Source organism: Carcharodon carcharias, chromosome 10, assembly GCF_017639515.1.
Source record: "Carcharodon carcharias isolate sCarCar2 chromosome 10, sCarCar2.pri, whole genome shotgun sequence".
NCBI classification, from domain to species: domain Eukaryota; kingdom Metazoa; phylum Chordata; class Chondrichthyes; order Lamniformes; family Lamnidae; genus Carcharodon; species Carcharodon carcharias.
The window spans coordinates 11,350,419-11,927,134 of record NC_054476.1 but is presented as its reverse complement, the minus strand read 5'-3'; the positions used below and the strand labels follow the sequence as shown (position 1 = coordinate 11,927,134).

The 576,716-nt window shown below is 43.2% G+C and overlaps 2 protein-coding genes across 10 annotated transcripts; both read right to left on the bottom strand.

Moving 5' to 3' along the window:
• Window positions 1–241,029: 241,029 nt before the first annotated feature.
• bbox1 (butyrobetaine (gamma), 2-oxoglutarate dioxygenase (gamma-butyrobetaine hydroxylase) 1) lies at window positions 241,030–515,498 on the bottom strand. 9 transcript variants are annotated; one of them, XM_041196843.1, is made up of 8 exons: window positions 515,479–515,498; window positions 487,993–488,492; window positions 479,969–480,083; window positions 346,188–346,386; window positions 303,667–303,772; window positions 279,254–279,450; window positions 247,153–247,319; window positions 241,030–242,401 (listed from the first exon to the last, which is right to left on the bottom strand). In XM_041196843.1, exons 2-8 carry the CDS (start codon window positions 488,368–488,370, stop codon window positions 242,235–242,237), a joined length of 1,329 nt encoding a protein of 442 aa, XP_041052777.1. In that variant the 5' UTR covers window positions 488,371–488,492; window positions 515,479–515,498; the 3' UTR covers window positions 241,030–242,234. The 9 variants fall into 9 exon arrangements, with proteins under 9 accessions (XP_041052777.1, XP_041052774.1, XP_041052772.1 ...); XM_041196840.1 differs by lacking the exon at window positions 515,479–515,498 and adding an exon at window positions 508,044–508,109; XM_041196838.1 differs by lacking the exon at window positions 515,479–515,498 and adding an exon at window positions 507,056–507,240.
• A 36,464-nt stretch (window positions 515,499–551,962) lies between these two features.
• fibinb (fin bud initiation factor b) lies at window positions 551,963–553,182 on the bottom strand. The gene has a single exon (XM_041196848.1). It carries the CDS (start codon window positions 552,917–552,919, stop codon window positions 552,302–552,304), a length of 618 nt encoding a protein of 205 aa, XP_041052782.1. The 5' UTR covers window positions 552,920–553,182; the 3' UTR covers window positions 551,963–552,301.
• Between the last annotated feature and the right edge of the window lie 23,534 nt (window positions 553,183–576,716).

Below are 576,716 nucleotides of genomic sequence, written 5' to 3'. Positions count from 1 at the left end.
GTTGTGGGTGTGTTTGAATGTGTGTTAGTGTGTAAGAATAGATCAGTGTGGGATGAGCTTGAATGTGTGTTAGTGTGAAAGGATAGATCAGTGTGGGTTGTGTTTGAATGTGTGTTAGTGTGTAAAAATTGATCAGTGTGGTGTGTGTTTGAATGTGTGTTAGTGTGTAAGGATAGATCAGTGTGGAGTGTGTTTTAATGTGTGTTAGTGTGTAAGGATAGATCAGTGTGGAGTGTGTTTGAATGTGTGTTAGCGTGTAAGGATAGATCAGTGTGGAGTGTGTTTTAATGTGTGTTAGCGTGTAAGGATATATCAGTGTGCGGTGTGTTTTAATATGTGTTAGTGTGTAAAGATAGATCAATGTGGGGTGTGTTTGAATGTGTGTTAGTGTGTTAGGATAGATCAGTGTGGTGTGTGTTTGAATTTGTGTTAATGTGTAAGTTTATAACTGTGTGGGGTGTGTTTCAATGTGTGTTATTGTGTAGGTATTGATCAGTTGTGGGTGTGTTTGAATGTGTGTTAGTGTGTAAGAATAGATCAGTGTGGGATGAGCTTGAATGTGTGCTAGTGTGTATGGATAGCTCAGTGTGGAGTGTTTTTGAATGTGTGTTAATGTGTAAGGATCGAACAGTGTGGGGTGTGTTTGAATGTGTGTTAATGTGTAAGGATAGATCAGTGTGGAGTGTGTTTGAATGTGTGTTAGTGTGTAAGGATAGATCAGTGTGGAGTGTGTTTGAATGTGTGTTAGTCTCTAAGGATAGATAAGTGTGGAGAGTGTTTGAATGTGTGTTAGTGTGTAAGGATAGATCAGTGTGCGGTGTGTTTTAATGTGTGTTAGTGTGTAAGCATAGATCAGTGTGGGGTGTGTTTGAATGTGTGTTAGTGTGTAAGGATAGATCAGTGTGGGGTGTGTTTGAATGTGTGTTAGTGTGTAAGGATAGATCAGTGTGGGGTGTGTTTGAAGGTGTTATTGTGTAAGGATAGAAAAGCGTGGATTCTGTTTGAATGTGTGTTAGTGTGTAAGGATCGATCATTGTGGGTTGTGTTTAAATGTGTGTTAGTGTGTAAGGATAGATTAGGGCGGGGTGTGTTTGAATTTGTGTTAGTGTGCAAGGACAGGTCATGTGGGGTGTGTTTGAATGTGTGTTAGTGTGTAAGGATAGATCATGTGGGGTGTGTTTGAATGTGTGTTATCGTGAAGGATAGATCAGTGTGGGGTGTGTTTGAATGTGTGTTAGTTTGTAAGGATAGATCAGTGTGGGGTGTGTTTTAATGTGTGTTAGTGTGTAAGGATAGATCAGTGTGGGGTGTGTTTGAATGTGTGTTAGTGTGTAAGGATAGATCAGTGTGGGGTGTGTTTGAATTTGTGTTAATGTGCAAGTTTATAACTGTGTGGGGTGTGTTTGAATGTGTGTTATTGTGTAGGTATAGATCTGTGTGGGTTGTGTTTGAATGTGTGCTCGTTTGTATGGATAGATCGGTGTGGAGTGTGTTTGAATGTGTGTTAGTGTGTAAGGATAAATCAGTGTGGGTTGTACCTGAATGTGTTTTAGTTTGTAAGGATAGATCAGTTGTGGGTGTGTTTGAATGTGTGTCAGTGTGTAAGGTTAGATCAGTGTGGGTTGTGTTTCAATATGTGTTATTGTGAATGGATAGATCAGTGTGGAGTATGCTTGAATTTGTGTTATTGTGTAAGGATAGATCAGCGTGGAGTGTGTTTGAATGTGTTTTAGTGTGTAAGGATAGATCAGTGTGGAGTGTGCTTGAATGTGAGTTAGTGTCTAAAGATAGAACAGAGTGGAGTGTGTTTGAATGTGTGTTAGTGTGTAAGGATAGATCAGTGCGGTGTGTGTATGAATGCGTGTTAGTGTGTAAGGATCGATCAGTGTGGGTTGCGCTTGATTGTGTGGTAGTGTATAAGGATAGATCAGTTGTGGGTGCGTTTGAATGTGTGTTAGTGTGTCAGGATAGATCAGTGCTTTATGTGTTTGTATGTGTGTTCGTGTGTAAGGATAGATCAGTGTGGGTTGTGTTTGAATGTGTGTTAGTGTGTAAAGATTGATCAGTGTGGGGTGTGTATGAATGTGTGTTAGTGTGTAAGGATAGATCAGTGTGGGTTGCGCTTGAATGTGTGTTAGTGTGTAAGGATAGATCAGTGTGGGGTGCCTTTGAATGTGTGTTAGTGTGTAAGGATAGATGAGTGCTTTGTGTGTTTGTATGTGTGTTCGTGTGTAAGGGTAGATCAGTTGTGGGTGTGTTTGAATGTGTGTTAGTGTGTAAGAATAGATCAGTGTGGGATGAGCTTGAATGTGTGTTAGTGTGAAAGGATAGATCAGTGTGGGTTGTGTTTGAATGTGTGTTAGTGTGTAAAAATTGATCAGTGTGGTGTGTGTTTGAATGTGTGTTAGTGTGTAAGGATAGATCAGTGTGGAGTGTGTTTTAATGTGTGTTAGTGTGTAAGGATAGATCAGTGTGGAGTGTGTTTGAATGTGTGTTAGCGTGTAAGGATAGATCAGTGTGGAGTGTGTTTTAATGTGTGTTAGCGTGTAAGGATATATCAGTGTGCGGTGTGTTTTAATATGTGTTAGTGTGTAAAGATAGATCAATGTGGGGTGTGTTTGAATGTGTGTTAGTGTGTTAGGATAGATCAGTGTGGTGTGTGTTTGAATTTGTGTTAATGTGTAAGTTTATAACTGTGTGGGGTGTGTTTCAATGTGTGTTATTGTGTAGGTATTGATCAGTTGTGGGTGTGTTTGAATGTGTGTTAGTGTGTAAGAATAGATCAGTGTGGGATGAGCTTGAATGTGTGCTAGTGTGTATGGATAGCTCAGTGTGGAGTGTTTTTGAATGTGTGTTAATGTGTAAGGATCGAACAGTGTGGGGTGTGTTTGAATGTGTGTTAATGTGTAAGGATAGATCAGTGTGGAGTGTGTTTGAATGTGTGTTAGTGTGTAAGGATAGATCAGTGTGGAGTGTGTTTGAATGTGTGTTAGTCTCTAAGGATAGATAAGTGTGGAGAGTGTTTGAATGTGTGTTAGTGTGTAAGGATAGATCAGTGTGCGGTGTGTTTTAATGTGTGTTAGTGTGTAAGCATAGATCAGTGTGGGGTGTGTTTGAATGTGTGTTAGTGTGTAAGGATAGATCAGTGTGGGGTGTGTTTGAATGTGTGTTAGTGTGTAAGGATAGATCAGTGTGGGGTGTGTTTGAAGGTGTTATTGTGTAAGGATAGAAAAGCGTGGATTCTGTTTGAATGTGTGTTAGTGTGTAAGGATCGATCATTGTGGGTTGTGTTTAAATGTGTGTTAGTGTGTAAGGATAGATTAGGGCGGGGTGTGTTTGAATTTGTGTTAGTGTGCAAGGACAGATCATGTGGGGTGTGTCTGAATGTGTGTTAGTGTGTAAGGATAGATCATTTGGGGTGTGTTTGAATGTGTGTTATCGTGAAGGATAGATCAGTGTGGGGTGTGTTTGAATGTGTGTTAGTGTGTAAGGATAGATCAGTGTGGGGTGTGTTTGAATGTGTGTTCGTTTGTCAGGATAGATCAGTGTGGGCTCTGCTTGAATGTGCTTTACTGTGTAAGGTTAGATCAGTGTGGGGTGTGTATTAATGTGTGTTAGTGTGTAAGGATAGATCACCGTGGAGTGTGTTTGAATGTGTGTTAGTGTGTAAGGATAGATCATTGTGGGGTGTGGTTGAATTTGTGTTAGTGTGTAAGGATATATCATTGTGGGGTGTTTTCAATGTGTGTTAATGTGCAAGGATAGATCAGTGTGGGATGTGTTTGAAGGTATGTTAGTGTCTAATCATAGATCAGCGTGGAGTGTGTTTGACTGTGTGTTAGTGTCTAAGGATAAATCATTGTGAGGAGTGTTGGAATGTGTGTTAGTATGTAAGGATAGTTCAGTGTGCGGTGTGTTTAAATTTTTGTTAGTGTGTAAGGATTGATCAGCGTGGAGTGTGTTTGAATGTGTGTTAGTGTGTAAGGATAGATCATTGTGTGGTGTGTTTGAATTTGTGTTAGTGTGTAAGTTTATAACGGTGTGGGGTTTGTTTCAATGTTTGTTATTGTGTAGGTATAGATCAGTGTGGGTTGTGTTTGAATGTGTGCTAGTGTGTAAGGATAGAACAGTGTGGGGTGTGTTTGAATGTGTGTTAGTGTGTAAGGATAGATCAGTGTGGGTTGTGTTTGAATGTGTGTTAGTGTGTAAGGATAGATCAGTGTGGAGTGTGTTTGAATGTGTGTTAGTGTGTAAGGATAGAACAGTGTGGGGTGTGTTTGAATGTGTGTTAGTGTGTAAGGATAGAACAGTGTGGGGTGTGTTTGAATGTGTGTTAGCGTGTGAGGATAGATCAGTGTGGAGTGTGTTTGAATGTGTGTTAGTGTGTAAGGATAGAACAGTGTGGGGTGTGTTTGAATGTGTGTTAGTGTTCAAGGATAGATCAGTGTGGAGTGAGTTTGAAAGTGTGTTAGTTTGAAAGGATAGATCAGTGTTGGGTGTGTTTGAATGTGTGTTAGTGTGTAAGAATAGATCAGTGTGGGTTGTGTTTGAATGTGCGTTAGTGTGTAAGGATAGATCAGTGTGGAGTGTGTTTGAATGTTTGTTAGTGTTTAAGGATAGATCAGTGTGGAGTGTGTTTGAATGTTTGTTAGTGTGTAAAGATTGATCAGTGTGGTGTGTGTTTGAATGTGTGTTAGTGTGTAAGGATAGATCAGTGTGGAGTGTGTTTGAATGTGTGTTAGTGTGTAAGGATAGATCAGTGTGGAGTGTGTTTGAATGTGTGTTAGCGTGTAAGGATAGATTAGTGTGGAGTGTGTTTTAATGTGTGTTAGTGTGTAAAGATAGATCAGTGTGGGGTGTGTTTGAATGTGTGTTAGTGTGTTAGGATAGATCAGTGTGGGGTGTGTTTGAATTTGTGTTAATGTGTAAGTTTATAACTGTGTGGGGTGTTTTTCAATGTGTGTTATTGTGTAGGTATTGATCAGTGTGGATTGTGTTTGAATGTGTGCTAGTGTGTATGGATAGCTCAGTGTGGAGTGTTTTTGAATGTTTGTTAGTGTGTAAGGATAGATCAGTGTGGAGTGTGTTTGAATGTGTGTTAGTGTGTAAGGATAGATCAGTGTGGAGCGTGTTTGAATGTGTGTTAGTGTGTAAGGATAGATCAGTGTGGAGTGTGTTTGAATGTGTGTTAATGTGTAAGGATAGATCAGTGTGGAGTGTGTTTGAATGTGTGTTAGTCTCTAAGGATAGATAAGTGTGGAGAGTGTTTGAATGTGTGTTAGTGTGTAAGGATAGATCAGTGTGCGGTGTGTTTTAATGTGTGTTAGTGTGTAAGGATAGATCAGTGTGCGGTGTGTTTGAATGTGTGTTAGTGTGTAAGGATAGATCAGTGTGGGGTGTGTTTGAACGTGTGTTAGTGTGTAAGGATAGATCAGTGTGGGGTGTGTTTGAAGGTGTTATTGTGTAAGGATAGAAAAGCGTGGATTCTGTTTGAATGTGTGTTAGTGTGTAAGGATCGATCATTGTGGGTTGTGTTTCAATGTGTGTTAGTGTGTAAGGATAGATCAGTGTGGGGTGTGTTTGAATGTGTTATTGTGTAAGGATCGATCGGCGTGGAGTCTGTTTGAATGTGTGTTAGTGTGTAAGGATCGATCAATGAGGGTTGTGTTTAAATGTGTGTTAGTGTGTAAGGATAGATTAGGGCGGGGTGTGTTTCTATTTGTGTTAGTGTGTAAGGATAGATCATGTGGGGTTTGCTTGAATGTGTGTTATCGTGAATGATAGATGAGTGTGGGGTGTGTTTTCATGTGTGTTAGTGTGTAAGGATAGATCAGTGTGGGGTGTGTTTGAATGTGTGTTAGTTTGTAAGGATAGATCGTTGTGGGGTCTGCTTGAACGTGCTTTAGTGTGTGAGGTTAGATCAGTGTGGAGTGTGTTTTAATGTGTATTAGTGTGTAAGGATAGATCACCGTGGAGTGTGTTTGAATGTGTGTTAGTGTGTAAGGATAGATCATGTGGGGTGTGTTTGAATGTGTGTTAGAGTGTAAGGATAGATCATGTGGGGTTTGTTTGAATGTGTGTTAGTGTGTAAGGATAGATCAGTGTGGGGTTGTTTGAATGATTGTAAGTGTGTAAGCATAGATCAGTGTGGAGTGTGTTTTAATGTGTGTTAGTGTGTTAGGATAGATCACCGTGGAGTATGTTTGAATGTGTGTTAGTGTGTAAGGATAGATCATGTGGGGTGTGTTTGAATGTGTGTTAGTGTGTTAGGATAGATCAGTGTGGGGTTTGTTTGAATGATTGTAAGTGTGTAAGCATAGATCAGTGTGGGGTGTGTTTGAATGATTGTAAGTGTGTAAGGATAGATCAGCGTGGTGTGTGTATGAATGTGTGTTAGTGTGTAAGGATAGATCAGCATGGAGTGTGTTTGAATGTGTCTAAGTGTGTAAGGACAGATCAGTGTGGTGTGTGTATGAATGTGCGTTAGTGTGCAAGGATAGATCAGTGTGGGTTGCGCTTGAATGTGTGTTAGTGTATAAGGATAGATCAGTTGTGGGTGTGTTTGAATGTGTGTTAGTGTGTAAGGATAGATCAGTGTGGGGTGTCTTTGAAGGTGTGTTAGTGTGTAAGGATAGATCAGTGCTTGGTGTGTTTGTATGTGTGTTCATGTGTAAGGATTGATCAGTTGTGGGTGTGTTTGAATGTGTGTTAGTGGGTAAGAATAGATCAGTGTGGGATGTGCTTGAATGTGTGCTAGTGTGTAAGGATAGATCAGTTGTGGGTGTGTTTGAATTTTTTGTTAGTGTGTAAAGATAGATCAGTGTGGGTTGTGTTTGAATGTGTGTTAGTGTGCAAGGATAGATCAGTGTGGGGTGAGTTTGAATGTGTGTTAGTTTGTTAGGATAGATCAGTGTTGGGTGTGTTTGAATGTATGTTAGTATTTAAGGATAGATCAGTGTGGGGTGTGTTTGTATGTGTGTTATTGTGTAAGGGTCGATCAGTGTGGGTTGTGTTTGAATGTGTGTTAGTGTGTAAGGATAGATCAGTGTGGGGTGTGTTTGATGGTGTTATTGTGTAAGGATAGATCAGCGTGGAGTCTGTTTGAATGTCTGTTAGTGTGTAAGGATCGATCATTGTGGGTTGTGTTTAAATGTGTGTTAGTGTGTAAGGATAGATTAGGGCGGGGTGTGTTTGAATTTGTTTTAGTGTGCAAGGACAGATCATGTGGGGTGTGTTTGAATGTGTGTCTAGTGTGTAAGGATAGATCATGTGGGGTGTGCTTGAATGTGTGTTATCGTGAAGGATAGATCAGTGTGGGGTGTGTTTGAATGTGTGTTAGTGTGTAAGGATAGATCAGTGTTGGGTGTGTTTGAATGTGTGTTAGTGTGTAAGAATAGATCAGTGTGGGTTGTGTTTGAATGTGCGTTAGTGTGTAAGGATAGATCAGTGTGGAGTGTGTTTGAATGTTTGTTAGTGTGTAAGGATAGATCAGTGTGGAGTGTGTTTGAATGTTTGTTAGTGTGTAAAGATTGATCAGTGTGGTGTGTGTTTGAATGTGTGTTAGTGTGTAAGGATAGATCAGTGTGGAGTGTGTTTGAATGTGTGTTAGTGTGTAAGGATAGATCAGTGTGTAGTGTGTTTGAATGTGTGTTAGCGTGTAAGGATAGATCAGTGTGGATTGTGTTTGAATGTGTGCTAGTGTGTATGGATAGCTCAGTGTGGAGTGTTTTTGAATGTGTGTTAGTGTGTAAGGATAGATCAGTGTGGAGTGTGTTTGAATGTGTGTTAGTGTGTAAGGATAGATCAGTGTGGAGCGTGTTTGAATGTGTGTTAGTGTGTAAGGATAGATCAGTGTGGAGTGTGTTTGAATGTGTGTTAGTGTATAAGGATAGATCAGTGTGGAGTGTGTTTGAATGTGTGTTAGTCTCTAAGGATAGACAAGTGTGGAGAGTATTTGAATGTGTGTTAGTGTGTAAGGATAGATCAGTGTGCGGTGTGTTTTAATGTGTGTTAGTGTGTAAGGATAGATCAGTGTGGGGTGTGTTTGAATGTGTGTTAGTGTGTAAGGATAGATCAGTGTGGGGTGTGTTTGAACGTGTGTTAGTGTGTAAGGATAGATCAGTGTGGGCTGTGTTTGAAGGTGTTATTGTGTAAGGATAGAAAAGCGTGGATTCTGTTTGAATGTGTGTTAGTGTGTAAGGATCGATCATTGTGGGTTGTGTTTAAATGTGTGTTAGTGTGTAAGGATATATCAGTGTGGGATGTGTTTGAATGTGTTATTGTGTAAGGATCGATCGGCGTGGAGTCTGTTTGAATGTGTGTTAGTGTGTAAGGATCGATCAATGAGGGTTGTGTTTAAATGTGTGTTAGTGTGTAAGGATAGATTAGGGCGGGGTGTGTTTCTATTTGTGTTAGTGTGTAAGGATAGATCATGTGGGGTTTGCTTGAATGTGTGTTATCGTGAATGATAGATGAGTGTGGGGTGTGTTTTAATGTGTGTTAGTGTGTAAGGATAGATCAGTGTGGGGTGTGTTTGAATGTGTGTTAGTTTGTAAGGATAGATCGTTGTGGGGTCTGCTTGAACGTGCTTTAGTGTGTGAGGTTAGATCAGTGTGGAGTGTGTTTTAATGTGTGTTAGTGTGTAAGGATAGATCACCGTGGAGTGTGTTTGAATGTGTGTTAGTGTGTAAGGATAGATCATGTGGGGTGTGTTTGAATGTGTGTTAGAGTGTAAGGATAGGTCATGTGGGGTTTGTTTGAATGTGTGTTAGTGTGTAAGGATAGATCAGTGTGGGGTGTGTTTGAAGGTGTTATTGTGTAAGGATAGAAAAGCGTGGATTCTGTTTGAATGTGTGTTAGTGTGTAAGGATCGATCATTGTGGGTTGTGTTTAAATGTGTGTTAGTGTGTAAGGATAGATTAGGGCGGGGTGTGTTTGAATTTGTGTTAGTGTGCAAGGACAGATCATGTGGGGTATGTCTGAATGTGTGTTAGTGTGTAAGGATAGATCATGTGGGGTGTGTTTGAATGTGTGTTATCGTGAAGGATAGATCAGTGTGGGGTGTGGTTGAATGTGTGTTAGTGTGTAAGGATAGATCAGTGTGGGGTGTGTTTGAATGTGTGTTAGTGTGTAAGGATAGATCATGTGGGGTGTGTTTGAATGTGTGTTATCGTGAAGGATAGATCAGTGTGGGGTGTGTTTTAATGTGCGTTAGTGTGTAAGGATATATCAGTGTGGGGTGTGTTTGAATGTGTGTTAGTGTGTAAGGATAGATCAGTGTGGGGTGTGTTTGAACGTGTGTTAGTGTGTAAGCATAGATCAGTGTGGGCTGTGTTTGAAGGTGTTATTGTGTAAGGATAGAAAAGCGTGGATTCTGTTTGAATGTGTGTTAGTGTGTAAGGATCGATCATTGTGGGTTGTGTTTAAATGTGTGTTAGTGTGTAAGGATATATCAGTGTGGGATGTGTTTGAATGTGTTATTGTGTAAGGATCGATCGGCGTGGAGTCTGTTTGAATGTGTGTTAGTGTGTAAGGATCGATCAATGAGGGTTGTGTTTAAATGTGTGTTAGTGTGTAAGGATAGATTAGGGCGGGGTGTGTTTCTATTTGTGTTAGTGTGTAAGGATAGATCATGTGGGGTTTGCTTGAATGTGTGTTATCGTGAATGATAGATGAGTGTGGGGTGTGTTTTAATGTGTGTTAGTGTGTAAGGATAGATCAGTGTGGGGTGTGTTTGAATGTGTGTTAGTTTGTAAGGATAGATCGTTGTGGGGTCTGCTTGAACGTGCTTTAGTGTGTGAGGTTAGATCAGTGTGGAGTGTGTTTTAATGTGTGTTAGTGTGTAAGGATAGATCACCGTGGAGTGTGTTTGAATGTGTGTTAGTGTGTAAGGATAGATCATGTGGGGTGTGTTTGAATGTGTGTTAGAGTGTAAGGATAGGTCATGTGGGGTTTGTTTGAATGTGTGTTAGTGTGTAAGGATAGATCAGTGTGGGGTGTGTTTGAAGGTGTTATTGTGTAAGGATAGAAAAGCGTGGATTCTGTTTGAATGTGTGTTAGTGTGTAAGGATCGATCATTGTGGGTTGTGTTTAAATGTGTGTTAGTGTGTAAGGATAGATTAGGGCGGGGTGTGTTTGAATTTGTGTTAGTGTGCAAGGACAGATCATGTGGGGTATGTCTGAATGTGTGTTAGTGTGTAAGGATAGATCATGTGGGGTGTGTTTGAATGTGTGTTATCGTGAAGGATAGATCAGTGTGGGGTGTGGTTGAATGTGTGTTAGTGTGTAAGGATAGATCAGTGTGGGGTGTGTTTGAATGTGTGTTAGTGTGTAAGGATAGATCATGTGGGGTGTGTTTGAATGTGTGTTATCGTGAAGGATAGATCAGTGTGGGGTGTGTTTTAATGTGCGTTAGTGTGTAAGGATATATCAGTGTGGGGTGTGTTTGAATGTGTTATTGTGTAAGGATCGATCGGCGTGGAGCCTGTTTGAATGTGTGTTAGTGTGTAAGGATCGATCAATGTGGGTTGTGTTTAAATGTGTGTTAGTGTGTAAGGATAGATTAGGGCGGGGTGTGTTTCTATTTGTGTTAGTGTGTAAGGATAGATCATGTGGGGTTTGCTTGAATGTGTGTTATCGTGAATGATAGATGAGTGTGGGGTGTGCTTTAATGTGTGTTAGTGTGTAAGGATAGATCAGTGTGGGGTGTGTTTGAATGTGTGTTAGTTTGTAAGGATAGATCGTTGTGGGGTCTGCTTGAACGTGCTTTAGTGTGTGAGGTTAGATCAGTGTGGAGTGTGTTTTAATGTGTGTTAGTGTGTAAGGATAGATCACCGTGGAGTGTGTTTGAATGTGTGTTAGTTTGTAAGGATAGATCATGTGGGGTGTGTTTGAATGTGTGTTAGAGTGTAAGGATAGATCATGTGGGGTTTGTTTGAATGTGTGTTAGTGTGTAAGGATAGATCAGTGTGGGGTTGTTTGAATGATTGTAAGTGTGTAAGCATAGATCAGTGTGGGGTGTGTTTGAATGATTGTAAGTGTGTAAGGATAGATCAGCGTGGTGTGTGTATGAATGTGTGTTAGTGTGTAAGGATAGATCAGCGTGGAGTGTGTTTGAATGTGTGTAAGTGTGTAAGGACAGATCAGTGTGGTGTGTGTATGAATGTGTGTTAGTGTGTAAGGATAGATCAGTGTGGGTTGCGCTTGAATGTGTGTTAGTGTATAAGGATAGATCAGTTGTGGGTGTGTTTGAATGTGTGTTAGTGTGTAAGGATAGATCAGTGTGGGGTGTCTTTGAATGTGTGTTAGTGTGTAAGGATAGATCAGTGCTTCGTGTGTTTGTATGTGTGTTCATGTGTAAGGATTGATCAGTTGTGGGTGTGTTTGAATGTGTGTTAGTGGGTAAGAATAGATCAGTGTGGGATGTGCTTGAATGTGTGCTAGTGTGTAAGGATAGATCAGTTGTGGGTGTGTTTGAATTTTTTGTTAGTGTGTAAAGATAGATCAGTGTGGGTTGTGTTTGAATGTGTGTTAGTGTGCAAGGATAGATCAGTGTGGGGTGAGTTTGAATGTGTGTTAGTATGTTAGGATAGATCAGTGTTGGGTGTGTTTGAATGTATGTTAGTGTTTAAGGATAGATCAGTGTGGGGTGTGTTTGTATGTGTGTTATTGTCTAAGGATAGATCAGTGTGGATTGTGTTTGAATGTGTGTTAGTGTGTAAGGATAGATCAGTGTGGGGTGTGTTTGATGGTGTTATTGTGTAAGGATAGATCAGCGTGGAGTCTGTCTGAATGTCTGTTAGTGTGTAAGGATCGATCATTGTGGGTTGTGTTTAAATGTGTGTTAGTGTGTAAGGATAGATTAGGGCGGGGTGTGTTTGAATTTGTGTTAGTGTGCAAGGACAGATCATGTGGGGTATGTCTGAATGTGTGTTAGTGTGTAAGGATAGATCATGTGGGGTGTGTTTGAATGTGTGTTATCGTGAAGGATGGATCAGTGTGGGGTGTGGTTGAATGTGTGTTAGTGTGTAAGGATAGATCAGTGTGGGGTGTGTTTGAATGTGTGTTAGTGTGTAAGGATAGATCATGTGGGGTGTGTTTGAATGTGTGTTATCGTGAAGGATAGATCAGTGTGGGGTGTGTTTTAATGTGCGTTAGTGTGTAAGGATATATCAGTGTGGGGTGTGTTTGAATGTGTTATTGTGTAAGGATCGATCGGCGTGGAGCCTGTTTGAATGTGTGTTAGTGTGTAAGGATCGATCAATGTGGGTTGTGTTTAAATGTGTGTTAGTGTGTAAGGATAGATTAGGGCGGGGTGTGTTTCTATTTGTGTTAGTGTGTAAGGATAGATCATGTGGGGTTTGCTTGAATGTGTGTTATCGTGAATGATAGATGAGTGTGGGGTGTGCTTTAATGTGTGTTAGTGTGTAAGGATAGATCAGTGTGGGGTGTGTTTGAATGTGTGTTAGTTTGTAAGGATAGATCGTTGTGGGGTCTGCTTGAACGTGCTTTAGTGTGTGAGGTTAGATCAGTGTGGAGTGTGTTTTAATGTGTGTTAGTGTGTAAGGATAGATCACCGTGGAGTGTGTTTGAATGTGTGTTAGTTTGTAAGGATAGATCATGTGGGGTGTGTTTGAATGTGTGTTAGAGTGTAAGGATAGATCATGTGGGGTTTGTTTGAATGTGTGTTAGTGTGTAAGGATAGATCAGTGTGGGGTTGTTTGAATGATTGTAAGTGTGTAAGCATAGATCAGTGTGGGGTGTGTTTGAATGATTGTAAGTGTGTAAGGATAGATCAGCGTGGTGTGTGTATGAATGTGTGTTAGTGTGTAAGGATAGATCAGCGTGGAGTGTGTTTGAATGTGTGTAAGTGTGTAAGGACAGATCAGTGTGGTGTGTGTATGAATGTGTGTTAGTGTGTAAGGATAGATCAGTGTGGGTTGCGCTTGAATGTGTGTTAGTGTATAAGGATAGATCAGTTGTGGTTGTGTTTGAATGTGTGTTAGTGTGTAAGGATAGATCAGTGTGGGGTGTCTTTGAATGTGTGTTAGTGTGTAAGGATAGATCAGTGCTTCGTGTGTTTGTATGTGTGTTCATGTGTAAGGATTGATCAGTTGTGGGTGTGTTTGAATGTGTGTTAGTGGGTAAGAATAGATCAGTGTGGGATGTGCTTGAATGTGTGCTAGTGTGTAAGGATAGATCAGTTGTGGGTGTGTTTGAATTTTTTGTTAGTGTGTAAAGATAGATCAGTGTGGGTTGTGTTTGAATGTGTGTTAGTGTGCAAGGATAGATCAGTGTGGGGTGAGTTTGAATGTGTGTTAGTATGTTAGGATAGATCAGTGTTGGGTGTGTTTGAATGTATGTTAGTGTTTAAGGATAGATCAGTGTGGGGTGTGTTTGTATGTGTGTTATTGTCTAAGGATAGATCAGTGTGGATTGTGTTTGAATGTGTGTTAGTGTGTAAGGATAGATCAGTGTGGGGTGTGTTTGATGGTGTTATTGTGTAAGGATAGATCAGCGTGGAGTCTGTCTGAATGTCTGTTAGTGTGTAAGGATCGATCATTGTGGGTTGTGTTTAAATGTGTGTTAGTGTGTAAGGATAGATTAGGGCGGGGTGTGTTTGAATTTGTTTTAGTGTGCAAGGACAGATCATGTGGGGTGTGTTTGAATGTGTGTCTAGTGTGTAAGGATAGATCATGTGGGGTGTGTTTGAATATGTGTTATCGTGAAGGATAGATCAGTGTGGGGTGTGTTTGAATGTGTGTTAGTGTGTAAGGATAGATCAGTGTGGGGTGTGTTTGAATGTGTGTTAGTGTGTAAGGATAGATCAGTGTGAGGTGTGTTTGAATGTTTGTTAGTGTGTAAGGATAGATCATGTGGGGTGTGTTTGAATGTGTGTTATCGTGAAGGATAGATCAGTGTGGGGTGTGTTTTAATGTGTGTTAGTGTGTAAGGATAGATCAGTGTGGGGTGTGTTTGAATGTGTTATTGTGTAAGGATCGATCAGCGTGGAGTCTGTTTGAATGTGTGTTAGTGTGTAAGGATCGATCAATGAGGGTTGTGTTTAAATGTGTGTTAGTGTGTAAGGATAGATTAGGGCGGGGTGTGTTTCTATTTGTGTTAGTGTGTAAGGATAGATCATGTGGGGTTTGCTTGAATGTGTGTTATCGTGAATGATAGATGAGTGTGGGGTGTGTTTTAATGTGTGTTAGTGTGTAAGGATAGATCAGTGTGGGGTGCGTTTGAATGTGTGTTAGTTTGTAAGGATAGATCATTGTGGGGTCTGCTTGAACCTGCTTTAGTGTGTGAGGTTAGATCAGTGTGGAGTGTGTTTTAATGTGCTTTTGTGTGTTAGGATAGATCACCGTGGAGTATGTTTGAATGTGTGTTAGTGTGTAAGGATAGATCATGTGGGGTGTGTTTGAATGTGTGTTAGTGTGTTAGGATAGATCAGTGTGGGGTTTGTTTGAATGATTGTAAGTGTGTAAGCATAGATCAGTGTGGGGTGTGTTTGAATGATTGTAAGTGTGTAAGGATAGATCAGCGTGGTGTGTGTATGAATGTGTGTTAGTGTGTAAGGATAGATCAGCGTGGAGTGTGTTTGAATGTGTGTAAGTGTGTAAGGACAGATCAGTGTGGTGTGTGTATGAATGTGTGTTAGTGTGTAAGGATAGATCAGTGTGGGTTGCGCTTGAATGTGTGTTAGTGTATAAGGATAGATCAGTTGTGGGTGTGTTTGAATGTGTGTTAGTGTGTAAGGATAGATCAGTGTGGGGTGTCTTTGAATGTGTGTTAGTGTGTAAGGATAGATCAGTGCTTGGTGTGTTTGTATGTGTGTTCATGTGTAAGGATTGATCAGTTGTGGGTGTGTTTGAATGTGTGTTAGTGGGTAAGAATAGATCAGTGTGGGATGTGCTTGAATGTGTGCTTGTGTGTAAGGATAGATCAGTTGTGGGTGTGTTTGAATTTTTTGTTAGTGTGTAAAGATAGATCAGTGTGGGTTGTGTTTGAATGTGTGTTAGTGTGCAAGGATAGATCAGTGTGGGGTGAGTTTGAATGTGTGTTAGTTTGTTAGGATAGATCAGTGTTGGGTGTGTTTGAATGTATGTTAGTGTTTAAGGATAGATCAGTGTGGGGTGTGTTTGTAAGTGTGTTATTGTGTAAGGGTCGATCAGTGTGGGTTGTGTTTGAATGTGTGTTAGTGTGTAAGGATAGATCAGTGTGGGGTGTGTTTGATGGTGTTATTGTGTAAGGATAGATCAGCGTGGAGTCTGTTTGAATGTCTGTTAGTGTGTAAGGATCGATCATTGTGGGTTGTGTTTAAATGTGTGTTAGTGTGTAAGGATAGATTAGGGCGGGGTGTGTTTGAATTTGTTTTAGTGTGCAAGGACAGATCATGTGGGGTGTGTTTGAATGTGTGTCTAGTGTGTAAGGATAGATCATGTGGGGTGTGCTTGAATGTGTGTTATCGTGAAGGATAGATCAGTGTGGGGTGTGGTTGAATGTGTGTTAGTGTGTAAGGATAGATCAGTGTGGGGTGTGTTTGAATGTGTGTTAATTTGTAGGGATAGATCAGTGTGAGGTGTGTTTGAATGTTTGTTAGTGTGTAAGGATAGATCATGTGGGGTGTGTTTGAATGTGTGTTATCGTGAAGGATAGATCAGTGTGGGGTGTGTTTTAATGTGTGTTAGTGTGTAAGGATAGATCAGTGTGGGGTGTGTTTGAATGTGTTATTGTGTAAGGATCGATCAGCGTGGAGTCTGTTTGAATGTGTGTTAGTGTGTAAGGATCGATCAATGAGGGTTGTGTTTAAATGTGTGTTAGTGTGTAAGGATAGATTAGGGCGGGGTGTGTTTCTATTTGTGTTAGTGTGTAAGGATAGATCATGTGGGGTTTGCTTGAATGTGTGTTATCGTGAATGATAGATGAGTGTGGGGTGTGTTTTAATGTGTGTTAGTGTGTAAGGATAGATCAGTGTGGGGTGCGTTTGAATGTGTGTTAGTTTGTAAGGATAGATCATTGTGGGGTCTGCTTGAACGTGCTTTAGTGTGTGAGGTTAGATCAGTGTGGAGTGTGTTTTAATGTGCTTTAGTGTTTTAGGATAGATCACCGTGGAGTATGTTTGAATGTGTGTTAGTGTGTAAGGATAGATCATGTGGGGTGTGTTTGAATGTGTGTTAGTGTGTTAGGATAGATCAGTGTGGGGTTTGTTTGAATGATTGTAAGTGTGTAAGCATAGATCAGTGTGGGGTGTGTTTGAATGATTGTAAGTGTGTAAGGATAGATCAGCGTGGTGTGTGTATGAATGTGTGTTAGTGTGTAAGGATAGATCAGTGTGGAGTGTGTTTGAATGTGTGTAAGTGTGTAAGGACAGATCAGTGTGGTGTGTGTATGAATGTGTGTTAGTGTGTAAGGATAGATCAGTGTGGGTTGCGCTTGAATGTGTGTTAGTGTATAAGGATAGATCAGTTGTGGGTGTGTTTGAATGTGTGTTAGTGTGTAAGGATAGATCAGTGTGGGGTGTCTTTGAATGTGTGTTAGTGTGTAAGGATAGATCAGTGCTTGGTGTGTTTGTATGTGTGTTCATGTGTAAGGATTGATCAGTTGTGGGTGTGTTTGAATGTGTGTTAGTGGGTAAGAATAGATCAGTGTGGGATGTGCTTGAATGTGTGCTTGTGTGTAAGGATAGATCAGTTGTGGGTGTGTTTGAATTTTTTGTTAGTGTGTAAAGATAGATCAGTGTGGGTTGTGTTTGAATGTGTGTTAGTGTGCAAGGATAGATCAGTGTGGGGTGAGTTTGAATGTGTGTTAGTTTGTTAGGATAGATCAGTGTTGGGTGTGTTTGAATGTATGTTAGTGTTTAAGGATAGATCAGTGTGGGGTGTGTTTGTAAGTGTGTTATTGTGTAAGGGTCGATCAGTGTGGGTTGTGTTTGAATGTGTGTTAGTGTGTAAGGATAGATCAGTGTGGGGTGTGTTTGATGGTGTTATTGTGTAAGGATAGATCAGCGTGGAGTCTGTCTGAATGTCTGTTAGTGTGTAAGGATCGATCATTGTGGGTTGTGTTTAAATGTGTGTTAGTGTGTAAGGATAGATTAGGGCGGGGTGTGTTTGAATTTGTTTTAGTGTGCAAGGACAGATCATGTGGGGTGTGTTTGAATGTGTGTCTAGTGTGTAAGGATAGATCATGTGGGGTGTGCTTGAATGTGTGTTATCGTGAAGGATAGATCAGTGTGGGGTGTGTTTGAATGTGTGTTAGTGTGTAAGGATAGATCAGTGTGGGGTGTGTTTGAATGTGTGTTAATTTGTAGGGATAGATCAGTGTGGGGTCTGCTTGAACGTGCTTTACTATGTAAGGATAGATCAGTGTGGGGTGTGTTCTAATGTGTGTTAGTGTGTAAGGATAGATCACAGTGGAGTGTGTTTGAATGTGTGTTAGTTTTTAAGGATAGATCATTGTGGGGTGTGGTTGAATGTTTGTTAGTGTGTAAGGATAGATCATTGTGGGGTGTGTTTGAATGTGTGTTAGTGTGTAAGGATATAACAGTGTGGGCTGTGTTTGAATGTGTGTTATTGTGTATGGATAGATCAGTGTGGGTTGTGTTTGAAGGTGTTATTGTGTAAGGATAGATCAGCGTGGAGTCTGTTTGAATGTGTGTTAGTGTGTAAGGATCGATCATTGTGGGTTGTGTTTAAATGTGTGTTAGTGTGTAACGATAGATTAGGGCGGGGTGTGTTTGAATTTGTTTTAGTGTGCAAGGACAGGTCATGTGGGGTGTGTTTGAATGTGTGTTAGTGTGTAAGGATAGATCATGTGGGTTGTGTTTGAATGTGAGTTATCGTGAAGGATAGATCAGTGTTGGGTGTGTTTAAATGTGTGTTAGTTTGTAAGGATAGATCAGTGTGGGGTGTGTTTGAATGTGTGTTAGTTAGTAAGGATAGATCAGTGTGGGGTCTGCTTGAACGTGCTTTACTGTGTAAGTTTAGATCAGTGTCGGGTGTGTTTTAATGTGTGTTAGCGTGTAAGGATAGATCATTGTGGGGTGTGGTTCAATTTGTGTTAGTGTGTAAGGATATAACATTGTGGGGTGTTTTTCAATGTGTGTTAGTGTGTAAGGATAGATCAGTGTGGGATGTTTTTGAAGGTATGTTAATGTCTAATCATAGATCAGCGTGGAGTGTGTTTGACTGTGTGTTAGTGTCTAAGGATAGATCATTGTGAGGAGTGTTTCAATGTGTGTTAGTATGTAAGGATAGTTCAGTGTGCGGTGTGTTTGAATTTTTGTTAGTGTGTAAGGATTGATCAGCGTGGAGTGTGTTTGAATGTTTGTTAGTGTGTAAGGATAGATCATTGTGTGGTGTGTTTGAATTTGTGTTAGTGTGTATGTTTATAACTGTGTGGGGTGTGTTACAATGTTTGTTATTGTGTAGGTATAGATCAGTGTGGGTTGTGTTTGAATCTGTGCTAGTGTGTATGGATAGATCGGTGTGGAGTGTGTTTGAAAGTGTGTTAGTGTGTAAGGTTAGATCAGTGTGTGTTGTGTTTGAATGTGTGTCAGTGTGTAAGTTTAGATAAGTGTGGGTTGTGTTTGAATGTGTGTTATTGTGAATGGATAGATCAGTGTGGAGTATGTTTGAATTTGTGTTATTGTGTAAGGATAGATCAGCATGGAATGTGTTTGAATGTGTGTTAGTGTGTAAGGATAGATCAGTGTGGGGTTTGGTTGAATGAGTGTTAGTGTGTAAGGATAGATCAGTGTGGAGTGTGTTTGAATGTGAGTTAGTGTGTAAAGATAGAACAGAGTGGAGTGTGTTTGAATGTGTGTTAGTGTGTAAGGATAGATCAGTGCGGTGTGTGTATGAATGTGTGTAAGTGTGTAAGAATAGATCAGTGTGGGTTGCGCTTGAATGTGTGGTAGTGTATAAGGATAGATCAGTTGTGGCTGTGTTTGAATGTGTGTTAGTGTGTAAGGATAGATCAGTGTGGGTTGTGTTTGAATGTGCGTTAGTGTGCAAGGATAGATCAGTGTGGGGTGTCTTTGAATGTGTGTTAGTGTGTAAGGATAGATCAGTGTGGGGTGTCTTTGAATGTGTCTTAGTGTGTAAGGATAGATCAGTGCTTGGCGTGTTTGTATGTGTGTTCGTGTGTAAGGATAGATCAGTTGTGGGTGTGTTTGAATGTGTGTTAGTGTGTAAGAATAGATCAGTGTGGGATGTGCTTGAATGTGTGTTAGTGTGTTAGGATAGATCAGTGTGGGTTGTGTTTGAATGTGTGTTAGTGTGCAAGAATAGATCAGTGTGGGGTGAGTTTGAAAGTGTGTTAGTTTGAAAGGATAGATCCGTGTTGGGTGTGTTTGAATGTATGTTAGTGTGTAAGGATAGATCAGTGTGGGGTGTGTTTGTATGTTTGTTATTGTGTAAGGATAGATCAGTGTGGGGTGTGTTTGAATGTGTGTTAGTGTGTAAGGATAGATCAGTGTGCGGTGTGTTTGAAGGTGTTATTGTGTAAGGATAGATCAGCGTGGGGTCTGTTTGAATGTGTGTTAGTGTGTAAGGATCGATCATTGAGGGTCGTGTTTAAATGTGTGTTAGTGTGTAAGGATAGATCAGTGTGGGGTGTGGCGCAATTTGTGTTAGTGTGTAAGGATAGATCATGTGGGGTGTGGTTAAATGTGTGTTACTGTGTAAGGATAGATCAGTGTGGGGTTTGTTTGAATGTGTGTTAGTGTAAAAGAATAGCTCAGTGTGGGTTGTGTTTGAATATGTGCTAGTGTGTAAGGATTGATCAGTGTGGGGTGTGTTTGAATTTGTGTTAGTTTGTAAGGATAGATCAGTGTGGGGTCTGCTTGAACGTGCTTTACTGTGTAAGTTTAGATCAGTGTCGGGTGCGTTTGAATTTGTGTTATTGTGTAAGGATAGATCAGCGTGGAGTGTGTTTGAATGTGTGTTAGCGTGTCAGGATAGATCACTGTGGGGTGTGTTTGAATGTGTGTTAGTGTGTAAGGATAGATGAGTGTGGGGTTTGTTTGAATGTGTGTTAGTGTGTAAAGATAGAACAGAGTTGAGTGTGTTTGAACGTGTGTTAGTGTGTAAGGATAGATCAGTGTGGTGTGTGTTTGAATGTGTGTTAGTGTGTAAGGATAGATCAGTGTGGGTTGTGTTTCAATGTGTGTTAGTGTGCAAGGATAGATCAGTGTGGGTTGTGTTTGAATGTGTATTAGTGTGTAAGGATAGATCTGTGTTTGGTGTGTTTGTATGTGTGTTTTTGTGTAAGATTAGATCAGTATGGCGTGTGTTTGAATTTGTGTTAGTGTGCACGTTTATAACAGTGTGGGGTGTGTTTCAATGTGTGTTATTGTGTAGGTATAGTTCAGTGTGGGTTGTGTTTGAATGTGTGCCAGTGTGTAAGGGTAGATCAGTGTGGAGTGTGTTTGAATGTGTGTTAGTGTGTAAGGTTCGAACAGTGTGGGGTGTGTTTGAATGTGTGTTAGTGTGTAAGGATTGATCAGTGTGGGGTGTGTTTGAATGTGTGTTATTGTGAAGGATAGATCAGTGTGGTGTGCGTTTGAATGTGTGTTAGTGTTTAAGGATAGTTCAGTGTGGAATGTGTTTGAATGTGTGTTAGTGTGTAAGGATCGATCAATCTGGGGTGTGTTTGAATGTGTGTTAGTTTTTAAGGATAGATCAGTGTGGGGTGTGTTTTATTGTGTGTAAGTGTGTAAGGATAGATCACTGTGGAGTGTGTTTGAATGTGTTTTAGTGTGTAAGGATAGATCATTGTGGGGTGTGGTTGAATTTGTGTTAGTGTGTAAGGATATAACAGTGTGGGGTGTGTTTCAATGTGCGTTAGTGTGTAAGGATAGATCAGTGTGCGGTGTGTTTGAATGTATGTTAGTGTCTAATCATAGATCAGCGTGGATTGTGTTTTACTGTGTGTTAGTTTCTGAGGATAGATCAGTGTGGGGTGTGTTTGAATGTGTGTTAGTATGTATGGATAGTTCAGTGTGCGGTGTGTTTGAATGTTTGTTAGTGTGTTAGGATAGATGGGTGTGGGATGTGGTTGAATTTTTGTTAGTGTGTAAGGAGAGATGGGTGTGGGATGTGATTGAATGTGTGTTAGTGTGTAAGGATAGAGCAGCGTGGAGTGAGTTTGAATGTTTGTTAATGTGTAAGGATAGATCATTGTGGGCTGTGTTTGAATTTGTGTTAGTGTGTAAGTACTTAACAGTTTGGGGTGTGTTTCAATGTGTGCTATTGTGTAGGTATAGATTACTGTGGGTTGTGTTTGTATGTGTGTTTTTGTGCAAGATTAGATCAGTATGGCATGTGTTTGAATTTGTGTTAGTGTGAACGTTTATAACAGTGTGGGGAGTGTTTCAATGTGTGTTATTGTGTAGGTATAGTTCAGTGTGGTTTGTGTTTGAATGTGTGCCAGTGTGTAAGGATAGATCAGTGTGGAGTGTGTTTGAATTTGTTTTAGTGTGTAAGGATAGAACAGTGTGGGGTGTGTTTGAATGTGTGTTAGTGTGTAAGGATAGATCAGTGTGGGTTGTACTTGAATGTGTGTTAGTGTGTAAGGATAGATCAGTTTTGGGTGTGTTTGAATGTGTTTTAGTGTGTAAGGTTAGATCAGTGTGGTGTGTGTTTGAATGTGTGTTAGTGTGAAAGGATGGATCAGTGTGGAGTATGTTTGAATTTGTGTTATTGTGTAAGGATAGATCAGCATGGAGTGTGTTTGAATGTGTGTTAGCGTGTAAGGATAGATCAGTGTGGAGTGTGTTGAATGTGTGTTAGTGTGTAAGGATAGATCAGTGTTTGGTTTGGTCGAATGTGTGTTAGTGTGTGAGGATAGATCAGTGTGGAGTGTGTTTGAATGTGAGTTAGTGTGTAAGGATAGATCAGTGTGGGATGTGCTTGAATGTGTGTTCGTTAGTAAGTTTAGATCAGTTGTGGGTGTGTTTGAATGTGTGTTAGTGGGTAAGTATAGATCAGTGTAGGTTGTGTTTGAATGTGTGTTAGTGTACAAGGATAGATCAGTGTGGGATGTGTTAGCATGTGTGTTAGTGTGTAAGGATAGATCAGTGTGGGGTGTGTTTGAATGTGTGTTAGTGTGTAAGGATAGAACTGTGTGGGTTGTGCTTGAATGTGTGTTAGTGTATAAGGCTAGATCAGTTGTGGCTGTGTTTGAATGTGTTTTACTGTGTAAGGATAGATCAGTGCTTGGTGTGTTTGTATGTGTGTTAGTGTGTAAGGATAGATCAGTTGTGTGTGTGTTTGAATGTGTGTTAGTTTTTAAGGATACTTCTATGTGGGGTGTGTTTGAAAGTGTGTTATTGAGTATGGATAGATCAGTGTGGTGTGTGTTTGAATGTGTTTTAGTGTATAAGCATAGATCAGTGTGGGGTTTGTTTGAATGTGTGTTAGTGTGCAGTCAAAGATCAGTGTGGGGTGTGTTTGAATGTTTGTTAGTGTGTAAGGATAGATCAATGTGGGGTGTGTTTGTATGTGTTTTAGTGTGTAAGGATAGATCAGTGCGGGATGTGTTTGAATGTTTGTTATTGTGAAAGGATAGATCAATGTGGGGTGTGTTTGTATGTGTTTTAGTGTGTAAGGATAGATCAGTGCGGGATGTGTTTGAATGTTTGTTAGTGTGAAAGGATAGATCAATGTGGGGTGTGTTTGAATGTCTGTTACTGTGTAAGGATAGATCAGTGTGGGTTGTTTTTGACTGAGTGTTAGTGTGTAAGGATAGATAAGTGTGGGGTGTGTTTGAATGTGTGTTAGTGTGTAAAGATAGATCAGTGTGGGGTGTGTTTGAAGGTGTGTTAGTGTGTAAGGATAGATCAGTGTGCGGTGTGTTTGAATGTGTGTTAGTGTGTAAAGATAGATCAGCGTGGAGTGTGTTTGAAGGTGTGTTAGTGTGTAAGGATAGATCAGTGTGCGGTGTGTTTGAATGTGTGTTAGTGTGTAAAGATAGATCAGTGTGGGGTGTGTTTGAAGGTGTGTTAGTGTGTAAGGATAGATCAGTGTGGAGTGTGTTTGAATGTGTGTTAGTATGTCAGATAGATGAACGTGGAGTGTGTTTGAATGTGTGTAAGTGTGTAAGGATAGATCAGTATGCGTTGTCTTTGAATGTGTGTAAGTGTGTAAGGATAGATCAGTGTGGGGTGTGTTTGAATGTGTGTTACTGTGTAAAGATAGATAAGTGTGGGGTGTGTTTGAAGGTGTGTTAGTGTGTAAGGATAGATCAGTGTGCGGTGTGTTTGAATGTGTGATATTGTGTAAGGATAGATCATTGTGGGGTGCGTGTGAATGTGTGTTAGTGTTTAATGATCGATCAGTGTTGGATGCGTTTGAATGTGTGTTATTTTGTTAGGATAGATCAGTGTGGGGTTTGTTTGAATGTGTGTTAGTGTGTAAGGATATATCAGTGTGGGGTGTGTTTGAATGTGTCTTAGTGTGTAAGCATAGATCAATGTGTGGTGTTTTCTGAGTGTGTGTTAGTGTGTAAGGATAGATCAGTGTGGGTTGTGTTTGAATGTGTGTTAATGTATAAGGATAGATCAGTGTGGTGTGTGTTTGAATGTGTGTTTGTGTGCAAGGATAGATCTGTGTGGGGGGTATTTGAATATGTGTTAGTGTTTAAGGATAGATCTGTGTGGGGTGTGCTTGAATGTGCGTTAGTGTGTAAGGATAGATCAGTGTGCGGTGTGTTTGAAGGTGTTATTGTGTAAGGATAGATCAGCGTGGGGTCTGTTTGAATGTGTGTTAGTGTGTAAGGATCGATCATTGAGGGTTGTGTTTAAATGTGTGTTAGTGTGTAAGGATAGATCAGTGTGGGGTGTGGCGCAATTTGTGTTAGTGTGTAAGGATAGATCATGTGGGGTGTGGTTAAATGTGTGTTACTGTGTAAGGATAGATCAGTGTGGGGTTTGTTTGAATGTGTGTTAGTGTAAAAGAATAGCTCAGTGTGGGTTGTGTTTGAATATGTGCTAGTGTGTAAGGATTGATCAGTGTGGGGTGTGTTTGAATTTGTGTTAGTTTGTAAGGATAGATCAGTGTGGGGTCTGCTTGAACGTGCTTTACTGTGTAAGTTTAGATCAGTGTCGGGTGCGTTTGAATTTGTGTTATTGTGTAAGGATAGATCAGCGTGGAGTGTGTTTGAATGTGTGTTAGCGTGTCAGGATAGATCAGTGTGGGGTGTGTTTGAATGTGTGTTAGTGTGTAAGGATAGATGAGTGTGGGGTTTGTTTGAATGTGTGTTAGTGTGTAAAGATAGAACAGAGTTGAGTGTGTTTGAACGTGTGTTAGTGTGTAAGGATAGATCAGTGTGGTGTGTGTTTGAATGTGTGTTAGTGTGTAAGGATAGATCAGTGTGGGTTGTGTTTCAATGTGTGTTAGTGTGCAAGGATAGATCAGTGTGGGTTGTGTTTGAATGTGTATTAGTGTGTAAGGATAGATCTGTGTTTGGTGTGTTTGTATGTGTGTTTTTGTGTAAGATTAGATCAGTATGGCGTGTGTTTGAATTTGTGTTAGTGTGCACGTTTATAACAGTGTGGGGTGTGTTTCAATGTGTGTTATTGTGTAGGTATAGTTCAGTGTGGGTTGTGTTTGAATGTGTGCCAGTGTGTAAGGGTAGATCAGTGTGGAGTGTGTTTGAATGTGTGTTAGTGTGTAAGGTTCGAACAGTGTGGGGTGTGTTTGAATGTGTGTTAGTGTGTAAGGATTGATCAGTGTGGGGTGTGTTTGAATGTGTGTTATTGTGAAGGATAGATCAGTGTGGTGTGCGTTTGAATGTGTGTTAGTGTTTAAGGATAGTTCAGTGTGGAATGTGTTTGAATGTGTGTTAGTGTGTAAGGATCGATCAATCTGGGGTGTGTTTGAATGTGTGTTAGTTTTTAAGGATAGATCTGTGTGGGGTGTGTTTTATTGTGTGTAAGTGTGTAAGGATAGATCACTGTGGAGTGTGTTTGAATGTGTTTTAGTGTGTAAGGATAGATCATTGTGGGGTGTGGTTGAATTTGTGTTAGTGTGTAAGGATATAACAGTGTGGGGTGTGTTTCAATGTGCGTTAGTGTGTAAGGATAGATCAGTGTGCGGTGTGTTTGAATGTATGTTAGTGTCTAATCATAGATCAGCGTGGATTGTGTTTTACTGTGTGTTAGTTTCTGAGGATAGATCAGTGTGGGGTGTGTTTGAATGTGTGTTAGTATGTATGGATAGTTCAGTGTGCGGTGTGTTTGAATGTTTGTTAGTGTGTTAGGATAGATGGGTGTGGGATGTGATTGAATTTTTGTTAGTGTGTAAGGAGAGATGGGTGTGGGATGTGATTGAATGTGTGTTAGTGTGTAAGGATAGAGCAGCGTGGAGTGAGTTTGAATGTTTGTTAATGTGTAAGGATAGATCATTGTGGGCTGTGTTTGAATTTGTGTTAGTGTGTAAGTACTTAACAGTTTGGGGTGTGTTTCAATGTGTGCTATTGTGTAGGTATAGATTACTGTGGGTTGTGTTTGTATGTGTGTTTTTGTGCAAGATTAGATCAGTATGGCATGTGTTTGAATTTGTGTTAGTGTGAACGTTTATAACAGTGTGGGGAGTGTTTCAATGTGTGTTATTGTGTAGGTATAGTTCAGTGTGGTTTGTGTTTGAATGTGTGCCAGTGTGTAAGGATAGATCAGTGTGGAGTGTGTTTGAATGTGTATTAGTGTGTAAGGATAGAACAGTGTGGGGTGTGTTTGAATGTGTGTTAGTGTGTAAGGATAGATCAGTGTGGGTTGTACTTGAATGTGTGTTAGTGTGTAAGGATAGATCAGTTTTGGGTGTGTTTGAATGTGTTTTAGTGTGTAAGGTTAGATCAGTGTGGTGTGTGTTTGAATGTGTGTTAGTGTGAAAGGATCGATCAGTGTGGATTTTGTTTGAATTTGTGTTATTGTGTAAGGATAGATCAGCATGGAGTGTGTTTGAATGTGTGTTAGCGTGTAAGGATAGATCAGTGTGGAGTGTGTTGAATGTGTGTTAGTGTGTAAGGATAGATCAGTGTTTGGTTTGGTCGAATGTGTGTTAGTGTGTGAGGATAGATCAGTGTGGAGTGTGTTTGAATGTGAGTTAGTGTGTAAGGATAGATCAGTGTGGGATGTGCTTGAATGTGTGTTCGTTAGTAAGTTTAGATCAGTTGTGGGTGTGTTTGAATGTGTGTTAGTGGGTAAGTATAGATCAGTGTAGGTTGTGTTTGAATGTGTGTTAGTGTACAAGGATAGATCAGTGTGGGATGTGTTTGCATGTGTGTTAGTGTGTAAGGATAGATCAGTGTGGGGTGTGTTTGAATGTGTGTTAGTGTGTAAGGATAGAACTGTGTGGGTTGTGCTTGAATGTGTGTTAGTGTATAAGGCTAGATCAGTTGTGGCTGTGTTTGAATGTGTTTTACTGTGTAAGGATAGATCAGTGCTTGGTGTGTTTGTATGTGTGTTAGTGTGTAAGGATAGATCAGTTGTGTGTGTGTTTGAATGTGTGTTAGTTTTTAAGGATACTTCTATGTGGGGTGTGTTTGAAAGTGTGTTATTGAGTATGGATAGATCAGTGTGGTGTGTGTTTGAATGTGTTTTAGTGTATAAGCATAGATCAGTGTGGGGTTTGTTTGAATGTGTGTTAGTGTGCAGTCAAAGATCAGTGTGGGGTGTGTTTGAATGTTTGTTAGTGTGTAAGGATAGATCAATGTGGGGTGTGTTTGTATGTGTTTTAGTGTGTAAGGATAGATCAGTGCGGGATGTGTTTGAATGTTTGTTATTGTGAAAGGATAGATCAATGTGGGGTGTGTTTGTATGTGTTTTAGTGTGTAAGGATAGATCAGTGCGGGATGTGTTTGAATGTTTGTTAGTGTGAAAGGATAGATCAATGTGGGGTGTGTTTGAATGTCTGTTACTGTGTAAGGATAGATCAGTGTGGGTTGTTTTTGACTGAGTGTTAGTGTGTAAGGATAGATAAGTGTGGGGTGTGTTTGAATGTGTGTTAGTGTGTAAAGATAGATCAGTGTGGGGTGTGTTTGAAGGTGTGTTAGTGTGTAAGGATAGATCAGTGTGCGGTGTGTTTGAATGTGTGTTAGTGTGTAAAGATAGATCAGCGTGGAGTGTGTTTGAAGGTGTGTTAGTGTGTAAGGATAGATCAGTGTGCGGTGTGTTTGAATGTGTGTTAGTGTGTAAAGATAGATCAGTGTGGGGTGTGTTTGAAGGTGTGTTAGTGTGTAAGGATAGATCAGTGTGGAGTGTGTTTGAATGTGTGTTAGTATGTCAGATAGATGAACGTGGAGTGTGTTTGAATGTGTGTAAGTGTGTAAGGATAGATCAGTATGCGTTGTCTTTGAATGTGTGTAAGTGTGTAAGGATAGATCAGTGTGGGGTGTGTTTGAATGTGTGTTACTGTGTAAAGATAGATAAGTGTGGGGTGTGTTTGAAGGTGTGTTAGTGTGTAAGGATAGATCAGTGTGCGGTGTGTTTGAATGTGTGATATTGTGTAAGGATAGATCATTGTGGGGTGCGTGTGAATGTGTGTTAGTGTTTAATGATCGATCAGTGTTGGATGCGTTTGAATGTGTGTTATTTTGTTAGGATAGATCAGTGTGGGGTTTGTTTGAATGTGTGTTAGTGTGTAAGGATATATCAGTGTGGGGTGTGTTTGAATGTGTCTTAGTGTGTAAGCATAGATCAATGTGTGGTGTTTTCTGAGTGTGTGTTAGTGTGTAAGGATAGATCAGTGTGGGTTGTGTTTGAATGTGTGTTAATGTATAAGGATAGATCAGTGTGGTGTGTGTTTGAATGTGTGTTTGTGTGCAAGGATAGATCTGTGTGGGGGGTATTTGAATATGTGTTAGTGTTTAAGGATAGATCTGTGTGGGGTGTGCTTGAATGTGCGTTAATGTGTAAGGATAGATCAGTGTGGTGTGTGTTTGATTGTGTGTTAGTGTGTGAGCATAGATCAGCGTGGTGTACGTTTGAATGTGTGTTAGTGTGTAAGGATAGATCAGTGTGCGGTGTGTTTGAATGTGTGTTATTGTGTGAGGATCGATCAGTGTGTGGTGTGTTTGAATGTGTGTTAGTGTGTAAGGATAGAGTAGTGTGGGGTGTTATTGAGTGTGTGTTAGTATTTAAGGATGGATCAGTGTGGGGTCTGTTTGAACGTATGTTATTGTGTGAGGATCGATCAGTGTGTGGTGTGTTTGAATGTGTGTTAGTGTGTAAGGATAGAGTAGTGTGGGATGTTATTGAGTGTGTGTTAGTGTTTAAGGATGGATCAGTGTGCTGTGTGTTTGAATGTGTGTTAGTGTGTAAGGATAGATCAGTGTGGGTTGTGTTTGAATGTGCTTTAGTGTGTAAGGATAGATCAGTGTGGAGTGTGTTTGACTTTGTGTTATTGTGTAAGGATAGATCAACTTGGAGTGTGTTTGAATGTGTGTAAGTGTGTAAGGAAACATCAGTGTGGAGTGTGTTTGAGTGTGTGTTAGTGTGTAAGGATAGATCAGTGTGGATTTTGTTTGAATGTGTGTTAGTGTGTAAAGATAGAACAGTGTGGAGTGTGTATGAATGTGTGTTAGTGTGTAAGGATAGATCAGTGTGGAGTGTGGTTGAATGTGTGTAAGTGTGTAAGGATAGATCAGTGTGGAGTGTGGTTGAATGTGTGTTAGTGTGTAAAGATAGAACAGTGTGGAGTGTGTATAAATGTTAGTGTGTAAGGATAGATCAGTGTGGAGTGTGTTTGAATGTGTGTTAGTGTGTAAGGATAGATCAATGTGGAGTGTGGTTGAATGTGTGTAAGTGTGTAAGGATAGATCAATGTGGAGTGTGGTTGAATGTGTGTAAGTGTGTAAGGATAGATCAGTGTGGGGTATGTTTGAATGTGTTAGTGTGTAAGGATAGATCAGCGTGGGGTGTGTTTGAATGTGTGTAAGTGTGTAAGGAGAGATCAGTGTGGAGTGTGTTTGCATGTGTTTTAGTGTGTAAGGCTAGATCAGTGTGGAGTGTGTTTGAATGTGTGTAATTGTGTAATGATAGATCAGTGTGGGGTGTGTTTGCATGTGTTTTAGTGTGTAAGGATAGATCAGTGTGGAATGTGTTTGAATGTTTGTGTGTTAGAATAGTCAGTGTGCGCTGTCTTTGAATGTGTGTTAGTGTGTAAGGATAAATCGTTATGGGGAGTTTTTAAATGTGTGTTAGTGTGTAAGGATAGATCAGCGTGGGGTGTGTTTGAATATGCGTTAGTGTTTAAGGATAGATCATTGTGGGGTGATTTTGAATGTGTGTTAGTGTGTAAGGATAAATCATTATGGGGAGTTTTTAAATGTGTGTTAGTTTGTAAGGATAGATCAGTGTGGGGTGCGTTTGAATGTGTGTTAGTGTGTAAGGATAGATCAGTGTGGGGTGAGTTTGAATGTGTGATATTGTGTAAGGATAGATCAGTGTGGGGTGTGTTTGAATGTGTGTTAGTGTTTAAGGATAGATCAGTGTGGGGTGAGTGTGAATGTGTGTTAGTGTTTAAGGATAGATCAGTTTTGGATGCGTTTGAATGTGTGTTATTTTGTAAGGATAGATCAGTGTGTGGTGTGTTTGAATGTGTGTTAGTGTGTAAGGATAGATCAGTGTGGGGTGTGTTTGAATGTGTGTTAGTGTGTAAAGATAGATCAGTGTGGGGTGTGTTTGAAGGTGTGTTAGTGTGTAAGGATAGATCAGTGTGCGGTGTGTTTGAATGTGTGTTAGTGTGTAAAGATAGATCAGCGTGGAGTGTGTTTGAAGGTGTGTTAGTGTGTAAGGATAGATCAGTGTGCGGTGTGTTTGAATGTGTGTTAGTGTGTAAAGATAGATCAGTGTGGGGTGTGTTTGAATGTGTGTTAGTGTGTAAGGATAGATCAGTGTGGAGTGTGTTTGAATGTGTGTTAGTATGTCAGATAGATGAACGTGGAGTGTGTTTGAATGTGTGTAAGTGTGTAAGGATAGATCAGTATGCGTTGTCTTTGAATGTGTGTAAGTGTGTAAGGATAGATCAGTGTGGGGTGTGTTTGAATGTGTGTTACTGTGTAAAGATAGATAAGTGTGGGGTGTGTTTGAAGGTGTGTTAGTGTGTAAGGATAGATCAGTGTGCGGTGTGTTTGAATGTGTGTTATTTTGTTAGGATAGATCAGTGTGGGGTTTGTTTGAATGTGTGTTAGTGTGTAAGGATATATCAGTGTGGGGTGTGTTTGAATGTGTCTTAGTGTGTAAGCATAGATCAATGTGTGGTGTTTTCTGAGTGTGTGTTAGTGTGTAAGGATAGATCAGTGTGGGTTGTGTTTGAATGTGTGTTAATGTATAAGGATAGATCAGTGTGGTGTGTGTTTGAATGTGTGTTTGTGTGCAAGGATAGATCTGTGTGGGGGGTATTTGAATATGTGTTAGTGTTTAAGGATAGATCTGTGTGGGGTGTGCTTGAATGTGCGTTAATGTGTAAGGATAGATCAGTGTGGTGTGTGTTTGATTGTGTGTTAGTGTGTAAGCATAGATCAGCGTGGTGTACGTTTGAATGTGTGTTAGTGTGTAAGGATAGATCAGTGTGCGGTGTGTTTGAATGTGTGTTATTGTGTGAGGATCGATCAGTGTGTGGTGTGTTTGAATGTGTGTTAGTGTGTAAGGATAGAGTAGTGTGGGGTGTTATTGAGTGTGTGTTAGTATTTAAGGATGGATCAGTGTGGGGTGTGTTTGAACGTATGTTATTGTGTGAGGATCGATCAGTGTGTGTTGTGTTTGAATGTGTGTTAGTGTGTAAGGATAGAGTAGTGTGGGGTGTTATTGAGTGTGTGTTAGTGTTTAAGGATGGATCAGTGTGCTGTGTGTTTGAATGTGTGTTAGTGTGTAAGGATAGATCAGTGTGGGTTGTGTTTGAATGTGCTTTAGTGTGTAAGGATAGATCAGTGTGGAGTGTGTTTGACTTTGTGTTATTGTGTAAGGATAGATCAACTTGGAGTGTGTTTGAATGTGTGCAAGTGTGTAAGGAAACTTCAGTGTGGAGTGTGTTTGAGTGTGTGTTAGTGTGTAAGGATAGATCAGTGTGGATTTTGTTTGAATGTGTGTTAGTGTGTAAAGATAGAACAGTGTGGAGTGTGTATAAATGTTAGTGTGTAAGGATAGATCAGTGTGGAGTGTGTTTGAATGTGTGTTAGTGTGTAAGGATAGATCAATGTGGAGTGTGGTTGAATGTGTGTAAGTGTGTAAGGATAGATCAGTGTGGAGTATGTTTGAATGTGTGTTAGTGTGTAAGGATAGATCAGCGTGGGGTGTGTTTGAATGTGTGTAAGTGTGTAAGGAGAGATCAGTGTGGAGTGTGTTTGCATGTGTTTTAGTGTGTAAGGCTAGATCAGTGTGGAGTGTGTTTGAATGTGTGTAATTGTGTAATGATAGATCAGTGTGGGGTGTGTTTGCATGTGTTTTAGTGTGTAAGGATAGATCAGTGTGGAATGTGTTTGAATGTGTGTGTGTTAGAATAGTCAGTGTGCGCTGTCTTTGAATGTGTGTTAGTGTGTAAGGATAAATCGTTATGGGGAGTTTTTAAATGTGTGTTAGTGTGTAAGGATAGATCAGCGTGGGGTGTGTTTGAATATGCGTTAGTGTTTAAGGATAGATCATTGTGGGGTGATTTTGAATGTGTGTTAGTGTGTAAGGATAAATCATTATGGGGAGTTTTTAAATGTGTGTTAGTTTGTAAGGATAGATCAGTGTGGGGTGCGTTTGAATGTGTGTTAGTGTGTAAGGATAGATCAGTGTGGGGTGAGTTTGAATGTGTGATATTGTGTAAGGATAGATCAGTGTGGGGTGTGTTTGAATGTGTGTTAGTGTTTAAGGATAGATCAGTGTGGGGTGAGTGTGAATGTGTGTTAGTGTTTAAGGATAGATCAGTTTTGGATGCGTTTGAATGTGTGTTATTTTGTAAGGATAGATCAGTGTGTGGTGTGTTTGAATGTGTGTTAGTGTGTAAGGATAGATCAGTGTGGGGTGTGTTTGAATGTGTGTTATTGTGTAAGGATATATCAGTGTGGGGTGTGTTTGAATGTGTGTAAGTGTGTAAGGAGAGATCAGTGTGGAGTGTGTTTGCATGTGTTTTAGTGTGTAAGGCTAGATCAGTGTGGAGTGTGTTTGAATGTGTGTAATTGTGTAATGATAGATCAGTGTGGGGTGTGTTTGCATGTGTTTTAGTGTGTAAGGATAGATAAGTGTGGTGTGTCTTTGAATGTGTGTGTGTTAGAATAGATCAGTGTGCGCTGTCTTTGAATGTGTGTTAGTGTGTAAGGATAAATCATTATGGGGAGTTTTTAAATGTGTGTTAGTGTGTAAGGATAGATCAGCGTGGGGTGTGTTTGAATATGCGTTAGTGTGTAAGGATAGATCATTGTGGGGTGATTTTGAATGTGTGTTAGTGTGTAAGGATAAATCATTATGGGGAGTTTTTAAATGTGTGTTAGTTTGTAAGGATAGATCAGTGTGGGGTGCGTTTGAATGTGTGTTAGTGTTTAAGGATAGATCAGTGTGGGGTGCGTGTGAATGTGTGTTAGTGTTTAAGGATAGATCAGTTTTGGATGTGTTTGAATGTGTGTTATTTTGTAAGGATAGATCAGTGTGTGGTGTGTTTGAATGTGTGTTAGTGTGTAAGGATAGATCAGTGTGGGGTGTGTTTGAATGTGTGTTATTGTGTAAGGATATATCAGTGTGGGGTGTGTTTCAATGTGTGTTATTGTATAAGCATAGATCAGTGTGGTGTTTGTTTGAATGTGTGTTATTGTGCAGATAAAGATCAGTGTGGGGTGTGTTTGAGTGTGTGTTAGTCTGTAAGGATAGATCAGTGCGGGGTGTGTTTGAATGTTTGTTAGTGTGAACGGATAGATCAATATGGGGTGTGTTTTTATGTGTGTTAGTGTGTAAGGATTGATAAGTGTGGCGTGTGTTTCAATATGTGTTAGTGTGTAAGGATAGATCAGTGTGGGATGTGTTTGAATGTTTGTTAGTGTGAAAGGATAGATCAGTGGGATGTGTTTTTGAATGTGTGTTAGTGTTAAGGATTGATCAGTGTGGGGTGTGTTTGAATGTGTGTTAGTGTGTAAGGATAGATCAGCGTGGAGTGTGTATGAATGTGTTTAAGTGTGTAATGATAGATCAGTGTGCGGTGTGTTTGATTGTGTGTTAGTGTGTAAGGATGGATCAGTGTGGGGTGTGTTTGAATGTGTGTTAGTGTGTAAGGAGAGAGCAGTGTGGGGTGTGTTTTAATGCGTGTTAGTGTGTCAGGATAGATCAGTGTGGGGTGTGTTTGTATGTGTGTTACTGTGTAAGGATAGATCAGTGTGGAGTATGTTTGAATGTGTGTGAGACTGTAAGGATAGATCAGTGTGGAGTGTCTTTGAATGTGTGTTAGTGTGTAAGGTTAGATCAGTTTGGGGTGTGTTTGAATGTGTGTTAGTGTGTAACGATAGATCAGCGTGGAGTGTGTTTGAATGTGTGTTAGTGTGTAAGGAGAGATCATTGTGGGGTGTGTTTGAATGTGTGTTAGTGTGTAAGGATAGATCATTGTGGGGTGTGTTTGAATATGAGTTAGTGTGTAAGGATAGATCAGCGTGGAGTGTTTATGAATGTGTTTAAGTGTGTAAGGATAGATCAGTGTGGAGTGTGTTTGATTGTGTGTTAGTGTGTAAGGATGGATCAGTGTGGGGTGTGTTTGAATGTGTGTTAGTGTGTAAGGAGAGATCAGTGTGGGGTGTGTTTTAATGCGTGTTAGTGTGTCAGGATAGATCAGTGTTGGGTGTGTTTGTATGTGTGTTACTGTGTAAGGATAGATTAGTGTGGGGTATGTTTGATAGATGATAGATCAGTTTTGGATGCGTTTGAATGTGTGTTATTTTGTAAGGATAGATCAGTGTGGGGTGTGCTTGAATGTGTGTTATTGTGTAGGGATAGATCAGTGTGGTGTGTGTTTGATTTTGTGTTAGTGTGTAAGCATAGGCCAGCGTGGTGTACGTTTGAATGTGTTAGTGTGTAAGGATAGATCAGTGTGGGGTGTTATTGAGTGTGTGTTAGTGTTTAAGGATGGATCAGTGTGCTGTGTGATTGAATGTGTGTTAGTGTTTAAGGATGGATCAGTGTGGGGTGTGTTTGAGTGTGTGGTAGTGTGTAAGGATAGATCAGTGTGCTGTGTGTTTGAATGTGTGTTAGTGTGTAAGGATACTTCTGTGTGGGGTGAATTTGAATGTGTGTCAGTGTGTAAGGATCGATCAGTGTGCAGTGTGTTTGAATGTGTGTTAGTGTTTAAGGATCCTTCTGTGTGGGGTGTGTTTGAAAGTGTGTTATTGTGTATTGATAGATTAGTGTGGTTTGTGTTTGAATGTGTTTTAGTGTATAAGCATAGATCAGTGTGGTGTTTGTTTGAATGTGTGTTAGTGTGCAGACAAAGATCAGTGTGGGGTGTGTTTGAATGTGTGTAAGTGTGTAAGGATAGATTAGTGTGGAGTATGTTTGAATGTGTGTTAGTGTGTAAGGATTGATCAGTGTGGGGTGTGTTTGAATGTGTGTAAGTGTGTCAGGATAGATCATTGTGGAGTGTGTTTGAAATGTGTGTTAGTGTGTAAAGATGGAACAGTGTGGAGTGTATCTGAATGTGTGTTAGTGTCTATGGATAGATGAACGTGGAGTGTGTTTGAATGTGTGTAATTGTGTAAGGATAGATCAGTGTGCGCTGTCTTTGAATGTGAGTTAGTGTGTAAGGATAGATCATTATGGGGAGTTTTTAAATGTGTGTTAGTGTGTAGGGATAAATCAGTGTGGGGTGCGTTTGAATGTGTGTTTGTGTGTCAGGATAGATCAGCGTGGGGTGTGTTTGAATGTGTGTGTGTGTAAGGATAGATCAGTGTGGAGTGTGTTTGAATATACGTTAGTGTGTAAGGATAGATCATTGTGGGGTGTTTTTGAATGTGTGTTAGTGTGTAAGGATAGATTAGTGTGGGGTGTGTTTGAATGTGTGATATTGTGTAAGGATTGATCAGTGTGGGGTGCGTTTGAATGTGTGTTAGTGTTTAAGGATAGATCAGTTTTGGATGCATTTGAATGTGTGTTATTGTGTAAGGATAGATCAGTGTGGGGTGCGTGTGAATGTGTGTTAGTGTTTAAGGATAGATCAGTTTTGGATGCGTTTGAATGTGTGTTATTTTGTAAGGATAGATCAGTGTGGGTTGTGTTTGAGTGTGTGTTAGTGTGTAAGGATAGATCAGTGTGGGTTGTGTTTGAATGTGCTTTAGTGTGTAAGGATAGATCAGTGTGGAGTGTGTTTGACTTTGTGTTATTGTGTAAGGATAGATCAACTTGGAGTGTGTTTGAATGTGTGCAAGTGTGTAAGGAAACATCAGTGTGGAGTGTGTTTGAGTGTGTGTTAGTGTGTAAGGATAGATCAGTGTGGACTTTGTTTGAATGTGTGTTAGTGTGTAAAGATAGAACAGTGTGGAGTGTGTATGAATGTGTGTTAGTGTGTAAGGAGAGATCAGTGTGGAGTGTGGTTGAATGTGTGTAAGTGTGTAAGGATAGATCAGTGTGGAGTGTGGTTGAATGTGTGTTAGTGTGTATAGATAGAACAGTGTGGAGTGTGTATGAATGTTAGTGTGTAAGGATAGATCAGTGTGGAGTGTGTTTGAATGTGTGTTAGTGTGTAAGGATAGATCAATGTGGAGTGTGGTTGAATGTGTGTAAGTGTGTAAGGATAGATCAGTGTGGAGTATGTTTGAATGTATGTTAGTGTGTAAGGATAGATCAGCGTGGGGTGTGTTTGAATGTGTGTAAGTGTGTAAGGAGAGATCAGTGTGGAGTGTGTTTGCATGTGTTTTAGTGTGTAAGGCTAGATCAGTGTGGAGTGTGTTTGAATGTGTGTAATTGTGTAATGATAGATCAGTGTGGGGTGTGTTTGCATGTGTTTTAGTGTGTAAGGATAGATCAGTGTGGAGTGTGTTTGAATGTGTGTGTGTTAGAATAGATCAGTGTGCGCTGTCTTTGAATGTGTGTTAGTGTGTAAGGATAAATCATTATGGGGAGTTTTTAAATGTGTGTTAGTGTGTAAGGATAGATCAGCGTGGGGTGTGTTTGAATATGCGTTAGTGTGTAAGGATAGATCATTGTGGGGTGATTTTGAATGTGTGTTAGTGTGTAAGGATAAATCATTATGGGGAGTTTTTAAATGTGTGTTAGTTTGTAAGGATAGATCAGTGTGGGGTGCGTTTGAATGTGTGTTAGTGTGTAAGGATAGATCAGTGTGGGGTGAGTTTGAATGTGTGATATTGTGTAAGGATAGATCAGTGTGGGGTGTGTTTGAATGTGTGTTAGTGTGTAAGGTTAGATCAGTTTGGGGTGTGTTTGAATGTGTGTTAGTGTGTAACGATAGATCAGCGTGGAGTGTGTTTGAATGTGTGTTAGTGTGTAAGGAGAGATCATTGTGGGGTGTGTTTGAATGTGTGTTAGTGTGTAAGGATAGATTAGTGTGGGGTGTGTTTGAATGTGTGTTAGTGTGTAAGGATAGATTAGTGTGGGGTGTGTTTGAATGTGTGTTAGTGTGTAAGGATAGATCATTGTGGGGTGTGTTTGAATATGAGTTAGTGTGTAAGGATAGATCAGCGTGGAGTGTGTATGAATGTGTTTAAGTGTGTAAGGATAGATCAGTGTGGAGTGTGTTTGATTGTGTGTTAGTGTGTAAGGATGGATCAGTGTGGGGTGTGTTTGAATGTGTGTTAGTGTGTAAGGAGAGATCAGTGTGGGGTGTGTTTTAATGCGTGTTAGTGTGTCAGGATAGATCAGTGTTGGGTGTGTTTGTATGTGTGTTACTGTGTAAGGATAGATTAGTGTGGGGTATGTTTGATAGATGATAGATCAGTTTTGGATGCGTTTGAATGTGTGTTATTTTGTAAGGATAGATCAGTGTGGGGTGTGCTTGAATGTGTGTTATTGTGTAGGGATAGATCAGTGTGGTGTGTGTTTGATTGTGTGTTAGTGTGTAAGCATAGGCCAGCGTGGTGTACGTTTGAATGTGTTAGTGTGTAAGGATAGATCAGTGTGGGGTGTTATTGAGTGTGTGTTAGTGTTTAAGGATGGATCAGTGTGCTGTGTGTTTGAATGTGTGTTAGTGCCTAAGGATGGATCAGTGTGGGGTGTGTTTGAGTGTGTGGTAGTGTGTAAGGATAGATCAGTGTGCTGTGTGTTTGAATGTGTGTTAGTGTGTAAGAATACTTCTGTGTGGGGTGAATTTGAATGTGTGTCAGTGTGTAAGGATCGATCAGTGTGCAGTGTGTTTGAATGTGTGTTAGTGTTTAAGGATCCTTCTGTGTGGGGTGTGTTTGAAAGTGTGTTATTGTGTATTGATAGATTAGTGTGGTTTGTGTTTGAATGTGTTTTAGTGTATAAGCATAGATCAGTGTGGTATTTGTTTGAATGTGTGTTAGTGTGCAGACAAAGATCAGTGTAGGGTGTGTTTGAATGTGTGTAAGTGTGTAAGGATAGATCAGTGTGGAGTATGTTTGAATGTGTGTTAGTGTGTAAGGATTGATCAGTGTGGGGTGTGTTTGAATGTGTAAGTGTGTCAGGATAGATCAGTGTGGAGTGTGTTTGAAATGTGTGTTAGTGTGTAAAGATGGAACAGTGTGGAGTGTATTTGAATGTGTGTTAGTGTCTACGGATAGATGAACGTGGAGTGTGTTTGAATGTGTGTAATTGTGTAAGGATAGATCAGTGTGCGCTGTCTTTGAATGTGAGTTAGTGTGTAAGGATAGATCAATATGGGGAGTTTTTAAATGTGTGTTAGTGTGTAGGGATAAATCAGTGTGGGGTGCGTTTGAATGTGTGTGTGTGTGTAAGGATAGATCAGCGTGGGGTGTGTTTGAATGTGTGTGTGTGTGTAAGGATAGATCAGTGTGGAGTGTGTTTGAATATGCGTTAGTGTGTAAGGATAGATCATTGTGGGGTGTTTTTGAATGTGTGTTAGTGTGTAAGGATAGATTAGTGTGGGGTGTGTTTGAATGTGTGATATTGTGTAAGGATTGATCAGTGTGGGGTGCGTTTGAATGTGTGTTAGTGTTTAAGGATAGATCAGTTTTGGATGCGTTCGAATGTGTGTTATTGTGTAAGGATAGATCAGTGTGGGGTGCGTGTGAATGTGTGTTAGTGTTTAAGGATAGATCAGTTTTGGATGCGTTTGAATGTGTGTTATTTTGTAAGGATAGATCAGTGTGGGGTGTGTTTGAATGTGTGTTATTGTGTAAGGATATATCAGTGTGGTGTGTGTTTGAATGTGTGTTAGTGTGTAAGGATAGATCAATGTGGGGTGTTTTCTGAGTGTGTGTTAGTGTGTAATGATAGATCAGTGTGGTGTGTGTTTGAATGTGTGTTTGTGTGTAAGGATAGATCAGTGTGTGGGGTATTTGAATATGTGTTAGTGTGTAAGGATAGATCAATGTGGGGTGTTTTCTGAGTGTGTGTTAGTGTGTAAGGATAGATCAGTGTGGGGTGTGTTTGAATGTGTGTTAGTGTGTAAGGATAGATCAATGTGGGGTGTTTTCTGAGTGTGTGTTAGTGTGTAAGGATAGATCAGTGTGGGGTGTGCTTGAATGTGCGTTAATGTGTAGGGATAGATCAGTGTGGTGTGTGTTTGATTGTGTGTTAGTGTGTAAGCATAGGCCAGCGTGGTGTACGTTTGAATGTGTGTTAGTGTGTAAGGATAGATCAGTGTGCGGTGTGTTTGATTGTGTGTTAGTGTGTAAGGATAGATCAGTGTGGGGTGTGTTTGAATGTGTGTTATTGTCTGAGGATCGATCAGTGTGTGGTGTGTTTGAATGTGTGTTAGTGTGTAAGGATAGATCAGTGTGGGGTGTTATTGAGTTTGTGTTAGTATTTAAGGATGGATCAGTGTGCTGTGTGTTTGAATGTGTGTTAGTGTTTAAGGATCCTTCTGTGTGGGGTGTGATTGAAAGTGTGTTATTGTGTATTGATAGATTAGTGTGGTTTGTGTTTGAATGTGTTTTAGGGTATAAGCATAGATCAGTGTGGGGTTTGTTTGAATGTGTGTTAGTGTGCAGACAAAGATCAGTGTGGGGTGTGTTTGAGTGTGTGTTAGTTTGTAAGGATAGATCAGTGCGGGGTGTGTTTGAATGTTTGTTAGTGTGAAAGGATAGATCAATGTGGGGTGTGTTTGTATGTATGTTAGTGTGTAAGGATTGATCAGTGTGGCGTGTGTTTCAATATGTGTTAGTGTGTAAGGATAGATCAGTGTGGGATGTGTTTGAATGTGTGTTAGTGTGTAAGGATAGATCAGCGTGGAGTCTGTTTGAATATGTGTTATTGTGTAAGGATAGGTCAGTGTGGGGTGTGTTTGAATGTGTGTTAGTGTGAAGGATAGATTAGCGTGGGGTTTGTTTGAATGTGTGTTATCGTGTAAGGATAGATCAGTATGGTGTGTGATTGAATGTGTGTTAGTGTGTAAGAACAGATCAGTGTGGGAAGAGTTTGAATGTGTGTTATTGTGTAAGGATAGATCAGCGTGGGGAGTTTTTGAATGTGTGTTAGTGTGTAGGGATAAATCAGTGTGGGGTGCGCTTGAATGTCTGTTAGTGTGTAAGGATAGATCAGCGTGTGTTGTGTTTGAATGTGTGTTAGTGTGTAAGGATCGATCAGCGTGGGGTGTGTTTGAATGTGTGTTAGTGTGTAAGGATAGATTAGTGCGTGGTGCGTTTGAATGTGTGTTAGTGTTTAAGGATAGATCAGTTTTGGATGCGTTTGAATGTGTGTTATTGTGTATGGATAGATCAGTGTGGGGTGCGTGTGAACGTATGTTAGTGTTTAATGATAGATCAGTTTTGGATGCGTTTGAATGTGTGTTATTTTGTAAGGATAGATCAGTTGTGGGTGTGTTTGAATGTGTGTTAGTGTGTAAGGATATATCAGTGTGGGGTGTGTTTGAATGTGTGTTAGTGTGTAAGGATAGATCAATGTGGGGTGTTTTTTGAGTGTGTGTTAGTGTGTAAGGATAGATCAGTGTGGGTTGTGTTTGAATGTGTGTTAATGTATAAGGATAGATCAGTGTGGTGTGTGTTTGAATGTGTGTTAGTGTGTAAGCATAGATCAGCGTGGTGTACGTTTGAATGTGTGTTAGTGTGTAAGGATAGATCAGTGTGCGGTGTGTTTGAATGTGTGTTATTGTGTGAGGATCGATCAGTGTGTGGTGTGTTGGAATGTGTGTTAGTGTGTAAGGATAGATCAGTGTGGGGTGTTATTGAGTATGTGTTTGTGTTTAAGGATGGATCAGTGTGCTGTGTGTTTGAATGTGTGTTAGTGTGTAAGGTTACTTCTGTGTGGGGTGAGTTTGAATGTGTGTTAGTGTGTAAGGATAGATCAGTGTGCGGTGTTATTGAGTATGTGTTTGTGTTTAAGGATGGATCAGTGTGCTGTGTGTTTGAATGTGTGTTAGTGTATAAGCATAGATCAGTGTGGGGTGTGTTTGAATATGTGTAAGTGTATAAGGATAGATCAGTGTGGAGTATGTTTGAGTTTGTGTTAGTTTGTAAGGATAGATCAGTGCGGGGTGTGTTTGAATGTTTGTTAGTGTCAAAGGATAGATCAATGTGGGGTGTGTTTGTATGTGTGTTAGTGTGTAAGGATTGATCAGTGTGGCGTGTGTTTTGATATGTGTTAGTGTGTAAGGATAGATCAGTGTGGGATGTGTTTGAATGTGTGTTAGTGTGTAAGGATAGATCAGTGGGATGTGTTTTTGAATGTGTGTTAGTGTTAAGGATTGATCAGTGTGGGGTGTGTTTGAATGTGTGTTAGTGTGTAAGGATAGATCAGCGTGGAGTGTGTATGAATGTGTTTAAGTGTGTAATGATAGATCAGTGTGGAGTGTATTTGATTGTGTGTAAGTGTGTAAGGATGGATCAGTGTGGGGTGTGTTTGAATGTGTGTTAGGATGTAAGGAGAGATCAGTGTGGTGTGTGTTTTAATGCGTGTTAGTGTGTCAGGATAGATCAGTGTGGGGTGTGTTTGTATGTGTGTTACTGTGTAAGGATAGATCAGTGTGGAGTGTGTTTGAATGTGTGTTAGTGTGTAAGGATAGATCAGTGTGGAGTGTCTTTGAATGTGTGTTAGTGTGTAAGGATAGATCAGTGTGGAGTCTGTTTGAATGTGTGTTATTGTGTAAGGATAGATCATTGTTTGGTGTGTTTGAATGTGTGTTAGTGTGAAGGATAGATTAGCGTGGGGTTTGTTTGAATGTGTGTTAGTGTGTTAGGATAGATCAGTGTGGGGTTTGTTTGAATGTGTGTTATCGTGTAAGGATAGATCAGTGTGGTGTGTGATTGAATGTGTGTCAGTGTGTAAGAGCAGATCAGTGTGGGATGAGTTTGAATGTGTGTTATTGTGTAAGGATAGATCAGCGTGGGGAGTTTTTGAATGTGTGTTAGTGTGTAGGGATAAATCAGTGTAGGGTGCGCTTGAATGTGTGTTACTGTGTAAGGATAGATCAGCGTGGGTTGTGTTTGAATGTGTGATTGTGTGTAAGGATAGATCATTGTGGGGTGTGTTTGATTGTGAGTTAGTGTGTAAGGATAGATCAGTGTGGGGTGTGTTTGAATGTGTGTTAGTGTGTAAGGATAGATCAGTGTGGGGTGTGTTTGAATGTGTATTAGTGTGTAAGGATAGATCATTGTGGGGTGTGTGTGAATGTGTGATAGTGTGTAAGGATAGATCAGTGTGGGGTGTGTTTGAATGTGTGTTAGTGTGTAAGGATAGATCAGTGTGGGGTGTGTTTGAATGTGTGATTGTGTGTAAGGATAGATCATTGTGGGGTGTGTTTGAATGTGTGTTAGTGTGTAAGGATAGATTAGTGTGGGGTGTGTTTGAATGTGTGTTAGTGTGTAAGGATAGTTCAGTGTGGGGTGTGTTTGAATGTGTGTGTGTGTAAGGACAGATCAGCGTGGAGTGTGTTTGAATATGTGTTAGTGTTTAAGGATAGATCAGTGTGGGGTGTTTTTGTATGTGTGTTAGAGTGTAAGGATAGATTAGTGTGGGGTGTGTTTGAATGTGTGTTAGTGTGTAAGGATAGATTAGTGTGTAGTGCGTTTGAATGTTTGTTAGTGTTTAAGGATAGATCAGTTTTGGATGCGTTTGAATGTGTGTCATTGTGTAAGGATAGATCAGTGTGGGGTGCGTGTGAAAGTATGTTAGTGTTTAAGGATAGATCAGTTTTGGATGCGTTTGAATGTGTGTTATTTTGTAAGGATAGATCAGTTGTGGGTGTGTTTGAATGTGTGTTAGTGTGTAAGGATATATCAGTGTGGGGTGTGTTTGAATGTGTGTTAGTGTGTAAGGATAGATCAATGTGGGGTGTTTTTTGAGTGTGTGTTAGTGTGTAAGGATAGATCAGTGTGGGTTGTGTTTGAATGTGTGTTAATGTATAAGGATAGATCAGTGTGGTGTGTGTTTGAATGTGTGTTAGTGTGTAAGCATAGATCAGCGTGGTGTACGTTTGAATGTGTGTTAGTGTGTAAGGATAGATCAGTGTGTGGTGTGTTTGAATGTGTGTTATTGTGTGAGGATAGATCAGTGTGTGGTGTGTTTGAATGGGTGTTAGTGTATAAGGATAGATCAGTGTGGGGTGTTATTGAGTATGTGTTAGTGTTTAAGGATGGATCAGTGTGCTGTGTGTTGGAATGTGTGTTAGTGTGTAAGGTTACTTCTGTGTGGGGTGAGTTTGAATGTCTGTTAGTGTGTAAGGATAGATCATTGTGCAGTGTGTTTGAATGTGTGTTAGTGTGTAAGGATAGATCAGTGTGCAGTGTGTTTGAATGTGTGTTAGTGTGTAAGGATAGATCAGTGTGCAGTGTGTTTGAATGTGTGTTAGTGTGTAAGAATAGATCAGTGTGCAGTGCGTTTGAATGTGTGTTAGTGTGTAAGGATAGATCAGTGTGCAGTGTGTTTGAATGTGTGTTAGTGTGTAAGGATAGATCAGTGTGCAGTGTGTTTGAATGTGTGTTAGTGTGTATGGATAGATCAGTGTGGTGTGTGTTTGAATGTGTTTTAGTGTATAAGCATAGATCAGTGGGGGGTTTGTTTGAATGTGTGTTAGTGTGCAGTCAAAGATCAGTGTGGGATGTGTTTGAGTGTGTGTTAGTGTGAAAGGATTGATCAATGTGGGGTGTGTTTGTATGTGTGTTAGTGTGTAAGGATAGATCAATGTGGGGTGTGTTTGATTGTCTGTTATTGTGTAAGGATATATCAGAGTGGGGTGTGTTTGAATGTCTGTTACTCCGTAAGGATAGATCAGTGTGGGGTGTTTTTGATTGAGTGTTAGTGTGTAAGGATAGATCAGTGTGGGGTGTGTTTGAATGTGTTTTAGTGTGTAAGGATAGAACAGTGTGGGATGTGTTTGAATGTGTGTTAGTGTGTAAGGATTGATCAGTGTGGGTTGAGTTTCAATATGTGTTAGTGTGTAAGGATAGATCAGTGTGGGATGTGTTTGAATTTGTGTTAGTGTGTAAGGATAGATCAGTGGGGTGTGTTTTTGAATGTGTGTTAGTGTGTAATGATAGATCAGTGTGGAGTATGTTTGAATGTGTGTCAGTGTGTAAGGATGGATCAGTGTGGGGTGTGTTTGAATGTGTGTTGGTGTGTAAGGAGAGATCTGTGTGGGATGTGTTTTAATGCGTGTTAATGTGTCAGGATAGATCAGTGTGGGGTGTGTTTGTATGTGTGTTATTGTGTAAGGATAGATTAGTGTGGGGTGTGTTTGAATGTGTGTTAGTGTGTAAGGATAGATCATTGTGGGGTGTGTTTGAATGTGTGTTAGTGTTTAAGGATAGATCAGTGTGGGGTGTTTTTGTATGTGTGTTAGAGTGTAAGGATAGATTAGTGTGGGGTGTGTTTGAATGTGTGTTAGTGTGTAAGGATAGATTAGTGTGTAGTGCGTTTGAATGTTTGTTAGTGTTTAAGGATAGATCAGTTTTGGATGCGTTTGAATGTGTGTCATTGTGTAAGGATAGATCAGTGTGGGGTGCGTGTGAAAGTATGTTAGTGTTTAAGGATAGATCAGTTTTGGATGCGTTTGAATGTGTGTTATTTTGTAAGGATAGATCAGTTGTGGGTGTGTTTGAATGTGTGTTAGTGTGTAAGGATATATCAGTGTGGGGTGTGTTTGAATGTGTGTTAGTGTGTAAGGATAGATCAATGTGGGGTGTTTTTTGAGTGTGTGTTAGTGTGTAAGGATAGATCAGTGTGGGTTGTGTTTGAATGTGTGTTAATGTATAAGGATAGATCAGTGTGGTGTGTGTTTGAATGTGTGTTAGTGTGTAAGCATAGATCAGCGTGGTGTACGTTTGAATGTGTGTTAGTGTGTAAGGATAGATCAGTGTGTGGTGTGTTTGAATGTGTGTTATTGTGTGAGGATAGATCAGTGTGTGGTGTGTTTGAATGGGTGTTAGTGTATAAGGATAGATCAGTGTGGGGTGTTATTGAGTATGTGTTAGTGTTTAAGGAGGGATCAGTGTGCTGTGTGTTGGAATGTGTGTTAGTGTGTAAGGTTACTTCTGTGTGGGGTGAGTTTGAATGTCTGTTAGTGTGTAAGGATAGATCATTGTGCAGTGTGTTTGAATGTGTGTTAGTGTGTAAGGATAGATCAGTGTGCAGTGTGTTTGAATGTGTGTTAGTGTGTAAGGATAGATCAGTGTGCAGTGTGTTTGAATGTGTGTTAGTGTGTAAGAATAGATCAGTGTGCAGTGCGTTTGAATGTGTGTTAGTGTGTAAGGATAGATCAGTGTGCAGTGTGTTTGAATGTGTGTTAGTGTGTAAGGATAGATCAGTGTGCAGTGTGTTTGAATGTGTGTTAGTGTGTATGGATAGATCAGTGTGGTGTGTGTTTGAATGTGTTTTAGTGTATAAGCATAGATCAGTGGGGGGTTTGTTTGAATGTGTGTTAGTGTGCAGTCAAAGATCAGTGTGGGATGTGTTTGAGTGTGTGTTAGTGTGAAAGGATTGATCAATGTGGGGTGTGTTTGTATGTGTGTTAGTGTGTAAGGATAGATCAATGTGGGGTGTGTTTGATTGTCTGTTATTGTGTAAGGATATATCAGAGTGGGGTGTGTTTGAATGTCTGTTACTCCGTAAGGATAGATCAGTGTGGGGTGTTTTTGATTGAGTGTTAGTGTGTAAGGATAGATCAGTGTGGGGTGTGTTTGAATGTGTTTTAGTGTGTAAGGATAGAACAGTGTGGGATGTGTTTGAATGTGTGTTAGTGTGTAAGGATTGATCAGTGTGGGTTGAGTTTCAATATGTGTTAGTGTGTAAGGATAGATCAGTGTGGGATGTGTTTGAATTTGTGTTAGTGTGTAAGGATAGATCAGTGGGGTGTGTTTTTGAATGTGTGTTAGTGTGTAATGATAGATCAGTGTGGAGTATGTTTGAATGTGTGTCAGTGTGTAAGGATGGATCAGTGTGGGGTGTGTTTGAATGTGTGTTGGTGTGTAAGGAGAGATCTGTGTGGGATGTGTTTTAATGCGTGTTAATGTGTCAGGATAGATCAGTGTGGGGTGTGTTTGTATGTGTGTTATTGTGTAAGGATAGATTAGTGTGGGGTGTGTTTGAATGTGTGTTAGTGTGTAAGGATAGATCATTGTGGGGTGTGTTTGAATGTGTGTTAGTGTGTAAGGATAGATCAGTGTGGTGTGTGTTTGAATGTGTGTTTGTGTGTAAGGAAAGATCAATGTGGGGTGTGTTTGAATGTCTGTTACTGTGTAAGGATAGATCAGTGTGGGGTGTTTTTGATTGAGTGTTACTGTTTAAGGATAGATCAGTGTGGGGTGTGTTTGAATGTGTGTTAGTGTGTAAGGATAGATCAGCTTGGAGTGTGTATGAATGTGTTTAAGTGTGTAATAATAGATCAGTGTGGTGTGTGTTTCAATGTGTGTTAGTGTGTAGGGATAGATCAGTGTGTGTTGTGTTTGAATGTGTGTTAATGTGTAAGGATAGATCAGCGTGGAGTCTGTTTGAATGTGTGTTAGTGTGTAAGGATAGATCATTGTGGGGTGTGTTTGAATGTGTGTTAGTGTGTAAGGATAGATCATTGTGGGGTGTGTTTGAATGTGTGTTAGTGTGTAAGGATTGATTTGTGTGGGGTGTGTTTGAATGTGTGTTATTGTGTAAGGATAGATCAGTGTGGTGTGTGATTGAATGTGTGTTAGTGTGTAAGGACAGATCCGTGTGGGATGAGTTTGAATGTGTTTTAGTGTGTAAGGATAGATCAGCTTGGGGTCTTTTTGGATGTGTGTTAGTGTGTAGGGATAAATCAGCGTGGGTTGTGTTTGAATGTGTGATTTTGTGTAAGGATAGATCAGCATGGAGTGCGTTTGCATGTGTGTTAGTGTGTAAGGATAGATCATTGTGGGGTGTGTTTGATTGTGTGTTAGTGTGTAAGGATAGATCAGTGTGGGGTGTGTTTGAATGTGTGTTAGTGTGTAAGGATAGATCAGTGCGCGGTGTGTTTGAATGTGTGATATTGTGTAAGGGTAGATCAGTGTGGGGTGTGTTTGAATGTGTGTTAGTGTGTGAGGATAGATCAATGTGGGGTGTTTTTTAGTTTGTGTTAGTGTGTAAGCATAGTTCAGTTTGGGTTGTGTTTGAATGTGTGTTAATGTATAAGGATAAATCAGTGTGGTGTGTGTTTGAATGTGTGTTAATGTGTAAGTATAGATCAGTGTGGGGTGTGTTTGAATGTGTCTTATTCTGTAAGGATATTTCAGTGTGGCGTGTGTTTGAATGTGTGTTAGTGTGTAAGGATAAATTAATGTGGGGTGTATTTGAGTGTGAGTTAGTGTGTAAGGATAGATCAGTGTGGGTTGTGTTTGAATGTGCGTTAATGTGTAAGGATAGATCAGTGTGGTGTGTGTTTGATTGTGTGTTAGTGTGTAAGGATTGATCAATGTGGTGTGTGTTTCAATGTGTCTTAGTGTGTAAGGATAGATCAGTGTGTGGTGTGTTTGAATGTGTGTTAGTGTGTGAGGATCGATCAGTGTGTGGTGTGTTTGAATGTGTGTTAGTGTGTGAGGATCGATCAGTGTGTGGTGTGTTTGAATGTGTGTTAGTGTGTGAGGATCGATCAGTGTGTGCTGTTTTTGAATGTGTGTTAGTGTGTGAGGATCAATCAGTGTGTGGTGTGTTTGAATGTGTGTTAGTGTGTAATTAAAAATCAGTGTGTTGTGTGTTTGAGTGTGAGTTAGTGTTTAAGGATGGATCATTGCGCTGTGTGTTTGAATGTGTGTTAGTGTGTAAGGATAGATCAATGTGGTTTGTGTTTGAATGTCTGTTAGTGTGTAAGGATAGATCAGTGTGGAGTGTGTATGAATGTGTTTAAGTGTGTAAGGATAGATCAGTGTGGAGTCTGTTTGAATGTGTGTTAGTGTGTAAGGATAGATTAGTGTGGGGTGTGTTTGAATGTGTGTTATCGTGTAAGGATAGATCAGTGTGGTGTGTGATTGAATGTGTGTTATTGTGTAAGGACAGATCAGTGTGGGATGAGTTTGAATATGTGTTAGTGTGTAAGGATAGATCAGCTTGGGGTCTTTTTGGATGTGTGTTAGTGTGTAGGGATAAATCAGTGTGGGATGAGTTTGAATGTGTGTTAGTGTGTAAGGATAGATCAGCGTGGGTTGTGTTTGAATGTGTGATTTTGTGTAAGGATAGATCAGTGTGAAGTGCGTCTGCATGTGTGTTAGTGTGTAAGGATAGATCATTGTGGGGTGTGTTTGATTGTGTGTTAGTGTGTAAAGATAGATTAGTGTGGGGTGTGTTTGAATGTTGATAGTGTGTAAGGATAGATCAGTGTGGGGTGTGTTTGAATGTGTGTTAGTGTGTAAGGATAGATCAATGTGGGGTGTTTTCTGAGTGTGTGTTAGTGTGTAAGGATAGTTCAGTTTGGGTTGTGTTTGAATGTGTGTTAATGTATAAGGATAAATCAGTGTGGTGTGTGTTTGAATGTGTGTTACTGTGTAAGGATAGATCAGTGTGGGGTGTGTTTGAATGTGTGTTAGTGTGTAAGGATAGATCAGTGTGGGGTGTGTTTGAATGTGTGTTAGCGTGTAGGGATAGATCAGTGTCGGGTGTCTTTTTTATATGTGTTAGTGTGTAAGGATAGATCAGTGTGGGATGTGTTTGAATGTGTGTTAGTGTGTAAGGATAGATCAGTGTGGGGTTTGTTTGAATGTGTCTTATTCTGTAAGCATATTTCAGTGTGGCGTGTGTTTGAATGTGTGTTAGTGTGTAAGGATATATTAATGTGGGGTCTATTTGAGTGTGAGTTAGTGTGTAAGGATAGATCAGTGTGGGTTGTGTTTGAATGTGCGTTAATGTGTAAGGATAGATCAGTGTGGTGTGTGTTTGATTGTGTGTTAGTGTGTAAGGATTGATCAATGTGGTGTGTTTTTCAATGTGTGTTAGTGTGTAAGGACAGATCAGTGTGTGGTGTGTTTGAATGTGTGTTAGTGTGTGAGGATCGATCAGTGTGTGGTGTGTTTGAATGTGTGTTAGTGTGTAATTAAAAATCAGTGTGTTGTGTGTTTGAGTGTGTGTTAGTGTTTAAGGATGGATCATTGTGCTGTGTGTTTGAATGTGTGTTAGTGTGTAAGGATAGATCAATGTAGGGTGTGTTTGAATGTCTGTGAGTGTGTAAGGATACATCAGTGTGGGGTGTGTTTGAATGTTTGTTAGTGTGAAAGCATAGATTAATGTGGGGTGTGTTTGTATGTGTGTTAGTGTGTAAGGATAGATCAATGTAGGGTGTGTTTGAATGTCTGTGAGTGTGTAAGGATACATCAGTGTGGGGTGTGTTTGAATGTTTGTTAGTGTGAATGGATAGATCAGTGTATGGTATGTTTGTATGTGTGTTATTGTGTAAGGATAGATTAGTGTGGGGTGTGTTTGAATGTGTGTTAGTATATAAGGATAGATCAGTGTGGAGTGTGTATGAATGTGTTTAAGTGTGTAAGGAAAGATCAGTGTGGAGTGTGTTTGAGTGTGTATTAGTGTGTAAGTTTAGATCAGTGTGGAGTTTGTTTGAATGTGTGTTAGTGCGTAAGGATAGATCAGTGCGGAGTATGTTTGAATGTGTGTTAGTGTGTAAGGATAGATCAGTGTGGCGTTTATTTGAATGTGTGTTAGTGCGTAAAGATAGAACAGTGTGGAGTGTGTTTGAATGTGTGTTAGTGTGTACGGATAGATCAGTGTGCGCTGTCTTTGAACGTGTGTTAGTGTGTAAGGATAGATCATTGTGGGGGTTTTTGAATGTGTGTTAGTGTGTAAGGATAGATCAGCATGGAGTGTGTTTGAATATGTGTGAGTGTGTAAGGATAGATCATTGTGGGGTGTTTTTGAATGTGTGTTAGTGTGTAAGGATAGATTAGTGTGGGGTGTGTTTGAATGTGTGATATTGTGTAAGGATATATCAGTGTGGGGTGTGTTTGAATGTGTGTTAGTGTGTAGGGAAAGATTAATGTGGGGTGTGTTTGTATGTGTGTTAGTGTGTAAGGATAGATCGGTGTGGTGTGTGTTTGAATGTGTGTTAGTGTGTAAGGATAGATCAATGTGGGGTGTGTTTGATTGTCTGATAGTGTGTAAGGATAGATCTGTGTGGGGTGTTTTTGATTGAGTGTTAGTGTGTAAGGATAGATAAGTGTGGGGTGTGTTTGAATGTGTGTTAGCGTGTAAGGATTGATCATTGTGGGGTGTGTTTCAATATGTGTTAGTGTGTAAGAAGAGATCAGTGTGGAATGTGTTTGAATGTGTGTTAGTGTGAAGGATTGATCAGTGTGGGGTGTGTTTGAATGTGTGTTAGTGTGTAAGGATAGATCATTGTGGAGTGTGTTTGAATGTGTGTTAGTGTGTAAGGATGGATCAGTGTGGGGTGTGTTTGAATGTGTGTTAGTATGTAAGGATAGATCATTGTGGAGTGTGTTTGAATGTGTGTTAGTGTGTAAGGATTGATCATTGTGGGGTGTGTTTGAATGTGTGTTAGTGTGTAAGGATAGATCAGTGTGGGGTGTGTTTGAATGTGTGTTAGTATGTAAGGATAGATCATTGTGGAGTGTGTTTGAATGTGTGTTAGTGTGTAAGGATTGATCATGGTGGGGTGTGTTTGAATGTGTGTTAGTGTGTAAGGATAGATCATTGTGGGGTGTTTTCTGAGTGTGTGTTAGTGTGTAAGGATAGATCAGTTTGGGTTGTGTTTGAATGTGTGTTAGAGTATAAGGATAGATCAGAGTGGGGTGTGTTTGAATGTCTGTTACTGTGTAAGGATAGATCAGTGTGGGGTGTTTTTGATTGAATGTTAGTGTGTAAGGATAGATAAGTGTGGGGTGTGTTTGAATGTGTGTTAGCGTGTAAGGATTGATCAGTGTGGAATGTGTTTGAAAGTATGTTAGTGTGTAAGGATAGATCAGTAGGGTATGTTTTTGAATGTGTGTTAGTGTGAAGCATTGATCAGTGTGGGGTGTGTTTGAATGTGTGTTAGTGTGTAAGGATGGATCAGAGTGGGGTGTGTTTGAATGTGTGTTAATGTGTAAGGGGAGATCAGTGTGGGTTGTGTTTTAATCCATGTTAGTGTGTCAGGATAGATCACTGTGGCATGTGTTTGTATGTGTGTTATTGTGTAAGGATAGATTAGTGTGGGGTGTGTTTGTATGTGTGTTAGTAAGGATAGATCAATGTGGTTTGTGTTTGAATGTCTGTTAGTGTGTAAGGATAGATCAGTGTAGGGTGTGTTTGAATGTTTGTTAGTGTGAAAGGATAGATCAATGTGGGGTGTGTTTGTATGTGTGTCATTGTGTAAGGATAGATTAGTGTGGGGTGTGTTTGAATGTGTGTTAGTGTATAAGGATAGATCAGTGTGGAGTGTGTATGAATGTGTTTAAGTGTGTAAGGATAGATCAGTGTGGAGTGTGTTTGAATGTGTGTTAGTGTGTAAGGATAGATCAGTGTGGGGTGTGTTTGAATGTGTGTTAGTGTATAAGGAGAGATCAGTGTGGGCTGTGTTTTAAGGCATGTTAGTGTGTCAGGATAGATCAGTGTGGGGAGTGTTTGTTTGTCTGTTATTGCGTAATGATAGATTAGTGTGGGATGTGTTTGAATGTGTGTTAGTGTGTAAGGATACATCAGGGTGGAGTGTGTTTGAATGTGTGTTAGTGTTTAAGGATAGATAATTGTGGGGTGTGTTTGAATGTGTGTTAGTGTGTAAGGATAGATTAGTGTGGGGTGTGTTTGAATGTGTGTTAGTGTGTTAGGACAGATCAGTGTGGTGTGTATTTGAATGTGTGTTATCGTGTTTGGATAGATCAGTGTGGTGTGTGATTGAATGTGTGTTAGTTTGTAAGGACAGATCAGTGTGGGATGAGTTTGAATGTGTGTTAGTGTTTAAGGATAGATCAGTGTGGGGTTTGTTTGAATGTGTGCTAGTGTGTAACAATAGATCATCGTGGAGTGTGTTTGAATTTGTGTTATTGTGTTAGGATAGATCATTTTGGGGTGCGTTTGAATGAGTCTTAGTGTGTAAGCATCGATCAGTTGTGGGTGTGTTTGAATGTGTGTTAGTGTTTAAGGATAGATCAGTGTGGAGTGTGTTTGAATTTGTGTTATTGTGTAAGGATAGATCAACGTGGAGTGTGTTTGAATATGTGTAAGTGTGTAAGGAAAGATCAGTGTGGAGTGTGTTTGAGTGTGTGTTAGTGTGTAAGTTTAGATCAGTGTGGAGTTTGTTTGAATGTGTGTTAGTGTGTAATGATTGAACAGTGTGGAATGTGCTTGAATGTGTGTTAGTGTGTAAGGATAGATCAATGTGGTGTGTTTGAATGTGTGTAAGTGTGTATGGATAGATCAGTGTGGAGTATGTTTGAATGTGTGTTAGTGTGTAAGGATAGATCAGTTTGGAGTGTGTTTGCAAGTGTTTTAGTGTGTAAGGATAGATCAGTGTGGCGTGTATTTGAATGTGTGTTAGTGTGTAAGGATAGATCAATGTGGTGTGTTTGAATGTGTGTTAGTGTGTACGGATAGATCAGTGTGCGCTGTCTTTGAATGTGTGTTAGTGTGTAAGGATAGATTATTGTGGGGGTTTTTGAACGTGTGTTAGTGTGTAGGGGTAAATCAGTGTGGGGTGCGTTTGAATGTGTCTTAGTGTGTAAGGATAGATCAGCGTGGGGTGTGTTTGAATGTGTGTGTGTGTAAGGATAGATCAGCGTGGAGTGTGTTTGAATATGTGTGAGTGTGTAAGGATAGATCATTGTGGGGTGTTTTTGAATGTGTGTTAGTGTGTAAGGATAGATTAGTGTGGGGTGTGTTTGAATGTGTGATATTGTGTAAGGATAGATCAGTGTGGGGTGCGTGTGAATGTGTGTTAGTGTTTAAGGATAGATCAGTGTTGGATGCGTTTGAATGTGTGTTAGTGTGTAAAGATATATCAGTGTGGGGTGTGTTTGAATGTGTGTTAGTGTGTAAGGATAGATCAATGTGGGGTGTTTTCTGAGTGTTTGTTAGTGTGTAAGCATAGATCAGTTTGCGTTGTCTTTGAATGTGGTTAATGTATAAGGATAGATCAGTGTGGTGTGTGTTTGAATGTGTGTTTGTGTGTAGGGAAAGATTAATGTGGGGGGTGTTTGTATGTGTGTTAGTGTGTAAGGATAGATCAATGTGGGGTGTGTTTGATTGTCTGATAGTGTGTAAGGATAGATCAGAGTGGGGTGTGTTTGAATGTGTGTTAGTGTGTAAGGATAGATCATTGTGGAGTGTGTTTGAATGTGTGTTAGTGTGTAAGGATAGATAAGTGTGGGGTGAGTTTGAATGTTTGTTAGTGTGTAAGGATTGATCATTGTGGGGTGTGTTTGAATGTGTGTTAGTGTGTAAGGATAGATCAGTGTGCGTTGTGTTTGAATATGTGTTAGTGTGTAAGGATACATCAATGTGGGGTGTTTTCTGAGTGTGTGTTAGTGTGTAAGGATAGATCAGTTTGGGTTGTGTTTAACGTGTGTTAATGTATAAGGATAGATCAGTGTGGGGTGTGTTTGAATGTGTGTTTGTGTGTAAGGAAAGATTAATGTGGGGTGTGTTTGTATGTGTGTTAGTGTGTAAGGATAAATCAATGTGGGGTGTGTTTGATTGTCTGATAGTGTGTAAGGATAGATCAGAGTGGGGTGTGTTTGAATGTCTGTTACTGTGTAAGGATAGATCAGTGTGGGGTGTTTTTGACTGAGTGTTAGTGTGTAAGGATAGATAAGTGTGGGGTGTGTTTGACTGTGTGTTAGTGGGTAAGGATAGATCAGCGTGGGGTGCGTTTGAATGTGTGTTAATGTGTAAGGATAGATTAGTGTGGGGTGTGTTTGACTGTGTGTTAATGTGTAAGGATAGATCATTGTGGGGTGTGTTTGATTGTGTGTTAGTGTGTAAGGATAGATTTGTGTGGGGTGTGTTTGAGTGTGTGTTAGTGTGTAAGGATAGATCAGTGTGGGGTGTGTTTGAATGTGTGGTAGTGTGTAAGGATAGATCCGTGTGCGGTGTCTTTGCGTGTGTGATAGTGTGTAAGGATAGATCAGTGTGGGGTGTGTTTGAATGTGTGGTAGTGTGTAAGGATAGATCCGTGTGCGGTGTCTTTGAGTGTGTTATAGTGTGTAAGGATAGATCAGTGTGGGGTGGGTTTGAATGTGTGTTAGTGTGTAAGGATAGATCAATGTGGGGTGTTTTTTAGTGTGTGTTAGTGTGTAAGGATAGATCAGTGTGGGGTGTGTTTGAATGTCTGTTACTGTGTAAGTATAGATCAGTGTGGGGTATGTTTGAATGTCTGTTAGTGTGTAAGGATAGATCAGTGTGGGGTGTGTTTGAATGTGTGTTAGTGTGTAAGGATAGATCAGTGCGCGGTGTGTTTGAATGTGTGATAGTGTGTAAGGGTAGATCAGTGTGGGGTGTGTTTGAATGTGTGTTAGTGTGTAAGGATAGATCAATGTGGGGTGTTTTTTTGTTTGTGTTAGTGTGTAAGCATAGTTCAGTTTGGGTTGTGTTTGAATGTGTGTTAATGTATAAGGATAAATCAGTGTGGTGTGTGTTTGAATGTGTGTTAATGTGTAAGTATAGATCAGTGTGGGGTGTGTTTGAATGTGTCTTATTCTGTAAGGATATTTCAGTGTGGCGTGTGTTTGAATGTGTGTTAGTGTGTAAGGATAAATTAATGTGGGGTGTATTTGAGTGTGAGTTAGTGTGTAAGGATAGATCAGTGTGGGTTGTGTTTGAATGTGCGTTAATGTGTAAGGATAGATCAGTGTGGTGTGTGTTTGATTGTGTGTTAGTGTGTAAGGATTGATCAATGTGGTGTGTGTTTCAATGTGTCTTAGTGTGTAAGGATAGATCAGTGTGTGGTGTGTTTGAATGTGTGTTAGTGTGTGAGGATCGATCAGTGTGTGGTGTGTTTGAATGTGTGTTAGTGTGTGAGGATCGATCAGTGTGTGGTGTGTTTGAATGTGTGTTAGTGTGTGAGGATCGATCAGTGTGTGGTGTTTTTGAATGTGTGTTAGTGTGTGAGGATCGATCAGTGTGTGGTGTGTTTGAATGTGTGTTAGTGTGTAATTAAAAATCAGTGTGTTGTGTGTTTGAGTGTGTGTTAGTGTTTAAGGATGGATCATTGCGCTGTGTGTTTGAATGTGTGTTAGTGTGTAAGGATAGATCAATGTGGTTTGTGTTTGAATGTCTGTTAGTGTGTAAGGATAGATCAGTGTGGAGTGTGTATGAATGTGTTTAAGTTTGTAAGGATAGATCAGTGTGGAGTCTGTTTGAATGTGTGTTAGTGTGTAAGGATAGATTAGTGTGGGGTGTGTTTGAATGTGTGTTATCGTGTAAGGATAGATCAGTGTGGTGTGTGATTGAATGTGTGTTATTGTGTAAGGACAGATCAGTGTGGGATGAGTTTGAATATGTGTTAGTGTGTAAGGATAGATCAGCTTGGGGTCTTTTTGGATGTGTGTTAGTGTGTAGGGATAAATCAGTGTGGGATGAGTTTGAATGTGTGTTAGTGTGTAAGGATAGATCAGCGTGGGATGTGTTTGAATGTGTGATTTTGTGTAAGGATAGATCAGTGTGAAGTGCGTCTGCATGTGTGTTAGTGTGTAAGGATAGATCATTGTGGGGTGTGTTTGATTATGTGTTAGTGTGTAAAGATAGATTAGTGTGGGGTGTGTTTGAATGTTGATAGTGTGTAAGGATAGATCAGTGTGGGGTGTGTTTGAATGTGTGTTAGTGTGTAAGGATAGATCAATGTGGGGTGTTTTCTGAGTGTGTGTTAGTGTGTAAGGATAGTTCAGTTTGGGTTGTGTTTGAATGTGTGTTAATGTATAAGGATAAATCAGTGTGGTGTGTGTTTGAATGTGTGTTACTGTGTAAGGATAGATCAGTGTGGGGTGTGTTTGAATGTGTGTTAGTGTGTAAGGATAGATCAGTGTGGGGTGTGTTTGAATGTGTGTTAGCGTGTAGGGATAGATCAGTGTCGGGTGTCTTTCTATATGTGTTAGTGTGTAAGGATAGATCAGTGTGGGATGTGTTTGAATGTGTGTTAGTGTGTAAGGATAGATCAGTGTGGGGTTTGTTTGAATGTGTCTTATTCTGTAAGCATATTTCAGTGTGGCGTGTGTTTGAATGTGTGTTAGTGTGTAAGGATATATTAATGTGGGGTCTATTTGAGTGTGAGTTAGTGTGTAAGGATAGATCAGTGTGGGTTGTGTTTGAATGTGCGTTAATGTGTAAGGATAGATCAGTGTGGTGTGTGTTTGATTGTGTGTTAGTGTGTAAGGATTGATCAATGTGGTGTGTTTTTCAATGTGTGTTAGTGTGTAAGGACAGATCAGTGTGTGGTGTGTTTGAATGTGTGTTAGTGTGTGAGGATCGATCAGTGTGTGGTGTGTTTGAATGTGTGTTAGTGTGTAATTAAAAATCAGTGTGTTGTGTGTTTGAGTGTGTGTTAGTGTTTAAGGATGGATCATTGTGCTGTGTGTTTGAATGTGTGTTAGTGTGTAAGGATAGATCAATGTAGGGTGTGTTTGAATGTCTGTGAGTGTGTAAGGATACATCAGTGTGGGGTGTGTTTGAATGTTTGTTAGTGTGAAAGCATAGATCAATGTGGGGTGTGTTTGTATGTGTGTTAGTGTGTAAGGATAGATCAATGTAGGGTGTGTTTGAATGTCTGTGAGTGTGTAAGGATACATCAGTGTGGGGTGTGTTTGAATGTTTGTTAGTGTGAATGGATAGATCAGTGTATGGTATGTTTGTATGTGTGATATTGTGTAAGGATAGATCAGTGTGGGGTGCGTGTGAATGTGTGTTAGTGTTTAAGGATAGATCAGTGTTGGATGCGTTTGAATGTGTGTTAGTGTGTAAAGATATATCAGTGTGGGGTGTGTTTGAATGTGTGTTAGTGTGTAAGGATAGATCAATGTGGGGTGTTTTCTGAGTGTTTGTTAGTGTGTAAGCATAGATCAGTTTGCGTTGTCTTTGAATGTGGTTAATGTATAAGGATAGATCAGTGTGGTGTGTGTTTGAATGTGTGTTTGTGTGTAGGGAAAGATTAATGTGGGGGGTGTTTGTATGTGTGTTAGTGTGTAAGGATAGATCAATGTGGGGTGTGTTTGATTGTCTGATAGTGTGTAAGGATAGATCAGAGTGGGGTGTGTTTGAATGTGTGTTAGTGTGTAAGGATAGATCATTGTGGAGTGTGTTTGAATGTGTGTTAGTGTGTAAGGATAGATAAGTGTGGGGTGAGTTTGAATGTTTGTTAGTGTGTAAGGATTGATCATTGTGGGGTGTGTTTGAATGTGTGTTAGTGTGTAAGGATAGATCAGTGTGCGTTGTGTTTGAATATGTGTTAGTGTGTAAGGATACATCAATGTGGGGTGTTTTCTGAGTGTGTGTTAGTGTGTAAGGATAGATCAGTTTGGGTTGTGTTTAACGTGTGTTAATGTATAAGGATAGATCAGTGTGGGGTGTGTTTGAATGTGTGTTTGTGTGTAAGGAAAGATTAATGTGGGGTGTGTTTGTATGTGTGTTAGTGTGTAAGGATAAATCAATGTGGGGTGTGTTTGATTGTCTGATAGTGTGTAAGGATAGATCAGAGTGGGGTGTGTTTGAATGTCTGTTACTGTGTAAGGATAGATCAGTGTGGGGTGTTTTTGACTGAGTGTTAGTGTGTAAGGATAGATAAGTGTGGGGTGTGTTTGACTGTGTGTTAGTGTGTAAGGATAGATCAGCGTGGGGTGCGTTTGAATGTGTGTTAATGTGTAAGGATAGATTAGTGTGGGGTGTGTTTGACTGTGTGTTAATGTGTAAGGATAGATCATTGTGGGGTGTGTTTGATTGTGTGTTAGTGTGTAAGGATAGATTTGTGTGGGTTGTGTTTGAGTGTGTGTTAGTGTGTAAGGATAGATCAGTGTGGGGTGTGTTTGAATGTGTGGTAGTGTGTAAGGATAGATCCGTGTGCGGTGTCTTTGCGTGTGTGATAGTGTGTAAGGATAGATCAGTGTGGGGTGTGTTTGAATGTGTGGTAGTGTGTAAGGATAGATCCATGTGCGGTGTCTTTGAGTGTGTTATAGTGTGTAAGGACAGATCAGTGTGGGGTGGGTTTGAATGTGTGTTAGTGTGTAAGGATAGATCAATGTGGGGTGTTTTTTAGTGTGTGTTAGTGTGTAAGGATAGATCAGTGTGGGGTGTGTTTGAATGTCTGTTACTGTGTAAGTATAGATCAGTGTGGGGTATGTTTGAATGTCTGTTAGTGTGTAAGGATAGATCAGTGTGGGGTGTGTTTGAATGTGTGTTAGTGTGTAAGGATAGATCAGTGCGCGGTGTGTTTGAATGTGTGATAGTGTGTAAGGGTAGATCAGTGTGGGGTGTGTTTGAATGTGTGTTAGTGTGTAAGGATAGATCAATGTGGGGTGTTTTTTTGTTTGTGTTAGTGTGTAAGCATAGTTCAGTTTGGGTTGTGTTTGAATGTGTGTTAATGTATAAGGATAAATCAGTGTGGTGTGTGTTTGAATGTGTGTTAATGTGTAAGTATAGATCAGTGTGGGGTGTGTTTGAATGTGTCTTATTCTGTAAGGATATTTCAGTGTGGCATGTGTTTGAATGTGTGTTAGTGTGTAAGGATAAATTAATGTGGGGTGTATTTGAGTGTGAGTTAGTGTGTAAGGATAGATCAGTGTGGGTTGTGTTTGAATGTGCGTTAATGTGTAAGGATAGATCAGTGTGGTGTGTGTTTGATTGTGTGTTAGTCTGTAAGGATTGATCAATGTGGTGTGTGTTTCAATGTGTCTTAGTGTGTAAGGATAGATCAGTGTGTGGTGTGTTTGAATGTGTGTTAGTGTGTGAGGATCGATCAGTGTGTGGTGTGTTTGAATGTGTGTTAGTGTGTGAGGATCGATCAGTGTGTGGTGTGTTTGGATGTGTGTTAGTGTGTGAGGATCGATCAGTGTGTGGTGTTTTTGAATGTGTGTTAGTGTGTGAGGATCGATCAGTGTGTGGTGTGTTTGAATGTGTGTTAGTGTGTAATTAAAAATCAGTGTGTTGTGTGTTTGAGTGTGTGTTAGTGTTTAAGGATGGATCATTGCGCTGTGTGTTTGAATGTGTGTTAGTGTGTAAGGATAGATCAATGTGGTTTGTGTTTGAATGTCTGTTAGTGTGTAAGGATAGATCAGTGTGGAGTGTGTATGAATGTGTTTAAGTGTGTAAGGATAGATCAGTGTGGAGTCTGTTTGAATGTGTGTTAGTGTGTAAGGATAGATTAGTGTGGGGTGTGTTTGAATGTGTGTTATCGTGTAAGGATAGATCAGTGTGATGTGTGATTGAATGTGTGTTATTGTGTAAGGACAGATCAGTGTGGGATGAGTTTGAATATGTGTTAGTGTGTAAGGATAGATCAGCTTGGGGTCTTTTTGGATGTGTGTTAGTGTGTAGGGATAAATCAGTGTGGGATGAGTTTGAATGTGTGTTAGTGTGTAAGGATAGATCAGCGTGGGATGTGTTTGAATGTGTGATTTTGTGTAAGGATAGATCAGTGTGAAGTGCGTCTGCATGTGTGTTAGTGTGTAAGGATAGATCATTGTGGGGTGTGTTTGATTGTGTGTTAGTGTGTAAAGATAGATTAGTGTGGGGTGTGTTTGAATGTTGATAGTGTGTAAGGATAGATCAGTGTGGGGTGTGTTTGAATGTGTGTTAGTGTGTAAGGATAGATCAATGTGGGGTGTTTTCTGAGTGTGTGTTAGTGTGTAAGGATAGTTCAGTTTGGGTTGTGTTTGAATGTGTGTTAATGTATAAGGATAAATCAGTGTGGTGTGTGTTTGAATGTGTGTTACTGTGTAAGGATAGATCAGTGTGGGGTGTGTTTGAATGTGTGTTAGTGTGTAAGGATAGATCAGTGTGGGGTGTTTTTGAATGTGTGTTAGCGTGTAGGGATAGATCAGTGTCGGGTGTCTTTCTATATGTGTTAGTGTGTAAGGATAGATCAGTGTGGGATGTGTTTGAATGTGTGTTAGTGTGTAAGGATAGATCATTGTGGGGGTTTTTGAATGTGTGTTAGTGTGTAAGGATAGATCAGCATGGAGTGTGTTTGAATATGTGTGAGTGTGTAAGGATAGATCATTGTGGGGTGTTTTTGAATGTGTGTTAGTGTGTAAGGATAGATTCGTGTGGGGTGTGTTTGAATGTGTGATATTGTGTAAGGATATATCAGTGTGGGGTGTGTTTGAATGTGTGTTAGTGTGTAGGGAAAGATTAATGTGGGGTGTGTTTGTATGTGTGTTAGTGTGTAAGGATAGATCGGTGTGGTGTGTGTTTGAATGTGTGTTAGTGTGTAAGGATAGATCAATGTGGGGTGTGTTTGATTGTCTGATAGTGTGTAAGGATAGATCTGTGTGGGGTGTTTTTGATTGAGTGTTAGTGTGTAAGGATAGATAAGTGTGGGGTGTGTTTGAATGTGTGTTAGCGTGTAAGGATTGATCATTGTGGGGTGTGTTTCAATATGTGTTAGTGTGTAAGAAGAGATCAGTGTGGAATGTGTTTGAATGTGTGTTAGTGTGAAGGATTGATCAGTGTGGGGTGTGTTTGAATGTGTGTTAGTGTGTAAGGATAGATCATTGTGGAGTGTGTTTGAATGTGTGTTAGTGTGTAAGGATGGATCAGTGTGGGGTGTGTTTGAATGTGTGTTAGTATGTAAGGATAGATCATTGTGGAGTGTGTTTGAATGTGTGTTAGTGTGTAAGGTTTGATCATTGTGGGGTGTGTTTGAATGTGTGTTAGTGTGTAAGGATAGATCAGTGTGGGGTGTGTTTGAATGTGTGTTAGTATGTAAGGATAGATCATTGTGGAGTGTGTTTGAATGTGTGTTAGTGTGTAAGGATTGATCATGGTGGGGTGTGTTTGAATGTGTGTTAGTGTGTAAGGATAGATCATTGTGGGGTGTTTTCTGAGTGTGTGTTAGTGTGTAAGGATAGATCAGTTTGGGTTGTGTTTGAATGTGTGTTAGAGTGTAAGGATAGATCAGAGTGGGGTGTGTTTGAATGTCTGTTACTGTGTAAGGATAGATCAGTGTGGGGTGTTTTTGATTGAATGTTAGTGTGTAAGGATAGATAAGTGTGGGGTGTGTTTGAATGTGTGTTAGCGTGTAAGGATTGATCAGTGTGGAATGTGTTTGAAAGTATGTTAGTGTGTAAGGATAGATCAGTAGGGTATGTTTTTGAATGTGTGTTAGTGTGAAGCATTGATCAGTGTGGGGTGTGTTTGAATGTGTGTTAGTGTGTAAGGATGGATCAGAGTGGGGTGTGTTTGAATGTGTGTTAATGTGTAAGGGGAGATCAGTGTGGGTTGTGTTTTAATCCATGTTAGTGTGTCAGGATAGATCACTGTGGCATGTGTTTGTATGTGTGTTATTGTGTAAGGATAGATTAGTGTGGGGTGTGTTTGTATGTGTGTTAGTGTGTAAGGATAGATCAATGTGGTTTGTGTTTGAATGTCTGTTAGTGTGTAAGGATAGATCAGTGTAGGGTGTGTTTGAATGTTTGTTAGTGTGAAAGGATAGATCAATGTGGGGTGTGTTTGTATGTGTGTCATTGTGTAAGGATAGATTAGTGTGGGGTGTGTTTGAATGTGTGTTAGTGTATAAGGATAGATCAGTGTGGAGTGTGTATGAATGTGTTTAAGTGTGTAAGGATAGATCAGTGTGGAGTGTGTTTGAATGTGTGTTAGTGTGTAAGGATAGATCAGTGTGGGGTGTGTTTGAATGTGTGTTAGTGTATAAGGAGAGATCAGTGTGGGCTGTGTTTTAAGGCATGTTAGTGTGTCAGGATAGATCAGTGTGGGGTGTGTTTGTTTGTCTGTTATTGCGTAATGATGGATTAGTGTGGGATGTGTTTGAATGTGTGTTAGTGTGTAAGGATACATCAGGGTGGAGTGTGTTTGAATGTGTGTTAGTGTTTAAGGATAGATAATTGTGGGGTGTGTTTGAATGTGTGTTAGTGTGTAAGGATAGATTAGTGTGGGGTGTGTTTGAATGTGTGTTAGTGTGTTAGGACAGATCAGTGTGGTGTGTATTTGAATGTGTGTTATCGTGTTTGGATAGATCAGTGTGGTGTGTGATTGAATGTGTGTTAGTTTGTAAGGACAGATCAGTGTGGGATGAGTTTGAATGTGTGTTAGTGTTTAAGGATAGATCAGTGTGGGGTTTGTTTGAATGTGTGCTAGTGTGTAACAATAGATCATCGTGGAGTGTGTTTGAATTTGTGTTATTGTGTTAGGATAGATCATTTTGGGGTGCGTTTGAATGAGTCTTAGTGTGTAAGCATCGATCAGTTGTGGGTGTGTTTGAATGTGTGTTAGTGTGTAAGGATAGATCAGTGTGGAGTGTGTTTGAATTTGTGTTATTGTGTAAGGATAGATCAACGTGGAGTGTGTTTGAATATGTGTAAGTGTGTAAGGAAAGATCAGTGTGGAGTGTGTTTGAGTGTGTGTTAGTGTGTAAGTTTAGATCAGTGTGGAGTTTGTTTGAATGTGTGTTAGTGTGTAATGATTGAACAGTGTGGAATGTGCTTGAATGTGTGTTAGTGTGTAAGGATAGATCAATGTGGTGTGTTTGAATGTGTGTAAGTGTGTATGGATAGATCAGTGTGGAGTATGTTTGAATGTGTGTTAGTGTGTAAGGATAGATCAGTTTGGAGTGTGTTTGCAAGTGTTTTAGTGTGTAAGGATAGATCAGTGTGGCGTGTATTTGAATGTGTGTTAGTGTGTAAGGATAGATCAATGTGGTGTGTTTGAATGTGTGTTAGTGTGTACGGATAGATCAGTGTGCGCTGTCTTTGAATGTGTGTTAGTGTGTAAGGATAGATTATTGTGGGGGTTTTTGAACGTGTGTTAGTGTGTAGGGGTAAATCAGTGTGGGGTGCGTTTGAATGTGTCTTAGTGTGTAAGGATAGATCAGCGTGGGGTGTGTTTGAATGTGTGTGTGTATAAGGATAGATCAGCGTGGAGTGTGTTTGAATATGTGTGAGTGTGTAAGGATAGATCATTGTGGGGTGTTTTTGAATGTGTGTTAGTGTGTAAGGATAGATTAGTGTGGGGTGTGTTTGAATGTGTGATATTGTGTCAGGATAGATCAGTGTGGGGTGCGTGTGAATGTGTGTTAGTGTTTAAGGATAGATCAGTGTTGGATGCGTTTGAATGTGTGTTAGTGTGTAAAGATATATCAGTGTGGGGTGTGTTTGAATGTGTGTTAGTGTGTAAGGATAGATCAATGTGGGGTGTTTTCTGAGTGTTTGTTAGTGTGTAAGCATAGATCAGTTTGCGTTGTCTTTGAATGTGGTTAATGTATAAGGATAGATCAGTGTGGTGTGTGTTTGAATGTGTGTTTGTGTGTAGGGAAAGATTAATGTGGGGGGTGTTTGTATGTGTGTTAGTGTGTAAGGATAGATCAATGTGGGGTGTGTTTGATTGTGTGATAGTGTGTAAGGATAGATCAGAGTGGGGTGTGTTTGAATGTGTGTTAGTGTGTAAGGATAGATCATTGTGGAGTGTGTTTGAATGTGTGTTAGTGTGTAAGGATAGATAAGTGTGGGGTGAGTTTGAATGTTTGTTAGTGTGTAAGGATTGATCATTGTGGGGTGTGTTTGAATGTGTGTTAGTGTGTAAGGATAGATCAGTGTGCGTTGTGTTTGAATATGTGTTAGTGTGTAAGGATACATCAATGTGGGGTGTTTTCTGAGTGTGTGTTAGTGTGTAAGGATAGATCAGTTTGGGTTGTGTTTAACGTGTGTTAATGTATAAGGATAGATCAGTGTGGGGTGTGTTTGAATGTGTGTTTGTGTGTAAGGAAAGATTAATGTGGGGTGTGTTTGTATGTGTGTTAGTGTGTAAGGATAAATCAATGTGGGGTGTGTTTGATTGTCTGATAGTGTGTAAGGATAGATCAGAGTGGGGTGTGTTTGAATGTCTGTTACTGTGTAAGGATAGATCAGTGTGGGGTGTTTTTGACTGAGTGTTAGTGTGTAAGGATAGATAAGTGTGGGGTGTGTTTGACTGTGTGTTAGTGGGTAAGGATAGATCAGCGTGGGGTGCGTTTGAATGTGTGTTAATGTGTAAGGATAGATTAGTGTGGGGTGTGTTTGACTGTGTGTTAATGTGTAAGGATAGATCATTGTGGGGTGTGTTTGATTGTGTGTTAGTGTGTAAGGATAGATTTGTGTGGGTTGTGTTTGAGTGTGTGTTAGTGTGTAAGGATAGATCAGTGTGGGGTGTGTTTGAATGTGTGGTAGTGTGTAAGGATAGATCCGTGTGCGGTGTCTTTGCGTGTGTGATAGTGTGTAAGGATAGATCAGTGTGGGGTGTGTTTGAATGTGTGGTAGTGTGTAAGGATAGATCCGTGTGCGGTGTCTTTGAGTGTGTTATAGTGTGTAAGGATAGATCAGTGTGGGGTGGGTTTGAATGTGTGTTAGTGTGTAAGGATAGATCAATGTGGGTTGTTTTTTAGTGTGTGTTAGTGTGTAAGGATAGATCAGTGTGGGGTGTGTTTGAATGTCTGTTACTGTGTAAGTATAGATCAGTGTGGGGTATGTTTGAATGTCTGTTACTGTGTAAGGATAGAACAGTGTGGGGTGTGTTTGAATGTGTGTTAGTGTGTAAGGATAGATCAGTGTGGGGTATGTTTGAATGTCTGTTACTGTGTAAGGATAGATCAGTTTGGGGTGTGTTTGAATGTGTGTTAGTGTGTAAGGATAGATCAGTGTGGGGTGTGTTTGAATGTATGTTAGCGTGTAAGGATCGATCAGTGTGGGGTGTCTTTCAATATGTGTTAGTGTGTGAGGTTATATCAGTGTAGGATGTGTTTGAATGTGTGTTATTGTGTTTGGATAGATCAGTGGGTTGTGTTTTTGAATGTGTGTTAGTGTTAAGGATAGATCAGTGTGGTGTGTGTTTGATTGTGTGTTAGTGTGTATGGATTGATCAATGTGGTGTGTGTTTCAATGTGTGTTAGTGTGTAAGGATAGATCAGTGTGGGGTGTGTTTGAGTGTGTGTTAGTGTCTAAGGATAGATCAGTGTGGGGTTTGTTTGAGTGTGTGGTAGTGTGTAAGGATAGATCAGTGTGCGGTGTGTTTGAGTGTGTGATAGTGTGTAAGGATAGATCAGTGTGGGGTGTGTATGAATGTGTGTTAGTGTGTCAGGATAGATCAGTGTGGGGTGTGTTTGTTTGTGTGTTATTGCGTAAGGATAGATTAGTGTGGGGTGTGTTTGAATATGTGTTAGTGTGTAAGGATAGTTCAGTTTGGGTTGTGTTTGAATGTGTGTTAATGTTTAAGGATAAATCAGTGTGGTGTGTGTTTGAATGTGTGTTATTGTGTAATGATAGATTAGTGTGGGTTGTGTTTGAATGTGTGTTAGCGTGTGAGGATAGATCAGCGTGGAGTGTGCTTGAATGTGTGTTAGTGTGTAAAGATAGATCAGTGTGGGGTGTGTTTGAATGTTTGTTAGTGTGAAAGGATTGATCAATGTGGGCTGTGTTTGTATGTGTGTTAGTGTGTAAGGATAGATCAATGTGAGGTGTGTTTGAATGTCTGTTAGTGTGTAAGGGTAGATCAGTGTTGGGTGTGTTTGAATGTCTGTTACTGTGTAAGGATAGATCAGTGTGGTGTGTGTTTGAATGTGTGTTATTGTGTAAGGATAGATCAGTGTGGGGTGTGTTTGAATGTGTGTTAGCGTGTAGGGATTGATCAGTGTCGGGTGTCTTTCTATATTTGTTAGTGTGTAAGGATAGATCAGTGTGGGATGTGTTTGAATGTGTGTTATTGTGTAAGGATAGATCAGTGGGGTGTGTTTTTGAATGTGTGTTAGTGTTAAGGATTGATCAGTGTGGGGTGTGTTTGAATGTGTCTTATTCTGTAAGGATATTTCAGTGTGGCCTGTGTTTGAATGTGTGTTACTGTGTAAGGATAAGTTAATGTCTGGTGTATTTGAGTGTGAGTTAGTGTGTAAGGATAGATCAGTGTGGGTTGTGTTTGAATGTGCGTTACTGTGTAAGGATAGATCAGTGCGGTGTGTGTTTGATTGTGTGTTAGTGTGTAAGGATTGATCAATGTGGTGTGTGTTTCAATGTGTGTTAGTGTGTGAGGATCGATTAGTGTGTGGTGTGTTTGAATGTGTGTTAGTGTGTGAGGATCGATCAGTGTGTGGTGTGTTTGAATGTGTGTTAGTGTGTAATTAAAAATCAGTGTGTTGTGTGTTTGAGTGTGTGTTAGTGTTTAAGGATACTTCTGTGTGGGGTGTGTTTGAATGTTTGTTCGTGTGAAAGTATAGATCAATGTGGGGTGTGTTTGTATGTGTGTTAGTGTGTAAGGATAGATCAATGTGGGGTTTGTTTGATTGTCTGTTATTGTGTAAGGATATATCAGAGTGGGGTGTGTTTGAATGTCTGTTACTCTGTAAGGATAGATCAGTGTGGGGTGTGTTTGAATGTGTGTTAGCGTGTAAGGATTGATCAGTGTGGGTTGTGTTTCAATATGTGTTAGTGTGTAAGGATAGATCAGTGTGGGGTGTGTTTTTGAATGTGTGTTAGTGTGTAAGGATAGATCAGTGTGGGGTGTGTTTTTGAATGTGTGTTAGTGTGTAAGGATAGATCAGCGTGTAGTGTGTATGAATGTGTTTTAGTGTGTAATGATAGATCAGTGTGGAGTATGTTTGAATGTGTGTTAGTGTGTAAGGAGAGATCTGTGTGGGGTGTGTTTTAATGCGTGTTAGTGTGTCAGGATAGATCAGTGTGGTGTGTGTTTGTGTGTGTGTGTTATTGTGTATGGATAGATTAGTGTGGGGTGTGTTTGAATGTGTGTTAGACTGTAAGGATAGATCAGTGTGTAGTGTGTTTGAATGTGTGTTAGTGTGTAAGGATAGATTAGTGTGGGGTGTGTTTGAATGTGTGTTATCATGTTTGGATAGATCAGTGTGGGGTGTGATTGAATGTGTGTTAGTGTGTAAGGACAGATCAGTGTGGGATGAGTTTGAATGTGTGTTAGTGTGTAAGGATAGATCAGCTTGGTGTCTTTTTGAATGTGTGTTAGTGTGTAGGGATAAATCAGTGTGGGGTGCGTTTGAATGTGTGTTAGTGTGTAAGGATAGATCAGCGTGGGTTGTGTTTGAATGTGTGATTTTGTGTAAGGATAGATCAGCGTGGAGTGCGTTTGCATGTGTGTTAGTGTGTAAGGATAGATCATTGTGGGGTGTCTTTGATTGTGTGTTAGTGTGTAAGGATAGATTAGTGTGGGGTGTGTTTGAAAGTGTGTTAGTGTGTAAGGATAGATCAGTGTGGAGTGTGTATGAATGTGTTTAAGTGTGTAAGGATAGATCAGTGTGGAGTGTGTTTGAATGTGTGTTAGTGTGTAAGGAGAGATCAGTGTGGGGTGTGTTTTAAGGCATGTTAGTGTGTCAGGATAGATCAGTGTGGGGTGTGTTTGTTTGTGTGTTATTGCGTAAGGATAGATTAGTGTGGGGTGTGTTTGAATGTGTGTTAGTGTGTAAGGATACATCAGGGTGGAGTGTGTTTGAATGTGTGTTAGTGTTTAAGGATAGATCAGCGTGGAGTGTGTTTGAATGTGTGTTATTGTGTAAGGATAGATAATTGTGGGGTGTGTTTGAATGTGTGTTAGTGTGTAAGGATAGATAATTGTGGGGTGTGTTTGAATGTGTGTTAGTGTGTTAGGACAGATCAGTGTGGTGTGTATTTAAATGTGTGTTATCGTGTTTGGATAGATCAGTGTGGTGTGTGATTGAACGTGTGTTAGTGTGTAAGGACAGATCAGTGTGGGATGAGTTTGAATGTGTGTTAGTGCGTAAGGATAAATCAGTGTGGGGTTTGTTTGAATGTGTGCTAGTGCGTAACAATAGATCAGCGTGGAGTGTGTTTGAATTTGTGTAATTGTGTTAGGGAAGATCATTTTGGGGTGCGTTTGATTGTGTCTTAGAGTGTAAGCATCGATCAGTTGTGGGTGTGTTTGAATGTGTGTTAGTGTGTAAGGATAGATCAGTGTGGGTTGTGTTTGAATGTGTTTTAGGGTGTAAGGATAGATCAGTGTGGAGTGTGTTTGAATTTGTGTTATTGTGTAAGGATAGATCAACGTGGAGTGTGTTTGAATATGTGTAAGTGTGTAAGGAAAGATCAGTGTGGAGTGTGTTTGAGTGTGTGTTAATGTGTAAGTTTAGATCAGTGTGGAGTTTGTTTGAATGTGTGTTAGTGTGTAATGATAGAACAGTGTGGAATGTGTTTGAATGTGTGTTAGTGTGTAAGGATAGATCAGTGTGGGATGTGTTTGAATGTGTGTTAGTGCGTAAGGATAGATCAGTGGGGTGTTTTTTTGAATTTGTGTTATTGTTAAGGATAGATCAGTGTGGGTGTATGTTTGAATGTGTGATATTGTGTAAGGATAGATCAGTGTTGGGTGCGTTTGAATGTGTGTTAATGTCTAAGGATTGATCAGTGTGAGGTCCGTTTGAATGTTTGTTATTGTGTAAGGATATTTCAGTGTGGCGTGTGTTTGAATGTGTGTTAGTGTGTAAGGATAAATTAATGTGGGCTGTATTTGAATGTGAGTTAGTGTGTAAGGATAGATCAGTGTGGGTTGTGTTTGGATCTGCGTTAATGTGTAAGGATAAATCAGTTTGGTGTGTGTTTGATTGTGTGTTAGTGTTTAAGGATGGATCAGTGTGGTGTGTGTTTGAATGTGTGTTAGTGTGTAAGGATACTTTAGTGTACGGTGTGTTTGCAATTGTGTTATTGTGTATGTATAGGTCAGTGTGGGGTGTGTTTGATTGTTTGTTAGTGTGTAAGGACACATCAGTGTGGGGTGAGTTTGAATGTGTGTTAGTGTGTAACGATAGATCAGTGTGGGGTTTGTTTGAATGCGTGCTAGTGTGTAACGATAGATCAGCGTGGAGTGTGTTTGAATGTGTGTTAGTGTGTAAGGATTGATCAGTTTGGGGTGTCTTTCAATATGCGTTAGTGTGTAAGGTTAGATCAGTGTGGCTTGTGTTTGAATGTGTTTCAGTGTGTAAGGATAGATCAGTGTGGAGTGGGTTTGATTTTGTTTTATTTTTCTAAGGATAGATCAACATGGAGTGTGTTTGAATGTGTGTAATAGTGTAATGATAGATCAGCGTGGAGTGTGTTTGAATGTGTTTTTGTGTGTAAGGATCGATCAGTGTGGGGTGTGTTTGCTTGTGTGTTAGTGTGTAAGGATTGATCAATGCGGTGTGTGTTTCAAGGTGCATTAGTGTGTAAGGATAGATCAGCAGGTCTACGTTTGAATGTGTGTTAGTGTGTGAGGATAGATCAGTGTGGTTTGTGTTTGAATGTGTGTTATTGTGTGAGGATCGATCAGTGTGTGGTGTGTTTGAATGTGTGTTAGTGTGTAAGCAAAAATCAGTGTGGGGTGTGTTTGAGTGTGTGTTAGTGTTTAAGGATGGATCAGTGTGGGGTGTGTTTGAATGTCTGTTAGTGTGTAAGGATAGATCAGTGTGGGTTGTTTTTGAATGTCAGTTACTCTGTAAGTACTGATCAGTGTGGGGTGTTTTTGAATGTGTGTTAGCGTGTAAGGATTGATCAGTGTGGGGTTTGTTTCAATATGTGTTAGTGTGTAAGGATAGATCAGTGTGGGATGTGTTTGAATGTATGTTAGTGTGTAAGGATAGATCAGTGGGGAGTGTTTTTGAATGTGTGTTAGTGTGTAAGGATAGATCAGCGTGAATTGTGATTGAATGGGTGTTAGTATGTAAGGATAGATCATTGTGGGGGTGTGTTTGAATGTGTGTTAGTGTAGAAGAATATATTAGTGTGGGGTGTGTTTGAATGTGTGTCAGTGTGTAAGAATAGATCAGTGTGGTGTGAGTGTGAATGTGTGTTAGTGTGTAAGGATAGATCAGTGTTGGGTTTGTTTGAATGTGTGTTAGTGTGTAACGATAGATCAGTGTGGGTTGTGTTTGAATGTGGTTTAGTGTGTAAGGAAAGATCAGTGTGGAGTGTGTTTGAATGTGTTTTAATGTGTAAGGATAGATCAGTGTGGAGTGTGTTTGAATTTGTGTTATTCTGTAAGGATAGATCAACGTGGAGTGTGCTTGAATGTGTGTAAGTGTGTAAGGAAAGATCAGTGTGGAGTGTGTTTGAATATGTGTTAGTGTGTAAGGATAGATCAGTGTGGAGTTTGTTTGAATGTGTGTTAGTGTGTAAAGATAGAACAGTGTGTAGTGTGTTTGAATGTGTCTTAGAGTGTAATGATAGATCAACGTGGAGTGTGTTTGAGTGTGTGTAAGTGTGTAAGGATAGATGAGTGTGGAGAGTGTTTGAATGTGTGTTAGTGTGTAAGGATAGATGAGTGTGGCGTGTTTTTGTATGTGTGTAAGTGTGTAAGGATCGATCAGTGTGGAGTGTGTTTCCATGTGTTTTAGTGTGTAAGGATAGATCAGTCTGGTGAGTGTTTGAATGTGTGTTAGTTTATAAGATAGATCAGTGTGGGGTGTTTTTGAATGTTTGTTAGTTTGAAAGGATAGATCAATGTGGGGTGTGTTTGTATCTGTGTTAGTGTGTAAAGATAGTTCAGTGTGGGGTGTTTTTGAATATGTTTTAGTGTGTTAGGATAGATCAGTGTGGGGTGTGTTTGAATGTGTGTTAGCATGTAAGGATTGATCAGTGTAGGGTGTTTTTCAATATGTGTTAGTGTGTAAGGATAGATCAGTGTGGGATGTGTTTGAATGTGTGTTACTGCATAAGGATAGATCAGTGGGGTGTGTTTTTGAATGTGTATTAGTGTGTAAGGATAAATCAGTTTGGGGTGCGTTTGTATGTGTGTTAGTGTGTAAGGATATTTCAGTGTGGCGTGTGTTTGAATGTGTGTTAGTGTGTAAGGATAGATTAATGTGGGGTGTATTTGAGTGAGTGTTAGTGTGTAAGGATAGATCAGTGTGGGTTGTGTTTGAATGTGCGTTAATATGTAAGGATACATCAGTGTGGTGTGTGTTTGATTGTGTGTTAGTGTGTAAGGATTGATCAATGTGGTGTGTGTTTCAATGTGTATTAGTTTGTAAGGATAGATCAGCGTGTGTACGTTTGAATGTGTGTTAGTGTTTAAGTATAGATCAGTGTGGGGTGTCTTTGAATGTATGTTATTGTTTGAGGATCAATCAGTCTGTGGTGTGTTTGAATGTGTGTTAGTGTGTAAGGATAGATCAGTGTGGGGTGTGTTTGAGTGTGTGTTAGTATTTAAGGATGGATCAGTGTGCTCTGTGTTTGTCTGTGTGTCAGTGTGTAAGGATAGATCAATTTGGGGTGTGTTTGAATGTCTGTTACTGTGTAAGTATAGATCAGTGATGGGTATTTTTGAATGTGTGTTAGTGTTTAAGGATAGATCAGTGTGGGGTGTGTTTGAATGTGTGTTAGCATGTGAGGATTGATCAGTGTGGGGTGTGTTTCAATATGTGTTAGTGAGAAAGGATAGATCAGTGTGGCATGTGTTTGAATGTGTGTTAGTGTTTTAGGATAGATCAGTGGGGTATGTTTTTGAATGTGTGTTAGTGATAAGGTTAGATCAGTTTGGGGTGTGTTTGAATGTATGTTAGTGTGTAACGATAGATCAGCGTGGAGTGTGTTTGAATGTGTGTTAGTGTGTAAGGATAGATCATTGTGGGGTGTGTTTGAATGTGTGTTAGTTTGTAAGGATAGATTAGTGTGGTGTGTGTTTGAATGTGTGTTAGTGTGTAAGGACAGATCAGTGTGGGATGAGTTTGAATGTGTGTTAGTGTGTAAGGATAGATCACTGTGGGGTTTGTTTGAATGTGTGCTAGTGTGTAACGATAGATCAGCGTGGAGTGTGCTTGAATGTGTGTTAATGTGTAAGGATAGATCATTGTGGAGTGTGTTTGAATGTGTGTTAGTGTGTAAGGATAGATCAGTTGTGGTTGTGTTTGAATGTGTGTTAGTGTGTAAGGATAGATCAGTGTGGCTTGTGTTTGAATGTGTGTTAGTGTGTAAGGATAAATCATTATGGGGAGTTTTTAAATGTGTGTTAGTTTGTAAGGATACTTCATTGTGGGGTGTGTTTGCAAGTGTGTTATTGTGTATGGATAGATCAGTGTGGGATGTGTTTGAATGTTTGTTAGTGTGAAAGGATAGATCAATGTGGGGTGTGTTTGTATGTGTGTTAGTGTGTAAGGATAGATCAATGTGGGGTGTGTTTGAATGTCTGTTAGTGTGTAAGGATAGATCAGTGTGGGATGTGTTTGAATGTGTGATAGTGTGTAAGGATAGATCAGTGGGGTGTTTTTCTGAATGTGTGTTAGTGTTAAGGATAGATCAGTGTGAGGTGTGTTTGAATATGTGTTATTGTGTAAGGATAGATCAGTGTTGGGTGCGTTTGAATGACTGTTAATGTCTAAGGATTGATCGGGGAGAGGTCCGTTTGAATGTTTGTTATTGTGTAAGGATATTTCAGTGTGGCGTGTGTTTGAATGTGTGTTAGTGTGTAAGGATAAATTAATGTGGGGTGTATTTGAATGTGAGTTAGTGTGTAAGGATAGATCAGTGTGGGTTGTATTTGAATGTGCGTTAATGTGTAAGGATTGATCAGTGTGGGGTGTGTTTGAATGTGTGTTAGCGTGTAAGGATTGATCAGTGTGGGGTGTGTTTCAATATGTGTTAGTGAGTAAGGATAGATCAGTGTGGGATGTGTTTGAATGTGTGTTAGTGTGTAAGGATAGATCAGCGTGGAGTGTGTTTGAATGTGTGTTAGTGTGTAAGGATTGATCAGTGTGGGGTGTGTTTGTATGTGTGTTATTGTGTAATGATAGATTAGTGTGGGTTGTGTTTGAATGTGTGTTAGCGTGTGAGGATAGATCAGCGTGGAGTGTGCTTGAATGTGTGTTAGTGTGTAAAGATAGATCAGTGTGGGGTGTGTTTGAATGTTTGTTAGTGTGAAAGGATTGATCAATGTGGGCTGTGTTTGTATGTGTGTTAGTGTGTAAGGATAGATCAATGTGAGGTGTGTTTGAATGTCTGTTAGTGTGTAAGGGTAGATCAGTGTTGGGTGTGTTTGAATGTGTGTTACTGTGTAAGGATAGATCAGTGTGGGGTGTTTTTGAATGTGTGTTAGTGTGTAAGGATAGATCAGTGTGAGGTGTGTTTGAATGTGTGTTAGCGTGTAAGGATTGATCAGTGTGGGGTGTGTTTCAATATGTGTTAGTGTGTAAGGATAGATCAGTGTGGCTTGTGTTTGAATGTGTGTTAGTGTGTAAGGATAGATCAGTGTGGAGTGTTTTTGATTTTGTGTTATTGTGTAACGTTAGATCAACGTGGAGTGTTTTTGAATGTGTGTAAGAGTGTAAGGATAGATCGGTGTGGCGTGTGTTTGAATGGGTTTTTGTGTGCAAGGGTAGATCAGTGTGGAGATCATTTGAATGTGTGTTAGTGTGTAAAGATCAAACAGTGTGGGGTGTTTTTGAATGTGTGTTAGTGTTTATGGATAGATGAACGTGGAGTGTTTTTGAATGTGTGTAAGTGTGTAAGGATAGATCATTGTGGGGAGTTTTTGAATGCGTGTTAGTTTGTAGGGATAGATCAGTGTGCGGTGCATTTGAATGTGTGTTAGTGTGAAAGGATAGATCAGCGTGGAGTGCGTTTGAATGTGTGTTAGTTTGTAAGGATAGATCATTGTGGGGTGTGTTTGATTGTTTGTTAGTGTGTAAGGATAGATCAGTGTGGGTTGTGTTTGAATGTGTGTTAATATATAAGGATAAAACAGTGTGGTGTGTGTTTGAATGTGTATTAGTGTGTAAGTATCTATAAGATCAGTGTGGGGTATGTTTGAATGTCTGTTAGTGTGTAAGGATAGATCAGTGTTGGGTGTGTTTGAATATGTGTTAGTTTGTAAGGATAGATCAGTGTGGGATGTGTTTGAATGTGTGATAGTGTGTAAGGATAGATCAGTGGGGTGTTTTTCTGAATGTGTGTTAGTGTTAAGGATAGATCAGTGTGAGGTGTGTTTGAATATGTGTTATTGTGTAAGGATAGATCAGTGTTGGGTGCGTTTGAATGACTGTTAATGTCTCAGGATTGATCGGGGAGAGGTCCGTTTGAATGTTTGTTATTGTGTAAGGATATTTCAGTGTGGCGTGTGTTTGAATGTGTGTTAGTGTGTAAGGATAAATTAATGTGGGGTGTATTTGAATGTGAGTTAGTGTGTAAGGATAGATCAGTGTGGGTTGTATTTGAATGTGCGTTAATGTGTAAGGATAGATCACTGTGGTGTGTGTTTGATTGTGTGTTAGTGTGTAAGGATTGATCAATGTGGTGTGTGTTTCAATGTGTGTTAGTGTGTAAGGATAGATCAGTGTGGTGTGTGTTTGAATGTGTATTCTTGTGTGAGGATCGATCAGTGTGTGGTGTGTTTGAATGTGTGTTTGTGTGTAAGGAAAAATCAGTGTGTGTTGTGTTTGAGTGTGTGTTAGTGTTTAAGGATGGATCAGTGTGCTGTGTGTTTGAATGTGTGTTAGTGTGCAAGTATACTTCAGTGTGGGGTGTGTTTGCAAGTGTGTTATTGTGTATGGATAGATCAGTGTGGGATGTGTTTGAATGTTTGTTAGTGTGAAAGGATAGATCAATGTGGGGTGTGTTTGTATGTGTGTTAGTGTGTAAGGATAGATCAATGTGGGGTGTGTTTGAATGTCTGTTAGTGTGTAAGGATAGATCAGTGTGGGGTGTGTTTGAATGTCATTTACTCTGTAAGGATAGATCAGTGTGGGGTGTTTTTGAATGTGTGTTGGTGTGTAAGGGTAGATCAGTGTGGGGTGTGCTGGAATGTGTGTTAGCGTGTAAGAATTGATCAGTGTGGGGTGTGTTTCAATATGTGTTAGTGTGTAAGGATAGATCAGTGTGGGGTGTGTTTTTGAATGTGTGTAAGTGTGTAAGGATAGATCAGTGGGGTGTGTTTTTGAATGTGTGTAAGTGTGTAAGCATAGAACAGTGTGGGGTGTGTTTGAATGCGTGTTAGTGTGTCAGGATAGATCAGTGTGGGGTGTGTTTGTATGTGTGTTATTCTGTAAGGATAGATTAGTGTGGGTAGTGTTTGAATGTGTGTTAGTGTGTAAGGATCGAACAGTGTCGGGTGTGTTTGAATGTGTGTTAGTGTGTCAGGATAGATCAGTGTGCGGTGTGTTTGTATGTGTGTTATTGTGTAAGGATAGATTAGTGTGGGTTGTGTTTAAATGTGTTTTAGAGTGTAAGGATAGATCAGCGTGGATTGTGTTTGAATGTGTGTTAGTGTGTAAGGATAGATCATTATGGGGGTGTGTTTGAATGTGTGTTAGTGTGGATGAATAGATCAGTGTGGGGTGTGTTTGAATGTGTGTTAGTGTGTAAGGATAGATCAGTGTGGGTTGTGTTTGAATGTTTTTTAGTGTGTAAGGAAAGATCAGTGTGGAGTGTGTTTGAATTTGTGTAAGTGTGCAAGGATAGATCAGTGTGGAGTGTGTTTGCATGTTTTTTAGTGTGTAAGGATAGATCAGTGTGGAGTCCGTTTGAATGTGTGTTAGTGTGTAAAGATCGAACAGTGTGGGGTGTGTTTGAATGTGTTTTAGTGTTTACGGATAAATGAAAGTGGAGTGTGTTTGTATGTGTGTAAGAGTGTAAGGATTGATCAGTGTGGGGTGTGTTTCAATATGTGTTAGTGTGTAAGGATAGATCCGTGTGGGATGTGTTTGAATGTGTGTTAGTGTGTAAGGATAGATCAGTGGGGTGTGTTTTTGAATGTGTGTTAGTGTGTAAGGATAGATCAGTGTGGAGCGAGTTTGAATGTGTGTTATTGTGTAAGGATAGATCAGTGTGGAGCGAGTTTGAATGTGTGTTATTGTGTAAGGATAGATTAGTGTGGGGTGTGTTTGAATGTGTGTTAGTGTGTAACGATAGATCAGCGTGGATGGTGTTTGAATGTGTGTTTGTGTGTAAGGATAGATCATTGTGGGGTGTGTTTGAATGTGTGTTAGCGTGTAAGGATAGATCAGTTGTGGGTGTGTTTCAATGTGTGTTAGTGTGTAAGGATTTATCAGTGTGGGTTGTGTTTGAATGTGTTTTAGTGTGTAAGGATAGATCAGTGTGGAGTGTGTTTGAATGTGTGTTAGTGTCTAAAGATAGAACAGTGTGGAGTGTGTTTGAATGTGTGTTAGTGTGTAAGGATGGATCAGCGTGGGGTGTGTTTGAATGTGTGTTTGTCTGTAAGGATAGATCAGCGTGGAGTGCGTTTGAATGTGTGTTAGTGTGTAAGCATAGATCAGTGTGGGGTGTCTTTGAATGTGTGTGAGTGTGTAAGGATAGATTAGGGTGGGGTGTGTTTGTATATTTATTAATGTGTAAGGATAGATGGGTGGGTGTGTGTTTGAATGTGTGGTAGTGTGTAAGGGTAGATCAGTGTGCGGTGTGTTTGAATGTGTGATAGTCTGTAAGGATAGATCAGTGTGGGGTGCCTTTGAATGTGTGTTAGTGTTTAAGGATAGATCAGTGTGGGATGTGTTTGAATGTGTGTTATTTAGTAAGGATAGATCAGTGTGGGTTGTGTTTGAATGTGTGTTAGTGTGTAAGGATAGATCAGTGTGGGGTGTGTCTGAATGTGTGTTAGTGTTTAAGTATACATCAGTGTGGGGTGTGTTTGAATCTCTGTTACTGTGTAAGGATAGATCAGTGTGGGATCTGTTTGAATGTGTGTTGGTGTGTAAGGATAGATCAGTGGGGTGTGTTTTTGAATGTGTGTTAGTGTTAAGGATAGATCAGTATGGGTTTTGTTTGAATGTGTGTTAATGACTAAGGATTGATCAGTGTGAGGTCCGTTGGAATGTGTGTTAGTGTGTAAGGATATTTCAGTGTGGGGTGTGTTTGAATGTTTGTTAGTGTGAAAGGATAGATCAATGTGGGGTGTGTTTGAATGTGTGTTAGTGTGTAAGGATAGATCAATGTGGGGTGTGTTTGAATGTTTGTTAGTGTGAAAGGATAGATCAATGTGGGGTGTGTTTGTATGTGTGTTAGTGTGTAAGGATAGATCAATGTGGGGTGTGTTTGAATGTCTGTTAGTGTGTAAGGGTAGATCAGTGTGGGGTGTGTTTGAATGTCTGTTACTGTGTAAGGATAGATCAGTGTGGGGTGTTTTTGAACGTGTGTTAGTGTGTAAGGATAGATCAGTGTGAGGTGTGTTTGAATGTGTGTTAGCGTGTAAGGATTGATCAGTGTGGCGTGTGTTTCAATATGTGTTAGTGTGTAAGGATAGATCAGTGTGGGATGTGTTTGAATGTGTGTTAGTGTGTAAGGATAGATCAGCGTGGAGTGTGTATGAATGTGTGTAAGTGTGTAAGGATAGGTCAGTGTGGAGTGTGTTTGATGTCTGTTAGTGTGCAAGGGTAGATCAGTGTTGGGTGTGTTTGAATGTCTGTTACTGTGTAAGGATAGATCAGTGTGGGGTGTTTTTGAATGTGTGTTAGTGTGTAAGGATAGATCAGTGTGAGGTGTGTTTGAATGTGTGTTACTGTGTAAGGATAGATCTGTGTGGGTTGTGTTTGAATGTGTGTTAGCGTGTGAGGATAGATCAGCGTGGAGTGTGCTTGAATGTGTGTTAGTGTGTAAGGATAGATCAGCGTGGAGTGTGTTTGAATGTGTGTTAGTGTGTAAGGATAGATCATTGTGGGGTGTGTTTGAATGTCTGTTACTGTGTAAGGATAGATCAGTGTGGGGTGTTTTTAAATGTGTGTTAGTGTGTAAGGAGAGATCAGTGTGGAGTGTGTTTGAATGTGTGATAGTGTGTAAGGATAGATCAGTTTGGGGTGTGTTTGAATGTGTGTTAGCGTGTAAGGATTGATCAGTGTGGGGTGTGTGTCAATATGTGTTAGTGTGTAAGGATAGATCAGTGGGGTGTGTTTTTGAATGTGTGTTAGTGTGTAAGGATAGATCAGTGTGGGTTGTGTTTGAATGTGTGTTACTGTGTAAGGATAGATCAGCGTGGAGTTTGTATGAATGTTTGTTAGTGTGTAAGGATAGATCAGTGTGGTGTGTGTTTGATTGTGTGTTAGTGTGTAAGGGTAGTTCAGTGTGGGGTGTGTTTGAATGTTTGTTAGTGTGAAAGGATAGATCAATGTGGGCTGTGTTTCAATGATTGTTAGTGTGTCAGGATAGATCAGCGTGTGTACGTTTGAATGTGTGTTAGTGTGTAAGGATAGATCCGTGTGGGATGTGTTTGTATGTGTGTTATTGTGTGAGGATCGATCAGTGTGGGGTGTGTTTGAATGTGTGTTAGTGTGTAAGGATAGATCACTGTGGGGTGTGTTTGAGTGTGTGTTAGTGTTTAAGGATGGATCAGTGTGGTGTGTATTTGAATGTGTGTCAGTGTGTAAGGATAGATCAATGTGGGGTGTGTTTGAATTTCTGTTAGTGTGTAAGGGTAGATCAGTGTGGGGTGTGTTTGAATGTTTGTTAGTGTGAAAGGATAGATCAATGTGGGGTGTGTTTGTATGTGTGTTAGCGTGCAAGGATGGATCAGTGTGGGGTGTGTTTGAATGTGTGTTAGCGTGTAAGGATTGATCAGTGTGGGGTGTGTTTCAATATGTGTTAGTGAGTAAGGATAGATCAGTGTGGGATGTGTTTGAATGTGTGTTAGTGTGTAAGGATAGATCAGCGTGGAGTGTGTTTGAATGTGTGTTAGTGTGTAAGGATTGATCAGTGTGGGGTGTGTTTGTATGTGTGTTATTGTGTAATGATAGATTAGTGTGGGTTGTGTTTGAATGTGTGTTAGCGTGTGAGGATAGATCAGCGTGGAGTGTGCTTGAATGTGTGTTAGTGTGTAAAGATAGATCAGTGTGGGGTGTGTTTGAATGTTTGTTAGTGTGAAAGGATTGATCAATGTGGGCTGTGTTTGTATGTGTGTTAGTGTGTAAGGATAGATCAATGTGAGGTGTGTTTGAATGTCTGTTAGTGTGTAAGGGTAGATCAGTGTTGGGTGTGTTTGAATGTCTGTTACTGTGTAAGGATAGATCAGTGTGGTGTGTGTTTGAATGTGTGTTATTGTGTAAGGATAGATCAGTGTGGGGTGTGTTTGAATGTGTGTTACTGTGTAAGGATAAGTTAATGTCTGGTGTATTTGAGTGTGAGTTAGTGTGTAAGGATAGATCAGTGTGGGTTGTGTTTGAATGTGCGTTACTGTGTAAGGATAGATCAGTACGGTGTGTGTTTGATTGTGTGTTAGTGTGTAAGGATTGATCAATGTGGTGTGTGTTTCAATGTGTGTTAGTGTGTGAGGATCGATTAGTGTGTGGTGTGTTTGAATGTGTGTTAGTGTGTGAGGATCGATCAGTGTGTGGTGTGTTTGAATGTGTGTTAGTGTGTAATTAAAAATCAGTGTGTTGTGTGTTTGAGTGTGTGTTAGTGTTTAAGGATACTTCTGTGTGGGGTGTGTTTGAATGTTTGTTCGTGTGAAAGTATAGATCAATGTGGGGTGTGTTTGTATGTGTGTTAGTGTGTAAGGATAGATCAATGTGGGGTTTGTTTGATTGTCTGTTATTGTGTAAGGATATATCAGAGTGGGGTGTGTTTGAATGTCTGTTACTCTGTAAGGATAGATCAGTGTGGGGTGTGTTTGAATGTGTGTTAGCGTGTAAGGATTGATCAGTGTGGGTTGTGTTTCAATATGTGTTAGTGTGTAAGGATAGATCAGTGTGGGGTGTGTTTTTGAATGTGTGTTAGTGTGTAAGGATAGATCAGTGTGGGGTGTGTTTTTGAATGTGTGTTAGTGTGTAAGGATAGATCAGCGTGTAGTGTGTATGAATGTGTTTTAGTGTGTAATGATAGATCAGTGTGGAGTATGTTTGAATGTGTGTTAGTGTGTAAGGATTGATCAGTGTGGGGTGTGTTTGTATGTGTGTTATTGTGTAATGATAGATTAGTGTGGGTTGTGTTTGAATGTGTGTTAGCGTGTGAGGATAGATCAGCGTGGAGTGTGCTTGAATGTGTGTTAGTGTGTAAAGATAGATCAGTGTGGGGTGTGTTTGAATGTTTGTTAGTGTGAAAGGATTGATCAATGTGGGGTGTGTTTGTATGTGTGTTAGTGTGTAAGGATAGATCAGTGTGGGGTGTGTTTGAATATCTGTTACTGTTTAAGGATAGAGCAGTGTGGGGTGTGTTTGAATGTGTGTTAGTGTGTAAGGATAGATCAGTGTGGAGTGTGTTTGAATGTGTGTTAGTGTGTAAGGATAGATCAGTGTGGAGTGTGTTTGAATGTGTGTTAGTGTCTGAAGATAGAACAGTGTGGAGTGTGTTTGAATGTGTGTTAGTGTGTATGGATGGATCAGCGTGGGGTGTGTTTGAATGTGTGTTTGTCTGTAAAGATAGATCAGCGTGGAGTGCGTTTGAATGTGTGTTAGTGTGTAAGGATAGATCATTGTGGGTTGTGTTTGAATGTGTGTGAGTGTGTAAGGATAGATTAGTGTGGGGTGTGTTTGAATATTTATTAGTGTGTAAGGATAGATGGGTGGGTGTGTGTTTGAATGTGTGGTAGTGTGTAAGGGTCGATCAGTGTGCGGTGTGTTTGAATGTGTGATAGTGTGTAAGGATAGATCAGTGTGGGATACGTTTGAATGTGTGTTATTTAGTAAGGATAGATCAGTGTGGGGTGTGTTTGAATGTGTGTTAGTGTGTAAGGATAGATCAATGTGGGTGTTTTTGAATTTGTGTTAGTGTGTAAGGGTAGATCAGTGTGGGGTGTTTTTGAATGTGTGTTAGTGTTTAAGGATAGATCAGTGTGGGATACGTTTGAATGTGTGTTATTTAGTAAGGATAGATCAGTGTGGGGTGTGTTTGAATGTGTGTTAGTGTGTAAGGATAGATTAATATGGGGTGTTTTTGAGTGTGTGTTAGTGTGTAAGGATAGATCAATGTGGGTGTTTTTGAATGTGTGTTAGTGTGTAAGGGTAGATCAGTGTGGGGTGTTTTTGAATGTGTGTTAGTGTGTAAGGATAGATCAGTGTGGGGTGTGTTTGAATGTGTGTTAGCGTGTAAGGATTGATCAGTGTGGGGTGTGTTTCAATATGTGTTAGTGTGTAAGGATAGATCAGTGTGGGATGTGTTTGAATGTGTGTTAGTGTGTAAGGATAGATCAGCGTGGAGTGTGTATGAATGTGTGTAAGTGTGTAAGGATAGGTTAGTGTGGAGTGTGTTTGAATGTCTGTTAGTGTGCAAGGGTAGATCAGTGTTGGGTGTGTTTGAATGTCTGTTACTGTGTAAGGATAGATCAGTGTGGGGTGTTTTTGAATGTGTGTTAGCGTGTAAGGATTGATCAGTGTGGGGTGTGTTTGAGTGTGTGTTATTGTGTAATGATAGATCAGTGTGGGTTGTGTTTGAATGTGTGTTAGCGTATGAGGATAGATCAGTGTTGAGTGTGTTTGAATGTGTGTTATTGTGTAAGGATAGATCATTGTGGGGTGTGTTTGAATGTTTGTTAGTTTGAAAGGATAGATCAATGTGGGGTGTGTTTGTATGTGTGTTAGTGTGTAAGGATAGATCAATGTGGGGTGTGTTTGAATGTCTGTTAGTGTGTAAGGGTAGATCAGTGTAGGGTGTGTTTGAATGTCTGTTACTGTGTAAGGATAGATCATTGTGGGGTGTTTTTAAATGTGTGTTAGTGTGTAAGGATAGATCAGTGTGAGGTTTGTTAGAGTGTGTGTTAGCGTGTAAGGATTGATCAGTGTGGGGTGTGTGTCAATATGTGTTAGTGTGTAAGGATATATCAGTGTGGGATGTGTTTGAATGTGTGTTAGTGTGTAAGGATAGATCAGTGGGGTGTGTTTTTGAATGTGTGTTAGTATTAAAGATAGATCAGTGTGGGGTGTGTTTGAATGTGTGTTAGTGTGTCAGGATAGATCAGCGTGTGTGCGTTTGAATGTGTGTTAGTGTGTAAGGATAGATCAGTGTGGAGTGTGTTTGAGTGTGTGTTAGTGTTTAAGGATGGATCAGTGTGGTGTGTATTTGAATGTGTGTTAGTGGGTATGGATAGATCATTGTGGGATGTGATTGTATGTGTGTTATTGTGTGAGGATCGATCAGTGTGTGGTGTGTTTGAATGTGTGTTAGTGCATAAGGATAGATTAGTGTGGGGTGTGTTTGAATATTTATTAGTGTGTAAGGATAGATGGGTGGGTGTGTGTTTGAATGTGTGGTAGTGTGTAAGGGTCGATCAGTGTGCGGTGTGTTTGAATGTGTGATAGTGTGTAAGGATAGATCAGTGTGGGGTGCCTTTGAATGTGTGTTAGTGTTTAAGGATAGATCAGTGTGGGATACGTTTGAATGTGTGTTATTTAGTAAGGATAGATCAGTGTGGGGTGTGTTTGAATGTGTGTTAGTGTGTAAGGATAGATCAATGTGGGTGTTTTTGAATTTGTGTTAGTGTGTAAGGGTAGATCAGTGTGGGGTGTTTTTGAATGTGTGTTAGTGTTTAAGGATAGATCAGTGTGGGATACGTTTGAATGTGTGTTATTTAGTAAGGATAGATCAGTGTGGGGTGTGTTTGAATGTGTGTTAGTGTGTAAGGATAGATTAATATGGGGTGTTTTTGAGTGTGTGTTAGTGTGTAAGGATAGATCAATGTGGGTGTTTTTGAATGTGTGTTAGTGTGTAAGGGTAGATCAGTGTGGGGTGTTTTTGAATGTGTGTTAGTGTGTAAGGATAGATCAGTGTGGGGTGTGTTTGAATGTGTGTTAGCGTGTAAGGATTGATCAGTGTGGGGTGTGTTTCAATATGTGTTAGTGTGTAAGGATAGATCAGTGTGGGATGTGTTTGAATGTGTGTTAGTGTGTAAGGATAGATCAGCGTGGAGTGTGTATGAATGTGTGTAAGTGTGTAAGGATAGGTTAGTGTGGAGTGTGTTTGAATGTCTGTTAGTGTGCAAGGGTAGATCAGTGTTGGGTGTGTTTGAATGTCTGTTACTGTGTAAGGATAGATCAGTGTGGGGTGTTTTTGAATGTGTGTTAGCGTGTAAGGATTGATCAGTGTGGGGTGTGTTTGAGTGTGTGTTATTGTGTAATGATAGATCAGTGTGGGTTGTGTTTGAATGTGTGTTAGCGTATGAGGATAGATCAGTGTTGAGTGTGTTTGAATGTGTGTTATTGTGTAAGGATAGATCATTGTGGGGTGTGTTTGAATGTTTGTTAGTTTGAAAGGATAGATCAATGTGGGGTGTGTTTGTATGTGTGTTAGTGTGTAAGGATAGATCAATGTGGGGTGTGTTTGAATGTCTGTTAGTGTGTAAGGGTAGATCAGTGTAGGGTGTGTTTGAATGTCTGTTACTGTGTAAGGATAGATCATTGTGGGGTGTTTTTAAATGTGTGTTAGTGTGTAAGGATAGATCAGTGTGAGGTTTGTTAGAGTGTGTGTTAGCGTGTAAGGATTGATCAGTGTGGGGTGTGTGTCAATATGTGTTAGTGTGTAAGGATATATCAGTGTGGGATGTGTTTGAATGTGTGTTAGTGTGTAAGGATAGATCAGTGGGGTGTGTTTTTGAATGTGTGTTAGTATTAAAGATAGATCAGTGTGGGGTGTGTTTGAATGTGTGTTAGTGTGTCAGGATAGATCAGCGTGTGTGCGTTTGAATGTGTGTTAGTGTGTAAGGATAGATCAGTGTGGAGTGTGTTTGAGTGTGTGTTAGTGTTTAAGGATGGATCAGTGTGGTGTGTATTTGAATGTGTGTTAGTGGGTATGGATAGATCATTGTGGGATGTGATTGTATGTGTGTTATTGTGTGAGGATCGATCAGTGTGTGGTGTGTTTGAATGTGTGTTAGTGCATAAGGATAGATCAGTGTGGGGTGTGTTTGAATGTTTGTTAGTGTGAAAGGATTGATCAATGTGGGGTGTGTTTGTATGTGTGTTAGTGTGTCAGGATAGATCAATGTGGGGTGTGTTTGTATGTGTGTTAGTGTGTAAGGATAGATCAGTGTGGCTTGTGTTTGAATGTGTGTTAGTGTATAAGGATAGATCAGTGTGGGGTGTGTTTGAATGTTTGTTAGTGCGAAAGGATAGATCAAAGTGGGGTGTGTTTGATTGTCTGTTAGTGTGTAAGGATAGATCAGTGTGAGATGTGTTTGAATGTGTGTTAGCGTGTAAGGATTGATCAGTGTGGGGTGTGTTTCAATATCTGTTAGTGTGTAAGGATAGATCAGTGTGGGATGTGTTTGAATGTGTGTTAGTGTATAAGGATAGATCAGCGTGGAGTGTGTACGAATGTGTGTAAGTGTGTAAGGATAGGTCAGTGTGGAGTGTGTTTGAATGTGTGTTAGTGTGTAAGGATAGAACAGTGTGGGGTGTGTTTGAATGATTGTTAGTGTGTCAGGATAGATCAGGGTGGTGTGTGTTTGTATGTGTGTTATTGTGTAATGATAGATTAGTGTGGGTTGTGTTTGAATGTGTGTTAGCGTGTGAGGATAGATCAGCGTGGAGTGTGCTTGAATGTGTGTTAGTGTGTAAGGATGGATCAGCGTAGAGTGTGTTTGAATGTGTGTTAGTGTGTAAGGATAGATCATTGTGGGGTGTGTTTGAATGTTTGTTAGTGTGAAAGGATAAATCAATGTGGGGTGTGTTTGTATGTGTGTTAGTGTGTAAGGATAGATCAATGTGGGGTGTGTTTGAATGTCTGTTAGTGTGTAAGGGTAGATCAGTGTTGGGTGTGTTTGAATGTCTGTTACTGTGTAAGGATAGATCAGTGTGGTGTGTTTTTGAATGTGTGTTAGTGTGTAAGGATAGATCAGTGTGAGGTGTGTTTGAATGTGTGTTAGCGCGTAAGGATTGATCAGTGTGGGGTGTGTTTCAATATGTGTTAGTGTGTAAGGATAGATCAGTGTGGGATGTGTTTGAATGTGTGTTAGTGTGTAAGGATAGATCAGTGGGGTGTGTTTTTGAATGTGTGTTAGTGTTAAAGATAGATCAGTGTGGGGTGTGTTTGAATGTGTTTTAGTGTGTAAGGATAGGTCAGCGTGGAGTGTGTATGAATGTGTGTAAGTGTGTAAGGATAGGTGAGTGTGGAGTGTGTTGTTGAATGTGTGTTAGTGTGTAAGGATAGAACAGTGTGGGGTGTGTTTGAATGCTTGTTATTGTGTCAGGATAGATCAGGGTGGGGTGTGTTTGTATGTGTGTTATTGTGTAAGGATAGATCATTGTGGAGTGTGTTTGATTGTGTGTTAGTGTGTAAGGATAGATTAGTGTGGGGTGTGTCTGAATGTGTGTTAGTGTGTTAGGATAGACAGTGTGCGGTTTGTTTGAATGTGTGTTATCGTGTAAGTATAGATCAGTGTGGTGTGTGGTTGAATGTGTGTTAGTGTTTAAGGATAGATCAGTGTGGGGTGAGTTTGAATGTGTGTTGGTGTGTAAGAATAGATCAGTGTGGGGTTTGTTAGAATGTGTGTTAGTGTGTAAGGATAGATCAGTGTGGTGTGTGTTTGAATGTGTGTTAGTGTGTAAGTATAGATCAGTGTGGTGTGTGTTTGAATGTGTGTTAGTGTGTAAGGATAGATCAGTGTGGGGTTTGCTTGAATGTGTGTTAGTGTGTAAGGATATGTCAGTTGTGGGTCTGTTTGAATGTGTGTTAGTGTGTAAGGAAAGATCAGTGTGAGTTGTGTTTGAATGTGTTTTAGTGTGTGAGGATAGATCATTGTGGTGTGTGTTTGAATTTGTGTTATTGTGTATGGATAGATGCACGTGGAGTCTGTTTGAATGTGTGTAAGTGTGTAAGGAAAGATCAGTGTGGAGTGTGTTTGAATGTGTGTTAGTGTGTAGGGATAGATAAGTGTGGAGTTTGTTTGAATGTGTGTTAGTGTGTAAAGATAGAACAGTGTGGAGTGTGTTTGAATGTTTGTTAGAGTGTAAGGATAGATGAACGTGGAGTGTGTTTGAAATTTGTAAGTGTGTAAGGAAAGTTCAGTGTGGAGTGTGTTTGAATGTCTTTTAGTGTATAAGCATAGATCACTGTGGGGTGTGTTTGAATGTGTGTTTGTGTGTAAGGATAGACCAGTGTGGGGAGTGTTGAAATGTGTGTTATTGTTTAAGGATAGATCAGTGTGGGGTGTGTTTGAGTGTGTGTTAGTGTGTAAGGATAGACCAGTTTGAGGTGTGTTTGAATGTGTGCTATTGTGTAAGGATAGTTCAGTGTGGGGTGTGTTTGAGTGTGTGTTAGTGTGTAAGGATAGATCAGTGTGGTTTGTGTTTGAATGTGTTTTAGTGTGTAAGGATAGATCAGTGTGGTGTGTGTTTGAACGTGTGTTAATGTGTAAGAATAGATCATTGTCGGGTGTTCTGAGTTTGTGTTAGTGTGTACGGTTAGATCAGTTGGGGTGTGTTTGACTCTGTGTTTATGTGTAAGAATAGATTAGTGTGGGGTGTGTTTGAATGTGTGTTAGTGTTTAATGATAGATCAATGTGGGGTGTGTTTGAATGTGTGTTAGTGTGTAAGGATAGATCAGTGTGGTGTGTGTTTCACTGTGTGTTAGTGTGTAAGGATAGATCAGCCTGTGTACGTTTGAATGTGTGTTAGTGTGTAAGGATAGATCAGTGTGGGGTGTGTTTGAATGTGTGTTATTGTGTGAGGATCGATCAGTGTGTGGTGTGTTTGAATGTGTGTTAGTGTGTAAGGATAGATCAGTGTGGGGTGTGTTTGAGTTTGTGTTAGTGTTTACGGATGGGTCAGTGTGCTGTGTGTTTGAATGTGTGTTAGTGTGTAAGGATAGATCAGTGTGGGGTGTGTTTGAATGTGTGTTAGTGTATAAGGATAGATCAGTGTCAGGTTTCTTTGACTGTTTGTTAGTGTGAAAGGATAGATCCATGTGGGGATGTGTTTGTATGTGTGTAAGTGTGTAATGATAGATCAATATGGGGTGTGCTTGAACGTCTGTTAGTGTGTAAGGATATATCAGTGTGCGGTATGTTTGAATGTCTGTTACTGTGTAAGGATAGATCAGTGTGGGGTGTTTTTGAATGTGTGTTAGTTTGTAAGGATAGATCAGTGTGGGGTGTGTTTGAATGTGTGTTAGCGTGTAAGGATTGATCAGTGTGGCGTGTGTTTCAATATGTGCTAGTGTGTATGGAAAAATCAGTGTGGGATGTGTTTGAATGTGTGTTAGTGTGTAAGGATAGATCTGTGGGGTGTGTTTTTGAATGTGTGTTAATGTTAAGGATAGATCAGTGTGGGGTGTGTTTGAATGTGTGTTAGTGTGTAAGGATAGATCAGCGTGGAGTGTGTTTGAATGTGTGTTAATGTGTAAGGATAGATCAGTGTGGGGTGTGTTTGAATGTGTGTTAGTGTGTAAGGATAGAACAGTGTGGGGTGTGTTTGAATGCGTGTTAGTGTGTCAGGATAGATCAGTGTGGAGTGTGTTTGTATATGTGTTATTGTGTAAGGATAGATTAGTGTGGGTTGTGTTTGAATGTGTACTAGATTGTAAGGATAGATCAGCGTGGAGTGTCTTTGAATGTGTGTTAGTGTGTAAGGAAAGATCAGCGTGGAGTGTGTTTGAATGTGTGTTAGTGTTTAAGGATAGATCAGTGTGGTGTGTGATTGAATGTGTTTTAGTGTATAAGCATAGATCAGTGTGGGGTGTGTTTGAATGTGTGTTTGTGTGCAGTGATAGTTCAGTGTGGGGTGTGTTTGACTGTGTGTTATTGTGTAAGGATAGATCAGTGAGGGTGTGTTTGATTGTGTGTTAATGTGTAAGGATAGATCAGTGAGGGTGTGTTTGAATGTGTGTTAGTGTGTACGGATAGATCAGTGTGGGGTGTGTTTGAGTGTGTGTTATTGTGTAAGGATAGATCAGTGAGGGTATGTTTGAATGAGTGTTAATGTGTAAGAATCGATCAGTGTGGGGTTTGTTTGAATGAGTGTTAGTGTGTAAGGATAGATGAGTGTGGGGTGTATTTTAATGTGTGTTAGTGTGTAAGGAGATCAGTGTGGGGTGTGTTTGAATGTGTGTTAGCGTGTAAGGATTGATCAGTGTGGGGTGTGTTTGAATGTGTGTTAGTGTGTAAGGATAGATCAGTGTCGGGTGTGTTTGAGTGTGTGTTAGTATGTAAGGATAGATCAGTGTGGGTTGTGTTTGAATGTGTGCTAGTGTGTAAGGATAGTTCAATGTGGGGTTTGTTTGAGTGTGTGCTAGTGTGTAAGGATAGATCACTGTGGGGTGTGTTTGAATGTGTGTTAGTGTGTAAGGATAGATCAGTGTGGTGTGTGTTTGAATTTGTGTTAATGTGTAAGGATAGATCAGTGTCGGGTGTGTTTGAGTGTGTGTTAGTGTGTAAGGTTTGATCAGTTGGGGTGTGTTTGAATGTTTGTTAGTGTGTAAGAATAGAGTAGTGTGGGTTGTGTTTGAATGTGCGTTAGTTTTTAATGATAGATCAGTGTGGGGTGTGTTTGAATGTGTATTAATGTGTAAGGATACATCAGTGAGGTATGTGTTTGAATGTGTGTTAGTGTGTAAGGACAGATCAGTATGGTGTGTGTTTGAATGTGTGTTAGTGTGTAAGGACAGATCAGTATGGAGTGTGTTTGAATGTGTGTTAGAGTGGAAGGATAAATCAGTGTGGCGTGTGTTTGAATTTGTGTTAGCGTGTAAGCAAAGATCAGTGTGGTGTGTGTTTGAATGCTTGTTATTGTGTCAGGATAGATCAGGGTGGGGTGTGTTTGTATGTGTGTTATTGTGTAAGGATAGATCATTGTGGAGTGTGTTTGATTGTGTGTTAGTGTGTAAGGATAGATTAGTGTGGGGTGTGTCTGAATGTGTGTTAGTGTGTTAGGATAGACAGTGTGCGGTTTGTTTGAATGTGTGTTATCGTGTAAGTATAGATCAGTGTGGTGTGTGGTTGAATGTGTGTTAGTGTTTAAGGATAGATCAGTGTGGGGTGAGTTTGAATGTGTGTTGGTGTGTAAGAATAGATCAGTGTGGGGTTTGTTAGAATGTGTGTTAGTGTGTAAGGATAGATCAGTGTGGTGTGTGTTTGAATGTGTGTTAGTGTGTAAGTATAGATCAGTGTGGTGTGTGTTTGAATGTGTGTTAGTGTGTAAGGATAGATCAGTGTGGGGTTTGCTTGAATGTGTGTTAGTGTGTAAGGATATGTCAGTTGTGGGTCTGTTTGAATGTGTGTTAGTGTGTAAGGAAAGATCAGTGTGAGTTGTGTTTGAATGTGTTTTAGTGTGTGAGGATAGATCATTGTGGTGTGTGTTTGAATTTGTGTTATTGTGTATGGATAGATGCACGTGGAGTCTGTTTGAATGTGTGTAAGTGTGTAAGGAAAGATCAGTGTGGAGTGTGTTTGAATGTGTGTTAGTGTGTAGGGATAGATAAGTGTGGAGTTTGTTTGAATGTGTGTTAGTGTGTAAAGATAGAACAGTGTGGAGTGTGTTTGAATGTTTGTTAGAGTGTAAGGATAGATGAACGTGGAGTGTGTTTGAAATTTGTAAGTGTGTAAGGAAAGTTCAGTGTGGAGTGTGTTTGAATGTCTTTTAGTGTATAAGCATAGATCACTGTGGGGTGTGTTTGAATGTGTGTTTGTGTGTAAGGATAGACCAGTGTGGGGAGTGTTGAAATGTGTGTTATTGTTTAAGGATAGATCAGTGTGGGGTGTGTTTGAGTGTGTGTTAGTGTGTAAGGATAGACCAGTTTGAGGTGTGTTTGAATGTGTGCTATTGTGTAAGGATAGTTCAGTGTGGGGTGTGTTTGAGTGTGTGTTAGTGTGTAAGGATAGATCAGTGTGGTTTGTGTTTGAATGTGTTTTAGTGTGTAAGGATAGATCAGTGTGGTGTGTGTTTGAACGTGTGTTAATGTGTAAGAATAGATCATTGTCGGGTGTTCTGAGTTTGTGTTAGTGTGTACGGTTAGATCAGTTGGGGTGTGTTTGACTCTGTGTTTATGTGTAAGAATAGATTAGTGTGGGGTGTGTTTGAATGTGTGTTAGTGTTTAATGATAGATCAATGTGGGGTGTGTTTGAATGTGTGTTAGTGTGTAAGGATAGATCAGTGTGGTGTGTGTTTCACTGTGTGTTAGTGTGTAAGGATAGATCAGCCTGTGTACGTTTGAATGTGTGTTAGTGTGTAAGGATAGATCAGTGTGGGGTGTGTTTGAATGTGTGTTATTGTGTGAGGATCGATCAGTGTGTGGTGTGTTTGAATGTGTGTTAGTGTGTAAGGATAGATCAGTGTGGGGTGTGTTTGAGTTTGTGTTAGTGTTTACGGATGGGTCAGTGTGCTGTGTGTTTGAATGTGTGTTAGTGTGTAAGGATAGATCAGTGTGGGGTGTGTTTGAATGTGTGTTAGTGTATAAGGATAGATCAGTGTCAGGTTTCTTTGACTGTTTGTTAGTGTGAAAGGATAGATCCATGTGGGGATGTGTTTGTATGTGTGTAAGTGTGTAATGATAGATCAATATGGGGTGTGCTTGAACGTCTGTTAGTGTGTAAGGATAGATCAGTGTGCGGTATGTTTGAATGTCTGTTACTGTGTAAGGATAGATCAGTGTGGGGTGTTTTTGAATGTGTGTTAGTTTGTAAGGATAGATCAGTGTGGGGTGTGTTTGAATGTGTGTTAGCGTGTAAGGATTGATCAGTGTGGCGTGTGTTTCAATATGTGCTAGTGTGTATGGAAAAATCAGTGTGGGATGTGTTTGAATGTGTGTTAGTGTGTAAGGATAGATCTGTGGGGTGTGTTTTTGAATGTGTGTTAATGTTAAGGATAGATCAGTGTGGGGTGTGTTTGAATGTGTGTTAGTGTGTAAGGATAGATCAGCGTGGAGTGTGTTTGAATGTGTGTTAATGTGTAAGGATAGATCAGTGTGGGGTGTGTTTGAATGTGTGTTAGTGTGTAAGGATAGAACAGTGTGGGGTGTGTTTGAATGCGTGTTAGTGTGTCAGGATAGATCAGTGTGGAGTGTGTTTGTATATGTGTTATTGTGTAAGGATAGATTAGTGTGGGTTGTGTTTGAATGTGTACTAGATTGTAAGGATAGATCAGCGTGGAGTGTCTTTGAATGTGTGTTAGTGTGTAAGGAAAGATCAGCGTGGAGTGTGTTTGAATGTGTGTTAGTGTTTAAGGATAGATCAGTGTGGTGTGTGATTGAATGTGTTTTAGTGTATAAGCATAGATCAGTGTGGGGTGTGTTTGAATGTGTGTTTGTGTGCAGTGATAGTTCAGTGTGGGGTGTGTTTGACTGTGTGTTATTGTGTAAGGATAGATCAGTGAGGGTGTGTTTGATTGTGTGTTAATGTGTAAGGATAGATCAGTGAGGGTGTGTTTGAATGTGTGTTAGTGTGTACGGATAGATCAGTGTGGGGTGTGTTTGAGTGTGTGTTATTGTGTAAGGATAGATCAGTGAGGGTATGTTTGAATGAGTGTTAATGTGTAAGAATCGATCAGTGTGGGGTTTGTTTGAATGAGTGTTAGTGTGTAAGGATAGATGAGTGTGGGGTGTATTTGAATGTGTGTTAGTGTGTAAGGAGATCAGTGTGGGGTGTGTTTGAATGTGTGTTAGCGTGTAAGGATTGATCAGTGTGGGGTGTGTTTGAATGTGTGTTAGTGTGTAAGGATAGATCAGTGTCGGGTGTGTTTGAGTGTGTGTTAGTATGTAAGGATAGATCAGTGTGGGTTGTGTTTGAATGTGTGCTAGTGTGTAAGGATAGTTCAATGTGGGGTTTGTTTGAGTGTGTGCTAGTGTGTAAGGATAGATCACTGTGGGGTGTGTTTGAATGTGTGTTAGTGTGTAAGGATAGATCAGTGTGGTGTGTGTTTGAATTTGTGTTAATGTGTAAGGATAGATCAGTGTCGGGTGTGTTTGAGTGTGTGTTAGTGTGTAAGGTTTGATCAGTTGGGGTGTGTTTGAATGTTTGTTAGTGTATAAGAATAGAGTAGTGTGGGTTGTGTTTGAATGTGCGTTAGTTTTTAATGATAGATCAGTGTGGGGTGTGTTTGAATGTGTATTAATGTGTAAGGATACATCAGTGAGGTATGTGTTTGAATGTGTGTTAGTGTGTAAGGACAGATCAGTATGGTGTGTGTTTGAATGTGTGTTAGTGTGTAAGGACAGATCAGTATGGAGTGTGTTTGAATGTGTGTTAGAGTGGAAGGATAAATCAGTGTGGCGTGTGTTTGAATTTGTGTTAGCGTGTAAGCAAAGATCAGTGTGGTGTGTGTTTGAATGTCTGTTACTGTGTAAGGATAGATCAGTGTGGGGTGTTTTTGAATGTGTGTTAGCGTGTAAGGATTGATCAGTGTGGGGTGTGTTTGAGTGTGTGTTATTGTGTAATGATAGATCAGTGTGGGTTGTGTTTGAATGTGTGTTAGCGTATGAGGATAGATCAGTGTTGAGTGTGTTTGAATGTGTGTTATTGTGTAAGGATAGATCATTGTGGGGTGTGTTTGAATGTTTGTTAGTTTGAAAGGATAGATCAATGTGGGGTGTGTTTGTATGTGTGTTAGTGTGTAAGGATAGATCAATGTGGGGTGTGTTTGAATGTCTGTTAGTGTGTAAGGGTAGATCAGTGTAGGGTGTGTTTGAATGTCTGTTACTGTGTAAGGATAGATCATTGTGGGGTGTTTTTAAATGTGTGTTAGTGTGTAAGGATAGATCAGTGTGAGGTTTGTTAGAGTGTGTGTTAGCGTGTAAGGATTGATCAGTGTGGGGTGTGTGTCAATATGTGTTAGTGTGTAAGGATATATCAGTGTGGGATGTGTTTGAATGTGTGTTAGTGTGTAAGGATAGATCAGTGGGGTGTGTTTTTGAATGTGTGTTAGTATTAAAGATAGATCAGTGTGGGGTGTGTTTGAATGTGTGTTAGTGTGTCAGGATAGATCAGCGTGTGTGCGTTTGAATGTGTGTTAGTGTGTAAGGATAGATCAGTGTGGAGTGTGTTTGAGTGTGTGTTAGTGTTTAAGGATGGATTAGTGTGGTGTGTATTTGAATGTGTGTTAGTGGGTATGGATAGATCATTGTGGGATGTGATTGTATGTGTGTTATTGTGTGAGGATCGATCAGTGTGTGGTGTGTTTGAATGTGTGTTAGTGCATAAGGATAGATCAGTGTGGGGTGTGTTTGAATGTTTGTTAGTGTGAAAGGATTGATCAATGTGGGGTGTGTTTGTATGTGTGTTAGTGTGTCAGGATAGATCAATGTGGGGTGTGTTTGTATGTGTGTTAGTGTGTAAGGATAGATCAGTGTGGCTTGTGTTTGAATGTGTGTTAGTGTATAAGGATAGATCAGTGTGGGGTGTGTTTGAATGTTTGTTAGTGCGAAAGGATAGATCAAAGTGGGGTGTGTTTGATTGTCTGTTAGTGTGTAAGGATAGATCAGTGTGAGATGTGTTTGAATGTGTGTTAGCGTGTAAGGATTGATCAGTGTGGGGTGTGTTTCAATATCTGTTAGTGTGTAAGGATAGATCAGTGTGGGATGTGTTTGAATGTGTGTTAGTGTATAAGGATAGATCAGCGTGGAGTGTGTACGAATGTGTGTAAGTGTGTAAGGATAGGTCAGTGTGGAGTGTGTTTGAATGTGTGTTAGTGTGTAAGGATAGAACAGTGTGGGGTGTGTTTGAATGATTGTTAGTGTGTCAGGATAGATCAGGGTGGTGTGTGTTTGTATGTGTGTTATTGTGTAATGATAGATTAGTGTGGGTTGTGTTTGAATGTGTGTTAGCGTGTGAGGATAGATCAGCGTGGAGTGTGCTTGAATGTGTGTTAGTGTGTAAGGATGGATCAGCGTAGAGTGTGTTTGAATGTGTGTTAGTGTGTAAGGATAGATCATTGTGGGGTGTGTTTGAATGTTTGTTAGTGTGAAAGGATAAATCAATGTGGGGTGTGTTTGTATGTGTGTTAGTGTGTAAGGATAGATCAATGTGGGGTGTGTTTGAATGTCTGTTAGTGTGTAAGGGTAGATCAGTGTTGGGTGTGTTTGAATGTCTGTTACTGTGTAAGGATAGATCAGTGTGGTGTGTTTTTGAATGTGTGTTAGTGTGTAAGGATAGATCAGTGTGAGGTGTGTTTGAATGTGTGTTAGCGCGTAAGGATTGATCAGTGTGGGGTGTGTTTCAATATGTGTTAGTGTGTAAGGATAGATCAGTGTGGGATGTGTTTGAATGTGTGTTAGTGTGTAAGGATAGATCAGTGGGGTGTGTTTTTGAATGTGTGTTAGTGTTAAAGATAGATCAGTGTGGGGTGTGTTTGAATGTGTTTTAGTGTGTAAGGATAGGTCAGCGTGGAGTGTGTATGAATGTGTGTAAGTGTGTAAGGATAGGTGAGTGTGGAGTGTGTTGTTGAATGTGTGTTAGTGTGTAAGGATAGAACAGTGTGGGGTGTGTTTGAATGCTTGTTATTGTGTCAGGATAGATCAGGGTGGGGTGTGTTTGTATGTGTGTTATTGTGTAAGGATAGATCATTGTGGAGTGTGTTTGATTGTGTGTTAGTGTGTAAGGATAGATTAGTGTGGGGTGTGTCTGAATGTGTGTTAGTGTGTTAGGATAGACAGTGTGCGGTTTGTTTGAATGTGTGTTATCGTGTAAGTATAGATCAGTGTGGTGTGTGGTTGAATGTGTGTTAGTGTTTAAGGATAGATCAGTGTGGGGTGAGTTTGAATGTGTGTTGGTGTGTAAGAATAGATCAGTGTGGGGTTTGTTAGAATGTGTGTTAGTGTGTAAGGATAGATCAGTGTGGTGTGTGTTTGAATGTGTGTTAGTGTGTAAGTATAGATCAGTGTGGTGTGTGTTTGAATGTGTGTTAGTGTGTAAGGATAGATCAGTGTGGGGTTTGCTTGAATGTGTGTTAGTGTGTAAGGATATGTCAGTTGTGGGTCTGTTTGAATGTGTGTTAGTGTGTAAGGAAAGATCAGTGTGAGTTGTGTTTGAATGTGTTTTAGTGTGTGAGGATAGATCATTGTGGTGTGTGTTTGAATTTGTGTTATTGTGTATGGATAGATGCACGTGGAGTCTGTTTGAATGTGTGTAAGTGTGTAAGGAAAGATCAGTGTGGAGTGTGTTTGAATGTGTGTTAGTGTGTAGGGATAGATAAGTGTGGAGTTTGTTTGAATGTGTGTTAGTGTGTAAAGATAGAACAGTGTGGAGTGTGTTTGAATGTTTGTTAGAGTGTAAGGATAGATGAACGTGGAGTGTGTTTGAAATTTGTAAGTGTGTAAGGAAAGTTCAGTGTGGAGTGTGTTTGAATGTCTTTTAGTGTATAAGCATAGATCACTGTGGGGTGTGTTTGAATGTGTGTTTGTGTGTAAGGATAGACCAGTGTGGGGAGTGTTGAAATGTGTGTTATTGTTTAAGGATAGATCAGTGTGGGGTGTGTTTGAGTGTGTGTTAGTGTGTAAGGATAGACCAGTTTGAGGTGTGTTTGAATGTGTGCTATTGTGTAAGGATAGTTCAGTGTGGGGTGTGTTTGAGTGTGTGTTAGTGTGTAAGGATAGATCAGTGTGGTTTGTGTTTGAATGTGTTTTAGTGTGTAAGGATAGATCAGTGTGGTGTGTGTTTGAACGTGTGTTAATGTGTAAGAATAGATCATTGTCGGGTGTTCTGAGTTTGTGTTAGTGTGTACGGTTAGATCAGTTGGGGTGTGTTTGACTCTGTGTTTATGTGTAAGAATAGATTAGTGTGGGGTGTGTTTGAATGTGTGTTAGTGTTTAATGATAGATCAATGTGGGGTGTGTTTGAATGTGTGTTAGTGTGTAAGGATAGATCAGTGTGGTGTGTGTTTCACTGTGTGTTAGTGTGTAAGGATAGATCAGCCTGTGTACGTTTGAATGTGTGTTAGTGTGTAAGGATAGATCAGTGTGGGGTGTGTTTGAATGTGTGTTATTGTGTGAGGATCGATCAGTGTGTGGTGTGTTTGAATGTGTGTTAGTGTGTAAGGATAGATCAGTGTGGGGTGTGTTTGAGTTTGTGTTAGTGTTTACGGATGGGTCAGTGTGCTGTGTGTTTGAATGTGTGTTAGTGTGTAAGGATAGATCAGTGTGGGGTGTGTTTGAATGTGTGTTAGTGTATAAGGATAGATCAGTGTCAGGTTTCTTTGACTGTTTGTTAGTGTGAAAGGATAGATCCATGTGGGGATGTGTTTGTATGTGTGTAAGTGTGTAATGATAGATCAATATGGGGTGTGCTTGAACGTCTGTTAGTGTGTAAGGATAGATCAGTGTGCGGTATGTTTGAATGTCTGTTACTGTGTAAGGATAGATCAGTGTGGGGTGTTTTTGAATGTGTGTTAGTTTGTAAGGATAGATCAGTGTGGGGTGTGTTTGAATGTGTGTTAGCGTGTAAGGATTGATCAGTGTGGCGTGTGTTTCAATATGTGCTAGTGTGTATGGAAAAATCAGTGTGGGATGTGTTTGAATGTGTGTTAGTGTGTAAGGATAGATCTGTGGGGTGTGTTTTTGAATGTGTGTTAATGTTAAGGATAGATCAGTGTGGGGTGTGTTTGAATGTGTGTTAGTGTGTAAGGATAGATCAGCGCGGAGTGTGTTTGAATGTGTGTTAATGTGTAAGGATAGATCAGTGTGGGGTGTGTTTGAATGTGTGTTAGTGTGTAAGGATAGAACAGTGTGGGGTGTGTTTGAATGCGTGTTAGTGTGTCAGGATAGATCAGTGTGGAGTGTGTTTGTATATGTGTTATTGTGTAAGGATAGATTAGTGTGGGTTGTGTTTGAATGTGTACTAGATTGTAAGGATAGATCAGCGTGGAGTGTCTTTGAATGTGTGTTAGTGTGTAAGGAAAGATCAGCGTGGAGTGTGTTTGAATGTGTGTTAGTGTTTAAGGATAGATCAGTGTGGTGTGTGATTGAATGTGTTTTAGTGTATAAGCATAGATCAGTGTGGGGTGTGTTTGAATGTGTGTTTGTGTGCAGTGATAGTTCAGTGTGGGGTGTGTTTGACTGTGTGTTATTGTGTAAGGATAGATCAGTGAGGGTGTGTTTGATTGTGTGTTAATGTGTAAGGATAGATCAGTGAGGGTGTGTTTGAATGTGTGTTAGTGTGTACGGATAGATCAGTGTGGGGTGTGTTTGAGTGTGTGTTATTGTGTAAGGATAGATCAGTGAGGGTATGTTTGAATGAGTGTTAATGTGTAAGAATCGATCAGTGTGGGGTTTGTTTGAATGAGTGTTAGTGTGTAAGGATAGATGAGTGTGGGGTGTATTTGAATGTGTGTTAGTGTGTAAGGAGATCAGTGTGGGGTGTGTTTGAATGTGTGTTAGCGTGTAAGGATTGATCAGTGTGGGGTGTGTTTGAATGTGTGTTAGTGTGTAAGGATAGATCAGTGTCGGGTGTGTTTGAGTGTGTGTTAGTATGTAAGGATAGATCAGTGTGGGTTGTGTTTGAATGTGTGCTAGTGTGTAAGGATAGTTCAATGTGGGGTTTGTTTGAGTGTGTGCTAGTGTGTAAGGATAGATCACTGTGGGGTGTGTTTGAATGTGTGTTAGTGTGTAAGGATAGATCAGTGTGGTGTGTGTTTGAATTTGTGTTAATGTGTAAGGATAGATCAGTGTCGGGTGTGTTTGAGTGTGTGTTAGTGTGTAAGGTTTGATCAGTTGGGGTGTGTTTGAATGTTTGTTAGTGTGTAAGAATAGAGTAGTGTGGGTTGTGTTTGAATGTGCGTTAGTTTTTAATGATAGATCAGTGTGGGGTGTGTTTGAATGTGTATTAATGTGTAAGGATACATCAGTGAGGTATGTGTTTGAATGTGTGTTAGTGTGTAAGGACAGATCAGTATGGTGTGTGTTTGAATGTGTGTTAGTGTGTAAGGACAGATCAGTATGGAGTGTGTTTGAATGTGTGTTAGAGTGGAAGGATAAATCAGTGTGGCGTGTGTTTGAATTTGTGTTAGCGTGTAAGCAAAGATCAGTGTGGTGTGTGTTTGAATGTGTGTTAGTGTGTAAGGATTGATCAGTGTGGGGTGTGATTGAATGTGTGTTTGTGTGTCAGGATAGATCAATGTGGTAGGTATTTCAATGTCTGTTAGTCTGCAAGGATAGATCAGTGTGGCCGGTGTTTGAATGTCTGATACTGTGTAAGGATAGATCATTGTGGTGTGTGTTTGAATGTGTGTTAGTGTCTAAGGATAGATCAGTGTGGGGTGTGTTTGATTGTGTGTTGGTGTGTAGGGGAGGTATGTTTGAGTGTGTGTTAGTTTGTAAGGATAGATCTGTGTGGGGTGTGTTTCAGTGTGTGTTAGTGTGTAAGGATAGATTAGTGTGGGGTGTGTTTGAGTGTGTGTTAGTGTGTAAGGATAGATCAGTACGGTGTGTGTTTGAATGTGTGTTAGTGTGTAAGGATAGATCAGTGTTGGGTGTCTTTGTATGTGTGTTAATGTGTAAGGATAGATCAGTGTGGGGTTTGTTTGACTGTGTGTTAGTGTGTAAGGATAGATCAGTGTGGTGTGGGTTTGAATGTCTGTTAGTGTGTAAGGATAGATCGGTTTGGGGTGTGTTTGAAATTTTGTTAGTGTGTAAGCATAGATCAGTGTGGGATGTGTTTGAGTGTGTGTTAGTGTGTAAGGATAGATCAGTGTGGGGTGTGTTTGAATGTGTGTTAGTGTGTTAGGATAGATCAGTGTGGGGTGTGTTTGATTTTGTGTGAGTGTGTAAGGATAAATCACTGTGGGGTGTGTTTGTTTGTGTGTTAGTGTGTAAGGATAGATCAGTGTGGGTTGTGTTTGAGTGTGTTGTAGTGTGTAAGGATAGATCAGTGTGATGTGTGTTTCAGTGTGAGTTAGTGTGTAAGAATAGATCAGTGTGTGGTGTGTTTGAGTGTGTATTGGTGTTTAGGGATAGATCAGTGTGGGGTGTTTTTGTGTGTGTGTTAGTGTGTAAGGATAGATCAGTGTGATATGTTTTTTAGTGTGTGTTAGTGTGTAAGTATAGATCAGTGTGGGGTGTGTTTGAATGTGTGTAAGTGTGTAAGAATAGATCAGTGTGGTGTGTGTTTGAACGTGTGTTAGTGTGTAAGGATAGATCAGTGCGGAGTGTGTTTGAATGTGTGCTAGTGTGTAAGGATAGATCAGTTTGGGGTGTGTTTGAAATTTTGTTAGTGTGTAAGCATAGATCAGTGTGGGGTGTGTTTGATTTTGTGTGAATGTGTAAGGATAAATCAGCGTGGGCTGTGTTTGAGTGTGTGTTAGTGTGTAAGGATAGATCAGTGTGTGTTGTGTTTGAGTGTGTTGTAGTGTGTAAGGATAGATCAGTGTGATGTGTGTTTCAGTGTGAGTTAGTGTGTAAGAATAGATCAGTGAGGGGTGTGTTTGAGTATGTATTGGTGTTTAGGGATAGATCAGTGTGGTGTGTGTTTGTGTGTCTGTTAGTTTGTAAGGATAGATCAGTGTGATATGTTTTGAGTGTGTGTTAGTGTGTAAGGATAGATCAGTGTGGTGTGTGTTTGAATGTGTGTAAGTGTGTAAGGATAGATCAGTGTGGTGTGTGTTTGAATGTGTGTAAGTGTGTAAGGATAGATCAGTGTGCTGTGTGTTTGAATGTGTGTTAGTTTGTAAGGATAGATCAGTGCGGAGTGTGTTTGAATGTATGCTAGTGTGTAAGGATAGATCAGTGTGGTGTGTGTTTTAATTTGTGTTAGTGTGTAAGGATTGATCAGTGTGGATTGTGTTTTAGTGTGTGTTAGTGTGTAAGGATAGATCAGTGTGGTGTGTGTTTGATTTGTGTTTATGTGTTAGGATTGATCAGTGTGGAGTGTGTTTGAATGTGTGTTAGTGTGTAAGGATAGATCAGTGTGGGGTGTGTTTGAATGTGTGTTAGTGTTTAATGATAGATCACTGTGGGGTGTGTTTGAATGTGTGTTAATGTGTAAGGATAGATCAGTGAGGTATGTGTTTGAATGTGTGTTAGTGTGTAAGGATACATCAGTGTGGGGTGTGTTATAATGTGTGTTAGTGTTTAATGATAGATCAGTGTGGGGTGTGTTTGAATGTGTGTTAATGTGTAAGGATAGATCAGTGAGTTATGTGTTTGAATGTGTGTTAGTGTGTAAGGACAGATCATTGTGGTGTGTGTTTGAATGTGTGTTAGTGTGTAACGATAGATCAGTGTGGGTTGTGTTTGATTGTGTGTGACTGTGTAAGGATTGATCAATGTGGTGTGTGTTTCACTGTGTGTTAGTGTGTAAGGATAGATCAGTGTGGGGTGTGTTTGAATGTGTGTTATTGTGTAAGGATAGATCAGTGTGGGGTGTGTTTGAATGTGTGTTATTGTGTAAGGATAGATCAGTGTGGAGTGTGTTTGAATGTGTGTTAGTGTATAAGGATAGATTAGTGTGGGGTGTGTTTGAATGTGTGATAGTGTGTAAGGATAGATCAGTGTGGGGTGTGTTTGAGTTTGTGTTAGTGTTTACGGATGGGTCAGTGTGCTGTGTGTTTGAATGTGTGTTAGTGTGTAAGGATACCTCAGTGTGGGGTGTGTTTGAAAGTCTGTTGTTGTGTAAGGATAGATCAGCGTGGTGTGTATTTGAATGTGTGTTAGTGTATAAGGATAGATCAGTGTCGGGTTTCTTTGACTGTTTGTTAGTGTGAAAGGATAGATCAATGTGGGGTGTGTTTGTATGTGTGTAAGTGTGTAAAGATAGATCAATGTGGGTTGTGTTTGAACGTCTGTTAGTGTGTAAGGCTAGATCAGTGTGGGGTGTGTTTGAATGTGTGTGAGCGTGTAAGGATTGATCAGTGTGGGGTGTGTTTGAATGTGTGTTAGTGTGTAAGGAAAAATCAGTGTGGGATGAGTTTGAATGTGTGTTAGTGTGTAAGGATAGATCTGTGGGGTGTGTTTTTGAATGTGTGTTAATGTTAAGTATAGATCAGTGTGTGGTGTGTTTGAATGTGTGTTAATGTTAAGTATAGATCAGTGTGGGGTGTGTTTCAATGTGTGTTAGTGTGTAAGGATAGATCAGCGTGGAGTGTCTTTGAATGTGTGTTAGTGTTTAAGGATAGATCAGTGTGGTGTGTGATTGAACGTGTTTTAGTTTATAAGCATAGATCAGTGTGGGGTATGTTTGAATGTGTGTTTGTGTGCAGTGATAGTTCAGTGTGGGGTGTGTTTGACTGTGTGTTATTGTGTAAGCATAGATCAGTGAGGGTGTGTTTGAATGAGTGTTAATGTGTAAGAATCGATCAGTGTGGGGTTTGTTTGAATGTGTGTTAGTGTGTAAGGATAGATCAGTGTGGGGTGTGTTTGAATGTGTGTTAGTGTGTAAGGATAGATCAGTGTCGGGTGTGTTTGAATGTGTGTTAGTGTGTAAGGATAGATCAGTGTGGGTTGTGTTTGAATGTGTGCTAGTGTGTAAGGATAGATCAGTGTGGGGTGTTTTTGAATGTGTGTTAGTGTGTAAGGATAGATCATTGTGGGGTGTGTTTGAATGTCTGTTACTGTGTAAGGATAGATCAGTGTGGGGTGTTTTTGAATGTGTGTTAGTGTGTAAGGATAGATCAGTGTGGGGTGTGTTTGAATGTGTGTTAGCGTGTAAGGATTGATCAGTGTGGGGTGTGTTTCAATATGTGCTAGTGTGTAAGGAAAAATCAGTGTGGGATGTATTTGAATGTGTGTTGTGTGCCAGGATAGATCTGTGGGGTGTGTTTTTGAATGTGTGTTAATGTTAATGATAGATCAGTGTGGGGTGTGTTTGAATGTGTGTTAGTGTGTAAGGATAGATCAGTGTGGGGTGTGTTTGAATGTGTGTTAGCGTGTAAGGATTGATCAGTGTGGGGTGTGTTTGAATGTGTGTTAGTGTGTAAGGATAGATCAGCGTGGAGTGTGTATTAATGTGTGTAAGTGTGTAAGGATAGATCAGTGTGGAGTGTGTTTGAATGTGTGTTAGTGTGTAAGGATAGATCAGTGTGGGGTGTGTTTGAATGTGTGTTAGCGTGTAAGGATTGATCAGTGTGGGGTGTGTTTCAATATGTGCTAGTGTGTAAGGAAAAATCAGTGTGAGATGTATGTGAATGTGTGTTAGTGTGTCAGGATAGATCTGTGGGGTGTGTTTTTGAATGTGTGTTAATGTTAATGATAGATCAGTGTGGGGTGTGTTTGAATGTGTGTTAGCGTGTAAGGATTGCTCAGTGTGGGGTGTGTTTCAATATGTGCTAGTGTGTAAGGAAAAATCAGTGTGGGATGTATTTGAATGTGTGTTAGTGTGTCAGGATAGATCTGTGGGGTGTGTTTTTGAATGTGTGTTAATGTTAATGATAGATCAGTGTGGGTTGTGTTTGAATGTGTGTTAGTGTGTAAGGATAGATCAGTGTGGGGTGTGTTTGAATGTGTGTTAGCGTGTAAGGATTGATCAGTGTGGGGTGTGTTTGAATGTGTGTTAGTGTGTAAGGATAGATCAGCGTGGAGTGTGTATGAATGTGTGTAAGTGTGTAAGGATAGATCAGTGTGGAGTGTGTTTGAATGTGTGTTAGCGTGTAAGGATTGATCAGTGTGGGTGTGTTTCAATATGTGCTAGTGTGTAAGGAAAAATCAGTGTGGGATGTATTTGAATGTGTGTTAGTTTGTCAGGATAGATCTGTGGGGTGTGTTTTTGAATGTGTGTTAATGTTAATGATAGATCAGTGTGGGGTGTGTTTGAATGTGTGTTAGTGTGTAAGGATAGATCAGCGTGGAGTGTGTATAAATGTGTGTAAGTGTGTAAGGATAGATCAGTGTGGAGTGTGTTTGAATGTGTGTTAGTGTGTAAGGATAGATCAGTGTGGGGTGTGTTTGAATGTGTGTTACTGTGTAAGGATAGAACAGTGTGGGGTGTGTTTGAATGCGTGTTAGTGTGTCAGGATAGATCAGTGTGGAGTGTGTTTGTTTTTGTGTTATTGTGTAAGGATAGATCAGCGTGGAGTGTCTTTGAATGTGTGTTAGTGTGTAAGGAAAGATCAGCGTGGAATGTGTTTGAATGTGTGTTAGTGTTTAAGGATAGATCAGTGTGGTGCGTGATTGAATGTGTTTTAGTGTATAAGCATAGATCAGTGTGGGGTGTGTTTGAATGTGTGTTTGTGTGCAGTGATAGTTCAGTGTGGGGTGTGTTTGACTGTGTGTTATTGTGTAAGGATAGATCAGTGAGGGTGTGTTTGATTGTGTGTTAATGTGTAAGGATAGATCAGTGAGGGTGTGTTTGAATGTGTGTTAGTGTGTACGGATAGATCAGTGTGGGGTGTGTTTGAGTGTGTGTTATTGTGTAAGGATAGATCAGTGAGGGTGTGTTTGAATGAGTGTTAATGTGTAAGAATCGATCAGTGTGGGGTTTGTTTGAATGTGTGTTAGTGTGTAAGGATAGATGAGTGTGGGGTGTATTTGAATGTGTGTTAGTGTGTAAGGATAGATCAGTGTGGGGTGTGTTTGAATGTGTGTTAGCGTGTAAGGATTGATCAGTGTGGGGTGTGTTTGAATGTGTGTTAGTGTGTAAGGATAGATCAGCGTGGAGTGTGTATGAATGTGTGTAAGTGTGTAAGGATAGATCAGTGTGGAGTGTGTTTGAATGTGTGTTGGTGTATAAGGATAGATCAGTGTGGGGTGTGTTTGAATGTGTGTTAGCGTGTAAGGATTGATCAGTGTGGGGTGTGTTTCAATATGTGCTAGTGTGTAAGGAAAAATCAGTGTGGGATGTATGTGAATGTGTGTTAGTGTGTCAGGATAGATCTGTGGGGTGTGTTTTTGAATGTGTGTTAATGTTAATGATAGATCAGTGTGGGGTGTGTTTGAATGTGTGTTAGCGTGTAAGGATAGATCAGTGTGGGGTGTGTTTCAATATGTGCTAGTGTGTAAGGAAAAATCAGGGTGGGATGTATTTGAATGTGTGTTAGTGTGTCAGGATAGATCTGTGGGGTGTGTTTTTGAATGTGTGTTAATGTTAATGATAGATCAGTGTGGGTTGTGTTTGAATGTGTGTTAGTGTGTAAGGATAGATCAGTGTGGGGTGTGTTTGAATGTGTGTTAGCGTGTAAGGATTGATCAGTGTGGGGTGTGTTTGAATGTGTGTTAGTGTGTAAGGATAGATCAGCGTGGAGTGTGTATGAATGTGTGTAAGTGTGTAAGGATAGATCATTGTGGGGTGTGTTTGAATGTTTGTTAGTGTGAAAGGATAAATCAATGTGGGGTGTGTTTGTATGTGTGTTAGTGTGTAAGGATAGATCAATGTGGGGTGTGTTTGAATGTCTGTTAGTGTGTAAGGGTAGATCAGTGTTGGGTGTGTTTGAATGTCTGTTACTGTGTAAGGATAGATCAGTGTGGTGTGTTTTTGAATGTGTGTTAGTGTGTAAGGATAGATCAGTGTGAGGTGTGTTTGAATGTGTGTTAGCGCGTAAGGATTGATCAGTGTGGGGTGTGTTTCAATATGTGTTAGTGTGTAAGGATAGATCAGTGTGGGATGTGTTTGAATGTGTGTTAGTGTGTAAGGATAGATCAGTGGGGTGTGTTTTTGAATGTGTGTTAGTGTTAAAGATAGATCAGTGTGGGGTGTGTTTGAATGTGTTTTAGTGTGTAAGGATAGGTCAGCGTGGAGTGTGTATGAATGTGTGTAAGTGTGTAAGGATAGGTGAGTGTGGAGTGTGTTGTTGAATGTGTGTTAGTGTGTAAGGATAGAACAGTGTGGGGTGTGTTTGAATGCTTGTTATTGTGTAAGGATAGATCAGGGTGGGGTGTGTTTGTATGTGTGTTATTGTGTAAGGATAGATTAGTGTGGGTTGTGTTTGAATGTGTGTTAGTGTGTAAGGATAGATCATTGTGGAGTGTGTTTGATTGTGTGTTAGTGTGTAAGGATAGATTAGTGTGGGGTGTGTCTGAATGTGTGTTAGTGTGTTAGGATAGACAGTGTGCGGTTTGTTTGAATGTGTGTTATCGTGTAAGTATAGATCAGTGTGGTGTGTGTTTGAATGTGTGTTAGTGTTTAAGGATAGATCAGTGTGGGGTGAGTTTGAATGTGTGTTAGTGTGTAAGAATAGATCAGTGTGGGGTTTGTTAGAATGTGTGTTAGTGTGTAAGGATAGATCAGTGTGGTGTGTGTTTGAATGTGTGTTAGTGTGTAAATATAGATCAGTGTGGTGTGTGTTTGAATGTGTGTTAGTGTGTAAGGATAGATCAGTGTGGGGTGAGTTTGAATGTGTGTAAGGATAGATCAGTGTGGGCTTTGTTTGAATGTGTGTTAGTGTGTAAGGATAGATCAGTGTGGGGTTTGCTTGAATGTGTGTTAGTGTGTAAGGATATGTCAGTTGTGGGTCTGTTTGAATGTGTGTTAGTGTGTAAGGAAAGATCAGTGTGAGTTGTGTTTGAATGTGTTTTAGTGTTTAAGGATAGATCATTGTGGTGTGTGTTTGAATTTGTGTTATTGTGTATGGATAGATGCACGTGGAGTCTGTTTGAATGTGTGTAAGTGTGTAAGGAAAGATCAGTGTGGAGTGTGTTTGAATGTGTGTTAGTGTGTAAGGATAGATAAGTGTGGAGTTTGTTTGAATGTGTGTTAGTGTGTAAAGATAGAACAGTGTGGAGTGTGTTTGAATGTTTGTTAGAGTGTAAGGATAGATGAACGTGGAGTGTGTTTGAAATTTGTAAGTGTGTAAGGAAAGATCAGTGTGGAGTGTGTTTGAATGTCTTTTAGTGTATAAGCATAGATCACTGTGGGGTGTGTTTGAATGTGTGTTTGTGTGTAAGGATAGATCAGTGTGGGGAGTGTTGAAATGTGTGTTATTGTTTAAGGATAGATCAGTGTGGGGTGTGTTTGAGTGTGTGTTAGTGTGTAAGGATAGACCAGTTTGAGGTGTGTTTGAATGTGTGCTATTGTGTAAGGATAGTTCAGTGTGGGGTGTGTTTGAGTGTGTGTTAGTGTGTAAGGATAGATCAGTGTGGTTTGTGTTTGAATGTGTGTTAGTGTGTAAGGATAGATCAGTGTGGTGTGTGTTTGAATGTGTGTTAATGTGTAAGAATAGATCATTGTCGGGTGTTTTGAGTTTGTGTTAGTGTGTACGGTTAGATCAGTTGGGGTGTGTTTGACTCTGTGTTTATGTGTAAGAATAGATTAGTGTGGGGTGTGTTTGAATGTGTGTTAGTGTTTAATGATAGATCAGTGTGGGGTGTGTTTGAATGTGTGTTAGTGTGTAAGGATAGATCAGTGTGGTGTGTGTTTCACTGTGTGTTAGTGTGTAAGGATAGATCAGCCTGTGTACGTTTGAATGTGTGTTAGTGTGTAAGGATAGATCAGTGTGGGGTGTGTTTGAATGTGTGTTAGTGTATAAGGATAGATCAGTGTCGGGTTTCTTTGACTGTTTGTTAGTGTGAAAGGATAGATCCATGTGGGGATGTGTTTGTATGTGTGTAAGTGTGTAATGATAGATCAATATGGGGTGTGCTTGAACGTCTGTTAGTGTGTAAGGATAGATCAGTGTGCGGTATGTTTGAATGTCTGTTACTGTGTAAGGATAGATCAGTGTGGGGTGTTTTTGAATGTGTGTTAGTTTGTAAGGATAGATCAGTGTGGGGTGTGTTTGAATGTGTGTTAGCGTGTAAGGATTGATCAGTGTGGCGTGTGTTTCAATATGTGCTAGTGTGTATGGAAAAATCAGTGTGGGATGTGTTTGAATGTGTGTTAGTGTGTAAGGATAGATCTGTGGGGTGTGTTTTTGAATGTGTGTTAATGTTAAGGATAGATCAGTGTGGGGTGTGTTTGAATGTGTGTTAGTGTGTAAGGATAGATCAGCGTGGAGTGTGTTTGAATGTGTGTTAATGTGTAAGGATAGATCAGTGTGGTGTGTGTTTGAATGTGTGTTAGTGTATAAGGATAGATCAGTGTCGGGTTTCTTTGACTGGTTGTTAGTGTGAAAGGATAGATCCATGTGGGGATGTGTTTGTATGTGTGTAAGTGTGTAATGATAGATCAATATGGGGTGTGCTTGAACGTCTGTTAGTGTGTAAGGATAGATCAGTGTGCGGTATGTTTGAATGTCTGTTACTGTGTAAGGATAGATCAGTGTGGGGTGTGTTTGAATGTGTGTTAGCGTGTAAGGATTGATCAGTGTGGCGTGTGTTTCAATATGTGCTAGTGTGTATGGAAAAATCAGTGTGGGATGTGTTTGAATGTGTGTTAGTGTGTAAGGATAGATCTGTGGGGTGTGTTTTTGAATGTGTGTTAATGTTAAGGATAGATCAGTGTGGGGTGTGTTTGAATGTGTGTTAGTGTGTAAGGATAGATCAGCGTGGAGTGTGTTTGAATGTGTGTTAATGTGTAAGGATAGATCAGTGTGGGGTGTGTTTGAATGTGTGTTAGTGTGTAAGGATAGAACAGTGTGGGGTGTGTTTGAATGCGTGTTAGTGTGTCAGGATAGATCAGTGTGGAGTGTGTTTGTATATGTGTTATTGTGTAAGGATAGATTAGTGTGGGTTGTGTTTGAATGTGTACTAGATTGTAAGGATAGATCAGCGTGGAGTGTCTTTGAATGTGTGTTAGTGTGTAAGGAAAGATCAGCGTGGAGTGTGTTTGAATGTGTGTTAGTGTTTAAGGATAGATCAGTGTGGTGTGTGATTGAATGTGTTTTAGTGTATAAGCATAGATCAGTGTGGGGTGTGTTTGAATGTGTGTTTGTGTGCAGTGATAGTTCAGTGTGGGGTGTGTTTGACTGTGTGTTATTGTGTAAGGATAGATCAGTGAGGGTGTGTTTGAGTGTGTGTTATTGTGTAAGGATAGATCAGTGAGGGTATGTTTGAATGAGTGTTAATGTGTAAGAATCGATCAGTGTGGGGTTTGTTTGAATGAGTGTTAGTGTGTAAGGATAGATGAGTGTGGGGTGTATTTGAATGTGTGTTAGTGTGTAAGGAGATCAGTGTGGGGTGTGTTTGAATGTGTGTTAGCGTGTAAGGATTGATCAGTGTGGGGTGTGTTTGAATGTGTGTTAGTGTGTAAGGATAGATCAGCGTGGAGTGTGTATGAATGTGTGTAAGTGTGTAAGGATAGATCAGTGTGGAGTGTGTTTGAATGTGTGTTAGTGTGTAAGGATAGATCAGTGTGGGGTGTGTTTGAATGTGTGTTAGCGTGTAAGGATTGATCAGTGTGGGGTGTGTTTCAATATGTGCTAGTGTGTAAGGAAAAATCAGTGTGGGATGTATGTGAATGTGTGTTAGTGTGTCAGGATAGATCTGTGGGGTGTGTTTTTGAATGTGTGTTAATGTTAATGATAGATCAGTGTGGGGTGTGTTTGAATGTGTGTTAGCCTGTAAGGATTGATCAGTGTGGGGTGTGTTTCAATATGTGCTAGTGTGTAAGGAAAAATCAGTGTGGGATGTATTTGAATGTGTGTTAGTGTGTCAGGATAGATCTGTGGGGTGTGTTTTTGAATGTGTGTTAATGTTAATGATAGATCAGTGTGGGTTGTGTTTGAATGTGTGTTAGTGTGTAAGGATAGATCAGTGTGGGGTGTGTTTGAATGTGTGTTAGCGTGTAAGGATTGATCAGTGTGGGGTGTGTTTGAATGTGTGTTAGTGTGTAAGGATAGATCAGCGTGGAGTGTGTATGAATGTGTGTAAGTGTGTAAGGATAGATCAGTGCGGAGTGTGTTTGAATGTGTGTTAGTGTGTAAGGATAGATCAGTGTGGGTTGTGTTTGAATGTGTGTTAGCGTGTAAGGATTGATCAGTGTGGGGTGTGTTTCAATATGTGCTAGTGTGTAAGGAAAAATCAGTGTGGGATGTATTTGAATGTGTGTTAGTGTGTCAGGATAGATCTGTGGGGTGTGTTTTTGAATGTGTGTTAATGTTAATGATAGATCAGTGTGGGGTGTGTTTGAATGTGTGTTAGTGCGTAAGGATAGATCAGCGTGGAGTGTGTATAAATGTGTGTAAGTGTGTAAGGATAGATCAGTGTGGGTTGTGTTTGAATGTGTGTTAGTGTATAAGGATAGATCAGTGTCGGGTTTCTTTGACTGTTTGTTAGTGTGAAAGGATAGATCCATGTGGGGATGTGTTTGTATGTGTGTAAGTGTGTAATGATAGATCAATATGGGGTGTGCTTGAACGTCTGTTAGTGTGTAAGGATAGATCAGTGTGCGGTATGTTTGAATGTCTGTTACTGTGTAAGGATAGATCAGTGTGGGGTGTTTTTGAATGTGTGTTAGTTTGTAAGGATAGATCAGTGTGGGGTGTGTTTGAATGTGTGTTAGCGTGTAAGGATTGATCAGTGTGGCGTGTGTTTCAATATGTGCTAGTGTGTATGGAAAAATCAGTGTGGGATGTGTTTGAATGTGTGTTAGTGTGTAAGGATAGATCTGTGGGGTGTGTTTTTGAATGTGTGTTAATGTTAAGGATAGATCAGTGTGGGGTGTGTTTGAATGTGTGTTAGTGTGTAAGGATAGATCAGCGTGGAGTGTGTTTGAATGTGTGTTAATGTGTAAGGATAGATCAGTGTGGTGTGTGTTTGAATGTGTGTTAGTGTGTAAGGATAGAACAGTGTGGGGTGTGTTTGAATGCGTGTTAGTGTGTCAGGATAGATCAGTGTGGAGTGTGTTTGTATATGTGTTATTGTGTAAGGATAGATTAGTGTGGGTTGTGTTTGAATGTGTACTAGAGTGTAAGGATAGCTCAGCGTGGAGTGTCTTTGAATGTGTGTTAGTGTGTAAGGAAAGATCAGCGTGGAGTGTGTTTGAATGTGTGTTAGTGTTTAAGGATAGATCAGTGTGGTGTGTGATTGAATGTGTTTTAGTGTATAAGCATAGATCAGTGTGGGGTGTGTTTGAATGTGTGTTTGTGTGCAGTGATAGTTCAGTGTGGGGTGTGTTTGACTGTGTGTTATTGTGTAAGGATAGATCAGTGAGGGTGTGTTTGATTGTGTGTTAATGTGTAAGGATAGATCAGTGAGGGTGTGTTTGAATGTGTGTTAGTGTGTACGGATAGATCAGTGTGGGGTGTGTTTGAGTGTGTGTTATTGTGTAAGGATAGATCAGTGAGGGTATGTTTGAATGAGTGTTAATGTGTAAGAATCGATCAGTGTGGGGTTTGTTTGAATGAGTGTTAGTGTGTAAGGATAGATGAGTGTGGGGTGTATTTGAATGTGTGTTAGTGTGTAAGGAGATCAGTGTGGGGTGTGTTTGAATGTGTGTTAGCGTGTAAGGATTGATCAGTGTGGGGTGTGTTTGAATGTGTGTTAGTGTGTAAGGATAGATCAGCGTGGAGTGTGTATGAATGTGTGTAAGTGTGTAAGGATAGATCAGTGTGGAGTGTGTTTGAATGTGTGTTAGTGTGTAAGGATAGATCAGTGTGGGGTGTGTTTGAATGTGTGTTAGCGTGTAAGGATTGATCAGTGTGGGGTGTGTTTCAATATGTGCTAGTGTGTAAGGAAAAATCAGTGTGGGATGTATGTGAATGTGTGTTAGTGTGTCAGGATAGATCTGTGGGGTGTGTTTTTGAATGTGTGTTAATGTTAATGATAGATCAGTGTGGGGTGTGTTTGAATGTGTGTTAGCCTGTAAGGATTGATCAGTGTGGGGTGTGTTTCAATATGTGCTAGTGTGTAAGGAAAAATCAGTGTGGGATGTATTTGAATGTGTGTTAGTGTGTCAGGATAGATCTGTGGGGTGTGTTTTTGAATGTGTGTTAATGTTAATGATAGATCAGTGTGGGTTGTGTTTGAATGTGTGTTAGTGTGTAAGGATAGATCAGCGTGGAGTGTGTATAAATGTGTGTAAGTGTGTAAGGATAGATCAGTGTGGAGTGTGTTTGAATGTGTGTTAGTGTGTAAGGATAGATCAGTGTGGGGTGTGTTTGAATGTGTGTTAGTGTGTAAGGATAGAACATTGTGGGGTGTGTTTGAATGCGTGTTAGTGTGTCAGGATAGATCAGTGTGGAGTGTGTTTGTATATGTGTTATTGTGTAAGGATAGATCAGCGTGGAGTGTCTTTGAATGTGTGTTAGTGTGTAAGGAAAGATCAGCGTGGAGTGTGTTTGAATGTGTGTTAGTGTTTAAGGATAGATCAGTGTGGTGTGTGATTGAATGTGTTTTAGTGTATAAGCATAGATCAGTGTGGGGTGTGTTTGAATGTGTGTTTGTGTGCAGTGATAGTTCAGTGTGGGGTGTGTTTGACTGTGTGTTATTGTGTAAGGATAGATCAGTGAGGGTGTGTTTGATTGTGTGTTAATGTGTAAGGATAGATCAGTGAGGGTGTGTTTGAATGTGTGTTAGTGTGTACGGATAGAACAGTGTGGGGTGTGTTTGAGTGTGTGTTATTGTGTAAGGATAGATCAGTGAGGGTGTGTTTGAATGAGTGTTAATGTGTAAGAATCGATCAGTGTGGGGTTTGTTTGAATGTGTGTTAGTGTGTAAGGATAGATGAGTATGGGGTGTGTTTGAGTGTGTGTTAGTGTGTAAGGATAGATCAGTGTGGGTTGTGTTTGAATGTGTGCAAGTGTGTAAGGATAGTTCAATGTGGGGTGTGTTTGAGTGTGTGCTAGATGTAAGGATAGATCATTGTGGGGGGTGTTTGAATGTGTGTTAGTGTGTAAGGATAGATCAGTGTGGTGTGTGTTTGAATGTGTGTTAATGTGTAAGGATAGATCAGTGTCGGGTGTGTTTGAGTGTGTGTTAGTGTGAAAGGTTAGATCAGTTGGGGTGTGTTTGAATGTTTGTTAGTGTGTAAGAATAGAGTTGTGTGGGGTGTGTTTGAATGTGTGTTAGTTTTTAATGATAGATCAGTGTGGGGTGTATTTGAATGTGTATTAATGTGTAAGGATACATCAGTGAGGTTTGTGTTTGAATGTGTGTTAGTGTGTAAGGACAGATCAGTGTGGGGTGTGTTTGAATGTGTGTTAGTGTGTAAGGATTGATCAGTGTGGGGTGTGATTGAATGTGTGATTGTGTGTAAGGATAGATCAATGTGGTGTGTATTTCAATGTCTGTTAGTCTGTAAGGATAGATCAGTGTGGCAGGTGTTTGAATTTCTGTTACTGTGTAAGGATAGATCATTCTGGTGAGTGCTTGAATGTGTGTTAGTGTGTAAGGATAGATCAGTGTGGGGTTGTTTGAGTGTGTGTTGGTGTGTAAGGAGGTGTGTTTGAGTGTGTGTTAGTGTGTAAGGATAGATCTGTGTGGGGTGTGTTTCAGAGTGTGTTACTGTGTAAGGATAGATCAGTGTGGGGTGTGATTGAGTGTGTGTTAATGTGTAAGGATAGATCAGGTCGGTGTGTGTTTGAATGTGTGTTAGTGTGTAAGGATAGATCAGTGTTGGGTGTCTTTGTATGTGTGTTAATGTGTAAGGATAGATCAGTGTGGGGTTTGTTTGAGTGTGTGTTGGTGTGTAAGGATAGATCAGTGTGGTGTGGGTTTGAATGTCTGTTAGTGTGTAAGGATAGATCAGTTTGGGGTGTGTTTGAAATTTTGTTAGTGTGTAAGCATAGATCAGTGTGGGTTGTGTTTGAGTGTGTGTTAGTGTGTAAGGATAGATCAGTGTGGCGTGTTTTTGAATGTCTGTTAGTGTGTAAGGATAGATCAGTGTGGTGTGTGCTGAATGTGTGTTAGTGTGTAAGTACAGATCAGTGTGGGTGTGTTTGAATGTGTGTTAGTGTGTAAGGGTAGATCAGTGTGGGGTGTGTTTGATTGTGTGTGAGTGTGTAAGGATAAATCAGTGTGGTGTGTGTTTAAATTTGTGTTAGTGTGTAAGGATTGATCAGTGTGGATTGTGTTTGAGTGTGTGTTAGTGTGTAAGGATAGATCAGTGTGGTGTGTGTTCGAATTTGTGTTTGCGTGTAAGGATTGATCAGTGTGGAGTGTGTTTGAATGTGTGTTAGTGTGTAAGGATAGATCAGTGTGGGGTGTGTTATAATGTGTGTCAGTGTTTAATGATAAATCAGTGTGGGGTGTGTTTGAATGTTTGTTCGTGTTTAATGCTAGATCAGTGTGGGGTGTGTTTGAATGTGTGTTAATGTGTAAGGATAGATCAGTGAGGTATGTGTTTGAATGTGTGTTAGTGTGTAAGGACAGGTCATTGTGGTGTGTATTTGAATTTGTGTTAGTGTGGAAGCATAGATCAGTGTGGGGTGTGTTTGAATTTGTGTTAGTGTGTAAGGATTGATCAGTGTGGGGTGTGTTTGATTGTGTGTGAGTGTGTAAGGATAAATCAGTGTGGTTTGTGTTTAAATTTGTGTTTGTGTGTAAGGATTGATCAGTGTGGGGTGTGTTTGAATGTTTGTTCGTGTTTAATGCTAGATCAGTGTGGGGTGTGTTTGAATGTGTGTTAATGTGTAAGGATAGATCAGTGAGGTATGTGTTTGAATGTGTGTTAGTGTGTAAGGACAGATCATTGTGGTGTGTATTTGAATTTGTGTTAGTGTGGAAGTATAGATTTGTGTGGGGTGTGTTTGAATTTGTGTTAGTGTGTAAGGATTGATCAGTGTGGGGTGTGTTTCAATGTCTGTTAGTGTGTAAGGATTGATCAGTGCGGTGTGTGTTTGAATGTGTGCTGGTGTGTAAGGATAGATTATTGTGGGTTGCGTTTGAATGTGTGTTTGTGTGTAAGGATAGATCAATGTGGTGTGTGTTTCAATGTCTTTTACTGTGTAAGGACAGATCAGTTTGGTGTGTGCTTGAATGTGTGTTCGAGTGTAAGGATAGATCAGTGTGGGGTGTGTTTGAATGTGTGTTGGTGTGTAAGGAGGTGTGTTTGAGTGTGTGTTCGTGTGTAAGGATAGATCTGTGTGGGGTGTGTTTGAGTGTGTGTTAGTGTTTAAGGATAGATCAGTGTGGGGTGTGTTTGAATCTGTGTTAATGTGTATAGATCAGTGTGGGGTGTGTTTGAATCTGTGTTAATGTGTAAGGATAGATCAGTGTGGGGTGTGTTTGAATTTGCGTTTGTGTGTAAGGATAGATGAGTGTGGTGTGTGTTTGAATGTGTTTTAGTGTGTAAGGAAAGATCATTGTGGGGTGTGTTTGAATGTGTGTTAGTGTGTAAGGATAGATCAATGTGGTGTTTGTTTCAATGTGTCTTTCTGTGTAAGGATAGATCATTGTGGGGTGTGTTTGAGTAAGTGTTACTGTGTAAGGATAATTCAGTGTGGGGTGTGTTTGTGGTTGTGTTAGTGAGTAAGAATATTTCAGTGCGGCAGGTGTTTGAATGACTGTTAGTGTGTAAGGATTGATCAGTGTGGATTGTGTTTGTGTGTGTGTTAGTGTGTAAGGATAGATCAGTGTGGTGTGTGTTTGAATGTGTGTTAGTGTGTAAGGATACATCAGTGTGGGGTGTGTTATAATGTGTGTTAGTGTTTAATGATAAATCAGTGTGGGGTGTGTTTGAATATGTATTAGTTTGTAAGGATAGATCAGTGTGGGGTGTGTTTGAATGTGTATTAGTTTGTAAGGATAGATCAGTGTGGGGTGTGTTTGAAAGTGTGTTATTGTGTGAGGATAGATCAGTGTGTGGTGTGTTTGATTGTGTGTTACTGTGTAAGGATAGATTAGTGTGGGGTGTGTTTGAATGTGTGTTATTGTATCTGGATAGATCAGTGTGGTGTGAGTTTGAATGTGTTTTAGTGTATAAGCATAGATCAGTGTGGGGAGTGTTTGAATGTGTGTTAGTGTGTAAGGATAGATCAGTGTCGGGTGTTTTTGAATGTGTGTTAGTGTGTAAGTGCAGATCAGTGTGGGGTGTGTTTGAATGTGTGTTACAGTGTAAGGACAGATCAGCGTGGGTTCTGTTTGAACGTGTGTTAGTGTGTAAGGATTGATCAGTTTGGGGTGTGTGGGAATGTATGTTTGTGTGTAAGGAGAGAACAGTGTGGGGTGTGTTTGAATGTGTGTTAGTGTGTAAGGATAGATCAGTGTGGGGTGTGTTTGAGTTTGTGTTAGTGTGTAAGGATAGATCAGTGTGGGGTTTGTTTGAGTGTGTGGTAGCGTGTAAGGATAGATCAGTGTGGTGTCTTTTTCAGTGTGTGTTAGTGTGTAAGAATAGATCAGTGTGGGGTGTGTTTGTGTGTGTGTTGGTGTGTAGGGATAAATCAGTGTAGGGTGTGTTTGTGTGTGTGTTAGTGTGTATGGAGAGATCAGTGTTGTGTGTTTTTGAGTGTTTGTTAGTGTGTAAGGAAAGATCAGTGTGGGGTGTGTTTGAATGTGTTTTATTGTGTAAGGATAGTTCATTGTGGGGTATGTTTGAGTGTGTGTTAGTGTGTAAGGATAGATCAGTTTGGGGTGTGTTTGCATGTGTGTTAGTGTGTAAGGTTAGATCAGTGTGGGGTGTGTTTGAATGTGTGTAAGTGTGTAAGGTTAGATCAGTGTGGTGTGTGTTTGAATGTGTGTTAATGTGTAAGGATAGATCAGTTTTGGTGTCTGTTTGAAAGTGTGTTAGTGTGTAAGGATAGATCAGTTGGGTTGTGTTTGAATGTGTGTTAGTGTTTAAGGATAGATCAGTGTGGGGTGTGTTTCAATGTGTGTAAGTGTGTAAGGTTAGATCAGTGTGGTGTGTGTTTGAATGTGTGTTAATGTGTAAGGATAGATCAGTTTTGGTGTCTGTTTGAAAGTGTGTTAGTGTGTAAGGATAGATCAGTTGGGTTGTGTTTGAATGTGTGTTAGTGTGTAAGGATAGATCAGTGTGGGGTGTGTTTGAATTTGCGTTTGTGTGTAAGGATAGATGAGTGTGGTGTGTGTTTGAATGTGTTTTAGTGTGTAAGGAAAGATCATTGTGGGGTGTGTTTGAATGTGTGTTAGTGTGTAAGGATAGATCAATGTGGTGTTTGTTTCAATGTGTCTTTCTGTGTAAGGATAGATCATTGTGGGGTGTGTTTGAGTATGTGTTACTGTGTAAGGATAATTCAGTGTGGGGTGTGTTTGTGGTTGTGTTAGTGTCTAAGAATATTTCAGTGCGGCAGGTGTTTGAATGACTGTTAGTGTGTAAGGATAGATCAGTGTGGTGTGTGCTTGAATGTGTGTTAGTGTGTAAGGATAGATCAGTGTGGGGTGTGTTTGAGTGTGTGTTAGTGTGTAAGGATAGAACATTGTGGGGTGTTTTTGAGTGTGTGTTAGTGTGTAAGGATAGATCAGTGTGAGGTGTGTTTGAATATGTGTTAGTGTGTAAGGATAGATCAGTGTGGGGTGTGTTTGAATGTGTGTTAGTGTGTAAGGATAGATCAGCGTGGAGTGTGTTTGAATGTGTGTTAGTGTGTAAGGTTAGTTCAGTGTTGGTTTTGTTTGATTGTGTGTTAGTGTGTAAGGATTGATGAGTGTGGGTTGTGTTTTAGTGTGTGTTAGTGTGTAAGGATAGGTCAGTGTGGGGTGTGTTTGAACGTGTGTTAGTGTGTAAGGATTGATCAGTTTTGGGAGTGTGGGAATGTGTGTTAGTGTGTAAGGAGAGAACAGTGTTGGGTGTGTTTGAATGTGTGTTATTGTGTAAGGATAGATCAGTGTGGGGTGTGTTTGAATGTGTGTTAGTGTGTAAGGATAGATCTGTGTGGGGTGTGTTTGAGTGTGAGTTTGTGTGTAAGGATAGATCAGTGTGGGGTGTGTTTGAGTGTGTGGTAGTGTGTAGGGATAGATCAGTGTGGTGTGTGTTTCATTGTGTGTTAGTGTGTAAGAATAGATCAGTGTGGGGTGTGTTTGAGTGTGTGTTGGTGTGTAGGGATAAATCAGTGTGGGGTGTGTTTGTGTGTGTGTTAGTCTGTAAGTATATATCAGTGTGGTGTGTTTTTGATTGTGTGTTAGTGTGTAAGGAAAGATCAGTGTGGGGTGTGTTTGAATGTGTGTTATTGTGTAAGAATAGATCCGGGTTGGGTGTGTTTGAATGTCTGTTAGTTTGTAAGAATAGATCAGTGTGCGGTTTGTTTGAATGTGTTAATGTGTAAGGATAGGTCAGTGTGGTGTGTGTTTTAATGTGTTTTTTGTTTAAGGATAGATCATTGTGGGGTGTGTTTGAATGTGTGTTAGGGTGCAAGGATAGATCAGTGTGATGTGTGTTTGAATTTGTGGTAATGTGTAAGGATAGTTCAGTGTGGAGGTTGTTTGAACGTGTGTTAATGTGTAAGGATAGATCAGTGTGTGGTGTGTTTGAATGTGTATTAGTGTGTAAGGATAGGTCAGTGTGGGGTGTATTTGAAAGTGTGTTATTGTGTGAGGATAGATCAGTGTGTGGTGTGTTTGAATGTGTGTTACTGTGTACGGATAGATTATTGTGGGGTGTGTTTGAAAGTGTGTTATTGTATCTGGATAGATCAGTGTGGTGTGTGTTTGAATGTGTTTTAGTGTATAAGCATAGATCAGTGTGCGGTGTGTTTGAATTTGTGTTACAGTGTAAGGAAAGATCAGCGTGGGCTGTGTTTGAATGTGTGTTAGTGTGTAAGGATAGATCAGTGTGGGGTATGTTTGAACGTGTGTTAGTGTGTAAGGATTGATCGGTTTGGGGTGTGTGGGAATGTGTGTTAGAGTGTAAGGAGAGAACAGTGTGGGGTGTGTTTGAATGTGTGTTAGTGTGTAAGGATAGATCAGTGTGGGGTGTGTTTGAGTGTGTGTCAGTGTGTATGGAGAGATCAGTGTGGTGTGTTTTTGAGTGTTTGTTAGTGTGAAAGGAAAGATCAGTGTGGGGTGTGTTGAAATGTGTGTTATTGTGTAAGAATAGATCAGTGTTGGGTGTGTTCGAAGGTGTGTTAGTGTGTAAGAATAGATCAGTGTGGGGTGTGTTTGAATGTGTTAATGTGTAAGGATAGATCAGTGTGGTGTGTGTTTGAATATGTGTTAGTGTGTAAGGATAGATCAGTGTGTGGTGTGTTTTAATGTGTGTTAGTGTGTAAGGATTGATCAGATTGGGGTGTGTTTGAATGTGTGCTAGTGTCTAAGGATCCATCAGTGTGGGGTGTGTTTGAATGTGTGTTAGTGTGTAAGGATAGATCAGTGTGCGGTGTGTTTGAATGTGTGTTAGTGTGTAAGGTTAGATTAGTGTGGGGTGTGTTTGAATGTGTGTTAGTGTGTAAGGATAGATCAGTGTGGTGTGTGTTTGAATGTCTGTTAATGTGTAAGGATAGATCAGTTTTGGTGTCTGTTTGAAAGTGTGTTAGTGTGTAAGGATAGATCAGTTGGGTTGTGTTTGAATCTGTGTTATTGTGTAAGGATAGATCAGTGAGGTGTGTGTTTCAATGTCTGTTAGAGTGTAAGGATAGAGCAGTGTGGGGTGTGTTTGAATTTGTTTTAGTGTGTAAGGATAGATCAGTGTGGGGTGTGTTTGTATGTGTGTTAGTGTGTAAGGATAGATCAATGTGGTGTTTGTTTCAATGTGTGTTAGTGTGTAAGGATAGATCATTGTGGGGTGTGTTTGAGTATGTGTTACTGTGTAAGGATAATTCAGTGTGGGGTGTGTTTGCATATGTGTCAGAGTGTAAGGATAGATCAATGTGGGGTGTGTTTGTGGTTGTTTTAGTGTGTAAGGATAGAACAGTGTGGTGTGTGCTTGAATGTGTGTTAATGTGTAAGGATAGATCAGTGTGAGGTGTGTTTGAGTGTGTGTTAGTGTGTAAGTATAGATCAGTGTGGGCTGTGTTTGAGTGTGTGTTAGTGTGTAAGGACAGATCAGTGTGGGGTGTGTTTGAGTGTGTGTTGGTGTGTAAGGATAGATCAGTGTTGTGTGTGTTTGAGTGTGTGTTTGTGTGTAAGGACAGATCAGTGTGGGGTGTGTTTGAGTGTGTGTTGGTGTGTAAGGATAGATCAGTCGGGGGTGTGCTTGAATGTGTGTTGGTTTGTAAGGATAGATCAGTGTGGAGTGTGTTTGATTGTGTCTTAGTGTGTAAGGATAGATCAGAGTGGGGTGTGTTTGAGTGTGTATTAGTGTTTAAGGATAGAACAGTGTGGGGTGTGTTTGAATGTGTGTTAGTGTGTAAGGATAGATCAGTGTGGGGTGTGTTTGAATGTGTGTTAGTGTGTAAGGATAGATCAGTGTGGGGTGTGTTTGAATATGTGTTAGTGTGTAAGGATAGATCAGTGTAGGGTGTGTTTCAATATGTGTTAGTGTGTAAGGATAGATCAGTGTGGGGTGTGTTTGAATGTGTGTTAGTGTGTAAGGATAGATCAGTGTGGGGTGTGTTTGAATGTGTGTTAGTGTGTAAGGATAGATCAGTGTGGGGTGTGTTTGAGTGTGTGTTTGTGTGTAAGGATAGATCAGTGTGGGTTGTGTTTGAGTGTGTGTTAGTGTGTAAGGATAGATCAGTGTGGGGTGTGTTTGAGTGTGTGTTAGTGTGTAAGAATAGATCAGTGTGTGGTGTGTTTGAGTGTGTGTTGGTGTGTAAGGATAGATCAGTATGGGGTGTGTTTGAGTGTGTGTTAGTGTGTAAGGATAGATCAGTGTGGGGTGTGTTTGAGTGTGTGTTAGTGTGTAAGAATAGATCAATGTGTAGTGTGTTTGAGTGTGTGTTGGTGTGTAAGGATAGATCAGTATGGAGTGTGTTTGAGTGTGTGTTAGTGTGTAAGGATAGATCATTGTGGGGTGTGTTTGATTGTGTGTTAGTGTGTAAGGATAGATTAGGGCGGTGTGTTAGTGTGTAAGGATAGATCAGTGTGGGGTGTTTTGGAATGTGTGTTAGTGTGTAAGGAAAAATCAGTGTGGTGTGTGTTTGAACATGTGTTAGTGTGTGGATAGATCAGCTTGGATTGTGTATGAATGTGTGTTAGTGTGTAAGGATAGATCAGCGTGGGGTTTGTTTGAATGTGTTTAAATGTGTACGGATAGTTCACTGTGGTGTGTGTTTGTATATGTGTTAGTGTCTATGGATAGATCAGTGTGGGGTGTGTTTGAATGCATGTTAGTGTGTAAGGATAGATGAGTGTGGGTTATGTTTGAATGTGTGTTAGTGTGTAAGGATAGATCAGTGTGGGGTGTGTTTTAGTGTGTGTTAGTGTGTAAGGATTGATCAGTTTGCGGTGTCTTTGAATGTGTGCTAGTGTCTAAGGATCGATCAGTGTGGGGTGTGTTTGATTGTGCGTTAATGCGTAAGGATAGATTAGTGTGTAGTGTGTTTGAATGTGTGGTAGTGTGTAAGCATAGTTCAGTGTGGGGTGTGTTTGAGTGTGTGTTAGTATGTTAGGATAGATCAGTGTGGGGTGTGTTTGAATGTGTGTTAGTGTGTAAGGACAGATCAGTGTGGGGTGTGTTTGAGTGTGTGTTGGTGTCTAGTGATAGATCAGTGTGGAGTTTGTTTGTGTGTCTGTTAGTGTGTAAGAATAGATCAGTGTGGGGTGTGTTTGAATGTGTGTTAGTGTGTAAGGATAGATCAGTGTGGGGTGTGTTTGTGTGTGTGTTAGTGTGTAAGGATAGATCAGTCTGGGGTGTGTTTGAATGTGTGTTAGTGTGTAAGGATAGATCAGTGTGGGGTGTGTTTGAATGTGTGTTAGTGTGTAAAGATAGATCAGTGTGGGGTGTGTTTGAATGTATGTTAGTGTGTAAGGATAGATCATTATGGGGTCTGTTAGAATATGTGTTAGTGTGTAAGGATAGATCAGTGTGGGGTGTGTTTGAATGTGTGTTAGTGTGTAAGGATAGATCAGTGTGGGGTGTGTTTGAGTGTGTGTTAGTGTGTCATGATTGATCAGTATGGGTTGTGTTTGAGTGTGTGTTAGTGTGTAAGAATAGATCAGTGTGTGGTGTGTTTGAGTGTGTGTTGGTGTGTATGGATAGATCAGTGTGGAGTGTGTTTGAGTGTGTGGTGGTTTGTAAGGATAGATCAGTGTGAGGTGTGTTTGAGTGTGTGTTAGTGTGTAAGGATAGATCAGTGTGGATTGTGTATGAATGTGTGTTAGTGTGTAAGGATGGATCAGTGTGGTGTGTGTTTGAATGTGTGTTAGTGTGTAAGGATAGATCAGTGTGGTGTGTGTTTGAATATGTGTTAGTGTGTAAGGATAGATCAGTGTGGTGTGTGTTTGAATGTGTGTTAGTGTGTAAGGATAGATCAGTGTGGTGTGTGTTTGAATGTGTGTTAGTGTGCAAGGATAGATCAGTGTGGTGTGTGTTTGAATGTGTGTTAGTGTGTAGTGATAGATCAGTGTGGGGTGTGTTTGAATGTGTGTTAGTGTGTAAGGATAGATCAGTGTGGGGTGTGTTTGAATGTGTGTTAGTGTGTAAGGATAGATCAGTGTGGATTGTGTATGAATGTGTGTTAGTGTGTAAGGATAGATCAGTGTGGGGTTTCTTTGAATATGTGTTAGTGTGTAAGGATAGATCAGTGTGGGGTGTGTTTGAATGTGTGTTAGTGTGTAAGGATAGATCAGTGTGGGGTGTGTTTGAATATGTGTTAGTGTGTAAGGATAGATCAGTGTGGGGTGTGTTTGAATGTGTGTTAGTGTGTAAGGATAGATCAGTGTGGGGTGTGTTTCAATATGTGTTAGTGTGTAAGGATAGATCAGTGTGGGGTGTGTTTGAATATGTGTTAGTGTGTAAGGATAGATCAGTGTGGGGTGTGTTTGAATGTGTGTTAGTGTGTAAGGATAGATCAGTGTGGGGTGTGTTTCAATATGTGTTAGTGTGTAAGGATAGATCAGTGTGGGGTGTGTTTGAATGTGTGTTAGTGTGTAAGGATAGATCAGTGTGGGGTGTGTTTGAGTGTGTGTTCATGTGTAAGGATAGATCAGTGTGTGTTGTGTTTGAGTGTGTGTTAGTGTGTAAGGATAGATCAGTGTGGGGTGTGTTTGAGTGTGTGTTAGTGTGTAAGAATAGATCAGTGTGTGGTGTGTTTGAGTGTGTGTTGGTGTGTAAGGATAGATCAGTATGGGGTGTGTTTGAGTGTGTGTTAGTGTGTAAGGATAGATCAGTGTGGGGTGTGTTTGAGTGTGTGTTAGTGTGTAAGAATAGATCAGTGTGTGGTGTATTTGAGTGTGTGTTGGTGTGTAAGGATAGATCAGTATTTGGTGTGTTTGAGTGTGTGTTAGTGTGTAAGGATAGATCATTGTGGGGTGTGTTTGATTGTGTGTTAGTGTGTAAGGATAGATTAGGGCGGGGTGTGTTTGAATCTGTGTTAGTGTGTAAGGATAGATCAATGTGGGGTGTGTTGGAATGTGTGTTAGTGTGTAAGGAAAAATCAGTGTGGTGTGTGTTTGAATATGTGTTAGTGTGTGGATAGATCAGCGTGGATTGTAAATGAATGTGTGTTAGTGTGTAAGGATAGATCAGCGTGGGGTTTGTTTGAATGTGTTTAAATGTGTACGGATAGTTCACTGTGGTGTGTGTTTGTATATGTGTTAGTGTCTATGGATAGATCAGTGTGGGGTGTGTTTGAATGTGTGGTAGTGTGTACGGATAGTTCAGTGTGGGGTGTGTTTGAGTGTGTGTTAGTATGTTAGGATAGATCAGTGTGGGGTGTGTTTGAATGTGTGTTAGTGTGTAAGGACAGATCAGTGTGGGGTGTGTTTGAGTGTGTGTTGGTGTCTAGTGATAGATCAGTGTGGAGTTTGTTTGTGTGTCTGTTAGTGTGTAAGAATAGATCAGTGTGGGGTGTGTTTGAATGTGTGTTAGTGTGTAAGGATAGATCAGTGTGGGGTGTGTTTGTGTTTGTGTTAGTGTGTAAGGATAGATCAGTCTGGGGTGTGTTTGAATGTGTGTTAGTGTGTAAGGATAGATCAGTGTTGTGTGTGTTTGAATGTGTGTTAGTGTGTAAAGATAGATCATTGTGGGGTCTGTTTGAATATGTGTTAGTGTGTAAGGATAGATCAGTGTGGGGTGTGTTTGAGTGTGTGTTAGTGTGTAAGAATAGATCAGTGTGTGGTGTGTTTGAGTGTGTGTTGGTTTGTAAGGATAGATCAGTGTGAGGTGTGTTTGAGTGTGTGTTAGTGTGTAAGGATAGATCAGTGTGGATTGTGTATGAATGTGTGTTAGTGTGTAAGGATAGATCAGTGTGGGGTGTGTTTGAATGTGTGTTAGTGTGTAAGGATAGATCAGTGTGGTGTGTGTTTGAATGTGTGTTAGTGTGTAAGGATAGATCAGTGTGGTGTGTGTTTGAATGTGTGTTAGTGTGTAAGGATAGATCAGTGTGGTGTGTGTTTGAATGTGTGTTAGTGTGTAAGGATAGATCAGTGTGGTGTGTGTTTGAATGTGTGTTAGTGTGTAAGGATAGATCAGTGTGGGGTGTGTTTGAATGTGTGTTAGTGTGTAAGGATAGATCAGTGTGGGGTGTGTTTGAATGCTTGTTAGTGTGTAAGGATAGATCAGTGTGGATTGTGTATGAATGTGTGTTAGTGTGTAAGGATAGATCAGTGTGGGGTGTATTTGAATGTGTGTTAGTGTGTAAGGATAGATCAGTGTGGGGTGTGTTTGAATGTGTGTTAGTGTGTAAGGATAGATCAGTGTGGGGTCTGTTTGAATGTGTGTTAGTGTGTAAGGAAAGATCAGTGTGGGGTCTGTTTGAATGTGTGTTAGTGTGTAAGGATAGATCAGTGTGGAGTGTGTTTGAGTGTGTGTTAGTGTGTAAGGATAGATCAGTGTGGGGTGTGTTTGAATGTGTGTTATTGTGTAAGGATTGATCAGTGTGGGGTGTGTTTGAATGTGTGTTAGTGTGTAAGGATAGATCAGTGTGGGGTGTGTTTGAATGTGTGTTAGTGTGTAAGGATAGATCTGTGTGGGGTGTGTTTGAGTGTGAGTTAGTGTGTAAGGATAGATCAGTGTGGGGTGTGTTTGAGTGTGTGGTAGTGTGTAGGGATAGATCAGTGTGGTGTGTGTTTCATTGTGTGTTAGTGTGTAAGAATAGATCAGTGTGGGGTGTGTTTGAGTGTGTGTTGGTGTGTAGGGATAAATCAGTGTGGGGTGTGTTTGTGTGTGTGTTAGTCTGTAAGTATATATCAGTGTGGTGTGTTTTTGAGTGTGTGTTAGTGTGTAAGGAAAGATCAGTGTGGGGTGTGTTTGAATGTGTGTTATTGTGTAAGAATAGATCCGGGTTGGGTGTGTTTGAATGTCTGTTAGTTTGTAAGAATAGATCAGTGTGCGGTTTGTTTGAATGTGTTAATGTGTAAGGATAGGTCAGTGTGGTGTGTGTTTTAATGTGTTTTTTGTTTAAGGATAAATCATTGTGGGGTGTGTTTGAATGTGTGTTAGGGTGCAAGGATAGATCAGTGTGATGTGTGTTTGAATTTGTGGTAATGTGTAAGGATAGTTCAGTGTGGAGGTTGTTTGAACGTGTGTTAATGTGTAAGGATAGATCAGTGTGTGGTGTGTTTGAATGTGTATTAGTGTGTAAGGATAGGTCAGTGTGGGGTGTATTTGAAAGTGTGTTATTGTGTGAGGATAGATCAGTGTGTGGTGTGTTTGAATGTGTGTTACTGTGTACGGATAGATTATTGTGGGGTGTGTTTGAAAGTGTGTTATTGTATCTGGATAGATCAGTGTGGTGTGTGTTTGAATGTGTTTTAGTGTATAAGCATAGATCAGTGTGCGGTGTGTTTGAATTTGTGTTACAGTGTAAGGAAAGATCAGCGTGGGCTGTGTTTGAATGTGTGTTAGTGTGTAAGGATAGATCAGTATGGGGTGTGTTTGAGTGTGTGTTAGTGTGTAAGGATAGATCAGTGTGGGGTGTGTTTGAGTGTGTGTTAGTGTGTAAGAATAGATCAGTGTGTGGTGTATTTGAGTGTGTGTTGGTGTGTAAGGATAGATCAGTATTTGGTGTGTTTGAGTGTGTGTTAGTGTGTAAGGATAGATCATTGTGGGGTGTGTTTGATTGTGTGTTAGTGTGTAAGGATAGATTAGGGCGGGGTGTGTTTGAATCTGTGTTAGTGTGTAAGGATAGATCAGTGTGGGGTGTGTTTGAGTGTGTGTCAGTGTGTATGGAGAGATCAGTGTGGTGTGTTTTTGAGTGTTTGTTAGTGTGAAAGGAAAGATCAGTGTGGGGTGTGTTGAAATGTGTGTTATTGTGTAAGAATAGATCAGTGTTGGGTGTGTTCGAAGGTGTGTTAGTGTGTAAGAATAGATCAGTGTGGGGTGTGTTTGAATGTGTTAATGTGTAAGGATAGATCAGTGTGGTGTGTGTTTGAATATGTGTTAGTGTGTAAGGATAGATCAGTGTGTGGTGTGTTTTAATGTGTGTTAGTGTGTAAGGATTGATCAGATTGGGGTGTGTTTGAATGTGTGCTAGTGTCTAAGGATCCATCAGTGTGGGGTGTGTTTGAATGTGTGTTAGTGTGTAAGGATAGATCAGTGTGCGGTGTGTTTGAATGTGTGTTAGTGTGTAAGGTTAGATTAGTGTGGGGTGTGTTTGAATGTGTGTTAGTGTGTAAGGATAGATCAGTGTGGTGTGTGTTTGAATGTCTGTTAATGTGTAAGGATAGATCAGTGTGGATTGTGTATGAATGTGTGTTAGTGTGTAAGGATGGATCAGTGTGGTGTGTGTTTGAATGTGTGTTAGTGTGTAAGGATAGATCAGTGTGGTGTGTGTTTGAATATGTGTTAGTGTGTAAGGATAGATCAGTGTGGTGTGTGTTTGAATGTGTGTTAGTGTGTAAGGATAGATCAGTGTGGTGTGTGTTTGAATGTGTGTTAGTGTGCAAGGATAGATCAGTGTGGTGTGTGTTTGAATGTGTGTTAGTGTGTAGTGATAGATCAGTGTGGGGTGTGTTTGAATGTGTGTTAGTGTGTAAGGATAGATCAGTGTGGGGTGTGTTTGAATGTGTGTTAGTGTGTAAGGATAGATCAGTGTGGATTGTGTATGAATGTGTGTTAGTGTGTAAGGATAGATCAGTGTGGGGTTTCTTTGAATATGTGTTAGTGTGTAAGGATAGATCAGTGTGGGGTGTGTTTGAATGTGTGTTAGTGTGTAAGGATAGATCAGTGTGGGGTGTGTTTGAATATGTGTTAGTGTGTAAGGATAGATCAGTGTGGGGTGTGTTTGAATGTGTGTTAGTGTGTAAGGATAGATCAGTGTGGGGTGTGTTTCAATATGTGTTAGTGTGTAAGGATAGATCAGTGTGGGGTGTGTTTGAATATGTGTTAGTGTGTAAGGATAGATCAGTGTGGGGTGTGTTTGAATGTGTGTTAGTGTGTAAGGATAGATCAGTGTGGGGTGTGTTTCAATATGTGTTAGTGTGTAAGGATAGATCAGTGTGGGGTGTGTTTGAATGTGTGTTAGTGTGTAAGGATAGATCAGTGTGGGGTGTGTTTGAGTGTGTGTTCATGTGTAAGGATAGATCAGTGTGTGTTGTGTTTGAGTGTGTGTTAGTGTGTAAGGATAGATCAGTGTGGGGTGTGTTTGAGTGTGTGTTAGTGTGTAAGAATAGATCAGTGTGTGGTGTGTTTGAGTGTGTGTTGGTGTGTAAGGATAGATCAGTATGGGGTGTGTTTGAGTGTGTGTTAGTGTGTAAGAATAGATCAGTGTGTGGTGTATTTGAGTGTGTGTTGGTGTGTAAGGATAGATCAGTATTTGGTGTGTTTGAGTGTGTGTTAGTGTGTAAGGATAGATCATTGTGGGGTGTGTTTGATTGTGTGTTAGTGTGTAAGGATAGATTAGGGCGGGGTGTGTTTGAATCTGTGTTAGTGTGTAAGGATAGATCAGTGTGGGGTGTGTTTGAGTGTGTGTCAGTGTGTATGGAGAGATCAGTGTGGTGTGTTTTTGAGTGTTTGTTAGTGTGAAAGGAAAGATCAGTGTGGGGTGTGTTGAAATGTGTGTTATTGTGTAAGAATAGATCAGTGTTGGGTGTGTTCGAAGGTGTGTTAGTGTGTAAGAATAGATCAGTGTGGGGTGTGTTTGAATGTGTTAATGTGTAAGGATAGATCAGTGTGGTGTGTGTTTGAATATGTGTTAGTGTGTAAGGATAGATCAGTGTGTGGTGTGTTTTAATGTGTGTTAGTGTGTAAGGATTGATCAGATTGGGGTGTGTTTGAATGTGTGCTAGTGTCTAAGGATCCATCAGTGTGGGGTGTGTTTGAATGTGTGTTAGTGTGTAAGGATAGATCAGTGTGCGGTGTGTTTGAATGTGTGTTAGTGTGTAAGGTTAGATTAGTGTGGGGTGTGTTTGAATGTGTGTTAGTGTGTAAGGATAGATCAGTGTGGTGTGTGTTTGAATGTCTGTTAATGTGTAAGGATAGATCAGTTTTGGTGTCTGTTTGAAAGTGTGTTAGTGTGTAAGGATAGATCAGTTGGGTTGTGTTTGAATCTGTGTTATTGTGTAAGGATAGATCAGTGAGGTGTGTGTTTCAATGTCTGTTAGAGTGTAAGGATAGAGCAGTGTGGGGTGTGTTTGAATTTGTTTTAGTGTGTAAGGATAGATCAGTGTGGGGTGTGTTTGTATGTGTGTTAGTGTGTAAGGATAGATCAATGTGGTGTTTGTTTCAATGTGTGTTAGTGTGTAAGGATAGATCATTGTGGGGTGTGTTTGAGTATGTGTTACTGTGTAAGGATAATTCAGTGTGGGGTGTGTTTGCATATGTGTCAGAGTGTAAGGATAGATCAATGTGGGGTGTGTTTGTGGTTGTTTTAGTGTGTAAGGATAGAACAGTGTGGTGTGTGCTTGAATGTGTGTTAATGTGTAAGGATAGATCAGTGTGAGGTGTGTTTGAGTGTGTGTTAGTGTGTAAGTATAGATCAGTGTGGGCTGTGTTTGAGTGTGTGTTAGTGTGTAAGGACAGATCAGTGTGGGGTGTGTTTGAGTGTGTGTTGGTGTGTAAGGATAGATCAGTGTTGTGTGTGTTTGAGTGTGTGTTTGTGTGTAAGGACAGATCAGTGTGGGGTGTGTTTGAGTGTGTGTTGGTGTGTAAGGATAGATCAGTCGGGGGTGTGCTTGAATGTGTGTTGGTTTGTAAGGATAGATCAGTGTGGAGTGTGTTTGATTGTGTCTTAGTGTGTAAGGATAGATCAGAGTGGGGTGTGTTTGAGTGTGTATTAGTGTTTAAGGATAGAACAGTGTGGGGTGTGTTTGAATGTGTGTTAGTGTGTAAGGATAGATCAGTGTGGGGTGTGTTTGAATGTGTGTTAGTGTGTAAGGATAGATCAGTGTGGGGTGTGTTTGAATATGTGTTAGTGTGTAAGGATAGATCAGTGTAGGGTGTGTTTCAATATGTGTTAGTGTGTAAGGATAGATCAGTGTGGGGTGTGTTTGAATGTGTGTTAGTGTGTAAGGATAGATCAGTGTGGGGTGTGTTTGAATGTGTGTTAGTGTGTAAGGATAGATCAGTGTGGGGTGTGTTTGAGTGTGTGTTTGTGTGTAAGGATAGATCAGTGTGGGTTGTGTTTGAGTGTGTGTTAGTGTGTAAGGATAGATCAGTGTGGGGTGTGTTTGAGTGTGTGTTAGTGTGTAAGAATAGATCAGTGTGTGGTGTGTTTGAGTGTGTGTTGGTGTGTAAGGATAGATCAGTATGGGGTGTGTTTGAGTGTGTGTTAGTGTGTAAGGATAGATCAGTGTGGGGTGTGTTTGAGTGTGTGTTAGTGTGTAAGAATAGATCAATGTGTAGTGTGTTTGAGTGTGTGTTGGTGTGTAAGGATAGATCAGTATGGAGTGTGTTTGAGTGTGTGTTAGTGTGTAAGGATAGATCATTGTGGGGTGTGTTTGATTGTGTGTTAGTGTGTAAGGATAGATTAGGGCGGTGTGTTAGTGTGTAAGGATAGATCAGTGTGGGGTGTTTTGGAATGTGTGTTAGTGTGTAAGGAAAAATCAGTGTGGTGTGTGTTTGAACATGTGTTAGTGTGTGGATAGATCAGCGTGGATTGTGTATGAATGTGTGTTAGTGTGTAAGGATAGATCAGCGTGGGGTTTGTTTGAATGTGTTTAAATGTGTACGGATAGTTCACTGTGGTGTGTGTTTGTATATGTGTTAGTGTCTATGGATAGATCAGTGTGGGGTGTGTTTGAATGCATGTTAGTGTGTAAGGATAGATGAGTGTGGGTTATGTTTGAATGTGTGTTAGTGTGTAAGGATAGATCAGTGTGGGGTGTGTTTTAGTGTGTGTTAGTGTGTAAGGATTGATCAGTTTGCGGTGTCTTTGAATGTGTGCTAGTGTCTAAGGATCGATCAGTGTGGGGTGTGTTTGATTGTGCGTTAATGCGTAAGGATAGATTAGTGTGTAGTGTGTTTGAATGTTTGGTAGTGTGTAAGCATAGTTCAGTGTGGGGTGTGTTTGAGTGTGTGTTAGTATGTTAGGATAGATCAGTGTGGGGTGTGTTTGAATGTGTGTTAGTGTGTAAGGACAGATCAGTGTGGGGTGTGTTTGAGTGTGTGTTGGTGTCTAGTGATAGATCAGTGTGGAGTTTGTTTGTGTGTCTGTTAGTGTGTAAGAATAGATCAGTGTGGGGTGTGTTTGAATGTGTGTTAGTGTGTAAGGATAGATCAGTGTGGGGTGTGTTTGTGTGTGTGTTAGTGTGTAAGGATAGATCAGTCTGGGGTGTGTTTGAATGTGTGTTAGTGTGTAAGGATAGATCAGTGTGGGGTGTGTTTGAATGTGTGTTAGTGTGTAAAGATAGATCAGTGTGGGGTGTGTTTGAATGTATGTTAGTGTGTAAGGATAGATCATTATGGGGTCTGTTAGAATATGTGTTAGTGTGTAAGGATAGATCAGTGTGGGGTGTGTTTGAATGTGTGTTAGTGTGTAAGGATAGATCAGTGTGGGGTGTGTTTGAGTGTGTGTTAGTGTGTCATGATTGATCAGTATGGGTTGTGTTTGAGTGTGTGTTAGTGTGTAAGAATAGATCAGTGTGTGGTGTGTTTGAGTGTGTGTTGGTGTGTATGGATAGATCAGTGTGGAGTGTGTTTGAGTGTGTGGTGGTTTGTAAGGATAGATCAGTGTGAGGTGTGTTTGAGTGTGTGTTAGTGTGTAAGGATAGATCAGTGTGGATTGTGTATGAATGTGTGTTAGTGTGTAAGGATGGATCAGTGTGGTGTGTGTTTGAATGTGTGTTAGTGTGTAAGGATAGATCAGTGTGGTTTGTGTTTGAATATGTGTTAGTGTGTAAGGATAGATCAGTGTGGTGTGTGTTTGAATGTGTGTTAGTGTGTAAGGATAGATCAGTGTGGTGTGTGTTTGAATGTGTGTTAGTGTGCAAGGATAGATCAGTGTGGTGTGTGTTTGAATGTGTGTTAGTGTGTAGTGATAGATCAGTGTGGGGTGTGTTTGAATGTGTGTTAGTGTGTAAGGATAGATCAGTGTGGGGTGTGTTTGAATGTGTGTTAGTGTGTAAGGATAGATCAGTGTGGATTGTGTATGAATGTGTGTTAGTGTGTAAGGATAGATCAGTGTGGGGTTTCTTTGAATATGTGTTAGTGTGTAAGGATAGATCAGTGTGGGGTGTGTTTGAATGTGTGTTAGTGTGTAAGGATAGATCAGTGTGGGGTGTGTTTGAATATGTGTTAGTGTGTAAGGATAGATCAGTGTGGGGTGTGTTTGAATGTGTGTTAGTGTGTAAGGATAGATCAGTGTGGGGTGTGTTTCAATATGTGTTAGTGTGTAAGGATAGATCAGTGTGGGGTGTGTTTGAATATGTGTTAGTGTGTAAGGATAGATCAGTGTGGGGTGTGTTTGAATGTGTGTTAGTGTGTAAGGATAGATCAGTGTGGGGTGTGTTTCAATATGTGTTAGTGTGTAAGGATAGATCAGTGTGGGGTGTGTTTGAATGTGTGTTAGTGTGTAAGGATAGATCAGTGTGGGGTGTGTTTGAGTGTGTGTTCATGTGTAAGGATAGATCAGTGTGTGTTGTGTTTGAGTGTGTGTTAGTGTGTAAGGATAGATCAGTGTGGGGTGTGTTTGAGTGTGTGTTAGTGTGTAAGAATAGATCAGTGTGTGGTGTGTTTGAGTGTGTGTTGGTGTGTAAGGATAGATCAGTATGGGGTGTGTTTGAGTGTGTGTTAGTGTGTAAGGATAGATCAGTGTGGGGTGTGTTTGAGTGTGTGTTAGTGTGTAAGAATAGATCAGTGTGTGGTGTATTTGAGTGTGTGTTGGTGTGTAAGGATAGATCAGTATTTGGTGTGTTTGAGTGTGTGTTAGTGTGTAAGGATAGATCATTGTGGGGTGTGTTTGATTGTGTGTTAGTGTGTAAGGATAGATTAGGGCGGGGTGTGTTTGAATCTGTGTTAGTGTGTAAGGATAGATCAATGTGGGGTGTGTTGGAATGTGTGTTAGCGTGTAAGGAAAAATCAGTGTGGTGTGTGTTTGAATATGTGTTAGTGTGTGGATAGATCAGCGTGGATTGTAAATGAATGTGTGTTAGTGTGTAAGGATAGATCAGCGTGGGGTTTGTTTGAATGTGTTTAAATGTGTACGGATAGTTCACTGTGGTGTGTGTTTGTATATGTGTTAGTGTCTATGGATAGATCAGTGTGGGGTGTGTTTGAATGCATGTTAGTGTGTAAGGATAGATCAGTGTGGGTTATGTTTGAATGTGTGTTAGTGTGTAAGGATATATCAGTGTGGGGTGTGCTTTAGTGTGTGCTAGTGTGTAAGGATTGATCAGTTTGTGGTGTCTTTGAATGTGTGCTAGTGTCTAAGGATCGATCAGTGTGGGGTGTGTTTGAATGTGCGTTAATGCGTAAGGATAGATTAGTGTGTAGTGTGTTTGAATGTGTGGTAGTGTGTACGGATAGTTCAGTGTGGGGTGTGTTTGAGTGTGTGTTAGTATGTTAGGATAGATCAGTGTGGGGTGTGTTTGAATGTGTGTTAGTGTGTAAGGACAGATCAGTGTGGGGTGTGTTTGAGTGTGTGTTGGTGTCTAGTGATAGATCAGTGTGGAGTTTGTTTGTGTGTCTGTTAGTGTGTAAGAATAGATCAGTGTGGGGTGTGTTTGAATGTGTGTTAGTGTGTAAGGATAGATCAGTGTGGGGTGTGTTTGTGTTTGTGTTAGTGTGTAAGGATAGATCAGTCTGGGGTGTGTTTGAATGTGTGTTAGTGTGTAAGGATAGATCAGTGTTGTGTGTGTTTGAATGTGTGTTAGTGTGTAAAGATAGATCATTGTGGGGTCTGTTTGAATATGTGTTAGTGTGTAAGGATAGATCAGTGTGGGGTGTGTTTGAGTGTGTGTTAGTGTGTAAGAATAGATCAGTGTGTGGTGTGTTTGAGTGTGTGTTGGTTTGTAAGGATAGATCAGTGTGAGGTGTGTTTGAGTGTGTGTTAGTGTGTAAGGATAGATCAGTGTGGATTGTGTATGAATGTGTGTTAGTGTGTAAGGATAGATCAGTGTGGTGTGTGTTTGAATGTGTGTTAGTGTGTAAGGATAGATCAGTGTGGTGTGTGTTTGAATGTGTGTTAGTGTGTAAGGATAGATCAGTGTGGTGTGTGTTTGAATGTGTGTTAGTGTGTAAGGATAGATCAGTGTGGTGTGTGTTTGAATGTGTGTTAGTGTGTAAGGATAGATCAGTGTGGGGTGTGTTTGAGTGTGTGTTCATGTGTAAGGATAGATCAGTGTGTGTTGTGTTTGAGTGTGTGTTAGTGTGTAAGGATAGATCAGTGTGGGGTGTGTTTGAGTGTGTGTTAGTGTGTAAGAATAGATCAGTGTGTGGTGTGTTTGAGTGTGTGTTGGTGTGTAAGGATAGATCAGTATGGGGTGTGTTTGAGTGTGTGTTAGTGTGTAAGGATAGATCAGTGTGGGGTGTGTTTGAGTGTGTGTTAGTGTGTAAGAATAGATCAGTGTGTGGTGTATTTGAGTGTGTGTTGGTGTGTAAGGATAGATCAGTATTTGGTGTGTTTGAGTGTGTGTTAGTGTGTAAGGATAGATCATTGTGGGGTGTGTTTGATTGTGTGTTAGTGTGTAAGGATAGATTAGGGCGGGGTGTGTTTGAATCTGTGTTAGTGTGTAAGGATAGATCAATGTGGGGTGTGTTGGAATGTGTGTTAGCGTGTAAGGAAAAATCAGTGTGGTGTGTGTTTGAATATGTGTTAGTGTGTGGATAGATCAGCGTGGATTGTAAATGAATGTGTGTTAGTGTGTAAGGATAGATCAGCGTGGGGTTTGTTTGAATGTGTTTAAATGTGTACGGATAGTTCACTGTGGTGTGTGTTTGTATATGTGTTAGTGTCTATGGATAGATCAGTGTGGGGTGTGTTTGAATGCATGTTAGTGTGTAAGGATAGATCAGTGTGGGTTATGTTTGAATGTGTGTTAGTGTGTAAGGATATATCAGTGTGGGGTGTGCTTTAGTGTGTGCTAGTGTGTAAGGATTGATCAGTTTGTGGTGTCTTTGAATGTGTGCTAGTGTCTAAGGATCGATCAGTGTGGGGTGTGTTTGAATGTGCGTTAATGCGTAAGGATAGATTAGTGTGTAGTGTGTTTGAATGTGTGGTAGTGTGTACGGATAGTTCAGTGTGGGGTGTGTTTGAGTGTGTGTTAGTATGTTAGGATAGATCAGTGTGGGGTGTGTTTGAATGTGTGTTAGTGTGTAAGGACAGATCAGTGTGGGGTGTGTTTGAGTGTGTGTTGGTGTCTAGTGATAGATCAGTGTGGAGTTTGTTTGTGTGTCTGTTAGTGTGTAAGAATAGATCAGTGTGGGGTGTGTTTGAATGTGTGTTAGTGTGTAAGGATAGATCAGTGTGGGGTGTGTTTGTGTTTGTGTTAGTGTGTAAGGATAGATCAGTCTGGGGTGTGTTTGAATGTGTGTTAGTGTGTAAGGATAGATCAGTGTTGTGTGTGTTTGAATGTGTGTTAGTGTGTAAAGATAGATCATTGTGGGGTCTGTTTGAATATGTGTTAGTGTGTAAGGATAGATCAGTGTGGGGTGTGTTTGAGTGTGTGTTAGTGTGTAAGAATAGATCAGTGTGTGGTGTGTTTGAGTGTGTGTTGGTTTGTAAGGATAGATCAGTGTGAGGTGTGTTTGAGTGTGTGTTAGTGTGTAAGGATAGATCAGTGTGGATTGTGTATGAATGTGTGTTAGTGTGTAAGGATAGATCAGTGTGGTGTGTGTTTGAATGTGTGTTAGTGTGTAAGGATAGATCAGTGTGGTGTGTGTTTGAATGTGTGTTAGTGTGTAAGGATAGATCAGTGTGGTGTGTGTTTGAATGTGTGTTAGTGTGTAAGGATAGATCAGTGTGGTGTGTGTTTGAATGTGTGTTAGTGTGTAAGGATAGATCAGTGTGGTGTGTGTTTGAATGTGTGTTAGTGTGTAAGGATAGATCAGTGTGGGGTGTGTTTGAATGTGTGTTAGTGTGTAAGGATAGATCAGTGTGGGGTGTGTTTGAATGCTTGTTAGTGTGTAAGGATAGATCAGTGTGGATTGTGTATGAATGTGTGTTAGTGTGTAAGGATAGATCAGTGTGGGGTGTGTTTGAATGTGTGTTAGTGTGTAAGGATAGATCAGTGTGGGGTGTGTTTGAATGTGTGTTAGTGTGTAAGGATAGATCAGTGTGGGGTCTGTTTGAATGTGTGTTAGTGTGTAAGGAAAGATCAGTGTGGGGTCTGTTTGAATGTGTGTTAGTGTGTAAGGATAGATCAGTGTGGAGTGTGTTTGAGTGTGTGTTAGTGTGTAAGGATAGATCAGTGTGGGGTGTGTTTGAATGTGTGTTATTGTGTAAGGATTGATCAGTGTGGGGTGTGTTTGAATGTGTGTTAGTGTGTAAGGATAGATCAGTGTGCATTGTGTATTAATGTGTGTTAGTGTGTAAGGACAGATCAGTGTGGGGTGTATTTGAATGTGTGTTAGTGTGTAAGGATAGATCAGTGTGGGGTGTGTTTGAATGTGTGTTAGTGTGTAAGGATAGATCAGTGTGGGGTCTGTTTGAATGTGTGTTAGTGTGTAAAGAAAGATCAGTGTGGGGTCTGTTTGAATGTGTGTTAGTGTGTAAGGATAGATCAGTGTGGAGTGTGTTTGAATGTGTGTTAGTGTTTAAGGATAGATCAGTGTGGGGTGTGTTTGAGTGTGTGTTAGTGTGTAAGGATAGATCAGTGTGGGGTGTGTTTGAATGTGTGTTAGTGTGTTTGCAGCCTGAGGGGCTTGAAAATGATCATCAAAATTTCTGCTATTTCCTCGCCTGCTCCTGAGAGGAACCTGTGATCCATTTCATCTGGACCTGGTGATCTATCTGCTTTCCTAATCGGCCCTGCGGCAAACCTAAAGAAACAGCGTGAAACTATTATTAAGCCTTTCAACTGAGTGTTTTAAACACAAGTATAAACATATTTCATCTGTAAAGAAAAAATAGCGAGTTAATATTTTGGGTGTATATCCTTCATCAGTGCTGAACACTAACAGAGGAATAAACATTTGGTAAAGTTGGAAACAATAGAAGTAACAGTGTGGAGAATGAAGGGTAGTTCTACTATGGAAATGGAGTTAATATAAAGGATCATTAAAGTCCTATGAGGGAAGGTTGACCGGGTTAGTTCAATACTCACTGTAGCTTAAAAGAATGAGAGGTGATTTTATTGAAACATTATGGGTGGAATTCTCCCATCTCACCCTCTGCGGGTCCCCTGGGGGCTGGGAGCGGAGTATTGAGCAGCAGGCCAAAAATTGGAAACCCGCCAGTGTAAAGTAGTTTGTGACCCTCCCGATAGCGGGTTCATGCTGAGCAGTGGCGGCAATGCCATTTGTGTTCGTTACCACCTCATGAATGCTCATTAAATTAGCTTCTCACCGGAATCACGTGCCATCTTCCAACTTGCCTTCACGCCAAGGGGAACTCATATCTGCCTGAATCTCGTTTAAAAGAGGGTGACGTGCACAGGCCGGACCTCACTTCGTTTGTGACTTTGAGGTGAGTGCAACACAAATAGCCCGGCTGCCATAGCGCTGTGCCAGTCTTGTTGTGATGCCAGTGGAACGCCACGATGCTGGGGCTGGAGGGTTGGTCTGCTCCTGATGGCTGCTTCTGTAGTCACAAGGACACCACTGTGCAGTGGTACTCAGGCAGGGCTCAACTTTCAGACACTGACCAGTATAGCGGCCAGGGTGGGGGGTATAGGGGCGGTCTGCTCCCAGCTGATGCCACTGTTGTCCAGAAGGAGAGCGCTGTGCAATGGTACTCATACAGGCCGAGCATTCAGAAACCAGCATGGGATTGCGGGGGTGTGGAAGGGGGTAATGGGGAAGACAGGTTGTGCAAGCCTTTGTGGGGTACGGGCATGATGGAAGGCAGTGGGGCAGGAGGGCTTTGCAAGGAGGCGGAGGAGGAGAAGGGGGAACAGTGGGAGGCAGAGGGTAGACTGAGGGGTGAAAAGCTGGAGCCCGACAAGGGTAAGTGAAACGCTGACAAACAAGGGGGTGAAAGGGGTACCATATGTAAGAATGAGAGGGGATGCACACAGACTCTTGGATAGGAAATGGGGAGGTGTGGGGGTTGTTAGTGTGTCACAAGAAGGATGGGTTGCGTGCAAGCTCATAAGGGAGTTGGGGGTGTTGGGAAGGGAGACAGTGTAGTCTGCAGTCCTGAAGGCAATGGGGAACTCTGTGAAAGTCAAAGTCCTTGGGTCTGGGGCTTGCAGTTGGGAGTCAGAGAGTAGAGACACTCCTGGGATTCTGTGGACCTCACAGTCAACAGCCTGAGAGTGGAGACAGTGATGGGCTGCAGAGGCCATGCTGCAAGAGTGATCATTGGGAGCAGGGTGTACTCCTGCCCCGGGGAGGAGCAAGGGGTTTGTGCTCAGCAGGAATAATACACGGATTGGTGTGCAGGGCTGGCTCATTCGCTATCCATGGGCTTGTCTGACTCTGTACTGGGCTGCAGATGGTAATAGAAAGCATTTGCATCGTGTATTTGGGGAACACATAATGAAGGGGTTGTGGGAAGGGTGGGATTATGTGCAGCTTTCCTGGGGGATTTCACCTCGGTGGGTGACGATGCATACAGCCTCCAGATGGGGAGGGTCGAGGTCCATATGGGGCATGGGCGCTTCAGTAGTGATAGGCTCAGGGGGGAGGGTAGGAATGTCCTCCACAACAACTATAGGATCCAGTATTATTGGGGGAGGTTGGAGAATAACTGGAGGGAGCTCTACATCGTGAGGTTCCAGATAGATTTCTGGGACACGGACAGTAAGGAGGAGGATAATCGAAGCTGGTTTTGAAATAGTAGTGCAGAACGACCATCTTGCTATATGGAAGTTATGGCGCAGTCATAAATCAAGAGTAGAAGTGAATCTGAACAGGAGGGGTCTAAGGCTGTGTGGGAGGAGTGCACTGTTGGAGTAAGGGGCTACTTCTGGGGGTGCCCTCTAAGTTGTTGGTGCTGCAAGAGTGAACGGGAGTCTGATTACCGAGAAAGGAGGAAGACGTCTTCATGAAGAAAGCCATTGGAAGCCAATGTCTTTATCAGCATTGTCACTGGGATATTCAGAAACCAGTGGCTTAACATTACATTCACAGCATATCAGCATTAATACATCAGAATGAAATTTGGGAATGTTTGCAATATTAAGGAAGCGCAGGTGCAGCATATATAGCATTGCACTGATAGAGGCCAGTCACATCCTCTCCAGAATTGGCATTCCAAATGGGCCAAAGTGCATCCAGTCATTAATCATCAGCAACTTATTGTTCATTAGAATGCCAGATCAGAGATTGGAGCACTGAGCCGGGTTAGGTAGCGCTCGTCATTCAAACCTTCTCAAACCAATCAGGGATTTAGATGTCATGTTTCTAGGATGACATCTTGGTCACCTCAGTGTGGGTGGTAGGGACTCAAAGACAAAGCAGCATCAACAACAATGTAAATAGGGCAGAAACCATGAATGTCTCCACCCTCTGACTGTTGATTGTGAAACCATTATAGACCATTGCAGGTGTTATAGGTAACAGATTGTGAGCTTCAAGATCTTGACCCATTATTTGTTAACGTCTTCAATGTTTCATTTCAGAGAGACGGTAAAGCAAAATTGGATCCTGCGTCCTAATGCAATGAAGCAGGTGAAGGAGAGAGAGGCGACGCAGAGCGCAGCTCCACCAGGAGGCCCCACCTGATGTCTGGGCTCAAGGGGAACCAGAGCAAGAACAGGAAGGTCAGGAGTAGAGACCCAGGAACGGAGACAAATCACCAGACCCAGGGTATACCGAACAAGACTCTCCAATTTACAAATGTGTGAGATACAATACCCGGTACATCTGTGCTTGTCCCGAGCTCTGGTAGATCACATCTGCCACATTCTTTGTGAAGACCTGATACCCCATGGAGTTGGAGGCTATCCCCTACCCGTGGTTTTAAGGGTGACCGCTGCACTCAATCTCTTTACCTGTGGGTCATTCCGGGGATCCACAGCGGACCTGTGTGGCATCTTGCAGTCCACCACACATCGATGCATGAAGGAGGTCACAGATGCCCTTTACAGCAATGTAAATCACTATGTGAGGTTTACTCTGGCTGAAGATAGCCAGGCTGCGAGATTCACTGGCTTGGCGACTATATCAGGCTTCCCAAGAGTATAGGGTGCAATCGACCGTACCCATGTGGCTGTATGGGCTCCATGGCAGCAAAGGCTACCACTCTATTAATGCACAACTGGTGTGTGATCACCGGAAGCACATACCGCACGTTTGTGCCAGGTACCCTGGGAGTTGCCATGACTCCTACATTCTGAGTCACTCCCAGTGCCTGAGATTTTCGAAGAGCCTGAATGTCTGTAGGAGTGGCTGCTTGGGGATAAGGGCTACCCATTGAAACGCTGGCTAATGACACTGGTGCGTCACCTTCAGAGTCATTCTGAGAGGTACAACACTGCTCACAGCTCTACACATCCCATAATAGAGCAGGCCATAGGGATTCCGAAGATGTTTGGACCATTCAGGTGGCTCACTACAGTACACTCCCGATACGGTTTCACTCGTCATCACAATCTGGCACTGCAGAGAGGTGATCCCTTGCCAAAGGATCTTCTGAGGGTGAAGATCAGGAACCTCAAGAGGGTGATGAGGATCAGTCTGAAGGTGACAACACCATAAAGGAACTAAGTCGTGGGAGATGAGCCCGTGACACTTTAATTGCTGCCAGATTCCAGGAGGAGTAAAGTGAAAGCAAAGGGAGATGGCCACATTCCTCCTGGCCCTCAGTGCCATTCCTTTCCATCTCAAGAGAGGTACAACCATTTGCATAGAGTCATAGAGTTATACAGCACAGAAACAGGCCCTTTGGCCCATCGTGTCTGTGCCGGCCATCAAGCACCTATCTATTCTAATCCCATTTTCCAACACTGGGCCCATAGCCCTGTATGCTATAGCATTGTAAGTGTTCATCTAAATACTTTGTAAGCGTTGTGAGGGTTCCTGCCTCCACCACCCCCTCAGGCAGTGTGTTCCAGATTCCATACACCCCCTGGGTTAAAAAATTATTCCTTAAATCCCCTCTAAACCTCCTGCCCCTTATCTTAAATCTATGCCCCCTGGTTATTGACACCTCCACTAAGGGGAAAAGTTTCTTCCTATTTACTCTATCTATGCCTCTCACAATTTTGTACACCTCTATCAGGCCCCCCCTCAGCCTTTTCTACTCTAAGGAAAACAATCCTAGCCTATCCAGTCTCTCTTCATAGCTGAAACACTCCAGCTCAGGCAACATCCTGGTGAATCTCCTCTGCACCCTCTCTAGTACAATCACATCCTTCCTATAGCGTGGTGACCAGAGCTGCACACAGTACTCCAGCTGTGACCTAACTAGCGTTTTATACAGTTCCAACATAACCACCCTGCTTTTATATTCTATGCCTTGGCTAATAAAGGCAAGCATCCCATATGCCTTCTTAACCACCTTATCTACCTGTGCTGCTGCCTTCAGGGACCTATGGACACATACACCAAGGTCCCTCTGATCCTCTGTACTTCTTAAGGTCCTACCATTCATTGTATATTCCCTTGCTGTGTTAGTCCTCCTAAAATGCATCACCTCACACTTCTCAGGATTAAATTCCATTTGCCACTGCTCTGTCCATCTTACCAGCCCATCTACATCATCCTGTAATTTAAGGCTTTCCTCCTCACTATTTACGACGCCACCAATTTTCATGCCATCTGCAAACTTACTGATCATACCTCCTATATTCACATCTAAATCATTAATGTACACTACAAACAGCAGGGGTCCCAGCACTGATCCCTGCGATACACAACTCGTCACAGCTTCCATCGCAAAAACAACCTTTGAACATCACCCTCTGCCTCCTGCCACTAAGCCAATTTTGGATCCAATTTGCCAAATTTCCCTGGATCTCATGGGCTATTACCTTCTTGACCAGTCTCCCATGTGGGACCTTGTCAAAAGCCTTACTGAAGTCCATGTAGACTACATCAGCTGCATCACGCTCATCTACACAACTAGTCACCCCTTCGTAAAATTCAATCAAATTTGTTAGGCATGATCTCCCCCTGATAAAGACATGCTGACTGTCCCTGATTTGCATCGAGAACCAGTCCAGAATTCAGACTTTCACCTTCTAGCCTCATAGTTCGCCAGGCCATGATTTCTAAAATGGTCCCCGGTGCTGTCAGTACGTGAGAGTCCACTCAACAATGAGAGCGATGTGAAAAGTGCCTTGATGCAGTCGTAGCCACATAGTTAAGAAACTACAGCATCCCAGTGTGATGAGGACAAGGCTCCTCTTCCCATCCATGTTTTGTCCTTTGCCACTACCACTTAGGACACACAACTTCCGCTAATCTGCCTCACACATTGAGGTCTTCCATGAGGAGGAAGGGTTAGAAGCGCATAAACCACACACTTCTAATAAAGATTTTAACACAGCTCCCTGACATCGCAAAAGGGTCCGGAGACTATCTTTAGTGACGTTGACATCACATAATTGTGAATCTCACAGAGGGAGACTATCACTGAGTGGGAGGAGGGATAAACCTTGAAATAAGAGGATTCAAATGTACATGCTCACAGAGTCTTCAATTGACAAAGCCGTTCACATAAACATCAAATGTATTTACAAAAGTGCAATATTTTTACGGTGGTTGCACACCTGTTACCCAAAAGTGATTTCAAACTTTCTTAATTTTCCTAAATCTAGCACTACACTTGGATGCAGCCCCAACATACGCAGCAGAGGTGGAGACAGCCTGCTGACTGCTACATCCTGGCATCTGAGGTGACCTTGTTGGATGTCCTCTGGTGGTCTGAGGCCCTGAGGGCCTTGGCCTGATAAGGTTCTCGAGCTCAGGGGCATATGTACCCTCCTTTACTTGAACAGCTGGAGTGGATGGGGGTCACAAGCATAGTGGCCTCTGAGTGGCTTGACACCCTTGGAGTGTCCTGAGAGGAGACCCCTAAGGTGTCCAGCTGACGCTCATCCTCCCTATGGGCGGCCAAGGGCCTGCCCTGACTTCTATAGGAGAAGGTACACCTGGTATGGGTCAAGGTGCCTCATCCCCCTGTCATCTTGATGGTGCCCACCAGGGTCTGTGACCTTGGAGTCCAGGGCCAAGCGCAAATCCGGCAAAACCTGCTGGACCAAGGTGTCCACGGTGTTTTCCAACCTTCCCGTAGTGACCTCGAGATGCTCGCACATCAGGGCCAAGACATCAGAGGGAATGCGGACAGACTCCTCCATTCTTCACTCTGGTCTGCTGAGTGACTGTCTGCTGTCTGTTCCGCCGTCTGTTTTTGCATCTCCAGCATTGAGTTGACAGCCACTCGCAGAAGCTCATCATCTGACTCAGACTGAGCGGGTGGCTGGTCTCCAGCGGCCCGCTGACCGCCGGAGACTTCAGCTGTCCCTGCCTCCGACTGCTGTGGGGACGTGTCAGTGAGGTGTTCTCCATTGGTGAGCCCAGGCCTAACCTAGAGCTATGCCCCACTGAAGTGTGTGTCGCTGCTCTAGTGGAGGGTGCAGGTGACCGGGGTGATGGTTCTTCCTCAGCTTCCTCTTCGGACGTGGCCTGAGTCTGGGGCCTTGGGTGGGCACCCTTGTGGAACCCCGATTCGATGATATAAGATAGAGAATAGACTTTTAGTTGATGAACATGAGGAATATAACACTGCATGTCACTCACTGTGATTGTCGGGATGTGATGAACTGACGGAGCTGTGATCTGTACTGGGTTGTTGAGACAATCCGATCTCCCCTTCCCCACAGGAGTGATCATTGTCCTCCCCAGCGATCTCGGCTGCAGCCTCCTCAAACTCACTGAGGGCGATTATGTCAGCCATGCCTCCCCCCACCCCGGTCTGTGCCCTTTCCTTTCTGTTATGGGCAAGCTTGCCTCGAATGGAGACAAGAGAAAGGCATGTGCTGAGAAGGGATGGAGCAGAGTTTGGGAAAGCTGCATGCCCCCTGTGTGTGGTGAGCCCTCCGCAGAAGGGGCTGAGCACAGCTTGATAGCTAAGATGGTGGCGATGTGAAAGGTTCTGTTAGTCAATCAGTGTTGATATGTGTCTCCTGCTAATAGTTGTGTGAGATCCCTGAAGAGAGTAGCCCTTTGATTACATGATGCCATGATGAGAGTTTGATATTGGAGGAAGCTGAAGGATGACTTACCCTGGCGGAGCGGGTGAGGTCATTTATCTCCTTCCTGCAGTGGATGTCGTTCTGGGCATTGTTGCCAACCGCGCTGATCTCCTTAGCAATGGCCTTTCAGGCCGAAGAGGTGAGGCTGGTTTGTTTCCTGGAACTGTCCCTAGGGTAAAGCACATCCCAATGTAATCGCACTCCACTGATCAAGGCCTTGAAGTCTTGTTGGGTGAAGCGGGGTGCTGCCTTTTTCTTCCGGTTTGCAGACACCTCAAGCGGTGTCCAGGAGACAGGTGGGCTGGAGGGAATGAGATGTGTGTGCTCCAGCGGCATTTAAAAACGGTGCCCGGTCCTTCGAAACTGCCAGGTCACGAAGGGCTGGACGAATCAGCTCCTGGCCTGTCAGGGGACTCGGAGAGATACTCATCCGTGCATAATTAGTGAGCTTCCAAGTGCGGAATTGGGCGTGATGTCCTGTCATTCCAAGCAGCGGGATACCCAAACCTGCCTACAACCGCACTCAATTTCAAAAGCAGCAAATTCCGCCCTAAGATTCTGAGGGGTTTGACAGGGTGGAAAATGAGTGGCTGTCCTGGGGGAACCTAAATCTAGGAGGCACCCTTTAAAGAGAAGAAGCCTCCAATTTAAGACAGAGATTCATTTCCCAGAACATCATTGGTCTTTGGAATTCTCTTCCACAGAGAGCAGTGGAGGCCGGGTCATTGACTGTATTCCAGGCTGAGTTAGACAGACTTTTGATTGACAAGGGAGTCAAGGGTGATGGGGGATAGGCAAGAAAGTGGAGCTAAGGCCTCAGTCAGATCAGCCACGATGTTGTTGAATGGTGGGCAAGGTTCGATGGGCTAAATGTCCTTCTTCTGCCCCTATTTCTTATGATCTTAAGACACCCTGTCAATTTATTAACACAAGGGAGGAACATAGAAATAGTTACAAAGGTGAAAAATCGCATAGCAAGAGCCCACACGAGCCAAAAAAAAAGAGAAAATAAGGGAAATCAGAGAAAAAGAGGGAAAACAAACTACAAAAATAGAGAGACTGGAATGAAAGTCCCTGCAAAATGCAATAGGTCTGTCAGTCACAATGAGAAAAACATAGTTGTTACAAAACATTAACAATTGATGACATATAATTAAAATCACATGGTCCTGTCTAGCATTTGACCAATAAATATTTGACAACACTGCAGATAATGTTAACCAATTTAATCTGTTTTCTATTGTGGTCTTAGAACAGTTAAATGGTCTGAATGTTAATAATGTAAGTTTAGTTTTTCCATGTGTTTTTGGCTCTCTTTACATGGCGTGTGGTTTCAGTTATCCCTAAGGAATCAGATTCCTAAAATTGGCACCAATTTCGGGGGAAGTCAAACAAGTTCATAAGTTCACTTGCACTCTTGTGATAGAATCGCTGTGTTCAAGATTGTGATTAATTAGACCCAGACTGCTTATTTTTCTAGTCTCTTGAGAACCATGTGCAAACGAAATTAACACAGAACTGAACAGAGAATCATTTTGCAGTTTAACGCAGATGAATACAGCTTGCAAGGAACTGCCACCCTAAATTCTATTGTCTCTCTTTTAAAGCTGGTGATTTCGTTTTGCCAAACCACAGTGCCATCAGCACCTGTCTCTTTGGGATGATTGAAAGGACGATCGGAAGAAAGGACACATTTTGTCATAAAACAAAAATCAAGTTTTGAAAGGAAAACATTTATGTTGTGTGTTTTAAACAATGAGTGTAGTCTTTTCAGCATAAGCATTAAAAGGAAAAGTCTGCTAAGCGAATGTTTATATTCTCATAATTACATACAGAACATACTTTTACAAAGATTCAGTTTACATCATGCTCTGTGTCCTGTACGCTGAGTAATCTCCAGCTTTTCATTAATATTCCATCGTCTTATTTGCAGTAAAACAGTGGTGCAGATTCTATTTGTCAACCTTACAATCTGGGGCTTCTCCCAACAATTGTTCTGACTTAAAGGGCGGGATTTAAAGCAAAAGGGATTGGGGGGTCTCACCTGTTGACTGGAGATCTGGAGATCCAGAGAGAGCCCCGAGTCGCCTCCTTTGAGGAAGGCCCACTGAATTATGTGCCTCTCAGGCACTTAAAGCGCCCAGCAATGGGCTTTCCCTGGAATCAAAGACCTTGGGGGGGGGGGGGCGCAAAAAGCCTGTCCCTCTGACAGCTGCCGGCCAATCAGGGGCTGGCAGCTGTGCATTGTAGGCAGTGCCACCAGGAGAGCAGCGGCAGCTCCCGGTAATGCACCTACCGAGGCTTAGCCAAGAGAGCCAGGCCACAGGGCCGGAGAGCGGTTGGGGTCACGGGATATGGGGGGAGGGGTTGGCAGCAAGGGCAGGTGTGGTAGATTTCAGCAGCCTTCAGCAGCTACAATGGAAAAGATTTGGTGATAGAAGAATGACTTGAACAGGTGTTCCCACCTTGAGAAGGTCCTGTATACTTAATAATGCTTTGGTCACATATAAAGACTGGTGTGGGAGAAGTAGGTTCCTGGGGCACTGGCATCAGTACTGGAGAAAGTGGGGGCTCTACTGTTAGGACTGTCTACACCTGAACCGTGCTGGGATCAGCGTTCTAGTGAGCCGCACAGTTAGGGAAGGAGATGGCGGGGGGGCGGGGGGGCGGGGGTGGGGGTGGTTGGTGGGGGGAGGGACGGGGTACAGGATCAAGCTTGGGTAGGCATAACAAATCAAGGGGTAGGAGAGCAAAATGGTAATATTAATAACAATAAGGGTCAGAGAATGGCAGGAAGGGACAAAGAGAAAAAAACCTAAGAATACACCAACTGTCAAGACTAGATATTACAAAGACAACAAAAAGACAAAACTAAAGGATCTGTATCTGAATGCGCACAACATTCATAACAACATAAATTAATTAATAGCGCTCATTGAAGTAAATAAATATGACCTGAAAGCCATTATGGAGAAGTGGCTGCAGGATGACAAGGATTGGGTCCTGAATATTGAGGGGTATTTGACATTCAGGAAGAATAGGAAGCTGGGTAAAGGTGGAGGGGTGGCACTGTTAATCAAGGATGGCATTGGTGCAATAGTTCGAGGTGACCTTGGTTCGGGACATCAGGATGTAGAATCAGTTTGGGCGGAGATGAGGAATAGTAGGGAAAAGAAGTCATTAGTGGGAGTGGTCTAGAGGATCCCTAACATTAACCACAATGTCAGACAAAGTATACAAGAGGAAATATTGGGTGCTTGTGATAAAGGGACGGCAATAATCATGGATGATTTTATTCTACATATAAATTGGAAAAATCAGATTGGCAGTCATAACCGGGATGATGAGTTCATAGAATCCTTTTGAGATAGTTTTTTAGAGCACCATGTTCTGGAACCAACCAGAGAGCAGGTTATGTTAGGCTTGGTATTGTGTGATGTGACAGGATTAATTATTGGCCTCAGAGTGAAATCACCCGAGGCGGCGACGCAGTGACAAAAATATGATCGAATTTTACACCCAGTTTGAAAGGGAGAAGAGTGGGTCTAAGACTCCTATTTTAAGCTTAAATAAGGGCAACTTTGCGGGCATGAAAGCTGAGCTAGCTGAAGTGAACTGGGATGCTAGGCTAGGGGATAGGTCAACTGAGAAGTAGTGGCAGACATTTAAGGGGCTATTTCAGAATACTCAGAATAAGCATATTCCTACTATAATGAAAAATTCTAAGGGGAGGACCCACCATCCATGGTTAACTAAAGATGTTAGGGAAAGCATCAAACTTAAGGAAAAAGCATATAACTGCACAAAGATGAGAGGAAAGTCAGATGATTGGTCAGGATTAGGCCACAACTAGAGTATTGCGTGCAGTTCTGGAATCCGCATTATAGGAAGGATATGATTGCACTAGAGAGAGTGCAGAGGAGATTTACCAGGATGTTGCCAGGGCTGGAGAGTTTTAGTTAAGAGGAGACATTGGATAGACTGGTCTTATTTTCCCTGGAGCAGAGGAGATTGAGAGGGGACATGATTGAGGTGGATAACATTGTGAGGGGCATAGATAGGGTAGACAGAAAGGAGCTTTTCCCCTTGATGGAGGGATCAATAACCAGGGGGGCATAGATTTAAGGTAAGAGGCAGGAGGTTTAGAGGGGATGTGAGGAAGAATCTTTTCACTCAGAGGGTGGTGGGAACCTGGAACTCACTGCCTGAAAGAAACCCTCATAACATTTGAGAAGTATTTGGATGTGCACTTGCAATGCCATGGTGTGCAAGGCCAAAGGCCTAGTGCTGGAAAATGGGATTAGAGTAGTTAGGTACTTGAATGACTGGCACAGACTTGATGGGCTGAAGGGCCTTTTTCTATGCTGTAGACCTCTATGACTCTCTGACTCTCTGACTCTATGAGACTATAAAGAACAGTAGAGAATTACTAAAAGGTTAGTCAGGAGAGGGTTTCCAGAGGGTTCAAGGATAGAATCAATTTGGCCAGAGCTAAGGAACAAAAAGGGTGCAATTACATTGCTCGGTGTAGTCTATAGATTGCCAAATAGTGAGAAGGACCCAGAAAAACAAATCTGCAGGGAAATTACAGAGAGATGCAGGCATTATAGAGTAGTTATAATGGATGACTTTAATTATCCGAATGTAGATGGGGACAGTGATAGTGTAAAAGGTGGAGAGGGGCAAAAGTTACTAGATTGTGTTCAGGAGAATTTTTTACATCAGTATGTGTCCAATCCAACAAGAAAAGACACACTGTTGGAACTGGTTCTTGGAAATGAGGTGGGCCAAGTAGATCAAGTATCAGTGGGGGAACATTTAGGAGACAATGATCATTGTATTGTACATTTTAGGATGATGATAGAAAAAGATGATAGGCAATCCAGAGTAAGAATAATTATCTGGACAAGAGCCAACTTCAATATGACAAGAATGGAGCTGGGCCAGATAGACTGGAATGAAATATTAGCAGGACAAACTGTAGCTGAACAATGGGCTACCTTCCAAAAAGAACTCGGGCACAGTCAAGGTATATTCCATCAAAAGGGGAAGGTAGGGCAAAAAAATCCAGCTCTCGCTGGATGAAAAAGGAGATAGAAATTAAGATAAAGAAGAAAAAGTGTGCTTTGACAGGTGTCAAGTAGAAAATACAATTGAGAACCAAGAGGAATACAGAAGGTTCAGAGGAGAGGTGAAAAAGCATATTGGATAGGCAAAGAAGGATTATGAGAAAAGACTGGCAGCCAACATAAAGGGCAATCCCAAAATCTTCTATAGGCATATAAATAGTAAAAGGATGGTAAAAGGAGGAATACGTCCGATTAGGGACCTAAAAGGGAATTTACACATGGACAAAGGGACCATGGCTGAGGTATTAAATGAATATTTTGCATCCATCTTTACCAAGGAGGTAGATGCACTCAGGCCATGATGACAAATGAGGAAATTCTGTCATTAGAAGGGTTCAAAATTGACAAGGAGGAAGTGTTGAATAGACTGTCGGTACTTATAGTTGAAAAGGCACCGGGATCAGATGAGATGCATCCAAGGATATTGAAGGAAAAGAGAGTAGGAATTGCAAGGGGCACTGGCCATAATCTTTCAGTCTTACTTAGACTCAGGGGTGGTGCCAGAGGACTGGAGAATTGCAAACATTACGCCCTTGTTCAAAAAAGGTTGTAAGGGTAAACCCAGCAATTACAGACCAGTCAGTTTAACTTCAGTGGTGGGCAAGATTCTAGAAGCAATTTTTTGGGATAGAATTAGTAGTCACATGGAAAAATATGGGTTGCTAAGGAAGAGCCAGCATGGATTTCTAAAGGGGAAATCACGTTTAACTAACTTGCTGGAGTTTTTTGAAGAGGTAACAGGAAAGGTTGATGAGGGTAATGTTGCTGATGTGGTGTACATGGACTTTCAAAAGGCATTTGACACAGTGCCACACAACAGACTTGTGAGAAAAGTTATTGCTCATGGAATAAAAGGAACAGTAGCAATGTGGACACAAAATAGGCTGAAAAATAGGAAGCAGAGAGTAATGGTCAATGGATATTTTTTGGTTGAAGGAAGTTTGTAGTGGAGTTCCCCAGGGGTTGGTATTGGATCACTTGCTTTTCCTGATATATATCAATGATCTAAATCTTGGTGTGCAGGGGACAATTTCAAAATTTGCGGATGATATGAAGCTTGGGAGTGTTGTGAACTGTGAAGAGGATGGTGTGGAACTTCAAAAGGACGTAGACAAGTTGGTGGATTGGACTGATACGTGGCAGATGAAGTTCAATGTGGAGAAGTGTGGGGTGACGCACTTTGGTAGGAAAAACATGGAGAGACAATATAAAATAAGGGGTAAAATTCTGAAGTGGGTGCATGATGCTCATTTGCAGAGCTGGTGCAGACACAATGGGCTGAATGGCTTCCTTCGGTGCTGTTAAACATCTGTGATTCTGTGATTAGAGTATAATCGGAAGCTAGCTAGAAATGTAAAAAATGGATAGCAAGAGTTTCTATAGGTATTTAAAAAGGAAAAGAGTAAGTAAAGTAAGTGTTGGTCTTCTAGAGAGGGAGAATGGGGAATTAACAGTAGATAATAAGGAAATGGCAGATGAAATGAACAAATATTTTGCTTCTGTCTTGACTGTAGAAAATACAAAAAAATATTGCAGTAATAGCTGTAAATCAGGGGGTGGAAGGGAGAGAGGAACTTGGTGAAATTACAATCACTAGGGAAGCAAACTGATGGAGCTGCGGGCTGACATGTCTCTGGGTCCTGGTGGACTTCATTTTAGGTTCTTGAAAGAGGTGACTAATGAGGGAGGACTAATGAGCATTGGTGTTAATTTTCCAAAATTTGCTTGATTCTGGGAAGGGTCCAACAGACTGAAAAGTAGCAAATATAACCCCTCTATCCAAGAAGGGAGGGAAGTAGAAAACAGGAAACTATAGGCCAGTTAGCTTGACGTTTGTCATGGGGAAGGTGTTAGAATCGATCATTAAGGAGGTTGTAGCTGGACACTTAGAAAAACTCAAGGTAACTGGGAAGAGTCAACATGATTTTGTGAAAGGATAATCATGTTTAACCAATTTATTGGAGTTCTTTAAAGGAGTAACATGCGGTGTGGATAAGGGGGAGTCTGTAGGCATACTGTACTTGGATTTCCAGAAGGCATTTGATAAGTTGCCACATCAAAGGTTATTGCAGAAAATAAAAGCTCATGGCGTAAGGGGTAACATATTCGCATAGATAGAAGATTGGTTGGCTGGCAGAAAACAGAGAGTATGCATAAATGGGTCTTTTTCTGATTGGCAGGGTGTGAGGACTGGAGTCCCACAGGGGTCTGTGCTGGGGCCTCAACTTTTTATAATTTATGCCAATGACTTAGATGAGGGGAGTGAAGGCATGGTAGCTAAATTCGCAGATGACATAAAGGTAGGTAGGAAAGTATGTTGTGAAGAGGATGTAAAGAGGTTGCAGACAAATATAGATAGGTTGTGTGGTCAAAAATCTGGCAGATGGAGTATAATGTGGGAAAATGTGAAGTTGTTCACTTTGGCAGGAAGAATAAAAAAGCAGAGTATTACTTAAATGGAGAATGGCTGCAGAATTTCGAGGTACAGAGAGATCTAGGTGTTCCAGTGCGTGAGTCACAAAATGTTAGTAAGCAGGTACAGCAAGTAATTAAGAATGCTATCCTTTATTACAAGAGGAATCGACCATAAAAGTAAGGTGTTTTGCTTCAGTTATACAGGGAATTGGTGAAACTACATCTTGAATATTATGTGCAGTTTTGGTCTCCTTATTTATGGAAGGTTGTAAATGCATTGGAGGCTGTTCAGATGAGGTTTACTAGATTGTTACCTGGAATGAACTGGTTGTCTTATGAGGAAAGGTTAGACAGACTGGGCTTGTTTCCACTGTAGTTTAGAAGACTGAGGGTTGACTTGATTGAGGTACACAAGATCCTGCACGATCGCGACATTGTGGATGTGGAAAGGATGTTTCCTCTTGTGGGTGAACCCAGGACTAGGGGGCACTGTTTTAAAATTAGGGGTTGCCCTTTTAGGGCAGAGATGCGGAGAAATTTTTTCTCTCAGAAGGTTGTGCGACTTTGGGACTCTCTTCCACAGAAGGTGGTGGAGGAGAGGGTCATTGAATATTTTTAAGGCAGACGTGGATCGATTCTTGTTAGGCAAGGGAATCCAAGGTTATCGGGGTAGATGGGCATGTGGAATTCAAAACACCAACAGATCAGCCATGATCTCACTGAAAGGTAGAGCAGGCTCGAGGGGCTGAATGGCCTACTTTTGTTCCTATTCCATATGTCTGTATGTAATTTGATTATAACAAATAATTTAGCAATACTTTAGCAATTAAAGAGCTTGGCGTAACCTTATTAAAGTTGATAAGATAAGTCAGCTTCCATCTTGGCTTTAACCGTTAAAAAATTGCACGATCTGAAATACAGAAATGTAACCTCTTCAATGCAAGATCAAACCCATTTATCATCACATATACGTCCCCTGAACAGAGTTATAAGTGAAACTGTTTTCTTGCCTTCAGTGCATTTTGAAGTACAAATACTTGAAACGTATTATTCTGCTATTTTTAATCTTTCTTGGATTCACGTACGATTCAAATCTTTAGCTCTGGAGAAGAGTCATACGGACTCGAAACGTTAGCTCTGTCTTCCTCCCCCCAGATGCTGTTAGGCCCGCTGAGTTTTTCCAGCATTTTCTGTTTTTGATTCAAATCTCAATTTGGTTCGAATACCTCTTTTTCATAACGCCTGATATTCAATATTATTATGGACAAATTAACTATGGAGAAACTCAGCCAGAAGTGGGGATGTGTAGCAACAATGTGCTGTTACCTGGAGTCATGTGATAGAGGCTAGTGCCAATGGTCAGCAGTACACCTGCTATCTCAGCTGTATCACTTGATGGAGGTACATACGCCAACTAATGTCCACAGGAAAAGGGAGAAGATTACAAGGCGAATCACCTTCTTAGGAAATAATGTCTTGGCAAATATTTTCTAGCATGGGAGGCCTAAAGAATGAAGGAGCCAAAGGTACAGAATACAAAAACCAATATTTCTTCTTCATAGGATTTATTTTTTATTGAAGGGTTTTTCACGTATGTTTGTATTGAATTCTAGGACAAAGAAAACACTTCAAAGAGACTCTGAAGCTCTCCTTGAAGCACAGCGGCCTTGACCTTTATGATTGGGAGGAGCTTGCTGCCAATTGTTCAAAATGGCCATTCCTTGCCCATCAAGCTGCATCAAGATTTGAGCTACAACATCTTACTGATGAGGGAGAGCAGCAGCAGAGAAGGAAGGAAAAGGAAGCGAATCCTGGACGCTGGATCCCACTATCTTGTGGGATGTCCTGCCTTGTGTGCCCAAAGATCTGCAGGTTGAGAAATGGCCTGTTCTGTCGCATCAAGAAGCATGGCAGAAACTCACGGCCCTGGGTGGATGTCATCCTTGAATTGAAGGACAGCCAGTGACGGTTGAATTCTATAATAATATCACAACGCTGTCCTTAGAAAGTATCGCTCTTACTTAGTCAGCTTGAATGTTTTACTAAGGCTGGAGTTTTACGCTCCTGTTGGCGGTGGGTGTCATGGTGGGTGAGGGCGGACAATATGGCAAGAAGGCCAACAATCGGTTTTATGCCGTGATGGAACCAGTTTGCGAATGTCCGCTCTGCCCGTCAATGGCGGGTCACGTTTCTCACTGTCCAACATCAGGAACTTAATTTGAATGCATTTGCATCTCATCATTGTGCCCGCATGCCGGAATCATCCCCGCACGTCAAACTTACCTCCTACGTCGGCGTGACTTCAGAACAGTGTGAGTTACGACTGCCTTTAATAGGTGTGTACCTGGCGAGCTGAACTTCGAGGGGAACTCGGAGGTGAGTGCACACAACCTTGCACTGCACTCATGAGGATCGCCCGTAGGACATCAAGGAAGGGGCACCACACATTTGGAGGGGAGGAGGGGGGAAGTAACAGGTAAGTGCCTTCTCCCAGCTGGCTTTCAGTGCAGTGCCGGGGCAAGGGCTTCAGTGTGGGTGGGGTGGGGGTATGGGGTGCAAGGCAGCACAGACTGAAGGAATTACACCAGCACATGCCTGGGAGGGTGGGGGGGAGTGGTGGTGGGGGGGGGGAGTGGTGGTGGGGGAGGGGGAGGGTGAGGGAAGCGGCCCCACACTTGGAAAAGTTTGTCAAAAGTGAGCATTCTCCCATAGCTGAGACCGTTCAGTTGCAGCTCCATTGACCTGCTGGGAGTCGGAGCATCTGAAGCTTTTCCACCCACTCAAGCAACGCAAAAATGTTCCAGAACTTTTCACCCACCGGGCCCGGACTGCAAATTAATGTCCGTTTTAACGGGGCTGCAGAGCATTTGGATGACTGGGCAAGTTGTAGAAGCCCCTTGCGAAAGGTGCAGCCACTGGTGGGGGTGCCCCTTGCAACGTCTTTATTAAGGGTAGGACCAGTAACCCTCTTGGTTTAAACTAACAGCGCAGCCTTGCAGTGCGGGTTGGGAGAATACCTGCACCTGAGCTGAGAGCACAGCCTGCAGTCCGGTGGTTGAAGATGCTGCCAATTGGTCAAATGGAGTGGGGTGGAGGTGGGTGGGGTTTAGGCCAGCCAATGAGCACACTACATACTGGCCATCCAAGCGGTGGCCCCCATTTTACAGCGAGCGTGAAGGGGCCTTCAGATTTAACCAAGAGAGGTCCTTAGTATGCCTATGCTAACTCATGCCTCTCTCTCTCTCTCTCTGATCCTGCAGGAGGAGAACATCAGGATCATGGAGCCTGGTGATTTAGCGGTATACCTCATGGCTTACAGGGAGCAGGGAAGAAGGAGAAGAGTGCAACAGAGGAGCCTGGTTTGCCAATGGGAGGAGCACCACTCTTGATGCAAGTGCATCAGGGCCTCCTGCCCACGCAGCTGAAGATCCACAGCGAGCCGTCGCTTGTAGGTGTCTCGCTGGACTCAGGGTTTATAGACGGTACTTGTTATTCCTGCAGATGACTGAGAACCAGTGTCGCTGATGACTGTGCATGTCTATGGAACTGGTTGGTCATGTCTGCCAACTGCTGTAGGATTTGGTGCCACAGGGACATGAAGGACATCCAGTGCCAGTGGCCATGAAATTGACCACAGCACTCGACTTTTATGCTAGGGTTCCACAGGTGATCTGTGCCAGATTCCAGGAGGATAATGACGACATGCAGTTAGGACACTCCAAAGATCTTCACATAGCCTCTGTGAATGTCTGACTCCCGTCTGTCATATCACTGAGACACAGCCGTAAAACTTTAAATGCACCTGATCCTTTGCCTTCATCAACTGAGCCCTTCAGAAGCACAGCGTCACTGGTCACAGATGCTGAAGAGATGGGGGCCAGCCCCACCTTGAAGGTGCTGAGAGCACCCAGAGAGAATGAGAGAACTCTGTGACACCTACCCAATACATTCTGGCAGCAATAACAAGCACCATCGAGGTGCAGGCATCACTAATGTGTCCAGGGAGTGTGAAACCAGATCATCAGTTTGGTCTGAATGTCATTACACAAGGAAGAGGCCCTGGACTGAGGCACTTGCCTTTTTCTTGTGTAGGGCCAAGGATTCACATCTGAGTGACACGAACACTGTTGATCATAACAAGGAGCCATAGGCAGGGAGACATTCTTGGCAGTTTATTTACAATGCTGAAAATTATGTAGATTTAATTAACATGCAGTGCAGCTACATTTCCTTAAAATTCCTAACCCTGTGAGCTGCAGATAATTGGGTTACAGGAAGTGAGGATTTGGATCGGCTGGACATTCTCAGAGTCACCTGGGTGGATGTGCACTGCTGATCCTCCTTCCTATGGGTGCCTGACAGCCCCTAGCTGACTGCTTGAGGAGAAAGGGAAGCTGGAGTGAGATCGAGCTGCCCCTCACCCCTCTCCCATTGATACTGTTGGAGGCCAACTATGGTGTCAGTGATGGAGGTCAGCCCACGCAGCAGGGAAGGACCGATGTCCTGGACTAAGGTCTCCATGGCTGCCGCTATCCTGCCAGTGTTGACCTCAGTGCTTTGGCATGCCATCACTATCACCTCAGACTTTTTTTTTTATTCGTTCATGGGATGTGGGCATCGCTGGCTAGGCCAGCATTTATTGCCCATCCCTAATTGGCCTCATTCGGAGGGCAATTTTTTTAGGAGCCAACCACATTGCTAACCAGGTGGGTCTAGGGAAGCTAAGACCAGATAAGCGTAACAGATTTCCTTCCCTAAAGGGCATTAGTGAACCAGATGGGATTTTACGACAATCGACAATGGTTTCATGGTCACCATTAGACTTTTAATTTAAATTTCACTATCTGCCGTGGTGGGATTTGAACCCTGGTCCCCAGAGCATTACCCTGGGTCTCTGGAATATGAGTCAAGTGACAATACCGCTATGCCAGCACTTCCCCTACTGAAGGCAAAGGGACTCCTCCATTGTCCCTTGCAATCTGAGGAGTGCACCAGACATCCTTTCCTGATGTTCCCGTGATTGTCTTTGCAGCTCCGACAACTGAGTGAGGACCAAGTCCAGAGGCTCATCATCTGACTCGGACTCAGCAGCTTCCTTGCCTCCAGCAGTGCCCCGAGTGCCAGTGACCTTGGATGTCCCAGCCTCCCCTGCTGTGGAACAGATTGTGTGTGCTGTGCTCACCAGATTGTGACCCCGAGGCTGCTCTACATCTAGGTCCCTCCGAGGTGTGCATCACTGCACTGGGGGTGGGGGGGGGGGTGTGAGCGTTGTGACGAGTCTTCAACGGTGCTGCCCCCAGGGTCCTCATCTGAGGTGCTCTTGGCATTGGGGTCGGGGTCAAGGTTGCCTGAGGGTGTGGCAGATGTGTCTGGGGGAGAAAGTGAAGATTATTAGTGTTTGGCAGCCGCATTACACACGGATCAGTGGACTCAGAGTAACATTGACAGAGCGATGATGTGGTGCAGGATTCTTATGTGGATGTTTGCCGCCGACCTCACTGTCACCGCAAAAATGGTCCATGTCCTCCCCGCCCAGCTCCAACATGCGACTCTCGAATGGATTCTGGCATTTCACCACTTCACCACCCGACCCCCACCGCCCCCCCTCCCCCGACAACAGCGCCCCCCCCCCCCCCGGAGTCTCGGACCGCTCCCATTGATTGTGCGCGATCTTGTCCTGCATAAAGACAGATGGAGAGGGTGTGAGCAAAACGCATGCCAGGCCAGATGAGAAGGATGCCAGGTGTGCATGTGTGCTGAGTGGAGCCATGGACAGGATAAGGAGGCAGTCTCCACAGGAGATAAGGCCAGATGGAGATGTGAAGGTGTGTGTGAGAGAGTGGGTGGTGATGTCCTTTGAGCTGACAGTGAGTGAGATACCAGTGAATGTGTGATGGGCTTGTGAGTGTGTGAGTTTAGAGTGATGAGATGGTTGACTTACCCTGGCAGCACGGATGAGATCATTCATCCTTTTTCTGCACTGGATGGATGACCTCTTGTGTGCACCATTGGCACTGAGCACCTCTGCTACCATCTCCCAAGCTGGAGTGATGAGACCTGTGGGCCTCCTATAGCCAGAGGCGGGGGGTGGGGGGGTGGGTGGTGGTGGTGATGGTGGGTGTAGAGGGGTAGAGGACATCGTGGCGGCCTCCACAGCATCCAAAAGGCATCCCAGGGATGCGTCACTGAATCGGGGGGGCTGCACTCTCCTTGGCTTTTGGGGCCACGTCTTCGCTGGAGCAGCCCCAGACTGCGATCATTGAGAACTGTGTGCGCGGCTGCAGTTTAAACATGGCGCCCGGAGTGAATAAGCGGTGAGGTAACGATGAGGCAGGGAAATCGGAAGCCGGCTGCCAGCGATTCGACGTGTTTCCCGTGACTACATAATTTATGAGGTGGGAGGGGGGTTGATATGGGGCGAAAAGCCGCCACCGCGACTAGCAGGTAAAACGGCTTTTTTCACGCCCGCTACCGCACTTAGTGCAAATTTGGGACAATTCTGCCCTGTACCTAACAAGCAGGCAACAGTCATAGAGAGTCATAGAGGCCTACAGCACAGGAAAAGGCCCTTCAGCCCATCAAATCTGCGCCGGTCAAACAGGTACCTAACTACTCTAATCCCATCTTCCAGCACGAGGTGTTTCATGAGTTAACATAGAAGGAAGAAGACCATTCAAATCCAAAGTTTAAAGGGTATATTTCCGCTGGAAAATGCTAGTAGATCAGGTCCCACAGTACCGATTTTAACCAGGTTTTCAGGGACATTGAGGCCATCTGCCACAGACAAGTGGGGGCCTCATTAATGTTGCAATGTTAGGGCCCAGTGACACAATTCAGACTACGTATGAGAATTTAACGTGAGATTGTGTCTGTGGCACTTAATCCTGAAGCTGACAAGGGCAGCTGAGGGAAGACATGATCCAGGGCCTGAAGAGGATCAGGTCATTTATTTTAAATTTTGTGTTCCAAATTTCGCGTTGTTTAAGATGAGCAGGAATGTTTCACTGGGCCCTGCAATGAATGCTTGGGTCTCCTTTGGCCTGGACATCCCTCCCTTTCCTTTTGGTTTTTGGATCCTAGGCCAGATAGTGAAGTATGAAAGTAACCACAAATCCTTTTCGTGCTAGGTTGGTGGATTGACAGAATGCAGCATTATATGTCTGCCTGCTACCCACTAACACCCAGTGTCCCAGAAGTCTTTCTTAATACTCTTTTGCGTGGACTAATAGACCAAAACCAAACTAATTAACAAATTAACTAACTAAATTGACAGCCCCTTAATGGAGAAAGTCTTTCCTTATAACTGCTCAAGTTACTTAATCAATTAATGCCCTTCAACTGTGTATGCCTAATCTTGATAATATAATTAACATTCCTGTTACAGTGATTGCCTCAGACAGTCCTCTCACCATTTACCTTTGATCCACTGAAGCAGCCTGTGGCTGTGAGATTTCTTGCTCCTGCTCAACTGAGAGTTCCATTTCGGATATTTAAATATGAACCCCGAGCTAAAATGGCCTGGCCTCCTACTGCTGCTGCAATGGACACTTCCCACCCCACCACATGTTTCCCGTGACTACATAATTTATGAGGGGTTGATATGGCGCGCAAAGCCGCCATTACTGCCAGCCAGTAAAAGGGTTTCTTTTCATGCCCACTACTGCACTTAGTGCAAATCTGGGATGATTCCGCCCTATATCTAACAAGCAGGCAACAGTGGCCCCATAAGCTATATAACCACTTGTCTCTGTCTAACGGAGGGTAATGCCTATTGTCACTCATAGACAATGGCTAATTACCCTTAATGGTGAACAGAAATGCTCCAAAATAGTTGCCCACGCACACCACATTCCTTGCCCCAGCTTAAAATTGGGGATTCTGACAAACTCGTCCCTTTACATTGATGCATGTTTCCTTACATGCAGCAATACCTATAGTTAAAACCATCTGTTCCTCACTTTATTGAGGTTGGCAGTCATACTAGTTGCAAAGTTACACGTTCAATAAGGATTAACAGCATCAACGTGCATTGAGTGCAATTTCTGTCAAGAGCTAATACATCTTGATGTATCTCAAAGACCAGAAATATATCTAGCTAAGAGATGTTTTGATGCAGATCCAATTTCATGAAATGTCATAAAAATATGGGAATCGCTCACTGCTTCCCTGATAAGTAATCAACCCACAAGGTCCTTCTACCCACTTAGCTTTTCAAGCACAGAGATTGGTAAATGGGGCTGAATTAAAATAATAGTAAAATATCCATACCAGATGATTTCTGGAGACATTATGTTAATGACAAAACACAACCAGCTGGATTTTATTTGGCCTATTCTTCTATCACAGCAGGTATCTGGAAAAAGCTTTCACAGATGGTTAATTATCTCTTACGTAAGTACTTTTAGACCCTTTTAGCTTTCAGTTCCTAAACAATACTTGTGATTTTATTTCATAAGGCCTATATCATATTCCAAAAATCTTTGGGATACATTCACATACCAGATAATGTGCTACATTATAAGATTTTTTTTTATAAATTGACAGTGATTGGAAAGGAATGTGAAGGAGAATAGTTTTTACCATTGTTACCCAGGCAAAAATTGACTTTTGGCAGAGTGATTGCTAGGTTGTCTTTCATTGGTTATCACGGGTATTATAAGTGCACGTTTGGCAAGCAAAGACCCTGGGTGGAATTTTCACCTCGGAGGGGAGGCGCGTGCCTGACCCCCTCGAGCGTGAAATGATATGCGAGTGTCCCGATGCCAATGCACAGTCGTGCGATAGTTTGGCTGGTGGGCGGACGCGGCAATTGGCAGGGCACCCGCTGACAATTAGAAGGCCTATTTAAAGCCATTAAAGTAGCTCCTTAAGCTATGTAACCACTTGTCTCTATCTAACGGAAGGAGATGCCTATGGTGACTCATGGAACATGGCTTAATTACCCTCAGCGGTGAACAGAACTGCTCCAAAATGGTTGAATAGAGAAATTAAAAGAGGGACCAGGAGAAATAGTAGAAGATCTTCCTTGTAAGGGGAAGGAGTAAGATGACAACCAGGCTAAGGGCAGAATTTTCTGCCTGTCTGGCGGGCGGACCCGACCCAATCTCCAGTGGGCAGGGAGACGATCCCTGCCAGAGAAACGGGCCCTGCCGCCATTTTACATGGGCAGGCCAATTAAGGCCCGGCCAGCGTGACATCCGGCGGGAAGTGCTATGTGCTCCCTATGTGGGCGGGGGAGATTCCCCAAAAGTGAGACTTTTGCACGAAAGAGCGCACATCTCCCTGAGGCTAAGTGCTGCCTCAGGGAGATCGCTGACACTTATAAAAACATTAAGAATAGAAAGAAAAGTTCCCTAACATGTCCCCCTCATGTGACAATTTAAATAATAACTTTATTAAAATGTTTAAAACCCTACATGAAAGCTCATTCTGCCGGTGGATGAGGTTTCATGTTTTTTCTATTGCCCGCTGGGGTTCCTTGCCTGCCCAGGCAGGGCCTTTAATTGTTTTAATGATCCTGTCAATGGCCAATTGAGGCCATTGACAGGCCGGAGGGCCTGCAGCTGACTTTGCTGCGGCCCCGCCTTCCTGAGAATTTAAATGAACTGGGATGATGTCGGGGGTTCCTCCCAATGTCACCCCGTGTCATTTTACGCATCGGCAAGCGGACTCCACCCCCTGCTCACCAACAGCAAAATTCTGCCCTAAGTATAAGATTAAAAAGAAAAGTGTGCATTTATATAGGCCTTTTCATGACCACCAAACACCTCGAAGTGCTTTGCAACCAGTGAAATGTAATCACTGGTGTAATGTAGGAAACACAGCGGTATGTGTTCAGCAAACTCCCACAAACAGCAATGTGCTCATGACCAGGTCATCTGTTTTTGTGATGTTGAGTGAGGGATAAATATTGGCCCGGACCCCAGGAATAACTCCCTTGCTCTTCTTCAAGATAGTGCCATAGAATCTTTGCATCCACCCAAGCAGGTAGATAGGGCCTTGGTTTAATGTCTCTTCCGAGCGACAGCACCCTCGGTGGTGCAGTGCTCCCTCTGCACTGCACTGGAGGGTCAGCTTTGCTTTTTTTGCTTCAGTCCTGAAGTGGGGCTTGAACTAGGAACCTTGGGATTTAGAGATGAGAGTGCTCCCAACTGACCCACAAAAGCAGGGGCAAAAAAAATCAGATTAAAGGTGTCAATCGAGCACTGGCAATGGACCTAATAGGAGTTGCAAGACATGATGCTAACAAACATTCTAATATTATCGCGCCAACGGGGTAATTTGGAAAGTAACAAAGGCCCTCAGGGAGTGTGAAAAGAATGAAGTATTTCCAAATGATGAGTTCTGATAAAAGGACCTTGACCTGAAATGTTGACTGTGTTACTCACCCCATAGATGCTGCCAGACCTGCTGAGTATTTCCAGTGTTTTCTTTCGTTATTACTAACTAGTTTTTGTTTGGTGCTTTTCTTGAATTCAGTTATAATAGTACACGAACAAAAGTGACTGAGCTCAGATTCCTGCATCAAGCTTATTCCAATACAATATTCCCAAGCTTCATCTTTTACAGGCTAGAGATTGAATTACTATTGGATCCAGTGCCCTGGTTTGTTGGGGGGCTAAAGGATCTGGGTTCCACGCTGGTTTTGGGGTGACTGAGTGGGCACCAAGGCAGAGAAGCTCAGTAGGCCATTCTTAGAGGAAACACGTTCTGTTTATTTACAAAAGGAACTCAGCAGCTACACTTGTGTGCTCACAACTCAAAATTCTTGCCTTTACACTTCAGCCTGAAGGGCCTGAATCTTCGCTTGGTGTGCAGGGGCATACTTCCCGATGTCACCACGCATCATTCAGTCCTTCAGTTCGGCAGGCGGACACCGGAATCGGCTGCGTGCCCGCCAAACTGTCAAAGGTCCATTAAGGCCATTTAAATAGCAATTAAAATAATTAACGGAGCTCCCTGTCCAACCATAAGGTTGGCGGCAGGTGAAGAGCCCAGGCAGCCTTCGCATTTCTCATGGGACCTCATCCACAGGTGGGATGACGTTTCGTGAAGTTTTTAAAATTTATTAAAGATTTTTAATAAAATTCATAGACGTGCCCCAGCCCATGTGACACTGTCACATGAGGGGACATGTCCGAATAATATTTATAAATCTTTCGTTCACTTTTTCACAATGGAATTAAACTCCCTGCAGCTCTGTGCCCCAGGGAGATTTCTGCACTCTTTCGCGCACATGCACAAAAGTGCGCAGACACCCCCCCCCCCCCCGACTCAGCCTCCTCCCCCCATCTGCACAGGGAGTGCTCAGCACTTCCGGGTGCACGTCACGCTGGGCAGGCCTTAATTGGCCTCCCCACGTAAAATGGCGGCGCGCAGCCAATCACAGATAGCGATTGGCCGCACACCCGCCTGCGCCCGCTTCCTCTCATGTGATCTTCCATTAGAACGTTTGTCTTAAAGGTATATTACACATCAGATTACTGCAATTATTCAAGTTTATGCAATGTATGATTAGTTCGATTTGCATATGATAGAGCGTTCATTTTCATATTTAGCTGGTTAAATATTCAAAATCCAGGAAGCTCCATGAACCCATTTCCAGGATTTCAATTGAGAGTAACATTGGAGCTTTGTTGGAATTAAGGAATCAGTTCCTTTAAAGAGACAGCTGAGATTGTTAGAGACTCACAGTCATCAGAAATTCAGAAAGAAAGAAAGTTTGCAAATTATTCCCAAAATGATAGCTTAGTTCTTAGTTTAGCACACACCAGGCAGGTGCATCAGTGTCCTGCGCCACAATCAGCAGGTCAAGTCAAAGCCTAATGTGGTGCCCTTCAGGGACAGCAAGTTCACTCGTGTGTTCCAAGGGCTTTTCTCTAACCATGAGAAGTCCTGTATGATTGTCAACATTAATCAGTGTGCGTCCATGTATGATGAAGCGCTGCAGGTCAATTTTGAAGGTTCTTCAGATAATCAATGTGATAGCTGTAGAAAACCTCAAGATAATAGCCAATATAATTGCTATGTATTTACAGTAGAAAGTATATTAGACTCTTCAAGTAACCCAAACAATTAAATAATTAGGGGAGTTAGCAGACATTGCGAAACAATATGACTTGGAAACAGATGAAGTAAACTGCTCTGTTATGAAACAGCAGCCAATTTGCACACAGCAAAAGATCACAAGCTGTAATAAGACAAATGATGGGATAATGTTAGTTGAAGGATCAAAATTGGCCAGGGCACTGAGAGAAAGCCTTGCTCTTCAAATAGTTCCATGGAATTTGTTACATTCACACGTGCATTCAGGTGGAATCTCGCCTTGACACCTCATCCAAAAGACAGCATCTCTGAGACTGTGGCACCCCCTCAGTCACTCACTAAAGTGTCAACTGGATTAGGTGGCTACGCTTTTGGAATTGGCTTTGAAGCCACGCCCTTTGGAATTCGAGGCAGTAAATACCTGATCTATAATAAACAAGGGACGCAATTTTAAAATAAGCAGATTGGTTTTAAAACCAAACACGTTGGCCGGGATTTTCTGGCCCCGTCAGCCGCCAGGATCTTCCCATCTCTCAGAAAAGTCAGCGGACTTTTGGCTGGTTCGCTGCATCCCTTGCAGCGGGTCCTGTCACAGAGTGGCCGGAAAATCCTGCTTAATTTTCATTCCAACAGTGAAAACTAAACTGTGCAATCAAGTGTACGTGTCACAGTTTGAAATTTTGAGTTGCCACTATCCACAGAGCAAATTCCAATGACTCAGCTAAGCTGCAAGGAACTTAGGGGGTCTGTGGTCCAACAACTTATATTTATATGGTGCCGCTAATGTGATATGGCATTACAAGGCACTATTCTGAAGGCAGCATTGTGAGTGTATGCTGCCACAGGGAACATTGCCCATTTGCTGCATACACCAATAAACCACAATTTGTCATTATGCACAGCCAGTGGAGGAGGTTCCCTGCTTTTAGCATGTGCCCAGAACATTGGCCTTCTGGTGTCATTTATAACTCTGAGACTGAAGCCAAGGATTAACATGCAGTCAGACTCCAGAGGCCGACGGGAGCTGTATGGTGTGATGCCAGGAAAGATACGTGCCTCGTTGCACAGAAGGATCAGGGCCATAGCTTAGAAACTGGACTGAGTCGCAAACATTTTTTTGGGCCTTTAGCTCCCTAAGCCTCCAATGTGACAGGCAGGAAAAGCACACTCATTACGCAGCTGAAGTGTGCCATAACCTGAAAGAGGCATTAGGACATTTACATATGCAAATAAAGGGCCTTACACTTATTTGAGGGCTCCATTGTGAGACTGGTTTCCCTGAGGTAGCCAGCACCACTGGTACTCAGGATCTAATCAGGTCTAGGGTCCGCAGCCCACAAGGTACGTTTTTAAGGTAGGTTTATCTGAATGTCGAGCAGGAATGCTCTCCCCGACCCACACTAAATAGGCATGGTCCCCTCTTGGCCCATTGCCTGATTGTCGCTGCTACTTCACCCACCCCAGATCACCACCGCTCCTCTACCTTCCCCCTGACCACTGCTACCCCATGACCTGATGGCCCAGCTTCCAAGTCATTCCTCCTCTGCTGTCCTCGCTTGCGTGAGGACAACTGCAATTCCAGCAGTGGCCTGATACTTGACCGTGCTTTGCCAGTGAGCTGCCTGTTGTTCTCCACTGCTCACTACCTTGATGAAATGAGGACCAAAGCCAATGTTAGGGGCAAATTGAGCCTCAACATTCAGGGGCAGGATTGGTCCCTATGTACCCAATGCTCCCAAATTCCTAGGTCAACATGTCTAAAACCATCGGAATATGCTTTTGGGGTACGTATGCTCAACTCTGGAGTAATTTTTTGTCATCCATGGAAGAAGTTTAAGTTTTTTTAATAGAGGGATTCCGCAGTTGTTTGATTAGGGTCTCCTGTGGTTTTCTTGTCATGTGCTGCAGTCGTGACAAATCCTCCCATGAGGTATATCAATCTGGAAAGCAACTGCTGAAGATTGTATTTCAGGTGCATTCTATTAGGGAGGGAATTCCCTTCCTAAACCTCTCCGCCACTTTACCACTCCGACTTTTTAGACGCTTCTTAAAACCTACATCTTAAACCAAGCTTTTGGTCGCCTATCCTAATATCCTCAGAACTCACTGTTCACGTTTGTTTGATAACAGTCCTGTAAACCATTTTGGAATGTTTTACTAAGATAAAGACACTATATTAACACGAGTTGCTGCTGTTGTATTACAGACAGAGGGATCAGCTAATCCTCTGGTTTATTTTCATGATCTCTATGACTGATATTGTGGGTCTCAGTTGTTTGTCCTCACCAATAGCATGAGAAGTGTAAAACATGCTGTCTGTTTTCACATGCATACTGACCACACCCCGGCCTACCTCAGCACCACCTTTCGCCACTCCTCCACTAAATTATCAGACAGCTTGTCCAGCATCCAGTACTGATGACCAGAAATTTCGGCCAATTAAATATTGGGGAAGATCAAAGACATTTTCTTCAGCCCTCGCTACAAACTCCACCCCACAGCTAGGAACTCCACCCCCTAATATATAAACAGAAAAAGCTGGAAATAATCAGCAGGTCTGGCAGAATCTGTGAAAGAGCAACAAATCCTGACATTCAAACAGTTCTGACGAAGGATCATTGACCTAAAACATCAACTTGCCATATCCTGAGATTCACACTCAGTGCCATGCATTGTCACATGCACACTCTATCTTTAGTAGCACTGACTCATCCTATTTCAAAGTTGTGATGGTCCACAGTTCCGTCTCATCCTTCGCATCATCTGATGCTTTAAGAATAGATTTTTTTTCTTCATTGCTTTCAGTTTCTCTTCTTGCATTTGACCAGGTATCTACCCAAACTTGCTTTCACAGACACATCTTCTTCCTAGACAAACTATTCTTGCTCCATCTCATGCCACGCGGATTCCAACTGAAATTCTATCCTCCGTCTTTCAGATCCATTGACGATTACAGATACCTCCAAGTGTTTCTCAGACCACTGCTCTCGCTTTCACCCCTCACATCATTAAATGCAATTTTAAAAAAAAATTTCTTTCTTTCAAGTGTCAAGGATTGTAAGCTCCATTAACTCATTAATTCCAGTTCCCCTCTGGATGCTTCTGCCCACTTTTGCTTTCCTACAAACCTCCAAGATATCTGCACTCTTCTAATTCTGGCCTCTTAAGTATCCCGGTTATAATTGCTCCACCATTGGTGGCTGTGCCGTCAGTTGTCAGAGCCCTAAGCTCTGGAATTTCCTCCCTAAATCTCTCCATCTTGCTATCTCTCTTTCCTCCTTCAAGGCACTCCCTCGAAACCTATCTCTTAACCAATCTTTTGGCCATCAGCTCTAAGATTGCCCATGTATCCCAGCGTCAAAATTTGCTTTGTAATGCTCCTGCGAAGCACCTAGGGATGTCTTATGATATTAAATGCGACACATAAATGCAAGTTGTTGTTCTTGGATTAATTCTGAATGCAGTCAATTCATGAAGGGCAGAATGTATAATGTCCAAACCTTGGCTGAATTCAGGGGTGTACACTTTCACCAAGGGTCTGTAATCTGTTGGACTGGTTTTTTTCACTTTATTTTCTCCGAAGTTAAGAACCAAGCATGAACTGCCTCAACATTGTTCCAGACAGCACATTTTCTCTTGTTTGAACTTGCAACTTACTGGTTTCAAATATCCATTCCAATTTAATTCGGCTGTCAAATCCAGCGCTTCATCACATTCTTGCAGTTCATTTTGGTTGAGTTGTTGCCCCTTATGCATGGTTTATTCATCAAGATCTAAAACCATTTGCTTCTTCAATCACATCTCACTCACTCATTTTCCAGAACTGCTTTACCCAATTCAAGGTTGCAGAGATTCGTAGCCTGTCCTCACAGGCAGTGGGCACTAGGCAGGGTACACCCAGGACAGGGCACCAGTCCATCACAGGGCATACACTAAGGGGCAAATTTACCATAGCCAATCCACCTAACCAGGACATCTTTGCAGTGAGAGGAAACTGGAGCACCAGCAAAAACCCACACAGACACAGGGGGAACATGCAAACTCCACACAGACAGGCACCCAAGGTCAGGATCGAACCCATGTCCCCGGAGCTGTAATACAGCAATGCTAACCATTGTGTCACCCGTGCCACCCTTCTTCAATCACATCTCCAACTGCTAATTTAATCCTGTTACTGAGACAAACCCATTTCCTGTCATTTGGATATTTACCTCAAGGTTGTTGAGTAAATTAAGATTTTCCATTTAGCATAGTATTAGCACTGGCAGATACAGCTGAATCGCTCTGCAAATATACATCATTGAAGCCTATCAATGCATTCAAGCAAGCTCTGTGTGATTTTTATTTATTATTGGGATTTTCAGGCGGTCCATGGCACGCAGCTAGGATCGTTCATTTTGCCAACGCTATGTTTAAGATATATCGCTGTAGTTTTGTTCAAGGGTGTAGATTCTTCATCCAATTCTTATTAAAATACTTAGACTGACATTAATCTGGCTGCAGTTTATTGATGATGTGATTATAGGTTTGCACTCTAATGTGTGTTGCCTAATTCTGAGATTAAATCTATTTACAACATGTGGTTCAGTGGACGGGGTCCAAAGGGAGATTTATTCTAGGCCGGATAGTAGACAATGCAAAAATTCTGCCTACAACTTTTTCCAAAATGTAATTTTTTTCTTGAGGTATCTTGACTGCTGTGCTACGGGCGAAAGAGCTTTTCTGTTACAACCTCCTTTCGAGAATAGAATCACAGAAGGGCATAAACCAGGAATGTGATGGAATACTCCCCACTTGCCTGGATGAGCGCAGCTCCCACAACACTCAAGAAGCTCGACACCATCCAGGACAAAGCAGCCCCGTTTGATTGGCACCCCATCCACAAACATTCACTCCCTCCATCACCATGAAAACTCCTGATTTATTTTCCCAGCTGGTCAGCGACACTTGCTATCTTCTTTAGTCGTAGCCTCCTACAGGTCCTCAAATTCCTACTATAGAAAAAACTTTCAGCGGAATCCTTGTTAACCCATCAACAAAAAACTCTGCTCATTTCGTCTTTGACTTAACTCATGTTAAGCAGCAAAGTGTAAACACGTCTGTCTGCACCAGCCATTCCCACAATGTTAAGCCTGGTCTTGGTAGACTGGCCTTGTTTAATTTTACAGCGGCAATCGGAATGTGGTGATGCAGGTGGTGAAGTAACCCTACGGCGGGCAGCTTTCAGGTGGGTGTGCAACTCGAATGAAGTTGCTTTCCTCCCACTTCTCTGCTTGTGAATGAATGAAGGCAAATAAAGTCAGAACATGAACGTTATGACAAAAAAGAAAATGACCGAAAGGAATAGCAGCCCTTTGCTACGAGAAACTAAGATGGGGAATCAGTTTTCTCTGGGGCTAAGGATGGAAAAGTTAGTTCTTTGTCAAACCAATCAACTACATTCATTTACTTTAAATTGATAGAGCTTAATTGTGACCACAGGAATGTTTTGTTGAAGTCTAAGGACCTGATTACACTGTATAACCAAGATCAAAATGGTGTCTTCGGGTAGAAATCAAGTACGGTTTCTGCAACAAAGGGTTTCCTTTTACACAAAGTGCCCAATGTTTAGCATAGGATCACTGCAAATTTCTTCTAGCAGAAAGCTATCAGAAAACAAATGTGCCAATCAAAGATCTGAAACGATTGGATCTGATTAATAACTACAAGGAGGAAAAGTATTGGCACTGTGACAAAGATGTTATTTCAAAGTTAAATTCCTGCATTTAATTTTGAAGACCATTTGACATTTCAGCAATCAAGCTGAGCCAAATGGCAACACATAAAATTCTTGGCTGCTGTGAACCGAGGACAGAACCCACAAACTAACTACAGTTACTGCTTTTAATATCAAATCTGATATAGCAGAATGACTAAGCATTACAGAAAGGGTGGCTATGCTGACATTTCATAAGCAGTGCCTCCAGGTCCAAAAACATGTTTGGAGGGTAGTTAAGCAATTTCCAAAAGGCTGTGTCTCAGTTGACTCACTTGGGAGCTAAAGTCAAAGCAGAACTGCATGCCAGTATAAGATGGTTGATCCTCTACAAACGACAACTAACCCCTCGCTCCAAACAATTGATGGAATTAGATGTTTAAAGCTACTACTTTTTAAAGAAGGCTGAATACACCAATCTTTACCAAGCTCTAGAGGCAATTTGAACTGCATACCTTAGTCATTTGCCTCATACTTTAACATTGCTGCCAAGTAAAGTATTTCAGACACCATCAAACAGATCCAGTATCAGGACGCTGATCGCTTGTCTCATCCTTGCCAAGTTCCTTCGAATGTGCCAACTATTCCCACATCTGTTTCCAAGTCCTACAGACACTGCAGAAATAATTCATTAGAAAAGGGTGTACTGCCGGAGGACTAGTGGATGGCTAATGCAATTCCTATATTTAAGCGGTGGGGGTGGGGGGTGGTGGAGGGGGGGGGGTCAAAAAATGTCCAGAAAATTATAGACCAATCAGCTTAAAATCAGTGCAGAGAAAAATAATGGAACCCTTACTGAAGGAGAGAGTGGAAGAACAGCTCGAAATGAGAAATATGACAGCGAATAGACAGCATGGATTTCAAATGGGAAAATCTTGCTTGAACATTATTGATTTGTTTTGTGAATGTGACAATGGGAACAGACAGTGGTAATAGAGTAGATTGGAATTTTGTTGACAATCTTATACTTGATGGCCTGTAGTTAGGCCGTCCCCTACAAGAGGAAACACGGGCCAGAGCTCTTTGCTGAGTGAGTGGGTGCATGGCCGACCCACTCAAGCGGAAAATGAGGTGCAATATTTCGGTCGGCGGGCGCGTGTGGGAGTCAGCAGCGCGCGCGCCGACAATTAAATGGCCTTTAAGGCCATTAACAATGTAGTTGAATTAAATTCTTCACTTACAGTTGGTGGGCAGGCAAAAAGGCCAAGCGGCCTTTGCATTTTCTGCGAAACCTCATTCACGGGCAGGACGAGGTTTCGATCTGTCATTAAAAAAAAAACCACTTCACCCTAATTTCTAACGTGCCCCTGCTCATGTGGCAGAGTCACATGAGGGGACACGTTTGTTAACATTTTAAGAAACCTTTATTTTTAATTTTCAAAACTCCTTGTCTCCCTGAGGCAGCTCTGTGCCTCAGGGGGCATTTTCCGGCGTGCACTTGCACTCTCGCCCTCCTCCTTGCTAGCAGCCACCCCCCTCCCCCCCACACAGGCAGCACTGGACGCTGACGCACGCTAGGTTCACGCTGGGTGGGCCTTAATTGGCCTGCCCAGCGTGAAATCGCGGCCCGGCCCCGATCACGGACGGCGGTCGGCTTCCTGACCACCGCTCCCCCCTGCTCCCACTGATCCCGCCCGACGAGGGCAAAATTTTGCCCCATGGTCTCTGTGTTCACTCCGTCAAAACCTCTCCATAATTTTAAAGGCTGTTATTAGTTCGTTCCTCAGACTTCTTTTTGCAAGAGACAAGAGGCCCAGCCTTTCAATCCCTTTCCTGATACGTAAACAGAGAGGGAATCTATCTCCTTAAATTGTTTCTGTGTGTTCTCGGGCCTCTGGCGCAAGCACAGAGCGTGGCGGGTGTCAGGCTGTACGTGCTTAGTTTCTGGGCTTCTTTTGTCAGCCGCTCAGATAAGGATTGGGAATGCACCCACATGGGGAGACGGCACAAAAACCTGACCACGGGACTTTTTTGGGGGGGTGCTGGTAAATGGCACGATGGTTTTTCTCGGTGCAAAAACTAGTCCACGTGAGCAGACTAGTCCGAGCGGGAGAAGCTGAAGGTTAGCAGCATGAGCCTCGGAGCTGCAGGAGCAGTGGGAGCCGAAAGTTTGGAGGGGGTAGGTGTCAACTCAGTGCAGCTGGGGAGTTGGGTCAAAGAGAAGCCTGTGAGCAGTGGTTGTCTGCTCAGCGCAGCCAGGGAGCGGTGATTAGATCTGGTCTTTGCTAAGGTGCCTGACAGTAGAGTAATAAATAAGTTCAGAGAATGTGGAGTCAGGGGACAAGAGGCAGAATGTGTTGCTAGCTGGCTTCAAGTAAAAAAGCAGAGAGTGGGAATAAAGGGTCATTATTCAGAGTGACAGAAGGTGGGAAACGATATTCCACAAGGATCAGTGCTGGGACCACTGCTGTTCAAAATTTACATCAACAATTTGCACTTCGGCATCAAATGCACAATTTCTAAATTTCTGGATGGCACTAATTTGGGGGTTGGTGGGGAATAGTCGATACTGAGGAGGACTGTAACAAATTGCAGGAGGTCATTAATAAACTTGCAGAACGGGCAAATAATTAGCCAATTAAGTTCAACGCAGATAAATGTGGGGTTGTGCATTTCGGTAGCAAGAATTGGGAGTTAACTTATTATTTGGAAGGTGCAAGTCTAGGTGGGGTAGAGGGACAAATGGTTCTCAGAGTACTAATACATCAATCACTAAAAGTTGTGCCACAGGTTAGCAAGGCCATAAAAAAGCAAGGAAAGCACTAGGTTGTATTTCTAGAGGGGTAGAATTGAAAAGTATGGAAATTATGATAAATCTGTATTGAACCTTGGTTAGACCGCACTTAGAGTACTGTGTGCAGTTCTGGTCACCATATTATAAAAAGGATATAGAGGCACTGGACAGCATGCAGAGATTTACAAGGAGGTTACCAGAAATGCATGGTTATTGTTATGATCTAGTTAAGGACCGGTAACTTTTTTGTTAAAGTAGACAAAATTTGAAATCCCAGGTATTTATTAAGAAAATAAAGCCACAAGACTCCAAAGCTTCAAACAAACAGAAGAGACTTTACTACACAAGAGTCAACAAAGCAAACAAGCAATACTATCTATCCTATACGCTAACATCCAGAATTAAATATGAAAATACAGGCAAACGGATCAATCAAAAACAACAAACTGCACACCAAATGGCAGAGAAAACAAAGCCAAATCTCAGAAATCTTCTCAGCAGGCTTCAGTGGTCACTTTGAGTGACAAAAATCCTTCAAAGTCTGTCTTCCTCACAAGAGATTTCAGCCTCTCGCCTTTGAGGATTTAGCTTCTGTGTTCCCTTCAACATCAACTCCAGCATAGCTTGGAGGCCTTTTTGCCCCTTCTGCTTGTAATGAACTCTCAAGCAACAGGAGTCCAGCTCAAATTACCCCAATAACTGATCATCTCCCAGTTGCTCAATCCCTTCCCCTGAGACTAAGTCCCACTGGGTTTACAGGACAACACCCCAGCATCTAATCACTGCTCATATGCTGTTTCCCCTGACCTTTGTTGTTTCTTGTGAATTGTCCTGATGAGTGCAAGATGAAAAGCTTTGACAAACACTGTTTCCTTTTTCAGCAATACTCAAGTTCTGTATGACCAAATGACTAAAGAATGTTCACTGGTCATGTTCACCCATCATGTTGGGGAGTGGCTAGTCCTCAGTTCTTGGCAGAAGGCCTAGCAATCCTTTCCCTTCTGGTTGTGAAAAATTAGATACATCAGATGGACACAGGGCATAGGAGTCAAGAATGTTGTGAGGCACTCAGGCTACAAAAAGCTGCAAGTTGGTTGGAGTGTAGAAGGGAGTAGTCAGAAATTATCTTGCTAAAAAAACAATGTCCGCTGTTACCATTCCATATGCTCATCTTACTATGAAATGACGAGGTGACAACCTTTTTATTTTTGTTCATTCACAGGATGTGGGTGTCGCTGGCTGGGCCAGCATTTATTGCCCATCCCTAGTTGCCCTTGAGAAGGTGGTGGTGAGCTGCCTTCTTGAACCGCTGCAGCCCCTGTGGTGTAGGTACACCCACAGTGCTGTTAGGGAGGGAGTTCCAGGATTTTGACCCAGTGACAGTGAAGGAACGGCGATATATTTCCAATTCAGGATGGTGAGTGACTTGGAGGGGAACTTCCAGGTGGTTGTGTTCCAATGTGTCTGCTGCCCTTGTCTTCCTATATTGTAGTGGTCGTGAGTTTGGAAGGTGCTGTCTGAGGAGAATAAAGCTCTCATTAGACAGCACTTAAGTGACAACACCCCTTGATCTCTGAACAACAGTCCTTTTAAAGGCCTCTCTGTCTCTTCGTAATGCCATTAGTGCAAGACTCAAGAGGTGCAGGGAGCACATTAAAATGATCTAAGTAAGTTGACCCTACTGTTTCCAGCCAGCACAGCAATGAACTCCATCAATGTGTGCGTGTGGGCATGCAACCAGCTTCTGACCATTTCCTTGAGATTCAAAGAATTTACCCTTTGGTGCCTTAGTTTACCACCCAGACTGTAAGGGTCATACATTAAATAGGTTTGGACAATCTCAACCCAGTTCTCAGTGAATGCGTGGCCCTGGAATCAATAGCCTAGGTTTTGCGATAGGAGTAGCAGTTGGTTATCGCCACTCACCATCAGAATGGAGTAACAGTAGGCTATCGCCACTCACCATCAGACAGCAAATTCCCAACTCTGCACATCTGCAATTCAACTCAGAAATCTGGACGTTGCTGTTCAATTTTCCCTACCCCTCCACAAACTTTGCTAAACCAGTAAATTGTCAAGAGATTCAGCATTAAAACACATGAAGGGAGCCAGGCTGCATTTCTTACCCACTACATACCCACCAAGCACACCAGAAAGATTTAGGGCTGGTACATTCATGTGTAAGTAAATTTTTAACAGCTTGATAATTCTTAATTATGACCAAAGAACCGCTCTGATCCTGAATATTCATCTTATAATCGTGCAGTCTCATTCCTTCAGAATTTACTTATTGTTGGAGATTTCAAAAGAACTAAAAATTCAAGAAAGTTTTAAAAACTTTTTCTTTCTGGCTCTTATTCCTCTCTTTATCATTTCTTTCTTTCCTTCTATTCATTCTGCTTTCTGTACACCATTTAACTATTTATACTTTCTAGTAATTTGAACTCCCCTAAAATGGATGGACGGGAGCCAACTGAGATTGAAAGTTTTAAAAATGTGAAACAAGACCATGATCCACCTCCAACATCCTCACTTCTAGGTTTATTGGAGGTGGGGCAAGAGGTTGGTTGACGAACCCTCTCTCAGGAGGTAGGTTGGCTATGAGTGTCATAATGAGGCTGCATTCCTCAGATTTAACCTATTTTACAAGGTTTAATTAACTACCTCTGGCTGGCCGGATTGACCAGATCTCAGGAAACAAAGCAGATAAAGCTAGGTGGGGACAGATTTGTGAACAATGTTAATTTGCCTTTACAGCTATGTTTGTGGGTCAAGGGGAACAGCAATTCTTCTATCCCATGCCCACAAAGCTCACCCTGTCTGCCCTGGAATCTGACCCCTCCCTTCCTCCTCACCCCACCCCCAAAGCTCTCATTCATATAGCAGCAGGCTCCCTACCAGCTCCTGTGTCTGTAGCCTCCTCCCATAGTGATCCTAGCCTGACAGGGACCCGAGGCCATCAATCAGGGTGACTTCTGGATAGGGACCCTGTCTAAGAAAAGATGACTGCAGGGTAACACGGACTCCTGGTCCTGACCAACCTCCTGATTGATGGGTTCAGGTCCCTGTCAGGCTAGGAACGCTATGGAGGAGGCCACAGTCACAGGAGCTGGTAGGGAGCCTGCTACCTACAGTGAAAACTCCTTCCCACCACATCCACCAACTCCAAGCACTGCTGACGCCACCTGCCCGAAGTCCATGTTCCTCGGTGAGGACTTTTTAGATCTAATTAGTCGAAGAGCCACACTGCTGCTTGCCACAGATTCCCTGTAGAGGTCATTGCACTGAAATTTATTTCTAAGAGCCGTAAATTGCCACCCAAAACCTTGTGAAAAGCCTGTGGGCAGGTCTAAGGTGGTGAATGACAAGTGTTACCTTCTTTGACACTGACCACAAAATCCACCTTGTTCGTAACTGGCATTAAAAGTGGCAACCTTCCTCGACAAGCTCATGAATATAATTGGGGGGCAGAGGGTGCTGGAGAGGGTTGGGGGGGGGGTGCGGGGGGGTGGTGGGGGTGGATGAAAACATTTGCACCAATTCCATTGGAAAAACTGTTAAAGTTTGAGGCAGAGCAAAAGGACTCGGCTTCTTCTTCTTGGGCAGTTCCCCCGGCACGAAGGGTGACTTGCTTCCATTCCGGTTTGATGGGCTCTGAAACAGCCAATAAGGCCAAAGGACTCGGACTCTCGATCTGACTCATGCAGCCGCTGACTTGAAAATTGGAAAAAAGTGATGGGCACCAAAAGAAAAAGTCCAAAATATTTAAGATGCTTGGGCAAGGTGAGGAAAGGCAGAGCATCAACATGTTGTAATGAAGTCCGATACTTACCTTGGCTTTGAATTGGCGATCGCAGTTCAGGAACTACCGTTCCCAACTGTCCTCGTGCCCTCTGCGCACGCGCCAGTCGGGAAATGGCCGCACAGGTGCAGTTGGTGTTTCTTCCACTCTTCAGGCCAGGGAATGAGAGTAAAGAAGTGAAATGGCAGGTCAGGGCGCCACCACTAGAGGAAGGAGTCCAACAGAGCAGGACATGGGGAGGGTGACAGGGAGATGGTCAAACCAAGAAGAAGGTCCCAAACCAGGGAGTGGGACAGAAAGAGGTCCCAGAAGACAGTCCCATGCAAGACTCCCTACCAGCTCCTGTGTCTGTAGCCTCCTCCCATAGTGATCCTAGCCCGACAAAGACCCGAGGCCATCAGTCAGGGTGACTTCTGGATAGAGACACTGTCTAAGAAAAGATGCCCGCAGGGTAACACGGACTCCTGGTCCTGACCAACCTCCTGATTGATGGGTTCGGGTCCCTGTCAGGCTAGGAACGCTATGGAGGAGGCCACAGTCACAGGAGCTGGTAGGGAGGTCAGAAACACATCTTGTTCAGTAAAGTTGAGAGAAAAGAGCAGGGAAATAGACACCAAGTTAAAGAGAGAGAGCCGCAAGGAGCAGATTTAAAGTGAAATGGGCTTGAGAGAAGCCCCGAGGACCCCGAGGAGACAGACAAATGTTGGTGACTCCTTACTGCGGGTCTTTGGAGCAGTGGTGTTCTGCTTGGCACGGCTGAAGATTTGAAAGTGTGCTTGGAAGGTGAAGCTTGAGTGTACTTGGAGATCAGGGTAAAGGGATCTCAGAAGGCAAGATTGAAACCCTGGAGGTGGATCCTTGTTGAAGCTATCTGAGTGGGAGAGATGTTTGGAGAGAATTCCAAGGTGAGCTCTTCAAAAGTGGAGATTGGAAACCCTGTAAGAAAGACAGAGTTTCAGTGAGACTGGTTGGCTCACGGTGTGACAAGGGTCTGGGTGGGTTGTTGAGAAATCTATGGAATCTGCTTTGGTCGCATCTGTCATTTACTTTGGAGTGTGGTGTGTATGACCACAGTTCAACAGTTGGTTCACATGTACTGCATCCTTACCCTGAATATTGGAGTATAAGATAGATTTAGTAAATTGTTTTATCTTTCCGAATTTATATGTGTCTGTAAAGATATAGCTAGGGTGAAGGAATAATGAATATTTGAAACATTTTCATGTGTTTGTATTAAGATATTTTCAACCTTTTTGTCTGGTGTAATATAGTTAGTTTTTCTTGTTTAATAAATATTTCATTCTTTGTGTTAAAAGTTCATCAGCAGACTCCTGTGAATTTGTTCAGTAACTTTCCTCCACAGTTTCTAAAAAAAAAATTAAAGTTAGGATTTATCAAGCCAGGTTTCACTCTGGGATCTGAGTTATCCAGTATTAACATCAGCTGGGATCATAACAATGTGCCCACAATGCTCGATATCCTGATCTCCATTGCCGTGTCACTAAGAGATATTATTCAAAATTGGAAATGGTGCACCATCAGCATGTTTTACACAGTGCCTGATATACATTGCTATGGACATCAGGTGAAGCCTGAAGCAAGTTGTCACCGAGCTTTCACCATTTCCCGTAATTGCTCAGGATGAATTTTGCCCTGGTAAGACCCAGAGCCCAGAAATCCAGTTGTGCTTGAATTCAGTTGGGTCTGCGCATCTGACTGGCAAAGGAGTCCCAGGTCCTCAACGATGTCGGTGGGTGTGGGTGGGCACAGTGGCTGGAGACCTGCGATGGACAGCATTGTCCCGTGGATTTAACGTGGAATCAGAAGGTGCAGGAATTCTCCTCCTGGCTTCACTGCAAGGAAAATAAACCCTACTTTTTGGGTGGCATTCTCGAAAGGCTCCATTGAGGGGAATGTCTGAAGAAAGTGTCAGGGCACATCATGTCATCGTTCACAATCCGATTTTGCAAAGGGGACCTGAAACCAGCATTAGGCCCCTGATTTTCAACTGCCAACAGCTCCTGCTTTGCAGTACGAGGCATGTTTATATAACCAAGGAATCAACAAAGAACAAAGCTGAGAAAGAAAACAGTTGAATGAAAGAGGATCCCGTCATGCTGATGGTTTTATGTTTTATGTTCTGATCATATAGAATGGCTGAAAGTCATGGCTGAATTTTTATGTGGAGGTGACAGCCAGGAATCCGCAAACACAAGTTTGAGTGGCTCAGGCATGAGAGGCGGTGGCTTCCACCCCTGGTGTCTCACCCCCAAAGGGCCGGCAGCCAAGCGGAAGGGGAGGTTGTTCTCCAGTCACAGTGACGCCGCCAGGAGTGATGGCCGCCGCTGGAACTGCAGTCTATCCGCGAGCAGCAATGCCACTGCAGACTGGAGTTCAAGGTAAGTGGGGGTGGCCTCATCGGGACCGCAGAGGCAGGCGCCGGTGTTGGGGGGGGAGGGGGCGGGGGGTGTCAGGGAGGGAGGTGTCCGAATATACCTGCGTCCCACAGCCAGGCTACCACATGTATACCTGACAGCCCGTCCACCAGCAGCAGTGGGGTGAGGCCCTTAAGCGGCCATTGATTGGCCACTTAACCATCACAATTGGACCAAGGGCAGGCGAGCGGACCAACACCCACCCACCGCTAGTAAAATACCAGTGGAGGTGTGTAGACTAGGGGCCGATTCCCCTCACTGCCACCACACTCAATTATATGCATCCCAGGAGAGGGTTGGGGGGGCGGGGGGGGGGGGGGGGGCGGCGATTGGGATGGTCGGGGGGGGAGGTGGGGAGTGGTCCTTGGGTGAAATCCCAGCCAGAATGTGGAACAAAAAAGGTAGAAATTAAATATTTTTCTTTGTAAATATGTGGATTGGGTATCGACGGGGATTATGTTTTCGGCTATCTGCAAGTGCGGTAAGACTTTGATTGTTTATGCCTCGTGTGTGGCCTTAAACAGATATGTAAATATTCTCGGTAGTTAATTATCACAGGGACCAGCAGCAATCTGATTAACTGCAAGATCGACTCGCTGTCCCTCCCAGTTTGACCTAGAGAACTCCAGTGCTTGGAATACACACACACACACACACACACACACACACATGCCAAACAGCTGCACACTGACAACTCTCAGGGGCACTGTCTAATTTGTTGAATTACAGAGGTTGTGCTTGGCAATAAGAAAGGCCTATTACAGCAGCTCATGTTGAAAATTATGAGACTGATACATTCCACATGTTGTTGTTTTTGCTTCAGTTCTCCCTGTCTACACAATTGAACCTATAGCCGTGCCAGAAGTATGAGGTGGAAGACCTAAAGCTACCTGATTAGTTTATTTTGACAAAGAAATGGTGACTTGACTGTTGCCAGTGGGGCTGGGCCATTGCAGCAGGAAGGCCAGACAGTTGTGAGCAAGCAGTTATATTTGGAAATATCACCACCAGCTCACACAGAATTCGAGTATTGACTAAGTGACCTGTTTAAAACCTGAATTCGGATGGTGACAGACAGCAATCACATCCGGCTTTGTGGTTCATGCCCTTTCACAGATTAAACTTGGAGCACCCTTTACCTTGCACCATTTACCTTTCAGGTTTTGTGGTAGCAGGTCATGGCTGCTCCTTGATTGATTTGCTCCATTTTATCAGTAATTAGCAGTCAAAACAATTCCAAAATGTATGGCGGGCTTGGGTTATTTGTTTTGCTGTTGGATTGGAGGGACTAGATCTGACATAGAAAAGGTCTTTTATGTCTGGCTGAGTCAACTGTTTAACAAGTGAAAATCCATCACCATTTTAAAAGTCTCTTAAGTTGCTGAGAAAGCTGTGTTAGTGCTTTCTGTTTGCCCATTGGACTTGCACACACTCTCTCCCTGTGGGATACACCCTGAAGATTGAGAAAATAGGTACAGATTAGCAACAGCCAAGGCACTCAAGCACATAACTAGCCAAAACTGCAGAGTTTATCTCATCTACAAAAATAGGTTTTCAGAATTAACGTCAAGTTTGCCTCTTTTTAAAGTTGCAGATGTCCTGACTCTCGCAATGGTGGGTGGAATGGGAGCAAGCATGAGAGAAATGCTGGGTGAGTGCCAAAGAGAAACAAAGGAGACTGGGTTAGAGGAGCAAATGAAAGGAGCGAAAGAAAGGCTAAGAAGGAGAAATTAAGAGTGTGAGGTAGAGAGGAAGAGAAGCAAAAAGATCAAAGGAGGAGAGAATGATGTAATAGAGAAAAGGGAACAAACAGAAGTGAAGAAGGAGGAGAATGCCAACAATCTAAGTTTTACTGAGTTTCTTGCAGACTTTCTGCATTCATAGCTAGTTCTGTGAGACAGGGGATGAGAAATTTTCTTGATAGAGCTCGGGCCAAAAAAATGCTTGAGGTGGTGAAGCCAATAAAGTTGAATTGCCCATGTGTGGTCGAGATATCCAGAGTCCAGTGGGGAAAATCCCAGCCCCAGCATAATTATTTTTTCCAGCTCCTTTTAATGGGCTAATTAGTTAAACATAAACACAGGCCTCGAGATCTGGGGACCTCTCTCGCTCAAATTGCTGCGCCATTCACACTCTACTCTGATCTTCCATTGTCAAGGATGTCTGGTTCTCACCGGAGCCCTGCCTACTGCCATTCCCCACCAAGGAAGGTGGTCACCAGCTATCCAATAGGCAACTGGTGAAAGAGGGTTGAACTCTTACTCAGCCACAGTCAATGCCTCTCGAACAGCATATCTTAGCACAGAGCACGTGAGATTGGCATCTTCCTCCTAATAATGAGAAGGGACAAACCCTACTGATCTTTGGATGCTGGTTTGATCACAGCTTTACTCTCATTCAACCAAGATGGGCCTAGGTGCATGAACACATATTCACATCCCTGGTCATACCATTCATCACTGCCCTTGTAAAGCTCAGAATTTCCTCAACAGCTATATGATGAACATCTCCCCTTCATCATGACAGAAGCCCTATGCTTGTGGTCCATCAGTCACCTCGATGTTCAAAATATCTTAGTCTAATGTTGTGTACAAGGATCACTTGCAAGCACTGCTAAATCTCGGTACTCCTGTGGGTGCTTTTGTCCACATTCATTCACCTGAAAATGTTCACCTGGAAGATCAGAATAATATCGTTATAAAAGAAACCCAAGCTGGGAAGTTCATGTGTTCAACCTGTTGTTTATTTTTCTCTGATTCATTGTATTGATTTTCCACAACTTTTCATATCATCAACGGACATTTCTGAGTTGCAATTCTGTCTTTTTCCATTGAGAATGAAGGACAGGCACCAGAAACTGTTTCAACAAGATTATTCAGTTTGAGTAATTGAGCCATAGAGAACGAGAAGGATTCAATTTGATCTCTGATCTACTCTCATCAGCACAATGGTAGGGATAGTAATAAATGACTTGAAGAACCCTGAGTTAGGTAAATGGAAAGCATTCACCTTGTCCCTCTGCAAATTGCTATTCAGTGTCCCCTATGAGAAGCACTTGCAATTGATTGTTGGGGGAGAGCAGGATATTGGTTGTGGGTTACGCCCCAGTGGTTGAATAGCCTCATCCTCCACGCATTATGAAAGCTTGCAGATGAAACTCTGAAGGGAAATACGATGGACAATTATCAGGAGGTAAAATCTGCCTTGAGTGCTTTTGTAAAGCCTGTAGCTATAACACAGAAAGAATCACAAAGTGCAACAATTCAGTCTTGACATATTTATTTCCCTAAGCCAAATTTTTTTTTTTTGGATATTATGCTACAAGTTTGCACACTGGCAAGGCTATGGGGAAAAGGCAAGGGAGTGGGACGAGTTGACTTGATCATGTAAAAACCTGGCATTGACAGAATGGGCTGAATGGCCTCCTCCTGTATTCTATGATTCATTCTATGATTCTATGATCACTCTGATTTAAATAACACAATAGTGTCATCCTGCAAGTGGGACTGCGGGGAGGAGATGCTTTGAGATAAAATGTAACTGAGTAGTTAGCCATAGAAAAGAGTAACAATAACTCAAGAGACGAAATAAGCATAACATTTTAAAATTAAGATTTTTTTAATACTTGAAATGTATTATGGAAAAATATACTTGATTTTGCACACTCCTCAAATAATTTGCATCCACATTTCATTGAAATTTAAGAGGTTTAGTAAGATGTTATGAATGACATGTACAATGCATTGGAACCGAGAAAATCGTTGAAATCGTAGAGCTTCAGCCCATTTGAGTTGGCAGGAGCAAAAGTGAAATACTTGCTGATGATGACTGCTTTAAGCAGAAAGAAAACATTGCATTTTGAAATCTCTTTTAGTTTGCTGTAAATATCAATTAAAACAGATGGGCTTCTATCAACCACTTCCTCTGAAGATAGGAGAAATCCGTTGGAGATGTGCCTAGTTTGGGACTCACCAGGGATTGGGGGGAGCTTTCCAGTGACATCTGCTTCCAATCATATTACCTAGACTGTCTTTGTTTAACTTAAGTGCCACGGCAACTGGCAAAATACATTCCAGGAACGATTTATTTATCTTGTCAAACAAGTAACATCATTATGAGCTGGAGATCTTTCTATGGATTACGTCTCCTGATTTCTCACCTGATGAATGGATGTCAGAGAATTTGTCCATTCTGATGTAATGAGGAAGATGGTGCTACTTCTCGAATAGGATCTTTCAAAGCCGTGAGGATTTGACACTTTGCAGTGTGTGGCATCAAGGGTTTTTCATTGTTTACCAGCCACAGAATGATTGCCATGCACAGTACCTATGCAATTGTTGTGAATATTCTTTATTGAGAGTCTGAATCCTGTTTAAACGCTGGTGCGCAATCTGTGACAAGAGTTCCTATTACCTTGTGCTCATATCTTTCAAGGCAGACCTGTTCATTGACGTATTTGGGTTGAGTGCTATGCATCAAGAAATGCCACAGAGGGCGGAATTTTCTGTGCCCGCTGGCGTCAGGCGTCATGACAGGCAAGAGCAGGCAATATGGCAGGAAAGCCAAAAATCGGTTCCACGCTGGTGTCAAACACGTTTGCAATCGTCTGCTCCGCCCACCAATAGTGGGCTGCGTTTCCTGCCGTCAGAACTCGGGAACTTCATTGTAATACATCTGCATCTCATCATAACCCCAGATTGACAGAATCACCCCCCCCACCCGCCCCCACATCATCCAAGTATGTCTGCGTGATTACATGCCAACGTGTTTCACAACAGCATTTATAAGGCATGCACCTGGCGAGCTGCAACTCGAGGGGAACTCGAAGGTGAGTGCACAGTAACATTGTGCAGCGCTCTCGAGGGATGACAAGGTTGAGGCTCTGAGCATTCAGGCATTCATTCGTCTTCCAGGGTCCACAGAGGCTGCAGAGTTGGCTCCTCAGAGACAAGGGCTACCTGCAGAGGCCGTGGCTGATGACACCCGTGTGGTGGCCTCAGACTGCAGCAGAGCGACGCTATAATGAGGCTCAAGCTGCAACTTGCACTTTGGTGGAGCTGACCATCGGGATACTGAAGATGAGGTTCCAGTGCCTGGACCGGGCTGGTGGAGCCCTGCAATACAGTCCACAGAGGGTGTCACACATCATCGTCGCCTGCTGCATCCTTTACAACAGGGAGACAAGCTGGCTGAGGAGGAGATGGAGGAGCTGGAGGTCCTGGGGATAAGAGTGAGGAGGTCCTTGGAGGGAGGATGACAGCGTTGGGAGGCCCTCATAGCTGCTAGATTCATGGAGGATGATGACGATGTGGAGTGAGGAGACAATATAGATCCTCACCTTGCATCTGTGAATGTTTGACTCCAGTCTGGCTGATGGCAGCTCATATACTCTCTGTGATAAGGCTCCTGTCATAAAGATGCCCGAATAGTCATATATTCCAGGAGGATGATGATGACATGCAGCGAGGACACTCCATAGACCTTCACATTGCCTCTGTGAATGTCTGACTACTGTCAGGCTGAGGGCAGCTCGCTTGTGCTCTGTGATCGGGGTCATATCATGGAGGTGCAGCCGTGAAAGTTTAAATGCACCTGATCCTTTGTCCATCTTCAGCATCTGTCCCCTTCAGGAGCACAGCGTCACCGTACACAGATGCTGAAGAGATGGAGGGCCAGCCCCACCTTAAAGGTGCTGAGAGCACACAGAGAGGATGATGGAACTCTGTGACGCCTGCCCACAACACCCTGGCAACAATGACCAGCACCATCGAGGTGCAGGCATCAGTTATGTGTCCAGGGAGTGTGAGGCTGAACCATCACTTTGGTCTGAAGGTTACACACTGCAGGGCGAAGAGGCCCTGGACTGAGATACCTGCCTATATCTTGTGCAGGTAGCAAGGTTTCACGTCATAACAAGGAGCAATAGGTAAGGAGACATTCTTGGGAGTTTATTTGCAATAATGAACATTATGTACAAGTGATTAACACCCGTGCCCAGGCTGCGCAACCACATCTTCCTCACCTTCCTAACCCTGCCTCTACGTCTTGGTGCTCCCCCGACATCCACAGTGGAGGTGGAGGCAGCCTGCCATGGATGCTCTGTCTGGGACGACCTTGATGGGCGCCCTCTCGAGTGCTAAGACCTGGAGGACCCCGGCCTGTTTTCGGGGTCCTGCTGTGTGGCAGTGGCCCCCTCCTTGGCCTGTGGAGCTGGAGCTGCTGAGGTCACAGGGAGAGGGGAGTGGGATGGGTTGCTCACTCCTGGAGTCACCCGGACAGATGGCCCCGGAGCGCACCCCTGCTGATCCTCCTCCCTCTGGGTGCCCGAGGGCCCCTAGCTGACTCCCTGAGGAGAAGTGGAAGCTGGAGTGAGATCTAACTGCCCCGTACCCCTTTCACGTTATCGCTGTTGGAGGCCGACTATGGCATCAGCAATGGAGCTCAGCCCAAACAGTAGTGTAGGACAGATGGCCTAGATAAAGGCCTCCATGGTGACCGCCATCCTACCAGTGTTGACCACGGTACATTATCATCACAGCCTGAAGGCGGATGGACTCCTCCATCGTGCCTTGCAATCTGAGGAGTGCAGCGGACATCCCTTCCTGACATTCCCGAGCTTGCCTTTGCAGCTCCAGGAACTGAGGTCTGACCGAGTCCAGAGACTCATCATCTGACTCGGACCCAGCAGATTTCTGACCTCTGCCAGATCTTTAAGTGCCAGAAACCTGGGCAGGCCCTGCAACCCACCCCCCCCCCACCCGCCCAAGCCTGCTGTGGACCAGGAAGGGTGATATGCTCACCAGATTGTGACCCCGAGGCTATTCTAAAGCTAGGTCCCACTGAGGTGTGTCTCTGCTCTGGTCGGGGGGCATGGCCGAGCGCTGTGGTGGATTTTCAGTTGGGATTCCAGCAGATTCCTCTTCTGAGGTTTCTTCCGGCCTTGAGTCGAGGACCTGGATCGTGCAGTCCCCTTGGCTATTTCCCAGATGTGCCTGTGAAAGCAAGGGGAGATAATTAGAGTATGGCAGTGACCTGTGAAACAGGGACACATCACTCAAGGCCTGGTTGTCTGATGGGTGTTGCACTGCTGGATCCTCACTTGGTTGAGCACCGCCCACCTCACTGTCAGCACAGGAACAGCCCAGGTCATTGCCGGCTAGCTGGATGGTTCTGTTTTCAAAATTGTGAGGACCTTGATGTCAGGCATTCCCCGCACCAACCCCCCACCCCCCGCCACAAGCCTGCTACCTCTCCCTCTTGTTGTGTGCCAGCTTGTCCTGTTTGAATACAGATGGAGAGGGTGTAAGCAGGATGCCTGCCAGGCCAGATGATAAGTGTGCCTGGCTTGTGTGGGTGGTGAGTGGTCCCATGGACAGGATGAGGACAATGATGGTGAGTGTGAGAGAGTGAATGGTGATGTCCCTTGAACCAGCAGTGAGTGAGATCCCTGTGGATGGGTGATGGGTTTGTGAGTGTGAGAGTTGAGAGTGATGAGAAAAGTGAATTACCCCAGTGGAATAGAGGAGATCATTCACCCTCTTGCGACACTGGGTGCTTGTCCTCTTTTTCAGGGCATTGGCACTGATCACCGCTGCCACTGCCTCCCAAGCCTGATTGGTGATTTGCTGCTCCTCCTGTGGCCAGAATGGGGTAGAGGACATCATGAAGAGTCTCCACGGTGTCCAAAAAGGTGTTCCAGGGATGGGTGACTAAATCGGGGTGGGGGGGAGGGGGGGGGAGCAGGACTGCAGGCTTCTTGCCTTTCGGGGCCATGTCTTCTGTGCAGTGGTCCTGAGCTGGAGGCACTGAGATGTGTGTGTGTGTGTGTGTGTGTGTGTGTGTGTGTGTGTGTGTGGGTGTGTGTGTGTGTGTGTGTGTGTGTGTGCTTTAAACATGGTGCCCGGCGTGATGAAGCGGCAAGGTGACGGTGTGGTGGCTGAATTGGAGTCCACCCACCATCGAAATGGTGTGCTTCCTGCACTGCATGATCAACGAGGCAGGACTGGGACCATATGACCTGAAAAGCTGCCCCTTGCAGCCGGTGGGTAAAACATTATTTTTCCCGCCTACTATCGCACTTGTGGCAAATCTGAGATGATTCCACCCAGAATCCCAATCAGTACAGTCAGGTCACATGATATACTGGAATCCAACTTTGCAATGTGCATAATTAGACCTGTTTCAGCAGGCTGCACTCTAAGTACAGTGGAGGGAAGAAAATTGATTCAAATAAATGCTCCTAGTCCGTGCACAGTCATATCTGAATTCACTGGCAGGTATGCTGCTTGTTACGTAAGTTCATATCGTCGAACCTGTTGTCAGTACAGACCTTCAAGCCTTTCTGAGGCCTCACACAATATTCTCACACTACCTCATAATAATCAGTGTGAGAGAGAGAGGGGGGGAGGGGTTGGAAACAACTCAGGAATGAGGTGGTCAGATCCTGACAGCTGCCAATCAAGCTCACAAGACAGCTCCTGTAAAAATGATTTCCTTCCCCTTAGCCCCTTCTCTCCCACGGTCCATGACTATGGTAGTGGGTAAAGGCATCTGTTTCCTTTGCTGGTTAGTTAGATCATTTTTCTGCCATTTTGGTTTTCTTCCTTTAAAATCTAAAGCTTACCCTTCCTTTCCCTCCGTCCCTACAATAATACAAAATTTTGAAACAAATGCTAGCTGAAAATAAGTCTACCTCAGTACAGAATGTGCTGGCTACCAGCCTTTCACTTGTTGAATGTGTTTTTTGATGGCGTGACAGTTAAATTACAGGCACAGGAAGGCACACTAAAAATGATAAACATGCTCCTGAGCATTACCAAGCAAACCCAGGAAACTCAGTGTGTGCATTCAGAATTATTAGACGTTCATGAAAGAAATATAGACAAGCTAATACTTAAGTGAATATATCTGATCGTTCAGCTTGCTAGTTTTTCGTCATTATTACCTGAAAATAGTGTGGGTTTTATAAAGGTCTGCCAGATTGCTGTCTAGGTGGTACAGGCAAAAAAAATCTCTTCTGATATTTCCTGTGGTACCTTGTGCTTGAGCAATGACTGCTCATGGAAAAAGATTGTAACTCCTTTATTCCTTTAATTAAAACACAGACTTTTACTTTTGTGAGAAGCTAATGTTCACTACAATGGCATACTGGGTACAAACAAACTAACCACTGAAGGTTATGTGTGACATTGCAAGCACACTTTTCACTGATTTAATCTGAAGTGTTTCTGCTGGATGGTACATAAGAGTCAGAGGTTTTTTGCTTTTATCTGAATTATCCCCCTGTTTTTCACCTCGTGGGAATTGAAGCAATGTTAAAACATTTTCAGTCCTCCAGTGGCTAAACACTGATGCAGAGTCAACCACTCACACACTCTTTTTAATCTTTTTGTTTTCACACCTAACAGTGTTGATTATTGCTACTAAATTACCTCTCTCACCCAGGCAGCTCTCAGGTACCCTGCTTGAAGCGGCACTCCTTCACAGTGCAACTCAAGGCAGGCTAGTTGACTGTGTAATGCACAACTAATCTGTGCCGTTCCACTTGTACGGTCAGTCCACTGGGAGCCCTGGCTTATTTTCTTTTCCATTTTTAGCCAGGGATTGATGAAACCAGTTCGGCATCTCTTGTCACCAAACCAGCTGAGGTCACGCATGCACTCTTTTATAACATAAGAGTTATACGCCCCTTTGTTCTCTTGTGAGAAAATCTGAGATCAATCTGGTGATTTCACAGAATACATGCGAGAACAAATTACAGGTACTAACTATATTTTCATCTGTAACTTGGCAAATACAGTTGAAATGTATGCCAACACTTAATTTTCCCCACCCTCCTATCACTCTCTTCTTCTTGCAATGGTATTTTAATCTGGATTTACAGCAGGGTGTGTGAGGATTTAATAAGACATCAACTTGCCATAACCGGTCTGTCAGAAATTTTGTGATTGTTTTGGTTGCATAAGCCCTTAATTATACCCTTTTGTACAACGCAATCAAAAAGGAAAATAAAACAACTGCATTATATGTGAGATAACAACATTTGTACTTAATCACTGCTGTTAAAATGGTAGTAATCTACATTGAAAGAGTGATGCTACTAACTGCAGAGAGGGCATCTAAAGCTGAATTGTGATCATTTTATTTTGAGGCACATATAAAGCTCGCTGGTCCTTATTTTTAAGGTAAAGACCTGATTCTCGGTATGTAAGTGCCGACTGTCACGACTCATTAGCAAGTAAGCATTGTAGAGTTTTCTCTTGAATCCATAGACTAACATTCCAGTGATCAGAGGACCTGAACATTAGCCGAAGCAGAGCCTGAAATCACAAGCAGTAGTTTGTCAGCAGTGGTGTGAGATTTTGGCAGCAGGTATAATCTATTATGTTCAATCACTTATATGAGGTCACTCTTTTATTCCCATTACTATGAACCTTAGAAGTTTACAGCACAGAAGGCAGCCATCTGGCTTTTTGTTGGAGCAATCTAAAACTAAGCCCAGTGCCTCGTGGTCTCCCTGTAGGCTTATGTTCTTCTGCTTCAGATGCTTAACCAGCTTTCCCTTAAAGGATACAAATGGCCTCTGCTTCAGTCATTTACTGCAGGAAAACATTCCTTGCTCCTACAACCCTTGTATAAAGACATTTCCCCTAATTTTTCTTCTCAACCTCTTAATCTTCGTTTTAAATTAGTGGCCCTCATCTGTGAATCTCAAAGGAGAGACCTTCCAGCTGAAAATTAAGTAAGTCTTTGTGTTCACTATATTAGAGCAAGATGCAAATTGTGGAGGATTTCTAAAACTGATGTTAGAACCATATCTTCTAGGAAAGTATTTTCTTTTACAATTTGGAAGGGCATTGCATTATTCAGACACTTTTTTTTATTAAAAAAAGGTCTTAAGTTCACCTTGGGATGTGAAGAAGCATGCTTTTTCTAAGAAATCACCTGACCAGCTCATGGCACTTGAGGGGGGAGAGATGTTTGCTTATTGAACAGCGATCATTGTAATTGATGAAAAATCAAGGCGAAGGCCTGGTGATTTACTGGAAATCACCTGATGGAGGAGCTTTATGTTTTGAGCTTGTTGTTTTGAACTCAGTTGGGAATGAACTGAGAAAGTGAAGCTGTCCAGCTCACACCCTCCTTGCCTTGCCTGCAATAGAGGGCTTATCAGTATCCAGCAAGGAATCCTCAACACAGTTGGACTTCTCTGTCTTTGGAAACCCGGGAGGCTGAGACACAAAGGATTGATCCGGATCTATTTTCCTCCATGCCGAAGCTCCATTTGTGAGAACCTCCAGGCATCTACTGGGACCAGCGATCTGTCTTTACATGCGGGAGCTCCAGATCAACAACATGTAAACCGTGCAAACTTTATCCTTTCTTTTATAAAGCCTTTTCTTCAACTAGTCATCTCTGCAGAGACCCTAATTGTTTGTCATTTATTTGTGTGTGTGTGTGTGTGTGTGTGTGTTGGGGAATTTTAAGAGGGATAGATTGTTACACTTCCAGATTACAAAGTATGTGTTAACCAGTTCTAACAACTTTTTTATATAAAAATAAGTTTTGTTTTATAATAAATCAATCATTTTGAGTATTGAAAGAAGACTGGTTTAAGTCTCTTTTATTCTGGGTCTCATGGGGAGGTGATGGTGTAGTGGTATTGTCGTTAGGCTAAAAATCCAGCAACCTGGGGTAATGGTCTGGGGACCTGAGTTCAAACCCCACCACAGCAAATGGTGGAATTTGGATTCAATAAAAAATCTGGAAATAAAAGTCTAATGATGAGCATGAAACCAATGTTGTAAAGACCCATCTGGTTCACTAATGCCCTTTAGGGAAGGAAATCTGCTGTCCTACATGTGACTCCAGACCCACAGCAGTGTGTTTGACTCTTAACTGAACAAGGGCAACTAGGGATGGGTAAAAAATGCTGGCCTAGCCACATCCATGAATGAAAAAAGGAAAAACAGTAGTGAAGGTAAATCATTGGCCATTTAGGTGAGTGAATTAAGCTTTTGAACTGATGGTACAACCTGTGAAGCAGTGGGGCTAGATAAACTGCACGTTCCTCCCCTCCCAGTTGTAACACTGAAAATCAAGGCCTTAACCTATTAGCCACTTGAATATTGCTACAAAGCAGCTTCAGATGCACATTGACATAAAGGACATAAAGTACAATTTGACAGATGGTGATCGAATGTCCGAGGTGTAAGGCAGACTGTTTTACATAGGCTTGGCGTGGTTTTTGCTTCACACCTCATTGGGTAACACAAACCAGAGTATTTTCTTATCTGAAGTTCACAGTGAAATGAAATGAATAACTTATTGTATCCTTTAACTGTATTTGAAAATTAAAGGCAAAACAGTTTTCTATTACTATTAGTTACTATTTTTAACCTTTAATTATTAATGTGATTGGAAATTAAGTGTAACTAATGGATGAGGCCGAGGATAAAATTTGTGAATATTTGAATTTGATGCCCATTGCAATTTACCATTGAAGTTACTGGACTAGACTCATCAGTTATAATAAGGTGATTCTAAAGAGTGTTTTTAACTATTTAAAGTGCTAATCTTCCTCGCAGAGTCATATTCATTCAAAAAGGACTTAATGAAACCAATTAAAATGTATGAAATAACAAGTTTCATAATCCCTTTCTCCAGGTCAATAATCCTATCAAACTGCCAAGCCAAAAAATAACACATTTACAGAACAGTTGGGCTGAATGTGCTGAATCACCTGTGCTGTAAGTTCCATGGTCGCTCTATGCAACTCTGTGTTGTCATTAATGACTTGAGGATATTATCTTGAACGGGGATGTTAAGGAGTTTTTGGTGGTAAACATGTTTGCTGCGGAGCCATAACAATATTTTCCTCATGGTAGATTGTCACTGATGATAAACTAAAGCAACAGATCAGAGTAAGGTTTCAATCATTGTTTGAAGCAGCTTCAGTGCTATTCCTATAAAGGCTGGATTTTCCAGCTGTTTCATGAGCATGTGGGAATGCTGGTAAGGGCACAGCTAGTGAGACTGAATTACCACACACCTTGCTGCTCAGTCAAAGCTTTTTAATTAGTTCTTAGCCTGTATAACTTTTGCAAAGGGTGAATTCTTATCTTTCTTCTTGCTGTTGCTTAGATGTATAACATAAGTGACTAAAATGAAAGAGTTAACTCATAGAAAACATTTCTAAAATCTCAGATGTAGAAAAGCCATTGAGAGACTGGACAATGGTATGGAGCCTTACTTTAACTGTAATAAAAATGGCACTTGCAGCTTGAGACTTTTTAATGTGTAAGTTTACAATTATGAGGCTTATAAGATTTTTTTATGTTTTGGGACTAACTTTAATTTAAGGTAAAAAGAAGAGGCCCATGTGATCCGTCCTGAAGTCTGCCTGACAGCAAGCCTGGGTGGTTTGATTGTTAGAGATTAATGAGGAGCCACATTGTTTGACTGGGAAAAAGGTGCAAGGTGTTTACACTTGGAGACAATGGCAGAAGCCTGTGTTGTATAATGGATAGATTGTGAGTCTCCAAGTTCCCAGAAAAGTGATGAGGATGTCAGGTTGTAAACAGTGCTTTAAGTTGTCCACTTAGGTCCAAGTTAAAAGAGAGTTGGGCTCCCAAGGATAGCTAATCCGCATCTCTACCTAGATCCAAGGCCCATGTGATTCGTGTTGCCACGGAAGTGCTTTGCGAGGGGAACCTGAAAACTCACAGACATGGCTAGTGTGCCAGAGTCTAGGAGAGAGAGACAAAGAGAGAGGGAGAACAGCGAGAGGCTGGAAGTCTCTGTGATTCATCATGCTGGAAGGCAGGTGGAAGCTTGCGCTCAGATTGAAAAGATCAAATTTGTGAGGAGTTGAAACAACACTCAAGAAGCTCGGCATCAGCCAGGACAAATCAGCTTGCTTGATTGGTAGCCCATCCACCTCATTCAACAGTCACTCCCTCCACCACTGACTCATAGGAGCAACAGTTGTACAATCTACAAGATGCACTGCAATAACCCACCAAGACTCCTTCAACAACACCTTCCACACCCATGACCTCTATCACCTAAAAGGACAAAGGCAGCAGATGCATGGGGACACCATCACCTGCAATTTCCCCTCTAAGTCACACACCAACCTGCCTTGGAATTATATTGCCGTTCCTTCACTGTGGCTGGGTCAAAGTTGTGGAGCTTCTTTCCTCATAGCACTGTGGATGTACCTACACCAGATGGGCTGCAGCGGTTCAAGAAGATGGCTCACTACCACCTTCTCAAGGGAATTAGGAATGGGCAATAAATGCTGGCCTAGCCAGGGATGCCCATATCCTGTGAAAGAATAAAAAAAAATTAAATGAGGCTGAAAGATTTGCCTAGCTTGCACTAGATGGAGGACCTCCAGTAATATCCTTACCATGAAGGACTGTTCTGGGGCTAGACATTATCAGGCTGAGATAGGTAAAAAACAGAAGTAAACCCTTGGGAGCTAAGAATCATTTTGGACTGATGTCAGGAGAATTGAATGTCTACTTAAAGGACAGTGTAACATGTACTTGTGAAATGTGTTTTCTTGCTTGTGCTAAAATAAAAACAGGGTATTCTGATCTGTGGTTTAAAGTATAAGTTACCTACAAAGATAATATTTAGTCAACAGTACTTTTAGTCTTTTGGTACAGTAAATGTCTTAAAACATTAAACCTTGTCATGTAATTCTTTCAGCTATTAACTGAAGTTCAATTTTTCAAAAAAGTAAGTTATCTATCTCCAAAGGGATTGTAACACAAGTTACTTTCTCAATCTAGTTAGGTCAATTCCCTAATAATTGCCTCAATTGGTGCTTATGTCAAGCTTTGCCAATTAAAGCTCATACAAATCACGCGTGGACAAAATTGAATAGTAGAAGTGAATATATTAGAATTAGCAGTTAATGTGAGCTAGTATCACAGAACCTAGCATGATTCAGGAAGTTTGTAGTCAGTGTAAGCCTACTTGAGCTCTTTTGAGTTGATAGCTGGGGTTTTGTGCTTCTGTGCTCATTAGTCTGTAGTTTCCTGTCCATTCAAATGAATGTTCTTTTTCACAGTCGTTCATGGGATTTGGGCATCACTGGCTAGGCCAGTATTAATTGCCCATCCCTAGTTGCTCAGATGAGCTGCCTTCTTGAACCGCTGCAGTCCATGTGGTGTAGGTGCACCCATAGTGCTGTTAGGGAGGGAGTTCCAGGATTTTGACCCAGCGACAGTGAAGGAACGGCGATATATTTCCAAGTCAGGATGGTGAGTGGCTTGGAGGGCAACCTGCAGGTGGTGATGTTCCCATGCATCTGCTGCCCTTGTCCTTCTAGGTGGTACGGTTGCAGGTTTGGAAGGTATTGTTGAAGGAGACCTGGTGAGTTGCTGCCGTGCATCTTGTAGATGGTACACACTGCTGCTGCTGTTTATCGGTGGTAGAGGGAATGAATGTTTAAGGTGGTTGATGGGGTGGCAAGCAAGCAGGCTGCTTTGTCCTGGTAAGGGACACGCAAGGAGAAAGGTCACTACGCCAGAGTGAGACAGAGACTGGGTGAATAGCAAATTAGGTTCACATGGGAATTTGGCGCATGGGAGAAAGAGGTGTAGTATACATAGGAATTATTTTAAGTTAATTAAGTGAGTAATTAATTAAACTAGTTAACTAAATAACATAAGTAACAATGGCAGGACAGGTGTTATGTTGCAGTTGTGGAATGTGTAAGCTTTTGGATGCCAAGGCAATCCATGACAAACAACTCTGCAGAAAGTGTGAGCAGCTAGAGGAACCCCGGGTCAGGATTATTGATCTGGAGACACTGCGCAACATCAGGGAGGGGGAGAAATACCTGGACATTTTGTTCCAGAAGATGGCCACACCTCTTAGAATAGGATCACCTGTTTTGGTTAGCAGTGAGGGACAGGAGGATGTGACCGTGATAGAGACAGGTAATGGCACTGAGCAGACAGTCGTGGAGGAGCCTCAGACTTTGCAATTGTCAAACAGGTTTGAGGTGCTCATAACCTGTATGGACAAAAGTGAGGTCTGCAAGGTGGATGAGCAGGCTGGCCATGCACCATGGTACAAGAAGCTGTTCAAGTGAGGGGAGCAAACAGGAATGTAGTGGTAGTAGGGGACAGTATAGTGAGGCGGATTGACACTCTTCTCTGCAGCAAAGAGTGAGAGCCCAGTAGGCTGTGTTGTCTGCCCGGTGCCAGGGTTTGGGACATCTGCTCAGGGCCGGAAAGGAACTTGCAGTGGGAAGGGGAGGTTCCAGTCATTGTGGTCCATATAGGTACAAGTGTCATAGGCTGGACAAGGAAGGAGCTTCTGCATTGCCAGCATGAGAAGCTAGGTACCAAATTAAGAAGCAGAACCTCAAAGGTAATAATCTCTGGGTTATCACCTGAGCTACGTGCAAGATGGCATAGGGCAAATAAGATTAGACAGGTGAATGCGTGGCTCAAAGGCTGTTGTGGAAGAAGTGGGCCCTGGTTCATGAGGCACTGGCACCAGTACTGGGGGAAGTGGGGGCTGTACCATTGGGATGGTCTACACCTGAACTGTGCTGGGACGAATGTTCTTGCGAATCGCATAACCAGGGAAGTAGAGAGGGCTTTAAACTAAAGAAGGGGGGTGAGGGATCAAGCCTGGGTAGATGTGGCAAATCAAGGGGTAGATTGAAGGCTGGAGACTATAATGGTAATATGGGAAATGAGGGTCGTAGAACAGCAGGAAGGGACAGAGAGATAAAACCTAAGAATACACCAATAGTCAAGTCTACATGTTACAAAGATAACAAAAAGACAAAACTAAAGGTTCTGTATCTGAATATGTGTAGCATTAACAACAAAGTAAATGAATTGATAGCACACATTGAAGTAAATAAGTATGATCTGGTAGCCATTACCGAGACATGGCTGCAGGATTGCAAAGATTGGGTCTTGAATATTCAGGGGTATATGACATACAAGAAGAATTGGAAGCGAGGTAAAGGTGGAGGGGTAGCACTGTTAATTAAGGATGGCATTGGTGCAACAGTTAGGGATGATCTTGGTTCAGGAGATCAGGATGTAGAATCAATTTGTGTGGAGGTGAGGAATAGAAGGAGAAACAGTAACCACAATATTTGTTCATTTCATCCGCCATTTCCTTATTATCTACTATTAACTCCCCACTGTCACTCTCTGGAGGACCTACACTCACTTTACTTACTCTTTTCCTTTTTAAATACTTGTAGAAACTCTTGCTATCCGTTTTTACATTTCTTGCTAGCTTCCCCTCATACTTTAATGTTTTTTTCCTGATTAACCTCTCAGTCATGCTATGCTGTTCTTTATTTTCTGAGCAATCATCTGACCTGCCACTCCTCTTTGTGCAGTTATATGCTTTTTCCTTAAGTTTGATGCTTTCCTTAACTTCTTTAGTTAATCACTGATGATGGGTCCCTCATAATTTTGTACACCTCAGTTAGGTCACCTCTTAGTCTCCTCTGCTCTAAGGAAAACAACCCTATCTCTTCTCATAGCTGCAATTTTCAAGCCTTGGCAATATTTTTGTAAATCTCCTCTGCACTCTCTCCAGACCAATTATGTCCTTCCTGTAATATAATGAACAGAACTGTACACAAAATTCCAGCTGTGGCCTAACCAGCATTTTATACAGTTCCTTCATTACATCCCTGCTTTTGTATTCAATACCTCACCCAATAAAAGAAAACATTCCATATGTTTTCTTTACCACCTTGTCCACCTATCATGTGCCTTCCAGGGCCTGTGGACATGCACTCCAAGGCCTCTCCCTCCTCATTCCCTCTCAATACCCTCCTGTTTATTGAATATTCCCTTGCTTTGTTTGCCCTCCCCAAGTGCATTACCTCACGTTTTTCTGGATTGAATTCCATTTGTCACTTCTCTGCCCACTCAACCAAACCATTGATATCATTCTGGAGTTGACAGCTATCCTCTTCACTATCAATTACATGGCCAATTTTTTGTATCATTTTCAAATTTCCCAATAATGCCTCCCACACTTAAATCTAAATCATTAATACATACAACAAACAGCAAGGGCCCCAACCCTGAGTCCTGTGGAACACCGCTGGAAACCGTTTTCCATTCTCAAAAACATCCATCGACCATTACCCTTTGTTTCCTGTCACTGAGCCAATTTTGGATCCAAACTGCCACCTTCCCCTGTATCCTATGTGATCTCACTTTCCTGGCCAGTCTGCCATGTGGCACCTTGTCAAATGCCTTATTGAAATCCATGTAGACAACATCCAGTGCACTACCCTCATCAATCCTCCTTGTTGCTTCCGCAAAAGATCCTCAAAAGTTAGTAAGACGTGATCTTCCCCTAGGAAAATCATGCTGACTATCCCTGATCAGTTTGTGCCTTTCTAAGCGACAGTTTGGGAAAAGTGTGTTCCAGTTTGTGGGGTGCTGGCACCAGTATTGGGGAAAGTGGGATCTGTACCATTGGGACAACCTGCACCTGAACTGTGCAGGGGCTGGTGTCCTCATGAGCCGCATAACTAGGGAAGTAGAGAGGGTTTTAAGCTGAATAGTGGGGGCAAGGGATCAAATTTGGGAAGATGGGGTAAACTAAAAAGTAGTAATGAGGCAAAAGAGACAGGTGTTAATATGGAGTATGATAAACAGACTGTGACAGGAAGGAACGGAATACAATTCTAAGAGAAAATCAGCAGATAAGGCTAGATGCTACAAAAATAACAAAAGGCCAAAACTAAAGGCTTTGCATCTAAATGCACATAGCATTCGAAACAGAACAGATGAACTGATAGTGCAAATAGAAATAAATAAGTAGGATCTGATGGCCATTACAGAAACTTGGCTACAGGATAGCATAGATTGGGACCTGAATATTGAAGGGTACATGACATTTAGGAAGGGCAGGAAGTTAGGAAAAGGTGGAGGGGTGGCTCTGTTAATTAATGATGGTAGTAACACATTAGAGGGGGATGACTTAAGTTCAGGAAACCAGGATGTAGAAGCAGTTTGGGTTGAGATGAGGAATGTTAAAGGCAAGAAGTCACTTGTGGGAGTGTTGTACAGGATCCCTTATTGTAACTACACAGTAGAACAGAGTATAAAAGAAGAGATAATGGGAGCTTGTCAGAAATGTTATTGGGGGTAGGCAGGAATGTGGGGTTGAGGTTACATTCAGATCAGCCATGATCTTATTGAATGGAGGAGCAGGCTCGAGGGGCTGAGTGGCCTCCTCCTGCTCCTAATTTGTATGTTCGTGAGTTGTACATACCTGCCAATATTTTTTCATATCTTCTCTTTGCTTTCCTTTTTTCCATTTACACTTCACCCCTGTACTTTCTATACTCCTCTAGGCTTTCTACAGTATAAAGTATTTTGTGATTTTCATAAGCTTTCTTTTACTGATTTATCTTGGCCTGTATTCTTCTGGATAATCCGGGGGGTCTAGATTTGGCAGTACCACCCTTTTTCTTTGTAGGGATATGTCTACTTTTTGCCTATAGAATCTCACCTTTGAATGCCTCCCACTGATTGGTACAGTTTTTCCTTCTAATGGCTGTATCCAGTCCATTCTCACCGGCTCACCTCTCAGCTTTGTAAAATTGTCTTCCCCAATTTAGAAATTTTACTCTTTGTTCTATCTTTGTTCTTTTTCATAATGATACTAAATCTAACTGTATTATGGTCACTATCTCCAAAATGGTCCCGACTGCTACTTCATCCACTTGCCCAGCTTCATCTCCTAAGTTTAAGTCCAGAATTGTGCTCCCTCTCATTGGGCTTGTTACATGCTGGCTAAAAAAAATTCTCTTGAATGTCGTTCAAGAATTTTGCACCCTCTGTGCCCTTCACATACTTATATCCCAATTGAAGTCCCTAATAATTACTGCCCTAGTGTTTTTGCACTCCAAAACCTGTCTACATGTTTGCTCTTCTAACTCCCTTCCACTATTTGGGGGTCTATAGTACACTCCTAGCAGTGTGACTGACCCTTTGTTATTTCTGAGCTCAACCCATATGGTCTCATTTGATGCTTCATTTAGTATATCATCCTTCCTCACAGCTGCCATGATTCTTTAACCAATAATGCTACACCCCCACCTTTTTTAACTCCCTCCCTATCCTATTTGAAAACTCTATATTCAGCGATGTTGAGCTGCCATTTTTTCCCCTCCTTAAGCTGTTTCCATTATAGTGATGATATCATACTGTCATGTGTCTATCTATGCCCTCAGCTCATCAGCTTTATTTACTATGCTCCTTGTATTTACATATATACCTTTTAACATTTCCAAATTCCTGTGCTGTACACTTTTTAACTTGTGCTGCTTCTGTCTTTCAGAGCCACTCAATAATTCTCCATCTCCCGTGCCCTGCTCTGAGTTTGCCCTCAGGTTCACATCCCCCTGAGGAGTTCTGAATGGTGCTGAACATTGTGTAATCATCAGCGAACATTCCCATTTCTGACCTCATGATGGAGGGAAGGTCATTGATGAAGCAGCTGAAGATGGTTGGGCCTAGTGCACTACCCTGAGGAACTCCTGCAGTGATGTCCCAGAACTGAGATGATTGACTTCCAACAACCACAACCACCTTCCTTTGTGTTAGGTATGACTTTAAGCCTGATTCCCTTTGATTCCAGTTTTGCTAGGGCTCCTTGATGCCACACTCTGTCAAATGCTGCTTTGATGTCAAGGGCAGTCACTCTCAACTCACCTCTTGAGGTCAGCTCTTTTGTCCATGTTTGAACCAAAGCTGTAATGAAATCAGGAGATGAGTGGTCCTGGCGGAACCCAAACTGAACAGGTTATTGCTGAGTAAGTGCCGCTTGATAGCACTGTCGATGTCCCCTTTCATCACTTTGCTGATCATCGAAATAGACTGAATGTTGGGAAAATCCCATACTGGGAAGGGCATATGGCATTAATCCTGGCAGCCAAATTTGTTTTTAAAGATCTACTGCATTGAGTTCTTTTCATTTACCCTTGAGACCAGTGACGATGGCAAAATCCTTGACTTGCAAGTTGCTCCACTCCACACATCAGAATTTCAAGAGAATATTCCCTTCCATAACAACAACTTGCATTAATGTAGAACTTGGATGTCCCAAGCAGATTTAAGGAGCATTCATGAATGCTCCTCCTGGATCTAAAAAAAAATGTTCAAGTTTTTTTGAAAGCATTTTTGGCCTATAATAGTTCTTGAAAGACCATTGGTTACACTGTTCGACACAACACATGTTCCATCCATTGGACACTTCAAAAGTTCATTGTAAGGGCCAATGAGGCTGCTGTCTATTTCTAATAGGGCTTCTCCTCTAACCGAGCAGTGATGATCCAGGCAGCAGTGGGATTGCCATTTTCCTTGTGCAACTGCCTTGTCTCTGTCTGAGAATGAAAGTTGGCCCCATTGGGAAGGTGCCATAAAATTTGGTCAATGAGGTGGTTCAAGGAAATTCTAAAAGAAGTACAGTGGGGTGGAGAGCCGGAGACACTCAGGATGGAATATGGTGGTTAGCACATTTAAGCAGCAGCTGCTAAAAATGGAGTGAAGAGAGGGGGGGTGGACAAGAGTTGGAGTCGTTCTATTATTGTTGGATTGTCTCAGAAGACATTGAGTGTCTAGCTCTAGTAAGAGATCTGGCTGGAAGCAAAGATCTTTCCTTAAAAGCACTTTTATTTACATAATTAACTATATACAAGATTGCAGAACATCAGGGCAGAGGAAATGCTCCTCTCTTAGGTTCAACTCACTCATCTCTCTCTGAGGACCATCGTTATGACATAGCTCCTTAGACACATGCTCAGTAGCAATTATTAGATTGGGGTTAGAATAAACATTTACTTTTCAGTAGTGAATTTGGGACAAAAGATTTATGGCTGTGTTCCCTGCTAATGCCATGCACGCTCTGTGCATGTGCAGTTTGAGCATGTTGCTTCATGACATCATTTGAAGTGACAGAGAAGGCAGCAGCCAGGACCAAAGATGGTGCTGCTGAAATCATCACAGTAGGGCAGTGGCGTCCTTTTGATGTGCAATCGGAGCAGAATTGTGAAACGTATGAATTTGTAATCATCCAAAGGAGGTTCATTTGAGGCATGAGAGGTTTAGCAGCTGGAAACACAGGCACCAGTTTAGAAGCAATGAAGAATGCTAAAGAGACCAGGATTGTAGGAACACGCAAATCACAGAAGGCTGCAGGGGTTGGAGGAGGACACAGAGATAGGGAAGGTTCTGGGGTCTGGGGCAGGTAAGTGAGGTTTGTAGGGGCTGGAGAAAGTGCCAGAGATAGGGAGGTACAGGAGGGCTCCCCACAGAGTGTGTCAGATTTTGCAGTGGCTCTCCATTGTTGACTCGGTTGCACTGTTCTGTTGACTGTTGTGAGCTTGAGAGCCTGCCAGTGGAGAAACAAAGGGAGAGAGAGAAAGAGAGAGAGCAGGCCTCTCTCTCTCTCCACAGCTAAAAAAAAACCCAGCAAATTTTGAAATTCCTGCATGAGCGAACCTTCTGCTGTCAGTGCGCCAGTGAGCAGGGATGTTACTGGCGCGAGTGCAAAGTGGTCCTAGCAGACTGGGCGCAACAGTGACAACACACGTGCGCGGCGCAGAGTGCCTGTGCAGAAGCGCTGTCAGTGGCCATCCTGCATTGGCAGGAGTTACAATGAAGATTTATTTAGAGTTGGAGGAAGTACAGGGAAGAGGTGGCTTTTGAAGGCTTTTAAACCTAGAAATGAGAATTTTAAGTGCGAGGCAATGGGAGACCAGAAACTAATGTTGCTCAACCAGAACAGGGGGACAAGTACGACTTTTTAAAAATCATTCATCCATGGGATGTAGGTGCCTCTATCCTATCCCTAATTGCCTTGCCTTATCCATCTGGAGGCCAACAGATTTCCTTCCCAAAAGGGCAATAATGAACCAGATGGGTTTTTTTTTTACAACAATCAGACTTCTAATTCCAGATTTTTATTGGATTCAAATTTCATCATCTGTCACAATGGGATTCAAACCCAGGTCCCCAGATCATTGCCTTGGGTCTCTGGAATATTAGCCCAGTGACAATGCCACTATGGTACTCCCCAGGATACAGGATAGATTACAGGTGGGGTTTCAGAGAACTAAAGTTTATGGAAGGGACACATGGGAAACAGACCAGATTAGCTTTGGAATAATTGTGTCTGGAGTGATAAAGAGGGCATATTGGTTTGAGATAGGGGCAGATGCTCATAATGTTATGGAGGTGGAAGTAGACATTCTTTGTCGTGGGTCAGAAGACCGGCTCAGGATTAAGTAGGATTATGAGGTTGCCAGCAGTCTGGTTTGGCATGCTATCAGTGGCTGGGAAGGAACATTGAATCGTTGACAAGGACATTGTGTTTCTGGCAGGAATTCAGTCTTCTCACTATCCTGTGAGGAAAGTTGCAGCTCTTTCAAGAGAGGTGGTGGAGACATAGTGGTGGATGTCATCAGTGTATATGTTGAAGCTAACCCCATGCCTGCAGATGAAGGTACCAAGGGGGTAATACGTAGATGAGGAAGAGAGTGGGATAAGGATAGATCCTTAGGGAGTATGTCTGGGCGGAAAGGGATTTTCCATTGCTGTGGGAGGGGTGGATTTGAGTAGAGGGACACAAACAGGGTGTTTGTGAGAGAGATGGCTAAAGCTGGGAGATGACGATTTACTCTGGGGCTTTGGAGGGAGAAAAGGGGTTGATGATGGGGTGACGGTTTGTAAGGATAGCGACCCATAAGGGGTTATTTTAACCCTGTCTGCCCAGCTGAAACCTGATGGATGAACAGCTAAGACTCTCTATGGGACAGACCTGTGCTGTCCTGCTGTCTCCTTGCAGGTGTTGTTTTAAACTGTTCTTCCGAGCAGTTCCAGAAAACTTGCAGGTCCATTCTTAAAAATCATACTCCGACGGTGTATTCGCAGCCCAACTACTATTTTAGGGCCTGAACAGTGAAGTGGAAGCTTCTAGGGACCCCACAAAGAAAGTTCAGACATTCCTGCATAGGCTCCTCCTGATCATGAGACTCTCCAGAAACCCCTCATCTACCTGTGACTTAGCTGAAAGCACTGACCATTCCTCCAGCCTCTCACTGCTTACAGAGATAGTGACATGGTGGTAATGTCATTTAGACTAGAAATCCTCAGACACAGGCTAATGCTCTGGGGACAAAGATTCAACTCCGACTGTGGCAGCTGGTGGAGTTCAAATTCAATTAAAGCTAGCATGTGTAATAGTGACCATGAAACTATTGTCTTTTATTGTTAAAAGTCCATCTGGTTCACTAATGCCCTTTAGGGAAGGAAATCTGCCATCCTTACCTCTACATGTGACTCCAGTTCCACAGTATTTTCGATGACTCTTTACTGCCCCCCTGAAATGGCCCAGCGAGCCACTCAGTTCAAGACCAATTGAGGATGGGCAACGAATGCTGGCCTTGCCAGTGATGTCCACATCCCACAGAAAGAAATTCCAAACACGTCGCGCTCCTGCTGATTTTAGGTACGCTTCTGCAGCAATTGCAGGCAGATCTGGGAGTCTCTTGGGAGACTCACTGCCAAGGTCAGGATGGTTTGCTGCTCCTCCTTGAGCCCCACTGGCTGAGCTCCCAACTTGAGTTAAAATTGGGGCTGTTTTTCGAACTGAGGCCGGTCTGCCTTACTTGCCTTTGCGAAGGGGCTCACACAGTCGAGCAGAGTGTAATTTGTTTAGAGTGTGTCATCTAACTTGTAGCATGGGAAAGCCACTGGGGACCTGTTGAATTATTTACTGGCTTAAAAATTGCATCTAATGATTTGAACCAGGTTATAGGTGCATCTAACACCAAAAGCTTTGTCATCATATATTCATTGAGGAATCAGGCTAAACAAACTTTCCAATGCACTAGACTCTGCTTTTAACCTTCAGTTCATTGAAGTATTCTTACAGAAGATTTATTTGATTTGATCCCAAAAGTATTACAAAATATGGTAATTGAAGATGTTTGCCCTCCACTAATTACTTTGTTCATTTTCCAAAGGGGCCTATTTTCAATCTAGACTTTTGTTTGACTTGAGCTGGACTATCTTATCCCCCCATGCTCTCAGCAGCAGTCAGATATTGGTCTCACCCATCAGCTTCTTACAGTGAAAAGCGCCAGCTGTGCTGGAGTTTGACAAACACGATTGCCCTGCACACTTAGTGTTTCGCTACTTTCACTGGAGCAGAATATCTGAAAAATACTTTTATAATTTGTTGAATTGAGTTATATGTTTGAACCTCTTTTATGTTTGTTCTGAGTTGTTGGATGGATCAAATTTTCACGGGGTGGGGGGGGCTATTTCATTCAATGGCCCTCATTAAAGTTCATTCCAAATTGAAAGTCAAATGAACCAACACAACAACAGCAACTTGCATTTATATAGCACCTTTAATGTCATAACACATCCCATGGCACTTCGCTGGAGTGTTATCAAACAAAATGTGTAGCTAAACCACATAAAGAGATATTGGGATGGGGGTGAGAACCAAAAGTTTGGTCAAGGAGCCATTTAAGGATGCAGAGAGAGGCAGAGAGGTTTAGGAGGGGAACCCACAGCTTAGGGACTAGGAGGATAAGGCACAGTTGCCAATGGTGAAATGATTAAAATCTGGGATGAGCAAGAATACTCCCCACTTACCTGGATGAGTGCAGCTCCCACAACATTCAAGAAGCTCAACACCATCCAGGACAAAGCAGTCTGCTTGATTGGTACCCCATCCACAAACATTCACTCCCTCCATCACCGACACACAGTAGCAGCAGTGTGTACCATCTACAAGGTGCACTGCAGGAATTCACCAAGGCTCCTTAGACAGCACCTTCCAAATCCATGACCGCAACTACCTAGAGGGACAAGTGCAGCAGACACATGTGAACATCACCACCTGGAAGTTCCCCTCCAAGCCACACACCATCCTGACTTGGAAAAAAATCACTGTTCCTTCACTGTCACTGGGTCAAAACCCTGGAACTCTCTCCCTAACAGCAATGTGTGTGTGTGTACCTACACCACATGGACTACAGCGGTTCAAGAAGGCAGCTCACCACCACCTTCTCAAGGGCAACTAGGTATGGGTAATAAATGCTGGCCTAGCCAGCGACACCCACATCCCGTTAATGAATTAAAAAAAGGCCAGAATTGGAGAGATATCAGAAGGTTTTAGGGTGGGAGGAGGCTACAGAGGTAGGGGGAAGTGAGGCCATGGAGGGATTTGAAAACCAGGGTGAGAATTTTAAAAATCAAGATGTTGCCAGACCAGGAGCCAATGTACATCAGTGATCACAGGAGTTATTGGTGAATAGGTGTGAGTTCACATATAAGCAGGAGATTTTTGCAAAGGCTCACACTTATGAAAGAGTGGTGAAGAATGTAGTAATAATACTGGCTACAGGGCAGATGATTCATCATTTACTTCCCATCCAAGAGGTACTGGTTTGAGTCCAAAGGTTCAACTTGGCTATCTTAAATTGCACTCCAGATCTGCATATTTGAAACTTTTCTGCGTGGCAAATTTTCACACGCTCCTGAGGCCCCCGTTCAACCCAAAGGAAAGCACACATGAAAAGAAATAAAAGCATGAGAAATAGGAGGAGGAGGAGGCCACTTATGATTCAATAAGATCATGGCTGACCATGATTGGAACCTCAACTCCACTTTCCTGTCAGCCCAACCCATCACCCTTGACTTCCTTGTCGATCAAAAATTTGCCTAACTCAGCCTTGAATATATTCAAAGTACCAGACTCCACTGCTCACTGGGGAAGAGAATTTCAAAGTCGAAACGCCCTCTGGGAGGTAAAAATTCCTCCTGATTTCCATCTTAAAAGGGAGGTCTCTTATTTTGAAACTGTGCCCCCTAGTTCCAGGTTCCCCATAAAGGGAAGCATCCTGCCAGCAATCTACCCTACCAAGTCCCCTCAGAATCTTATGGTAACCTAAAATAATACAGTAGGAAGGCAAGAAGAAAGGAAAAATACAGACAGCTGCTGCCAGACAAACAGAAATCCACAGGTTGAGAGCCTTTGGTTATGACACATGAAATGGAGCTATTCTGTTTTGAAGAAACGACAGGAGAACACCAAAACAAAAACAAAAACAAAAATACCTGAAAAGACTCAGCAGGTCTGACAGCCTCTGCGGAGAAGAGCACAGTTAACGTTTCGAGTCCGTATGGAGAACACCAATTTTGCACAGGCTGTACCTCCTGCTGGCTGTTTACTGAATAGAATGTGCACCCGCTACCCAGGCTGTGTTCCGAGGAATGGCATAGGCTGAAAGAAAGTCAGAGCCTTTCGGCTTAAACTCCAGGGCCCAAAGAAATTAAAATTTCAAGCCTCTAAACTATCATTCACACACTTTAAGGCACTATTATGCAAACATAGCACAATAATTTTTAACGTGGCTTATACTGATGCCATAATAATGCATGCAAAGAAACAGAAAATACATTACAGGTATCAGTAAGAATAATTTTTATGTTAAATGGCTCCAAAGTAGGAATAAAACATCTGAAAAGTGAGAGAGACCAAACGCAGACTGGGTGACCGCTTTGCGGAACACCTGCGGTCTGTCCGCAAGCATTACCCAAACCTCCCTGTCGCTTGCCATTTTAACACTCCACCCTGCTCTCTTGCCCACATGTCTGTTCTTGGCTTGCTGCATTGTTCCAGTGAAGCTCAACGCAGACTGGAGGAACAGCACCTCATCTTCCGACTAGGCACTTTACAGCCTTCCGGACTGAACATTGAGTTCAACAATTTTAGATCATGAACTGTCTCCTCCATCCCCATCCCCTTTCCAATTCTCCCCATTTTTTCCCCAATAATTTATATAGATTTTTCTTTCCCCACCTATTTCCATTATTTTTAAATGTATTTCCATCCAGTGTTTTATCTCTACCTTTTAGCCTTTTTCGATTCCTTCACTCCACCCCAGCCCCACTAGGGCTATCTGTACCTTGCTTGTCCTGCTTTCTACCCTTAATTAGCGCATTCCTTAGATAATATCACCACCTTCAACACCTCTTTGTCCTTTTGTCTGTGATATCTTTTGGTTATCTCCACCTATCACTGGCCCTTTATCCAGCTCTACTTGTCCCACCCTCCCCACCCCCCTTTAAACCAGCTTATATTTCACCTCTCTTCTATTTTTACTTAGGTCTGTTGAAGAGTCATATGGACTCGAAACGTTAACTGTGTTCCTCTCCGCAGATGCTACCAGACCTGCTGAGTTTTCCAGGTATTTTTGTTTTTGTTTTGGATTTCCAACATCCGCAGTTTTTTGCTTTTATCTGAAAAGTGAGTCTGGGCTGGATTTAGTGGAACCTGCCTGGAGTGAGAATGATGGGTGGGGTGTGCGGTGGTGGGAGGGTGTTGGGAGGATCAGGTGGGAGTACTCGCATCGGACTCTCAACATCAGGAACACTGTCCCCAATTAAGTTGGGGGGAAGGGGGGGGGGGCGAGAAGAGCCTGATTCAGGAGCTAATTAGGCTCATTTATGAGCCACTTAAAGCAATTCATCCCCAAGACGACCTGAATTTAATGATGGCTCAGAGATTTAATGGGAGTCGTAGGGCTTTTCCACGCCTCACAAAGGCTGCCCAACTTCGGAAAGGGGCGTCCCTCGTTGACAGGCACTCAGCACCTGATCGAGGGACCTGGCATCGTGGAGGGGGTCTGCTGAAAACTGGCCCCTTCTTCCCCTGCCCCCAACACCCTGTCCCCCAATCTCCAGCAAGCCCCTATCCTGCCCTCAATCACCTGTGGATCGGGTCCCTCAGTGTTCCTGCACCTCTCCCTGGGTGCATTACCAACAGCAGTCACCGCTGATTGACTGGCAGCTTTTGAGGATGGGGCTTACCACCCCCCACACACCCCGCCCCCCCCCCAACCCCTCCCGCTGGGGGCTGATTGTGTGGCCAGACGCTGGCCAGTGAAAGTGCCAGATGGGCACTTAATCATGCCGGACTGTCCCTTCGGAAGTGATAGTTCTCCAGCCAGTGGTGGGAGGGGACCTGTGCTGCTGGAACAAAATCCAGCCCTTCATTTCCTGCTCTCCATCCTTTCCTGCTCTCCTTACAACTCCAGGCTTATTTTACACTCATTTTGAACCAATTGCAAGAAAACCTGCGTGCACAGCCTTTTAGCTTTGGGGCAGTCCTATTATAGTAAACCGAGATGAAGGGCAGGAATTGACAGACGGGCACAAAGGGGTGAGGAAATTAAGCGAGTAAGGCATTTGCGCCCCAGGTTCCTCAATCTCTTTTGGCAGGCGTTGGCTTTAGGCCCTGATTGCCCATGTCTTTGACCACAAACACACAGGAAATTCCACCCCACTGTGTCTAAGCAGTGCTGAACTAGGTTAACACAGGAAAAGCAGGTATATGTCATGGCACAGCTGAAGGCTGAAAGTATCCTCTCCTGGCGATTATTATATGGGCGCAACATTTAGTCAAACTTTAACCTTCTGTGCCAAATGGACATTAAACGGGGGCGGAGCATAATCCTCCATCCTCCAAATAAAAGTTCATTTAAATGCAGACATTCAGGTTACACTTTATTTCGATTAACTTTCCCATTGTGTGGTATTTTCCCATTAACGAAGGAAGCAGCTGTTTAGAATTCCAACTTGATTAGGTTTTTGTCAACCCTGCCAAAGCATCCAAGTTGTGTGGTAAAATAGAGTCAATTGAGTCTAGGCACCAATCTTGATATTTGTTATCAATTAAATTTAAGTACGCAAATCCTCTTTAAGGGAGATGACTAGTGTAGCTGGCAAAATATAACATCATTAAACAAAATTTAATGTAAATTCTAAACATTGTGCAAAGGCTTAGAGGAAGATCAAATTTATTAACATGATAAAGAACCCTGGAATCCACAACTAATGAAAGCTGTGCTAGCATCTGGTCTTAACAAATTGGCCCACATTTGATGCCAAATTACTTAACAAACCAAATGACAGTTTCTTACCATGAAGATTATTGGCCTTGGGTGTTTGTGTGTAAAAGACCTGACAAAGGTTGTTTATTAAACGCTGGAGCAGAAGAATTTGTATCAGTAAATCTAATTATGTTGACCAATTTTAAGTTCAACGTCATAAAAAGCTCCTGAGAAATAGGCCCATGACAAGTGGATAGTGAGAGGGTTCTCTTCTACGAATAGCTAAAGCTGACTGACTGACACACACTTTTATTTTGGTTTCAGATTCCAGCGAAAACCCAACGCACAGCGGCTGGCTTCAAAGGTAATACCTTAACTTTGTGTGTTACCTATTGTTCAGAGGCGTGGGGCAGAATTTTGCCCTCATTGGGTGGGCCCGCGATCGGGCCAGGACATGGGTTTTGTGCTGGGTGGCCGATTAACGGCCACCCAGCTTGAAACACGCGCTGCGGCACTGCCGGGGTGGTGGTGGTGTGGGGGATGCGGAGGAACGTGAGCGTGGAGGTTTGCACATGCGCGGGGGTACGCACAGTAAAACCTCCCTGAGGCACACAGCCGCCTCGGGGAGCTGAAGGTTTTTTGGGCAATAAAAATAAAGACGTTAGAAATAATGTAAACATGCCCCCTCGCGTGACTCTGTCACATGAGCAGCGACATGTTAAATACGAGTGCTAAAGGTTTAAATGATTTAAATCACTGGTTGAAGACTCATCCCGCCGGTGGATGAGGTTTCACCAAAAACGCAAAGGCCGCTTGGCCTTTTCGCCCGACCCAGCAACCGAATGGTTCGACAGGCAGCGAAAGATTCGAGTTAATTAATTAAAGGGCCTCAACGGGCAGCTTAATTGTCGGTGGGCACCCTGCCAACTACCGCGCGCGCGCACCCGCCGACTGAAATACCGCGTGAGTGCACCATGACATCGGGACGCTCCACCGACATCATCACGTGGCATTTTACGCTCGTTCAGGTCGGGCGCGGGCCAGCCCAACGAGAGAAGGATTCTGCCCACGATGGCAAAACATTCCCTTGGTAGAATTGGGTACTGTTTATCTCTGTCTGTTGGAAGTGTAAATAGGTACGGCTGATCGTCTATCCCAGCACCGCTTTCCCACGCTCGCTCCATTTCCCTGGATGACATTAGTCTCCAGGAATCTATCGATTTCTGTTTTGAACACGCTCAGTGATTGAACTTCCTCAGCCCTCTGGGGTAGAGAATTCCAGAGAGCTTTGGAAGCTCAATCGCTGAGCATGTTCAAGACAGAAACCGATGGATTTCTGGACACTAATGACATCAAGGGATATGGAGATAGTGCAGGAAAGTGGGATTGAAGTAGGTGATCAGCCATGATCTAATTGAATGGCAGATTAGGCTCGATGGGCCGAATAGCCTACTCCTGTTCTTATGTTCTGACCTTTGATAGGGTTGTATTCTCACCTCTGCAATCATAAATCTACAACAACAACCATAGACTATTAGGTGATACCTATTTACACTTTCAACAGGCAGAGATAAACAGTACCCAATTCTACCAAAGACATGTTCTGCATCAGTGAAACATATTTCACTTCTGTATTAAGGAAAATGAACTCTATTCAATTGATTATGTTGTTTTTTTTTGATCCTTGTGTTGTTACATGAATCTTGATGTGGGCTGTTGTGGCCTCATTGATTTAAAGTATGACTTTATGAAAGCAAAGCAATGGATGTGATCCAGGACTGTCATTTTCTGCATCACGTACAAATGCAATGTAGTTTTAAATTAGTTCATTTAATGCAGCAAAACCTATCTATGCTCCTCATCTAAAGGAAACGTCAGAATAAACAATGTGTTCCTATAACTTCTCATTGCCAGAATTTCCTGACTGCTTGTGTTAACCTACTGAAAATGTTAAATAAGCATTTGTGCCAGAGATATGGGGGACATGTTAGTCAATAAAAGCACAGCTAATGTATCAGAATGTGATTTTACAAACTGTAGTTATTACATTTTAAGGACAGCCTTTTAAGTATATTTTAGCAAACTTATTGAAGAAAATTGTTCCCAAATGAATCAATTCTGTCTGAAGTATCTGGATGTTGATCAAAGGGCCCCAAAATAATCAGGTAATTATGCTTCCACCTTTTATTGTCCTGGAATCATTTGCTGATCTATTGTTATCGGTCTCTGCCTCTACCTGCTAATGGTATTTCCACAGAATTGGCTGCCACCTCTACATTTTTAACAGCCCTGTAAGCCCTGTAAGACCAAACTCCTTCAGATCGTAGCTTTAAGTTAATACCTCTGGTGCAAAGAGGCAGTTGTTTCACGGTGCGCTCGCTGGTGAGGTTACATTGGGCTATCAGCGAATACTTTTATATCGAATATTCGTTGTGTGGTCACCAATACATCTGCAGGCTCCAATGGTATTAATTCATTGGATCTGTGGCAAGCAGCCTCCTCCAATAAGTTTAATCTTCCATAATAACTCCTGAGTGACAATTGGCAGTTGATACATCTGTGCTAATAACAATGGATGAGACAGCAGGAGAATTATAACTGATTTTGAAACGATTTTAAATCTGAAGTGGAAGTTGCTGGGCACAAGTATGTTTTCAAAACAAGAATCTACTTTTGGTGGGAGGGGGTGTGTGGAAACTGGAATGAAAATTTGAAGTAAGCAGACTTCATCAGACGCTGTCACACAGACAAGAATTCTGCCCGAGAAACACAGGATGCTTTTTCCCTTAGGGAACTGCATGTGCAGGCAAAGCATCCCATTAGGTTTAAAGGCACCACTCCTCATTTTGTGTACGAAACCACACTTAAAGGCTTTCCATTTAATGACTCAATCTAGTAGGGTGTGAAGTCCTTGAGCCCCTTATCCCTTTACCGTTGCTGATTTAGCCATAGTTGCATGTCGCGATGCATGTAAAGTGAATGCAGGTTATATGCCAGACTTTTGAATTGTGTCCCAGCCTTTATTTCCCCCAGCTCACTACTGAGATGTACAAACTAGTGAATTCCTATTGATTTAGATAGTGACGTATTAAAAATTAGACAGTGAACTGTGGGAATGTGAACTTAACTGAGTTATAATCCAGGATGATGCCAACATGAACCTAGGTATCTAGAGTTTGTTTTGAAGTGTATCTCCTAGACTGAAGTAAAAATTCCAATGAAGTGACACTACAGGCCCAGCATGTCGATCAGATCAGAATTCTGTAAACATCAGGTCATGCAAAGTAAAATCTAGTAATGGGGTGGAAATCTACTGTTAAAAGATTTTATCAAGCTTGATAAAGTATACTGATATTTCAGCTAATATACTCTTTAATACATGTATGTTTATGCTGCAATCAAGTGGTTCGATTGCAATCTCTGGGACCCACTGTGATTTGGTTACTGCTGCTTGGATATGAATAGTCTTCGTCCCCTGTGTGGAATTATTGCAAATAAAAATTCCAGACATAATCAAACTCTTCCAATGCTCTATTGATTCAATAAACTTGTTTTTTTTACAAATTAAACAACACATTCAGAGCCCTGAAGAAGTCATATGGACCCAAAACCTTAACTCTGTCTCTCTCTGTCCACAGATGCTGGCAGCCCTGCTGAGTTTTTTCAGCATTTTCTGTTTTTATTTCAGATTTCCAGCATCTGCAACATTTTGCTTTTACCTTAATAAGTTTTGCTATTTGCAATTACAGCAAAACCTCCACCGAAAGCACAGATGCACGGGATAATCTCAATCTGCCACTGAAACTGGGACCATCGTTAATGTTAGGCAATTGGCCATGCACAGATGCATAAAGTAAGTCACACAGACACTGTTTGCTAGGGTAAGCTGTTTTGTCCCAATTCCCCATGGAGCAGCATGATGATTTACTAACTTTGTCTAGCGGCAGAGTTGTCCAGGATCCGAGGAGTTCTAGGTTACAGCATCTATACGCTCCCTTGTTCCATCCTGTCACCTATTTCAACAGGTAAGGATTCTATTCTCAATGTGCTGCTCCTTTGTGACCGGCAGTGCTGAGGCAAGTTGCTGGGAGGCTCTAGGGAGACTGGACATAGCTTAATGATAACAGTGTGCATTCCCAGATCACCAGCTGAGCACTCTTATAACAGGCCTTCGACCGAACACGATTTGAACTTCTGGAATGATTTGATTACTCTGTGCGTGTGCTGCAATACAGTTAGGCCAAGGTTCCAAGAATCATGGAAAGCGTGCCATCTGCTGCAGAACTGTTTTTGAAAAGTGATGCTACCTTTTGTTTATCCTTCGATGGGACGTGGGTATCACTGGCAAGGCCAGCATTTGATGCCCAAACCTATCTGCCCATGAACTGAATGGCTTGCAGCCATTTCTGAGGGCAGTTTAGGAGTCAAACACATTACTATGGATCTGGAGTCACATGTAAGTCAGACCAGCTGATTTCTTTTCCTAAAGGATGTTAGTGAACCAGATGGGTTTTTACAACAGTTTTGTAGTCATCATTAGACTTTTAATTCCAGATGTTTTATTGAATTCAAATTCCACTATCTGCCCTGGTGGGATTCAAACCCAGGTCCCCAGAGCATTACACTGGGTCCCTGGATTACTAGTCCAGTGACAATACCACTACACCACTGCCTCCCCCATGAGGGTCCAGAGGAGGAGGATGAGGAGGAGGAGGAAGGAACCCAAGAACAGCAGGGAGTTTGGCTTTAAGAGAATTCAGATGACGGCTTGTAAGCCACCTGTAAGAACCATTCACTGCCGATCTCATATGGAAAGGTCTCCTTGAAACAGCAGCCAGATGTAATAGTCATCAGTCCTGTCTAGGTCATACCCTTTCACACTACAACAATGCCTTTGTCTAGGGGCACTTTTCATATATCACCTATGACTTCAGTTCATGTCACCTCATCAATTCTTGAACAAAGCAACTTCGGTACAGCCATAATTTTATTGGGATTTTGTGCTCTGAGTGTGCCTAGTCCTTTTCACCACACTTTACTCTTGGTGCTTATGTGATCCGCAAGCTCTTAAACTCAACCTAGCTTCTTCTAGATGTGCCCTCCTGTCAGTCAATTAGTTAATGTGTTTGGCTGCTATGTTACTCTTAAAATGACTAACTGCTTAAAAACTGCAGTAGATCCATTTGAGGACTTAAGCTGCTGCCTGAACAGCTTAGTCTCAGTATATGTTCTCCAGACAAGGGCCTGGTAAAAGTGTTCATACACTGCCATATGGGGAGACAGTAACAGAATGCAAGTGTATTCCAGCAATGTCACTGGTATTAGGTAGTTGGTTCCGATGGCTAAGATTTAATGAAGCCCTGAGAGAGATTTTGGAAGCCAGGAAATCTAGCGCTCTTCATTTGGTAGCTGAGCCCTTCAGGGCAGCAGTACGAGCAACTAAAGGAGACGCACAGACTCCAGTGAGGGCCTCTCGCTGTATCTTAGGAGCTTCTGCTGTCGATTGACCTGGAGTTGCTGTGTGCTCCAGGGTAAAGCTGCAAATGCCTTTTCTATTTATAAGGTTTACTCATTTGGCTCCTTCACCATTTCAGAACCTTGAAAAATTTATAATATGCCAAAAAGATCTGGTTAACTCCAGTTGATTTTTAAAAATAGCTATCGTAGGGACAATGAAGCCTCAAGGCACTTTTTAATAAAATCACTTTGACACTCCGCTGAGCTTGCACTTGCCAGTATTTCCCAAGGGGAACTCATCTACTAACTAATTGATCCTTCCACCCAGAACCAAGAGTGTTTTGGGACCGTGGGCAGCAAGAACCTTCCAGCACCCCCTAACATACCCACTCCCGCAATATCTCTTCCATCAACCACCCCCACTCCCCCCCACCCCCACCTAGGCCCCCCCCACCCCCCCTCACCACCACCCACTGGCCCCCGCCACCGCCTCCCCCCACCCCCACCCACCCCCCCCAACCCCCCGCCCCCTGCCCCCATCATCCAGTAAAATGCATGAAATGTGGAAACATGCTGCAGGCCTTAATAATAAATCAGTATGTAGCGTATACTATGGAGCTTGTTGAATGGAACTGCCCCTGGTAGGGGCTCCATATTTAACCTGGGGCTCCTGTATACACCCGCTAGTCCCCTGTGTTAACCTGCTCCTTCTTGACCAGTTAAGGAACGCCATTCCCCTCCTTAACCAATTCTCAATTTGGCTGCAAACAAACTTGGATGTGTGGAATTGCAATTGGAAGGGAAGTCCACAATCTTCTGCTTTTAGACAAATGAGTTCCCTTCCACTTTGTGTCGTGCATGTACAAGCGATCTATTGTCCATCGTCTTTCTTGGATGGTAGGATGCCGGAGGGATTGTAACTAGAAATAATTCATCAGTCATTAACCCTGGCCTCTGTCTGGGACAATCAGTAACTGAAATATATTACCGATGATGAATCTGTCATATTCAAGATGGGTCTCCGAAAGGTTCAAGAAGAGAATTGAAGTTGCGCAAAATGAACACAAAATTATATAACTTGCTCAAATAAATGATTAACAAACTTGGACAGATGTGACCATAAACCTTACAAAACTAGTTGAAAAGATTGTACTATGTTCTGTTTTTACAGTTATTTTTGAGTTGAATTTTATATCATGACATTATTTTGCAAACTGAAATTGATTAACTTGTCTAAAGATTTTTTGATGGCTTGCAAGGTTATTTAAGTAAATAATCTATTATACCTTTCTCATAACGTGATTTTGCACACAGTGGCCCAATGGGCTGGATTTTACAGCCCTTGCCAGGTGAGTTTGGCCGGGGGAGGTGGGGGAGTATGTAAAATATGAGGGGTGGCAAGCCCACCACCTTCTCACCCGCCCCTGAGCTGTCCCCCATAATATGAGGGTAGGGGTGAGCAGGCACTAAAATCGGCAGCCTGCCCGCCATATGTAAATAAATATTTAAGGGTCAGTTGAGCTTGCTTTCAAGCCAACTGACCCCAATATTATGCTGCTTGCACCATAACATGGTTGACGTGGGCAGGTGTGTGGAAGTGGGCAGCCCCCATTCTTTCAAAAAGGTTTTTGAAAGAGGGCGGTGCTATCTTGCAGGGGTGGGGTTGGCGGGTGCCCTTTGCACATTGGGGGCACTACCCCTTCCTTCCTCCTTGCCTGCATTGCAAAACCCAAACCCCCCACCACCCCACCCACCCACAGGTGCCTGATCCCTTCCTCCCCTGACTCACCCGAGTCCGGAATCCATTGGGGCCTTCATCCTGGACCTGCTTGCTGTCACGGCAGCTCCCACTACTGAGCTATGGCGCTACAGGGACTGCAAGAGCTTCTGGCCAATCAGATTGGTTGGCAGCTCCCGTGGGTGGGACTTCATCCCAGCGAGGGGTTGAAGTCCCACACTTGGGAATTAAGTTTCCGGTTGTCGGACGCAGGCGATCGGCGGACAGGAAATGGGCCACCGGCCGTGGTTGGCCCCTGACTGTGATTTCACATTGACTGGCCAATTAACAGCCAGCGTGAAACATGCACTGAAACGCTCAGCGCCGCCTGGGTGGGGGCAGGAAAGGGTGGGGGGAGGCGGGGGGGAGGGCGCCGACATAACAGAGGGTGCGGGCGAACGCTTGAGCCAGATCCCTGAAGGCAGACAGCTGCCCCAGGGGGCTGCAGACCTCCGCAAGTTAAAGAGAACGACAAAAGATGCTGCAAAATGTGTCCGTGCAGCGCAATCGAGCACCCGCACTTCCGACTGCTGCACGATGGCACTGGGACGCTCGCCCGACACCGTCTCGCGCTATTTCATAACCGTTCGGGTTGGGTGCGCGCCCACCCACAGGATGTCAAATCCTGGCCCCTTGGTGTTGCCCCCTACAGCGTGTTATTGACCTGGGGCAGACCTTTCTCCTTGGTTAAGTCAGGCAGTACATACCACCCGCACCCACCCCCCCCCACCCCCCCAGCCATCACCCCCGCTCCCCTATAAAACCCAGCCCAATAGGTTAAAATAAAGGACCATAACAAAGAGGGAGGTGGTGGTGGTGTACTGTAGCAGTATTATCACTGGACTAGTAATCCAGAGACCCGTGATCATGCTCTGGGGACCCGGGTTTGAATCCCACCACGTTAGATGGTGGAATTTGAATTCAATAAAAATCTGAAATTAAAAGTTTAATGATGATCATGAAACCATTGTCAACTGTTGTAAAAACCCATCTGGTTCACTAATGTCCTTTAGGGAAGGAAATCTGCTGTCCTTACCTGGTCTGGCCTACATGTGACTCCAGACTCACAATAATGTGGGTTGACCTCTGAACCAAGGGCAATTAGGGATGGGCAGTAAATGCTGGCCTAGTCAGCAACACCCACATCCTGTGAATGAATTAAACAAAAAAGCACTGCATTTAAGGGAATTTTACAATGAGACTGGAGATGTGAAGGAATGTCACATGCAGCAAGCAATTCAATTAGGTGGCGGGTCTTCATTTGGTGCATCTTTGGCTGTGAAGGCCAATCCTCGAGAGGCAGGTTCTGCCACAAGTTCCACACGTGACAGTGTTGTGGGTTGTTCACATCATTGGTCCCTGTTGCTTGTAGCCACTGGTCATGGTGGTGGTGTATGAGGGCCCAAAGGAGGTGTCGCCATTTTCCTCTTTCACCTGCTAGTAGCTTCCAGATGTGACAGTCGACACTCAGGGCCTTCAAATCACATTTGCAAGGATCCTCGAAGCAGAGTAAAAACAAAAATAGCTGGAAAAACTCAGCAGGCCTGACAGATCTGCGGAGAGGAACACAGTTAACGTTTTGAGTCTGTATGACTCGTCATAAGAACTAAGGAAAAATAGAAAAGAGGTGAAATATAAGCTGGTTTAAGTGGGAGGTGGGGGGGGGGGGGTGCGGGGTGGGACAAGTATAGCAGGATAGATGGAGGTTGCCAAAAGATGTCACAGACAAAAGGACAAAGAGGTGTTGAAGATGGTGATATTAGCTAAGGAATGTGCTAATTAAGGGCAGAAAGCAGGATGAGCAAGGTACAGATAGCCAAGTGGGGTGGGATGGGGGGTAGGAATCAAAATAGGTTAAAAGGTAGAGATAAAACAATGGGTGGAAATACATTTAAAAATAATGGAAATAGGTGGGAAAAGAAAAATCTATATAAATTATTGGAAAAAAGGGGGATCGGAAAGGGGGTAGGGATGGAGGAGAGAGTTCATGATCTAAAATTGTTGAACTCAATATCCAGACCGGAAGGCTGTAAAGTGCTTAGTCGGAAGAAGCAGAGCCTTGGACTCTTGATCGTCTTGTTAAGTTTTAGTGTTATGTTACATGGTGAGCCAGAGGGCGCTCTGTACATTGCATAGCATAAAACAACATCAAAAATAAATGTATCAAATTGCATTTTTATTCAGAATATTATGAAGTATTTGATACTTTTGGCCTCAATGAGTTACATTTGTACAGAAACTGCAGATCAAAGATTTTCAACTTTATTATCCTGGGTATAAAACTGACTTTGAATCAGTTACCAGCTGCAGGAACCCCCACCACACCGGCCCCATCCCCGATCCAGCCAGTTTTCACATCCATAAGGCAGCTCATCTGCACTGCCGTTTTATACACGGCATTATAGAAAACCTACCCCTTCGTTTCTTTGGCTACAATGAAAAGTTAAAACGAAACAAAATTTCTACAAGTTCAGGTTACAGCAGAGGGGGGTTTAGGGTAATGAGGTCTGCAGACTAGTAGGGCAACCTTTACTGTACAGGGGAGTGACGAGCTGAATTGTCAGGGGAGCCCAACATTGTTAAGGTGAGGGTTGAGATATTGTGAGAGAATTGGTGTTGGGAATGTAACGAGGGCAGGAGAGAGTTTTGGGAGGTAGGAGCACTGGGATGAGGGGTAGTGGTGGTTTTTGGGAGAGCTACAAAGGAATGGAGAGGGATTCCAGATTGTGGAAGCATTAACATAGAGCTGGCTGCTGGGTGTAATAATACAGCAGAGATTAACCAGAAGAAGTTTAAAATGCTCAGTTTGTTGCCTGAGATACTCAATCAGTTGGAAATTGAGCCCAGTGTTTCTTTCAGCTGTTTAGGTTTTTTTTTAAAGTAGATTTAAAAATGGCAACAGGGAACCAGCAAAATAAGCCACAAGTCAAACACCAGTAATTTGATTACAATGCCAGAAATGAGGACAGATTGATTTTATAGTGTATGATTCATGACTCTCCAGTAACACTGCTTATGATGGTCAAAATATTATACTACTTTATAACGACAGGAATATTATACAGCATAATATAATGGAGCACATTATGCTGCTGAAATATAAAATTCTGCCCCATTTTATAGACATAAATAGACTGGAAAATTTCACTAAAAACACAACCTCTGACACCTTGTGGCAATATTATGTTACTGCAAGGAGTCATTACATTCTGAAAGACTTGGGGAGCCACTCATATTTTCTCTGTACATGTCAGGTTACAAAACTGAGAAGTAAGAGAGATTTGGAAGGAGAAGCTCCAACCTTGTGGTAGAGGTCCAAATGTGTAAACTCTTGCTGTGAATAAAGAGTAATGGTTTTGAGAAACTACAGACTCGAGCAGCATACTTTGGGAGAATAGGCGTTCCCCAAAGCCCCTGTCTAGACCCCAGCCACATAACAAAACATAGTGGCAGTGAGTAAAAGACCCAGCGAACCTTTAAAAAAAAAGATATTGGGCTGGCAGGAAAAGAGATCCTCGAAGGACAAAAAAAAACAAAAAAAATCCAAGACTCGCTAAAGATGTCAGAACATCGCGGGTGCAACAGACGCAAGCTGAGATGCAGATCCAGAGGCCAGACAGGCCTGAAGCAGGAACAACTCCAGGGCACAGAAGCATAGAATCAACATCACCGGTCCCTGAACCAGAGTGAAGAGGGCTAGCAACAGGCCCAGAACAGGGCTAAATTTCATCAAAGAAAGTAAAGTCCTGGCGAAAGCCTGGATTCGCTCATCAAGGATCTCTATAGGCTGGCCAGGGGACTACGATAATGGAATTCTCAAGGGTGAGCTGATTCGTGGCAGAATCATAGTCTGGGTCCCAGATGAAGCATTATCAGATCTCTTATAGACAAGAGAGGATTTAACACTAGTGAAAACAGTGCAGATTGCAAGGTAGACAGAAGTCAGTAACCAGGATTCGACATTTATTCATGGGGCAGGAGAGGACTTCATGGAGAAGATTGAGTGAGACCATTCTGTTTATAGGCCATAAAAGAGAGTGCGTCAAAGCCTAAGCTCACCAAAATGGGGAAAAGCTCCCCAGCTGCCATTTTGAAATGTCTTCAGTGAAAAGAATGTCAAGTGTGTGTGTGTGTGTGTGTGTGTGTGTTGGGGGGGGGGGTGGGGGGCAGTGAGTGCAGACTGCCACAACTGTGGAAAAGTACACCAGTTCAAAACTGTTTGTTGTTCAAATGCTGACGACCTCTAAAAAGAGGGAGAACATTTTAAAACCCTGAGCCACATACAAAAAGTGGAAGAACCACAAGCAAAGGAACTAACCTTCCTGGGAATAGGTAAATGGTACTGAAAACAAGTATTGGGGTAAGTAGGTGAACACCCCACAGAGTTTAAACTAGACACAGGAGCAGGGGTTTCTTTTTTACTAGGTGAAGTCAAATGGCTCAAACAGATTATGTTGCAACCCCCATTTATTAAATTTCAAGGTCCTGGTCAGAAAACTTTCACTTTTAAAGGCTAACTCATGGCAAAGCTGAAATATAAAGACTGAGAAATCCTCGAACCTATCATTAAGAATCAAGAGAGCTTTCCACTAAGTACAAAGGCGTGACTAAAATAAAAATTCATCTATAAAGTGGATGAATTGATGTGAATTGCGGCAGTACGTTTCAAAACAAACTCTCTAATTTTGTTTGCAGGGGCTAAGAAAGCAGAAGTAATTGAGGTAATCGCACAGCATGGGGATCGGAAGAAGGAAAGGTTGATTCAGATAGCAATTCCATTGGGTTAGCTAGAATTCAGTGGATATGAAGCAGCTTGAGAGAGAGAGAGAAAGAAATGAATAAACTTGAGCTTGGAAAAGGAAAAGAAATGAAAAACAAAAGCTTGAATTTGAGAATGAAATATGAAGGCTAGAACTCGAACTTCCGAGTGGGAAGGTGAAAAAAGTAAAGTGTCTCAGGCAGAGAGAAATCACACAGTATGAACTGGCTAAAGAAAAGCTTGAGTTACGCTGTTCTAGTTGATAAAAATGATAACGTAGAGAACTTTCACATGTGAAAGATGAGTTTGCTAATGAAGAAAAGACTGGGAAGTGTTAGTGTTACAGGAAATAGAACATTTGAAGGAGGACTTGAAACATCTAAATGATAAACTTGTAGAAAGAAATTCAATAAGGATGAATCTTCAATTAACACTTGATGAGCTTCATGTAGCAGAAGTCTCTTAAGTTCTCTTAAGTATTGTGAAAAGCACCTGAAACTGGAAAAGGAATTGCTGATGAACCAGAACGGTTGGTTGAATGCAGAATTAAAAATCAAGACTGAAGGACTACTGGAACTTCACTTTGAAAAGAGCAATGAAATTCTTGAACTTTGATGCAATCCGGAGAATAAAAAGGATGAGATGTATAGTATGGAAGAACGGAGAAGCAAGCAGGCTTGGAACTTTAATCACAGGCATAGAGCACGTGAGTTACCACTGCTGGAGCCCAGGGAGAGCGTATGAGTCCAAGACCAACAAAAGGAAGTCACAATCATTGAAAAAGCTTCACAACCAAGATACTAAGATTTGTACAGCATTGAGGCAGACCAGGGTATCATAAGGAGAAACTGCAGTGCCTTAATATCCTTGGAGAAAATGTCAGTAGAAACTTGGGATTACAATTGAGAAGAAATATCTACTACAAACTCTACAGTCACCCAGGAGAAGGACACCCACACTGACAAAAGGGGAGCACGGAATATCCTCAATCTCCAGAAAGAGATCAGGGAGATTAGTCAAGGTACGTCAGCCTAACTCTGAAGTCTGAGCTTTTAAGGGGTGATGGGGAGGGATGGTTGGGGGGGGGGGGGGGTGGCTAATGTGATGTAGGAAGATGTAAATTATGATAAGGTTAAAGACCTGGCTCCAGGGTCATTTGGAGGGAGTGGTGTGGGTTGGAGATGTAGAGTAAAGGGTTAACAACAGAAGCACACATGATACTGATGTAGGAATATCAGATCACATGACTGAGAATTAAGAGAGATCTGGAAGAGGAGAAGCTCCAACCTTGGGTCCAAATGTGATAACTTGCTGTAACTAAACAGTAATGGTTTTAGGAAACTACAGACTCGAGCAGCATACTTTGGGAACATAGACAATCCCCAAAAGCCCTGTCTGGACCCCAACAACGCAACAAAACAGCTGTCTTCATCCGTCTCCTCAAAAATAATCAACCCTTGACACTGCTGTCCCATTTCTCCTCCAGAATCCACGAATGTACTGTCGGCGTGTTCACCTTTCCACATTCGAATCCCTCCAATCATCAGATTTCTGTCCCTGCCACAGGACTGAAATGGCTCTTTCTTTGCAAAGTCACAAATAACATCCTAATGTGACTGTGACAAAGGTAAACTATCCCTCTTTATCTCTCTTAACCTGTCTGCAGACTTTGACACAATTCACCACAGCCTCATCTGATGCCTTTCCACTGTCATCCAGCTAAGTGGGTCTGCTCTCATTTGGTTTCAATCTTGTAGCTGGAGCATCACTTGCAATGGCTTCTCTTCCTGCTCCCACAGCATTGTCTCTGGTGTCCCCCAAGGATCTATCGTTGGGGCCCCTCCTATTTCTCATTGACGTGCTGCCCCTTGTTGACAACATTTGAAGCACAGCCTCAGTTTTCACAATGCTGACAACACCCAGCTTTACCTCACTACCATCTCTATTGACTCCTCTGCTGCCTCTAAATTATCAGACTGCTTATCTGGCATCCAACACTGGATGAGCAGAAACTTCCTCCAATTAAATATTGGCAAGATTGAAGTCATTGTTTGTGGTTCCTCTCCAAACTTCTCCACCCCACTCCTAACCACCGACTCTATCCCTCTCTCCCTGGCAACAGACTGAGACAATCTTGGTGTCATATTTGACCCCAGGGTGAAATTCTGGCCATATATTTGCACCATTGCTAAGACTATTTCCACCTCCGTAACTTGGCCGGACTTCACTCTGACTCATCTGATGTCTTATTTATCTCCAAAAGTGACTATTCCAATGGCCTCCAGGCTTAACTCCTACGTTCTATCCTCTGTGAAATTGAGGTCATCTAAAACTCTGCTGTCCCTATCTTGACACACACCATGGTCAATGGGAAATATATCGGCTGTTCCTTTACTGTCTCTGGGTCAAAATCCTGGAACTCCCTCCCTAACAGCACTGTGGGTGTACCTACACCACATGGAGTGCAGCAGTTCAAGCTGACCACCACTTTCTCGAGGGCAATTAGGGATGGGCAATAAATGCTGGCCTGGCCAACGATGCCCACATTCCGTGAATGAATTAAAGAAAAAGTCCTGCTGGCCTATCACCCTGTGATAGCTGATCCACATTGGCTTACGCACAAGCAATGTGTTGATTTCTGAAATTGTCATCCTTGTTTTTAAATCCTTCCAAGGTTTCACCCCTCTCTCCTCCAGCCCCACAACACTCAGATGTCTGTGGTCCTCTAACTCTGGCTCAATGATCATCCTTGATTATTAATTGCTCTGTTATAGGTGGCTGCACCTTCATTTGCCTAAACCCTAAGCTCTAAAATTCACTCGCTACACCTCTCTGTCTCTCTCTTTCCTCCTTTTTAAGACACTCCTTAACACCTCCCTTTGACCAAATTTTTGGGCACCTGACCTAATTGGGGGGAGGTGATGGTATAGTGGGATTGTCGCTGCATTAGTGACCCAGTGTAATGCTCTGGCTTCAAATCCCATCATGGTGGAGTTTGAATTCAATAAAATTCTAGAATTAAAAGTCTAATGATGATTACATAATGTCAATTGTTGTAAAAACCCATCTGGTTCACTTGTGCCCTTTAGGGAAGGAAGTCTGCTGCCCTTATGTGACTCCGGACCTACAACAACGTGGTTGACTCTTAAATGCTCTTTGAACAAGGGTAATCAGTGATGCCCAATGAATAAAAAAAATATCAATTTTTTATAAATGCTCCTGTGAAGCACCTTAGGACATTTTATTAAGTTAAAGGTACTACATAAATATAAGTTGTTGCTGCATGAAGGACACTACCAGTGCAGTTTGAGCAAAGTAAAATGGCATGCCAAAGTCATCTTGTATTGTGCATCATACTCATAATATTTTGTCCCTTTGTATTATACTGGCAATGTTTTATTAACAAAGAAATATGAGAATATACATAACAGCATTCTGGCTGTTGGAAGGGGAAGTATCAGTGGGATTTGATGGGTTGTATGGACAGGCCAAACTGGAAAAACACATCTAAACCAGTTGTCAGTCTGGTTTAGGAGGGGTCCAAGCTTCCACCCCTGATCAGGATGGACCAAATTGAACTTTTTAGAAGGCAGGTTTTGTCCAACTTTGAAGCCAAACTGAACTCTGTAAACCAATATAATTAAGGCGGTGGACTCAAAGGTATTTGGTTTCCACTTCAGCAGGGGGATGCCAGCACAGATTGAACAGAATCAAGCAGGCTCTCACTGGAGGCTGATTCATTCATCCCTAACCTGCACACAGCTCCCACGCACCAACTTTATCTTGCATCATTTTGCTTGGATAAATAATTTGTTAATGTGTGTCTGTGGGGAGGTAGCCACTTATTTTTAACCTAATTGTAGGATGGCTTATCGAAATAATGTGGATCTGCTCCACCAGAGATTTCTTATAATGTCTTAACCGCACGTTATCTTTTTATGACAAAGCGCAGATGTGTATTTTTCACTCTTTAAAACAGTACAAAGCTAAATATATGTGGGAATGAATGACTTCATGTTGTGATAAGGCAATTGTAAAGAATGTAATCAAGAGTTAGTAAATTGAGGTCATATCTTTAGTGCGAATGTAAGTTTTTTTATATTTAACATTTAAGAATTTCAGGATGAAATATGATTATGACTGTAAAGTCATAAGTGCTACTACTGTTTTCTAAGGTCACTAAATAAACTTACATTTTATTCTGCAACAAGAACATGAAAGGATTTTAGAGGCTTGGTGGAATTGTCGACTTGTAACCTCTCTGACTCTCTTTCCTCTTTTAAGACACTCTTTAAAACCTGCTTCTTTGGCTAAGCTTTTGCCATTTGTCCTAATATCTCCGTCTGTGTTTCAGTGTCATGCTTAGTTACATGATGCTCATGTGAAGTGCCTTGGGATGTTTCATTACATTTAAAGGTGCTATATAAATATGGGTTATTTGTACAATTCTCATTGTTACCGAGTTATGTTTTATACCGTAGACCAAATGTAGTCTCAAAGAATTGCTCAGTTAAATGAAGTAAAACTATATTTATGGGGCAGAACAGATCCAATTAAAGGAGTGACACATTTATATGTCTTACAAACAGGTTGAAGTTAAGGTGCATTGGAAATAAGGGTTTCTAAGGTGAAAAAATGCCTTGGCTGTTGTTTTACTATAATGTGTAATTTTGGACTATAGATGTGAAATGCAATGTGCAGTTCAGCACACTTTGACAGCACAGCCAATTGGGGTCACATTAAGGTCGGCACAAATGGGTCTGCATAGATTCTCATTCTCTGGATGATTTTTAAAAAATGAGTGGTCTGGGTCATCTTTCTCTTAATGTTGAAAAGTAAGTTTATAAAGTGCCTAGGAGGTCAGTAAAAAAAAAATCAATAAAATTCAGTAAAAATCTGGAATTAAAAGTCTAACAATGACCATGAAACCATTGCCGATTGTTGTAAAAACCCATCTGGTTCACTAATGCCCTTTTGGGGAGGAAATCTGCTGTCCTTACCCAGCCTGGCCTACATGTGACTCTAGACCCACAGCAATGTGGTTGACTCTTAAAAGCCCTCTGAAATGGCCTAGCAAGCCACTCAGTTCTCAAGGGCAATTAGGGATAGGCAATAAATGCTAGCTTAGCCAACGACGCCCACATCCCATAAACGAATAAAGAAAAAAGCCAAATTTTGCATTTGTATAGTGCCTTTTAATGAGTCTTCACAGTAGAAGACATTAATAGCATTCCAGAAATACTAAATAATCAAAGGGCAAAAGGGGTGGGTGGTGGGGAGGAAATAAATACAACTATCACTAGAGAAAAATTACTAGGGAAACTAATGGAGCTAACAGTCAACGAGTCCCCTGGACCTGATGGGTTGCATCTTAGGATATTAAAGGAAGTAGCTGCAGAGATAGTGGATGCACTGGTAGTAATCCAGAGGATTGGAAAACTGCAATGTAACATCCTTATTCAAAAAGGGAGGGAGGCAAAAAACATATAACTATAGGCTTTTTAGCTTAACATCCGCCATTGGGAAAATGTTAGAGTCTATTATAAAGGATGTAATAGCAGAGCATTTAGAAATACATAAAATAATCAAGCAGAGTCAGCATGGCTTCATGAAGGGGAAATCATGCCTGACAAATTTATTAGAATTCTTTGAGGAGGTAGCAAACAGGATAGATAAAGGGGAATCAATAGATGTAATATATTTGGATTTCCAAAAGGCGTTCGAGAAGGTACTGCACATAAGGCTATTTGGTAAGAGCCCATGGTGTTGGGGATAGCATATTAGCATGGATAGAGGACTGGCTAACTAATAGAAGACAGAAAGTTGGGATAAGGCGAGCATTTTCAGGATGGCAAACTGTAACAAGTGGAGTGCCACAGGGATCAGTGCTGGGGCCACAATTATTTACAATATATATTAATGACTTGGATGAGGGAAGTGAATGTACTAGCGCCAAGTTTGTGGATGACACAAAAAATAAGTGGGAAGGCAAGTGGTGAGGATGACACAAGGAGTCTACAGAGGGATATAGACAGATTAAGTGAGTGGGCAAAACTTGGCAGATGGAATATAATGTGGGAAAATGTGAGGTTATGCATTTTGGCAGGAAGAATTGAGGAGCTGAACTTTATTTAAATGGAGAAAGACTGCAGAAGACTGCAGCACAGAGGGATTTGGGGGTCCTCGTGCATGAATCCCAAAAAGCCAGCATACAAGTTCAGCAAGTAATATGGGCAGGCAAATGGAATGTTGGCCTTTATTTCAAGGGGATTGAAGTATAAAAATAGGGGAGTCTTGCTAAAACTATACAAGGCACTAGTTAGACCACACCTAGAATACTGTGAACAGTTTTGGTCCCCTTATCTAAGGAAAGATATACTGGCATTGGAGGCAGTCTACTAGGTTAATCCTGGGTGTGGAGGGGTCTTCTTGTGAGGAGAGGTTGAGTAGGTTGGGCCTGTACTCATTGGAGTTTAGAAGAATGAGAGGCGACCTTATTGAAACATGTAAGATTCTTAGGGGGCTTGACAGGGTAGATGCTGAGAGGTTGTTTTCCCTTGTGAGAGAGTCTAGGACCAGAGGGCATAATCTCAGAGAAAGGGGGTGCTCACTTAAGACAGAGATGAGGAGAAATTTCTTCTCTCAATTAATCTGTGGAATTCTTTACCGCAGAGAGCTGTAGAGGCTGGGTCGTTAAGTATATTCAAGGCTGAGATAGATAGATTTTTAATCAGTAAGGGAATCAAGAGTTATGGGGCAAAGGCAGGAAAGTGGAGTTGAGGATTATCAGATCAGCAGTGTTAGGTCCCATGGTGTAAAAAGTCCCAAGGTTTTCAAGGGCATAATCGGACAAAAACTGAGACTGAGCAAGAGGGAAACATTGACCTGTAAATTCCAAGCTCGGACGTGTATCTGGAGGGTACCTGAAAGGAAGTTCCCAGGTAAGAATTGCATGTAATTGCCCGGGAAGTTCAAACTTCCAATTAACAATTGACCTGCACTGGGAACCATCCGATTAATGTGATTTTAAATCAGAAAAAGTTAGAAGAATCAAAACCACTTCTAACTTCTGGGCTCTTGTGCAAATTCACTCCACTGAGTACTGACCCACCCCTCCCACCCCCTAACCACCCACCTCTCCCCCCCACCACCACCCACCCCCCACCCCCACCCCCCCACACCCCCCCCACCCCCCACCCCCACGCCCCGCCACGGGACTCCCTCGGCCTGCCCTGACTGCACTCCCACACCCTGACACATCCTACACCCCCCCGCCATGGCCCAATCTGCCCACTTGCCTGATACACTTATTTTCTCCCTGGCTTTTCAAAATGGCTGGAGCTTTAAACTTACAGCACTAGCTCCTGTAAAGCAGGCAAAAAAGGGGGCATGTCCTCCTTACCTCCAACCCTGTAGCCCACAACACTTCACAGATCCTCCCCCCCGGCCTGAGTCGAAAGGTTGGGCGAGTTAGGAGTGGCTGGATTTCCAGGTACGAGCAGAGTGGCAATCTGATTCAATTGCCTCTCTGTCGGAAGTTACAGCCCATTATGAAAGGTGACTAAAGGCTTGGCCAAAGAGTTGAATTTTAAAGGAGGCAGCGAGTTGTTAGGAATAAAAACAGAAAATGCTGGAAAAACTCAGCCTGTCTGACAGCATTTGACAGCGTGGGCACATTTGGCCAATTAATCAGCACTCTCTTCTCAAACAGTATAAATTGTTGTTCCCTTTTCATTCGGCATTCTTGTGAATTGTGCTGATGAGTGCAAGATGAAAAGCTTTGACAAAAATGTCTCTTTTTTTCAGCAATCGCTGACAATCGCTTGAAGTCTGGGGGAGATCCCAAAGATAGCGGAAAATGTGGCATGTTCGCAAAGGCACTAGTCCCTTAACCCCTCTAAACTGTCCTTCCCTCTCCAGTGCCCTTGATATGTCATTTTAGCATTTCATCAAACTCCCTGTCCCCATACTTACACCTATAGGTATTTTACAGCCTGGTCTACTGTCTTCCCAGGATGATAGAACAAGTCACATCCGTAGTATCCACTCAATTTGACTGGATTCTGCATTGCAGCACATGCAAGAGAATCACACAGAATCAAAGTGGAAACAGTCTGCTAGTAATCATTCCATTCAACTCATTCTTCAGACGGTTTCTCGCCTCATTTACAAAGTTATTCAAGAACATTTACCATTTTGTGCTCATATTTTCCAAACCATATTCCAGCTAGAGTAAGATTACTAGTTCTTAGTTTTGGGGGAAGTTCATTGATCATTAAAAATATAAAGTTTATTGATCATTAAAAATATATCGGCCCTAATAAGCATTTGGAATACTTCAATTTTGATGGCCTTCCAGAATTTATAATGTATGAAAAGTTATTTCTATCAAAGAGGTTGGTCATTCTCAGCCATGTTTCTGTAATAAGACCATAAGACATAGGAGCAGAAATTAGGCCATTCGGCCCATCGAGTCTGCTCCGCCATTCAATCATGGCTGATAAGTTTCTCAACCCCATTCTCCCGCCTTCTCCCCGTAACCTTTGATCCCCTTACCAATCAAGAACCTATCTATCTCCGTCTTAAATACACTCAATGACCTGGCCTCCACAGCCTTCTGTGGCAATGAATTCCATAGATTCACCATTCTCTGGCTAAAGAAGTTTCTCCTCATCTCTGTTCTAAAAGGTCTTCCCTTTACTCTGAGGCTGTGCCCTCGGGTCCTAGTCTCTCCTACTAATGGAAACACCTATCCAAGCCTTTCAGTATTCTGTAATCCACTCCATCATACATGCCCTTAATATTCCCCTCTGTCCAATTTTTAGGGTTCTCTCTGCACTTCAGGTTTTCCTCTTGTTTCATCTCTCTGGTCACGTGCCTGTACTCGTTGTTGTAATATGCCTTTAAGGGATAGCAACAACAGTGGTCAAACAGTGTGGCAGCAAGGTTAAGTACAGGCACAACATGGTGAACAGCCTTAGATAGTGCCACGTGGCATAAGACAACCCGCGGATGTTTTGGTCCGACTGCAACGAGTTCACAGCGCTGGAGAGTGTTGAGAATGCAGCGTGCTGACTGTGCAGAAACATTTTAAGGACACACTGCCAAGGTAGAGCCAGTGAGCGAGTGGGTCAGCTCATTGTGAGGACCAGCACCAAGTTAGCTCAGTCAGAAAAGGCGAGTGATCAGGGCGTGAGCCAAATCGATAGAGAGCAAGGGAAAGTCAACAGGAAAAGAACGCACACAACTGTCATAAAATTGGGCCAGTGAAGGTTGCAATTATAATGGACGGTGCTTTGGAAAAGTGTGCGAAAATGGCTACAGCGATACTCATCCCAGGTACTCTAGGAGAAGCAAGGTCAAAGGGATATTGTCAGAATGTCAACAAAAATTCCCAAATTTGAATTGGGTGCAGCTGACCTACTATCAGGATTCAAAATGTTTAAACATCGTACAGGGCTATGGTTTCTTGATTCAGGTGTGTCTGAACCAGAAGGGCAAGCTATAAAGATTTGTCTAGCAATTGGGAATGAAGGTCTACACATTCTGAACACATCAAGATTAACAAAAGAAGAGCTAAAAGATCCCCAAAAGATATGGACTACATTGGAAAACCAGTTCAGAATTGGGTTAAACTTCCATATTCATCAACTAGAGTTCATATCATTCTGACAACAGCCTATGGAATCCATAGACCACTTCATCAGCAGATGCAGAGAAAAGGTTGTGTACTATGATTTTTTCCAACACAGAGCTAGCAGACAGAATTGTTGAGTTGGCGATCGCATCCACTCACAACCTGGAATATCGTGTACTGTTTTGGTCTCCTTATCTAAGGAAGGATATACTCCCCATAGAGGGAGTACAATGTAGGTTCATCAGACTAATCCCTGGGATGGCAGGATTATTTTATGAGGAGAGATTAAGGGAACTAGGTCCATATTCTCTAGAGTTTCAAAGAATGAGAGGTGATCTCATTGATATTTACAAAATTCTTACAGGGCAAGAAAGGGTAGATATGGATAGGATGTTTCCCATGACTGGTGAGTCTAGAGCCAGAGGACATATTCTTCGAAAAAGGGGCTGGCCATTTAAGACCGAGATGAGGAAGAATTTCTTCACTCAGAGGGTGGTGAGTTTTTGGAATTCTCTACCCCAGAGGGCTGTGGAACCTCAATCATTGAGCATGTTCAAAACAGGAATTGACAGATTTCTGGACACTAATGACACCGAGGGCTATGAGGATAGTGGGGGAAAATGGCATAAGAGATAGATGATCAGCCATGACCTGTTTGAATGGTGGAGCAGGCTCGATAGACCAAATGCCCTACTCCTGCTCCTAGTTCCTATGTTCCAGAAAGATCTGCTGGACCAGTCCAAAACACATAGCATTGAAGAGCCACACAAGAATGAACATAAGTACGAAGCACTGCAATCCTCGCAGTTCGATTAAGCTTACAGGTCTTAAGTATTGGTGACACACTTATTAGAATACCCAAACTTAGCAAGACATGTGGAAGGTGTGGCCTTCTGCTTGCACTAAGGAAATGCCCAGCTTTCCATCAATTCTGCAAAGAGGAAAGGCCATTGGCAGTCGCAGTGCACTAGAACAAAGGTTGATGTAGCTACAAAGAGGCGTGCATTGATCCAAACACAACAGGGGTACCTTCAAACAATAAGAATAACCATTTGGTTTCCTGTAAGAAACATATACATGAAGTGATTGACAAACTAGAAAATGATGATGATGCGCACGACGAGATGGAGAACAGTAAACACATGCTTCACACTGTCAATTTCACAGAAAACCCAGGTGCCATCAAACCATCTGAAATGCTTGTCAAGATCCAAATTATCTGTCATAAGAAAGTTGGCAGCTACTCGTTATTGGCCAAGATTGACACGGGGCAAGTGCAAACATAACTAAGTCTGCAAATTCTACACGACATATATCCACAGACAGAAGACCATGGTGAAACCTACTGCTGTGCAACTGCACAACAGTTCACTAATTCCATGTGCAGGAACCATAGTCCTGGAGTGCAAGTACAATAAATCCTCCTGGATGTCACAGGTGTTCTACATCGTGGAGACTAAAGGCCCAGCGATTGTAGATCTACCAGCATGCCATGACCTTGCACTAATGACAATCCATGGAACCTGCCAGATCTCACATGACAGATAAACCTCAGAAACTACTCCAATCATCTCAGTTCTCGACCTAACATCGAAATATCCAGAATGTTTTGACAAAGTTAGCAGTTTCAAGGGAGCTGCAACATTACACTTGCAGAAGAATGCAAGTCAGTCAGCTGGTCAGGTACCTTTTGCTCAATGCAAATACCAGCAACCCCTTTCATCTTCCTGGGGTGCCCCAGAATGAGGCATCTGCAGGGAGGCAAAGGCATTGGCCAGGCCCCTTGTGAGCCATGAGCAAGAACTCTCCCATGCACTGTGGGCCTTTGCCCTTCACACTCTTATTTGTCCCTAACATTGTGAAAACTACATGCTAGGGTTCCCCTTTAGTTGTCCAGTTGAGATGACCTGCATCTCCGCCCAACCCCCCTGATGATCCAGCTCCACCATGAGTGGAGTTGCAGCAACTCGAGATCTCCACCATGAGGCTCTACATAGTTGCGACCAGCCTAGCCATGGAAGTAGCAACATTCCATCTACGCTCTAACACCTTTTCCCCCTCCCACAGTCGCCCACACCCTCTCCCCCATGACCATTGATCCACCCACCCCCTGACCCCATCTCTCCACCATCACCCTTCAAACCTCCCCATCACCTTTTGGGAATGTCCAGGTTCATATAACCCCAGGTCCCCTTCTTTCCCAACCATCCCACCTCCATAACTATAGACTTGTCCACTCTCATTCTTCTGACTCCCCTCATCCCATGAATCACAGCCATTTTCCACATCCCCACCAACAACTCTTGGCGCCCCTTCACACATCATCACACCTTCATCTTACCGGCTCCCACTGCCGCCTTTAAGCCTCACGATCCTCTCCTACCACAGTTACCCTTAGTTTGCCCCCCAGGAATCCACCATTGACTCTACTGACCCCTCACAACACTACAAACCCCTTCATGCCACTTCAGACCTGCACAAGCCACCCCAATCCCGCCCACAACCCAACATGGCCCTTCCCACCCTTCCGCTTTGTATCAGCTGGTCCACTGAAAGACCTCTGATTCTCTCCTTTCCCCCACCACCCCCCAAGGCCTGAACCTCCGTCCAACCTCTTCATTCCTCTCTCCCCTGTCTTTCTCCCCGCCACCTCCACAGACCCTCGCCACCCAACAGTGCCTCCTGCAGTCTTCCACCTGCAGCTGGAAGAGCTGATCCTTGGGAGAAGTTGCTGGTTGAAGAGCTGATCCCTGGGAGAAGTTGCTGGTTGAAGAGCTGATCCCTGGGAGAAGTTGCTGGTTGAAGAGCTGATCCCTGGGAGAAGTTGCTGGTTGAAGAGCTGATCCCTGGGAGAAGTTGCTGGTTGAAGAGCTGATCCCTGGGAGAAGTTGCTGGTTGAAGAGCTGATCCCTGGGAGAAGTTGCTGGTTGAAGAGCTGGATCCCTGGGAGAAGTTGCTGGTTGAAGAGCTGATCCTTGGGAGAAGTTGCTGGTTGAAGAGCTGATCCCTGGGAGAAGTTGCTGGTTGAAGAGCTGATCCCTGGGAGAAGTTGCTGGTTGAAGAGCTGATCCCTGGGAGAAGTTGCTGGTTGAAGTGCTGATCCCTGGGAGAAGTTGCTGGTTGAAGAGCTGATCTCTGGGAGAAGTTGCTGTGCTAAAAGATCCATATGATTGATGCTCCACCAATCCAGTGTTGCATGTAGTGTTCCAGGGTCCAGTCACTGGAGACCTCCACCTTTTCCTCAGTTGTACAAGCTGCCCAAGGTCGTCTTAAGGTAAGTGCCGACTTTTACACGTGTTCTGGACCGGCTTGATTTCCTGCTGGTGTTGCGGACGATCGGGTGGTGAGATTCCAGTTGGGTGGTGAGATTCCGGTCGGGTGGTAAGATTCCGGTCAGGCCTTCATCTGCATCCCATTAGTGGGATGCAAATCAGTTTCACTTCCCAGTCTCTGGTGGGAATTGCAGCCCGCCATGACGGACGAGAGCGGAAGATCCTGCCATCAGTTTATGCTGGCATGAAACCGATTTTTGGATCTCCGACTGCATTCTCTCTGCCACCCGCTATTAAATCCTCTCAGGGGTCTTAGGAGAATTCCTCCCATTGTCTCATGGCATCAGCAACATAGTTTCTGCCTTCAAGCTTTGCCATCCCTGGAAGAGGAGTTAATTGAATAATGTGTGAAAAAAATTTCCTGCTGAGGCCAGTGAGGGGATGGCGTCTTATTGACTCTCTTCAGCCTCATGATCATGTGAGAAAGCAGTGTTGAAGAGGGTTTAATAAGGATAAGAATTATTGCACTATCAATGCTTTTTATAACTTCCTTGGTAAGCTAGGCCAAAGAACCAAGGCCAGTCCAATCTAGCAGTCAAAGCAGTAGCAAAAGTTATTGACTGCTCTGTTTAGATTTTCATTGTTTCCAATTTATTGAGCTGGAATAATAAGAAGTCATTTACCTGAATCTGGATCTTTTGAGGCTAATCCTTCACAAGCCCCATGACCATCAACAGTCTCTTGATGATGCAGTGCACGTCACGACTCACTGGGGATACTGCACTGCAATATCACGCCTCACTGCTCTCTGAGCCGTGACAAATGTGAAAAGGTTTGATCATCCCACCTAAATGTTTAATTTAGGTTAACAGAATTCGAGCACCAAGTTTGTAAACTTAATAAGTAAATAACTATTTATTGCACAAACTTTCATTAACCAGTGTCAAAAGAAAGAAATATGAACTGCTAACTTCTAACACTATAACTTAAACTTTATCTCCTTCTTAAATCCCTACACACACACATATCATGGATTTAAAGGGTGGGATAAAACAGTTCAATGGCACCAATTCCTGAGTACAGGACTTGGTGGGTTGATTTTGACCGACGTCTTCTAAATTCCTTTCTGTTCTTGTGATGACACGAAGTGGTCTTCCGGCACTTTCAGTATTTAGTTCACTGGTTGAGCATTTACCTTTCAATGTCTCTAACAGTGATTTTCCCCTTTGCCTCTTGACAGGGGTTTTCAGAGAGAGAGAGAGAGCAGGTTATAGAGATATGAGAAGAAATGCCAGCTGGCTATTATTGTGGAATTACTGGAATCTTCCACACACAGGAGAAAAAAATTTTGGATCTTATTCCTTTCAGGCTAGGAGCTATTCATCTGCACTGCTCTCACACAAAACCTGGTCACCTGGTCAAGAGCCAATGAAAATGCTGTTGTCAGGGAGCACACTCTGCTCCAGGACTGCAACCTTGTATATATCTCGCATCCTGCTCCAGTTGACATGTCTTTCAAACTGCAGTCACTGTAATTTTAAAATCCACATTCCAACAGAAAATAAAAAGATATGTTCTTCACAACAGTCCAACAGAAATAAAAAGATATGTTCCTTACAGCGCATGTGTTTCTCCGGCATACTATTCAAGGTGATAATTAGCATGGAATTAGCAATGCAATGTAACTTCCAATGCTGATACGCTGTTTATTCTTGATGTCAAGAGTTTCAAGCTTTAATGAAAAAATAGAGGGTATCACTGAAGCTCCATGCACCTGGTCTGATGTGTCATCGTCCAGACTCTCATCCCACTGGGATGGTTCCTTCAGTGCCACATTATGTTGCTGTTCAAGCTGGCCACGATCATCATTGCCATTCTGGAGTGCATGCTCCACCATGCAGTGCGCCACTTTCCATCTGTACAGAGTTGACTCTGGGATTGGACTTTCTGTATCTGCCTCCAGATCCAGTTTGTACTGGCGTACACCATGGCCAGGCCCCTCCCGCTGAGTGGGATATTATGGTTATATTGAACTGAATGGAGACTTGAATGGCTTGTCCCATCTGCCGGGGTGGGGGGAGTACGGGGGGGACATGCTGTGGCGGGGCTGGAAAATCCATGTCTTTTTCGCTGGAATTGACCAGCCATAGAGCCAATCTCACTGGAATGGGGGAGGGTGTTGGAAGAAGAGCACAAGGTTACTGAGTTTGACGAACTTTTCTGGGTTCAGACAACCAAAATATTTGTTTATTATATAACACGGCAATGGAGTGCCACTTTTCTAACTGCAGGCCACCTAACTATGTTGGGGTACATATTGAGGCAGGCCACAGCTCCTGCACCACACTCTCTGCTCCTATCTGCTGGCCAGCCACTGTTTCCCTCCAGCCTCTGCAAATCAGGCATAGGAGTTAAAATCACATTAGTTAAAATCTCCTTGGAGAAGGCCAGTAGATTTATGAGGCTTCTAAAGCCATGATGACAGGTCTTTAGAAGCTGTATTCCTTCAATCTTTGGTAGGAGCCTGTAAAATGTTCCTGAGCAATTTCCCCTTTTCTTAGTCTTGTCTTGAATAACATGATTGATGCACCTATGCTCCTGTCCACAGTTACAGCTCCTGTATTGATAGAGCTCCTAAAAATATTACCCATACACTCAATCTTGTCCTTTCAGGATTCGATGGTGTATACCATCTGGTCCAAGTGCCTTATAGATATTGTTGTTTTGAGATGTTTATAGGTATTTTTTCATTCCTAAATGTTGGTACGTTATCAATTATGTTAAAAGATTTGTGGCCCAGACTGACTGAATCTGAAATGTGCCTATAGTTACTCCTCATGAAGACCGATGTAAATAATTCATATACCTATGGTGCATAACATTTTTACTTTGTATATCCTTGCATATCTCTGCCCTTCATATAAAAATAATTCTTGGCAATTATATATTTTATATATATAATTATATATTATGGATCTTCTGAAGTTAGCATGTAGGTGCAGCAAGTAATTAAGAAGGCAAATGGAATTTTGGCCTGTATTGCTGGGGAGTTTGGAGTTTAAAAATAGGGAAGTCTTGTTACAACTGTACAGGGTGTTGGTAAGGCCACACTTGGAGTACTGTGTACAGTTTTGTCCCCGTATTTCAGAAAGGATATACTGGCATTGGAGGCTGTTCAAAAGAGATTCACTAGGCTGTTTCTTGGGATGAAGGGGTTGACTTATCAAGAACGGCTAAACAGGTTGGGCCTTTATACATAAGAATTTAGAAGAATGAGGGGTGATCTTATTGAAACGTACAAGATTCTGAGGGGGCTTGACAGGGTAGATGTTGAGAAGATGTCTCCACTAGTGGGGGAATCTCGAACTAGGGGACATACGTTACAGAATAAGGGGACACTCATTTAAAACTGAGATGTGAAGGAATTTCTTCTCTCAGAGGGTTGTAGATGTCTGGAATTCTCTACCCCAGAGAGTTGTGGAGGCTCGATCACTGAAAGTATTTAAAGAGGGGGTAGACAGATTTTTGAAAAATCAGGGGTTTGAGGGCTATGAGGAGCTGGCATGAAAGAGGAGTTGAGGCCTGGGGCAGATCAGCCATGATCTTATTGAATGGTGGGGCAGGCTTGAGGGGCCGATTGGCCTCCTCCTGCTCCTAATTCTTAAAAGCTGACACTTTTGGGCCCGATGCAGCTAGAAGCCATTGTGGAGATCCCTGCTGCCCTATCAATGCCTCAACGGAAGTCGTGGACCACTCGAGTTCCCCAAGACTGGTGGTGAAATCTGCCTGGCACCAGGAAGAGCAGCTGGGTAAGATTGAGAGGTTGAGGGCAGACAAGCCAGCACTCCTTAAGGTAGAGGAAATTTCTTCCATTAATTGTCGCCTCCAGAAGAAGGTGGAGGTCAAGCTCAACTGTTGCCTCCAGGGACAAGTTCTTGCCGCCTTCAGGCAGGGTAATATATTTGTTTATAAGACTGCAATTCTTATGTTACATGACATGTATTTCAGTGCTGACAAATGCAGTATCCCTCTGATTGGAAAAAAGATGATCATTTCTATTGGCGTTATGCAAATGCCCCCCCACCCTTGGATATGAGAGTAATAAAATAATTTTTCTGCTTTCTGTTTCAGAGGAGGGCTACAGCTGCTTCAAGTGGAAACACCTCAGTACAGGATCATTTTTGTTGTGACAACCCCCGCCCAGGCCTAAGTACAGTGAAGCCCCCACAGCATTTGCCAGTCGGGGAGACAAGCACACATGCAGAGTCGCTGTACATCCATTGATGGGAAAGTAATCTCAATGCTCTCAATGCTCCAAATACGTGAAAATCCTTGCCGGTTCACAGAAAAGTACCTTTAAAAGTGATGGATATGACAGGTCATGATTGGAACGTTAAATTTGCCTCTTGTCAATTCATTCAATGACTCTGAGCCATATATCGTCTGCATTCATGCAAAAATCTGTATATTTACAGTAATATAGTTGGGATTTTCAGATCTTACACGCAGGATGCTGATGTTTTCCCCTACAGATGCAATTGGGGGGGGGGTGACTGAGATCACCAAGTGGCAGTGAACCTCCATCACTGGCTAGAGTTACCCAGTCATTATTTGTCAAGTCCCTGGCTACTGTTGTATGGGGGGGTCTGCTGTGCTCAGGGACAGCTCCATCTACGGGAGAACATGTCCCTGCTTCATTAATGCTGGTGGCAAACCTCTCAGGGTAAAACCCCCGCTCTCGCCGAGGAAGCTGAACGCTGTCAAAGTTTATTGGTGACAGCACTATTTTTAAAATTGCATTCACTTTAGATGTTCTGTGTTTTATATCTAGTTTTTTTTTTTAAAAATCCCTTCATCATGGACCTCCCTTACCTATTAGTTGTGATTTTGGGCAGGATTTTCTGGTCCTTCCTGCTGGCAGGATCATCTGGTCCTGCCGAAAGTCAATGGACTTTTGGCCGGGCTGCCGAATCTCCCACCGAGTGTCCCGCCACGACAGGACTGGAAAATCCCTGCCTTTAGCTGCAACTTTAAACGTTTCAATAAGTTGTTGCTTATATTCTCTCTCTTCTCTCCCCATCTGCAGCATGTTTCACCCAACGACTTCACACAAAGGGGCAGAGTGAGGAGGTCATCTCCAAAGAGCTTGCAAAGGCCGTACAATTATATACGTGATATTACATGATAAAGTATGACATGATAACATTTGCACAGTAAAGGAGTGTTCTATCTAGTGCCAATTACAAGCCGTGTAGAAAGTGTCTGTATTTTAGTTGCGTGTTTGGCCCATTTTATTTTCCACAACAAGTGTGCACATCTTTTAGCCAATCGTGTGTTCTGGGTATTTTGTCTGGACTTATGGAGATGTAACCTCAAATTCTGCTTCAAAATCACTTACTGACCAGAATTTTTACCTCGTCGCGCGGGCTAGACTGGGGTGGACGGAAGCGGTCGGGAAGCTGACCGCCGCCCACGATCAGGGCTGGACCGCGATTTCACACTGGCGGGCCAGTGAAGGACCCACCCAGCGTGAAATGTGTGCTGCAACGCTCAGCGCTGCCTGTGTGTTGGGGGAGGAAGGCCAGCATGCAAGATCGCGCAGGGAAAGCTCCCTGAGGCACATAGCTGCCACAGGGAGATGAAGCTATAAAAAAAAAGATGAAGAACGTTGAGGTGCTAAAAAACATATCCCCTCATATGACCCTATCACATGAGCAGGGACATGTTAGAAATTAGTATGAAGGTTTTTAATTTTTTTAATGACGGATCAAAACCTCATCCCACCCGTGGATGAGCTTTTGCAAAAAATGCAAAGGCCACTTGGCCTTTTCATCTGCCCGCCAACCGTAAGGTTGGACAGGCAGTGAAAAATTTAATTCAACTACATTCTTAATGGCCTTGCGATTTGTTTTTCATTTGCAACAAAATATTTTTCAAATATTTTCATATGTTTGACCCAGTCAGAACCCTTTGTCATTTTTTTGTCTTCCTATTATTGTCGTACTTGATTCTTTATTTATTTTTTTTAAATGCCTATACAGCCTTGTCACCACATACAGCATTTTTACATTTAGAAAAAGTACTTTCATTTTATATTGTACTTTAGTTACCACAGATCGCGGCATATAAGTGGATTTTTTGCCCCCAAATATCAAGTGCCGCTTGATAGCACTGATGATGCCCCCTTCCATTACTTTACTACTGATGATGGAGAGTAGACTGATGGGGCGGTAATTGGCCGGGTTGGATTTGTCCTGCTTTTTGTGTACAGGACATACATGGGCAATTTTCCACATTGCCGGATAGATGCCAGTGTTGTAGCTGTACTGGAACAGCTTGGCTAGGGGCATGGCAAGTTCTGGAGCAGAAGTCTTCAGTACTATTGCTGGAATATTGTCAGGGCCATAGCCTCTGCAGTATCTAGTGCCTTCAGTCATTTCTTGATATCACGTGGAATGAAACGAATTGGCTGAAGACTGGCATCTGTGATGCTGGGGACATCCAGTGGAGGCCGAGATGGATCATCCACTCGGCACTTCTGGCTGAAGAATGCTTCAGCCTTACCTTCTGCACTGATGTGCTGGGTTCCTCCATCACTGAGGTTGGGAATATTTGTGGAGCCTCCTCCTCCAGTGAGTTAATTGTCCACCACCATTCACGACTGGATGTGGCAGGATTGCAGGACTTAGATCTGATCTGTTGGTTGTGGGATTGCTTAGCTCTGTCCATCACTTGCTGCTTATGTCGTTTGGCACACAAGTTATATCTTCACCAGGTTGACACCTCATTTTTAGGTATGCCTGGTGCTGCTCCTGGCATGCTGTCCTGCACTCTTCATTGAACCAGAAAAAAAGAACAGACCTGAGGATTGGGAGCAATTTAGAATTCAGCAGAGGAGGACCAAGGGATTGATTAAGAAGAGAAAAATAGAGTACATAAGGGAACATAAAAACTGACTGTAAAAGTTTCTTTAGGTATGTGAAGAGAAAAAGATTGGTGAAGACAAATGTAGGTCCCTTACTGTCAGATACAGGGGAATTTATAAGGGGGAACAAAGAAATGGCTGACCAACTAAATACATACTTTGCTTCTGTCTTTACAAAGGAGGATACAAATAACATACCAGAAATGTTGGGGAACACAGGGTTTAGTGAGAGGGAGGAACTGAAATAAATCAGTATTAGTAGGGAAATGGTGTTGGGGAAATTGATGGGATTGAAGGCCGATAAATCCCCAGGGCCTGATAATCTACATCCCAGAGTACTTAAGAAAGTGGCCCTAGAAATAGTGGATGCATTGGTGGTCAGCTTCCGAGATTCTATAGACTCTGGAACAATTCCTATAGATTGGAGGGTAGCTAATGTAACCCCACTATTTAAAAAGGGAGGCAGAGAGAAAACGGGGAATTATAGACCAGTCAGCCTGACGTCGGTAGTGGGGAAATTTCTAGAGTCCATTATAAAAGATTTAATAGCTGAGCACGTGGAAAACAGTGGCAGAATCAGACAGAGTCAGCATGGATTTATGAAATCATGCTTGACAAATCTACTGGAATTTTTCGAGGATGTAACTAGTAGAGTTGATGAGGGGGAGCCAGTGGATGTGGTTTAATCGGACTTTCAGAAGGCTTTTGACAAAGTCCCACATTAGAGATTGGCGTGTAAAATTAAAGCGCATGGGATTGGGGGGTAGTGTATTGAGATGGATAGAAAACTGGTTGGCAGACAGGAAACAAAGAGTTGGAATAAACGGGTCTCTTTCCGAATGGCAGGTAGTGACTAGTGGGGTACCGCAGGGATTGGTGCTGGGACCCCAGTTATTCACAATATATATTAATGATTTAGATGAGGGAATTAAATGTAATATCACCAAATTTGCAAATGACACAAAGCTGGGTGGGAAGGTGAGCTGTGAGAAGGATGCAGAGATTCTTCAGTGTGATTTGGACAAGCTGAGTGAGTGGGCAAATGCATGGCAGATGCAGTATAATGTGGATAAATGTGAGGTTATCCATTTTGGTAGCAAAAACAGGAAGGCAGATTATTGTCTGAATGGCTATAAATTGAGAGAGGGGAATGTGCAACGAGACCTGAGTGTCCTTGTACACCTGTCGCTGAAGGTAAGCATGCAGGTGCAGCAGGCGGTAAGGAAGGCAAATGGTATGTTGGCCTTCAAAACGAGAGGATTCGAGTACAGGAACAGGGATGTCTTGCTGCAATTGTACAGGGCCTTGGTGGGAACACACCTGGAATACTGTGTGCAGTTTTGGTCTCCTTATCTGGGAAGGATGTACTTGCTATAGAGGGAGTGCAGTGAAGGTTTACCCGACTGATTCCTGGGATGGCGAGACTGACATATGAGGAGAGATTGAATCGATTAGGATTATATTCGCTGGAGTTCAGAAGAATGAGGGGGGATTTCATAGAAATCTACAAAATTCTAACAGGACTAGACAGGATAGATGCAGGAAGGATGTTCCTGATGGTGGGGGAGTCCAGAACCAGGGGTCACAGTCTGAGAATATGGGGTAGACCATTTAGGACTGAGATGAGGAGAAATTTCTTCACCCAAAGAGTGGTGAGCCTGTGGAATTTGTTACCACAGAAAGAAGTTGAGACCATAACATTGTATGTTTTCAAGAAAGAGTTAGATATAGCTCTTGGGGTAAAAGGGATTAAAGGGTATGGGGAGAAAGTGGGAGCAGGCTATTGAGTTGGATGATCAGCCATGATCATAATGAATGACGGAGCAAGCTCAAAGGGCCAAATGGCCTACTCCTGCTCCTAGTTTTTATGTTTCTATGATTCCTCATCTTGATGCTAATGTTAGAGTGAGGATGTGCCGGGCCATGAGGCTACAGATTGTGTTCGAGTACAATCTTGCTGCTGCTGATGACCCAAAGCATCTCATGGATGCCCAGTCTTGGGTTGCTAGATCTGTTCGAAATCTATCCCATTTAGCATGGTGGTAGCGCCACACAACACGATGGAGAGTATCCTCAATGTGAAGGTGGGACTTCATCTCCACAACGACTGTGCGGTGGTCACTCCTCCCAATACTGTCATGGACGGATGCATCTGTGTAGGCAGGTTGGTGAGGATGAAGTCAAGTACGTTTTTCTCTCTTATTGGTTCCCTCACAGCCTGCTGCAGACCCAGTCTAGCAGCTACATCCTTAAGGACTCATCCAGCTCGGTCAGTCGTGGTGCTACCGAGCCACTCTTGGTGATGGACACTGAAGTCCCCCACCCAGAGTACATTCTGCGCCCTTGCCACCCTCAGTGCTTCCTCCAAGTGGTGTTCAACATGGAGGAGCACTGATTTATCAGCTGAGGGAGAGAAATACGTAGTAATCAGCAGAAGGTTTCCTTGCCCATGTTTGACCTGATGACATGAGACTTCAAGGGGTCCAGAGTCTTTGTTGAGGACTCACAGGGCAACTCCCTCCCGACTGTATATCACTATGCTGCCTGTATCGGTGGGACAGGATATACAACAATATCACAGCCATTCTAAACCACAGTGAGGTAAATAAACAATTTATCTGTTGATTTGGAAAGACATCCAATGCATGTTTCCCAAATAGCAGTTCACTTTCCAGATTTCCAAACTGGTTCAGTTAAATGACCAACAATCAAGTGTTAAAACATGCCTCTGAGGAAGATTAAAATAAGAGTGCTTAACCCCAACACTCCCTCTAATATTTTTCCATCCAGGTGCAGAATGAATGTTGTATTTTGCACCAATATCAAGGTAATGTGTGGATGTGTGCCATCAGTAGAAACAAACATTAATCTTTAAAAATTTATACTAATCTTTGAAAAATTACCATAGGTATGAAAGAATATCATCCAGCCATTGACATGGTAACATGCTAGTCCACAAATTACCAGATTTATTGAATTCAATTTTGGCATCTGAACTCATGTCCTCTCGATTTTAAGTTTGGTACCAGAAACACTACACTTCCATAAATGAAAGAGGCATTTGTCGGTTTTTTAAAAAAATTTGTAGCAGTATTTTAATCATTTGATAAAACAAAAGTTGAATTGGTAGCAAAGGCTCAAGGCAAGGCAAGGATCTGCTGTTTCAATTTGACAAAATCGGACGAGCTAAGAAGTCTTTCCTTCCAAATGATAGAAAATGTGGAAAAGGCAACTTTTACTTTTTCAGCTATTGGGTGTTTTCTTTACTTAAAGCTACTATGAATAGTGAGGAAAATAGCTTACCATTTTTAAAGTAAACTGTCTCACAATGCATACAAAAGTAAATTTTGTATTTGGAAAAATGCACGGCTTAAAATGTCCCATGAAATAACTTCACAAAAACCTTTGTGTTATTACTTGGAGATGCGGACTCCCTATAACTGCCCTTGTTGTTTTGGTGTGGTGAATATCTTTGGGATCAATCTTCATTTACTAATTCTGCAAAGCCAACTGCAGCAGTATGAGTAGATCAGTGGTGTTAACAGGCCCAAAATTCCTCTTAATAACCTACTAACCCTTTCAACTTACCTCCAGCTCACTGCCTCTCCTGACTCGCCATCTCTCGAATTGCCGTCTCCCTCCCACCCGCTGGTTCCCTCTCCCCAATCCTCGCTCTGAGTAAGGGCTCTGGAGAGGGAGGGAGGCTGCGAGTGTGCGGGTCAGGCAGGAGGGACGTGGCGGGTAGAAGAGTTAATGCACAGGCTACAGAAAAGACAAGTCATGACATAGCTTTGGCTTCCAAGAACTGACGGGTGATTTTCGGCTGTTAATTCTACCCGGTTAATCGTCAGGCTTAGCTCTTGTCTGTTAATTTCCTATCGTGAGGGAGTCTACCTGTTCTTTGCTCTGGATCAGGATATGCACAGCTGTAATTGTATTCTGGATCAGTTATATCCAATGTCAAAAAGATACACTGCATGTGAAAATAAATCTTTTTATAAAATCAAAAAAAAATTAAATGCACAACACCTGATGTTCCACAGTTGCACAGTGCGCATCTTAGAGGGAACATCGCTCAGCCATGCATCCCTCCCAATCAAAAAATGCTTAATTTAAGTGAATTTCTTTGAGCAGGATGCAAATAACTATTAACCAACCCATTTATCATGTTTCTCCCATATGATCATATCTGGGGCATGCACTGTCAAAACTTTAAGAATTACTGTTTAATGCTGAAAATCACCTTTCTATTACAGATCAATAGGCAGTTCTATTAAAACTGCTTGTTGCCATACAATGCTTGCTCTAGACAACGGAGCCGTGACATAGCCTCGTCCCAGCTTGCATATGCCCCTTCCAGGTGACGAGCAGAACCAGCAGCAGAAATATAGTCCTGACGGCCATGTAATACCCTCCAGTTATTGAACGTTAGTACATCACCTGGAATCAAAAGACAGAGTTTTGTTTCTTTAAGTGCAACCCTATACAGGAAGATTCCAGTTCCTAATCTATTGTTCAAAGTACAAAAACAATCAGGGTTTCATGATACTTCTTTCATTCCTATCACTCCCATACAGCTCCCTGTGGTTTGTCTCCCCTATCTTTCTCACTGTCCGTCTCCCCCATACAAGCATACTGGGGGAATTAACACACAGAAGTAAGATGTCATTACTGTCACAGGGACATGGTTGAGAGAAGGGCAGGGTTGGCAGCTCAATATTCCAGGATATAGGGTCTTCAGGCGAGACAGGGAAGAAGGTAAAAGAGGAGGGGGTATCACAATATTGATCAAGGAATCAATTACAGCAGTAAGGAGGGATGACATCTTAGAAAGCTCCTCAAATGAAGCCATAGGGGTAAAACTTAAAAACAAAAAAAGAGCAATCATATTGCTGGGAGTGTACTGTAGGCCCCCAAACAATCAGAAAGAAATAGAAGAGCAGATATGTAGGCAAATTTCATAGAAGTGTAAAAATAATAGGGTAGTAATAGTGGGGGATTTCAACTTCCCCAACATTAACTGGGTTAGTCATAGTGTGATAGGTTTAAGGGGAATGGAATTCTTAAAATACATCCAGGAGAGCTTTGTAAGCCAATACGCAGAAGGTCCTATAAGAAAGGGGGCGGTCCTGGACTTAATTTTCAGGAATGAAGCCTGGAAAGTGGTAGAGGTATCAGTGGGGGAACATTTTGCAGATAGCCATCGTAACTCCGTTAGAATCAAGGTTTTTATGGAAAAGGAAAAGGACAGGCCAGAAATCAGAGTTCTAAGTTGGGGGAAAGCCGATTTTAATAAGATCAGATATGATTTGGCCAGAGTGGACTGGGAGCAGCTACTTTTAGGTAAATGTGCCTCAGAGCAGTGGGACTCATTCAAGAAGGAAATAGGGAGAGTACAGGAGCAACACATTCCAGTAAAGATAAAGGGTGGGACTAACAAATCCAGGAAACCCTGGATGTCGAGGGATATACAGGATTGGATAAAGAGAAAAAGGGAGGCTTATGGCAGATACCGAGGGCTCAAAACAGCAGAAGCCCTGGAGAGTATAGAATGTGTAGGGGGGAGCTTAAAAAGGAAATTAGGAGAGCAAAAAGGGGGCATGAAAAAACATTGGCAGGTAAAATAAAGGAAAATCCAAAGTTACATTAAGAATAAGAGGATAACTAGGGAAAGAGTAGGGCTCATTAAGGACGATAGTGGTTATTTGTGTGTAGAGCCGGAAGACATAGGTAGGGTTCTAAAAGAATACTTTGTGTCGGTATTCACAAGTGAGAGGGACAACGTGGGTATGGAAATCAGGCAGAAGGACTGTGATAGAATTAAAGAAATTAGCATAGAAAGGGAGGAGGTTCTAAGTGATCTGGCAGGCTTAAAGGTAGATAAATCTCCAGGCCTGGATGAAATATATCCCAGGCTGTTGAGAGAGACATGGGAGGAGAAAGCAGGGGCGCTGGTGATAATTTTCAATACCTCTCTGGCCACAGGAGAGGTGCCAGAGGAGTGGAAGACAGTCAATGTGGTACTGTTATTCAAGAAGAGAGGAAAGGATGAACCAGGGAACTACAGGCCAGTCAGTCTAACCTCAGTGGTGGGGAAACTATTGGAAGCAATTTTGAGGGGCAGAATTAATCTACACTTGGAGAGGCAGGGATCAATGAAAGACAGTCAGCATGGTTTTTTTTAGGGGAGGTCATATCTCACCAATTTGATTGAATTTTTTGAAGAGGTGACCAGGTGTGGAGACGAGGACACTGCATTTGATGTAGTCTACTTGGACTTCAGCAAGGCTTTTGATAAGGTCCCGCATGGGAGACTGATAAGGAAGGTAAGAGCCTATGGAATCCAGGCCAATTTGGCAAACTGGATCCAGAATTGGCTGAGTGGCAGGAAGCAGAGGGTGATGATCAAGGGGCATTTTTGTGACTGGAGCCTGTGTCCAGTGGGGTTCCACAGGTATCGGTGTTGGGTCCTTGCTGTTTGAGGTATATATAAACGATTCAGACTTGAATGTAGGAGGGTTGATCAGTAAGTTCGCGGATAACACGAAAATTGGTGGGGTGGTAAATAGTGAAGAGGATAGCCTTAGATTACAAGAGGATATAGACAGTCTGGTCAGATGGGCTGATCAGTGGCAAATGGAACTTAATCCGGATAAGTGTGAGGTGATGCACTTGGGCAGGACAAACAAGGCACGGGAATACATGATGAATGGTAGGACCCTGGGAAGTACTGAGGATCAGACGGACCTTGGTGTGCATGTCCACCAGTCCCTTAAGGTAGCGGGACAGGTAGTAAGGTGGTTAAGAAGGCATATGGGATACTTGCCTTTATTAGCCAAGGCATAGAATATAAGTGCAGCGAGGTTATGCTGGAACTGTATAAAACGCTGGTTAGGCCACAGCTAGAGTATTGCATGCAGTTCTGGTATCCACATTATAGGGAGGATGTGATTGCACTAGAGAGAGTGCAGAGGAGATTTACCAGGATGTTGCCTGGGCTGGAGAGATTTAGTTATGAGGAGAGATTGGATACACTGGGGTTATTTTCCCTGGAGCAGAGGAGATTGACATGATTTATGTGTATAAAATTATGAGGGGCATAGATAGGGTAGACAGGAAAGAACTTTTCCCCTGGGTGAAGGGATCAATAACCAGGGGGCATAGATTTAAGGTAAGGGGCAGGAGGTTTAGAGGGGATGTGAGGAAGAATTTTTTCACCCAGAGGGAGGTGGGAATCTAGAACTCACTGCCTGAAGAGGTGGTAGAGGCAGAAACCCTCATAACATTTGAGAAGTATTTGGATGTGCACTTGCAATGCCATGGCGTACAAGGCTATGGGCCTAGTGCTGGCAAATGGGATTAGAATAGTTAGGTACTTGTTTGACTGGCGCAGTCTCAATGGGCCTAAGGGCCTTTTTCTGTGCTGTAGACCTCTGTGACTCTGTGATTCATACAGAATTTTGGGCAGGAAGTGATGTTAAACCTGTGTTAAACATTAGCTTGACCTCAACTGGAGTATTGTGTCCAGTTTTTGGCACCACACATCAAGAAGGATGTGAAGATATTTGAAAGGGTGCAGAGAGAATGGTTTCAGGGATGAGGAACTTCAGTTATGTTGATACATTTGAGAAGCTGGGGCTGTTTTTCTCAGAAATTTGGGAGGAGATTTGATAGAGGTGTTCAAAATCATGAGTGAAGTTGAAGAGTAGAGAGAAACTGTTCCCATTGGTGGAAGGGTCAATAACCTGAGGACAGTGATTCAAAATGATTGGCAAAAGAACCAGAAGTGACATGAGACAAATGGATGACATATTCATAGAAAAGTACTTTGCTGTTTGCAAACATGCTCACAAATACACATCAGTTGAAGCAATTATTTGATCATCTCACAAACAAGTAATGCAGATTGATGGGTCTCCTCTTTAGTAAACGTTTTTAGGTTCAATAAAGAGGGGTTAAGTGAAGCGGGGTTAGTCAGAGGAATATGCTTAATATTCCTCATCCCTGAAACAATTCTCTCTGCACCCTTTCAAATATCTTCACATCCTTCTTGATGTGTGGTGCCAAAAACTGGACACAATACTCCAGTTGAGGTCAAGCTAATGTTTAACACAGGTTTAACATCACTTCCTGCCCAAAATTCTGTATGAATCACAGAATCACGGAGGTCTACAGTACAGAAAAAGGCCCTTCAGCCCATCGAGTCTGCGCTGGTTAAACAAGTACCTAACTATTCTAATCCCATTTTCCAGCACTAGGCCCATAGCCTTGTACGCCATGGCATCGCAAGCGCACATCCAAATACAATCATCTTCAAAACTGTCCCCTTGTCTACAGATGGTCCTATTGTGTAAATGTATCTCTGCTTCAGATTATGAACCTAACCTGAACAGAGTATATGTGAGGAGATTAATGGGATGGTTGCAGTGGTGAGTGGAAGGCCTCAGATGATGGTGCACCTGCAGGTTCAGAAGGAAGTGAGGTCTGGCTGATTTTAATTTTAAATATTTGGAAATTGATCTCCCAACCTGTAATTCAGGCCAGCGGGTATAAGATAAGACCTTTGTAGTTGAGGGGGGTTCCATAAGGGAGAGCTGGAGCAGAAGGGGTCCAAGGATTAGCTTTGTGGCCCAACCAAGCACTCTTGCTCCTCACATCCTCCCAAGATATACACCCAAGTAATGTTAAAAAAATACTTCCCTTGGCATCTTCTGGCTATCCTGCTGCTTTCCACTAGGTTTGATAGTGTGCAAACTCCTTCCATGAGTTTTTGTTAAACTCCTGTAACGTTGCCCATGATCTCAAGAGGCAGTTGAGTTGAGTTTTAGATTTAGGTTGGCATCTTTGCCACAGCAAGAAGCTTGGGTGACTTCAAAGTCAGTGAAGATCAAATACCACTAGATAGGAATGGTGTGACGTTTTCTACAGACAGGGTGTTAAAACTGACTGCCACGTTTCTCCAAAAAAACTACAATTCTTCAACTGTGCCCTGCAGCTAAACTGCAGTGAGCATTTTTCAAAATTGTGATTAAATATTTGAATCCATGCAAATAACACAATTGTGTACTTCATGATTTGAAGGCACTGCTTTTGGAGGCCCCATGTGTTGCTTACTGAACAGTATGCAGGACATAAAGTGTTGATTACTAAAGATTGCAGCACTTAAAATGGTATTGGGTGGGTAAACTCACCTGCTTCCATCTTGAAGGTAACTAAGTTTTCCGGCTTGTACATAAGATCCACGTAGTACTTGAGAGCAGAAAGGAATGGGTGCACCAGTTCCACAGGGATGTCTAAGATTGAGTCCCGGGTAGCATTATTAAAGTTAATTTGAACAACCTTTCCATTATGATCCAAACTATATAAAAATGAAGAGGGGGAAACAAGCTTTAGAACTTCTGCACTGGAATCTCGCCATTTCACTTTGCTTTTGTAAAATAAGTTCTTAGCCCATGTTATGACGTTGCAGGCGACGTGTACCAGATGGACCAAATCCACAAGGGAAACTTGGTCATGCTGTCACTATGGTTTTGCAATTTGTATTTATTACGAGATGTGTGCACTGAATTCAGAAGTAATAAGTCCACCAAGACCTTTAGAGACTTCTTAAAATTAAATTAAATATTTATTAACAAAATATAAAACATTTCAAACATATACATAAGACTACAATTACTCACTACTATAATAACTTCTAAAATTCCTAATTAACCTGACCCTCAGTTACACCCCCTTTAAGGCAACGGTCCAAAATAGACTTTAGATTTAAAACAGAACCAGCAAATTAACACAATACCCACTTGACAGCGGAATGCCAAATGGCTTTCCCCAACTTGCAGTTTCATTATGTAAACAGCCTTATGTACAAATGCTGGAGGCTTCGCTAAGGCTATTTCACAGGTCCCTGTGAGGTCTTCTGACAGGTAGCCTTTATTCTCATTTACATATCTTTCTCTCATTTTAATATGTATATGCTATTGTTCCATATGCCTTTGAAACTGTACCTTCCTCATAATACAAAAACTTTCATGTTGCCAATACATATTGTCAACAACCTTTGGGAAAAATAAACATATTCCTTAGCCTTGTTTATTTGGCTAGTTATAAACAGACAATGATCCCTCTGAAATCCAAATATACCTTCATTTATCTAAACATGTAAATTCCCATCACACCTTTCATGCTAAGCCAGCATCCATGTTTACTCATTAGCATGTCAAGCACCTAACTTCTTTTGATGATTTCAGACTTGCAGTTCACTTGACTCCGAATATAATTAAATCACACACAGGCCCAACTGTACTTACCTCCATAAACCTACTTCATGATAAACCCAAAAAATATTTTGCAAATTATCACGCTTTCATCACACTCATAATTATGGAACTGTGAGTCAACATTTTGCCACAGATATAAGCACACGAAATTGAGGCAAAGTGTTAATGGCTCAGGTGTATACCAGTTCTAGGATGAAATGGGGCAACAACTAAATTAAATTTATTTAGTTTTTTTGACAAATTTAGACTTGAGTGTCAACTGATTATGATAAATGCTTCACGATCCTTGAAGTTAAGATTGGATATCGGAAATAAATACTTAATTCACTTACACCGATAGCTTGATTTGATTTTTTATTTATTGCAATTTGGATTCCATTTACAGCATCAGGATCTTACTGCCAAAGCAAATTCCCCCAACAAATGACTTCTCAACATTTGCAGGACTACTTAATTCCATCTTTTTAACTTTCAGCTCATCTGCCTCTTCCTTGCATTTTGTCAACATCTGATCACTTCCTTCCATTTCATATTGGCCCATTTAAAGACACTTCAATCTCCAATTTCTCCCTGTACTCTCCCTCCGCTCTGACTCTCTCTGGTTTCTTTCACTTCTCCTTGCAACACTAGTGTTGATTTCTTCCTCTTTCCCCCTTTCCCCTACCCTCCTCAGTTGAGGCAAATGCTTCTAGGATGGTTCTCCTGGTTTAATGTAAAAGGAAAAATCTTAACATCAAATTCAACTGATTAAGCGCTGGCTTTAAAACAGGGCTGAAGAGAGATGAAGACAAAATGGAAGCAGTGGACAGAAGTAATATATTTAGGAATATTTTATGTTCAATGAAATATTTAGCATTACCGTGACTACTAGTAATATTGCAATAGAATTATAATCAATTCTTGTGCTTCAGTGTTGAGGTGAAATTTTAAAAGACGTGCCGACAGGTACAACATATTCTAAAGGTACTCTCTGGGCTATCTTTCCCATTCATTACATTCCACTAGATAATATTTATAGTCACTTGTAAGTGCAGAACTTGAGTATTACTGAAGAAAGGGACACGCTGTCGAAGTTTTTTGTTTGCACTCCATCAGGAAAGATGTAAGAATGCCAAATTTCCAAGACAGCAAAATTTATACTGCATGAGAAAAGTGTGCTGATTGGTTGGCAATTAGACTCTGATCAAGGCATTACATGGAGAATGTACTGGGAAATTATTGTCCCCCATGCATTCTTCAAGACAATTTCATTTGGGGGATGTGATGGTGTAATGGTATTGTTGCTGGACTAGTAATCCAGAGACCCAGCGTAATACTCTGGGGGCCTGGGTTTGAATCCCAGCATGGCAGATGGTGGAATTTGAAATCGATAAAAATCTGGAATTAAAACTCTAATGATGACCATGAAACCATTGTAAAAACCCATCTGGTTCACTAATGTCCTGTAAAGAAGGGAATCTGCTGTCCTTACCTGGTCTGGCCTACATGTGACTCAGCTTAAATGCTCGCTGAACAAGGGCAATTAGGGATGGGCAATAAATGCTGGCCTAGCCACCAATGCCCACATCCCATGAAAGAATGAAACAAAAATCCAATCAGAGTCAACTTGTCAACGATCAGCACCCTTTTTCATGCAGTATAAATTGTTGCTCCCTTTGAAATTGGCATTCTTGCATCTGTCCTGATGAGTGGAAGATGAAAAGCTTCAATGGCATGTTTCCAGATATTTCATAAATCCTGAAAATATTCTTGCTTTGTTTTTGAGAATTTAATTATGAAGGTAACATGTTGCAAAATGTATTCACTTGAGTCAGTGGTAGGGAAACTATTGGAGAAAATTCTGAAGGAGAGAATCTATTTCCACTTGGAGAGGCAAGGTTTGATCAGGGATAGTCAGCATGGCTTTGTCAGAGGGAGGTCATGCCTAACAAATTTGATTGAACTTTTTGAGGAGGTGACCAGGTTGTGGACGACGGTAGTGCAGTTGATGTAGTTTATTTGGATTTCAGCAACACCTTTGACAAGGTCCTACATGGGAGACTTATAAAGAAAGCAAATGCACATGGGATACAGGGTAATTTGATAAGGAGGATTCAAAATTGGCTTAGTTGTAGGAGACAGAGGGTGATAACAGAAGGATGCTTTAGTGACTGGAAGCCAGTGTCCAGTGGCGTACCACAGGGATCTGTGCTGGGTCCCCTATTATTTGTCATTTATATAAACGACATAGATGACTATGTGGAGGGTAGGATTAGTAAGCTTGCAGATGACACAAAGATTGGCCAAGTGGTTAACAGTGAGGTTGAGTGTCTTGGGCTACAGGAAGATATAGACGGGATGGTCAAATGGGCAGATAAGTGGCAGATAGAATTTAACCCTGAGAAGTGTGAGGTGATACACTTTGGATGGAGTAATTTGACAAGGAAGTATTCAATGAACGGCATGACACTAGGAAGTTCTGAGGAACAAAGGGATCTTGGCATGTGTGAAGGCAGAGGGCATGTTAGTGGGGTGGTGAAAAAGGCATATGGGACACTTGCTTTTATCAACCGAGGCATAGATTACAAAAGTAGGGAGATCATGTTGGAGTTGTATAGAACCTTGATGAAGCCACAGCTGGAGTACTGTGTGCAGTTCTGGTCGCCACATTATAGGGAGGATGTGATTGCACTGGAGGGGGTGCAGAGGAGATTCACCAGGATATTGCCTGGGATGAAACATTTAAGTTATGAAGAGAGGTTGGATAGACTTGGGTTGTTTTCGTTGGAGCAGAGAAGACTGAGGGGCGACCTGATCGAGGTGTACAAGATTATGAGGGGCATGGACAGCGTGAATAGGGAGCAGCCGTTCCCTTTAGTTGAAGGGTCAGTCACAAGGGGACATAAGTTCAAGGTGAGGGGCGTGGCTTAGAGGGGATGTGAGGAAAAACTTTTTTACCCAGAGGGTGGTGATGGTCTGGAATGTGCTGCCTGGGAGGGTGGTGAACGCGGGTTGCCTCACATCCTTTAATAAGTACCTGGATGAACACTTGGCACTTCATAACATTCAAGGCTATGGGCCAAGTGCTGGTAAATGGGATTAGGTAGGTAGGTCAGATGTTTCTCACTTGTCGGTGCAGACTCGATGGGCCGAAGGGCCTCTTCTGCGCTGTGTGATTCTGTGATTCTGAGAGTTTAGAAGGTCTAGGGGTGTAACCCTTTGGTAACTGAGGCATTTACAATGATAAAAGGGATCTGATAGGGTTGGTACAGAGAAACTATTTCCTCTCGCTGGGGAATCCAAAACAAGAAGGTATTGTCTTAAAGTTACAGCTAGACCATTTCAAGGGTGAAATCAGGAAGCATCTTTTCATGCACAGGAGAGCGAAAGTCTTTACCACCATCTCGCCACAAGATATTAATGTCACTGGAGTAGTAATTCCAGAGCCAAGGCCAATACTCTAGGTGCATGGGTTTATATCCCACCATGGCAGCTAGCAGAATTTAAATTCAATTAATTCATTAAAATCTGGAACTGACAGAAATTCTCAGTAATGATGACTGTGAAACTATTATCAATTGCCATAAATACCCATCTGGTTCACTAATGTCCCTTAGGGAAGGAAATCTGCTGTTTTTACCTGGTCTGGCCTATATGTGACTTCAGACTCTTAACTGTCTTCTGAAATGGCCTAATAAGCCACTTGGTTCAAGGGCAATTAGGGATGAGCAACAAATGCTATCCTTACCAGCTACATCCACATCTCATGAAAGAATTTAAAAAAACTTAAACTTCAATCACATCACTCCTTAATCTTTTAAATTCCAGTTAGTTTGTGTAATCTGTCCTCATAACCTAATCCTTGGAATCCAGGTATGATTCTGGTAAATCTACGGGGCTCCCCCTCCAAGGTCAATATATCCTTCCTAAAGTATGGTGCCCAGAACTGTTCGCAGTAAGATGAACCAAAGCTTTGTTCCTGTCCACTCCTCAGATACTGCAGCAGTCCATGTGCAAATGCAGCAAGACCTGGACAATATCCTAGATTTGGCTGACAAGTGGCAAGTTACATTTGCGTTACACAAGTGCCAGGCAGTAACCGTCTCCAACTAGAGAGAATCTAACCATCGCTCCTTGGCATTTAATGGCAATATCATCGCTGAATACCCTACTATCAACATCCTGGGGAGGTTACCATTGACCAGAAACTGAACTGGACTAGCCATATAAATACTTTGGCTACAAGAGCAGGTCAGAGGCTAGGAATCCTGCATTGAGTAACACACCTCCTGACTCCCCAACGCCTGTCCACCATCTACAAGGCACTAATCAGGAGGCTGATGGAATACGTTCCACTTGCCTGGATGAGTCAGTCACCATCCTGACTTGGAAATACATCGTCGTTACTTCACTGTCACTGGGTCAAAATCCTGGAACTCCCTTCTTAACAGCACTGTGGGTGTACCCACACCACATGAGCTGCAGCTGTTCAAGAAAGCAGCTCACCATCACCTTCTCAAAGACAATTATAGATGGGCAATAAATGCTAGCTTAGCCCGCGATGCCTGCACCCCGTAAATGAATAAAAAAAAAACATAATAACCTAATTGATTTATCTTGTGGTAAGTCACTTTGCACATTGTTTATTCTCTACTATATAATAAATATCAAAATGGAAAGTAATCACATCAGATATTTACTGATCATACCCTTATCTTTTATACCATTAGGATTTTTGCACATCCATGCTCCATTAAACCACCAAAAACTAAACATATGTCCAAAAACTATTGTCTGCTTAATAAGGAATTTATTTTCCTTCATTGGTACTCACAGCTGAGAAGCAGCCCAGAAGGAAGAAACAGTTTGGACTGTACTCTTATTTCCAAGTTTTACTGGTGTTCTATTTTAAGGTATACAAGACCAATTCAGACCAGTATTCTTATTTCCAAGTTTTACTGGTGTTCTATTTTAAGGTATACAAGACCAGTTCAGACCAGTATTCTTATTTCCAAGTTTTACTGGTGTTCCATTTTAAGGTATACAAGACCAGTTCGGACCAGTATTCTTATTTCCAAAACAAAAACAAAAATACCTGGAAAAACTCAGCAGGTCTGACAGCAGCTGCGGAGAAGAACATAGTTAACGTTTCGAGTCTCATCAGAATTAAGTAAAAATAAACAAGAGGTGAAATATAAGCTGGTTTAAGGGGGTGGGGGGGAGGGGTGGGACAGGTAGAGCTGGATAGAGGGCCAGTGATAGGTGGAGATAAGGTTTATTGGTGTTCCATTTTAAGGTATACAAGACCAGTTCAGACCAGTATTCTTATGCCCCAGTTTTTACTGGTGTTCCATTTTAAGGTATACAAGACCAGTTTGGACCAGTCATCTTATTTCCCAGTTTTTACTGTTTTTTTTCTGGGAGAGTGCTTGCATTGTGATGATGGGTTGCATTGCAAGCCTTCATCTGTAATCAATGGCATATGCAACTAATAAAATTTGGTTATGCATCCTAGCCACTTTTGAATTTGAATTTTGGGAAAGTGGCAATGAATACTATTCTTGTCAAGCCCGAGCTGCACTGCTCCTTGTGGTCCTGTAAAACAATAATTTTAAACCTTCCTTTTTGGGGCTGCATCACTTCTTGCTCTGCTCGGTGCAATTCAATTCCTATGTACACACCAGGCCACCACCTTTTTTATACATTGAAAGGGCTTACTGGCTGAAGCAGGCATGTGCTTGGTAGAAGGTTTTCTGAGAATGACAGCAGACACGGAGTGATGTAAAATGTGCAATGAGCGATGACATCAAGCTGCTGCGGTTAAAATCTACTCCATTGTCTCACCTCACCTGGCAATAATAATCTTAAAGCAAATATTGCGGATGCTGGAAATCTGAAACAAAAACAGAAAATGCTGTAAGAACTCAGCGGGTCTGACAGCATATGTGGAGAGAGAAACAGTTGATGTTTCGAGTCCGTATGACCCTTCTTCAGAGTTACAGAAAAGTAGTAGGTGGCAATAATAAGATTGGAAACATTTACAGTAATAAATTCTACCAAAAGATGGCAGTAACACTGAATTTTTGAAGGTCTTGGTGCCTCAATAATTGACAGCTGGGTATTTTTCTGTGTCATTTACCAGCCTTTCATGCTCCTTTAGTTTAGCTCCTTTACTCATATGGTGTGAGTTGATTCCAAACTAGGATGAATTGTTTGAATTTAGGAAAATATGACAGTGTTAAACCTGAAGGATTCTACTGCACATATTAACACTTGCATATATTCTTCTAAGGGAACTACAATGTGATCTTGAAACTTTCCAACCCAAAACTTAATACATTTTTGCTATACAACAGCTATCAAAATAATTAATCATACTTTGGATAATTTTTTTTGGAGTTTAATCACCATGCGACAACTGTTTGGATCTACAACAAGATTAAAGCAAAATAATGTGGATGCTGGAAATCTAGAACAAAAACAAAAATACCTGGAAAAACTCAGCAGATATGACAGCATCTGCGGAGAGGGATACAGTTGACATTTCGAGTCCGTATGACCCTTCATCAGAACTAAGACATATAGAAATGAGATGAAATATAAGCTGGTAGAAGGTGGTGGAACAGGAGAGCTCGATAAGGGGCCAGTGATAGGTGGAGATTGCCAAAGATTACAAAAGGACAAAGGGGTGTTGACGGTGGTGATATTATCTAAAAGATGTGCTAATGGGGACATTGAGGGAAGTAAGCTAGTGGCAGATGGCCCTAGTGTGGGTGGGGTGGGGGGAGGGGATTGAAATGGACTAAAAGGTGGAGATGAAACAATAGATCGAAATAAATTTAAAATTGGAGGGAAAAGAAAAAAATATAGTTGTAAAAAAATTATAAATTATTGGAAAAAGGGGGATCGGAAAGGGGTTGGGGATGGAGGAGAGAGTTCGTGATCTGAAATTATTGAAATCAATTTTAAGTCCGGAAGACTGTAAAGTGCCAAGTCGGAAAATGAGAAAATCAGTTCCTTTGCCTCCGTCGCATCTGTTCTGATGATGCACTTTCCAAAAGAGTTCCTCTGACATGTCTTCCTTCTTCCTTAACCGATGTTTTCCACCCACGGTGGTTGACAGGGCCCTCAACTGTGTCCGGCCCATCTTCTGTGCATCCGCCCTCACACCTTCCTCTCCCTCCCAGAACCATGATAGGGTCCCCCTTGTCCTCACTTATCACCCCACCAGCCTGTGCGTTCAAAGGATCATTCTCCGCTATTTCCGCCAACTCCAGCATGATGCCACTACCAATCATATCTTCCCTTCACCCCCCAGCAGCTTTCCGCAGGGATTGTTCCCTCCGTGACACCCTGGTCCACTCCTCTAACACCCCCTACACCTCAACCCCCTCCCAAGGCACCTTCCCATGCAACCGCAGAAGGTGCAACACCTGCCCCTTTACTTCCCCTCTCCTCACCGTCCAAGGGCCCAAACACTCCTTTCAAATGAAGCAGCATTTCACTTGCAATTCCCTCAATTTAGTCTACTGCATTCGCTGATCCTAATGCAGTTTCCTCTACATTGGAGAGACCAAACGCAGACTGGATGACCACTTTGCAGAACAACTTCGGTCTGTCTGCAAGCATGACCCAGACCTCCCTGTCACTTGCCATTTCAACACTCCACCCTGCTCTCATGCCCACGTGTCCGTCCTTGGCCTGCTGCAATGTTCCAGTGAAGCTCAACACAAACTGGAGGAACAGCACCTCATTTTCCGACTAGGCACTTTACAGCCTTCCGGACTTAAGTGAAAGAAAGGGCAAAGGCTGAAAGAAGCTACAGGGCTGGTGACTAAAGAGAACCTTGAAGCAAGGACAAGAAGAAAAAAATTCCAAGACTCACCAAGATTTCAGAACATCACAGGAGCAGCATGTGACATAGACCCAATGATCAGACAGCAATGAGCACAGGCCCAAAACAGCAAGCAGCAGAGGAGAAGCAGGATCAAACACAGGGACAATTCCAGAGCTCAGCAGAAGCATGGAATCCACCCTACCACTCCCAGAAACATTTCACAGAGCAGAAGGCCCACACCCAGCACAGGATTGGGATAATCAGAGAAAACATTTCACAAGGTACAGGACTGCTTCAGGAATACATAAAAAAAAGACCAGAAAGGCCAGGTCAGTGCCCTGCTTTATGCTGTAAGAACTATTGCTGATGACATGATCGTAAGGCTGAGTTGATGAACTCTGTATGAAGCAGTCATGCAAGCGTTTGACTCTTTATTTCAGCATCTGGACGTAGTAATTGAGACAGCAGTAAATTTAACAGAAGAAAACAAAGGCAAGGATTTGTTTATCAACAATCTCCATAGGCTGGCAGAGAATTGTGCTTATAGAATTTTAAAAGATGAGCTGATTCACAACAAGATTGCTGTAGGAGTGTTGGTTGAAGCATTATCAGATATCTTACAGACTAAGGAGGATTTAACACTGGTAAAAGCAGTGCAGATCACGAGACAAACAGAACTTAGGGAAAGGGGAGGTCACATGGAGAAGATCGAGCAAGACCGTTCAATTCGTAAGCTGTGAAATGAAAGGTGCACCAAAGCAAAAGCCCACCAAACTGGGGAAATACGCGCCTACCGCCATTTTAAAATGTTTCTGTTGTGGCGGGAACAAGCCGCACAGATGAAAAGAATGTCTGGGACGGGGGTGGGGAGGGGTGAGCAGAGTACCACAATTGTGGAAAAATAGGCCACTTCAAAACTGTTTGTGGCTCAATTGCTGACAACCTGTAAAAAGAGGTAGAAAGTTTTAAAGCCGAGCCATGTAAAAGAAGTGGAAGGGCCATGAGAACAGAAATTAACTTTCCCAGGTTGGGAGGGGGGGGGGGGTGGTGGTGCATAAATGACACTGAAAACAAGTATTGGAGTGTTACATTCGAAATGGTTGGACACCCCACAGAGTTTAAAATTAGACACAGCAGCAGGGGTTTCTATTTTATCAAGTAAATTCAATTTTATTGAAGTAAAATGGCTCAAACAGATTACATTGTAGCTCTCACCTATTAAATTGCGAGGTCCCGGGGGCACTACACTACAAAGTGAAAGGCCAGCTCATGGCGAAGCTGAAATATAAAGATCAAGAAATCCTTGAACCTCTCTATGTCATTCAAAATCAAGAATACTCACTACCAAGCAGAACAGCATGCCCAAAACTGAAATTAATCTGTAAGGTGGGCAAAGTTGCTGATGAGAATTACAGCAGCTCATTCCAAAACAAATACACAAAATTGTTTACAGGGTTGGGAAAATTAAAGACTGAGAACCACATAACTCTTTGAGTTGTTGCTAAATCAGTTTGCCTCTTTACCCTGAGGAAAGTCTCTCACCCACTCTTGGGCATTGTCAAGATTGAAATAGAAATGATGATGCAACAAGGGGTTACCTCACCAGTCACTATGCCAACAAAATGGTGTTCAGGTATGGCTACGCCCTAAAACCAAACGGCTCTGTAAGAATTTGCATGGATTTAATTCAGCTAAACAAAGCAGTATGAGATCCACCCGATGATCCCAGTGGACGACAGATGTAGGATCGAAATCCCCTCCAACTGGGAAATTTATGAAACATAATTTCAAGCCCATGGTCATGTTTTGACCCCATGATTGGAACCAGAAATTTCAAAAAGATAAACTGCAGTCAGTGGTACAGGGCTGGACAGCAAGGGGTTAATTCAGACATTTAGTGAAAACATGGTGGCTCATCAAAAGTGTTTGGACATTGACTAACGTGATCAAGAAGTCTGATTACCCAATAAAATGTCACAAAGGACATATCATCAATATAATACACTCAAGGAATTATTCAACCACCACAGACAATAGTTTTGGAATAGGGTCATTCAAACACTCATTAACTTTGATGCCAGGTGCTGCAACTGTGTCACCTCAAACAGCAGGAGAATTGATCACACAATGAGAACTGATAATATTCATCTGGATACACGTTCCATAGAAAAGCCTGTCTTATTTCAACCAGCAGGAGCTGATGATGTTTGTCTAGACTTAAAAACAAAAACCTGCTGAGTTTTTCCAGGTAATTCTGTTTTTGTTTTGTCTAGACTTTGCTTGGAGCCAAATAAATGGATGTTGGAATGACAGGAAATATGTTTTGACAGGTCTGAGTTAAATTATTATAAAAGAAGAGCAGATCTGAGGTTTTGGGGCTGCAGTTGGAAGAAGGGTCAAGTTTGTTCACCTTGACTCAGGCCTACTGTCAACACTGGACAGACCAGCCATGTTGGGGGTTGTAAGTGTTTTCAGCCATTTTGTGGTGGTACTGGCTTGAAGGTTCTGGGCTACAGTCAGAAGAAGGGTCGAGTTTGGTCACCTTTTCTCAGGCCCACAGTCAACACTGCAAGGAGCAGCTGTGTTGGAGATTGTAAGTTTCAGTCAAATCATAGTGATTTTGATCTGAGGTTTGGGGTGAAAACCTGGTGCTTTTTGCCAGTACCTTGTAACTTGTTTCAGCCATATCTTGGTGATATTGGTCTGGGGGTTATTTTCTTAAGGTTTCAGGACAGGATGTTGTGTTTTGCCTGTGTTTTTGTAAGTTTTAACCGGGTCATGGTGACTTTGTGCCAGGTGCTGGGAATTGGTTGTTTTAAATTTTGGGTTTTGTATTGTGGGGTTGTGGGTGATTCAATAAAGCAATTGTGAATTATCAGAAGAAACTTGTCTCGCTGGTCATTCTATTCAAGCAACATGCTTGTGAATCTGGTGTCACGAGCTTTAGTGTGGGGAGGGTCTCTGAGGGAAAAAGGGAACACTTACAGAATTGGTGACTGCAGCTGGACACCAGTAGACGATATGGCTGAACTGACGGCACTGTGGACAAAGTGGTGGAGGAAAAGTGATCCTCCCATGACAATGGAAACAAAGTTACAGAAGTGTATCTGTGAGAAACTAAAGCCAAATGAAGTCTGTTTAAGGGAAATAGCTAATTCAGAGAATCCATTAGGATGGGTCGATGGGGGCACTGAGTCATCGCAAAGGCAAAAGAAGATAGAAGCGGCAGTGTGGTTGTATGGATATGACCATCAACACAGTAAAGATCAGTGTGAAAATATTAAACTCAGACAAGAAGTAGAAATCCTGAGGAAACAAGTCTCAGACAGGGAAGCGCTAGTTAACTTTAGGAACTAAAGACAGAAAGGACCACAGAACAGTCAGGGCATGAACAGACAGTGAGCTACTATCAGGGCCAGGTCTGTAAGATAGAGGAAGAGAGAAACAAGGATCAGAGGTTATATTATGAAGTCAAGGCACAGGCTCAGGACTTGAAGACAAAGTGTGAGGGTATGAAGGTGGCTTACCATTTGTTAAAGGAACAGAACAGCGACAAGGTGCCTTTTGAAGTAGAGAGGTTGTCTAATAAACAGGTCCAGACACTGCTCACTGTGCGCCTGGAAGAGGGGACAGGTTCCCTTTTGCAGAAGTTGTGTTCATTCAAGAATGGATGGAGGAGTAAAAGCTAAGAGCTGAAAATATAACACACCTTTTGGCTAGAACAGTTTATTGTGCTGAGAAATGTGGCAAGGTTGTTCAGCAGTAAGGTGCAGGGCAAGCAAGGGAATTAGGAACTTAAAAGAGAAAATGGGCAGGTAACAGGTACTGGTCCCTGCTGAAATGAGAAGAGATGAGATCCTCTGTCAGCAAGACCATGGTCCAGCTGTTTGCATAAGGCTGAGATATAAGAGAAACTTTGGGTCATGAAAAATGGTTAGGGGAAAGTAAGAAATTAAGTTGATATGCCCACAGTATAGTTAAAGTGCTGTGTGAACGATAAAAAAAACCTTGTGTGTATATGAGTGGATTTACTTTCTGTTTGTGGGCAGGGTCTTCTGGTCAGCTAGTGGGGGCAGGGCCCGCTTGCAGATGTGTAAAATGACACGAAATCACGTCTGGTGGAACTCCTGATGTCACCCCATGTCATTTCCATTTTCAGGTCAGCGGGTACGCAGAGGAGTCATCTGCTCACCCGCCGAGCTGTTAACGACCTATTGAGGCCATTGAAAAACTAATTAAGGTCATTAATGGACCTGCCCGTCCAACCTTAAGGTTGGCGGGCAGGCCGGGAACCCTGGCGGGCTTCGGAAAAAGCATCAAACCTCATCCACGGGCGGGATGAGGTTTCATGAGGGTACTTGAATTTTTATCAAATCTTTCAATAAAAATGATGGACAGGCGCCAACTCATATGACAGTGTCACATGAGAGGACATGTCAGGGATTTTTTTAAATCATTTTATTAAAAATTTTAATTCCGAGCCGACCTCCCTGAGGCAGCACTTAGCCTCAGGGAGATCTGTGAGCTCTTTCGTGCGCATGTGCGAAAGAGCGCACTCCCAGTTGAGGGAATTACTCCCTCCGCCCGCACAGGGAGTGCATAGCGCTTCCAAGCGGACGTCACGCTGGGTGGGCCTTAATTGGCCTGTCCATGCCCACTCCTGCACTTACCTCCCTGATGGGGGGAATATTTCCCTGTGAGCTTTAATAGAGTGTCTTGTTTGAATTTCTGTGTCTGTGCTCCAGTGCCTGCCAATGAGTGGATGTTGGGAGTGATAAATCCAAATGAGTTGTACACCTGTGCTGAGTGAGAGGGAGTGGGTCTTTGTCTCTTTGATTTCTCTGTGTGTCTGCAAGCCAGTGTCTGTGTCACTTAAAAGTTGCTTAACTCCTTATAGTCTGTTTTTGTATGTGGTTTTCAAACAGTTGGTTGTTTCTGGTGTTTCAAAATGTAGAAAGTTTCTGGTTTTTTAAAATTATTTCTATTGGGCATTACAAAATTTTTAAGTTTCTCAATTGTCAGGTAGGTTTGGACATTAACCCATTTTGCCCCGAGCAAAATTGATCTTTTGTGTTTTTCTTACAGGTAAACTGCAAGTAACTAGATCTGCAGTTGCTTCGACAAAATAGGCTTAAGACTTCTTTTTTTAAAAAAAAGAAAACTAAAGAGGATTTTGGCCATAACTCATTCAGGCCATTGGTTATTTTCCAAACAAAGTGCTTCAGTATGGGAAATCTGATGTAAACACATTGATTAATGAGTGTCAGACTTTTCAAAACCAGTGAGTCAGGGGACAAGAAATTGGAATTGATGAATTACTTTTAGTTCATATGGGTTGGTACTCTAAACATTTTGAGGGAAAATTATCTGAAATTCAGCTGGATTCTAGGAAAACAAAAAGACATACACAGACCATCTAAGTGGTTTCTACAGGGAAAAAAAAGAGGTTTCTTTTGAGGAAGAAGTGAATTAAATATTACAAGAAATCTGTCTGCCCAACAACACTGTTATTTAGATTTAGAACAATTTTGAATTGTGAAAAGTAGAGGAATTGCAAGATGCCTGAGTGGGAAACCACAAGATGGGTGAGCAAAGGCACAGAAATTGCAAGAACCCTGAGTGAGGAACCACAGGATGGGTGAGTAACCCCTGTGGGGGAAACCACAAGATGTATACAGATGAAGTGAGAGCTGGAGGATCTTTTAAGACCCATGCATAATGCAATTTTAATGGTATTGAGTGAGGTGATCTACAGGTCGGGAGTGTCATACTGAATGGGGTGTCAATCTAAGCTGATATTATTCAGAGATCACATTCAATTTATAATGGATAAGCTGTTTCACCCCAGAGAGATCAGTGATACTAGGGATGGATTTTGGCACTGATATTCAGGTCCATCCTTGGATCTGTATTGCTTCTCGTTTTTGTTATTGCGCATTCATTATTGTATTATATTTACTGTGTGATTTGAGAAAACATAGGTGTATGAAAGCCTGAAAGTTCTGTCGAAGGGTCATGAGGACTCGAAACGTCAACTCTTTTCTTCTCCGCCGATGCTGCCAGACCTGCTGAGTTTTTCCAGGTAATTCTGTTTTTGTTTTGTATGAAAGCCAGATGGCTATATGATTATAATGCAATTGCAAAGAAAGAGAAGAGTTATTGTAAAATGGGTAACTAATTAGATAAATATGTATGTAACTTAGTTAAGGGGGAGGAAACACTTATAGTCACTCATGGTTGGCAAAAGACACATGACTGAGCAGTAATATCGCACTTTGGGTATAATATCCCACGATTACTCGAGTGTTTAACAAAACTGATAAAAGAGATGGAGCTTTCACAAAAATATTATTATACTGTCCAATAGGAGAATAGTAAAATGAGAGAAGAGATCAGGGAGATAACTACCCACCTTGTTGGGATATTGGTCTCAACATCGAAGCCCTACTCGGATTTGAATTGTATCACATGTATTAGTAATTGTAGTTAGCTATGGTGTTATGTCTATGCTATCATGTAAATTAAAACATAAGGCAAAACAGGTGGAATTAGAAGGGTTATTTAAAAGGGAGTTTGGGTTGATGGATTTAAATGTAAAGATTCTGTAAAAAATGTAAGGTTTGTCTGGGACCTGCAATATCTCATCATGGCAGAATTTCATCAGCAGTAATATCTCATTTAAGGTATAAAAGCGATATTAAAGGGGGGAGATGTATGATCAAAATCCCCTCCAACTGGAAAATTTATGGAACATAATTTCAAACCCACAGACATGTTTTGACCTCATGATTGGAACTATAAATTTCAAAAAAATAAGCTGCAGTCAGCAGTACAGGGCTAGGCAGCAAGGCGTTAATTCAAACATTTAGTGAAAACACAGTGACTCATCAAAAGGGTTTGGACTTTGAATAACGTGATCAAGAAGTCTGATTACCTAATACAATGGCACAAAGGACATATCATCAATACAATACACTCAAGGAATTATTCAACCACCACAGACAATAGTACTGGAATAGGGTCATTCAAACACTCATTAACTTTGGAGCCAGGTGCTGCTACTGTGTCAACTCAAACAGCAGGGGAATTGCTCATACAATGAGAACTGATAATATTCATCTGGATACATCTTCCATGGAAAACCCTGTCTTGTTTCAACCAGCGGGAGCTGATGACATTTGTCTGGACTTTGCGTGGAATCAACTAAATGGACATTGGAACAACAGGTAATATGTTTTGACAGGTCTGAGTTAAATTATTATAAAAGAATAGCAGAACTGAGGTTTTGGGGCTGCAGCTGGAAGAAGGGTCAAGTTTGGTCACCTTGACTGAGGCCTACAGCCAACACCGGACAGACCAGCCATGTTGGGGATTATAAGTTTCAGCCAAATCATAGTGATGTTGGTCTGAGGGTTTTCTGATGGTTTGGGGCGAAAATGTGGTGTTTTTTGCTGGTACCTTTTTACATGTTTCAGCCATATCTTGGTGATATTGGTCTGAAGGGTTTTTCTTAAGGTTTCAGGACAGGACATGGTGTTTTGCCTATGTTTTTGTAAGTTTTGACTGAGTTGTGGTGACTTTGCGTCAGGTACTGGGAATAGGTTGTTTTAAATTTTGGGTTTGGTATTGTGGGGTTGTGGGTGATTCAAAAAAGCAATTGTGAATTATCAGAAGAAACTTGTTTTGCTGGTCATTCTGCTCAAACCATACACTTGTGAATCTGGTGCAAAAGAGGAACCCCTACACAACCCAGCCAGACTAGCCAAGAGCACTTCATTTATCAAATTGGATGTAAACAGTGGGCTTTGGCAGCTGCTTCTGGACAAAGACTAGGCTGACCACATTTATAACACCCTTCTGTTTATTTTTTCAATAGATTGCCCTTTGGAATCATGTCCATTCCAGAAATTTTCCAGAGTACGACATCCAAGTATGGAAGGAGTAATATGCCATATGGACAATATACTCATAGATAGATCCATGAGAGAGCAGCATGATTGCTGGGTCAGAGCAGTCCTGAGAGCCTCACAGGCCTAATATTGAAAGAAAAATGTGAGTTTGCCAAACCCATAGTTAAGTTTCTAGGTCACATTGTGCCAGCCACTGGAATCACAGCTGATCCGCAAAAAACAAAAGTTATAAGAGAATTTCTGAAACCCAGGAACATAACCTAGCTTCAAAGATTCCCAGGGACAAAAAAACCAAGTAGGCAAGTTCATACCAAATTTGGCAGAAGTCAACGGACCCTTGAAACAGCTTTTGAGACAAGTTCAGTAGTGGTGCTGGATCGTGGATGAGCAAAACGCTTTTGAAAGGATTAAACAACTTTTAATCTTTTCTGAAATCTTGGCACACTGTGACTAAGACTTATCGACCATGGCAATACAGGTCTGGGGGCAATACCATTTCAAATACAAAAAGATGGCACGTGTTGACCAGTCTACTATGTCTCTAGGCCACTGACAGAAACAGAACAATTATACACCACTATAGAAAAAGAAGCTTTGGCAGCAATGTGGGCGTGTGAAAAATTTTCAAACTATGTTATAGGGTTAAGTTTCAATATTGAAACAGATCATAAACCACTGGTCACCCTTCTGAACATGAAAGAAATTGCGAGGATGCTGCTCAGAATCCAGCGGTTCAGATTAAGATTGATGAGGTGCAACTTCATCACAGAATATGTGCAAGGAAAACGTCAAACAATAGCGGACACATTGTCACGAATACAATTGGAAGGAACTAACAGGAGAATTTAGACTTCGTCAAGGAGGTTGAAGTATCTGCATCCTTAATCACTTAGCACTTACCAGCTACTGCAGGAAAGTTGCAGGAAATAAAGCAAGCCCAGAAATGGGATGAAAAATGTCTTCAAATCCAAGAATATTGTCTGGAAGGTTGGCCAGATGATATCCCTAGTCATCTGATACTATGTCAGTACTTTGAACAGTGCAAAAACCTCGCTGGCATTGACAGTTTAATAGTCTTCAACGAAAGATTAGTCATACAGAGAGCCTGTTGGCTTGATGTTCTTCAAAGATTTCACCAAGGACATTACAAGCGTTGAGTCTGGTGGCCAGGTATTACTCACTCGATAGATGAAATGATTTCTAGCTGTATTACTCGTGCCATAAACAGCCAGAAACCAAAAGAACCACTATTATCTTCTTCTTTTCCATTAAGACCATTGGAAATGCCAGGGAATAGATTTATTTGAATTTAAGGGGAAAATCTTCCTTATTATCACTGATTATTATTCACAGTGGATTAAAGTAAACTGATTGCATAGCACCACAGCAGAAGCAGTCATTCACTGAAGAGAAATTATTTGACACATGGCATTCCAGACATTGTAGTGTGTGATAATGGGATGCAACACGCAAATGAGCAATTCCAAAATTTTGCAAATGAACAAGACTTCACTATCCTCAAGCAAACGGAGAGGCCAAGAAATGGGTATGAACCTTTAAGGAGTTATTAAAGAAAAATGGAGGTATTAATCTAGCTCTTCTGGGTTATCGATCCTCACTGCTGCAGAATGGTTTATCACCATCAGAGTTACTAATGGGTAGGAGAATGAAAACATAGCTTCCATCCCTGACACAAAAGTTCAAACCCAACCTCACCAAGAATGACCACAAGAGGATAAAACAGCGTGAGAAAGAACAGAAGAAACAACTAGGCTTGGAACTTTAACCACATGCATAGAGCATGTGAGTTACCAGTGCTGAAACCTGTGGAGAGATTATGGGTCTGAGACTAACAAAGGGAAGGTACAATCATTGTACCTTCCACAACCAAGATTATACAGGGTTGAGCCAGGCCAGGGTATCATAAGGAGGAACTGCAGCGCCTTGATATCCTTCAGAAGAAAGCCAGTAGAAACTTAGGCTTAGTATGCAGATCCTGAAGAAGAGGAAAGACCTGATACAAGGTTTATAGTCACTCAGGAGAAGAATGCTCAACAGAAAGAAGACTACTGAATATCCTCAACCTCAAAAGGAGGTCAGGACTAGATCAGAGAGATTGGTCAAGGCACCTCAGAGACTAATCCTGTGAAGTCTGAGACTTTGAGGGAGATGTAGGAAGATGTAAATATGATGGGGATAAAGACTTTTGGGGAGAGATGTAAAGGGCTAACATCAGAAGCATGTTGATGCTGATGTAATAATGCTGTCAGATCACATATTTGAGAAGTAAGAGAGATTCTGAAGAGAGCAGAAGTTCTTAGCTTGTGTAAATGTGTAAATACTTGTTGTAAATAAATAGTTCTGGTTAAAAAAACTATGGGCTCCAGCAGCAAACTTTTGTGAGACTAGGTAATCACCAAACTCCATCTAAACCTCTACCACACAACAAAATAACCATCATTCATATGTGACTAAGTCCAGTTTGCTTGAGTTCTTTGCTTGAGTCCCAAACCTCTTGCAAACAAGTGTTCTGTTTACTACTGGTCATTTCACTTGCTTTCAACCTGTACAGGACATCTTTTTTATTTTCTGTAATCTATATGGTATTTGAAGATGAGAATTTAGGGTGGAAGCAGTTGACAAAGAGTAATGTTTAAGAAGGGAGTGAGGCAAAAGACAGGAAATTACAGGCTGATTAGCCTAACCTCGGTCGTTGGTAAGATTTTAGAGTCCATTATTAAGGATGAGATTTCAGAATACTTGGAAGTGCATGGTAAAATTGGGCAAAGTCAGCTTGGTTCCATCAAGGGGAGGTCATGCTTGACAAATCTGTTAGAATTCTTTGAGGAGGTAACAAGTAGGTTAGACAAAGGAGAGCCAATGGATGTTATCTACTTGGACTTCCAGAAGGCCTTTGACAAGGTGCGGCACAGGAGGCTGCTCAGTAAGATAAGAGCCCATGGTGTTAGAGGCAAGGTACTAGCATGGATAGAAGATTGGCTGTCTGGCAGGAGGCAGAGAGTGGGGATAAGGGGGTCCTTCTCAGGATGGCGGCCGGTGACTACTGGAGTTCCGCAGGGTCAGTGTTGGGACCACAACTTTTCACTTTATATATTAATGATCCAGATGAAGTAACTGAGGGCATTCTGGCTAAGCTTGCAGATGATACAAAGATAGGTGGAGGGACAGGTAGTATTGAGGAGGTGGGGAGGCTGCAGAAGGATTCAGACAGGTTAGGAGAATGGGCAAAGAAGTGGCAGATGGAATACAACATGGGGAAGTGTGAGTTCATGTACATTGGTAGAAAGAATAGAGGCATAGACTATTTTCTAAATGGGGAGAGAATTCAAAAATCAGGAGTGCAAAGGGACTTGGGAGTCCTAGTCCAGGATTCTCTTAAGGTTAATTTGCAGGTTGAGTCAGTAGTTAGGAAGGCAAATGCAATGTTGGCATTTATTTTGAGAGGACTAGAATATAAAAGCAGGGATGTGCTGCTGAGGCTTTATAAGGCTCTGGTCAGACCACATTTAGAATATTGTGAGTAATTTTGGGCCCTGTATCTCAGGAAGGATGTGCTGGCTCTGGAGAGGGTCCAGAGGAGGTTCACGAGAATGATCCCAGGAATGAAAGGCTTAACATATGAGGAAAGTTTGAGGACTCTGGGTCTATACTAGATGGAGTTTAGAAGGATGAGGGGGGATCTGATTGAAACTTACAGAATACTGAAAGGCCTGGATAGTGTGGACGTGGGGAAGATGTTTCCATTAGTAGGAGAGACTAGGACCCGAGGGCACAACCTCAGAGTAAAGGGAAAACCTTTTCGAACAGAGATGAGGAGAAACTTCTTTAGCCAGAGAATGGTGAATCTATGGAATTCATTGCCACAGAAGGCTGTGGAGGCCAGGTCATTGAGTGTATTTAAGACCGAGATAGATAGGTTCTTGATTGGTAAGGGGATCAAAAGTTACGGGGAGAAGGCGGGGGAATGGGGTTGAGAAACTTATCAGCCATGATTGAATGGCGGAGCAGACTCGATGGGCCGAATGGCCTCATTTCTGCTCCTATGTCTTATGGTCTTAAAGTAATGATTTTACTGGGCACCAGGGCATCAAAGGTGGAGACGAGCGTGCAACTGAGCAAATCAGTGACTGCAGAAATGTTGTGACGACCTAAGGGCCAAAGGTTAGACAGTTGGGATTTTGAAAGTGCAACTGTAAGTGAATTGGGGGTGGTTTTTGTCAGGAGCAGATACAGGAGGGAAGGGTTGGATTGAGGATGGGGAATGTGGGTGGACAGTGTAAACTTCTTTTATTCCACAGTAAGCATCAAACGCATGTACAGGTTTAAGCCCTTATAAGCCTACAATAAAAAGCAAAGAAAACTGCTCTGTTAGATGGAATATATTGTTTCTCTAAAATGTACAAACTTAAGACTTGCTTTTCTTTGAGAAATGTGCCAACTAAGCAAATTTCTCAACTTCTGCAAAGAATAAATCTTGGTTTTGGAACAGTCAAACCTCTTAGCCTGTGGTCACACTGCTCCAAGTTTTCCACTAGTTTTCAATAATTAAGGAGTATGGTTTTTCAAAGCTTCTCCAGCCTTCCAATCACCCCTCCCCCCAAGTTGAAGGCTCAAAATGAGGGTGGTTATTTTTGTGGTAAAAATAATTTTAATGGATGAAATAACATTTTCCAGCAGACAGAATTGCTAAATTAAAGTATAACAATAACTTTTTAAAAATTCATTCACGGGATGTGGGCTTCGCTGGCTTGGACAGCATTTATTGCCCTTCCCTAGTTGCCCTTCAGAAGGCGGTGTGAGCTGCCTTCTTGAAGCACTGCAGTTCATGAAGTGTAGGTACACCCACAGTACTGTTAGGAAGGGAGTTCCAGGATTTTGAACCAGTGACAGTGAAGGAACAATGATATATTTCTAAGTCAGCATGGTGACTGACTTGGAGGGGAACTTCCAGGCGGTGATGTTCCTATATCTGCTGCCCTTGTCCTTCTAAATGGTCTTGGTTGTATGTTTGGAAAGTGCTCTCTAAGGAGCCTTGGTGAATTCCTGCAGTGCATCTTGTAGATGGTACACATTGCTGCCACTATGCATTGGTGGTGGAGGGAGTGAATGTTTGTGGATGTGGTGCCTATCAAGCGGGCTGCTTTGTCCTGTATGGTGTCAAGCTTCTTGAGTGTTGTTGGAGCTGCACTCATCCAGGCAAGTGAGGAATATTCCATCACACTACTGACTTGTGCCTCATAGATGGGGGACAGGTTTTGGGGAGCCAAGAGATGAGTTACCCGTCGCATGATTCCTAGCCTCTGACCTGCTCTTGTAGCCACAGTATTTATATGGCTAGTCCAGTTCAGTTTCTGGTCAATGATAACCCCCCCAGGATGTTGATAATGGGGGATTCAGTGTTGGTAATGTCATTGAAAGTCAAGGGGCAATGGTTGGATTCTCTCTTGTTGGAGATGGTCATTGCCTGAAACTGCTGTGGCGCAAATGTTACTTGCCACTTGTCAGCCCATGACCTGGATATTGTCCAGGTCTTGCTGCATTTGGACACAGGCTGCTTCAGTATCTGAGGACTCGCGAATGGTGTTGAACATTGCGCAATCATCAGCGAACCTCCCCACTTATGACCTTATGATGGAAAGAAAATCATTGATGAAGCAGCTGAAGGTGGTTGGGCCGAGGACATTGTCCTGAGGAACTCCTGCAGAAATGTCCTGGAACTGAGATGACTGACATCCAACAACCACAACCATCTTCCTTTGTGCTAGGTATGACTCCAGCCAGCTGAGAGTTTTCCCCTGATTCCCTTTGACTCCAGTTTTGCTAGGGCTCCTTGATGCCACACTCTGTCAAATGCTGCCTTGTTGTCAAAGGCAGTCACTCTCACCTCACCTTGGGAGTTCAGCTCTATTGTCCATGTTTGAAGCAAGGCTGTAATGAGGTCAGGAGCTGAGTGGCCCTGGCGGAACCCAAACTGGGTGTCAGTGAGCAGGTTATTGCTAAGCAAGTGCCACTTGAAAGCACTGACCCCTTCTTAATAATAATAAAATGTCCCAAGGCTCTTTGTTGGAGCATGATTAAAAAAAAGAATGACACCGAGTCACATAAGGAGGTATTAGGTCAAATGATCAAAAGCTTGGTCAAAGACATAGCTTTTAAGAAGATTCTTAAAGATGGAAGTGAGGCAGAGATGTGTAGGTAGAGAGTTCCAGAACTTGGCGTCTGAAGACAAGGCCACCAAAGTTGGAGTGATTAAAATCAGGGATTCACAAGAGGCCTGAATTTGAGTAGAATTTTAGTCTAGCTATCATTATTGAAAAGTATTTAAAATGGCAGCATGGTTGCTCAGCATATCAATGCTGCAGAGATGTGCTGTATTGTGCAGTGTGTTTTGTTTTCTGTTGTTAGGATGTTTGACATAAATAGAGGCGATTTTCAAGTTCATGTTGATGGAGGTGAATCTTGCTCCATGGCAGAAGATTCCAGGCATTACTCTCAATTCCTCCATCTCACTCCCACTCTGACCTCAGCCTCCTACACTGTTCCAATGAAACTCAAGTGCAAGCTTGAGGAACAGCACCTTAATTTTTGGTGAGGTTCTTCCTGGTCTCCATATTGATTTTAACAACTTCAGGTCATAACCGCTGCTCTCATTTTCTCAGAAAACAAGTTGTTTTTTTATATATTTATTTGTTCATGGGATGTGGATGTCACTGGCTAGGCCAGCATTTATTGCTTATCCATAATTGCCCTTGAGAAGGTGGAGGTGAGCTGCCTTCATGAACCACTGCAGTTCATGTGGCTTGTGTGTGGCTTGAAGGAGAACTTGCAGGAGGTGGTGTTCCCATGTATCTCCTGCCCTTGTCCTTCTAGGTGATAGGGGTTGCATTTTTGGAAGGTGCTGTTGAAGGAGCCTTGATGAGTTGCTGCAGTGCATTTTATGTGGTGGAGGAAGTGAGTGTTTAAAGTGGTGGATAGGGTGGCAGTCAAGAACTGCGAATCATTCTGTTATTGCCATTTACACCTTTCCTTTGGTCCCATATTTTGTTTCTTTATTGTCCTAATACAACCTTCTTTTTGCCTTGCACTGTTCTTCCTTTTGCCATTTAATCACTCTTGCCCTCCACTCTATCATAGACCTTCCCTTTTGTTATGTAATCCTGTCCTTTCCACCACTACCAACCACCCCCAACCACCATGTCACCATTTTCAGGCTCTGTAAGAACATAGGAAATAGGAGCAAGCATAGGCCATTTGGCCCCTCAAGCCTGCTCCACTATTCAACTAGATAAAGGCTGATCTTCTATCTCAATGCTATTTTCCCACACTATCCTCAAATCCCTTGATATCTTTAATATCTAGAAATCTGTAGATCTGTGTATTGAAAATACTCAATGATTGAGCCTCCACTGAGCCAAAGATTCACTACCTTCTGAGTGAAGAAATTCTTTGTCATCTCATCCTAAATGCCTACCTCTTATTCTGAGACTGTGTCCCCTTGTTTTAGACCCTTAGACAGGGGAAACATCCCTCTTGCATCTACCTGTCAAGCCCTGTCAAAAATTTTGTATGCTTCAATGAGATCACCTCTCATTCTTCTAAACCCTAGAGAATACAGGCCCAGTCTCCTCAATCTCTCCTAGCCCATAGGACAATCCTGCCATCCTAGGGATCAGTGTGGTGAACCTTTGTTGTATCCTCTCTATGGCGAATATATCCTTCCTTAGGTAAGGAAACCAAAACTGTACACAATACTCCAGGTGCAGTCTCACTAAGGCTTTGCACAATTGGAGCAATACATTTTTATTGCTGTATTCCAATCGTTTTGCAATAAAATACTGACTTAAGAACCATTAAATCTCTAACTTCTCTCATTTCCGATAAAGGACATTGACCTGAAACATTAATTTTGTTTCTCTACAGATGCTGCCTGATGTGCTTGAGTGTTTCCAGTATTCTGTTTCTAAACATCATTAGTGTTATGCTGAGCTGTGTGTTCTCGTGTCACAGTTCTTTTCCCTGGCCCACCTTCCAAGGAAGCTATCTCATTAAGCTCCGAAGGCTGATGACACACCCTCTGAAGAGGACAAGCTGAGAAATAATTTCCAGAAAACGAGTAATCAAATTTCGATAACTTTTATAAAAAAGCTTTCGATCAAGTACATACTTGACACATCTGTCAAGATGTTGGATTTTAAATTAACTAGCTTGACTCCTCCCTTGTAAATCTGGCTGAAGCAAAGGAACTTAGAAATAGTAGAGGTTTGATGGAGGCATTTTTTTTTGAGTGAGGGTGGTTTTTATCAACCTTATGATTTTAAAGAAGCAAAATCCAGGCTAGATCGTAGATAAAAATGCTACATTTTCGTCATGGTTAGTGTACAGGGCAGTGCAAAAGTCTCAATGTCCTCAGTAAAGCCTCGAGGCAGGGGTGAGTTTGGGAAAAGGATGATACGAAGAAATCGCTTTTTCTCTAAGCATTTTCTTCATGATAAATGTTATTGCCAGCCTTTTGGACCACAAGTACAGCAAAGTAAAAAAAAATCCTCACCTGTCTGGTTCTCTGCTGGCCCATGAGCCCCCTCCTGCCAGATTTGGCATGACGGGGAAACAGTCACTGCTGAGATCTCCAGCAAAATATGTATATCTAAACAAGACACTGCCAACATGAGTCAGATATTCTGCCTGCAAAGGAAGTGGGATCACAAGGGGCAAGTCACTGTCCTCTTTTTAAATCCTCCCAATTTGGTTTCTACCAGATAGGGTTGAAATCAAGGCCTGTGTCTCAAAATGCATTCCTGTAAAGTATTAGAGTATATCGCCACTGCTGAACTTTGGTCTAGACACATTCCTGCTCCACTCCCCTAGAAGGGAGATGTTCTATTACCACAAGGCATCTAAACTGGGAGAAGTGCCAAGAACAAGGAAACCTCAGCACAATGACTGGCCTTGGCAGACTTGTGGAGCAGACAGCCCTGGAAAAGGATTTATCAACAGAATATTTTTATTCCTGCTGCTGGGTTAGGAAAGACAGTGGCTTGGATTTCCTTGCAGGTTACTGCCAGCTGGTGTCAAAGCATAAGAAAGATCAGAAGAAATAGGAGCAGGAATAGGCCATTTGGCCCCTTGAGCCTGCTTCCCCCATTCAAGAAGATCATGGCTTATCTAATTGTGGCCTTAACTCCACTTTCTTGCCTGCCTCCCAAAACCATGGACACCCTTGTAGATTAAAAATCTGTCTAACTCATCCTTGAATGTATTCAATGATGCAGCCTCCACTGCTCTCTGGGGTAGAGAATTCCAAAGATTACCTGATGAGAGAAGAAATTCCTCCTCATATCCATCTTAAATGGAAACGCCTTATTTTTAAACTGTGCGCCCTAGTTCTAGCTTCCCCCATGAGGGGAAACATCCTCTCAGAATTTACCCTGTCAAACCCCCTCAGGATCTTTTTTTGTTTCAATAAAATCACCTCTCATTCTTTTAAACTCCAAAGAGTATAGTCCCAACCAGCTCTACTTTTCCTCATATAACCCCTTCATCAGAGAAATCAGCTTAGTGAACCGTCTCTGAACAGTTTCCAGTGCAAGTATATCCCTCCGTAAATAAGGAGAGCAAAACTGTACGCAGTACTCTAGGTGTGGTCTTTTCAATGCCCTGTACAATTGTAGTAAGACTTCCTTAGTTTTATACTACAGCCCCCTTGTAATAAAGGCCATTTGCCTTCCTAATTACCTGCATGGCAACTTGATGTTATTCATGTGCAAGGTCAGGGTGGACAAAGATATACTACTTTGTTCAGATCTCAAATATCTGCACCATTTTTCTCAGGCTCCATTATATGGTTCCACCCTGTTGCATGCGGAGTTGCCAAATTCAATTTCTCTCTCTTATCTATGCTGCAACTCTGCAAATTAACTAAAGCAGGTATTGCGGGGTTGTCTGGTAACAGTAATAATGATGCCAGCACAGTCAAAAATCACTTGCAGGATCACGGAATTCTTGCTTTAGTCAATTTGTTTCTTCTTTTTCTGAACTTCTGTGACCCTGGTTTGCTTTTGTCATCAGCATTACTAAGTTTCATTTCTTTTTATGTCTTCCCCATAAAGCTCAGTTCACAATTCCAGCAAGGATTCTTCATCTGTGTTTTAGAGAGAAGAATCAGATGGAACAAATTGTGCAGAAGAGGCTAGTTAGACATCATTAGTGGTAACTTGTAGATAACCATACCTTGTATTTACAGACAAGCCAATTTTCAACCTCTCCATTCAACAGTAAAGCAAAAGACTGGTGAGTTGCTGCAGTGCATCTTGTAGATAGTACACACTGCTGCTACTGTGTGTCAGTGGTGGAGGAAATGAATGTGTAAGTTGGTGAAAGGGGTGCCAATCAAGTGGGCTGCTTTGTCCTGGATGTTGTCGGGTTTTCAGAGTGTTGTTGGAGCTGGACTCATCCAGACAATTGGAGAGTATTCCACCACACCTGACTTGTACCTTGTAGATGGTGGACAGGCTTTGGTGAGTCAAGAAATGAGTAACTCTCCACAGAATTCCCAGCCGCTGACCTGGTCTAGTTCAGTTTCCGGTCAAAGATAATAGTGGGGGATTCAGCGATGGTAATGCCACTGATTGTCAAGGTGAGATGGTTAGATTTTCTTTTGTTGGAGATGGTGATTGCCTGGCACGTGTGTTGCGCAAAGGAGGAGGAAGGAGGGTCACACAGTGAGCCCACAGTTGAGGGTCCATTGCAGAAAGAGGACCCATTGCCAGCTGCCAGACTCTGCCAGCAAGGCCAATAAGGAAAAGTTTAACCTAGAAAATCTGCTTGCTCAGTCATAGCTTCCCTTTGGTTACAACATCAACTCAGTAACTTACTGGCATGTAGCTCTCATGCTCAATTTCCAAAGCTCCTATTCTGAAAACAGTTGGCAAATGCTACTCGCAGGTATCTCCCTATCTATTCCCAATTTATTCCATGCACATTTCCTCAGTGACAAACAAAATTTTAGTTCATTTTTGTATGCCTTCTGATTGATTTTTCCTTTCATCAGGGCAAATGCTGCCTGCTTCCTTTGCTTTATTGTGGAGAACAATACATTCCTTGAATAGAATTCAAAACATCTGGAGGTTCTGGGCCCTGATGTAGCAGCCTGTAATATTCTTCGTTCCCACTCAGTAATGTAAATAAATACTGGCAATCATTTCATGGCTGGCCTCGCTCTTTCAGGTGATGCTGCCAATTTTACGCTGCAGTAGCACAAGACTTGGGGTGGAATCGCCCGTGCCCACTGGCATTGGGTGTGTTTGGTGGCATGAGCGGACAACATGGTGAGAAGGCCAAAAATTGGTTTCGCGATGTCGTGAAACCAGTTTGCGATCGTCCGCTCAGCCCGTCGATGGTGGGCCAAGTTCCCCGCCATTCAATGTTGGACACCTCACTGTAATACATCAGCATATCATTATAAAGTCAGCCCACTGGACTCAACCGACCCCCCGCCCCCGCAACCCGCTGGATCGTCCGCCCATGTCGGCGGGAAAACACGCCAATGCGGAACATGTCTTGACAAGTGTAACATGCAGAGGTCGGGACTTACTGCCGGGACCTTGCTCACATCGCGGACATCCAAGGAACAGAAGATGCTGGAGCCCAACAGCAAGAGGATCCTGGAAGAACGGCCATGGCATACTGGGTGGATTCTCATGGATGTGATTCTACTGCGAAGCAGCTCATGGAAGTTGGAATGTCACCATTAAGGTCACAAGGGTTGAGGGGGATGGGAGGGGGAGGCCTACGATCGACTGGGAGAGGAAAAAGTGTCGGGGTGGGTGGGGGGGGTTTGAGGTTGGGAGGGAGGGATGAAGGCATCGGAGAGTGAGGTTGTGGGGGGGGGATGAAGATGTCGGGAGGTAAGGTTTGGAAGGGGGGAATGAAGGTATCATGGGGAGGTTGGGAGAGGGGGTGGGGTTACGGGGGTGGAGGAGGGAGTAAAGGAGGAGAAGATAGCAAACTGGGGAGGTAGGTGTAACGGGGCTGGAAGGTGTAAGGGAAGGGGTTCAGAGTGGAGAAGGAGCATGGAGAGGAGAAGGAATCTAGGGGGAGAAAGGAATGTGGAGAGGGGAGGGAGTCCGGGGAGGAGGAAGGAGTGCGGAGAGGGGAAGGAGTAAGGGTGGGGGGACAAGTACGGGTAGAGGAAAGAGTCGGGAAGGGGGAAGGACTAAAGTTGGAGGAAGAAGAGAGTCTGAGGGAGTCAGGAAGGGAGAGGGAGTAAGGCTGGTGGAAGAGGTAAGGCTGGAGGAAGGAATTGGGGTTGAAGGACTAAGAGTGATGCAAGAAGTAAGGTGTCTGACGGAGTCAGGAAGGGAGAGGGACTAAGTGGGGGAGGAAGTCTGGGGAGTGGGAGGACTAAGTGGGGGGGAAGGGGTTCCACAGGGGAAGGGGTCCGGTGAGGGAAAGGGGTTCCGGTGGGGGGGGGGGAGGGGCTGGAGGGAGGAAGGAGTTCTGGGGGGGAAGGGGTTCCAGAAGGAAGGGGTCCAGAGAGGGGATGGGGTTCCTGGGGGGAAGTGGTTCTTGGGGTGAAGGGGTTCTGGTGGGCGGGGAATGGGTCCATGGGGGGAAAGGATTCCGGGGCAGGGAAGGGGTCCGGAAATGGAAAGGGAATCCGGGGGAGAATTGTTCCAGAGGGGGGGAAGGGTTCTGGGGGGCGGAGAAAGGGTCCGGAGGGGGGAAGGGGTTCTGAGGGAAAGGGGTTCTGAGGGGTGGGGAATGGGTCTGGAGTGGGGGAAAGGGTTCTGTGGGGGGAAATAGTATCCAGGGGAAGGGGTCCAGCAGGGGGAAAGATTCTGAGGGGGGTAGGGGTTTTGGGGTTTGGAAGGGGTCTGGAGAGGAGAAGGGGTTCCAGGGGGAAGGGGTTCTGGTCGGCGGGGAATGGGTCCGGAGAAGGGCAGGGGTTCTGGGAGGGGAAGGGTTCTGGAGTGGGGAGGGTTTCTTGGAGGGGTGGGGGCGCTCACCTCTCAGTACTCCAGCCCAGGACTGCTGCGTGGCCCCGAAAGGTAAAACGACTGCAGCCCCCAGGTTTAGAGACATGTATTTTGGACACCGTGGAGGCCTGCCATAATGTCCCCTGCCCCCACCCTGGATGCAGGAGGGGCAGCAGCATCACCAATACAGCGTGGTGATGGTGGCAATGGTGGGCAGCGCCAATGCCCTGCAAAAGAGGACAGCCACTCAGCTTCAACGGAGAAGGTGTCCGCTTGGCTGGAGGTGGAGGCATGATGGAGCTGAGGGACCAGCTGACTGAGGATGTCAGTCACTTGGCATAGATCCCTGTGAACCTAAGTAGAGCATGGCAGCAGAGTCAAAAGCAGGAGAGAGAGCACTCACATTTTACATTGAGTGAGGGATGATGTGGTGCAGGATCCTCACGAGGGTGTTCGCCACCGACCTCACTGTCACAGCAGACAACACATCCTCACCAGTCAGTGCGATGGCACACTGCTCAAAGTGAGTCAGGCGCCTAAAATGGGCCACTCCACCCCTGGTCTTGGACCTCTTCCTGCTGATGTGAACAGGCTTCTCCTGCATGAAAACACATGGAGTGCGAGCAAGACACATGGCATTGCGTGGAATACTTCTGTGGTTAGCGGAGCCGTGGCTAGGATGAGGATGCAAGTTCAAGAGGGTATAAGCCTGAAGGAGATGTGAGGGTGTGTGTGAGAGTTAGTGATGTTGTCCCATGAAGTGTGAGATCTCTGTGGGTGTGTGATGGGTTTGTGAGTGTGAGTTGAGAGGGATGAGAAGAGTGAATTACCTTGGCCGAAAGGATGAAACCATTCATCCCGTAGCAGCACTGGGTGGCTGTCCTCTTTTGCAGGGCATTGGTGCTGACCAGCGCTGCCACCGCCTCCCATGCTGCAGGAGGGGCAGCAGCATTGATGATGCTCCTGCCTCTCCTGCAGCCCGAGCATGGGCAGAGAACATTATGGCAGGCGTCCACAGCATCCAAAAAGCGCTCAAGGGACGTGTCTCTAAACCTGGGGGCTGCAGTCTTTTTGCCTTTCGGGGCCACGTGTTCTATGCAGCAGTCCTGGGCTGGGAGCATTGAGATGTGTGCATGCGGCTGCACTTTAAATATGGCACCCAGTGTGATGAAACGGCGAGGTGATGGCATGGCAGGAGGATGAGAGCCCGCCCACCATGGAAACGGCATATTTCCCGGGAATGCATAATTAATGCTGCAGGTTTGGGACAATATGGGGTGAAAAGCCGCTGTTGCAGCTGGCGGGTAGAACATCATTTTACCCACCTACTACCACACTTAGTACAAATCTGGGACGATTCTGCCCTTGCCTCTCAACCCCAAAGGCGGTCTCTTTATAGAGGGCCTCAACTGCACCACGATCCGGCTATGCATATTTAATGGAAGTGCACCAAGGTCTTGGCAGATGGACACCACTTTGGCAGTAAACCAGCTGATGGGCAAAAAGACTAATTATAACCCAGAATTTTTAACTTTTTGGAGAAACATTGTCATCCTAGAAATAAGGGGCAGGATTTTGAGTTCAGCGTGTGGGCGTGGTCGGTGTGCCCGGGAATGGCCAGGAAACTGCTCACTGCCCGCGATCGCCCCCCCCCCACCCCCCTGACCGCGATTTCACACTGTTTGGCCAATTAACAGCCAGCCAGTGTGAAAGGCGCGCTGAAATGCTCAGCGCTGCTGGGGTGGGGGCAGGAGGAGGGTGCGCACTGAAGTCGGTGCGGGTGGGCTGCAGCATTCACAGAAAGCTCCCTGAACACGGAGAGCTGCCTCAGGGAGCTGAAGAATTCAAAAGCCATAAATAAAAATTTTCAAATGCCGAAAAAAATGTCCATGCATCAGGATCAGTCACCTGGATATATGGCTGATGGAAATTCTGTCCAAACGTTTCTATCTTTTTTAAAATTAATATCGGAAACCTCATCCCGCCCTTGAATGAGGGTTCCTCAAAAAGGCAAAGGCCGCCTGGCCGATTCGCCCGCCCATCAACTGTAACGTTGGACGGGCAATGAAAAATTACTGTTGATTACTGCATTAATGGCCTAAATAGGCCTCTTAATTGTTGGTGGGTGCACTGCCGACTCCTGCGAGCGCCCGCCGACTGAAACATCGCGCTAGTGCGTGATGATGTCATCACGCGCTATTTCACGCTCAAGCAGGTCGGGCGTGCACCCACGTGCCGAGCGAAAAATTCTGCCCATGGGCACAATTATGTCAGCTGCTTGCTTTTGTACTCACTCAATAATTTTGTGCTTGGATTGAAGACAGAAATCACAGTAGTCAGCTCCGGTGTCTGTGAAATCAACTAAAATTGAGGTGAGGAGCTGGAAAGCTTCAGGATTCAGTTGTCTGAGTTGATTGGCAACATGGAATCCATCCACTATCACCGTTTCACCTCCAACTTCTGCCGGTCTTATGCAGTGAATAAGCTGAACCTTGGACAAAAAAGACAAGTAAATGTTTACCATCATGGCACATTTAATGAGGATACATTTATTTTGACACACTTTACCGTTGGTTTTAAATAGTGGCATTGTTGTACATTTTGCTTGCATGTAATTTGCAGGAACCTACAAGGCTATAAGATGCCACAGTGCAGTGGTTCTACATGCTTCATTGCCAGGATGTTTAGTTAGAGGTGGCCACTAGATGGTGGGGAGAGGCAAGTTGGCCATTTATGATTAATTCGCTTCCTGAAATTTTATCTTCTTGCATAAAGCTATTGAAAGCACTTCAAATGGGCTAGCTCACAGCTTATGTATTTATTATTATCTATTCATTGTGGAGCCACTCCTGCTCAAGAAAATTTAAAAAGGAACATTTTTAACTGTTGAACTTGCCTCTGCTTCTAAGCCTGGCTCCTGTTTTTGGCAGTTGACCTGACAGGGAAGGCAACACTGCTCCTTCTTCTGGGCTTAGTTAAAGCAGTAAATTGAGCCCTGACTTTGGATTGAGGGAATAACTGAACTTTATCTGTCCGGTCTCCAGGAGAGTGCTGGTGACTGATATTGGTGAAAGCCACACTTATTTGGGTTGATGCACAAACAATTATTACTGTATCTACAACATTCACTTTATATTCATTATTAAAAGATGCCAGCACCAATACAAACATAACTCACATGACTTTTACTTAATTTAGCATATTTTCCAATATCTAAGAATGAGGCATCTCCACATGAGGAAAGATTTGTCAATGCACCCTTCAAAAGCCCAAATGTGATAAAAGCCATCAGTACAGGGAAGAAGCTCTTTTCCAGAGGGTCTTACTCTCTACATTCAGCAAATAAATTCTGAAGTATCAGCCAGTTTTGGAAGTTTGCATTACAGTACAGTCTTCAATATAGTAGAAAAAAACAAGACTTGAATTTCATTATTATCTGCCTATATCATTGGAATTTGGCTCTGAAGAAAACATCCATACACCCTGCTGGGAGCTTGTAATTATATAGTGCCTTTCATGACCTCAGGACACCCCAAAATGTTTGTCAGGCGATGATGTGCTTTTGAAGTGTAGTCACTGTGGTAATGTAGTAAACATGACAGCCAATTTGTGCACAGCAAGCTCCCACAAGTAGGAATGAGATAAATGACCCAAGTCATCTTTTTCAAATCTAACTCTAATATTAGGCACGCAATGCAACACAAGTTTGCAGGTCACACAAGAATGTGTACAAATGTTGGCAATTTAGTCCCAATTTATAGTTGTTGACTGATTTTGGATGTTAGAGGGCTGGGTCCACATATGGTGGTGTCCCTTAATATGGATAAGTGTGGTATTACTCCAGTCCTGTTACACCATGCAGGTATGCCAGCAAAAGACTTAGCACCAAGAAACAGACCTTGGCAATACAATTGGTAAATCATTAAGAGTGTACAAGTAACATGATGGGGCCTTTGTCCAGGCAAATAGTTTCATGTTGCATTGTTAGAATACACTATGAAATAATAAGCACAGTATTCCAGTAAAGCCATACATGAAGTTAACAAGGCATTAATTTGGCTGTACTTGGGAATATTGTGTTCAATTTTGAGTGCCACGCATGGTAGGAATGTTGAGGCCTAGGAAAATACACAAAGGAAGATGACAGAAATCATGCCCATTCTTGGGGTGCCCAGTTACAGAATAGGAGTTGGGACTATTTTCTACAGAGAAATGCAGAGGATATTGCTAAGGCTTTTACAATGTCGAATTGGAAAGATGGATGGATAGGAACAGGATGATAGGGAGCTGGTCCAGGCAAGCTGTTGTGTGAGATATTAGGCGTTGCCAGGGCAATTCCATCCATAAATATCCAATCACCGACAATGCACTTGTTCAAAAAAATCTACCCAATTTTTCCACATTTTGCAAATGCCAATGGCAGTTTTATCACAAACTCTTGTATTGAACCTTATCAAAAGCTTTCTGAAAATCTGAATATACCAATTCACCAGTTCCCCCATATCTCTTCTTCTAGCTACATCCTCAAAAAACTCCAACAGGTTTGTTAAACATTTCCCTTTCATAAATCCGTGCTGACTCTGTCCAAACCTACCATTATTTTCTAATTGTCCTATTATCACATCCTTTATTATAGATTCTAGCATTTTCCATACTACTGATGTCAAGCCAACAGGTCTGCAGTTCCCCATTTCCTCTCTCCCCACTTTCTTAAATAGTTGGGTTACATTTGCCACTTATCAATCTGCAGGAACCATTCCAGAGTCTATGGAATTTTGCAAGATGACTACCAATGCATCTATTATCTCTGCAGCCACCTCTTCCAACACTCTGGGATATAGATCATCAGGTCCAGGGGATTTTTCTACCTTAAATCCCATTAATTCCTCTTGTAACTTTCTTTTACTCATATTAATATTTTGCAGTTTCTCGTTTACACTAATCCCTTGATTCTCCATTCTTTCTGGGAGATTTTTAGTATTTTCCTCCGTGAAGACAGGGTGCCATTGACTGCGCTAACATGGTGCTTGGATCTCCATGGCAACAAACAGTCAACTATGTCAAGTGCAAGGGCTTCCACTCGCTGAATATTCAGCTGGTGTGCAACCTGCAGGACTGTACATGATTCCCAGGGAGCATCCACGGCTCCTACATTCTTAGCAGGTCTTAGATCCCTGACATCTTCCAGTAAGGCTGCAGGGTTGGCTCCTCTGGGATAAGGGCTACCTGCAGAGGATGTGGCTGATGACACCTGTGCGGCAACCTTGGACTGCAGCGAAGTGACGGTACAACAAGGCTCAAGCTGCGGCCTGGACTTTGGTGGAGCAAACAATAGGCATTTTGAAAATGAGGTTCTGGTGCTCGACAGGTCCAGTGCAGCACTGCAATATGGTCCCCAGGGGGTGTCATCACTTGCTGAGCATTCCATAACTTGGCGCTGCAAAGGGAGGAGCACCTGGCTGAGGATGAGATGGAGGAGCTGCACGTATCCTCAGATGAGGAGGACGTCAAAAGGGAGGACAGTGATGAGGTCCTCGAAGGCAAGGATGCCGGTGATGAGACCATCGCGCTGGCCAGACAAGGCAACGTGCTCGGGCGGCCTCCATAGCCACAAGATTCGTGGAGGATGATGACAAGATTCAGTGAGATCAGTCCTGACATCCTCACTTTGCACCTGTGAATGTTTAATTCCTGTGTGGCTGATGGCAGCGCACATACCCTTAGTGCTTAGGCTCATGTCATGGAGACGCAGAGGAGGCCCTAATAGTCTCTAGATTCCAGGAGGATGATGACGACATGCAGTGAGGACACTCCATAGATCTTCACATTGCCTCTGTGAATGTCTGACTCCCGTCTGGCTGGGGGTTGGGGGAGGGTGTTAAGGGGTGGGGATTTAAGGGGTTGGGGGGAGTGGTTAAGGTGTTGGGGGTTGGAGGCTTGTCCTCTGTGTTCAGGGTCATATTATAGAGACACAGCCATGAAACTTTAAAGGCACCTGATCCTTTGTCAGCTTTCAGCACCTGCCCCCTTCGGGAGTACCCCACCCCCACTAGGGCCATCTGTCACTTGCTTGTCCTGTTTTCTCTTAATGTCACCATTAGCACATTCCTTAGATAATATCATCACCGTCAACACCCCTTTGTCCTTTTGTCTATGACATCTTTGGCAATCTCTTCTTTGCCTCTACCTATCACTGGCCCTCTATCCAGCTCTACCTGTCCCACCCCCCTCAACCAGCTAATATTTCACCTCATTTCTATTTTTCCTCAGTTCTGATGAAGAGTCATACGGACTCAAAACGTTAACTGTATTCCTCTCTGCAGATGCTGTCAGACCTGCTGAGTTTTTCCAGGTATTTTTATTTTTGTTTCAGATTTCCAGCATCCGCAGTATTTTGCTTTTATCTTTGACATTCATGGGAGTTTATTTACAATAGTGAACATTAAGTACAAGTGATTAACATCTGTGCCAGGCTGTGCAACGACATCTTAACCTTCCTAACCCTGCTGCTTTGTCTTGGTGCTCCCCCGACATCCAAGGTGGAGGTGGAGGCAGCCTGCTGACTGCTATGCCCTGTGTGTGACGACCTTGATGGGCGTCCTCTGGAGGGCCGAGACATGGAAGGCCCCAGCCTGCTTTTGGGGTCCTGCTGTGTGGCAGTGGCACCCTCCTTGCCCTGTGAAGCTGGAGCTGCTGGGGTCACCCGGAGAGGGGGATTCAGATGGGCTGGACACTCCCGGAGTCCTGGGTGGTGGACGTCCCTGGGGTGTGCACCTGCTGATCCTCCTCCCTATGGGTGGCCAAGGCCCACACCACTCTTGCGTTGACAATGATGGAGGCAACAACACAATCAGTGATGGAGTTTAGCCCGCGCAGCAGTGCAGGACCTGGGCCAAAGGCCTCCAGGGCAGCTGCCATCCGCCCTCAGTGCATTGGCACGCCGACACTATCGTCTTAGATTGAATGCGGGCAAACTCCTCCATCGTGCCTTGAAATCTGAGAAGTGCAGCGGACATCCCTTACTGAGTTCCAGAGCTTGCCTTTGCAGCTCCAGCAACTGTGACATGACCGAGTCCAGGGGCTCATCATCTGACTCAGACTCAGCAGGTTTCTGGCCTCCAGCAATCCTACGAGTGCTGGAAACCTGGGAAGTCCCTGCCGTAGCCTGCTGTGGGTCAGACAGTGCGATGTGCTCACCAGATTGTGACCCCGAGGCTACTCTAGAACTAGGTCCCACTGAGGTGTGTCTCGGTGCTGGTGGAGGGTGGTGATGAGTGCTTTGACGGGCCTTCAATTAGGCTGTCATTAGATTCTTCTTCTGAGGTGTCTTCGGGGCTTGAATCGGGGACTTGGGCCGTGGACCCCCTCAGCTGCTTCACAGGCACATCTGGAGATAATTAGTGCATGGCAGGGGACTGCGGAACAGGGGAACTGACTCACAGCATGGTTGGCTGATGGATGTTGCACTGCTGGATCCTCACTTGGTTGAGCACTGCCAACCTCACTGTCAGCACAGGAGCAGCTGGATGACTCTATTTTCAAGTCTGTGAAGACCTTGATGTGAGGCATTCCTCCACCAGTCTGCGACTTCTCCCTTTTGTTGTGTGCCAGCTTGTCCTGCATGAATACAGAGGGAAAGAGTGTAAAGCAAGACACCTGCCAGGCTAGGTGATAAGGATGCCTGCCATGTGTTGCTGGTGAGCGGTACCATGGACGGGATGAGGACACGATCTACAGGGCAGATGAAGGTGTGTGTGAGAGAGTGAATGGTGATGTCTCTTGAACTGGCAGTGAGTGAGATCGCTGAGGATGTGTGTAAGTTGAGAGTGATAAGAGTGACTTACCCTGGAGGAATGGAGGAGATCATTGATTCTTTTTCGGCACTGGGTGGCTGTTCTCTTTTGCAGGGCTTTGGTGCTGATCACTGCTGCCATTGCCTCCCATGTTGGACTGGTGACCTTGCTTGCTGGCCTTTGCCCTGAGCAGGGGTAGAGGATTTCATGGTGGGCCTCCACAGCGTCTAGTAGGTACCCGAGGGAGGTGCCATAAAATTTGGGGACACCCTTGGCAGCCATAACTTTCCAGCAGCTTCTGATGTCTTAGAAAGTGCCTGCTGTGGGTGTTATGATGCAGCAAATGATGTGCGTCAGGCGGATCAAATCCATGAGGGAAATTTGATCACGCGGCCACAACAGTTTTGCAATTTATTTCGAGATGAGTGCCCTGACTTGAGAAGTAATAAGTCCATAAGACCATAAGTCCATAAGACATAGGAGCAGAAATTAGGCCAATCGGCCCAGCGAGTCTGCTCTGCCACTCAATCATGGCTGATACGTTTCTCAACCCCATTCTCCCACCTTCTCCCTGTAACCTTTGATCCCCCTACCAATCAAGAACCTCTCTCCCTCCATCTTAAATACACTCAATGACCTGGCCTCCACAGCCTTCTGTGGCAATGAATTCCATAGATTCACCACTCTCTGGCTAAAGAAGTTTCTCCTCATCTCCGTTCTAAAAAGTCTTCCCTTTACTCTGAGGCTGTGCCCTCGGGTCCTAGTCTCTCCTACTAATGGAAACAACTTCCCCAATGTCCACACTATCCAGGCCTTTCAGTATTCTGTAAGTTTCAATCAGATCCCCCCTCATCCTTCTAAACTCCATTGAGTATAGACCCAGAGTCCTCAAATGTTCCTCATATGTTAAGCCTTTCATTCCTGGGATCATTCTCGTGAACCTCCTCTGGACCCTCTCCAGGGCCAACACATCCTTCCTGAGATACGGGGCCCAAAATTGCTCACAATATTCTAAATGTGGTCTGACCAGAGCCTTATAAAGCTTCAGCAACACATCCCTGCTTTTATATTCTAGTCCTCTTGAAATAAATACCAACATTGCATTTGCCTTCCTAACTACTGACTCAACCTGCAAATTAACCTTAAGAGAATCCTGGACTAGGACTCCCAAGTCCCTTTGCGCTCCTGATTTCTGAATTCTCTCCCCATTTAGAAAATAGTCTATGCCTCTATTCTTCCGACCAAAGTGCATGACCTCACACTTCCACATGTTGTATTCCATCTGCCACTTCTTTGCCCATTCTCCTAACCTGTCTAAATCTTTCTGCAGCCTCCCCACCTCCTCAATACTACCTGTCCCTCCACCTATCTTTGTATCATCTGCAAACTTAGCCAGAATACCCTCAGTTCCTTCATCGAGATCATTAATGTATAAAGTGAAAAGTTGTGGTCCCAACACTGACCCTTGCAGAACTCCAGTAGTCACCGGCCGCCATCCTGAGAAGGACCCCCTTATCCCCACTCTCTGCCTCCTGCCAGACAGCCAATCTTCTATCCATGCTAGTCCCAAGATTTTAGAGGTTCTTTTAGAAAACTAAATTAAACCTGTATTACCAAATAAAAGATTTCAAGCACATACATATGTCTACAAATTACTCCTATAACAACTCCTAAAACCCCACTGTCACCTATCAACTGAACTCTTGTCATTCCAGGATGTCCAGGTGAATGTGCATATTCCTTACCTTCCTAAGAATCCCACCCACACCCACAATGACCTACCCCACCTCCTCCTTCCCACCTCCAGGGTCCGTGTCTGTCTCCAAGTCCCCACCAACCATCCTCTCCGTCCTTTCTACTGTTACTGAGGTATCCTCACTCTTCCACCCTTTCGGCTCCCTCTGCCCCCTCTCACACTCACCATTTCCTCCTACCACGCCTACCCTCAGCTCGCACCCCAGGAGGCACACATTGACGCCACAGGCCCTCCCTTGTACGTTCACCTGGACATCTCCCACCCCTTACTCTCTTCTCTGCCCTTACTCCCTCCTCCACACTTACTCCCTCCTTCCCCCAGACACCTTCCTCCTCACGGACACCTTCCACCCTCTGAGCTCCTTCCCCACCCCTTCCAAACCCCAACCCGCTTCCTGCCCCCATAATCCCTCCTCCCCTCTCCCAACCTCACCCGCCGCCCATGTGCACCTTCCTCCAAGTCACACCTGGATCCTCCTCTCCCACCCCCCTCCCACTGGTACACCTTCCTCTCCCACTCGCAGCTTCCTCTCCAAAAGGAATATGTGAATTTCACAAATGGCTGTGATTGTCCATATTTTGTTTGAGTTTCAGGACAGTCTGGAGCTGAATACTGCCAAGTCACACGATATGCTACATCCATCTTAAGCAACTTTGGGTGTCCACTTTTAAAAGTATAGATTTAAAGTTTGTGATATCTTTATGCCTGTACTGGGCATGACAAATAGCATGAATAACTAAGGCACATCTGACAGTTTGGCTCTGCAGCCACTGAGCATATATGTCACTAATCTCAGTCACAAACCCTGTCTTCCTCACAAAGAATTTCAGCTCCTCTTCTAGGGCTTACCTTATCCCCAGCCGACAACAGCGCACAGTCCTCCACCCATGTTCTACCAGTAAGGTCTTCACCAAAGATTGCACATGTCTGCAGAACCTCCTCAGCTCTGTTTACAATGGTTTGGATAGCGTAGATCCACCAATGTTATCTTCAAGTATAGAAACAGCTACAGCAACTGCAAATTTGTCTATCCTCAGCTTCTGGATCAGCTTCTGTCTTCTTCAGCCAGCCTGTACTACACCACTGGGATCATCACCTGAACTCTGATGGCTTTGTGTCCTTTTACATGTTTCAACCAGTTTCAGTCTCCCCAGAAGTTTTGGTTTCCAATTTCAGTTTCAGTTTTAGTTTCCTTAGAAACTAGAGGGTCAGTTTCCTATCTCAGTTTCGTTTTTCAGTTGCCCTCTTGAATTAGGGTCTGTCTCAAAAAACACAAACTTCGAGATCACAGATTTCATCATAATGTGGTGATCAATCACACTGGCAATCATTAAAGAGCTTTCAACTATCTTTCTGGCAGTGAACCTTGTAGACCAATTTTAGAGAGACATATTTAACCACAAAACTGATAATATTTAAGAAGACTCAATTGAAGTCACAACAGACTGATGCTTTTTTCTCTGTCTACATTTCTCTTCTTTGGCAGTCCTAACCCAGAACTCAGAACCATAGCGTAGCGCTGAGTGAGCAACAGACTATAAATAACCTACAGAGATATAACTGGTTCTTTTTCATCAAAGTTGAGGTTCCTCAAGTAAGCATGATTAGGCCGATATTGAATCTTCTCGTTGCAATTGTATTAAGGCATTTAGAGGCAATGACAAAAGTTCTCACCACCATTACCATCAACCTTCAGTATGATGGGATTGTACAATTATGGCTCATTCTGCCAGTCATCTTCAAACAATCCTAGGTATCTTTTTTAAAGTCTAAAATCTATTTTGACGCTATTAATTTTTCCAAAACTAAAGGGCTTTATCACCCTTACATTCAATACTCTAGTTTTCCCCCAACAATGAATTGACATGAGACAATGTAGACTACTTTGCATTTCTTGGTAGCTATCTATCAAAGAATGTGGACATCAGTGGAAAATTTTAGAAGCATGGCAAACACTTTGGAACTGGTAAATGTTTGGCAAGTTTACAATTCTATGGTTAATAAGTATTTATTTTTAAAATTATTTTGGTGCATAAAATCTTAAGTATTTCTGCAACATTGGCTTCTGTTACTTTAGATTTTGCTACTAACAATTTTCTCCCTGGAGATTTCATAACTTCATTATTTAATTAAAAAAATCACTCACTTTAAATAATAATGACCATTGCAAACAATGGATTAATTAGCCACTTTACAGGAAGTCCTTTTAAAGTAGTTTTAAGTAATGTTAGAAGTTCTACAGCCAAACAGAATAAATTTCACAATGCTTAGAATAAAGAAATGAAGGCTCTGAATAAAGATCAGTATTACCTATAAAATGATCTTAACTTGATCCCAAATTAAATCTTATTCCTAACAATAGGCTTTCATTTGATCAAAACAAAAGAGATAAAAACAAAAAAAACTGCGGATGCTGGAAATCCAAAACAAAAACAGAATTACCTGGAAAAACTCAGCAGGTCTGGCAGCATCGGCGGAGAAGAAAAGAGTTGACGTTTCGAGTCCTCATGACCCTTCGACAGAACTTGAGTTCGAGTCCAAGAAAGAGTTGAAATATAAGCTGGTTTAAGGTGTGTGTGTGGGGGGCGGAGAGATAGAGAGAGAGAGAGGTGGGGGGGTGTGGTTGTAGGGACAAACAAGCAGTGATAGAAGCAGATCATCAAAAGATGTCAACGACAATAGTACAATAGAACACATAGGTGTTAAAGTTAAAGTTGGTGATATTATCTAAACGAATGTGCTAATTAAGAATGGATGGTAGGGCACTCAAGGTATAGCTCTAGTGGGGTTTTTTTTTTATATAATGGAAATAGGTGGGAAAAGGAAAATCTTTATAATTTATTGGAAAAAAAAAGGGAAGGGGGAAACAGAAAGGGGGTGGGGATGGGGGAGGGAGCTCACGACCTAAAGTTGTTGAATTCAATATTCAGTCCGGAAGGCTGTAAAGTCCCTAGTCGGAAGATGAGGTGTTGTTCCTCCAGTTTACGTTGGGCTTCACTGGAACAATGCAGCAAGCCAAGGACAGACATGTGGGCAAGAGAGCAGGGTGGAGTGTTAAAATGGCAAGCGACAGGGAGGTTTGGGTCATTCTTGCGGACAGACTGCAGGTGTTCTGCAAAGCGGTCGCCCAGTTTACGCTTGGTCTCTCCAATGTAGAGGAGACCACATTGGGAGCAACGAATGCAGTAGACTAAGTTGGGGGAAATGCAAGTGAAATGCTGCTTCACTTGAAAGGAGTGTTTGGGTCCTTGGACGGTGAGGAGAGAGGAAGTGAAGGGGCAGGTGTTGCATCTTTTGCGTGGGCATGGGGTGGTGCCATAGGAGGGGGTTGAGGAGTAGGGGGTGATGGAGGAGTGGACCAGGGTGTCCCGGAGGGAGTGATCCCTACGGAATGCCGATAAGGGGGAGAAGGGAAGATGTGTTTGGTGGTGGCATCATGCTGGAGTTGGCGGAAATGGCGGAGGATGATCCTTTGAATGCGGAGGCTGGTGGGGTGATAAGTGAGGACAAGGGGGACCCTATCATGTTTCTGGGAGGGAGGAGAAGGAGTGAGGGCGGATGCGCGGGAGATGGGCCGGACATGTTTGAGGGCCCTGTCAACGACCGTGGGTGGAAAACCTCGGTTAAGGAAGAAGGAGGACATGTCAGAGGAACTGTTTTTGAATGTAGCATCATCGGAACAGATGCGACGGAGGCGAAGGAACTGAGAGAATGCAGCGGATGGGATTTGATCAAGTTGTGTTGTTACTAAGCACTGTTCCTCCTCTATACACCCAGGAAGCAGCTAATCAAATTGACATTGATGAGCAGTATATTGAAAAGTATATACCAAAGCAGCTGTATTGCATCAAATAAGAGAAATCTAGGGGAAGAATGCAACAACTTGTAAATTGAGATATTTTATGTGCAGATTAGCTTTAGGAGCAACCTGTGAGCGAGTATGTGAAAAGCAGTGAGTGTTGTATGGAAGGATTTGGGATGTATTTGGAAAATGCTTAGTTTCCATATTGATTGGATTTTTGTGTTGGTAGATGGCTACTATTGAAATGTGCACCCGCAATTCAGGCTTTATTTTTAAAACAAATGATTAATAAATTGCCTGCTGTGGTGTCTGCGGTCATTTGATAAATCTAGATTTTATTTACATACAAACAAGATCAACACGGGTGAAAGATGAAAGAAACTTACTCACGGAACCACATAGTGACCAGAACTTGCAATTACACTGTGATTTTTGACATAGCGAAAAACAGGATATGTTGACAGAAAATTGTGATTGAAAAGGTGTGAGAAAAAATGTGGCAAGTAGTAAGATTCGTGAATGGTAATAGTTGCCCCCTAAACAGCACTTTTTAAATATATACTTTGATTATTTTTAAGACTACCAAATATCCAGAAGCAGCAGCCCTAGATATGCTGAGGGAATTTTGGTTTAATAGAATTGCGAATTTTAACATGGTCAGATATTATGCATAGTGCTTCTAGGAGAATCAGTAGAAATAAATCTCATAATTTGTCTTTAACTAAAGCTTAACTAAAATTCTACTGATACACTGAGTGCAAGTTGTATTGTTCCTGCGTGCATATGAACTTTTTTTTGGGATTGGATCTAAAAAGGTGCAAAGCTCATGCATAAAAAGTTACCAATCTTAATGGATTTAAAATGTTATTTAATGCTTTTATTAATAAGTATTTAAGGCATAACATATTATAAATTTGGCACAATGCAAGTTGTGTTGTAATATTGTTTGAAACATTACAGATTATTGATTTTTAAAACCCCAGTCCCAATATTTTGATGATACTCCTCCAGTTTACATATTGGGTACGGTACTATGCACAGATTGCTGCCAGCATAAACCAAAACATGTTGTATACTATTCAGTATCACAAGTGGATTGAGAATGGACGTTTTCATTAGATGGAAGGCTGGAGTTCAATGTGGAACAAGGGATGCATTAGAATTTATTTGGAGATTAAATATCAGGGGTATTTTTGTAATCTTAGGAATGCTTATATAGATGCACAAGGACAGTACACAGTGGCAGAAAAGGTCTTTCAGGAAACTAAGGTTTTGCATACCTCTACAAATGTAAACAGCTAATATTTTTTGATTTATTTTTTAACACCTTTTTTATGACCTGTTAGATTTTACTTATTGCAACAGTTTGCCGCCAAGCTTCCTCCTCTAGCTACGAGAATGAGACTGTCTGGGCCACAAAATTCTCTGGCTGGTGTCATTGGCACTCTATAATAGACAAGTTATTTTTGAGGGGTAGCTAGGGTCTGACAAGTGTGGAAACCATGGAGAAATCGTCAATTAAAGTTTCCATTTGCCTGACTCATCTCATGGAACACAACCTACTTGCCTAAACTGAAAAAACAAAGGTTCAGGTTAGGAAGACCTGAGGCAACCCATGTGCTGCAGGAGTTTAACCTACTACTGCTGAAATGGCCAGCTCGGATCACTCTACCCATTGGAGAATTGGCTTTCATGGCCATCTCAGACTGAATAGGATGAATGCCAGTCCTATGTCAACAATGTTCTTCCAGGTCTCATTAATGAGCGAGGCTGGTAGATCAATCACCAACTGGTGTGTCTTGCAGCTTTGATTGGTTCAGGTATCTAATTAGCAAGATTGCTATTGAGGATGGACTGATTTTTGATCTTCTATTGCCAAGCATGTCATCTTGTAAGCACCTCATGCCAAACAGATATTGCTTAGCTTCTTTTTTCCAAAGATGAGAAAGTGAGTTTCTCAGGCAACTGCTTGTCTATCCGCAAGCCTGTTAAGTATGCACCGAGCCCTGGATGTAGGCTTCTCTGGCAAAGCCAGCATTTGGTGCTGATCCCTACTTGCCCTTGAACTGAATGGGCCATTTCAGAGGGCAGTTAAAAGTCAATCACATGGAGGCCAGACCAGTTTAGGACAACAGATTTCATTCCCTAAAGAATAATAGTGAACGAGATGAACAATCAAATGATAGTTTCATGGGGGAGAATTTTCCCCCATCGGAGGGGGGGGGGGGTGTTGTGCAGGTGGGGGGGTGGGGGGGGCGAACCCGATCAGCACCCCTGATCGGGGCCGTGCCACCATTTTACGTGGGCGGGCCAATTAAGGCCTGCCCAGCGTGACACGCGCCCGGAAGCACTGAGCGGGTGGGGTTCCCTGAGTCGGAGCCTGCGCTCTTCCACGCTCATGTGCGAAAGAGGGCAGAAAACTCCCTGAGGCACAAAGATGCCTCAGGGAGATTGGTTTAAGGTTTAAAAATTTAAATAAAGAAAAGAAGATATGGGACATGTCAAGGAACATCAATGAGAACATTTATTTAATTTATAAAGTCTTCATGAAACCTCATCCCGCCCGTGGATGGGGTTCCATGAGAAATGCAAAGGCTGCCTGGGCTCTTTGCCTGCCCGACAACCTTAAGGTTGGACGGGCAGCTCAGTTAATAACTTAAATTAATGTTTAAATGGCCTTAACAGACCTTTGACAGTTTGGGCTGAAAATCTAAATGATGCGCGGTGAGGTTGGGACACCCGCCTGACGTCACTGTGCGTCTTTTTACGCGTCGGTGAGCGGGTCCCACCCCCGCTCGCCAACCCAAAAATTCTGCCCATGGTTGCAGACACTGCAGAACATCAGGATGGGGAAGAGTTACCTGAACACTTTAATCCAGGAGGCAGTCACACCCTTTAGGTTACGTAGTGGAACAGTTCTAGTTAGTGGGAATGGGACGAGGGTGCCAGTAAGGCAGGTGCTGGAGAAGCCTTGACCTTTGCCCTTATCCAACAGGTATGAGGTTCTTGCTGCCAGTGTGGATGAGAGCAAAGCCTGCAGAGAGGTTGAGAAAATTGTCCATGACATCATGGAACAAGAAGCTGTTCAAGTGGAGGAAGTGAACAGGAATGTAGTAGTGGTGGCGAGGAGACACTATAGTTAGGGGAATTGATACTGTTCTTTGCAGTTGCAAATGGGAGTTGTGGGAGTAATCCTGATAATAAACAATGAATTAGGACACAGCAAGGACGGATCTTGGTTCAGAAGAGTAGAAAGTAGAATCATTATGGGTGGAGATAAGAAATAACCAGGGTCAGCTACTAGGAATAATTTATAGGCCCCTTAACAGTAGCCGTACTGTTGCACAGAGTATCAATCAAGAAATAAGAAGAGTTTGTAATAAAGGAAATGAAATAATCATGGATGACTTTTAATCTTATAGATTGGACAAATCAAGTTGACAAATGTAGTTTGCAGGATGAGTGGACAGAATGTATTTCAGGCAGTTTTCTAGAACAGAAGGTCATGGAACTAACCAGGAAAGATGCTATTTTAGATCTTGTTTTGTGTAATGAAGCTGGGTTAATTAATAATATCAGTAAGAGATCCTTTGGGAATGACTGATCATAATATTATAGAATTTTACATTAAGATGAAAGTGATATCTAAACTGCAAAGCCAGATTATTAAATGTACATAAGGCCAATTAGCTAGATATGAGAGAGTTGGCTAAGATGGATTGGGAAATTAGGTTAAAGGATATGATGGTAAATGAACAATGGTAAATATTTGAACTTGCAAACATACATAAAAACATATGGGCCAGGATTTTGCCTTCGGCATGAGGGATCGGTTCCTGTACGCCGTGTAAAATGACACGCGGTGGCATCGGGCATGCATCCCAACGTCACCATGTGTCATTCTGATCTTCCATTTGGTGGGCGCGCACTGGAGTCAGCTGCGTGACCGCCAAACTGTCAAAGGCCTGTTAAGGCCATTAATCAACCAGTTAAACAAATTGACAGGGCTGCTCGTCCAACCTTAAGGTGGGCAGGCAGGCGAAGAGACCAAGTGGCCTTCGCGTTTTGCATGAAGCCTCATTCACGGGTGGGATGAGGTTTCATGAAGGTTTTATTAATTAAATTAAAACATTTATGAAAATTCATAAACATATCCCAGCTCATGTGACACTGTCACATGAGGGGACATGTCTGAATAATTTTATCTTTTCTTTTTTCCCCAACTTTACAACTGCACTTAATCTCCGTGCCTCAGAGAGATATCTGCTCTTTCGTGCACATGCGCGATAGAGCGCAGGCCCCAACACTCCCTCCTCCCCTGAGCACGTGTCACGCTGGGCGGGCCAATTAAGGCCCGCCCACACAAAATGGTGGCACACAGCCGATCGCAGGCAACGATTGGCTCTGTGCTCACTCCTGACCAGCCTGCCCAACGGGGAGAAAATTCTGCCAATGAATTAGGAGTAGGCCTCTCGGCTCCTCGAGCCTGCTCCGCCATTCAATAAAATCAGGGCTGATCTGACTTTAACCTCAACTCTACATTCCTGCCTACTCTCGATAACTTTTCAAAAGCTTGCTTACCTCTGCCTTAAAGATATTCAAAGATTCTGCCTCAACCACCTTTTGAGGAAGAGAATTCCAAAGTTTCACAACATTCTAAGAGAAAAAATATCTCCTCATCTCTGTCTTAAATGGGCAACCCCTTCTTTTTAAGTAGTAGCTCCTGGTTCTAGATTCTCCCACAAGAGGAAACATCCTTTCCACATCAACCCTGTCAAGGCCCCTCAGGATCTTATATATTTCAATCAAGTCACCTCTTACTCTTCCATACTCTAGCAGATACAAGCCTAGCTTGTCCAGCCTTTCCTCATAAGACAAAACATCCAGTCCAGGTATTGATCTAGTAAACCTTCTCTGAACTGCTTCCTACATCTTTCCTTAAATAAGGAGACCTATACTGTACACAATACTGTACTGTACACTGTACTCAAGATGAGGGCTCACCAATGCCTTGTATAACTGAAGCATAAACTACCTACTCTTGTATTCAATCCCCCTTGCAATAAACAATAACATTCTATTAGCTTTGCTAATTACTTGCTCCGCCTGCATACTAACTTTTTGCAATTCATGCACTAGGACACATAGATCGTTCTGCATCGCAGAGCTCTGCAATCGCTCACCATTTAGATATTATTTATTTTTATTGGTCCTGCCAAAATGGACAACTTCACATCTTCCTACATTATTCTCCATTTACCAGATTTTTGCCCGCTCACCTAACCTATCTATATCCTTTTGTAGCCTCCTTATGTCCTCCTTACAACTTACTTTCCTACCTATCTTTGTGTCATCAGCAAATTTAGTAATCATACCATTGGTCCCTAATCATTTATATAAATTGTAAAGAGCTGAGGCCCCAGCACTGATCCCTGTAGCACACCACTCATCACATCCTGCTAACCAGAAAATAACCCATTATGCTTACTCTGTTTCCTGTTAGCTAGCCAATCTTCTATCCATGCCAATATGTTATCCCCTATACCATGAGCTTTTATTTTCAGCAATAACCTTTGATGTGGCATCTTATCAAATACCTTCTGGAAATCTAGGTACAGTACATTCACTGCTTTCCCTTTATCCCTAGCACATGTTACCTCTTCAAAGTACTCCAATAAATTGGTTAAACATTATTTCCCTTTCACGAAACCATGTTGATTCTGACTGATTACCTTTGCAGAAATATTTCATTAAAAAGAGCCAACTACGACTATTTGAAGAGGTTATGGATAGTATTAGATTAAAAAAAGAGGTTTACAATATTGCCAAGAAGAGTATTACCAGTGAGAATTGGGGGAGTTTTACATTGTAACATCTGCTTAGGAAACAGTGACTGTTTGTTTAAAGTAGACAAAGTTTGAAGTCCCAGTTAACCACTAAGGGAATAAAGCCACAAGATTCCATGGTTTTAAACCAACAAAATAAATGTTGGTTTTGCTGAAAAAAATGACACATTCTGTCTAGGCTTTTCACCTTACACTCATCAGGACAGATTCACAAGAATACCCATTGTAAAGGGAACAACAATTTATACTGTATGAGAAGGGAGTGCTGATTGGTTGGCAAGTGGACTCTGATTGGTAGAACAGTTGCCATGGAGGGTGCACCAGTTAACTGCCAAGCTTTTGTTTAAGTTCAAACCAGGCAAGTCAATTCTGATTGGTCAAGGCATTGCCACAGGGAATGAACCAGGGAATGGCTGACTCTCAAGCGTTTGTTAGATGAAAAGGCGCAACGCTCTTTCTGTCTGCAAAGGATAGGTCCCTGTGTGTGTATTAGCTTCTAGCACATGTAAGTGAGCCACATCATGAGCCTGATTGATAATATTAAATTGGTTGTCAGTGTAATTCTTAGCACAAACGGGGGCCGCTTTGTCCTGGATGGTGTTGAGTTTCTTGAGTATTATTGGAACTGCACTCATCCAGGCAAATGGAGAGTACTTATGACACTCCTTACTTGTACTTTGTAGATGGTAGACAGAGTTTGGGGAGTGAGTTACTCTCCACGGAATTCCCAGCCTCTGACCTTGTAGTCAAAGTACTTATATGGCCGATCCAGTTCAGTGTTTGATCAATGGTAACCCCCAGGACGTTGGTGGTGGGGGATTCAGTAATGGTAATACCATGAATGTCAAAGGGAGATGGTTAGATTCTCTCTTGTTGGAGATGGTCATTGCCTGCACTTGTATGGCATGAATGTTACTCCACATTATCCCAAGCCTGAATACTGTCCAGGTCTTGCTGCATATGGACACAGATTGCAACCCTCGGTATCACAGAATGGCTCCCACGGCTTTTCTGAGCCTTAACTGCCTGGAACCTGCTAACCTTTTCAGTATGTAGGCTCTTCCTCTGCTGAGAACACTCAGAAAAATTGAAACCAGAGAACCTTCTTAGGCTTCACCCATTTCCATGATGATGTAGCCTTTCAGGGTTCACTGAATGCTTTTAAACTAATTTAGTTCTTACTCCCAAAACCAAACATCTCTCTGGACTGCATTTCTTTGCAAGAAATGTAGACGTCATGTCTCCAGCTCTTCAACTAAGTAAGCCCACCTGCTTTTTTATGGCTCTTATCTTTCTAGCTGTTAGCAGCTTAAGTCAACATGACCCTAATCTTTTAAGTGTAATAGACTCCAAGCTGCTTTAGTTGCATTTATCCCATTTTCTGCAGTTAAACTTTAATCTTCCCAGAACTAAACATTACCCCAAAAATATTAATATGAACCATGAACTAGATATTCATCACAACATAGCCAAACAAGTTGCATGACAGAAGTCAGGCTAAAGGCAACAGCCTTCCTGGTAGGGGATCGGGTCAAGCCAATGGCCTGTCTCAATAAAAATGGAATTGATTCCACGTTGAAAGATGACAACTAAAGTAGAAGCAGAATCCATTACAGTCTTGCAAAAGATAAGCATCAACTATGGAGAACCAAGGTCTGTTGAACCCAAGACATGATGATACTCCTGTGCAGTCAAGATTCTTGCTATAGACGAAGAAAACTCTACATGCATTAAGCCATTCCACTGCATTGTTCCACAGGCACCAGAAAAATTGGCAATTTGACAAATGCATGTGGAGATTCTATAAGCCTAACCTAAATGATATCTCATTTGCTCCCACTTCCAACTGTTGGCTTTGGCTCTATAGTGGTGCTCTAAGAGCCTTGAGTTAGCATGAGTTAGCAACTTGGCTGATGCTTCAGAACAGTACAGGGGAGTGTTGCACTGTTTAAGGTGCTGTTTAAGATGAAATGATAAACTGAGGCCCTATCTGACTTCTCGGGTGGATATAAACGATCCTATGATACTATTCTAACAAGAGTAAAGTTCTCTCAGTATGTTAGTCAGTAATTCTAAAATTGATCATTTACCTCATTGCTGTTTGCAGGACTGAAGCTGTGTATAAAACTGCTATATTTGCCTACATAACAATGGTGACTACACATCAAAGGTACATCATTAGCTTTGAAATAATTTGGGGTGCCCTCTGAACCTGAAAACTGCTATGTACAATTTACTGAGGCATCTGTTTGAAACAACCAAAAACAACAAAGAACAAAGTGAAAACCCGAATACTAGAACCAGATAGCATTAAACTCTGGTAGGAGTGTTGTCTTTAATACAAACATAGCATTACTAACTTCACATTTCAAAAGGCATCCAGGTACATTTTTGTATACTTGCAAGCATATTCCTCCTCCTCCTTAAGGTACCATGTCCTAACACAACATTGGCCACCACAGACTCCATCAGATTGGTCCATGATTATGCTTGGCAAAGTACTGCAGTGGTTTGCTGTTGCCTTCTGCAGTATGGCTGACCAAAACTCTCCCGCTCTTATCACCTGCCATCAGGCATTTTGGAAGGATTTACATGCTGATAATCAACCTGTTTGGCCATATTATGAATGCATCTTCCATAGCCATCAAGTCCTGAAGTGGGACTTGAACCTACATCTTCTGCCCTAGAGGTAGGGGTGTTACCACTACATCACAAGACCACCTGCAAGCACATTAGTTTTCTTTTATCAATGGTTTCTATATAAAAGGGAAACAAAGGGCAGTAGACAAAGGGTTTTAGAAAACGTACTGAAATTTTTTAGCAGATTATCAGCACTATGATTTCACACAGTTTAAAAGAAGCAATGAATATTGTATGAATGAGATAAAATCTATCTATTCTGTCCTGTGCGACATTAAGTCTGGCAACATCCTGGCTGGAATGCTAAAGACAAATGCTCCAGATCTGCTCGTGCCTCTAGTCTAGATGTTCCAGTACAGCCACAGCATTGGCATCTACCTGACAAAGTGGAAATTATCTACAAGCTTTCTCTCCAAGAAAAGCAGGACAAATCCAATTCGGCCAATTACAGCTGCATCAATCTAGTGTCAGTCATCGGTATAGTGATGGAAGGTGTCATTGATAACGCTGTCAAGCACCCCTTACTCAATATGGGTTCTGCCAGGGTCACTCAGCTCCAGACCTTATCAGAGCCTTGGTCCAAACATGGACAAAAGGACTCTATTCCAGAGGTGAGGTGAGAGCGAGTGCCCTTGACATCAAGACAGCATTTGATTGAGTGTGGCATCTGGCAGCCCTCAGAAAACTGAAGTCAATGGGAATAAGCTGGAACCCTCCACAGGTTGGAGTCATTCCTAACACAAAGGAAGATGGTTCTGTTTGTTGGAGGCCAATCATCTGTCTCAGGACATTGCTGCAGGAGTTCTCGTTAATTGTCCTAGGTCTAACCATCTTCACCTGCTTCATCAATGACCTTCCCTCCATCATGAGGGCAGAAGTGGGCTTGGCCTAAATAGCCAAGTGGTTATGGTACTGGGTTTATAACCCTGAGATCAAGAGTTCAAATCTCACAATGGCAAACTGTGAAACATGTAACTTCATCTGAAACAGATGGAAACAGGTTTGTACTCGAAAGAGTATCAAAAGTTCAAATCTCACAATGGCAAACTATGAAACAATGAGGGCAGAAGTGGTGATAATCATTGATTGCACAGTATTCAGTGTTAAGCTCTTGAAGATTCAGTTTGTGAGGGGACTAAGACCTCACTCTGTATATTGTTTAATAAAATAGATGTAGATATCTTTATGGCTATCCATAAAATTTTAAAAACTGGACGAAGGCCTTTTAAAGTGGTTGAATCTATGTCTATCTATGACCCCTGAACAAAAGGAGCCGTCTGGCAGTTTCAACAAAACTTACACCTTGTTATCTCTGAAGAGACATTGGTGACACTTTGTAGGCTGCACAGACCAAATTCAAAGAGAGCTATACAAAGGCCATTTGCATTTCATAACCCAGGTTGGCCTACTGGAGTCTAATCATCTGTCATTTTACCATCTAACTAGCTGCAGCACAGAAAGGGGTTCTGCCCATGCTGAGTACCTGGCCTCCATCCATACTGCTACCACTGGGGATTCTGTACCATCACCTGCAAGACTGATTCATCTCCGCATGCCCATCTCATCATGCAAAGTCAACACCACCAGAAAAAGTGAATTATACAGCATCAGTTTTCAACATCCCAGCCTCAATGAAGGAATAGACCATTGGACTTTGATTCTGGACTCTGGGCCCACGTGAAACAATATTTCTTTTCTCTGTGCTCGCTATAGTGTAAATCGTTCTTTTATCTATCCTTTTTTACTGTATGAGTGCAAAGGAGGCAACATTGCTACCCTCCTTCCACGCTTGAGTGTGTGCAAATAAACTAACCCTTTCAGTTCATCCTATATCGAGTTTGCTGTTAGGTTATTAATAGAAAATTAGATCACACCAAAACTGAGGAGTTGGGAAATACTCCACTGCTGATAAAGGGGGAAGCAAATCAAAAACACCTTACTGTTTATGGACAGGTGGTAAGAGAAGAAATTAGTGCGGTTTAAATTAACATCCCTCACGTCTGTAATTCTTCAGGTAACGAAGCAGCCCATGAGCAAGACCAGGGCAACATCCAGGAATGGGCAGGTAGATAGCAGGTATCATTCATGCTGCACAAGTTGCAGACAGTGACCATCTCCTGTCGACATTCAATGGCATTACCATAGCCAAATCCCTCACAATCAATGTCCTAGGGCTTACCACTGCCAAACATTTAACTGGGTCAGCCATATAAATACTATGGCTATGAGAACTGGTCAGCGGTTGGGAATTATGCAATGAGTGATTCACCCCCTGGACTCCCTAAAACATTTCCATCACTGAAAGGCACAAGTCAGGAATGTGGTGGAATGCTTCCACTTGTCTGAATGAGTGAAACTCCAACAATTCAAGAAGCTCAATACAAATCCAGGACAAAATAGCCCGCTTGTTCGGCATCCCATCCACCCTCTTAAAGATTCACTGCTTCCAACACCAGCGCAAACAATGCTGCAGTGTGTACCATCTACAAAATCCAGTACAGCAGCTCACCAAGGCTTCTTTGACAGCATCCCCAAAACGCTCTGCAATATCTGCCACCTAGAGAGACGGGGGCAACTGATGCAAAGAAACACCATCACTTCCATGCTCCTCTTTAAGCCACATAACTACCTAACAGCACTGTGTGAGTAGCTTCACCGCATGGACTGCAGCGGTTCAAGAAGGTAGATCAGCACCACCTGCTTATGGGAAATTAGGGGTAGACAATAAATGCTGGTCCTGGCAGTGAAACTCACATGTCTTGTTTCTTTTGATTCATTCCTGAGTAGGGAAAAAATAGGAACCTCTACATAGCCTTTTGACTGATTTGCATAAATGTGTGCTAGAAAAAACTTCGACCTGTTTTCTAGAGAGCTTCAGCACAACTTTCATTATGATGTGCTTTTTGGCTATACCCCAAATATCTCACTACAACAAAAACGTAGAGAAATCAAGACCAGCACATATGTTTCAATAGGTAACAAGCACTCTCTGCTACAGTCTTTGGGGATTCCAGCCATCGCATATTCCCAGTAGACAACATTATATAACAAGAAACACAAATATTTTAACTTTCTTTCTTTCCCATTCTCCCCCCTATCAAATCCATTGAATTAGCACATTTGATCATCAGCAGTCATAGGACCATCTGGGAAAACATGTAACAAAGTCCCACATTAGACTGTCAGGGATTAGGTGCGTAGTCCTTCATCTCCCAGAACCACAATGCCATTTTATTAAAATAATAAAACTGATTTTTGCTGTGATAGCAGATGTATTAAATCACAAGGTTTGAAAGGGCATTGCTAATACACAGAAGGGTTCTTTGAATTAAATAGATGAGTGTTGTTGAAGCTACTTTGATCAATATTGTAAATTCAGGTCTTCTTCAATCCACCCTTTGATAGCCAAACTTTAGCTCAAAAGTGTCCATCACAGGAATTGAAACATATTGAATAATGATACCACAATATGATGGAAGACAAAAAATTGCATTTAACTGAATATTTGAAAAAAACTTGCCGTTTGCCAAAAAATGTGTTAGAATGTCTAATTGATCATTTTTTTGCAATTGATTTAAAAACAGCTTCTCAGCAATCAATATTTCTCTTTTTTTTCCCTTCTCTTTCTCTCCTTTTACACTGCTGTTGTTCTGTAATCTAATTAGAAAGACTGAAGAAAGATTTTTGTGCTTCAGGATATTCCAAAGCCAATGAAGTACTCTTGAAGTGTAGTCATTACTGTAATGTAGGAAACATGGCAGCCAATTCGTGCATTACAAGCTCCCACCATTTGCATTGTGATAATGACCTTTTAGTAATGTTGACTGAAGGATAAATACTGGCCAGGACATGAACAATAACTCCCATGTTCTTCTTCAGAACTGTTCTGTGGGTTTTTTTACGTCACCTTAGAGATCTGATATTACTGACATAGGGACATCAATTTAACATCTCATCTAAAAGATGGCACGTCTGATAGTGCAGCATTTCCTCAGTAGTACACTGGAGTGTCAGCCTTGTGTTTGTGCTTAAATCCTTGGGGTGGGACTTAAACTCACAACCTTCTGACTCAGTTGAGTATGCAACCAACAGAGCCACAGCTGACATATGTATGAGAGCCAGTGAAGGGATTACAGTTTCCTGAGGATCAAGTAAATTGCCTAAATTTCAATGACTTTTCTCATCACTGAAAATTTAAAAAAATAGAAAATTGGCTGAGTTGAAATGGGTTAATATGCAAAGAATTCTCCAATAATTTTTACGAAGTAGTCTTATCTTCCATATTACCTGAGGTGCAAATCCAAATATTTTGGCCTGTCTTCCTGGATATTTATCAGCCGCAGGACTGAAATTTTCATCTGTGTTCCTGCTAGCTTCCAAGAGTTTAACAATTTTCTCCGTGTTTATATTTAATGTATCTGAGACAGCATAGTCAAATAAAATCTCTTCAAATATGGCCTTCGGTCCTCAGAGGTGAAGGATAATGTTACATCACTCTCTTAAACGATCACAATCACTTAACTTCTAATCATTGTTGTACCTGCTTTGCTGTACAACATTGTTACTTGCCAGTGAAAATACCAGACTGTCCCTGCACTCCTGTAACAACTCTCTTCCTCTCTTCTCTAAGAGCACTTAAGGCTTAAAAGAAATGCCCAGTATCTCAGTGCATTGTTACAAAGATGACTGAACCTTGGTTATTTCTAAAAATTATGATCTTTGTGTCAGAGAGGATCCATGTTTCCTATAAAACAAAACGTGGACTTGTATCCAACTGATCATATATTTCTCTTTGCTTTTTATTTTATTTTCTCATTAATTGTTGTAAAAAGTAGTTCAATGGTTATTAAGCAACAGCAAGCAGTCTTACCCCAGGGGGATGGTGCAGTGCTGGGTAGTCAGTATGCAGGCTCAGTTTCCCACTTGTGTATGCTACATTGTTAGCATCAATCTTATCTTCCACTTGCCAGGTAAGCCTTTTAAAAAGAAGACAGGCAGATAAAATGAAGTTTAGCCATAACATGTTCTTGCGAAATTAACTCTCTGAAATATGGTGTTACTTAATTTGGTCAAAATCAATAAGATTAAAATTGTATACTATATTCCGAATATGTAGAAATACATTGGTATTGTGTAAACTGTTAAAGTGCATTTAATAATGCCAACAATCATCTTCATAAATTAATGTATTTCCATCAATAGCATATGAATTCATGGGCAGAATTTTCCCTCCCTCAGAAGGGAAGGTCAGGAGTGGGCACACCTCAGATCGGCGCCCCCAATCGGGGGCGCACCACCATTTAACGTGGGCGGGCCAATTAAAGCACACCCAGCATGATGTCCACCAAGAAGCGCTATGTGCTCCCTGTGCGGGTAGGGGGAGGATTCCCCAAGCCAAGAGCACACTCATCTCCCTGAGGCTAAGTGCTGCCTCAGGGAGATCGGTGCCAAATTCAAAAATGTTAAATATAGAAAAGTAAAATTTCCCTGACACTGTCACATGAGTTGGGACATGTCCATCACTTTTAATTAAACTTTTATTAAATTTTTAAAAACATACATGGAAACCTCATCCTGCCCGTGGATGAGGTTTCATGCTTTACCTGAAGCCCGCCCGGCAGGTCTTTTAACGAGTTCAATTACTTTTTAAATGGCCTCAATTGGCCGTTGACAGGTCAGTGGGCACACTGATTCGGCTGCGCCCCCGCCGACCTGAAAATTAAAATGATGTGGGGTGACGTCAGGAGTTCCACCCAACATCACCCTGTGTGATTTTACGCATTGGCGAGGGGGCCCCGCCTTCCCGTCTCCGACCTCAATATTCTGCCCCATAACTACATACTCCTGGGCCCAGGTATTATTGAAAAGGAGACCACGTCATTTAGGACTAGGTGCCTATTTGTTTAATTAATAGTTTTGCAATTTTTCAACACTACTGAAGTTTATAATTTTTGAAGTTGTTAACAAAAATATTGGGCCAGAATTTACTGTAAAAATAAGTGATACGATCAGCATTCATTTTTATTTATGCATAAATTGGACAGCAACATCACGAGCGCAGATGTTCTGATAAGCACGAAAATCTGAAAATTGCTATCCAAGATGGATGAAGAGTTTGGCTCACTACCTGGCTCTCCATTCAAATATGCTGAACAGCATGAAATTTCTTCATGGTAGAAATGGACTAAACTTGCCAACGAATGTTAGACATTGTCCATTTCAGTCTAAGCAACCTTTGTAATGGTATAATAAGTCTTAATTACTTCCAACTGCCGCTGTGGCGCTGAAAATTAACGTTTACAAGTATGGATCCTCATTGTTTCAGACTTTAATTAATGTTGGGAGATTTAAAAATGTTAAATTACATTTTTTAAAACATTTTCTTTTAATTTTCCTCTCTCTCAAACCAATCTTTCCCTCTTTATTTTGCTTTCTGTTTCAAGTTGACATTGGTTTCACTATTCTAATGCATCCTAGTTTTGACTGTTCATTAGCAATTCTTTATCTTTTTTTTTGCTTAAGAGGACACACAGTTGCCTGCTCCATTCACACAGGTCCCAGATGCTATGTACAGGACGCCATGCTATTTGGATCTCAAACTTGCAGAAACTTCAGACGGAATTTAATGATTCCGCCGGGGCAAGTATGGAGGAGGGGTGGCTGCCATTTGATTGGGCAAGATGGTGTGGGGTTGAGAACCTGCCCCCTCCCTGCCTCTACCCAATTAAGCCAGGTGCGGGGACGGCTCCAGGATGGCCTTCCTGCCCAGATGTCAATTGAAGCCCTTAGCTGGGCAATTAAAGCAAAGCTGTTAGGTTTGCCTGTGACCTAGTGCATGTTTGGGGGCGGGGTGGGGGGGGGGGCGTGGTGGTGGTGGTGGCTGGTGGTATAGTCTCTGCTTTCAAAGGCATTCAGTGCCTGATCAAGGGACCCGATTAATATCTTGAGAAGATATTAATGGTGGCAGCCACCATTCCCGTTAACACTACCGGTAATCGAGAGCTGCTGGCCTCTGATTCGCTGGCAGTTCTCAGGGGAGGAATTTCCACCCTACTGGGGGCAGTCCTGGAATTAAATGTCCCACACGAAGCCAGGGGTCCTGGTGCATGGTTCCCGCTGCCAATCCATGACTTAACTCCCTCAGGGTTCCCAGAGATCTGGTCAGCAGGGGTGCCATCAGTTTTGGTGGCAGATGTCAGGCCCATCCACAGTCCTCATTAAATTCCACCCTTCCAATGCAAAAGGTTATAAATGGGCAAATCTAACAAACAGCCAGTGCCATTCATTCAACAGCCACTATAACATGAAAAATAACTTGTATTTATACCACTTCTCACATATTAAAATAGAACTACGGTTAATTCTGCCCCACTATTTAATATTCCATGGCCTGGTGTTTTCATGCTGGTCTGTATTTACCTTTTCCATAAATGTGTGTAATTCAAGGAAATCTAAAGTGTTTAATTAAAAGTACTACCTATTTTCATTTTTCTTCTTGCTTACCTGCTCTCTTTCCAGTTGCTAATCTATACATTTTTAACTAGGCTCAACAGAGGGCGCTACGGAACTATAACTGTAAGGTGAAAAGCAAAGAGTTTAATTTCAGGACTATAACTTCTGTTAGCATAGTTCGTAATAGGCCAACACTTAATCAAAAAGTAAATAACTTTGAAGTTGATTCTGTACAACTTTATGCTTCATCGGCTAAACCTGAATCAATGAAACTGGGCCAATGTAAGCTGCCTCATTACCAGAAATCAGACATTTCCCAGATATGTACATTTTTTTGGTTCCTTCAATGCATTTCCCAGCATATACAGTTCATTGGCTTAAGGAGCTAGCAGTGAATAAGACTACGTGGAAGCACGAGTTGATGTACCGAATGAATGGGACAGAACCTGAGCAATGGCAATATAAAAGAATGGTCAAATCAACAGCATTGATGAACTTATTTTTCGATTTCTAGATTTCTTACTAATGAGATATTTTAAAGCAGTGTAGTTCTCAGAACACCTGAGAATTTATTTGAGAGCCAGCCTTACATGAAAACTTGACTTTAAAAAATGGTTCACTTTCTTCAATCTAAGGTTATGATTTGCACTGGAACATAGGAGCATAGGCCAATCAGCCCATCAAGTCAGCTCTGCCATTCAACCAGATCATGGCTGATCATCTACCTAAAGCCACTTTCCTGCGCTAGCTCCATATCCATTGATATTATTAGTCCCCAGAAATCTAGTGATTTCTTTGTTGAACATACTCAATGAGTGCGCTTCTACAACCCTCTTGGGTGGAGAATTCCAAAGATTCATCACCCTCCGAGTGAAGAAATTCCTCCTCATTTCAGTCTTAAATGGCCTGCCCCTTACTTTGAGACTGTGTCCTCTGATTCTAGACTCACCAGCCAGGGGAAACATCTATCTACATCTATCCTGTTACACTCTGTAAGAATTTTGTAAGTTCAAATGGGATCACCTCTCATTCTTCAAAACTCTAGAGAACTCTAGAGTTTCCTCAATCTATTTCTTAAGACAATCCTGCAATCCCAGGGGTTAGTTTGGTGAACTTCTGTTGCACTCCCAACTAGGAAAAGCCTGCCATCCTGAGAATGACCCGTTTACTCATACTTTCTGTTTTCTGTCTGTTAACGAATTCTCAATCCATACCAGTATATTACCCCCAATTCCGTGAGCTGTAATTTTATTTACTAACCTCCTGTGTGGTACCTTATCAAAAGCCTTCTGAAAATCCAAATACACCACATCCACTGGTTCTCCTTGATCTATGCTGCCAGTAACATCCTCAAAAAACTTCAACAGTTTTCCCTTTCATAAATCCATGTTGACTCTGCCTAGCCATATCATTATTTTCCAAGTGTCCAAGTTGGCTCCTTGTTCAGCAAGGTCTTGATTTTAAAATTCTCATCCTTGTTCCCAAATCCCTTTATGGCCTCACCCCTCCCTATCTCTGTAACCTCCTCCAGCCCTACAGCTCTGCATGATCTCTGTGCTCCTCCAATTCCAGCCTCTTGCACATTGCCTGTTTTAATTGCTCCACCATTGGTGGTCATGTTTTCAGCTTCCTAGGCCCTAAATTCTGGAATTCCTCCCTGAACCACTCTATCCTTCTCTGCTCATTTAAGATATCCTTCAAACCTACCTCTTTGGCCAAATTTTTGTTATCTGTGTGAATACCTCCTTATGTGACTCAGTGTCAAATTTTGTTTCCTAATGTTCCTTGGGAGGATTAATGATGTTAAGAGTGTTAATATAAGTGCAAGTTGTTTTTGTTGTTAGTATGAAATCTTGGCATACTGCTCGATATTGAGCTGAAGTTTTGCCCCTAAACCCAGATACCTTTCTCCCATCTCTAGAATATTACCTCCATCTCTACCTCCCCCTCATGGCTTTTGAAACTCTAGCCTTTTACTTTATTAATTTGAAGCTGAACTTATCTAACTTTGCCCAGCTGACCTCACCCCCACTTCAAAAATTAAAACCCACATAGATTGCCACAACACAAATCTTCACTGCACAAATCCTGCACACCCGTTACTCCGGTATTTTAAAGATTTTTCTTATTATTTCATGGGATGTGGGCATCGTTGGCTAGGCCAGCATTCATTGCCCATCCCTAATTGTCCTTGAGAAGGTGGTGGTGAGCCACCTTCTTGAACGGCTGCAGTCTATGTGGTACAAGTACACCCACAGTCCTGTTAGGGAAGGAGTTCCAGGATTTTGACCCAGCGACAGTGAAGGAATGGCGAGGTAGTTCCAAGTCAGGATGGTGGTGTGGCTTGGAGGGGAACTTGTAGGTGGTGGTGTTTCCATGCATATGCTGCTCTTACCTTTCTAGGCGGTAGAGTTTGTGGGTTTGGAAGGTGCTGTTGAAGGAGCCTTGGAGAATTGCTGCAGTGTATCTTGTAGACACTGCTGCCACTGTGTGCTGTTGATGGAGGAAGTGAATGTATAAGCTGGTGGATGTAGTGCCAATCAAGCGGGCTACTTTGTCCTGGATAGTGTCGAGCTTCTTGAGTGTTGTTGAAGCTGCACTCATCCAGACAGGTAAAGAGTATTCCATCACAGTGCTGACTTGACCCTTGTATATGGTGGCCAGGCTTTCAGGAGTCAGGTGAGTTAGTTGCTGCAGAATTCTTTGCCTCTAACCTGCTCTTGTGGCTACAGTATTTATATGGCTAGTCCAGTTCAGTTTCTGGTCAATTGTATCCAAGGATGTTGATAGAGGGGTATTGAGCGATGATAATGCCATTGAATGTCAAGGGGAGATGGTTATATTCTCTCCTGTTGGCGATGTTCATCATCTGGTACTTGTGTGGCGCGAATGTTACTTGCCACTTATCGTCCCAATCCTGAATGTTGTTCAGGTCTTGCTGCATATGGACATAGACTGCTTCAGTATGTGAGGAGTCGCGAGTAGTGTGGAACATTGCAATCATCACGAGTATCCCCACTTCTGATCTTATGACGGAGGGAAGATCATTGATGAAGCACCTGAAGATGTTTGGGCCTAGGACACTTGGCTGAGGAATTCCTTCTAAGGTTGATTTTGTAAATCAGAAAAAGCAGGAAATTGAGATGAACAGAAAAAGGTTTTATAATTGCATTGGAAGGAAAAGAGTAGTGGAAGATATTGTGGCTGCTACTGCAAATGAAAATATGCAATTTCAGACTTGTTGATGAACAACTTTATCACTCTTCACAATTGAGCAAGAGGATAATATAAACCAACATTCCAGGGAAACTAGTAATTATTCAAAGAATGGAATCTACTGAAGTTCGAAAACAGTATTAGAAAAAATAATGGCACTAAAGACTGACAAATCCCCAGGACCTAAAATAAAAGCAAAATGCTGGAGATCTGAAATAAAAACAGAGGGCAAAATCATCCTAGATTTGCACTAAGTGTGCTAGCGAGCAGGAAAATGAATATTTTACCTGCCAGCCGCAATTGCAGCTTTTCATGCCATATCGTCCCAATCTCACCTCATTAATCGTGCATTCCCAGCAAACACGCCATTTTCGACACTATCCAGGAAAAAGCAGCCTGCTTGATTGGCAAAACATCCACCACCTTATACATTCACTTCTTCCAATTTGCCTGCCAGGCCGTCATCTCGCCACTTCCACGTGCTGGGTGCCACGTTAAAAGTACAGACACGCACACACCTCTCAGTGCTTCCAGCCCAGGACTGCGGCACAGAAGACATGGCCCCAAAAGACAAGACTGCAGCCCCCCGACCCTGATTCAATGACGCGTCCCTAGAACCCATTTTGGATGCAGTGGAGGCCAGCCGCAAAGTCCTCTACCCCAACCCTGGACGAAGACCAGCAAGCAAGGTCATCAATTCAGCATTGGAGGCAGTAGCAGCGGTGGTCGGTCACAACACCCTACAAAAGAGGACAGCTGCCCAGTGCCGAAAGAGGATGAATGGTCTCATCTGTTCCACCAGGGCGAGTGACTCTTCTCATCCCTCTCAACTCACACACTCGCAAACCCAACACACATTCACAGGGATCTCACACCTCAAGGGACAACACCACTAACTCTCACACACACCCTCACACCTCCATCAGCCTCATATCCTATTGAGCTCGTGTCCTCATCCCATCCATGGAGAAGCTGGCTGACAACAGCAGGGAGAGGTCCCAGGCAGGGGGTGGAGTGGCCTCATTAGACCCCCCCCTCACTTTGAGGATTGTGCCATCACGCTGACTGGGGAGGACATGGACTATGGCAGCAAACATCCATGTGAAGATCCTGCACCACATATCCCTCTCTCAACACAACTGTGAGTGCTCTCTCTCCTGCTTTTGAATGTGCTGCCATGCACTAATCATCTCTGGTTCACAGAAAGCTCTACCGAGCGACCGACACCGTCAGCCAGCCAGTCCCTCAGCTCCATCCAGTACCTCAACTCCAGCCAAGAGGACACCTCCTCCATTGAAGAGCTGGAAATAAGCAGCCTGGAAGACCCATCACAGCACTTACACACACCCTCAACCAGCGCAGAGACATACACCTCAGTGGGACCTAGATCTAGAGCAGGCTCAGGTTCACAATCTGGTGGTCACTGCATGGACACATGCCTGCAGCAGGAGAAGGCAGGTTCAGCCAAGCTCCTCGGCACTCGGAGGACTGCTGGCTAAGAGGCATCTGTGAGGTCCGAGTCAGATAACAAGCCTCTGGATTCGGCCTTCCAACTCATATTGGAGAGTCAGCAGAAGGCTGGGGACATCAGGCAGAGCTGTTGGAAGCCCTCAATAGAGTGGCACACGAGTTGGAGGAGTGCCTGCTCTCCTGCTCTCCAGAGGACGCACACCAAAGTCATCAGAGGCAACAGGGCCAACCATTGCACAGTGTCTCCACTCCTGCTGCAGAGTCAAGGCAGCACCTAGAAATGATAGGCCAAGAAAAATGAAGAAATTCTGATCATAACTGGTTGCACGAGTGAACATTTTTTCACTTCACAATCTGAAAATATATTCACTTTCACTGAATAATGTGTAATGATGTCTTTCAGCTTCACTGACAAGCTTTGCGAGTCCTCCCACTGCATCTACCCCCCTCCCTCTCCCACTAGCAGTTCAGTTGCACACAGCTGGCCCACGAGTGATTCTGGAGGGACAAGTGTGTGAGTGGCAGGGCCTATCGGAGCCTCGTGTCAGCACTTTCCCACGCATCCAGATCCTTCCTCCATCACTTTCATCTCAATGTCCTGAGCATTTTCAATGCTGCCTACTGGGGTTCTCTTTCAGTTGTCCATCTGAGCTGACCCGCATCTCCGCCCACCCACTGATCACACTCCCATGCAGCACCTGTTCCTGCCTAACACAATTCTCCTTTCACTTTTGGTTTTAGAAGCATGGTGCTGGTAACATTTGTCTTCAGCTTCCTGCCCTTTCTCCTCCCCCAGTCACCCATGTCCTATCCCCCATCACTGTCGACACTTTGGCATCACCTTCCACCTCCCCACTGACACCTACCAGCCACAGCCCTTTTCTTTCGGGGATGTCTAGGTGAACATGCACGTTCCCTATCTTCCTGAAAATCCCACCCCCATTCGCACTGACTGCCCCGACCTCCTGCTTCCTACCCCCCCGTGTCTGTCTCCGAGTCCCTATCAACCACCCTCACTGATCCTTCTACCAACACCGTCATATTCTCACTCTCCCATCCTAACAGCTCACTCTGCCCTCCCTCATTCTCACCATTCCCTCCTACCATACCCCCAGGAGGCAGTCGTCAACTCCACAGATCCCTCCCTCACACATACACCTAGACATCTCCCCACTTACTCCTTCTTCCACCCATACTCCTTTCTTCACCCACTGATCACACTCCCATGCAGCACCTGTACCTGCCTAACACAAGTCTCCTTTCACTTTCAGTTTTAGAAGCATGGTGCTGGTAACATTTGTCTTCAGCTTCCTGTCCTTTCACCTCCCCCAGTCACCCATGTCCTTTCCCCAATCACTGTTGACACCCTGGCATCACCTTCCACCTCCCCACTGACACCTACCAGCCACAACCCTTTTCTTTCGGGGAAGACAGCTCACCACCACCTTCTCGAGGGTGACTAGGGATGGGCAATAAATGCTGGCCCAGCCAGCAAATCCCACATCTCGTGAATGAATGAGAAAAAACCCTTACTCCTTCCTTCTCACTTATTTCTTCCTCCCCGCTCCTTACTCCTTCCTCCATCTTTATTCCTTCCTCCCCCTGGAATCCTTCCTCCCCCAGACTCCATCCTCATTCTGGACTCCTTCCCCCCTCCGCACTCCTTCCTCCACGCCCCCGGACTCCTTCCTCTCCAAGGACTCCTTCCCCTGTCTGGACTCCTTTCCCCTTCCAGACTCCTTCCTCTTTCTGGACTCCTTCCTCCCCTTGGGCTTCTTTCTCCCTCTAGACTCCACGGACGGGATGAGGTTTCTAAAAGCAAATACAAATGAAATAAGAACTTTAATTTTTAATTAAAAACATGTCCCTGCTCATGTGACAGAGTCAAATGAGGGGACATGCTTTATTAATTTTTTCTGTTGTTTAATAATATTTTCAATATATTCTTCATCTCCCAAGGCAGCTCTGTGCCTCAGGGAGATTTTTCAGTGCTCTTTTGTGCCTATGTGTGAAGTGCGCACTAGGCCTGCTCACCCTCCTCCCCTCGCCCGCACAGGCAGCGCTCAGCGCTGCCTCTCATGTATCACACTGCCCACGTAAAATCACGGAGCGCTGCCGATCATGGGTGATGGTCGTCTTCCTGACCATGCCTGCCAATCCTGCACGCCAAGGGCAAAATTCTGCCCTAAGTATTTTGTAAATGGTGAAAAGCTGGAAACAGTGGGGTTCCAAAGAGGTTTAGGACCCTTGTTCACTAATGGCTAAAATATAGTGGTTAAGTACAAAAAAAAACTATATCAAACAACCACTATATTCGCAACATTTTGTATGAACCTTTCAGGAAAGCAAGTTTAATTAAAATTAAATGCAGTTTGTAACTTAGTGAAAGAAAATATTTGAATTCTGGCATGTAATTTGAATCATATGAAAATAATCACAAAGTAGACAAAAATATTAATGAGGGATGCATGCATCTCACCTCTGAGACAGAAAGTCAGGGTTCCAGTCCCATTTCAGAGAATTTGGCACATAACCTAAATCGACACTTCAGTCCAATACTGTCCAGAGGGAGAACTGGGGTGTAAAAGATGCCAACTTTTAATGAATTGTTAAACGGAGACTCCATCTGCCCACATTAGGTGGATTAAAAGATCCCGTAGCACTATTCAAAGTAGAGCAGGGAAATTCTCCTGGAGAATCACGGTCAACAATTATCCCTTAACCACCATCACTAAATATTCAGAGCTGGTGCAGATACAATGGGCCGGATTGCCTCCTTCTACACTGTAACAATTCTGTGAAAACTGATTATCAGCCATTTATTTCATTGTGAGATCTTGCTCTGTGAAAAGTGACTGCTAAGTTTCACTAGATAAAAACAAAAAAACTGCGGATGCTGGAAATCCAAAACAAAAACAGAATTACCTGGAAAAACTCAGCAGGTCTGGCAGCATCGGCGGAGCAGAAAAGAGTTGACGTTTCGAGTCCTCATGACCCTTCGACCGAACTCTGTTCAGTCGAAGGGTCATGAGGACTCGAAACGTCAACTCTTTTCTTCTCCGCCGATGCTGCCAGACCCTGCTGAGTTTTTCCAGTTAATTCTGTTCTTGCTAAGTTTCACTATATCATAACAGTAGCCATGCTTAAAAAGTACTTAAATGACTGGAAAGTGCTTTGGGACATCCGAAGGTAATGAAAGGTGCAACTTTAGGGATAGGCAACGAATGGTGGCCTAACCAGCGACACCCAATCCCATGAATGGATAAAAAAGAAAGCAATGTTGTTCGTTCGTTTTTGCCAACAGAATTTTCTCTGAATTTAATCCCAAATGAAATGATTTCATTTTGCATATATAGGATATATACATGCTACATACATATTATGTCCATTTCTTCATTCTATGATGAATATCTTTTCAAGTATTTAAATAGAAAGAAAAGAAGATATACAAAATGCTTTATAGCCAATGAAATATTTTTGAAGTGTAGTCACTGTTATAAAGTAGGAAACATGGCAGATAATTTGCGCATTGCAAGTTCCCACAAACAGTAATGTGATGATGACCAGATAATCTGTTTTGAACGATAAATATTGGTCAGGACACCAGGGAAAACTCTAAACTAGAGAAAAGTACTGCTGGAAATCTAGAATAAAAACAGAAAATGTTGGAAATATTCAGCAGGTCTGGCAGCATCAGTGAAGAGAGGAACAGAGTTAATATTTCAGGTCTGTGACTCTTCATCAGAGATACCTCTTCTGCTCTTCAAAACTGTGCTATGGGACCTTTTACATCCAACTGAGAAGGCAAACAGGGCTTCGATTTAGAAAGATGGCACTTCTGCCATTGCAGCACTCCTCAGTACTGCATTGAATCATCAGCCTAAATTTTTGTGCTCAACTCTCTGGAGTTGGACTTGAACTCATAATCTTCTGATTCAGGCAAGAGTGATACCAGCTGAGCCACATCTGACATGCTGAATTGAGTTCATGCATCATTCTGAATGATATTGAAGTATCAGTTTGCTTCCTAAGATCCAAACTTTTTTCTTACACATCAGCATACTTTTTCAATCAGTACCACATTTGGCATATCAACCATGTTGCACAAATAAAAATGGCTCATTTGCTGTCAAATGTGGCATACTGTATTAGAACTAGAAGCCTCCATTTCTATGTTCTAAGCTGGAAAGAATGCATTCTTGTGCCAATTTTTTTTTTGCATTTTCTTCAGCAATAGACAAAAAACAGGGTTATTGTTGCTGTCCATATAATTAACTTTTTTAATGAATTACCATAGCAAATCAGCGTGTTTAAACAAATTATATCTGGCATAGGAGTGCAAGGACAAAGTTCAGTGGTGGTGGTCCCAGAAGTTTTAGATGCACAGCCTGGAATACATCACTCATCTGATAGAAGGCTTTATGCAACAAAGGAAATCCAGTGGAGAAGAGAGGAGCAAAGTTCCAACTTTTTGACCTGCTGCAAAAACTTTGTTATTTTATGCTATATTGTGTTGCCAATGTCCAAAGCACTAAAGGAAATTTATGGTTCGTAAATAATGGATTGTAACTAAGACAGCTTAAGGAAAGAAACTTATCATCAGCACCCTGCTAAAAAAAAAAATTCCAAAAAATGTTATTAAGCTGCTTTTCTGTTTCTGAGGCTCCTTTTTTAATATTTGACATGGGTTGCAACATATGAGCACTGATCAAATAGGCTGAGGAACTGGCTGAGGGTTGGGGGTGGGGGCAGTGGTGGGAGAGTGAGGTCCCTGATGCTGTCAAGGAGAAAAATTTCCAAGGACAGTAAAATCTACATTCATGCACTTCTGCTCATACTGTTCTGTTCAGACACTCTTTGCAGCTTATTGCTGTAAAGATAAAAGGAAGAAGCTCTATGCTTCATTTCAAAATACTGTACTTATTCTTAGATACACTTGAAGAATCTGTGCAAACAAGTATACTCCATTCCTAAAAATAATCTTTTTTTTAGGAATTTAGCCATTAGTCATGTTGACATGCCCTTGTGACAGCAGTCAAGGGAGACACCACCTCCCCCTCCCCCCCCCACTCCGCCCTCCCAATACCCCCTTCCCCTCCCCAGCCACAGTGGAAACAGTCCACATCGCAGCATTGGCGTCAGTATGTTTGGATTGGTTCCAAGCCTTTTTTTTCGAACTTTGTCTTGGCCAAGTGTATGCTGTGACTTATTGTATGTTAGCAAAACGTGAACTAAGACTGGAGAAAGAAAAGCCAAGCTTACTCTTGCAAGCAGAAAGCTGCTACTGGCTTTGAGCAAAGTATTAGAAAAATATTCTCGCATCAAAGCCACCAACTCCCTCCACCAGCCTTTGATTTTTAAAAAAAGGTGCAACCCTAATTATGCATCACTGGTTGAACTTGGAAAATGTGGTTAACATTCCATTGTTGCATGCCAACTCCTTTTTTTGGCTCCACTTCAATTCCACCATATACTTTTGTCTTTTCCTTCCATTAATACCTCTGGTGTATTGTGAAGTTGCTTTTTCAGTGCAGATTTACTCCTGGTGCAGTTTTTTTTTAGTGCAAGCATTTTCTTTTTTCAACATCAGGCATGGTAAACCAGTTTTCTTTTTGTTTTACTTAACCACCACAACCTGCATTCTCAGGGCGCCTTAAAAGATACCAAGGTGCTTCATAGAGTGCAGCATTTTGCCCCCCATCCCCATCGGTGAATTTGTGCAGGAGCGGGTTCCCGATCGGTGCCCCCGCTTGGGGGCGTGACGTCATTTTAGGTGGGCGGGCCAATTAATGCCCGCCCAGCGTGACATCCGCCCGGAAGCGCTGTGCACTCCCTGTACGGGTGGGGGTGGGGGATTCCCTGAGTTAGGAGTGTGCTCTTTTGCGCATGCGCGGGAAAGAGTGCACAGGTCTCCCTGAGGCAAAGTGCTGCCTCTGGGCGATCAGTGTTACTTTTAAAAACCTAATTAAAGACGGAAAAGAAATTATGGACATGTCCCCTCACGTGAAACTATCACATGAGATGGGACATGTCCATTACTTTTACCAAAAAAAAATTTTCATGGAATTTTAAATCTTACATGAAACCTCATCCCACCTGTGGATGAGGTTTCATGCATTATCCGAAAGCCACCTGGCCTCCTTGCCTGCCAACCTTAAGGTTGGACGGGCAGGCCCATTAATTCATTAATTAGTTTTTTAGTGGCCATAATAGGCCGTTTCAGTTCGGCGGGCCCACTACCAAGTCAGCGGCACGCCCGCTAAACTGAAAACCTAAATGAGGCGGGGTGACGTCCGGACGCACGCTCAACATTACCCCGCATAATTTTGTGTGTTAGTGAGCAGGCCCCACCCCTGCTCATCAGCGGGAAAATGCTGCCCAGAAATGAGTTGAAGTCTGAAGAGTAGGAGGAGATAAGCAAAAGCATGTTTGATAAGAGGAGACTTTTAAAGGCAGGGAGGGAGGCAACAAGGCAATGGGGTTTAGCGAGGGTGTTCAAGGCAGTAAGTGAGATTGCTGATGGTGGAGCAGGCAAAGGGTTGAGTGAATAGGACGGTGGAGTTGGAAGGTTGAGGAACATGGGCTGGGAGGTGGTTGCAGAGGTAGGATGGAGTGAGGACAAGTAAAGATTTCTTAGCAGCATAGAATGATGCAGCACAGAAGGAGGCCATTCAGCCCATAATACCTGTGTCAGGTCTTTGAAAGGGGTATCCAGTTGGTTTCGCTCCGTTACTTTTTCCCAGCCCAGAATTTTTTTTCCTTTTCAAATATGTATCCACTTTCTTTTTGAAAGTTACTACTGAAGCTGCTTCCACACCCTTTCAGGCAGTCCATTTCAGATCATCATAACTTACTGCGTAAAATGTGTTTCCACATGTCACCTCTGGTTCCTTTGCCATCTTAAACCTGAGACCTCTGGTTACAGACCCTTTTGCCCCTAGAAACAGGTTCTACTTATTTACTCAAATTAAACCTTTGGTAATTATAAATGATTTGCTGGACTTATGGAAAGATGATATTTTTAAACACTCAAAAGTCTTGATCTGGACAGACAACAGTGAAAAAAATGGGGTTCCTGATCCTCCACTAGGACAGGAGACTCTAACAGAGTAATCAACCTTTAGAGGACCCTATATCCTTGGCAATCAGGATTTACTTTTGCTATCCAATATCTAGAAATACAATAGCATGGCCTGTGTCTGTACATTAATATACAGCATATTTGGATCTTTCATGGCTGAACAATCAAGGATCTCAGGATATGGTAGAGAGGTTTATTTCCAAGGGAAAGAACTAGATGGGTTTAGCAGAACACGAAAGCAGTGTGAGATAAGCTGCAGAAAGGAACAGGAAGGAGGTTGGAAACGTGAGTTGGACAGGATGCGCAACAGTAGAGGAGAATGATTGCAATGATCAGCTTTCTGCTTTAGGAGATACAATGGTGGATACCACCATGTGTAATTGCTAGATCAGGGCAGGTGGACACAATGGGGATTTTCCAGTCGTAACTTGAGCCTGGGACTGTGGCAGAAAAGGAGATTAGCAAATGTGATGCAGTAAATGGTCAAGGGAATGAAGCAGTAAGATAGTGGAACTTTTTGTTTCCCCTTTCTAAGAATCACAAGCATCCTGCCAGGATAGCGGGTGCACATCTGATCACCTCCCCTGCTTACAAATTCTTGGTTTCAATGGCATCAGCTGGTCATTTAAGTAGTCTGATCGTATTAATCTTATGGGACTTTATCTACTTGTGGTATAGCATAACCCAGGTATCAGCAGCATCCCCTTGTGATCTAAACCAGATACTAATGTCTTTTGCATGTATGTTTGCATGAAATTTTTAACTCTGTGAGAAAAAACTTTTTCACACGAGTGGTTTGGGTCTGGAATGCACTGCCTGGAAGTGTGGTGAAGGCAGGTTCAATCAGAGCATCCAAGAGGGCATTAGATGATTATTTGAATAGAAACAATGTGTAGGGGTACGGGGAAAAGGCAGTGCAATGGCACTAGGTCATAATGCTCATATGGAGAGTCAGTGCAGACATGATGGGCCAAATGGCCTCCTTCTGTGCTGTTAAAATTCTGTGATTCTGTGATTTTTTTTCAATCTTTCCAAAGGTGGAGTCAATGAAACAATACGTGACATGATTTATTTAAAGAAAGAACAAACTTGCATTTATTTGGTGGCTTTCATGACTCCAGGATTTCCGAAAGCAAATGAAATATTTTTGAAGTGTACTCACTCTTGTAATATAGAGATTGTAAAGTTTGCTGCTTTATTTCCCAATAGGCAAGGAGAGAGAAAAACAATTATTAGATTCACTTATTCAATAACTTGCATTTATGTAGTGCCTTTAACCTAATAAAAAGCCACAAGGTGCTTTATAGGAGTGTTGCAGAACAAAATTTGACACTAGGCCACATAAGTAGATATTACGGCAGGTGGCCAAAAGCTTGTTAAAGAAGTATGTTTTAAAGAATGCCTTAAAGGAGGGAAGAGAGTCAGGAAAGTAATTCCAGAGCTGAGGGCCTAGGCAACTGAAGGCACTGTCATCAATGGCGGAGTAATATAATCAAAAAATGCTCAAGATTCCAACCAATATAACTTGTCTTTCTTTAATAGTATAAAACTAATGAAGATCCCATGCTACCTCATTTAATTGGGACATCCACCATGACTTAAAGTTGAGTTTCTAACTTCTCTCTTGTATTCCAAACTTCTCTCAGTCCTTTGTCACTTGCACAATGTCCCATTTCCAAAACTAAGCCTACGCTTAATGGTGTCAGAGTCTATGGCTGGGGGTCTGTGGCGGGAACTGTCACGGACTGGACAGAAAATTTGACAAACCAGCCAAAAGTCCATTGACCTTTCCGGGTCAATGGGAATTTCCGGTCCTGCCTGAAAATCCCTGCCTATGGGTCTGATTTTAACTCTGTGCAAGTGAATGTGTTTTGAGTGGGTTACAATCTTATCCTTCGGGTGGAATTTAGTGTAGGTGACATGGGTTCAGGCCATTGGTGGGAGAACCTCTCATCCCCTCTCCAAGGGGTGCCCAATGTTATGTAAGTTGTGAAGTGGGGAGTCTCGGGCCTCTCACAGAATTAAGTCCCCAGTAAGGTGGAAATCCTGCCCTTGAGAACTGCCAGCCAATTGGATTAAATGGGGGTAAATTGTCCTGTTGGTGGGAATGTGCCATGTGGCCTCCCCCCCCCTGCGATTAAATGGCCTGTCCATCACCTAGTTCACTCAGGTGGGCCCCATTAAATCCCAGCCCATGTCTCCCATTATTTCTAGTTGTTCATAGCATCAAAGAAGTTAAAAATCTTCCAAGACAAGTGTGAGTTGTTTGTTCATTACTGAGACCAGGTATGTTATTGCTTATTATTTGTGCTCTATGAGGAAACAACATCATAGCTAGAGCATTAGAATCTTAACTGTCTAATGTTTCAGATCACCTTTTAGGTGATCTGGATATGCTATGCTTTGCAATACATTTTAAGTAAATCCTTTGTTTTGCATGAAAAAATGATCAGGAGATCCCAAACTGTGACATTCCTCCACAGGACTTTTTCCATCATATTGGATTGTACTCTCCAGTTTTGCAGACCTGATGAGATGCCAGCGTAGTCCATTAAATTCCTATCTTGCAACTTCAGTCTCTGCTTTTCTTACTGCTGTCAACAACTGTATCTTGGAAACTTTGGGCCTCTTAACCTGCTTTGGCTTAAGCTGCACTGCTTAATGGAACCTCCAAGGTACAAGTCTGAAGCTTTTTTCTAAAACTGCTGGCGGGCATACTACCATATTGGTGTCTTGTGTTCCTTAAGGGATCTCAGCCAAACGTAGGTTATTACTATGAGAATGGCTCTTCAAATTATCCAGCTGTTCAAGCTTTCTACTTGTTCCTGCAGGTTTACCAGATGATTTACAACCACATATACCTTATTTTTCCTACTCTTTCACTTAGCTTTTAAGACATTTTCATGACTGAACAAACCACTATTTTCCACCTGAGTATCATGAGGGTCCCACCATATACAATGGCTGGATGTTGCAGTAAAAACAACAGTGAGGCTATCAGTGCTCACTGTTACTAATGCGCAAGTTGGGCAGCAATACCTCGTGTCCCCAGATGTGTACTTAATGCATAAATGGGGAAGTTGCTGACCAAGATGCCCACTTCCAGAAACCGCAATAATTGTATCTTGGTGAGAGATGTACAACTGAAATACATGGAACCAGAACTTGCTGTAATTATTTGATATTGTCATGCTCAGTACAAGCATGAGGGTATTGGATATTATTATAAATAAACTGTAAGGTCATATTTTGTGAAAGTGGCCACAAAACCTGTTAAGATGGCTGCAACTTATCATGTAACTATAGGCATTTAAACTGTTGATAGTATTCAATTCTATGGCGAATATTTAGTTAAACATGGACCCGAATAAGGGTACTTCGCACCCACCTGTGAAGTCAATGGCTGGAATTTTCCAGTGCTATTGGAATCAGGTATCATGGCAGGTAGGGGCAGGGAGGGATGGGGAAACAACAATATGGTGAGAAGACCAAACATCGGTTTCACGCCGACATGTTTCATTACTGTACATAAACGATGTGCACCTGGCAATCTGCACTTTGCTCAGGAGTTCGAGGTTTGTTTGCCTACTTTGCTTCGGGCAGCACTTATGTTCATCAGTGCCAGGCTTCGCAGGCAGCACCACATCACTTTTAGGGGGGCTGACAGGCAGGTCTCTGCCTCCCAGACCAGCCGTAAGGTGGGGAAGGCTTTTCAAGGCCTGCAGGGCTAAGGCTTGCTTAGGAAAGGAGGAGAAGTGGCCTCAGGAAAAGGAAGAGGCTGCAGGGCGAGGGCTGTACTGGGAAAGGGGGGTATCCCAGGGTGTGTGTGGGGCACATGTTGATCTGTGTAAGTGGCCTCAAGATGGTGAGGGCTGAGGAAGCAGTCTCCAAAGCAGGTGAGGGCAGATGGAGATATAGGGTGTGAGAGAGTGATGGTGATGTCCCTTGAGCTGGCAGTGAGTGAGATGCCAGTGAATGTGATGGCCTTGTGAGTGTGTGAGTTTAGAGTGATGAGATGGTTGCCTTACCCTGGCAGCATGGATGAAATCATTCACGCTCTTTCTGCACTGGTCCGCAGTGGCAATGGTGGTGTCTGGGATATTATCTGTAAGGTATGATTCCATGAATATAACCATGTCAGGCCATTCCTTGACTAATCTGTGAGACAGCTCACCCAATTTTGGGACAACCTCCATATGTTAGTAAGGAGGACTAACTGGGCTGACAGGGCTGAGTTTGCTAGTGATTTCCAGTACCGAGGTTGATGCCGGGTGATCTATCCAGTTTCATTCCTTAGAGACTTTCTAATGATGTGATACAACTGAGAGGCTTGCTAGGCCATTTCAGAGGGCAGCTAAGAAGCAACCACATTGCTGTGGGTCTGGAGTCACAAGTAGGCCACACCAGGTAAGGACTGTAGATTTCCTTCCCTAAAGGTCATTAATGAACTAGATGGGTTTTTACAACAATTGACAATGGTTTCATAGTCATCATTAAACTTTTAATTCCACCATCTGCCGTGGTGGAATTCGAACCCGGGTCCCCACAGCATTATCCTGGGTCTCTAGATTACTAGCCCAGTGAAAATATCACTACCCACCGCCTCCCTCTAACATATTCTAACTGACATTTCCTGTTTCAGACTCCACACAACTCATTAACAATTCTTCAAATCTGATTGGTTAAAGAGTTACACAGTTGCTTGTCCCGGTCACACAAGCACCAAGTGCTCAGTAGATGGACCTGCCGCTTTTAGCTAGTTGGCTGACTGTACCTTACAGTGCAACAGCCCATAGAAAGTCTGTGACAGTCTAGAAATTTTTCAAAATGGCCTATCTGGTGCAGTCATCTTAATTAAAACTTAGTTTTAGGAAGGAAATCAGGAAGGCAAAAAAAAGACATGAGGTTGCTTTGGCAGATCGTGTGAGGGCAAACCCAAAGGGTTTCTACAAGTATATTAAGAGTAAAAGGATAGTAAGGGACACAATTGGTCCCCTTGAAGATCAGAGTGATCGTCAATGTGTGGAGCCTCACGAGATGGGGGAGATCTTAAACAGTTTTTTTGCATCAGTATTTACTCAGGAAACTGGCATAATGTATAAGAAAGGAAGTACAAGCAGTAGTGTCATGGAACATATAGAGATTAAAGAGGAGGAGGTGCTTGCTGCCTTACAGTGAATAAAAGTAGATAAATCCCCCGGGCTTGACAAGATATTCCCTCGGACCTTGAGGAAGACTAATGTAGAAATTGCAGGGGCCCTGGCAGAAATATTTAAAATGTCCATAGCCACGGGTGAGGTGCCGGAGGATTGGAGGGTAGCTCATGCTGTTCCGTTGTTTAAAAAAGGCTCCAAAAGTAAACCAGGTAATTACAGGCCAGTGAGCCTGACGTCAGTAGTGGGTATATTATTGGAAGGTGTTCTGTGAGATCGGATATACAATTATTTGGACAGCCAAGGGCTGATTAAGGATAGTCAGCATGGCTTTGTGCGTGGTGGGTCGTGTTTAATGAACCTTGTAGAATTTTTTGAGGAGGTTACCAAGAAAGTAGATGAAGGAAAGGCTGTGGGTATTGTCTACATGGACTTTAGTAAGGCCTTTGACAAGGTCCCACACGGGAGGTTAATTCAGAAGGTTCAGACACTTGGTATCCATGGAGAGGTTGTAAACTGGATTCAAAATTGGCTGTGTGGGAGAAGACAGAGAGTGGTAGTGGATGATTGCTTCTCAGACTGGAGGCCTGTGACTAGTGGTGTGCCTCAGGGATCTGTGCTGGGACCATTGTTGTTTGTTGTCTATATCAATGATCTGGATGATAATGTGGTAAATTGGATCAGCAAGTTTGCTGATGACACTAAGATTGGAGGCGTTGTGGACAGCGAGGAAGGTTTTCAAAGCTTGCAGAGGGATCTGGACCAACTGGAAAAATGGGCCAGAAAATGGCAGATGGAATTTAATGCAGAAAAGTGTGAGGTGTTGCATTTTGGAAGGACAAACCAAGGTAGGACATACACAGTAAATGGTAGGGCACTGAGGAGTGCGGAGGAACAAAAGGATCTGGGAGTTCAGATACATAATTCCCTGAAAGTGGCGTCACAGGTAGACAGGGTTGTAAAGAAAGCTTTTGGCATACTGGCCTTCATAAATCAAAGTATTGAGTATAGGAGTTGGGATGTTATGGTGAGGTTGTATAAGACATTGGTGAGGCCAACTTTAGAGTATTGTGTGCAGTTCTGGTCGCCTAACTACAGGAAGGATATCAGTAAGATTGAAAGAGTGCAGAGAAGATTTACTAGGATGTTGCTGGGTCTTCAGGAGTTAAGTTACGGGGAAAGATTAAACAGGTTAGGACTTTATTCCTTGGAGTGTAGAAGAATGAGGGGAGATTGAATAGAAGTTTACAAAATTATGAGGGGCATAGACAGAGTAAATGCGAGTAGGCTCTTTCCACTTAGATTAGGAGAGATAAACACGAGAGGACATGGCTTTAGGGTGAAAGGGGAAAGGTTTAGGGGTAACATTAGGGGGAACTTCTTCACTCAGATAGTGGTGACAGTGTGGAACGAGCTGCCATCTGACGTGGTAAATGCGGGCTCACTCTTAAGTTTTAAGATTAAATTGGATAGATACATGGATGGGAGAAGTCTGGAGGGTTATGGACTGGGTGCAGGTCAATGGGCCTAGCGGAATAATATTTTGGCACAGACTAGAAGGGCCAAATGGCCTGTTTTTCTGTGCTGTAGTGTTCTATGGTTCTAGTGCCTAAGTTAAGAAAGGGGTACAAATTTACAGAAAGCTAATTAACATGTGTCAGTATTGTGATAGCTATAAGACAATACATCAGTAAGAGCATTCATATAACTAGTGTGCAGTAGATTCTACAAATCTAATGCATGGCATCAATTTCATGGTGCAAAAATGGAGCTTTAGATAAGTTAACCTAATTTCATTGGAAATCTCATATATGTGCTGAACCGTTAAATGTGTGGCTCCATCAATGTGACTATCCTGAAGAGTGTGAATGCCAAATTGTTATATTTAGGTTATTTTTTAACGCAAATACAACAGTCAAGAGAAGGATATATTGTCCTGTTATTGTTCATACATTTGCCAGCAATTTGGTGGCTGTCATGAATAAATGTTTATTCTCTACATTGTGGTTAACTCATCATTTCAAAATAGACCACTGATTGAATCACTGCATGAAGAAATTGTAGAATTAGAATAAAATGTCCATTTCAACATGAAAGAAGTATCTCTGTAAACAATGCAGCATCTGTCCTTAATAACACATTCATCTTTTGTCAAGTGTAGTCATTCAATTTCCTGAGGTGGTAATTGTACCCAAGTTATGCTGGGGAAAAACTGATAAAAGATGGAGAGAAATCTGGAAGAATACTGAGAATCTGCCAAGAATACAGGGTCTACTTGACACAATCAGTAACTTCAGTGTTCTGCAAGCCTGCTCTGCGGTGGAATATTGTGGTTTTGTTTGGTAGGCTGGGAAGAGAACTCAAGATTGCTCAGGAGACAATACAATCCAAATCAATTAACACAGGATTGGATGTGTAAGACCGCTGTGTGCCAAAAATTGTTTTTTTTTTGAAAATTTCAGAGTTGTGGTCAGTCTGTCATACTTGCACAAGATTATGACCAAGTAGCTCCTTGTCTGCATTAAGGATGTCCATATTTACACCAGCTGCACTTCAAAATTCAGTATCAATATAAAACATCTGCATGCTACATCAAAGGCACAGCATTACACACTATTTCTTATGCCCATGGAATTTTGCTCCATACAACATAATTACTTGGAATTCTTCCCATTTTTTTCCCAAAGTTCAGATACACTTAATCAGAGTTCAGTGAACTTGAACAGCTGGAGCATTCACAAGGCCCAAGAAAGGTTAAGAGTGCTAATCTGTTGTAAGCTTAGTACAATTTCACCAATAACTTCAGTGACCGTCTGGGTCAATGTTATCAGAGATCTAACTTTTGCACAGCTATGTCCAGTTGTTACACTAATACACAGTGCTATCAGACCACCTATTGTTGTAAGGAACTTTACATTTAAAACTTAACGGACCATAATTTTCAGTCAAAATAATGATGAGGCTATTCGTTATTATTAATGTGCAAAAGCCAAAGCAACTTCAGGCAAGGGGCAGAATCATGGTTCAACAGGATTATCCAATTGTTGCTGTCCGAGATGCTATGTAAAAACGGCATCTTGCTGTCTGTCTCAGCATTGAAATGTATTGAACGGCATGAGTTTGCTGTATTTGTGCATGAGATTTGAACTAAACTCACCACAGAAAGTCAAGTCTTGTCTTTTGCAGTTTAAGTCCCTCTAACAACATGACAAGTATTAATTACTACCAGTCAACTTCTCTGGCATTTAAAATAACTAAAAATTTGGAGTCTCACTCCCTCAGGTGTTAATTGTTGTTGGAGATTTAAAAATATATTTTTTAAGCCTCCCCCCCCACCCCCGCCACTTTCTGCACTGATTTGTTCACCCACTCTCATTTACATTTCATTATTAGTCTTTGCACTGTTAATTTCACAGTCCTTTAATCTGATTGGTTGGTTAAGGAGATACACAATTTCTTGCCTTCTTCAGTCAGGTTCCAGATGCCTGGTTTCTTTCTCTGCAATGCTATCAGCTCACATATTCAGCAACTTGCATCAAGCAAACAAATTATAAAACTTAAACATACAAAGGCAAATCTAATTAATAGTAGATGCTGATAGATGTTCTGCTGAAGCAAATTCTGGCCCATTTTTTAAATGGAAAATCTCTGCCATGTTAGGCTACTCGCCTTGATCTATACAGATCTGCAAAACAGACTTTATTTACAATTTTAAAACTTATGTTTCTAAGCAATAATCACCACAAGAAAGTTATTATATAACAAATTTCTATGAAAAATCTGCAAAAATACTTTTGAAACCACTTGTTAGCTGATGAAGTGTGAAATGAAGTCATTTTTATTTATTATTCCTAAAAGGTTTCATGGTGTGGGCATAGATTCTTGCTAAGTATGCAATATATTTCCTACATTTATATATACCTATATCAGAATATTTATTGAATAAAAAATGCAGAATAATTTCCCACATTTGTTCAACACTGGTGATAAAAGAAAATATTTATTGCCATATGCTATGTTTAAAACATAACAAATGCCACTCAAAGGAAATAAGATCATACACATGTTTAATATAATAAAACACTGGAATTTAAATGGAAAAAACTGCAGAACTCTGAGGAAGAGAGATCTGTGTACTCAGGTGCATGAATCAGGAAAAGTTAGTATGGAGGTACAGCAAGTGATTAGGAAGGCAAATAGAATGCTCTTGTTTGTTGCAAGGGGAATGGAATATAAAAGTAGGGATGTTTTGCTATAGTTGTACAGGGCATTGGTGCAACCACATCTAGAGTTCTGTGTACAGTTTTGGTCTCCTTATTTAAGAAAGAATCTAAATGCATTAGAAGCAGTTCAGAGAAAGCTCACTAGGCTGATAGCTGGAATGGGGGGAGTTATTTTAAGAGAAAAGGTTGGACAGGCTGGGCCCATATCCATTGGAGTTTAGAAGTTTGAGAGGTGATCTTATTGAAACATATAAGATCCTGAGGGGAGTTGACAGGGTGGATGCTGAAAAGACGGTTCCCCTTCTGGGAGAGATTAAGGGGCACAGTTTAAAAATGAGAGATCTCCCATTTAAAATAGAGAGGAGAAGAATTTTTTTTCTCTCAGGGGGTCGTGAGTCTTTGGAAATCTCTTCCCCAGAGAGCAGTGGGGCAAGGTCAATGAATATTTTTAAGGCAGAAGTAGATAGATTCCTGACTAACAAGGGAGTCAACGGTTATCGGGAGTAGGTGGGAGTATGGAGTTGAGCTCATAATCAGAGCAGCCATGGTGTTATTAAATGCTGGAGCAGGCTCAAGGGGCTGAATGGCTGAATGCCCCTAATTTGTAAGCTCATATGAATTTCCTGTGAGGATGTAATTGGGAAACAGCCATTTTGACAATGTCTATTGACATCCGAGTTCAGGTTAAGCTCATTAGCCATGTAAATATGGGCCTAAACAAATAGAAATCAGCATAAATAATCTGGCTTGGGGGAAAAAATCGCCACATCAAATGTTTCTCTAAATCTAAAATTCAAGTTACAGCAAGTATCATTCATGCACATTTGGCATGACTTGTACAATCATGGAAGCATTATAATCCAGCTGATGTTACTACTGGACAAGTCAGATCCCAGGGTGTAATCTGGTTTGATAGATCCTAACTTCTATTTTTTGTTTAGAAACGTGGAAGGCGGCTAATGAATAGATTCACAGGTGTCTGCTGATGAACTTTTAACAAAAGAATAAAACATTTATTAAACAAGAAAATGTGAACTATACTACACTACTCCTTCACCCCAATTATACCTTTACAGTTATATACAAACTCGTAAAGATAACACAAGTTACAAAATCTATTTTATACTCTAATGTTCACAGTAAGTAGACATCCATGTAAACTAATAGGCGAACTGTGGTTGGAGACACTACTCTACAAAACCAAGTTTCTACGGATTTCACATCAACTTCCACCACCCCTGCCCCCAGATGCTCATTACACCATCAGTTAACTGGTCTCACTGAAAACTCTGTCTTTCTCATGAGGGTTTCCAATCTCTACGCTCGAAGAACTCGCCTTGGAATTCTCTCCCAAATGACACTTTCACTCGGACGCCTCCAACAAGGATCCACCTCCTGGGTTTCAAACTCTCCTCTTTATGTTCCTTTCCCTAGATATCCTTGTTCATTCAAACTTCACCTTGCACACGCATTCTCTCAGATACTCAGCCATGCCAACAGAACACCACTGCTCCAAAAGCCCGTAGTAAAGAGTCACCAACCTTCAACGGTCTCCTCGGATCTTCTGGGTTCCCTTAAGCCCACTTTATTTTAAGTCTGCTCCCTGCAGCTCTGGCTCTTTAATTTGGAGTCTCTTCCTCTACCCCTTACTTTTAACTTTGTTTAACAGGGCCTTTTTCAGATTCCTGTTCTTTTCCTTTGACTTGACTGTCTTATTGGGACCTCTTTCTGCCCCATTCTCTGGTTTGGGACCTTATTCTTTGTTTTGAGACCTGCTCCATGGTTGGAAGATTGCATTGAGGAATTTGGACGATCAAAATTTATCACAAAGGGTGACTTGTTAAGAGAATATTGGCAAATGCCGTTATCGGAGAGAGCAAAGAAGACATCGGCTTTTGTGATACCAGATGGACTATATCAGTTTCAAGTCAAAACAAAAACAGAATTACCTGGAAAAACTCAGCAGGTCTGGCAGCATCGGCAGAGAAGAAAAGAGTTGACGTTTCGAGTCCTCATGACCCTTCGACAGAACTAGGTGAATCCAAGGAAGGGGTGAAATATAAGCTGGTTTAAGGTGTGGGGGGGTGGGTGGGTTGGGTGGGGGGAGAGAAGTGGAGGGGGGTGGTGTGGTTGTAGGGACAAACAAGCAGTGAAAGAAGCAGATCATCAAAAGATGTCACAGACAACAGAACAAAAGAACACATAGGTGTTAAAGTTGGTGATATTATCTAAACGAATGTGCTAATTAAGAATGGATGGTAGGGCACTCAAGGTATAGCTCTAGTGGGGGGTGGGGGGAGCATAAAAGATTTAAAAATATTTAAAAATAATGGAAATAGGTGGGAAAAAGAAAAATCCATATAATTTATTGGAAAAAAACAAAAGGAAGGGGGAAGAAACAGAAAGGGGGTGGGGATGGAGGAGGGAGGTCAAGACCTAAAGTTGTTGAATTCAATATTCAGTCCGGCCCAACGCAAACTGGAGGAACAACACCTCATCTTCCGACTAGGCACTTTACAGCCTTCCAGACTGAATACTGGGGGGTGTGGGCTGTTGGTTGAGCAGGGTTTTGTGGGGTGGGGTGGGGATCTGGGCATTGAGGGTGGGGGGGGGTCAGTCCAGGGGTTCAGGTTAAGGTGGTTATTTGGCAGGTGGTCCGGGGATTGAAGGGGGGTACTGATGGTGGATGGTCCGAGGGTTGGGGGGTGGGGGGGCGGTGGAGGGCGGTGTTGGAGGTCGGGGGTGGCCGGTGGCGGAGGACGGTGGGGGTGTCTGAGGACAGGGTTGTGTGTATGAGGTCGGGTGGGGGTTGTCCAAGGCCACGGGAGGGGGTGGGGAGCATGGTCTGGGGGTTGAGGTGGGTATTGGGTGGTTGGGGGTGGTGGTCTGGGGGTTAAATTGGGTATTGGGGGGGTGCTCCGGGGGTTGATGGGAGTACTGGGGTTGATTGGGGGGGGGGGGGGGGGGGGCAGTGTCCGAGGTAGAGTGGGGGTGTGTCCAAGTGTTGCAGCGCAATTGTCCAGAGAAAATGTGCATTTCTGGGCAATTGCCGTGCAAACTCTTGCCTGGGAACTTGCCAGAGGAATTACCCAGCACATCTTTCGGGTACCCCCCAGATCAGACGCTGGGGAGTGCGTAGGTTACTGGCCAATTACTCGGGGCAAAATTAAGAGTTACGTGGACAATTGCAGGTTAATTAAGAAAAGTCATCATGGATTTCTTAAGGTGTTTAACTAACTTGCTGGAGTTGAAGAGATAACAGAGAAGGTTGATGAGGGCTATGCTGTTGATGTGGTTGATGTGATGTACGTGGACTTCCAAAAGGCATTCGATACAAGGCAGCACAACAGACTTGTGAGCAAAGTTAGAGCCTGCAGAATAAAAGGGACAGTAGCAATATGGGGTTGAATTTTCTGGCTGGCGGGGGGACCGAGCCGGAGCGAGCCTGATCGCCGCCCGCGATTGGGTCCACGCCGCCATTTAATGCAGGCGGACCAATTAAGGCCCACCCAGCGTGAATCGTAGCTCCCGAGGACAGTGGGAGTGGGCTGGCAGTGGCGGGACTGCAATGAGCGCCGGGTCCAATGGTGACCCGGTGGCCGGTTTTAAAAAGCAGCTGCAGCCTTTCCAAGGCTGAGAATTATGGCCAGTGGAAGGGCTTCCCAGAGCGCTGCTGGTGAGCAGGCCAGGCAGGAGGGTAGGGCAGGAAGTGTGAATGTACCTCTCGTTTCTCCGATGATTGCCTTGCTGCCCTCCTCCAGGAGGTGGCAGCACAGCGGGAGGTCCTGTTACCCCAGGATGGGAGGGGGAGGCCCCGCCCCCCCACATGACCAAGCGTGCCTGGGAGGAGGTGGTGGAGGTGGTGAACTCCCACGACGTGGTGCGGCACACCTGGGTGCAGTGTTGCAAGCGCTTCAACGACCTGTTGGCATTGGTCACTTAACCCAGAAGGTCGGCTTTCCCCCCTGGTTCTCCCCAGCCCCCCCCTCAAGTCTGAGTGTAGTGACTGCATTGGATCATTGACAGCATGTGTCCCTAGCTGGGTGGGCCAGCAGATATTGCCCATGCTGAGGTCACCCTGCGAGGGTGGTGAAGAGATGGGTTCTGTCCCTGCAGCATGTGGTACACTGAGACCCACACGACTGTTTTGGGGGCAACCTGGAGGAGCTGTACCTGGGCGCAGCGCTGGAACTCCAGGACATGTCAAAGTCAGGGTGATGAGATGCTGGGAGGGGAGATTCAAGGTGGTGTTGGCACCGATCGATCTGATATCCTCTGCGCTCTACGTGCATGTGCCTCCTTGCTATTGGAAGGTTAGACCATGTAGTGCCTAATGTGATGTAGGCAGCATTTGGCCAAGGGGGTGGGGGGTGAGAAGCCAGCCTAGTATCTTTGTGTGATCATTTGACAGCAGCGGGGTGAGAAGACACTGGAGCCCTGCAATGTCCTGCTCTGGTTGGGGTGGGCTGTCCGCGAAGAGAGTCCAGGTACAAGTTGCACTAATCAATGCTCTTCTCTCCTTTTCAGTAGAAGAATGTACATAATGCCGCCGAGCGGGTGAGGACTGGCGGTGGGCCGGCACAGTTACCGATTCTCAGCTGTTTCGAGCAGGGGGCCCTAGATTTGGAGAGGCGCCATGCACCCAGGTCCACCGATGTCAGCATGTTTGCCCAGCAGTGAGGTCACCATTGTTCTCCCAGCAGCCACGGCAGTGCTGAATGTTCAGTGATTGGAGTTTGCAACATGGCTTGACCATTGCTTATGGAAAAATGAGCGCATAGCGATCCGGGGGACAGGGATACACATTGACATTGCCTCCATTTTAACTGATCCAATGTTCCTTTCCTTGTCCTTCCTTTCAGCATCAACAGAGCAGGGCCGGGAGGAGGAGCAGCAGAGGGCCCCCTCTCACACCTGAGAGCCCCTAAGTCTCACCAGTATCACACCATCTCTGTCAAGCAGGCATCAGCGCAGATACTAGCATCTCGGTGGGAATTAGAACATCGGCTAGTGTCCCAGGGCACAGCAGTGAGGGCACTTCACAGCCGCTGGAGGAGACAAAGTGCCCGTGACACCAGCAGTCGGAGGACTGCAGGGGACCAGGCACATGCTCAGTTGGTGCCTGATGATGTGGCTCTGGAGTCGTACGCGACGCAGCAAACGCAGGAAATGTGGCCAGGTGTGCGGGAGCATTTGGGGGAGATACATGAGGCTCTGCTTGGCTTGGTGTCCGTGGTGGAGGAGTCTATGCGGACTATCGCTGAAGCAGTGAGCCACATGTCCAAGCGCCATGCATCCTCCATGGAGAGAGTGGCTACTCTCGTGCAAAGGATCCTCCAGGAGACCCATCAGGGCTTCCTGGGGATGCACTTGGACCAGCAAGCCTTCACATCGACATTGACCTCACCTGGTCAGTGCCAGTGTGGGAGATGGTTTGGGCATCAAGTTTCCCAGCTTGGTGCCCATCTATCCACAGTGAGCAGGGAGGTCCAAAGCGACCATTCACCTTTGCGGGCTCATCTCAGGGCGCTCCGGCTGCTACGACTGGGGAGATGCCAGATGTGGAACTGGCAGCTCCCTCCCAGGCGGGGCCAGCACAGGCTCCACGGGCCAGAGGACGACCGCCAATGTCATCGAGGCCAACAGGACAGCAGAGTCAGCAGGCTGGCTCAGATGCCACTCCCAGCGAGGGGTCAGCACCAAGATGTAGCACCTGAAAACGTAGACATAAGGCACATTAGGCATACCACAGGTTTATCATTGGTGTTTTTCTGTTGGCCCGCAAGGAGGTTTTATGAGTTGCTGTGATTTTTAACACCTTTTCAATTTTGTTTCATTAAGTTTCTTTGACTGCAATAATAAATTCAGACATGTCACTATGGCTGAGGTTGCCTCTTTTGTTCTACAGGTGAATGGTTTCCAATAATGTAACATATGCTTTGTGGAACATTCAGCTTTATTAACAAGGACCTTAGTTCCTAACCAGACAGATTTTGCGCTTAGGTCTCGAATGTGGAGGAGGTCCATATGTGGTGTGCTAGCTGAAGGTTCTTTGGATTAAAGCCTCCCGGGTGTTCTTGCCTCCCTAGAGTATGCGTCGACCCCCTCAGCATTTCCCTGTGCGTGCTCATCCTCGGACTCACTGCTGGACTCATCGTGTGCATTTGCAGCCAATGTGTCTACGTCTTCATCGTCCACAGCGTCCTCCCTTTCCAGTGCAACATTGTGGAGAATGCAGCATGCAACTACTATCTGTAACACACGTTCTGGGGGTACTGGAGTGCAGCCCCTGAGCGGTCCAGGCAACGGAAGCGCATCTTGAGAAGACCAATGGTTCTCTCCACCACAGCCCTTGTGGTGCCGTGGCTCCTATTATATCACTGCTCAGCTTCTGTTCTTGGATGGTGGAGAGGCGTCATGAGCCACCTTCTGAGGGGATAGCCCTTGTCACCCAGCAGCCATCCATCCAGCCGGGCTGGAGCACTGAAGAGCCCCGGCACCTGGGAGTGTCTGAGGATGTAGGCATCGTGGAAGCTGCCAGGATACCTTGCACAGACTTGTAGAATCAGCATCCTGTGATCACACACTATCTGCACGTTCGTGGAGTGGAAGCCCTTCCTGTTGACGAAGGCACCGGGCTCACCTGCTGGTACCTTGATGGCCACATGTGTACAGTCTATAGCACCCTGGACACAGGGGAAGCCAGCAATGGCCGCGAAGCCTCTGGCTCACTGTGTCTGGCTGGCCTGGTCCCAGCGGAATTGGATGAAGGTCAACGCATGTCTGAACAGAGCGTCTTTAACCTGCTTGACACAAGTGTGGACAGCTGATTGGGAGACACCACATAGATCACCCACCAAGCCCTGGACGGAGCCAGAGGCATAGAAGTAGAGGGCAGCTGTGATCTTTAGTGTCCACCCACACAGTTAGGGGAGATCTCAGGCCCAATCATCTGACAGGTATAGGTGACTGTCTCCCTTGAGATGGAGCCTCCTTTGGCACTGCACCTCAGATATATTGAGGTAGCTGCTTCGCAGCCTGTTTACTCTGGCAGCAGGATAGTGGCATCTTCTGCAGCCCCTTCTGCCTTGGACTACCTCTTGGCCCTACACCCTTTCTGCCTGTGCCTGACCTCCCAAAGGTGGCTCCCCTGGAGGCTTAATGTGCACTCCTGGCCTCCACCCCCCTTTTAGCCCTCCCTTCCTCCTCAGAGGAGGTGCCTCCAGTGGAGAGTTTAGCCCCCAATTCCAGGCTAAGGGAAGGCTTCCTGAAACATGCAGACCCAAAAAAGATTCCTCACCGCAGAGTGTTGACCTGAAGGTTGTGAGTCCAGACCAAGCAGCTGGTGTGCGTTTTGAAGTATTGCAGATCACACAGTCAAGTATCAGTAACTTTGAAACATCAATATTTGACAGGGCACACTCGCAACCCCAGTGAGCCCTATTAGCCCGCTGACCCAGAGATTGCACGGGCGCCGAAAAATCACGGCTGATTGGCGCCTCAAGGGCTTTAAGTGGCCGTTAATTAATGGCAGGTGCACATCGGAAAGCATCGCACGCCCGCCCAACGAAATATTGCAACGGCACGCGGTGATGTCAGGACGCTCGCCCGATGTCACCGCGCGTCATTTTATGCACGTGCGTGCGGGGCCTGCCCCACATGCCAACGGGGAAGTTCTGCCCATGGATACGAAATTGAGAGTGAGAGGAAACAGAGACTGGTGGTCAATGGATGTTTCTCAGGCTGTAGGTAGGGTTTGTAGTAAAGTTTCCCAGGGGTCAGTGTTGGGACCCTTGCTCTTCCTGATACATATTAATGATCTAGGGCGTGAAACTTTCACTTGGCGGGTGGGCGCGTGCCCAATCCACTCGAACGTGAAATGTCATGTGTTGACATCGGCCAAGTATGCCGACGTCGACGCACAGTAACGCGATAGTTCAGTCGGCGTGCCCGCTGACAGTTAAAAGACCTGTTAAGGCCATTAAATAATCAATTAACTTAAACTTTTTGCTGCCTATTTAACCTAAGGGTTAGTGGGCAGGCGAAAAGGCCAAGTGGCCTTTGCAATTTTTTGGAAACCTCATCCACGGGCGGGATGAGGTTTCCGAAAGCAAATAAAAATAAAATAAAATTTTAAAATTGAATTATAACATGACCCTGCTCGTGACAGCGTCACATGAGGGGGCATGTTTTATTACATTTTTATTTTCTTTATTTTCTTTTTTTAACAACGCTTCAGCTCCGAGGCAGCTCTGTGCCTCAGGGAGGTTATGAAGAGCTCACTCGCGCGCATGCGCGTAGTTCACACTCGGCCTGCTTGCTCTCCTCCATCCCCACCTGCACAGGCAGCACTGAGCGCTCCTGCTCGCTTAATTGGCCCGCCAGTGTGGAATTGTGGTCTGGTCCCGATTGCAGGTGGCGGTTGGCTTTCCAACTGCCCCCGCCTGCCTCTGCCAAGCCCACCCGCCAAGGTCAAAATTCTGCCCCTAAACTTTGTATAGGGCACAATTTCAAAATTTGCAGATGGTACAAAACTTGGAAGCATTGTGAACTGTAAGCAGGATAATGTATAATTTCAAAAGGGCACAGACATGTTGGTGGAATGGGCAGACAGGTGGCAGATGAAGTTCACTGCAGAGAAATATGAACTGATTCATTTTGTAAGGAAGAACATGGATAGCCAATATAAAGATAAAGGGTGCAACCCTAAAGGGGTGTAGGAGCAGTGGTACCTGGATGTATATGTGCATAATCATTGAAAGTGGCAAGGCAGCTTGAGAAAGCAGTTAATATCCGAGGTTTTCGAAATAGGGGCATAGAGTACAACAGAAGGAGCTTATGCTGAATTTGCATAAGACACTTGCTCGGCTTCAGGTAGAGTATTGCGTCCAATTCTGCGTGCTGCACTTTAGGAAGGATTTGAAGGCATCGGAGTGCAGAAAATATTCACGAGTATGGTTCCAGGGAGGAACTTCAGTTATGAAGATAGTTTGGAGAAGTTGGGACTGTTTACTTTGGAGAAAAGAAGGCTGAGAGGAGACTTGATAGAGGTATCCAAACCTGAAGGGTCTGGACAGAGTAGATAGAGAGAAACGGTTTCCACTCATGAAAGGATTGAAAACCAGACACAGAGATTTAAAATAAATTGCAAAAGAAGCAAAAGCAAAATGACAAAAACTTTTTCATGCAGCAGGTGATTAATCTTTGGAATGCACTGCCTGAGAGTATGGTAGAGGCAGGTTCAATCAAAACATTCAAAAGGGAATTAGACTGTCATCTAAAAAGAGAAAGTGTGAGGGTGGCACTAAGTGAATTGCTCATTCAGAGAGCCAGTGCAGTCATGATTGGCCAAATGACCTCCTTTGCACTGTAACAATTCTGTGATAAGCCAACTCCATCCAGATTTCTATCATGAATCTCTGTCTCAGATCATATTGATCTCTTGCTTTAGGAGCAACAACTTTACTCCAGACCTCCCCTTGTCAATCTGAACTCTTCTCCTCAACATATAATTAATCCTAAGCCCTAGGGCTGTTTACAGTCCCTGTACCAAAAAGTCAGTCATAAGCATGCCCACGACAAAGCCGACTGCCCTGCAGCCATTTTACACTAGGTCTGGCATTAATTGGCTCAGGATGAGACTTCCACCCCCATCTGGGGAGGAAGTCCTGCCTTACAGAGCTGACAGCCAATCGGATTAGCCAGCAGCTCTGTTGTCCCAGCACCGCCAGACTTGAATGGCTGCCACAGCTGGGATTATAGCCAGTCACCAAAGAAAAGGACGTTATGGAGGCCAGACTGAAGGTAAGTCTGGGGTATTGTCAGGGCCTGGCTGGTAGGCCACAGCAAATGGGGTGAGATGGGGGGCAGTAGGGATGGGTTTGAGATAGTAGAGAAGAGGGCTAAAAGGGAGGGATGACCTTGGGTGGGGTGTGCCTCCATTGGGCACAAAGGAGGATTCCCATCCCTTTGCCCAACAGTAAAATCTGCTGGGTTACCTGGTTGGCATGGGTTTCCCCTCCTGCAATGGGTAAAATAGCAGCATGGCGGAATGTGGCACTTAAGTGGCTATCAATTGGCCATTTAAGGGCCTCAATAGGCCCAAAGGTGGGGAGGACACCTGACATTTTCACCAGTCGCCATAAAATGGGATACAGGTCAGGATTGGGTGAAAAGGCAGCGGAAAGGCCACACGCTGCATTTTGAGCCCCTCTGCCTTCAAACATGGCAGCAAGAGGATGTAAAATCCAGCCTCCCTACTTTCCCTTGAAGCATTTGAATTGTACATCCTTTACTCAAAGGCTAAAGGCACAGATTAGATGGTTACTTCAAACTCTTCTGTAACTTCCATTATTTTTTAGCTCCTCTTAGTCTCTTCTTCAATGAGAACAAGTTGAGTCACTTGGGGTTTTCTTCACACTTTAGCTCTGTAAAGCCTGGAATTATCCTGGTCGCTATCATCTCCTTATTTTCATTGACAGTATCACTGTTTTCAGATTTCGGGAGACACACATTGCTCCTGGACACCTATTGTAAAATGTTTGTATAGATTTTGATATCCCTTTCAATTTTCTTTTCATGTTCCTTTATTGTTGCTCTTACCATCTGTCTTCTCACCTTTTGTTGTTCATGGTATCTTGCCCATGTGCTCTTTCGGCATTTTTGTATGGTTTTTCTTTTAGTTTTATTTTATAATTTCTTATTCTTTTACTGCTTCAGTCACCCATGGCTGCCTTTTTAAGCAAGTCAAGCTCCTGCCTTAATTGTATTCCCACTAAGCTACTAATCACCTACTTCCTGGCTCCCAAGTTAGATGGTATTGTAACAGTTCTCTCTGTTCAGGTGTGTTGTTCCTCTCTCCTTCAAATCTGCTGTCAAAAACATCCTTGACCCCCTCCATGCAAGCTACCACCACATCTCCACCCCTCCTTTTCTCTCCAAAGTCTTTGAACGTGTTGTCGCCTCCAAAAATCATGCCCATCTCTCTCGGAATTCCATGTTTGAAAACATCTGATAAAGTTTCTGCCCTGTCAAAGTACCAAAACGGCTCTTGTCAAAGTCACAAATGACATCTTATGTGACTCTTGGGTAAGGCGGGGGGGAGGGGGTGGGGAGGTTGACGGAAGGGGCGGTAAGGATTGATGGGGGGAACTGAACAATCCTGGTTCCATTTTATTTATCCAGTTTTAGCTAGAGGTTAACCCAAATTAGCCATGATGGCTGCTTTTCCTGTTCCTGCAGCATTACCTTTGCCCAGTGATCTAATCTTGACCCCCAACCTATTTCTCATCTACATTCTGCCTCTGGGTAACTTCATCTGAAACGTATGTACACTGAAGCCACCCAGCTCTACCGCACCACCACCTCTCTCAATCCTTCCACTGTCTCTATTGTCAGACTACTTCAGCTGTCTGGGTGAGCTGACATTTCCTCCAATTAAGTATTCGGAAGACTGAAGTTATTATTTTTGGTCCCCGCCTAGTCAGTTATCTAGCCAGCGGGCAAGACCCCCGTTTGCTGCATTAAATTCTGCCCATTGTTACTTAGTTGCATTAAATAGACCATGGTGCCAATAGTACAATGGTAGGCAAAGTTTCACTCATGGTCCTGTACTTCCATCAGATATTGTCAAAACAACTTGTTCCACGTACCTAACTATTGTAAGACAAAGTCTGTCTCCCCAGTACGTCTGGGATTATAGTATCTTGGCACAGAGTAAATAAAACCATTAACCATATAGTATTCAGAAAAGTTTGCATTTCCAGATTAAGGATAAATTTATTTAAATTGGAAGAACCAAATAATCATCTGTTTTCCAACGTAATAGCTGCTGCTATCAGGATATAATATTTTCATTGTTGCTACGGTAAACAAGTTTTATTTAACTGCCAACATAGCAATGAATTGCTCTTTAACCAAGAAAACTGAATGAATTACTCCAGCATATAGGCAACAGCTTTATCATAGTTTTATGTTTGTATTTATGCAACTCTATAAATAACATTTTTAAACTGTTTCTCAGAATTTCATATTCACCTAGCCAGTGTTTGGGCACCTAATGAAAGCCTGGTTCTTGTTTATAACATTTTTTTTCTTCATAGAGAAAACATGGATACCTGACCAGCTGTTAAACACGAGTAGGCAGCCATTTTCAAGGAATCTCTAATTTGGGGCTTCAATTTAAAAGTGTCTTTTCAGTACATTTTATTTACTATAATAAATTCTGATGCAGCTGGCTGAGACAATGCCATATACAGAACACAGACAGTAAGTAGAGTGGGGAGCAGGGACAAAAACATGTTCTAGATGGTGGTATTGGCCCTGATTTTACTGTCAAAATAGCATTGAAGCTAGTGGTGTTCATGGTTAATAATGGTCAAACTCAGGTAAGGAGTAGATGTATGATTAAATTTTTCCACCATAGCAAGCTGACTATTACAAGTGTGGAGTATAATTTTCCTCAGTTTTAATTATGGTTGGATTTTACAAATGTTCATTTTCACTTTTTCTTTGGTTCTTTTCTTCCTCTCTCTTTATCTTTCCCTCTCTTCATTTCTTTCTCTACCTTCACCCACTTCGATCAACACTTCTTTCCCGGTCCTTGCGCTGTCAATTTCACAGTTCTTCTGTCTGATTTGATTGGTTAAGGAGCTATACAGTTGACTCCCTTGTTCAGTCAGTTTCCATGTACACAATTTCCCTCACTGTGACCTTTTACAGTTGCACTTTCAGCAACTTGCCATGCAAGAAATTGTTAAAAATTAAAAATGCAAGTGTAAGTCTACCTACAACACTGCCATGGCTAGAGTGGGTGCATCATGAGGCTAGCCAAGAAAATGATAAATGAACAAGTAATTATATTTTTAAATTGCAAATTTTAACAGCGTGAATTTATCTGGGATTGTGTACATATTCCTTCAATTCTAGTTTAAGGCCATTATTAAACCTGTAATATTAGTGCAGTTCAGTAGAAACAACCCTTATTCACAACAAAAGGTATATTGAAGTCAGAAGGTAAATCAACTCTTTAGTGAATAACACCATTAACACATTCCAAGGTTTTCATCACCAGATTCATAATCGAGTAAGCACGGGACAAAGTAGCCACCAGGGATTGCTGCTGAATACAAACCATGTTGAACAAAACTTCTTGTTCTTCTATGCATGTTGTGGCACAGTATGTGTATATTTGAGGCTGCATGAAGGAGAGGTGGTGGAGTTACAGGCTCCATGTACAAATAGGACTTGTTTTTTTGAATATATTCTGAACTGGAGTAGACCATAACTCTTTTATATTACATCCAATTGCTAAAATGTATCATTTTTGTTCTGTACAAAAGATTAGCTTATTTAAAAAAATCAATTTGCACCTTTTTAGTTTACTCTTTAAATTATTTTATTTTAGTATTGCTGAGAAGAGACGTGCTGTCGAAACTTTTTGACTTGCATTAATCAGGTCAGAATACCAAATCTCAAAGGGAACACAATTTATTCTGCATGAAAAGAGAGTGCTGATTGGTTGGCAAGTGGACACTGATTGGTAGAGGTGTTGCCATGGCCAATGCACCAGGGAACATTTAACTGCCAAGCTTTTGTTTAAATTAACTTAAACAAATAAAAACAATACATGGATGGACCTGTTGAGATCTTACACTCACATTAGTCAAGCACCCCTGTCTTTTTGCAATTTTGCACCGATCATGCCACCCTCTCCCAGCTTAAATCACCCAAGAAACTCACCTGCTGCTCCAAGAGAGTTCCCTCGCTGACCCAACCCGTCCCACCATTTGATTCCTGGCAACACAGCTTCTCTTTCTAGTTCCCATTCTACAAAAGACCACCAATGGGCCCCTTTCTCAGACACCATTTTTCTCTCCTTCAAAACCACTACCATCACCTCCTTTAACAAAAATCATCCTCAACCTTCACGCCTGTGCAACTACTACCACATCTCCAATTCTCCTTTTTTTCTTAGAGTTCATGATATAAACACTTAAGTTAAGGCTCTGTCAGCTGCATGCCTGTTTTTGCTTAAAGTCCCTGTTTTAATTTATTCATTCTGGATTCCGTCCTTCTGTAGCATTGAAGCAACATTTTCTGGTTATGAATTGCATGTTTTGTGAATGTGATTGTGCTGTGTTTCCCTCCTCACCCTGCATTAATTCAGTATCTCTTCTTTTATCCAGCTCTGTAGAGCTACCTTTGCATGATTCCATTCTGAATGCAGACAGTTCATTTCCAGCCATGGTTTCTATTCCCTCACCTGCAATATCCACTCCTATGACTCTTCAGGGTCCAACCTTGCCTTCCTTACCATGCGTATTCACAGCTTATCCTTTTTCTTCCACAGTTTTAGGTCAACTTGCACAAATTCACGGATGATATCCACTTCTTTCAACTGCTCAACATTCTCTGTGCTACCAAACTACTTGTCTGATATCAAGTCATAGATGAGTCACAACAACATCCAGTCCAATGTCAGCAAAAATGAAGCCATTATCTTTGTCTCCTCCCAGAAAATCCACTTGCTTGCTACAGATTCACAGAATCACAGGATCACAAGAGTTGTTACGGTGCGAGGCCATTTGGTCCATTATGTCTGCATGGGCTCTCTGAATGAGCAACTTGCCTAGTACCGCTCCCCCGCCTTCTCCCCATAACCCTGCACATTCTTCCTTTTCAGATAACAGTCTAATTACCTTTTGAATGCTTCAATTGAACCTGTCTCACCACTCTCTCAGGAAGTGCATTCCAAACCCTAACCACTCACTGTTTAAAAAAGTTTCTCCTCATATCACTTTAGCTTCTTTTGCTAATTACTTTAAATCTGTACTCTCTCATTCTCGATTCTTTCACAAGTAAGAACAGTTTCTCCCCATTTATTCTGTCTAGACCCCTCATTATTTTGAATTCCTCTATCAATTTCTCCCTCGGCCTTCTTTCCAAGGAAAACAGTCCTAACTTCTCCAATCTATCCTCATTGCCGAACTTCCTCATCCCTGGAACCATTATCATGAATCTTTTCTACACCATCTCTAACGCCTTCACATCCTTCCTAAAGTGCAGCTCCCAGAACTGGACGCAAAATTCTAGCTGAGGCTGAACTAGTTACTTATACAAATTCAACATAACCTCCGTGCTCTTGTACTCTGTGCCCCTATTAATAAAGCCTAGGATACTGTATGCTTTCGCAATCTGTACTGACACCTTCAATAATTTATGCACATATACACCCAGGACCTTCTGCTCCTGCACTCCCTTTAGAGTTGTACCCTTTATTTTATTATATTTTGTTGCCATGCTGTTCCTACCAAAATGCATCACTTCACATTTCTCTGCAATGAACTTCATCTGCCACCTGTTCACCCATTTCACCATAGAATCATAGAAAAGTTACAGTACAGGAAGAGGCCAGTCAGCTCATTATGTCTGTGCTGGACAAAAAGAGAAAAAGGAAACTAGCTGCTCATTTTAATCCCACTTTCCAGCACGTGGTCCATAGCCTTGCAGGTTACAGCACTTCAGATGCAGGTCCAGGTACCTTCTAAATGAGTTGAGAGTTTCAGCCTCAACCGCCGACTTAGGCAGTGAAATCCAAATGCCCACCACCCTCTGGGTTAAAAAGCTTTTCCTCATGTCCCCTATAGTCCTTCTACCAATCACCTTAAATCTATGCCCCGTGGTAATTGACCCCTCAGCTAGGGGAAACAAGTCTTTCCTGTCTGCCCTATCTAGGCCTCTCATAATTTTAAACATCTCAATTAGGTTGCCCCTTGGCTTCCTCTGTTCAAAGGAAAACAACCCAACCTACCTAATCTTTCTTCATAGCTGCAATTTTCAAACCCTGGCAACATTCTTGTAAATCTCCTCTGCACTCTCTCCAGAGCAATTATGTTCTTCCCGTAATGTGGTCACCAGAACTGTACACAAAATTCCAGCTGTGGCTCAACAAGTGTTTTATACAGTTCCATCATTACATCCCTGCATTTGTATTCAAAACCTCACCTGATAAAGGAAAGCATTCCATATGTTTTTTTGACCACCTTGTTTACCTGTCCTACCACATTCAAGGACCTGTGAACATGCACTCCAAGGTCTCTCACTTCCTCAATATCTCTCAATAACTTCCCATTTATTGAGCATTCCCTTGCTTTGTCTGCCCTCCCCAATTGCATTCCCTCACACTTTTCCAGATCGAATTCTATTTGTCACTTCTCCGCCAACTCAACCAAACCATTGTTATCATTCTGGAGTTGACAATTGTCCTGTTCACTATCAATTACATGGCCAATTTTTGTGTCATCTGCAAGTTTCCCAATCATGCCTCCCACATTTACATCTAAATCATTAAAATATACAACAAACATCAAGGGCCCCAACACTGAGGCCTGTGGAACACCACTGGAAACCGTTTTCCATTTGCAAAAACACCCATCGACCATTACCCTTTGTTTCCTGTCACTGAGCCAATTTTGGATGAAACTGTCACCTTCCTCTGTATCCCATGTAATCTCACTTTCCTGACAAGTCTGCCATGTGGGACCTTGTCAATGCCTTACTGAAATCCATGTAGACAACATCCACTGCACTACCCTCATCAATCCTCCTTGCTACTTCCTCAAAAAATTCTATGTTAGTAAGACAGGATCTTTCCCTAACAAAACCATGCTGGCTATCCCTGATCAATCTGTGCCTAAGTGAAAGTTTATCCTGGCTCTCAGAATTATTTCAATAACTTACTCACCGCCAAAATCAGACTGACTCCTCAAGGTTCACAATGCTTCCGAGTTTTCATCACCCGTCACCCTTGCTAACCACATTCTTGAGATGAACAAAAAACTCAAAATCTTGGGTGTCATTTTTAACCCAAAGCTGAGCTTTAAAGCCCGCATTTTATCAAGGCTGCTTATTTCCACCTTTATAACATTGCGTATCTCTCTGCCTCTCAGCCCCTCTGCAATTGAAAATACATACTTATGTCAACTCCAAAATTGACTACTCACCTTGCTTGCTTATTATGCTCTGCTCCCCATAAATTATGCCTCATCCAAAACTCTGCCTCAAGATTTCTCCCCTTCAGTAAATCCTGCTAGTTCATTCCCCTATCTCCCAATTAATTTCAATATAAAATTTTTGTTCTGGACTATAAATTCATGCATGGCCTTGCCATGCTTTATTTCTGCAAATCCCTCCAACCTTTATAAATAAAAGCAAAATCCTGTGGATGCTGGAGATCTAAAATAAAGGCCTGAATTTTCCCGTCGACGATTTGGGGGTGGGGCCTGCTCGCCGAGAGGAAAATGACGCGGGATGATGTCGGAAGGAACCCCCAATGCCCTTTAAACTTTTAGGAAGGTGGGAGGACAGGGAAATCAGCTGTCCGCTCACCGACCTGTCAATGGCCAATTGAGGCCATTGACAGGCTATTTAAGATAATTAAAGACCTGCCCGTCTAACCTTAAGGCTGGCAGGCAGGCCAGGAGCCCCAGCGGGCTTCTGATAATACATTAAACCTCATCCACTGGCAGGATGAGGTTTCGTATCCGTTTTAAAATGTCTAATAAAGTTTATGTTCCTTTTATTAACATGTCCCACCTTGTGTGACAGTCATTTGAGGGGGACATGTTAATAATTTTTTAATTTTTCTATTTTTAAAGTTTTTTGAACTGTCACTAATCTCCCTGAGACAGGACTTTGCCTCAGGGAGCAGTGCGCTCTTTTGTGCGCATGCGTGAAAGAGTGCACTTTGACAGAAGGGGAATAGCGCTTCCTGTCCAGCGGGCTGCTGGGCAGGCCTTAATTGGCCCGCCCACTCAAAATTGCAGCGGGCCCCGTTTCGGTGGTGGGGATCGGCTGTCCGCCCGCCGCCAAGCCGGTGGGGCCCGCATGCCACCCGAGGGCAAAATTCTGTCCAAAGGCAGAAAGGACTGGAAAAACTCAGCAGGTCTGGCAGCATCTGTAGAGAGAGAAACAGAGTTATGCTTAGAATTAAATATGACTCTTCTGTGTAACTGAAGAGAGGCAGAAACGTGATGGGTTTTACGCTGTTGAACAAAGGGAGAGGGTCAGGTGGAGTAAAAAGAGAAGATCAGGTATAGGTTATAGAGCAGGGGAGATTAAATTACAAAGATGTGCAACAAAAGGCACAGAAAAAGAGTGGGAATGGTAGTAGTGAAGGAACAAAGCATTGGTCCAGAGTAGGTGTTAATAGCAGCATAAAGATCAGTGCTGTCTGAAAGCAAAACATGAGAACAAGATACAAGCTGGCACTATGGGGGATAAAGCAAAATGGAGGACAGAGTTGATGGTCTGAAGTTGTTGAATTCACTGTTGGGTCCATAATGCTGTAAAGTGCCTAATAGGAAGATGAGGCGCTGTTCCTCAATCTTGCGTTGGGCTTCACTGGAACACTGCAGGAGACTGAGGACACAAATGTGAGCTTGAGAGCAAATTGGTGATTTGAAATGACAAGTGACCAGACTGAATAGAGATGTTCTGCAAAGCTGTCACCCAGTCCACATTTGGTCTCCCCAATGTGAGGAGACCATATAGTGAGCAGCAAATACAATGGACTAAGTTGAAAGAAGTTTCCCTTCAGCCTTATATCCCACCTAAACATTCAGCACCACTAGCCTTCTGTGCATTCCTTCTTTGATCCATCATTATTTCCACAAATGTGAATGACTATTTATTGATTGAATGGATTGACAATTGTGTATGTTATATCCAAGATACGCAGGAGAAAGGCATTTTGTTGTAATATGTTATAATGCTTTGAATTATTTGTTTTGCCTACCCATAAAATGTCATCCTCAGGTAGCCAATCCTCTTTCCCAGTTTAGCCACTTGTCCTTTTTCTGTGGGAGCATGCTTTAGTCGCACAAATCCTATTTTACGGAGACTTCTCAGCCATTGATAGGCAACTTCATCATTGTCCAGCACGTCCTCAAAGTTGACAGTAGGAATTTGAAAGTCTGAACCCCAATTCTGTTGTTCTGTTTCAAAACAAATTTAGAATCTTAGTTCAAAGTTATGTTCATACACATGGTTTACAGTAAACAGTACAAAATGGAAGACCATGAACAATAAAATGTTGTTAAAAGGAACAGTTGAATTTATAAGCACACTTTTTAACATCCCTCAGAACATTCTAAACCACTTCTCAATCAACAAATCACTATTGCACTGTTACTTTTGTAAGAAATTATGACAACCAGCTTGCGCACAGCAAGGTCTCGTAACTGCAAATGAAATAAATGGCAAGTTATTTATGTGATGTTGGTTAATAAAGGAATATTGGCCAGCAAACAGGGAGAACTTTTCAGACGGAAACTTCCAGTCCCGCCAGCAGTGGGAATCATGTGGGTGGGGGCACTTTGGTGGGAAGCAAAAAATTTGAATTTTGTTCTCCTGACCTTCAAGGCGAGGTAAAGGTAGATCGAGCTGCCCAGCGAACAATGTCGGGAACCCATTTGCATGCATTTGTATCTCATGCATGCCTATTAAAAGGCCATCTCGCTGGAATTAAGTTCACCTTCCAAATTAAGTTCCCCACCAGCACAAGAATTCACAACATTTAGTCTTACGACTGCATATAAGTGGCATGCACCCGGTGAACTTCACCTCTTCCATGACTTTGAAATGAGTAAGTTCTGATTGCAACCTCTTGGGGACCACGCACAAGTTCACTCATATCGAGTGCCGGTATCAGTAAGACTCCCGGAAGCAACGGCTTACTGGCTGAGTTGTAGTCGGCTCTGTGGGACCAAACCTGCTAGAGGTATACGAGAATATGCTTCTGGCCAGCAGCATGTCAGAATCCATGAGGAAAGACATCTACAAGCGAAAGGGAGGAAATTAGAAATTGGAGACCCAATTCACTGCTGAATGTGGACCATAGGATTCTGTCCAAGGTCATCACCAATCGGGTCAAGTCTGCTCTGGAGTTGGTGATCCACCCTGACCAGACCTGCGCTGTGCCAGGCAGGAAGATCTGTGACAGCCTTGCGCTACTCAGGGATACGATTGCCTATGTGCAGGACAGGCGTGTGGACACCTGCCTCATCAGCCTGGATCAGGAGAAGGCCTTTGACAGAATATTACACACCTACATGGTAGATGTGCTCTCCAAAATGGGGTTTGGGGAGGCAATCCGCAACTGGGTCCAACTGCTCTACACTAACATCAGTAGTGCAGTTTCAATCAATGGATGGGAATCAGAAAGCTTTCCAATTAAATCTGGAGTCAGGCAGGGCTGCCCTCTCTCCCCTGTCCTCTTTGAATGTTGCACAGAACCTTTTACAGAGTCCATCAAGAAGGATCCAGGCATAAGAGGAGTGACGAACCCAGACAGTGGAGGCACTCAGGTCAGAGCCTCCCTGTACATGGACGATGTTGCAGTCTTCTGCTTGGATTCGCTGTCGGTGCGCAGACTGATCCACATCTGCGAGCATTTCGAACTGGCCTCAGGAGCCAAGGTAAATCGTGGGAAGAGCAAGGCCATGTTCTTCGGGAACTGGGCTGACCGATCCTTTGTCCCCTTCAACGCCAGGTCAGATGGCCTGAAGATGCTGGGGATATGGTTCAGAGGGACTGGGGCATGCATTAGAAACTGGGAGAAGCGAGTGGCTCTGGTGGAAAGAAAACTGGGCATGTGGGAGCAACACTCCCTCTCCATTGCGGGTAAGAACCTGGTCATCGGGTGTGAGGCACTCTCGATGTTGCTGTACGTGGTGCACGTCTGGTCCATGCCTCACTCCTGGGCGATGGCGATCAACCGAGCCATCTTTCTCCTTACCTGGAGGTCGAAAATGGATCGTGTCCACAGGGACTTGACGGACAAGCCTCTAGATAAAGGGGGAAAAAACGTGCCCAACATCGCCCTCATCCTGATGGCCACCTTTGTGTGCGGCTGCATCAAGCTGTGCTTAGACCCTCGGTACGCAAACACCAAGTGTCACTAGGTGTTGAGGTCCTTCCTGTCCCCAGTGTTGTGATGGATGGGTCTGGCCACACTGCCGCGGAACGCTCCAAGTAGTTGGACCGTGCCGTACCACCTGTCCCTCATGGAAATATTTATGCAGCGAAACACCTTTGACCACAAGTCCATCAGGCAGTGGTCGGCATGTAACATCTAAGAGGCCCTGTGGGAAAAGGAGATGCTGGATCCTGTCGGATGCTTCCCTGAGCAGACTGTCAAAGTCATTTGAACAAAGAACAACAAAGAACAAGAAAAGTGCAGCACAGGAACAGGCCCTTCGGCCCTCCAAGTCTACGCCAATCATATTGCCCGTCAACTAAAACATTTTGCACTTCCAGGGTCCGTATCCCTCTATTCCCATCCTATTCATGTATTTCTCAAGCTGCCTCTTAAACACCACTATTGTACCTGCTTCCGCCACCTCCTCTGGCACTCCAGACACTCACTACCCTCTGCGTAAAAAACTTGCCCCGCACATCACTTTATAGTTTTCTCCTCTCACCTTAAATCTATGTCCCATAGTAATTGACTCTCCCACCCGGGGAAAAAGCTTCTATCTGCTCTGTCCATGCCACCCATAATTTTGTAAACTTCTATCAAGTCGCCCCTCAATCTCCGCCGCTCTAGTGAAAACAATCCGAGTTTCTCCAACCTCTCCTCATAGCTAATAACCTCCAGACCAGGCACCATCCTGGTAAACCTCCTCTGCACCCTCCCCAATGCCTCCATAATCCTTCTGGTAATGTGGTGACCAGAATTGCACGCAATATTCCAAGTGTGGCCTAACCAAGGTTCTATACAGCTGCAGCATGACTTCCCAGCTTTTATACTCAATACCCCTGCCAATGAAGACAAGCATGCCATAAGCCTTCTTGACTACCTTATCCACCTGCGTTGCCACTTTCAGTGACCTGTGGACCTGTACACCCAGGTCCCTCTGCCCGTCGATGCACTTAAGAGTTCTGCCATTTACTGTAGAATTCCTGCCTATATTAGACCCTCCAAAATGCATTACCTCGCATTTGTCCGGATTAAACTCCATCTGCCATTTCTCCGCCCAAGTCTCCAACCGATCTATATCCCGTTGTATCCTTTGACAATCCTCTTCACTATCTGCAATTCCTCCAACCTTAATGTCGTCTGCAAACTTACTAATTAGCCCAGTTACATTTTCCTCCAAATCATTTATTACCACAAACAACAAAGGTCCCAGCACTGATCCCTGCGGAATTCCACTAGTCACAGCTCTCCATTCAGAAAAACACCCTTCCACTGCTACCCTCTGTCTTCTATGACCAAGCCAATTCTGTATCCATCCTGCCAGCTCACCTCTGATCCCGAGCGACTTTACCTTCTGTACCAGTCTGCCTGAGGGACCTTGTCAAAAGCCTTACTGAAATCCAAGTATATAACATCCATTTGGCAGAATGCCTTATCCACAGAACTTTCCAACAAGCTCCAAGATGTAGCTTGGCTAGTGGTGAGAAAGGCCCTCCCCATCAGATCCTTCCAACATGCTAGGTGTCTCACCCTCTCTGCACGTTGCCCTTGAGAGGGCTGTGGTGGGGAAGAGACTGTTGTTCACCTCCTTATGGAATGTGCCTTTGCAAAGAAGGTCTGGCGAGAGATGCGGTGGTTTCTGTTGAGGTTCATCCTGAGCAGTGCTGTTACACAGGACTCTGTGTTCTACGGGCTGTTCCCAGGGACACACACCGAGACAAACATCAACTGCAGCTGGAGGATCATCAACTCGATGAAAGACACTCTTTGGTCTGCCCGAAACTTGTTGGTCTTCCAGTGGAAAGAGTTGTCTGCGATCGAGTATTGCAGACTATTCCAAGGACGACGTGCTGAGGGATGCACTAAGGCTTGGGGCAGCAGCTGCAAAGGCGCAATGGGGAAAGGTCGCTGTCTAAGACCTTTCTGCCATTGTGCACCGAGGGGCTGGGAAAGCTATAGACCCCTCGGGCTGTATGGCTCAAAATGAGTGTATGCATTGAATACTAACTGTATTATAATTGTATTGAAGCACCTCAGAGTGCAACATGATGTACGTTGATAACTCCAATACCACTGCACTGTCTGATTGTCTGTTTTGATCATGTTGAAATGATTGTAATATTCATTGATTGTATTGAAGCACCTCGTGATCCATGTGTAAAAATTGAATCTGATTGCACTTTTTGTGATGGCAATTTAGAAATTTTTGTAATGTTCTTTCAGATATTTTATGAATAAAGTATATTTTTCAAAAAAAAATGCTGGAGGTAGGCTAAGCGGGAAGAGAAGACAAAGAGTGTCCAGGGAACGAGGGTAGAGAATCTCCAGAGAAGTGGGGAGAGATTGCCAGGGAAGGGGGTAGAGGGAACATCTGGGGAAGAGGGTGCAGAGAGTGTCTTAAAGGGCAGGATTGGTGGTGTCCATGGTCAGGTCTTGGGGGGTGAACTCAGGGTACTGGTGCTAAAAGGAAACAATCACAATCAGAGTGGGGAATGGGATGCGGTAGGGTGGCAGGTGCAGGATGAGAGTTTGGTAGGTGAAGTTCTCATGTGGGGGGGGCGGTGTCACGGAGGTGCTCGGATAACAAGAGGGGGCAGGATCTTGGTGGGCATAGGGACGGTAAAGGGTGTTGGCTCTGAGGGGAGGGAAGATATGTGTAGGTGTACGATAATAGGGTCCAGGGTAATGAGGGGAGGTTCAAGAATGGCAGAGGGGAGAGGAATGGTGATATTGGGTGGGACAAGGGTGATGTGGAGAAGTTGGTCAGTCACAGGGAGGGGGTAGAAGGTGGTGGAGTGAGTCTGGAAGGTAATGCGCACCATTTTTAAAATCTGACCTTGACCATGCAGTTAGTCAGTAAGTGAGAGCCCTCAAGGTGGAAGGAGGGTCTTTCTGGGAGGGTGGAGCTCAAGGTGAGTATAATCAGCCGGCTAAAGGGACTTTCTGATAATCATGAGGCAACTGTATGTCAACCATGCTCAGTTGTGTTCTCCTCTCTACGGTGAAGCCCACCCAGCAGCAGGTATGTTCCTGACTCATGAGCCTCACAACATCAAGATCCCAGCAAGGTGTGGAGCTGCTGTTCATTCTATGATATTTGTCATCTACAGCAGTCAGAGGGAGGGACAAAGGGAGGGAGGGAGGTGAATGCCTCCAAGAGGCACGGCTATGGAAGGCAGCCAACTCACGACTCCAAATCTCCACCCTCCAGGGTGAATGGTCATGGCTGACAAGGCGGTTAGACTTTTTATGCTGCCAAGGCAATGGTCTCTATAGAGTTTGCAGAGTAGTGGATGCAAACGGAATAGTATCTGGGGGAGGCTTCTTGCACATGGCTCTCATCACCTTGGTCAAAGAGCAATGACTCCATGCACAGTAATATATGAATGGGAGGAACCCAGCTCTGGTCCTCCAGGATGTCCTTCACCTGAGATATCATGCCTAGATAGAGGCCAGCCTTGGTACTGGTTCTCATCCACATGAGGAGATGGAGGTTGGCACAGGGCCAGGGGGGGCAAGAGCCTGAGCAGCAAGAGATCGCAGGGCCTCAAGAAGGTCAAGGTGCTGGCTTACAGGGTCCACTGCAATGGCGAGCATTGGCCTGACCATGGGTGTATGGCAGGCGGTGTTCTTGTCTAGAAATGAGCGAAAAGCAATGCTGGGGTCCTTTCCTGTGTGTCAGGACATGGTTGCTCACACCTGTCAGCTTCCCCAGTGCGAGATGCGGCCACAAGGACCCTGGAGGAGTAATGTGGAGCTCCTGGCCTGCAGCAAGTGAATGGCTGTCCAAGTGCCATTTAAATATGGTGCTAAGACCTTCGACCCCATGAGGTAACAGTGGGGCGGGTGACTTCCTGCCCGCCCCACCATGAGATTCGCCCTTCATGGATACACAGTTAGTGAGCTGAACAGAGGAAGATTGCACATGTTCAGCCATCCCGCTGCCCAGCAGGAATTGCACTGACTTTCCTGCCCACCACCGGACTCCAGAATGGAAGATTCCACCCTTGATTCATCTTTGAAAATCTGCCATGGAATTTTTTTTTTGCCTACTCGAACAGGGAAATGAAACATCTGTTCAACATCTTATCTGAAATATAGCACCTCTGACAGCACAGAAGCCTCTCAGACCAGTACTGAAATGCCATTTTCAATTACATGCTCAAATCCTGCAGCAGAATCAAAACGTACAAAATTTCTGACTCAGTTGGTTAACTTGCAAAGGTCCTGCTGAAAGATCATTGGCCAGAAACGTTAACTCTGTTTCACACTCCACAGATGCTGCCAGAATTGCTGAGTATTTCTCACATTTTCAGTTTCTATTTTAAGTTATTAAACTTTCTTACAATGTAAATAAAGAATTCCACAGTGCTCCATATGTACTCATTCTTATCTACTCCATTGTTCCTCCTGGAGTTATAGATAAAGGTGGCGTCCACATTTAAATTCTGGAAAGTTCTTGATCTTAAAGAGTTCTATTTAGGGAAGATGGGAAAAATCAGCAGGTGGAGAACCTTCATTCTCTCCTAACTGGAAATGGTGTGCAGTGAGCTCAAAGGAGATTTTGTTTAAAAATAAGTTCTTTTTTTACTAAACTTTGCTTTAATAAGTTCATTATTTCAAGCATCTAGTGTACATTGTTATCCTCATTCTGTTCTATGAGGCAGTAACTTTCTAAACATAGTGTGAATACATAGTAAGTATTTTGTTGTTTGTGAAGCATTTTGAATGTCTTGAAATCATGAAAGGAGCTCAATAACTGCAAGTTCTTATTTGACTGGCTGCCATTTTGTAAATCTCTTAAAGGGGGATGAAATATAACATTTATGAGATAAACAGGCATATATTGCTGTAACTTCCCCAGTGAATAAGGGAGCCAATATGGACACTTGGTAACTTGATATAAATGTTTAAAAAAATAATTTGGATGTTGCTTCAGATTTGCTCTTGCTCCTGAAAAATCTCTAATGCAATTTCTTTCCCACACAATAGGCTGGAAATGCACTATTACTGGAACACCTGTCTGTGCAGATTTACTGCAGTGTTGGGGAGGAAGACCTTTCAATAGATTAGGGGTATGCAATCTTAATAACAAGAACAGCAATTTTTAAAATTTAGTCAAAAACTCAATACTTTAAAAAGCTGCAACATTGTTACTCAAATACCAACAATTATGAAAAAGACAGAATCATTTCAATAACATTTTACAAAAAGTTGTTAATTGAATGATACTTTCTCACAAGTACAATGTCAAAAAGTTTTTAAAAACCAAAACAACTCATTTAGTTACTGTCAAAATGGGTTCAGTCAATCAAGGTCAAAAGCTGCACATGAATCCTTAACGAGCTGCAAATTTCAGACCCTGCTCTCCTGCTCTCAGGTTAATGCAGTCAGGGTTTTTTTTTCTCAATAAGTAAAGCTCCTGTCATGTTTACAGTCAAAAAAGTTCAATTTTTAATTTTTACATATTAATTAGTATATTCAAATATTGGTCCAGAATTTCCTTGAAGCTGTTCACACTCCGCTGCCTTAGTTATTCTGGAAGTCTGGCAGCATGTTAATGTGCTTGAACGAGGTTTCTACCACACATCCAGTGAAGTTTTGATGGTATAACAAGAGCATCTCTGAGAAAATCCAAGCTGTGCACTGCGCGAGCCCCAAAGACTCCAAGCACCCAAATTTGTTTTATTTTGTTTAAATGATGCTACATTTGTCTCACTAAGAGACTTGTTTCAGAAAATAGCTTTTATTGAGTAGCTTGGGATGCTTTAATATCCAGGATGCTGTCTAAACACATTGGGGTAGCATTTCAGTTTTGGGCGTAATCGGCAAACTGGGTGAAAAATGCCCTTTAAATTGAATTGCTTCATTCATGACTGGATGTGACTGCAGAGCTTTGATCTGATGCAAAGGTTGTGGGATCACTTAATTCGGTTCATCACATGCTGCTTCCACTTTTTAGCATGCAGTTCTCTCTTGTAGCTTCAGCAGGTTGGCACCTCATTTTTAGGTATGCCCTGTGCTGCTGCTGGCATGCATTCCTACATTCCTCATTGAACGTGGCTCTATGTAATGCTAGAGTGAGAGATATGCTGGACCATGATGTTATGGATTGTCATTGAAATAATTCTGCTGCTGATTGCCCACAGCCTCTCATGGATGCCCAGAGCTGTTAGATCTGTTCTGAATCTATCCCATTTAACATGGTAGTGTTATTACGCCAGACGATGGATGTAAAGATGGAATTTCCTCTCCACAAGGACTGTGCGGTGGTTACGCCTAACATCATACACGGATGCACCTGTAACAGACAGACTGATAAGGACAAGGTCAGATAGGTTGTTCCCTTTTGTTGGTTCTTTCACCACCTGCACAGGCCCAGAGTGGCTGCTATGTCCTTCAAGATTCGGCCAAATCGGTTAGTAGTGGTGCTACCAAGCTACTCTGAGTACTGGGCATTGAGGTCGCCCAACCAGAGTATATTCCGATCCCTTGCTACCTTCAATGCTTCTTTCAAGTGGAGGAGTATGATTCGTCAGCTGAGGGAGAGCAGATGGCAGAAATCAATGGGGGGTTTTCTTACTTGACCTGATGTCATGAGACGTTTTGAGTTCACAGCGAATGTTGAGGACTCCCACGGCCTCGCCCTCCCGACTGTATATCACAATGCTGCTACCTCTATGGAGCTGTCCTGTTGGTGGGACAGGCCATACCCAGGGATGGTGATGGAGGAATCTGGGGTTTTTTTTATTCATTCATGGAATGTGAGCATTGGTGGCAAAGCCAGCATTTATTGCCTACCCTTAGTTTCCTTTGAGAAGCTGGCTGAAAGGTACGATTCCATGAGTACGGCTGTGTCAGGTTGTTTCTTGATTAGTCTGTGCGACAGCTCTTCTAATTTTGGCACAAGTCCCTAGGTGTCAGTGAAGAGAACTTTGCAGGGTCAACTGGACTGGATGTCATGTCTGGTGCCTCGGGTGATGCCCAGTTTTATTCTTATCATTATTTTTCATACCAATGAGTGGCTTATCAGGCTATTTCAGAGGGCAGTTAAGAGTCAACTACATAGCGCTGGGTCTGACTTAAGATCACCGATCTGAATCATTTGGCTGAATTTTAGTCCCAGGGTCCTGATCCTGAGGCCAATTGAATTCTGTCGTGAGGTACCGCCTTCAGTCTACTTCCGGCAGCACTAAGCCGGTGCCAACTCACCTCCTTAGGGCTTTTGCCTTTAAATATTGTGTTAGGTCCCTATCACTGATGTGGCACAGGATGCAGGATCGGGTCCCAGAAATGATCCAGCCATTGGGTTCCTGACTCCGAAAAGCCAGCCCCATGTCTTTGAAACATTAGTCCAGATCTCTGGGTCACTAGTTCAGCAGCATAATTAGTATAATAACTTTAAAAGAGGCTTCACTTGTAAGTAACACAGCATAATAAGGTCAATAATAAGTTGACATTTCTCCAGGTGTTGCGTTTGATTAAGTCCCCTTTAAACAAAAACTGAAATAACTTGGCAAATGCAGGAATCATATCAGCTTTTTACAAAAATTTAATCTTTAATTCTTTAGAAGTGTGCTTCTATTTTAAAATTTCACATGAAACTGTAACATCAATATTTATGGTGGGCAAAGAAGTATAGCTAGTGCCAAGAAAAGATGATCTGTGGCTTTCAAAATAACTAGCACTCCAAGAAGTGCCAGCAATTATATTTACTGTGTTGGCCTGAAGTATTTTTCCTATGCACAGCCAAATAACTGGCTATGTCCACTTCAATTGCAATACTTCCATCACTTTCTTTTGATCTGCAAGTAAGGAGAATGATGTCATGTAATTCAGGATTAATTGAATGGTTTTGACTTTGAACAAGAGGAGCTTGGCTCAGGGATTTTACTTTATTGCTTTGGTGCCAATTCAGCAATGTTTTGTTTGTCCCCGAGAGCCAAAGAAACATTAATTGAGGCCAAAATTGGCTCCGCATCTCTAATTTGTTCACCTAGGAACATATGCTTCAGACTCTGAAGGTACTAGGTAAAATTGGGCTTTGTGTTTTGCAAACTTTGCAGTCTGAATGGCAGTAGAACGCGCAAAGACCATTTATCATCTTGCACAGTTGAGCTGCATGTCCAAGGCGTGCAATTTTCAATTGTCCCTTAGATGCATTCCCGAAACATTGCCTCAAGCCAAAGCAATAAATACAGTTAAAAGAGCCAAGTTTTGAAGAAAGGAACAGTAGGCCAATTCAGCCCCTCAATTAGATCATGGCTGATCTGTGCCTCAACCCCATTTCCCTGCCTTTCTCCCATATTGTTTAGTAGCCTTACTTAACAAAAATAATCAATCTCAGTCTCAAAAGTTCTAACTGACCCTACATCCATAGCTTTTTAGGAGAGAGAGTCTTCTACTACCTTCTTTGTGAAGAAATACTTCCTGATTACATTCCTAAATGGCCAAACTATAATTTTAAGTCATGTTCCCTTCTCCATCAAAGGATAACACTTCTTTGCATCTGTTCTATTGAATCATTTTATCATTTTAAACACTGATAAAATCACCCCTCAATCTTATATGCTTGAGGGGATATAAGCCACATTTTTGCAAACTGTACTCATAATATAATACTTTAAGCTGGTATCATTCTAGTCAGTGTATTCAGTATCATTTCCAGGACCAATATATCTTTACAGAGATGCAGTGCTCAGTATTCTAGATCAGGTTCGGCCAACAGAAACACATCTTCCTCCCCTTTGAACTTGAGTCCCTTGAAATACAAACCAACATTCCCTTTGACTTTCTGATTTTTGTTGTACCTGTCCATTTAGTCATTTCTGTACATGGACATCCAAATGTCTTTGCTCATCCACAGTTTCTGTGACTATAAACTATTTTCTCCTGGAGGAAGATTGAGTAGTTTTAATTTTCTTGTACAGTCTCCAAATCTTTCCTTTTACTTATCATCATCATTCAACTATTGCAGGGAAATAGTAATACCAGTAGCTACAGGAGAACACTAAAATGAAGGATTAGCTTTTTACATAATAAGCCTGCATGGGAGGGAAGGCTAATTGGAGGGATCAAGGTGATAGGCAAACTGCAACTGGGAAGTTTTTGTTTAATGTGACACTCCAAAGGGCATATATTTGATAATTCAGATGACTGGAGGTTTTTTCCCACGAAGCATTTATGCCAAATAAATGCCTTTGTTGCCCTTTGTCAGATCATTAAACTCTGATATTGGAGGGACATCTTTCAGGGTGAGAGGTCTCACTCACTGCCAATGCTACTTCTTTTCATCTTGTACGAGCTTCAGAGTTTCTTCTCTCTTACCCCCAAAATTACATCTCACCTTCCAGTTAAGAGAAGCTTCAGGTCACTTCCTGTGAAATTTACTGCCCTTCCCCCTTCTTTCCATGACTGTTGCTATCTCCATTTCCTTTTTAATTAAGTACCTTCTTAAGTGCATTCTGCCTCTAAATGCTATAAGTTTTGTTCACATGCAACTGCCCTCCAACCTCCACCATAATGTTTTCTGGGCATCAAAAGGTGTATCATGCCTTTTGCTGTTGGGGCTCCAATCACTAACTTGCCCCATGTTCTGCAAAATGGCTGAAACTGGGGCTTCTGACAATGTCAACATCTGCAGAAGACCTGCCTACCCTATCTCAGACATTGGAGTTCTGCAACCATTTTATCGATTCCAACAGCTATCTTTATAACAAAATGTTGTCTTTTAATATTATGCTAAAAGTAAAGTTTTTTTATTGTAGGCCAGATATACTATACAGTTTGTCCTAAGGTATGATGGTTTTAACGTTACATTAATGTAAAGTGTGTCGTATAGAAAGCAGCAAGGGTTGGATTTAGGTGTGTAGTCTGTGGCCACATCCAGGATGCTATCTTGCACTGCTATGGTTTCATATCGGCTTGTATAGTAGAGTAAGTTTTATAACATTCCCAGGTGGTCCATTAGGCTATATGGAACCTTTCAAAAATCATTTTGAATGAATTACAAAAAAAACTCAACACTAATATTTAACTCTTATTTAGATACCAGAGTGATGCAGAGGCATCAGTAAAATGTATCTTAAACTCCTTGCTACAGGGTAGCTGTACCTTTAATTTTTTCTTAGAAAAATTGTTCAAGTCAGGTCTGTATCACATGCATGTGAAAATTGTTTTCTCTCTTGCAGTTGTTTTCTCTCTTGTAAAATTGTTGTATTACAGTGGAACATTCCTTTCGCCTTCCTCATTGTTTCTGCAGGGTGTTATAATTTTATTACAGATCATATCCTTTCAGTAATTATTTCAGACGTGGTTTTCAGAACCCATAAAAATTTTTATTTCCAACTCTTTTTTAAAAATTGGTCACATTTCAGAAACTTAGCATTGTTGAGTCAGCTCCTGCTGTGTGCTGTTTTTAAACACTGGAATTGCAGATATAAGTCTCAAGGCATCGGGTCAAACATGGGCAAGGAAACCTCCGAAACCCTCTGTTGATGAATCAGTACTCCTCCATGTTGAACACCACTTGGAGGAATCACTGAGGGTGGCAAGAGCGCAGAATGTACTCTGGGTGGGGGACTTCAATGTCCATCACCAAGCATGACTTGGTAGCATCACTACTGATCAAGCTGGCTGAGGCCTAAAGGAAATAGCTGATTGTCCGAGTCTGCGGTAAGTGGTGAGGGAAACAACAAGAGGGAAAAAACTTGACCTCATCCTCACCAACCTGCCCGCCGCAGGTGCATATGTTCATCTCAGTATCAATAGGAGTGACTACCACACAGTTATTAAGGAGACGAAGTCCCACCTTCACATTGAGGATACCCTCCATCATGCTACCTGGTACTACCACCATGCTAAATGGGATAGATTTCAAACATATCTAGCAGCTCAAGGCTGGAAAACCATAAGGCACTGTGGGCCATCAGCAGCAGCAAAACTGTACTTGACAGATGCCAGTCTTCAGCAAATCCGATTCTCTCCATGTGATATCAAGAAATGGCTGAAGGCACTGGATACTGCAAAGACTATGGGTCCTGACAATATTCCAGCAATAGTACCAAAGACCTGTGCTTGTCCCTAGCCAAGCTGTTTCAGTATGGCTACAACACTGGCTTTGTGGAAAATTGCCCAGGTATGTCCTGTGCACAATAAACATGACAAACCAAGCCTGGCCAATTACCGCCCCATCAGTCCACTCTTGATCATCAGTAAAGTGATGGAAGGGGTCATAAACAGTGCTGTCAAGCGGCACTTGCTTAGTAATAACCTGCTCACTGGCACTCAGTTTGGGTTCCGCCAAGGTCATTGAGCTGCTGACCTCATTACAGCCTTGATTCAAACATAGACAAAATAACTGAACGCCAGAGGTGAGGCAGGAGTGACTGCCATTGACATCAAGGCAGCAGTTGTCCGAGTGTGGCATCAAGGAGCCCTAGCAAAACTGGAGTCAATGGGAATCAGGGGGAAACACCCCCCTTACTGGAGTCATACCCAGCACAAAGGAAGAAGGTTGTGGCTGTTGGGGTCAATCGTCTCAGTTCCAGGACATCACTGCAGGAATTCCTCAGGGTAGTGTCCTAGGCCCAACCATCTTCAGCTGCTTCATCAATGACCTTTCTTCCAACATAAGGTTAGAAGTGAGATGTTCGCTGATGATTGCACAATGTTCAGCACCATTCACAACTCTTTGGATACTGAAGCAGTCCATGTCCAAATGCAGCACAACCTGGACAATATACAGGCCTGAGCTGACAAGTGGCAAGTCACATTCGTGCCACACAAGTGCCAGGCAATGACCATCTTCAAAAAGGGAGAATCTAACCATCGTCCCGTGACATTCAATGACATTACCATTGCTATCAACATCCTGGGGATTACCATTGACCAGAAACTGAACTGGACCAGCCATATAAATACTGTGGCTACAAGAGCAGGTCAGAGGCTCGGAATCCTTGGCGAGTAACTCACCTCCTGACTTCCCAAAGCCTGTACACCAGCTACAAGGCACAAGATAGGAGTGTGGTGCAACACTTTCCACTTGCCTGGATGAGTGCAGCTCCAAGAACACTCAAGAAGCTTGACACCATCCAGGGCAAAGCATCTCGCTGGACTGGCAGCCCATCCACAAACATTCACTCCTTCCACTATCGGCACATAGTGGCAGCAATGTGTACCATCTACAAGATGCATTGCAGGAATTCACCAAGGCTCCTTAGACAGCAGCTTCCAAACCCATGACCGCTACCACCTAGAATTAGGATAAGGTCAGCAGAAACTTGGGAACACCACCACCAGCAAGCTCCCCTCCAAGTCAAATATCATCCTCACTTGGAAATATATCACCGTTCCTTCACTGTCAGTGCGTCAAAATCCTGGAACTCCCTTCCTAGGAGCACTGTGAGTGTTCCTGCACCACATGGACTACAGCAGTTCAACAAGGCAGCTCACCAACACCTTCTCAAGGGCAATTAGGGATGGGTAGTAAAAGCTGGCCCAGCCAGTAATGCCCAAATCCCATAGGTGAATAAAAAAAATCATAATGAAGGAATTTGATACTTACATTTTGCTTTTCTTTCAAACAAAAGCTTTTAAATTCAATGTTGGTGCATAAAGCATATATTGTAAACTGCTTTGTTTTAATCCCATAACATGTCTCTGTGAGTAAGTCCATATCATCAAACATAAAAATTCCCATTAGCCAGCACCATTGGGCAGCATTTTAAAACATAATTTAGGAGAAAAAAAAATCCTTGATATATTTCAGTGGGGTGAGAGGGGGTCTAGCCAGGATAAAATGGAATCAAAGATTGACAGGAAAAACTTTAATGAAACATCTTTAAAGAGATTCTTCAGGCACAGGCTAGGTACATTCCAACAAGGGTGAAAGGTACGGGAACTGAAGCCAGGGCTCCTGGGGCATTTGTATTTCCATTCATCCGGTGGCAAAACTTCTTAGCCTGAGCTTGAATAACAGGACCAGACAGAGGAATGGCCTTGGCTCTCTGCTGGGTGAACCACGCGTGTATGGCCTTGTCGAGAGGTGTGCTGTCGGCATTTCGGGCTCTCCTTCTTGCTTGGCCACCTTCATCCATCCCCATCAACACCCTTGTCAACTTCTGCTCATCTTTAAGTCACCCACAAAGTGTTGATTAATTGATCTTCATTCTTTGAAAAAACGGGATGCTTGAAGAGAGCCCTCCTTGATCTGGGCAATGATTTTCAGTTTCTCCGTGAGGGTATAAGATTTTCTTTCACGATTCAGACCACATGAATTTGCGTTGATTGTGGTATGGGCATAAGTCCAAATTTGACCAGTAACTCTTTCGAGTACAAACACGTTTTCATCTGTTTCAGATGAAGTTACATTGTTTCATAGTTTGCCATTGTGAGATTTGAACGCTTGATAATCTTTTAAATGAAAACCAAATTTGAAAGCTTGATATTGTTTCGTGGTTTGCTATTGTGAGATTTGAACTCTTGATAGTTTACCATTGTGAGATTGGAACTCTTGATACATTGTTTTATAGTTTGCCGTTGTGAGATTTGAACTCTTGATCTCTTGACCTCTTGATCTCAGGGTTACAAGCCCAGTACCATAACCACTTGGCTATTTAGGCCAAGCCTCTAAGACTCTGTAACTCTTTCGAGTACAAACCCATTTCCATCTGTTTCAGATGAAGTTACATTGTTTCATAGTTTGCCATTGTGAGATTTGAACTCTTGATCTTAGGGTTACAAACCCAGTACCATAACCACTTGGCTATTTAGGCCATTTGTACAAAGAAAGCTGGTGCCTTAATCAATCATGAGGCTGCCATCTCATTAGCTGGTACTAAATCACTTGTGGAGTATTTATCCTTCAGCAATGTTGTGAAATGCATTCCGAAATAAGCTTTTAAAAAGTTCCCAATAGTGCCCTTGAGGCTGGAATAATAAGCTTCATTTTAAGAGCCTACTTAAGGATCTGCAAATAAATGCAATTTGCAGAAACTTGCAATGATGATTAATTCAATCTGCAGGAGTGTTCAGTTTTGAGGTTGCACCTGCAACTACTGCAATGTTTTTTAAACTAAGGCAACAGGTCACAAAAATTTGTTTTGCACTGAAGGTAATTTGCACTTAAAAGTCTATGAACCTTTGTGCTGGTTTGGCTAATTTCAGACAAATTGCATTAAAATAAATAGTGTGACCCAGCAGAAACTCCCAGTCACTTATGCTTGCAGTTACTATAGAAATTAGCATTGACAGGTTTTGAAGGGCCAAATGATTTTTGTACTGACTGGGACTAAACTTCTTTTTTCCTTCCTGGACTTCAAATCAAACTATTGGTGATTATTTTCAACCCAGTCTGTTATTTGAATTGAAGGTTATTATGTTATGCATTTTATTTTCATTATTCATTCATGGGATGTGGATGTAGACAGCATTTATTGCCCATCCCTAATTGTCCCTCAGAAGGTGGTGGTGAGCTGCCTTCTTGAACCGCTGCAATCCATGTGGTGTTGGAAAACTCACAGTGCTGTTAGGGAAGGAGTTCCAGGAATTTGGCACAGCGACAGTGAAGGAATGTCGTTATATTTCAAAGTGAGAATGGTGGGTGCTTGGAGGGGAGCTTCCAGGTGGTGGTGTTCCCATGTGTCTGTTGCCTTTGTCCTTCTAGATGGTAGTTGTTGTGGCTTTGGAAAGTGCTGTCTAAAGTGCCTTGGTGAGTTGCTGCAGTGCATCTTGCAGATGGTACACACTGCTGCCACTGTGTATCAGTAGTGGAGGGAATGAATGTTTGAGGATGGGATGCCAATCAAGCGGGCTGCTTTATTCTGAATGGTGTTGAGCTTCTTAAGTTTTGTTGGAGCTGCACTCATCAGACAAGTGAAGAATATTCCATCGCACTCCTGACTTCTGCCTTGTAGGTGGTGAACAGGCTTTGGGGGATCAGGAGGTGAGTTACTCACTGCAGGAATCCTAGCCTCTGACTTGCTCTTGTATCCACAGCATTCAGCATTTATAAGGCTAGTCCAGCTCAGCTTCTGGTCAATGGTAACCCCCAAGGTGTTTATAGTGGGGGATACAGCATCCAACAGCATACCACAAGAGCTGCTACACATTAATCTTGTTGTAAAGCAATTGTCATTAAAACTGATCATCTAGTTTGATGCAAAGTGATCGACTTGTTACTAGTTTTGTCAATTTTACAATATGCAAGACAGCAATTTATAATCGCCTAATTTGTAATATTTCATTTGATACTGTGGGCTGCATTGTTCCAATCATGAGACACCAATGTGATTATTTACATATGATTGTGCTAGATCTGTACTACATTTTGAATTTAAGAAGCTTTAGCTAAAATATCTATGCATTAAAAAGCCATGAAATAAATACCATCTGTTTCTTCTTTTGCTTCTCATTTATTTGGCGTTGCTACAATGCTGGTTGATCACCCCCAGCCCTGCCAGCCACTCATTCCTTCACCAATTCTGCTGCGTTTAAGTCCCTTGTCACCACATTGCCACCCCCCCCCCTCACCCCATTGAGTCCCAGGCCCCCATCCTCTCCCTCTTCCCAGTAACCCCATCTTCATCACTCACTTCACCACATCTCCTCTCCCTCTCTCATGAGCATACCATCTCAATCACCCCTCAGCCCACAAACTCCATATTCCAGATTGCCTCCACCCAGACACCTGGCCACAAGTCCTTTTCAGATTAATGAACATATTTCCCATGCCGCACTGTTCCCCTTGACAACCCCTCACCACTCGTGCCAAAACAAAAAAAGCATCGGTGGTGCCTCTTCCAGGCATGAATCTAAACTAACCTTCATGGATTTCCACTACTTTAATCAGTCTCTGGTCCATGATTCTCTCCCATATCTTCAAGATATGTGGTAGGAGTTTAATACATCGGTAATTTTGCAATCTTGAACGTTTCCCTTTCCTTTGAACATTGGTACCTAAATGCTTTGCCTCTGTGCCCTTGGAATTTTCTCTCTTAACAGAACACAATTGAGAAGCTTGTTCAGGACCTGAACTCCACATTCACCTCGACAGGTCCATACTTCTGCTGGTATCACATCCCATCCTTCCTTTCAGTACTGTTCTGATTTCATCCAGATTGATGCCAGCTGACATTCCTTTGCAGCTATCTCTTCTGTCTTTGTTCTCAGGTTTTCTTCATTCATAAGACAGTTACATCTCTTTGATTTCAATCTCGTCCACTCAAGTCACTCCACTTGCATTTTTGATGAGACGTATATTTTCCACATTTTTTTTAACCTCTCTCCCAGGAGCTGAGGATATCTTCTTGTCCCTCTTTGGTATCCAGACTTTCATATATTTCTTCCATGATCGGGGATGTTTCTCTAACAATCACTTTCTTTGCATTCCTTTTTGGCTTTTTGCCTTACTGTTCTTATCTTCTTTAAGCCCTGACTGTTTCCACTTATTTAACAGTTCCTTCTCTTTTTTTTTACTGCACTTCCTGAGTTTTCATTCCACCACCAAGTTTTTTTTTTTCCGGCCTTTCTCCTCCCTGATAATTTTTCACACACTTCACCAGTTTTCCTAATCCAGTCTGCCACTGAATTCCACCAGTCTTCTACAGTGTCTGTCATAACTTCTGCTATTTCTCTTAGCTGTCTCTCCATCTGCCCTCTGAGTTCCCTCTTCACTTACAGATCTTTGAACTTCCACCATCTGATGTTCTGTCTACCTCCTGTCTGCTGCTGTCTTGTTTACTTTGCAATCACCTCTGCCATCAACACTCTATGTTGGGTAGTCAGTGCCAAGCTTGGGAAGACTTTGCAGTCCTTTGCTTCTTTTGCATGTTCCTTTCTAACCATGATGTCATCCAGCTGTGTTTCTCCAGCACCACTGTTGGGGGTTATAAGGTGGTTTCTGCGTTTTTGGTACCAGGTGTTTAGTATTACTATTTAACATTGCATAACAAATTCCAGGATCTTGGCTCTTTCTCCAAAACCGTGTCCACCATGGATAACCTCACTTCTCATTTTTTCTCTCCGCACATGTCCATCTAGGTGACCTGTCACCACTAGCCTGTCACTGCTTGGTATTGTTTGAATTGTGTTGTCCATCTCTTGCCAGAATCCTTCTTTCTCCTTTAGCCTACATCCACCCAGTAGTGTATAACAACTACATTCCACATTTCGTCCCCAATTTCTAGCTTTACTTTGATGATTTTGTCATTGATTCTGTCCACTGCCAGCGCCTTGTCCTTCATTTCCTCGATTAGTGCTATTTCAACACCATTTCTTTGCCTATTCTGAGCTTAGTCATCTTTTCATCTCTCCTTCAGGCTTTCTTCTTTAGTCATCCACATCCACTGGGCAGTAACCCTTACCTATTTTTCACAGGGTTTGGGCAGGGGCCTTCCGCATCCCAGGCATGGTGAGCCCTAACATGGGTGCCATTTCCATTCACATCAACTATTATTTGGACTTGACAGGCAACTTTCCTGCTGCTAACACTTCCCATTCATCCAGGCTTGGGACCAGCACCGGTACACACTGACTTACTTGCACCAGTTACCCCGGGAATCATTAAATGGCATCAAACTCAGGCAGAGCACTATACAAATTAACTCAAGCTTACAGATCTCAGATAAGTACTTCAAATTACTATGTTTTTAAACATATATAATTACTTTTAATGTGGTGAATTGCGGGTTTTGAAATTCAGCCAACGGATAAATCTGATATGATGTGCTGCTCTGCACCATTCAGTTGGATCAACTAACTAAATGCATACCATATCCAATACATACCCAGCATGTAGCCAGCAACTGTATACTATAATAAAAAACTTGTGTCAGAACACACTTCCATTGTAAATTCCACATTCATAATAAAAACTGTCTGTGTAAACGTGTAGAATTGCAATTGCCTACCTGTCCACATCCCACCCCCACCCTGCCCAACAATGATAATGCTCCAACACCTTGACTTTGGTCATAGAATTACAACACAGAAACAGGTCGTCTGGCCCAGTCAGTCGATTCTTTTGTTTCTCCTTCATGTGAGCACTAGTCCTAATCCCGTCAGCCTGCTAAACTCCCCATCCCTTTATTAGTCTTGACTTCAAACATCATGACTAATGCTACCAACTCCTTTTGGCTGTACCACCAGAAACTCTTGTTGTTCCAATCATCTTTGTTTCCCTGCTTCACAAATTGTTGTAAGTTTTATAATTTCAGTGTAAATAATATAAAATCAAATTGTTATATAATGATAAGGAAACAGTTTCCGATTAGTGCACTATTAGTCATCTGGATGCAAATTGCAAAATTGCGCTAGTTTTGGGAAGTTTTTTTCTTGAGTTTCCACTCAAACTCATTTGCATATTGCCAGTTTTGAAATCTGTCATGAACCAGCGGAATCAGGCAGTGTTTAGAATGGGATATTTTTTTTTAAATTGTCTTTTAAATATAGTCCTTGATCTATTTAACCTGGTTCAGTTTTATTAATACAGAATTATCACAAAAAATTAAGCATTTTAATGACAGTGCCTAACCTGCACATCCTACCCACCAGGCCCAGCAGGACCATTTTAAATAACTGAACATGACTTTAAAAAAAACCTACAGAACCATCTGCTAGTTATATTGGAGTATAGAAACAAGTTTCTTAGTGAATTTTTAAAAAGAACTACGGGCAGAATTTTACGCCTCATGGGCAGGCGCGTGCCTGACCTGATCAGGTGTGAAATCACGCGGGATGACATCGGGTGAGTGTCCTGACATCATCCCGCACTCACGCGATATTTCGCTCAGCGAGCAGTCGTAGAAGTTGGAAGTGGGCCCACAGACAATTGAGAGGACAATTAAGCCTATTAATGGCGCAATTGTCTGCGATTTTTCATGGCCCGTCCAACTGTACAGTTGGTGGGCAGACGAACCAGTCAGGGGGCCTCTGCATTTTTCATCCAACCTCATCCAAGGGTGGGATGAAATCTCCGTTAGGAACTAAAATAAAAATAAATATCTGGAGGCAGCATTCTTATGAGGTATGCTTTCAGGTGCTTGATTGTGCTGCATGGACATTTTTTTTTTGCAGCTTTTTCATTATTTGCAGGTCTGCAGCTCCATGAGGCAGCTGTCTGCCTTCAGGGAGCTCTCTCACAGCCCTCACCCACACCCGTGGTGATGTCATTGCCTGTCCTCTTCCCATGCCCACCCCGGCAGCGCTGGGCTTCTCAGCACATGTTTCACGCTGGCTGGCCGTTAATTGGCCAGCCAGCATGAAATCGGGGTCGGGGGCCAATCACAGTCGGCACTCCCGAGCCCGCCGATTGCGCACATCCGCCAAGGGTAAAATTCAGATCTATATTGAAAACTTTTAAAATGTTCCTATTATTATCCTTTTGACTGAAAAAAAAACTTCCTTTTAGAACCTCCTCGAAGGCTTACAAATGAGTGCAATTAGTCGAAACTTGCAATGGTAATTAATTCTCTCTGGATCATGGCCAATATTGTGCGAATGGCCAGCTTCTAGCATAATGTTTTCTAAACTAGTGCAAAAGACTGCAGAATCTGGAGTTGTGTTAACCATAATTTGTGCTTAAAATTCCACAATCTTTTGCACTGGTTTCACCAATTTGGCTGAAGATGAAATGCGACATAGCGGAAACTCCACTTCAGAATGTCTTACTTTATAATTTATAATGCCTGGTTTTCTGTATAACCTCACTCCATATGAAAGCTATACTTGGTATTCACTTTGAGCAATTGCATTTTTGTTTATTCGGTCATGGGACGTGGGCGTTGCCAGCTAGGCCAGCATTAGTTGCCCGTCCCCAATTGCCCTTGCTTAGACTTGATTTAAGAGTCAACCACATTGCTGTGGGTCTGGAGTCATATGTAAGCCAGACCAGGTAAGGATGGCAGATTTCCTTCCCAAAAGGACATTAATGAACCAGATGGGTTTGTACAACAATCAGCAATGATTTCATGGTCGTCATCAGACTTTTAATTCCAGATTTTTATTGAGTTCAAATTCCACCATCTGCCATGGAGGGATTCGAACCCAGGTCCCCAGAGCAATACCCAGGATTTCTGGATTACCAGTCCAGTGACAATACCACTATGCCACCACCTGGCATAACATACATTTAGAAGAATAATGGCCCAGATCTTCTGGTCTCTGGATGGTTGTACCCCAGAAGATGCACTGGAGGGCCCCTTGGAAGTCCCCATGCATTGACGACACAGGAACGGCCTGGGAAATTTCTACTTCTGTTGAACAACTGCATCTGGAACCCTCCAAAACTCTGATTTAAAGTCAGAGTCTTTGGATGGTTCTGACTCACTTAGCAGAATATCTACCAGGGAAGTTTAGAAAGATTAAAACCAGTTCTATCTCCTGGGTAAATATTCTAGTGAGACCCCGAGCTCCCCACTGGACCCTCCAACTACAACCCACTGACTACCCAACTACCAGCCTCACCCAACTACCCGCTGACCACCCGACTACCCACCCTCCCCGACCACCGGGCCATCCTCCAACTAACCCGACCTCCCAACTACTCCCCAAAACTGACTGTCCAGTTTTCCTCTCAACAACTTACAATTGTCTACAATGTAAGATAATTCTTGACTAAATTATTTTATCATTTTTGATTTTCACTGTACTTAATAAAATGAAAAAGAAGAAAAACTTCCATTTATATAGCTCTTTTCCAGACCATCAGACATCTCAAAGTATTTTACTGCCAATGAAGAACTTCTGAAGTGTTGTACTGTTGGAAACGCAGCAGCCAAATTGTGCACAGCAAGCTCCCACAAACAGCAATGTGTTAACTACTAGATAATTTGATTTTGTCATGTTTATTGGGGAATAAATATTAGCCAGGACACCAGGGATGACTCCTCAGCTCTCCTTTGAAATTAGCATCACAGGATCTTTAACATCCATCCAAGGAGGCAAATGGGGCTTTAGCTTGACATCTCATCTGAGAGATGGTACATCTAACTGTGCAGTAATCCCTCAATATTGCACTGGAATGTCAGCCTTGATTTTCATACTCAAGCCTTAGGGTGGGACTTGAACCCAGAACCTTATCACTCAGAGGTGAGTGTGCTACCAACTGAGCTATGGCTGACACACAAATGCTCAGGTATGTATTCTGCATTAGCAGAATAAGACAAATCTACAATAAACAATTTCAGAGTATGTCTCTGATCTTTGATTACATTGAAAGGAAGAAAATGCAGCTGTTTTCCCTGATGGTAAATTGAGCCTCTTGCTGACTTCTTGTTTTTTTCTATATCTTCAATATTCTCATTTGACTTCATGAGTATCTGAATTTTGGAGCCATTGAAACCTATACAGAAACTTTACACCTCCCTCCTGTAAACTGAAGCTGAGGCCACTGCAGAACTTCGTTGTTCCTTGGAACTGATCTTCATTTTATATTAAGTATTGAACAGTGGAAGTGATGAATACATTCTTAGAGAAATACATGAGAGAAAGATTTCCTGTTAGTTCCTCTATTTGTAGCAAAAAGATAAAATGTGTTCCTTATATTTTGATACAAGATTTCGCTCCAAATAATGGACAAAGGAAATCTTACCGTATACTGCTGTTTTCATGCCAAATGAAATACATCTACACAGAAACAGGTGCTTATACTTACACTATAAAAAAATATTTTAACAGCAAGCTTCCAACTTGTGAAGCAATTTTTATCTTTTTCCAATTTCTTTCAATTTTGCTTCAAATACTTGATATTGTGATTCATTAAAAGAACCATAATTTCAATCTTAAAATAATTCTAAACTTACCTAATTAAGCTTTCATAAGATTTTCTGAACCACTGTAAATTTTAATGTATAGTACATGCTATTTACATCGCAAGACCATTTTTATGTAAATGTTCAGCTGCTGAATCTTTTACTGTTAATTTAGCTTGGTAAGAAGCAGGATTTTATTTATAGTTTTGAAAATTTTAGGAAAGTAATTTCAGTTTTTATCACATAACAAGAAGGTTTAGGAGGAATCTTTTTAACCTATTTGTGTATGACCATGCATTCCAATATAACCTGATCTCAAAATACATGGTGCCAAGATCTTTGAATGGAAATAACTATCCACTTCTGTTATTGCTACTTTCCATATGCTTAACTACTGTCAATGGGCCTCCTTTCTTAATTATGAGGTACATGGATTTCCTCCTGCCTCCAGCTTAGTTTTAAAACACTATCCCTTAATGTGGTAAACATTTGGAGCCTATGAGGAGCTTTTATGCATTTGGCTGAGTACTTCAGGGATTAGTGCTGTTAAAGATAAGTGCAAAGGCAGGACATTTTTGGAGGAACTTTAAACCACTTTGTTGATTGATTATTTTCAGTGATTTAAGTGCAAATATTGACAGATCACAGTATAAAAAAGAATACTTGGTACAACGCAGCCTCAAAATCTCAACAGTACAAATGTACAATCAAAAAAATATAATCTTAATTCAAGCCTTAATTGCTTAATCCAATCATTGACAGGAATCAGCCTTCGTCAGTTTGTTAGACAGCTAAGTTCAAAACGGCAGCAATATGCCATGAACAAGATTCGACTTAAAGAAATTTAACATTCTCATGGGAGTACAATACGTGAAGTACTCTGAGGTGAGAGCATACAAAACAGTTGGCTAAGTAAAAGAACTCATTGAGAAAAATTTTGTCTTAGAAGTTAAAAGCAGGAGAGACAGCACTCCATGTGTTTCAGTAAGAAAAGTTTAATTTGCTGAGCATTGCCTTAATGGGTCTAAAAATAATAAACGTCAGTTAAAACAAGCTGCCCTGATTGACACACAAAAATGGTTTTGAGAAGAGATCACAGTTTCTCAAATTACCGAGTAAATTAGCATTACTCCTGTAATGTGTTTTATGTGTATGGAATATCAGAAAATACAGATCCAGTTTATAGATATAATTTGATGCATAGCTAATTTAGGTATCATAAATGGCACCTAACATTAGCATTACAGCAACAAAAATAAAACAGTAACAAAATAATAATTGTCGAAAAAATTATAGCCTTTTTAACTGTAATTATCTTGTTTTTCCAATTCTTCTGAAAATAGTAATCTGATCGGTTTAGCTACCAAAGCTCAGTAGCAAAGTAGATTACTTAATTTCATATTGAGGGATAAATAAAAATTTTGCAGTAAAATACATAGGGCAGAATTTTGCCCTTGGTGGGCGTGCGGGCCCTACCGGCTCGGTGGCAGGTGGGCAGCCGACCCCCGCCACCGAAACAGGGCCCGCTGCCGTTTTGAGTGGGCGGGCCAATTAAGGCCCATCCCGCGGCCTGCCCAACAGGAAGTGCTATGCGCTACCTGTGCAGGGGGGGGAGGGATCCCCATCTGTCAAAGTGAGCTCTCAGGGAGATTACTGACAGTCCAAAAAACTTTAAAAATAGAAAAATTAAAAAATTATTAACATGTCCCCCTCATGTGACAATGTCACATGAGATGGGACATGTTATTAAATATCACATAAAATATATTAAAGATTTTAAAAACGGACATGAAGCCTCATCCCGCCAGTAGATGAGGTTTCATGCTTTATCAGAAGCCCGCTGGGGCTCCTGGTCTGCCCACCAGCCTTAAGGTTGGACGGGCAGGTCTTTAATGATCTTAATTAGCCTGTCAATGGCCTCAATTGGCCATTGTCAGGTCGGCGAGCGGACAGCTGATTTCGCTGTCCTCCCACCTTCCTAAAGATTTAACGGGACCGGGGTGACGTTGGGGGCTCCTCCTGACATCATCCCTGCGTCATTTTCCCGTCGGCGAGTGGGCCCCGCCCCCAAATCGCCGACAGGAAAATCCTGGCCACAGACACTATGGTGGGATTTCCTGGCCTCGCTACTGCCAGCATCGTCTGGTCCTGCTGAAAGTCAATGGACTCTTGGCTGGGCTGCCGAATCTCCCGCAATGGATCCCACCACAACGGGAGGGGGGGAAAATCCTGGCCTAAGACTGGGTCCATTGGTTTTTGGCGGGATTAGACAATTCCGATGGCAGGCAGGGCCGGAAAATCCTGCCTTTTAACTCCTGGGCTAAAAGGACTATAACAGCACCATAAACTTTCAATTTATGTTTTCAGTATAATGAATCCTCTCTTTAGTTGATGAACAATTGCACAGACCTATTAGAGTGTGGCTGTGTCCAGATCTACTTAAGTCTGGAGCAAAGACAGATCGATAACATATGAAAGGTATCTCACTCAGCGCTATATTTCTGCTGGGCTGGGATTTTCACGTCCATTCACGGTTGGCGGGTAAGGGCATAAAATATCGCAAGAAGGCCAAAAATCAGTTTTACATTGTTATGAAAACAATTTGCGATCGTCTGCTTCACCTGTCAATGGTTTCCTGCCGCAGCACATTGGAAGCATAATTTTAATACGTTTCCATCGCTTTATAAATCCTGCTTGTCAGAATCAATCCCCTACGCTGGATCATCCGGAAACATCAGTGTGCAATTAGAACAACGTGTTTGACAACAGGATATAAGTGATATGCACCTGGTGACCTGCACTTTGCTCATCACTTTTTAGTCTTGCATCGTTCCAGTGCTCACAGGAATCAGTGTCAGGCTTCGCAGGCAGCACCACATCGCTTTCAGGGGTGCCACGGGCAAGTCTCTATCTACATGCACTGGGCAAGGGGGAGGAACTGCCCTGAGGCATAGGAAGGGGCTGCAGGACTGGCCTGTTCTAGGGAAGGGGGGAACTGGCCTGCGGCATGGGAAGGGGGTGCAGAGCTAGGCCTGTACTGGGGGAGGGGGTGCAAGTGGCCTCAGACAGGAGAAGGGGCTGCAGGGATAGGCCTGTACTGGAGGTTATGAATGGAGAAGATTGCACTCAGTCATATGACTAGGGGGAGGCTGCAGATGGGGGGGAGGTATCTGTTAAACAGTGTAAATGGCCTCAAGATGGGGATGGCTGAGGTTCACACGGGCCATAAGCACATCGCACACCACTTCAAAATGGTTCAGATGCTAACAAATAGACAGGTAGCAGAAACACAACGGGATCAAGGAATACAGGGGTTGGATAGGAAAGTCTGAGAGGAAGGGAAACCTGAACATGAAGCTCCTCTGGGATGATGGGGTGGGTTTCCATACTCACACAGGGAGGGCCCAAGCTGGTCCAGCAGCGAGAGTTCTGCATCATCATCTTCCAACCTGCAGTGATGGTGCAGCACAAAATTAAAATGAGGACAAGCTCTGCTGGTGATGACTCTGCAGGCAAATTGGAGGGCAGGTGCATGTACTGGTGAGGGTGGGGGGCTGATTACATTGGCACACAACTGAACTGTGCGTTCCCAAATGAGGAGAGAGGCCCAACTGAGACATATTAGGAGCTTTTCAATGACAGTGCAGGGAATCAGGAAATTGAAACAATGATGCCTTTCATGCAAGACTAATCCTGCAAAGTGACACTAATTGATTTCCTTGTTTTAACCCTTTGTTCACAGTGTGGAAATTCTCCAGAGTAATAACAAACTCCACAGCAATTGGGCGAATGGACAAGCTCCAGAAGCCTGTTAGAAAGTTGGTGCTGGATGGTCCACTTAAGAGAAGCCTTAGGCCCCCCTCAAAATATCTCATTTCCTGAATGAACATTTACCCTCATGTTTATTCCCAAGAGTGTATTAGAGTGCAATGAATGAGGCTCCCAGCACCTGGCCTGAAGGCAGCACATTGAAGTGCCCAGCCAAAGTAATTTCATGGCAGTCGGTCATTTTGGTGGGGGCCGGGACCATGATACATACCCACGCAGTGGCCATTATTTCAGGGCCAAGTACTCTCGACATGGGAACAAAGCCCTTGAACCCACATTCATTGACGAGTCATTGACAGAAAGAGGACCCTTGGAGACTAATGCTGACACTTGTCTCTTTCTCATTGAAACTGTAGAGAGGAGACCATCAGGAAGGTGGAGGCTGGATTTATTGCTGCCTGCATTATCGCATGCAGGCAAGAAAGAAGAAGAAGATTGCGACAGAGGTGGCTGGATCGCCAGAGGGATGAGCAAGACCCTTAAGACTGGTGGCCTGCAGGGCCTCCTCCGAACGCAGGGGATGAGGCTCACAGAGATGTCATGTGTAGGTGGCTCAACAAGACCCAGACTCTACAGAACTCACATGTCTTATCTGTAGATGAGCAAGAACCAGTGTTGGGAGGGCATCCATTGCACCTGGCTGTGAAAGTAATGGCCGCTCTGAACTTCTACATCAGTGGCTCCTTCCAGGGCTCCACTGGGAATCTCTGTGGGATCTCTCAAGCATCCATGCACAAATTCATTCATGAGGTTACAGACGCCCTTTCTGCCATGGCTTACAATTACATCAACTTTGACAGAGATCAAGTAAGCCAGAATGCCAGAGCACTGGGCTTTGCTGAGACTGCTGGGTTCCCACAGGTGCCGGATGCCATCGACTGCATTCACGTGGCTATAAATGCTCCCTGACAACAAGCAACCCAGTACATAAACTGGAAAGGCTACCACTCTCCCAGCATCATACACCAGAAAGTACTGCCTCTTCAAGCATTTCTCTAGCAATCCAGTTGCAATGGCACCCTACAAGAGCCTGGAGCTGTCAGTCGATTCTCAGTGATCTCGCAGCTGTATGCCTTCAATGTGACAAGGTTCCTCAAGAAGCTCCACCTGTAGCAATGGAACTAAGCACTCTGTGTAACGTTGATGGTGAATCAGACAATTCACACTTGAGACAAGGCCGCAGATTAAGTTCCACTGCTGTGAACCCATTCAGAGATGACTCAACTGTCTTTGGTGCATTTTTTCAAATCACACTGACATCAAGCACTCTCAGCTAGGGATCCTGGGCTGCACTTATCCTCAGCTTGATATGGATGTGGACCACCTGAGCATGACAACATCAAACATTTGCCTGCCAGGCACTAAAATGCCTCCTCTTTAACACAGACATTGTGCCCTCATGGTCAGCCCTGGCCCTTTCCAAGTTGAAAATGCACATGCACCATGAAGCCCTCAAGGGCAGGCATCATTACTAATAAAGAGCACACTTCAACTTCAGGACATCCTCACTCCCATCTCATTGTTCCCCTACACATTGTCTAAAGCAACCATGTCTGCTTCCAGAGCCCGCTCAAAGCTTCTACTGCCTGCCAGAAACAACAATTTGGAATTAGCATCAGTGGCCTTGGTGTGTGCTCAGGTGATTAGCTGCATCCCTAATTTGTGACTTGTCCCCGCAAGACACACAACTGCAGGGTGAGAGACGCACAAGGTTGGACGTTCGAGCACCAGGACAATAATATGGCTTACAGGGGTCGATCTTTGTCACCTTGAGGTTGCAAGGTGCCCCCAATTATTTGTGAGCTTAGCAGATGTACATTCCGAAAGTCGAAAATACAGTTGGCTGACAGCAGCACACACGAGATCTGAGTATGGGCTCATAGCATGAAAACCCTGCCGAGAGCACATGGAGTTGCACGATATATGACCCTTCTCTATGCAAGAACATATCTCTCTTTGTACGCTGCTTCTTCACCTTTCAAAAATGCAAACAAAACAGGAGAACACTTCTGACTCAATCTTTCACAGCCAAGAATAAACTTGACATGACCCTGCAAAGCATGTGAATGAGGTTCGTTCCACAAGCATGCTTAACATTAAGATCGAGGCATTACTGATGTCAAGAAAGATCTGGAAAAGTGGCGCACACTGTGGCGATATGGAAGCACACTACTTTGACAAGACGCCCGTGATAGCGACATGTGCTATAAATGGGGGGAGGGATCATGGTATTGCATCTGATTGACAGCAACACAGCTCATCACAAAAAGGAGGCATATACTGGGGAGATGTGAAATGGGTGCGACTCTATTTACATTTGTGTACATTATACAATTGCTGTGAACACCCATGCCACCATTGTGCTCCTAGATCTTTGTAACTTTCCTAACCCTACCACTACATCTTGGTGCTTGCCCGACATCCACAGTGGAGGTAGAGGCAGCCTGCTGATTGCTACTCACTGTTGTCTGTAATGATCTTGGTGGGTGTCCTCAGGAGGGCTGAGACCTGGAGGGCCCCAGGCTACTTTGGGGGTCCTGCTATGGGGCAGGTGCACCCTCCTCAGCCTGTGGAACTGGAGGTGATGGGGAAGAGGGGATTTGGATGGACGGTGAGGATGTCCAGCTGGTGTCCTCCTCCCTATGGGTGACCGAAGGCCCCTGGCTGACTACTTGAGGGTAAGGGGCAGGTGGATTGAGATCTGACAGACTGTATGTTGCAAACCGGAGAATGACATCCCATCCTGATGTTCCCGTGATTGTCACTGCAGCTCCAGCATTTGATTTAGGACCGAGTCCTGAAACTTGTCAGACTTGAACTCAGCAGAGTCGCGGCCTCTAATAGTCCTCCAAGCACTGGCAACCTCGGATGTCCCTGCCTCCGCCTGCTGTGGAGCAATTGTGTCCTGTCTTCACCATATTGTGACCCAGAGGCTGCTCTAGAACTAGGTCCCACCGAGGTGTGTGTCCCTGCACTGGTGGAGGTGTGGGTGAGCACTGTGATGGTTCTTCGTAGGTGTGCAGGTTCCTCATCTGAGGTGTCCTTGGGGCTGGAGTTAAGTGCCTGGCTCATTGAGGTTCTTGAGCACTTGGCAGAGGTGCCTATGGAAGAGAGATAATTAGTGCAAGGCAGTCGAATGAAAAACAGGACAGTGCACTCACAATAGCTTTGAGTGAGAGATGAGCTGGTGCAGGATTCTCACGGGAGTGCTTGCCGCTGACCTCACTGTCGCCACAGGCATGGTCCATGTCCTCTCCAGCCAGCTCAATGGCGTGAGTTTCAAAGGGAGTGAGAACCTTGAATTCCGGCACTCCTTCTGCGGTCTGGGACCTTTCTCTTTTATTGTGTGCAAGCTGGTCCTGCAGAAAGACAGATGGAGAGAGTGTGAACAAGACACATGCCAGGGCTGATGACAAGGATTGCCTGGCATGTGTGGATGGTGAGTGGAGCCATGGATGGGATGAGAACTCAAGCTCCAGGGGAGGTGAGACCAGATGGAGATGTGAAGGCACTTTTGAGAGTGAGTGGTGATTCTCTTTGAGCTGGCAGTGAGTGAGAGCCCTGTGATCGTGTGATGGGCTTTTGAGTGTCTGAGTTGAGAGTGATGAGATGGTTGACTTATCCTGGTTGCACGGATGAGATCATTCAATCTCTTCTGCACTGGGTGGCTGACCTCTTGTGGGCAACGTTAGCACTGACCGCTGCTTCCACTGCCTCCAAAATGGAGTAAGGAGGTTGGTGGACCTCCCGTGGCCATCACATGGGTAGAAGTCATGGTAGCAGGCCTCCACGGCGTCCAGCAGGCGTTTGATGGAGGCATCACTGAACTTGCTGTCTTCTTCCTTTTTTGGGCCTTCTGTGCTTTCTGTAGCAGTCTTGGGTTGGAGAGATTGAGAAAGCTGTGCATGGGTGCCAGAGTGAGGAACCAGTGAGCTGACAATGGGGTGGGTGAATGAGAGGCTGCCAGCCAGTGAACCAACATGTTTCCAGAGTACACATAATTAATGAGGTGGGAAGTGGACCATGTGGCACGAAAACCCACCATTGCAGCTGGCGGGAAAAACACATCTTTTTACAATGAAAAGTTTCAGCATGTCTCTTTTTCCAGCAATACTCAAAATTTCATGTGAGAAATGACACCATCAATAATTGTTGGGCATAGCTGGATTGGGTATATTGGCAGTTATGAATTGGAATTAGTTGAATTGTTTTATTGTATTGGCTAACTTGTCTTGGCAATTGTGGGCAATTTGTTTTGCACTAAAATATTGGGAAGGTTCTGGCACAATCCTTGTATTTCTGTTCCTTTGGTGATGCATTATCATTTTCAATCCAGCATTTATACCTGCAGTGCATTTCCCAAGTGTTTTGGAGGGGCTTTGTTAAAAATACTTTCCTTGGGTGGAATTTTCACCCTATTGTGTCTGCAGTATTCATTGAACTTGTGCAGTTGAATTCAGTTTTAATGATGCCGTGTATACCCAAATAGATGGTGCTGCCATGGAATCCCATCTAGGCCCAGCTCTCACAAACATATTTGTTGGGTTCCATGAGAAATGTGCCTTTGATGAAATAACACCTAACCTTCTAGCTTTTGCATATTTCCAATATGTGGATGATACGTTCACTATATTTAAATCCGCTGCTACATGTAATAATTTCCTTTCATGACTTAATGGGCTCTACCCTGCACTCAAACTCACCTTTGAAATGGAGCAGTCAAATGAACTCCCCTTCCTTGATGTACTAGCTAAGAAATTTGCCAGGGAGTGCTCTACCACGGTCTACCGCAAGCCTATCTTCACTGGTCAATATACGCATTGGATTCTTACAGTTCCAGATGCTATAAGATTGTTCTTATCAGCAACCTCGTAAGTAGGGCCCAAGCCATTTGCTCACCATGCAAGCTTGATGCTGAAATAGGGCACATTAAAGGCATCCTGCGGGATAATGGCTACGCTGAACAGATCATTTCGCTCTGTACATCACCCAAACTCATGATTGAGCCTAAGGCCGTCACTTTCAGCCCTGAAAAGCACCCAGTCTACCTCAGATTACCCTGGGAGAGCAAGCTGTCTCAAAAATTTGAGCAACAGGTGAAGCTAGCTGTTTCACGCAGCTACTATGCAGTAGCAACATGAGTAGTATTTGCCACTTACAGGATGCTGCCGCCAAGCCAAAAAGACGTTTTGTCTATCACACAAATGAGTAATGTAGTATATGAATTTCAGTGCCAGTGTGATGCTAGGTAAGTAGGCTGTATGTCCCAAATTGAATAATGATGCATTCACTGATAGAATGACAATCACAAAAGACATGTGACAGTGGAAATATACGCCTGGAATTTCCACAGAGGGGGTTTCTTTGGTTGGGGTGAGCAGAACCCCCAGAGAAAACTAGAAAATTGGTTAAAAATGGGCATTTATGGTGATACTCTGGGGCATGGCGAAGGGTGAGAGTCCCACCATTGTCTCACCAAAGTTATGGGTGGAAGACAGAGAAATTAAGGAGCAAATTATTCTGATTCATTGTTTCCGTTCCCGGATCCCAAACCTTCCACTCAGATCAAATGTGGGTTCCGAACTCAGAAATTCTGACAATGGGGCCCCTGAGGGACATTTTGCAGGAAGTCAATTAAAAGGCCATTTATGGGATTCCCATCTAATTAAGGGTGGTGGGCTGGCTCCCAAGTCTGCAGGGCCAAGAAGAACGTCCAAAGTTTTGTGTGGCCATCAAGTCCAAGTGAGCGCTGCCATGATAGGTGGGGGACTGAGAAGGCACCTCCCGATGGAGATGCCCTCTAAAGACTTCCTGTTTAAAAATAAACTGTGGTCACAGCTGCCAGGCCATCATTGTGAAGAGGGAACCCCTCCATAGGAAAGTTCGTCAACCCAACTGTAGCCCGCTGGCAATGGTGGCAGCAGGGGGCTGAATTAAATGAAAGCCTCCTCTACATGGATTAGTTGTGAGCTTGTGTGTTCCCCATGACTCCCCTCCAAAATTGTTTTCTGCCGTTCAACTAGCTCTGAAGTGGCTCATTTGCATGCTCAATTAATGACCACTTTCAGACAGGTTGCTGCTACACGATACCTGATGGCTCCACGAAAAATTGCTAGACTGCGTTACGAAGCTGGCATGTGGCCTTGTGACGCACCCACCTCTAGTCCCGTCTCCTTAGCCCAACAAAAATTCAGCCCACCGTTTTCTATTTGTTTTAGATTTTAATCAAATAAATTTGGAAAACTGCACTGTAAAGACTCAACACAATACCAGCTGCTGCGTAAATTTGGCTCGTCAACAGGACGACAATGCAGGAATTCCTTGGAGGCAGAAAAACAGTTGGACCTGAACCTTTGCTTTCTGTCTTGCAATCAGCTTTCAAACAAACCTCCTTCAGCATCTACAGAGAGCCGGGGTAAAAGGTGAGCTATTCAAAGTGGCAAGAGGGAAAACAAAGGTAGCAGTGGGGTCCCATAAGGATCAGTGCTACGATCGCTGTTGTTCACAATTTATATGGGGTGAGATGGCAGGATAGTGAATTATGGGGAGAACTGCAACAAATTTTAAGAATACATTTATATATTTGAAGGATTGGCATGTAGTGAATTTCAAATGTGAGGTATTACATTTTGCTAAGAAAAATAAAGAGGTCACAAATTATTTAGAAAATTAGAATCTAAATAAGGTAGAAGAGCAACGGGGTCAATGCGCACAAATATGCAAATCATTAAAGGTAGCATTACAAGTCAATAAGAGCCATAAAAAAGGCAAACCAAGCAGTAGGATTTATTTTTAAGAGGAACAGAATTGAAAGGCAGTGATATCATGCAAAACTTGCATCAAGCCTTGGACAGACCACACTTGGAGTACTGTGGACAGTACTGTAAAAAGGATATTATGGCACTGGAAAGGGTGCAAGAAAGATTTATAAGCATAATGCCTGAACTGCAGGGTTATACCTATCAGGCTGGTTCTCTTTCACTTGAAGAGAGAAGGCCGTGGAGTGACTTAATAGAGATCTTTAAAATTATGGAAGGGATTGATAGGGTTGATATAGAGAGAATTTTTTCCCTTATGGAAGCTAGAGGCCATCAATATAAAACACAGAAAAATCTTGATAGCTAAAATCTCAGTGGATCTGCCTTCAAATTTGTGTTAGGCAGAGCTTCATAACAGCTGAGGAGGCCCTATTCTCATATGAATGTGTCTCTGACATGTCCCTAAGACATGAACGGTATGATAAACTGTGTAAGTCAAACTTTATTATTTTTTTGCTTATCTAAAAATGAACTCTAAACCAAAAGATGGCCACCAAAAGTCACCCAATGTCTGGGATTGTAAGGTGACCACGAAGGCATTATATGGATTGCACTGAAAACATACCCTGACATGTTGCTCATGGGATCTCACACCCGGGACTGTCAAGGTCCATCTCAAAAAGGAACTATTGAAAGGAAATGAACGTCATTTACATCTTTATAAGCTTAAACCTCTAGTGGAATTCGAGGGTCTACCAAGGCAATAGCTACCCACGACAGGGTCATCAACATGGATGATTACTCTTTCAGAGCCTAATGACTGGGACATTATAAGCCACAAAATAAAAGCCAGATCCAGACACTAGATAAACATCCTTTTATGAAATCATTGTGGAGGAAGGAGGTCACATGACTCGGGTGACCACTTTGAAATCTCTACATACAGTTGAGAACTCAAAAGCAGGGCAGTCTGCTGATTTAGCCCCAACCTGCAAATACTCGACAGCAGGCTCTCCTCGAAACCTATTTATCTGGAAGTCGCCAAGCAGACCAAGTCTCTGAAAACCAACCTCATCTCACTTCGCCACCATCATTTTTAAAGGAATTCTGAACTTCTACCTTCAGTCAAGAACGTGTCTGAACTGGAACTTCTCTGTGAGGGAAGCCCCTCTGGATTTGGACTTCCTGGACTCGGGCAAACATGTGAACTAATATCCATTCCTGTGGTTATTTTTTCTGTTAAATTATTCATAATTGTAAATCCCTCTTTCCTATCCCCTTACTGTGTACACGTGTGTGTGTGGAGTTGCCATGAACCACACTGAGTTTGCATGTGTTAAGAAATGAAATTTCCGAGTAGAGCAAGAGCAGATGGGTGTGGGCCCGATTGGCACCCCCAATTGGGTCTGCGCCGCCATTTTATGTGGATGGGCCAATTAAGGCCCACCCAGCGTGACATGCACCCGGAAGCAGTGAGCACTCCTTGTACAGGCTGGGTGGGGGTTGCCTGAGTTGGGAATGCGTGATTAGTTTTGAGTCCAAAAAGTTTAATAAAGTGGCCATAAGATTTTATGACATGTCCCTTCAAGTGAAACTGTCACATGAGCTGGGACATGTGCATTAATTTCAACAAAATTTTTTCTCAAAATTTAAAATCCAGAATAATGACAATCCTTTGTTTTTTTGTGTTGTTACATTTTGACCACTTTCCTGATGCAGGCCTCGAAAGTGCTGGAGATCACCCAGGTATTTTATTTAGCTTCGTACTGCATGGGCAGTATCTTGACATTTGTAAAGCTTCTTGGCATCTTGGACTTTCCCATCACAAAAAGCCATCCATATACCATCCACGCTGGCACAGACCACAGCAGCGACATATTCCTTGCTCCACTTTCCAGCATTACATGTTTCACCTCCAAACATCAAAAGAACAATCTGGCAAAAGATAGTAAAACAGTCCGGTTTCATCTGCATTAAAAATGTTTCTTGGTGCATACTCATTCAAGATGTAGATGAGACCATTTTTGTGCCAATTATCTGTCATTGCTCTTCTAACCGCCGTACCCTCACTGCTTACCGGATGGAAGACGATGCCATGCCTTGTCTTGAATTGGTCCAACCATCTGTCACTGCAGGTGATCTCCATGTAGCCCAGCTTCTTTGCCAGGGCAACTCCCGTTTCCTGCAGGATTAAATTGGTGCAGGAGCAGAAGTAAGCCATTCGGCCCCTCCAGCCTTCTCCACCATTCAATAACATCGTGGCTGATTTATTTGTGTCTCGAGTTCCACATTCCCATCTATCCCCGATAACCTTTGATTCCCTTGCTTAACAAGAAACTATCTACCTCTGCCTTAAAAATATTCAGTGACCCCGCTTCGACTGCCTTCTGAGGCAGAGAGTTCCAAAGTTGCACAACCTTCTGACAGAAAAAATTTCTCCTCATCTCTGTCCTATAAGGGTGACCCCTAATTTTAAAACAGTGACACCTAGTTCTGGACTCACCATAAAAGGAAACATCCTTGTCATGTCCACCTTGTCAAGACCATTAAGGATCTTATATACTTCAAGTAACCCCTCACACTCAAATGGAAACAAGCCCAGTCTGTCCAACTTTTCCTCAAAAGACAACCCACTCATTCCAGGTATCAATCTAGCAAACCTCCTCTGAACTTCCTCCAACGCATTTACATTCTTCCTTAAATAAGGAGACCAAAACTGCACACGGTATTCAAAATGTGGTCTCACAAATGCCCTGAATAACTGAAGCACAACATCTTTACTTTTATGCTCAATTCGTCTCAGATTAAATGATAGCATTCCATTAGCCTTCTTGATTACTTGCTGCACCTGCGCACTAACTTTTTGTGAATCATGCACCCGAACACCTAGATCCCTCTGCACCTCAAAATTCTGCAGCTGTTCTCTATTTATGTAATAATCTGCCTTTTTATTCTTCCTGCCAAAGTGAACTTCACATTTTCCCATATTATACTCCATTTGGCAGACTTTTGCCCATTCACTCAACTTATCTATGTCCGTCTGCAAACTTCTTATGCCTTATGCCTTCTTCACAACATACTTTCCTACCATCTTTGTGTCAGCTGCAAATTCAGCCACCATGCCTTCGCTCCCCTCATCCAAGCCATGGATGTAAATTATGAAAAGATGAGGCCCCAGCACAGACCCATGCGGGACTCCACTCATCATATCCTACAAAGACTCATTTATGCATACTCTCTGTTTTCTGCTAGCCACAATAACTGTTGATGTGGCATCTAATCAAATACCTTCTGGAAAACCAAGTTCAGTACGTCTACAGGCGTACGTCTTCATCCACAGCACATTACTCTTTCAAAGAACACTAATAAATTGGTTAAACATGATTACCCTTTTACAAAACCATGTTGACTCTTCCCGATTATTGATTTTCTCTAAGTGCCCAGATAGAACCTCTTTAATGATCGACTCCATGACAGACGTCAAGCTAATTGGCCTACAGCTTCCTGCTTTTTGCCTTCCTCCCATTTTAAATAGAGGGGTTATATTTGCAACTTTCCAGTCTGATGGAATCTTTCCAGAATCTAGGGAATTATGGAAAATTCATACCAACGTATCTACTACCTCATTAGCCACGTCTTTTACGACCCTTTTAGGACAAAGTTCATCTAAGCCCAGTGACTTGTCAGCCCGCAGCTCCGTTAGTTTGCTTAGTACCGCTTTCTAGTGATTGTAATTTCACCAAGTTCCCCTCTCGCTTTCACCTCCTGATTTACAGCTATTACTGGAATTTTTTTATACCTTCTATAGTGAAGATAGAAGCAAAATATTTGTTCATTTCATCCGCCATTTCCTTATTCTCTACTATTAGCTCCCCATTCTCACTCTCTAGAGGATCAACACTCATTTTAGTTACTTTTGTCCTTTTTAAATACCTGTAGAAACTCTTGCTATCCGTCTTTACATTTCTAGCTGGCTCCCCTCTCATGCTTTAATTAACCTTTTAGCCATTCTCTGCCGTTCTTTATATTTTGATCAATCATCTGACCTGCCACTCACCTTTGCACAGTTATATGCTTTTCCTTAAGTTTGATGCTCTCCTTAATAGTTAACAGGGATGGTGAATCCTCCCTTTAGAATTTTGCTTTATAGTTGGAATATGCTTATTCTGAGTATTCTGAAATATCCCCTTAAATGTCTGCCACTATTTCTCTATTGATCTATCCCCTAGCCTAGTGTCCCAGTTCACTTCAGCTAGCTCAGCTTTCATGCCCACATAGTTGCCCTCATTTAAGTTTAAAATACTAATCTTAGATCCACTCTCCTCCCTGAGGTCATTAATTAATCCTGCCATATTACACAATGCCAAGGCTAAGAGAGATTGGAACATTCACTGCTTGGGCTGCCTTGAACAGTGTCAGCAGAGCTTCGTCAACGTTGGAATAGGCAGTTCTTCTCATCCTCTGCCTTGCTGGAGAGAATTTCTGTTTGTTGAACTGTTCCAAAATGTTCACCTTGTGTTTCATAATGGTGGACAAACTGGTTTGCCAAATCTCCCACTCCTTTGCGATGTCTGCTTTCTACTTCGCACCACAGTATTCCACTTGCTGTACCAACTTCACCTTCTCTCAGATTGGCAACACTTTTAACTTTCTCACAGGTTTAGATATACTCGCAGGTTTTGCACATCCCTTCACAGGAAGATCTTAATGTCAAATAATGGCTTGTCCAGCTGATCATGATTTTGCACTCTTGTATGGTCTAACACCGCTCTGATTGGTTGGCACGGTCATGACAAGCTTAGACAAGTTCAGATAATCTGGAATTGCCAGTGCTGAATTCTGGTTTATCACAGGCATCATTCCATGGGATTTGCTATTCTGCTGACGGAAATGGTTAATTACTTCAACATAAGCAGAATTTTGTGTCATCTTATTTCACTGTAGTCAACATGAAATAAAATAGGGAATTCAGAAGGACATATAGTACTGTTCGGGAGGGAGTTCCAGGATTTTGAACCAGCGACAGTGAAGGAACAGAGATATATTTCCAAGTCAGGATGGTAAGTGGCTTGGAGGGAAACTTCCAGGTGCTGCCTTTGTCCTAACTAATTATATGCTAAGCGTTAGAGAGGTTTGATTGAAAGATTAGTTGAAGAGGTGTGTCTTCAATAAGGCTTTTAAAAGTAGGAAGGGGAATGGAGAGGCAGAGGCAGGGGTGCTGGGGTGGTTTCAAAGAATAGGGCCAAGGTAGTTGAAGGCTGTGCCACTGAACATGGAGAAGGAAGATGGAGAGGTGTTGTACAGCAGGCCAAAATCAGAGGGCCTGAAGGCATGGTAGGGTGTAAGGCACTTACAGATTGGGGACCGACTGTGGAGAGGTCAACAGAGGTTTTAAATTCAACCATGAGTGAGCTGGGCTGATGAGCAGGCAGATCATGGTGCACAAAAGGATATGGAATAATCCCAGTTAAAGTTTTAGTTGAGGCCTTGAGTCTAGTTTGGCTGATGTCATTATAAATCTGATCGCTTAAGCACAGCTTCAGTATTTCCACAATGACATCAACCATCCTGATCTTTAAACCCATGGTTTAATGAAAGCTCTTCTGTTTGATTTTGGACACGAGAGTATAAGTGAATATTTTAACAGCAGTGAATTTTTCTTAGTGCTCAGCCATGGAAATTAACTTCCACAGTAAAAGAATACTGTGCAAAGTTAGTACATGACTAGGTTACACTTTTGTGGAAGAATATATCCTTAAAGTCTTTAAATGGCATGTACCTTTTTTAACCTCAATGCCACCCTACTGTTAGTGCTTTGCTGAGTATTTTTAAAAAATAAATATGAATTCATGGAAAGTGAGCATCACTGCCAAGGCTGGTACTTATCACCCATCCTTATGTGCCCTGAGAAGGTGGTAGAGGCATTCTTCTTGAACCACTGCAGCTCGTGTGCTGAAGGGACAATGGTTTTAGGAGAGGGCTTCATGCACACCATTTGGATCTTTTTGAATCTATTCAAAACAGCAAGATTTTTCTCTGTTCTTTCAAATATGAAACACAGGTTAATATACTCTCTTAAATATAGATTCAAAATATCTGCTCCACTGTAAAGAAGCAGTGGAAAATTCTTCCTCATGCAAGAAATAAGAACAATTGGTGAATTCTGTCTTGCTAAAGGACAAACACATTGAAAGAATGTCCAACACCAGTACGAATACAGCATAGACGATTCCACAAAGTTTTAAGAATTCGACATCCAATAAAATTAATATGGTCATGACAAGTCAGGGAGTTATGATCTGGAATGCACTGACTGAAAGGGTAATGGAAGCAGATTCAATTGTAACTTTCAAAAGAAAATTGGATAAATTGTGAGTTAGACATTTTTGATCTACAAGGGAGTCAAGTGGTGGGCAGGCAGGAAAATGGAATTAAGGTCAGAATCAGATCAGCCATGACCTTATTGAATTGCGGAGTAGACTACTCCTACTCCTAGGAAAAATGTACAGAGCTAAAAAAAATAAGGTGGGGGTGGGGGGGGCAGGAGTAATTGAATAGCTCTTTTGAGGAGCCAGCATGGATACAATGGGATGAGTAGCCACCTTCTGTGCTGTAAGATTCTATAATTTTATTGTATAATGTCATTCAAATTCTAAGTCTTATATGCTTTGACTACTTAGTGGACCACTTTTTTCACAATGTGTTACTGAAAATGAACTTGTATAGATTATGAGGATAAATTTACTCCTGCATTCCTCAGAGGCAGTCACAGCTGAGGCAGACAATGCTTTTCACAGACACCCTACCAACAATGAAAACTAGAAACAACTGACAGTCAGAAGTTTTTTTTCTTCTTTATTCTTTCACAGGATAAGGGCATCAGCAACAAGGCCAGCATTTGTAGCCCATCCCTAATTGCCCTTGAACTGAGTGGCTGCTTCACAGGGCAGATAAGAGTCAATTTGGAGTCACAGATAGGCCAGATTGGTAAGGATGGCAAATTTCCTTCCCTTGCTGAATAGATTTTATGACCATCAATAATGGTTTCCATTACTGAGACTAGCTTTATATTCCAAAGTTACTAATTGAATTCAAATTCCACCAGCTGCCTTGACAAGGTTTGAACCCATGTTCCCAGAGCGTTAGCCTAGGCTTCTGGATTAGTAGTCCAGTGACATTAGCACTATGCCACCATCTCCTCTTAATGCTCAAAACGTGAATGGTGGTTTACTTCAGTGTCTCTCAAAACTTTTGAAGTCGAAGGGCTTCTTTCAAATATTTTTTATTCATTCACGGGATGTGGGTGTCACTGGCTAGGCCAGCATTTATTGCCCATCCCTAATCAGAAGGTGGTGGTGAGCTGCCTTCTTGAACCACTGCAGGCCATGGTTCAGTAATCACAAGAATGCCTCCTAATCTAAATTATAATACTACAAATTATAATACAACACCGTCATATCATAATTATTAAATAGTATGTAAAGAGTGCTTTATATAAGAACATAAGAAATAGCAGCAGCAGTAGGCCATTCAGCCCCTCAAGCCTGTTCTGTATTCAGTACAGTCATGGCCGATCTACCAACTCTACTCCAGCAGTCCATGTCTAAATGCAGCAAGACCTGGTCAATATCTAGGCTTGGACTGATAAGTGGCAAGTAACATTCACGCCACACAAGTGTCAGGCAATGACCATCCCCAACAAAAGAAAATCCAACCATTGCCCCTTGATGTTCAATGGCATTACCATCACTGAATTCCCCCACTATCAACATCCTGGGGGGGTTACCAGAAACTGAACTGGACTAGTCATATAAATACTGTGGCTACAAGAGCAGGTCAGAGTCTAGGAATCCTGTGACACGTAACTCACCTCCTGACTCCCCAAAGCCTGTCCACCATCTACAAGACATAAGTCAGGAGTGTGATGGAATACTCCTCACTTGCCTGGATGAGCGCAGCTCCCACAACACTGAAGAAGCTGGACACTGTCCAGGACAAAGCAGTCTGCTTGATTGGCACCACATCCACAAACGTTCACTCCCTCCAACACCGACGTACAGTAGCAACAGTATGTACCATCTACAAGATGCACAGCAGGAATTCACCAAGGCTCCTTAGACAGCACCTTCCAAACCCACAACCACCACCACCTAGAAGGACAAGGGCAGCAGACAGATGGGAACACCACCGCCTGGAGGTTCCCCACCAAATCACTCACCAACCTGGCTTGGAAATATATCGCCATCCTTCACTGTCGCTGGGTCAAAATCTTGGAACTCCCTTCCTAACAGCACTGTGGGTGTACCTACACCACAGGGGGTGCAGCGGTTCTAGAAGGCAGCTCACCACCACCTTCTCAAGGGCAACTAGGGATGGGCAATAAATGCTGGCCCAGCCAGCGAAGCCCACATCCCGTGAACGAATAAAAAAAAATTTTCCTGCCCACTTCTCATATCCCTTGATTCACTGAGAGACCAAAGGTCTATTTCGGCCTTAAATACATTCAATGATAGAGGATCCCCAACCCTCTGGGGTAGACCATTCCAAAGATTCACATCCCTCTGAGTGAAGAAATTTCTCCTCATCTCAGCTTTAAGTTTTTAATAATGATTTTAAATAAACAGAAATTTACTTACAGATATCAGAGCAAGTGATGTGCCTGCTTCTCAGTGTCGAATCTGCCTATCCTTGGTGTGATGTTTGACAATGACACTCATAAATCTTTTTCCACATCCAGACAGGTCCTGTACTGTAATGAAATGGCACCCTGGGTGACATCATATTTTGGTGCCATTTCATTGAATTTACGTATGTAGTACTTAAATTTCTTTTTAAAATTCCCTCTTTTGAACAAGACTGAAATCATCTGGCACCCACCATTAGTAACTACGGGTCTATCTGCGATCGTCATGCCGTGCACAGCGTTCCAACATTCATGCTACCCTCCTAGGTGAAACACTTAGGTCGGGGTTATCCATGACGTCAGGCGTGTTCGATGGCATGAGGGGACAATAAGGCAAGAAGGCCAAAAATCAGTTTCATGACGTCGTGAAACCAGCTTGTGACCATTTGCTCCGCCCACCAATGGTGGGCTGCGTCCCCCACCAACGGACTTCGGGAACCTCATTGTAATATATCAGCATATCATTATAATGCCAGCCCTCCAGACTCCCCACTGAATTGTCCAAACACGTCGGCAGGAAAACACGCCGGTGCAGAACACGCTGTGACAACTGTGACATGCAAAAGTCAGGTCTTACCACCAGGGCTTTGCTGACATCACGGACATCTGAGGAGCAGAACAAGCTGGAGCCTGATAGCAACGGGATCCTGGAGGAACGCCCATGGCATGCCGGGTGCATTCTCTTGGAGCTGCTGCTTAGCAACTCACAGAAGTTAGAAAGTCAGCATTGATGCTCTCAACAGATGATGATCGAGAGGGTGGGAGAGGAGGGTCTAGGATCGACTGGGAGAGGAAAAGGTGTTGGGGCGACGAGTTTGGGAGGGGTGGGGTTGAAGGTGTCAAGGGGGTGAGGTTGGGAGTGGGGGAATGAAGGTGTCAGGGGGGTGAGATTGGGGGGGGGTGAATAAAGGTGTCGGGGGGGTGAAGTTGGGAGGTAGTACGGGGGAGGAGGGGGTAATGGAGGAGAAGATAGCAACTGGGGAGGCAGGTGTATGAGGGGTGGACAGTGTAAGGGAAGGAGTTCGGAGGGGGGAAGGAGTGTAGAGAGGGGCGGGAGTCCAGGTGTAGGGATAAGTAAGGGTAGAGAAAGGAATCAGGAAGGGGGAAGGAGTAAAGCTGAAGGAAGAAGTGAGGGTGCCTGAGCGAATCAGGAAGGGGTAAAGCATAAGGCTGGAGGAAGAAGTGAGACTGGAGGGTGAGGTAAGGCTGGAGGAAGGAGTCTGGATGGGGGAGGGGCTAAGGGTAGCAGAAGAAGTAAGGGTGTCTGAGGGAATCAGTGTCGGGGAGGGACTAAGCAGGGGGTGGTGGGGAAGAAGTCCGGGACGGAAGATTAAAGGAGCTTCCGGGGGCTTCCAGGGGGGAAAGGGGTCCGCAGTGGGGGGATGTCTAGGTGAACATGCAAGGGAGTGGTCTGATGGGTCCATGATTGGCTCCTGGGGAGTGAACTGAGGGTGGGCGTGGTATGACGGAATGGTGGGAATGACCGAGGGCAAAGTGAGGTGGTAGGGTGGGAGGGTGAGGGTTTGACAGTAGTGGTAGAAGGGATAGCAAGGATAGTTGGTGGGGACCAAGAGGCAGAAATGGACCCTGGGAGTGGGAAGTAGGAGGTCGGGCGATTAGTGTGGTTGGGGGTGGGGTTTATGGGAAGGAAGGGAACATACACGTTCACCTGGACATGCCCGAAAATAAAGGGTTGTGACTGGCAGGTCACAGAGGGAAGGTGGAAGGTGATGCTGGGGGGGTCAATAGTAATTGGGGGGAAGGAATAGGTGACTGGAGGAGGGGAAAGACAGGGGAGCACATGAAAAAGTGAATCCAATGCTGTCCAAATCGAAAGTAAAACGAGAGTCGTGGTGGGCGAGATCAGGTGCTGCATGGGAGTATGATCATTGGGTGGGCGGAGATGCAGGTCAGCTCAGATGGACAACTGAAAGCGAACCCCAGCAGGCAGCATTCAAAATGCTCAGGACGCTGAAGTGAGTATGGTAATTGAAGGGTCCGTGTGTGTGGGAGAGTGCTTGCACGAGGCTCCGAAAGGCCTGCCATACACACACTTCTCCCTCCAGAATCACTCATGGGTCAGCTGCTCCCTCTGTGGTGGCATAGATCGAAGTTCAGGGACTAACAGGCAAAGGGGACTTGGAGGGAGAGGACAGCCTCTGAGATTCCTCAGTGGATGACCCAGGTGTGTCCAGCTGCCGCTCCTCCCTACGGGTGCCTGGGGGCCCTGGCCTGACTCCTTGAGGGGAAGGAGCACCTGGAAGCACATCGAGGTGCCCCATTTCCCTCTCGCGTTGCCACTGCAGGAACTCATCCATGGCTCCCACAGTGGAGTGCAGGTCTGCCCACATCTGCGCGTTCTGCTGGACCAGGGTCTCTATGTCATCTGCCATCCTCCCCATGGAAACCTCCTACGTCTTCTGCTAACTCTCCAGGATGAATTTGAAGGCCAAATCCAGGGGCTCATCATCTGACTCGGACCTCACAGATGTCTGATTCCCAGCAGTCTTCCGAGTACTGGGGAAGCTCACACGGATCTGCCTCCTCCCAGTGTGGACATTGTTCATGCAGTGACCACCAGATTGTGAACACGAGCCTGCTCTAGATCTAGGTTCCACCGAGGTGTGTGTCTCTGCACTGGTGCAGTGTGTGGGTAAGCGCTGTGACGGGTCTTCCAGGCTGCTTATTTCCAGCTCTTCAATAGAGGAGGTGTTCTCTTGGCTGGAAGTGAGGACCTGGATGGAGCTGAGGGAATGACTGGCTGACAGTGTCGGTCGCTTGGCAGAACTCCCTGCGAACCAAAGTAGAGACAAGTAGTGCATGGCAGCAGAGTCAAAAGCAGCATTGAGAAAGCACTCGCTTTTGCATTGCGAGAGGGATGATGTGGTGCAGGATTCTCACGAGGGTGTTCGCCACCGATCTCACCCCAGGCACAGTCCACATCCTTACCAGTCAGTGCGCTGGCACACTTCTCAAAGGGAAGCCTAATGTGGGCCACTCCACCCCTGGTCTGGGGCCTCTCCCTGCTGATGTGCGCAGGCTTCTCCTGCATGAAAACAGATGGAGAGTGTGAGCGGGACACGTGGCATTGTGTGGAATGTTTGTGTGTTGAGTGGAACCATGGATGGGATGAGGACGCGAGCTCGAGAGGGTATGAGCCTGATGGAGATGTGAGGGTGTGTGTGAGAGTTAGTGGTGTTGTCCCTTGAGGTGTGAGGGGTTTGTGGGAGTGTGAGTTGAGAGTGATGAGAAGAGTGAATTACTGTGGCGCAATGGATGAGACCATTTATCCTTTTATGGTAGTGGGTGGCTGTCCTCTTTGGTAGGGCATTGGCACTGACCACTGCTCACACCGCCTCTCAAGCCGGATTAGTGAGGTTGCTGCCCATTTTGCAGCCAGAACAGGGGTAGAGGGCATCACGGCAAGCCTCCATTGCATCCAAAAGGCACGTCATTGAACATGGGTGCTGCCATCTATTTGCCTTTTGGGGCCATCCTGTCTTCTTTGCAGCAGTCATGGGTTGGAAGCACTGAGAGATGTGCGCGTGGCTGGATTTTAAATATGCTGCCCAATGTGATGAAGTGGCGAGGTGATGGTGTGGCAGGCGTGTTTCCAGGGAATGCATAATTAATGCAGTGAGTTTGGGATGACACAGCATTTTACCCACCCACTACCGCACTTAGTGCAAATCTGGGACGATTCCACCCTTTGTGTTTTTCATGTGATAGCCACACGCTCTCCTCTTGGTTTACACCACGCCCAATTCCAGCTGCCGCTCATTCAATTACTCTTGACCTTGGTGCTCAAGGTGATCAACCACATCAGCCATCCATAAGGCCCATCCTCCTCAGTCAGCACTTTCACATCATTTTGCAGACTCCTTGGAATGTCGATGGAAACCAATCTGAGAACTACTGTTTCGAGGGCAGCTAGAGTGTTTTTTCCCTTTTTGGAAATTCAATCTTTTCACCAGCTGCTTTAATGCTAAAGCTGACACCATTCCTCCTCAGTGCAGGAGGTGATATGATGTGCAGAAATGCTTTCCATCGGAAGCAGCCAATGGTTCTATTGTTAACAGAGGAAGATCTATTAATCATAAGAGTCACAAGGAATAACAAAGTCAGATTAAATCATAAGTAGGCTACATCAGCATCTATCACAGTTTGCCTCTTTAATCATGTGGATATTTCTGTCATGGGGTGACATCTCATAAGTGGATGACTAATGACTGAAAATCTGACATTTACCATTTGTCTATTTTACTAACTGAGCAATTCTGACAAATTAGAACAACAACTTGCATGGATATAGTTCCTTTACTGTAGTTAAAAAGTCACAAGGTACTTCACAGGTGTATTATTAAACAAAATTTGATTCTGCACCATTTAAGGCAGTATTCGGAGAGATGTTCAAAAGTTTGATCAAAGTGGTAGGTTTTAAAAGAAAGACTTGCATTTCTGTAGCATCTTTCATGACCATCGGATGTCCAAAAGTGCTTGTAGCCAATGAAGCACTTTTGAAGTGTAGTCACTGTCGTAATGTACGAAACACAGCAGCCAATTTGCACACGGCAAGCTCCCACACACATTGGTGTTGGCTAAGGCACCAGGGATGACTCCCCTGCTCTCCTCTGAAATAGTGTTGTGGGGCCTTTTACATTCACCTGTGGCCTTGGCTTAATGTCTCTTCAAAAAGATGTCGTCTCTGACAGTTTTAAAAAAACTTATTCTTTCATAGGATGTGGGCGTCGCTGGCAAGGCCACCATTTGTTGCCCACCCCTAATTGCCCTTGAACTGAGTGGCTTGCTAGGCCATTTCAGAGGGCAGTTAAGAGTCAACCTCATTGCTGTGGGTCTGGAGCCACGTGTAGGCCAGACGGGGTAAGGATGTGAGATTTCATTCCCTAAAGGACATTAGTGAACCAGTTGGGTTTTTAAGATAATCGATGCTAGTTTCATGGTAACCATTACTGAGGCTAGCTTCCAGAGTTATTCATTGAATTTAAGTTCCACCAGCTACCATGGTGAGATTTAAACCCTTGTCCCCATAGTATTAGCTTAGGTTTCTGGATCATTAGTCTAGTGACATTACCACAACACCACATTTCCCCCTGAGTGCAGCACTCCCTCAGTACTACACTGGAGTGTCAATTTAGATTTTAGTGCCCAAGTCCTGGAGTGAAGAACCCACAACCTTCTGATTCAGAGGCAAGACTGCCACCATCCGAGCCACGGTTGAACAGCTTGAAGGAGAGAGAGGTAGAGAGGTGGAGAGTTATAGCAAGGGAGTTCTGGAATTCAGGGCCCAGGCAACTGAAGGCCCTGCTGCCAATAGTGGAGCAATAATAATCAGGGATGAGATAGTGGCCAGAATTGGGGTTGCAGTGAAATGTTGGAGGGTTGTAGGAGCTTTCAGAGAAAGTGAAGGGCAAGGCTCTTGAAGGATTTGAAAACAAGTGCTGGCACAACTTGAATTTTGCAAAGTGATTTATTTACCATCCATCCAAATGCTATATTTTCCTTGTGCAATTCTACTGAATAGAACAGATAAACAAACCTTAATCTATATTCACATCCAATGGATGCTATTCATCAGCATATGTTAATTGACAAGACATAGAATGGCTGAAGGACCGTTTCAAAAAACTGACACAGCCAAAATGTCTGACAGTTTTAAATCAGTGAAAAGTTGAAAAACAGGCTTGAGTAAAGGCTTATAATTAAGGCTATGGCTTCAAAGCCAAATTACTTTTTATTGATTTTCAATATTCCTATTAGTATTTTGGGTTCCCATTTCAAAATAATTGGAACTATTCATCAATTCACTTCTGCTTATTCATTATCTTTAATGTTAATTAAATTGATGTTCATCTTCTGAGGCAGCCTCTAGGATTCGAGAATAACTTGCTTCCACTCCGGTTCAAAGGGTTCTGTGATGGCCGATAAGTCCAATGCTCAATCTGCAGACTCTGCTATATGTGGGGCAGGTGGTGTTTGAAGGTTCAGTAGATTAATTATTTGGAGGTTTGGGCACTTTATTCGATGCCTCTATTCATTCCCAATGAAATCTCTCGATGTGTTCAGTGCCTTCCTCAGTGAGCCTTCTCTACTTTGATCGGTCACAAGCCAGGAACTCCCATGAGTCAGCAGGGGTGTTTGGCCTCTTCAATGATGCTCTGAGGCCATCCCTAAAGCATTTTTGTGTCCTCCTGGGGTCTCCTGCTGCGACTGAGTTCCAGATGGAGCATTTGCTTCGGGAGTCTGGAGTCAGGCATACACTTTTTCTTCTCCGCCGATGCTGCCAGACCTGCTGAGTTTTTCCAGGTAATTCTGTTTTTGTTTTGGATTTCCAGCATCCGCAGTTTTTTTGTTTTTATACAAACGACATGTCCTGCCCTGCAGAGTTAGTTTTGAATGATCAGCACCTCAATTTTGGGCCTGTTGGCTTGGGAAAGAGTTGCTGTTGGGCCATCTTTCTTGCCTTTGGATTTGGAGAATCTTATGAAGCTATCAGTAGTGATACTTCTCCAGTGCTTTGAGGTGCCTGCTGTAAGTTGTTCAAGTCTCCAAAGCATATAGGAGCATGGGAATCGCTGCTGGTAAACCTTGATCTTTGTCATGGGTTCAAGATCTTGATCCTCAAATACTCTTTTCCTCAGTCAGTTGAAGGCTGAACTGACACATTGGAGTCGATGATGAATTTCGTCACCTGTTTGCCTTCGTTGACAGGAAGCTCCCAAGATATGGAAAATGGCCCATAATTTTGCTGCGGGAACTGGTTGGAAAAGGACCTTAGTTTTCCAGGGTTCAGTGAGAGGCCCATTTTCTCATACACTTTTGTTACATGAGGTTCCCAATTATCAACTGGCTCCAAGGTTATTAGCAGTGAAAGAATAGGGAAAGTAGCAACTCAACTCAGGCAATAAATCCTATTCTCAGTACCAGATAAAGTGCTACCAATAATTTTGAAGCTAGGATAAAGCATGTCCTGAGAACATATAAATCCACAAGGTTATTAAAGAGAAGTATTTGTTTGATAAAACAACGGTACAACTGAATTTTGTGTCAAGCACCTACATACACTGTCTATGAATGAATAAGAAGCATTTTGAGAGCAGGAATAGCTGTTTTATTTCCAACTAATCAGGCAAAAACAACCTTTGAAGATATATTATAATGATTTTCATCAAAAGAGTTTTAAATTTCTTTAATTTGGACATATGAAAATATACATATAAGTTAGAGAACTGTTTAACAGAATGATTGTTTGCATTAGGTCAAAAATATTTTAATAGTAGAAAATCAGTTATGACAGTGTCGAGAATTTGATGGTACAATGACTATTAGGTTGTACAATCATGCTGCAGGGCTCCTCTTTTCCATCTAAAAATCACCAAAATGAATAAGTTTGCACCATCTTCATAACACATTTCCTTCTCAATAGCTTGTCTCTTTATTTGATACATTGGTATTCATAAATTTTAAAACATACCATTTCTAACTGTGTATTTGACATTCTATTGTAAGAGTGGACAACAAGGTAATCAGGTAATAATCAGAGATTCACCTTTGATACCAAAAAAAGGATCCTGCTGCACAGGTTCAGTGCAGTCTGCCCTACTACTGAATTGATACGCTTTGAACCTGAAAAACAGGCGCAACACATACTAATTTCTACTACAATATACTTCAATTTTATTACAACAAATATTCAAACATCATAGTCTTTGATATAAGCAGAAACTTTATTATAAGTTTAATTTTAATTGGCATTTGGAACTTTGAGCCTTTGCCCATCACATAAGCTTCTCCATTTCTTTCACAAAATGGATTACACCAATATTTGCAGGCCAGAATTTAAAACAAGCATCAACCCTCTTTCTCCCAGCTGGTGGATTTCAATTCTGTATAAATGCTGACTTAGAATAACTCCTAAGTTCCACCTCTGAATTATGCTGTTTGTGTCAGTATAGCAGGAAATGCCAATATAGTGACAAACAGTGTGTTGGATTGAATGGCTCTGGACCGCTCTTTGTACAGAGTGCTTGCCGAGCCATATTTTACAGGTTTCAGGACTGGTGCTGTGTAAATTCAGTGGACCATGTCCTATAAAGAGAACAAAGTTGAATACAGTACCATGCAAAATGGTTATAAGATACTGAGAAACTTTAACAGTGACTAAAAGCTTAGCATTGTAGTAATCCACTGACTACTTAATTGCTGAGAATGTGTTCCAGCTGTTTTTACTCCTCTAGTTCAAGAAATACATGTAAACTTAAGCTCTCCTATTTCTTAGTACTACAGCCAATAGCACTGCTGCCTCTAAAGGTGCCAAGATTCTACCGAGCTGGCTTTTTGCTGGATATGTGTCCCAGCAACATATATAAATAAAGCTACTGCAAGAGGAGACTGCCATCTTTTTTAACCACAGGTAGATTGACCACATAGCTTGCTAGTATATGGTCAGCAATTTGGTTTCACCATCATTAGGCTGCGTAATCATTGGAGGACCATTAGCCAGAAATAAACACAAACCACTACTTTCAAATAATTGCATGTGAAAATGAATATATTGTATATAGAATTCTATGACTTATTTGAATTCTAAAAGCATCATTTCATTAAACAAGTTTGTAGTTACTTTTACTGATATTCTGTGCATAATCAAGCTGTCCTTTGCTACAAATAATAACACAATTGAGTTAGATAGTTCTTTGACAATGTCTTTGTAATTAATGGCACATTTCAGTGTTTTAAAACTATGGACTAATAATTTTCCATTTTGCAAAATCCGTGCATTGTAATTTCCTAACAAATGGTTACATTTGATCCAAGTCATAATGTTATATTATTGCAGCCGATATGAAGGACTGGTATTTCACAGACAGCTGCCTTTAGTTAAAACATAAGCCAACAAAGCCAATGGCTCAGTTTGCAAACTGACTAGTGTTCTTTTTTAAAAAAAAAGTGAAACCTAAACTCAAAATTGCAATAAAAATAGCTATCAGACATATTGATCATAAACCAAACATTGTTTCGTGACAAAGTTAATGCAAACCAGGCAAAAGCACAATGTGCTTTCTCAACTGTATATGCTTATGTAATTCACCAACCACAAACATTCCCACAAGCACAAGATAACTTGGCCATTCATCTCTTGGTAAAAAAGAACAATGATGGAAACTATCTTGCAATTACAATTACCAAAGCTGGATAAATTTATCCTAAGGTACTTTCAGAACGTTGACTCCAAAGTTACGGATTATTATATTAATGCAATAAAATGACAGACATTAAGATTTCAATGAATTCTGAGAAAGCTTATAAGTCCAATGTGTGCCCTGCAGTAAGATATAAGAAACAACCATGAGCAATCTAACATACAAATCCACAGGATGTTCATTGATTAAACTGCTCAAAATTCATATCTCCTATCCCTGTGGCTCTTAGATTTCTACATTGTCATAGGGAGGTGGTGACCTAGTGGTGTTGTCACTTAACTGGTAATCCAGGGACCAAGGTAATGCTCTGGGTTCAAATCCCACCACAGCAGATGGTAGAATTTGAATTCAATAAAAATCTGGAATTAAAAGTCTGATGATGATGATGAAACAATTGCCAATTGTCATAAAAAAACCCCTTCTAGCTCACTAAGGGAAGGAAATCTGCCATCCTTACTTGGTCTGGACTCCCACAGCAATTAGGGATGGGCAATAAATGCTGCCCCAGTCAGTGAAACCCACATCCATGAATTTTTTTTTTTAAATGCCACTGCAGTTAATTATAAGCCTGGGAGGGGAAAATCAACATGGTAAGTCCAGAAATGTGAGAAGAAGACCAGTGGGGGAGAATAGGAACTGTTTCACAGGTAAAGGTTCTGTACACACATGTGCACAGTATTAAGAAATTCAATAAATTAGCACAAATTCAGCTGAAAGGCTGTGATGTAGCAGTTATTACAGACACTAAGCACCTAAGCACGATTGCGAGTTAAAAATTCAAGGCTATAGTATCGTTAGAAAGGGCAGGGAAACCGGGTAAAAGACACATTTCAGTGAAGGTGATCAAGAAGTGGGTAAAAGAAGGGTAGAGTTAATGAACGGCAAAGGAAACAAAAGTCTGGCAACAGTTGTCTATAGGCTTCCTGATATTAGTGATATTAGTGTCTAAATAGATGGCTCAGGAAGCATGCTGCTTCACTTGAAAAAAGAGTGTTTGGGCCCTTGGACGGTGAGGAGAGGGGAAGTGAACGGACAGGTGTTGCATCTTCTGCGGTTGCATGAGAAGGTGCTGTGGGAGGGGGTTGAGGAGTAGGGGGTGATGGAGGAGTGGACCAGGGTTTCACGGAGGGAACGATCCCTATGGAATGCCACCGGGGGGTGGTGAAGGGAAGATGTGTTTGGTGGTGGCATCATGCTGGAGTTGGCGGAAATGGCAGAAGATGATCTTTTGAATGCGGAGGCTAGTGGGGTGATAAATGAGGACAAGGGGGACCCTATCATGGTTCTGGGAGGGAGGAGAAGGTGTGAGGGCAGATGTGCGGGAGATGGGCCGGACTCGGCTGAGTGCCCTGTCAACCACCGTGGGTGAAAAACCTTGGTTAAGGAAGAAGGAAGACAAGTCAGAGGAACTGTTTTTGAAAGTGGCATCATCAGAACAGATGCGACGGAGGCGAAGGATCTGAGAGAATGGGATGGAGTCCTTACAGGAAGCGGGGTGTGAGGACCTGTAGTCGAGGTAGCTGTGGGAGTCGGTGGGCTTGTAATGGATATTGGTGGACAGTCTATCACCAGAAATTGAGACAGAGAGGTCAAGGAAGGGAAGGGAAGTGTCAGAGATGGACCATGTGAAAATGATGGAGGGGTGGAAATTGGAAGCAAAATTAATAAATTTTTCCAAGTCCCGACGAGAGCATGAAGCAGCACTGAAGTAATCATCGATGTACCAGAGGAAGAGTTGTGGGAGGGGGCCGGAGTAGGACTGAAACAAGGAATGTACCACATACCCCATAAAGAGACAGGCATAGCTGGGGCCCATGCAGGTACCCATAGCCACACCTTTTATTTGGAGGAAGTGAGAGGAATTAAAGGAGAAATTGTTCAGTGTGAGAACGTTCAGTCAGACGGAGGAGAGTAGTGGTAGATGGGGATTTTTCCATCCTCTGTTCGAGGAAGAAGCGGAGAGCCACCACACCATCCCGGTGGGGGATGGAGGTGTAGAGGGATTGGACGTCCATGGTGAAGAGGAGGCGGTTGGGGCCAGGGAACTGGAAATTGTTGATGTGACGTAGGGTGTCAGAGGAATCACGGATGTAGGTGGGAAGGAACTAGACAAGGGGAGAGAGAAGGGAGTCAAGATAGCGAGAAATGAGTTCCATGGAGCAGGAACAGGCTGACACGATCGGTCTGCTGGGACAGTCCTGTTTGTGGATTTTGGGTAGGAGGTAGAAGCGGGCTGTCCGAGGTTGAGTGACTATCAGGTTGGAAGCTGTGGAAGGAAGATCCCCAGAGGAGATGAGGTCAGTGAAAGTCCTGGAAACAATGACTTGATGTTCAGTGGTGGGGTCATGGTCCAGGGAGAGGTAGGAGGAAGTGTCTGCGAGTTGATGCTCAGCTCTGCGAGGTAGAGGTCAGTGCGCCAGACAACAACAGCACCACCCTTGTCAGCGGGTTTGATGAGAGAACGGAGTGCAGCAAGTTCAGAGAGAGACAGGTTAGAATGGGTGAGAGGAGCATAGAAATTGAGACGACTAATGTTGCGCCGACAGTTCTCAATGAAAAGATCAAGAGAAGGTAAGAATCCAGAGGGAGGGGTCCAGGTGGAGGGAGAATATTGGAGATGGGTAAAAGGATCCGTTGAACGGGGAGAGGACTCCTGCCCAAAGAAGTGAGCACGGAGATGAAGGCGGCGGAAGAAGAGTTCAGCATCAAGCTGAGCCCGAAATTCATTGAGTTGAGGGCGTAAGGGTACGAAACTAAGTCCTTTGCTGAGCACTGAACGTTCAGCATTGGAGACGGGAAGGTCAGGGGGTATAGTGAATACACGGCCGGGGCTGGGATTAGAAGACGGGATGTGGACAGAGGGACAGGTAGGGGTGGAGGGCCCTGGATGGGTGTTGGTGTGGACGAGTTGTTGGAGCTTGCGTTCCTTAGCACTTGAGAGAAAGAGAAAAAGTTTCTTGTTGAGGCGTCGGATGAGACGAAGGATAAATGAAACTGGGGGCACGCGCAGCTTTGAAAAAGGGTGCGACGGTGCTGCTGGAGGGAGAGGTCGAGTGTGTTCATATGGCGGCGCATGGCACTGAGTGTGGATCTCAGAATGCGATGAGAACAGCAGTCCAAGGAGCATTGTATGTCCTGGAGATACCTGTAATTCTGGTTGGGTTCGAAACATGACGGATAGAATTTCAGTTGAAATCCACGTGGGGTAAGTCGGAGACGGAGACAGTCACTTAGAAAGGAAATATGGCTGTGAAAGTGGGTTTTAGTAAACACCTTGTCAAACACCAGGAGAGAAATGGAAAGCAATGAAGGTGAACAAGGCAAAAGAGAGATACGAAAATCCTGACGGAGAGTAGAGCAAAACTTCTTCAAGGTAGGCATTCCTTGAAGAGAAGTGGCAGTCAATTAAACACAGGGATAAAAGCAAAGAACTGCGGATGCTGGAAATCCAAAACAAAAACAAAAACAGAAATACCTGGAAAAACTCAGCAGGTCTGGCAGCATCGGCGGAGAAGAGCACAGTTGACGTTCCGAGTCCTCATGACCCTTCAACAGAACTAAGTAAAAATAGGAAAGGGGTGAAATATAAGCTGGTTTGTTGGGGGGTGGGGGTCGTTGGGACAAGAAGAGCTAGGTAAAGGGCCAGTGATAGGTGCAGATAACCAAAAGATGTCACAGACAAAAGGACAAAGAGGTATTGAAGGTGGTGATATTATCTAAAGGAATGTGCTAATTAAGGGTAGAAAGCAGGACAGACAAGGTACAGATAGCCCTAGTGGGGGTGGGGTGAAGGAATACTAAAAAGATAGAGATAAAACAATGGATGGAAATACATTTAAAAATAATGGAAATAGGGCAAGCCAAGGATGAACATGTGGGCATAAGAGCAGGGTGAAGTGTTGAAATGGCAAACGTCAGGGAGGTCTGGTCATGCTTGCGAACAGACCGAAGGTGTTCCACAAAGCGGTCACCCCGTCTACGTTTGGTCTCTCCAATGTAGAGGAAACCACATTGGGAGCAACGAATGCAGTAAACTAAGTTGAGGGGAATGCAATTGAAATGCTGCTTCACTTGAAAAGAGTGTTTGGGCCCTTGGACGGTGAGGAGAGGGGAAGTGAAGGGGCAGGTGTTACATCTTCAGCGTTTGCATGGGAAGGTGCTGTGGGAGGGGGTTGAGGAGTAGGGGGTGATGGAGGAGTGGACCAGGGTGTCACGGAGGAAACGATCCCTATGGAATGCCGCCAGGGGGTGGGGGGGGGTGTTGAAGGGAAGATGTTTTTGGTGGTGGCATCATGCTGGAGTTGGCAGAAATGGCAGAGGATGATCCTTTGAATGCGGATGCTGGTGGGGTGATAAGTGAGGACAAGGGGGACCCTATCAATTTTTGGGAGGGAGGAGAAGGTGTGAGGGCGGATGCGCGGGAGATGGGCCGGACATGGTTGAGGGCCCTGTCAACCATCATGGATGGAAAACCTCGGTTAAGGAAGAAGGAGGACATGTCAGAGAAACTGTTTTTGAAAGTGGCATCATCAGAACAGATGCGACGGAGGCGAAGGATCTGAGAGAATGGGATGGAGTCCTTACAGGAAGCGGGGTGTGAGGAGCTGTAGTCGAGGTAGCTGTGGGAGTCGGTAGGCTTGTAATGGATATTGGTGGACAGTCTATCACCAGAAATTGAGACAGAGAGGTCAAGGAAGGGAAGGGAAGTGTCAAAGATAGACATCTTTTGGTTATCTCCACCTATCACTGGCCCTTTACCTAGCTCTTCTTGTCCCAACACCCCCCACCCCTTAAACCAGCTTATATTTCACTCCTTTCCTATTTTTGCTTAGTTCTGTTGAAGGGTCATGAGGACGCGAAATGTCAACTGTGCTCTTCTCCACTGATGCTGCCAGACCTACTGAGTTTTTCCAGGTATTTCTGTTTTTGTTTTCCCTTGCTCTTATGTTGGGAAATGTGAAATTATCCACTTTGGTAGGAATGATAAAAAAACAGAATGTTTTATAGAAGGTGAGAGACAAGTAAATGTTGATATGCAAAGGGATTTGGGTGTTATTGTACACAAATTGCAGAAAGTTAACTTGCAGGTAGAGCAAACGTTTAGAAATACGAATTCTATGTTAGTCTTTATTTCGAGGGAGCTGAATTGTAAGAGTAAGGAGTACTGTTTATAGTTTGGGTCTCCTTACCTAGGGAAAGGTGTACTTGCCTTAGACATTAGGTTTGCTGTGGAATGAGAGAGTGAGATATTGAGTAAAATGGGCCGGTATTTTGTGGAGTTTAGATAATTAAAAGATGATATAATTGAAATGTATCAATTTCTGAGAAGGCTTCACAGGGTAAATGAATACAGGCTGTTTCCTCTGGTTGGAGAGTCTGGAACAAGAGGTCATGGGCTTGAATTTAGGCCCAGACTTTAGCCAGGAGATTCTTTCTATGTGCAGGGGACTGGTGTGAGGTTAGGAAATCCAGAAGAATGGATTTTCCACTCAGCTTTACATTTTTTTGGTCAATTGCCTGGCCAGAGGATGCCTGATTGACAGGCTAGGGGCATGTCACACAGGGAAAGAAACAGCACAAGGCTGGAGAGCAGGTAAGTCTAGTTGAGGTGATGTGGGGCCAGGGGTGGGGGTGAGTTTGGAGAGATCATGGTGGGTTTGCAATTGCAGGGGTAAGGGGGTCCAGATTGTGGGTGGGGGAACAGATGGTGGTGAGTGGGGAGATCAATTGTGGTTTGAGGTCTGATGGGCTGTGAATCTTTAGAATCCTTTACCCCAGAGGGCTGTGGATGCTCAATCATTGAGTATATCCTTGACAAAGATGGACAGATTTTTGGACACTAAAGGCAGGATTTTACGGTCCCCCGAGTTCAATGGAGTTTTGAGCGGCTTGCTGCGACAGGGCTGTAAAATTGAGCCCTAAGGAAATCAGGGGATATGGGCATAAGACAGGAAAGTAGGGTTGGGTAAAGTATCAGCTATGATGTTATGACTGGTGCAGCAAGCTTGAGTGGTCACCTAGCTTAGTCCTCCTGTTCCTATTTCTTATGTTCTTTCATCATAGCTCTGCTAACTTTTCCTTTTAACTATATATCCAGTTTTCTTTTGAAAGTCACTATTGAATCTGCTTCATCACACTTTCAGGCAATGCGTTTCAGCTCACAAATCACTGAATTCTCCTCAACTCCTTCTGGGATTTTCTGCCAATTATCTTAAATTTGTGTCTCCTGGTTAAATTCCTCAAAATTTTGACCACCTCTTTCCTTTAACTTCCTTAGCTCTAAAGAGAGTTACAATTCCAGCTTCTCTAGTCTCTCTAACTGAATTTCTTCATCCCTGATAACATTCTAATCTCTTCTGCATCCTCTCTACATTCTTTCAAAAATGCGGTGCCCAGAACACAATATCCAAGGTAAGATCTAATCAGTGATTCATAAAGCTTTAGGATCACTTCTTTGCTTTTGTACTCCATGAAAGCCTTGCAGCTGAGGTCTCTTTGATTTTAAAAATTGCAAAAGCTCTTCAAAGCATCTTGAGGCATCCTCCCATTCCCCTGCCTACTTCAGCAGCTCCCATCTCTGATGGTGGAGCTGCTGAACTCTCAGTGGTGGAGGGCCTCCTAATGGCCCTCCAATCTCAGCAGCCTGCCCTCTGATTTTAATTGGATGGAGCCAAGGAGCCACCTCCTCAAAAACTAACTCTGGGTCCTGCCATGTGTGGGCCCCCAACCCACATTCCTTTCAAAGTGGGACTCATGAAGGAAAAGCCAGCCTAAGGAATTCCCTAAAATCTGTACTGGGTCCTCAGCTTTGTTGTATGGGAGCAGGAAGTTACAAAGAGTGAGTGTGCAAAACAATGGCAAATGGAGTTCAATGTAGGGAAATGTGAGGTTATCCACTTTGGAACTGAGAAAGACAAATCAGAAAATGCTTTTAATGGTGACGGACTGGAAGAGCAAAGATAACAAAGTATACAAATTGCATCAGTGTACAGTCATCAAAAGTGTTCAAGAAGGCTAATGAAATGTGAGACTTTACCTCAAAACAGTGGGAGTTCAAAAACGAGGAAGTTGTGCTTCAGCTTTACATGGCTCTGGTTAGACCTCGTCTGAAGTATTGAATTCAGTTCTGATCACCAAACCTCAGGAAAGAAATATTTGTCTTGGAAGGGTAACAACACAGATTCATCAGAATGATACCAGGGCTTAAAGGGAAAATTATGAGGACAGATTGTATAAATGTGGTATGTATTCCCTTAAATTTAGACAGTTATGGTGTTTAAAATGCTATCGTACAACTGAACATGCAGGCCCAAAGCCCAATGATAATCAAGCCTCAGCTGCAGGGAGCTAATTAGATGTCTCAATGCAGAATGTTCACTGGGGCCTCAAGAATTTCAGTTGGTTCCTATACCAATTGGCCAAGAGACAGACCCTGAATTTGTGGAGGAGGCAAAATGGAGGGGGTCGAGCCTAGGCCAGCTGCAGTCACAGTAGTTTTGGTGGCACTGTTACTCCTGTTACTCATGGTTCCACCGAAAAGGTACTATATTAAAACAAAAAGATTGTACATTTTTGTGGACCATCTCCAACAGACCCATTAGGGACCGCTGGTTCAGCTGCTGAAGACCTGGAACAACTGGGAAGAACATGCATCATGCAAGCTCTGCATAGCGGATGACCAGTTTCAATCGGGATTCTACGACCAGCAACAGGGCAGGGATTTGACTGTGTTGGGCACCTAAAGCCTGTTTTAGACAGGTGTACTGCACACCTTGGAGTCACCAAATTTCAATTTGACAGCCACTTCTTGGGCAGATTGGGAACAAGAAAAATTCATCTAAAAAATGGGGTGAGAAAAGGTTGGATTTCTCCCATGGTTCTCCAAACCCCTCTTGTACAGTGCAAGTTGCAAGCACAATGCATGCTTTGTATTGGTATGGCATGTTCATAGTTATGAATGGAAATTTGAAGAAAATAAATCTATCATCATAATAAAAGCCATATATGATTCCTGGAACAGCACAGAATGTTCAAAACAAGCTTCCCACAAATTATTATATTTAATGGGAACAGAGGGACAGTAGAAGTCTATTCCATCCAAATCCACTTTAGCCTGATCTATGTCATTAATTACTGTTTAAATTTGAAGTGTCATGTAAGTTATTGTTATTCTCAGCGACCACAAACTGGGAAATGTTTATAGAAAAAGAAAAGCAGTTTGCTGTATAATTATAATACCAAAGACTCTGAGCAGCATTAAGTAACATTCCAGGGTCAAAGTGTGAATGCTGTTGATAAACTTTACATATGGTGTAGAACGCTTTTACCATCAATATCTGTTGCAAAACGAGCCAATCCTTCTCCATCACATAAATTGGTCAGAAGACATATTCTGTAATATTAAATGTTATAAAGCTTAAAGGCAGAAAGAAAAAAAATATTTATATAGCAGCTTTCAGGGATGTCTCAACGTAGTTTACAGCCAGTTAAGTACATTTGAAGTGTAGCTGCATTGTAATGTCAGGAACCACTGCAGCCAATTTATGTACAGCAATATCCCACATGCCGCAATGTAATAATGATGAGATCAACTGCTTTTTTTTTGTTATGTTGGTCAAGGGATAAATATTAGCCAGGACACTGGGGAGAACTCCCCTGGTCTTCAAAGAAATAGTGCCATAGGATCTTTTATATACAAAGGGCAGATGAGATCTCAGTTTAATGTCTCATCTGAAATACATCTGAAGGCGCAGCACTCCCTCAGAACTGCACTGAAATGCCAGCCTAGGTAATGCGTTCAAGTCTCTGAAGTGGGGTTTGAACCCAAAACCTAAGAGGTGAGAGTGCTACAAATATATGTCAAAAAATATCTGAAATGTAAAAAACAATATTTTATAAACGGAGACTAATATTCCAATATGAATTATACAAATACAATGTACTTGTGAATAGTCAGGTTTTAAGCTAAGGGTAAAAAATATTTGACATAGTGCAAATCTGGGACAATTCCACCCTAAGTGCAGTAGCGGGCATGAAAAGATACATTTTACCCATGGGCCGCAGTGGCGGATTTTTGCACCTTCCCAGTGCGTCCTGTCTCATTAATAACGCATTCATGGGAAGCACGCCAGATCACTGGTGGGCAGACTTGGATTTGCCCACCACGCTGTGAACTCAGCACTTCCTCGCTCCAGGCGCCATATTTAAAGCACACCAGAGCATAGCCTACTTCATGTCTACAGACCAGGACTGCTCCAGGCAACAGATGGCCCCTAAAGCAAAGGTGACGGCAGCCCCCAAATTTAGTAACATCTCTCTGGAATGCCTGCTAGAAGCAGTGGAAGGCCAGCATGATGTCCTCTACTCCAGCTCTGGTCACAGGAGTTACCAATCCAGCTTGGGAGGCGGTGACAGCAACAGGTCAGTGCCACTGGAGCACAGTGGAGGTCAGCCATCCAGTGCAGGAAGAGGATGAATGCTCTTACGCGTTATGACAGGATAAGTCAACCACTTCATCACTCTCAACACACACTCCCAAACCCATCACATATCCAAAGGGAACTCACACCTCAAGGGACAACACCACTAACTCACACACACACACACTTTCACATCTCCATCAGGCTCATATCCTTTGGAGCTCATGTCCTCATCCTGCCCATGGCTCCGCTCACCACACAAACATTCCACGCAATGCCATGTGTCCTGCTCGCGCTCTCTCCATCTGTTTTTTTGCAGGAGAAGCCGGCTCACAGCAGGATGGAGAGCTCCCAGACTGGGGGTGGAGTGGACCACATTCGGCCCCTCACTTACTTTGAGGAGCATGCCATCATGTGACTGGTGAGGACGTGGACCATGCCTGCAGCAACAGTGAAGTTGGCAGCGAACACCCATGTGAGGATCCTGCACCAGATCATCCCTCTCTGAACACAACTGTGAGTCCTCTTTCTCCCGTTTTTGACTCTGCTGCCATGCACTAATTATCTCCACTTTGGTTCACAGGAAGTTCTGCCAAGTGACCAATGCCCTGAGCCAGCCAGTCTCTCAGCTCCATCCATGTCCTCACATCCAGCCAAGTGGACATCTCCTCCATTGAAGAGCTGGAAATAAGCAGCCTGGAAGACCCATCACAGTGCTTACCCACACCCTCCACCAGCACAGAGACACACACCTTGGTGGGACCTAGATCTAGAGCAGGCTTGGGTTCACAATATGGTAGTCACTGCATGGACATGTGTCCACAGCAGGAGGAGGCAGCTTCAGCCTAGCTCCCCAACAACTGGAAATCTGCTGGGAAAGACATCTGTGAGGTCTGAGTCAGACGATGAGTCTTGGGATTCGGCCTTCCAACTCATCATGGAGAGTCAGCAGAAGGCGAAGGAAAAATCACGCAGAGCTATTGGAAGCCCTCAACAGAATGGCACGCGAGTCGGAGTGCATCCGCCTGCTCTCTGATGAAGTGGTGCCCACATATATGCACATTGAGGTTCCCATGGTAAGGGTGGTAGACCTGGTCCAGCAAAACGCAAGATGCACGCAGAGCTGCTCTCTATTGCAGTAGCCATGGGTGAGTTCCTGCAGTGACAACATGTTGGTGAAATGGGGACCACATAATGTCAAACCAAAGTTTGTGTATTTGCTGTAACATCTAAAATGACAGGTAGACTTGGCCGTTGTCGACAAGGAAAACGCACAGGTATTTGCTGCTGGCACAAGTGTTGGGCACATTTGAAGGCCAAACGAGTCAGGCTGGGGCTGTCGGGCACCCGAAGGGAGGAGCAGAAAAGGCTGGACACCCCTGGGTTATCCACTCAGGAATTTCAGAGGCTGTCCGCACCCTCCGAGTTCCCTTCGCCTGTCACCCCCCTCAACCTTGTCCTCTCTCACAGCAGAGGGAGCAGCTGGCCCACAGGAGGACAGACAAAACAAGCCGGGGCCATCAAGGTCTCGGCTCTCCAGAGGATGCACGCTAAAGTCATCAGAGGCAACCAGGCCAACCTTTGCACAGGCTGTCTCCACCCCTTGCTGCCAGGGCAACACCTAAAAGAAATGGCAGGCCTAGAAAAGTTAAGAAATTCTGATCACAAGTGGTTGCATGGATGAAAACATTTTGTCACTTTATAATCTGAAAATACATTCACTTTCACTGAATAATGTGTAATGCTGTCTTTCAGCTTCATTTATAGACATCACAAATCCTCCACCTGCATCCCCCCTCACTAGCAGTTCGGCTGAAGACAGCTAGACCACGATTAATTCTGGAGGGAAAATTGTGTGTGTGGCAGGGCCTTTCGGAGCCTTGTGCAAGCACTCTCCCTCACACGCGGATCCTTCATCCATCATACTCATCTCATTGATCTGAGCATTTTCAATGGTGGTTGCTGAGATTGGCTTTCAGTTGTCCATTTGAGCTGACCTGCATCTCCACCCACCCACTGACTGCTCACCCATGCAGCACCTGTGCCCATCCAACACGATGCCGTGCTCACTTTCGATTTGAAAAACATGGTTGTAGTCAAGTTTTTGATCAGCTCGCCCAGCCTTTCCCCTCCCCAGTCACCCATATCCTTTCCCCATCACAGACCACCCGTCCTGGCATCACCTTCCACCTCATCGCCATTACCCGACAGTCTGAACCCTTGTCATTCCAGGATGTTCAGGTGAATGTGCACGTTCCCTACCTGAAAATCCCACCCACATTGAGCTCCCAACCTCATCCTTCCCACCCTCAGGGTCCGTGTTTGCCTCCGTGTCCCCACCAACCACCCTCACATCCCCTTCTACCAGTACCGATGCACCCTCACCCTCCAACCCTATTGGCTCCCTCTGGCTCCTCTCACACCCACCATTCCCTCCTACCACGGCCACCCTGAGTTTGCTCTCCAGGAGGCATTCATTGACTCCACAGACCCCTCCATGCACACTCACCTGGATATTCCACACCCCATCATCCTTCATCCACCCTCACTCTTTCCTCCCCCCCGGACACTTTCCCTCCTCCGAACCCCCTCCTCCCCTCAGACATTTTCCCCCCTCCAAACTTTCTCCTCCCCATGGACAACTTTCCCCCCTCCAGACTCCCCCCCTTACACCCCCTTCCCCCTTTACACCTACCTCCCAACTTGCAGCATTCTCCCCTGATACATCCTCCTCCCCCCTCCATACTCCCTCCTCTCCCCAGACACCCTCCTTCCCCCTCCCAACTTCACCACCAACACCCCCCTGACTCTTTCGTTCCCCCCCCCACACCCCCCCAACCTCACTCCCCCTACACCTTCGTTCCTACCGCACAACCTCACCTTCCTCTCCCCATCCACCCATTCGCCGATCATTTGTACCAGCCCATGGTGAAGTCCATGAAGTTCCATGAAGCAGGCCTGAAGCATGAACGGAGACCGTGGAAGCTGGTGCAAGCCCATAGCGAAAATGGTGAAGGTCTGAAGCCTCAGCAAAGTCAAAGCTGCTGCATGGAGGCCTCCCACCTTCCGAGAGCTGCTTCGCGGTGGAGGCATATGCATGAGGATCCACCAATCTTGTGATGAATGTGTTCCTCCAGGGTAAGGCAGCTGCAGGGCTCCAGGATCTTCTTCTCTTCAGATGTCCTCAATATGAGAAAGGCTCTAAAGGTAAGTCCCGACTTCTGCATGTCATGCTTATCCAGACGTGTTCTAGGCCAGCACGTTTCCTGCTAGCATAACGATAAATCAGGCTGGGGGAACGATTCTGTTCAGGCCTTACTTTGCACCTATTAGCAGGATGCAAATTGGGTTCCTGCCAGAGTCCAGCAGGTTTTGTAATCTGCCATGGTGGACACCATCAGATTGATCCCGCTGTGATTTCACACAGGCGCAAAACCCATTTTTGGCTTCCTTGCCAGATTGTCCGCTCACGCCCGCATGACACCTGCTGCCAACGGGAGTGGATGATTCCGGCCATAGTCTATTTTGCTGCAAATATTCTTCTGAAGAAGTCAGCAAGGTAAAACTGAAAGTGAATGGGGTAGAAAATATTTTGGGTCCATCTATTGGGTCCGTACGCAGCCTTGTGCAAACAGCACACACTTGAAGCAAGAGGCCTGATGGTTTTCAAGCCTCATCAACAAACTCAGGACAAATCACCATCACTGGTCGCACTTCACAGGCAGCTTATGCAAAGGAACCTTCAACTTTGAACTACCTGCCCATCCTGGGGATTGGAGCAGACCAGATATGGCAGTGGAGGGGACTGGGGTTGGGATGGTGTTGGTGGTCTCAGGTTGTATTGATCTCATTAGCTGTGAATTGGGAGAGCATGCCTGTTATTCCTAGGTCAAAAGGAAGAATTTTTAAAAAAAACAAAAGACCTCACCAATTTCTACCCCTGCACATAAATATATTCACACGTCTTCAACAGCATGAAGGAATTCTATTGGATTATTAAGTAGAAAACAAAATTCTGTTTTGTAGTTTTAATGTTAGGATTGTCTCATTTTAGAGATCAATGTTTTAGATAGATCTATTAGAATTTCAATGTAATTTTATCAGGCATGCACTAATAATCACAGAATATGATAATGTGAAAGAGGAACAAATAGTGTGCACAGAATGTTTTGTTCCAATGTAAATTATAGATCTATCTCAATGACGAATTGAAACTGATATGATTTATACTGTGCTGACATTTTGTTTTTATGCTACATAATGGAAAAGAACTAGAACAAAGTCATTAATATTCCAAAATAAACATTTCTAAAAGTGATTATTTGCAAGTACTGCATATGTTTTTACCTTTAAAAATACATTGTTAAGCACAGCTAATTACTTTTCCACTGTTAAAGCAAATATGATCCTTGACCACTTTAGCTATTAATTATGGTGCTTTGTGTCTAAACAATCAAAAACATAAGAAATAAAATAAATTATGAAATGAACCCCTCTGACTCGAACTGAAATTACAAAGTACATTTTCCACCACATCATCCGAGATAATGCTTGCTTTGACGTGTCGTTTAACCCTTTGACCATCAAAATACTTCTTTATTTTCATAAGTTTGCCACGTCTGTCAAATAACAATTTTTTTTTCAATTTCAGATAATTATATACTAGAGTTAAAGAAGGGCACTGAGTCAAGAAGCATTTCCTAATTTGTTATATTCTTGAAATAAAATTGAAAAGTTGTAACTGGTTACATTTTATTTTAGTGCTGTCACAAAGAATTGTATAATATAGCCTCAAGAAAAGACAAACATTTTTACAACACATCATATCCTTAACATATTCCAGTAGCATGAATCAACAGATTTTGCGGCTCAGATTTTCACAGAATCAGAACGACTCCATTTAAAATGGCAGGACCCAATTCCAAGATTTCACCCCCATTCACAGCGCTCCCTATCTTTGCTGGCACATGCTAAGGGTGCAAGTCACGAGCCTGCAATTTTCATGAAGTTGGACCAGCTTCTCCATGACTTGTGGTTCACAGCGTCTCAAAGGAGTGGTGAACCATGGTCTGGACTTGGGAACCTTTTGAAAGATAATGACTTATATACATATACACCCAGGTCTTTCTGCTCCTGCACACCCTTTAGAATAGTATCCTTTATTCTATACTGTCTCTCCATGTTCTTTGTACCAAAGTGTATCACTTCACACTGCTCCACACTGAACTTCGTGTACCACCTATCTGCCCGCTCCAATGTGTCAATGTCTTTTTGAAGTTCTACACTGTCCACCTCACAGTTTACAATTCTCCCAAGTTTTGTCTGCAAACTTTGAAATTGTCCCCTGCACACCAAGATATATATCAGGAAAAGCAAGGGTCCAAATTCCAACCTCTGGGGAACTCCACTACAAACCTTCTTCCAGTCTGAAAAATACCCATTAATTATTACTCTCTATTTCCTAGCCCTCAGCCGATTTTGTATCCACAGTGCTATTGTCCCTTTTATTCCATGGTCTATAACTTTCCTCAAAAGTCTGTTGTGTGGCACTGTATCGAACTCCTTTTGGAAGTCCATATACACCACATCAACGGCCTTGCCCTCATCAACCATCTCAATTACCTCTTCAAAAAACTCCAACAAGTTAATTAGAAACAATTTTCCTTTAACAAATCCAGGCTGACTCTTCTGAATCAATCCACATTTTTCCACGTGACTATTAATTTTATCCTGAATAATTGCTCCTGGAGTTTCCCCACCACCAAAGTTAAACTGACTGGTCTGTAATTGCAGGGCAGAACTTTGCAATCTTTTTTGAACAAGGTAATTTGCAATTCTCCAGTCTTCCGGCACCTCCCCTGAATCCAGAGAACATTGAAAGATCATTGTCAGTGCCTCTGCAATTTCCACTATCACCTCCTTCAATATTCTTGGATGCATCTCATCTGCTCCCAGTGCCTTATCAACTTTAAGTACTGACAGCTTATCCAATACCTCCTCCTTATCAATTTTAAACCCTTCTAGTGACTGCGTTTCCTCCTCTGTCACCATGGCCTGGGCAACATCTGCCTTGTAAGCAAAGACAGGTGCAAAGTATTTATTCAGCCATGCCACTTGCCTCTACGTGTAAATCCCCTTTTTTGGTCCCTAATCGACCCTACTCCTCCTTTTACGGCATAGTCATTTCCGTAATACTTGATGCCGGTTCCTTGGCATTGGAGTTCGGTCCACTTCAGGTATTCCACCTCCCTCCAAGCCGCGTATCTGTTGATGGGTTTGGGTCTGGACGTTTGGGTAGTATCCGTCCATCCCATAGAGATACCAATTTCATCCGCGCCATTTCCTTCCTCGGTCCCTCTTAGGCCTCCACTATCCTTGAGGGCTTCTTTGATCTCTCTAAGTACTTTGAGGTTCCTCAGGGAGTCGATTGTTTGTTTAATGTCAATTCCGCTGAATTCAAAAGAGACCTCAATCACCGTGTCCGGTGAGCTCTCCAGCGCCTCTAGTTTTCGGATAATGGCAGACGGAATCTGCACTTTGTGCCTCGGCATAGCTAGACCTCCATTCCTGTTGCTGCTGTATACTAAACCATCCGTTGTATGTGGCAGAAGGTGTAGGATTTCTTTTGTTCCATTCTTAATATATTGGTCCAGTTTGACTAGTGTATTTTGTGAGACCTCTGTGAGGATCAGGTGGAAATATATTCGGGGTATCATATGCGTTTTAAGGATTTCAATCCTCTGGATAGGCCGAAGAGCTGCCTTCTTCAGATTCTCTATCCACATACCGATTCTGGATCCCCATTGCTCCTCTGTGACTCCTGCCCATGGGTCGATTCTGGCACCCAGGTATCCTGAAGGGTCATGAGGACTCGAAACGTCAACTCTTTTCTTCTCCGCCGATGCTGCCAGACCTGCTGAGTTTTTCCAGGTAATTCTGTTTTTGTTTTGGATTTCCAGCATCTGCAGTTTTTTGTTTTTATCTCCTCCTTTTACCATGGTTTTACTATTAATGTGTTTATAGAATACTTTGGGATTTCCTTTTATATTAGCTGCCAGTCTTTGCTTCTCGGATTTGCTTTTTCACATCCCTTCTGCGCTTTCTGTATTCAGCTTGGTTCTCAATTGTATTTTCTACCTGACACCTGTCATAAGCACACATTTTCTTCTTTAATTTAATTTCTATCTCCTTTGTCATCCAGGGGGCTCTGGATTTGTTTGTCTACCCTTCGCTTTTGAGGGAACATACCTTGACAGTGCCCAGACCATCTCCTCTTCTTGTTCAACTATTGTTTCTCCCGCCAACCTTTGCTTGCAGTCTATCCAACCCAGCTTCGTTCTTGCTCCATTGAAGTCCACTCTCTGTCAGTTGATTATTCTTCCTCTGGATTGACTAATGTCATTTTCCACCATCATCTTAAACCTTATGATACAATGATCACTGTCCCCTAAATGTTCCCCCACTGTCAATTGATCTATTAGGCCTATCTCATTCCCAAGAACCAGGCCTAGCAAGTGCCAACTTTCTTGTTGGACTGATAACATACTGCTGTCGGAAATTCTCCTGAACACAATCTAGGAATGCTTGTCCCTCACTGCCCCTTACACTACCACTATCCCAGTCTATATATGGGTAATTAAAGTCTCCCATTATAACTACTCTATGATGTTTACAGCTCCTGTAATTTCCTTGCAGATTTGTTCCTCTATATCCTTCACTGGTTGGTATCTATTTACTACACCGAGCAATGTAATTGCACCCTTCTTATTCCTTAGCTCTAGCCAAATTGATTCTGTCCTTGAATCTTCTGACACATTCTCTTTTTCCAGTACTGCAATACTCTCCTTAATCAAAAACGCCACCCCTCCTCCTTTTGTCCCCTTTCCTATTTTTTCTGAACACCTTGTAACCTGGAATATTTAATATCCAGGTCTGCCCTTCTTTAACCAGGTGTCCATTAGTGCCACAACATCATAATCCCACAAGTCAATCCGTCCCTGTAACTCCCCAATTTTATTAACTATAATCCGTGCATTCACATACATGCAGTGTAACACTGATTTAGGCTTCATTGTTTGCTCCCTTACTCTGACTCCATCTATTAACTTACTATTCTCTATCTTAGTGCTATCTGCCTCTCCCAACATTCCATGCATCCTGGTATTACGTTCTAACATTCTCTCCTGGTTCCCATATCCCTACTGGGTTAATTTAAACCCTCCACAACAGCACTAGCAAAACGACCTGCAAGGAACTCAGTCCCGGCTCTGTTCAGATGCAACCCATCCGGCCTGTACAGGTGCCATTTCCCCAAGAGCCTGTCCCAATGTCCCAGAATCTTAAGCCCTCCCTCCTGCACCATCTTTCCAGCCACGCATTCATCTGTCTTATCTTCCTATTTTTGTACTCACTTGTACGTGGCATTGGGGTAATCCAGAGACTGCTACTTTAGAAGTCCTTCTTTTGAAAGAAAAACTGCTGCCCCAAAAACACTATAAAAGTGTCAATCAGTCAGACCATTAAAGTATCAGTAACAGAGGCTTTGAACACTTCACACCTCCTAATCTTGTCCAAATAAACATTGAGACATTGAAAAAAGAGATCACAGAATAGCATATTATAACCACTTAAAAATGTCAATCAAGCAAAATCAACAATTCACTTGTTAAAACAGAAACCCCTGCTGACCTAATGCATTTACTGATCTGGGCTCACAGCTTAAGAGGTATGAAGGTATGGCTATATTAACTGATTTTTTTTTTAAATTTGAAGGCACTAACATAAAGATGCTGGAGCTGATTTTAACATTGCCTACTGAGGGGAAACTGGCTTGAAGTGGATTTTGAATGGGTGTGCACAACTTACCATTCCGCTACCATATTTGCTGGGCCCTTTCCAGGCTCCCACTTTGATTTTGTGGGAGCCTCATTATTGTAGGCAAATTAGGATCCTCGAGTAGTATATAGAGCCTTGATGCAACTTGGAAGGGCAATTAGGTGCCCTTTGTAAGGTTAGGATAAGCAGGAAAACGCTTGGGACACTGTTGTCCTTGGGGTGCTCCCGCCCCCCCGACCTACCTTCTTGCAAAATGGGTCAGCCCCCTCTGCTGTCTTGGTGTTGCTAAGCTCCAGTATGGACACCCATTCAATAGATGCAACTGGACAACAGCATGATAATAAGGCCTAGTCCTTGAAATGGACCAGGCATCACAGCAACAGGAATTCATGCTTGAATTCAAAATATACACTGGGCAGGATTTTCCCCTTGGCGATTTGGAGGCGGGGCCCGCTCGCCGAGGGGAAAATGAAGCGGGATGATGTCGGGAGGAATCCCCGACGTCATCCCGGGCTATTTAAATTTTTAGGAAGGCAGGCGGACAGTGAAATCAGCGAAATTGAGGCCATTGACAGGCTAGTTAAGATAATTAAATACCTGCCCGTCCAACCTTAAGGCTGGCGGAGATTATTCATGAAACTTCATCCACTGGCGGGATGAAGTTTCATGTCTGTTTTTTAAAAATGTAATAAATTTTTAAAGTGTTTATTATTAACATATCCCATCACGTGACATTGTCACATGAGGGGGACATGTTAATAATTTTAATATTTTTCTACTTTTAGACTTTACTTACCTGTCACTAAACTCCCTGAGACAGGACGTTGCCTCAGGGAGCAGTGTGCTCTTTCGCGCGGATGCCTTAATTGGCCCGCCCACTCAAAATGGTGGTGGGCCTCGTTTCGGTGGAGGGGGCCGGCTGTCCACCCACCGCCGAGCCGGTGGGGCTCGCCCGCCATCCGAGGGCAAAATTCTGCCTACTATCCATCTCTAGTTTATTAACAGTAATAACAACCTACTTTTGGCCCAGACAGAGAATATAGTTCAAACTATGGGTCTCTTGCTCGCTTTTTCCTTCTGAAATAATTAACTTCTCCTGCTGCTGTTCTGGATCAGCTTTTAAAATCCCTCATGATTGCCACATATACAATGATAGTTCAAAAGGAGCCGAAAAGCAAACTGTGTGTAATGTGAATTACAATGGACTAAATAAAGCACTTTGAAACTTGTTAAATAATAATGAACAGAAGGAATTTTGTTGTAATTCAATTCTTATCTGTCTATTCTAGTTTTTGAGCAGGGACATAAAGTTACTGTTCTATTTCTGCATCATATGCTATGGAACAATTAGTTATTGATGTTTTCTATTAATTTTGATCTGGGATAAGGCACACTTCAATGTTTCATGATACAACACTAGTCCATCATGGCTACTTCCCCTGACTGGTTGTGAACTTAGCAAAAACTGGCAAAGTCAGCTTCTTCAGGGTGCATTTCCATCAATATAGAAGTTCTAGATAAATAAAGAAACAAAATTAAATCTGATGTAAAAAGACAAAATGCAGTTATTTTGAGCAAAGGGCCAACACCTGAAACTTCTGTAACCTCTTCTGCATCTGTTGTCTGCTACACATTCCAGCATTTACTTATATTTCATTTTTAATATTAAAGCTAATCCTTCATTAATTTTTCTCAAAAGTATTGGCCTGGCTTGTGCAGTAAGAATAATGGTGAGACTATCAACATTCCCCATTATTAAATAGTAAAACTTAAAGCAACTTCTGGTATCTGTACATGCACGGCTAAACAAAGAAATCAGGAGGTTTCTGTCCGACTTGTTTTCCTCTTCCACAATCTTTGCTCTGGCAATCCCTCAATGAGAGAGTCAGCATTCATGTACGGAAGAGCCTAAGTTTGTGGTACTTATTCCTAGACATCAAATAAACATGCCAGAAAAGTGAGGACTTGATAATTCAAATGTAAGTGAATTTTTAATGCATGTTAAGTTTTAATTACTTACAAAAGACCTCTCTGTCACCGGTAATTTAATTTTATAAATGTCACATCTCATTCCATTATGTTTTAATTATTGTAGGAGATTTTTCAACTTTCCGTCATCTCTTTGTCACTTAATACCATCTTTCTCTCCTTCTTTTGATTTCATTTTCTAACACGATTTTACATTGAATTAAATATACATTTCCTGGTTTAGACTTCAGGTGTCTCAGTGATGAATCCTCAATCTGATTGGTTGAAAAGACATGCCTTTGCTTGATTTGTTCACACAGATCCCAGATTCTCTCCAGAGAGTGCCATACTGTTTTCACTCTTTAATCACTACAAGACACAGCGCAAAAGCTCACAGAATTCTGGAGACAAGTGTAAGTGTAATGAACAGCGAACTGTTTTTTTGCTAATTGGAAAATTTAGGTCAATACATTTGTGTCACGAAATGTACCCCTCTGGCCAAAGCAATTTCAGCATTCTGGGAGTGGACCAACTGCTGGATATAATCTTAGCATTCCCCTGCACACACATCCCACCCCGCCACGCTCCCCACCCCCCCCCCCCCCCCCCCCCCCCCCCCCCCCCCCCCCCCCCAACCCACCCCAGCACTTTGACTAGGGCAAATTGAACAGTTCCCTCCAGGACTCGGCGGTGGGGGCAGAAGTTGCCAAACAGCCTCACTCCCAAACTGTAACCACTCCCCAACAAATTCCAAAAAAACCTTTCTCATTGTGTAGCATGTTTGCAAATACTAAAGCCTCAGCGAGGCCTATGAGTAAGAGTTAGGCAGCTGGATTGTGGAGGCAGAAAGGAAGGAAACTAGTCTGTCAAATGTGTGAGATTAGCCTGGGCATACAATTAGACTACTATTTTTGCATCACTGCAACAAATAGGCCAGCTTTTCCTGGGTCTGTACCCAGGCATACTGAATCACTTGAGCACCAGGAGTCTAGGACAAGTGAGCAAATCGGAGGCCATACCACTAAAAGAATTCACCTGATTTGTACCTGTTAATTTAAACTGAAGAAAATTAAGCAAGTTCCTTTACAGGTTTATATTCTGATCTACCTGATTTTCCAAAATTGCTGCAACCAGGTAATCCACAGTTCTGGATATAGAACAAACAAAATCTTCCGTTACATCTCAACTGTATGACACTCCCTCATGGAAGTGGTCATACAATGCCATGCTTCACACCATGTGGAATGCGATTCTAATGCAATGAGGACTTTGGTTTAAAAAGCCCTAATCATCCCTCTTGAGCACTTTAATTAGAATAATGTTCAAAAGATGTTTTTGCAAAAGCACATAATCCTGTTCGTGCCTTCAAAATGTTAAGTTTTTACTGTCCGGTCAACTAAGTTCCCTGCATGTTCGTCAACCTATATACAGAGAGCTCTATACTGACCATTACAGTACAATATGCAACATGCGATAATTCGGTTGGTTCTACTTCGCTAACCAGTAGAGTGCAGATTGGTAGCGCACTATAACTTCGTAACTGTCACCTAATTAAAACACTGCTAAACAATGTAAGCCAACATACAAGAAACATTATTTTATCCAATGAAATCAGAGAGCAAAAGATCCAAATTTAGAAAGTCCACATGCCCACCCCCAGTACCAACAAGGCAATGATATTAGGCTTTGTACAAAGGCTATCCAAAGCCAATTCAGAATCAGCAATTACAGGCATTAGTCTCAAGGGAAAATGTACAATAGAATTCTTATAACCTAATCAAGATCTATTAACCTATAACATATGTACAATAAAGCCAGACGTCAAGGTTCTTGCACAAGCATTAACACATTATGCAGGAATGTTAATGTGAAGTTGGAAACTATTAAATGCTTATCTGAATTATTTTATTGAACTCCAGCAGAGATCTGACAAAATGACTTAAAGAAGTAAATCAAAGCATTTTGAAGGCAGGAGGAGGAAAAAAAAACATAGAAATCCAAATAATGATACATAGAAATATCCCTTAAGTATGGATTATATATTAGATTCTCCACCTTCCTCACCAGGTGGTTATTTTTGTAAGGAATGAAAAGTATATAAAGTGAGGGATGTATTGTTAACTGACTCCTGATTATAATCCAACACAAATACTTAAAGCAAGATGGTCAAATAAGTGGCAGATGGAATTTAACCCTGAAAAGTGTGAGGTGATACACTTTGGAAGGAGTAATTTGACAAGGAAGTATTCAATGAACAGCAGTTCAGGAAGTTCTGAGGAACAAAGGGACCTTGGCGTGTGTGTCCATAGATCTCTGAAGGCAGAGGGGCACGATAGTAGGGTGGTGAAAAAGACATATGGGACACTTGCTTTTATCAATTGAGGCTTAGATTACAAAGGTAGGGAGGTCATGTTGGAGTTGTATAGAACCTTGGTAAGGCCACAGCTGGAGTACTGTGTGCAGTTCTGGTCACCACATTATAGGAAGGATGTGATTGCACTGGAGGTGGTGCAGAGGAGATTCACCAAGATGTTGCCTGGGATGAAACATTTAAGTATGAAGAGAGGAAGGATAGACTTGGTTTGTTTTCGCTGGAGCAGAGAAGATTGAGGGGCGACCTGATCGAGGTGTACAAGATTATGAGGGGCATGGACAGGATGGATAGGAAGCAGCTGTTCCTCTTAGTTGAAGGGTCAGTCACAAGGGGGAATAAGTTCAAGGTGAGGGGCAGGAGGTTTAGGGGGGATGTGAGGAAAAACTTTTTTACCCAGAGGGTGGTGATGGTCTGGAATGCACTGCCTGGGAGGGTGGTGGAGGCGGGTTGCCTCACATCCTTTAAAAAGTACCTGGATGAGCACTTGGCATGTCATAACATTCAAGGCTATGGGCCAAGTGCTGGTAAATGGGATTAGGTAGGTAGGTCAGATGTTTCTCGTGTCGGTGCAGACTCAATGGGCCAAAAGGCCTCTTCTGCACTGTGATTCTGTGATTCTACTTCTCAACAATTTATTGCTTATCTGAACAATAATCATGATGAACAAATGTCACCTGCAGATAAATATCCCCTTATCTGACTGTGTTTATTCTCATGCTCCCAACAAACAGCCTCTTGAAGAGGATGGCTTTACAGCCTCGCTTGAAAAAAGGCCGCATAAATTGCCAGCCCGTGAATAAGTCTTTAAAATAGTTTAGAAGCTCTAAGATACTTTCACATAAAGACTATGATCCAAAATTCATAAATTTACATGGAACCTTATTTCTTGGAAAGAAATGCTACCTGATTTCAACTGAGATCTTCCATTACTTTTTTGAACAGTTTGGGCAGGTGCTCACAGGTCCCAACATAAAAATATATTGGTGTCACAGCAATGGGAGCGTTCCAGAGGTAGCCTCTCAATCCTAGCATCCCATTTGTGTTTTGCGCTCATTTTCCATATTTCTGATTGTTTAAATATGAAGAAAATACTGTGTCCTATTTTTTCTCGTTGGTTCATGGAGCTGAAGCTCACTTTTAGGACAGAATTGTCCTCAGCCCTCACCCTCTTAAGCCACTTGCACAGATCAACATGTTCCCCCAAACACACCCTGGGGTAAAAACAGAAAATGCTGCAAAAATTCAGCAGGTCTGACAGCATCTGCGGAGAAAGAAACAGAGTTGACGTTTCGAGTCTTTATGACCCTTCTTCAGAGTTATGGATTTAGAGTTATTCAGAGTTTCAGACCCTTCTTTAGAGGTCATATGGGGACTCGAAACATCAATTCTGTTTCTCACTCTATGGATGCTGTCAGAGCTGCTGAGTTTTTCCAGCATTTTCTGTTTTTGTTTCAGATTTCCAGCATCTGCAGCATTTTACTTTTATCACTCGCTGGGATACCCCTTTCCTCTGTACAGCCATCAGCCTGCAGCCTTTTCCTTTGCCCTGCAGCTGTTGAAAAGTCACCCCTGCCTTACAGTTGGTCTGGTAGGTAGAGTCCTGCCTGTGAGCAATCCCTAAAAGTGATGTGGTGTTGCCTGCGAAGCCTGGTACTGATGACCGCAAGTGCTGCCCGAAGCAAGGTCGGCAAACAAATCTCGAAGTCCCAAGGAAAGTGCAGCTCGCCAGGTGCACGTCGCTTATGTACAGTTTTGAAACATGTCCGCGTGATGCCCAGATAATCCAGCATTGGGGGAATGATTCTGGCTAGCAAGGATTATAGTGAGACGCTAAATGCTAAATTGAAATTAGGCTCCAGATATGCAGCCCGCCTTTGACAGGTGGAGCTGATGATCGCAAACTGGTTCCACGATAGTGTGAAACCAATTTTTGTCCGTCTTGCCATACTGTCCCCTCCTCCAACCATCATGATGCCCCACACCAACAAGGCCAGAAAATTCCGGCCTTAGTGTCCTAATCCAGTGTACTAGCACAGTGGTCTCTGTCTGAGTGAAATCAAGTAGTCCTGGAAACCTTCACCACCACTTGTTTTTCATCTGGCATGTGCATGCTGTGTCCCAATTGCTTAAGGCAGGCGAGACACGGGCAGTTTTCTCTGTAGTATTCACAGCACTAAATCAGTCTCGTATGTTCTGAGAAAGGAAGCTGAACAAAACTTTCCACAGAAGTAAGCTGAAGTCATTTGCTTAAGGAAAACTTTCAGCTTAGACTTTCTATTAAATATACTAAGTGCTTTGGCACACGACACATCATTCTATATTCAACTGCGTGGTTATGTTTTTTTGTAACTGGACGTGATATACGATGCATGATTGATGCATTAAAGCTCTGAAGTGTTAGCAATTTTAACATGAAGTGGACCAGAATTCAGGATTCAATTATCTTGCCTAAGTAGGTTCATGTGTGAGTCTTGACAGTGAAACTTTCTGAGAAACATAATCAAGGTTTATCCTATCCTCTTCCAAATGTGCACAGTTCCAGCAGAGATAACTGGATAGTAATCAAGAGCAGAAACCTGGCCAGTTTTCCACTCCTTAATAGTGGGTTCCTGAAAATGTAGACTTCACTGCCTGTATGTAGCACTGATTTCCAAAGCCAAGTTGTTGTGATGGTCTGACCTCCCATATCTCATTATTAGTAAATGGAGCTGCTCCAGGACATTCACTTCAATTGACAACACTGGAGTAGTCTAGCAGCAAGGGCAATTTGAAGGCCTATCAGCAATAAAATCAACATTTATAAAATAACCAAAGATTCCTGTTAAGATTATATTAATTCCTCTAGTCTTTGATATGTCAAGTTTCCTTTGCTCTGTAGTTGAGGGAGCATAGTTTCAAGGTGCAAAGGAAAATGAAATGAGCAAAGAACCATGATGCAGGGGCTTTGGTTCTCCTTGCCTTGCCATGGGGTTTACGTAGCTTCCCTAGGAATGCAGAGGCCTCTAAAATGGAGTAGGCACTAAATTTCACATTTAAATGAAGTGACAATGACATAATGAAGCGCCTGTCTCATTTGGCTCTCAGGACGCTGGGAAAACAATTATTTTCAGTAGTACCAAGGACAACTGGGCACTAGGTCCTATGCCTAGCTTAGTTCGGAACAGAAGACTTGTTAAATGTCAAAGCTATAGAGCTGGGGAAAAGGCAGGTACCTCTTTTTACAGGTGAGGACAGGTGAGTCCTAGCATCTTTTGGGCTAGGAAACTTCTGGTTGTTATTTTTGCAAATCAACAAATGGTCTGAAAGGCCAGCAGCATTAGTTGGATATCTGTCTTAGGCCTTTGTCAGAACGTACATCTGCACATGGACACATTGGGCCTATCCAAACAAAGTCTGGTCAAGCAGAGGGTACTTTGGGTGTTCTACCTGATTTGTCCCTGGGTGTAGAGTGTGAGCAGTTAACTGAGGCTCTGGACATCCTTTAATTACCTGTGGAAAGTTTCTTAAAGACTCCCTCTTTTTCTTTCCTCATGCCACTACTCAGTGAAAATGTAAACCAACCAACATAAACATATGTTCGTATTTTTAAGGCTGAGTTAGGTAGGTTCCTTTCTTTTTACCCATTCATGGGATGTGGGCTTCACTGGCTAGGCCAACATTTTATTTCCTATCCCATTGACCTGAGAGGGTGGTGGTGAGCTGCCTTCTTGAACCACTGCAGTCCATGTGGTGTAGGTACACTCACAGTACTGTTAGGAAGGGAGTTCCAGGATTTTGACCCAGCAACAGTGAAGGAACGTGAAAGATTCTTGTTTGACAAGGGAGTCAAGGAGTATAGGGGCTGGGCAGGAAAGTAGAGATGAGACCGTAATCAGATCAGCCATGATCTTATCAAATGGCAGAGCAGGTTCGAGGGGCAGAATGGCCTACTCCTGCTCCTAATTTGTACGTCCTTCTTGACAAAGGATTTGAAAGATAACCTTAGCTTGATGGTAGCACTCCTACCTTGAGTTAGAAGTCATGGATTCAAGGTGCACTCCAGAGACATGAGCGTATAGTTTATCTTGGTGCTTCAGTGCAGTATTGAGGGAGTACTGCGCTACCAGAGAAACCATCTTTCAGATGGATGTAAAAGATTCCATGGCACTACTCAAAAATCGTAGAATGAGACAGCACAGAAAGAGGCTATTCTACCAATTATCGTTGTTCCGGTTTTTTGAAGAGTTATGCATTCTCCTGTTCTTTGCCCATAATCAATGTTCCTTTTTTTTAATGAGTGCACGAGCAATTTCTTCAAGTATGAGGCCCCTTTAATTATTTTTGCATGTGTGATAATTTAAAGGGGCCAATTTGTGTGTGGCTTGCAAAGGGCCACATGGCCATGCAGCTTAGAGAAAGGGACCTGCCTGTAACACTACAAAGTTCTTCCCTTCAAATATTTATCCAATTCTCTTTTGAAAGTGACCACTGAATCTGCTTCCACACACATTTAGGCAGTGCTTTTCAGCTCATAACAAATCATTGCATAATTTTATTTTCTTCATGTCACCTTTGCCAATTACCTTAAATTTGTATCCTCTAGTTACCCACTCTTCTGTCATTGGAAACAGTTTCTCCTTATGTATTCTATCAAAAGGAAAGAACAACTTAACTTTATATAGGGCTTTTCACTAGGATGTCCCAAAGCACTTTATAGCCATGAAGTACTTTTGAAGTGTAGTCACTGCTATACTTTAAGAAATATGGCGAGCAATTTGAACACAGCAAACTCCCACAAACAGCAATGTGATAACAACCACATAATCTGTTTCTGTGAAGTTGATTGAGGGATAAATATTGGCCAGGTATGAGGGAGATATGAAGATAGATTGGAGAAGTTAGGACTACTTTCCTCAGAGAAAAGAAGGTTGAGGGGAGATTTGACGGAGCTATTCAAAATCATGAGGGATCTGGATAGAGTGGATGGGGAGAAACTGTTCCCAAACGTGAAAAGATCAAAAACAAGAGGGCACCAATTTAAAGTAATTAGTTAAAGAAGTAAAAGTGATACGAGGAGAAATTTTTTATGCAGCAAGTGGTTAAGGTTTTGAATGCACTGTCTGAGAATGCAGTGCAGTTAGGCTCAATTGAAAGATTCAAAAAGGAATTAGAATGTTATCGAAAAGGAAGAATGTGCAGGGTTACAGGGAGAAGACAGGGGAATGGTACTAGCTGAGTCGCTCATTCGGACAGCCACTGCAGACACGATGGGCCAAATGGCCTCCTTCTGCGCTGTTACAATTCTGTGATTCTTTTGATTAACAGAATGGTACGAGACAATAACGATGTTGCCTTCCAGTTTCCTTCAGTTTTCCACAAAATCAAAAGCAAATACTGCCAGTACTTGAAATCTGAAATAATAATCAAAAATGCTGGTACTGGCATCGACCTAGGCATCTGAAACAACAACGGCAAACTCAGCCCTGTCGACCCTGCAAAGTTCTCCTTACTAACATCAGAGGTCTAGTGCCAAAATTGTTCGCTGATGATTGCGCAACGTCCAGCACCATTCCCGATTCCTCAGATACTGAAGCAGTCCATGTCCAAATGCAGCAAGACCTGGACAATATCCATGTTTTGGCTGACAAGTGGCAAGTGACATTCGCACCAAGTTCCAGGCAATCCAAAACAAAAACAGAATTACCTGGAAAAACTCAGCCGGTCTGGCAGCATCGGCGGAGAAGAAAAGAGTTGACGTTTCGAGTCCTCGTGACCCTTCGACAGGACTCAAAACGTCAACTCTTTTCTTCTCCGCCGATGCTGCCAGACCTGCTGAGTTTTTCCAGGTAATTCTGTTTTTGTTTTGGATTTCCAGCATCCGCAGTTTTTTGTTTTTATTTTTAAGTGCCAGGCAATGACCATCTCCAACAAGAGAGAATCCAACCATCGCCCTCTGACGTTCAATGGCATTACCATCGCTGAATTCCCTATTATCAACATCCTGGGAATTACCATTGACCAGAAACTGAACTGGACCAGCCATATAAATACTGTGGCTACAAGAGCAGGTCAGAGGCTAGGGATCCTGTGGTGAGTAACCCACCTCCTGACTCCCCAAAGCCTGTCCACCATCTACAAGGCACAAGTCAGGAGTATGATGGAATACATGAATACACTTACATGGATGAGTGCAGCTCCCTCAACACTCAAGAAGCTTGACACCGTCAAGGACAAAACAGCCCGGTTGATTGGCACCACATCCATAAACATTCACTTCCTCCACCCTTGACGCACAGTAGCAACAGTGTGTACCATCTACAAGATGCACTGCAGGAACTCATCAAGGCTCCTCAGACAGCACTTTCCAAACTCACTACTACTACCATCTAGAAGGACAAGGGCAGCAGGCACATAGGAACACCACCACCTGGAAGTTCCCCTCCAAGCCACTCATTATCCAGACTTGGAAATGTATCACTGTTCCTTCACTGTCACTGGGTCAAAATCCTGGAACTCCCTTCTTAACAGCGCTGTGGGTGTACCTACACCACATGGACTGCAGTGGTTCACGAAGGCAGCTCACCACCACCTTCTCAAGGGCAATCAGGGATGGGCAATCAGTGCTGGCCTATCCTGCAATACCCACATCCCTTTAATGACTATTAAAAGAAAAGGTCTGACAGCATCTGTGGAGAGAGAAACAGAGTTAACATTTCATGTCAGTGAGCTTTCTTCAGAACACTTCTGATCAAAGGTTGCTGACCTAAAACTTTAACTCTTTTGCTGTTCCCACAGATGCTGCCAGACCTGCTGAGTACTTCCTGCCTTTTTGGTTTTTATTCCTCAAAAGCAAGTTTAGATTAACAACGTGTAGCCAAGTTACTACATATGTAATGCATTTCTACATCTTTGTACAAATGTTGCCCATTTACAGGGATTCACATCTACTGGTGTCACAAGAAAGTTGCAAAGTTTATAAATGCACAATTTTGTTCTTTGCATTTGTTTGAATCTGCCCTTTACCCATCATTCCCCCACTTCCTCTTAAGTCACTGGAAATTCCATTTAAGCTATGTGCTACGATGGAGTACTCATTATCTGGGAAACCATGGCTATGAACCAGTATCCAATCACTAACTGGCACATACTGACATGCCAATGAGTTGTTCATAAAGATTTTGCAGTTTTTGTTCAGATGTTAGATAGCAGAGAACAAACTGATCTTATCTATCCTAGGCTGACATCTCCAACCATTATCTTATCAATGCTTTAGTCAACAAAGCTTTGCTGATATAATGCAATCCTATGTTATCCACTGCAAAAACAATGTTCATTAATACAGCAACTTATACTTATATAGTTTCTTTATCGTAATAAAACATCTCAAGGTGCTTCTCAAGAACACTGTAAAACATGATATCAAGTCTCATTGGAGGAATTAAATCAGATGAGCAAAAGCTTGGGCAAAGAGGTAGACTTTAAGGCGTGCCGTAAAGGAGGAAAGCAAGGTTGACAGGCAGAGAGGTGTAGGGAGGGAATTCCAGAGCTTCGGTCCTGGACAACTGAAGGCCCGGCCACCAATAGTGGAGTGATTAAAGTCAGGGATACTCAAGAGACCAGTATTTGATAAGCACAGGTATCTCAGAGGTTTGAGAGGCTGGAGGAGATTACGGAGATGAAGAAACAACTAGGTCTTTACAAGAAAAAGGCGACAGTAAGTGTGAAGCAGCAGAGAAGAAAATTGTTATCTGTATTTTATTTTTTGTAAAAATTGCTGCCTAACTTACTTCCTCTCAGATACAACAGGATAACATTGTGACCCTCTAAATTCAATTGTTTACAATGTATTACTGTTAATTTTGTACTTGCTTCCTACAGTTGTGTGCTGACGGTCCAAGTTAAATAATCTGCTGCAGTTTTGCATTTCATCCAATTTCCATGATAATATGATGCTACAAACCACAAACTTCCTTATAAACTTGTTTGACTCTGTTTCATTAGTGTATAATTTGTAGTAATTTTACTTTGCAAATTAGTTTGATTTCGCCATTGAAATTGAACATTTCAAAAAAATTTTCCAACGTTTGAGTGGTTTAGGAGTTTTTCCAGCAGCTGTCTGTATTTTATTTCATGTCTTTTGCTAAATCTAAGGCACCTTCTCCTGCATTTGTTGATTTAAGCTAAGACATACAAATTCTTCATTTCAACATCATAGAAAATAGATCTTTCAAACTGTTCCAGATTTAGCATGTAGTTTATTTGAACAAATCCTACAGTGCATGAATGCTGTTTACCTTTTGACCCAACGTAGCTTCACCAACACAACCTTTCATTTTCAGTTTTAACTGAAGTTCACTTGATAAAACAGGGAGAGGCAAATCCCTCTTGTTTACTTGTTCAGTTTCAATTCCAGTAATCTTTCCGAGTTTCCATTGGCTCTTACGGGAAAGGTACCTGGCATCCAAGAAAAAGTTTGGGCGGCGGGGGGGATTAACGTTGTATTTATTGAAAATTGGTCCATTTAACGACCCTGCTCTTATCGTCATTGGAGGTCATTTTACAATATCCCATGCTGATGTCGACCCAGCAAAATGCCCCTGCCCTTTAACTCTTCAAAAAATTTACAGCACAATTGCTGTTGACTCCCACATACAAGACCAACCAGTCATTTAAAAAAGAAGTGACAACGGGTTGGCCATGATCGTTGTGGGGAGGGGTGGTGAGAGAGAGGGAGAAAGGCCATTGGTGGTTGGAGCGAAGGTCAGTGATCATAGCAAGGGCTATTGACGGACCATGATCACCAGAAGTCAAGCTGAATGTTTCCTTGCAGAATAATGTGGGCGGAGGAGTGGAGTAGGGGGATCGCTTCCAGGCCCACAAGGACTGTTATAAAAGACCTTCTGGAGTCAGCATCTCCTGCCTCCAATTCGCTGCTGAGTTTCCGGAGCCTTGGGAGAAACTTGTGTTAAACTTAAATCAAGCTTTTAATTGTGCCGTGGGAGCCTGATTTAAATCTGTTAACGAAATGCCGCAGCTCTCCAAGACAGGACATTGCAGTTTTGATACCAATACTTCCACTAAATTCTTTTCATTGTACAAGACCTATTCATTTCAGTGTGCAGCTTTCATCATAGCTTGTAAACAGTCTGCATGGTACTTTCTGGGATGCTGTGCGGCTGCACATCTGTACGGCTTACAGGGATCATTGTTCACTACCCACTGTCATAATATTGGCAATAGATCCGTATAAGTCGGATTAGAATAGAGTTTCACAATTTTTAGGGTTTAACCTTCCTGACGTACTCCCACCTGCCTTTGGGGTGTTAATATCAAGACTATTGTCTCTCTTAGAATCATAAGGCTGGATTTTACAGACCCCCATCGGATGTGCTATCGAGGGGTGCCCAGCCAACCACCTTCCTACCCACCACCGAGCAATCCCTCATAATATAGTAGGTGGCTGGGTATCGAAATAGGTAGCCCACCCAAAATTTTTAAATAAATAATTAACGGTCAATTGAGATTGTTACCAAGCCAATTGACTGTATATTGTGCTGTCCACACCATAACACGGTTGGCGTGGGCAGGAGGGAAGAAGTGGGCAGGCTGTTTTTTGAGCACTTTGTTAAAAGGTGGGAAGGAAGGGGGCTACATCACCCTGGAGGCGCCCTATGCACATAGGGGGCACCCCCCCCCCCCAAAGATGTTACCCCCACTTTGTTCCTTCCAGCCTGGCCTCCAAAACCAATCCCCCACACTCCTTTCCCTCTCCCTTGGTTGCCGAATGCCACTTGCCTTAAAAGCCCATGACTTACTTCTCTCCAGGATCAAAGTTCTGCGTGGGTCTGCTTGCAGTCCTGGCAATGCCCGCTGCTCAGATCTGGTGGTGCTGGGGCTGTTAGAGCTGCCAGCAGCTTTCAAGGGCGGGAATTTCTCCCACTGAGGAACGTAAGTCCTACTCTCCACCTGTTTAGCCCACCAGTATCGCGTTGACTGCAAGCCGACTTTTTTTCCGAGTGGGGCAATCAGTCCATCTCAGCCCATAAAATCATAGGATGATTACAACACAGAAGGAGGCCAATCGACCTGTTTCAGAATGCTGGCACTCTGTAATAGCGACTCAGCTAGACTCACACCCCTGCCCTTTATCTGCAGTCCTGCAAAACTTTTCTGCTCGGGTGTGTTCTCTGACACCAAAAAGAAACCCAACACTGTATATATTTTAAAAATTTTATCCTTGTTGCTTTTTTTATTTTTAACTGGGCTTTTTCTCCAGAACAAAATAATTCTCTTCTCTGTTTTCTGGAATGTCACGCCTTGTTTTGCCGAGGGAGCAACTAACAGACAACCTCAGATTGTTCAAACCAATTTCAAAGGGAGCTACAGGAATTCCATTTGCATTTGATAAGCCAGCCTTGCTAGCGGAGTTAATGGGTCTATTGAGACAATGCCTTCCCAAAAACCAGATCTTCAAAGTAAGTGGCTGAGACATTATCAGTCTTGAAATAAAAGCCAATTCCAGACAATGGATAAACATCCCTTCTGCAATCATTGTGGAGGAGGAAGCTCACATGACCCAAGATTCCGGCCCTTGTAACAGTTTAATATTACATTTCTGGGCTGCACACCCAAGTTTGATGTTTTACCATACACTGGCAAGCTACAAAGATGCCGGCTCTGTCCAGAAAGAACAACCACCGGTCTAGCACCAGCCGAACTCGAAACGCCTGTTAATGTTGGAATTAAGTGAAACCAATTAAACCAAATCAACAAAATTGGGATAAATCAGGCACAGCCCCTAATTCAGGTCAGCTGTAAAACCAAGAACAAAATTTAAAGGAACCTTACAAACTTTAAATCAAAATGTGATTAAAGGGGTCAACAAAACACCCCAGTCCCCGCGATGCCCACCGGGCACGGAAGAATTGTGCTGCAATGGAGTACATGCTTTAAGTTCGTAATCAAGAGCAGCTGTCCCCAATTGGGGAAGTATTAGGACTTCCAAAACAAAAACAGAATTACCTGGAAAAACTCAGCAGGTCTGGCAGCATCGGCGGAGAAGAAAAGAGTTGACGTTTCGAGTCCTCATGACCCTTCGACAGAACTATGAAGTATTAGGACTTCATTACAAGAGTATAACAGGGTGTTGGCACTGGATTTTGAAAGGAATTGGGAGAGTCTGTGCCTTTACTCTGCAGGCTTGGAAATAAAAGCAAAATACTGTGGATGCTGGAAATCTGAAACAAAAACAGAAACTGCTGGGAAAACTCAGCAGATCTGGCAGCACCTGTATACAGCCTTGAAACATTAACTCTGTTTCTCTCTCCACAGATGCTGCCAGACCTGCTGAGTTTTTCCAGGCTTGGAAATAAACCTGACTTAAGGTACAGGCTGGCTTTGACTCATTCCTTCCTCCATATATGATTATTGGAATTAATCATGCCTACGTGAAATAATTCCTCATTGGATTTTGACTTTGGGACTCTGGAATTCATGTGAAGCAATATTCAGTTTTCCTGTGGTCTTTGAACAATAAACCTCCTTTTCTCTATTACCCCCTTTTGCTGTGTGAATGCGAAGTGGGAGATTGCAGACACTCCTTTCGTGGACTTTGAATGTGTGAAATAAACTAACCTTCTGCATTAATCCTAATTTGAGTTTTCTGTGGAATATTAATAAGATTGGAGTATACAAAAATCAAAGGATTTGGGGAAAAAATACGCCTCCACTTCAAAACAGACCAATTCAAAATACCTACTGTTCATGGACAGGTGATAAAAGGAAAATCAGTGCTGTTTGAAATGACCACCCCCACCCCCCAGCCCCTAACCCCCACCCACCACCCCCCCCCCACCCCCTTGCCCCCCCCCAACCCCCGCAACCCCCCCATCCACTCCTGTCCATAACAGGGTGCTTATCTAATTCCCTTTTGAAAGCCTTCAGTGCATCTGCTTCCACCAGCATTTCAAATCCTAACCACTTGCTCCATTAAAAAGAATTTTCCCCATGTCGCCGTTGGTTCTTTTGCTAATTACCTTAACTCGTGTCTTCTGGTTCTTGATCCTTCCACCAAGATTCTACCCAAGATTTACAGAATATGAAATAATTTAAATCTTACTAGATTTTGAAATGTACAAAATTAGAGAGGGAATTAGTTGATTTTTGACAGTAATCTTTGCATTGAGCGATCTCTAACAATATTGTCTAACAGTATCAAGATACAAGTCGGGATTTTCCGTGCCCACTGATGACAGGCGTGGTTGGTGGTGTGAGCGGACAATATGGCACAATCGGTTTCATGACGGTGAGAAACCAGTTTGCGATTGTCCGCTCAGCCCACCGATGGCGGACCATGTTTCCTGCCATCGAGCGTCGTGAGCCTCATTGTGATACATCTGCATATCGTTATTAAGCCAGCCTACTACAATCGTACCCGGACCTCTCTGGATCGTCCACCACATCGGTGGGAAAACTCGCCGAAGTGTTTCACAACAGCACATAAGCGACATGCACCTGGCGGGCACTTCGCTCAGGACTCCAAGGTTTGTTTGCCTACCTTGCTTTGGTCAGCACTCACATCCATCAGCTCCAGGCTTCACAGACAGTACCACAGGGGAGTTCATGTCAGGTATCTACCTACCAGGTCCGCCATATGTGGATGGCAGTGGGTGACTTTTCAATGACTGCAAAGCCATGGCTTGCTTAGCAAAGGGGGAGAAGTGGCCTCAGGCAAGGGACGAAGTTGCAGGACGAGGGCTGTACTGGGGAAGGAGGGTAACCCAGGTGCGTGTGGGGACACATGTTGATCTTTGCAAATGGCCTCAAGATGGTGAGGGCTTAGGAGGCAATCTCCATAGGAGATGAGGCCAGATGGACATGTAAGGGTATGTGGGTGAGAATGGGTGGTGATGTCCCTTGGGCTGGCAGTGAGTGAGATGTCAGTGAATAAGTGATGGGCTTGAGTGTGCGAGTCTAGAATGATGAGATGGTTGTCATACCCTGGTTGCACAGATGAGATCATTCATCCTCTATAAGCATTGGATGGCCAACCTCTTCTGTGCAGCATTCGCACTGATCACCATTGCCATCATCTACCAAGCCTGGTTGGCCACGCCGTTGCCCATCCTGCCACCAGAGTGGGGGTAGAGGACATTGCAGCAGGCCTTCACAGCGTCCAAAAGGCATTCCAGTGACATGTCACTAAACCTGGGGGGTTGCAGTCTTTTTGCCTTTTGTGTAGAATTTTCCATGCAGTAGTCGTGGGCTGGAAGCATTGAGATGGGTGCGTGCGGCTGGACTTTAAATATGATGCCAGGTGTGATGAAACGGCGAGGTGATAGTGTGGCGGTCAAATGATAGCCCGCTGCCATCAAAACAGCATGTTTCCCTGGAATACATAACTAATGCGGCAGGTTTGGGATGATACGGCGTGAAAACCCACTGGAAAACGACGTTTTACCCACCCGCTACCGCACTTAGTGCAAATCTGAGACGATTCCGCCCATTGTTTAGTGCAACTTTGTAAATATACTCATCAAGTAAAAAATGAATGGAACTATGTATGTTCACCGATGAATTTGTGTGTCCCTTTAAAATATCAGTGTGTTTGTTCATTTCAATATAAGACGACTCTTTTTAATGATTAAAAGAGGTAGATTCCAAATCAATAAATTCAGTAACCCCTGAAAAGAAAGGCTTCATTAGTAAATTGACAGCAAAAGTAATAATCCTGTCACACACAGTATTGAATTTTTGTAGTATCTGCAGTTTAAGTATTTTAAAATGGACCTTAAAGTTAAAATTTGCTATAAAGTGGTTTAATTCACAAGGTTGCAGTTCTAGCGGTTGTGAATTATGCAATGCCAATTTATCTTTCATTGTCTCAAATGATGTTGGTTCAGGCAGGGCATCTGAACTAATATTCTAGTGACAATGAAAGAGCATTTGACATTCCAATTAATTTGAACTCAGCATAGGTCATTGCTAAGTTAGGTTTGTGGACTCTACTCTTGGAAGCAAGGGATAATCAGTTTTAAACAAAACATGGAATCAAGTTTTTAAAAAAGACACAAGAGATCTGAAAAGCATTCTGGCTTTTCAAAAAAAGGATACTGGACCAGCAATCAAGAAATAAAGTACTGCAAGAAGTTTAAAAAAAAAGACACATTCTGCTCTGCACTATCGGATACAATGCAAAGATATTACCTATTTAAGTAAGATGACTCACTAGAGTGGGTGTAGTGTTGCCTGTTCTTTATTTGATATTATTTCATGAATATGTTATATCAACTGAACTCACGAACTCCAATTGTGCTTATTGCTCTGTACAGTTCACCTTAATTTGGAACAAAGCAACTTGCAATTCTTGAAATTTTGTCAGGCTATCTATACTCTTCAATGAGTTTAAAAATACCAGGGTCCTCCTTGCAGTAACCTATGAATTCCTCTCCCATTCCTCCCCGCCTCTCAATTTCAAATCAAATCAAAAATACAAATATAAATTGGTAACAGTACCCACTATGGTGAACAGTGACCATTGAAAATACTCTTGCAATGGTGGATGTTCTTCCTTCCTACACAATATTATTTGAACATATGACATTTTCCTACACAGCCTACTTTTGATTTTTCTTTTTGAAAACAGTGCTAGAAGATGTAATCTATTGGCATGCATTAAAGCAAAATATAACTAAATGCAGTGTGCAGTTCCAGCAGTAACCTTAGCTCGCATTATCTTTCCCTTTCAGATGTTAATTGACTTGCTGTGTATTGCATGTTTATCTGTTTTTATATTAATGTAACAGGGATTTCATAGCATTGTTTAACTAAAAACCACTTTAAGCCTTCTACCTAGATTGTTTAATATTGAAAGATGAATATCCTTTCAAACACCATCTGTTGTACTGTTTGACTATTGACTCTTTTAAAACAGTGCGTCTTCAATTATTTTTCTACATTTGGTGGTGTAACTCCTGAATTTAGCCAGAGGCAACAGTAAAAAGGTCTATCAAACAAGTTTGACCTTGGGGCTTAGAAAGTGGCTTGGGCATAAAAATCTTAATTTTTTTTACAGTTCAATCCATCTGTAACAACCTTGGTACAGTAAATGATTGATTTGGTAGAATCTGAACAACATTAAAAGATAGATAGGGTAGTTCCACTCACCCAGCGGGGAGCAACACTTAAAAGGCAGAAAGGAGCAGAGAATTGTGGCTACAATCTGCTTCTTAATTCTGACCCAAGCTCGCTGCAAGAAAGGTTCTCTGCTAAGCGTGTGCAATTATCTACCTTATTACAAATAGTACCACTGAGGCAAAGTACCACAGACAAGAGAAGTAATTGTGAACTTTTATTGCTGATATTCTATGCAGCTTTTTGGATTGATATCAAATCCTAAAGTGCAAAGTAATGACAACTTGGCTGCACCTTCCTTATGATGTAGTGGGCTGATTTTCCATGGAGCAGCCCATTCTGAGCAGAACAAAAACAGGATTACCTGGAAAAACTCAGCAGGTCTGGCAGCATCGGCGGAGAAGAAAAGAGTGGACATTTCGAGTCCTCATGACCCTTCGACCGAACTGAGTGAATCCAAGAAAGGGGTGAAATATAAGCTGGTTTAAGGTGTGTGTGGTGGGGAGGGGGGTGGGGGGGGTGGGGGTGGGATTGGGTGGGGGGAGAGAAGTGGAGGGGGTTGGTGTGGTTGTAGGGACAAACAAGCAGTGATAGAAGCAGATCATCAAAAGATGTCACAGACAACAGAACAAAAGAACAAATAGGTGTTAAAGTTGGTGATATTATCTAAACGAATGTGCCAATTAAGAATGGATGGTAGGGCACTCAAGGTATAGCTCTAGTGGGGGTGGGGGGAGCATAAAAGATTTAAAAATATTTAAAAATAATGGAAATTGGTGGGTAAAGAAAAATCTATATAATTTATTGGAAAAAACAAAAGGAAGGGGGAAGAAACAGAAAGGGGGTGGGGATAGAGGAGGGAGCTCAAGACCTAAAGTTGTTGAATTCAATATTCAGTCCGGAAGGCTGTAAAGTGCCTAGTCGGAAGATGAAGTGTTGTTCCTTCAGTTTGCATTGGGCTTCACTGGAACAATGCAGCAAGCCAAGGACAGACATGTGGGCAAGAGAGCAGGGTGGAGTGTTAAAATGGCAAGCGACAGGGAGGTTTGGGTCATTCTTGCGGACAGACCACAGGTGTTCTGCAAAGCAGTCATCCAGTTTACGTTTGGTCTCTCCAATGTAGAGGAGACCACATTGGGAGCAACGAACGCAGTAGACTAAGTTGGGGGAAATGCAAGTGAAATGCTGCTTCACTTGAAAGGAGTGTTTGGGCCCTTGGACGGTGAGGAGAGAGGAAGTGAAGGGGCAGGTGTTACATCTTTTGCGTGGGCATGGGGTGGTGCCATAGGAGGGAGTTGAGGAGTAGGGGGTGATGGAGGAGTGGACCAGGGTGGCCCGGAGGGAATGATCCCTATGGAATGCCGATAGGGGGGGTGAAGGGAAGATGTGTTTGGTGGTGGCATCACGCTGGAGTTGGCGGAAAATGATCCTTTGAATGCGGATGCTGGTGGGATGATAAGTGAGGACAAGGTGGACCCTATCATGTTTCTGGGAGGGAGGAGAAGGCGTGAGGGCGGATGTGCGGGAGATGGGCCGGACACAGTTGAGGGCCCTGTCAACGACCGTGGGTGGAAAACCTCGGTTAAGGAAGAAGGAGGACATGTCAGAGGAACTGTTTTTGAAGGTAGCATCATTGGAACAGATGCGACGGAGGCGAAGGAACTGAGAGAATGGAATGGAGTCCTTACAGGAAGCGGGGTGTGAGGACCTGTAGTCGAGGTAGCTGTGGGAGTCGGTAGGTTTGTAATGGATATTGGTGGACAGTCTATCACCAGAGATTGAGACAGAGGGGTCAAGGAAGGGAAGGGAAGTGTCAGAGATGGACCACGTGAAAATGATGGAGGGGTGGAGATTGGAAGCAAAATTAATAAATTTTTCCAAGTCCCGACGAGAGCATGAAGCAGCACCAAAGTAATCATCGATGTACCGGAGAAAGAGTTGTGGAAGGGGGCCGGAGTAGGACTGGAACAAGGAATGTTCCACATACCCCATAAAGAGACAGGCATAGCTGGGGCCCATGCGGGTAACCATAGCCACACCTTTTATTTGGAGGAAGTGAGAGGAGTTGAAGGAGAAATTGTTCAGTGTGAGAATAAGTTCAGCCAGACAGAGGAGAGTAGTGGTGGATGGGGATTGTTCGGGCCTCTGTTCGAGGAAGAAGCTAAGGGCCGTCAGACCATCCTGGTGGGGGATGGAGGTGTAGAGGGATTGGATTTGAAAAATTTATTAATTTTGCTTCCAATCTCCACCCCTCCATCATTTTCATGTGGTCCATCTCTGACACTTCCCTTCCCTTCCTTGACCTCTCTGTCTCAATCTCTGGTGATAGACTGTCCACCAATATCCATTACAAACCTACCGACTCTCACAGCTACCTCGACTACAGGTCCTCACACCCCGCTTCCTGTAAGGACTCCATCCCATTCTCTCAGTTCCTTCGCCTCCGTCGCATCTGTTCCCATGATGCTACCTTCAAAAACAGTTCCTCTGACATGTTCTCCTTCTTCCTTAACTGAGGTTTTCCACCCACGGTCGTTGATAGGGCCCTCAACCGTGTCCGGCCCATCTCCCGCATATCCGCTCTCACGCCTTCTCCTCCCTCCCAGAAACATGATAGGGTCCCCCTTGTCCTCACTTATCACCCCACCAGCCTCCGCATTCAAAGGATCATCCTCCGCCATTTCCGCCAACTCCAGCATGATGCCACCACCAAACACATCTTCCCTTCACCCCCCCCATCGGCATTCCATAGGGATCGCTCCCTCCGGGACACCCTGGTCCACTCCTCCATCACCCCCTACTCCTCAACCCCCTCTTATGGCATCACCCCATGCCCACGCAAATGATGTAACACCTGCCCCTTCACTTCCTCTCTCCTCACCGTCCAAGGGCCCAAACATTCCTTTCAAGTGAAGCAGCATTTCACTTGCATTTCCCCAACTTAGTCTACTGCATTCGTTGCTCCCAATGTGGTCTCCTCTACATTGGAGAGACCAAACGTAAACTGGGCAACCGCTTTGCAGAACACCTGCGGTCTGTTCGCAAGAATGACCCAAACCTCCCTGTCGCTTGCCATTTTAACACTCCACCCTGCTCTCTTGCCCACATGTCTGTCCTTGGCTTGCTGCATTGTTCCAGTGAAGCCCAACGCAAACTGAAGGAACAACACCTCATCTTCCAACTAGGCACTTTACAGCCTTCTGGACTGAATATTGAATTCAACAACTTTAGGTCTTGAGCTCCCTCCTCCATCCCCACCCCCTTTCTGTTTCTTCCCCCTTCCTTTTGTTTTTTCCAAATAAATTATATAGATTTTTCTTTACCCACCTATTTCCATTATTTTTAAATATTTTTAAATCTTTTATGCTCCCCCCACCCCCACTAGAGATATACCTTGAGTGCCCTACCATCCATTCTTAATTAGCACATTCGCTTAGATAATATCACCAACTTTAACACCTATTTGTTCTTTAGTTCTGTTGTCTGTGACATCTTTTGATGTTCTGCTTCTATCACTGCTTGTTTGTCCCTACAACCACACCAACCCCCTCCACTTCTCTCCCCCCCCCTCCCCACACACACACCTTAAACCAGCTTATATTTCACCCCTTTCTTGGATTCACTCAGTTCGGTTGAAGGGTCACGAGGACTCGAAACGTCAACTCTTTTCTTCTCTGCCGATGCTGCCAGACCTGCTGAGTTTTTCCAGGTAATTCGGTTTTTGTTTAACATTCTGAACAGGTTTACTGGTCTGCCTGGTTTGAACCAAGATTAATATGAGCTTTCTTTGCTGACTGCTAAATAGAGTTGTTATTCCAAAACAAGCACTTATATGCTTTACAGAGTGTTGAACACACTCAATATGACAAGTAGACCAAACTTTCTTGAGAATTCCCAGTCCTCTACCTGCTTTTCCAGTCATCTTCACCAGATAACTCCACCATTTATTTAGTCTGCACAGAATAGCACACATACTCATCTGATTGAATATTTCTCTTCACTTGCTTATGGGGTGACATTATTGGGAACATTTTTATTTGGTTTAGGATTTCTTTATGAATTCAACTCATGCCTACATTATTGTACTTAGCTGTACCAATCTCTACTTCAGAGTTTGGTCATTTTCTCTTCCTAGATTCTAGGATGTGGCAAATGAGCTAAATATCTCCAATATATCTCTAACTGAAGAAGTATTACAAATATTATTGACCAGGTGGGTCCATACATCAAGGCCATTGTTTTCACAGTTATTAGTCACCTACTCACATCTACTCAGAGACAAAGGTAAAATATGTCTCCCCTCCTTTCAGTTATGTCTATATCCACCTGCAGCAATTTGTCTTTCAGGTAGGAATCTAGCTTTCTAGTAGGAATCTAGTGGTTATCATCTCAGTACTTTTGATAAATCTTTATGCATCAGTGAAGACGTGAACAGATTTAAGTCTGGCACATTTTCCCGAGGTACCATGAGCAAATGTTGCAATATGAACTTTTGAAGTTACTTGTGTAGAAGCATCTTAGAAAAACTGTTTCTAATTTGAGAAAACAGTTGATTGCATTGAAAATTATTTATTAGGAATTAGAAGCAAGTAGGCTGAACACATTTATATCTTAGCAACATCACAATCATGTTTTGGACCCAAACTATCATTTAAATAATTTTTAAAAATACTTCACAACATTGCTGCCTTTCAGTAGCCTTCCTGCCATTGTGCTAACTGCCTTCCCTTAAGAAAGGGAGTAAAAAGGTGTGGGCTCCGATCTCTCCAAAGCTGCTACCAATCTTGCTGTCTTAAAAGATAGGTTTCAATGTTGCAGAACAAGACGACTTTCCAGTCATGTTCCCCCCAGCACTCATTCCCATTAAAGTGCACTGCTGTTATAAAGTATGTCACCTATTGGCTGACTAAGAATTAATAAATACATCTTTTGAATGTAGCAACAATGGAATAGCTGTCATGATGGACTCTCTGAAAAGCAGCACAACATCAAAACTCTTAAACAAAAACAGAATTACCTGGAAAAACTCAGCAGGTCTGGCAGCATCGGCGGAGAAGAAAAGAGTTGACGTTTCGAGTCCTCATGACCCTTCGACAGAACTAGTTCTGTCGAAGGGTCATGAGGACTCGAAACGTCAACTCTTTTCTTCTCCGCCGATGCTGCCAGACCTGCTGAGTTTTTCCAGGTAATTCTGTTTTTGTTTTGGATTTCCAGCATCCGCAGTTTTTTTGTTTTTATCAAAACTCTTATAGTTGTTACTCAATTTCATGATATGTTTCTAACACTTTGACCACCCAGTGTTCTATTGAGCAATTAGAAAACAAAATCTACCAGTAACCGCAAAATAAAAATTGCTCAGTTCAAAGTTTGCATCTGTCCTCATAGAACAATTTCAGACAGCGATTAGCATTTCTTTGCAGTATGTAAATAGAATTATTTGATTTTTGGGAGTTTTTTCACAGAATATGGCCATCCTAAACAAGTTTTACATGTACAGGCAAAGTTCAAAAAATTCTGTAATTACAGTAAGGTAAAATATTAGGTCCAGACATTCATAATTTAACTATATTTCCAGGCACCATAGTCTTGGATTTGTTCATCAACAGTAGCCAGGTCAGAACCATGAGGTGTTGCAATTGGTAAATGACAATTTCAACTTGAATTTCACATTCAGGAGAAATCTCAAAATGCTTTACGTTGGGGAAAAACAACTGTGAAAACAAAGCAAGAAAGAAAAGAGCTTTAATGGAGATGGTTAAGGACTGAAGGCACAGTTAAAGAGAAAGATCCGAAGAGGTTTTTGAAAGCAGGAGAGGAGGTAACGAGGCACAGTAACCTGTGTAGGCAATTCCACGTTTGAGGCCAGAGAGAGGATAGAGGTCAGAGGATGTGTTAATAGTTCACAAGAGCTTGAGTTGGAGAGGTGGCAATAAGTATAGCATGCAGTGATCCAGCTAGAATGAGTAATGGACATGAAGACCTGCTGATCAAGTCTAAGAATCATAGATTTACAGATGTGGAGATAGCTGTTGCCCTGGGTTGGGAGTGGGAAACAATTTGGGATTTGAAGGGAGAAGAAATCAAGTCATAGCAGCTGCCAGGTCACAGAGGGGGCAGATTAAAGTGTAATAGGGAATTCGAGGGGGAGTCAGGGAAAGATGTAGTTTTTCCAGGTTTAGAGACTGTAAATTGAAGAGTTTGAAGCAGGAAGAAGGATGTGAAAAAGAATGGAGGTGAGGATTTAGATGAAAGGGCTTTATCACTTATAGAGATCTGAAAGATCTCAGAATAGGGTGATAAAATCAAGATAATAAAAGCAAAATACTGAGGATGCTGGTAAAAGTGTCTGTGTGCATAGGGGAGTTGATTTGGTAGGTGAGGTTGATGCAGGAGAGGAGTATAAGGTAAGTGAAGAAGGTGTGGGCTAAAGTCACCATGTATATTGATTCATTTGGTGAGAAGAGGGCTAGGAGCAGAGAGAACTTTGAAGATCCTAAAGATCTGGGAAAAGGTGAGGCGATCTAATGTGGAGAAGAATAAGGAGGATTGGGGAGATGGTCCAGGTTGTCATCTGTTACCATCAGAGAATGTGGAGCCTTAGTAAGGGAGAATAAGGCAGTGAAAAGCGAGCTTCATCAGACCCATGGGAAGTGCTTTGTTTAAGATTTTCTTTTTGCAAAGTGGAACAGGGTGGTAACTTGTGTTTCACTGGGAGAGTCCCAAGATCAGTGGGGATATTAAGGGATTCAAGGGTCTGTGACTGACTAGATGACTGAAATGATGGACAAGCCATATCAAGCCAAACCAAAAGATCAGTTTACACAGTGAAAGGCACAGCTAATTGCTTAAATGTCAATGGTTGCTTAAATGGCTGACGCATCTGACATGTTTGGGAGAGCTGAAGAGGAAACAATTTACGTGAGCCAAGGTTAATATTTCAAAAGTCTACAACTCATAGCCAAATATCCCAGTGTTAGAAGTTATTTCTGCAGTAGATCACTTTAACACAGAAGTGCCAGGAAAGAAGATTATATGGATGCTTTAAGTATACAGTATGCAATCTGCCACTATGTCAGAAATAAGGGAAGCATGCTTTGATGAGGAGTCAAGTTGTGTAGCTGCTGCATGGTGTGGAGAGATGCCATGGGCAGGATTTTCTGCACCCATAAGACATAGGAGCAGAAATTAGGCCATTCGGCCCATCGAGTCTGCTCTGCCATTCAATCACGGCTGATAAGTTTCTCAACCCCATTCTCCCGCCTTCTCCCCGTAACCTTTGATCCCCTTACCAATCAAGAACCTATCTATCTCGGTCTTAAATACACTCAATGACCTGGCTTCCACAGCCTTCTGTGGCAAAGAATTCCATAGATTCACCACTCTCTGGCTAAAGAAGTTTCTTCTCATCTCTGTTCTAAAAGGTCTTCCCTTTACTCTGAAGCTGTGCCCTCGAGTCCTAGTCTCTCCTACTAATGGAAACATCTTCTCCACGTCTACTCTATCCAGGCCTTTCAGTATTCTGTAAGTTTCAATCAGATCCCCCCTTATCCTTCTAAACTCCATTGAGTATAAACCCAGAGTCCTCAAACGTTCCTCATATGTTAAGCCTTTCATTCCTGGGATCGTTCTCGTGAACCTCCTCTGGACCCTCTCCTTCCTGAGATATGGGGCCCAAAATTGCTCACAATATTCTAAATGTGGTCTGACCAGAGCCTTATAAAGCCTCAGCAGCACATCCTGCTTTTATATTCTAGTACTCTCGAAATAAATGCCAACATTGCATTTGCCTTCCTAACTACCGACTCAACCTGCAAGTTAACCTTAAGAGAATCCTCGACTAGGAATCCCAAGTCCCTTTGCACTCCAGATTTCTGAATTCTCTCCCCATTTAGAAAATAGTCTATGCCTCTATTCTTCCTACCAAAGTGCATGACCTCACACTTCCCCATGTTGTATTCCATCTGCCACTTCTTTGCCCATTCTCATTCTCCGAACCTGTCTAAATCCTTCTGCAGCCTCCCCGCCTCCTCAATACTACCTGTCCCTCCACCTATCTTTGTATATCTGCAAACTTAGCCAGGATGCCCTCAGTTCCTTCATCTAAATCATTAATATATAAAGTGAAAAATTGTGGTTCCAACACTGACCCCTGCGGAACTCCACCAGTCACCGGCCGCCGTCCTGAGAAGGACCCACTTATTCCCACTCTCTGCCTCCTGCCAGACAGCCGATCTTCTATCCATGCTAGTACCTTGCCTCTAACACCATGGGCTCTTATCTTACTGAGCAGCCTCCTGTGCGGCACCTTGTTAAAGGCCTTCTGGAAGTCCAAGTAGATAACATCCATTGGCTCTCCTTTGTCTAACCTACTCATTACCTCCTCAAAGAATTCTAACAGATTTGTCTGATAAAATAAAATAAAAGAAAAACACCCGCCTGCCGCCAGGATCTTCTGATCCCTCCACAAGTCAAATGACTTTGGCTGGTAAGCACCTCGCCTGCGGCGGGTCACGCCCGCAACGAGGCCAGAAAATCCCGGCCCATGTTTCATTGCTATGAATAAAAGGTACTGAAGGCAGTGCCAAATGGACCACTGCAAGAGTTGGCTGAGTTCTTCAATTCCAGCAGTTTGGTCCAAAGGACAAGGGCACAAAGCCAAAAGAAATTTAACAATCTGGAAGAGAAGTATAAATTATAAACCTTTGCAGATATACAACTGTTTGTGAGACCTTGGCAACAATCTTTTGAATTCTACACAGACATCTATGGCTTCATTCAAGTTGCATAATGTCAGCCTGCATACAGACTCATACAGGAATAATCCCCTGATCACAAGCTGCATACACTCCATACAAGTACTTGGAAGGCTCTAATGCAGTGAAAGAACATTAAAGCAATAGCATCTCAATTTCACTTAAAGTGTAGGGATATGTCTGCTGGGTATCCAGATAAGACTGCCAGTAATGAAAATCTTGCATCTCAATGCAAGAGAAGGTAGGCCATTATCACCAGAGGAGTACCTGCTAACAATCCAGGATCATCACTTTTTGAGGAAGGACTCTAATGCTACAGAGATAGAGCCAGAGCGAGAGAGAGCTTTCAGGAGGTAGTAAAGATGGTGAAGAATACCTTACTAAAGGACTTTTGTCCCATTTGTTGCCTCCCAAATGCTAGTAATTGCCACAGGCTATAATTTTCCAGCCCCTCCCACCAATCGAATCTGCTATCCCACTGAAGTCAATAGGCCTTTGAATGGCTCGTTGCTTTTTCCAGCCCCACCCCCCCCCCCACCTCCCCCGCAATGGGGCCATTTTTTGGGAGATGAAAATAAAAACATAAGCAGATGAGTATATTCTGAAATGACCTTCTCTATGTATTTGAATGGCACAGTCAGCAGATTCCAGGCCCTCCAGAAAAATGGCAGGAAACTGCTCACTTGACACATTACCACAAACCCAAGACTTGGTATTAAGCAGCCCAGTTACATCCATCTAGGGTGATATGGGTGGAAAGTAAGAGTGGAGCACCAGGAAGCTATCAGTCAAAGCAGGAAAAGGAGTCCTTGTGGCAAAGATAGAGAGCCTTTTTTCCAGCAGCTCTGTAAGAGCAGATTCAGATTTTCTGTGACCCTGTTCTCAAAAGAATATTTCCAGAGCACAATGGGCTGTTGCAGTCATTGGGTGATGTGCCCAACTACTTCCACAGCATCATGGCAAATGTGCAGGTGACCACATCCTGCATGGGATCCTGATGCACTGAGCAGAAAGCACGCAAGTCCTTGGAGCGGCCGACAGCTGCCATCTGCTGAGCAAACTCTGAAAGCTAAGTTCAGGTTCAGATTGAAAAAAGTAAAATGACACTTCGCTTTGGGGCATGCTGGCGAAGTCTTGTGAGGGTCATGTGGCCAGATTCTGATGCAACCGTCTGGCGGATCCACCCGTGACACCCACCCCACCCCCACCCTGCCACCTAGACATCCGCAGGACAGCCCTGAACACAAGCTGTGAACACAAGATCTGCGCAGACACCAGAACTCAGGACAAAACGACCTGGGTCACGCGACAAAAGGCCAATTTACACAACAGTTCCCGAAAATCCAGGACAGTTGGTTACCTTGAGTACTCTCCTGAATGCTCAGTCTTATGTAGTACAAAACGTCAGTTGCTGTAGATTTCTCAAGAAACAGCAGTATTAGAGGTATTACTCTAATCAGTAAATAGTGGCTGCATTGTTCAATCCTACTTCTCTCAGCCTATCCACTTGACTGAACCAGAGCCTTAAAGCAGGACATAGCAGGCTGTATCCACAGTAGTAAAGGTGCTGCTGCCTGAAGCTAACCAAATCAGGTATGCAAGCCCATAAAACAAAGAATCAGCTTGGGTCTTGCAGCCTGATACTAATACGGAGTGCATCCTCATTCCTACCACATTCCTACCTCAGGGAAACCACTTAAGCAAAGCAACAGACAATAAATGTGTTGATTGCAAATTAAAGCTATGTCCTTTTAACATTACTGGGAGTTGAAGTTGAAGTTTCCATCGTAGGTGGAATGGTATTGACAGGATCTGTGGATGGAATTTGCGTAGGTTTTTCAAGGAGTTTTTAATTGCAGATGAAGGAATAGAATGTAGGTGTTATATCTACTATAGTAACAAACTCTATAGTAGATGTTACTATCTACTTGTTCGATAGTAACAAACATACGAATTCAGAGCAGGAGTTGACCATTCGGCCCCTCAAGCCTGCACTGCCATTCAGTAAGATCATGGCTGATCTGATTGTGGCCTCAACGCCACATTCCGCCCACCCACTATACTCCCTTGTTAGTCAAGAATCTATCTACATCTGTCTTAAAAATATTCAGTGACCCTGCTTCTGCGACTCTCTGGGAAGAGAGTTCCACAGGCTCATGACTCCCTGAGAGAAAAAAAATTGTCCTAATTTCCATCTTAAATGGGAAGCCCTTTATTTTTAAACTGTGTCCACTAGTTCCAGTCTCTCACACAAGGGGAAACATCCTCTCAGCATCCAATCTATCAAGTCCCCTCAGGATCTTATATATTTATGTTGCAATCCTTGGCCAGATCCTGGGTTGTAGGGGAGATCTGGTTAAGGACCAGTAACATTTTGATCAAAGTGGACAAAGTTTGGGATTTCAGACACCTGCTAGTAGAATCAAGCCACAATATTCTACAGGTTTCGAACAGACAAAAAAACACTTTACTGTAGAAGTTCAGAAAGATAAAACACTTCACAACATCTATCTTATACTCTCACATTCAGGGTGAGTATGAGGTTCGTGTGAATTAACAGGCAAATTGGGGTCAACTACACCACACCACGGAAGAAATGCCAAATGCAACCAAACCCAATTCCATAGGTTTCTCAACAACCCATCCAAACATTAGTCATACTGAGTCAACCAATCTCACTGAAACTTGGTCTCTCTTATGAGGGCTTCCAATCTTCACCTTCGAAGATCTCACCTTGGAATTCTCTACAAAAGCTGCTCCAACTCAGATGGCTTCAAAGGCGGCCCACCTCTCAGGGTTTTAATGTTGCCTTCTGAGATTACGTTCCCCTAGATTTCCGAGTACACTCAAACACTAGCTCACAAGCATAATATCAGCTCTTTGACAGCGCCAAGCAGAACACCACTGCTCCAAAGGGGTACTTCTGCCCCAACAGCTCAAGGCACGGAGTCATCAACCTTCGGCTGCCTTCTTGGATCTTCAGGACTTCTTCTGAGCCCTCTTCCATTATCAGGGCTTCGCCTGAGTCCGATTCACTTAAAGTCTGCTCCCCACAGCTCTTTTTTTAATTGGAGACTGTTTCTTCTTTTAACTCAACTGGGACCCATTCCTGTCCCCTGTCTCTTACCTCTGGGTCATTTCCTGGCTGACTAAAAACTAACTCCCCAGAAGTGCTGTTCACTGAACCTTGAAATAATCTGGTGGTTTATTAAAACACTCCAAGTGGGTCCCGCCCTTGTTACTAGGCAGGAACAAATATAACAAGCAACGGAAAATCCTGTACCTTACATGTTACAATCTCCACAGACTGCTAACTTAGCACACAGAGACACAGAATGAATGGATTTCATAACAGTTTCAATAAGATCACCTCTCATTCTTCTAACCTCCAGTGGATACAGGCCCCACCTGTCCAACTTTTCCTCATAAAATAATCCCCTCATCCCAGGAATGAGTCGAGTGAACATTCACTGAACTGCTTCTGACGCAATTATGCCCTTTCTTAAATAAGGAGACCAAAATTGTACACAGTACTCTAGATGTGGTCTCACCAATGCCCTGTATAACTGCATAGTTTTGTATTCCAATACCCTTTTGATAAACAACATTCCATTTGCCTTTCTAATCACTTGCGGTACCTGCATACTAACTTTTTGTGATTCATGGACAGGACACCCAGACCCTTCTGTAGCTCAAAGCTTTGCAATCTCTCTCCATTTAGATAATATGCTGCTTTTCTATTCTTCCTGTCAAAGTGGACAAGGTCACATTTTCTCACACTATACTCCAACTGCCAAATTTTTGCCCACTCGCTTAACCGGTCTATATCTCTTTGCAGACTCCGTATGTCCTTGTTACAACTTACTTTCCAGCTACCTTTGTGTCATTGGCTAACTTAGCAACTATACATTCTCTCCCTTCATCCAAATCATTGTTATAGATTGTAAATAGCTGAGGTCCCATCCAGCACTGATCCCTGTGAGACTTCACTCATTACATCCTGCCAACCTGAAAATGACCCTTTTATGCCTACTTTCTGTTTCCTGTTAGCTAACCAATCCTCTATCCATGCTAATAGGTTATCCCCTACACAATAAGCCCTTATTTCTTGCAGTAACCTTTGATGTGGCACCTTGTCAAATATCTTCCAGAAATCTCAGTACTCCACATCCACAAGCTCCCCTATATCCATGTTACTTGTTCCTTCCACAAAGGACTCTAATAAAGTGCCTCACTGACACGTGGTAAGCTAACTGGCCAGTAGCTTCCTGCTTTCTGTCTCCTTCTTTTCTTCCATACAGGGGTTACATTTGCTATTTTCCACTCTGATGGAACCTTTCCAGATTCTAGGAAATTTTGGAAAATCAAAACCAATGTATCTACTATCTCAGCAGCCACTTCGTTTAAGATCCTAGGACGAAGTCCATCAGGATCTGGGAACTTGCCAGCTTTTAGTTCTAATAATTTTCCCGGTATTCTTTCCCTGATGATTGTCTTTCAATTTGATACTATCTTTAATTTGCTTAGCTAGCCACAGATGATGTGTCCTTCCTTCAAGAGTCCTTCTTTCTCATGGGAATGTACCTTTGCTGAATGTTATGAAATATCTCCTTAAATGGCTGCCACTGCATCTCTACTGACCTAACCCTTAAACTAATTCCACAATGCACTTTAGCCAGCTCTGTCTTCAAACCCTTATAATTGCCCTTATTTAAGTTTAAAACACTAGCCTTAGACCTACTCTTCTCATCCATAAACTGAATGCAAAATTATATTAGATAGCATGATTAAGAGATTTAAAAAAATAAAAAGCCATTTGAAGTATCCTTGTGTGGAGCATCGCGCTGTGTAGGTATGAAAGCTAGACCCTAAATAAGATTGATGAGAAGAGGATTCCAGAAATTTGGAAATGTAATTCTAGCGAAGGATCCTTAGTATCAGCTGGATAGAACTAGGAAAATCAGAGTCCTAGCATCTCTTGGGGCAGAAATTTTCATTCGGTGGGCAACCCACTCGAGCATGAAATGACGCGCGTTGACGTCAGCCGAGCGTGCCAACGTCAACATGCAGTCGCGCAATAGTTCAGTCAGCAGGCGCGCACCGGAGCCAGCAGCACGGCCGCCAACAATTAAAAGGCCTGTTAAGGCCATTAAGTTACCAATTAAATTAAATATTTTTGCCGCCCGTCCAACCTAACAGTTAATTGGCCCACCAGCGTGAAATCGCGGTACGGTGCCGATCATGGGTGGCGGTCGGCTTCCCGACCGCTTCTGCCCATCCCCGCCAAGCCCACCTGCCAAGGAAAAAATTCTGCCCTTGGGCTTTAGCTGAATTGAAGAAGTAGAAATAGAGAAAATACAACTACTGAAAAGGTGGGCTGAGTCTAGTGTTGGCAACAATAGAAGGTGAAACATTAAGAAAGAATAGGCCAGGTCGGGGAAGGACAGGATTGGTGCCAGAAACACCAGAAACTGAGCAGAGAAATGACAGTAGCGCACAGAATTGCAGTGAACAGAGAGAGATGCCTACGGCCCTTCGCAGGACATAGCTAATTATGGGAGGATTAAGAGATAGTTTCCAGGATATAGTTTGACCAGAAGGTTCAACCTTTGCAAGCCTCACTGCCTTGTGATCTCTTAGGAACCCTGACTTCCTCATCTGGTTAAATCTTTCTGGTCCTCCTCTGGCCGCTCCACTTCATGCTCTTCGAAATAGAAGCTGCTGTCAATTGCTGGGCTGTAAAGCAGAGAGCATGCAACAATGATTCTGAATCTTTTCCCCAGATTATATTATCCCTGGAATGATTCAGGCATCCAAACATCTACCGATGATGCTCTTGATGGCTGCTGTACTGGGAGCATGAACATCATTATGTTGCTGTTCCACTTCATGGGATGTCCTCACGGGTCCCATTAAAAATCAGTAACCAATCCTTGCTTTCCAAACAAAGTTGGAATGCTGAATTGTTTTGAGATTTAAAGCAGCAGACAGATAATCTAGCATTTATTTATATAATTTTATGCTGCTGATTGCACACTTGCTGGACTTTAATAGAGCAGTACTCATTTTAATTCACTATGAAGCACTCCACTCCACAGGAGCATGCAGGCCTGCAGGGGTCCCAACTACAATTCCCTGCATCTTTGGCAAATCAGCATGTTGGTAAAAGCCAAGGGCAAATGCTTGCTCCTCTCACACATCTATAGATAAGATACATTAATTTGCCCTGGAAGCAAGTTATCCATGGTGGATATGTTTCTGCACAGCTTGCACCAGCTATCTCCTTGAGGCCCAGAAGGAAAAATCAGTTTGGACCAGTTGAAGCCTGAACTGGCACTAATTGGCAATTAACTGGTCTCAACTGGATTTTAATGGATGTGACTATTAATCTTGCAATTCTATTGAACTCTTTGGAAATCCAGTGGGGGTTTCCAATTTCCGAGCAGTCACCAGGATAGGCACCGGTACTTCTCAGCTGTCTTGAGCTGGTACCTATTGCTCCCACTGTCAATTTTACTAAACCGAACACCAGTGAATGTCTCTCTCCCTCTTTATGTCACAATCTCAATCACTAACTTTGTAATTCCAGCAAGAAGGTTTTTCAGGCCTTACCTGAGTAAAAATTCAAACCAGAAAAAACCCATTCCTTACCCCACAGATTGCAGCAGTTCACTTCTTCTCTCCCTCAACCACCTCTCTCTCCCCTCCTCTCTCCATACTCTCTCTCCTTTCCCTCCCACATCCCCCTTATTCTCCTCCCCTTGCCCCACCCCCTCTTATTTCCCTACTCCTCTCCCCACCCCTTTCCCCCTCCTCTCTTTTCCACCCTCTTCTTTCCCCTCCTCCTTTTCCATCCACCCCTTTCCCCCTCCTCTCTTTTCCACCCTCTTTCTCTTCATCCCCCTTCACTCCCTCCCTCTTCCACCCTCATCACATTCCAGCTCCCCCTTCACCCTCGTTGTCTTCCCCCTTTTCCCTCCATTTCTTCTCTTCCCACCTCCTCAATCCCTCACTCTCACCCCCTGACTCCCCCCTCCTCACCCCAGCCTTCCTCTTCACAGCCCCACTCTCCCTCCTCACCCCTCAGCACCCCTGCACCATGGGTTCTGCAAACCTCCTATTGAGACATATAAGATCCTAGGGTACTTGACAGGGTAAATGTGGAAAGGATGTTTCCTTTTGTGGGAGAATCTAGAACTAGAGGTCATTGTCTAAAAATAAAGGCTCACCCATTTAAGGCAGGGATGAGGGACAAAAAAGTTCTCTCAGAGGGTTGTGAGGCTTTGGAATTCTTATCCTCAAAAGATGGTTGAGACAGATTCCTTGAATATCTTTGAGGCAGAGTCCTTGAACATCTTTAAGGCAGAGGTAGATAGATTCTTGATAAGCAAGGGAGTGAAAGGTTGTCAGGAGGAGACAGGAATGTGGAATTGAGATTAAAATTAGATGAGCCATAATCTTACTGAATTGCGCAGCAGGGTCAAGGGGCCAAGTGGCCTACTCCTGCTCCTAATTCATATATTCATATGTAATATTGAATGTTGTTATGATGTTTAATGACATATTGCAGCAAAGACTTGGGACCAGGTTTGAATGTACCCTGCTAGCAGGTGACACAACTCCTTACTAAACTGAAGTCTCTGAAAGCATTCAGGTCCTGGATAAATATGCATCAAGGTGGTATAAACCTATCCAGATGTATACCTACTGCTACTGCCTTACCAACCTTATATTCTGAGGGGCTTCCTGTCGATCCTCTTCCAAATAACAAACATAAAGTTGGATAAAAACAAAAATATGCGGTAAATACTCCACAAGTCTGGCAGCATCTTTGGAGAGAGAAACAGAGTTAATGTTTCAGGTCGATGGCCCTTCATCAGAACTGGCTAATCGACCTGAAACATTAACTCTGTTTCTCTCACCACAGATGCTACCTGACCTGCTGAGTATTTGTAGCATTTTCTATTTTATTTTAGATTTCCAGCATCGGTAATATTTTGCTTTTGTACATGTAAGGCAGACTTCCACATGGAATTCCCCATCACATAACTTTGATGAGGTGTCCTCACCATCACCAAAATTTGCAGGAGATATAATCCTTTTAACGTTTGGAGTAGTAAAAAGGCAAACAAGTATTTTTAATAAATACAAAGCTCCTCTGCCTAAAAGTTCTTGCTTCTTAGGCCACACAGTTGTCAAAAAACTCCTAACTTTAGTAGCAACTTTTCACGTTGTTAGGAACAATGCATAACTTAAGTTTAATTTATATTTGACACAAAAACAAAAATTGCTGGAAAAACTCGGCAAGTCTGACAGCATCTGTGGAGAGAAAGACAGAGTTAACGTTTTGAGTCCGTATGACTCTTCTTCAGAACTGGCTAATTAGCTCTGAAGAAGAGTCATACAGACTCAAAACATTAACTCTGTCTTTCTCTCCACAGATGCTGTCAGACTTGCTGAGTTTTTCCAGCAATTTTTGTTTTTGTTTCAGATTTCCAGCATCCACAGTATTTTGCTTTTATCTTAATTTATATTTGCATTTGTGTGTTAAGAAAGGTGAAACATGGTTCTAGTTTCAATTAGTGTTTTTTGGGAGCTGGGTGCTGGGAAATCTGGAGGCCCTGTTTGCACACATGCATTTTTAATGAGGTTTTATAACCCTTGAAGTGAAGAGAGGTTACAAAGGGGTTAACAGTTCAGTGAATTTAGAAAAAACAAAGTAGAAAAAACTGCTGTTGCCTAGCGGCAGGGGTCCAGGGAAACACACAGACGAAGGGAAAGACAGAAGAGCAGTTCAATCAGCGTGTGTCTACCAGAGAGTGAAAGCAGAAGTTCTAAGCTCCCTAGTAAGAAATCCTGCAAAACTGAGTGAGGGAACTCGTGTGTTTGCTCTGAAGTTAAAGTAATAGTCTAGATTGCAGGGTTTTTTTGGGTGTCCCAGGGAGATACACCAGCTGAGGGAAAAGCATCTAGTGAGTGCTCAGAAATCCCCCAGAAGAAACCCATTTGGAACTGTCCCAGCCCAAGCAAGGAGCCGTTGTGTTCAGATAGTGATAAATCTTCATTGGGGTTTTGTGTCTGTGATGGTATTGCTCAGATAAAAGGAGTAGTTTGAGTTTGAATCATTTTCTGGTGTTTGTATTGAAATCTTTCCAACCTTTTCATTTAGTGTAATGTAGGTTATTTTATTTTGTTTAATAAATGTTTCACTCTTTGTGTGATAAGTACACTAGCAGACTCTTGTGAATGTGTTAAGTAGCTGACCTCCACAGTTTCTAATAAAAAGTTAGGATCTATCAAGCCAGGTTTCATTCTGGGATCTGACTTGTCCAGTATTAACATCAGCTGGGATTGTAACAATGTGGACAGCTTGTGCATCATGCACTGGAACGTCATGAAACCAGAAAATTGGATCAGAGTTTCTTTTGTTCTTTAATGGGATGTGAGCATTGCTGACAAGGCCAGCATTTATTGGCCAGCATTTATTGCCCACCCCTAATTGCTCTTGAGAAGATGGTAGTGAGCTGCCTTCTTGAACTGTTATGGGTGTATCTACATGTGATGTAGATATACCCATAGTGCTGTTAGGGAGTTTTAGGATTTTGACAGTCATGCCATTGAACATTAAGGGGAGTTGGTTAGGTTCTCTTTTGTTGGAGATTATCATTGCCTGGCACTTGTGCTGTGGGAATGTTATTTGTCAATTATCAGCCCAAGCACGAATGTTGTCCAGATCTTCTTGCATGTGGGCACAAACTGCTTCATTATCTGAGGAGTTGCGAATGGTACTGAAAACTGCATAATCATCAGTAAAGAACACCAATTCTGACCTTATGATGGAGGAAAGATCATTGATGAAGCAGCTGAAGATGGTTGGGCCTAACTCCTGTAGTTAGGTGCTGGGCTTCAGATATTTGGCCTCCAATAACCACACTTTTGTGCTAGGCGTGACTCCAACCAGTGGAGAGTTTCGCTCCTGATTGACACTGACTTCAATTTTACTACATCGCCTTGATGCCTTATTCAGCCAAATGCTGCCTTGGCATTATCTCACCTCAGAAGTCTGCTCTTTTGTCCATGTTTGGACCAATAATATAATGAGGTCTGGAGTCAGCTGGCCTTGGCAGAACACAAACAGAGCATCAGTGAGCAGGTTATTGCTGTGTAAGTGCCACTTAATATCATTATTGCTGATCCCTTCCATCACTTTGGGTTTTTTTTTCATTCGTTCATGGAGTGTGGGCATCGCTGGCTAGGCCAACATTTATTGCCCATCCTAATTGTTCATGGGGCATTTTTAAGAGTAAACCATATTGCTGTAGAGTCACATGTAGGCCAGACCAGGTAAGGATGTCCTTCCCTAAAGGGCATTTTTGCAAAAATTGGCAATGGTTTTGTGGTCAACTTCAGGCTTTTAATTCCAGATTTTTATTGGATTCAAATTTCACCATTTGCCATGGTGGGATTTGAACCTGGGTCCCCAGAGAATTACCCTGGGTCTCTGGAATATTGTCCACCGCCTCCCCCTGAAGACTGAGAGTAGACTGATGAGGTGCTAATTAGTTGGATTGGATTCCTCCTTTTTACAGACAAAACTAATGTTACTAATTTTACTAAGATGAGATACGATTTGGCCCAAGTAGACTGGGAGCAGCTACTTGCAGATGAAACTGTGTCAGAGCAGTGGGAGGCATTCAAGGAAGAAATAGTGAAAGTACAAGGAAAATAAGTTCCCATAAAGACAAAAGTGGGGGGGAGGGATCAAGTCCGGAGAACCCTGGATGTCAAAGGACATAAAGGTTAGCATTAAGAAAAAAAGAGAAGCTTATGGCAGATATCTAGGGCTCAATAGGGCAGAGTCCCTAGAGGATTATTAAAAGTGCATGGGGGAACTTAAAAAGTAAATTAGGAAAGCTAAGAGATTGCATGAGAAAACATTGGTGGGTAGAATAAAGGGAAACCCAAAGAGGTTATTTTTTAAATATATAAAGAGCAAGATAATAACTAGGGAAAGAGTGGGGCCAATTAGGGTCCATAGAGGTGATCTCTGTGTGGACCTGGAAGGCATGGGTACAGTCCACAATGAATATCCTGCGTCAGTCTTCACAATGAAAAAGGACAACGCAGGTATAGGTATCAGGGTAGAGGACTGTGAAATATTAGAGGAAATTAGCATAGCGAGCAAGTAATAGCGGGTTTAGCAGTTTTAAAAGTAGATAAATCTGCGGGCCTGGATGAGATGTATCCCAGATTGTTGAAGGAGGCAAGGGAACAGACATCAGGGGCTCTGGCAGTAATTTTCAAATCCTCTCTGGCCATAGGTAAGGTGTCAGAGGACTGGAAGACTACTAACGTTGTCCCATTATTAAAAAAGAGAGGAAGGTATAGACCAGGAAATTACAGACCAGTCAGTTTAACCTCGATGGTGGGATAGTCAGTGTGGATTTGTTAAGGGAAGGTTGTGTTTTACAAATTTGATCGAATTTTTTGAGGAGGTAACTAGGAGTGTTGATGAGGGTAATGCATTTGATGCGATCTACATGGACTTTAGCAAGGCTTTTGATAAGGTCCATCATGACAGAATGGTCAAGAAAATAAGAGCCCATGGGATCCATGGCAAAGTGGCACGTTGAATCCAAAATTGGCTGAGAGGCAGGAAGCAGGGGGCGATGGTAGAGGGATGCTTCTGGGACTGGAAGTCTGTTTCCAGTGGGGTTCCGCAGGGCTCGTTGCTGGGGCCTTTGCTGTTTGTGGTGTACATAAATGATTTGGACTTCAATGTAGGGGGTATGATCAAGAAGTTTGCGGATGACACGAAAATTGGTAGGGTGATAAATAGTGAGGAGGATATTCGTGATCTGCAGGAGGATATCAATGGACTGGTCAGGTGGGCAAAGCAGTGGCAAATGGAATTCAACCTGGATAAGTGTGAGGTAATGCATTTGGGGAGGGCTAACAAGGCAAGGTATTACACAATGAATGGTAGAACCCTGGAAAGTACTGAAGATCAGAGGGACCTCGTGTGCATATCCACAGATCCCTGAAGGTAGCAGGGCAAGTAGGTAAGGTGGTAAAGGAGGCATATGAAATACTTGTGTTCCACGCCTCAGTTAATAAAGGCAAGAGCAGGGAGGTTATGCTGGAATTGTATAAAACGCTGATTAGGCCACAACTGGAGTACTTCATACAGTGTGGTCACCACATTATAGGAAGGATGTGTTTGCACTGGAGAGGGTGCAGAGGAGATTTACCAGGATGCTGCCTGGGCTGGAGGGTCTGAGCTATGAGGAAAGATTGGATGGGCTGGGTGTGTTTTCCTTGGAGCAGCGAAGGTTGAGAAGGACCTGATGGAGGTGTATAAGGTTGTGAGGGGCATAGATAAGGTGGATAGGAAGGCACTTTTTCCATTAATGGGAGGGGCACAATAACCAGGGTGCATAGATTTAAGGTAAGAGGTGGACAGCTAAGAGGGGAGTCGAGGAGAAATTTTTTCACCCAGAGGGCAGTGGGAGTCTGGAACTCACTGCCTGAAAGGGTGGCTGAGTCAGAAACTCTCGTAACATTTAGGAATTATTTAGATATTCACTGCGTTGCCATAGCCTCCAGGGCTATGGGCCACGCACTGGAAAATGGGATTAGTGTCGTCAGATCTTTGTTGACCAGCGTGGACACGATAGGCCGAATGGCCTCCTTCTGTGCTGTAAACGTCTATGAGTCTATAAAACAAAATGTCAGAGCAATTTTTCACATTGTTGGGAAGATGCCAGTGTTGCAGCTATACTGGAACACCTTGGCTGGGGCACGGTAATTCGGGACACAAGTCTTCAGTACTACAGTTGTGAATTGTCAGGGCCTTTCGCGTATCCAGTGCATCCAGCCATTTCTTGCTATCACGTGGAGTGAAAGGAATTGACTGAGGATTGGTATCGATGATGTTGGGGGCCTCAGGCGGAGGCTAAAATGGATCATCCACTTGGTATTTATGGCTGAAGATGGTTGCAGCACTGTTTTTTGCATTAGCTGTTATCGTGACGTGATGAATGGGATGTTTTATATTTCAGTTACTGCTTCTGGTGCAGCATTTCCCCCAAGTTTTCCAAAATAATCTCACAGGCACTTGGGGACATGTGTTATGAGAGCAGAGACCTATCGTTAATAATCTCCATCCATATTTATACTTAGCAATGTCTCGTGCTGAGGCACTCCTGGGGCATTGGTATACAGATATTTATATATTAGGATTCAAACATTTAGTATGCTCATATGAAACTTTGTTGTCTGTCATCTCAAAGGAGACATTAATCCATTTAAAATAGAGAGGTAAATTTTGTTAAAATAGTTTATTTTTATTCGTTCATGGGATATAAGCGTCACTGGCCAGGCCAGCATTTATTGACCATTGCTAATTGCCCTTGAGAAGATGGTGGTGAGTTGCTTTCTTGAACTGCTGCAATCCCTGTGGTGTAGGTACACCCATGGTGCTGTTAGGGTGATAGTTACAGGACATTGACCCAGCGACAGTGAAGGAAGGGGGCTATATGTCCAAGTCAGGATGGTGAATGGCTTGGAGGGTAACTTGCAAGTGATGGTGTTCCTTTGTGTCTGCTGCCCTTGTCCTTCTAGATGGTAGTAGTCGTGGGTTTGGAAGGTTCTGTCTAAAGAGCCTTGGTGAGTTCCTGCAGTGCATCTTATAGATGGTACAACTGCTGCCAATGTGTGTCAGTGGTGTAGGCAGTGAATGTTTGTAGATGGGGTACCAATGAAGCAGGCCACTTTGTCCTGGATGGTGTCAAGCTCCTTGAGTGTTGTTGGAGCTGCACTCATCCAGGCAAGTGGAGAGTATTACATCACACTCCTGACTTGTACCTTGTAGATGGTGGACAGATTTTGGGGAGTCAGGAGGTGAGTTACTCACCATAGGATTCCTAACCTCTGACCTGTTCTTGTAGCCACAGTATTTATATAGCTAGTCCAGTTCAGTTCCTGGTCAATGGTAACCCCAGATGTCGATAGTAGGGTATTCAGCGATGGTAGTGCCATTGAATGTCAAGGGGTGATGGTTTGTTACTTGCCACTTGTCAGCCCGAGCCTTGATATTGACCAGGTCTTGCTGCATTTGGACATGGATTACTTCAGTATCTGAGGAGTCACTAATGATGCTGATCATTGTACAATCATCAGTGAACATCCCCACTTCTGACCTTATGATGGAAAGAAGGTCATTGATGAAGCAGCTGAAGGTGGTTGGGCCTAGGACACTACCCTGAGGAACTCCTGCAGTGATGTACTGGAACTGAGATGATTGACCTCCAACAACCACAACCATCTTCCTTTGTGCTGGGTATCACTCCAAGCAGTGGAGAGTTTTCCGCTGATTCCCAATGACTCCAGTTTTGCTGGGCTCCTTGATGCTACACTTTCAAATGCTGCCTTGATGTCAAGGGCAGTCACTCTTATCTCAACTCTGGAGTTCAGCTCTTTTGTTCATGTCTGAACCAAGGCTGTAATGAGGTCAGAGGCTGAGTGACCCTGGCAGAACCCAAGCTGAGCGTCAATGAGCAGGTTATTGCTAAACAAGTGCCACTTGATAGCACTGTTGATGACCCCTTCCGTCACTTTACTGATGATCGAGTAGATCGGTGGGGCAGTGATTGGCCTGGTTGGATTTAACCTGCTTTTTGTGTACAGGACGTACCTGGGCAATTTTCCACATTGCCAGGTAGATGCCAGTGTTGTAGCTGTACTGGAACAGCTTGGCTAGCGGCACAGCAAGTTCCGGAGCACACATTTTCAGTACTATTGCCATGATATCATTCAGTCCCATAGCCTTTGCAGTATCCATGCCTTCAGCCATTTCTTGATATCATGTTGAGTGAATCAAATTGGCTGAAGGCTGGCATCTGTGATGCTGGGGACTTCCAGATGAGGGAGTGCAACACATTCATGTTCTTGACCACAGTATGTACATTATACACCTGTGGTTCCCAAACTGTGGGTCATGACCCCCAATGGGGTCAGAGAGATAGCATTCCCGCCCCCTCATCTAAGGCAGCAATGGTGACTGTGGAAAGGAGACTGCACAGTCTGGAAGCTTTGGCAGGGCAGCCCTGAACTCACTGGACTGATGCTTCTAAACAGCAAATGTGAGACAGTCAGCCCAAAGTGCTCTTTAACCACACAAAATACTTTTAGTAGCAAGTGTCGAGCAAGCTGGGATGTTTGCATGCCTTGATTTGGCGCAAGCAGGGGCCAGCAAGTGTAACTCTGTGAATGACTTGATTGAAGTGTCCAGAGTGCAGAAAAAACCGGAAGGTCATGTGGCTAAGCTGAAAAGTTGAGTGGCAGCTTCAAACTTTGCTGTGTTCCTACCTGCCTGTTGTACAGGCTCCTTATCCTGGGCTAGTGACTCCACTTTGCAGGGACTGGCAGCTAGACCAAATATAGGCCAATAGGACAGGGAGAGGGGTTGATTAATCTGTCCGTGAGGAGGTGAGAGGGGCTAACTACTGTGGGTGGAAGGGGAGAAGACTGACTACTGTGTGTGTGTATTTGTGCATGGGAGGGGCATGAGGGGACGAGTTGATTGCAGTGTGTGTGGGGAAGAGGGGCTAATTACTCTGTCTGTGTGTGTGTGTGTGTGTGTGTGTGTGTGTGCGTATATACATAAGGGAAGAAGGGCTAATTACTGTGTTTGTTGGAAAGGGCAAAATAGTCTGATAACTTTGTGTGTGTTTGTGTGGGGTAAAGGAGTGAGGGGCTGAGGGACTGATTACAGTGTGTGTGCTGGTTGGGGGAGATGTGCTTCAATGAGTCTTCTATCACCGGGGAAATGGAGAGCTTGGCTGAAATGTATATGAATACATAAAATAATAATATTTTTACAAATTACTTTAAAAACACAGATTTTCATGTTTATATATGTTGATCAATAATATGCAAACTTTAATAATTATATACTGAAAGTCGCTGCTTAATTGCTGTTTGTTTCTGCTGGCATCTGGGATCACATTAATTTTCAAGTGTTAAAATGGGCTCACATAAGAAAATAGCTTGAAAAGTACTGTGCTGCACCATATCAAATAGTCGTTCCATTATTCTAAATGCACGGAAATTCAGCAGAAACTGTTTGCTCACTCCAATCTAATCATTGTCAGCATATTTTCATAGCAGATAACACTTTCAAACAGCTATTATCTGGCTCTCAGAATTTCCTCATCAGCTATATAATAGACATCTGCTTTTAGTGCGGTGGAAAGGTCTCCATTAGCCAGCTTGAAATTTCCAACCAACTTTATGTTTTTAGTGGCCAAGACAAATGGTGAAAACCAGACTAATTTTTCACTTGCTATTTAACCAAGATAAGAGGCTTTTCACTAAGAAACATTTCTGTTGTGAAGTAATAATTCAGCATTTGTCAAAGTCCTCTTTTTGCCACAAATTATAGCTTGTCACTCGATCTCTCATATAGGCCAAAGAAAGTCCTCCTCTCGTATACTTAGAAGTTTTAAATCATGAAGGAGAACAGTGTACTTTAACTTTAAGGACAGGGGCAATATTGGCAATACTGCATTTCTGCCCATCCCTAGATGCCCTGAAGAAGTAGCAGTGCCTCCTGAACTAATAAGATGACAGGAAATAGTAAAGGTAAGAGGTCACTTGTGGGAATAGTTAATAGGTCCCTTAACAGTAACTACACTGTAGGATTGGGCATAGAGGGAGAAATAAATGGGCTGTGTAAGAAAGGTACTGCAACAATCATAGGTGGCATTAATCTACATGTAGATTGGGAAAATCAGATTGGCAAAGGTAGCATGGAAAATGAATTCATTGAATGTTTTCAGGACAATTTCTTAGAGCAGGATGTTCTGCAGCCAACCAGAGAGCAGGTATCCTAGATCTAGTAATGTGCAATGCGACAGGATTAATCAATAACCTCATGGTAAAGGAGCCTCTAGGTGGCAGTGATCACAATATGATAGAATTTCATGTTCAGTTTGAAATGGAGAAGTGTGGGTCCATGACTAGTGCTTTAAATTTAAATAAAAATAACTATGAGAGTAGGAAGGCAGAGTTAGCTAAGGTGAACTGGGAAAGTAGGTTAAAGGTAGCACAGTAGAGTTGCAGTGGCAGATTTTTAAAGAAATATTTAATAATACTCAAAAAAGAGTTATCCCAGTGAGAAAGAAAGGCTCTTTGAGAAGGATGCATCATCCGTGGCTAAATAAGGAAGTTAAGGATGGTATTAAATTGAAGGAAACACTGTACAAATCTGCAAAGATTAGTGGTAGGTCAGAAGATTGGACAGATTTTAAGAACCAGCAAAGAATGACCAAAAAGATAATAAAGAGGCAGAAAGCAGAGCATGAGAGAAAGCTGGCTAATAATAAAAAAAATTGTAAAAGTATTTACAAGTATTTGAGTTTCAGGAGAATAACTAAAGCAAGTGTTGGTCCTCTAGAGAGTGACTCTGGGGAACTGATCATGGAAAACAATGAAATGGAGGGGTTGAACAGGTACTTTGTGTCTGTTTCACGGTAGAGGACCTAAAAAACTCCCCAAAGATTCTTGAAAATCAAGAGATGCCAGAGAGGGATGAACTTAATATAATCACCATCACCAGGGAAAGGGTGCTATGAAAACTACTAGACCTAAAGGCTGAAAAGTCCCCAGGGCCAGATGGCCTGCATACTAGGTTCTTAAAAGAAGTGGTGGCACTGATAGCAGATGCTTTGGTTATAATCTTCCAAAATTCCTTAGATTCTGGAAAGGTTCCAGTGGATTGGAAAATAGCTAATGTAACATCTTTATTCAAGAAAGGAGGGAGACAAAAAGCAGCAAACTATAGGCCAGTTAGCCTAACATCTGTCATAGGGAAAGTGCTAGAATCCATTATTAAGAAGGTTACAGCAGGATACTTAGATTAACATGATTTGACCAGGCAGAACCAATATGGTTTCGTGAAAGGGAAATTGTGTTTACCTAATCTGTTAGAGTTTTTGACAAAGTAACATTCAAGGTGAATAATGGGGAACCAGCAGATGTGGTGTACTTTGATTTCCAAAAGGCATTTGATAAGGTACCACTTCAAAAAGTTACTGCACAAGAGTATATGGTGCAGAGGGTAACATATTAGTGTGGATAAAGGACTGGTTGGCTAACAGGAAGCAAAGAGTTGGGATAACTGAGTCTTTTTTGGATTGAAAAGCTGTAACTAATAGGGTGCCACAGGAATCAGTGCTGGGTCCTCAACTATTAACAATCCATATCAATGACCTGGATGAAGGGACTGAATATATGGTAGCTAAATTTGCCGATGGCACTAAGATAGGAAGGAAAGTAAGTTGTCAAGAGCAGGTAGAGCTTCTGCAAAGAAATATAGGCAGGTTAAGTGAGTGGGCAAAAATTTGGGAAGGGGATGGGAATTTGGGGAGATAGTCAGAGTGCAGAGGAGAAAAACTGATAGCAGGAAGTAGTGAAGTATCAACTGATAATAAGGGTGCTCAGAGTAGATAGAATACTTGCAGAGTTTGAATTAGAGTAGGCAACAGTAAGTCATTAAATGGGGTCAGAATAAGCGAGAAAGTAAGAAAGCCTAAATCAGGGCTAATGTGCATGTATGTGAATGCACGGAGTGTGATTAATAAGAGTGGTGAACTGAAGGCACAGGTTGACAAATGGAATTCTCATGTTATTTCTGTAACAAATTTGCAAAGAAATTATGAAGAGTTATAGAGTATTCATAATGGGGGACTTCAATTATCCAAATATAGACTGGGATAGGAATAGTACAAAAGGACAAAAGGGGCGTGAGTTCCTGGAATGTGTTCAAGATAATTTTCTGCAGCAGTATGTTTCCAGTCCAACGAGAGGACATGTACTTTTGGACCTGGTTCTGGGGAATGAGTTTGCCCAAGTGGATCAAATATAAGTGGGAAAGCCTCTAGGAGACAGTGACTATTATATCATAATGTTTAGGTTAAGCATGGAAAAGGGCAGAGACCAATCCAGAGCAGGGATAATTAATTGGGGGAAAGCCAATTCCAATGGGAAGAGAATGCATCTGAGTCAAGTGAGCTGGAATTAAGTGTTGGCAGAAAAGACAGTGGTTGAACAATGGGCCACCTTTGAAGAAAAAGTATTGTAGGCAATGTCAAGGTATATTGAAGGGGAAAGATAGGACAAATAAATCCAGGGCACCTTGGATGACGAGAGAGATAGAAGTAAAGGTGAATAGGAAGAAGTGCACATACAACAGGTGTCAGTGGAAAATACAATGGAGAATCAGGCTGAATATAGAAGGACCAGAGGGGAAGTGAAGAAACTAATAAGAAAAGCAAGGAGAGAGCATGAAAAGAGGCTGGCAGCGAACATAAAAGGGAATCCCAAGGTCTTCTATAAGCATGTAAATAATAAAAGGGTGGTAAAAGAAAGACTAGGGGCAATTAGGGACAAAAAAGGGGGCTTGTATGTGGAGACTGGAGAAATAGCGAAGATGTTGAATGAGTACTTTGCATCTGTCTTTACAAAGGAGAAACTTGTTACCCAGGCTGAGGTGAGATAGAGGAGGTACTGGTACACTAGAAGAACTTACAATCAAGAGGAAGAAGGTGTTGGAAAGGCTATCTTTACTTAAAATACAGAAAGTACCAAGGCTGGAGGAGATGCATCCAAGGGTACTGAGAGGCACTAGTGATAATCTTCCAGTCTTCTTTAGACACAGGGGAGGTGCCAGAACACTGGAGAACTGTGAATGTTACATCCTTGTTCAAAAAAGGGTGCTGGCAACTACAGGCCAGTCAGTTTGACCTCAGTGGTAGGGAAACTTCTGGAAACTATAGTACGGGGTGAAATCAATAATCACTTAGACAAGTGCAGGTTAATTAAGGAAAGCCAGCATGGATTCATCAAGGAAAAATCATGTTAATTAACTTGCTGGAGTTTTTTGAGTAGGTAACGGAGAATGTTGATAAAGGAAACACTACTGATGCGGTGTAAATGGATTTTCAAAAGGCATTTGATACAATGCCACACAACGTTTTGTGAGCAAAATTCTAGGTCATGTAATAAAAGGGAAAGTAGGCACCTGGATAAGAAATTGGCTGAGTGACAGGAAACAGAGAGTAGTGGTAAATGGTTGTTTTTCAGGTTGGAGGCAAGTTTGTAGTGAAGTTCCTCAGGGGGTCAGTGTTGGGACCCTTGCTCTTCCTGATATATATTAATGACCTAGACTGTGGTGTGCAGGGCATGATTTCAAAATTTGCAGATGATACAAAGATTGGAAATGTTATCACCTGTGATGGGAATAGTTTTGAACTTCAAAAGGACATAGACATGTTGGTGAATTGGGCAGACAAGTTCAGATGAAGTTCACTGCAGAGAAATATGAGGTGATTCGTTTTGGCAGGAAAGATATGGTGAGACAGTATAAAACAAAGGGAGAGCTCTAAAGGAGGTACAGGAACAGAGAGACACACAGAAACTAGAAGCAGGGGTAGGCCACTTGGCCCTTCGAGCCTGCTCCTCTATTCAATATGGTCATGATTGATCCTCTATCTCAACGCCATATACACCTTGATACCCCTAATATCCAAAAAATTATCAATTTCTTTCTTGACCCACTTCCACAGCCTCCTGTGGTAGAGAATTCCACAGGTTGATCACCCTCTGAGTGAAGAAATTCTTCCTCATTTCAGTCATAAATGGCCTGTCCCATATCCTGAGACTGTGGCCTCTGGTTCTAGGCTCCCCCACCAGGGGAAACATCCTTCCTGCATCCAATCTGTCTAGCCCTGTTAGAATTTTATACGTTGCAATCAGATCCCCCCTCATTCTTCTCAACTCTCGTGAATATAGGCCCAATCGAACAAATCTCTCCTCACACGACAATCCTGCCATCCCCAGTATCAGCCCAGTGAACCTTCACTACATTCCTCTATGGCAAGTATATCCTTTCTTAGGTAGGGAAACCAAACCTGCACGCAATACTCCAGGTGTGGTCTCACCAAGGCCCTGGATAACTGCAGCAAGACATCCCTACTTCTAAACTCAAATCCTCTTGCAATGAAGGCTAACATACCATTTGTCTTCCTAATTGCTTGCTGCACCTGCCGATTTACTTTCATTGACTGGTGTACAAGGACACCCAGGTCCCTTTGTACATCCACATTTCCCAATATATCACCATTTAAATAATACTCTGCCTTTCTGTTTTTCACATCAAAGCATATATACGTACATTGGTAATTGAAGATGGCAGGGCATGTTGAGAGAGCAGTTAAAAAAGCATATAGTATCTTAGGCTTTATTAATAGGGACATTGAGTACAAGAGTAAGGAGGTCATGTTGAACTTGAATAAGACACTAGTTAGGCCTCATCTGGAATACTGCACCCAGTTCTAGGCGCCATTCTTGAGGAAAGATGTGAAGGTATTGGGGGGAGTACAGAGGAGATTCATAAGAATGATTCCCAGGATGAAGAACTGCAGCTATGAGGATAGATTGGAAAAGTTGGGACTGTTTTCCTTGGAGAGAAGAAGGCTGAGAGGAGACTTAATAGAGGTATTCAAGATCCTGAAGGCTAAGGACAGGTTAATAGTGAGGAACTGTTCCCACTCAAGAGAACGTCAGGAATTAGAGGGCACAGATTTAAAATAATTGGCAAAATGAGCAAATGTAATGTGAGGAAAAATTTTTTCATCCAGCGGGTGGTTGGGGTCTGGAACAAACTTCCTGGAAGGGTGGTGGAGGCAGGTTCAATCGGGGTATTCAAAAGGAAATTGGATTGCTACCTGAAAAGAGAGAATGTGCAAGGTTATGGGGATAAGGCAGGCAAGTGGGACTAGGTGGAATGCTCTTTCAGAGAGCCAGTGCAGACCCAATGGGCTAAATGGCCTTCTTTTGCACTGTGATACTGAGTACAACGTGGGTAAATGTGAACTTAGTCACTTTGGCAGAAAGAATTGAAAAGCAGTATACAATAAAATGGAGAGAGATTGCAGAACTCAGCTGTACAGAGGGATCTAGGTATTCTGGAATATAAATCATATAAAGTTAATATGCAGATACAGCAAGTGATTAGGAAGGTAAATGGAATGTTGACATTTGTGGCAAGAGGAATGGAACATAAAAGTAGGGAAGTTTAATTACAGCTGTACAGAACCTTGGTGAGACCACACTGTGCAGTTTTGGTCTCCTTATTTTGAAAAAAGATATAATTGCTTTAGAAACAGTTCAGAGAAGGTTCACTGGACTCATTCCTGGGATGAAGGGATTATGAAGAAAGCATGAACAGGTTAGGTTTATAAAAACAAAAAACTGCAGATGCTGGAAATCCAAAACAAAAACAGAATTACCTGGAAAAACTCAACAGGTCTAACAGCATCGGTGGAGAAGAAAAGAGTTGACGTTTTGAGTCCTCATGACCCTTCAACAGAACAGGTTTATATCCATTGGAGTTTAGAAAAATGAAAGGTGATCTTACTAAAATATGTAAGATCCTGAGGGGATTTGACAGGATGGGTGGCTACCTGGAGGGTGTTTCCTCTTTTGAGGGAGACTAAAATTAGGGGACATAGTTTGAAAATCTCCCTTTTAAGGCAAAGATAAGGAGAATGTTTTTTCCCAAAGGGTCGTTGATGTGTGGAATTCTCTTCCCCAGAAAGTAGTGGAGGTTGGGTCTTTGAGTTTATTTAAGGCAGAGTTAGACATATTTTTGTTAGGCAAGAGAGTCAAGGATTATGGGGGGCAGACAGGAAAGTGGAGCTGAGACAACAACCAGATAAGCCATGATGTTATTGAATGGTGGAGCATGTTCAAAGGGCCAAATGTCCTACTCCTGCTCCTATATTGCTATATTCCTATGTAGCAGTTCTTGCACTGATAGCATTCCCAAAAGGTGATTTACATTTGAAACAAAATCCTGCAGTACTTAGTTTAAGGTTTACATTTCAACCACCCCTGAATGAAGTCACCAGCAGTTAAGGGTAATTACTGAGGATATCCTGTAGCGCCACAAGATGCATGTTTAGAATATAGAATTGGTAAGTTTTCTTAACTTTCAAATGCAGTACTAGTATAAATAATTGACTGTCATTTTGTAATCAGATGATTCATTATTTAGACTAACATAACACTCTGAGGAAAACAAAAATAGCTGGAAAAACTCAGCAGGTCTGAGAGCATCTGCGGAGATGAACACAGTTAACGTTTCAAGTCCGTATGATTCTTCAACAGGACTAAGGAAAAATAGAAAAGAGGTGAAATATAAGCTGGTTTAAGGCGGGTGGGGGGGGCGGCGGGTGGGACAAGCAAAGCTGGATAGAGATAAAAACAAAAAACTGCGGATGCTGGAAATCCAAAACAAAAACAGAATTACCTGCACAAACTCAGCAGGTCTGGCAGCATCGGCGGAGAAGAAAAGAGTTGACGTTTCGAGTCTTCATGACCCTTCAACAGAACTGATAACAGCTCTTCAACAGCTCTTCAACAGAGCTGGATAGAGGGCCAGCGATAGGTGGAGATAACCAAAAGATGTCATAGACAAAAGAACAAAGAGGTGTTGAAGCTGGTGATATTATCTAAGGTATGTGATAATAAAGGTACAGATAGCCCTAGTGAGGGTGGGGTGGGGGGAAGGGATCGATATAGGCTAAAAGGCAAAGATAAAACAATGGATGGAAATACATTTAAAAATAATGGAAATAGGTGGGAAAAGAAAAATCTATATAAATTATTGGAAAAAAGGGGGATCGGAAAGGGAGTGGGGATGGAGGAGAGAGTTCATGATCTAAAATTGATGAACTCAATATTCAGTCCGGAAGGCTGTAAAGTGCCTAGTCGGAAGATGAGGTGCTGTTCCTCCAGTTTGCGTTGAGCTTCACTGGAACGATGCAGCAGGCCAAGGACAGACATGTGGGCATGAGAGCAGGGTGGAGTGTTGATATGGCAAGCGACAGGGAGGTCTGGGTCATGCTTGCGGACAGATCGAAGGTGTTCTGCAAAGCAGTCACCCAGTCTGCGTTTGGTCTCTCCAATGTAGAGGAAACCGCATTGGGAGCAGCAAATACAGTAAACTAAATTGTGGGAAGTGCAAGTGAAATGCTGCTTCACTTGAAAGGAGTGTTTGGGCCCTTGGACGGTGAGGAAAGGGGAGGTAAAGGGGCAGGTGTTGCACCTTCTTCGATTGCATGAGAAGGTGCCGTGGGAGGGGGTTGAGGTGTAGGGGGTGATGCAGGGGTGGACCAGGGTGTCCCGGAGGGAACGATCCCTGCGGAATGCTGCCAGATGAGTGAAGGGAAGATGTGTTTGGTGGTGGCATCATGCTGGAGTTGGTGGAAATGGCTGAGGATGATCCTTTGAATGTGGAGGCTGGTGGGGTGATAAGTGAGGACAAGGGGGACCCTATCTTGGTTCTGGGAGGGAGAGAAAGGTGTGAGGGCAGATGCGCAGGAGATGGGCCGGACACGGTTGAGGGTCCTGACAACCACCGTGGGTGGAAAACCTCGGTTAAAGAAGAAGGAAGACATGTCAGAGGAACTGTTTTTGGAAGTGGCATCATCAGAACAGATGGGAAGAAACTGAGAGAATGGGATGGACTCCTTACAGGAAGCGGGGTGTGAGGAGCTGCAGTCAAGGTAGCTGTGGGAGTCAGTAGGCTTGTAATGAATATTGATGGACCGTCTATCACCAGAAATTGAGACAGAGAGGCCAAGGAAGGGAAGTGTCAGAGATGGACATGGTTTTTGTTTTGGATTTCCAGCATCCACAGTTTTTTGCTTTTATCATAACACTCTGAGGAAATTATTTGCTTGTCTGAACCATTTTTTAAAAAAATTTATTTAAGTTTTATCACAACAAAATCTGATACTTGCTTTGGTATTGAATCAGCAGCTGAACTACAGTTCCCGGTGGGCCTCAGGGCTTCGACACATGCGTCGGCCGGGAAATGGCTTCACATGCACTGTTAAGGATTTTTATACATCCTTATACAGGCCTTCAGCGCAAGCGCCGGCAGGGAAAAATCCACACATGCGCAGTTCATTTATTTTCCCATCTTTAGGCTAGGAACCAGCCCTGCGCACATGCGCAGAAGAGAAGGAAGTAAAGAACTGAAGCAGGGGCAAAACTGCAGTTCAGGTGACCTCAACCAGAGCGCCATTCTAGAGAAGGGGGCAGGACACGGGGAGGGGGACAGGGAGTAGGTCCCAAACCAAGAAGGTCCCAAATCAGGGAGTGGGACAGATAAAGATCCCAGAAGAAAGTCCCAGGCAGGGACAAAGACAGTGATCAGAGAAATTCCCAGAAGTCAGTTAAAAGAAAGGAGCAGAGAAATAGGCTTTGAGTTAAAGAGAAAGAGCTGCAGGGAGTAGACTTGAAGCAAAGTGGGCTCAAGAGAAACCCAGAAGATGAGAGGGCAGCCGAAGGCTGCTGACTCGATACTGCAGGCCATAAGGGCAAAGGTACCCTTTTGGAGCAGTTATGTTCTGCTTGGCATGGCTGAAGGTCTGAAATAAGCTTGGAAGGTGAAGCACGAGTGTACTCGGAGATCCGGGGGAAGGAATCCCGGAAGGCGAGATTAAAGTCCTGAAGATGGATTCTTGTTGAAGCTGTCCGAGTAGGAGCAATTTTTGCAGAGAATTCCAAGACGAGTTTTTCAAACATGAAGTTGGAAACCCTCGTGAGAAAAATGGAGTTTCAATGAGATCGGATGCTCACGATGTGACAAGCATCTGGGTTGGTTGAGAAATCCATAGAATCTGTCATTTACTTTGGAGTGTGATGCGTCTGACCACAGTTCAACAGTTGGTTTAAGTGTACCGCATACTTAGCCTGAATATTAGAGTATAAGATTGACATAGTAAATTGTTTTATCTTTCAGAATTTGTAGGTGTCTAACGATATAGATGGTGCTGAAGGAACAGTGAATATTTGAATCATATTCTTGTGTTTATATTGAGATCTTCCCAATCTTTTTGACTGGTGTAACATAGTTCATTTTTCTTGTTTAATAAATGTTTTATTTTTTGTGTTAAAAGTTCATCAGCAGACTCCTGTGAAGTTGTTCAGTAACTTTCCTCCACAGTTTCTAAAATAAAAGTCAGGATCTATCAAGCCAGGTTTTACTCTGGGATCTGACTTGTCCAGTATTAAAATCAGCTGGGATAGTAACATTACTAAGAAATCTTTGTAGTTTATATTCTGCAAACAGTACTTTTCAAAATTCAATATTTAGCATCTTTAGTTTTTTAAAAATATACATTATTCCTTGGGGCTAAAGTGGGCAGATAGTGGATGAAAAGCAGGCAAGAACCATTGACATTTTCTAACAAAACTGCTGTTGGGCATGTAATACAATTATGAATATGGGCTTGTATATCATAAAGAAAGGTAAATGATGGAAACGTATTATGCAATATAATGTTCATCATTTGGACCCCTCGTTAGCTTGTACATGGGATAAGCATTTTTCCATATAATGGGTGCTCATATGTATCCGAACTTATATTAATTGCAGCGTTTTGTGCTACCATTCATCCTGCCTATTTACAAAGCAGCTATTAAAATTTTCCAAGTGGCTTAGGTAATCTCAACTGTCATAACTGTCCTTTCACAACACAAAGATGGAAACCAAACCAAAGTGTGGACATAATCTTGACAGGTCCCAAATGTAGGGAATGGAAGGTAAGGAGAGGGTAATGAGAAGAAAAAGTATGTTCAAAACAGCTAATGTTTATTGACAATTCCTCATACATTGAAGCAATCCTTGCCCGTATGCAACAAGACCTAATCAACAGTTAGGTTGGAGCTGCTAAGTGGGAAGTAACATTCACACTATCTCCCCTTAACATTCATGGCATTTACCACTGCTAAGTCCCTCAGTATCAATATTTAGGGGTCCTAATAAACAATAAATGCCATGACTATGAGAGCAGGTCAGAGACTGGGTATTCTGCAGCAAATGGTTTATCTTCTGAATCACAAAGGCACAAGTCTGGATTGTGATGGCGTACTTTCTACATATCTGCATGGATGCAACTACAGCAACACTCAATAAGTTTAATACCATCCAAGACACAGCAATCCATTTGATTGATACCACATCCACTGTCTTAAATATTCACTCCCTCCACCATCGGCATACCATGGGTACAATGCGGCAATTCGCCTAGGCTTTTTAAGCAGTACCACGGACGGCAGCAGTTCGAGAAGGCATCTCACCACCATCTTCTCAAGGGAAATTAAGGATGTGCAAAAAATGCTGTCCTAATAATAATCAGTAGTGACCTGTTTTCCCAGGCTTTATTTTTTCCATACTGACCACGCACAGCTGGTACATAGACTACATCTTTGTTTTCCATTTTTCAAGCTAGAATACTAAAATAAGTTGTCTTTTGTTTATCACAAGTCCTGTCTCTTTCTGCATTCAGTGACTCTTGGACTACAGGCTGGGACGATGAGTAACCTTATGGTGGTCACCTAGTATGGTCCTCAGATGAAGTTTGATTGATGGACTTAACACTTGAAAGATGGCAGATGGGAAGACACTATCAAAAGATGTGTAAGCAAATTGGATATTGTGAAGTCTGTATGACCTTGCACTGCCTGTGAGAAAAAGGACTGTGCAGGCCTCGGAAGGCTGGAATGGTGCCAGAAATTTAGCTTAAAAGGAATGTTGCTTTGAGGACTCATTGCTACAGACATAGTGGAATAGTTGCCACTGAAAATGGGAGGAAGGGCCAGGAACAGCATGACTGACTGTGGTGCCCACCCGTGGGGTTACTCAGCGACTTGGTAATGTATGTACCAAGAAGATGGTAATATATGTATCAATTTAGGGTGCTGTCGTGGAACAGACTAAATTGGGGGTATCCATTTTGGGGAACTCTTGTGAAACAGACCAAATTGGGGTTATTCTTTGTGCTTTAGAAAAATCTGTCTTTCTTCTTTTCTTCTGATATATATATAAAGCGCTTTCGCTTTTCATTAAAGTTTTATTTATTTCTTTTACTATTTTTATATATTAATGTATTATCAATTATAATTGTCATATTATTATTGAAATCATTTTTCAATATTCAGTAAAACTGTTGTTTTAACACATTTCACTCATTCCTGTTACATCCAGAGAATGGCTCCAAATTTAAGTGAAACTCAGGAAGGGACTCTCAGGCCCCTCCCTACATATCTTTACCACAATAAGTACAGCAGCTCAAGAGGAAAGTCTACCACCACCATCTCAAGGGTTAGCAGGGATGAGCAATAAATGTCAGCCTAGCATGCAACATTGCAGAGAATGATTCATAAAAAATGTGACATAGAAAACAAAACAGAGACAAATGGAAAGAAACAAAGACAGGGTCAGGGCAATGTGGTGATGAGGAACAAAAAGAGACAAAAAACACTATATGCAAAAAAAAAGTAAGAAAAAAGTGGCCGTAGCCTCTGGATTACTAGTCCAGTGATATTATCACTATGCCACCCAGGAAGTTGTCTCCTTAGGATCATAAAATTGCAAAGTCGATGCCTCCGATGATGATGGTTTCAGTACTTTAGAGAGGTATTAGGGGTCTTCATGCCACATGAAAGACATATCCTTTCTCAACAATTCCCTGAGCAATGAAGGTTTTGAACAAAACTGGAAACGTATGGAGGCAAGAAATTAAAGAGAGCTAGACATCTTTGAAGATCGTCCTTATCTTGAGGAGTTGGCACGGCCTTAATATCCTCTATTTTACTTGGATCGGGACATATGTCAGCGCTGGAATAAATAGAAATGTAGGCCGGAATTGTCCCAGATTTGTACTAAGTGCGGTAGTGGGCGGGAAAAGTGATGTTTTACCCGTCGGCTGCAATGGGGCTTTTCATGCCGTATCATCCCATTCCTGTCACATTAAGTACACATTCCCAGGAAATCAGCTGGGTTGCTGGCGGGGCTACTCTAAAGCACCCACCCAGCCGTCATCTCAGGCCTTCAGTGATCCATGAGCCATATTTAAAAGGCGCCCCTGCATAGAGCTAACATTTTTCAAGGGATAGGGAGCTGCTGGGAACTGATGGCTACCAAAGAGAGGAAACATACTGCCCCCAAATTTAGGCACGCCTCCCTCAAGCACCTATTGGACACAGTGGAGGCCCACTACAAAGTCCTCTTCCCCCATTCTTGGTGAAGACCAGCAAGCAAGGTCACCAATCCAGCATAGGAGGTAATCGCAGCAGTGGTCAGTGCCAATGCTCTGCAAAAGAGGATAGCTACCCAGTGCAGGAAGAGGATGAATGCTCTCATCCGTTCCACCAGGGTAACTCATTCTTCCCATCATTCTCAACTCACACACTCAAAAACCTATCACACATCCACAGAGATCTCACACCTCAAGGGACAACGCCACTAACGTTCACACACACACACTCACTTCTCCATCAGGTTCATATCTTCTGAAGCTTGCATCCTCATCCCATCCATGGCTCCGCTCACCACATAAACATTCCACATAGTGCCATGAGTCCTGTTCGCACTCTCTCCATCTGTTTTCAAACAGGAGAAGCTGGCTCACAACAGCAGGGAGAGGTCCCTATCCAGGTTGGGAGGGGTGGGGGGGGGGGGATGTGGACTGGCCCACATTATACCCCTCACTCACTTTGAGGAGTGTGCCATCACAGTGACAGTTGGGGATGTTGACTATGCCAGTGACAACAGTGAGGTCAGCAGCGAACACCCACATGAGGCTCCTTCACCAAATCATCCCTCTCTCAATGCAACTGTCAGTACTCTCTCTCCTGCCTTTGACTCTGCTGCCATGCACTAATTATCTCTACTTTAGTTCACAAGAAACTCTGCCAAGCGACAAACACTCTCAGCCAGTTCGTCCCTCAGCTCCATCCAGGTCCTCACCTCCAGCCAAGAGGGCACCTCCTCCATTGAAGAGCTGGAAATAAGCAGCGTGGAAGACCCATCACAGCACTTACACACACCCTCAACCAGCGCAGACATACACCTCAGTGGGACTTAGAATCTATAGCATACTCAGGTTCAGAATCTGGTGTTCACTGCACGGAATTGTGTCCGTACCGGGAGGAGGCAGGCTCAGCCAAGCTCCCCAGCACTTGGAAGATTGCTGGGGAAGAGGCATCTGTGAGGTCTGAGTCAGATGACAAGCCTCTGGATTCGGATTTCCAACTCATTGTGGAAAGTTGGCAGAAGACAGGAAAATCATGCAGACCTGTTGGAAGCTCTCGACAGAGTGGCACGCAAGTCAGAGGAGTGCATCCACCTGCTCTCTGAAGAAGTGGTGCCCACATGTGCGTACATGGAGATCTCTTGGGAAGGATGGCGGGGCCATGGAGACCCCGGTCCAGCAAGAACGCGGAGATGCGCGCAGACCTGCATTCCATCATGGTAGCCATGGGTGAGTTCCTGCAGTGGCAATGTGAGATGGAAACAGGGCACCTTGACAACCCCTGGGTGCTCCTTCTCCTCAATGAGTCATGCCAGGATCTCGGGCACCGGAAGGGAGGAGGAGCAGCAGCTAGACACCCCAGGGTCATCCACTCAGGAATCTCAGAGGCTGTCCTCTCCTTCTGAGACCCCTTTGCCTGTGACTTCTTCAACCTCACCCTCTGTCACCGCAAAGGGAGCAGCTGGCCAATCGGCTGGGATACGAAATGTAGTAAGCTCTTGGGACTTCTCTGTGAGATGAGTAGTTGCTGAAGTTGATCTGCCTTGGATGCCTGACCAATTCCATAGGTTGTTACTAGTGTGAAGTCACAACATGCTGGTAGACCTCTAATTGCTGGACCTTTAGTTTGCACCATGTAGAACATTTGTGACACCCAGGAGGATTGATTGTACTTGCACTCCAGGACTATGGATCCTGCACATCGAATTAGTGAACTGTTGTACGTTGGAAGTTTCATTGTAGTAGGTTTTGCATGGCCTTCCATGTCTGTGGATACATGTTTTTAGAATTCACAGAGGTAGTATGTTGGCATTTGTCCCTTGTCAATCCTGGCCAATAATGAATAGTCGCTACCCTTCTTAGGACAGATAATTTGAATCTTGGCAGACATTTTGGATGGTGTGATGGCATCAATGTTTTCCATGAGATTGACAGGGTGAAATATGTGGTCACCGTTCTTCATCGCATCGTCCACATCATCGCCATTTTGTGGTTTGTCAATCGCTTATGTATATATTCCTTAGGGGCACCTGATGGTCGTTCTTTTTGCTTGAAGGTACACTTTGTGCTCGGTCTGTTTGGATCAGTGCCCGGCTCTTTGTAGCTGAATCAGCCTTTGCTCTACTGTCACTGCCAATGGGCCTTTCTATCACATGCCTTGCAGAATTATTGAAAACCTGGGCATTTCCTTGGTGCATGCAGAAGGCCACATCTTCCAGATAACTTGCTAGGTTTGAGTGTTCTCGTGAGTGCGTAAACAATTGTGGTTGTACTTAGGACCTTTGTTGACCTGCGAGGATTGCTTTGTACTTGTCCATCCTTGAGTAGCTCCTTGATGCTATGTTTTGGGCTTATCTAGCAGGTCTTTCTGGCATGCTTCCATGGGAACAGATGCTATTGCCAACTCAACAATTCTGTCTGCTAACTCTGCATTTGAAAAATCACTACCTATCCTTTTCTCTGCGTCTGCTGATGAAGAGGTCTACGGATTCTGTACGCTGTTGTCAGAATGACGTGAACTCTAGTCGATGAATATAGAAGTTTAACCTGACTATGAACCGGTTTTCCAATGTAGTCCATATCTTTTGGGGATTCTTTAGCTCTTCTTCTGTTAATCCTGACATGTTCAGCCTCTATAAACCTTCATTCTCAATTGCTAGGTGAATTTTTATGGCTTGCCTGTCTGGTTGCCCGTCAGACACACCTGAACCAAGAAACCATAGTTCTGAACATTGCATAAGCGTTTTGAATTTGGATAGTAGATTAGTTGCATCCCAATTCAAACTACTTAATTTTGTGGACATTCTGACAATATCCCTTTGACCTTCCTTCTTTTGTAGCACCCAGGATGAGTGTCACTGTAGCCGCTTTTGTGTACTTTTCTGAAGCTCCGCCCATGAAGACAAATTGCGGTGGGAACACACCACAGAGCAACAGTGTCTTTATTTTTTATGCAGTTTATTGTTCAGCAACTCTTGAAGCCACGTATTATAATCACAACCTTCTCTGGCCTGATTTTTAGGACTGTTCTTATTTTAGTTTTTTTTGTTTGACTCTCCCTTGCTTGCTATCAATCCTGCCCACACCCTGGTCATTCACCTTTCCTGACTGAGCTAAGCCGATGCTGGTCCTCTCGATGTGCTGTCCCACTCATTGAACTGACGGGCTATACGCTGCAGTCTTACCACGAGGGATCCGTCTGCCTACATAGGAACATAGGAGCAGGAGTAGGCCATTGGGCCCCTTGAGCCTGCTCCACAATTTAACTAGATCATTGCTGATCTTCTACCTCAACATCATCTTCCTACAATATCCTCCTATTCCTTAATGTCATTGGTATCTAGAAATCTATTGATCTCTGCTTTGAATATACTCCATGACTGGGTCTCCACAGCCCCCTGGGGTTGAGAATTCCTGAGACTTACCACCTTTCAGCTGAAGGAATTCATCCTCATCTCAGTCCTAAATGACCTACCTCTTCTCCTGAGACTGTGTCCCCTGGCTCTCGACAGTGCCCCCAACCAGGGGAAACATCCTTCCTGCATCTACTCTGTTGAGCCCTGTAAAAATTTTATACACTTCAATGAGATTCACTCTCATTCTTCTAAACTCTAGAGAATACAGGCCCAGGCTCCTCAATCATTCCTCATAGGACAATCCCTTCATTCCTAGAATTGGTCCGGTGAACCTTCATTGCACTCCCTCCACGGTCAGTATATCCTTCCTTAGGTAAGGAAACCAAAACTGTACATAATCCTCCAGGTGTGGTCTCACCAAGGCTCTATACAACTGCAGCAAGACTTCCTTATTGCTGTACTCAAATCCCCTTGCGATAAAGGCTAACATAGTATTTGTCATCCTAATTACTCGCTGTAACTGCATGTTAGCTTTCAGTGACTTATGAACAAGAACACCCAGGCCTCTTTGGACATCAACATTTTCCAATCTCTCCCCATTTAAGAAATGCTCTGCATTTCTATTTTTCCTACCAAAGTGGATAATTTCACATTTTTCCACGTTATATCCCATCTGCCAGGTTCTTGCTCACTCACCTGTCTAAATCTCCTTGAAGCCTCTTTGCATCCTCCTCACAACTCACATTCCCACCAAGTTTTGTGTCATCAGCAAACTTTGAAATGTTACATTTGCTCCCCATAGCCAAATCATTGATATAGATTGTGAATAGCTGGGGCCCAAGCACTGATCCTTGCGGTATCTCACTAGTCAGAGCCTGCCAACCTAAGAATGATCCATTTATCCCTATCTCTGTTTCCGTTCGTTAACCGATCCTCAATTCATGCCAGTATATTTCCCCCAAGCTCTAATTTTGCTTACTAACCTCCTGTGTGGGACCTCATCAAAAGCCTTCTAAAAATCCAAATACGCCACATCCACTGGTTCTCCCTTATCTATTCTGCTAGCAACATCCTCAATAAACTCCAACAGGTTTGTCAAGCATGATTTCCCAGTCACCAAATCCATGGTGACTGCCCAACCTCAGCATTATTTTCTAAGTACCCAGTTATCACAACCTTTAGAATAATTTCTAGCATTTTCCCTACTAATGTCAGACTAACAGGTCTGTGGTTCCTTTTTTTCTCTCTCCCTCCTTTCTCAAATAGCGGGATCACATTTGCAATTATGGGGTCATATTTGCAGCTCTTTATTTGAGCACTAGCTAAGTGCTGTGTGTTTCCTTCACAGTCACAGCGTTACGTTTACAGCACTCTCCGATGCTGCAACTTCATTGCAGTCAGATCAAAATGTCGAGGGTTGTCTCACACCATGTAGCACGATCTAAAGCTGTTCACCATGTCTTAATCTTGGTGCCACCTGTCTTACCACCGCTGATAACCATGTCATGTAACTATAGTGATATAATACTTTGGACTTATTTACTGTACAAGGCAGAGGGCTCTAAATGCTCATAAGGGATTAGGTAAATGCGTTGTGGGTTCATTCATTAAGACTAGGCACATGAGAACAGTTATAGATAGTTATAAAGCTTGAAGGCATCAGAGTGTGTGTGTGTTCTGCTCAAAGCAAAAATGAAACTAAGGCTGGATTACATGACACATTTCTATTCTAGTGATGTCATGCTGATAGCCCTTAAAGGCATATTACAAACTCACCTTTGTCATTAGATCAACATAGCTTATTATGTCTTTTAATATGATTGTCTTGATGCATTTTTATACATTTATGCTGGGAAGTGTGCAGGAAAGCTACCGAGGATCAAAGATAACCTGCAGGAGAGAATAGTTCAAAATCCACAGTAAAAATATGACAATCATCTAGGTGATGATTAATCATATGGTTCTTTTTTGGTTAAAAGGATATGTAGCCCTGTTATATCCTAAATTTCGTATATCCTACAGCATTTAAGTTGAACAAATGGGAGAGTTTAACATACTGTGTTGTGTGTAATGCCACATTGTTTCATAAAACAGGTTAAAACTAGTAAAAGCTCATGCCTCAGTTTTTCTCCACGTTCTGATGCTATTTTTCTGTAATAATATTTACAGATGTATTTGCTAAAGCATAATGTTCTTCCATATATAAAGATATTTTTGCAACATTTTATGCTATACCAGAAACTAACTCCATGACAGCGATTTGAAATGTAATGTTTTTTAATGTGCTAAACCTCTCAAGACACACGCTCACATTCATATCATCCACTTGCCTAGGTGCAATGATTGGGGATTTAAGAAATAATGTTCTTACCTGTTAAGAAAAGCTGTTCTTGTTTCTCTTTTCTTGCTGATTGGGCAAAACTTCTTGTTTTCAACCAACTAGAATCAAATTCACTGACATGCTGGTCAGGCCATACAACAGAAATCTGGAGGAAGACATTGATAATCACAGAATGGAATTTGAAATTACCACTTTTATCTGTCATTTTATTTATAACTATACCATTAGCACTAAAAGTTTAATTTATTGAGAAAATAAAAGATGAAAAAATGATATTGTGGATTGCTACATCCATGTATAAGTGGCTTGCAACACCAAGGAGTAGGATGTGAGCCAACATTGTGATTTCTCCCATAAGAGGAAATTCCCAATCGTAACTGAATTTTTTGTGTAAGGGCTTGAGTAGAGGCAAACTGGCAATCTAGAAAAGAAATACAATTAGAGGAATGAGTCAAAATGGATTGCTTTCAAACACCAACTGATGGTTTGACTGATAGGGAAGACCTGCCACTGTCTATTTAAATGCCCGAGAGACAGTTAATTGGACGAGTCTTTATTAAGAGTCAACCAGGGGCTCTCACAGCTCTTTAGCTGGCGGTGAGACCCCTGTTGTCTCCATTACTGTCCAGTGTTCATGCTTTAGAAGGTGAAATAATCAATGGAACATAGAACCAATACACCAAGAAGGTAAAAGGTCCATACTGAAATGCAAGATTAAATTAATGGAGAGATGTGGAATGATACAGTCTGATATTGAAGAAATATGAGATTCAAAATCAACTCTGGAACCAATGGGTTTTCAGAGATGAATGATAATCAGACAAAGATAGAATATGTCGTGTGATAAGGTGAGTGACTACCACCAGTGCAAAGAATGGTAGTTATCTTCATTATCTAAGTTATCGATAAGATGCATGTCCACTCATTAGCTTTACCTTGTATGGGTTTATACTTAACTGTCCTTTTTGGATGTAATGGGTGGATACAGCACTGGTTATGTGCACCTAGGACTTGATAATTTAAAAGGAGAGATTTCTAGCAGCTCTGGTGAGCATATGCCCTGGAGCTGCAAGCAAGATAGAAGAGAACTGCCTCAGTTAGGACACGTTTGTGTGTCCCAGATCAGTAATGTAAAGATTTATTCTTTTGGTTTACTCTAGGTTGTTTTTAGGACTTTGGCTTTCCAGCTGGTTTTCGCTGTTAAACCTGTAACTTTAAATAAAACCCGCTAAACAATATTAAATTTTCTAGTGTCTTCACTGAAATTTCTAGCACAAAGAATGAATCAAAAGAATTAGGGTGAACTGAAGTAACATTAGTAGAGACATGTAAGGATGAAAAATTGGAGTTCATTCTAATTAATAAAAGAAATTACTAAAAATAAAATTTCACATCTGTATTGCTTTGTAAACTTTTCTTACACAATTATCTAAAATACACAGGGTTTTATTTTTATACAAAGCATGGATGAATACATTCAAGTTGTCTATCAGCAAATAAACATTTACAAACTGTCAATATTTGTCTTCCCAGTACTTTTACTTTTTCATTATTTTTGGAATCTGCCAGCGAGTGAAATACAGAAAATGAAAATCTATAGAGAGATGCAAGATCAGAAAGTAACACTAGATAGATCAGGCCATTGAAAAACAAGAAGGGAAGCAACAGAGAGCCTGGTTTACCATCGGCTTAAGTGCAGTTCGAGAATTGAGCAAGTACCCAGATGGAATACAAAAGTGTTTTTATTCTTGCTACCTTCAAAATCTGTTGATAAATCATGGTGAAAAAAATTAATAATTATGTAAGTGTACAAGGGCTTCAGCAGATAAGTTTGATAGTGACAGCAAGCCTCAAGATAAGGAAGTAATTTGTACAGTGTCTATGTAGGTGGTGAATATTTTTATCTTTAAAAATCTGCTGTTGGCTCATTAGATTTGATATAGTTTTTAGTTGAACTTGCAGACAAAGAAAGATGACGGGGTATTGAAGACAGATGCTGGAATATATTTTCGACATTCATTACAACAAATTAATTGTCAAAAAAGTTAAATGGCAAACAACAGGTTAACAAATACTAACTAAAAGTTTATTGAAACGTTCCAGCATTTTAAGAAATATGTTCTGTTGAGACTCCCAAAGTGTCCAAAGTTGCTTCTACACACCAGTATTAATAATTACATAATCTGTGAGAAGAAAGAGATGTAACATCATCTTTGAACATGTCATTTAATTTTTCTTTTCAATTTACTTATATACTGTAAAATTAATCCAGGAAACTTTGTAAGATAATCTCCCACCTCCTTGAAAAATTCCAAGGGCAGAATTTTATATTTGGCTTGCGGGCACACGCCCGACATTACAGAACGTAAAATGACACACAGTATGACCTCAGACGTACGTCACGCGTAACCGTGCACCATTGCGATATTTCACTTGGCGGGCGTGCTATGAGGACAGAGGCGTGCCCACCATTAATTAACGGGCCAGTTAAGGCTCTTGTGGCACCAATTGTCTTTGATTTTATGCGGCCCGTGTGATTTTCAGGGTGTCGCACGGGCACAAAGGCAGACGGGTAGGCCACATTTTCAAAAATCTCATCCATGGGCGGGATAAGAGGGGTGAGTGGGCTCGCTAATGCGAGTTGTTAGTATTTTAGCTTTTAACTTGCTGCTGCTTGCTTGCGTGAATAGGACAATTTCATTTCGCTTCAGAGCTGCTTTGACAGAAATAACAGGCTTCAGTTCAGGACTCCGGAGGAGTCATAATACTTGGGGCCTTCCAGGTATCAGGCAGTCTTCCCTTACCCTGGGGATGGGGATTGTGGTCTCTGAGGAGGAAGAGAGGGCTAGAAGGGGGAGGAGACCAGCTGTCCCTAATCAGCCTTCAAGGGAGCAACCTGTGGGAGGACAGGCACAGGCACAAGAGTGCAGGGCCAACAGGCAGTCCAATGCGGAAGGGGCTGCAGAAGATGCCACTATCCTGCTGCCAGGGTTTACAGGCAGCGATGCAACTACCTCAATGTGTCTGAGGTGCAATGGGAGAACTTGACCTCCATCTGTCAGATGATCAGCCCTGAGATCAGCTCCAACTGTGTGGGTGGACACCCTATGTCAGTGGTGCCGAAGGTCACAGTGGCCCTCAACTTCTATGCCTCCGGCTCTTTCCAGGGATCAGTGGGTGATTTTTGTGGAGTCTCCCAATCATCTGTCCACAGTTGTGACAAGCTGGTGACAGACGATCTGTTCAGGTGTGTGTTGACTTTCATTCACTACCGCACGGACGAGGCCAGCCAGGCAGAGCGAGCCAGAGGCTTTTCCACAATTGCTAGGTTCCCCCGCATCCAGGGTGCAATCGACTGCACACATGGCCATCAAGGCACCAGCAGGTGAACCCGGTGCTTTTGTCGACAGAGGGGATTCCACTCCTTGAACATGCAGATAGTGTGTGACCATAGGATACAGATGCTGCAAGTTTGTGCAAGGTACCCAGGCAGCTCCCATGACACTTACATCCTGAGACACTCCCAGGTGCCAGGGCTCTTCAGTGCTTCAGCCTGGCTGGGTGGATGGCTGCTGGGCGACAAGGGCTATCCCCTCAAAAGGTGGCTTATGATGCCTCTCCCCCATCCAAGAACAGAGGCCGAGCAGCGGTACAATAGGAACCATGCCTCCACAAGAGTGATGGTAAAGAGAACCATCAGTCTTCTCAAGATGTGCTTCCGATACCTGGACTGTTCAAGGGGCGCACTGCAATACTCCTAGATCGTGTGTCATTGATCATGGTTGCATGCTGCACTCTCGACAATCTGGTGCTGGAAAGGGGGGACGCAGTGGAGGAAGAAGATGTTGATGCAGCTGCTCTGGCAGCAGACGATGAGTCCATTAGTGGATCCGAAGTCGAGCACAGTCAGGAGAACACTGAGGGGATAGACCCTGACCTGGGCAACCTCCAGGGAGGCAGGGACACCCGGGAGGCTTTGATCCAACGCTCCTTCAGCTAGCCTACCAAAGAAGAACCACCACAACATGCCAGGGCTGCAGGCTCCATACTTGATACCTGACAGGAGCATTTGCTTGGTGAACAACATGCACTATGTGCCATTTCAGTAAAGTTCAATGACAAACAAGTCACTCATAACATCATGGATTACCCTGCACCTGCACAGCTAATGAAGCACCCAGAGGCTTGTTAAATACAAACACATTTATTGATGTGGTGCCTGGCATAGGTAAAACAAATTAAATGGAAAGGTGTTCTCCATCACACCTACTAATAATTAACGTAAAAGTGGGGGAAAAAATATCACCAGTGATAAGCCATGTTGTGCTTAAGGTGCTTTAAGTTTTCACTTCCGGGTGCTAGGTCTAGGTGCTCCCCCTCGCTGGCACTGGCATTGGAGACAGCCTGCTCACTCTGCTGTCTTGTTGGCTTTGATGACCTTTGCGGGCGTCCTCTGGCCTGTGGAGCCATTGAGTCATAGAGGTCTACAGTACAGAAAAAGACCCTTCAGCCCATCGAGTCTGCGCTGGTTAAACAAGTACCTAACTATTCTAATCCTATTTTCCAGCACTAGGCCCATAGCCTTGTATGCCATGGCATCGCAAGTGTACATCCATTGGCCTGTGCTGGCCCCACCTGGGAGGGAGCAGCCAGTGCCATGGCTGGCATCTCCCCAGTCGCGGCAGCCTCATCGGATGCCGTGGTCACTGGCAGAGGAGCGAAGGAGCTGCTGCCGTCATCCGGAGCGCCCTGAGAGGAGCCCGCAGTGACAAGAAGCAGCTCATGCGCTGTCAGGTCACTTTGGACCTCCCTGCTCACCATTGATGGACAGGCACCTAGCTGGGATACTGGGTGCCCAATCCATCTCCCACACTGACACTGACCACCTGAGGTCATTGCCGGTTTGAGGGCTTGCTTCTCTAGGAAGCCCTGATTCAGCTCCTGGAGCAGCCTCTCCATGAGAGTCGCCACTCTCTCCATGGAGCAGGCAGTGCGCTCGGCCATGAGGGTCATTGCATTGCTCATGCTCCGCATGGACTCCTCCACAACAGAGACCATGCACGCATTCCCTCATGTATCTCCGCCAGATCCTCCCGTACTCCCTGCTGGACTTCCAGCATCTGCTGCCTCAGGGAAGACTCCAGAGGCACATCATCAGCCACTGACTGAACATGTTCCTGGTCTCCAGCAGTCCTCTGACTGCCGGCGCCCTGGGCACTCTCTGCCTCCACCTGCACCTCAAGCGAGTGTGAAGCGGCCTCACCACTGTACACCTAGATACTATCCAACGATCTAATGCCCACCAAGGTGCTGGTATCTGCACTGGTGCCTGCCTGGCTGAGAGGGTGTGACGCTGGTGATTGAAACTATCGTCTGTGTCCTCTGGGGTGAGCAGCGGGCCTTCAGGCTCCTCACCCCAACGGCTTCTGGTGAGCCTGAAAGGAAGAACAACGACATGTCATTAGTTAAAGTTGTTACACTGTTACTGTGCATGTCTGGCACCCGGATCAGGGTGCCCTCGTCTTTCCATTATCAATGGGGATTCCACATTCGAGGCTCACATCAAAATAGAGACAACAGTGGAATGGTTGCTATTACAGACATTCTGACCTCCGTGGACTGCACTCTCACCTCCATGTGGCACCCCAACCTCACCGCGACCGGTTGACCTAGACGCATGGCTCCTAACTGCTGTGCTAAGCAACCCATGCCAACCGGTACTCACCCTTCCCGATCGCAGATCATTGAAGTGCTTACGGCGCTGCATCCATGTGCGCCTCACCACATCAAAGGTCACCCTGGATGTCACCTCCTCCCAGGCATTTTTGATGAAGTGGAGGGGCCTCCTCCTCCCGTCCCAGGGGACAAGTATATCCCGGCATGCTGCCACCTCCTCCAGGGGCGCAGTGAGGCACTCATTGGAAAAACACGGGGTGGACTGCCCATCGACCTGCCCTCCCGCCTGCCGTGTTCAGCACTGAGGTTCTCCATAATGAGGGTCCTCCGAGTCAATGGTAGCTTTCACATGGCTGCCGCAGCCGCTTTTGAATCGCTCACCAGGCCACCATTGGACCCAGTGGACACTGAGCCCCCGCCCACCCCTTCTCGCTGATGCGTATTACGCTAGGCAGGCCTTAATTGTTAAAATAAATTCTTAAATGCGTAAAATGGCGGTGCGGAGAAGATCGAGGGCAGCTGTCGGGTTCTCGGCCGGCCCCACCAATGTATTATCCTGCCAAGCCCGCCCAACCTGGCCCAAGTCACAGCCATGGTGTTGCATCCAACAGCAGAACACATTTTCCACAGGTAAAACTGGCATCAGTCCCATTAAAGGAATGGTAAACTCACCATTTCAGATTACAAGTTAAGAAAATTGATAGGCAGATCACTAGAAAAAGTATACTGCAACTTGTAGATAAGCCTAAGTACAACTGCACCTTTCACCTTTTATATCCAATTTAGTAGTAAATGATTTATGCTGCAAGCTGATTTACAGCAAAAGAACTTCAAAAGATTCCCATATTGACACATGTTCTGGATTTAATCACTATTTTAAAGTTCAAACATATCAAAGCAATTCTGTTTTCTTGCTGCCTTCAGATTTTTGCTAATAGGCGGTATAGGATATCATTTCTGCTGTAAAATTGTGAAAAATATAGTGTGGAAAAGAAATTATACAGACTATCTAAAATTACAGTTCACTCAATTCTACTTTGTGGGAATGAACCAGGTTTTGATGATAAGGCAGAAAAAAAAAACCAACAGTGCTACTGGTATTGTGGGCTAGCAGACAAATAATAGTGAAAATAAATAGCTGTAATTTACTGTTCAATAGTTTGTCTTCGAAAATTATCATCTTAAACGCTTGAACCATATACTTTAGCAAACCAGTTTCTACAAAAATAAGTAGAGAGCCATTTGTTTTTTCAGGCCATTAAGCACTTAAGTGTAATATGCACATGAGATGCCTTGTAGCTATTACATTATAACATTCAAGTCTCAATAAACAAGACCAAAGTTTAAATCCTCGTCACAAATTACATCAACATAAATGACCTTGGTTTCCCACCCTTAGGTTGGTTTTACATTCTTGCTCGTTTCTTGCCAATTATTACTGTCTGAGAAAGTTTCGTGATTTTGAAGGTTTTCTGCTTTTATTCTTGAAACCTCAAGATCTGCATAGAATGCTCCTTTTAAAACGATAATGGACTTAGATACTGTATTGTGTCATTTTTACTTTCCAGTCATGTTACCCTCTCTGTAATTATGCACCTTGAGAGAATGCTTGAGGAAAATAGAAATAACCATGTGTTCACAAGCACTTACATTTGCTAATTTTAATTATTTAAAAAAAACTTAAGTCCCCAAAAAGCAACTGAAATGTAGAATCACTGCACAAAGGTCACTAAATGATTAGAGGGAGATCAGGAAGGGTTAGTGGAGGTTTCAGCTATTTTTCTGAATCATGAAACTCTGAAAACTCTGCCAGGATGAAGGAAGTGCATTTTAAAGTCAGCAGAAATATAGGCATCAAATTTGAATGTAACTTCTGGATCTGACGTCCATTTATATTCTGAACACAATAATACATACAATCAGGCTTTTGTATATTATCTTAATCACTTATGCTATTGTGGCATCATACAATGACTCACAGCTATCACCCTTTTTTTATTGAAAACTTCAGTTTTATTCCTGATTTTAAATAGGATAAAAGTGACTAAGATTCGCAAAACTAAGTATTTTGCATTTCCCATATGGAAGTTTTGACGACAATTTCTTCTATATTATTTAATATGGTTATAAAGTAATTCACAGTAAAAGCAGGCACTGTGGGGTGGAGAGAGAGTGCAAGCACTAGGCGAGAGAAAGAGTGGGCACTGTGGGAGAGAAAGAGTGGGCACTGGGGAAGAGAGGGGGCACTGGCAGAGACAGAGAGAAAGCGAGCACTGGGGGTGGGAGAGGGAAAGAGCGGGCACTAAATTAATATGTAGACAAGACATATACACATGGAAGTATACATGCGCATTGAGAATTTTTCAAACTAATAATACCTTTGAATCAGTCAAAGTGACTTTCTCCGCAGAAATGTTCACATCCAAATCTTCAATGGGAAGCCTTCTTGCTTTAGCTGAAGACAAGAAGCACTGGGGACACTGGCAGTTATCCCTTAACCATACATAAGGATATTGGCTATGGCTTCCATCCTCCCAGTGAACAGTGATGCATCGTTGTTTATCAAAGGCCTCTACTTTTTGAATAGCTCGAATTGGCACACTTATGTTAAAAGCTGCAGGTGTGTGTTGTCTGTAACCTTGAAATGAAACAACTTGTTTGGGATGACACAGAGTGTTCTGTCCAACCAGTACTGTTTGCATTCCATTTCGGTATGTTCTGTTATTCAGCAAATGGTTTGTAATTGAACGCCACATTTTCGCTTTTGCAATTTTTCAGAAGATGACAGCTGCCTCTCACACTAAATCTTCACTCCAAATGCTTGAAGCAGGATTCTCACCGTCCACTCAAAATTCAGTGATGCTTCTATAAATCCAAACTTAATCAAGAAAAGTTAATTGTCAATGTCATTAATGTGAAAGCGTTTTAGAAACATACATAAACTACGGAATTACCATATGGTCAGATACAATATCTCCATTCAAGGCAATTAATCCTAATGAATACAAAGATCCCTGTGGAGAGAGACTATGAAGAATAATATAATTTTAGAAAACATCGTTGCTGATTAACATTATTCTACTTTAAAAATTCACATTAAAATACAACTTTTCTATGAGTTACCAAGAATGAGAAATTAAAACCCATGTTTCCTTTAAAATTCATAATTAATCCCAGCAACCAACTGCAATTACTTATGTTAAAATATCTGTATTTGAGATTATGGAGCAAAATGACAAATTTCGCAGAGATATGACCGGTGCTCAAAGATGCCCAAAAATGTTTGCGCCATATTGGGATTGGATGTTTGACAGACGTTTTAACAATTGTAGGTTAAACCATTTCTTACTGTTATGAGGATCATGTGACTGTATAGATGAATCAGCCCTAAGCGTGGCGAATTTTAGGGGCAGAGCTTTCTAGCTTTGGTCTTGGAACAAGCATGTAGCCTCAGGAGGAGTCTGTAAATAAAGTTTCTTGTTTCTTACAAGAAACTAGTCCTGCGTTTCAAGTTTATTACAACCGGCGAAGAGGATATAAAGTGTCAAAGCATTACCTCGCCTCACAACTGTGAGTATTCCAATATTTTAAGGGAATAAAGAAGTATACTCACTAGCGATGCCTCTCTTTGATAGAATTGACCTGTACAACTCATCCGTTGAGGACTGGAGTCAATACATTGGATGATTACATTTCAATTTTGTAGCTAAAAAAATAATGGCGGAAGAGAAACAGAAGGCAATTCTCCTATGTATCTGCAGGAGCAAAACGTATAACCTAATCCGTAGTTTGATGACTCAGAACGCGCCAAATTCCAGATCCTTCACCGAGCTAGTGGACCTCGTGAAAGGGCATTTTCAGCCTAAACCTTCAGTGATCATACAAAGATTCAAGTTTAACTCTCGAGTAACCCCAGTGAGTCGATCACAACATACATCACGAAGTTAAAACAGTTAACGGAGCACTCTGACTTCGGTGATACTTTAAATACGTTGCGAGTTTGTTTGGTTTGTGGCATAAACAACGAAGCCATTCAGCGCCGTTTGCTTTGCAGAAGTTGAGGTAGGCCTGAAGCGCGCCATGGAGTTAGCGTTAGCAATGGAGAGCGCTGAGAGGGATTCGCAGGCTTTGCAAAAGGTACAACATAGCGCCGTTCTGCAGCTAGGGCTGGAATCTGCCACTGTCCGTGGCATGAAGATCAGGGAGGCTCCAACGAAGTGGGACATGGTCCTTACCACTAGGAAAACAAAAAAGTGCTGGAAGCAGCTCACCAGTAAGTTAAAGTGTTATTGTTGTGGGGGAAATCATGCACCCAAAGTCTGTAGGTTTAAAAAGTCAGAATGCCACTACTGCCACAAAAAAAGGTATGTTGTTAAACAGTGCAGGACTAGATCAAGACAGCCATTCAGACAGCAGGTCAAGTTAAATGAAGTACACGATGTAGATGAGCCAAAAGTTACTGAGGCTGAGGGTTGGGAAAACTGAACCAATCATTGCTACACTTCAAGTAAATGGAAAGCCTCCACTCAAAGAGGTTGACAGAGGAGCATCAACCACAGTGGTGGGAGAACACATCTTTAAATACCTCAGAGAAGGTACCCAGCCATTGAGTTTTGGGGAAAACCACTGCTCAAAAACATGTGCAGGACAAAATACAGGTGAAAGGCATCACCTCTGTAACTGCATCACACAGATAACAGACAGCTCAGCTGCCAATAATTGTGGTAACAGGAGAAGGAGCTAGCCTTCTGGGCCGTGATTGGTTGAAAGAAATCAAACTAAACTGGTCGGAAATTTTTCAGGTCAGGACAGGAGGAATTCCCGAGTTGCTGAAAAAATATGACAGAGTATTCAGAGATGAGCTGGGGAAAAATCAACAGTCTACAAGCTAAAATATACATGGACTCTGAAGCAGCATCCTGTTTTTTTTTAAGGCAAGACCTGTGCCTTACGCTTTACAATAAAAGATAGATGTGGAATTATGTCATTTGGAGAAGTTAGGAATAATACAGCCAATCCAATTTTCAGAATGGGCAGCACCCATAATCCCTGTGCTAAACCCAGACTAAACCATCCGCATCTGTGGGGATTACAAATTAACTGTGAACAAGGCTGTGATATTAGATAAATATCCAAATCCAAAGATTGAAGATCTGCATGCTAAACTTGCAGGAGGAAGATCCCACACTAAACGGACATGAGCCATGCATATCAACAGCTCGAGCAGGACAATACATCAAGAAGTAATGTCATCATAAAATTGCACAAAGGCCTATACCAATATACATGTCTACCCTTTAGTGTATCATCTGTCTGTGCGATTTTCTAAAGAACCATGTACAGCTTACTACAAGAACGCCCCCAGAACAACCCCAAGAGTTACAGTGTACCTGGATGATGTCCTAATCACAGGATCCATAGAAGCAGAACATGAGGCAAACCTGGAAGACGTTCTGAAGAGATTTTTAGAGGCTGGCGTTCATTCTTTTAAAAAGTACGCCATCCAAGCAAAGGGAGGAATGTATCTGGATCATTGAGCGGAGGCCAAGGGTGGCATCTGTTAGAGGAGAAAGTTCAGGGCAATCAAGGAAGTGCCCTCCCCTATAAATATCACACAGCTTGTCTTCTTTCAGCTTGGTAAACTATTATGGTTGATTAAAACACAAAAAAACTGCGGATGCTGGAAATCCAAAACAAAAACAAAAACAGAATTACCTGGAAAAACTCAGCAGGTCTGGCAGCATCGGCAGAGAAGAAAAGAGTTGACGTTTCGAGTCCTCATGACCCTTCAACAGAACTTGAGTTCGAGTCCAAGAAAGAGTTGAAATATAAGCTGGTTTAAGGTGTGTGTGTGGGGGGGCGGAGGGAGAGAGAGAGAGAGAGAGAGAGAGAGGTGGAGGGGGGTGTGGTTGTAGGGACAAACAAGCAGTGATAGAAGCAGATCATCAAAAGATGTCAACAACAATGGTACAAAAGAACACATAGGTGTTAAAGTTAAAGTTGGTGATATTATCGAAACGAATGTGCTAATTAAGAATGGATGGTAGGGCACTCAAGGTATAGCTCTAGTGGGGGTGTTTTTTTTAAAATAATGGAAATAGGTGGGAAAAGGAAAATCTTTATAATTTATTGGAAAAAAAAAGGAAGGGGGAAACAGAAAGGGGGTGGGGATGGGGGAGGGAGCTCACGACCTAAAGTTGTTGAATTCAATATTCAGTATTCAGTCCGGAAGGCTGTAAAGTGCCTAGTCGGAAGATGAGGTGTTGTTCCTCCAGTTTGCGTTGGGCTTCACTGGAACAATGCAGCAAGCCAAGGACAGACATGTGGGCAAGAGAGCAGGGTGGAGTGTTAAAATGGCAAGCGACAGGGAGGTTTGGGTCATTCTTGCAGACAGACCGCAGGTGTTCTGCAAAGCGGTCGCCCAGTTTACGTTTGGTCTCTCCAAATGTAAACTGGGCGACCGCTTTGCAGAACACCTGCGGTCTGTCCGCAAGAATGACCCAAACCTCCCTGTCGCTTGCCATTTTAACACTCCACCCTGCTCTCTTGCCCACATGTCTGTCCTTGGCTTGCTGCATTGTTCCAGTGAAGCCCAACGCAAACTGGAGGAACAACACCTCATCTTCCGACTAGGCACTTTACAGCCTTCCGGACTGAATACTGAATATTGAATTCAACAACTTTAGGTCGTGAGCTCCATCCCCCATCCCCACCCCCTTTCTGTTTCCCCCTTCCTTTTTTTTCCAATAAATTATAAAGATTTTCCTTTTCCCACCTATTTCCATTATTTTTTTTAAAAAAACACCCCCACTAGAGGTATACATTGAGTGCCCTACCATCCAATCTTAATTAGCACATTCGTTTAGATAATATCACCAACTTTAACACCTATGTGTTCTTTTGTACCATTGTTGTTGACATCTTTTGATGATCTGCTTCTATCACTGCTTGTTTGTCCCTACAACCACACCACCCCCCCTCCACCTCTCTCTCTCTCTCTCCGCCCCCCACACACACACCTTAAACCAGCTTATATTTCAACTCTTTCTTGGACTCGAACTCAAGTTCTGTTGAAGGGTCATGAGGACTCGAAACGTCAACGCTTTTCTTCTCCGCCGATGCTGCCAGACCTGCTGAGTTTTTCCAGGTAATTCTGTTTTTGTTTTTATTATGGTTGATTATTGCCTAATCTATCTACATTGTTAACCCCTTTACACTTATTATTGATTATTATTGACACAGATGGTCCTGGAAAGCACAGCAAGGGGAAGTCTTCGCAAGAATTACAGAGCTTTTACACTCATCTTGTCTGCTAGTGCACCATGACCTATCTAAGAAATTGATACTCACTTGTGATGCATCTCCCTAAGGAATGGGGGCAGTATTGTCACACAAGATGGAGGATGGATCTGAAAGACCGACAGGATATGTATCCAGAACCCTTTCTGCAGCCGATAAAGGTTACTCCCAAATTGAAAAATAGGGCTTATGTATCATATTTGGAGTACAAAAGTTCCGTGAATATTTGCATGATCGACATTTCACCATACTGTCAGATCACAAACCACTGTTAGGATTGTTTAGTGAAGATAAGGCAATCCCACCAATAGTCTCTGCTAAAATTCAAAGATGGGCTTTGAATTTTATCGGCACATGAGTACGCTTTTATGCACCATCTGGGTGTGCATATGGCAAATGCAGTCATCTCCGTTTGCCAGATAGTATTACACATGTTCCAGCAGCTTAAGAGGTAGTATTCGCATTAAATTTCCTGGACTCAACAGGCTGCGCAAGACAGGTAAAAAATTGGACAAACCGGAATCCAATTTTAACAAGAGTCCGTGAACAAGTATTACAAGGATGGTTAAACGCACAAATCCCTGAGGAATTAAAGCCATTTTTTGTACGTAGATCCAAACTGAGTTGTCAAGATGGTATCTTGTTATGGGGAGCAAGAGTCGTTATCCCTGTGTAAGGAAGAGAACCATTATTGGAAGAACTTCATAGTGCATCCAGGTATTTAGAAAATGAAGATGCGCACATGAAGTTATTATCTGGTGGCCAGGTATAGACAGTGATATAGAAAAAATGGTGGAACACTGTCACCACTGCCAGCAACAGTAGAAGTTGCCCATTACAGCCCCACTGCATCCATGGGAGAGGCTTGGTTGACCCTGGGTTACACTACATATAGACAATGTGGGTCCATTTCTAGGTACCATGTTTCTTGTGATTTTCGACGCAAATTCCAAATGGATGGACGTGTTTGAAGAGAGGTTACCTACTTCAGTTACAAACATTGAAAAATTGCACCAGAGTATCAGCGTTCATAGTTGACCTGAAGTTACTGTGTCAGACAACAGTATGGCTTTCACTCGTACTGAATTCCAAAGATTCGTGAACCTAAATGGGATTAAACATAGCAGAACAGCACCGTGTCATCCTCATCCAATGGGCTAGCAGAAAGAGCAGTACAAACTTTTAAAAAGGCATGAAGAACCTATCAGAGGGAACGTTGGAAACATGAATTTCAAGACTTCTGTTCAGCTGTTGCACAACTCCTCGTGCGACCACCGGTTTAACACCTTTTTGGGGAGAACTGGACAGAAAGTGGAGGGTTGGGAACAGATGCGGGTTCGATTTAAAAATCACCTTTCCAGAGGGCGCTGCTGGATCCCAATGTTTCTGGGACATGCCAGATTTTCAAAAGAAGGGCGGAAAGTGGAGGTGGAACAGGAAACTCACTCACCTCAAATTAAAGGCCATGAAGTTCCTAGACTAGCTTGTTAATGAGGGTAAGAATGGAATATTCAATTGGGAAATCAACAAACTCAATTTGGGAAATCGACAAACTCAAACAGACAGTCTTGTGTGCATTGGCAAAGGTTTATCTTTCATATGATGAAAAGTCTCAAGGCCTGGGGGAATCATGCACCAGATCGTTGCATTACCTTTCATTTGGCTGTTTGGTCTCACATGAACAGTGAGACCACTGCCCACTCTATCTGGCAAGATAGCAGCAGGCCACATTATGGCTGCCATCTGCCTTTGCTGCTTATGGTCTACAGGCAGCTCCCGCCTCTTAGAGACGCTCAATGCCATTGAGTGAGCGCTGAGCTCACCACCCCTCCAATTATGGCATTTAATCATGTAATGATTATCGCATGAGCGACGCAATTGTGGAGCAAAGTCAGGACAAGTAAGTCATCTTGTGCCCTCCCATGTGGTGAATTTGGTGGTGGGGTACATTTAATCAGGCGGGAGGGTGGGGGTGGGGAACCTACCACCTTTTTGTTTTCACCCTGATTAAGACCGTGGCCGGAAGTTCCATGGGCAACCTTCCTGTCCACCGCCAACTGAGGCCCTTGCCAACTTAAGGGCCTTGCCAACTTAAGGGCCTCATCCCACTAAGCAGGGAGTATAACAAGCAAACCTGTGTGGGTTGGTTGTGGGCTCCCAGGAGGGTTCCTCATTCAAAGGCACTCAGTGGCTAATCAAAGGAAGCAGCATCGGGTAGAGGGGTGGCATTGTGGAATCTCGCTGAAGCTACTCACTGCCCTTGCTGCCGAAAGCCCCTCTCCTCTCCCTGCGACCCCAAGTCTGTGTCCACCTTCCTGCCATTATTCACTTGTGTCTGGGTCCCCCAGTGATCTGAGGCCTCGGGTGGGTGTCATACTAGCCTCAGCCACCAACCCTAGTAATGCTGCTGAGTACAGCAGCGTGGCTGCCCTCTGATTGGTTTCCACACCCCTGCCCCTTTCAGGGGCCCTGATCCCAGGGCAGGCTCACCGTTGGCCTGTCAAGTGCCTGAGTGGCACAAGATATGGTGGACCTTCCCAAAAAGAGGCGACACAGGACTCTGACAAGCTCTCCATCCAGTAACTGAGACCCCCATCACCTCAACAAGATTCCACCCATAATCGCCAGTCAAAAATGGATGAGTGCATTGCAATCTGCTAATTAAATATCAACAACCTGATCATCTATTTGCTTAAAAATATTTGCAGCACAAAATCCGGATCAGTCATATTCGTCATTTGGATGCTCCCAGTGCCAGTTGGTGTTCAGAATGATGTCCACGATGCACATGCAGACTTTGGGACAAGTTACATGGGTTGCCATACTGTTAAGAGCTTAGCAAACTGCTGCTGTAGATTATGACATCAATCAGTGCGCATAGCTGATTTAATGCCGGTAATTACATTTTTGGAAGGACCCCACCCTAACCCCCACCAGTACTATTTAAAGGGACCATCAACTACTCACAAGTTAGTCTTTGGCTGATTTCTTCTGGCTGTGGCTTCAAGCTGCAGATGTTTGGCGTTTAAAGTTGCCAAAGTCCACAGGCAGTGGTGCTCAAGGAATTTTTGCTGACTTCACGGCTTCTGCACAAAGCAGTTACTCCCAGACATGGGTGCACTAGTAAGCCAGTTGGATACAGTATGATTTGGAGAATGAACAGAGGCCATGCTGAGCAGGACAAGCTGTAGGAAGATTAAAGGGAGGGAGGGGGAGAAGAAAAATGGTGAAGGAGTCTTAGCAGGAAGCTATATCCACCCAGGATGTTCAGGGAACAATTTTCCCCCCTGAACCTCGGTGAAGAACAAATGTGTGAGACGTCTGTGCACCAATAAGGTCATTGAAATCTGCCACTTGCTGCAGTCACAACTGCAATCTCAGAGAAGGGTAAGACCAAATTGTTAGTAGAACAGGGATTGCACTCCTTCAATGTCCAGCTGGACTATGATCATACACAGTGAATCATGCAGGTCAATGAAAAGTATCCAAGCAGTAGTCATTCTGTAGCAGTATGTTATATTAGCTATATTTGACCACCACAGCAAAACAAAGAGAGGTTACTGGACAATAAGGACTATTCACTGATGACATGGCTCATGACTTCCGTACTCAACCAATGTACACGTGAGCAGACCATCGGAACGCTGAAGTAACGTTCCACTACCTGGAATGCTCTGAAGGAACCCTGCAATACTTAGCAGAGAGGGTATGAGATTTGTAACGCGCTGCTGTATGCTGCATAACCTCGCCATCATGATAGGACAGCTCATGAGCAGCTTAGGAGCTGGAGGAGAAAGAGGGAAAGGAGGCAACCTAGACAGCCCCATCCTGGCTGGGTTGTCCATGAAGAACCCTTCCAATTGTGATATCAGTAACTGCAACCCCAATTCTCCTTTCACCATCTTGGTGTCGCATCTAGTCCCGCATCTTCCCTCAGTCATAGAGCATCACAACACTCACTTGCCTACCATAAAGTAAATATTCCAACTTAAATTTTTAAATCAAACCATTCCATGCTGCATACAAGAATCAACTAATTACCGTTGCGCATTCCTTTGGTGCTTAACTTCCATGTCTCTTTTTCTGTCCTAGTTCTCCTACACAGTGCTACCCCAGTTTATGGAAAACTGCTGACAGTGAAGGAGATATAGGGACTTGGAAAATAACATCAAGCAGCTTTGGGCGTAGAAGGCCCAGCTGTGGGCTGTATTGTTTCGGCATTGGCAACAGCAGTCTGAGCTGGGCGACTGACAGTGGCAAGGGCACTAGCAGAGTGCCACAGGTGGGAGAGTGAAAACTTCCTTCCTATGAGAGGACAGCAAGGTTGTGTTCCATGGAGCCTATGCCATTTTCTCAGATGGCAGGGTTTCAGCAATCTTAGTTATCTGTTGGGAAGTTAGACTGCTGTGACACCCTGCAAGCTTCTTTGCACAATGTAATCCACAGTTATGATAGTAGCAGACTGTGCTTGTATGGTAGCAAGCTGACTTTGCATGACATCAATCTCAACTTCCACTGCAGAGTTCTAGTGAAAGCTGCTTGTGCTGCAATGAAGGCTGAGACATTGGCAATCAGGCTGCATCATGGTTGGGTCTAAAAGTTTATTGATCAAATTGGCCATAATTTCATGTTTAGAAGGATGGGCTCCAAGCTCTGTGAAAAGCCCTGTGCCAAGTTGGTGCTGGACTTCTATATGCTCCTTGACAATGACCACAAGTTTTCTGACAGGCTTCCAAATGTACCAAGTATTCCGTTGTTCATACCTATCTACCTTCTTTTGTATGCTGCTTCATTGAAGTACCATCTGAGTGCAGAATCTGGTATGCTGTTCCTGTTTTGACCAATGATACTGGATATTCACCAGTGTTAACAAAACTCAATGTCCTGTCACATATTTTAAAGGCATTCAACTCAGTGTTGCTCGTTACAAATTCACCACGTGACCCCACAATTCAATGCTGTGAGTTGTACTAGATTGTACCAATGCATGTGAATTGTGTCCACTGTTGCTCTACAGAATTAAATGTCAAAATTTCATGCATCAGGTTAATTGCATGTCCATTCGATGATCACCAGCACAATCTCCATCCCATCCTGTAATAATGGGACTAATTGGATAGTTCTTTCAAAGAGTTGGCAATAACATGATAGACCAAAAGGCTTTCTTTAATTTTACTGGCAAATTAGAATGCATCCTTTATAAAGCCAGGTCTTGATGAAGATCACAGCAGGAGGCTGAGGAAGCAGCTGGTAAGTAGGAGAGTGATTTGTTAACTAGGCTGACTGTCAGGCGGTTGCACTAAATGGATAATTTGTGAATGTGTCCTCGTTTTCAAGAATGTTTTTCACTGCAGAATCTGGCATAGACAGTAAATGAAGGGAAAAAAGCATTGCAAGGAAGAACAAAGTCGCTCACAGTTTTAGTGAGACAAATCTCTTAATCATCCTTGAGGATTGTGATCAAGAGAGAAAAACAGACAAAGGCCTCCGTTTTACTGAGGAGGGTGTTCAGGATAGGTGGTGTGGGCAGGAGGGAACTGCAGAGGGAGCATATGGTCCAGACAATTTTAACTGTCGGACCTCATTTAAGTATTCCAGCACTGTCCCCTGCCTAAAACCAGCAAGGGTAATGGGAGTCGAGATTGGGAGCCTTAGGATCTGGGAACATCCTTGGCATAACCTGAGTTTCAAGCAAGAGCTTTGGCAACTGATGTCAGCACACTAGAGAAGCAAGGCCAGGTCCTGGGGGCCCAAGTCTCCTTCAAGGGCAACGACTATTGAAAGGCTTTCTCTTTTCAATTAACAGATTCAATTAACATTCTAATGTGTGGAGAGTACTTAAAATAGAAAGATGGCATGAGTGTTCCTTGCAACATTGATAAGTTTTATTGTGTACAGTCAGCAAAGGGATACCAGAGGACCTGAATATTTCTCTTACTAACAGTAATTGGTGGTATGAGGAAGACGAGGTGGCACAAAATAATCACCCTATCCAGCCTGTGGTTCCAAACAATAGGTTTAGTCCCGAGACAAGGGGAAGGACCAAATAATGGACTGATAGAATGATAACTCAAGGGTATTTCTACTCTATTAAATTTTCCTCTGTATCTATGCCAACCGATTTTTGTAATGGAATCTATGTAGATTTTTATCATGCGGTTCTAAGAGAAATGATGCATCATTTTACTGAGTGCAATTCAAGAAGAGATTTAGATGAATTGACAAAGACAATTTGGGAACATAATTAAGCAATTAATGGAATTGCATAAAGATACAAATTAGCAGATGAGATGTTATATCAGAACAAGGAGAGTCTCTGAGAGCTGGCAGAACAATCAAGGCAGTTAGGGATATGGCTTATACAGCAATCATTTGTAAATAGCAAAGATTATAAAGTACAACTGATCTCAAAGGCGATGTAGTTATAGCCACAAAGAGTTAAGTGTTATAGAAATAAACTATCTCAAATGTTATATTCGACAAATGAATGAAAATCTGGAATTCGGACGGTGTACAATGATTAGTAACGGTAATCTTGCAGAGTGACATTGGGCTGAATTTTCATTCTCAAGGCGGGGGTAGGGAGTCAGGAAAATTCCCGACTCCTCAAACCCATCTTCGGAGAAAGTGCCCCGGATGTTCTAATTTTCATTTTAGGTGGGTTGGGGGGGGGGGGGGGGGGGGGGGGGAAGGTGGGGGTGTTAATAGAAGTCAGGCCCTCCAACCAAAGAAAGAATGAGTTTGAAGCCACAGAGGCCGGATGCGGAAGCCGGCGCCGGATGAGGAAGCTGGCTGTGTGAAAGGCCTGCCTCGGTGCACTGGGATTTGTAAGAGAAAGAATAAAAAAAAACACTAGCCCTTATCCCTCACACTCCCTCAACCTCCACACACTCCTCATACCTCACCCATGCCCCCCACCCATCCTCTATGGCCCCTCATCCATTCATACCAACCTATGCCCCTCCACCTACCCCCATGGCCTTTCATAGCCCCTATGCCAATTTAGTGCCAACTCATGCCAACACATGCCCCTCAACGACCACCCTTTGCCTGACAGCTTCCATGTAAACTCACCCAGTGTCTACCATGGGCAGTCCTCAGGACCCATGCTGAGGTGAAATAAGATGAAGTGTCTATTGAGGACTTCACTATTTAAAAAAACTCATTGATTAAAAATCCATTCAACATATTTAAATTCTTTCAACTACTTAATTTCTTTATAAAAGCAAACAGTTCATTCAAGTATATAATCCCTTATGAAAACACACCTGTATTCATAGACCCACATTAAAAGCTTTATGACTACTTGGAGCCATCAAACAAATTGTAAAGTGACAGGCACCATACTGCAATAATGCTAGGTTGTGGAGTTTGTCATGCAGCACTAATCCTACCATGACTAATCATGTCGCTGGGTCAAAATCCTGGAACTCACTTCCTAACAGCACCGTGAGTGTACTTCCACGTGACTGCAGCGGTTCAAGAAGGCACCTCACCCCGACCTTCTCAAGGCCAACTAGGAATGGGCAATAAAATGCTAGCCCAGCCAGCGAAGCCCACATCTGGTGAGTGAATTAAAAAAAAGATAATTCTCAAGCCAGCAGAGTGTCAGCAGAGTGAAATTGTCAGAATTGATTTTTTTAAATAACAGGCTTTTTAAAATTTAAAGGGCAGGAGATTTAAATTCCTTGAAAACTTTCAGTTCCACAGAGCTTATCCACTTTTTACACACATTCATGTCTACTCTTACAAATCCCAAAGGGCACCTTAGCTCTCCCAAAGGAGTACCTGAACCTATACAAAATGGATTCCTGGGCCTGTCAAAAGGGTACTCTACCTCTCCATTTTACTCCAGCAGCTTTAGACCTTTTCCTCAAAGGTCTAAACATGAGCAGGAGAGTCTTGGTTCAGCTCAAGTTTACGGAGGGTGGCAGGGCATCCAAGGAGAGCACTAGGATAGTCAAATCTGGAAGTAACAAAAGTATGGCTGCGGATTTCATCAGCAATATAATAAATTATATGATAGATATAACAACAACTTTTTTTGCATTTAACATAATAAAACATCACAAGGCATTTTATGTCGAACTTCTTTTTTATAGATTCCCCTATCCATATTTACAATGGAAACTACCAAGTCTGCAAGAAGGCCAGTGTAAGACTCAAACTTATATCTGATGACAAAGTTAGTGCCAATGGCAGGAGGCTGCTTACAGGAAATTGCCAATGTGAACTTGTCATGCTGTACTCAACTTCTGTTACCACTGATGGCATTGCAGCACCATAGGTTCTCACCACCCAGCTTCTTACCCTACAGTATATAGAAATACCTATGTCCCAAACTACTCTGTTTTCTCTGGGCCTTGGTGTGACCACATCTGGAGTAGTGTGTACAATTTTGGTCTCCTTATTTGAAAAAGGATATTACTACTTTCAACTCATTCCAGGGTTGAAGGTCTTGTCCTACAAAGAAAGGTTAAACAGGCTGGGCTTGGACCCACTGGAATTTAGAAGAATGAGAGGTGATCTTATTGAAACATATAAAATCTTGAGGAGACTTGATAGGGTAGATACAAGGAGGATGTTTCCTCTGGTGGGAGAGACTAAAACTAGGGGACGTAGTTTAAGAATAAGAGGCCTACCTTTTAAGACAGAGATGAGGAGAATTTTTTTTTCTCTGAGTCACTGGTGTGTGGAATTCTCTTCCCCAGAACGTAATGGAGGCTGGGTATTGAATTTACTGAAGGCTGAGTTAGATAGATTTTTGAGAGACAAGGGAATCAAAAGTTATGGAGGGCAGACAGAAAAGTGGAGCTGAGGCCACAAACAGATCAACCATGATCTTACTGAATAGCAGAGCAGGCTCGAAGGGCTGAATGGCCTACTCCTGCTCCTAAGTCCTATGTTCCTATGGATCAAAATTTTCTTTGGTTTTACTATCGAAATGTTTTAAAAAATCATTAAGACAAAACGTATGGCTTAATAAATGGAGACTGAATACATATTCTATATTGCATATCTCTATTACAAATTGTACATCGGCATAACTAAAACAAAATTTGACAACATGTTACATAAGGAGATATCAGGGGGAATGGCAGCATAGTGCTAATGTTACTGGGCTAGTGCTCCAAAGACATGAGTACAAACCCCACCATGGCAGATTCAATTAATAAAACTGGAATAAAATGCTAGTCTCAGTAATATTAATTATGAAATTACTGGATTATCATAACAACCCACCTGGTTCACTAATCGCCTTCAGCGAAGGAAATCTGCAGTACCCTACCTGGGCAAGCCTACATGTGACTCCAGACCCACAGAAATGTGATCGACTCTTAACTGCCCTCTGAAATGGACTGCTGCAGAGAAGTTGAAAAGTGGAAATAGTTTCAGTCGTGGCTTTCAAGGGGGAATTGGATAATTATCTGAAGAGAAAATTTTGCAGACTGAGGAGAAAAGGCAGGGGAGTAGGACGAGCTAAGTTACTCTTGCTGAGAGCAGGCACGGACAGTATGGTTAAATTGGCATCCTTCTGTGCAACAATCATATCATAATGCTATAAAACCAGACGGACCACCCGGCATTAATCTAGGCACCTGAAACAACAAAGGCAAACCCTGTCCAGTCAACTCTGCAGAGTCCTTGTCACTCACATCTGGGGAACTAGAGCCAAAATTGGGAGAGCAGTCCCACAGACAAGTCAAGCAACAGCCTGACATGGTTATACTCACTAAGTCATACCCTACAGCCAAGGTTCCCGACTCCTCCATCACCATCTTTTCCCACTGTCAGGACAGACCCAAAGTGACAGCAGAGTAGCAGGGAGTGACCCGGAGAGTCCTCAACATTGACTTTGGATCCATAAAGTCACATGGCATCATGTCAAACATGGGCAATGAAACATCCTGCCACTAACTCCCTCCCACCCTTAGCTGATGGATCAGCGCTCCTCCATGTTGAGCACCACTTTAAGGAAGCGCTAAGGATAACAAGGGCACAGAATGTACTCTGGGTGGGGGGCTGCAACATCCATCATCAAGAGTATCTTGGTATCACCACTACTGGCTGAATTTCAAGACACATGTGCCAGACAGGGTTTGCAGCAGGTGGTGAGAAAAGCAACATGAGGGAAAAAGCTTCTTAACTTCAACCTCATCAATCTCTTTGCTGTAGATGCTTCGATCCATGACAGTACTGGTAGGAGTGATAACGGCACAGTCATACTGGAGCCAAAGTCCTATCTTCACACTGAGGACAGCCTCCATCATGTTCTGTGGCAATACCACCACACTAAATTGGATAGATTTAGAACAGCTTTAGGAGTTCAAAACTTAACATCCATAAAAGGACTGTGGGCCATCAGCAGAATTGTATTCAATCAAGATCTGTAAACTCATAGCCTGGCATATTCTTAAAGTTAGATTTGAACAACTGGTATTCTTGTTCAGTGACCTCGTATTCTCACAGGTCACCTGCCACCAATGGCCTGTCACAGCTTATATTGTTTGAATTCTGTTGTGCATCTGTTCCCATGATTCTTCTTTCTCCTCTGGTCCACACCCACTTTGCGGTGCATAACAATTAACTTCGGCTCTCACCAAAATCAGATACAACAGCAGCGATTTAATCTGAACCATTTGCTCCTTCCTTGGACCGACTGGATAACTGGTTAAGTCGCTGAGCAGCAGAAGATATTCTGAAGGGGTCCTGAAGAAGTAATATTCCACTTGAAACAGATGGTCTGCTTTTTGTCACTCTTTCACAGGGTGAGAGCGTAGCCGGCTAGGCCAGCATTTGTCGCCCACCCCTAGCTGCTCTTGAGAAGTTGGTGAGCTGCCTTCTTAAGCGACTGCAGTCCTTATGGTGTAGGTACATCCACAGTGCTATTGGAGAGGGAGCTCCAGGATTTTGAAGGAATGATGATATAGTTCCAAGTCCAAGTGTGGCTTGGAGGGGAACTTGCAAATGGTGGTGTTCCCATCTCTTGTCCTTCTGGATGGTAAAGGTCACAAGTTTGTAAGATGATGCCTATGGAGGCTTGGTGAGTTGCTGCAGTGCATGTTGTAGATGGTATTTACTGCTACCACTGTGCATTGGTGGTGGAGGGAGTGGATGTTTCAGGTGATGGATGGGGTGCAGAGAAAGCGGGCTGCTTTGCCCAGGATGCTGTTGAGCTTCTTGACTGTTATTGGAGCTGCACTCATCCAGGCAAGTAGGGAGTATTCTGTCACACCCCTGGCTTGTGCCCTGTAAAGGGTGGACAGGCTTTGGGGAGTCAGGAGGTGTGTTACTCGCTGTAGTGAAGAAAATTACATCACTCTGTTCACTCCAGCTCTGTTATTCTCTCCGCAAATGCTGCCAGACCTGCTGAATATTTACACCTTCATCTTACGCCCTCATCTCAATGAATTTCGGGCTCAGCACGATGCTGAACTCTTCTTCCGCCGCCTTCATCTCCGTGCTCACTTCTTTGGGCAGGAGTCTTCTCCCCGTTCAACGGATACTTTTACCCCCCTCTAATATTGTCCCTCCACCTGGACCCCTCCCTCTTACCTTCTCTTGATATTTTCATTGAGAACTGATGGCATGACATCAGTCGTCTCAATTTCTCTGCTCCTCCCACCCACTCTAACCTGTATCTCTCTGAACTTGCTGCACTCTGTTCTCTCAGGTCCAACCCTGACATTGTCATCAAACCTGCTGACAAGGGTGGTGCTGTTGTTGTCTGGCGCACTGACCTCTACCTCGCAGAGGCTGAGCATCAACTCACAGACACTTCCTCCTACCTCTCCCTGGACCATGACCCCACCACTGAACATCAAGCCATTGTTTCCAGGACTGTTACTGACCTCATCTCCTCTGGAGATCTTCCTTCCACAACTTCCAACCTGTTAGTCTCCCAGCGTCAGACGGCCGGCTTCTACCTCCTACCCAAAATCCACAAACAAGACTGTCCCGGCAGACCGATCGTGTCAGCCTGTTCCTGCCCCACAGAACTCATTTCTTGCTATCTTGACTGCCTTCTCTCTCCCCTTGTCCAGTTACTTCCCACCTACATCTGAAATTCCTCTGATACCCTACATCATATCAACAATTTCCAGTTCTCTGGCCCCAACCGCCTCCTCTTCACCATGGACGTCCAATCCCTCTACACATCCATCCCCCACCGGGATGATCTGAGGGCTCTCCGCTTTTTCCTCGAACAGAGGCCCGAACAATCCCCAACCACCACTATTCTCCTCCGTCTGGCTGAACTTGTTCTCTCACTGCACAATTTCTCCTTAAACTCCTCTCACTTTCTCCAAATAAAAAGTGTGGCTATGGGTACCAGTTATGCCTGTCTCTTTATGGGGTATGTGGTACATTCCTTGTTCCAGTCCTACTCTGGCCCCCTCCCACAACTATTCCTCTGGTACATCGATGATTACTTCAGTGCTGCTTCATGCTCTCATCGGGACTTGGAAAAATTTATTAATTTTGCTTCCAATTTCCACCCATCATTTTCACATGGTCCATCTCTGACACTTCCCTTCCCTTCCTTGACCTCTCTTGTCTCAATTTCTGGTGATAGAGTGTCCATCAATATCCATTACAAGCCTACCGATTCCCACAGCTACCTTGACTACAGCTCCTCACACCCCGCTTTCTGTAAGGACTCCATCCCATTCTCTCAGTTCCTTCGGTTTCGTTGTATCTGTTCTGATGATGCCACTTTCAAAAACAGTTCCTCTGACATGTATTCCTCCTTCCTTAACCGAGGTTTTCCACCCACGGTGGTTGACAGGGCCCTCAATTGTGTCCGGCCCATCTCCTGCACATCCGCCCTCACACCTTCCTCTCCCTCCCAGGACCATGATAGGGTTCCCCTTGTCCTCACTTATCACCCCACCAGCCTCTGCATTCAAAAGATCATCCTCTGCCATTTCTGCCAACTCCAGCATGATGCCACCACCAAACACATTCTTCCCTTCACCCCCCCCCCCCCCCCCACCAGCAGCAATCCACAGGGATCGTTCCCTCCGGGACACCCTGGTCCACTCCTCCATCACCCCCTATACCTCAACCCCCTCCCACGGCACCTTCCCATGCAACTGTAGAAGGTGCAACACCTGCTTCTTTACTTCCCCCCTCCTCACCATCCAAGGCCCCAAACACTCCATTCAAGTGAAGCAGCATTTCACTTGCGCTTCCCTCAATTTAGTCTACTGCATTCACTGCTCCCAATGCAATTTCCTCTACATTGCAGAGACCAAACACAGACTGGGCGACCGCTTTGCGGAACACCTTCGGTCTGTCCACAAGCATGACCAAGACCTCCCTGTCCCTTGGCATTTCAACACTTCACCCTGCTCTCATGCCCACATGTCCATCCTTGGCTTGCTGCAATGTTCCAGTGAAGCTCAATGCAAACTGGAGGAACAGCACCTCATCTTCCGACTAGGCACTTTACAGCCTTCCGTTTAAGGAACGTTTGAGGACTCTGGGTCTATACTCAATGGAGTTTAGAAAGATGAGAGGGGATCTGATTGAAACTTACAGAATTTTGAGAGGACTGGATAGAGTGGACATGGGGAAGATGTTTCCATTAGTAGGAGAGACTAGGACTCGAGGGCACAGCCTCAGAGTAAAGGGAAGACCTTTTGGAACAGAGATGAGGAGAAACTTCTTTAACCAGAGAGTGGTGAATCTATGGAATTCATTGCCACAGAAGGCTGTGGAGGCCAGGCCATTGAGTGTATTTAAGACCGAGATAGATAGGTTCTTGATTGGTAAGGGGATCAAAGGGTACGGGGAGAAGGCGGGAGAATGGGGTTGAGAAACTTATCAGCCATGACTGAATGGCGGAGCAGACTCGATGGGCAGAATGGCCTAATTTCTGCTCCCACGTCTTATGGTCTTCCAGACTGAACATTGAGTTCAACAACTTTAGATCACGAGCTCTCTCCTCCATCCCCACACCCTTTTCTGATCTCCCCACCACACCCCCCCCCCCCCCCGTTTTTTGCCAATAACTTATATAGATTTTTCTTTTCCCACCTATTTCCATTATTTTTAAATGTACTTCCATCCATTGTTTTACCTCCACCTTTTAGACTATTTTGATCCCTTCACCACACCTTAAACCCGCTTATATTTCACCTCTCTTCTATTTTTCTGTTCTGTTGAAGGGTCATTCGGACTGGAAACGTTAACTGTGTCCCTCTCCGCAGATGCTGCCAGACCTGCTCAGTTTTTCTCCCCCCCGCCTCAGCTATTTTTGTTTTTGTTTCTGCTGAATCACTTCCTGGATCACTTCCTGGATCTGCTGTACATTGGAGGCACCAACTATATTCTCACGCTTCAAGGGCAAATCTAATGCATGTAACTCCCTCCTCCTCCTCCTCCAACCAACCAACCAACCGTCACCGCGCGCGCCAGCACGCCCGGCCACCTCCCCCCTCCCCCCTCCCCCTCCCCCTTCTTCCTCGGCCAACGCGCGGCCGCCAAGTGCGTTAGCCCCCGCCCTCCCCAGCCCCAGCCCCAGCCCCACCCACCCCGGCGCACACGTCAAAAGGTTTGACAGTGCGGAACCACCAATCGCCGTGGGGGACGCGGGCTCCAGCTCGCGGGGTCCCACCAATCAGCGGGCCGAGTGATTAAGCGGGAGGCCCCGCCCCCCCCCCCCGGCCCCGCCCCGCCCCCCCCCCCCCCCCCCCCCCCCCCCCCCCCCGCCTCCCTCAACGCTGGTAAGTTGTCGACAGAAGCGCGGGCTCGGTTTCCACGGCCCGGAAAAGACGGGGGAGGAGAGGAGGGGAGGGGAGGGGAGGGGAGGGGAGGGGTGTTTTTTTTTTATTTCTCTCCTCCCCCCCCCCCCCCCCATTCTTTTTATTTATGTATAAAAACTTTCGAGCATAAGCTCCGCGTGCCTCCTGCTCTCCTGACACTCAAACCCCCCCCCTCACCCCCACCCCGCCTTGTGTCTTCCTATCTCCCCTCCCCCACCCCCACCCCGCCTTGTGTCTTCCTATCTCCCCTCCCCCCTCCCCCACCACCACCTCGACAATTGGGTGGGTGGGGGAGGGAGGGAGGGAGGTCAAATTAATTTCTACTGGGAATTTCCACCTCACATACACACAAAACTGTTTACCTGCTTTGCAATGTCATTCGAAATCGTCCCCAACCTGCTGCCCGCGGGGCTCCCCGCCGTTTGTAGGAGGAGCTTTGGGGGGGGGGGGGGGGGGGTGGTTTCAGTGTTTGCGTGGTTCAGCCAAAAGGCCAGAATCAGAGGTGGACAGCTCTTGCCTCCATAATTATAAAACAGATCGTGGGAAAGATGCCCAAAAAATAAATAAATAAATGAATGAATACATTGGCAAGGGTTACACCAGAACTGAGAATTTATACCCAGCAGGAAAGGTTAAACAGAGGAAGAACCAGGAGTTGCAGTTTAGGATCTTTCCCTTCCGTTCACCTATTAAAGTCAAATGCTTCAACTGGGGGCTTAACGTTCAAACATCAAAGGGAAGGCTGATTTTTTATCGTGTCTCTCTCAACCTAAACCAAAACGCTGCCAATGTTGAAATCTGGAACAAAAATTTGAAATGGAAAGTATATCAAATCTGTACCACAGGAAGAGGCCATTAAGTCCAACTGAGGTTCTGCTGGTATTTTTTTGCTCCCTACAAGCCTCCTACTCCTCTTCATCTAACTCTCCCATTATGTCAAAGCAAAAGTAAATGATTGTGGATGCTGTAAATCACAAACAAAAACAGAAAATGCTGGTCTTGCAGTATCTGTGGAATGAGAAATAGAGTTAACATTTCAGGTCAAGGACCTTTCTTTAGAACTGTTCTGAAGAGAACAGCCTCTCTTTTCTGGAAAAAAAAACAAAAAAACTGCGGATGCTGGAAATCCAAAACAAAAACAGAATTACCTGGAAAAACTCAGCAGGTCTGGCAGCATCGGCGGAGAAGAAAAGAGTTGACGTTTCGAGTCCTCATGACCCTTCGACAGAACTTGAGTTCGAGTCCAGGAAAGAGCTGAAATATAAGCTGGTTTAAGGTGTGTGTGTGGGGGGCGGAGAGATAGAGAGACAGAGAGGTGGAGGGGGTTGGTGTGGTTGTAGCGACAAACAAGCAGTGATAGAAGCAGATCATCAAAAGATGTCAACAACAATAGTACAATAGAACACATAGGTGTTAAAGTTAAAGTTGGTGATATTATCTAAACGAATGTGCTAATTAAGAATGGATGGTAGGGCACTCAAGGTATAGCTCTAGTGGGTTTTTTTTTATTTTATATAATGGAAATTTTTCTGGAGCCTGTTTACAATCTTTCCTGACAGGTATGACTGCTTTGTTCTGGTGTAATCCTTGCAAGTTATTTTTGGCATCTTTAACCAATGCTTCCATATACTTTTTATAATATGGAGACAAGAACTGTGCACAGTACTCCAAGTGTGTTATAACCAAGGTCCCATAAAAGTCAAATGTTGCATTGCCACTTTTCTAAAGGACTAGAAATAAATCGCACTGCTTGACTTGCTTTTTAAAAAATAGCCTTATTAACCCGCATCACCACTTTTCATTGTTTGTGTATTGTACTTGCAGATCCCTTTTGCTCCTCTGCCACATTTAGAGTCTTATTAACCAAGCAATGTGTGATCTTTATTCCCTTCCAAAATGCTGTTGGCCTGTGTTAAGGCTTTAATCTACTGGGCATTTGGTATTTTTACTACTGTGGATGATCATCCACAACCATCTTTCCACTGAATGTATGTTCCTATTCCTTAAGTCTCCCCCAAAAATACACCCAACATTAGTGCACACCGAGATAAAAGCAAAATACTGCAGATGTTGGAAATCTGAAATAAAAACAGAACATGCTGGAAAAACTCAGCAGGTCTAGCAGCATCTGTGGAGAGAGAAACAGTTAACGGTTAGAGTCCATATGACCCTTCTTCAGAGCTGTGTTTTTTTTTTAAGTCCAGAAGGCTGTGAGGTGCCTAATCGTAAGATGAGGTACTGTTCCTCCAGTTTGCGTTGGGCTTCACTGGAACATTGCAGCAGGCCAAAGACAGACATGTGGGCACAAGAGCAGGATGGTGTGTTGAAATGGCAAGCGACAGGAAGGTCTGAGTCATGCCTGTAGACTGAACGAAGGTGTTCCGCAAAGCGGTCACCCAGTCTGTGTTTGGTCTCTCCATTGTAGAGGAGACCGCATTGAGAGCAATGAATACAGTAGGCCAAATTGAAGGAGGTGCAAGTGAAGCACTGCTTCATCTGAAAGGAGTGTTTCGGGCCTTGGATGGTGAGGAGGGAGGAGGTAAAGTGGCAGGGATTGAGGAGTTGGGGATGATGGAGGAGTGGACCACGGAAGGAATGGTCCCTACGGAATGCTGACGTGGCGTGAGGGGAAAATGTGTTTGGTGGTGATATGCTCTGAAGAGTCATACAGACTCAATGTTCATTCTGTTTCTCTCTCGACAGATGCTGCCAGACCTACTGAGTTTTTCCAGCACACACCAAATTGGTTCTGCCACCCGATTGCTCATTCAATCATCTTTTACTGTCCTCAGTATAATAGACCTCCTCCTTTGAGGCTGTCAGTAAATTTCAGTATTCTGTTGCTTATAATCACACCAAGAACATTGCAGAGCTTTGGGACGCACCACTTCCAACCCTTCTCCAATCTAAGTAACTAAACCGACAGACCAGACAGCATTTGTGGAGAGGAAGTTCGTGCTTTTGGTTGTCTGTCACAACTGGACGCTGATCTCTGTTCAGTTTGGATTGTTCACTCTAAACCTTGTAAATTGGACAAAAATACATGTTTTTACTGCCCTGTTTACATTAAAAAGGACAGTTCAAAAACAAACTAAGTACAGATGAGAATCCTAGTTTGTTCTTATTTGTGAACAGACAACACATTAAGGTTAATTATATTAAAAAAAGTCACTGATATAATTATGACAAAAATACATTCAGTTCTATTGGTTTCTCCAAAGAAAAGCAGATTTTCAAATATCTTTTCACATGTGAGTCAAATAGCTTGGCCATGTTCACAAAACTCTTGCAATATAAGTTGAAAACTGTGTATGATCTCTATTGTGCAATGGTATGCTGGACCCAACAATAAAGTGGATAGAAACAACACTTGAAACTTTATTTTTGTATTCATTCTTAGGATGTGAACATTGCTGGCAAGGCCAGCAACTGCTTATCCCTAACTATCCTTGAGAAGGTGTTGGTGAGCTATCCCCTTGAACCGTTGCAGTTCATGTGGTGTAAGTACATCCACAGTTCTGTTAGGTCAGGAGTTCCAGGATTTTGACCCAACGACATTGGAGAAATGGCGATATATTTCCAAGTCAGGATAGTGTGTAAATTAAAGGGGAACTTGCAAGTGATGTGTTTCCTGTGCAGCTGCCCTCATTGTTTATCTAGGAGTTGAGGTTACGAGTTTGCAAGATGCTGTCCAAGGAACCTTGGTGATCGTGTTGTGCTTCTTCACTTTTTTGTTTAATCTGCACTCATCCAGTAAAGCCAAAGAAGTCATATTGGACTCAAAACATTAACTCTGTTTCTTTCTCCACAGATGCTGCCAGACTGGCTGAGTTTTTCCATCACTTTATGTTTTTTATTAAATATATGTTTGGTCCAGTTCAGTTTCTGTTCAATGGTAACCCCCAGGATGATGGTAGTGGGATTCAGTGATGGTAGTACTATTGGATGTCAAGGGTAGAGTCTAGCATTTGTGTCTTGCATATGTTACTTGCCACTTATGATCCCAAGTCTAAATGTTGTCCAGGTCTTGCTGCATATGGGCATGGACTGCTTCAGTATCTGAGGAATTGCAAATAGTTTGGAACATTGTGCAGCCATCAGTGAACAATGCCATTTCTGACCTTACGATGGAGGGAAGGTCATCAATGAAACAGCTGAAGATGGCTGGGCCTAGGACAGTACCTTGAGGAACTCCTGCAGTGATATCCTGTAACTGAGATGATTGGCCCCCAACAACCATCACCATCTTTCTTTGTGCTAGGTATGACTCAACATGTGGAGAGTTTTCCACCTGGGTCCCATTGACTTCAATTTTTCAAGGGCTCCTTGATGCCACACTCAGTCAAATACTGCTTTGATGTTCAAGGTGGTCATTATCATCTTACCTCTGGAATTTGGCTGCTTTGTCCATGTTTGGATGAAGACTGTAATGATGCAGGAACTACTGATGCAGAACCCAGCCTGAGCATTGGTGAGCTAGTTATTGCTGAGTAAGTTGAATTCACCCACCAGAGTACATTTTGTGCCTTGCTACTCTTAGTCCTTCTTCCAAGTGCTCTTCAACCTGGATAAGTACTGATTCATCAGCTGAGAGAGGGCATTAGGTGATAATCAGCAGGAGGTTTCCCTGCTCATGTTTGACCATAGTCAGTGTTGAGGACTCTCAGGGTCACTGCCTCCTGACTGTAAACCACTATGCCACCACCTCTGGTGGATTTGTCCTGCCAGTGGAACTTTAAATACTTGGCTGACGATGGGGAAATTGGCTGTAAAGTATGATTCGGTGATTATGTCTATAGCTTGACAAGTCTGTAGCACCGCTGTCCCAAGTTTGGCGCAAGTTATTAGAGAAGAGAACTTTAAGGTTGACTGGGCAGGCTGTGCCTTTGTCATTTCTAGTGCCAAGGGCATTGCCGAGTGGTCCATCTCATTTTATTCTTTTTCAACTTGTCTGTAACAGTTTGATGCAATTGAGTGGTCTGCTAGGCCCATTCAGAAGGCAATCAAGAATCAACCACATTGCTGTGGATCTGAAGCCATATGTAGACAGACTAGGTAAGATATGGCAGATTTCCTTTCCTAAAGGATGTTAATAAACCATATGGGTTTTTACGACAATCCATCATTTTAAAAATTTAGTCTTTCATGGGATGCGGGCATCACTGGCAAGGCCAGCATTAGTTGCCCATCCCTCTATGCCCTTGAACTGAGTGGCTTGCTACACCATTTTAGAGTGCAGTTCAGAGTCAACCACATTGCTGTGGGTCTGGAGTCACATGTAGGCCTGAACAGGTAAGAAGGCAGATTTCCTTCCCTAAAGGACATGGTGAACCAGATGGGTTTTTACAACAATTGATGATATTTTCATGGTTACCATAACTGAGACTAGTTTTTTGTTGCAGATTTAATAATTGAATTTAAATTCCACCAAACTCATGTCACCAGGGCATTAGCCTGGATCTCTGGATTACTGGCCCAGCAACATTACCACTACACCAGCGTCTGCTCACATTAGTTTCATGAGGAGTATTATCTAAATATTAGAAGCAGAGGAAGTTACAAAGCAGTTGGGATTAATTTTGGATTATTCTGCCAAAGAACCAGCACAGGCATAATGATCCAATTACGCATCCACTATGCTGCAGATGTCTGGATCTATATGGAGTTGATGGAATCCACTAGCGCCTAATACAATTGCTGATAGTTTTGCCTTCAATTTGCAGCAAGTAGCTACAGAAGAAATGTTAGCTTTCAGACATTCACAAGTTCTTAGGCAGTATTACAGTTGATTTATTGGGTTCGCTTCAGTAAGGTGTCATCTTGATTTTGTGGTAGCACTTCCATCAGTGAATTAGAAGGTTGTGTGCTCAAGATCCCCCTCCCACAACACCCTGTGCCCATCCTTGTCCTGGACATGTCTGAGGTCCAGTGCCGAAGGAGGCTCCACCTCTCCAGGGAGGCTGTGACCTTCATATGCCATATGATTGGCCCGAGACTGCCTCAAACTGTGTTGATGGCCACCCAATGTCAGTGACTCTGAAAGTGACAGTGGCCCTGAACTTTTTCACCTCTGGTTCCTTCCAAGGGTCAGCAGGTGATCTATGTGGTGTTTCCCAATCTTCAGCCCACAGCCGCAACAAGCTGATCACAGACGTTCTGTTCAGACAAGTGATGAACTTCATTCATTTCCAGTCTGATGATACCAGCCAGGCTGAGCGAGCCAGAGGCTTTGCTGCAATTGCTGGCTTCCCCTTCAACCAGGGTGCCATAGATTGCACTCATAGCCATAAAGGCTCCAGTGGGTGAGCTGGGTGCCTTTGTCAACAGAAAGGGCTTCCACTCCATCAATGTCCAGATTGTGTGCAACCACAGGACATAGATTCTGCGGGTCTGCGACAGGCAGCGAGGCAGCTTCCATGATGCGTGCATCCTGCGACACTCTAGGTGCCAAGACTTTCGGCGCTCCAGCTTGGTTAGATAGTTGGCTGCTAAGTGACAAAGGCTATCCCCTGAAAAGGTGGTTCATGACGCTACTCTGACACTCAAGGACAGAGGCAGAGGAGAGATACAATAGAAGTCATGCTTCTACAAGAGTGGTAATTAAGGGGAGCAATGGCCTGCTTCAGACAAGGTTCTGCTGCCTGGACCAATCAGAGGGAGCACTGCAATATCCTCCTGAGTGTATCTCGCTTATTGCTGTTGTGTGCTGCGCTCTGCTCAGTCTGGCTCTCTCAAGGGGGGACCTATTGGAGGATGAAGACAGCGAGGCTGCTACCAAGGCCGAAGCGGATGACTCAACTGATGGGTCCGATGGGGAGCCAGAGGAGGCCCAGGGTGAGAACATGGTTGCATAAGTGAGGAACTTTGTGGGAGGCAGGGAGACGTGGATTCTCCGCTCATTCAGCTAGGCATTCAAGGCTTGGCATGAAAGTGAGGGCAAGGGTGACGCTTCATTGCTGAACGTTCCTGATGAGGCCATCCCATGAGCCTTATGTCATCTAACTACGTCTGAAATAAAGTTTGCAGCCCTTCCTGTCTGTCACATGCCACTCTCATGCCCTACACCTGTGAGAAATATAAATCTCATTCAGACCATGAAACATCATAGCCTCTTTAACTGGTGGTCATGTTTGCACAATTTGAACATAGAACACGTTTCAATTGAAATTATATCACCTGTGACAACCCCTCTTTTGGGCTGGGCACTCCTCAGTCATCATGGCCTCATTAGATGCCATGGGCACTGGCAGAGGAATGGAAGAGCTGCTGCCTTTGCCTGGAGCACTCTGAGAGGAACCCCCTGATGTGACATGCAGCTCATCTGCCAGCGTAAGTTTGGTTTGAACCTCCCTGCTCACCAGTGATGGATGTGCATCTAGCTCAGTGACTAGGTGCCTCACCTATCTCTCGCGCTGGTAGCCCCAGAAACCCCTGAATCTATCCCTGGAGCTGCCTCTCCATGAGAGTCGCCACTCAATGTAGGAGGCTATGCGCTCGGAGCTCCGGGTCAACGCAATGCTCATGCTCCGCATGGATTCCTCCAAAACAGGGACCATGACACACAGACCGCCAGGTATCTCCGTCAAGTCTCCACGCGCATCCCACTGGACAACCAGCATCTGCTGGCTGATCGACGACTCCAGAGGCTCGCCATCTGCCTTGGACTCAGTATGGTCCTGGCCTCCAACAGTCCTTGACTACTGGCACCCTGGGCACACCCTGCCTCCACTAGCTCCTCATGCGAGTGTGATGTATCTTGACCACAGTGCACTACAAACTGAGCTAACATGATATTACCCATCGACACGCCAGTATGTGCACCGGTGCGTGGTGCAGAAAGCAGATGTAATACAGGTGCAGCAGTCAGCGGTTCCTTCTCAGGTATCAAAGGAGAATCCCCTGTGCGCATCGTGAGGATGGTGCTTCTGAGGGAGAAACAGAATATGACAGTTAAGAACATTAAAACCATAATGCTTGCACAGATACTTTGCTTGCCACAACAGACAACTGTCTCACTGAGACATTGTGATTGGACAAGAAATAGGTACTCTGGATTTGATCTTATTGGACACGCCATGACTCTACCTTTCTTGCACACTCCCTCAGTCTCTTATCTGCCCACTAGACTCTTACCATCCTCTGACACCACTGCCTTTCTGAGACATGTGGACCTTGCTCCTCACTTGTATTCCAGGTCCAGGATGTCCATCTCAAACCTGGAGAGAATCAGGACGTTAGGCATCCCACCACTTATGTGCTCCAACACATTATGCATTCTCTTCTCCTGTACGGACACAAGTGCATTCATTAGACCATGAGACCATAAGATGTAGGAGCAGAGGTAGGCCATTCATCCCATCGAGTCTGCTCCACCATTCAATGAGATCATGGCTGATCTGTTAATTCTCAACTCCAGTTTACTGCCTTTTCCCCATAGCCCTTCATTCCCTTAGTGATTAAAACAATGTCTATCTCAACCTTGAATATACTCAACGACCCAGCCTCTACAGCCCTCTGCGGTAATGAATTCCACAGATTCACCACCCCCTGAGAGAAGAAATTCCTCCTTATCTCTGTCCTAAATGGGCAACCCCTTACTCTGAGATTATGCTGGCTGGTCCTAGACTCTCCCATTAGGGGAAGCAGCCTATCAGCATGCACCCTGTCAAGCCCCCTAAGAATCTTATATGTTTTAATAAAGTTGCCTCTCATTCTTCTAAACTCTGGTGAGTACAGGCCCAACCTACTCAACCCCTCCTCATAAGAAAATCCCTCCATACCCAGGATCAACCTAGTGAACCTTCTCTGGACTGCCTCCAATGCCAGTATATCTTTCCTTAGATAAGGGGACCAAAACTGTTCACAGTATTCTAAATGTAGCCTAACTAGTGCCTTGTATAGTTTTAGCAAGACTCCCCTATTTTTATACTCCATTCCTTTTAAAATAAAGGCCAACGTTCTATTTGTCTTCCCTATTACCTGCTGAACTTGTATGCTAGCTTTTTGTGATTCATGCACGAGGACCCCCAAATCCCTCTGTGCCGCAGTTTTCTGCAGTCTTTATCCATTCAGATAATATGCAGCTCCTCTATTCTTCCTGCCAAAGTGCATAACCTCACATTTTCCCACATTATGGGCAGCTTTTTCCGGTCAGCGAGCGGTGGCAGGGCCCACTTGCTGACGAGCAAAATGACACGGGGGTGACATTGGCTGCGCGCCCGCTGACCTGTCAATGGCCCATTAAAAAGTAATTGAAATGATTAATGGACCTGCCTGTCCAAGCTTAGGGTTGGCGGGCAGGCGAAGAGCCCAGGCAGCCTTCCGAGAAAGCACGAAACCTCATCCACGGGCGGGATGAGGTTTCATGAGGGTTTTAAAATTTTCAGAATATTTTTAATTAACAGTAATGGACATGTCCCAGCTCATGTGACGGTGTCACATGAGGGGACATATCAGGAAAAATTTTCCTAGCCTTGAAAAAATTTTTATAACTTCAACCAATCTCTCTGAGGCGGCACTTTGCCTCAGGGAAATCTGTGCACTCTTTTGCCCACTCTAATTGGCCCTCCCACGTAAAATGGCGGCACTGGCGCCTGCTCCCACACAACCCCCCAGATGGAGGGAAAATGCTGCCCTATATTCCATTTTCTAAGTTTTTGCCTGTTCACTTAACCTGTCTATACACTTCTGTAGACTCTTGGTGTCACCCTCACTGCTTATCTTCCACCTATTTTTGTGTCATTCGCAAACCTGGCTATAGTACATTCACTTCCCTCACAAGTCATTAATATATATTGTAAATAATTATGGCCCCAGCACTGATCCCTGTGGCTCTCCACTAGTTACAAGTTGCCATCCTGAAAATGCCCCCCTCATCCCAACTCTCTGTCTTCTATTAGTTAGCCAATCCTCTATCCATGCGAATAGACTACCCCCAACACCATAGGCTCTTGTCTTCTTAAGTAGCCTTATGTGCTGTACCTTATCGAACGCCTTTTGGAAATCCAAGTATATTACCTCCACTGGTTCCCCTTTATCTATCCTGCTGGTTACCTCCTCAAAGAATTCTAATAAATTTGTCAGGCATGATTTCCCCTTCATGAAGCCATTCTGGCTCTCTTTGATTATATATTTTTTTTTATTCATTCACAGGATGTAGGCTTCACTGACTGGGCCAGCATTTATTGCCCACCTCTAGTTGCCCTTGAGAAGGTGGTAGTGAGCTGCCTTCTTGAACCGCTGCAGTTCATGTGGTGTAGGTACACCTACAGTGCTGTTAGGAAGGGAGTTCCAGGACTTTGACCCAGCGACAGTGAAGGAATGGTGATATATTTCCAAGTCAGGATAGTGAGAGACTTGGAGTGGAACTTCCAGGTGGTGGTGTTCCCATGTATCTGCTGCCCTTGTCCTTCTAGATGGTAATGGGTGAGGGTTTGGAAGGTGGTATTGAAGGAACTTTGGTGAATTCCTGCAGTACATCTTGTAGATGGTACACACTGCAGCTACTGAGCGTCAGTGGTGGAGGGAGTGAATGTTTGTGGATGTGGTGCCAATCAAGCGGGCTGCTTTGTTCTGGACGGTGTCAAGCTTCTTGACTGTTGTGAGAGCTGCACTCATCCATGTAAGTGGGGAGTATTCCATCACACTCCTGACTGTGCCTTGTGGATGTTGACAGGCTTCGGGGAGTCAGGAGGTGAGTAACTCATCACAGGATTCCTAGCCTCTGACCTGCTCTTGTAGCCACAGTATTTATATGGCTAGTCTAGTTCAGTTTCTGGTCAATGGTGCCTCCCAGGATGTTGATAGTGGGGGATTCAATGATGGTAATGCCATTGAACATCAAAGGTTGCTGGTTGGATTCTCTCTTGTTGGAGATGGTCATTGCCTGACACTTGTGTGGCGTGAATGTTACTTGTCAGCCCAAGCCTGGATATTGTCCAGGCCTTGCTGCATTTGGACATGGACTGCTTCAGTATCTGAGGAGTCACGAATGGTGCTGAACATGGTGTAATCATCAGGAACCATCCCCACTTCTGACCTTAAGATGGAAGGAAGGTCATTGATGAAGCAGCTGAAGATGGTTGGGCTGAGGACACTACCCTGAGGAACTCCTGCAGTGATGTCCTGGAACTGAGATGACTGACCTCCAACAACCATAACCATCTTCCTTTGTGCTAGGTATGACTCCAACCATACTAAATGCTTTGCTATTACATCCTTTATAATAGTCTCTAACATTTTCCTAATGACAAATGTTAAGCTAACTGGTCTGTTTTTTGTCTCCCTCCCTCTTTGTATAAGGGTGTTACATTGGCAGCTTTCCAACCCTCTGGGACTTTTTCCAGAATCTAAGGATTCTTGGAAGATTACTACCAGTGCATTCACGATCTCTGTAGCTATTTACTTTATTATCCTACAATGCAACCCATCAGGTCTAGGGGACTTATCGGCCTCTAGCCCCATCAGTTTCCCTAATACTTGGCTAATACTTATTCAACTCCTCTACCATTTCCTGGTTCCCCATTATTATTTCCCCAGCCTCATTCTCTAAGGGGCCTATGTTCACTTTTGCCTCTCTGTTGCTTTTTATATATTTAAAGAAGATCTTACTGTCCATTTTTATACTACTTGTTGTTTACCCTCAAAAGTTTATTTTCTCTCTCTTTATTTTTCTTTGGTCATCTTTTGCTGTTTTTAAAACTTCCCCAATCCTCTGACTTACCACTAATCTTTGCCACATTGTACATGTTTTCTTAGAATTTAATACTATCCTTAACTTCTTTGGTTAACCATGGTTGGTTTAGCCCCTTCCTAGTATCCTTCTTCCTCACTGTGACATATCTTTGTCATGAGTCATGAACTATTTTCTTAAATGTCTGCCATTGTTCAACAACCGACTTGTTTGCTAAACTTCTTTCCCAGTCCACTGGAGCCAGGCTTCACGAGTCAGCCCCCTGCATTCCCTTCCCCCCCACCACCACCCCAACTAGCAGTTCAGCTGCACACAGTCAGCCTATGAGTGATTCTGGAGGGTAAAGTGTGTGTGTGGCAGGGCCTTTTGGAGACTCATGCAAGCACTCTCCCATTCACGCAGATCCTTCCCGCATCACACTCATCTCAATGTCCTGAACAAATTCAATGCTGTCTGCTGGGGTTCACTTTCAGTTGTCCATCTGAGCTGACCTGCATCTCCACGCACTCACTGATCATACTCCCATGCAGCACCTGTTCTCGCCCACCTCACCCTTTTATACACACAAGGTACATGGGCACATCTCCCACCTTTGGCAGGCACAGGGATATGTGCCATTTGGCATTATGCATCTCACACCCTTGAGCACCATGAATAACAGCCACCCTCCAAGAGATCTGTACACAGTTCCATGTTAATTTGGTAGTCACCTTTGCAGATTGCAGAAGACCACTGAACTGTTACCACCACTGGATCCATGGGCAGTGCACTGCATTATACCCACTCACCTGGGCAGCCATCTCCGTCCAGCCAGGCACACTCTGCCTCCACAGGACTGCATAGGCACTCGTCTGAGAAGCGCAAGGCAGTGTGTCCACCAGTAATTCCCTCCCTTCTGCCGTGCTCACCAGTTGCCGAGACCACCACTGCTGCCAAATATTTGAGTCCCTCATTGGCAGCTCTTTGAGGCTCCTCCCCAACTGATGGCAAGCCTGCTTTTTATACTCCACTCTAGGTCACCATTCGACCCGGCACCCGCCATGATCCCACCCCTGCTGGCAGTGCTGTGCCAATGTCCAGGCTCGTTTCACTTTGGCCAGCCCTTAATTGGCCAGCCAGCGTGAAATCATGTCTCAAATGCGATCGCAGCCGGAAGCGGATATTGCGTCTGCTTCTGGGCCTGCCGACTGTGCACAAACGATGTGTGCAAAATTCAGGCCACTGTCCTTCAGATGTGATGTTAAATCCAGGTCCTGTCTGACCTCTCAAGTGGACTCATAAAAGAGCTCACTGTACTATTTAAAGAATTAGGTGTTCTGTACAAACCACTGGTTCCTTATTCAACATAATAGGAACAGTTTAATTTATCAATTATCTCATACTATTTGTGGAATCTTGCTGTGCAAACATTACTGGCCACATTTCCGAAGGTCACAACAGTGACTAGACTTCAAAAGTACTTAATTGATCTTGAAACACTTTCGCAAGCCCTCAGATTGTGGAAGTTCTTGAATAAAGAAAGGTGTTTTTAAGGCCATTCTGGCACTCTGAAACACTCCTTCTTCAGAAGCCCTTTACAACTAACAGCTTGTGAATTAAGCTTTTAATATGCAGACAGTGTACAGATGCAGATTAGATTATTTAGTTTTGTACAATGAACTTGCATAAATGAAGATGGTCTGCAATCTAAAGCAGAACTGTAGCTTCAGAAGGTGAGCTTTCAGCCTAACTTTATAGTCGCTTACCTGGCTGAAATTGGAAGGCTTTTTTATTCCTTTGCTAACAAAATATTTTAACCCATGCTCCTACATCTGTAAATGTTATTTTCTGACATTCGTTTGTGACTTGCTGTTCACCATCTGACCTTGCAAATGGCTGTCATACATTCTCATGCCACAGATGTCACCCGAGTGCCATTTTACCACTAAAGCAGAAAATGCTGGAAGTGCACAACAGGACTGTCAGTACCTGCCAAGAAAAGTGGGTTAACGTTTTTATATAACCTTTCATCAGAACATTTTTCCCAAATTTGTTTGGCAACATTAACAGCTGTTTTTCTGTGTTTGCTTAAAATACATAATTTTGGTGTAATGCTTCTTTTACTTCTGATATAATTCACACTGGATTGTAGGTCAATTGTAAAGAAAGTTGTGGACTGATGTGTGTTATCTTTTGAACATTATCATCACATTTGTAAAGCAAATGCACTGTAGAAACCTGATCTATGCAGTATTTACACCACAATTGTAGATGTCAGTACAAAGTGGCTTTGGACTACCAACTTTGATTCACTATGGAGTTGTTACATCCTTACTCCAGATTTACATAGGTTTACAAGTTCTCGGTGTCAATGAGAAGTGAAATCTTCACTTTTCAGCATTGTAGCGTTGTAGCATAAATGAAATAAAATACCATATTGATGAATTGTTAAATATAGATTCACAGAGCTGACTGGATTATATTATTCTGGCAGGCGTTATAAAATATCCTGCAAATATGTGAAACAACTGATTACTGAAAATACAACTGTCAGTTGATTTTTGTCATTACTCCTTTGGGCAATGTGTTATTGTCTCACGTTTTAAAATCACTGGCCAATCTGTGTGGAATTGATGTGGGTCATCAAGGCCAGATCTTCAGGTCAAACCAAGTTGGATGACTTGGAGAGGAGGAGAGTGAGAGGGGGAAGATGAGAAAGGAGATGGGGCCATGGAGAGGTAGGGATGGGAGTGGCAGGGCAGAGATAGAAAGCTACCTCCACTTGGAGAGGCTAAGGAAAATGTAGCTTAGCAAGGTTCAGAAAAGTACTTCAATGGGGTTTGGGGTAAAAATACTTCAATGGGGTGGGGCTGGGAATAAAGCTCAGTGTGACGTGGAAGGAATTTGCCTCAAGGGGGATGAGAGGTTGGGTGGGGAGAAGGGGAACTAACTCAATGGGAATGGGGTTCTGAAAGGTACCTTGAGGCTGGGAAAGCTTGGCAAAATTCTACCAAAATAATTAAATGGGGATTTGGAGTGAGCAAAGTACCTCAATGTTAACGCTGTTTCTCTCTCCACAGATGCTGCCAGACCTGCTGAATTTTTCCAGCATTTTTTGTTTATATTTCAGATTTCCAGCTCCTCAGTATTTTGCTTTTACTTTTCCTTGAAAAATTATTTTTTTGATTCAATGGAACATTTACTTAAGCACATATTCAATCTGAATGCTTTCTAGTGGAAGATTGCAAGAGTACAGCTGCTGTGCTACATTCTGGGCAGCGCCTCAAGTGAAGTAATAAATATTGAAGTAAATGTCCTTCATCAAGTACTGCAATTCTTGGTATGAATGATTTTCTCAGAACACATTAAGCAATCAGCGGTTAGAGTTATTTAATGAGGGAGTCAGGGCTCCTTTTTAATTTTTAACAGAAGAAAAGTTAAGTAATGTTTTTTTCAGGATATGGGTGTCACTTTCAAAACTTGTAATTATTACTCATCCTCGGCTTCCCCTGAGAAAGTAGTGGTGAGCTACCTTCTTGAGCCGCTGCAATTCATGTGATGAATGTTATCCCACAGTGGTGTTAAGTAGGGAGTTCCAGAACTTTGACCCAGAAATGATGAAAAAACTGTGATATTTGTTGACAGTGTTAGGGGTGGTAGGAGGCTTGTTTGGGGCATAAACACCAGCTTGATGTTGTTAGGCCAAAGGACCTGTTTTTGCCAGAGAAGCCTTGGTGAGTTACTGCAGTGCATCATGCAGATTGTCCACACTGGAGCCACTGTACACTGGTAGTAGATGTTTAGAACTATGACCTCCTTTATGAACTCTGCATATCCCAAAGGATTTGCAGGCAACTAAATATTTCTGAAGCATTGTTACTATTTGAATGTGGGAAAGCCAGCAAACAATTTACGCACAGCAAGATCCCACAAACAGCAATGAAATAAATGACCAATTGAACGTTCTTAACTGTTTTAGTATTGTTGATTGTGTGGTAAATGTTGACCAGGACATCAGGAGAACAGCCCTGCTTTTCTACAAATAGCACCTGAGAGGGCCCTCAAGGCCTCATTTTAACATCTTATGCAAAAGAAGGCACCTCCGACAGTACAACGCTACCTCAGTAATGCAATGAGGTGTCAGCAAGATTATGTGAAGAAGTCTCTGGAGCCAGGTTTGAACCCATGACCTTTCTGACTCCAAAGGCAAGACATCATGGCTGACAACTGAAATTCTGTAGAATTGTGATTACCTTAAAAACGTATTTCTTTTTAAATATAGTGGATAACGGCTTCTGATAACATCACTGGAGAACTAACAAAATGTTATTATGTTGGTGATGCAAGATATGCTTACTTGGAAATTTATTTTTCAATATATGTACCTGAAATTGGTATCCGATACAGGGAGTGGTTCAAGAGAAATGAACTGCAATCTAAATTTGTATTTAAATAAATCATATTTTTGTGCTTTGCTGTTCATGGAGGAGGGTGCAATTCTTTTATTAAGTTTTGAATATATTCAAAATAGCATAGCCCTTGTTTAAAAATAATTCAAATCAAAAATATGTCCATAATAAAAATAATATGGTGAAATTGACTTTTGCCTTGGACAGCATTCTGCTCTGTAACTGTTATAAACACAGTTGGATAAATGGAACCTATCTGGTGAGTGAGGGTTGCTTATGTTCGTTTATTGTTATAAAGATTTATAACACTAGTGCCATGAATATTGAGTGATTTATGAAGTCTTGTGAGCATAAACTTGCATAGAAAACCCTTTCATTAGTGAGGCACTGTGGTCTGATTATTCTGTGGACTTCAGTTACAGTAGGAGGTCAAATTTGCCAGCATGTGGTTAAAATGTTTGGGAACATTTTGTTCAGCTGGCGGCTGTTGATAGGATTGGTAATTTTACTGTACACAAAAGTGCCAAAGATGTATGATTCCCAAGATACATTATAGATATAAACCATATTGCCATTTACCTTAAAAAAAAATCTTTGCAATACATTCAAAGCTACCATGTGTTTAAAAAAAACATTGTGATTGAGGTTATGGTAATTAATCTAAATTGCTGGAGCAATGTATAAGTGGCAACTGACTGGAGTTCATTTTAATCTTAGCATGTCAGCAAATTATCACTGTATTGTGATGGCATATCCTACAAAATATCATTTCCCTTATACTAAACTATCAAATGTTTCTATTTTGCAGTAAGCTAGAATTATAAAAAATATAACATAGACAGAGTATTAATCCCTTTACACTCAACTGGAACAGGGATGGGCAATTATTTGAACTGGAGAGCTACTTAAGTTTTTGGTCAGCCATTGAGGCTGAATGAATAAAACGAATCATGTTTGCAGCTAGCATTAAAATTTGTTATGGCATTTATTATATGAAGAACCCTTCATCTTATTTTCACACTTAAGAAAAATGATACCTATTAACATGCTAATGAACATGACCCAAAAGTTATCTTAGCTATTGATATTAAACTACTATTAAAACTGTAAAGCAGGTTACTTTACAACTACTGTAAAATGTTGCAAAACAGAAGAAAATTTTAAACAGTTATAAGCTTTCAGAAGAAAATGGAAATACACTTAAAAAATAATAATAATGAAAATAAGTGGGAAAAGAAATAAGTAAAATAAAAATGAGTAAGAGAAAAAGGGGGGATCAAAAAGGGGTGGGGATGGAGGAGAGAGTTCATGGTCTGAAGTTGTTGAACTCAATGTTAAGACTGGAAAGCTGTAATCGGAAGATGAGGTGCTGTTCCCCCCAGTCTGCGTTGAGCTTCACTGGAACATTGTAGCAGGCCAAGGATGGACATGTGGGCATGAGGGCAGGATGGTGTGTTGAAATGGCAAGCGACAGGGAGGTCTGAGTCATGCTTGCGCAGAGACCAAAGGTATTCTGCAAAGTGGTTACCCTCTGAGTTTGGTCTCTCCAATGTAGAGGAGACTGCATTGGGCGTAGCGAATGCAATAGAGCAAATTGAAGGGGGTGCAAGTGAAGCACTACTTCACTTGAAAGGAGCGTTTGGGCCCTTGGATGGTGAGGAGGGGGCAAGTAAAGGGTCAGGTGTTGCACCTTTTGCGATTGCATGGGAAGGTGACCATGGGAGAGGGTTGAGGTGTTGGGGATGATGGAGGAGTGGGCCAGGGTGTCCCAGAGAGAACGGTCGCTACAGAATGCTGACAGGGAGGGGTGAAGGGAAGATGTGTTTGGTGGTGGCATCATGCTGGAGTTGGCGGAAATGGCGGAGGATGATCCTTTGAATGCGGAGGCTGGTGGGGTGAAAAGTGAGGACAAGGAGGACCATATCATGGTTCTGGGAGGGAGAGGAAATTGTGAGGGCAGAGGATTGGGAGATGGGTCGGACACATTTCAGGGCCCTGTCTACCACCGTGGGTGGGAAACCTTGGTTAAGGAAGACATGTCAGAAGCACTGTTTTGGAAAGCTCACCAACTTCAGACCATGAACTCTTTCCTCCATCCCCACCCCTTTTTGATTCTCCCCCCTTTCTTCTTATTCATTTTTATGTTATTTATTTATTTTTTCCCACATATTCATTATTATTTTTAAAATGTATTTCCATTTTTATTCAATGTTTTATCCCCAGCTTTTAGCCTTTTCGATCTTTTTTCCCACCACCGTCCCATCCCCCACCCCACCCCCACTAGGCCCATGTGTCACTTTCCAGAGTGCTTACCTTGGTCCTTCCATTATCACATTCTGCTTTCCACTCTTAATGTTACCGTTAGCACTTCCTTTAGTCAGTACCACCACTATTAGCAACCCTCTCATTTTTTGTTTATGACATCTTTTACAATCTCTTCTTTCCTTCCTTTTCAAAAAACACACCTGGCCTTCTATCCAGCTTCACCTATTCCACCGCCCTTTAACAGTATATATTTCACCACATTTCTACTCCCCTTAGCTCTGAAGAAGAGTCATACAGACTCGAAACGTTAACTCTATGTCTTTCTCTCCACAGATGCTATCAGACCTGTTGAGTTTTTCTAGCATTTTTTGTTTCAGATTTCCAGTGTCTGCAGTATTTTGCCTTTAGACTGGTGAAGAAAATGTTCTTTTCCACTCTTGAACTGTAGCTAGATAAATTCAATAACCAAAATCTTATGTCAAAGTCATTGCAGGATTCCCTCAAAGAGGTGGATTTTCAGCGGGTCACAAATTTATTTGCCTGTAGCCTTAATACATGGAGGTTGGTTTTCTGTACTGGTGGAATTGAAAAAGAACAGGCGTGGAGACCTTACGATGTTGCAGCCTGCTGTCTTAAGGCATAGACATTGCTGCCTTTGTTGCTGCTGTTGTTTTTTTGCTGTGTTGTTTGCAGAGTGACTAGTTTCTCCCTGTTGTTTAGAGTAAGATTGGTTATCTGAAGAGAGTTTTGATCAGGTCACCACCTGATCAATACTTCTATTTTCCACCCAAAATGATTTGAAATTCAAAGCTAATGCTGCACACTGGGGGAATGGATGGTGGCTATTCACACCTGCTTATGATTTAACTGGTTTCTGCAGCTCTCTTTGTGACGTATCAAGCTCTGAGACAGTGGGTCTGTGAATCCATTGATTTTGGGTTTCAGGTACGTACACAAACAATAGGAGGTGTGAATTCCACAGGTGGTTTTAGCTTATCCTCATACAACCCTAGATAATTTTGAAAACTTTTACAAGGTTCCCTCTTGACCTCTAGGGGAAAAGCCCCAGTTAGAGTCTCTCTTCATAACTATAACTCTCACTCCTGCCATCATCTAATACATGTTTGATATACCCTTTCCTCAGCTTTAGTATCCTAGAAATGCATGTAATACTCCAACTAAACAGTATTTCATACAAATTCAATTTCACTTTCTTGTTTTGTAGAGAGTTGCTATATATGAAACCTAGAATTCCAGTTGTCTTTTCTACTTGCATTCACACTTTAATCATCTACGTAGCTATAATCTCTTGATCTATCTGTTCCTCCGCACCTGTTAGAGTCCATTTCACTGTTCTTTTTCCCAAAATGTACCATTTTATGGGTGGGATTTTCCAGCCCCACCCATGGCAGTCATCATGACAGACGGGAGCGGAGAACATCTTGAGATCGGAAAAATCAGTTTACCACTGTCATAAAAGCAGTCTGGGTCTGTTCACTCCAGCCATCGATGTTGGGCCACGTTTCCTGCTGTGATACAATTGCATCTCATTGTAAGGGCTGTCCACCAGAATCATCCCCCCACAGTGGATCAAGAGGGCACATCGGCATCCAAATAGACCGACATGTTTCACAATGGTATATAAGCATCAACCTGCACTTCGCCTGTGACTTCAGGGTTCATTCGCCAACCTTGCATTACGCAGCGCTTGCGGCAACTCAGACTCAATGCCAGGCTTCGCAGGCAGCAGCACATCACTTTCATGGGGGTGTCAGAGGCAAGTCTCTACCTACCTGACCAGCTGTAAAGCCAGGGTGACTTTTACTGTGCTGCAGAGCAAGGCCTCCACTCGGAAAGGGAGGAAGCTGGCCTGAGACAAGGGAAGGGACTGTAGGGTAAGGTCTCCACTGGGGAAGTGAGGAAACTGTCCTGACGCATGGAATGTGCTGCAGGGCAAGGACTCCAATGGATGAAATGAAAGTTACACTCAGACACATAACTGGGGGGAGGTGGTGGGAAAGTGTCCTCAGCACCAGGATGGGGAGAGAGTCAGCTACAGAATAAGGTAACTTGACTTTGGGCCAGAGTGGGAGGATCGCTGAGAGAAAATGCACTTCATTGTTGACCTTGCAAAGACTGTCCTTGTTCCAGTCCAGGCAGGGAGCATATCAGTCCAGTCTCAGTCATGCCCAGGATGTGCGCAGGGCATTGTCGTAACATCACATGCATTGGTATGGGAGATTTCTGGCATCATACTGGGCTGCAGATGACATACTTAGTAAGGAGAGGCATCTGCTGCCTCTAGATAAGGAATGGAAATTGTGGGGGTATTCAAGGGTCTCGGAAGGGGGAGTATATGTCAGATTATGCAAGTTTTTAAAAATTCATTCATGGGATGTGGGCTTCGTTGGCTGGGCCAGCATTTATTGCCCATCCCTAGTTGCCTTGAGAAGGTTGCTTTGAGCTGCCTTCTTGAACTGCTGCAGTCCATGTGTTGTAGGTACACCCACAGTGCTGTTAGGAAGAGAGTTCCAGGATTTTGACCCAGTGACAATGAAGGAACAGCGATATATTTCCAAGTCAGGATGGTGAGTGACTTGGAGGGGAACTTCCAGGTGGTGGTGTTCCCATGTATCTGCTGCCCTTGTCCTTCTAGATGGTAGAGGTCGTGGGTTTAGAAGATGCTGTCATAGGAACCCTGGTGAATTCCCGCAGTGCTTCTTGTGGACAATTAAACTACTCACTGGAGGAGGAGGCTCCACAAATATCCCCAGCTTCAATGATGAAGGAGCCCAGCACATCAGTGCAAAGGATAAGGCTGAAGCATTTGCTACAATCTTCAGCGGGGAGTGCCAATGGATGATCCATCTTGGCCTCCTCCAGAGGTCCCCAGTATCACAGATGCCAGTCTTCAGCCAATTTGATTCACTCCATGTCATATGAAGAAATGGCTGAAGGTACTGGATACTGCAAATGGGACCTGCCTATATTCCGGCAATAGTACTCCAGAGCTTGCTGCACCCCTAGCCAACCTGTTCCAGTACAGTTACAACACTGACACCTACCTGGCCATGTGAAAAATTGCCCAGGTATGTCCTGTACATAAAAAGCAAGACAAATCCAACCTAGACAATTACCACCCCATCAGTCTAATCTCAATCATCAGTAAAGTAATGGAAGGGGTTATCAACAGTGCTGTCAAGCGGCACTTGCTTAGCAATAACTGACACCCAGTTTGGGTTCTGCCAGGGCCACTCAGCTCGTGACCTCATTACAGCCTTGGTTCAAACATGGACAAAATAGCTGAACTCCCGAGGTGAGGTGAGAGTGACTGCCATTGACATCAAGGACTCATTTGACCGAGTGTGGCATCAAGGAGCCCTAGCAAAACTGGAGTCAAAGGGAATCAGGGGGAAAACTCTCCGCTGGTGGGAGTCAGTCCTAGCACAAAGGAAGATGATTGTGGTTGTTGGAGGCCGGTCACCTCAGCTCCAAGTCATCTCAGTAGGAGTTCCTCTGGGTAATGTCCTCGGCCCAACCATCTGCTGCTTCATCAATGACCTTCCTTCCATCATAAGGTCAGAAGTGGGAATGTTCTCTGGTGATTGCACAATGTTCAGCACCATTCATGACCCCTCAGATACTGAAGCAATCCATGTCCAAATGCAGCAAGACCTGGACAATATCCAGGTTTGGGCTGACAAGTGGCAAGTAACATTAGCGCCACATAAGTGTCAGGCAATAACTATCTCCAACAAGAGAGAATCTAACTATGCCCCTTGATGTTCAATGGCATTACCATCATTGAATCCCCTGCTATCAACATCCTGGAGTTACCATTAACCAGAAATTGAACTGGACTAGCCATATAAATTCTGTGGCTACAAGAGTAGGTCAGAGGCTAGGAATTGTGTGGCGAGTAACTCACCTCCTGACTCCCCAAAGCCTGTCCACCATCTACAAGGCACAAGTCAGGAGCATGATGGAATACTCCCCATTTGCTTGGATGAGTGTAGCTCCCACAACACTCAAGATGCTTGACACCGATCAGGACAAAGAAGTCTGCTTGATTGGCACCACATCCATAAACATTCACTCCATCCTCAAGATGAGAGGGGTGAGGTCCATACAGGGCATGGACATATCTACCTCACCATGTTCAGGGGTAAAAAAAGCGATATCCACCACAATCACAATGGGATCAAGGAATACAGGGGGAGGATTGAAAGGTTCGTGGAGGGAGGGAAATCTGAACATTAAGCTCCTCCAGGACAATGGGAGGGGTTTCCATATTCACACCAGAGGGTCCAAGCTGATCTAGTAATGAGACATCAGCACCACTGTCTTCCAACCAGTAGCGATGGTGCAGAACAAAATTAAAATGCGATACTATGCTGGTGAGGGCTCTGAGGGCTAAATGGAGAGCAGGTGCATGCACTGGGGGCGGGGGGCAATTAAAGGGGCACTCGACTGAACTATGCATTCCCAAACGAGGAGAGATGCATAACTGAGACGTGTTAGGAGCCTTTCAATGACAATTTGGGAAATCAAAGCTATGATGTGCTTTCATGTGAGACTAACTTCGCAAAGTGGCACTAATCGATCTCCTTGTATTAACCCCTTGTTCACAGCATGGAGATTCCCCAGAGTGGTCACGCACTCCAGAGCAATTGGGCGAATGGACAATGCATGTTACAATCATGATGCTGGCAGCTTCACAGAAGAGAAATCTCAGACCCCCCTCATATAACCTCAGCTCCTGACTAAACATTTTCCCTTGTGTGTATTCCTAACAGCGTGGTATTAGAGTGCACTGAATGAGGATCCAAGCAGCTGGGCTGAAAGCAACACATCAAGCACCTGACCAAAGCAATCTCATAGCAGTTGGTCATGTAAAGGGGGAATGGGGAAGTGCACCTAGAAGTGAATCCTGTGCTAGCCTAGATTTTTGGGGCGATTAGTCTCCAACATTGGAACAAAGCCCTTGGAACCTGCATTCACTGATGAGTCATTGACAGAAACAAGACCTTTGCAGGCTGATGCTGACTCACGTCCATTTTTCATCAATGCTACAGAGAGGAGACCATCAGGAAGACGGAGCCTGGATTTATTGCTGCTGCATAATCGCATACAGGCAAGGGAGGAGAAGATTGTGACGGAGGCACCTGGCTCACCAAAGGGAGGAGCTAAACCCTCAGGACCAAGGGGCAGCAGGGCCCGCTCCAGACACAGAGGACGAGGGTGCCTCACATGACCAAGGGTGTACAGAACTGCCATGTTTTTTATCTGCAGATGAGCGAGAGACAGTGTCACCGACACCTCTGCATGTCCAAGGACCTGGTGACTCAAATTTGCCACATTGTCCAGGAATTGGCACCCCGAAGACTAGGAGGGCATCCATTGCCATGACTCTGAAAGTAATGGTCACTCCGAACTTCTACATGAGTGGCTCCTTCCAGGGCTCTACTGAGGACCTCAGTGGGATCGCTCAAACATCCACTCACAAATGCATTCATGAAGTCACAGACACCCTTTTTGCCAAGGCCCACAATTATGTCAACCTTGACAAAGATCAAACAAGCCAGGATGCCAGACCACTGGGCTTTGCAGCGATTTCCAGATTCCCACAGGTACAGGGTGCCATCGACTGCACTCGTGGCTATAAAAGCTCCTCGGCAACACAAACAGGAAAGGCTTCCACTCGCTCAGTTTACAGCTGGTATGCAACTGTAAGAAACTTATCGTGCAGGTTTGCGCCAGATATCCAGGAGGCATCCATGACTGATGCATCTCGAGTAGATTGCAGGTCCTGGACATCTTCAAGGGACCACACAGGATCCAGGGTTGGCTCACTTGTGGCAAGGGGTACCCGCAAAGGAAGTGGCTGATGACTCCCTTGCGGCGGCCACAGAATCCTGCAGACAGAAAGCACAACGAAGCTCATGCTTTTGCATGAAGCAATTGCAACCCAAGCATTGGTGGAGCACACCATAGGCATCTTAAATGTGTGATTCTGATACCTGGACAAATCTGGCCGAGCACTCCGGTACACTCCCCAGAGGGTGTCGTGGATCACTGTGGCTTGCCGCGCACTACACAACCTGGCACTGCAAAGAGAGGAGGACTTGCCAGATGCCAACAGGGAGGAGCCGCGCGTCTCCTCCGGTGAGGAAGACATCGAAGGGGATGAGGGCATTGAGTTCAACGAAGCGGAGGCTGCAGGGGAAGAGACCATTGCATGGGTCAGCTGAGGCAGATTCTACAAGGAGGATGACGAGTTGCAGTGAGTACCCTTTTGGACAAGTGCCCTCCATCATTTGCCAATATCAACACCAGCATTGCTATTCCTCTTATTTCAACCGTGCACTTCAATATGAGAGTGAATCAGGTTCATATTGTCCTGATCCTTTGAAGGATGATGAAGCCTCAGGAGCACATGTCCTTGCCGAGATGAGGTGCTAACTGGAGGAGGGAGGAGGAAGTGCCAGCATCGGACGTCAGAAGTTGCTGCCTCTTCAAGCGTCTTTCCCACATCCCAGTTGCAATGGCAGCCTACAAGAGCCAGGAGCTGTTCCACCATCCTCAGTGGGCTCATAACTGTATTCCTTCAATCTGGCAAAGCTCCTGGAGGACCAACAGGAGCAACGGGGCAACACGTTCTGTGAACTCGATGGTGAAACCAATAGGTGACACTTGGGCCAAGGTAGCCGAGGACGCCCCACGGGAGTGCATCTAATCAGAGAAGACTCAATTCTCTGTGTCACCTTCTTCTCTATAACATTAACATCCGGCATTCTCAGTCAGGGATGCTGGCCAACTTTGATCCTCACCTTACTATACATGTGGATGCCTGAGGATGATGTCGTTCAACCACTTGCATGTCAGACATTAAAATGCCTCCTCTTTAAGGCACACATTGTGCCCTCATGGCCAGCTCTGACCCTTGCAAATGCTAAAATGCTCAGAGACCATGAGGCCCTCAAGGTGACAAGTCATTGCTAATAAAGAGCAGCCTTCAGCTTCAGTACATCTTTACTCCTGTCCCATTGCTCCCTTCAACATTGTCTAAAGCTATGATGGTGCTTCCAGAACATGCTCAATAGCTCTATTGACTTAAAAATTGCCATTTGCAATTAGCATCACACGTCTCAGTGAGTGTTTAGGTGGTGAGACGCACATTGTGATGAGAGTGGCCCAAAGTCAGATAATTTCAAATTGAGAAACGCTCAAGGTTGTAGGTTCAAGTGCCAGGGCAATAATGTGGCTGAGAGTGGCAGAGCTTGGGCACCTTGAGGTGGCAAGCTGCTCCCCCTTATTGGTGAGCTTAGCAGACGTACATTTAGAAAGTCGGAAATGTGGTTGGCAGACAACAGTGCACACGAGCTCTGAGTATGGGCTCATAGCATGAAAAGCTGATAGATGACAGACAGCACATGGATTTGCAGGATATATGACCCTTCTCCATGTGTTAACACATCTCTCCTTGTACACTACACCTTCATCTTTCAAGAATTCAGATGAGACAGGAGAACACATCTGCCTCGATCTTACACAGCCAAGAATAAACATGACATGACCCTGCAAAGAACGTGAACGAGGTTCCTTCCTCAATCACACTTAACATTAAGATCGAGCCATCACTGATGTTGAGAATGATGTGAAAAGGGCCACACACTGTGGTGACAGGGAAGCACACCCCATAGATGAGAGGCCTGTGATAGCAACATCTGCAATAATGGTGGGGAGGGACCATAATCTCACACCTGACTGACAGCAACACAGCTCACCATAAAAAGGAGGCATACACAAGAGGAGATGTGAAATAGGTCCAATTCTATTTATATTTGAGTACATTATATACATGTTGTGAACACCTATGCCACCATCGTGCTCCTAAATTTTTTAAACTCTTAACCCTGCCACTATGTCTGGGTGCATCCCCCAACATCCACAGCAGAAGTGGAGGCAGACTGCTGACTGCTACACCCTGTTGCCTGCGATGACTTTGGTGGGCCGAGCCCTGGAGGGCCCCAGCCTGCTTTGGGTGTCCTGCTGTGGAGCAAGTGCGCCATCCTCGGCCTGTGGAGCTAGAGGTGATGAGGTCACAGACAGAGGGGATTGGGATCAGCTGGACACTCCTGGGTGGATGGCCCTGGAGTGTGCACCTACTGATCCCCTGCCCAATGGATGCCCGAGGGCCCCTGGCTGACTTCTTGAGGAGAAAGGGCAGCTGGAGTGAGATCGAGGTGCCCAGCCCCCATCTCGCATGGGTACTGTTGGATGCCACCAATGGCTACAGTGATGGAGTGATGCTCCTGTACCGACGCAGGACCAAGGTTTCCATGGCAGCCGCTATCCTGCCAGTGTTGACCTCGGTGCATTGGAATGCTGTATATGGACGGACTCCTCCATCATGCATTGGTATCTGAGGAATGTAGCTGACTTCCCTTCCTGATGTTCCCGTGATTGTTGCTGTAGCTCCACTAACTGATTTAGGACCGAGTCCAGAGGCTCATCGTCTGCCTCCAACTTTGCAGAATCCTGGCCTCCAGCAGTCCTCTCCAAGTGCCAGTGACCTCGGATGTCCCTGCCTCCGCCTGCTGTGGACCAGATTGTGTACTGTGCTCACCAGATTGTGAACCCGAGCCTGCTCTAGATCGAGGTGTGTGTGTCTCTGCACTGGTGGAGGGTGTTGGCGAGCGCCGTGACAGGTCTTCGGCTGTGGTGACCTTAGGATTCTCATCTGAGGTGTTGTTGCGGCTCGAGCTAATGGCCTGGCTGGTTGAGGTCGTCAGGCACTTGGCTGAGGTTCCTATGAAAGAAAGTGGAGATAAAGGCCGGAATTTTATGGCCCTGTTGTGGTGCGGATGGGGCCATAAAATGCAGCCATTCTAAACTCCATTGATTTCGGCGGGAACATAAAATCCCACTGCCGTAAAATTCCACTGAATTAGCGCATGGCACGCGACTCTAAAACAGGACAACGCACTCACAGTTTGTTGCCTGAGGGATGAACTGGTCAGGATCTTCGCATGGGTATTTACCAACCTCACCATTGCTGCAGGTACAGTCCACATCCTCTCCGGCCAGCACAATGGCTCGCCTTTCGAACTGAGAGAGGACCTCGAGTTCCGGCACTCCAGCCCTGGTCTGGGGCCTCTTCCTGTCATTGTGTGCAATCTTGACCTGCATAAAAACAGATGGAGAGAGAGTGAGCATGACGCATGCCAGGGCAGATGATAAGGATGCCTGGCATGTGTAGCTGGTGAGGGAAGCCATAAATGGGATGAGGGCATGATCTCCAGAGGAGGTGAGCCCAGGTGGATATGTGGGGGTGTGTGTGAGAGTGAGTGGTGATATCCCTTGAGCTGGTGGTGAACGAGATGCCAGTGAATGTCTGATGGGCTTGTGAGTGTATGAGTTGAGATTGATGAAATGGTTGACCTACACTGGCGGCTTGGATGAGATCATTCATCCTCTTTCTGCACTGGGTGCCTGACCTCTATTGTGCAGTGCTGGCACTGACCACTGATGTCACAGCCTCCCAAGTTGGATTGGTGGGCTTGCTGGGCCTCCTGCAGCCCGAGCCACTATAGGGGACATCATGGCAAGACTCGACTAGGTCCAAAAGGCATTCCAGTGAGGTGTCGCTGAACTTGGGGTCTGCCATTTTCTTGGCTTTCGGGGCCATGTCTTCAGTGGAGCAGTCCTGGGCAGCAGACACTGAGAATTCTGTTCACGGCTGCGCTTTAAATATGGCACCTGGAGTGAGGGAGCGGTGAGCTGACAGCAGGGTGAATGAATCAGAGGCCACCCGCCAGTGATCCAGCATCTTTTCCATGAGTGTATTTTTAACGAGGCGGGAAGCAGACGATAAGGCGCAAAAACCCGCCATTGCGGCCAGCGGGTAAAATGCCGATTTTCACGCCCAGCACCACACTTAGTGTACTAAAGAGAAAATCCCACCCTACATTGCCCTGCATTGAACTGCATCTAGTATATAACAGCTCACTGCAATGTTTATCCTCCAGCAATCCTCCCCCAAACATTAGTGTTCCAGTTAGATGATATTCCTCTTATGCCTATGTTATCATTTCACATAAATGTAGAACAAAAAGAGGTATTTGCATAAATCTATCCACATCTTGCCAATCTGACAAACAGCAATTTACTCCTTCTCCCTTTGTTCTGTTCCCCGCCCAGTCACTGCAAGTTATTCAGTCACTCGGATGTCAATCAGTAATTCATCCAAGAGATTTTGGTGAAGAACAAAGCCCAAGAAGTTGAAAAATGTCATTTGAACCACCAAAGATTTACTTGCAGACATTCACTGGTACTCTTTATTATGTATTATCTACACGAATATAATTTCCTTACCAATGTGGTCAGGCAGTACTGAATCTTGTTAAATAGGATTCATGACAGAACATTGGTGAATGAAGTCACATTTGAAATGATACAGCTAAAAGATCTGAAACTATAGTGTATTGTGTGATGAGCACTGAAAAGCTATCAACTTTGTTTTCTACCACATTAAAAGAAAATGCACTCAGTGTGAAGCATTGGCCCGGATCTTCCAATCTCCAGATTGTCAGAGACTGGAAGTATGACCCAAGATACGCTTCAGGACCCAGCCGAACTCCTGACGTACTGACTCCTTGGGAATTGTCCGGAAAGTTTGAGCTTCCGATGGGCAAATCCCCTGGCCCCAGGACCCTCCAAGAAGGTCTCCCACTCTGAGTTAGAGTTGGAGTTGGAGATTTGGATAGTTCCACCTTATTTACCTGAATAGTTACCCAGGAAATGATAGGCAGAAAAATCCTAGTCTTACTCCTGAATAACTATACAACTGACCCCCCTAGTAACTCACACTGACCCCACTGACTCCCCCCTTGATCCCCTGACTACCCACTGCCCCACTGACTAACCCATGATTACCTCCCTGAACCCTCAACCCCATCTTGACCACCCTTCCCACTCACCCACCTATCCCCTTACCCAGTTGCCACCCGACCCAGCTGCTACCCTGCCCACCTACCACACTACTCAATTACTCACTTACCTCACCAACCTGCACATCTATACATTCACCCATCCACTTACCCATCTACTCACCCGCTCATTTACTAACACACTAAAACCTTTAAAGACTCACCAGAATATGGCAGTGAATGCTGTATAGGGTGCGTGTCTTCTTCACATATTCTCTTCGCTGCTCTCTGCAAGGATTCCTGCACTGAGAGAGCTCTTCTGCATCGTGGATTGGAGGTTGGAGCCATTTCAACCTATGCAGGTAAGTGGGTAGTTTTCTGTCTGATCAGCATCGGACAAAAGGGTTCTGACTCTGATCGGAAGTTTTGGGCCAATATGTGCTAATTAGGTTGTAGTTTTGCTTACAGTTTTGGCTATTCCATGATAGAACATAACAGCAATGGAACAATGGAATTCATGGGGAAGTTAATGAGGATCAACTATAAAGAGAAACTTGAAAAATCTGAGCTATTTTCACTAACTGGGAAGGTTAAGGGTGACCTGATGGAAACCATCAAGATTATTGAGGGTTAAATAAGTAATATATGAGGAGCGAATATATTAAGATATTCATAAAACAATTAAAGAAGTTGGAAAATAAATAGACAGAGGGTGGTTAGTATGTGAAATTATTTGCTATAATCTCTTGTTGAAACAACCTATAAATTATTTTAAAAGGGTATTAGATTGTTGTTTTAAAAAGACACAGGATTGAGTTGGAGCATAGGATTAGACAAGGTTCCTAGTGGTAAAAATTGCCAGTGCAGTCCTGATCGGTCAGATAGGTTATTTCAGTGCTGCATCATTCTATAATCATTCTATTGCCTTCCCTGCACCCTCCCCCACCCCAGAAAATATTTAAAAGTTGTGTAATATGCCTTTTCTATAATACGTTAGGAAAATATTTGGTCTTTTATAATATATCTTATTTTGTTTCTAACATTCAGCCATATCATTTGGTGGTCTTCTAACAAACCTGTTTGTTAAAGGTATTGCTGAGATCAAGAAAAGGCATAACAGCAAAATACTGCGGATGCTGGAAATCTGAAACAAAAACAGAAAATGATGGAAAAGTTCAACAGGTCTGACAGCAACTGTGGAGAGAGAAACGGTTGAAGAAGGGTCATACAGACTCGAAATGTTAACTCTGTTTCTCTCTCCACAGATGCTGTCAGGTCTGCTGAGTTTTTCCAGCTTTTTCTGTCTTTGTTCAAGATAAGGTGTATTCATTTTAAAATAACATTTCAATCTTGCAGCATCCCCGTTTGTTTGTTCACTTAAGCAAGGCAAATTTGGTAGCTTGTTGGTAGAAAAGGTACCTTTATTCAAGTGATTACTGGGTGTTTTCTTCCTGTATTTTCAAAATCCAGACATTATTTAGTCTTGATTCTTCCCTTCCCTCTCACATTGAACCGTCTGATGGATATAGAGTGGGTCAATGCCAAGAACCCTGAAAAATTGCTTGTTTGGGCTGTTACCAAGGATGATCTCCAACAAAAGGTTTGCGTTCAGTAAAACCCACTTTTTAACTGACACCCTTTAAAATGCTTTGTCATAAATTTGAACTTTATGAGATAATTAATATGGATGAAATGTATATAGTTTGTAAAGTCATTTTATAAATGTTAGATAATTAAAATACATGAAATGGATATGGTTTGTACTGTTATTTTATGCTAGATATTTAACATGAATTCTTTACTGTTGTTAGTTTTTAACTTTATTCCATTGCAACGGCTTTTTTTTGGATTTCACTTGTGGCCAAATCAAGCAAGCATGTCTACCCCTCAAAAGGATTGTAAAAGTCAACGCCACGACTTTTGGCCTGAAAAATTGGCCTCAAAAGTTTGACTTTAACACAAGTATAAATGGTATTTGCAGAGTTTTACCAGTCCCTGCTGTACAGTAATACAAATAAGAGGTGTAACAGTTGAATTTGGCTTGCATCACTACTGATGAAGTTGATCTTATTTTTCCATTGGTAGCCCTTCTGCATTTTCTAGGTCAAACCCAGTACTTATTATTAATGTAGGAGATCTGATGAGCACATCTGGGCTACTTACCCATGCGGGAAATACACAACCAAGGTCAAATCCTGTCCTCAGACAGCACCATGTACACATGCTTCCAGAAGGAATCACAAGAACACAAATTCTGACTGACTTTTCCCCTTCCTTGTAAGTCAATCCCACTCTTCCCACTGGCCTTCCTGAAATTACCTCATCCAATACACTGGAAATCGAACTTTCAGCGGCCAGAATTTCACTACCGAGGTGGGTAACTTGAGTGATGCAAATTCCAGACCCAACAGAACTGCCTCAGTTTAAAGGGCACCGTTACATCCAAATTTCATTCCAGGGAGATGGGGGCAGGATAGAGTTGGGCCTGCTGACTCTGGAAGCAAATTGTAGGCAGCACCTCCATATTCACTCAACCCAGTATCCGCTGTGGGAAATCCTCAAGAGCCATGTGGAGACGAAAAAATGTTAAACTTCGAACAATCTTAACAAACTCATTTATGCACACATGGTACTGGAAAATAACTCATTCATGAAACCAATTCAAAGATTTTAAATCCCACCCCCCCCACCCCCCCCACCCCCCCCCCCCCCCACCAAGTGTTCAATCTATTGTAAAAACAAAGTTCTACTCAGTAGCCACATCAAAACTGCTAATTCTTTAATAGCTCCCACACTGCAGGGTAAGGCCCTTAAGACAAGGAAACTGGGGTCTGTTTGAATTCAGCACTAACTTGACATGGCCCTGCTGGGTCTGGGTTTCCTGCCTGTATAATCCATACCCCTACCCCTTTCCCCTGCCGGCAAAAATGGGATCTGTCCAAGATGGGGGCAGGAGTTCCGAACGTGATCCTCCCCACCATTTTTAAAGGTCTCCAGATTTGACCGATTCTGAAAATCCATCCCAAGGTCTTTTAGTATTTATTGCTCACTTGCTAAGCTCATTGAGGAATGGCCTTCCAAAAGCATTTTTTTTTAAAAAATTTACATTCTCTAATTGTTATTTATGCTGTCCTGGAAAACTTAGCAAATATTTTTTCAGGATTTGGCAAGATGAAAGGCACAACTTGTAATGGCAAAAAAGCAATGATCATGAAGATTAACTATCAAAGGCTGTTGCATTTTATCTGAGTGCAAGAACCTTTCATTTTCAAGTACATTGCTGAAAAACCGATGTTTAGAAATGTTTATTAAAATGCTTACATAAAACATCACTCCTTTTTTAAATAACTCTGACGCAGTATTCCAAGTAACTGACATTTTGAGACTAAATTGCTGAATTTTAATGAATGCCAGACCACAGGACAGAAATAATTTACAACTGAAGTAATTTTTAAATAAAGAAATAAAGCAAATTTAGTAATCACATAGCAGTTTCTCATCTGGTAGCCTGCCTCCATTTTAATAACAAATTTGACTGAGACCTCTGATTGTAAACACAGTGAGCAGTGAGGTGTTGAAATCAAAGATGAATCTCTTGTCCACGGCTGGTATCATATACAGTCTTTAGTGAATATGATTGCTTTGATCATATGGCCGGACACCTATTCCCCAGAGGTACTCAAAGTTAAACCATTGTACAGCCTTAAATCTTTCTTTGCACGGTGGTAGTTTATATTTTCTTCTCGATTTTCTTTTTTTTTAAACCCACCTCACCCGAAGGTGCTGACTTCACTGATGTTGTTGCCCAATTTAACATGCTTCATGTGTGGATTGTCCATAGATTATGCAACTGTGAAAGACCATCAATGTCTGTTTGTCCTCCCAGAGGCACTAAGACCAATTATTATAACACCTAACCAGTTGAGATCATTCATATTGATCAGGTACCTCTCTGGTCTGTATTGCTGAGGAGTTCTTTTATTCAACGGCCCATAGGAGAAGCCTATTCCCTATTATTTTTGCTAATTTCCACCTCTCCTCCCTGGAAGACTTTGACTCCAGGCTGAGGAACAGTTCCTCTGGTGCTGGTCACCAACTGCAATCTTGATTAAGTGGCCAGTATTCATTTCTGTGCCTTGACAGTGAGTGCCTACAGGCTGTTCAACTACATGATGCATCACAGCTAAGCTGCATTCTGCCCTCACCTGATGTCCATACACTTATACTTCCAAGAGTGGAATTTCTGGCTGATTTTTACACTCTCTAATGCAAAGATGCTGGAATCAGTTGTGCTGCCTCCCCTAAGAAAGAAGAAATGAACACAGATTTGGAATTTGATTTTTGGACCTTTTTGGATTTTGTGGCCTGGATTTTAAATTCTGTATGCGGGAGCGGGCCCAACACGCTGGAACATAAAATAAGGCAGAATGATGTCGGGCGTGCGTCCCGACGTCATCTTGCTGTCTCGCGATGTTTCCTTCGGCAGGCGCATGCCAGAGTCAGCCACACGCCCGCCGATAATTGATAGGCCTATTAAGGCCATTGAACAGATAATTTACATGAATGTTACGCTGTCCATCCAACCTGACGGTTGGCAGGCAGACAAAAAGGCCAACATTTTTAAGAAACCTCATCCACGAGCGGGATGAGGTTTCCTAAAGCTAGTGATGATTATATAAAAACATTTTCTGGAAAATAAAAACGTGCCCCATTTCAAGTGACACACAGTCATATGAGGGAACGTGTTTCATTACATTTTTAAAAAAGCACTTCAAGCTCCCCAAGGCAGCTTCTTGCCTCAGGGAGATAGATGCGCTCTTACCTGCGCATGCACGAATGAGCGCTGGACCCGACCCTCCCTCCTCCCCCCTACCCCCCGCCCGCACAGGTCACGCTCAGTGCTACTGCTCGCGTCTTACGCTAGACCTTAATTGGCCCGCCCGTGTAAAATGGCAGTGTGGAGGCAATTGCGGGCAGTGGTTGGCTCCACGACCATCCCCCCCCAATCCCGCTCAGTCTGCCCGATGCAGGAAAAATTCTGCCCCCTGGCTCAGCTACTCACTAAACAACTGACAAAGGGCCATTGATCTGGAATGTCACCTCTGTTTCTCTCTCCACAAATGCAGCCAGAGCTGCTGGGTATTTCCAGCATTTTCTGCTTTCAACTCAGATTTCCAGCATCTGCTTGCTGTTGCACTAATAAACTTATCATAGCGGATGGTGATTGGGGCATGGAAGCTAATGTTGCCTTTCTGTCCTGTTCTGACTGTAATGGTTTTCAAACTTTGTCAGTATTTTTTCATCCCAAGAGAATTATTTTCACAACATTCATTCAACCATCACAGTATGATTAACACATTGCTTATATTTTGCTTGAAAATGGTTCAGAAATTGCTTGTCTGTTGACTTAAATGTAATAAAACCATCCCAACATTGGGAATTAAATGTTGCAAATGCATTTTCTGTTTAAAAAAACACCCAAGGTTATATTTTCTGTATAATTTTCTACCAGACACAGCACTGGATCGTATGTCTCCTGGTAAATGTGAATTCTATAATCATACAAATATCAGCTTTTAAAAAAATATGGCTTGTGCCAAATAAGTGCAAAATATCAACGGTTTTCAAAACAAATAAATATAGCCCATTTCTGTGCTGCAACATTACAAGATGTATAAATACTTTTACTAAAATAAACATACTACATTATTCAGAAGAAAACATTGGGGTGGCAAAAAACCCAGATATAAGCTTATTTTGCAGTAAAGGTATCTTTACAATGTTGAATACTGATCATATTTTAATCATTTGTATTTTTTAAATGTTGTAATAATAGGAATGCTCTGGTTTTTCCTCTAGTTTCCCTCAATTGCACCCATCCTAAAAGTGTTAAGTTCCTTACTGGCGCAGTGCCATGTAATCACAGCTGGCCTCTGATACCTCTCCCAAATAGCCATTACTCATTTGTCAGTAGACGATTTGACCTTAGGTTCATCATAGCCAAGCTTGACGCCGTTCTCACCCTGTGTCCAAACACATTTTCTCTTGCAGAAAAAGTTACAGTGGTTAGGAGAGAGAACCCCATTGATTTTCACTCCCTGTAATGCAGCATCAGTGGAATGGAAGGGTACAAATGATCATTATATGAAAAATTGGAGTTTGAAATTTGGACTTCCTGATGCCTTCTTATTTAACACTGTTTAAAAGCTTGAATTCCTTGTTGCTGTGATGCAGTAAAAACTTTAACTTTGCAAATTTATGTTGCTGTCTCTAGATTTGCACAGGGCTGCTGTGTCCATTTATACAGCAACTTTCACATGCCAAGATTGCCACATAGCAAATGAATTACTTTTAAAGTTTAATCACTGTTGTTGCATAATCAAAAGCAGCAGCCAATTTTTACACAAGCAACGGTGAGATAAATGTCCAGTTAACCTATTTTGGAGGAGTCAGCTGAGGAGTAACTTTACCAGGAAAGGTAACATGATGGTTATGTTACAGGATTGGTAATCCAGAGACCTGAACTAATGCTCCGGAGACCATGGGCAGAATTTTGCTGTTGGTGAGAAGGGGGCGGGGCCCGCTCGCTGATGCGTAAGATGATGCAGGATGATATCGGGCGAAACCCCCAACGTCATCCCACCCCATTTAAATTTTTAGGAGGGCAGGGGCGCAGCAAAATCAGCTGCGGGCCCACCGACCTGTCAATGGCCAATTGAGGCCCTTGACAGGGTCATTAAAACAATTAAAGGACCCGCCCGTCCAACCTTAAGGTTGGTGGGTCTGCCAGGAGCCCCGGCGACAAATAGAGAAAACATGAAACCTCATCCAGCGGTGGGATGAGGTTTCATGCAGGGTTTTAAAAATCTCATGTGATGGGACATATTCATAATTTACACGATAACTTTCTTAAAATTTTCACATGAGGGGGACTTTGTCACATGAGGGGGACATGTTAGGGAATTTTTTTTTTCTATTTTTAATATTTTTCAAAGTGGAAGCGATCTCCCTGAGGCAGCACTTAGCCTCAGGGAGACGTGTGCTCTTTAGCGCGCTTGCGCGAGAGAGCGCACTCTCGCTTTTAGGGAATGCCCCCCTCCCCCGCCTGCGGGAAGTCACGCTGGGCGGGCGTTAACTAGCCCGCCCACGTAAAATGGTGGTGCAGCCCACTTTGCTCCCTGCCCACCGGAGATTGTGTTGGGCCTGTCCGCTCGACAGGCAGAAAATTGTGCCCCATGAGTTCAAATCCCACCATGGAAGCTGGGGAATTTAACTTCAATTAACTAAATCTTGAATAAAAAGATAGTGTCAGCAATGGTGATCATAAAGCAACTGGATTATTGTAAAAATCCATTTGGTTCACGAATGCCCTTTAGTGAAAGAAATCTGCCGTACTTACCTATGTGACTCCAGACCCACAGCAATGTGGTTGATGTGGCTTAGCAAGCCACTCAGTTGAAGCAAACATTGACAGAGAAGTTAAATAAAAATAAAACCAGAGAGGCCATCCAGCATCCACCAAGGCAACCCAGTCCAGTGAACTCTCCAAAATCCTCCTTACTAACTTCTTGTGCCAAAATTGGGGGAGCAGTCTCACAGGCTAGTCAAGCAAAAGCCTGACATTGTCGTACTCACGGATACTCTCGATTCCTCCATCATTGGGACATACAAGAGGCGGTGGTCCAATGATGTACATATGGGAAGAAGTACCCCTGGGAGTCCTCAGTATTGACTCCAGACCTCATGAAATCTCAAGGCATCAGGTCAAACTAGCACAAGGAAACCTCCTGCTGATTTTCACCTACTGCCTTCCCTCAACTGATGAATCAGTGCTCCTTCATGTAGAACACCACTTGAGAAACATTGAGCAAGGCACAGAATGTTCTCTGTTTGGGAGGGGGGTGCGGTGGCTTTGATGTCTCATCACCATGAGTGGCTCAGTAGTACCACTACTAACAGAGTTGGCTGAAACCTGAAGAACATGTTTGCCTGACTGGGCCTACAGCAGGTGATGAGAGACCCAAAGCAAGGAAGAAACCACCTTGACCTTATCGTCACTTGTTGCAGATGCATCTGCCTATGACGGTATTGGTAGAAGTGACTACTGAACAGTCCACAAAGTCCCAGCTTCACACTGAAGACATCCGCCGTTGTGTTATGTGGCACTACAGCGTTGCTAAATGGAATAGGTTCAGAACAAATATAGCAGCTCAAAGGTGGGTATCCATGAGGTGTTGTGGGCTTGTAGCAGCAGCAGAATTATATTCAACCACAGTCTGTAATCCCATGGCCTGACACATCCCTCACTCAACCATTATCATCAAACCAGAGGCCCAATCCTGGTTTAATGAGGAGAACAGAAGAACATGCCAGGAGCAAAACACCAGGCATACCTGGTGAAGCTACAGCACAGGACCACATGCATGCTAATCAGTGGAATTTGCATGCTATAGAGAGAGAGCTAAGTGACCTTGTAACAAAATGGATCAAATTAAAGCTCTTCAGTCCTGCCATATCTGGTTGTGAATGGTGGTGGATAATTACTTAATTAACCAGAAGATACAGGCTCCACAAAAATTCCCATCCTCAGTGATGGTAGAACCCATGTCAGGTCAGTGCAAAAGACAAGACTAATGTGTTTGCACCCATCTTCAGCCAGCAGGGCCAAGTTGGTGATCCAATTAATCTCCTCCTAAGATCGGAGGTACCAGTCTTCACCTAATTAAATTTATTCTATGTGATATGATCACAACAGATACAGGAAAGGCTATGCGTCTTCACAACATCTTGGCTGTAGTGCAAAGACTTGTGTTCCAGAACTAGCCGCACCCTTAGCCAAGCTGTTTCAATGCAGTTACAATACTACCATCTACCCAATAAAGAAGAAAATTGAACTGGTATTTTTTGTCCACAAAAAGCAGGACAAATTCAATTCAGCCAATTACAGCTACTCATAGTCATTTCATTAGCACAGCAATGGAAGGTCTCATCTCAATGATATCAAGTGGCACTTACTCAGCAATAACTTGCTCACCGATGTTTGATTTGGATACCAACAGGACCACTTGGCTTCAACTTCATTGCAGCCTTGGTTCAAACATGAACAAAAGAACTGAATTCCAGAGGTGAGGTGAGAAGAACTGCATTGACATGAAAGCAGCATTTGACTAAGTGTGGCATTAAGGAGCCCTAGTAAAATTAAAGTTAATGGGAATCAAGGGAGAAACTCTCCACTGGTTGGGTAATACTAATGCAAAGAAAGGTCATTGGGGTTGTTGCAGGTGAATCATCTCAGCCCCAGATATTGCAACAGGACTTCCTCAGGAAAGTAGCCTAGGCACAACCATCTTCAGCTTCTTCATTACTGATCTCCCTCCATCATAAAGTCAGAAGTAGGGATATGCAATGGTGATGTCACAGTAATCAATTCCACTCACAACTCCTCAAATAATGAAGAATTCTATGCCCACATGCAGTAAGACATGGATTGGTAAGGCTTGGGCTGATAAATTGAAAGTAACATTTGTGTGACTGAAGTGCCAGGCAATGACCATCTCCAGAAACAGAGCATCTAACCACCATCAACTACATCCAATGGCAATACCATCACTGAATCCCCCACCACCAACATCCTGGGAGGTTGCCATTGACCAGAAACTGAACTGGAACAGCCATTTAAATACTGTAGCTACAAGAGCTGGTTCAGAGGCTGGGAATTCTGCAGCAAGTAACTCACCTCCTGACTCTCCAAAGCTTGTCCACTATCCAGAAGGCACAAGTCAGGAGTCTGATAGAATACTCTCCACTTGCCTGGATGAGTGCAGCTCCAACAACAAGCAAGAAGCTCAACACCATCCAAGACAAAACAGCCCACTCGATCGGCACCCAGATCACTTTGAACATTCACTCCTTCCACCACCAGTGCACAGTGGAAAAAATGTGTACCATCTACAAGATGCCAAGACTTCTTCAGCAACACCTTCACAACCTGCACCCTCTACCACTTAGAAGAACAAGGACAGGAGGTGCATAGGAATTCCAAGTTCCTTCAAAGTCACACACTATTCTGACTTGGGAATATATTGCCATTTCTTCACTGTTGCTGCAACTCCCTCTTTAACAGCACTGTGAGTATACCTACACTACACATACTTCAGTGCCTCATGAAGGTGGCTGACCATCACCTACTCGAGGGCCACTAGGGATGGGCAATAAACGCTGGCCCAGCCAGTGATGACCACATTCCATGAAGGAATGCCTCACCTGCTTTCTGTTTGTGCCATCCTTTATTTCTGCAACCATCACTGATTTAACATTTCAACCTAAAAATGACATCTTGGAGTGCAGCACATCTTCTGTACCACACAAGAATGTGAATCTAGATGGAGTGATTAAGTCCTGCTCTGGTGCTCAGATCCATGACTTTCTGACCAAGAGGCAAGAATAGTAGCAACTGATCCATGCGGACAAGTAGAAGGGTTTCCTCATGAGTGAAGTTTAATGTACTGATAATCTTTAACAATCGAACAGAACAGTAACATTTGTTTGGAAAAAAAAGTAAAAATTCAAACAATACACTGACGCCCTCTATTTTCACTATAATTATCTTACCTACTGCGATATCATGTTTTCTGATCCATTTTTCATTCTATCTATGATAGTCGCAAGGCTCGGCAGCCCAAAATAGCAATTTAACCTCACATCATGAGGGTGTACATTTGACAAAGATTTTAAACTTAGTATAAATTAAGATACTGATAATTTGGGGATTGTAATCGCCCAATCTCACTTTTTACATTTTTCAACTGAGAAAATAACATTTAGCAGATGCATCTAACACTGCAACTAGTTGGCGGGAGTGTACACCGGGGTGGTACAAATAAGCCAAAAGGTGTTTGAGAATGTCCTCTTGTGCTAAATTTGCTACCATGTAATGCACTGAGCTTGTACATATAGTACGGTGGCGTTAGACATGAATACATCTACCATTGAAACATTTATATTTACTATTTAAATACATAATAAAAAAATAACTTTTTTTACACAAGTGTTCCATTATTGATCCCAACTTTGGGACATGTCATACGATATAATATTTACAAAGCAAGTACTTTTTGAGACTTCACACACTACTGAACAGGGGAGCACCTTCATCCGCCCCAATAATCAAGCAAGTTGGGCTACGAGGATGGGGGGAGGGCGGAAAACACATCAGCTGTATTTCAATAAACACATCCGGGTGTAAACCAGTTTGACAGCGACGTATCTTTAGGACCTGAATTCTGCTCCTGGTCACCAAGTTTTCTGATGATTGACAAAAAAAATTGAGCAAGGCGCCCATTTCCTAATTGGCCCAGAACGATGTCATTTCGAATAAATTCAATGTCTAAAAAATATTCAGATACATTAAAAGATATATACAAAACTCCATATTAAAAGTCTCAAAGATTCTAGACAAATATATTGCAGTTTGCAGACATGAAGTGTACAGAGATACTTAGATTTTTCCGAACCCTGCAAGAATGTAGTCTAATACTGCCAAACGTGGCAGCATGCTGTGCACAGAACTGTAGGGCTTTTCTACAAGATATAGGGAGGGAGCTGCTGGGAGAGATTATGTTTTTGAACACACTTTGGTGCAGATCCTTCTGAGTGGTGTTTTTTTTTATATTGTCCAGTGAGAACATGCAAATTACAATTTGTGCAATTTAGTTACGACAGTGAAAGGCTATTCTGCATTTTCTCTCTGCAGTTCTGCTGTGTATTTCCAGCGTTTTCTAGTTTCTTTTTGTATAATTATAAGCTGCATTTAACACAGAAGTAGCCTTTACCCTTCCGGAATTATCTAGAATGCAGAAACATTTGTGAGTAAGCAATGTATCGTTGGTTTGAGTGGTACAAAAGGACGTACAAAACAGTGTTTTCCCGTTCAATGCACAGAAAATATCGACGTCTGCTGTACAGCATAAACCACAATGGTTCACTGGCTTAGCTTTGGTGGGCATTTCTGTCCCCCAGAATGAACCATTTCTCGCCCATTGAAGATGTAGCCACGTGCTGGGGGAGCCGTGCCGGCATGAGGTTCTGCTGTCACCACGGTGCTCTTGGACTTGGTGTCTTGACTTGTCCCGTCGTGTGCATTTCTCTAGTTTTCATCCAAAAATATTTTGAAGAAAGAAACAACAAAACCTGAAACTGGCACAAATTGTTTTCCCTCTTTGGAATCACCGCCCTTTGTGGCGCCCTGCATCCTCACCGGCAGTGGTTACTTTGAAATTATGTGCATTTGAACTAACTTGCTTCAGGAAACTAAACCTGATGGCGAGGGGGCAACTTCATTTCTTTTTTTTTGGGGGGGGGGGCAAAGAAAAATGAAGAGCTTCAAATGCACTTTAAGGAGAAACTTTGGGAGATACTGAGGGCAGTTAGAAGTGTCTGACCCCATCAGAAGGTTTGTATACTTGGACAAGGCGTTTGGGTAGAGGAACTAGACTCTGTCTTATTATAGACCAACAAAACACAGGTTAGCAATTGAACATTAAAACCCATCTAATACTATTTGTTGTTTACCTTTAGACGGGTGACGGACAGACAGGGAAACCGGATTGGAAATGAGAACCGACAGATGAACATGATTATTGACACAGAGATAAAAACAAAAAAACCGCGGATGCTGGAAATCCAAAACAAAAACAGAATTACCTGGAAAAACTCAGCAGGTCTGGCAGCATCGGCGGAAAAGAAAAGAGTTGACGTTTCGAGTCCTCATGACCCTTCGAGAAGGGTCATGAGGACTCGAAACGTCAACTCTTTTCTTCTCCGCCGATGCTGCCAGACCTGCTGAGTTTTTCCAGGTAATTCTGTTTTTGTTTTATGATTATTGACACCTCGGCTGCTATTTCACCGCCATTTTCTAGTGGATGCAGAGCAGTTTTGGATACACGTTGACGCCAAAGGGGTAACATACCTCAATCGGATCCCACTCGGTCTCCGAAAATTGACTGAACTGAAGTGAAGTGGTGGGAACCCTCCCTCAGGCAGTTGGGACTCAACACTCGGGCTGGCGACTGTAATTTCAGTGTGAAAGGAGCCCGCCTTCATGAAATGCCCAGGTCATGTGTTGGCGCCTCATAAACTTAGTATTATCTTCCCAGAAGGAAAAATCAGTAAAGCTTGGAAATGACTGGTACTGGTCCAAACCGGAGTTCCATTTTAAGGTATACAAGGCCAGTTCGGACCAGTACCAGCCACTTGCCAAGCTTTACCGATTGTTTCCTTTTAGGGTTTTGTTGTTATGAAACAAAATTACAGCGGGTCATCCCCACGGGGAGTGATGGACGGAGTATATCTTCACAGTTATAACTGATACAGGGCTTTCATCTCACACTGCACAGCTACCAAACGCGAGGCTGTAGATTTTAAGTACGCAGTCGCAATATTTGAGTGAGGTCGCGGCTCCTTCCTGCTTGCAGTCTACCAGCTAGAAAGCATTGCCCGGGCATGGAGTTCCCCCAGCTATTAATGTTATGCAGATTATGATTGCTAATGCTTGCTGTCTTATAACAGTGAAATGACTCGACACTGAGTTTATAACAAACCTGAGCACTTTCTAAAACAGGCTTCACCAGGGACTGGAGTTAGATTCCACTTGGGACGAAGCCCAAGCGATGTGTGATAGCCTCATGGTGTTCGTTTGGCTTTATTGTGGTGGGGAAGCAGATTAAAACCAGACTCCAAAAGTTATCCGGCACTTTTGTGTGTTGATGTGTACCGGAAACCATTTCACATCCTGCCAAAAAATAATCACTTTAGCTGCAGCCTTAGTGGAACTGGTGACGAAAAATGAAAGTACTATTTCAACGCTCCTCGATCAGCTTTTAAGATCCCATTAAGCCGCAGCTCCACTGTAAATGCTACCAACACATGGGAAGGGTTTTACGATTCATTTTTAACCAAACCAAAACAGAACGTATGATTTAGCAATCCCTTTTCATCTAGGACATTCCGGATGAACCCGGGCGTGAGAGGTGACAGGTTCTGATAAGGTAAAATCAGAAGCAGCTTTCGGCCAATAATCCAATTTGCTACACAAATCCTGTTAATTCAGTGCCGCCCTACTTTAGGATTCAATGTTTTTAAACGTCAAATTCCCTCAAATGTGACATGTAATAAAACTACAAGATTCTGCATTGTCGATCAGAGGAGAGGAGTAAAATTGAACTTGCACTGGTTCTTTAAATCTGGGGTCCTTTTTTTAAAAAAAGGACACAAATTGTGATCCCCCTCTTCCCCAACACGGAAACGATCTAAGCAGGCGGCATATTTGTGGCATCTAATGCTGTAGGTGTGCACGGGTTACAGGGCCAAGCCGTGGTACATAACCGGCCTCTAGTATCCGTCAGACCGTGGGAGGGTTCAGGTTCCAGCATATTATTGCCAAATTCCGCTTTCTGAACCACTGAACAGTGCACGCTTTCAAACGCTTATTCATGAGGAGGCGCTTTAAACCTGCGTCCACACACACAAAAAAAAATCCTGCAGCCAACTTCAAAACGTCCAACCACAAGACACGTTCAGAAAACAAACATATTAAACTAGAAACGGGGCTGCTGTGTTTTAACCACTTGGGTCCAGGGCGGAAACTGGTGCCGGTTTTAAAGGCAAGGTCATTAATCAAACTGTCAGATTTGTTGTCATGGAGCAGAGAGTGTCGTTGTGCAGTCTGAAGGTGGGATATAAAATGACCATGTTAACACGATTTAGTGCCTGGGTTTTGTTCTAATTGTTCCACTCCGCCTTAGTTTTTATTTCCCCTCCCTCCCAATGGAATGGGGGTGTTCAAACACTCAAGAATTGCAAAAGACCCATTGTACCCACATTGAGACATACTTCAAACCATACACATCTGCAACGACTGATCTTTACTCTAAGCGCTGTGCTCTCCAATCGCGGTAAAACCTTTATTTGTTTTTTTGTCTTAAAATACTTTGTACCTGCCTGCGGTATTTTCGGTGAAAGAAATCAGTATATATTTAAAGAGCTCAAAACATGTACAAAAATGAACGTTTGACAAATGACAAAATCTACAGGGTAACAAGGAGACAATTTGACAACCTCCTGGCTTTAGATAGGAAGGCGGGCCACAATACTGATTTGATATGCAATATTAGTTTATACTCAATATAAAGTTGGGGGGGGGGGAGGTCATGTACACATGTTGCCCGTCAAATCTCACATTACGTCAATGGATGTTGATAAATACTCTGCAGGAGTAATGAAATGCTATGACTAAAGGACGGGAGAAGGTGGGGATCGAAGTCCGTCCATTGTGGTTCAGTCAGATCTTAGCCTCTCCTGAAATCATTCTTCAGTCTGCTCAGCCTTGTCCCATGACTTCTGACGATTAGGGTGAGGAGTTCGTGTTTATCTTTTAACCCAGACGAGATGTCTACTGTCTCCCTCAGAATCTGTCTGGTGTGATACAGCATGTGCACCACCTCATCGTTAATCTTGTTCACTTCCCTCACCTCGTTTTCTTGGCTCTGCCTGAATTTCATCTCCAGCTCGACCAGAGAGCGATCCGAGTGAGAGAAAGCTTCTCCGATCTGACTCGCTTCCCTGCGCAGGTAGTTCCCGTAACTGTCCTCCCCGTCCAGATCGTAGGCGATAGTTTTTCCAACTCCTTCCAAGACCCTGGCCGCGTCCTCCACTTGCCTCTTGATGGTGACCATCTCCTCCCTCAGCGTTGTCTCCAGATCGACTCTCACGCCGCAACGCCGGTCGTCGGAAACTTGAAAAAGCATCTGACATTTTTCGGGGTCATCGTTCTCCTCGTAGTCCCCGTCCGGTACGAAGTAGTGATGAAAAGTGCCATTAGACATCTCTGGGTGAAGGGGTCCAGTGAAAAACCCCTGTGTGAGCGAGCACAGGAGGCTGGCATAGAACACACTCAGACCCAGCATCTTTAATCCAACCCGCTGTTCAGAAGCAGCGACTCTTAAGACCTTTTGGAAACTAAATATTTTTTTTCCCCATTGTGGGACCCCCCAGTGGAACTTCCCCGTCAAGTCTCTTCTCCCGTCTCCGACCAATGACTCCTTAGCAATCCTGCCGTAAGGTGTAATTTGAGTTGAGCATAATTTTTTTTTAAACCCTCTCCTTTCCACGTCTCTTTTTTTTTCAACAAGTGTTTCTGTTCACTCCTCGGTGCAGTGAGGAAGAATATGAAAATCTCAGATGACGCTCCCCCCCACACCCCCCCCACCCCCTTGGCAGCCTCCCCAAACAGACCGACATCTGGCTTTGCGAGGACAATCTGGCGACGTGTCCCCTCTCACATTTTGCGGCCAGACATTAGCTCTATCTTCACCGACAGTCTTTGCTTCAATTGAAACAACAAAAAAAAAGGCCGCTTGCTATACAAAACCCTTCTTCCAACAACACCCCCCACCCCCCCCACCAACACACACACCCACCCCACCCCCTGCAAACCAGCCGATTGCTTTTTCTCTGTGTTGGTCACTGTACTTTGCGCCTTGTTAAGAGTTCACAGGGTAACCGCCCCACTTCCCCATTCAGTTCCCCAGATCCATCCGAGACCAGAGCGATTCTTTATCTCCCAGCTGAGCTTTGCACCTCGACCTGGATCCCTCGCTCATTTCGGTCACAGGCCGGTAACGGGCACCCAACCACCCCCCCCCCCCCCCCCCCCCCCACCGACTTCAGTGCCTGAACCGACCTCCTTCTTAGCGCGACTCGTATCCCAGGAAGAACTGCACTGATATGGATAAAACCCCCACTCTTTCTCGCCGGCTGAGCTATCTCCCCACACTTTCCTTCACAGCCTATTCTCACCATAACCTACTTAACCCTCATTCTTGCGACACTGGAATATCAATGATGCTGAAGATTTCGGGAAGCTGTTTTGCTGCTTTTTCACGGTGATAACCGTATGGATCACACAAGCCAAGGGTCACTGGCACACCACCACCACCACCAACCCCCCACCCACCCCTGAAGTCTTATTTCATGTCATTGTCAATTATTTTAAATAAAAGCTAAACATGCGCAGTAGGTCGACATCTTCGATGAGAAATGACGAGATATGGTTTCGGTCGAACCCCTTGCTTTAATCTTTTTCAGACTGAGTTTACATTCAAGCCATAACTCACCTTCTCTCATGGCGGATGCTGACGGATCATCTATTTTCTAACATGCTCTGCTTTTTTTTATATTTAAACGATTGTTTGTGTCAAGCTGTGGACTCGGCACCGAAGGCACCTGGCTAGTTCCTGCATTACACCGAGGTTGTAACAGCAACAACATGTACTTAATGCCCATTGAAAAGTGGGCTTATGTAACACTACCCCCGATTAAACACCAGTGTCCGCGTAAGAAGTCAGCCAAGTGGTAAGACTGAAATCCAACATTAAACAACACCGCCCTTCCTTTCAACGCTTAGATTTGTGGAACACTTGATTGTATCACTTGTACAGCCGCTTAGTTTCGACTAAAACTATTTAGATTAACGTCCAACAATTAGCTTTTTTTTTTCGCGGACAATTGGATTCACGATAAGTGAAATAAATCGGAGACTCAAACCAAGTGTTTGCTGTTGCTCTGGTAACTTTTTTACTTTTTTGGCTTTATGATCATTACTTTTACTGGAGCTACTGCCCTAAATACAGCACCAGAGGCTTCTATCCAAACCTCCTCACAGCCTCAAGGCAGAATTTGATTGAGTGTGGCATAATGGAACTCCAACCAATGGAGATAGAGGCAAACTCTCCAGGGTCTAAACACTGCAGCAATTTTAAACACAACTTTTTGTTTTATTCATTCACGGGAAGTGGGTATAACTGGTTAGGCCAGCATTTATTGTCCATTTTAAGGGTCCATCACAGAGTCACTTGTAGGCCAGACCAGGTAAGGACAGCCGATTTCCTTCTCTAAAGGGCATTAGTGAATCAGATGGGTTTTCACAACAATCAGCGATAGTTTCAGTGTCATCAACAGATTTCTAAATCCAGATTTTTATTGGGTTCAAATTTCACCGCCTGCTATGGTGCGATTTGAACCCATGCCCCTAGAGTATTACTCTGGTGACAATATCACTATGCAGCCACCTCCCCCAAAGTGGTTTCAGCAGGCTATATCAATGACCTTACTTCCATCATAAGGTCAGGAGTTTGTTGCTTACATAGTGTTAGGGTCCATTCCCCATTCCTCAGATAATGAAACAGTCTATCCCTGTATGCAGCAAGACCCAGAAACCATCCAGACTTGGGATGATAAGTGGGAAATAACATTCCCACCCATGATTGTCAGGCAACAGCAAACATAAGAGCCTAACCATCTCCCACTGACATTCAATGGCATTAACATTGCTGATTCCTCTGACATCAACATCCTATGGGTCAACAATGAACTGGACAAGCCATATAATTGCCATGGCTGCTAGAGCTGGCCAGGGGCTGGATGTCCTGCAGCAAATGGCTCTCCTAATTCCTTGAAGCCTTTTCACCACCTGCAAGACACGAGGCAGGGGTGTAATGGAATACTATCCACTTGCTTTAATGAATTCAACTGCAACAAGATTGAGGAGGCACAAAAACATCCAGGACAAAGTAATCCACTTGATCAGCACTTCACCCACCAGCTTAAACATCCATCTCCTCCACCAATGTTGCATCAATCTATGTATTATCTACAGGATGCACTGCAGCAACTCACTAAAGCTTATAAAATAACATTTCTCAAATTGCAACTTTTCCACCCAGAAGGACAAAGAGGAATGCAGTTATACAGCATTTTTCATGACCATTGCATTTCTCAAGGTGCTTTTCAGCCAATGAAGTACTTTTTGAAGTGTAGCCACTGTAGTAATGTAAAAAAAACACAGCAGTTAAGTTACACTCAGCAAAAACTCACCAATGAAAATGTAATAATGAACAGAAAACCAGTTCTTTTGCTAAATTGTTTGAGGGATAAATATTGGCCAGGACACCAGGGATAACTCCCCTGCTCTTCTTCAGAATAGCGTTATGGGATCTTTTGCATCCACCCAAGCAGGTAGATGGGGCATCGGTTTAACATCTCATTGGAAAGATGGCATCTCCAACTGTGCAGTGCTCCCTCAGTACGGAACTGGAGCATCAGCCTTGATTTTTATTTTGTGCTGAAGCTCTGGAGCGGGACTTGAACCCAAAGATTCAGAGGAAAGTGTGCTACAACTGAACCATGGCTGACAAGCTAAGGCCATGCTGACAGCAAAGACAGCAGATGCATGGGAAAAGCATCACCTCCATGTTTCCTTCCAAATCACCATCATCCTGATTTAGACACACGTCATCATCCTTATATCATTGCTGAGGAAAAAAACTGCAAATTCCTACTCGTCTGCATTGTTGAAAGACAATTACCCCACAAGCGGCGGAGGTTCAAGAAGGAGGTCCACCACCACCTTCTCAGGGACAAATCAATGGCAATAAATATGGCTTCACTACTGACATCCAGATCATGATATATTCTTTTAAAGTTTTATTTTACAAGGCAATGTACATTTATTACCTCCTGTATGGGCATTGACTTGTAAACCATTGGTGAGCATTCTGACTGCTTTAAGCTGGACCGTGAAGGAGAGATTTCATTATGTGTTAGATAGAAATGTGTCTGGAATGTCTGTATGTCAGTGCATATTAGTTCTTCATGCCATATGACTAAAGAAGAGTTCCAGTAAAAATATGCCCCAGGCTTATTCATCCAAATTATTTCTTCTGCAAGTCTCAGAGTGTGCTTATGTTGCAACTTGAGCATAACTATGGAGTTGTTCCTTCTTGGCAACCACACTCAAGTTGCACTATAGGTCTGTGTCCAGGCCCAGTGAATCTAGAACAGAATATTGTGAGTACCCCTAGAGGAGACAATAGCACACCTTGGAGATTTGAGACTGCATGGAGTAAAATTTCAGATTGGTTTCTGATCTGGTTTGAAAGCTGCTTAAAGAGTTCTTTGGACTTCATGAGCACTCTTAAACCTGCCCAGAGTTAATTTAAATGCTTGGAGAGTGCAGATTTCCCTGTCTGTTGTCTTTGCACTTACATTTTCACTGCTGAGTGTTCTTTTCCCAGACAAGGGTACTGCAGTTCAATGCAGTCAGCATATTAACAGGGTATTGCCTGGCTGAATGCACACACAGCTACTAGTCTCAGTACAATTTCACCTTTTACATTTCTCCTCAGTATTTTGCTGCAGACCTCCTTAGTGAAAGCATAGTAAGAAAAATGTGCTAAATTGTAAAGAAACACAAGTGCGATTCCAAACACCAGGCATTTTGAATTGGGAAAAACTTGGTGTATATGTAATTTTGCCATGAAAGCAAGTTCCATTAAAGATTCGAGGCAATGAACAAAAGGCAGAGAAACCTAGCAGCCCAGCCTTGAGAAATGTAGATATAGTTATAAATATATGTTGATGAATATGTGCAGGTTCTTCATTCTCATGTTTCAGTCTGAGCTGCATACATTTGGTTTGGATCTGAATGTGTATAAGAATGAAATTTGCGTAGACGAAAAGTCTGCACTAGTAAAGAAGAACAGTGGCTAATCCATGGGTGGAGAGAGGCAGCATGAATACTAGATTTACAGCTACTTGTGCCTATGTTTTATGGAAGATATTGTTTAGTGAGGAGGGTATTGCAGTGATGGAGAAAGAGGATGTCCCAGAGGAGTCAAGGACAGAATCGATTTGGCTAGGGCTAAGGAACAAAAAAGGTGCAATTACATTGCTTGGTGCAGTCTATAGACCGTCAACTAGTGGGCAGGATGTAGAGAAACAAATCTGCAAGGAAATTACAAAAGTGCAAAAATTACAAAGTAGTTATAATGGTGAAATTTAATTATCTGAATATAGACAGGGATAGTGGTAGTGTGAAGGGAAGAGAGGGACAAGAGTTCCTAGCATGTGTTCAGGAGAATTTTCTACAGCGCTATGTGTTCAGTCCAATGAGAAAGGAGGAACTGCTAGACTTGGTTCTTGGAAATGAGTTGGGATCAAGTGTCAGTGGGAGAACATTTAAGAAACAGTGATCATTGTTCATTGTCCGTTTCCATTTTCATCCCAAACCTTATGATACAATCCAGAGTAAGAATAATTAACATGGGAAAGCCAACATCAATGGGGTAAGAATGGATCTGGGCCAAATAAATTGGAGCCGAAGGTTGGCAGGACAAACAATAGCTAAGCAATGGGCTATCTTCAAAGAAGGGATGGTTCGGGCACAGTCAAGGTATTTTCCCTCGAAATAGGGCAAACAAACCCAGAGCTTCTGAGTTGACAACAGAGGCAGAAATTAAGATAAAGAAGGAAAAGTGTGCTTATGATAGGTGTCAGGGCAAGTGAAAAAGCAAATAAGGGAAGCAAAGAGGGAGTATGAAAAGAGACTGGCAGCTAACATAAAAGGGAATCCAAAAGCGTTCTATAGGTATATAAGTTGTAAAAGGATGGTAAAAGGAGGAGTAGGGCTGTTTAGGGACCAAAAAAGAGATTTACAGATGGAGCTAGGTGACAAGGTAGAAGATGCTACCCTGGCCATGGTGAAAGAGGAGATAATTCAGACTCTGGAAGGGTTTAAAATTGTTAAGGAGGAGGTATTGGAGAGGCTGTCTATACTTCAAGTTGACAAGGCACCAGGATGGGATAAGGTGCATCCAAGGATACTGATGGAAATGAGAATGGAAATTGCAGAGGCACTGGCCATACTTTTTCAGCCTTCCTTAGACTCAGGGGTGGTGGCAGAGGACTGGGATAATTGCAAACATTACACCCTTATTCAAAAAGGGTGTAAGGATAAGCTCAGCAATTACAGACTAGTCAGTTTAACTTTGGTCATGGGGAACTTAAATACTGGCCTAGTCAGCAATGTCCACATCCTGTCAATGAATTTTTAAAAAGCTATAATTTGGGACAGAATTAATTGTCGCATGGACAAATTCAGGTTAATTAAGGAGCACCAACATATATTTCTTAAGAGAAAAGCGTGTTTAACTAATTTGCTGGAGTTTTTCGAGGAGGTAACAGAGGGTTGATGAGTGAAATGTTGTTGATGTGGTGTAATTAGACTTCCAAAAGGCATTTGACACAGTGCCACGCAACAGACTTGTGAGAAAAGTTGTAGCTCATGGAATGAAAGGGACAGTAGCAACATGGATGCAAAATTGGCTGAGTGACAGGAAACTGAGAGTAGTGGTTAATGGATGTTTCTTGGGCGGGAGGAAGGTTTGTAGTGGAGTTCCCCAGGGGTTGATATTGGGATCCTTGCAGCTTCTGATAATGATCTAGACTTTGGTGTACAGGGAACAATTTCAAAATTTGCAGATGATACAAAACTTGAAAGCATTATAAACTGTGAGGAGGACAGTGTAGATCTTCAAAAGGCCATAGACAAGTTGGTGAAGTGGGCAGCTAGGTGGCAGATGAAGCTCAATGCAGAGAAATGTAAGGCGATACATTTTGATAGGAAGAACACGGACAGACAATATAAAATAAAGGGTACTACCCTAAAGGGGGTGCAGGAGCAGAGAGACCTGGGAGTATATGTGCTTAAATCATTAAAGGTGGCAGGACAGGTTGAGAGAGCACTTAAAAATGCATACTGTATCTTAGGCTTTATTAATAGGGGCATGGAGTACAAGAGCAAGGAGGTTATGTTGAGCTTGCGTAAAATGTTAGTTAGACCACAGCTTACAGTTGCGTACAGTTTTGAGCACCACATTTTAGGAATTTTGTGAAGGCATTGGAGTGAGAGTACAGAAGAGGTTTATGAGAATAGTTCTAGGATGAGGAACTTCAGTTATGAAGATAGTCTGAAGAAGTTGGGACTCTTTTCCTTGGAGAAGAGAAGGCTGAGAAGAGATTTGATAAAGCTATTCAAAATTATGAGGGGCCTGGACAGAGTAGGCAGGGGAAAATTGTTCCCACATGTGAAAGGAGGGAGAACCAGAGGACACAGATTGATAATAATTGGCAAAAGAAGCAAAAAAAGTGATATGAAGAAAACGCTTTTTCACACAGCGAGTGGATAGGATCTGGAATTCTCTACCTAAGAGTGAGGTGGAGGCAGGTTCAGTCGAGGCATTCGAGAGGTAGTTAGATAACTATTTGAAAAGAAACAATGTGCAAGATTACAGGGAGAATGCAGGAGAATGACGCTGGGTGAAATGCTCATTCGGAGAGCCGGTGCAGACGTGATGGGCTGAATGGCCTGCTCCTGCATTGTTACAATTCTGTGATTCTGTGAAAGAATTTTAAAAAATTCTTTCATGGGATGTGGGCAGCATTTGTTGCCAATCCCAAATTGCCCATGAACTGAGTGGCTTTTACTTTATTTCAGAGGGCAATTAAGAGTCAACCACATTGCTGGAGTCACATATAGGCCAGACCAGGTAAGGATGGCAGATTTTCTTCCCTAAAGAACAGCAATGAACCAGATGGGTTTTTACAGCAATCAATGATAGTTCTATGGTCACCATTACTGAGACTAGCTTTCAATTCCAGATTTTTTTATTATTTGAAATTAAGTTCTTCAGCTGCCGTGGTGGGATTTGAACCCTTGTTCCCAGAACTTGTGTCTCTGGATTACTACAGTGACATTACAGGTACACTGCCCTGTAATCCCCATTGGGGTGGGGGTGTCCCTGGGATGGGACGAGAGAGAGAGTGATAACTGGCTTGGAGAGATGAAGCTATAATCAGGAAGAAGTTGGAACTTTGTGTGGCCGTTAGTGAAAATTTGCCTGAAAATTGGGACATGTAGTTTTTGAGCTTGATCTTCCCTTTCATATTGAAGTCTAGATTGGAAAATATTGAGTTCTCAACAGCTACAGTGCATTATTTGCTGTTCATTTTAGTTAATGATTGCTTAAAGGTTTAGGCTCCTAACCTATGAATTTTTTTTATTATTCATTCATGGGATGTGGGCTTCACTGGCTGGGTCCAGCATTTATTGCCCATCCCTAATTGCCCATGAGAAGGTGGTAGTGAGCTGCCTTCTTGAACCGCTGCAGTCCATGTGGTGTAGGTACACCCACAGTGCTGTTATGAAGGGAGCTTGAGGATTTTGACCCAGTGACAGTGAAGGAATGGTGATACATTTCCAAGTCAGGATGGTGAGTGACTTGGAGTGGAACTTCCAGGTGGTGGTGCTCCCATCTATCTGCTGCCCTTGTCCTTCTAGGTGGTAGTGGTCGGGGTTTGAAAGGTGCTGTCTAAGGAGCCTTGGTGTGTTCTTGTAGTGCATCTTGTAGATGGTACACACTGCTGGTATGTTGGTGGTGGAGGGAGTGAATGTTTGTGGATGTGGTGCCAATCAAGCGGGCTGCTTTCTCCTGGATGGTATCCAGCTTCTTGAGTGTTGTGGGAGCTGCACTCATCCAGGCAAATGAGGAGTACTCCATCACACTCCTGACTTGTGCCTTGTAGATGGTGGACAGGCTTTGGGGAGTCAGGAGGTGAGTTACTCGTCGCACGATTCCTAGCGTCTGACCTACTCTTGTAGACACAGTATTTATATGACTAGTCCAGTTCAGTTTCTGGTCAATGCTAACCCCCCAGGATGTTGATAATGGGGGGTTCAGTGCTGGTAATGCCATTGAACATCAAGGGGCGATGGTTGGGTTCTCTCTTGTTGGAGTTGGTCATTGCCTGGCACTTGTGTAGCACGAATGTTACTTGCTACTTTTCAGCCCAAGCCTAGATTTGTCCAGGTCTTGCTGCATTTGGACATGGACAACTTCAGTATCTGAGGAGTCATGGATAACGCTGAGCATTGTGCAATCATCAGCGAACATCCCAACTTCTGACCTTATGATGGAAGGAAGGCCATTGATGAAGCAGCTGAAGATGGTTGGGCCTAGGATGCTGACCTGAGGGTCTCCTGCAGTGATACCCTGGAGCTGAGATGACTGACCTCCAACAACCACAACCATCTTCCTTTGTGCTAAGTATGACTCCAACCAACGGAGAGTTTTCCCTCTGATTCCCATTGACTCCAGTTTTGCTAGGGCTCCTTGATGCCACACTCAGTCAAATGCTGCCTTGATGTCAAGTGCAGTCACTCTCATCTCACCTTGAGAGCTCAGTTCTTTTGTCCATGTTTGAACCAAAGCTGTAATGAGGTCAGGAGTAGAGTGCCGCTTAATAGCACTGTTGATAACCCCTTCCATTGCTTTACTGATGATGGAGAGTAGACTGATGGGGTGGTACTTGGCCAGGCTGGATTTGTCCTGCTTTTTGTATACAGGACATACCTGAGCAATTTTCCACATTGCCGGGTAGATGCCAGTGTAGTAGTTGTACTGGAACAGCTTGGCTAGGGGCACAGCAAGTTCTGGAGCACAAATCTTCAGTATTATTGCCGGAATATTGTCAGGGCCTATAGCCTTTGCAGTATTCAGTGCCTTCAGCCGTTTCTTCATATCATGTGGAATGAATCGAATTGGCTGCAGACTGCCATCTGTGATGCTGGGGACCTCCAGAGGAGGCTGAGCTGGATCATCCACTTGGCACTTCTGGCTGAAGATTCTAGCAAGTGCTTCAGCCTTATCTTTTGCACAGATGTGCTGGTCTCCTCCATCATTGAGGATGGGGATATTGGTGGAGCCTCCTCCTCTAGTGAATTGTTTAATTGTCCACCACCATTCTGGGTGTGGCAGGACTGCAGAGCTTAGATCTGACCTGTTGGTTGTGGGATTGCTTAGCCCTGTCTATTGCTTGCTGCTTATGCTGTTTGGCACACAAGTAGTCCTGTGTTATAGCTTCACCAGATTGACACCTCATTTTTAGCTATGCCTGGTGCTGCTCCTGGACTCTTCATTGAACCAGGGTTGATCCTCTGGCTTGGTGGTAATGGTAGAGTGTTGGATATGCGAGGCCATGAGGTTACAGGTTGTGTTTGAGTACTATTCTGCTGCTGCTGATGGCCCACAGTGCCTCATGGATGCCCATTCTTGATTTGCTAGATCTGTTCAAAATATATCCCATTTAGCACAGTGGTAGTGCCACACAACACAATGGAGGGTATCCTGAATGTGATGGCAGGGTTTCATCTCCTCAAGGACTGTGTGGTGGTCACTCCTACCGATACTGTCAAGGATAGATGCATCTGCAGCAGGCAGGTTTGTGAGGATGAGGTCAAGGATGTTTTTCCCTCTTGTTGGTTCCCTCACTACCTGCCCCAGACCTAGTCTAGCAGCTATGTCATTTAGGACTCAGCTGGTAGTGGTGCTACCAAGTCACTGCTGGTGATGGACATTGAAGTCCCCCACCCAGCTGTGCCGTTGCCACACTCAGTGCTTCCTCCAAGTGGTGTTTAACATGGAGAGGTACTGATTCATCAGCTGAAGGAGGGCAGTACATGGTACTCAGCAGGAGGTTTTCTTGCCCATGTTTGACCTGATGCCATGAGTCAATGCTGAGGACTCCCAGGGCAACTCCCTCCCGACTGTATACCACTACCTCTGCTGCATCTGTCCTGCCAGTGGGACAGGACATACCCAGGGATGGTGATGGTGGTATCTGGGACATTATCCATAAAGTATGACTCTGTGAGGATGACTAGGTCAGGCTGTTGCCTGACTAGTCTGTGAGACAGCTCTCCCAGTTTTGGCACTTGCCCCCAGATGTTGGTAAGGAGGACTTTGTAGGGTTGACAGGGGCTGCAGTTGCCATTTCCTTGGTTGATGCCAGGTAGTCCATCCTGTTTCATGCCTTCTTAGCAGTTTGCTACAACTGAGTGGCTTGCTACGCCATTTCAGGGTCAACCACATTGCTGTGGGTCTGGAGTCACATGTAGGCCTGTAAGGGTAAGAGATTTCCTTCCTTAAAGGGCATCAGAGAACCAGGTGGGTTTTTACAATAATGGTCATTATTAGGCTTTTAATTCCAGACTTTTATTGAATTCAAATTTCACCATCTGCTGTGATGGGATTCGAACCCAGGTCCCCCAAAGAATTACCCTGAATGTCTGGATCACCAGTCTACTAACAATACCATTGCACCATCGCCTCCCCTAATCTAGTGCTGGAAAAGCAACAAGAACAGGATTTGAACAAGTAGTGTGACAGGCTGAATTGAAATTAGAAGCAATAATGAGCGGCATCAGAGGCCAAGGCTCAAATTGTGGCTGAAGTCCAGACCAAAAGCAGCCAGAGAATAAAATATTTTGGAAGAGTTAGCTTGTTGGAGGATATCACAACTTAAGATATTCCAAAATATGTGGAAGAATGTGTAGGCAGTGAGGAGCAGGAAGCAGCAGGGCCTTATCCAGGACTGTTCAGGAGATGGAGACTGGCTGAATGCAGAATATGGGATATTCACAGTGAGTGAAATAGAAGCAACAGAACTTGGATTTTTTTCAGTAGTTTTCACATCCCCAGAATGTTCCAAAGCGCTGGGCAGCCTATTACTTACCTTTGAAGGGTAATCACGGTTGCTTTGTAGCAACAACCAAATTGCAGACAGCAGGATCTCACAAATGGCAAATAGATAAATGACCAACAAATATGTTTTGTTGGTGTTACTTACGGCAAAGATGTTGGCCAGAAGATGAGGAAAGCTCCCGTGAGCTTCTTTGAAGAGTGTTACAAGATACTTGCCATTCATCTGAGAGGGAGACAGGACCTCAGTTAAATGTTTCATTTGAAATTCAGATTTGGATTTGAATTTGGATTCAAAAGGTAGAGAATACTCAAAGGGAACAACAATAACTACTTGAATTTATATAGCACGTTTAACATCGCAAAACCACCTAAGGGTGTGACACAGGAGCATTCTGACACGAAACTTGACACTGAGACACATGAAGAGATATTTAGGCAGGTGACTAAGAGCTTGGTCAAAGAGATAGGTTTTAAGAAGCATCGGAAAGGAGGAAAGAGAGGTAGAGAGGGAGAAAGACATAGGGAGGGAATTATAGAGCTGAGGGCAGCTGAAGGCACCGACACCAATAGTGGAGCAAATAAAATCAGGGATGCCCAAGAGGCCAGAATTGAAGGAGCGCAGATATCACAGAGGCTTGTAAAACTGGGGTCAGTTACAAAGATAGGGAGGTGCGAGGTCATGGAGAGATTTGAAAACAAAGGTGAGAATTTTAAAATCCAGATACTGCTTAACTGATAGCCAGTGTAGGTCAGCGTAATGGGGTGATGGGTGAAAAGGACTTGGTGTGAGTTAGTATTTGAGTAACAGAGTTTTGGATGATCTCAAGTTTATAGCGGGTAGAAGATGGAGGCCAACCTGAAGTGTGTTGGAATAGTCAAATCTAAAGGTAACAAAGGCTTGGGTATTGGTCTCAGCAGCAGATGAGACAGGCAGGCGTGGAGTTGGGTGATGTTATGGAGGTGCGCAGATATGTGGTCAGAAGCTCATCTCGGGGTCAAATGATTAACCTCAGACAGTTGCCAAGGGGAGGGATGACATCAGTAGCTAGGGAACAGAGGTTGTGACGGGCTCTAAGGACAATGGCTTCAATCTTTCCAATATTTAGTTGGAGGGAAATTTCTGCTCATCCAGTACTAGAAATCAGATAAACAGTGTGACAACTTAAAGATAGCATGGGGGTCATGAAAAGAAGTGATGAGGTAGAGCTGGATATTGTCAGCGTACATGTGGAAACTGTCTTTGGATGATATTGTCAAGGGGCAGCATATAGATGAGAAGCAGGGCAGTGGGGGACAATGATAGATCCTCAGGGAATACCAAAAATGACAGTGTTTGAGCAAGAAGAGAAGCCATTGCAGGTAATTATCTGGCAATGTTTGGACTGTGCATGGGGCAAGTGCAGCCCAAATGGGAGATGGTGGAGAGGCACTGGGGTAGGAGGGTGTGATCAGCTGTGACAAAGGCTGAAGATGAGAAGGATGAGGAGGTGTAGTTTACCAAGGTCACTGTCACATAGGATGTGACTTTGATAAGAGCCATTTCAGTTCTGTGGTAGGGGCAAACACCAAATTGGAGTAATGCAAACATTGTTTTCTGGGAACACAGATTTAGGAGGTGACAGCATGAGCAAGGACTTTGGAGAGGAAAGGGAGGTTGCTAGGAATGAGGAGTCAAGAGTTGTTTGAAGAGTAGGTGATGTTACAAGGATATTGTAAGAATTAGTCATGAGATTAAAGCGTGACGTCCTGAAGGTAGCAATCTCAGTATTAGGCCCTGCATTCTATGCTAGTTAACATTGAAATAAGGAAAGTAAATCCTTGCATAGAAAGCCAGGGCACAGATTTCTAGGATAATGGGGCCAACTGTGGACAGGAATAGGTTTTACACATTCATGGGATGTGGGTGTCGCTGGCTGGGCCAGCATTTATTACTTATTCCTAATTGCCCTTGAGAAGTGGTGAGCCGTCTTCTTGAACCACTGCAGTCCAGGTAATGTAGGTCTCCTCAGTACTGTCAGGAAGAGAGTTTCAGAATTTTGACCCAGTGGCGAAGGAACGACGATATAGTTCCAAGTCAGGATGTTGTGTGGCTTACAGGCGCTACTAATGCAGCAATAATCATGGGGGATTTAAATCTACATAGAGACTGGAAAAATCAGATGGGCGAAGGTAGCATAGGCGAAGAGTTCATAGAATGTTTTCAGGATAGTTTCCTAGAACAGCTATCATAATATGATTGAATTTTACATTCATTTTGAGGGAGAAATGAATGCCTTCAAAGCTAGTATTTTAAACTTAAATAAGGGCAATTATGAGGGCATGAAAGCAGAGCTGGCTAAAGTGAACTGGCAAATGAGGTAAAGGGAGATGTCAAAAGAATTCCAGTGGCAGACATTTAAAGAGATATTACAGAATACACAGAATACCAACATTCCAATAAGAAAGAACAATTCCAAGGGGAAAGCCCACCATTCAGGGTTAACTAAAGTTAAAGATAGTATGAAACTTAAACAAAAAGCATTAATTACGCAAAAACGGCTGGCAGGTCAGAAGATTGGAAAGAATATAAAGAACAGCAAAGAATGACAAAAAGATTAATAAAGAGGGAAAAATTAGAATATGAGAGAAAGCTAGCTAGTAATATAAAGATGGATAGTAAGAGTTTCTATAGATACTTAAATAAGAAGAGAGCATTGGTCCTATAGAGAGTGTGTCTAGGGAATTGATAATGGAAAGTAGGGAGACAGTGGATGAATTAAATGGGTATTTTGCTTCGGTCTTCACCATGGAGGACACAAGTAACATCCTGGAAATAGCTGTAAATCAGGAAATGGAAGGGAGGGAGGAAGTCAGGAAAATTGCAATCACCAGGCAAGTGGTATTGAGCACTTTATTGGGGCTGCGGGCTGACAAATCTCCTGGTTCAGATGGACTTCATCTAAAGGTCTTGCAAGAAGTGGTAAGATAGTTAATGCGCTGGTTTGAATTTTCCAAAATTCCCTAGATTTGGATTCCATTAGATTGGAAAATAGCAAATATAACTCCTTTATTCAAAAATGGAGGGAGACAGAAAGCAGGAAACAATAGGACAGTTGGTCCAACATCTGTCATAGGGAAAATGTTAGAAGCTATTACTAAAGATGTTACAGCAGGGCACTTAGAAAAATTCAAGGCAATCAGGCAGAGTCAGCATGGTTTTCTAAAAGGAAAATCATGTTTAACCAATTTATTGGAGTTCTTAGAAAGAGTCACATGTGCTGTGGATAAAGGGGAACTGATGGATGTATTGTATTTAGATTTCCAGAAGGTATTTGATAAAGTGCCACATCAAAGATTATTGCAGAAAATAGAAGCTCATGAGGTTGGGGGTAACATATTAGCATGGATAGAAGATTGGCTAGCTAACAGGAAGCAGAGAATTGGCATAAATGGGTCTTTTTCTGGTTGGCAAGATATAACAAGTGGTGTGCCTCAGGGACCAGTGCAGAGGCCTCAGATTTTTACAATTTAGATAAATGACTTGGATGAAGCGACCAAAGGAATGGTTACTAAATTTGCTGATGGTGCAAAGATAGGTAGGAAAGTAAATTGTGAAGAGAAAGTTTACCAGACTAATACCAGAAATGGGTGGGTTGTCTTATGAGGAAAGGTTGGACAGACTAGGCTTGTATCCACTGGAGTTTAGAAGAGTAAGAGGCGACTTGATTGAAACATGTAAGAGCCTGAGAGGCCTTGACAGGATGGATGTGGAGAGGATGTTCCCTCTTGTGGGAGAATCTAGAACTAGGGGGCACTGTTTAAAAATAAGGGGTCTCCCATTTAAAACAGATGATGTGAAATTTTTTCACTCAGAGGGTTGTGGGTCTTTGGAACTCTCATCCTGAAAAGGTGGTAGAAGCAGGGTCTTTGAATATTTTTAAGGCAGAGGTGGATAGAGTCTTGGTAAGAAAGGGGGTGATAGGTTATTGGCAGTAGGTGGGATGCAGATTTCAAGCTACTACCAGATAAGCCATGATCTTACTAAATGGCAGAACAGGCTTGAAGGGCTGAATGGCCTACTCCTGCTCCTTCTTTGTATGTTCGTCGAATGTAAGGAGACTACAAGGTTAAGTGAGTGGGCAAAGGTTAGGCATATAGAGTATAATGTGGGCAAATGTGAAATTGTTCATTTTGGCAGGAAGAATAAAAAATAAGTTTATTATCTAAATGGTAAGACTTTGCAGGGCTCCAAGATTCAGAAGGATCTTGGTACCCTAGTACATAAATCACAAAGGGTTAGTATGCAAGTACAGCAGGTAATTAGGAAAGCTAATAGAATGTTATTGTTCATTGTGAGGGGAATTGATTAAAAAAGTAGGGAGGTTATGCTTCAGTTGTACAGGGTATTGGTGAGACCACATCTAAGTATTGTGTACAGTACTGGTCTCCTTATTTAAAGAAAGATGTAAATGTGTTAGAAGCAGTTCAGAGAAGGTTTACCGGACTAATACCAGGAATGGGCAGGTTGTCTCATGAGGAAAGGCTGGACAGGTTAGGCTTGTATCCACTGGAATTTAGAAGAGTAAGAGGTGACTTAATTGAAGCCTTTAAGATCCTGAGGGGTTTTGACAGGGTGGATGTGGAGAGGATGTTTCCTCTTGTGGGAGAATCTAGAAATAGGGGTCACTGTTTAAAAATAAGGGATTGCTCATTTAAGACAGAGATGAGGAGAATTTTTTTCCCTCAGAGGGTTGTGAGTCTTTGGAACTCTCTTCCTCAAAAGCCATTGGAAGCAGATTCTTTGAATATTTTTAAGGGAGAGCTAGTTAGATATTTGAGTAACAAGTGTGTGAAAGGTTATCGTAGTTAGGCAGGAATGTGGGGTTGAGGTTACATTCAGATGAGCCATGATCTTATTGAATGGCAGAGCAGGCTCGAGGGACTGAGTGGCCTACTCTTGCTCCTAATTCGTACGTTTGTATGTATGTTCTTGGTGGTAGATGTCATGGGTTTGGAAAGTGCCGTTGAAGGGCCTTGGTGGGTTGCAGCAATGCACCTTGTTGATGGTAGACACTGCTGACACCATAGTGGTGGTGGGAGTGAATGCTTAAAGTGGTGAATGGGATGCCGATCAAATGAACTGCTCTGCCCTGGACACTGTCGAGTTTCTTGAGTGTTATTGCAGCCACGTTCATCCAGGCAGACAGTTGGTGAATATTCCATAACTCTCATGCCTTGTAGATGGTGGACAGGCTTCGGGGAGTCAGGAGGTGAGTTTAGCCGCAGAATTCCCAACCTCTGACCTGCTCTTGTAGCCACAGTATGTATGTGGTTGATCCAGTTAAGATTCTGGTCAATGTAACCCCCAAGTATGCAGTCTGGGCTTTGACTGAATGAGGCTGAGAGTCAGCCGGTGTTACTGGAAGAATAACTGGTGCAGCGGAGGAATGTTTAAACAAGTGTGGCAGGGAGAAGGGAGAAAACAATTTGAGGAGTGAAAAAGGATAACTGAAAATAAAACAGTCTGGCAAACGTAAAACAGAGCATTTGTTCAGAAAATCTTTTATACAAAGGGTCATTGTGACCTGGAGGGGCACTAGATGAGTTGCTCCTTCAGAGAGCCAGCACAGACAAGGTGGGCCAAATGGCCTCCTTCAGGCATTCTACGATTCCGTGGGCGGAATTTTACAGCCCGTTGCAGGGGGGTGGTGGGGCTGTAAAATGCATTGAGCCGTCCAAAAGTCCATTGACTTCAGCAAGCCCATAATTCCCACCGGCGTAAAATTCCACCTCATGTGATTCATTACACAATGTAATCTGCTTCCTCCACTCATTCGGTAATTCTCTTGGCTCTTGTGTTGTTGTTCAGATCTTGTCCATAGCCCTGCTTGGTGCAAAAATAATTTACTTACTGACTCTTATAAGCTGCTGCTGCTGCTTCCACTGTTGCTCGGGTAGTGTGTTTGCCAGTCAGTTGTACTATACAGTTAATACCAGTGCAAAGTGGCTATGATTTTATATCAATGCTTACCGTGTAACAAAAATAACATATTTATATAGCACCTTTAATGCAATGAAACACCCCAAGGCACTTTACAGGAGCATTATAAAACAAAGTGTAACATAGAGCCATAAAGGAAATATTAGGTCAAAAGATTGGTCAAAGAGTTAGGAATGTTCTAAAGGAGGAAATTGGGATAGAGAGACGCAAAGGTTTAGGGAGGGAATTCCAGAGCTCTGGACCAAAGCAACTGAAGACATGACCACCACTGATGGAGCAATTATAACTGAGAATGCACAAGAGACCAGGATGAGAGGAGTGCAGATACCTCGAAGAGCTTTGGGGTTGCAGAAGATTCCAGAGATAGTGGGGGCGAGGCCACGGAGGGATTTGAAAACAAGGATGAGAATTTTGCTTGACCGGGAGCCAGTGTGGGTCAGCGAACACAAGGGTGATGTGGGAATGGGATTTCCTGTGAGTTAAGACATGCACAGCTGAGTTCTGGATGACGTCAAGTTCACAGAGGGTAGAGTGTGGGAGACTAGCTGAGAGCCAGCTGGAATAGTCGTGTCTAGAGATAATAAATGTATGTATGAGGGTTTGAGGAGCAGATGAGCTGAGACAGGGGCCATGTTAAGGAGATGGAAATAGGCGGTATTAGTGCTGGCATGGATGCTTGGTTGAACGGCAGGCCTGCCTCAAAGCCTGCTGCCACTGTCAACCAGCATGGAGGAGTCTGGCTCCAGCTTGGCATTGCACTTTGAGCAGAGCTTCGAGCCCTAATTTTCCACTGTGGAAGTGGTGCCCTGCTCCATGATAATTCATGTGGACCCAGTCTGACGGCTGCTATCTTAACTTCCAATTGCGCAAGAAGCAGAAACCACCCAACATCTGAGTGCTGTAGTCTACAAAGCTCAGATTGAGGTCATGAGATCTCAGCTTGTTTCCATGCCGACTCAGACCGCGACCACCATGGCTGTGGATACCTGTGCTCAAAGGGGCTTGCAGGCTCTCACCGGCAGTTCCAGGAATCGGTGCTCCAGCGGATTACTAGGATCACTGAAGAATCACTGTGGGGCAGTGGTGGTAGCTCGGTGGAGCATGAAACTGTTGTCTTCTCTCAAAAAGACAGCAATAATGCTCCCACCACTGTCTCACAGCCAATGCCCCTGCTGGTATCTCTCAAAGAAGCAGGCCCAGGCTGCCAAGGTGCTGCAGCCTGAAGCCAACATTTTAGGCCCAGTGCTTCTTGACGGTGGACTGCAAGGCCAGCACTGAATGTCAGCAGCCTCCCACCAGCCTGCTGAGAGCCCCTTCTGCCAATCCTTCTCCCTCTGTGAGGAACCTGTCCTCTTTTACTGCCTCTACTCCATCTCTGCCTCATGTTGTAGCCCAAGGCAGAATGGTAACTGCAGCACTTATGACTGGGAGCAAGTGGTCCGACCAGAAATAAAAAACAAAGTGCTGGTCTGGCAGCATCTGTGGAGAGAGAAACAGAGTTAACATTCCAGGCCAATAACCCTACAGCAAAACTGAGAGACTGAGTCTGACCAGAGCACTAACGCCCTCTCTACATGCAGCAGCACTCTCTGTCAAGCTCACCAGCTTTAAGGAACTCTGTAAAACACCAAGGATTTCGACAGAGTGAGTAGAAATTAACCTGAGAATGGCTGATGATCTTTTTAAATAGCATTGGTGGGTGGGTGGGGGTCATTCCAGTTGTTGCATGCATGCGTGTTTAAGGAAGAATGTTAGCTGAAATGGTGAGCTCAAAAATGGCAGCGTTATCGTTGAATCAGCATTACACGCTGACTGATTTCACGATCTGCATACTCTGCATACTCCTGGAGCACACTTCCAACGCCCTTGTCAAGATGGCATCCGGCGTGGGCCACACAGGGGGTGTGCACAGGCTGCATGGACTCAATTTTGCGACCAAAATAGCACCCATAGTGCCAAAGCTACAGATGCCTGTGGAGCCCAATCCTGCAGCTGACATCTTTGTAGGAAGTGAGGGTCAAGTAGAAACGTCATTGAGATAGGTCCGGGGGTCAGTCAATTTGTCTCTTCGCACGTGTGCTGAATTTTGCACCAGTTGGATAGCCATTTCCACTTGCATCTTACTTTTGAAAATCAGCGCCAATTCTACTATGTAAAACAATACATGCGTTTTCTTATTTATTTTTGGTCACAATCGTTTTAAAGTAGATGTGACATCTGAACTTTTAAAATTTGGGTGTTGTTTTTTTTGGCAGGGAGAGCATTTGTAATGATCAGTAGCCAGTGTTTCATTTGCAAAAAAATTCTCTAACCCAATGAGCTGACCAATCATATTAGTCAAGAGAATTCCTCAAAAAAAGCATATGCCCTGAAGCTGCACCGTAATATTAACATTCAATCACCTAATGCATTCATCTCAAATTCCTCCCTCCACTGTCTTAGTGAAAGTAATAACCGAGGTTTCTTAAACTGGTTATCTCCACCTCTAAGATACGGGAGGGAAGACTTTCCAATGAGCACTCGTGTGCTTGTATTGCACATTTTAAGTCTGGGGCAATAGACTGCAACAATGATTGACATTTTGTGCACAGCAGATGTTTCTTTCATTAAAGCTTCTGCATAAGAGCTGTTTCAGCATTAGATTCATATCTGACTTTGCTATTCATTCACTGAACATGTTCACTCTGTATTTTTTTTCAATGATAATCAACCTCCTACTAAGAAAGGGGAAAGCAACGTCTGCCAAAAAAACTGCAAGGTCCTCATCTAAGAATGACTTGATTTTGCCAGATATTCTGAGGAAAATACATGACTTCAGCTAAAAAGAATTTACAGCAGTCAATGCCAACAACTACCAGTTTAAAAAAAATCACAAAACATCATAGAAAGGCTGAGGCTTAGATTTTACTGCCATTGTTCTGTAGGCTTTCAAACTGCAGGCCCCTGGATCTGGGGGTCCATGAAGGCTCCTCAGGAGGTCCATGAACTCATCAAATTTCTGCCTCTTTGCCAACTGGATGGTATTTTTTGACTTACTAACGTGTTATTCCTGGGGCTGTACACAAACACAAAACATTTTCTCCAACCACTGTGCTTTTTTGCTCTGGCTAGCCTACATTGTCTTTCATAGGTCAGGTTGTGCGTCAATGCTTCTCCATACGTAAGTACTTTAAAGAGAGTAATGACTCGATTCAATACAGTGAGAATAGAAAAACAATACAAGTTATCCTGTCACACAGAACATAAGAAATAGGAGCAAGAGTAGGTCATTCAGCCCTTCGAACCCACTCCTACATTCAATGAGATCATGGCTGATCTCTACTTCAACACCATTTTGTTGCACTATACCTGTATCCCTTGATGTTTTCAATATGTAGAAATCTATTGATCTCTGTCTCGAATATATTCAACAACTAAGTTTCCACAGCCTCCTGGGGTTGAGAAAAATCCAAAGATTCATCACCCTCTCAGCGAAGGAATTCCTCCTCATCTCAGCCTTAAATGATTTGCCCCTTATTCTGAGTCTGTATCTCCTGGTTCTGGACGCACCCCCTCTGCTGATCCCAGACATCCCTGCATCTATCCTGATGAGCCCTGTAAGAAATTTGTATCTTTGAATGACATTACCTCTCAATGTTCTAAACTCCAGAAAATAAAGGCCCGGTCTATTTAATTTAATAAATATAGTATATTTAATAATTAACCTCCTGAGTTGCAGTTTGCTGTGCCATTTCTTGATACCATGTGGAGTGAATTAAATTGGCAGAAGACTGGCATCTGTGATGATGTGAACCTCAGGAGGAGGTTGAGAAAGGCCATCCATTTCACACTTTTGGCTGATGGTGGGTTTAGCCAGGATTAAGGATAGGGATTGTCATGGAGCCCCCTTCTCCCATTAGTTGCTTAATTATCCACCAGCATTCCTGACTGGATTGCTCAGGACTGCAGAGCTTTGACCTGATCCGTTGATTGTGGAGTTACTTAGCTCTGCCTATGTCATGCATGTAGTCTTGTGCTGGAGCTTTACCAGATTGGCACCTTATTTTCAGGCACACCCATCCAGCACAGCCGAGTTGAGCTATTAATGATAGAACTGATCAGCAGACACTTCTAACCTTAAGTGGAAACATTAAGTTTATTTGCAAATTACTCAGCAGCAGCTACATGTGTGCTTTTAACTCCAACTCTTTTTTTTATTTGTTCACGGGGTGTGGGCGTTGCTGGCTAGGCCAGCATTTATTGCCCATCCCAGAGTGCATTTTTATGAGTCAACAACATTGCTGTCTAGAGTCACATGTAGGCCAGACCGGGTAAAGTGGCAGACTTCCTTCCCTAAAGGACTTTAGTGAAGCAGATGAATTTTTACAACAATCGGCAATGGTTTCATGGCCATCATCAGATTTTGATTCAAAATTTCACCAAATGCCATGGTGGCATTCAAACCCAGGTCCCCAGAGCATTACCCTGGGTCTCTGGAATACCAGTCCAGTGCCAATACCGCTATGGCACCACCTACCCTGCTGACTGCTGAGGTAGCCCACTACTCTCCTATTGGTTACTACAGATCATGTGATCTCGCCTAACAAGTAAAAGTACATTACACGCAATAAAACCATAATTATTACAGTTTCCTTGCCACTTGGCTTGACAATGATGGAGGAGTGAGGCAGGAGGTTACAGATTGTGATGGAATATAATTCTGTTGCTGATGGGTCACAGCCCTTCTGGGTATCAAATTTTGGGCTGCTTGATCTATTCTTAATTTACACCATTCAACATGGCCAGCCCACACCCGATCATCAGCAAAGTGATGGAAAGTGTCGTAGACAGCGCTATCAAGTGGTAATCATACAGCAAAAACCTGCTCACTGACACCCAGTTTAGGTTCTGCCAGGGCCACTCAACTCCTGACCTCATTACAGCCTTGGTCTAAACAGGACCAAAGAGCTGAGCTCAAGATGTGAGGTGAGAGTGACTGCCCTTGACATTAGGGTAACATTTGGCTGAGTGTGGCATCAAGAAACCTTAGCAAAACTGGAGTCAATGAAATTCTCCACTGGTTGGAGTCATATCTAGCACAAAGGAAGATGGTTGTGGTTGTTGGAGGTCAATCATCTCAGTTGCAGGACTTCACAGCAGGAGTTCCTCAGGCCCAACCATTTTCAGCTGCTTCAGAAATGACCTTCCCTCCATCATAAGCTCAGAAGTGGGGATATTCGCTGATGATTGCCCAATGTTCAGTACCATTCGTGCCTCATCAGATACTGAAGGAGTCTGTGTCCATATGCAGCAAGACTTAGACAACATTCAAGCTTGGGCTGATAACTTGTACCTAATATTCGCACTTAGAAGGGCCAGGCAATGACCATCTCCAACAAGAGGGAATCCAACCGTCTCCGCTTGACATTCAAAGGCATTGCTACCTCAGAATCTCCCATCATCAACATTCTGGGGTTGCCATTGACCAGAAACTGAACTGGACCAGCCATATAAATACCATGGCTACAAAAGCAGGTCAGAGGCTGGGAATTCTGCAGCGAGTAACTCACCTCCTGACTCCCCAAAGCCTGTCCACCATCCACAAGACACAAGTCTGGGGTGTGATGGAATATTCTCCACTTGCCTGGAAGAGTGCAGCTCCAACAACATTCAAGAAAATCAATACCATCCAGGGCAAAGCAGCCCACTTGATTGGCACCTTATCCACCACCTTAAACATTCACTTCCTCCACCACCGATGAACAGTGGCAGCAGTGTGTACCATCTACAAGATGCACTGCAGCAATTCACCATGGCTCCTTCAACAGCGCCTTTCAACCTGTGACCTCTATGACCTCTGACCTGCTTTTGTAGCCACTCTATTTATAGGTCTGGTTGAATTCAGTTTCTGGTTAATGGTAACCTCCAGCATGTTGATGATGGGCGATCCAGTGATGGTAATACCATTGAACATAAAGGGGAGATGGATGGATTCTCTCTTGTTGGAGATGAACATTGCCTGGCACTTGTGTGGCCCAAATATTTTTAACAACTTCTCAGCCCAAGCCTGAATATTGTCCAGGGCTTGCTGCATTTGAACATGGACTGCTTCAGTGTCTGAGGAGTTGCGAATGGTGCTGAACATTATGCAATCATCAGCCAACATCTCCGCTTCTGACCTTATGATGAAGGGAAGGTCATTGATGAATCAGCTGAAGATGTTTGGGATGAGGACACTACCCTGAGGAACTCCTGCAGTGATGTCCTGGAACTATGATTGACCTCCAACAACCACACCCATCTTCCTGTGTGCTCGATATGGCTCCAACCAGCAGAGAGTTCCCCCTTGATTCCCACTGACTCCAA

Excerpts from the sequence above, each read along its gene's own strand:
- bbox1 (XM_041196843.1), bottom strand. The coding sequence starts at position 488,370 with ATGTGGCGTTCAATTACAAACCATTTGCTGAATAACAGAACATACCGA. Across the intron at positions 247,320-279,253 it reads TCCAAGCACAAAATTATTGA|TTTGGATCATAATGGAAAGG; the intron begins GTGAGTACAAAA and ends ATTTTTATATAG. Across the intron at positions 242,402-247,152 it reads TACCTTCAAGATGGAAGCAG|GTGATGTACTAACGTTCAAT; the intron begins GTGAGTTTACCC and ends TTTTGATTCCAG.
- fibinb (XM_041196848.1), bottom strand. The coding sequence starts at position 552,919 with ATGCTGGGTCTGAGTGTGTTCTATGCCAGCCTCCTGTGCTCGCTCACA.